Source organism: Centruroides vittatus, unplaced genomic scaffold (genome assembly GCF_030686945.1).
Source record: "Centruroides vittatus isolate TY-2023 unplaced genomic scaffold, ASM3068694v2 contig_351, whole genome shotgun sequence".
NCBI lineage: Eukaryota > Metazoa > Arthropoda > Arachnida > Scorpiones > Buthidae > Centruroides > Centruroides vittatus.
In genome coordinates, this window is record NW_027122174.1 from 747,054 (window position 1) to 1,289,250 (window position 542,197).

The 542,197-nt window shown below is 32.6% G+C and overlaps 7 protein-coding genes across 14 annotated transcripts; 4 read left to right on the forward strand and 3 right to left on the reverse strand.

Moving 5' to 3' along the window:
* Positions 1-55,293: 55,293 nt before the first annotated feature.
* Positions 55,294-82,326, reverse strand: LOC136974601 (uncharacterized). 2 transcript variants are annotated; one of them, XM_067269533.1, is made up of 2 exons: positions 81,998-82,326; positions 55,294-55,998 (listed from the first exon to the last, which is right to left on the reverse strand). In XM_067269533.1, the coding sequence occupies exons 1-2, from the start codon at positions 82,056-82,058 to the stop codon at positions 55,382-55,384; spliced, it is 678 nt and encodes a 225-aa protein (XP_067125634.1). In that variant the 5' UTR covers positions 82,059-82,326; the 3' UTR covers positions 55,294-55,381. The 2 variants fall into 2 exon arrangements, 1 of the variants encoding a protein (XP_067125634.1); XR_010880663.1 differs by lacking the exon at positions 55,294-55,998 and adding an exon at positions 72,375-72,457.
* A 49,190-nt stretch (positions 82,327-131,516) lies between these two features.
* On the forward strand, positions 131,517-261,186 carry LOC136974593 (bromodomain-containing protein 3-like). 6 transcript variants are annotated; one of them, XM_067269520.1, is made up of 19 exons: positions 131,518-131,979; positions 155,044-155,083; positions 156,131-156,331; positions 156,856-157,002; positions 158,875-158,943; positions 160,093-160,177; positions 170,882-171,285; positions 185,977-186,147; positions 190,165-190,257; positions 199,533-199,589; positions 199,693-199,794; positions 220,876-221,004; positions 225,000-225,200; positions 227,250-227,423; positions 227,508-227,646; positions 250,881-251,051; positions 251,248-251,373; positions 253,119-253,253; positions 259,902-261,186. In XM_067269520.1, the coding sequence occupies exons 1-19, from the start codon at positions 131,915-131,917 to the stop codon at positions 259,916-259,918; spliced, it is 2,526 nt and encodes an 841-aa protein (XP_067125621.1). In that variant the 5' UTR covers positions 131,518-131,914; the 3' UTR covers positions 259,919-261,186. The 6 variants fall into 6 exon arrangements, with proteins under 6 accessions (XP_067125618.1, XP_067125621.1, XP_067125619.1 ...); XM_067269517.1 differs by having other exon boundaries at positions 131,517-131,979; positions 227,250-227,646; positions 251,251-251,373; XM_067269518.1 differs by having other exon boundaries at positions 170,885-171,285; positions 227,250-227,646.
* A 10,218-nt stretch (positions 261,187-271,404) lies between these two features.
* LOC136974592 (rab GTPase-activating protein 1-like) lies at positions 271,405-406,030 on the forward strand. Of its 2 annotated transcripts, XM_067269515.1 has the most exons (25): positions 271,434-271,513; positions 273,138-273,200; positions 289,363-289,546; positions 297,734-297,932; positions 303,029-303,212; positions 306,269-306,433; positions 315,088-315,206; positions 326,432-326,498; positions 327,121-327,229; positions 327,657-327,823; positions 334,069-334,228; positions 336,301-336,545; positions 337,103-337,216; positions 338,368-338,442; positions 352,417-352,542; positions 356,138-356,281; positions 356,352-356,393; positions 359,196-359,324; positions 361,999-362,085; positions 364,700-364,810; positions 375,863-375,967; positions 387,643-387,726; positions 404,207-404,278; positions 405,262-405,459; positions 405,527-406,030. In XM_067269515.1, exons 3-25 carry the CDS (start codon positions 289,423-289,425, stop codon positions 405,659-405,661), a joined length of 2,961 nt encoding a protein of 986 aa, XP_067125616.1. In that variant the 5' UTR covers positions 271,434-271,513; positions 273,138-273,200; positions 289,363-289,422; the 3' UTR covers positions 405,662-406,030. The 2 variants fall into 2 exon arrangements, with proteins under 2 accessions (XP_067125615.1, XP_067125616.1); XM_067269514.1 differs by lacking the exon at positions 273,138-273,200 and having other exon boundaries at positions 271,405-271,513.
* A 22,501-nt stretch (positions 406,031-428,531) lies between these two features.
* On the forward strand, positions 428,532-433,071 carry LOC136974581 (tubulin alpha-1B chain-like). The gene is made up of 6 exons (XM_067269497.1): positions 428,532-428,684; positions 430,051-430,273; positions 430,344-430,645; positions 430,717-430,979; positions 431,051-431,315; positions 432,683-433,071. The coding sequence occupies exons 1-6, from the start codon at positions 428,682-428,684 to the stop codon at positions 432,977-432,979; spliced, it is 1,353 nt and encodes a 450-aa protein (XP_067125598.1). The 5' UTR covers positions 428,532-428,681; the 3' UTR covers positions 432,980-433,071.
* A 7,946-nt stretch (positions 433,072-441,017) lies between these two features.
* LOC136974582 (zinc finger protein GLIS3-like) lies at positions 441,018-480,391 on the reverse strand. The gene is made up of 10 exons (XM_067269498.1): positions 480,227-480,391; positions 473,900-474,225; positions 455,366-456,874; positions 449,944-450,105; positions 449,640-449,750; positions 448,084-448,243; positions 446,132-446,186; positions 445,585-445,709; positions 443,985-444,156; positions 441,018-441,781 (listed from the first exon to the last, which is right to left on the reverse strand). Exons 3-10 carry the CDS (start codon positions 456,599-456,601, stop codon positions 441,772-441,774), a joined length of 2,031 nt encoding a protein of 676 aa, XP_067125599.1. The 5' UTR covers positions 456,602-456,874; positions 473,900-474,225; positions 480,227-480,391; the 3' UTR covers positions 441,018-441,771.
* Positions 480,392-485,431: 5,040 nt separating this feature from the next.
* On the reverse strand, positions 485,432-517,357 carry LOC136974615 (nose resistant to fluoxetine protein 6-like). Its single transcript, XM_067269543.1, has 15 exons — positions 516,956-517,357; positions 512,627-512,859; positions 512,441-512,555; positions 511,485-511,572; positions 511,203-511,297; positions 510,949-511,119; positions 509,602-509,695; positions 506,746-506,835; positions 506,507-506,672; positions 504,549-504,628; positions 501,232-501,354; positions 496,094-496,214; positions 495,167-495,353; positions 494,955-495,097; positions 485,432-485,629 (listed from the first exon to the last, which is right to left on the reverse strand). The coding sequence occupies exons 1-15, from the start codon at positions 517,194-517,196 to the stop codon at positions 485,432-485,434; spliced, it is 2,145 nt and encodes a 714-aa protein (XP_067125644.1). The 5' UTR covers positions 517,197-517,357.
* A 7,945-nt stretch (positions 517,358-525,302) lies between these two features.
* Positions 525,303-537,297, forward strand: LOC136974616 (Na(+)/citrate cotransporter-like). Its single transcript, XM_067269544.1, has 13 exons — positions 525,303-525,499; positions 525,586-525,735; positions 525,805-525,920; positions 525,990-526,207; positions 527,663-527,924; positions 527,999-528,133; positions 528,219-528,338; positions 528,409-528,477; positions 528,545-528,670; positions 536,433-536,610; positions 536,728-536,889; positions 536,965-537,102; positions 537,172-537,297. The coding sequence occupies exons 1-13, from the start codon at positions 525,362-525,364 to the stop codon at positions 537,295-537,297; spliced, it is 1,938 nt and encodes a 645-aa protein (XP_067125645.1). The 5' UTR covers positions 525,303-525,361.
* Positions 537,298-542,197: the final 4,900 nt, after the last annotated feature.

Here is a 542,197-nt window from a genome sequence, read left to right on the forward strand (position 1 = left end):
CACGATGTACAATGCGCACAACTTTTTACGTGTTTACGTGCCAAATCCGAATTAACGAAAATTAAAAGTTCAATATTCTTAATAGAAATTTTATAATTAATTAATTAAAAATTATAAAATATTTATTCCACAAGTTCATTAATTTAGAATAGATTCAATAAAAGATTGAAGTGAATGAATATAATTGAAATAATAAAGTCATTTATGTTAAATTGATATTTACTTAATCAAATTTGTAGTATAAACATTAACAACAATTCTTAACAAGCTTGTGATAACCTATATTTTCCGCCGGATCCTAGAGAGTATGAAAAAATTGGTGAAAATCTGTCAGAGGGGTTTAGAAGTGTATGGAGGACAGACACAAACATTCTGCTGTATAAGTATAAGATTAAATAATGTTCTACGTCTTCATTACTTGTTTACATTCTTCTCGTCACTGATATATCAAACGAATCCTAATAGATTTTCCTCGCCGCTAACTAACTATGGCGGTGAATCTAAATTGATTTCGCCACAAAAATACTAAGCCAAATAGATTCTCCTCGGAAGAATAACTGGTAGATACAAATGGATTTTCCTCATCAACAGTATAAACAGTGAGCTAGAAGTATTCTTCTCATTAGTGGAATGCTTAGTGAACCAGATGGGTTCTCCTCGTTACTACAACACAGTAAGGTCAGATAGTTTCTTCTCGTCAATGGAATAATTAAAAATTTACTGAGGTACTTAATAATTATACCTAGCTTCTCCTGTCAATGAAATACTTAATCATTTCAAAAACGGTCTGCTCTTCGATGGAATACTTCATAATTTCAAGTAAGTTCTTTTCAAAGGTAGAAATTAGGTTCTCCTCAATAATGGAATCCTAATTAGGTTCTTCCCAATATTAGCATCCTTATTAATCCCAGCTAGATGATCATCAGCAACAGAATAATTAGTAATTCCATTTAGATTCTCTTCATCATTTGAATGCTTTATTTAGAATAAATATGTCATCTTCGTCTTTAGATTAGCCGATAAATCCAAATTGATTGCTCTTCGCATCAGTAAAATACTTAATAAATACAGATAGTCCTCATATCACTAAAAATTTAATTTGCTAAATAAACTAGTGACTTATTAGATATTCCACTGATGAGGAGAACCTATCCAGATTCATCAGATATTCCATGAATTCAGAATATATTCTCATCGGCTGAATAAATCCAGTTATATACCATTCATCCTTAAAGTGCCGTAATTAGTAAATCAGCTAAATTCATCTCATCAATGAAATATTCAATAAATTTTGACAGATTTATCTCATTGCTAGAATACTTAATAACAAGAAAAGTGCATTTAATAACGATTTAAATAAGGAAAAATTCCACAAACATGTGACAAATTCATAAATTATGCTTTATCAATTGGTTTTGTGATAAAAAAATAATTTAATTACAATTAAGAAAGGTAAATCAGCATTAAACTCATGCTAAATACATGAAAAATTAATAATTTTATTGATTTCTTTGAGAAATTAATGTTTACAGATAAAATTAATTTACATACGACCCAGTGAACTACGTGATTAAAGAGTTTGTGAAGCTTCCTTTTCATCGAAGACTTTTGATTTTTTTCGAAGTAGACAAAAAACATGTTAATGCTCTCGAATAAAGTATATCAATTAAATCTGCGCATTTAATGGTGTTGCATTACTTTGATTAAATTTACCTCTTTTTATAGTTAATATAAACATCTACAACGTTCTAACTAGTTAAATATAGCAAAAAAAAGTCCCTTAAAGACGAGCTTTCTCTATTGTTAAGGTGATTTTTACAATTTAAAATACAGCAGCGAAAAGAATTTTTACTTAATTACTGTTTTCTGCCTTGCTAAACATTTAATGATGTGAAGTTTTCTCACATTTAAGCAAGAATTTTGCTGCTAAAAATGAATTTAAGTGTCATTTTTGATAGCTTTAAACACTTAAAACTGAGATGGAAATGCGTTAAATACGCCAGACAACAAGCGCAACTATAGAGATTTCTGCTTAATTAATTGCTATTTTATCTACCTTGATAAGCATTTAGTAATATAAATTTTTATGCAATAAAGCGGAAATCTACAGACTTTTGCTATAAACCATCATTTTTGACAGTTTTCGAGGCGTAAAACTGAGCTGCAAATACATCAACTAGTACAGTTATGCAGGCAGCGTATCCATAAACTAACAAACTTAACTTTTAACCACGTGCATTATCTTCAACTTTTGGAGATTATACAGAAAAAACAGTATTCTTCAAACGATAAAAATTGAATACTTTACTGATCGATAAATCATCAGATATTCGTGCCACAGCTGCTACTACGCTTGGAAATTTGATCTTATTGAACAATTGTGTAAAATAGGCATATAAATGGATTCAGTATAGCATAACTGGGTTTCAATAAGACTAGTAATAGTCGATATCCTCTTACATTATGGCCAGGAGAATCTATTATAGTTGATACTTATAGGAAGATAAATGGTTTCTAAATGAGAATAACAATATCGATGATGTTTTGATTAGCATCGACCGATCTTAATTAAGATTTATGACGAATGTTTCGTTAATATATTAAGTGCTCATTACAGTTTGTTTACAGTTTAAACATATACAAACTCCGTTATTATAGCTCTCGGAAGGGTCATTTTAATGTTTCTATGTCTGAAAACGTCGTCAACAGTTTATTTTAGAGATAAAATTATATTTTTTTAAAAGAAATGTGGGTACAAAACCGTACTGCAAAGCCAAATCTATAAAAATAAACATTTAGAATGTTTATTGTACTCGATTATTTACGTCTTAAATGCGAATTAAAATGTGTTTAAAGTATGAAAAACTTGGATTGGTTGGGATAGTGTACATTTTTGCGTAAATCTGACGTTACGCAACAGAATTTTTCATTGTTAAACTAGCGTAACGACGTCAAATCGACGTAAAAATTATTTTTAAATATCTTAATTATATTCAAAGATAATTAATTACCTTTCAATGTTTGAATTTAAAGATTTGGAAAGAATAGAAGCTATAAAAAAGTACTTCCTAGCTAATTTCAGAAAGTTTTCGAGAATAATATGAGATTTTCCTTTAAAAATTATTCAATTTTGATGATTTTTTCCTACCAAAACGTAATTTTAAAGCCTATTTAAATAGGAGAATCGAGTACAGAAATGTTTAAGAAAGTAAAAAAACAAATTTGAAAAGTAAAAAAGTCGTGTGGCAGAAAAGAAAATCAATTTTTACCTGTTCTGGTTCTCTCTATAAACACCAAAACTTGGAACTTTCTCTCCTTCCTTTGGCAAATCCAATAGAAAAACTAACCAGTAGAAGCAGTCATATCATCAATTATCGTCAAAAAACGGTATAAAATTCTATTACTTATTTCAAGTTTATTGTGATATTTTTCATTTCAATCGTGTCATTTTCAAAACTAGTTTTATTCTCTAACGACGTCATTCCTTGCTTTTTCTTTCTCATCACTGCATATCCCAGGTGATGAGGAGGAAAAGTGATGCTTCCAGTTAGATTCTTGTCATATCAATCTAGAAAAATTGATTTTACGGAAAATAACTTTCGATTTTATTTTCTTAAAAATATTTTTTCTTTTATTTGTGTTTCAAAGCAGAAATAATTGCAAAATTTGCAAATTTCTGACACAGAAATTCATAATCACCGATGGAAGAGATAGAGATCTTCTTTCAGCTCCTGCACAATACCCTGCACAGACTTACGCAGGAGCTGAAAGAATTGTGCAGGAGCTATTTTCTGTACAGGAAGTGTTTTTATGCAGGCGTTAAAAAAATTGTGCAGAAGCAATTTTTGCACCGAGAGAATTGTGCAAGAGTTGAAAATTTATGCAAGAGCTACTAAAAGTAGCTCTTTTAACGAACAAACTGTTTTTTTCATTTTTTTTGTGCAGGAGTTGTGTTTTTAAATTCCGCAAAATCCGTGCAGATTTTTTAAAATAGTAAAATAATATATATTTTATTTAAAAATTAAATAATTTATTAGGTTTTTTATTTAAAAAAAACACAAAATTGAATTTGACAGTTAAAAATATGTAGGTTAGTTGGTTAGAATGGAAAAAAAAACTGGTATGCTAGAAAAGGGAGTTTTCAAAGCAGGAAATTATAGAACTAATAATAAATAAATTATTCCCAGCATGAAAGAAAGCAGATAATGAGATAATTTTTGCATAAGCTGCATTTCTAGTTTAGATATTGCCGCAATTTTACGTAAGAAAAACATCTGAACACATTGCCAAATGTATAAATATGCATAATAAGTAGTTGCGTAATTAGTTTTTAATTATATTTATATCAGTATGAGGATAAATAAAACATGTATTTCGCTATTGTCCACCATTACAAAACTATATTATTAATTAATAAAATTGTATCACTCGCAATTAGTAATTAAAGAAATTATTAATATTTTGAAAGTAAAATAATAAATATTTAAGTGTTCTAGATGTAGTAAAAGGTTAAAAATGTATTTATTATAAAGTTAATATAAATAATAAATAAGTAAACGTTTTCTAAGCACGTAAAGTTCAACAATTCGTGCTTAGAAACTCCCTCAAAAATTATAAATAAATACTTTTTAAAGAAATTTGTACGTTTTCAGATGAAATTAATATAAAATTCTTAAAAATTTCATTTTGTAATGTAACATTTACTTTATTTTATAATTTATCTCTTTTAAAACGTTTTAACATCGTAAAGTTAAGCATTTTTAAGCACGAAATTGTTCATAAATTTTTTAAAACTATAATATGATTAATAATAATTGAATTTAAAGAAATTTTTGTGTTCTTTACTTTAAAAAATACAATTTCTCGCTGCTAAAACGTAATTTAAATCAAAAAAGAAGAAAATATATTAAAAATATAATTTCATAAATAAAATGGTCTAAAGTTCACGAAGCTAAGCAATTCAATACTTACAAATTGCTCGAAAAATGAAAAAACTGACAAAAATTGATATTTTTATACTTTAAAAAACAAAAACTATTTTTGACGTATGAAGAGAAATAAACAGCAATTTAAAGTAGAAAATTAATTTGAAAATTATATTGAAAAATATTTATTCTATTTTATAATTTATCCTAGTTTTTTATTACTGAAAGAAATATTTACTTAAGCACTTAAGAAATTTCATTATAACAAATGTTGACTCAACGAATTTGTCATAAACTCGTCAAATTTATATATTTATCCATTAAAAGATGATCAAAAATGTATTATTGTCAGCGATATAAACGATTTTCTTATAAATTTATTAAATAAAATATATATAAATTAATTTACATAACGTCAGTTGTGAAAAATCAACTCGTTGCATAAAGAAAAAGTAGGTTGTATACGTGTGACACGACGTAATTAATAATTAAATATAGAAAAACATAAAGTAAACAATATTTTGAAGGTGAAACGGCTTTACACTTTGACTTCTCTGCAGGAATTCCTTTAATTTGAAAAGGTAGAAGGACATTCTTATCTATAATAACCTACTAAATTTTACTGGACTAAGGTCAGCATCTACTGTATTTAATAAAGTAAAAGGTGTAGTGAGAGTCATAGACAATAAGACACTCGACAGTGTTGACAGTTTCAAAGCAATCTTACGTACTAAACAACGTGACATGTCCCCAAAGACCAGTTGTAGGAAGACAATGTTGCGGGTGCTTATCGGACACAACCTCGTCCTCCACTGCAGACATTATTAGGGGTGAAGCATCGAGTATTAGAGATCAAGCAAAGTAAAGGGCTAACCATCAAGTTACAAATGATACATTTCATAGAAATTTGCATACTTTTACCTACTTACAACATTTCCTTTATTTTGAGAGACGGTAGAACAAAGTTGTGTTGGATTAAGTCCAGTATCTATTGCATTGAGTAGCGTAGGATCACATAGTATCGCACGTATTCTGTATAAATTTACATGTTTTAACCTCTCTTTTATAGGAATTTCCTTACTTTCAAAGGTAGGTAACTAGTCTTATCCGTTATATCCTACTAATCTTGCTAGACTCGGGTCAGCATCTATTGCACGTAAATATACTACGATCGGAATTTATTGTATATATAAAGTAATAGGACGTATTCCATAGAAATTTACATACGTTTTGACCTTCCCACTACAGGAATTTCCTTATTTTGAAAGGTGGAAGGACAATCTTATCTATAATATCCTGTTAAATACAGTTTAACTGAGGTCAACCTCTATTGCATATAATGCAGTAAAAAGTTATATTATGTAGATATTTACATAATTTATAAATTCTAGAAAGCAAATTAATATGTTAACACGTTATATTTTAATTGATAATGCTAAATTTACTTACATCTTTACGTAAGTGCAACGTTATTAATAAGGGTGGTATGGTCGCTTTGCACCGTTATCCAGCACATTGTCCCAAGTAGGAAGTCTTAAAAAAACCTGTCAACCCATAGCGGTCGTTGACCTTGGAACAAGCGACCTTGGTTATCACTTCTGCGCATGCGTAATTGCTAGCCATATCGCCGCTTACCCCCTTTTTGTAAATGCTACTTATTGCTTATTTTTAACAATTAGTTATAAGTAATTGTTGGACTCGTCTACAGTGTTTTATTATTCGATTATTGAATATTTCATACACGTGCGTGGGGGAAAAGTTTCGGTAAGTGGGTCAAATGGTGTAACGGAATAACGTTATATTTAGAACGGTTATAGTTGGAATTTTAAAAAATAAAAAAGCGCAGTCTACGATAATTGTATTTATTTCATTTCCGAAAATGTTTACATAATATTTTATCTGTTTGTGTAAACAAACTCGTGTTAAGAATTGTCGCAAATTTGCGGACCTTAATAAAAAAAAAGGTCTTTTTAATACGGTAAAATGACGTCACACGAAATAAGACGACATTTCGAGATAAATTTTGTATATAATTACAATTGGCCAGAATAAGGGGAGGAATTAGAATATGCAAACATCCCTGTACAAGTGCTGCGGATAAAAAACGTACAGCACGGTATCTAAGAGTTTACTCTTAGATATTATAAGGTGTTTGTCGCATTCATTCCTATACTTATTTAATTAATTTATTTATTTACAAAGCAAGAGAGTCCCTTTCTGGTTACGCAACTACAATAGGAACTTCTAGGTGGCATGCAATCGAACCAATGACAGAGTCGGTTTTATATGAAACTAACTATATCATTGGCTTCGTAGCTTAGCTGCTTGCCACCTAGATTCATAAAACACCTTTAAATGGCTTCCCATTAAACATAAGTTATAATTTGTCGTGCCATAACTGCTGTCTCATAATTATTGTTGTCGTGAAATATGCTTTAATTTAAAGACACCTTTTAAAGCGTGTCTCCGAGTTAGAGGGTCTCTTATTGTTGCTGTTGTTAATTGTTATGCTAAAGAACTGTCTTTATGACTCTTACAGTTGTTGTATTTCTTACAGTTGTATTTCTAATAATTGTTAACCTATAATTATCGAATCTTAATTGTTACGCTATAACTGCTGACTTACAGTAGTTCTTACACTTATGGTTTTTGTTAATTGTGTTTAAACCACAATAATTATAATTCACGCTTTACAAGAGCCTTTTTAATAACCTATGCAAGCCTTTACCATAGTTTAACAAATTGTTTCTCTTGTAATTATTATTGTTATTACACTATAAAATCTTCTATAACAGCACGTTTATAATTATAAATAAAATTTTGCTTGAAATTTCTATTAAAAAAATTAATAATTGTGAATTCTTGTGTTAATACACTACATTTAAAAAAATTGTACATTACAGAAGCAGAAAACTCGTCAATTTCGTAGCACGTTTTAGGAATTTTTCAAATGAGATTGACCTGGAAAAGGTTACATATATTTTCTAAAAATTGAATAATATTTTAGACAATTTTTTAATATTTTTATTGTTAGAGCACTTCAAACAGAATGTAATTCAGTTATGACACAGTGCATCAACTCATCCGTAAACAATGAGTAGGAGAATGTAATGTAGCACATTGGCAATGTAAAAAAGATTTAAAACTTGGCGATTTTTACTTAAAATTGATATTTGGCACGCATCAAAATATATCAATTTTAATGTTTGATTTATAAGACATATACGTCACGTTGAATAAATTCCCACCCACCTAAATCGAATTTTCCCAACCAGACACAAGTGGATAATGTTTATAAATTGCTTAACCATATATTTTAATATGTTTTATTGAATGTCTTTCAGATTTCTTCCTCAAATAAAATAATATTATTGATATATTTTACTGCCATTTTTTGGCGTTACAGCTCTTATACCATAAGAACTTATAGTTTAATAAGAATTCAGTGCCATATATTTGCGTGTTTTTCGCGTTTTCTTAAAAAATAAACAATTTTTTTAATCTTTTATTTAATATTTTTTAACCTTTTCACTCGATATTTTCGAACCTTTCAATCAGCATCCTTCAAACCTTAAGTTAAAAGTAAGAAAGGTTTGCTTTCTCCACGAATATGAGCTGCCATTCGTGAGTAATTTTGGCAAAAAAAAATTGTACCTTCGAGCTGTTCTTTAAAAAATAAACTTGTATTTTTTTTAAAAAAGAGCATTTAATAAAGAGCCATTAATTTTCTGTAAAAAAGTAACATAACTTCGATAATTGCTGAATTTTAAATACCAAAAAATAAAAATTCAATTTGAATTTTTTACTATTCGCTTTTTATTCTAAATTTCTAAGAACTTAAATTTTCTATTTACGTCATTTAAAGCTACTCCAAGAAATTGTCTGTATTGAAAGAAGAATGATTCATCACTCTTTAAAAAATATCTGCAGTTTTTTTTTCTTAAGAAAAATATATTCTTAAAAAATAAATTACGCGTACTTCCAGCCGTTAATAGTTCCGAATAAGGTTTTTCTGACATTCATTTTTCTTTTTTGGAACGTCAAAAATGTGTGGTTCTTTAAAAAAATGTTTAATTTTGTGAAAAATTATTTTAGAATCGCTCTTCTTTGTAACACTTTGGTGATAAAGAGTTATCTCTACCTGTTGGATTAAAGCTCCGAAATATTTTAAAATATATATTTTTAAAAAAATGTATTAGCTGTGGATGCTGCTGTTGTTATTGTTGTTGTATATAAAAATTTCTTAGAAAAGTAAACTATAGTTTTCAGACTTCAGGTAATGTTTATCAAATGAATACAAGCAATTCTGGTTATTCTACGTAATGCAGCAGCAAACTTCAAGCTTCGGATAATTAATTTTCAAATGATTAAACACTGCAAAGTAGCAAACTACATAAAGCATCGAGCTTTATAAAGTACTTTTAATTACAGCATCACTCCTTTTGTTTAGTTAAGGAAGTCTTAACGAGGATTCTTAGATACTGCAATACTGCGTGTATTAAAACTGATTAAAATAACGTAAAGATTCCTTGCATAAAAGTAATACTTTTAAGCTAAGGATTTTTAGATACAGGTTAATAAGTATACTTAGTTACAATATGTAAAAATTGTTGTAGATAATTCCTTAACTAATCGCGGAATCGATGCCGTAATTAAAGCATTTTACAAAGTTTGCTGCTTTGTTGTATACAGTATAAGCAATATTCCCTCTAAGCTGCGCGGCCGCGCACTGCTCAAATTGTTGCCGCTCACGAGAATTCGTGTGTCGCGCAGGCGAGCATGCGCACTGATTTGAATTGTTGTTTACTTATTTCTCACTCTGCAACATTATTATCGCTCGTATATTTCGATTTAAATCATTGACAAAAGATAATTTGTATGGAAGTATCTTTTAAAATGAATTTTAATCGCTACTTTATAATTAATTATTTTAAGTTTTATAGAAAAAAATAAGATTTTATTGAAGTGAACTCACTCGGCAAAATTAAATCAGAAACAACCAAACACCTTAAGTTGCTGAGATATAATTTATTGATAAATGCATGTCTTGCATTTATTAGAGTTTCGTGTAGTTTATTAATATTTATTTATTTAACCTTTACATATTTTTTTTATATTTTTTTGTTATTTATATTTATTTTTTACTTTCTTATATGTATATTTTATCCGTTATTTTATTTGTTTGTATTTAAATTTTTTGTTCCATTTTGTGTTTGCATTCGAATATGTTTAGCCTGATGATGGCCAACAGATTTGGCTGAAAACGTTTGTTATTTATTAAATTTTCTCAGCAACTTAAGGTGTTTGGTTGTTTCTAAGATTTTATTTATATATATATATATGCTTAGCAAAAATTTTTTTACTCAGAAAAGTATATGTTCTACGCATCTACGCATCTACAAAAAAAAAAAAATAAAATAAAATAGAGGAAACATTGAGTATAGCCCTAAGTATTTCATAGTTTAAAAAACAATTTATCTCAAGCTCCAGGTTTAGTATTTAAATGGATATAACAACGCTTAATTACTTCACAAAGTAAAAAATGGGCTGTTTTTAACGGTCTCCGCCGGTGCCCGAATGAACAAAGGCACCCAATACTGGTTATTGGTCGTGGGTTCGTACTTGATCAGGCTAGCCGTTTACAGTTCACCGGATTATTCTCGCGTGTTTAACACCTAAATAGGAATCAATTTCACATAAAAGTCCTCCGGGGAGGCACCCTCTTGGCAGATTACCCTGTTGCACTCTCTTATCCCATCAATCCAATCCAATCCTAGTACGTTCAATTAGAGCATCAACCCAGATGGTTAGTTTAAAAAAGTCTTAATTGTAGCAACTAAGGGTGGTTTAAGATTGATGATAATATCTAAGGATTCCTTTTATGTAAGTGATACTTTCAAGCTAAGGCATCTTTACATGTTATAATCAATTTTGAAATTCAAGTTGTGGTCTACTTTCGTTCCAGGATAGGCTCATTTAGGGTATTTTTCATCATATTAATTGGGTTTTATCGTTTATCTAACTTCAATGACTTTTACTATTCAGTAAGCAACTTAATTATTTTTAATTAGGTTAACCACTAGTTTTAGTTTAATGATTACGTTATGAAACCATAAACAATATTATCTTATATATCTACTTATATTAAGCAAATATATACAGTAATTTTACTTAAATTTATTGTTTATATATGTAAATTTGTATTGTTATTTTTATGCTTTTCTAATGGTCAATTCTAATTTTTTCCATTTCATGCACAAGTTTTTCAGCAACTCAGTTTAATTGAGCATTATATTACAGTCCATTACGGGTACAATCCGTTACTAAATTTACATTTCGCAATAGTAACTTAAAATTTATTTTTAAACAAGAATATTTTTTTTCTGATAATACAAGGCTGTGCCTAAAAACAGGCCTTCCCCTTTCAGAATAATTCTAACAAGAAACTGTTATTTCTTCCCCTTTGATGGGTGCAATATTTATGCTTTCTGGCATTGCCTTATATTTACACAATAAATAAATGAATTTTAAATAGAAGTGCATTAAAATAGAGTAAATTATAGCGGTACAAAAGAAATACAGACATAACTTGGATTTAACGTCAGTAAATTAGTGCCAATTTCGATTTTCTTCTGAAATTGGTACTAAATGGAGTGTGGCACTAAATACGGTTTAGTGTCACCCTCGAATTGATATCTATATGTAAGTTTGAGTTTGAACGTTTGAACATCACGTGATTTGGTGATAACAATGTCGTTTGTAATGCGAAATTGTATATTTAGTAATGCACAGACACTTGAGGTTCCTGCTTATTCTTTATGTCTAAAATGTGTGTACAGATATAAAGTAGCGCTATATTAGGATGACACTATATCGGGGATTTAACTATTTTCATCATTGAGAAAATGTGTGTAAAAAATATTTTTTTCTTGTACCGTGATTGGAATGCATTGATAGAATAAGGCAAGGTAACAGCTGCCAAGAAGGGATGCTTCCTGGCAAGACTTTCTATGGAAAATTGGTACCGTATTTAGACATTAAACACGTGAAGGAAACACGTAAACTTCACACGCTAGCTTGTTGGTGAGGCACGAACCCACGACCAAATTACCAATGTTTAGTGGTTTTGCCCATTCGGACACTAGCGGCACTCTCCTGTACCGTATAAATTTTACAATAAAGTAATGAAAATTAAGTTTTTAAACAGGTTTTATATAAGTAGCAACAAACATACTTTATTTATACATCACTGCATTCGTTTCAGTAGAGTGATATTTATTTATGCAATATGTTATTAAAGTTAAATATTATTATTAAGTTAGCAGAATTGCAGGTTACAAGATTAACTAAAGAGGAAAACCGATCACATCTACATCAATAATGAGACATTTTCAGAAGCAATTTTCTTGCCCAGGCATGAAAAATTCATAAAAATCTACCGAAGGAAATCTTTACAGATCACTAAAAACACAGGGGTGAGGATTCTCCACTGATAAAGCTGCTCAAAAATATTTCACTAATAAAACTTCTGAACAAACACCATAAATTTACACTTATCTGAATTCATTAGAAATATTTTTAAAAATTTAACTTAAAATGAAGCTAAGTAAACTATTGTGAAATTCATTTTTTACAGTTTGTTTTTCTGTTTTGTGTTCTTAAAGCGTTTTGTTACCAGAACTTCTTTAGATCTCGAGTAATTTGCTAGCTGTTGATTAATGGTGAGCAGTCTGAAAACCATTTGGAGTGTGTGAAAAATTAGATAGACGATTCTAGTGAGATTTAACGTAAAGTTGCTTTCTGTCACTTAAAAAACACAGGACATTTATTTGATGTAAGCCCACATTTAGTATCATATGATGGCTTCAACTGTTTAGATTTATTTTGGATTTTATCATCATTATCATCATCATTAAGTTGTATCTACTTTTCGCATTCTGGTAATTTCTGTCCATTTCTTTCCCTTATGGCTAATTCTGATAAAAAATATATATTGTTAACAACACAGTATACTGTTTAAAATAAACTATTTCACGTGGCTTATCTTTTCTCATTTAATATTATAATTCTTCAAGACATCTGAGGAATTGTTTCTCTTCAATCTTTCTACTGAAAAATTTTGTTTAAAGGTATAAAATTCTTCAGAATATTTTATATTTTACTTAATATCCCTCGGATTATCGAGGAAAAATACTTTAAAATTAGTTTTTATATCAATACGTAATATATTTTTTTGTGAAAGTCGAGTAGCCAAGGCGAATAAGGTGTCGGCCTAGGCTAAAGGTAGTAGCCTAGGCGGTAAGGTTTTTGATTACACGAACTCGATCTAGGATCAGAGGGATCCTAGATCGAGTTCGTGTAATCAAAAACCGAGGAGCTTTTCTGGGTGATTGTTTACTTTTTTTGTATTTGTTAGACCTCACTCATCACCACTCTGCCGCCTTCATCGTGGGCCTGCCGAATCCGCAATGAAAAAAATTGGCTCTTTTAGTGTCTACAAGGCGAAGAGTAAAAACGATTTATTCTAAAATACGGAATAACGAATGTGTCTAACAACGAAAATTTAGAATAATTTCTCGTAGTTTGTGTTATTTCTTAATAAAAGAATTACATTTGATGTATTAAAAATAGACATTAGACAAATTTTAACTCATCTTAGAATCGAAATTTTAATAGTTATATGTTTTTTCTTATTGATTCAAATCCGAAATAGATTTCATCGTTTTAATAACACATTAAACATTATTAAATCTGATATTTTATTTATTGTTCTTAAGAATAATTCGTACAATAGAGTGAACGCTATTCGCTAATTTTCATTATACTTGACGAAACTTCACTCGATTGACACCAGATGGCTAATTAATATGCTTAACAAAGTTTGACCCGTCCACCAGAGGGCCAGATAATTTTTGTATCGCTTACAGATTAAATATTGAACATGAAATAATTTTTTATATTTAACGACCTTTATGCTTTTTTAATTTATTTATTACTTTTAATCGTTTATACACGAAAATTGGATGTCACTACAACACTAGAACTCTAATGACGATGTTCAAAATTATGCTAAGAGGATTCTTTTTATTCTAAAGCTAATATATCACTTTAAATTGAGTTGTTAAAATTATTAAAAATTTACTCACGTACAGTACACATTCTTCTCGATCGCTTGTTCGTGTGGTGATCAGCAGAGTAAAGCTTCGATGACATCTAAGATTTATTATGAATGCTCTAGAGTATTATGACACTCTAAAAAAGCTTAAACAATAAAAAAATCGGAAATTGCAGCTATTTATTGACGATTCAACGAGCCATCAAAAAATAAAAATGATGGTAGTAACTATTTTTTTTTTTAATGTCAGAAATTTGCTTTCGAGTTAATGAATTAAGAAAGTTTCCACATTTTTAATACTTTATGTTTTCTGTTTATTTTTAAAAATACTTTAATCTGTTATCTTTATTTTAAAATTGACGTTGCTCGCTGCCCCTACTTAAAACTCTCCTTTGCCACAATAAAAAATAATTCTGCCTGATAGCTTTATATAAAAATTGCGTTCGGGGAAACACCGTTAGGATCTGGCCCGAATTAACGCATATGGTAAACAAACTACAGATTAAGGTCTCGGGCAAGTGCTTAAAGCCTTAACTTATATTTATGACTTTGCTCCGCATAAGCATTTTTGCCTTCTGCCCCTATTCAAAAACTTGCCTTTGCCTCTGTAAACGTGCGTATGCTTTTATGAGACTTTTTGTAAATATATTCCCGAATGCTTTATATATTTTATGAAAAACTTTAGAAATATTATTGGGATTTTTCATTTTCATTAAATTTGTGTAATTTTAAAAAATTGGGCGTAATAAATATTCTTAAACCAGCGTGAAAATGATTGATACGTATAAACGGAGTAATGTAAGATGGTGGCAATGATGAATTGCGAATCGATTTGTGTCGAAATATTTTAAAGTCAAAATTTGGCGCATCACCTTCGAGTTTTAACTCGATAATTGACCGAATGGAAATTAGAACTCGCGGAAAATTTATTTTAATTTATTTTTATTTCGATATATAGAAAAATTACACTTAAAAATCGTGTTGCAAACATATTAATGTATGAAGTTAATTGTAATTTTATACAAATTATAAGAGAATATTTTAATATACGGTGAGTCAAAAGTCATTAATCGTTGCAAGACTAAATTGTAATCTTATTTAAACATTTCATTGCTTGTAAACGTTGCAAACGCAAACTATAATTCTTCTATACTTTCACAAATTGCTAACTTTATTGAGGAGATTAGTGAAGTTTGCAAAAATCACGGTTAACTGCCATTTGGGCCATCCTGTAAATTCAATTATACAGAAAGTAATTTCGATTTTAATATATGAATAATTTATTATACTAATATTTTAAGCGAATATTCAAATAAGTTAATTAGTTCTTTAATAATTTATTTTGTGAAATATAGAAAACAGCGCAAAACTCATTCCTTTCTTTATTTTTTATTTTCTGTAAAAAAATTTTTCATATTCATCTCCTCTGACGGTTTTCGTGTATGAAATTTGAAGCCGATAGGAAATTTCTTTCTGATTGTTTTGAAATTTTTCGAATTGAAATTCTAAAAATATCACCGTAATAGCTTATTTTAGTCATTTGTTAACACGATAAATTCAATTTTATTCTCGTAAATAGCAAGAAAAGAAAACCATTCAACACGTCAATACACCGAATCTTCAGTTGCATACGATATTACATTACATTATTCTACAATTGTGACAGAAGTAATCGCATTAGTCAATACATGTTCTTTTCCAAAGAATTTTTTATGGTGTATTATCGCAATTATCTTGTTTTTTTACCTCTAAAAAAAGAAATTCGTGTAACGTCAAAAATATCTTGATACAGCCTATAACTGGTGTAACAATTAAACTTCCAGCCAAATCCATTAGGAAATGATACCGCGATATCTTTTATATAAAATTAAAGATTATCATTACCATAATGATAATTGTATTCCAAATCTTTTATAATATAAAAGATATTTTTAGTGGCCGAGTGGATAAAAACATTACACACTGATAATTTTGATCATGCGTTCTCACTTAACCAGTAACGGGTCTGCCTCTTGAAGTTTTTCGGGTTTTCTTTACGTGTCATCTAAATCGGGACCCGTTTCTCATAGAAAGTACTCTGGAAGTCAATTAGTCCTTGGCAGATCGTGTTGCATGGCCATACGTCATTAATCTAATTCGTCACGAGAAGATTAGATATGCGCGAATCAAGATTTCGGGATGTACGGGACCACAAGTACTGAGTGGATAAAACTGAACACTAATCACGGATTCGCTCTTGTCCAGCGGACTGGTGCGAACCCGTTACGTGGAGTTTTTGGGTTTTCTTCAGGCGTAGGAGCCAATTTCCCAAAGAAAGTCTCCCTGAGAGGCACCCTTGACAGATCGCCCACGTACAGCCTTGCATTATCCAATAATCCAATCCAATTCGAATTAATGATGTTTAGTTATATTATATAATTCTTTCTCTCGAATTTGATCTTTTCTTTTTCGAAGATCATCTTGAAATTCTATTTCTTTCGTACTTTTCGATTTCTGCGGAAAAAGATCGACTTTCTGTATATATTTAAATACTTTTTGGAAAGATAATTTAAAAGATTCATTGAACTTAAATCTGTTGCATAAAAGATTAATTTATTTTTATACACTTAGTTTCTCAAGACACCTACTTAAAGGAATTTAATTAAGATAATTTTCAAGGGGTATTTTGGTATCCTTTCTATCAAAGATACTAAAATAGGTCAACGATTATAATAAAAATTTAAAAAATACACATAATTCCTTGTGTATTTTCAATTTTAACTTCAACTTTTAAATTCAGCATTTCTTACTTCATCTGATAATCTTAAATCTTGTTTTGTTCAGTTCTATCCAATTTAGTAAGAACTACCCCAGTTTTATTCCTTTACCGGATATCATGCTGAATTTTATAACTTTTGTAGTTTTAAACTAAAAATATTCACAAAAAAACATTAAATTAAACACGTATTAAACAATACCTTTATAAGAATGACTACATACATATAAATAAAGAACTTTTACTTGAAAATAAAGCAATTTTTAAGTAATCTTTGTAAATTTGCATTATTTATTATAAATAATAATCAATCTTGTATGTTTTTAAAGTTTGAACTTTGGGTCATTTAGTAAAATTATTTTGAAAAAGTGGACAAATTGAGCTCTTGTCACTTTCAATAAGTATTGATAGGACCACAGAATAAGGGCACAGAATACTTCACCTCCCATTACTTTCAACGAGAGAAGCAAGAGTAAAATATAACTAAAAACAAGTTATGTCTGAACTATATGAGATGTAGTATGCCTTAAGTTCTTTATAGACACTAAAAAAGAAAGAAAGGAAAAACACACAAAAGATAAAGGTCATATAAAGAACAAGATGACTGAAAGACGGGAGGAATAAAGCAACTAACGCACAGAAAGATAGGGAAATTGATTGAAAACGAGGAAGAGGAGGGTTTTCATGCTTTATATTGGACGATAGGCTGCATGATATACTCTAAATTAGATGGTTGTAGGGTCTACCACGAAATGTCCTCTTTCATGGGAGTTATGTTTAAACACAAAATGAACATTAGAGGGAAAACGATTAGGATCTAGCTTGAATTAATACATATAGTAAACATATTACAGATTAAGGTCTCACGCTACGAAGCGCTTAGAGCTTATAAATTTATTATTTGAAGGTAAAGGACTTCTTATATGTTATAACCTAAGGGCAAGGGCGTCGCCAAAGGGAGCAGGAGGGGCAGCTGCCCTCCCCTAGAAATTCGAAAAAAATTATTTAAATGCTAAGTTTTAATTAAAATAATAATCTTAGGTTTCTTATAAGTAAAAAAAAAATGTTTTAATTAAGATATTTCTTTTCCGGTACGTAGTAAATGATTAAAACTTTATGAATCGTTTTTATTTTACCTACATACAATTCGTATCTTCTATCAATTTACATCATCTTGCCCCCTGGCCCATTGGTGCCCAAGGCCATAAGAATTCTAAGTTTGGCACGATTGCGATTGCAATAAGTTTTATGAATTTTCTTTTCTTATAGGAGTTCGAAGAACAAGTGTTTTTAGAATTTTTGAGAGAAACCAGTAAGACAAGCCTCTGTTAAATATGTGTAGAGATGACAGAATAGCCAAGGCGGTTAAGACGTTAGCGCACCGTTCTGGGGATCCAGGATCGAAACTGGGTGAGCAACTCCCCTGGAATTTTTCATGGACTTTTCATACCTGCATACGTTCCGTCCTTCGTCAGAGTAAATCTGGTCGATAGGGAATAAAGGGATCTCTCAATGCCAACTGGGCAGAAAAGTTGAAAATAAAAATGAAAAATTCCGTGTGACAATGGATAAATAAAGATGTTAATTCCATACCTGGCTATTTAAATTCACAACGTTAACCTTTCAAGAAAACTTCCTTAATTACAGTCTATTGGTAGAAAACCATAATTTAGTTTGCTGTCAAATTTCAATTATACAAAATTCATCTGAAAATTCGGAATTTTTAGAAAAATATCCGAGGAAAAAATTATTATATTCCTCAATTTTTATAAATTGCAAGAATTATTCAGCTATTTACGTAAAATAAAATGAGATTAAGTCGCCATCTTGTTTCAAAATGGCAGATGTAATTAATTTCTTCGATGTTGAAATTGATTACCGCAAACGCGTTCCACGTGTTTTAAATAATTGCAAGATATTACAAGAGACGATAGACAAACGTATTTAAATGCGCTTTAATATTGATTGAATCAATAAGATCTGACTTTAAATACGCGTAGAACGTGTAGGCCTACAATAAATTTTCTCTCTTAACTTAAAACACGATATTGGTTTCTTGATGGAAATATGGATCCAGTTATAATTTATTCATCAGAATTCTCTTACGCTTATTTGCATGATGCTTAACATAATTTTCGCTTTAATTCACAAGCGCTTTACGAGTATTTTATCATCTCTCCTTCTAAAATTCAATTATAGCATTGATCGAATTCTATAAAATGATTGAAATTTAAATTTCCTTTAAGAACATCGACATTTTGAGGCATACATCTTAAATTATAATCGTGTGTATTAAATCAAATTTAACATATTTTATGCTGTTAATTTAGAAAATCGAATTTCGTTTAGAGAATATCACAAAGAACGATTTATCTTCTAAAAATAGCGAAGCGGGAGGATGGCCCAGAAGTTCTGTGTATTCCGGACGCACCCGCCAATCAGAATGCACGTGTATCTTATTGTAGAGATATAATCAGCAAACATTTACAGCAATTTTTTCCTCTACACTGACTTTGGGCCGTCCTTTATGCCAATTTGACAATTTTATGCACCGTAAATATTTAAAATTGCCTAATTTAATAAATCAATTACTGAACAAACTGTTAAAATTCCTACAGAAATTACAGCTACGTAAACGCCTGGCATCATCATAATTTTATGCCAATTTAATGTATTTACAGATTGCATAAATTATATAACGGACACTCAAATTTAGTAATTTCTTTAATTGTTGGCTAGATTTCTAACGAAATTTCTGCCATAATTATATACCTGATATCTTTTCTAAACTCTTTTCTCACTGTGGGCACGAACGAGGCCTTTTTCCAACAACAATCGCGGGTTGGACAGACCCGCAATAGGGGTGGTCAGGTGGTAAGAGACGGGGCCCTATGAAAAATTCCGGCGACTTTTCGACCGCCAGAAGACTTATACGTGAGTGATGTGTAGAATTCAATTTATTAATTGGAAAAATTTTGATAATTTAAACGAGATAGTTGATGAAAATTCACGAAATGTATGGTTCTAAATCGTTTGTTTACTGTTACATTTCATACTAACATTTTAAAATAATTCCATGTATAAAAAATCCGTTTTTCGGGTGGAAGAACCATTTATTTTTAATAATTGAACGTGTTCGGACACGTAAAAATTACTTTAATTATAAATTTTGGCTTCCAATCTGCCGCGAAGCGTGTACATTGACTCTGTAAGATGTTATCAAGTTCCTATTCATTTGTTGTCAGTTGCACTAAACGTTGGTTGTCAGTTTGTAAATAAATTGCCCTCCTGTATGCATATTTAATAAGATTGCATCGGTTAGAATATTCCACGATTATAATTAAAACGAATAACTTTGTAACATTTTCGCATTATTCGATTGAAAAATTAACTTTGCTTGATTATCGTAATGTTTAACAGATGGCGCCAAATGCAAAATTTTCTGGCTTTCTTCATTCCCTGTACTAAAAAAGTAGTTTGCAATTCATTTTCTCGACGTAAAACTATATTTTCGTGAAATTTTTATATTTTTCGCATCAATCGCGGGTTCGAACAGGCCCGCGATGGGCGAGGCCCGGTGGTAAAAGACGGGGTCTCCGGGGAATTGTTCCGGAAACTTTCGCGGGATCCTGTAAAGCCAAATCGTAAGTTTTCGTGAAAATTTCCATGAAAACTTACGGTTTGGATCGATAGGAAGAGTTCAAGTTTACCACAGGGGATGTGCGGGGTTATGTGGTGGGAAGCGTGGAGGAAAATGAAGAAATTAATAGATATTACAAAATAAAACTGTAAGTTTTATAACGTAAATATTAACTTAACTTTATAAATTAACTTTCTAATTATGAAAATTTGCTAATTAAATTTTTGAAATCATTATTGCTATTGTTAATCCTCGCTTTGTTATTATTGATTTCTTTGTTTACTTGTATATTGTCCTTTTGCTATTCAGACATCTTTTCACTCGCTTAGCTTGGCTTTATTTGCTTCCATTTTCTTGGCCATTCTCTCTTTATTTTACTCTTCCAACTTCTTCCTTCATTGATTTTTGTTTTTACTCTTTATTTTGAATTTCTTTCACTTTTCTTTTTCGCTTAAACCATTTTACTTACTTTTAATTCTTTCCCGGTAGCTTCTTCTTTACCGTTCTTAATTTCCTACTTACTGAAATTTTGTTAATCTTTCTTTTTTAATTTTTAATGAAGATTTTACCAACGTCTGATCCTTAATTTCATTTTATTTATTATTATTTAAAATGTAAGTCAAAGAATAAAAAAACAAAATGGCGACAGAGCGAGAAATTTTCAAGGGAAATATAACACGTTCCTGACTTCTACACTTTTTAAAAAGATTTCTATTTTTTTCTTCTTATTTTTCATTAAATTTTAAAACATTTCGTTTCTTACTTTTATTCTTAATTCTCTCAATTTTTTAAATGCAGTCAAACCTCTGAACAACGGCCACTGACGAGACATAAAAAGTGGCCGTTATTTGGAGGTGATTTTAAATTTATTTTAAAACGAAACCTTCCCGAAGAAAGGTCGCCGTTTAGAGGTGTCTGTTATCGGAGGTTCTACCGTATGTTTTATTAACTTATTACAGGAAAAATAAATTAGAAATTATCTTTTTCTCTTGAATAATTTCTCAATAAATTTACCATTTCTTCGGTGAAAACATTTGTATAAATTACTCTTTAATAATAAATAAATAAAAATTATCGCAATAAATTTAAATGAAATTAGAAAAAATAGAAGCCAAACATTTTTATTTTTAAATATTTCGTAAGTGACAAAATTTCTGCACATTTTATTCATTCCTGTTTGCAGAAGATCTTCAAAAATGTCTAGACATTAACGTCTAGACGGGCATTTTCAAAGTCGCGTTTTAACGATTTTAATCTATTTACATTGGTCTTGACAAGGTGCTCTTAACCCTATCAATTAGATAACAATTTTACGTTTTACGTTTAATAATGGTTAGCATTCGTGTCAAAATTAAACAAGAGAAATTTGTAACTTTTCATTAGGTTAATTTTAAGTTGGCCTTAAACTAGCGAAGACGTATCCCGACGAAGAATAAAGGTCCACCAGTGGCAGAGTGGATAAAACTACTGTCGATGTACGTTTCGCGGGTTCCTAAACATAGGAGATTGGGCTCCCTCTACATAATTTTGCGACTAATAGCTAACAAGTTGTTAGCTATTAGTCGTTGTTATCGCTGTAGAGTGATTTATAAATTATGATATATACCGTAAAACCTGTTGAAAACGGAAACCTGCCAAACCCGAAAAAATATTCCGTACGTGCCAGTCCGGGTTACGCAGGTTCTACAGTAATTGAAACGATACTTTATTTTTTCTCAATTTCGGGATCTCCCAGGACCGAGATCCCTAGGCACTTGGCTTAGGTGTTTATTGAGTAATCCGGCATTGTAAACACTGGTCAAGGGGGGGTGCGCCTGAAGTTAGAGTTTTCCGGGATTTCTTTACGTATCTAACACCTAAAAAGGGACCAGTTTTCCATATTTCTCCACGGAGACACTCTCGTTGCACGTTACGTGTGGAGTAGCTGCATTTCGTCACACCGAACAGAATACTGCTTAGGGCGTGGCATTATTAAGCATTCACTATTTTATAGATGAAGAAGGACCTGCAAAGTAGTATAAGCCAATATATGTTACTTTTGTAACTACTAGAAAATATAGAAGTATTAAATTATAAAATTTGATTTTTAAAACAATTTGAGAGCCGAATTCTTTGTAGATCAATTGAATATTTGATTTACACCCACATAGAGAAGATAGTAAATTTTTTGTAACTTAAAATTGCTTCTTTATAAGTCACAGTTCTCATTACTGTATCAAAATTTATGGTTATGTAAATTTAGTAATAAAATACAGAACGTGTAAAGTTGAAAGGCAAGTTTGGAATTTATTTAATGACTCGTTTAATTCTCTTAAATTCAGTTTCGCCCGACTATATCCCCCCCGCTGTTCAGCATCAGATTGTGTAAAACAGGATATAGTTAATCAAGTAAGATTAGCAGTTTTACAGTCAGACTACTTTCAGTTCTCTCTGTCTGTCTTCTGACATTCTTTCTGTTGATCTTGCAAAATTTAGAGGATAGAAAATTGTTACACTAGAGTAATTTTGCCAGAAATACGAGCTTGTCAATAAGCAATATCTCAATCAATACACGTCGTATGTGGAGCGGAATGTATCGCTCCCGAAAACGTGCGAATTGCTAGAAATCAACTGGAAACTTGTTTAAAACTTTGTCAAAAGTCGTAATTTAAAATATTTCAATAAAAATGTCTTTTGACACGATACACGATGTGACTACCTTACGCCAGCTAAAAGGAATTAAGTAGCACTATTCTATATTTTTATTTTTTTTCATGATAAATGGATTTATGAGGTATTATTTAATGTACACAATTAAAAACTTCAAAAATTAATGTTTAAAAATTTAAATTTTTAGTTACTTAAAAAGATTTAATTTAATTTATTTTCATAAATAAAGGCGAAGTTAAGAAAAATAAAAAAACAGACGTGTTCGTTTTGCTGATTGATTGCTGTTATACAAGCTTCACATATTAATTCAATCAGAATCAGAGTTAGATGTGTTATGGCTATAAGTTACGGCTCACAAGAGCCTCTTTCTTCTCTCCCAAATAGTCGCGGATAATACATATTATTAAGCCAGGCCCCTCGTCAGGTCTAGCTGTAAATTATTTACCTTATGCGGAAATCTGAGTATTTCGATAACAATTGATACATATCTTCAACCGTTTAAAATATGGCATCTGGAGTTAATTAATACGAACTTCGATCAATCAGCCAACGAATATTTCTTATTCATTGAAATATTTAACTTTACCTCTAAACTCGCGACCAAAGAAATTCGATTTGAAAAATTCGTTACGCTTCACTGCATCTTCCTGTCCACTTCACGAAATATGAATTTGAATCGTAAAATTTCGTGAAATATATTATATTATAAACAGAAAAACTGTTTGTTTGCCTTTTTTGTTTTACCCTTTTGCCTGGTTTGTTTAATTTTACTTTCCCGGCTGTTATGTAACAGAAAGTATGACAATCGACCGAAAAATGATCCCCCAGAGTTTTACGAGTCTGATTCAGGGAACCTTGAAATACAAAACAATTAGAAATTTCCGTATGTATAGACGTTACTGCGGGTGGGGGCACGATTTTTTCACCCATTTTAAGCTTAATAAGTCTTTTGCCGAAATTTTCTGAAATCTTGCGAGGTGTTTATGTATTAGGGAAAATGTATCTAGAAAGTTTCAGGGAAATCGCTCCATCGATTCGGGAGATATTAAGGTTTTGAGGCCTAGCTCAAAAAGCCACCGAGGTATTAAATTACTTTACTCGTAAAAATGTTTAGTTTACCAAAAAATAAATGTATTTATATCAAAAAATTTATTATAAACTTTTTTTAAATATCTCGTAACAGATGGCGCCACCCACAATTTTAAACTTTGCTAATGTGTTTCTTAAACGTTTATATTTTTCGCCGGGAAAGTTACGCAACTCGGTTTTTTTATTGATTTATTAGTTTCAAAAAGAAAGTCTGCACGAAGTTCCATAGATATGTTACCATTCGAAGTGAATTTTTCCTAGTAATTATACGATATATATAGTAAAACCCCTGTAAACCGAACTCTCTCGGGTACCGAACATATTTTAAAAGGGTTTTTAACGCAGAAAATCGCTGCGTTTCGAACGATTCTTCCAGTTTAGGCAGGTTTCCGTTTTATTAAGGTTTTACTGTACACGCATTTTTATTTTATCTTTAATTGTCATTATCCCATCAGGAAACCATCGATCAATTAAACGTCATAAATTTATAACCATTAATACAACAATTTTAAATCAACGTAACATATGTTTCTGATCACGAACAAAAATTTATATAAGAATTTCTTATAAGTAAACGTCATAAATCAGAAATAATGAAGTATAATTCGACTAAAAACATATAATTTAATTGAAAAACAGTACTAAAGGTAATTCATTTAAAGATTTTTTTCTATTACTGCGAATGTAACAAAGGAACGATTTAAGAAGAAATTAGTTTACCAAACCGAAACTTCATTGGAAAGTTTAAAAATAAAATACGTATAACGTGCTTTATTTTTAAACGCGTATTAACACAATTGGCCAATCAGGAAACCCGCTCACATAATTAAGCGAAGCAATTAGAGCATGAATAATATCGAAATTAATTAGTAAATTAATATAATGTAGTTAAGTAGAAGTTTATCCGTCGATTTTCTTTAATGTTGTTTCTGCTTTTTATAGATTTATACAAACATTTAATTAAGTATTGCGAAACCTGTCTAAGACGGAGCGCATTGTACCTGGCATACATTTCTGTTTTTTTTTTTTGTTTTTTGAAGTTTTCGTTTTATACGGGGTTAATGTGTTTTAGAAAAGTTATAATTTATATTTAGAACTGCTTTTAAATATTTTATGTTTTAAAGACAGGTCGAAAGACGTGTACGTAGTATACAGAAGGAAAAACCTGTATTAAAAAACTTTAATGATTTAAAATTTAGTTGCTGTTACGCCAAGAATTCCGCTTCACGCAGATTAAGTTAGTCAATCGGTGCCCGCTTCCGCGTTAGACAGGCTTCCAACTTGTAATATTTTATAAAGAAAATTGTTCAGTTCAGAGATCTGTTTTCACTTTAGGAAGGTGTAGAAGGTCTGTTTTTATACAACCAAATAAATAAATACTGATTTATTTATTCGTATTTTGAATAGTCAGAAAACGGGAAAATTTCTGGTGTTTGTAATCTTTATCTCAGGATGAGGTAGAGCTTTAAATACGAAATTGCACGGTAACTTGTATATAAGAGGCATTGATGCTTTTAAATTTTGGTTGTTGAAGATGGAGGTGGTGGAGAGATAAAGGTGTTCTTTTGTGGTATCTCGAGAGGGGACGGACTTAATGAAAAATTCACCTGTTATTAGGATTTGTAGTTTTTTAAAAAACTCATCTTCATTATCAAAATTAATCCTTTGCCTTTCTATAATAATTAATAATATAAAAGTTATTTTTTAATAAAACTCGGAATAGATGGCGCCACACAATTTTAATTTTCCTAATTTGTCTTAGTGTTTCTCGTACAGTACATAAAAATCCAGTCACGTGTTGCGTAATTTTCGCGGCGGACCGGAAAAGTTATGCAACACGTGGCCGGATTTTTTTTTATTTTCGTTTAAAATTTATTTACCAATTACTTTCGTAAGACCTGAGAAACCAAATAATAATGCACTTTCTCTTGTTCTTCGGCAAAGAACTCAAAATATACATAATGATAATAATAAATAAACAGGAAAACAATTCCTTTATAATTTTCCTCTTATTTTTATTCATTTGAAATTGGCAATTCTTCTTAAAATCAAGAAAATTAACTTTTCGGGGGTGAAAATTGTTTTTTCTTTTCTCCTTCCGAGAGATCAGAAGAATAAGGAAAACCAGGTCAGAAGTAATTTTCTTTGTGACCAAACCTTCTAGTAACATATATTGCTAGAACTTACATCGAGATGAAGAAATTTCCTATTTATAGAACAGTAATTCTTAATCTGGTTAGTGAAAAAATGACAAAAAGCAGGGAATTTCTGTTCAGATAAATCACTTGGATGAAGTTACATATTGTACTTTACCTCTTAATATCGCATTACAACTAATTTTCTTTCTAGTTTCAATTTCTTTATAAAAAATTACAGTACCAAATATTTAAAAAAAGGAAAACTATAATGCTTCCAGCAGCTGCATTGTTTCTAGAAAGACAAAGATAATTCTATTGACATTTTACACAATAAAAAAGAGAAAAAATCTTCAAAGGGAAATAATCAAATTTTCATATCTCTAATAATTTTATAATTTTCTTCGCGTTATTTTCAAATAAATGAGAGCAAATTTTCTAGAAAATGAATTTAGAAACTGAAAAAGAAAATTCCCCAAAATTTCCCTTTTTTCTACCAGAAAACGTCAATATAAGCGAAGATTTATGAGTTTCATAAAATACCCCAAAGATGAATTTTAATGATTTTATAATTTGTCTTTTTTCAAAATTTTCTAAGGAATGTTTGTTTATAATATTTTAGAAACAATGTTTTCAATTGAAGCGTGTGAACAATCCTTATTCGACGGGGATTACGGCTTGTTTACGTCGACGGAAAAAGAAAATCTTTCCGTTCTGTTACTTTCTATTTCTGTTTTCTGAAAAATGTTTCTATTTTCTATCCAAAAATTCTTTGTATATAAAAATTTTACAAACATTTTCTCAATAAATTTCTCAGATTTTAAACGATTTATGATACTTGATACGTGAGGGAGGACGATTTCAATAATCCAACAATAAATTTCGTCTGCTCATACATAGGAATTGGACTCGGACAAAATTTATCAAAAATAAATCGATATTTGGGGAATTATTCGAAAAAAATTCAAGTGGCATAAATTTTACTCTTTTCTTCTTTCGTAAACGCAATTCTTCTACCTTTATCTTTACTGTAATTGTGCTAAATCGGGTTGTTGTGGAATGTATTTTCGGGTACGGGCGTTTTTAATTAACTCGAGAGTATGGATTCCGTTACGTTTTAATAATATAATGCTTATTTTGATGAGAATTCTGTTCCATTGACATGTGCATTGTACAGTAAAACCTGTCTATAATGAAACACGAATAAAAAGGAAACCTGCCAAACCGGAAATATTCGGTACCGAGCGATTCCGGTTTATACAGGCTTTAATGTACGTCTAAAACTCAGCATTTTTTTAAAAAGTTTTCTTCCAAACTAATGGTTTTTGCCTCGAAATATTTATCTAAAAATGCTTCTTTTTAAATTTTTTGATAAATATTTTCAAATAAAATTAACTTTAAATGTCGAAATTTAATGTTTTGCGACATTTGTTGATGTTGTTCTTTGTAATTTTCCGAATCGAGTTGTAAGAGTGTAGAATGAGAAAACGTAATTTATGAAGATTACATTTGGAATTATCTTAAATTTCGGTAAATATATTTTAAAAAGTTAATAAATGGAGGAAATTTATAGTAAGGATTTCCAATAATGCTGCTAGAAATGAATCAAACTTGGCAGACAAATAACGTTTTCATTTGAAAACGAACAAATATTTGTACAAGTTGTTTTCGAAAAATTGCTATTTTTTTCTGTATAACCAAGACGAAAATAGCAATAAATCTGGATTTAGATGTTATTTAATATGAAAATCTGATTGTTAATGTTATACAAGGACGAATTTGCCCTTTCTAAAGAAATTGTCTGCTCTGTATTCTAATTTTAGCTCACACATTTTACTGTAGTGTCATATTGATGCGTAGTTTCATTGGGGGTTAAATTTAGACTTGCCGTGGCCCTAAGCTATAACATACAACAGGCCCTTCCCTTCTAACAAATACTAATGCTGTACTCTAATACTGTAAAAATGTGAGGTCCCAGGCTTCAGCTTATTTAGCTTGTATGAAAATCCTGCCCGGTTTCCCACATCCGTGTGTAAAACATGATATTGATTCAGTTTTTATCTCAAATACTGATTCACTCATTTCTGTATCGTGTCTCCGTGTTCCTATGGCTCATTCTAGCGCTGTATGAAATCTAATTCACACGTTTCTGTTCGTACGATCTATTCCGGCACTACATTACGTTAACCTCCCGTGTTGACACGCTCTATTGGTTTATTTTTCATCTTTAAATGAGATACCACGTGACTTTTTATAGGTTTAATGGCCAGACTCCCAGAAAGTGACGTTATAAATAACGTAAACACTTTCTTCGTCTACGCAGTTCTTAGGCTAGGAAATAAGCGAAAGTAATTTGCATAAAAAGTAATAGTTAAAGTATTTAAATAAAAATTATTTAAATACTTTAATATTACAAAATATAGGCCCTATGACTTAATAACTTCAACCTCGATGCTATCTTTAAAGTTTAAACAATGATTTAATAAGCATTCGCCAGCAATTATATCTGGATTCGATGAAAGTTGACACCGAATATTCTATTTATAGCCTTTATAAACGTTGAGAAAAAAGCATTTCTAGATAAAAGCTCTTCGTAGAAATCGTAAACAATGAAGATTTTCTACAAAAATACCTTCCATATAAGTAAATGTAACGCATAAAACATGATTTTTTACAGTTGTACTGTACATCCGGAAAATCAAGACAAAATGTGGATAGAACCAAGATTAAAAGTATAATACTTGCCATTTCCTTTCACGAAACATCTTTTATGTGGCACAAGTGGTAGGATTATAATCTTTTCTTTTTCTTTTTTTTCTTTTTTGTATATTCTAAGCACTAGAACCAATAATCTCGCTTCGAAAGGAGTAGAGAATGACGAATATTCTCATCTTTAACCAGTCATTTTTCTATTTTATTTCGTACAAAATTATACATTTTCCCGGCCCCGCAACAAGCATTACCGGGAAAAGAATACATGAATAGTATATACGAACAATATACTATAAAGAAAAGGAGTAGGTATATACAAGAGTTGACTCCATGCGAACTTACATGGTAAGAAAGTTTCAACACGCGACAACTTTGCGCGTGAAGATATCTTTCACGAAGAGAATGCCGAAAATTTTAGTCAGTTTCTTTGATTTTCTTATTTTACTTTCCTGGCTGTTATAAATAACAAAGCGAAAGTAAGGCGATCGGTAAAAGAAAAAAAAAAGACCTCTCTCCCAAGATTTTTACATTTTCGAACTCGGGGAGACCTTGAAACGTCGAGAAATGCAAAACCAGTGCGGGTTTCAATGGAGCATTATAACTTTATGGGGCTCAGAAAAATTTCAATTAGGAGGTCCCAGGTATAGCGTTACCTTCGCAAATTTTTCTTCTAGGGAACTTTTGTTTTCTTGAAAAGATTGGTTTGCTGGTAGGGGTCTCAAGCAATTACCCTTTTTAGCCCATAGAATAACTCGCCCACTGGGGTTTTTCTGTGTGCATGGATGTTTGTGTGTATTTAGGGACACGATCTTTTTACCTCTTTGAAACTTAATAACTCCTGTGTTGAAAATTTCTGTGTATTAGGGGCCTTGACGCAATTAACTTTTGGTGGTTAAAGGTCAGTGGAATGGGGGGATAGAGGGGAATCACTTGTATATCCGGTGCGGCTGGATTTAATGAAAATTTTATTCGTTATAAGCATTTACAATTTTTTATAAAACTAATCGCTACCCTCAAAATTAAGCTTTTTGTCAATTTGTAATAATTATTAATATAAAAAGTTTTTTTCATAAAATCTGGTAACAGATGGTGCCACACAACTTTAACTTTTCTGCCGTGAAAGTTACGCAACTCTTTGCTGGACTTTTGTGAAGAATTAAATCATTTATCTGCACGTTCAGAAGGGTACACGTTTGCGTAATTTTAATATTAATTAATTTTATATTTTTCCGTTAATAAATTTGTACAGAAACACGAGATCATCTGCAAAAGTACAGTTTTTATAAAGAAAACTACACTTTTGCAGTTTTTTATTTCCTAACAGCCTGAAGATTGTTTACATTATTTTTATTTTTTTAAATCCGATAATATTGATTTAAAAAATAACAATTCTTTGAAAAATAACATAAATAAAATAAAATTTTCGAAAAACATTTTTAATTCTAGAAAAATTTATATTTAAAAAATAATTATTTATCAAATTTAAATAAAATTAAAATTTTAAATATATTTATGTATAAATTTCTATCATGTAAAATTTATCCTAAATATAGCCAGATCCTTGAGCAACTGCCATTGAGAGAACATGAAAAATGTCCGTTGTATTTTGTACTAATTTCAAAAGAAACTCTCTTGAGAAAATGGCCGTTGTTGGCAGGTTATTTCAGATTCGACTGTAATAATACCAACGAAAGAAACGACAGAATATCGTATTTTAATGCATTTTATTTCATCGAAAATAGTTTTTAACAGTCAAATATTTCATTTCGGATTACATAAAATGCAAAAATATAATTAAATTGCTTTCAATATATTAACACGAGGAACGTCGACTTCACGAAGTGAATTAGAATATTAACAATGTTAATTAACTGTGTGACGCGAATATCCGTGACGGTAATTTGTGCTAAATTAATAAATTTTTCATCGATTCGGGATGATAAACGATCAAATTCGTCATTAAATGAATTCAGCAGCCAGTATCCGCGTGACTTGCCATTACTTAAATCCATATTCCGTCTTGTAACTCGAATTTGGCTCGGAATACGTAAATATGGAGTCGGTGACGGTATTTTGTTGCGGACAGACATCGAGACTGCCTGGTAAATAACCCGGATTAATCATGCATTCGGATAAAGGATCAGAGCTGCTCGATATTTCCTTCTGAAGATGGCCGCTAGTGGTAAAAATGGCGTCCATTTGGCTATCGCTGATGTTCGCTTCGTCATTGTTAACGGTTTTGGAACACGTACAGGTAAGTATACAGACCAAGACCGAACAGAAGATGACCAGGATGCCAAACATAAGAAAAATTATGCCCGTGATCCTTAGGTGATTGTGGAAAGGATCATCGCTTACGGGCAAATGATCCCTGAAGAAGTAAACTGTAGTGGATCCCATGACTATAAGGCAAATGCCCATTAGAAAAGAACAAGCTGATACTCTGGGTGTGCTCGAATTCCACGGTTCGTCATTGAATTGCCAAAATTCCGATTTGAAGTAAGGGTGGGAAGCCATTATTGACTTTGGTGTCTTCTCGTACTGAAAACATTCACAAAAGAAAAAAAGTTGTATGTAGTATATTATATGCACAAGAACACGAATAAAGATAAAGATCAATATTATTACTACTTGCTGCTCGCACAGCAGAAAATTATGAAAAGTATTCAAACGTTAAGTCTACAGAATTACCATAAGAAAATATTAAGAGTTACATTACGTACACAAATTGCTTTAAGGGTTGAACTAGCAAAATTACTTGAAGTAGTTAATGTAAATCCAAAAATGTTGAACGGCTCAAAATATGAAGCATTAAATCCAATTTTTATTTTTATTTTAACTAAAGACAACGGCCGTACAAAGTGTGTAGCCGGCGGGAGAAGGGGGAAGAGAGGAAGGGAAGAAGAGTGAGGAGATAGCAAGTAGAGAAAGGAAGGATCTTAAGGGTGATTACTACTCCCTCTACGATTAATGTTGGCGTGCAGTTTTTAGGCAGCAAAGCCTTAGGTCTAAAAGAAATCTCGAACTGTAGCATACACCAATAAGTAGTACAGCTATATAAAAACTAGACAGTGTAAAGATAAATACTTAAAACTAAAGTAAAGGCTTCAAACTAATACTAAAATAATACAGAAACTAAGCAAGCAAGCCCGGTAAGAAGCAGAATAACCTAATTGAAACAACTATGATGAACAGTGAATATACTGGCAACTTAAATTTAACTTAACTAACTTAAAATTAACTTATAGCTATCTTAAATCTAACTTATTACTAACTTAAAACTAGTTATGCTAACGTAAAAGTTAACTTGTTACTGAACAAAAATACTGACAAGCGCAACAAAGAAGTACAACAGATAGACTGGAGCATGCAATGACAAAAGACCTCCGACCATGACGTCATTTTTTATATTGTTATTATATATAAGAAGACTAAAGACAACACCAAGAGCAATGGAAGATAGACAAAGCAGAACCCGATAACTACAAAGAAACAAAAGACACAATACAATAGAACTAGCTGTACAGTTAACCTTAACTGGAACTGGAACTATACAATGTGAACGAGGAAACCTACGTGTCGTGTGTGCCATGGGGAGAGAGATCACGAGGGCTTTGCTGTGGGATATGAATGAAAGTAAGCGATGGTACATTGTACTTGTGTGAATGACTTGCTGTGGTGTGCAAGTACAATTGTATACAATTGTATATTTTGGAGAAATACGAGTTGTATTTCTTCAAAATTGCCGCTCTCATTAACCTATCGCAAATGTTCGTGTACCTATAGCAATGGAAGATTAAGTGGATAGGCGTTTGGTCCTGATGCAGCCGCATTCGCAGTGCGGGTTGTCTCCAAGATTGAACCTATGCAGATAGTGGCCTGTAAGAAGATGAGTGAGGGTAAAGCTAGGGGGAAAATGTGGCAATAGTGTCAACCCTGAGGATAAAAGTGTAGATGAGCCTACCCATAGTATGGTCCCAGTTGTCTTTCCAGAGAATGGTAATTTATTTTTTCACGTGCATGTCAGTGTAAGAAGTAAGAATATAATTGAAAGTGCAGCCGATTTGACAAAACGGTCAGCGGCCTCGTTTCCGAGGACCTCCGCGTGACCCGGGACCCATTGAAAATCTACTTTAATGTTGTTATTTAAGTGCCCGAGAATGTGTTATATGAAATTCATGAGTTTAATGAGGCTATTCTATGTAAAGCTATCCTAGTATCCGAGAGTATGCGATAGTGTACAAAGTGTCTTTTCTCCTGTCTACGCCTAATGTGGATCAAGCTCGTATAAATAGCTAATGTTTCTGCCTGAGCGTGGACCTAATTTGAAACACACTCGAGTAAGCTCTTGGCCTAAATCAGAATAAACTACGAAAGCTTAACCCATTTTGGAGCCATCAGTGTAAATTCTAAACATGGGGTGATCCTGCAAATAATCGAAGTAAACGTCTGGCGTTACGACTATCATCTAGAGGAATGATAGTCATAAGTAGGGAGGGTTCTTTTACCTATGCCGAATTATATTATATCGTCAAGCAGAGCGAGACTAGAGTAGAGAATCTTACCTTCCTTCATACTTTTGGCTACACCCGAGTCATTATAATCTCGCCAAAGCGTGTTGACGAGGTTCTCCTTCCAAATGATTTTCTTAATTTCTAAATCTATTGGGGTCAAATCTGACATTACCAATAGAGCACTAGTGGGTGCAGTCCGGTACGCCTAGACTGCAGATGCGGAGAGCGGCAATTTTCTGGACAGATAACGGGTGTTATACTTTGGTGGCCACGTGACCCTGGACACCTGTATGGCATGAAGTAGGGCAGATTGAATGGCCCCCTGTAAATGAGTTTGGTAGCGCTAGGCCCCAAGTATTTCTGGAAATACTAGCAAGGACATTGGCCATCTTTTTAGTTTTGTCTGTGATGAATTTGATGTGGAGTGTGAAGTTAAGCCTCTCGTCAAAAATAACACCTAAATATTTAATTTTCCTTTGTCAGCTTTATACTGTGTGCTCCTAAACGCATGGTCAGTTTTCTGACGAGAGGATTGTCCCTACCAACAATTATGCTTTCGCATTTGTCTGTGTTAATGGGCTGCCTACGCGCAATGCTCCACTGGTTGATGATTTGAGAATGTTCTTGCATATGTCCTGTGAGCGATCACTGTTTCTTTGAGAAGCTGGATCCCTGTAAACACCCCCGAATGATTGGGAGGACAATTTTATGTTGACACTGAAGAGCATTAAGCAATTAACAAACAAAAAAAAGTAAAAGTTCTTTCATCCGGCATCTATGGAACCGGATCAGATCAGGAATTTTTCATAATCCGGCACTACTCCGTCACAACTCCGGTACTACAATGTCTGTAACGTGTAGGTAGCAACAAATTTTGTGAAAATATTAAAAAATCTGTCATTTTTCGTAATGCGGCACCTTAGGGCCAGAATAGTGCCGGATTATGGAAGATGCCAGATTTTCGAATATAATTTTCGCATTTTCATAAAATTTGGTCTGATCTGCATGTTGCAGACATTGTATATTTTATACTATTGTATGCTTTACGCTTCCGATCTTAAGATAACGCACCAGTGGTTTAGTAGATAAAACCACTCAACATTGGTTATCGTAGATTCTCACGTAAGTAACGAGCTGGCTACGTATTTTCCTCTTTGTTCTCGTATCTAACACTTGAATAGAAACCAATTTTCCTCGGCACCCTTTGGCAGAGCACCCATGTGTTGTATCAAGATATACAACAAAGTTGCTCGTCACTATTAATATGATTTTTTAAAATAATATTAACAGAAACAACGATGTAAGACAATAAAACTCTTTATTTTCTCTCAAATTCTCAGTTTATTTCTTCACGTGACTAAATTTTAATATGTTATTAGGAGCTTATATTTATTTGCCAAGAGAATATAATCACTCAGAAATCTGCTGGTACGGAAACCAACGTTATTAAAGTTTGTTTTGTTGCACCGAATGGCTTTACTGTCATATAACTTAATGTAAATAAAACTCTTGTATACATCCTCTCTCGTGTCATAAATAATTCCTTGTATCAAAAAATAATATATATTTTATATATTTCTATGTATAAATATTTATCATGGTTGCTGCGGGTAAATAAAATTTCTTTTAATTTTTTGATTTAAATACAGTAAAAACTATCTAAAACGGAATGAAATCTTACCGACCATTTTAACGAATTCCGTTTTATACGGGTTACGTGTTTCATGATTCATAAACGTATGGAAAATACCTAAACACGGGTGCATGGAAAAAATCTATAAAAAACCCAATGTCACTAAACTGTGTTTTAACAATTGTTTAGAATTTAACTGCTGTTACGTTCTCCTTACACAGGTTACGTTACGAATTGACACTAAAAATGCCTTCCGCAAAATACAGGTTATAGCAATCCTACAGACAAAAACGGGACAAATTGTTTCCACGTCAACCTGTTAAGTTTACGCAGATTTCGTTTTGTACAGAATCCGTTTTAGATAAGTTTCATTGTATTATAATTTAAATAGCACAACTTAATAATATACAATGTAGGGCCTTACGATATTTCGCGAAGAAACATTTCTGAAAAAATGGCCGTCGCTTAGAGGAAGTCGTTTTTGGGAGGTTCGACTGTATATAGTTCAAACAATGCAAATAACTTTGTAATTTATGTCTAAACAATATAAATTTAATTAAAGTTTACGTTATAAACATTGTAATTTAAACTGTAAATTTTTAATGGACAGTTAGGCAAATAAGTAAAAGGATAACGGAAATATTTCGTAATTTCCGTTAGAATTAAGTTAAAAACGATGGAAAAATAGAATAAACAAGATAAAAAAATCGATTTGTTTAAAATTGTATCAGTTAACGATGTACAAATTATCATAATTCCTATTAAACAAACCGAGACGAAGTCATTAACGTAAAAATATGCATTGCAGAAGAATTAATGAAGCTTCCACTTCCTTCAATAAATATATTGATTCATAAATATTCAGCATTATTATTTTTTAACGCTTTCTTTCCTCTTCCCTTTTGAAAAAATAAAAAAGAAATCCCTTCTTTTTCTTCCGCATTATTAGTGGAATGTAAATTTATATCTTTACAATATAAATTAGTCTCGTTATAAATTCAAGATACGTTCTTACTTAAGTTGATAATAACCTACGTTTTAGAGATTAAATAAATTCAATTTCAACATACAGACAAACCTCTGAACGACGGCCACTAACGTTTTCGCTGGTTTATTTTACATGCATTTTATGGTCGTCGTTTGGAGATGGCCGTTATTGCAGGTTCGAATATATTTATCTACTTTAAAAGAAGAAAAAAACTAATTTATTGGGCCAATTGCAGTTTCAAATTGCAGACCTATACGTTTCCAATGGCTGTCCGTCCGTCCTTTCTTAATCTGGAGAAGAGAGTTAGATGGAAATCGAGACCAGATACGAGAAACTTATTTTTAAATTCAAATACAGTAGAGCATCGATTATCCGACCGCGTTCTAGTCGGCAAATTCAAATGGCGCTACAATATTTGGTTATGTCTTGGCTACTTTAATGTTATTTTTGTTAAATTTTTGCATCTTTTAGCTGGCAGCACTGGCTCGACCACAAAAGGGAGGCTAGTATTTAAACCAGGCCTAATACACTATACTAATAATGTATTTTTTCATACTTTTCGGTTATCCGACCAACCCCAGTCCCCAATTAAGTCGGATAATCGATGCTCTACTGTATAATTAAAGATTGCGGCCGGATGCAATTTTTAACTATATTTTAATTTAGGTAATTGCTCTTTTTTATATTCCTCAATCCGCGAAATTGCTCACGTCTATCAAGAAATAGGCGAAAACCTGAATGGGAGCGGATTTCTCTCGAAAGAAGGCATTAAGTGTGCTTTAATAGACGATGGATATATTAAAAGTGAAAATTGAGGACTCGTCCTCCTTGTGGCATGCAAAAGGAGAATTTCGGATGCCGCGTGGTTACTTCTAAGGAAGAAGAAAGGTAGTTAAGGGGAAGGAAGCTAAAGGCATTTTTGATTTATAATTTGAGATTATAATGAAAATACTTATAAATTATACATTCTATACACTCTACGAAATTGGCATCTACAAGGAGAAGATTATAAAGAGTATGATAATAATATTTATGATTTTCAGCTTTGTGATATATAATTTAAATAAAATTTTGCGTAAAATTTTTTATTTCTGTCGACTTTTACACTAAATTGTCACGATCGTGATTAGTAGTTTGTAGTAAATTAAAATTCATTTCTACAGTTCTTATTCTGTTATACTGCCGTTATTCGTCTTCGTATAAGAACGAGTACTTTAAATATTCATAACTGCCCTCCTCCTTGCTGGTTTTCATTTTGATGAAAGAATCTTCAAAATTCTGCTGTCGGGTTATGTAAACAAAATTTAGTGAGATTAAACACAATTAAAAAAAAGAATATGGAGTATAATGTAACATAAGATACAATTAAGTTGTAATGAAGTCACATATATGAGACAAGTAAGAGCCGTGAGACAAGAATAATGGGCATTTGTATGTAGTAAAATACAATTAAAAGTTTAGAAGTAGGAATAAATTGTAACAAAAGATTATAGTAGAGACTATAAAGATAATTACAAAAGAAAGTTAAAAGTAAAGTAATAATTAATGGATTTTTAAAAATAATAGAATTTATTTAAATATTTGCGTGATCTTTTTTACAGATAATTAGTTTCACGAATATAATTTTAATGTCGCAGCTGACACGTGAGTGGGAAGATTCGTGGGCTTTTCTATCATAATGTCGCAGATTGGATCTATCACAAAGGCCTGGCATTTACAGGGCCTCAAAAACGTTCAGAAACAAGTTTTCTGCTTTTCCTTTTATATTGGAACACTTAAAAGATCGAAATGACGTGGGCTTGTGGATCTCTGGGAGGCCCTACTGTAAAATAAATATAATTTTAATACTGTAAAATATAATTAATTTATGGTGCAATGTAGAATTTTTCACTCACACGTGGATGTAAAAATTCGCAAAATTCGTTTTTTAGAGGACCGAGTTACATTCAATCGAATTTAAAGTAGTCGTTTTATTTTATACCCCGTTTTATCGCTTTAGATCTACACCGGTGAAAAGAATAGATTGGCTTAATGGGGTAAGGCAACAAAACACACGGGCGATCTGCCAAGTGGGGTTAAACACAATTTAGAAAGTCTTTTAGTTGCCATTGAAAGTCCTCCCGGAAGACATCTCTGCTCGGCAGATGGCCCACAAATTGCGTTGCCGTGTACAAACTTTGATAATCGCCCCCGTTGCTGGCGTTTCGTACGACAGTTTTGTACGGTCAGCCCTGGTGGTGATAAGCTGAACGTTAACAGCACGAAGTACGTTCAGAAAATTCTGAATCTTCGTGTTTCGCCTTCATGGCGGAGTTGGAGGGTAATGCTTGGCTTGGCGCAAGTAGGATTAACTAGGAATGTTTCCGTCGTTACCACACTTGCTTGGTCTTCCCCCATCAAGCATTTGTGAGAACACCAGATTCGGATATCTACGAGTGTGAGACAGATTTATTTGTCGATCCCTTACATGTTGCTCTCAACATGTTACTCTGAGACAGAGTAACATGTTGAGCCTGCATGTTTCCACGGCATTTCCATGCCCAATGCAAATGTTTCTTTAAATTGTGCCATTGTTTGATAGTAAATTATCTACGGACTGATATTGAATTACTTACAAACGTTGTCCTTACGTTCTCACTAATGAAGTTTCATTCGATTTCGACGCATCCTTCTTGCTGTGTCAATAGACTTTGAGAGTAGATCGAAATTTCGTTTTCAATAAAATTAAAGTATGTCAAAGTGCATAAAAAACTACTTTTAAACAAAATAGTACCATTCGATAACACTTAAAGCACTTAAATTTAAGTGCTTTAAGTGTTATCGAAGCTTAAGCACTTAAATTTGCTGACAAGCGTCAAAATGCTGAAGCAAAGTGTAGCTACAAGCAGCAAGTTACAATTGAAATTCGATTATAAACAGGAGAAATCGATCACAATTTGATTCAAACCCAATCCAATTAGAAGCGAAGAAAACTTTTATTTAAATGAATATTTCTTCTAATAACTACTTTTACAATCAAAACTCTGAAAAGAAATTAAAATTGATTTTCCTCCATAGAATAAAAGAAACGTTTTAAAATAAAGCTAAATAAATTAATTTCTTAATTTAAGTAGATTTTTATTGAAGTTAATTAAATATTTTTGAAAAGCAATCCTTAACATCCGAAGTTGTATCGAATTGCGTACATCTGCAAGTAACTGCGAGTGATAATACAATATTTCCAAGCATAACCAAAATTTGGTCACAAAATAATTAATTCTGACACTTTAACCGTGTCATAAACTTATTAAATTAATTTAAAAAACACGCTTTTTGGACTTAAAAACCTACCTTTTCCGACGACCCCATGTTGTTTGTCAGTCACAAAGAATGAAAATATGCGGAAGAAAAATTTAAAAAATACAGAATTGAGTTTAAACGTAAACGTTAGTCTTATATAATTTTCTAAAAATACTAATCCAAGAAATTCAACGTTGACATTTTAAGTATCGAACATAAAATGTCGCATCGTTTGTTGCCTGTTATCGAATGGTACTGTTGATTTTGCGTTTCTATGGGGACACCAATCAAATTTATTTTGTTGATTTATATAAAAATCAAAAAATATATACAAAAATTGAATTTTATAACATTTTTTATCTTAAAACTTTCAAAATTAAAAAGTAATAATAATAATAAAGACAGCAACAGCGACTGAGGAGGGGTCGAAGAGAATTTACGACCGACACGTAATTTATATTTATAAATGAAAACAGATCGAAAGGATCTGTTAAACCGTTAAAAATTGATGTAAAATATATGAATTTAAGAACATAAATTTTTAAAAGATAGAAATGAAAGTAAACCCTTTCTACTGTTTTTCTTTATAATTAATTAACTATCGAGATGAGAAAGTACCCTCGAGTGGAATTGTTAAAAATTAAAGTAGTTTTCCTTACTAAAAAACGTGTAATTAAATTTTTTAATATATATTTTTTCAAAAATATTCTTGATTACTTTCATTCCGTTCAGGATAAGAAGTACGTAAATTTTGTTTTTGCTTTTAACGAAAGAATTGACACCTTGTAATTAATTCATAAATTTGAATATTTTAATTTTTATTATATTTACGAATGTACAGTACAAGGACTCCGTTGACTGAGACTGAAGTAACGCGGAGTTAGGATAACCGACTTTGGGGCTGTATTTTATATAAGAGCTTAGGTTAGGAAGGAAAAACTTTCTTGTATTTACTAAAGAACTTCTTTTACGTTTAAAATCGCCTTAAATTTTTTCTCTGGACCGTGTATAACGCGCACAATAAAACGTTGATTAATCGAAAAGTCAGAGAGTATTTTTGTAAATTTAACAAACTTAATTAAATATATATGTATTATTTAGATCAAAAACGTTATTAAGTTTGACATATTTTATACACTTACTTGATTATAAATGTAATTTCTCTTGTAAAAGTAGCAGAAAATGTATAGAGAAGAGGTATTTGTATCTCACCTGTCAACTGGTAAACATTAATTAACGAAAACACGAACTTGTCGGGTTGAGAAACATTTTTTTCGGCGGAATTTCAATTTTTATTTTCTTGTGGGCTTGGTTTCTCGTTATGAATGATCAATAAAAAAAACCAATTTTGACTTCATTGAAATATTAATTTAAATATCACGAATGATATTTATAATGACAACATTCTCGTATGTTATTCATTAAGTAAATTATATTTTTAATTAGAAACTTGTTAATACGTAATGTATTCGTTATCAATACAGGCAAACCTCTAAACGACGACCACTGACGGGAACATTAAAAATGGCCGTCGTTCGGAGGTTATTTTGCACGCATTTTTCTCCAAAAAACAAAAAAGAATTCCTGTAAAGTGGCCGTTGTTTAGAGGTGATTGTTGTTGGGAGGTTTCCCTTATCGAAAGTTCGATTGTAATTATCATTGATATGTTTTGCTATTTTAGATGTGACATTCAAATTTTACGAAAGACGTTACTAAAAATGTCATAAATAATCGATATTGCCGCACGCTGGTCTATTATACGGGTATTTTAAATGATATTGATTTTGTTTTTATACAATTTGGAGTATAGTTGTTAAAAATACATTTTATATATTTAATAATTGCAGAATAAAAGAAATTTCTTTGGAAATAATTGAATTGTTTAATGGAGGTTTATAAACATTGACCAATTGAATTGTTACGTAAGGGCAACTCGGTAATAAACATTCATCATTTCATTGTGAAATATCAATAATTGTCATTCACACACCTCAGTTCACCTTGTTAAGTAACTGTGAACACTCGATACTTGCCGAATTAAGTAAATTACTACTTAACTGTTCATATTGTTCATTACATTACAATCAGTTAATAGCAACATTTTACTTTCCCGGCTGTTACATAACATAGGGAAAGTATAACGATGGGCCAAAAAATGACCTCCCAAGATTTTTACATTTATGGATTTGAAACTGGAGAAATAAAAAAAAAAAAAAAAAAAAAAAAGTTGGAGTATTTTCTATATGTATGGACGTTACTACGTGTATGGGAAGGGTGCACGATTTCGTTCGCCATCTTTGTAGCTTAATAACTCTTGTCGAAACTTTCTAAAATTTTCCACGAAAGTTTGTGTATTAGGGGAGATATGTCCAGAAATTTTCAAGAAAATCGGACCATTAATTCTAGAGATATTAAGGAGGTGAGAGCCGGGAAAGTTACGCAACTCGTTGATAGATCTTTTTATAGATAAATAGATTTTTTTAATCCAACGTTTAATATATATTCAACAATTATTAAGAACAATTCAGTAATAATTTAATTATTTGATGTATTAAATATCCTTCAATTTTCTCATTTAATTCTGTATTAACTGTTCATTTTTACCCAACAATTGTTGAGTAAATATAACAATGGCGTGATAATGGCTTTTCAAAAGACTCAAATGATTTTTAAGGATGAAGTGGTGAATTGATCAGCTCTCATTTGTTCGTACTTACTTACAATTCAATTGTTCGGTAAGTACGAAGGGCTTATACTTAAAGTAAATTGCTTGCCCTTTCGTACTTGCTCAACTATTAACGAATTCATACTTAATCTCGTGTACTATTTAACGTGTACTTAATTGTAAGGTACAAAAGATATTTTATTTATAAAACCGATTTTAAATGGATATTGATCATAATTTAAGTATAATTACAATTAATTTTTTTTTCAGAAAACTTCCTTAGTTTAAATCGTTAATTTCTTTCAATGTGATTAAATTTTTAACCGTGATTTTTAGCTAGTTGAATTGAGATACGTGTTTTTAGAAGTGTTTTAAATGAAATTTTGTAGAAAATTCAATAATTATTATTTAAATTTTGTTGAAAACGTCTGTTTTTTATTTGAATTTTCTTTTAATTATAGTAATTTTTTATTGATTTCTCGGTCGTTATCGAATTTTGAATTCTTTTTCAACAATCAATGATTGTAAGTATCTAATTACAAGTCAATTTTAAGTTTAAAAAAATTATCATTACGTAATTTTGATCTAGAACATTTTTTAATTGCAAACGTGTTAATTATAATTAAATTTGTTTTAAATTTTTAATCGAAACTTTTATTTTGTTTTTAAAATTAAATAAACTTTGATCGAACTTTTCAACGTTAACAAAATATCGATCTCAATTTCAACTTTACTTTCGTGAAAAAGAATATTTTATCGATGAATTTTCATTAATATTGTATGATAGTTTCTAACTTGTAGCCAGTTTTTTTTCTAAATTATGATTGAATTTTTACCCATTTTCACTTAATTAATTAGCATTTAATATCTCATAGAATAAATAATAAATTTTTCTAAAAATTTCTTAGTTTTTTCAAAGATTTCTTACTTTAAATTATTAAATTGTTTCAAATTAATACAAAATGCTACAAAATTGGGAGTGAAAAATAATGTACTTGACTAGAAATATATGTAAAGTTGAACAATTATTCATTGTGACTCGAACACAACGCCGGGCTGCAACTTTCGTCACAATGCTCTCGATTTTACTTGTCTCGCCCCTGTACATCATACTTTTCCTGTTAACAATGGAGTCGTGCCGGTCATCTGTCTAACTTTGTTCAAGAGAGAGTTTATGAATTGAAATCACTTCCAGCCCGAATCGGACGTTTGTATATAGTTAATCGGCCATCCGCTTCTTTGTTTTTCTTATCTGGTTTCAATTTTTATCTATCTAACTCCGTTCCCGAGATTAAGGAAGGACAGACAGACAGACACGAACGCCAGTGGAAATTTATGGGTCTTCAATTTGAAATTGCTGTCCTGTCGTTGTGTATGATAACAAGTGTCATAATATAATTGCATCTGTTAACAAATACACCTTTTAAACTAATTTCACCTGCCAAGTAATATAACTCGCAAAATAACTGCGCGTGTCAAGAAATATACTCACAAATTAGTTACACAGTCCTGTAATATACCTTATAAATTAATTGCAGCGGACAAATAATATAATTGGCAAAATAATCGCACTTGGCAAGAGATATACCTCAATACTAATAGCACCTGTCAAGTAATATACGTCGCAAAATAATTTTGCGCGACAAGAAATATACTTCAGAAAATCATTGCAATTAACTAGAAGTATATCTCAGAAATAATTGCAGGTGACTAAATGTACAAAAAAGTTATACTTCACAACATAAATTGCAGCTGATAAAAGATATTCTTCGCGAAATCATTGCACACTCGAAGTTTACCTTATAAAAATTGCACGTGACGAGAAATATTCCTAGCAAAAATGTCATTTTTTAATGAAAAAATTGTAAGAAATTATGTAAAGACGAAATAAGCCACATGGGTTGAGTAGTATTAATAAATTTTGCACGAATACTGTAGTATCGTACTAATGACAGATTGTCAATAACAATGCCCTTGGCCCTTTCGACATTTAAAACGGCTGGCAACCAATGTTCTCTCTAATTTTTTTTTTTTAAATGAGCGGAACATATACTTCTGTGAGCAAAAAATTTGAGCCGTGCAGCTTAGAGGAAACATTGCTGGCAACGTCGTTACTCGACTTTTCCGGCATTCTTTGTCTTCGCTTCAGATAATTTCTACCATTACCAACTCTTCGGATTGGTTCAAAAATATTAAGGAGATGGGGCCATATCTCTCGAACCAACGATCCGATTTTCCTGAAAATTTCTAGAAACATTTCCCTCTAATGCACAAACCTCCTTGCAAAATTTCAGATATTTTTGACAAAAAGCACAGGGGTTAAGCTTCAAACTAGGTGAAAAAATTGCATCCCTCCCCACGAACACTAATATCCCAATGAAAAACCCCATCTTTGCGTTTCTCGACGTTTTCAAAATCTTTTGATTTCGAAAATGTAAAATTCTTGATAGGTGTCATTTCAGACTGGTCGCCATACGTTCCTTCGGCTTTGCGACAGACAGGAAAGTAAAATTTGCAAAAAATACATTTATTGCAGAATTAAAAGTATAAAATAGAATTTTTCGGCCTATTAGTTCGGGAAACCGTGTTTCTAGATTCGCCACAAATAGCGTAGCTCACTTTATGCGAAACAGATTACGCCATTGGCTCACTCACCTAGCCGCTTGCTACTTGGAAACACCCTGTGATTGTACTACTGACGTCAAATCGATAAAAACGGGTAGTTATTTACCGACATCGTCACATTGCCTGGCTGCAATTTTTAACACACTGCTCCCGATTTTATTAGTGTCTTGCCCCTGTACATCCCACTTTTCCTGTTAACAATAGAGTCGTGCCAGTCATCTAACTCCGTTGGTTAGAGAATTTTTGAATTGAAATAACGTGACTTTCGGTCCAAACCGGAAATTGGTGTGTAGTTAATCGGTCTCCTGTTTCTAAGATTTCGATATCTGGTCTGGATTTTCATTTATCTAGCTCCGTTCTGGAGATCAACGAAGGACAGACAGGCAGACAGTGCCAGTGAAAATTTATAGGTCTACAATTTTTGAAAATTGCAGCCCAATTATTTCAAAAGAAAGATGCATTTGAACAAAAAAGTGTATATTAAAAAAATATTAAAACTTACGGCTAAATACTCGTATTAAATATGTAAAATAGAGAAACCACCCCGTATCACCTCCTTGTATCGCACAGCTGCAAAGTTTTACACGAAAAGGACTGTATAGTTGTGTAAAGAGCTAATACAGTTAATTTTATGTTTTATATAAATTATCGCAGCAATATGCAGTAATTATTTTATGAAATTTATTTACTTATTAATATATGAGCCTATGTACTGTACATCTTATTTGCTATAATCTAAAGAATGCCGCGTAGATGGACGGGTTCCAAAAACCTTGCAGGCCTTTGTGACTGGTGATGAATGAGAAACGACGTTGTACGTCCTTAAGCTATCACTTTAAGGACGTACAGAGCATTTTTATAGTAAAAATCAGCTTAGAAGCCGGCAGTTTTTAAGGTACCAAAAAAGCTGGTAGATTCTATACTGACTTTTTAGTATTACAAAAGTTATTTTTATTATAACTTCAATCAAAGATTCGTCTTCTTGTGGAATTTCTGTCATTTCCTTCGATGCAATTTTTATAAAAAGAAAAAATTTTCAAATATTTTATATATTTATAAAATTTTCTATCTTATATCAAATCCTTTTAAATATTTATAACTGTAAAGCAATTTTATAAATTGCATTTTTTATGTAGTTTCAATATATAAAAAACCATGTTTGCTTATTAAATATTTAAAGCTGAGTCGAAAAGATTCGATCTTATTTTGACTTGCTTTTTATTCCTAAGTGACGTTTTTATATAAGAAGATAATAGTAAAATTTATATTGCACGGAATTTTCAACTAATTTTTCTACAAAATTTGTAGTTTCGATAAATTTAGAACTTTCTAAACTGAGAAACTCTATTTTAATACATTAAAATATGTTTAAATCCTTCGTAGAAAGTTCTACTGCTGTATAAACTTACCATTTCTTAGTTTAAAATACTTTCCTTGATAAGGAAAAAGATCGGGAAAGTGATCCTTGCTTACAAAGTGCAGAGAGTTCTATTTAAATAATTGGAAAATCTTCAGACTTTCGAGTTAAAGAACTGTACACGCTTCAACATTTCGGTTCGGGGCCGAATTTATGCATAAGCTAACGAACTATAATTAAGTACAGCTGTACTCTCGTGGAATAAGCCTCGTTCCACGAGAATACAGCTTACAGTTTGGCTTTTGGTACTACAGTTTTTGGTCTCTCTCTGTCACAACTTCAGCTTAAGATCCTCAGTTCTGCCAGGATCCTTGTAGAACTCCGGTTCTTAAGCTGTATTCCGACAGAGTTTAATGGGACCAGGGGTAGCTCAGTCACCCCTAGTCCCTTCTAGCTACAGAAAATTTTGATTTACTCCTGTCAGTTGTTCCAAATAAGGAAATTTCATTAATATGTTTATCTAAAAAATTAAATAGTCAATTTCTAACGTTTAAATTTTGAATATTTTAGTTTTGTTTTATATGTATACCATGTAATAGTATTAAGGAGATGGACCCCAGAACGTCCCCTAACCCTAAAACCCCCAAAACTTGCCAAAACTTTTCCTACTGTAGTTAAACTATGCCCTTATACAGCTTAGAACCTCAGTTCTGGAGGATAAAACTTAAGGCCTTTACAGGATGCAGTTTAAGATTAGACTTAGAAAATATTGCGATCTCTTTTGTAAGGATACAGATTGGGGTTTCAATCAGTTACAATATAGTTTGGTGTCTCGCGCTACTAGTTTGAAAACCTGAGGCTCGGGGCCTACCGTTTTAAAGTTTTTTTTATTTGATGAATGTAAAGGGCCTTTAGGAAACTCGGTCTAAATCCGACTTGGTAGAAAGTATTTATCACTTAACACCGAAACACGCCTTAATTAAAAATTTTAATGGCTTTCTTTACATATTTTATTATCCAAATTCTATTTTTAACACTTGTCTTACGTAAAGAAGCACTTATATTTTATTTTCTCAAATGAAAGATGATGAAGTCTCGAAATTTAATTACGCGAAAAGAAAAAAACAGAGAATTTCAGAGCAGAAGATACGAATAAAAATATAAAGAGTAATATATTACATTATTCGGGTAAATGTAAGAGGTAGCAATTATAATTGCCGCTATATATTTGCTGAAAGCATGTTTCGTAGCAGAAATTTTCTATATTTTATTTTTACTTCCAACAGAAACTTAATTCATTATTCAATCCTCGGAGAAACGATCGTCGTGCCGAAGCATTCAAAATGATACGTTTATGTAAATATAACTAAAAGATGCAAATATATAAAAATTTCCAGATAAATATATTGAAATTTATATTTATATGGTTAAAGGCACGGTAGAGCTTCTGTTTAGATATAACTTTTTTGTATATTTTAATTTCAAATTTTATGTATAATTTTACAATTATTTGATGGGTCCACTTTCTTTCGTTTCTGTTCTTAGTTGAAAAACTTGCATTCATTTTTTTCATTTCTCCCGTTATTCCTTCGAAATTATTTAAAATTTTTACATTTCTTTTCACCCGTTTCTGTTATTCTTCCGTATTTTTCAGTCGATTTGTATTATGCTTTTAAACATTGTTTCTTTCTACTATTAAAAAACTTTTGCATAAATTTTGTCATTGTTTAACGTATATCTTTAAAGTTATTTTAAATTTTTCTGCCTGTTTCTGAAATGATTCCTAATTCTCGGGCCTTTGTTAAATTATCCCCAATTCTTGTGTCTTTTTAAATGATTCGATTCCTGTGCTTGTGTTTTAATTATCTCTCCGGATTGCGATAGAGAACTTCTACGTCTATTCCTGTCATTTTTTTCGGGCTGTTGCATCTATTCGGGCTGCTTAACGCTTTCAAATTTTTACGTATATTTTCTACTACTTGCCGAGTCATCCAAATGATACGTTTATGTAAATGTAATTCGAAAATGCAAATATATTGAAATTTGAATTTGTATAATTGGAGAGTTTTTCTCTTTAAATAATTTAAAGTTTCCTGTATATTTTTACAATCATTTGACAGATTTTTTGAAATATTTACGTGTACTTTTTATTACTTTTTTGTCATTTTTTCGTAGTTTTCGATCTATTTCTATCACGTTTTTCAAGTTTCTTGCATTTAATTTCTTTGAAATTTTTCGTCGTTCCTACAGTTATTTGAAACTATTTTTTCAACTTCCGCGCCTACTTTTGTAGTTTAATACTTCTATACTTTTGTCTTTATTTTGAATTATTAGTATCATTTTTTAAATTATTTGAAAAATTTTAAGCTCTTTATGTTCCTGTAGGAAAGATTTTGCAAAGATTTTCTGCTATTCTTTCAGATCCTTTGTGTAATCCTGTCCTTATGGAAATTTTTATATCAATTCGTGTCATTCTTTCCTATCTTCTCCCTCCGTTTTTGCCATTTTCACCCTTTCCTGCCTGCATTTCTGACGCCTCTTCACACTTTCTGTCATTTCTTTACACTTCTGTGCGTATATTCCTGTCTATTTTTCAAATTGTCAAACCTACTTTTGTAGCTGCTCGAATTTCTTATTTGTTTCTCTTATTATTTAAAATATTTGAGCCTAGTTTGTTACTATTTAAACTTACTTTACGCCTTTATATCCCCTTATATATAAAGAAAATTTTACTTATATTTCTGCAATTAATCGAAGCTTTAAAATATTTAAGAACTTTAAAAACAAAATTTAATGTTTCTTACTACATAATTACAGCACAATTAAATAACATTTAAAGTATTTTTACGAGCAATTTATGTTATTAAAATGAATCTGTGTAATAACACTTGAAGTATAAAGTTTTATAGCAAAGTTAATTAAAATCTACTGCTTTTAGTGCTTTATTTACTATAAAAATTTGTGTAAAATTGCTACTACAGTATTTTTTTATTGGCGACTTTCGGCTTTCGTTTTGGTTTTAGTGTGTAGATCGAGAATAAAAGCGAAATCCTTTCAGACGACGGTGACAGGATATTCTTTTAATATATTTAAAAATATATCTTGAAGGATTTCCAGCGGAATCTGTATCAATCTTCACGATATTTACGGTAAAGATGTGTGAAAATTTGCAAATATTTTTAATCTCTGAAGCAGTAATTGTTTTGTTTAGGCTTTTCCTTTCGACTTAAGCCGCAGAAACTATTATTTTCAATAAAACGATTTAGTTAAACCGTTTAGAATTTGAGACGAAGAGGAAAATGTATGGCATTTACTTTTTTTAAATGATAAAAATGCAAATTGGGTGAAAGAATTCGTCGGCATTTTTGACATTTCTCATTTTCTAGATTTATCTATCATTAAATTCTTAGAAACAAAGCACGTGAAAAAAACAGTTTTTTCGGTATTTTCTTCAAAAAATAGTTTTGTCAGATCGTAATTGATGAAGATAATCACACGCAACATAACGTGACCAATAAAGATATAAAGAAAATAAGAAAACCTCTAAGCAAACAAACAAGTCTTTATGTCTTTTGTGATAGAAAAAGTTTACTATTAACCACACTGTGCAATTTGTCAGAATCCTAACTACTTTCGAAAGTACAAATTACTCGGACAATTTTTCCCATTGTGAAACCCGGGATCGATTTTTTCCTCCAGGAATAAATTGATTTCCACAACGATTTATAGCCGTAAATTCGTTTCGATTGCTGTAAATAACATCAAAAATAAAAAACTAATTATAATTTTTTAAGTTTAAACGATATTTATGGATTTATTATTACTTAAACTTGCAGCGAATATAGATTTTTCAAGCATCCATATATGGCATTCGCTATTCATTCTCTTCCCTTAGGGGAAGGAATATGCATTCCGTGCTTTTAATTTCGGATAAAGTATAAAAAATATGAATTTTTCAGCAGCTTTCTACTTTCACTTCCATTTTCTTTTATCTGTCAAACTTCCTGAAAGTACAGGAACGGATATGAAAACTGAAAATCCATTATTTCCTGGATGAAAGCTTTAACTCATCTACTTTTAAGTATTGTAAACCATTATTAAATACGTCATTAGTATTATAAATATTCAAATTTACGCTTAAATTCTTTGTAAATTTATAAAATAATAATTTAAAAAACTAAACTGTAGACCTATTAATTTATTTTAATTATCTAATATTTAATAGGTAAAGTTCTTAATTAGAAAATATATTTTTCTGTGATTATAATTATTGGAATATTATCATTAAAAACGTGAAAAAATAATAATTTTTATAGATTTTTCTTAATTTTTAACAAAACTTGATTTAAATATTGATTATTTAGCACTTTTAAAATAGTTTTTAATTACGAGGGTAATCTCGAAAGTAAGGTCTCCTATTTTTTTAAATACAAAGAAATGTTTATTTTAATAATGTTCATATCATTTTAAAGCTTGAACATTTTTCTATTTTTCTATTTAATCGGCATTTCGGTCGGTGCATTTTTGTAGGTTCTGTGGCAATTTTTGTATGCCCATGTCATACCGGCTCGCCGCCATGTCGCGGGACCCATCTTGCGCATACCTTCCGATATTGCAACTTTTCCGTTAAAATCCTATGAATGGTGCTTCGGGAAACCCCGAGAACCAAAATACAGAGATCATCCAGAGCGATTCGCCGATCTCCATGCATGGTTTGCTCAACCTTCGTGACTGTCTCATCGGAAATTGACAGTCTCTCGCTTCTTTCTTCATCGTGAATTTCGGTACGATCGGCTGCAAACTTCCTGCACCCCTTGAGGACGTTTTTTGACATCAATGCACGACTCACACTTCCATCAATTGACGACGAATTTCAATCGGTTTAACGCGACATGGCGGCGAGCTGGTACGACATGGGCATACAAAAATGCATTGACCGAAATGGCGATTATGTAGAAAAATAGATAAATGTTCAAGCTTTAAAATGACACGAACATTATTGAAAATAAACGTTTCTTTGTATTTAAAAAAAGTAGGAAACCTTACTTATGGGATTACCCTCGTATTTTGAAAAAAAAGGAGAAAGAAAGCAGGGAGTAAACAGTTATTTTGCAATAGATGTCAAAAAAATTGCCCAATTTCTCCTTATTTTACAATTTTTATCAAAAATTGCCCACGTTCGCTTTATTTTGCAACAATTGTCATTAAGAATTGCCCACTTTCTTTTTATTCTGAATTAGATGTTTAACAGAGAAGTAAACAGTGAGTAATTTTTGTAACAATTGTTGCAAAATAAGGGGAAATTGAAAACAATTGTTCTATATTAAAGACAAGGAGACAATTGCGAAATAAAAAGAGAATAAACAGTTTAAATAAAAGAAATTTTTGTATAAACAATGTAAAAATAAGAGAAAACGAAACATTTTTTAAAGTAAAATGTACCGAATTTTTAATAATCATCAGAAATTCATTTTTAGAACGATTATAATTGTTACTTTTATTTGTTTATTTGGTCATTATTTTTATTTTTTATCCTATTAAATAAATTGGATCTCTATTTTTCTCTATTTTTTCATTAAGTGTCTCTTTTTATTTATATGTTCTTGTGAACTTAGAATAAGTATTATCAGGATAATTTTCTTAATCGCTCCTTCGCTAGAAGCGAGCACATTACTAAATATATATTCTGATAGTTATTGAAGTTCATCCATTATCATCTATCTTTAGACATTTCATAATAAAGTAGAAAATTGTTCGTTGCTCGAAACTAAATTTTGAATTATTTTCAAAAATTTCTTTTTCATTAATCAATGTCAATAAATGTATAAAAGGTTTCATAAATTTATGTAAAATGCCGATGTTTTTGACTAGAAAACATATGATTACTCCGTAAATTTTTATTGATTTTCATTAATAATTTACTGAATTTAGAACTTAATTTTTTATCATCTTTCTTCCTTATTAAATTCTACATACTTTCGGGATGTAAACAATGTATAGCAGCGCAAAATATTGTATGTAATTGTGTACGTATTCTGTTTTCAAATTTTGTATATAGTCAAATTACAGCAGAACGCATAATTTCTGCGTAAATTTTGTTGTAAATTGTAAATTTATGTATACAACAAACTGTATACATCCTCTATAAATTATATATCAAATTTACAATAAATTCTAATATAAATTCTGTTGTAAATTCGTACATACGTTGGAATGTATACAGCACATTCGATATAAATTTCATCGTAAAATTCTGTCCATTTTTCAATAAATTCCACTGTAAATTCATGATAATGATATAACGTATACATCCAGTATAAGCTCTGTCGTAAGATTCTGTTAATTTTGCAATAAATTCTGTTTTAAATTCACATTCACGATTGTTAAACTCTATAAATTCTATCCAAAACTTGTGTATGCACATAATTTTTGAATAATATTTTTGACAATCCCCAAGCATTTAAATGACCTGTAATTGTTATAATAATTTGTTGTAGATTTTTTTAATAGAATGCTGTATTGTTTCGGCAAGGTTTATACCTGCTGACACAATATAAGGGGTTGTCCATAATTACTTCCTCACTGGAAGGACGGTTATGAAAAGTCAAACAAGATGGATTGAGGTCCGATTCATTTCATTGGGTTGCAATTTTCAAAAATTGTAGACTTAGAAATTCCCAATGGCGTTCGGCTGTTTGTCTGTTTGTCTCTCCTTAATCTTTATAAAGGAGTTATAGATGAATATCGAGATCCGATATGGAAAGCTTAGAAGCAGAAGGCCGATTACCTATAGACTAACTTCCGGTTTGGACCGAAAGTCAAGTTATTTCAATTCAAAAATTCTCTCCCGAACCGTGTCAGATGACCATTACGACTCCGTTGGTAAGAGAAAAAGTATGATGTACAGGGCAAGACACTACTAAAGTCGAGATTATTGTGGCAATGTAACAATAAATAACAGCGCGTTAAATTTTATACAGTTTATGCACTTTATTATATTTATTTCCAAATTTCTTACAAGTTTGGTTTCTAGTTATATTATCAATCACTTATAAAGTGATAGAGGTTTTTAGAGGGTTTGAGTGTCGTGGAGGTACGAACAGGAGAGGGAATTACATAAATTTAGATAAATTGGGACAAAGGGGAACCGCCCTGCTCTGTAATTATATTGTTAAAAACAACACTAAGGAAGTTTCTGAACGTATGCTTTTCACAAAAACCAGGAAAATGCGATTTCGGTCGAGTTAAAAGTATTTTTATTGTAGCATCTTGTCATCCGTGGCTAAGATATTTAAGTAAGGGACAGCCTGTTAGTGACGCCGAAAAGCTTTTAGTAAACCAGATCGATTCGCCCACTTGTATATCGTATGTACTTTTCCTCCCTTCCAATTACTACTTTAGAGAAGAATTTTTTAATAAATTAAAAATTGTTAAAACGAAAGCTTAATCGAATTTTTAAACTTTTCTGTTGTAATTAATGAATTTATTAAAATTAAATTTTTATTTATAATTTAAATAGAATCTAATAAACAATAGATTCAAAATTTAATTAATCGAATTTAGTTATTAAATTCAATTAATTAAATTTGAGACTCGAAGCTACTTTAAATTTTTGTTAAGAAAATTTAAGTACTTTGCATGGTTCAACTTAATTTTTTTCGCAAGTTTAATTGCTAATTATTTTAAAAATTTATTTAAAAATGAATAAATAATTTAAAATATTTTAAGTAGAAAATATCTGGTTTTATTATATTAAAAATAATGAGTTAATTATGAGGAGCTTTTCTTATTAAATTTAATTATAATTGTATTTATTAAAAATGAGCAATTTTGTGTTATTTTATACACTTTTTAAATTTTAATTATGTTTACTTTTTTAAGTGTTCGGAATTATTGTTTGATTAATCAACGTCGCAAGAATAAAACGTCTTCTGTCGTTGGTTAAAATGAATAATTTGCGTTTTTGTGGGTGTGTTTATATATTATAAAATCGGAAAATTTTTTAAAATTTTCTTATAAAATTTGTTTGTAATCCCTTTTCAATTCTGCATGAAAGAATAGCAGTATTTAAAGTATTAATTAAATATAATCGATTAAATTTGTTTAAATAGTTAAATATTTCATATGGGAAACTAAAATTGAGTAAATAAACAATTATTAATTTGATTTAACTGTTTAAAAGCTCCAAATCGATTAATTCTAATCGATTTTTAAAATTGTATATTTTAAATTTGGTAATTAAATCAAAAACAACTCGATTCAATTATTTAACGTTTGAAGCGAAACGGTTAAAGTAAGAAAACAAAAGAAAAATTCATTCATTTCGGATCGACTTAAATTGTTTAACAAAATTCGAAACTTTATAAAACTGTTTAATATTTAGAATTAAAAAGGAGCAATTTAAGTTCTTTTAAACCGAATAAGATCATAGAGATTAAAGCTTTTGCTCATAATTTATGTCATTTACGGAAAAAATGAACATTTTAATATCAATTAATTGTCTTTCAAGTTGTTATTGTTCAACACAAGTAATTAAAATTTGTAATTTCTGCTCCTTTAGTAATTCTAAGCATCTAACATTAATGAAAGTTTTACAAGAGGTGTAAATTCGCTTCCGTGGAAACAAATTATTGTCTGTTGCATCTAAACACTTGATATCTTATGAAAATCGTTCTATTGTTGTATTTTTAGAAGCAAGCCTATCTACTCAATTGCTAAACTTTTTGAAGCGCGAAATAAAAAAGAAATAAACCGTCCCGTTTTAAGTACACTCGATGCTTTACATCGCGGAATTCCCATACAATTTTGGAAACGTCAGTGCACTTGAAAACTTTATTGTAGTGCAGCGGAAAAATAATTTCTACTGTCCACAGAGGTTACCGAATATATACATATTTTGTTTAATTTCTATGGATAATATAATAATTATTTGGATACGTTACGGCCCATATCATGCTTTATATAGTTTACTCTGATAAATACGTAATATATTATAGTACAGTGCTATTACATACGTGCGTATATTAATGAACTGTATTGCAATTACTGTAAGCCTGACATTAAATTTTAAGATTTTTATAGCCGCTACAAGTACATAATTTATCTTTTACAAGTATAAAAATGCATCGAGTGTACAAAATATCAGTTAAAAACTTGTATTTCCCAAACTGTATACTAATATAATATTTATTTATGAAAAGCCACAGAATTAATTTTGTCAAGCCACCATACAGCGTTAAAATCTCGTTCTTTTTACAGAAGAGTCAGCTATTTGTAAAATATTTTCCGTAATACATAGAGCTACATTTGTGCAGATACATCCAACATACCGCATATTACATCGCATCTGGTTTTTCTATCCAAGACTTGGACTGCAGAACTGTGCACTTCTATTGATGGAACCGAAAGGGATTGCGCCCTCTTAGATATAAAATCATTAGATATAGGTATTGTTAATCCTGGATAACTCGCTGGTCCATTAATGGTTGTCAGGGGGAGAGAAGTCGGAAACGATCTTCCAGAATGAGTATTAACGGATTTACATGCAACGACACCTAATATAAGTCCAACAAGTACCAACATAGTACCTGTAATTAACAAAATGGGTCCCACAATTTTCAATGGATCTAAGATGTTTTTCACTTTCTGATATTCGTCGTTCGTCAGGGGATGTCGAAAGTAATTATGATAACGTGGTTTACTTGCCATTACCGTGAGGATGGTTCCTGCTATTAAGTTGAAGATTCCAAAAAGTGCAAAACATAAAACAAATGGTCCAGCCATCACCAAACCGGCGATCCTTCTACCAAATCTGAGTTCTTCGCATCTTATAGATGGAGAATGATGAATACGTGGAATTGGAGAGCCTCTTACAATCTCCATGTTGCCATGGAAATGATCCAATATGATATTATAATCTAAAAATAAAAATAACACGTCAAACGTCTTACAGAATTTTTTCTATTCTTATATCATTTAAGTTGTAAATATTACTACTAAAATTATATTCTAAATTAAATTATATTATATTTGTGCTTTTTGTTTAGGGTCTCGTGTTTCGAAGGGTTCTAAACACGCACAAATATATGCTTATACATACGTCATCTTGGTTAAATATTAAGATATTACATCTTGTGCGGTATCAAGTGATACGCGCTTTACATTATACGAGTATATAAAAGAACTCTATAAAATTCATTATTGCCTGAGGCTTCACACAACCCAAAACCGCCATTGCTTACTGTAGAGACTATTGATTGATGATTCAACTCTTCAATAAATCGAACATCGCACGTGTTCATAATAGTGTACGAGTCCATCGATATATCGAACTTCCAAAGGAATATAAAAAAGAAAATCGGATACAGCGTTTTCCCATTTTTGAATTCGATAGTTTAACGGTATATAACCTACGACTATACGAAGAAGTAAGTAAAGGTACTGTACTTTTTAGTTACGTTGCTCTAATACTTTAATAAATTCTAAAGTAAGAAATTTGTCAAAACAATTTTTCTAACGTTGTATCCTAGCAATTACAATTTAAAACTAAGCGAATTTGCTGAAGAAAAAGTTTTAAAACACGGAAAATTTTTTCAATAAAGTAGTGATAAAATACACTGTTTCAAAACATGTTAACATTTGTGTGGAAGTCATCGCAAGAGGGGTAACAAGATCGTACTTTTGTGAGAAATCCACAATTGGGGTAATGGCTTTTTCGTGTATATTATATGTATAGAGCAGGAAAATATCGGAATCATTTTGACCCTCCGGGTTTTTTGCAAATCTCGACATTTTGACACCTCCCGAACCCAAAATGCCAAACACGAGAGAAAAATTCCGTTTGTGTGCGTATTGGCATCTATTTTACTTAATATCTCAGAATGAGATAGAGATTAAGAAACGAAACTTGGCACGGTAACTTGTATATAAGGGGAATTGCTATTACTAAGTTTGGTGGTTAACGGTCAACAGGTGAGGAGATAGATGGGGTCGTGTGTTATATCTCGATTGGGGTCTGACTTACTGAAAATTTTACTCGTGGCATTTACAGTTTTTTTTTTTTTTTAAATTCACCTCTACTTTTAAAATTCGGCATTTTGTCTTTTTTAATAATTAATAACATAGAAGTTACTTTTAATAAAATCTCGTAATAGTTGGAATTTTAATTAAACATTACTTTGCAGAAGTCTTCCCCCCCTTGGAGTGGTACACCTCAGATTAAGAACCACTATACTAGATCGACTCATGGTTTCGCAAATCTTGCATTAAGTATTAGTGTCGACAACGGAACAGCGGAATAGTAAGTTCGACATTAAATCGAGCTTATATTCACTATAATCTTCTGGAACTGTTTGAACCCGTGTTTGCTTCAGCTCGCTGACAACAGACCCTACTTTTAATCGCTCACAACCCGGTTTTCCCTCCCAAAAATTCCTGGTTGTCCCAAACCGCACTCGAGCCCAGAACCCCTGACATACAAGCTTGACGCCTTTCTTCTTCCATTATCTTTCTTTCGGTTCATTAAGATTAAAATCATTAGAATTGCATTAAATTTTTAAAAAATGAAATGTTTAGATGTATTTTTCAATACTATTTATTGGAATGGAATTCTTTCAAAACTTCTCAACAGCTTCAAAAGAATTTCAAAACTATCGGTAAATTTATCAGTGATAACGAATCAAATTATACAAAAACTTCAAAACTCGATATCATTGAATCAATAATAAATAATTTATAGAATTTTCAAATAATAATAATAAAACTTGGCATCTATAATTTCACTCGAAAATTTAAAAATTTCCGAAATTTGGGTACTTAAAGTGTATAAATCTGAAAATCAGGGAGATACTTTTTATATTTTAAAACGATAAAGTAGTTTACCAAGTACGAAAATTTAAAGAAAAATAGTTTGATTGATGTTGCTGTAATGTAAAAACAACAAAAGATGTAATCAGGCAAATGGAAAATAGTCTTTAAATGTATATTTTTCTTCTTTTAAAGTTGGACTAATGCACATTTTCAAGTTGTCATTCATCGTACGAACTACTTGGCAGCTAAAATGTCACGAAATCGCTTTTAAAAAGTGTTTTGTCGAAGTGACTGGTGAAGATTTCAAAATTAAATTGCTTTTTTTAAATCCGAAATACATTTTAAAGCATTAAATTTGCGTTATTGTATTAGTTATGCTGTTTAATTATTTTTTATATTGCAGCTACAGCTTTCCGCGTGATTTTCTAAGATATTTCAGAATAATACATATTTATGTGAACTTAGAAGTTTATATATAGAAACTGTTTTTAAGTAGCTTTTAAGTAAATAAAACAAATGTTTTAAATATCTTATAAAATAATATAAGAATTCTTAGTGAAGGCGTGATTAATTAAAGATTACTTATCATTTACTGTTACGTAAAGTTAAGGTTAAAGTATGAAGTTTGTATGTCTTTAGCCGATTTTTATGCCTCTAATTCTCATTAAGAAAATTCTTGATTCCATTTTTGTTGTGTTTTCGTTAGACTTTACTAAGAAACACCGAACAAGAACTCAACTCTTCGGTTTATACGTCTCATTAAATATTCTAATTGTGAACATTAAGAAACTTATCAAAATTACTTATCTTTTAAACTAAATACACATGAACTACAGCTGTAGTGAAAAAACTACATCCCTATCAATCTGGATACGTCATTTAGAAAGTTTAAAAAGGAGAAAGAAGATAAATTTAGTACACGAAAATTTATTTATTTTTATGTTAAACATTCATTAAAATAACTATTTGTTAGTTACGTAACTTGTATATTAAGTCGATTGTGCTAGTGAGTGTAATTGTGTATAGTTGGTCTGTTTTGAAGGGATATGGCAACGCGACACATAGACATCTGCCAAAGAAAAACTGACTTCCGGGTGAAACCGGTTCCTATTTAGGTGCTAGACACGTGGAAACAACCCGAAAAACTCCACGCGGTCAGCTTGTTGGTCAGGCACGAACCCTTGACGAGATTTATAATGCGGAATTGCCCACTACCGCTAGTGGGCAATCCGCATTGGTGAGCTGCTTGACGAGACACGAACCCGCTACTAGTATTCGATGGTTTTGTCCATTCGGCCAGCGATGGACTAATTCTACGTACAAAAACGGTAAGAATATATATAATATATTATAAAATTAAACCTTTTAGACTTTTGTATTCATCGTTATGAACGACATTAACATTAAAAATGTTCTTCATCGCATAATGTATGATAAATTAGAAACGAGGAATTTCTCAAATCTGCTTTCTTTTTATCAATGTATTCAGTTATCATACAAGTGTAATTTCTATTTACGTAAATAAATACTTTAATGCACCTTTGATCTTTCTTCCAGGATCCAATTTCTAATTAATGTCGACGAAAGAAAACCATTCAGGATTGTTGATTGCCGTTTTATTTCAATCAATCAGTTAAGTAATCGCAAAAGACAGTTAAGTAAATTGCTTACTATTGTATCCGATCGGATAGTGTACGGTCTCAATTACAGTGTAGTAAAGTAAATGGATACCATCAATTTAAAAGAGAATCGCCCAAAAAGAAAAAATAAATAAATAAAATAAAATTCCAGACTGTTCGAAAGATATAAGACACGAATAAACAACTGTTACGATGGTTTTTGTAGCGAAACAAATACATTATTTTTGTAGATTTGTCGAATTGTTTTTCACTATAAATAAATTAATTATATAGATCCAGACCTGTGAATAACGGCTACTGACGAGAACAAAAAATTTCTGCTTTTCAAAGTTACTTCGTGTGCATTTCAAAAGGAAACGTTCCCGAAAAAATGGTCGCCGTCCTTATTTGAGGTTCGATCGCATTTATTATTCTGTTTTTTGTTTTCTTCTTAAACAATTAAAACTGTTATTGTAAGCATACAAATGTTTACATTTAAAAAATTTATAGTTTAATTTATTTCTAATTAAACCTTTCGAGTTGGACATCTTTCTATTCCGGACACTTTTTTAAATTGGATATGTGCCAACGAATATGTACAGTATAATGAATATAATAAAACACTCGGGTGTTTTGCTTACAGTTTTCCTCTTTCCTCTATCAAGGACATCTCTCTAAATTGGATATATTTCAATGGATCACTAGTGACTAAGAAACGTTTTAGAGTACAATTAAAATTTATTTAATTACCTATCTGCAAATTAATGAAATATCCTTATTTCCTTTACTGAATTGCTTCTTGACAATTGTCAAGAAACAATTCTTAACGATTGTCTTTCAAGAAATACAGTATATAAATTATTCCTTTAATATAATAGTTGATTATGAAATGAATAAATATAGAAATTAAATTCATTTATCCTTCAAAAAATTGATTTTTGATACATTTTTTCCAGTTTAGAGGATAAAACTTAAATTCAATTAACTAGATACTTGAATAACAGGAATTATATTTTGTACTTATATCAAAAATATTAATAAAATTTCTTGGAAAAACAATTAAATATAAATTTTTAGAAGATTCAGTAACATTAATCCAATAAGGGTCCGTCAGTGGACGAGTGGATAAAATCGTTAAACATTGATACTTAGTAGCTGGTTAGCGTCTCACCAACTTTGAAAGCTTGACGTGGTATCGGCCAAGTGAAGTTTTCCGAATTCTGTTCACGAGTTTAACACCTAAGACTTGTCAGGAGGCACTGCTTGACATATTACCTGTGTTACGTTGCCTTCTTCCATCAATCAAATCCAGTTTCTCACGTCCGGGCACCTCTTTCACTATTTAGCAATGCACTCGAGGTAGAAACTTTTGTTTTTCAATGTAGATTTAACATGAAAATGGGAGAGAAGTGTAGCAAAAGATAGTAAAGGAAGTGGATGGATAAAATAAGACAACAGACACTTAGGAAATGTGCCATGTGCCAAGGGAGTAGGGACTCCTAAGAGGACTTACTGTGGAAAACTTGCCCCTACTTACGTGTTAAACTTGAAAAAAAAAACTGGAAAATCATCAGCCCGTTGGTGAGGCGCGAACCGGCCAAACGACCAGTTTTCAATGTTTTTAGTAAAGGATTTGAATAAACTAGGATTGTCAGATATTGAATAATTGATGAATATCAAATGAACTTTATCAGCTTTTTTGCAAGTAAAATATATAATCGTTCCTCTCAAAAAGTGTATCAGAATAAATACATTCATCCATATTATCATATTATAATTCAGTAGTAGATAATCTATTTAGACAGCTTCTATGACGTCATTCTTGAATTCTTTGATCTAAGTACATTTTACTGCTTTACAATTACTCGTATCTGAGTCGGGAGGAACATCTCGTACAGGAGGGTCTAATGATGTGTTCACTTGTTTATAATCGATCAGCGCAAATCGCAACCGTCAATCTCGTAACGGTCAAATCGTAACGGTCAACTCTTTGATAACAGGTGCGTGTCTGGGAATTGTAACGGATAAGTTACGGCGGCGCTGATCGATTATAAACAAGTGAACACATCATTAGACCCTCCTGTACAATTGATCCCACGCTTCCAGTACCCATTGTTAAATGCACATCACTATTATTTATTAAATCTTAGTTTTATTATGTAAATATGTTCTATTCAGCAATTTCCAATAATAAACAAGAAAGAGGCAAAATGCCTCTATTATCTGCCTATCCCGGATGCAGGGGGAAAAACTTACGCGCAAATATATCCCGACAAAGATTCGCGCGTACGTTTTTCTAGTTATATTTAAAAGGCTTAGAGGTCCAAAATATTAAGGTTATCCATATGAAGAGCGAGGGTGGGAAAAAATTAACAGGAATCACATGTCCTTTCGGCCAGTGGCGTGTTCTGAGGACCGGCAGAACTTAAATGAGAGGACCCCTTGCGGTGGAGCGTTATAGCTTCACGGGGCCCAGGCAAATTTGAATTAGGAGGCTCCACGTTCAGTTTTGACTTCCGACATTTTTCTTCGGGAATTATGTTGAGAAATATTTTCTTATAGAAGATTGGTTTGGAGCCCTCTGTTAATGGGGTCCCAGGTAATTGCCCTTTTTGCCATTGAATAACACGCCAGTGCTTTCTATTTAAGTTCATTATATAAAAAATTGTTTTGAGAAGGAAGACATCATATGTTTGAATGTCTCTTTCCGCTCGGTGGGCATTGACAGGACACTAACAGAACCTGACCTAACAGGCTCACAATAGGAAGGACGGATGAAGAGGGTCGGGGCCCAATATTTTTGGGATAGATTATCTTCCGAAAATTTCTGGAGTTGCTCTCCCGAATTGTTTGGCTCAGTTTTTCTAGGATGTGTCTTATTATTTTGGTGTTGCTTTCGGTAACGACACGATCTCGATGAATATCAGACAAATATTCGCAGCGCCACCTGAAGTTTATTTTAATAATTCTGATTTGAAAGTAAAGAAACCGATAAATTCCTCCCGATGAAATGAGGATAAAAGAATTTTATTTTACTGCGTACTGCACATTCGAAGAAAGTGAAATATTTGTTGTTAGTGTTTGGTTCAAAGAATTTCCCAAATAAAATACAAAATCCAATATTTTTTAAAATATCTTCTTTTATATAAATACTAGCAGGTAGGTCCGGCGTTGCTCGGGCAAAAGTAACGATAGCGAAGATTAAGATTATTACGTTATAGTCACAAAAGAAAGAGAGTAATTTCATCAAAGAACTAAGCATTTTTAAAGAAAGGTCAAATTTGAAAATCGAATGTTTTAATATCGTTCGATTTTCATCGAATGTTCTTGTTCTTGTTCTTGTTCGTGGGTTTATGTTGGAAGGTATCATCGAATGTTCTAAAGAAGGGTCGAGAAAAACCGAACTAATCTGTTTAAATTTGAAAATTGAATATGTTCTAACATATTACTCTTTTTCTTTATTCTTTTTTTCCAGTGCCCGTAAATCTTGCCCGTCGCTTTCTCTTGTTCTTCATTGTTACTTAACACTTCCATTGTTACTTAACACTTTGGTACTTAAATTTGGTACCCTAACTGCGTACCAAATTTTAACTTTCAACTCCTAACTGTTTGGGCTCTGCGCTGATTATTATTATTATCAACTCGTCTCAATTATATATATAGACTAGCAGATAGGCCCGGCGTTGCTCGGGCAAAAGTAATGATAGCGAAGATTAAGATTATTACGTTATAGTCACAGAAGAAAAAGAGTAATTTCATCAACAAACTAAATATTTTTAATAAAAGGTCGAATTTGAAAATCGAATATTGTAATATTGTTCGATTTTCACGACGTGTTCTGATTATATCGTTCGATTTTCATCGAATGTTCTAAAGAAGAAAAGTCGAGAAAAGCCGAATTAATCTGTTTAAATTTGAAAATCGAATATGTTCTAACATATTACTTTTTTTTTTTTTCTCCAGCGCCCGTAAACCTTGCACGTCGCCTTCTCTTGTTTCCCATTGTTACTTAACACTTCTATTGATACTTAACACTTCCATTGTTGATGGAAGTGTTAAGCCTTAATCCTGTCCCTCTCCCCCGTGGGGAGGAATTTCGAAAAGTCCCTTCTTAGTGTGCGTTCTCGTGACGTACCCTAACTGCGTACCAAATTTCAACTTTCAACTCCTAACCGTTTAGGCACGTCTCGATAATGTATATAGAAGCTTTAATCCTGTCCCTCTCCCCCGTGGAGAAGAATTTCGAAAAATCCCTTCTTAGTGTGCGTTTTCGTGATGTACCCTAACTGCGTACCAAATTTCAACTTTCAACTCCTAACCGTTTGGGCTCTGCGCTGATTATTACTATTATGTTGGGTTAAGTGAGATATACTCGGTTAACACCGGTGGCTGTGTACTATGCCGGACCAGAGTCAAGGCATAGTAACCAAAACAGAAATTAAAGAAGTGTATCAATGTGTGTGTCTGTATTCAGGAATTTTCTCACAATATGACATGTATTCAATATAGTGGCCTTCTGTAGTGTGATGTATGTGTTTCTATTCAATTGTAATGTGCCCAGGCTTTTGTGTAGTGTGTGTGGTATGACACCTGTAGAGGAGAGAACAACAGGTACAATAAGCACCCTATCCATCCTCCACAGATGCCTTATTTCCTGGGCGAGTTCTGTGTACTTGCTAATTTTTTCAGTGCATGCGTTTTGTATATTGTGAGTGTTTGGAATGGATATGTCTATAATGTATGTGATTTTATTGTGTTTGTCAATGAGTGTGATGTCTGGTCTGTTGTGGTAAATTGTTTTATCTGTGATTATGGCTCTGTCGTAGTACATTTTGTGCGTGTTGTTTTCCAATACTGTCTGTGGGATGTATTTGTAGTATGGTTCGTGGATGTCTACTAATTTGTGTTTCTTTGCAAGCTCTTGGTGTATTATTATTATTATTATTATTATGTTGGGTTAAGTGAGAGATACTCGGTTAACACCGGTGGCTAAGTACTATGCCGGACCAAAGTCAAGGCATAGTAACCAAAACAGAAATTAAAGAAGTGTATCAGTGTGTGTGTCTGTATTCAGGAATTTTCTCACAATATGACATGTATTCAATATAGTGGCCTTCTGTAGTGTGATGTATGTGTTTCTATTCAATTCTAATGTGCCCAGGCTTTTGTGTAGTGTGTGTGGTATGACACCTGTAGAGGAGAGAACAACAGGTACAATAAGCACCCTATCCATCCTCCACAGATGCCTTATTTCCTGGGCGAGTTCTGTGTACTTGCTAATTTTTTCAGTGCATGCGTTTTGTATATTGTGAGTGTTTGGAATGGATATGTCTATAATGTATGTGATTTTATTGTGTTTGTCAATGAGTGTGATGTCTGGTCTGTTGTGGTAAATTGTTTTATCTGTGATTATGGCTCTGTCGTAGTACATTTTGTGCGTGTTGTTTTCCAATACTGTCTGTGGAATGTATTTGTAGTATGGTTCGTGGATGTCTACTAATTTGTGTTTCTTTGCAAGCTCTTGGTGTATTATATTTGCTACTTGGTTATGTCTGTGTAAATAATCTGTCTGTGCCAAGAGCTTGCAACCAGAGGTGATGTGTTGTATAGTTTCTGACATGATGTGACATTTTCTGCATGTGTCATTTGTGAGTGTTGTATCTTTGAGTATGTGTTTTCTGTAGTTTTTAGTATTTATGACCTGATCCTGTATGGCAATCATGAATCCTTCCGTCTCCCCAAAGAGGCATCTCCGAGCTAACCAGCTGTTTGACGCAGTTTTGTCAACAAAATCCTGGGCCAGATCGTAAGGATGCCTGCCATGGAGTGCCTTTCGAGCCCACGATTGCTTAATGGTGTCTATGCTTTTTATATGTTGTGTTGTGTCCATATGATGTGAGTGTAAGTTTAATGGTGTGTTATTCGAGTCTGCTAGAGTTACTGCTTTATGTAATTGTGATGTTTCTTGTTTTTTGTAGAAAAACTCTCGCAGTGACTGTATTTGTTTGTAGTGAAGGTTAACTATGTCAATCAGGCCACGTCCGCCATCTTTACGTGGAAGGGTTAATCTTTCTGTGGCGGATTTAGGATGATGTTGTTTATGCTTAGTAAGTGTTGTTCTTGTTTTCCTTTGGAGTTGCTCAAGATCAGTGTGAGTCCAATGTATAACTCCAAAAGAATATGTGAGTACTGGGATGACATATGTGTTTATTGCTTTAACTGTGTGTTTTGCATTTAATTGTGTTCTGAGAATAGCATTTAACCTACTTTGGTATTCTTTAATTAATCTTTGCTTTATTTGTGTATGTTCTGTTAGTTTGGCCTGTTGGAATCCTAAATACTTGTAGAACTCGCCCTCTTCCATGGATTCAATAACGTCTCCATTTCCAAGTGCAAAATCTTCTTTCTTCAGGATTCCTTTTTCTATGTGAACTGTTTTGCATTTATCTAGGCCAAATTCCATTTGTATGTCCTTGGTGTATGAATGTGTGATTTGTAGGAGTTGATGAAGTTGTTTTTGTGTGGATGCATAAAGTTTTATGTCATCCATGTACATGAGATGTGACAGTGTAAACTGTGTTGTTTTTTTGTGTCTGATATTGTAACCATATTGCGTGTTGTTTAACATGTTGGATAATGGGTTCAGGGCTAAGCAGAACCAGAGAGGACTCAAGGAATCTCCTTGAAAAATTCCTCGCCTAATAAAAATTTGGTTTGTTTGTATGGAAGTGTTATGGGCCCTGAGATGTAGTGTTGTTCTCCAATGCTGCATAGTGTTTTGAAAGAATGCAATGAGTGATGGATGTATTTTGTACATGTGTAGGATATGTAGCAGCCAACTGTGTGGAACACTGTCGAATGCTTTTCTGTAGTCTATATATGCCATGTGTATGTTTCTGTGTTGTCTGTGTGCTTGCCGTAGAATGACTGAATCTATGAGTAACTGTTCTTTGCATCCCCTGTGGTTTCTACGACAACCTTTTTGTTGTTCTGTTAGAATGTTGTGTTCTTCAACGTGTTTGTATATTTTGTTTGCAATACAGGATGTCAATAATTTGTAGAGTGTTGGAAGACATGTAATTGGTCTGTATTGTGTGGGGTCTGTGGTATTGTTGTTTTTAGGTTTCATGTAGGTGATGCCCTGAGTAAGAAAATTTGGCATGTCTTGTGGATTGATGATGATGTGTGTTAGATGTTTAGCTAGTTCCTGGTGCAGTGATGTAAACTTTTTGTACCAGAAATTGTGAATGTTGTCTACACCAGGTGTCTTCCAGTTGTGTGTTCTGTTAACAGTGTATTGGAAATCATGTATGTTTATTTCAACACAGGGCATAGTTGGTATGTTGTGCAAGTTTCTGTTCTCCTCCTCGATCCAGCCTGCATCAGCATTGTGCGTGACAGCACTGGACCAAAGAGAAGACCAATATGTTGTGAGTTCTTCTTCTGTTGGTGTGCCACTGTGCTGTGTATCAGTGTTTGCTTTGTTATTAATTTGTCTGTAAAAGAGTTTTTCATTGTTTGTAAATAATTTATTTTGTTGTTTTCGTAGTGTACATGTTTTGTATCGTTTGAGTCTATGTGCTTTGGCAGCAAGTTTTTGTTTTAGTGTATCAATGTATTCTGTAATGCGTGTGTTGTGATGTTCATGTTTTGTGTGTGTTTTTATTTTCTTGAAAATGTTTTTGAGCTGTTTCCTTAATTTGGGTGTTATGTTGTTTTTAGTGTATTGTGTTAGCCTGCCTAATTGCTGTCTAATGTCATTTATTTGTGTTTCTATTCTTCTCTGCCAGGCAGGCTTGTGATAGTATTGTGTTTTCTGTGTATTTGTCTGTGACTGTATTTTCAGTCCATGGTGTGTCACTACTGTGACTGCCCCAGCATAAACTAATGTATGAATGTCTGCGAGTGTAGAAATTGAATGAATGTAGTGTGGTAGTAAGTGAGTGTTTACATAATTTAGTGTTTTTCCTACTTCCTTTGACGTGTTGATTTTTGGTATTCGTGGTCGTTGTGTGGGATCTGTACCTGTATATTTAGTGAGTGTTTCCTGAAATATAAGTGAGAGCGTATTAACTAAATTCATGTCTATGTTATCAGTGATGGATGAAGAAGTGTCTGTAGTATCATTAGTGGTAATTGTTGTATGTGTGTTATTATCAATGCTTGTTGCTGGATTATCCTGACAGGTTACATGATCTTCATTAATGTTAGATGTTTCTGTCTGTTGATGTATTTGATCAGCAACCTGTTGTTTGATAAGTTCAAGTGTTGTTTGTGGAATAAGGTTGTTGTGTATAATTGTTCTTTTTTGATCAACAACCCTTTGTTCGGTGACAGTGAGATGAGGATACTGTTGTGTGAATCTATGGTGTAGTTGTTGTCTGTATGCTGTCATGTTTGTTTCGAGTTTTGTGATGGTGTAATAAGTACGGATGATAAACTCGTTCATTTCTACTGTCCATTTCATCCGTTGGCGTGGTTTTCCAGCCTTTGTGGTCTGTGGATGCATTGCCACAGAAACACCAAGGCTGGGTTGGTTCCTCACATCTGTTGAGGGCATTGCAGTAGCCATGCTTGGGCCGGTGCTGCTTTCGCCACCGGTAACCAAGGGAGACTGTGACCTATTTTTCGAACGTGAGCCTCTGCCTAACCCACGAACGCGGACCTTGTTAACCCGGGCGACGTCCGAGCCGGTATCACACTTTGATCTAGTTATTACCATGATGAATATCTCCACAGAATGTGGGCGTGGTCACTCTTAGCTTCATTTCTCCCCATAGACCTTACTGGCATGGGTGTCCCTACCAGGAGCTTGTGCTCCAGCCTGCATTGCCCTATGGATCAGTAAAATTACTGGGCTCTCCCACCACGACCAGGTGGTGACCACGGGAGAGTTATTATTATTATTATATTATTATTATTATTATTATCAACTCGTCTCGATTATATATATAGATAGAAAAAACGTAAAGTTACTGGAAAAAATTAAGTGAGTAGACAGATTGATATCTTCTGGTTTATTTTTAGAAGAAAAATATTAAATTCCAAAAGTAAATTTTATTTAAACAATTTCGATTCATTCAAAATATCACAAAGCACTCAGCAAAATATATATATTCATACACTTAACACCTTATTCTTGCCGAGAAAATTTATTCAAAACAAACGTTTTCAGCCTGATTCACAGGCCATCTTCAGGTTTAGAATACATTTGAACTAAAATTCTATCATTGGAACACAACATTCAAATTCAAAATTAATAAAATACATTTAAACAAAAATTAAATAGACAACATAAATACCAATAAACTAAAACATAAAATATATAAACATGCAAGAAACGAATATATAAGTATTAATAAATGCAATACTAAGACATTCAATAAAACAGTTATAACTATTGGTTAGAGCCCTTATTAAAGTTCCTAACCATGAACTTCCACGCAGAGGGTAGACTTTCTGCGTCCCTCGCATTTAGACAGCCTTCTTGTAATCTACTCCTATAAATCTGTAACTTTTCTGCCGTCAATGCCAAAGATGGAGAAGATAAAGTGTTTATGATGGTCGCCTCATTCCATTTAACTATAGCTCCTGGCGCTTGCGCCATTTGGGACAAAATTGTTGTATTAGACCTCTTTCTGATGTTATAACTATGCTCCTTGATTCTAAGCCCTAAACTTCTAGTGGTTACTCCAATGTAGTCTTTTTTAACGCCCAATTGCATGTTCTCATATGGAATTTTATAAACTCCTGCTTTCTCTTCTGATTTTATACCATCCTTATCATTCCTGAGGATTTTGTATAAATTACGTTGTATAAATTACGTTTGTTTTGAATAAATTTTCTCGGCAAGAATAAGGTGTTAAGTGTATGAATATATTCGATTCATTCATTTTATATATTTATATAATGATTTAGAATTGTTTAAAAAGAGACAATTGCCATATAATTTACAGTTTTTACAATTATTTTCGCTTAGCTTTAATGGAATGTTTCTTTATTTTATATGCGCGATTTTAATACGAAGGTGCGGCTTATCCGGATGTCCCCATTGTGGGCCTGGCCGAACTCACGATGGGCTGGAAAAAGAGGCCTTTTTAGTGTTCAAAGGGCGGAAAGAATCATAAAGGCCAAATTATAGTTATAAGTTTTAAATGAATCAGATCAGATATGATTAATTTATCAACATAACAGGCTAAAAATTAGCGACAAAGCAGAAATATTAACTTTTACAACTCAGTTTACTAATTGTAAGATCAACTTTACAAATTGAAACATCGATATAAATCAATATATCAATTGTAAGATCAATTTTTCTAAGTAATTTCTAGTTGTATGAATTTTAATTGATAATTTATCAATATGCAATTTTAATACATCGGTAAGATTAAGCTACTGCAACCGATATATCATTCGTTACAAGTAGTTCAGAACCGAAAACTTCTCACAGGCGGACAAAATTTCAAAGAATAAGTTTAAAAATGTTCATTTTTAATATTCTTTCTATTAAAAACGAAAATCTTTAATACCACTTTGCATTTATACAAACGAGCGTTGTTGACGAGAAATAATGAAACTGATGAAATCACTGAAAATTGGTGGCGGGTTCGCACCTGGCCAAGGCGCCACGTGAAATTTTCTGCTGTTTCTTCGTGTGTCTAACCCGTCTTCCCCTTTGGACTGACTCTTTAGTGTTACAACTAAGATTTAAGCGCGTCGTTAGCTCAAAAGGGTTGAGAATCACTGAATCGATATACAATTGCATGTAGAATCAATTGTTCTAATTAACATATCAATTGCAAAATCAACTGTACAATGTACAATTAATCAACTGCAGATAATTTAGCGAGTTAATGTATAGTTGTAATGCCAGCGGTTATAATATTACAAATACAACATAACACTACATTTAACGCAATGGCTTCAAAGCCGGCTTTGAACATCGCGTTGCAAGATGATTTAGGACGTTATATTTCAATAATCATTTACAACGTCGCAGCCTTAACATCATTTATAAATTACTCTAGCTTACATTTATCTTTAAACTATAGCGTATATAATACACATACTAATTAACAATCTTAGTATACGTAACAGTATAACTGTATAATATTCATAAAGTTAAATGCCTGCACCTTTTCGTTATAATGAATACATTTTAGTACTGGCAGATATACAGTATTTACAGTACAGAGTATATCTTACATGTTTTTTTTGTAATTTCTGAATTGTGTACATTTTAATTTTTCAATACAAATAAGAACCCAATAACAATATTTTTCATAACTTATCTGTGATAATTGGTGCCTAATCTAAAAAAATCTTGATGCTGTTAACTAATAAAACCAGATATAAGAATCGTACAGACAACCGAAAAGGCTACGAAGCTGTAAATAACTTATCAAATAATGCGGTTGTATCTATAAGCAGAGTGTATCGACACGTCTCGATAACCAGTTAAGCACTCGCGATAACTCTTTTCTCATTCGTCTTACATAATCTTCACTAACACGCTCGAAAACTGACACTTAAAATCCCTTCCTGTAGCTACAAATACTGTCGAAAGTCATTTCTTCATTCATGAATCTTAAACTAAAATCCCGTTTAGAAGTTATTTTAATCTTTATTTAAGTTGTTTTATTGACACATAACACGCATCAGGAGAGAAGATTTCTTCTTCTTTCAAGTTCGGCAATATGTAAGGAGATGATGCGTTCAAACTAAATCATTTACTTTCCCGGCTTTTATATATAACAGAGGGAAAGTATGACCACCGGTCAAAAGATGACCCCCAATATTTTTAAGTTTTTGGACTCGGGACATCTTGCAACGTCGAGAAATGCAAAAACATTTGGGGGTTTTTCCGTATGTATGGATGAATGTTAATGCGTATATGGGGAACACGATTTTGTTCACCATCGTGAGAAATTGTGAAAAATCGTCACAATTTTTCACAATTTTTGACAAAAAGCACAGGAGTGTGCTTTTTGCCAAAAATTGCTGAAATTTTGCAGGCAGGTTTGTGTATTAGGGACATTGAAGGTACTAAATTTTGGTGGTTAAAGGTCGAGCCTTTATCCACCAAATATGGTAGGGAGATAAAGGGGATCGTGTGTATATCAGTAAAGGTCGGACTTAATGACGATGTTACTCGTTATTAGCATTTAGTTTTTTCTATAAAACGCGTCCCTACCCTTAAAATGAACTTTTTTGTCATTTTATAACAATTAATTATATTATAAAAAATTTTAATTCCATAACAGATGTCGGCAGACACAATTTTAACGTTTTTCCGGGAGAGTTACGCAACTCATTGCTAGATTTGTTTTTGTTTAGGCTAAAATATTTTAAAATTTCCTATAATTTTCTGAGTAAAATATTTTAGAGGTATTTATGCATAGTTACTTATATCTACTTTTATTCATCTTTGCAAATATATAAAAAGGACTGCCGTAAATTACGTAAAGCATATGGAAATAATGTTTCGTATCGTAACGTATGTATGAAACAATAAAATATACAGTACTTCAATTTTTACTTTATTTTAATAAACAGCGAGCAGTTAATAAAGAAAACATCAGGAAAAGTCACTTGTAAGCGACAACATGAAACGCCAAATGTAAGAAACGAAAAAGGCCAATGTAAATACGTATTTGTTTAATCGAACTAACTTACACTTTTACGCAATTTCACATTATTTCCTGCATTTCGGTAACGAGAAAATGCAAATGTGACGTGAAATTGACGTAAAAATGTATAGGCTATTATGCGAAGGAACAAATACTTAGTTAGAAATGAACGAATGAACGAATACTTCGTAAGAACTAGTATTTACCTTGACATGAGAACTTGTAGCCTTTGTACTTATTTTGAAGGAACGAAAATGCGTAACAGTTTTCTTACGCAATATTCGTTCTTCTCGCGAAGCATTCTTATGAAGTATTCGTTTCTTCAAAAGTAAGTACAAAAAGATACTCTGTTAAAAAATTAAATACAACAAACAGAATAAAAAATTATACTGTAGTATATTTACTATCAGGAAGTTACATATATATGTATAAAACTCAAGTACGAGAATATCTACCGTAACATTACTTACATACTAACAATACTCAAAACAATATTTTTCAAAAAATAATAGAATAAAAACAATTTGTTTAAAGTTCTCTAGAAAAGAAACGAAAAAACACAGGATTGAGTAAACTATAAACAAAATAACAAGCACCAAGTTTAAGGATAATACAAAACACAAAGAAAACTATTTTCGAATAGCTTCGGGCATTATATAAAATGTATTGAAGGAAAGACAAGTATTTGATTCTGTCGAGGAATGAGTCTTAATAATATATATATATATTATATAATATAAAACAAAAAAAACACAAATACGTCGACTGATTTTTATTATTTTTCATCTGATTATAAGAGATTTAACATTATACAAAATCCTATTCTGTTTAATAAAAGTTTGCACATGTTCTTCCTAGCTTTTTCAGTGTTTTCAAACTATAATATTCAAAATTGAGAATAAGATACTAGAAACAACGTAAACGTAAAGCAAAATTCAAAAGTTTATGCTTAAAATATGAATAGATATGGGGTTGCCCGAAAGACAGTTAACCGTAAATATACAGTAAATTCGTTTGTAGAACAATTAAACATCTGCATGCCATTATTAGCGTGTAACTATTCCAAACAGGTATCGATCGGGTGAGGCAAAACTAAATTAACCGCGTTGTTTTTAACATTATTTTAACAACTACTAGAATTTTTTGGAGACGGTTGCGTGTTAGTAGTATGTAAACGTTTAACCGTTCTTATAATAATCGTATAAAACGTATCTCGGTTAACTGACTGTAGTATATTTCCTATCTTAATTAATTAAAGAATACTGTTTTCATTTATTGTTAAATAATGTAATTTAAACTTGTAGTGAAGATAGTTTAATTTTATGTAACATTTTGGAAAAAATCAGTTTTGTATACCGTTCCGAAATCGCAGTACAGCAATGATACAGTTACACACATTGGTAAGTACTCTTATGTATAACATCTTAACAGTAAACTGAAAACATCCAAATTATGTAAACCCCAGCTTATAAACCACGTTCATCCATAAAAAGGCATCGCACAAAAATCAAGACAACGAGCAAAATAAAAATAGTGGCTAGACATAAGCAAAATATATTAGGCATATACTTAGATTCTATCGTAGTCAAACACAGACAGACAGGCAAACGTATGATTCATATACTCGAATTTTGGATGTCGATGTGGATTGAAAATTGCAGCTATTATAATACACAGTTTACTAACTGCTTTAGAGACCGACTTCACCAGTTCCGCATTGCAATCCAATAATAAAAATGTGTTTAAAACTTACATTTTAGATCAGGGGTCGGCAACCTTTTCTAGACAGCGGGCCGCGCAGTCAGATGTTTTGTAATGTAGTATGTAGCTTAAATAGGTTTTTTAAAATCAAATATAAATAAATTATTATTTAAAAAAATAAAGCTGTTCTCAAAGGCGAGGCAGTACGAGTGTACCTCAGTATGTACAGTACAGTACACACTTGACCTTGCTTACCGTTTCTTGGGAATTTAAAAAATATTATCTATAAAAACTTTTACCACTTTTTGTTACCTTTTATTTATAAAAAATATTAATAATACGATCAATATATTTCATAATATAACAAATAATAATAATATAATAAAAAATAAAAAAACCTTTCTAATTTTTACTTTACCATATAAAAGTTATATTGCTTGGTGGGCCGCACAAAAACTTGCAACGGGCCGCGTGTTGCCGACCCCTGTTTTAAATTATTAATTTGAAACTAGAACAAATGAATTCTTGTTATCCATCCTCACGACGCTTGTTTTAGAAAGCGAAATTATTTTAGATAAATTCTCGATGTATAAAACACCTATACCTATTGTTATTGATCAGTTAAGTGGTCTAGAATAGTTACTGTATTTACTTAAATTTTTATAAACTGCACAAAAGGCAAACGTATTACCGTTACTTAGTGTGTAACACACAGCGAAACTTATGTATTTTTTCTAGAAAACAATACTATCAGTGGACTAAAAAACACATCAGCTTCAAATAAAAACACAAGTAAATCAAATTGAAACAACTGATAAAATCACACAATAAACAGTGACTTTTGATTTATTTTTGGGAAATGTAAATAAACCAAAGTAACGTGGACTTTCTAAAGTGGTGTGACCCACTTCATTTAAAACCATTGAAAATATAAGTCAAATAATAAAAAACAGTATCTTAATCGTTACCATCGCGTAACAAAAACACAATATATGATTTAATTATCCAAGAAAGTATCCCGTAACAGCAATTAAACTTTAAGTGATGTATAATTAAAAGAATCGAAAATCAATTTTTATTATATTTGTCAGAAACGATAATTATAAAAGACGAATTTATTTGCAATAAGAACATTTTCGATTATTTAATATCCCCTCGGGAGCTTGTTAACTTCTAGCCATTCCTCGTAAATCTAATTACTGGTTAATGTCAGACCAAAAAAGAAATTACTTGGTTAAAAGAAAATAATAACAATAAATAAATAGCATGTCACATAAAAAAATAAATTATTTCTGTAGAAGAACAATCAAAGAATTTTCAACGAAAGTGTACAGTACATACGCTTAAAATATATAGAACGGCTCAAAAGCTAACCAAGATATTTGCTAATTAATATATAAGAACAATTAACGCTCTAGAGTTAAAACCTTTTGGTTGCCAGATATGTTTTGTAAGATTCCTTTAAGAATGGTTAATTATGTGCCTGCCGTCATTAACACGCAACCGTTCCGATCGAATTGTTAAAATAACCCGGTTAACTGACTTTTGGACCATCCCATGTTCATTTTCATACGTAATTTTGCATTTACCTTTATCAAATTAAAATCCTTTTTTAGAATTTACTTCCAGATAACGTGATCGATAAATGTGTAATTAACTTTCTACATTCGAAATTATGCAGATTAAAGTTTATCTTATCCTGAAATTTTATTTCGAAATTTAAATTTCATTCTTCAAATGTTTTAATATAAAATTTCAATTTTTATTTTATTTTTTCCCTTTTTTAAAAAATTGAATATATTTTTGAGACGAAAGAATAAAACTTTGTTTTATTTTTCCTTTTTTTTTTGTTTTAATAAAAAGAAACAGTTTTATCGACTTCAAAAGGTTTCTTCCGTTATTTACATCACTTTTTAATGGAATTTAATGGACTTGAGTTTTCTTTACAATTTTGAATGTAAATAATTGAGTTATTTAATGTTTTAATTTATTAATTTCGCGTAAAAGTATGCAATTGTAGTTTTAAAACAAAAAGCATTATAAAACGACGTATGCTTGCAATTTTTACTTATTTTTCTTTTTATTTTAGGTATTTCTAGAGTTTTAATGCGTGACATAATAGAGTCATATAAGGGATTTATATTGCTGAAGGCGAGGTAAAATACAGTGAACTCTTATAATGCGCCCTTTATAAGGCGAAATGTAAAATTACACGGGAATAAGTTACACTTTTTAGGGAGTTCATTGTACATATAGATATACATAGATGTACAGCGAACCCCCTAAAAGGCGAAACGTGTCCCTCTTCTAGAAATATAGTATAGTAGACCTTTACTACTAAAAAAGTAGGAATCTAATACTTATAGTTGACTGGAAGATAATTCACACATCCTAATTTAAAGTTTCATAGTATTTAAAGTAATAAGGACTACTGAATGTCTTTTCCTTTTTCTACACACAGAATCTACGCATAGGATCTACAAGTTTAGTATCTCTAGTACAATATATATAATAGTATCTCTAATATCTCTAGTACAATATTGTACTTATATTTTATAGCCTTACAGTGTAATGAATGTATTGTGCTATTGTCTGATACTTTTAAAACAAAGTCTATATTTATTTTACTTTACGTATTAAAGAATTGCTTTTAGTAAAATGTAATATTCAAAAGTACCGTCAATACTGACTATAAATAATTCTTATTGGTCTCCCAAGTCTTAAATATACCATTTAATTGACTGACTTTAAAAATTGATAATTTACGAGTATTTGGTAATAATTTTCTGTTACTTAGTGAAAAACATACGTCGTACCTTTTTACCTGATGCCTTACATTTTGGAGAATGTCATTTTTTCATTAATGATTCTCACCCGTTCATTCAGTTTATATATAAATAAGGTACCACAGTAGTGTTACGAGCTAAAGAACAAAATTTGCTCCTTGCCCATTTTCGTCTCTCTTTCAAAGGGAAAATTAAATTTCAAATATAACCCAATATTTTTGGATTCTAAGGAAATAGCCAAGAAACGTCCGTCTAAAACAGTTTTTTATAGCATACAACCATTAAAAATTGAAGCTTTAAATTAATTCAAATTCTTCTCTTTCCCCCTCTCCGTTTGGCAATTGACTACAAAAAGATATGTAGTTTCATTAAGATGGCGTTGCCAAATGAGCGTACCGATCTAAACCAGGAATTCCATGACAGGGGGAGGATATATTGTAAAGGATTCGTTCCATGCACCTGATTTCAAAACTCGATTACTTTCTATGAGGATACGTCGTGGAAAAAGTGATGCTCTCACCTACTTCTACGAAGAAGACACAAAACAGAGAATAAGTGAAGCTTGTGTTTTGATGAAAGTTTGTCCAGAAATACACACATTTCTCTGGGGTTCCATTTCAAATATCAGTTGCCTCCTGTCCTCGTATAAGAGGATGAGAAGCGAAATAAATTTTTCATTGTTACAAAGCTCCTTTTGAAACCGTAAAAATAAAAAAATAAAAAAAAAACAGTTCGCATCGGTGTTCTCTAGTTATTACCTTGTAACACTATGTGAGATATCTTTAAGATACTACAAGGTTTCATAAAGAAGCTTTTATATCACCTGTTTCAAAGCATTTGAAACCATTCAAGTACTTCAAGCGACAATTTCTTATTTTTATACTGTGTTTTAGAAACTTAGCGTTAATATAACACAGATTTATAACAATATGTTATATTTCGCTTTAAAAGATTTCAAAAATTGTTTTGTGCTTAAAAATTAGAAATTTTATTCAATATTTACAACATTAATTACGTAATCTAAACAATTATAAACCGAAAACACGAAAGGGGTTTAACACATAAACGTTATTTAATAATTATTTAATTTATTATAGAGCTGTGTAAATCATCGAAAATAATTTGATGACAAAAACCAGCTTTAAATTAAAATAAATAAAGTTTAAATACTTTACTTTCCCGGCTCTTTTATATAGGCCTATAACAGAGGGGAAGTATAGCGGTCGATCAAAAAATCACCCCATCCCAAGATTTTTGCAGTTTTGAACTGCATTTCTCGACGTTTCAAGGAAATGTCGAGAAATGCAGAAAAAGTTGGGGTGGGATTTTATATATGTATGAATAGACGTTAGTGTGTGGTGGGCACGATTTGTTCTCCCTCTTTGAAACTTAATAACTCCTTTGTCTTTTGTCAAAAATTTCTGAAATTTTCCAGGAAGATTTCTGCATTAGGGACATTGACATTATTCAATTTTCGTGGTTAAAGGTAGAAGGAGTTGGGAGATAGAGCGGGGTCGTGTGCCGTATCTCCAGTAGAGTCGGACTTAATGAAGATTTTTTACTCGTTGTGCAAAGTCTAATTTAAATTTTTTACTAAATTTAAATTAGACTTAGCATTTACAATTTTTTATAAACTCATCTCTACCCTGAAAATAATTAATAATATAAAAACTTTTTAAATAAAATATCGTAACACATGGCACCACAGGCAGTTTCAAAGTTTGATCAGGAAGCTACGCAACTCGTCGCTGGATTTTCTAAAATGAAATCAGAATTTCAAGCATAAAATTTAGAATAGAAAACTTAATTCCATAAATCATCGAATTTCGTGAAAAATTACTAAATAAATCCGGAGCTTAATTAATTTTCAAAAAGTTATCTTAATGAATGTTATCATTATTTACAACTTTAATATTATTTCCCTGATATTTATAATTTCCTGACCAATTATCATTAATAACACATTCTCGGGTGCATCTATTTTCCAGTAAGAAAGATTGATATATTTATAAATAATTAATTTCTTGGAGTGAAGGGGGAAAGGATGGACATACCAGACTAACGACGTGTGATAATGGAAACAGAAGACGGATTTATAAATAATCCAATGGTTCTAAATAAATCACAGAAGCTTATCTCGTCTAGAAGATTCCTATTTATCTAGCATTTTTAATCGGTGTCACTTTGCCGAAATGTTAATATCGTTTTCTTAAATAAACAAATGGAAACACGAGTTATCTTAAATAAATATTGTCTTAGCACTTAAACATATTTAAACAGAATATTTCTAAGGAAATAATCATCAATTTTCTTATTCTCCTCTCCATTTATTTGATTATTAGGTTATTAAGTTATTGCATTTATTCATATCTTCCTAAGAAATTCAATGACTACTCCTTGAATTTATCAGTGTTTGCGGATATAAAATGATGTTCCAAATATATTTTTAAATTAGTTTTTTCATATCTAAAATCACACAGAAATTCAAAATGTACAATACTTTTGAAAAGATGTGGGTTTAAAGATTTTAAAAAATTAAAATGGAAAAGTGAGATTAAGGAGGTAAGAATTGTATGGGAAAATTGAAAGGACGGATTTTGAGGACGTAACAATTCACAATAAGATGCTAAGATTGTTTAAATGTAAAATAGAGGGGTCCGGAGATGCGGGAAAAATTGCAGAAAAAATGAGTTCAAAGATGCAACGAATGTCGAAAAAGTGCGGGAAAGAAGTCTCAAATATGCAGGAAAACTACAGAAAAATGAAAGTAAAAAAGCAAAAAATGCGTGAAAATCTTAAGCTAAAATTCATTTTATAAAGAGTATTGTTTAAAATGAAATCTTCGAGCAATTTTCACACTCGCGCTCAAAGCAATAAGGAAAAAGCCGAATTAAGTTTCTAAATCAGTTTAGAATAAAGCAAAGAAAAATATATTTACACGAATGTTCTACGGTTTAAAATAAACAGAAATTCGTAGTCAACCGAACGAAATAAACGAAAGTAAAAATCGATTTTCCACATCATTTCATTCGAGTGCTAATAGAGAAGAGCGAAGGAAAGAAAACAACCTAAAATTTTAATTACATAAAAATAAAACGATATTGGAGAATTGCAATTTATTTCCTATTTAATTACGTAAAAAATAAACAGTTATTACTGATTTTATTCATTAAAACATAATATAAATAAACCTCAATTTATTTCTATTTTTAGACATATTTACATAATATTCATTCAAAAAAAGATAAAAATAAGTGAATTTTTTTACATATTAGCATATTTACCTTCTTTATCGATATGTGAAACGTCGCGTTTAATGAAAGGAGTTTTAGAAATTCTTTTAATAGCTTCAAAAGATTATTAAAGGCTCAAAAACCTCCATTAAAGCTTAACTCGAACGTTAAACTTGGCATTATTAAATTCCTTAAACTATAAATAAGCTGTATAAAATCTTTTAAAACCCTAAAATTTATCGTTAAATTTTTAAATTATCCTTTTAAAATTATAAAACGTTAATTAAAATATATAATTTATTGGTAAAAGCGTTCAAATATTGTTTATAATCATCCCTCAAATTACTTAAAATTAAAAGTACCTAAATTTTATTTTTTCAAAAATTAAAAAAATATTAAAAGCTAGATAAATTTAAAAACCATTTTCTTCTCCTTTTAAACCCCTTAATTGGGCTGTAATTTTCAAAAATTGTAGACCTATTAATTACTACTAGCGTCTGGCTGTCTGTCCTTTCTTGATCTCGAGAACAGAGTTAAATAAAAGTCGAGAACGTAAGGAAATGTTAGGGGAGGAGGCCCGATTAACTATTATAAGAATATATAACTATGTCACACGATATTAATTCGAACATTTACTTTTGAACGGAGTTAGATAAATGACCGGCACGACTCCATTGTTAACAGGAAAAGTATGACGTACTGTACAAGGGCAAGGCACTACTAAAATCGAGAGCATTGTGACAATGTCACAATAAATTATCGCTGGTTTAATTTATTTTTATAAATTATAAACACACAATAATTTATTGTGTATTTATAATTTTAAAGACCCATTAATTGTCTTTAAGACGGTTTAATTTGGTTTCATAAAATTAGTGTTTTAAAGGTAATAATTACATTAACTTAATTATATTTAATATAAAATTATACCATTAAATAATATTTATTTTATAAATAAATAAAATAAAAGTATTTTATTTCACATATGACTGAAGAAATTGATTAATAAATTAAACACGTGTTTATATAATGTTTATAAACGTTAATTATAAAAATTAATGATGATATACGTTAATATACTTTTATTCTTATTAAAAATTTCAATACAAATGTAATTTAAATATTTTAAGAAAGAAGATTTATAAAATGTTTAAAATATTGATAAATTTATAATTAACAAACAAATATTGCCAATAACCTTCTAATTTTAAAATATCAATTGTTATATTAATAATTATTGAAATATGATCATTTGTATTCAAACAGTTATTTTTACAAAATAGTTACAGAATTGTTCAAACGGTTTACATAAAAGGAAATTTTTAATGTTTCAGTTTATGAAAAACAGAAACATAAAACAAAATTGGTAAGTGTTTCAGCTTTATATATATATTTTTTTATAAGCCGAAACATGTCAAAATTGTTTCTTATATTTATATAATGTTCCATCTTCAAAATATATATAGGATAGGATATTGGATAGGAAAAAATGGAAAAGATTCGAGATCTTCACCCGGCAGTCAGTGGATTGACAGTTTTAAATTCTTTTATATATTAGTTTATAAAGACAGAATTAAAGCCGATTTATGAAACAGAACGTATAAATGTTCCAGCTTATAAATAAAAAAATAAGCAAAACCTTCTCATTGTATTAAAGAAAATAAAAGTAATATAAACCAAACAAACATCGTTTAAATTAGATTTTATTTTATTGTTGTATTAATTTATTTTTAAATAAGACGAAAAGCAATTTTAATTTTTACACAAAGATTTAAAATAATGTTAAATTATTTATTTAATTATTTCAAAGACTAGAAACAAGAAATATATCTTTTTAACTAAAGATGTTTTTATTTAAACTATTATATTTAAATTTATAAAATGTATATAAATAGATTAAATCATTTACTTTATAAAATTTAAAAAAAAAATGATTTAATGTTTTCTTAAAACAGAAATTAAAATAAAAATTTCTAAATAAATCAAATAATTTATAATGAAAATTATTGAGATATTTCTCATATAAACCGCGGGTAACTTTATAAGTATAAATATTCGTTAAATATGCATCATCCTAAGAGTAGATTACATTTAATTTTCTTAAATAATTTTAAAAAATATAAATATATCAAATACTTACTTTGATTATTGATAATGTTCTTATTATTATTAAAATAATAATAAACAATTTTTAAAAACATGAATTAAATGTAACGGTTGGCATTTGTTTGTAGCTTCTGTAAACGAAGAAGATGCACGAATGCGCGCTGCTTAACGTCGAACTCTCGCATTCTCCCAATGACGTCATCGACGTGCACACCACCGTACAACTCACGTGACTTGTAGGTGTGGTTTGGTGACATTCGACGACATCAGAAAGACTCTAAACATGATCTTATATATGTATCATATTGCCAATCGTTTGCCATTTTTCCTTTCTTTTTAATAATTTTACTTTCTATGACTGTATTTTTTACCTTTTAAAAAAGAAAATAAACATTAAATTTATATTATTTTATTTCTTTTATTTAATTGACTTTTAATGATGTTTTCGTGCCGATAAAATGAAATAAATAATAATTTATGGATTTAAATTAATTTTTGTAATATTTACGTATGTTAAACGTGTAAAAAATTACTTAGTATACTTTTTATTATTGTTTATTTCTTTAATTTTATTACTTTAAATTTAAATTAAAGAAGAAATATATAAATATTTTTTATAAGAAATTTTCATTACTGTGGCGTTATTCTTCTATGTTTAATTAAATACTCGTTGTTAATGTATAAGAACTGGCTTGTTTAAAAATTAAAAGTTTCAATTTAAACTTCAAAAATAAACTCTTTAATTTTTAAAATTTAAATTGAATAAATTAATTATGTTTAATGCTTTCGTAACTCTTGAGATAATTTATTCAGAATGAGACTTTCTATAACAGGAAATTATCAAGTTATTTTCATCTACTTTTTCAACTTTTTATGATTTAGAATGCAAAATAATTTTAAAATTTAATTAAATTTAAGTAATGTATTAAAATATATAACACATAAAATGATATATATAGCAATACATTTATATAACTCCTACTAAAAGAGACAGTTCTTCCATTACCATGTTATTCTTTGGATAATGGATTTTAATGGATCGCTCTCTCCATCATTTTCATGAGGATTTCCCTATTTTTTGCTGAGTTTTCTTAGAATACAAAAACTAATATCAATTTTTTTACATTATTTCGCATTTTTCCTGAAATTTGAATGTTTTAAATGTTTAAAAACAAGCTGTTTTTCCTTTGCAAATATGATATAAAATATATATTTAGCAGTATGTTTAATCTTAAATGAACGAACAGAAAATGAAAAGCTTCTTCTTAAAGGCCGCTAGATGCAAAATGGCGCTATCGACCGAAATGCTTTAAAACTGAAGTGAAATGAAATTGACTTTGAGGAAAGATTTATAATCGCTTAGCCCACTCAGTTAAATTTGGATGGTCTGACAAGAGAATTATGATTGGAATTTGCAGGAGAATAAAGACCTTCTTTCCGTCTCGTAGGCATTAAGAAGCTTTTTTTAATACCTGTCCTGGGTTGAGTCTGTCTCACAATGGAGGCGGTATGGTAATAAGAGACGGAGCTCGACATATCCGGGATAGGCAAGAAAATTCCTGGACTCGATTCCGAATCCCCAGAACAGTAGGCTGGCGCTTTAACTACCTCGGCCATGTGGATGCCAGTATCACAAGCTTCCAGTCTCCTTTAAGTTATACTTTAAGTGGAAAAAAGTTAAAATCTCTGAAGAAATAAGCTTTGAAAAACGTCTTCCGGCTCCCAAATGAAAGCGACTGATTTTCACTTGTCGGGAGAAAGGTTAAGCTTTTAAAACGGATGGCGAGCGGGTTATCGATTCATTCAGTAGTATTTCCTCCACACATTTGTTTACCCAAAGGTTTGGTAGTCAAACATATATATTTATATATTCTCGGCAGTGAAGATACGTCTGTATGTATATACATTTCAATGATGTCACGTTTACCCCATAGTATCAGTTCCTGTGATAAATCTCTGCAATGTCAATAAAGTTGCCATCGAGCATTTTTATAGCAAAATTTTTATAAATCTGTAAAATAAACACTGTTTAATAAATTTTTAATTCGAATACATAATATATTTTAAATCTTTATCATTAAATTGATAGATAACAAGAATATCATTTCAGAAATTCAAATATTTTTAAAACTTATCTTTTATTTAAAATACTGTATACCATTTTAAATAAAATTGTCGAATTTACGTATAAACTGGGGGCATTTTACTATACATTTTGTTATCAAAATTTATATTATAACCAGCAATTACTTATCGTGACGTCGACACAACATCGGGCTGCAATTTCTTCGTTGAAATGCTCTCAATTTTGGTTATGCCTTTCCCCTGTACATCATACTTTTCCTGTTAACAATAGAGCATGCCGGTCATCTAACTCCGTTTGGAAGAAAATTTTGAATTGAAATAACGTGACTTCCGGCCTAAATCGGAAGTTATTATATAGTTAATCGGGTCTCCTGCCCCTAAGCTTTCCACATCTGGTCTCGACTTTCATCTATCTTTCTCCGTTCTCAAGAGTAAGTAAGGACAGACAATAGATGCCAATGGGAATTTGTAGGTCTTTTAGAAAATTGCAACCCAAAGAAACTTGTATATAATGAAGGAAAGTGTTTTTGCGTGGAAATATGCCTACCAGTGGCCTAGTGAATAAAACTGCTGTATACTTGTAATGGTCCAGGTTCGTGCCTCACCAATGTGAAAAACTCCACTGGGCTAACTAGCCACGTGGAGTTTTTCGGGTTTTCTTTCATGTCAAAAATCTAAATAAGAATCAGATTCCCATAGAAAGTCCTCCGAAAGAACTTTCCATAGTAATTTTTGCCTTGCACAGATCGCCCAGAAGTTGCGTTGCCTTATTTATGTTAATCCAATCATATTAAAAATTTCTATTGTTATTAGATTTTCTCATTAGGACCTATAATTCCTCATTTTTTACAATAATTTTATAATATTGCTATATATAATAGACTATATTTGGCCGTTTTGAGTGACGTTATGTGGTTAAAACTGTGATATTTTTGAAACTTAACCTAGCCTCATAAATTAAATTGAATGAAATACAATGACTCGCTTTATGACGTTTTCCTCTAATTAATTAGGTCATAAAAGTAGAGATCCACTGAATACCATTAGTACGTAGTCTGTGTATTGAAATAGAACTTTAAATATCTTTGATATCACTTTGTCAAAAAAATTTTCGGGTCACTCTTATGTATAGTAATGGCCAAAACTCAGGTAATTCTAACTTTGCAAGCAAATTGGGTAATTTTTGCAAGAAAATCGGCAATTTGTAAAAGCATTGTTTGTTCTAGAAGAATTTTATTTCGAGCATTCCTGTGTTTGCAAAATTTATAATTAAATTGTTGCCTTCTTCAAATATTTTGTCTTTACAATGGTTAATTGAGTTTTGAGCTACCTTGTTCACATTATTTAAACATTGTACTCTTATAACTGAAGTAATTGTAAGTAGCAAGATTTGTCAATATAAACTACGTACAGTAATAGTATTACATCAAGTAGGTAATTACAATTAAAGAATATTGATATTTTGAAAGCTAAAATTATCAGTAAAAGTAGGAAAAAATAAAATATCTGCAGTTAATTTTATAATTAATTGCATTGCGATCAGTTGCAAACAGTAGTTTTGTAGATAAAACCACTGAACACTACCTGGTAGTATCAGGCGGTCGTCTACTTTCTTACAATTCACTATTTCGTACACATTTCGTGCTTTCGATTTTTATCGATATATACGGCAAAACGCGCGTACATTCATGTAATGATTCTCCCCTTCTCATGAACTATTAGTCACTAGTCCCTCCCCACCTCTCCGACATTAATCACGTCCATTTTCGGCGTCACAGGTTCAGTCTTCAGCAAGGACGTCTTGAGTTAGCGCTTGTCTTAATAAGTTGTCTCGTCAATTTATGTTAGGACGTGTGCTGTCACTTTATGTACATTTCTGTTTTGGTGAAAAAATTCGCCCTTATTAATTCATAAACGTTAGTGAAAAAAGAAAAAACAGCAGTGTTGATACGGAAAAGAAATCAAGGTCTCATAACCTCAATATGATCGAGAGCGTATATCTTATGTACGAAGGGCAATAGAAAAAGACACATGCTACAGAATTCTTTATGAAAAAAAGAAAAAGAGAAGAGTACGATTCAATTATATCTTGGCGAATTTATAAATGAAACATCAGATACTAATCAATAAAAAATAAATATTTCGAAAACCTTTTTTGATGTTTTTTTACATCGTTTTACATTCGTATATTTCAACTTTCATACACATTTCAGGAACCAATAAGGTACGAAAGTAGAAGACCGTCTTACTTGGTCGTGGGTTCGCGCCTGACCAATGGCTGGCCACGTGGAGTTTTCTGGATTTCCTAAATAGAGAAGGCCGGATAGCTGAGTGGTTAGAGTGGCAGCCCATCGCTCTATGGGGTCTGGGATCGAATTCGGATGGGTCGAAAAACCCATTAAATTTACGGGGGTATTGGACCTCTCCCTCGACACTAGGCCGACCCATTACGAGCCTGACCGAACCCACAATGGGGTTTATAAAAAAGATGCCCACAGGATAGAAAGTGTTTTTAAAAATACATAAATATAGGCCAGTTTCCTCCCGGGTGGCAATTTTCTTTAGGGCACATCACCATGTGTCGCGATGACTTATCCCTTCAAACCAAACCCCAAATAAACATTTCATTGACGAGAAGATATGACAAACGGGCAAGCTTGTAGCCAGTATAATGGGCACGTTGTATATAAAATTCCAAAACTATCATTTTTAGTTATCGAGAAATCTCGCTAATACAAAAAGGCGAAGGAATGGATAAACCATAAACAGCAAACCTCTTTTAATCATTTAAAAGATAATAAATCTTCTTTTTTAATTTACGTGTACATAAAATATTAATGTGTTTATTTGTACAATTCGTAACACAAACAAAAATTTAATTATGCAGAGACATATTTAAATTTGTTTAAGACTGAATACAGTCGACACGCAATCTGAAAATAATTATATATTCTATAGTAAACAGAATGAGTTTAAAATCCACTGAACTAAATCACTCTTGTCTTTATTCTCAAGTAAATTTTTAAATGCGAAAAATACTCCAGCGATTTGAAATTTTATTTATAATTTTGATCACATTTACAATGTATCTGTAGAGAACTTTTCAGTTTCATAAAACTGCATAAAATTGTTATTTATATCTCAGATTTTCAGAGTTTTTTCAACTTTTTTTGCCCTACGAGCACTAGTAAGTATTTTTCATACTCACTGTGAATTCGAGCAGATCACCACTGGGATGAACGGCAGGACGATTGAGAGCTTGTATGGGATCCGAGGTACACTGGATCACTTTTGCCCCTCAACGGGCCATTTAACGTTTTTTGTTTTTAACAAGTGAAATACCTAAATTGTTTATTAATAAAAAGCAGATTTCATAATTTTGTTTTCTGTAAAAAGCAAAAGCAACATTTATTTTATAGGGTTAGTCCTTAAGTTTTCTCCGGTTCGGAAGAAAGAATTTCCAGTTTTTCCTTCTCCTCGACGGTCTCGGCGACCAGGTAATGAAAGAGGGTCCCGACAAAGCCTGACAGACCAACCCTGAAAAATGCTTGGAGGTTTTCGATCTCTCGAATTCTATCCCTCGCTCGTGACGCCTTACTCACTGTCGAGTGAGTAAGGCGTCAGCTAACCATTCTGGGGCACCCGGAATCAAATCCAAACTAGTCAAATTTTTCCTGGATATGTCTGGCTCCGTCCCTCATCATTCGGTCGCCCTATTGTGGGCCTGGCCAATCCATAATAGATTTAATTTTAAAAAGTCGTCTTAGAGTCCATAGGGTGGAAAGAGTAAAAAAATCCCTCGTCCATCCAATCTTCTTATCGCCCAGATTAATTCAGATTTTATACTATAAGCATCTTACATAAAAGATTAAGCTAGGGGAGACAGGATAATATCAACACATAAAAAATAGCTGCGTCAATAATTTAGCTCCAAACTTATATAATATTTACTAAGAAACAAACTATGCAGAAAGATAAACATGCTTAATTTAATATATGTACACTACATATTTTCTTAACACTTAAAATATTTACGTGCCGTTAATTACTTTACCTCATTTCAACAACATTCTATCCAAGAACTTGCAATAATAAATTAACAATGGTATTCAGTTGTAATAAAATTGTCACGATCTATTATGTATTTTCTCAAACTATGTAACTGTTGAATTGCTTAAAACCAAATAAAGTATTAAATTTTATAACAGTTTGTTATAAAATTTAGTGTTTGAACAAGTTACGCTTGCCAACACCTAGAGGGCGCTACAGTAAGATTAATAATAAAACTTGCCAATAGCCAGCGCTTTCTAAGTTTGCATGCAACGCCCTCTAGTGTCATTTTCACGCAGAAAAATGTCATTTATTATCGTAAATCCATTGTGTATAATAAATCATTATCATTAGTTATTTTTTAATGGTGCAATGTTATGATGTATAAATTAATTTTTTAAATGTCTTTATTTCTTCTTATCGATTCACATCAGGAGACATAAATAGTATTATATACGAACTGATATTATTATTACCATTGTTGGTTTAGTGACAAGAGGTTAAACTGTCTTGGGGACATAATAACTTCTTACAAAGAGTTATAGATAGGAAAATATTAGATAAGAGCAGAGGTTCGTGTTGTCTCTCCATGGGGCTGCCCAACATAGATTTAGCCAGATTCACAATGGGTCGGCCGAATGGTGAGGGACGGAACCCGATACCTAACACATTTGGGACGGACCACTCCCGAAAAATCTTAGGGTTTTCGACCGCCAAGTTTCTCAGAGCGATGGGCTGAGAATTTATAATTATTATTTTTTAATTAGGATTATTTATTTATTTATTTATAATTGTATATTAATAACGTTTACCATAATGTATAATAAAACATGTCGGATACGAAGATAAAGCAGCGTGAAATATGTTACTGTACCATAATGTCTTAATAATAAGTTTATCACTAGGGACCAACAAGACCAATTTGCCTAGTTATGGAGGCCCAGGAAAATTACAAATTACTGTATTCTTTTCATTGTATTTCTTATGCATTAAGAAACACCCTTGCTTATTCTCAAATTTTATTTTAAAATATAATACAATTTTTTAATACCATTTATATTGCAAGACCTCAAAATTAAAGTCGTCTATTATCTCCCAGAGACCCTGGTCAATAGTATGTGGATATATTACGATACAGCAACATTCTTTATCATTTAATTAATATTTATTGCTTAAGTATTAATTAAACTTATTATTTTTATATAGAATTGTTTCATTTAGAATTTATTAAGTTAAGGTCAAGCTTCTAACAACCGCACTCATTTAAATATTTATAAATCCAAAATAAATATTTTTCATTTCTGGAAATTATTGTATTTAATTATCAATAAACGGTGCTAGATGATGTAAACTTACTGTAATTTTACATTAAATTAATAAATAAAGTTAACTTCTTATTAAATAATTAATTTTGTAAAAATAGTAAAATAAATCATGGCCGACGTTATTTAACATTTAATAAATATAAAATACAACGCATTCACAAAGAGTGAAAACCTCTGTCTTTGCTTTTGCAACGTCAAAAACACCACAGTAATGAGCTTTGGTTTACTAATTTTTTTAATGCAACTATCTTCCACATGCCTTGGAATGTCGCAGTAACAGTGGCAAGAACACCAGAGGACGTTTTACCATATTTGCATATTTTATTGCAGAGGCAGTAATCTGAAAAGGAAGGTCGTCTCCATACTTTCTGTACATTCTAATGGGTACTTACTACTTATGGGTTAAGAGGACGCCAGTCGGAAATTGCGATTTTTCCGAATAATGCAAGTTTTTATTTTTCAAATTTAAAACAATTGTTAAATCAAACAATAAATTAACGACTTACAAAAGGGTTATTTTTAATATTTAACAAATTTCAAAAAGTGTTTGCTTCTTACGATTACAGATAACGGTTAATGTTACCTATGGTGCCAAAATGGCGGCTCGTCTCTGATTTCAGCAAACAGAAGAAACAGTGGGGACGCGCGTTCTAACCTAACCTATTCTAATAAATTACCATAATTATTATCAACCAAATTATTAGAATAGGTTAGGTTAGAACGCGCGTCTCCACTGTTTCTTCTGTTTGCTGGAATCAGAGACGTGATATCAATAATCATCCTTCTTGCTGTTTTTTCATTTTTACAACTTAAACAGTAATTTTTCTTCTTTTTAGAGTTAAGTTTACTAGTCTATTGTTATTTAGATAATTTCATTCAAAAACGCGATTTTGATCGCAATTTCCGACTGGCGTCCTCTTAACCCATAAATACCTTTTAATGGACTACTGATGGTGTGAACAATGGAAACAAAAGCAGACAAAAGGTTTTTACTCTCTGTGAATGCTTTATATTTTATGTTTATTAAATTAATTTTGTATTTTATATTTAAATAAATATTAATATTTCTATGATTATTATTATTATTTATAACTTATTTACACAGTCAAATGTTTGAACCAACGAGCTAGAATATACTACATAGAGTGGCTGTAGCGACACCATATTTAAAGAAAATTGAATACACGTCCGACATTTTCTTTTTAGTCAACAGGCATGCCCTTTGTGTTGTGTAAAGGCAACGAGCTATAATAGCGAGGTTGAGGCCGAAGTTTTAAACGCGAAAACGTGTACGTCGGACGTTCGGCGCCGCTTTCCTGTAAGCCTAGAAGTTTGACAATGGCGTTTGGAATGTCGAGCACGATTCCACTGACTTTCCAAACATCATTGTCAAACTTCCGACGTACACGTTTTCGCGTTTAAAACTTCGGCCTCAACCTTCGTAATATTCTAACTCGTTGTGTAAAAGTGTGCAAAGGAAAGGAAGAGTTTTAACCCTTAACTGAGATGGAGCAATTCAAAATTACCCTACGTAGTGTTTTTTTAATTTTGAAAGTAAAAAACAAGACATTTCTTTAACCCCTTATTTAAACGTTTATAAACAATACAAAATATTCTATAACGATAAGTTAAATGCATTTCTAAGCATTCTTAATTTTATTTTTCCGGTTGTTACGTATACATACTAACCAGAAAGTATGTATACAAAGAAAAGTATGGAAATCGTGTCAAATTTGACCCGCAGAGTTTTTTGCAAATATCCACGTTTTGAGACCTTCCGAATTCAAAAAAGTAAAAAACAATGGAAAAAATATTCTGTGTATGTTTGTGTTGGAGTATATAAGAAACGAAATTTGGCACGATAGCTTGTGTATAAGGAGCAATCATATTATTAAATTTTGGTAGTTGAAGACAGGAGGATAGAGGGGTGGGATGTTATGTGTCATATCTTCAGAGAGAAATATTAATGAATGTGTTATTCGTTATTAACATTTAAAATTTTTTAATCCTATTCAATGCTGTTTAAAGAGATATTTTTCAGTTCAAATGCAACCAGATTTGTTACTGTGACATTTCAGGACATGAGGAAGACATTTTCATTGAAAATAATTAGTAAATCAAAGCTCATTACTGTGGTATTTTTGACGTTGCAAATGACATTTTATTTTTACAAGACACAGTGTGTAGACTTTAGCAGCGCAGAATATACTTATCACTGTGGTCCCCATTCTGAAAGTGTAAAATCTGAGATTGAACAGTAGACCGACGAACAGTGTGTTCAACGCTCGACTGTAATTGATCCTATAAGATGCTTCTTACATACAGTGTGATGTTGTCTTTCAACACTGCCAAATTTGCAACTTGCTCTTTAATTAAACCATACTTTATAAGTGTACCCTAAACCAAATATCACACGGGTGAAAGAAAGATCCGGAGAACAAGATAGCCAGGAGGTTGGTCATGACTAATCATTCTGTTATCGGCGAAACGTTGTTGCAAAAACTTGTACGCAGCGCCTGATATATGTAGCCAATGTTGCATGAAAGTAATTGGCTCAATAAAATGATAAGTTTAATAAAGCATTCAAATGTGGTTGAAATTACTTTAAAATACATGAAATTAGGGTTTCTCATTTCCCGGTCCTTTGCTTGTCCTGGAATTTCGAGAAAAGTGATCTGTTTCACCGAGATCCCGGGATATAATCATTTGTAAGATATAAAATAAAATCGAATTGTATAATTATTTTTTATTTTTAAGTAATTTAATACGTCCTACACCCTTCAAAATAATCATATTAATAATGCTGTGTAAAATATGTATTAAAAATTATCTTTGAATTACGTAGAAATTTTCACGAATAGAAAAAATTTATTAAAGTTTGCCGGAAACTGCATACAACAAACAACAACAAATGCTTTGAATTGAATTAAAAATTTAAAAAATGAACTTAGATCAAACTTCTAACTTAGAAGATAATTTTCATTTTTTAAGTATAACATAATACAAAATATTATTGTAAATTTTTATCAGATTTTAAAAAGCAAAGATGGTCGATACTCCCATCACTCGATCTAGTCCTTATTTTAGTAATGAATAGTCCCGCTACCGAGAATGCCCTTTCCGATTCAATTGATGTGGGTAGAATCGTCTGTAATGCTTTTTTTTTTTTTTTTTTTTAACTCTTTCCGCCCTGTGGGCACTAAGAGGGCCTCTTATAGACGGCCCATTATGGGTTCGGCCAGGCCCACAATGGGGCGACCGGGTGGTGAGGGACGGGGCCCGACATATCCGAACGGACCACCCCCCGAAAAATTCCTGGGGATTATTCGACCCGTTCGGATTCGATCCCGGGTCCCCCAGAGCGGTAGGCTGCCACCTTAACCGCTCGGCCATCCGGCCGTCTAGTCTGTAATGCATTAAGAGAAGACAGAGGTTATTTGTTTTTTCACCCGTAGCCTGAAGATTTCTAGTTCGTTTTCGAGATCCGTTGCAGTACTTCTTTTGCTCTCCAGTATTCTTGATTTGTCTACCTCGGCTGCTTTAATAGTGGCATCGAGCTTTTCAGCTAAAGTCATTGCAGATGAGCTTGCGACACCTCGTATTTTATCTGGATATAGAATCAACAGGAACTCCAAAAAGACGAACTAACATTTGTTTTGCTGATTTTTGTGAAACCGTGTTGTATTATTCTTCGAAGTATCGAACACAAATTCGTGTTAATAACAACCACTTGACTTTTTTCCACCTTTATTTAGTTGATACGGTACACGTTTCGGGCCTTATGCCCCTCATCAGTCAACTAAAATAATATAAAATAATGTATACAGCGTTTTTACCGACAACTTATATAAACATTTAAACGTATATAACATACCAGTTCTTCCCCCAGTATGGCACTTGTACACGGTAAGTTTGGACATTACAAACTCGAGAATAAAAGTTATAAAATTCTTGTACATCTATTTTGAGTTAAAAAGTACAACTATTTAATATAACAATAAATTTAAATTAACTATGAATAAAACTGGGACTTTGTTGTTCTCTTGTACTTCTTAGTAGAGATGGTTAATACACAGTACATTTTCAAAGGTCGTTCGAGCACTTTTGGCTCGTTTATGTTGAAACAGAATCCAGAAAATTTCTTTAATATTTAACTTGTATTTTTATTTATACAATTTTCTGAGTTAATTATAGCAAAACTTTCTTTAAACTTTCTATTATATATGTCTTTTTCTTTATACAGAATTTTGGTGTTGTCCTTGTCAATATTACAATTATTTATTAAGCAGTGGTCGTGGAAAACGGATTGCATCCTTTGGTGCTTCATATCAGCTATATGTTCTTTTATTCGTATTTTTAATTTCCGTTTTGTTTCTCCGATGTAGGTATGTGGGTCTTTGCAAGTACATGGTATTTCGTAAACGACGTTTTTGGATTCTTCGATGTTTTCATCAGCTTGTTTTTTTCCCTTATTTATTATTCGTGATGAAGGGCATAAGGCCCGAAACATGTACCGTATCAACTAAATAAAGGTGGAAAAAAGCCAAGTGGTTGTTATTAACACGAATTTGTGTTTGATACTTCGAAGAATAATACAACACGGTTTCACAAAAATCAACAATAGCCATTGTTATAGAAACGGCGAATACCACCAGAAAGAACAGAAAGAAAAGAACATTTGCATACCCCAACCAGTCTAATGGGCACAGAACACATCACAAGGATGAAAGGTGAGATTCAAAAAATCTTAATAGACATAAACTACCTCAAGACACACCTAAAAGAAAAAGACCGTTGAAAACACTCTCCTTACCAAAATCCATTGCCGCAATCATTCCAACTAGAGATAGGAATTATTTTAATTTAAAAATATTAAGATCAGCAATAAAGTACAAGTACATAAAACTAAAACGATTGAAACGTAATTTGAGGAAAAGAGAAAATACCGATATCGAGCCTGACCAACATCAAGAGCAAAAACAAATAGAGAGTTTAGAACACTACAAAAGTAAAAAAATCGGGAAATTAATAAAAAAATTTCAATATCCATCTACCACCGAAATAAAGGAGTGGGAAGATTCCATAGTGGAAAATAAAACTAACATAGATATACCTGAAGAAATTCTTGATGTCTTACGAAAAGGATTAGATTACAGCGGCCCAAATAAGTGGGAAACTTTAACAATTATACCAAACTTAGACAAAATATGCAACACCCTCCAAGATACAGAGTAGATATAGTTTATGAAAATGAATATTAGCAACAAGATAAAGAAATATATAACAAAAGAAAAAGGAAGGAAAGTAATAAAAGACAAATATTACTACACATATAATAATAAAATTAGTCAAGTAAAACAGTTTTTGTTAGATAATAACTTAGATATACTTAAAGCAGATAAATCCAAGCAACTTATAATAGTATATTCAGACTGGATAGAAAAGAAAAAATGTGATCTAGTGGAAAGCGAAAAATTTAGACTACTCCCAATCGACCCGAAAGAAGTTATACAAAAAGAACTAAAAAATAGAATTACTAAATTACAAAAATTAAATAAACTAACCAAACAAGAGAAAGAATTCATCCTAAATGATAATAATGATCGTACACCAAAAATAAATATACATTTAAAACCCACAAACCAGGTGATAAAGTGCGGCCGATAATAGACTTCAAGAACTCATCCTTGTATAATTTAGAAAAATTTCTAAAACAACAACTGAAACAATTCCAAAACTCTACTTTCACAATAATGAATACCGACGAACTTCTTCATGATATCAAAAAACTAAAAATAGAAAGAAATATGAAGATCGCCAGCCTAGATATTACTGATATGTATCCGTCCATGACATGGGACATAATAGAACCAAAATTAATAAAACTCAACGTAGAACCGGAAATAATAAACTTAATAGAATTCGCTTATAAAAGCAACTATTTCGAATATGAAGGCAATTACTACACACAAGAAGAAGGCATAAGTATGGGTTCAGTTATCGGTCCAAAGCTTGCAGAAATGGTAATGATAGACATCGATGAGAAGATAAACAACATACATGGAATAAACTTTTATAAACGCTACGTAGACGACATAATAATTATATATGATACTTCAATTATTACAATAGATAAGATAAATACGCTCATAAACAATATACACAATAATATTAAGTTCAAAATCGAAGAAGAAGATAGTATACACAATAATATAAATTACTTGGATATTACAATCAAAAGGAATATAAATAACTTAGAATTTGAACCCTTTAAGAAACCTTGCGCTATAACAAAAACTATAAACTACAGCTCCCAAATACCACTGTATATAAAACAAAACGTCTTCATCATGGAATACAAAAAAATTAAAAGTAGAACTAGTAAACCTGAAAATGTTCAAAAGCATCTAAATAATTTAAAGAAAAAGTTCATACTAGACGGATACCCAATTAGATTGATAAATACATGGGAAACACAAATAGAAAAATCAACCTATGAAAAACAAATCCAGGAAATAAAAAACCAAGATATAAAATACAAAAGTTTCCCATACATAAAAGGACTGTATGAAGAAATAAACAAAGAAATGAGAAAAATAAATATAAAGTTGGCACCAAAATATCAAAAATTGCAATCACGAATAATAAATAAAGGAAAAAAACAACCTGATGAAAACATCGAAGAATCCAAAAACGTCGTTTATGAAATACCATGTACTTGCAAAGACCCACATACCTACATCGGAGAAACAAAACGGAAATTAAAAATACGAATAAAAGAACATATAGCTGATATGAAGCACCAAAGGATGCAATCCGTTTTCCACGACCACTGCTTAATAAGTAATTGTAATATCGACAAGGACAACACCAAAATTCTGTATAAAGAAAAAGACATATATAATAGAAAGTTTAAAGAAAGTTTTGCTATAATTAACTCAGAAAATTGTATAAATATTTAAAGAAATTTTCTGGATTCTGTTTCAACATAAACGAGCCAAAAGTGCTCGAACGACCTTTGAAAATGTACTGTGTATTAACCATCTCTACTAAGAAGTACAAGAGAACAACAAAGTAAGTCCCAGTTTTATTCATAGTTAATTTAAATTTATTGTTATATTAAATAGTTGTACTTTTTAACTCAAAATAGATGTACAAGAATTTTATAACTTTTATTCTCGAGTTTGTAATGTCCAAACTTACCGTGTACAAGTGCCATACTGGGGGAAGAACTGGTATGTTATATACGTTTAAATGTTTATATAAGTTGTCGGTAAAAACGCTGTATACATTATTTTATATTATTTTAGTTGACTGATGAGGGGCATAAGGCCCGAAACGTGTACCGTATCAACTAAATAAAGGTGGAAAAAAGCCAAGTGGGTTGTTATTAACACGAATTTGTGTTTGATACTTCGATTTGTTTTGCTGATAAAATTAACATGGAAAAACTTCATACTTGTATACTTCGTACTCTTGTATCTTTGTCCAATTTGCACAATCTGGCGTAGTGCAGTTATTGAAGCTACCGGGCATGGTTAAAGTTAAGACAGCGCTGGCACAATTATTCAAGATATTACAAGTTCTGACAAGTAAAGAATTTTCAGAGTCCTGCCACAAATACATATTATTGGCAATCTGTGACATGCCACAACAAGCAAAAATTTAAAAAACTAATAAGTAGGTTTAAAATTAATAAATACAAATGTATTCTGACAGTTTATGAGTTAATTACACTCTCTATTTTCAAAATTGTTCAACCTTAACACAAAATAAGAAAAAAGTGAACTTTTAAGAAATTTGCAGGCTTTCCGGGATAAAAAACAGCCGAGATCCCGTTAGAGAAACCCTACATGAAATACTCAAGGCATTCTCGCTGTTGTAATTGGGGTACGATAAAATTGTCGTGCGTCGATCATTATCTCCGGGTTGTCAAAGGGCATTACTGCAGGCCCCATTAGGATTACTTTCTTCGAAGAAAAATGGTTGAGGTGTAAATATGATTGTGAATCCATACTAGACTGTACAGATTTATAGAATGGAATCTACTGGTCAACGTGAAGATTTAGCTTGTACAGTTAGAGGTACTTTTGAACTCTTTTCTCCCAATGGGCACTAAGAGAAACTTTTTTATCAAGCCCATTGTGGGTTCGGTCAAGCCCTCGATGGGGTGGCCAAGCCGAGAATTATCTGGAATTTTTCGACCTGTCCAAATTCGATTCCAGAATTTCCAGAGTGGTAGGTTGCCATCTTAACTTCGGCCATCCAGCCGTCGGGTGACTAGTAAAACTGCACGGTACCTCGTCACTAAATAGGATCTTCCGTGTCTACGACACGTCCATTTCCATTCTAGCGAGGAAGATTAATGCGAAAGTTACTCGGGTTTCGTTGTTGGCGGCAAGCAACTGTTGGATGTGGTCGATCTTATTCGAATAATAATGCACCCACTTTAATCATTAGCGAGGTTGAGGCCGAACGTGTACGTCGGACGTTCGGCGCCGCTTTCCTGTAAGCCTAGAAGTTTGACAATGGCGTTTGGAATGTCGACGGCGTGATTCCACCGACTTTCCAAACGCCATTGTCAAACTTCTAGGCTTACAGGAAAGCGGCGCCGAACGTCCGGCGTACACATTTTCGCGTTTAAAACTTTGGCCTCAACTTCGCTATTTCCTCCTACACTGTGCAGCAACAGCTTTTAGGTAACATCTTTAATGACTTATTACTGAATTTCGTTCCGGTCGGTTGAACTCCCCTAATCTTCATCATCTAATCTCCTCTAATGTGAGTTCTACTAAGCCCACATTGAGAAAAAGGCCTTCGGTGCCAACGAGACTCGAAGAGCGAAAAATCAATTTAAAAAAATTTGAATTAGTAAAGTTCGTGAGCATTTTTCAAAATATTTATTCTCCTTTATTATAAAACAATTTAATTGATTTAAACTATATTTATTCTTTATTTAATTGCTTGCGCTAATCACGTTAACAATTTCTTTCGAGTGATAAGTTTGTTAATTAAACTGAAATCAAAATATTAAGCAAATTATTTTTCTAAATATTAATTTTGTTTACATTAATTCTAAGTTACACATTATGCATTGGATTAAATTTTTAATTAGTGGTAAATTAACTATAAACAGAATTTAAAATGATTAATTCTTTAAATTAATTAAACCAATAATAATTATTTAAATCGTGGTGTAAATAATTATAAATTAGTTAACTTATTCATTCATTAAATAGTATATCAAGATAGGTTTGGAATATATCTCGCTGATGAAACAAGGTAACATTTCTCAATCTTTTTCTTTCGGTGTATCGAATAATAGTTGAGATAATAGTTCGCAGGCTACGGGTTGAGATTTTTACAATTTATCTTTTGAAAATTATCAGGAAAATTGTAGTTTGCTTTCTATGCCAGTGGCGATACGCGTGTCTCTTCCCATTTTTCAGACAGTTTTATGCAATTCTGAAGTGCTGCTTTAATGCTCCTATAGCAATAATTATAGTTACAAAAATAAATTTAGAAAATGTTAAACCCTGCTGAATAAACTGTAATAAAAATTCAGACATTTAGAGTACGTTTCAATGAATTCTTCGTGAAGAATAATCCATTGACCTTTTGCAAAATCTTCTTGAAAAATGCACTCGGATGGATACGTTTTCTTCAAAGTTTACTTAATTTGAGGAATTCAAGAACAAATCTCAACGGAATTTTCTAACTTGTAAGTATATATAATCTCACACACGATTGAAACTAGAGTGTTTAGTTTCCGGTTATTGGTGTAGCAATAGAACGTGCTGAGTGTATCACAGGACACGAGTTCTTACTAATTACACCCTTAACACGTTCGAATACGAATAACTTGTTTTATTCGTACAGTAGATAATAAAATTCGCATTTGCAATTCTTTTTGAATTTTCATTTATTTGACGAAAGGAATTCTACAGAAAGTTTTTCATCTTCTTATCTTTATCTGCCCTACAATTAATTGGGAAGAGATTTTTGCTCCGAGGATAATAAAACACACATATAAAAGCAACCCAAAATTTCTGCATTTTCGTATCTTATATTACGAAATTCATTAGAAACCATTTAGAATGCGTACGAATAGTAAATAATTACAAATTCTTTTTTGTTTTAACGACTTATATCGGTATTCAACTAATAGAAAAACTTTATTAAATGTAATCTACTGTAATACTAGAAGAATAGCGCCCAGTCTAACTCTAGTACCGGAATAGTACTTAATCTATCTATAAATATCAGAAGAAAATGTGTACCAAAAATATTAAAGAATTTTAAGTGTGCAAAACGTGCATAAATCAGAAGCTTCAAAGACATTACTGTAATTTTTGTATTTACAGATAGAATAGATACTATTCTTCCGCTACTATACCTAGATTATATACAATTGTTTTTGTACTAAACAAAAGTAAGCGCAGTATTGACACAAGAACAGAGTTATTCAAATTTTAAAAACCAGAAAAATTTATTTAACCTATAAATAAAATTAATTAAATTGCAAATTTTTGTAAAGAAAATCAAAGAAATGTCACAGAAACTAATTAAAATAATGCATTTATTTGAAATTTTTTAATGACTTTTATAAATCTGATTTATTTTTTATTTATTTTTATTTTTATTTTATTTATTTATTTATTTTTGATAGAAGAACCGTTTTAGTTATAAAGAATTATAATAAAATAGAATAAAAGTTCATCCTTTATACATATTTTATATAGAAAATCTTGCTAGGAAAATCTCATTAAGCGTTAAACTTTATTGAATTTACTTACAGGAAAGCCTTTTTCGTGAAATATTAAACCTATAAATTTTAAAATTTTTCTAGACGTTATTTCTATCGTGGAAAAGTGATTTGATGCTATTCGTATGCTAATACACGCCTGTAGAAATTTATTGAATACAACGTTCGGCAAATGTAAGTTGGAAAATACAATTGTTTCTTCCCTTATAACAAAATAAATAAATAAAAATATTAAATTTTTTATATCTAAACGTGACAAGATCGCAAAATATTTTAAAATTTTATCGATCTTTCACAAATCTCTCACTCTGTATCTTCAAATATTTTATTAAAATAATACAAAAGACGGTTTCTATCTATTAAAAACTGTTATTTTACTAATTTCTTGCTAAATTCACATAATTTTCGTATAAATTTTCATCCCAAATTCGCATAATTTTTACAGAAAACGAAGAATATGAGAAAATTAATCTTTAAGTGAAATTTTATGAAATTTAATGAATAAAATTTAATAAAAATCATTCGTAAAAATGAAAGAATTGAAACGAAAAATGACAAAACAATTTTGTTTTGCCATCTTTTGTTTATCGAATGATGAGTTTTTAGTTTCAATATCAACTGAAAAACTTGTAAAAAATCTTATAATAAAAGTTCAAATTTTAAATTATTTTAAACATTATTTTACATATTATTATATGAAATATACTGTAAACGTGCTGCTTTATTCAATTTTCTTAAATTAATTCACAAATACGTTGTGAAATATTCGTAAACTTAGTCACGTTTATCCTTACTTCACCAACTATTAGTAAAGAATTCGTGGCTCTCTACTTTACCTTTTGACGAAGTATTCCTGAAGAATAGTTTCATTTACGAACTGGCTCGGGAACTATTCGTGGCCAATTCGCGGAATTCGTCACTCTACACCAGAAGATAATCGTTCGATGGACAAAAGATCATTTCAAAACATTCTTTTAAACTATAATTTAGTTATGGCAAGCACATTGGTAAATGTTGCGAAAATCATCAAACTGCTCTTTTATTACATAATAGAAGACTATGTTCGACTGCCCGCTTACTTTTTCTCTTCTTTACTTTCACTCAAAGTAATTATGTCAATGACCAGTTATTCAATACGTAACAATATAAAAAACTGTTAGTATTGTATATTAATATAGTGTAAATAAAATCGTTGTCTATATGAAATGTCTTCATCGGAAGCTGTACACAAGATTACATCGAATATATCTCGAGTGTTCTAACTTCACAAAGAAATGTTAAATGACCTCCTGCCAAGATTTTTACATTTTTGCACTCAGAGGACTCAGAAATGTACAAATATCCGGGGAGTGTTTCTGCATGTATGGATGTTAGCAGTGATATTCAGCGGGTTCGCACAGCCGAACCCGTTGGTAAAATTTTCAGTTTCCCGAACCTTGTTGAACACACGGAACATTTCTCAGTGGTTTTGTTTCTTTTAAAAAAATATATTAAAATATACGTATTATACTCTGTAACACTACTAAACTAGAGCCTTATACCCCGTTCGCACCGAGCATTTCAATCTAGATTGTGAGCCAGGTCGGAGACTACGCCTCGGTGCGATCTCTCTCGACCGTTTCGATCTCGACCGAAACGAGGTTTAATCGCGATCGATTCGAGAGTTCTCGAAACTAGACCCAGTCATAAGAGAGATCCCACAATCTCAGGCGCGCGAGATAATACAAGATGGCTGCGGAACACGTGTCGGGCTACGGACAGCGAAATAAAAAGGATATTGTATTTCGAGAGACGATGACATCTGTCTATTATCAGCAGTGCCATTCGGGGTAAAAAATTTCTCTGCCTAAAATAAAAAAAAGGGTCGACAGCACTAATATACTATTGTTACCTGGTCTTCGCCCAGGGCCCCTTACGTTCCAAATACGCCACTGATTATTAGATATATCGCGAGAAAAGGTATTGTATTTATTTCTAGCCAAAACTTCCATTTCGTTTGTCGGTGATTGTTAGGGAAAAATTTTCTGTTAGCGAACCCTTTGTTAAATATTTCGAATATCACCACTGGATGTTAGTGTGTGGGGGACACGATTTTGTTCACCCTCTTTGAGGCTTAATAGCTTCTGTGCTTTTGTCGAAAATTTTTGAAATTTTTCTGAGAGGTTTGTGTATTAGGGGGATTGAATTGAATTTTGATTATTAAGGTCGAGAAGGTGGGAAAATAATGGGGGGCCGTGTGTATCTCCAGTAGGGTCGAACTTAATGACGATTTTACTCGTTATTTGCATTTACAAATTTATTTTATAAAACTCATACCTACCCTCAAAATGAAGTTTTTTGCCATTTTATAATAGTTAAAAATATTTTTAAAAATTTAAATAAAATACGATAACAGATAGCGCCACCAAATGTTTCCGGAAAAGTTAAGCGACTCGTTGCTGGAATTTTTTATAATAGGTGAAGTTTCTGTAAGGATATGGATCTCTCTTCGTTCTAAAAGCACTAAGAGGTCTAGCATGTGTGATAATATGTTATGATTAGTCCCATAGTAGGCTCATATTACTCTAGTCCCACGTCAACGCTCATAAGGTTACGTGTTTTGGTTGTCTGTATTTATTTTGCGTGTTATGAGCGATGTTAAGTGTTTAAACTACATTATGCTAACTGATAATTTTCGGCCCCTTCGAAGTTTCGGCGAACAGAGTAATTCTTTCGTGTGTTGCCTTCAGTTTCCAGATTTTTTTCCTCGCATACAGATCCGATTTATTCACCAGAGAACGAATTTTATTATCTGTACGATTGCATATATGAAATTTTCTCGAAAAAATTTCGTAATATCAATAAATATCATATTTTAATGCGAAACATTACTGCAAAAACACATTCGTGAATATCCATCATCAACGGTATGAGTCTGGAAAATGGTAATAAAAATTATAAAATGAATTTTTAAAGAATTAAAATACTTGTATTTAAATAATGACAAAATTAAATTATATTTTTAAGACAGCGGTTTAAAATTTACCTTATTTCACTAAAATACTCTTACTGTAGACACGCTGCATATACTTACATTCACGTTGCAGTATTGTAAAATACAGGGTAAACCAAAAGTCGCTTAACACTCTTTCAAAATCGAGCCGAGCTGGGCGAGTGAAATTTCGACATAATGGAAACATATTATTCCTAGCGACAACCACCTTTATGCGCGTCAACTGGACGGCGCCACCCCGAATTCGCCCGAACTTCGAAAGAAATGCAACGTCGCATTTCTCTCGAAGTTCTAGCTTCATTTCACGTACCGCACGATCCCATTCCCATTGAAATATTTGCGGGTGAATTCAAGATGGCAGTTCCGTCCGGTTGACACACGCAATGACGGCTGCTCCTAGGTTTCCTCGTTCCCATCGGGCCAAAATTTCTCCTGCCAACTTAGTTCGATTTATAAAGTTGTTAAACGCTTTTTGATTCACCCTGTACATTTATAACAGGAAAACGCATACGAAGATGCACGCGGATTTCAACTTTTACATATGTGTTTTACAAGACATTTTTTTACCTTCATAATACCTTAATTTATAGATAATTACGATATTTTTATCGAAAATTACATAAAACTGTGAAAAGACGGCCGGATGGCCGAGCGGTAAAGGTGGCAGCCTACCGCTCTGGGGGACCCGGGATCGAATCCGAACGGGTCGAATAATCCCCAGGAATTTTTCGGGGGGTGGTCCGTTCGGATATGTCGGGCCCCGTCCCTCACCACCCGGTCGCCCCATTGTGGGCCTGGCCGAACCCATAATGGGCCTACTAAAAGAGGCCCTCTTAGTGCCCACAGGGCGGAAAGAGTTAAAAAAAAAAAAAAAAAAAAAAAACTGTGAAAAATTACAGTAAAAATTTACAGTTCAGAGGTTTGACCGTATTATTTTAATGCAGTCGAATCTTTAAACTCTACGATTTTACCTCTGAACGACGGTCACCGACGGAAAAATGAAAAAATTTCTTGGAAAAATGACCGTTTCGATGGTTCGATTGTATTAAAATATCAAAATATGCTTCATTTACGTTCCACATTTGATAACATCCGACATTGATTAATTGTAAAATAAATACTTTCGATCAACTAACTCTAAATGTAACACGCCAGTTGGAAATATTCAGTTTTCTAAAAATAGATTTAATTTTCTAATCAATATTCCAATTTCGATGAGAATATTAGTATATGCGAGTCGAAGATTCCCGTTGTTAAGAGGTAAATGCCGTCGACCTTTAAAATTAGCGATAGATGAATGGATTTTAATCTAATTTCTCGCGAGGAATTTTTTACAAAAGAATGAACGAGTAAATTAAAACAGAAAAATACATTATCAGCTTAATGGAAACGATAATGCAATTATCTACGTAAGATATAAATTGAAGATTCTTCCATTTCTTCCCGATGCAATACACATAAACATCAATAACTTTTAGGCACGCATGCGGTAATTAATATCTTTAATCGTAGTCTATAAGCCTGTGTTCGTGGATCTACTCTACAATGTACTTTTATGTTGTTCGCCGCTTATAAAATTCGTAAATTAATTTTATTTATTCAAAATTTCGAGATAAAATTCCAATTTCAAAATCGATTACAGAAAATATAATTAAATTTTTCTTGTATAAAATAAAAAAAATTTTAAAACATTCTTCGGGATTTCGGGAACACAAAACCGTGACTTTGTGGTGCTTTTTAATCGTAATACAGTAGAGAGTCGTTAATCGGAACGCCGGTAATCGGAATGGCCGGTAATCGGAACGATTTTCAGTCGGACTGTGTCGTGCCGAATCGAACGTTTTTGATACTAGATTTACTTCTAAAGTATAATTTTCATGTTTTTTATATTCTTCGATATATTTATTTTGTTTGTACAAAATGCAGAAATAATTTTAACGATACGATAGCCTCGATTATTATAAAAATTTTCGTTAGGCTTAAAATCGACGAAAATTCAACACGAAGCGACACGCAACGGAGAAAAATTCAACACGAAGCGATACGCAACGGAGAAAAATTTGAACATCGGACAGGTTAATATATTTTTTCGTACAAAGTCGGTAATGGGAACAAATGACTAATCTGAACACCCCCAGTCCCCAATTGATTCCGATTTTCGACTCTACTGTATTCACAAAACTGTCAGGAATATCACCATGGCCGAATGGATAAAAACACTCGAACACTGATGTTTAGGTTTTCTCCGTGTGAATAACACCTAAATACAACTCCTAGACAAAAAATTAGAATATTCACCTAACCGAAAGTTTAGTGTACATTTTCTCGCCAACGACGCAGAGTATGAAACTTCTTTTTTTACTCTACATAAACAATGTCTATGTATATTTATTACACCCATTAATCAGACAAATTAACTCGAACGTTTTTTTGTTACAAATGGAAATGAAATGACAAAAAAATAGAACAACAGTTTGACCGTGACAACAAATTAAATATTAGCTAAGTGTGGGTTAAATATAGGAAATGCAACAAAATAAACTTAATATTTTGTGGCCTCGCCTTCGCATTCGTTTCTGGTAATGCAGTTTCTAATGCGCCGAGTGTACAGTACGTCACTGGTTTCTCTTTAGAAGTTGATCACCGTTCATTATTAAGTCGTCGTTTCGTGACTCCCCACAAAATTTCAATGCGTTTAAGTCTGGGGAATTGTTTGGCCAAGGCAGGATTGCAATCTGTCGTTCTCGTAACCAACGTATCGTTGACTTGGCGGTATGAGAGGATGCTCCGTCGTGTTGAAATAGAAATGTTTTCTCAACTAAATCCTCTGCCGATGGTATCGTAAATGTCTCTAAGATGTCTCGATGTGTCTTGACACGTTTCCGAAGAATGCGCAGTTGTCGTACGCCGTTAGCATTCGATCATCTTCGGATCGTGACAGATGATGCAAACTTCGCGGATCTCTTCGTACAGTCCTTTTCGAAGGCCTCTTTGGTTGTTCTCCATACACGTGGGCCTCGGTCACCGCAGGAGAGACAAAACAGGGATTCGTCACCGACGAGAACATTATTCCAGTCGTCTTGTTCCGCACGTCCTCTCTCCGCACAGTCTGACACTCGCTCGTCGTTGCTTTTTGTTAGAGATGGCTTCGTCTTGGGAACATGGAAATTGAAGCGCGAGTCGTGCAACCTCCGGCATGTAGTTCGGCTACTAACGTTCACTCTAGTTGCTCTCCATTGTACAGTACATGCAAGTGTTTAACGCTCTTAAAGCGGTTTCGCACGACAATCCTTCTCGAGTTTCGTCCCTCGCAGTCGTTGCTCGTTTACGTCCACATTTCTGGCGTTTATTAGTTAAAAACTTTTGCTGTTTCGGTACTCTAGAGACTGTTGGCTGCGAGCATTTTACATAATTCGCAATTTACTTTTGTATTTTTCCTACTTTGTACAAGGTTATGATAATATCTTTAGTTCTGTCACTAATGTCGCGCTTACGCCCCGTGTTGTACTGTTATACTCCGCTCAGCAATTTGGAAATTTGCATTACAATATAGTTTTTATGGGTATTTGTTTGGCTGAGTTTGCTAATATTTTAATTTTTTGTCACGGTCAAATTGTTATTCTATTTTTTTGTCCTTTCATTTCCATTTGTAACAAAAAAACGTTCGAGTTAATTTGTCTGATTAATGGGTATAATATACATAGACATTGTTTATGAAGAGTAAAAGAAGGTTTCATACTCTGTGTTGTTGACGAGAAAATGTACACTAAACTTTCAGTTAGGTGAATATTCTAATTTTTTGTCTTGGAGTTGTAGGGGATAATTTCCCATATCACGTGTTTACCGTTTAAATAGGGACCTTCCCATAGAACGTCCACCGAGAAGCTCACCCTTCTTGCAGATCTTTCACATATTGCGTTGCCTTATCCCATCAGTTCGATTGAATCCACTCCAGATGCAGGCAGAAGAGGTTCGATAAGCCCGCTTTTTTCTGTATCTTAATCATGGAGGACCTCTAAATGTAAAATAAAATAAATAAATAAATATATATAATAATAAATTTTTTATATATATATGGTGTGAAAATGAGTGGTAAAAAAGATTTATTTTTTATTTTATTCGTATATTTTTATGAAGTACAGTACTGATACTTCTCGGAGCCTGAAGAGCTAAGCTCTTGAGGAGGCCCATTTAAAGATACATTACTAGAGTAAGGGAGCTCCGATTTCTCGCACCAAGCCTCAAGTAACGTTTACATGGCCCTGATATTTATTATTATAATATTTACAAGAAGAAATTTGTGGTTTTGTTAAATTAAATTAGCTGATGTAACCCCTATGTCTGTGGAGTCCCGTGTTAGGGTTCCATAGATATAAGCCTGTTTTAACGGTTTTGGAGAACAATAGAGACATATATTTGTGAGAGACATATTAAATACAGTACACTCTCGATATAGTAAATTCTCGAAAGATTTAGCTCAATCTTTCTCAATATCGAGTTCGCTATATACATAAAGAATAGCAAGAACCACAAAAATATTCATTATAGCGAGTGTCACTGGATCGAGTGTCTCTCTTATTGTTGAACTTATTTCTTACTCTATTGTAATTTATGTTTTATTTTATTTTTCCTATCGTTCTCATACATACTCTAAATATAAATATTTAAATTTGTGAAAATTTATTTAATTATGAAATTTTTAATTAATTGTCTGACTACTTACGATATGATGTAGAAAATAAATTATGTAAAATGAAACTTTGTTGGCATTTTATGTATTAATTTACACAGCAATGCTCATTTTATAAAAGCACAATTCCACGTAAATTAATAACGCTCTTTATACAAAAGACATCTCGAGAAGCGCTTCTTCATATAACATTTTTTATAAATTTACAGTAAAACCTATCTAGAACGGAAACTTGCCAAAACTGGATATAAATCTCGGAACAAAACGATTTTACACGTAGATCACTAATATAAGCTGAAAACTTGTGTAAGGCGGAAAGTGAAAGACATTTCGGAAACATATCGAGTAACATAATGTGAGTAAAGCCAAATTTTTGGCGTAGCAGCATTAATTCAGAAGGGTTTCCCCAAAATGTGTTCTGTATGTCTATGTTGTGTTGTGGTTATTGAAAGAATAGAATAACGTTCGTTTTATATTCCTCGACAGAACTTTGAAATGTATTCGTATTCTACATGGTGGCCCAAAAGTCAGTTAACAAGATATCTTTTTTAAACCTCAAAATATATCCCAGTTATCTCGCTACCGATCCACTCTGTGTTTAATGTATCGACTGTTCTTTCGTCCCCGATGTCAAAGTTATCGATAACAAGTTCAACAAATTTTATTCTAGATAATTTATAGATTAAACGTACTAAAATGAAAGCAATAAATACTTTTCTATCAGCAACAGAAAGTATTAAGAGTCGTCGTAAATTCTGGTATCGATTTCAATATCCTGTTGGGAGATTTCTCACCGGTGACATACAACGTTGCTTCGACGAGGAAATGTCTAGGACGCCATATTTGTTTATCCTTACGAAACAATATTCTACGAATACCAAAATGGACATTAAATACAGGACAGATAAATTACATTTGTTCAGAAAACCGTAACAGGGTGATAATCGCATTTTTCAAAAGAATAAAATCTTCAAATACCTTCAAAAAAATATACAAATTGATTTGAAGCGTAATGTTTTAACCTTTTCCTTCGTTAAAATGAGCTCTCGAATTCCCATTTAGAAGAATCTCGTTCATTTTGATTTATTAGGAATAGAATCGAGCGATCAAGGTGACAAAAAACCATTCAATAATTCCCAAAATTTTACTGATCGAATAACTATGGAATTAATGGTGAGTTTTAGGGACACGTAAGGTAAATAATAACAATTTACGAAGTTCTTCATTATAATCTGTAACTTTATGCGTGTCACAAATTAATATGCATTTTATTAGGCATCTTTAATGCTGGGTCCATTAAAGTCGGGCGCTGGAGTCCATCGCAGGAAAAAAAATTTTAAAAATTGTCCGTTTTCTGATTATTTTTTCTAAATAATGAAATAACTTTGACCATGGGTTAACATTTATACTAGATTATTTTTCTATTTTAATATTATTGTTATTTGTGTAAGCAGGGTCTCCGGAAGAGAACTCAAAATGGTCCTTGCACCGTCAGCTCTCCTTTCTTTCGAGGGCCCTGTATATGGATGCCCGCGCGATAGGTTAAACACCGACTTAAAATATAGTTAGTTATAGTTTTTATATAGTTAGCAAGTTCGATGTTTTATTATCAAATTCATACATTTATACAGCAAATCGGAGCTTAAACGGCATAACCGATGGAATAAAAACGCAACACGTGGGCAATCTGCCCTTTCCCACCGGAGGACTTTCTATGGGAAAACTGGCTCCAATATAGGTGTTAGACACGTGATGAAAACCAGAAAAACGCGTAACCAGCTCGCTGATGGAGTGCGAACCCACGACCGATGCGTGATGTTATCTACTCATCCGGCTAATGGACCGGCTTCGAAGTGAGCTTTATGTTGGAGTGAGACTGCTCAAAATCATATTTTTATTTATAATTTACAGATTTATTTTCGTATTACCGTATTTAAAATTAATGAAGTTCATTTATTATAAACTCACCTCGTGCCAATGATAATTTTATACTTTCTTTCAGCTCCCGATATTACTTTCTACCTTCCCTGATATATTTAAAAGTCTATTTTTTGAATTTATTTAAATAATTTTCATATATTTCATCTTAATCTTTTTTTAAAAAAAGTGAAATGCCATATTTTTATATAGAATAAAAATAAACTATTTTTATTCATCAAATTGAGAAAAAAATCTAAATTAATTCGAAAGAGTGCGTTGACGATGGCTGACGAGAACATTTTGGTCAGACAGGATGAGTGATGAAGAAGTATGGAGAAGAGGAGAGGGAAAACAAAGACTGATAGGAACACTTAAGAAGAGGAGTAGGGTGTCCGTAGATTTCAGACATTCGGGCTGATGTTCTATACTTCATAAATGAGGAGTTGAGGGAAAAACACCGAGAGGAAAATTCAAGTAAAAGCTTGGATGTAAAAAAGAAAAAGAAGAAAATGAGATCTTAGTGTGTGATCAAACAGCTAGCTAAGGAAAAGAAAATGCTAAGAAAGTAACATGTAGCCTATTCCCTGTAGTAGGCAACTGTAATAAGGCAACGCGACACATGGACGATCCGCTGAAAAGTGCCCTCTTTTCGTAGGAAACTGGCCTCTATTTAGATATTAAACACTTGAGAGAAACCCGGAAAATTCCACGTGACTAGGCCGTCGATAGGGGGCAAACTCGCAATCAATTAGCAGTGTTCGATAATTTCGTACACTGGCCAATGGCGGGCAGAGAAAGAACAAAAAAATTACATTAATGCAGTAAAACTCGCGTACACCGGAACCGAATATTTTTCCCGTTTAGGCAGGTTTTCGTTTCATTCGGGTTCTGTATAACTTTTAAAATGATGTATTTACTAACACGGTTTAAAAAATCTTTGATTTTTACATTAAAAATGTATATAAAGTATACAACTGTCAAATCACTTCTATGAGAAATTAAGTGGAACGTGGAATAAAATGTTCGTCTTTTAAGATACTAAAACATACATTAATACTTTAAATAAATATAATATTGTCTTAAACGATTTTGCAAATTCTTCTCTTCTATAAGCTAATTGCTGTTGATTGAACGTTGTTCCCAGACAAAAAGTCAACACTAATTTTATAAGTTCACACCATGTATTGTATCCACCACCTCGATCCTAATAAAATTTTCGTGTAAACTAAACTTCTCTTTAGAAAATTATTAATTAAATCAGAGTAGGTTAGACAAAGCAACGACAAACTACGGCATAAAGTCATTAATAATCATTAATATGTAGTTTATCTGACACTCGAAAGTCGAGCCGAAAACTGTTGATCGGAATGCTTTAATTAAAACAAAATAAGCATTTTTTCCTTTTTATTTTATATATTATTATCTATTATTGGCCTTTATAAATGTAAATATCTCGCTCGAATCTTCGCACGTACCTTTATAGATACTACGAGTCTAGTATAAGACGTACAGTTTTGACTAAATGAATAAAACCATCGAACGCTGGCAGTTAATTGTGGGTTCGCACCTCATCGCGCGCAGTTTCCAATTTAAGGCCCATAGTCCGAGTTGAGGCCAATTTCCCATAGAAAGTTCTCCCGCCGTCGTCTCCTTTGACAGATTGCTCTCGCGTTACATCGAACCAAACACGCAATTTTGGAAATATAATTAAATTTTTTAAATTTATTTAACTTAGAAAACACCACAAGTTCATAGGAACGTAAAGGAGTGATGAAAATTAATAAAAAATTATTTCTAACTTCTCTTGCCTGTACTTTGGACTTGTATTCATTCTCACGATCTATCCTACTATAAAAAGTGACTCCTTTATAATTTAATGACAGTTAAATTTATAAGAATAAACCTATAATAAATTTTAAAATTTGACATCAAATGTAGTTCTGACCTTATATGTTTCTGATATTTATCATCCCCGATACTTTTATACCCATATATATTGGCACGCTTCTTTATTTCTCCAGGCTACACACTTCTACGCATCGATATACGGTATTATACCCGCATTATAATATATTTACACGTAAAAACGCCTCTTTTCGTGCAAATGATCTCAATTTTCGAGCCACGAAAACTAAAAGTGTACGCATTTAAAAAAGAAACCTTCCCTAAAAAATGGCCGCCGTTTAGAGGTGGTCGTTGTTGGAGGTTACGAGTTACGTCCTTTCGGCCTTTCTTAACGGATGTAATAAATGCATATAGAACAATTAACAATCGAAAATAAAGTAATATATTTATTCTATAAACTCGACGACATTAAATGATTTTTGTAAATATTTGTAAAAGAAATTGGAAACAAAAAAATAAATTGTCGATAAAGCAAAAATGAAAAGTATCGAATGGAATATATATATATTCCCCTTTTAGAAAATTTGGCATAAAATTCTTCAAAAATTCAATATTTGATCTCGAGAATCCATCAACGACTCTTTTATTGCTCGTCTATCGATTGACGTTCGCGTACAGATCGATGTACAGTACCGTACGTTGTCAAAATGTTCAATTACAATACACTTACTGCCATCTGTTGTAAGTATTTTCAATTAAAAAATTATATTTCCAAGTTTATTCCAAAAATTAATAAACAATAAATTTTTTAAAATCGAAAATGGCGAAAATGTGTTTTGAAAATTATCTAAAATATTTTACTTTCAATAAAACAAAAATTCATATTTTTTCTATTTACGGGAAATAGCAACTGTAATGTATTACGCAATTACAGATAAATATTATTTATTTATAAAATATCACGTCACGAAAACGATTAATTAGCAGTTTAAAATATTTTTATTTTATTACAAGTAAAATTTTAAATATTTTTATAGTTAATTTCTTACAGATTATATTATTAAACTCGATTAAATTGATACATTTTTTCTTTTGTTTGTGAGCGAAATCGATGCATCAAAAAATTCTAGAATTATACAGCGCGAAGAATAAAAGATTTTCGTGTAATAAGAAGGCACAAAATTGAAAAATTAAAATATTACGTAACAGTAAATAACCATTCGTCCGCTACACATTGTTACTCGCGGGTGTTACTCCGATTTTTCTGATATTAACGTATTATTATTATTAATCAAATTACAATAAACACAGGCAAAGTATTTATATTAAAAATTTAGCAATAAGTTAAATTTTTATATTAGAAAGTGACATTACACATATAACAATAGAATTAATATATTTTTATATATTTTTACGGCGCGCAATAACTAATTTTAAATTATTAGATAGAGCCAAAAGTACTTACATATATTTTCCATAGACGTGACTAGTATAAGCCGAGATCGTCAACCTGTCACCCTTTAAACGCTAGTGCCATCTGGTGATAATTATATGAACCGTCTTTACTTACGTATTATTACGAAATGTTCTCTCGTTAACGCGGATTAAAAATGCTTTCGTCGTGTCAGCCTGAACGGATTAGAAATAGAACGGAACGAAGAACTTAATCATTTTGTTTCGAAAATTAACGAGTCAGTCGGAAACATAAAAGATAACCTACGGCATTATCATTTACGTGTATTTGCACGTTTTGAATGTACCGAGATGTCGGTTGCGCTATTTATACATAAATTCCCTCGCAGTTATCTATAAATGGTTCCCGATAAAATGGCAAAATATCACAAAAATGTCTTCTTTATCAATATCATAAATAAAAATTATTAGTTTAAAAAATGTTTAATAAACGTTGCACGGGAAATAATTTTTACCAGGAAAACAATTTACAAATGCGAATGAAATTTAAAAATTGGCCGCGCAATTGCGTTTATTCATTTATTTTTTTGACGCGTTAATTATTTATCTACACGGAAATAAAAACGAAAATAATATTGACGAATAACAAACGAAAATTTAACGATAAACAAACAAAATAAACAAAAACAGTGAGAAATAATACATTTTATTTCGATTAGTATATTTTATAACCTCCGAGTGGCGCCACTTAACTGTTCAACCTTTAACCTCTTTTGAAATTATTTTCCTGCGTAAAAGTACATTTTAAAAATGTATTTAATTGAAATAATCGATTTTGATAGTTATTAACATATTTAATTTATAAATCTTAATATACAACATTTTTTAAACAAAAATAGTTGAAAAATAATGGAAATCTCGAAGAAAAAAAATCCGAGAAACAATCAAAGAAAATTTGAGAATGTCAAACGGATTAAAGTTCCATATATAAAGGCATTTTTGAAAAGACGAAGAAAATATCGATAGATTATAATGTCCAATTAATCCCAGAACGCGCTAATACTATAATGTGGTGAATTAATAAAAAAGATAAGAAAATAGAAACAATCAACAGTATATATTTGAACAGAGTGCTGTTAGGCATAAATTCAGTGGTAATTGTACAAATGTGAATATTAACACTGGGAAAACCAAACGTCAAACAAAAACCCGTGTACATGAACACATTAAAGCTATACAGTATAATAGTGATTTTTCGACAGTCGATCAACATTGCCGTAACACGCTAAAAATAATCCGAAAAGAAAAGAATACACTTAAAAGAAAGTTTTTTGAGCATATAGCTATAACAAAAAAAAGCAGAAATAACAATTTGATTAATGATAATGACGATACGAGAATAGACAACTATCTCGGCGTTAATGCCAGAAGTAGTTCAACTGTCCAATCTATAACTACAGTATTTCTAGGCAGAAACCGCCTAGTCGAGCCCAGCGCGACCAACAACCGACTATAAGTGGTAAGAGCAGCTCATTAGGTTAATGTACGAGAAATTATTTATTGTGACACCGTCATAATGACGAGCTTCAATTTTTAATCGTGTTTCGTTTCAAATTAAGTACTCGCTCCTGTACGTCATACTTTCCTGCGACTAGAGGCTCGGCACCAGACCGGTGACGCCTATGTCGGGACCGACATCGCCGTTTCCTTTAAGGCTGATACGGAAACCTTCGGCTGCTATTCCGATTGCGGGCTAACGGTGGTGTATGTAGACACTAAGAGTCCGGGATGGAGACGGACCGAGAGACACCGCGGCCGAAAGAAGCGCACACTTCGACTAATTTATAAAAAAAATACCCGTTTATTTATATATCTTATTTACACGTATACATAGAACAATAGAAAGTTCTCTTTAGCTTCAAAGAGCGGCTTAAATCGGACAAAGCTATATAGCAGGCATGGGCAAATGCGGCTCCGAGAGCCGCAAGCGGCTCTTTTTGAGTTACATGCGGCTCTTGCCGAAAGTGTTAATTTCTGTTTATTATTATTATTTTTACAATTTCACTTTTATAATTTTATGAAAATATATTTATTAAAAAAATTCAATATTTGTTTTATATTATATTTATGTTATATAATAAAATCGCGCACCTTATCGTACTATCCGTCACGACAGTACAGAACTGCGGCTCCCATGGATTTTGCAAAACCTACATTTCGGCTCTCGCCGAAGTCTTGCTTGCCCACCCCTGCTATATAGCGTGACACAGTGGCGTAGCATAGTGGGGGCGGCACTTTTAGGGGGAGGCAAAATTTCACAATAAATAATAATAATATATTGTAAAAATTTTTGTAATGTGATTAATATATTGTAAAACATATACACGTGACTTTTTTATTTGTAACCTGTACAATACGCAATAATGATGGTTGTTCTTGCAGAAAAGTTCTTTAGAATTACAGTAAACTCCCGATTATCCGGGCTAACGGTGAAGAGAGGTGGCACGAATAATCCGAACAATAATTATTTATTTCTAAAATACAACATATTATACATTTCTAAGGCAGACAATTATTTTAACACGTTTAATATTCATTATTATTAAGAAAATCTGGGATTTTGGTTTGTTTGCAGGAATCTTTTAATGATTTTTTAATATCATTTCGAATTTTTCGGAGAACGGCAGAAACGGACAGGAACGATCGGTAGAGGGATTGGTGGAAGGGCGGACGAAAGGATCGGCGGAACTTTAAGGGGGCGGCAAAATTTCACAATAAATAATAATACAGTAGAGCGTCGTATATCCGAAAGCCGGTCAACCGAAAGCTTTCCAGTCGGACTGTGTCGTTCCGAATCGAACGTTTTTGATACTAGATTAACTGCTAAAGTATAATTTTTTTTGTTTTTATATTTTTCAACATATTTATTTTGTTTGTACAAAATAAAGAAATAATTTTTAACGATACAATAGCCTCAAGTATTATTATAAAAATTTTCGTTAGGCTTAAAATCGACGAAAATTCAACGCGAAGCGACACGCAACGGAGAAAAATTTCAACACGGGACAGGTTAATATATTTTTTCGTACGTAATCGGTTATCCGAACGAGCCCAGTTCCCAATTGATTCGGATAAACGACGCTCTCCTGTAATACTTAAATAAGGGGGCGGCGAAATTTTCCTCCGCCCCGGGCGGCTGACACCCACGATACGCCACTGACTCCAGGACTCTCGACGGCGACCTTCTTGTCCTCGATTCAATCCTTTCATCTCGGGGTCGGACCCTTTGGTTTCGATGCCCTCTTTTTAGCCGCGTTACTAATTTCGATCAATTGTGAATATTTGTCGTTAGTTCCTGGCGAAACATTCGATAAGTCCCCTGAGAAAAGAAGTGATTCCGGGGAGAGAGATGCGACCATTCTCCGGTAATTCAATTGAAAAAAAATTGTTTTCGCTGGGTTTTGAACCAATTTAACACTCGAAAGACCAAAAATTTTCTCTCAAAAATTTCGTCAAGTCCGGTTTCGCATTCTTTTAGTAACGGAATTTTTCGGGGAAAAAATTTTCAATCGAAATAACGTGACTTCCGATTTACATCGGACGTTCGCGTACAGCTAATCTGGGCCTCCTGCCCCTAAGGTTTCTATATCTTATCTCGTCTTTTATTTATCTAACTCCGTTCTGGAGATTAAGGAAAGACGGACGGACAGCGGGACAGCGGGAATTTATAGGTCTACAATTTTTTTCAAATTGTAGCCCAATTAATGGGGCAGCGTACGGTACTGAGTCTGTATTTGATGATTTGGAAGAGGTAGTGAGGCTGAGTGAAGTTCGAGATTTAACAAAGTCATAAAGATCTTTGATAGCGACGTGCGCGAAACTACACCCCTTTTAGATATACTCGAGACGTTGGCAGTGCATTTGTAAAGCCGTCGACAGCTAGGTGTACGGTCTTAAACATTTCGATTGTTAATAGTTTATAATTTTAACGTTTTGTGAGTTCTGTAATAAATCCTTCAGAAAAATTTTTGCCTTATATTTTATAAATGTCTTTCGCCTAACTGAAGAGGGGCATTAACATCGGGAGCCGAAATGAATTTTAGGGATATATAAGGCATTAATAGTTTCGGGTGTGTGACAGCCCTTTCGTTGTGATAATATTCTTCGTACGTGTAATAAAGTATATTTGTATTAAATATTAAAAATAAAAACAAATTTATAACTCACATCTAAGTGCAATAAATTATAATTTTTTTTAAACATTTATTATTATTTTAATATGATTATTAGAAAATTAAATAATTAAACACGCGCAAAAATTAATACAAATTGTGGAATTACGTGATTAAAATAATGATAATTGTAATGCTTACCGAGTAGAGAATTGCCTATTGCCGCCATCTGGTAACAAGAAAATACATCGGATTCTTTACAAAATTAACGTCAGGCTATTCTAAAGATGCCGCAAACTACTTTTTAACGCCATACAAACCGTAAAAAAAACATCTGTATACTATTTTCTGAGGTCCAGCCATTTGCTTGGTTTTCTAAGAGCTCCAGCAACGTATTAATTAAGCTATTTAGCGCCTACGGCATTTGTCCTCAAATGTTTTTACCATTAAAAAAAACTATAATTAGATTTCACGCTTTTATTTAGCGGGAAACCCGCGAGTTCGAAAGTCATTCATGAATACAAGCAAAATAGGCTTACATATAGCAAATAATAATGATACGTATAATTAAGCAGTAACGTTTTAATTCCAGTTTGGCTAAGTACAGGTTGTCTGTAGCCTAACGAAGGTCATTTGGGGAATTCGTTCTCTTACCGGTGATCGCGACTTCGCGTATAAGGTGCGGGGCGATTTTCGAGCCTCTTTGGGGATAAGTTGCCTGTTATATGGGTGGTATATCGTTGGAACACGAATGTTTTATTATTTGCAGCGCATCAGTGATAATTAATAGGGGGCAGATGCACGGAATGTATGGGCCTACTGTTACCAACGACGAATCGATGCGACTGGTATCGAGGGCGCCAGCGGGATCTTATCTCGTAGAGGCCAAAACATGCGAGTTAGATCAACTGACAGACCAATTGACTCGTTAAAATCGTATTCCTTAAACAGGTTTGTTTCTACTTATATTATCTTCTCCTTCTTTACGAAGAAGGAAGATAATATAATATAGATCTTGCGTATGGCTTTATGAGAAAATAGAAAGGTCAACTCATCGCCGTGCAACGTGTATTAAAACATTTACTCTTACAAAATACTATTCGTTTGTATTTTTATTCTAAAAAATAAAGTACAAAGCTTAAAAATAAAGCAAATCTAATGAGAAGGAGTTGCTATATCATTTGTAAAAATTAGTTTTATCAATGTTATAGATCCTCAATAGATGGCGCCATATACTAATCATTAAGAAAATTTTAAAAATTATATTCCAATAAATTAAATAAAAATTTAAATATTATAAAATCCAAAAATGACATTTTCGGTCTAAAAAACTAGTTTTAAATTTTATATATAAAGAAAAAGCTAAGAGGTTTCTGTGGTAGAATGAAGGGGAAATTCCGTTTACAGTTAAGATCGTCGCAGGTAATTATTCAGTAAGATTTATACTAGGGGTCTCCATCTTTTTCACGCATCGATCCCCTTAAGGAAATCCTTTTTCTATCGGCCTTCTTAAATATAGGCCTATAAGGGGAGTTGATACGCGAAAACGGTTACACTTTAGGAGCAGCCAATTAGACGCATATATAAAAATTCGTGAATATAAATCCAAGAATTTTTTATGTACGCGTTTAATTCGCTCATCGACGCCATTTGCAAACCCCATTTATACAGACGCCGTTAATATTTGGTCCGTATTAAATTATCTGGATTGTCAAGCTGGTGATCCTAAATAACAGGCCTTTCTTCGTCACAAAATAATGATTTATATTAAAATGTAAGGCCCTATGCTATAAAACAATAACGCGAGGCCCTAGGCTGCAGCTCGTTTTAGTTTCAGGTATAAATTCGGGCCCGAACCAATATCCATTTGGCCAGCCGGTCCTCGAACACCGAAGGGCTCTCTAAAATTTCGTGTATTTATGCGAATGATATAAAACTGAAAAAGTTCACGTGTGTCCCACATCCCATCTCGTCTCTCGCAAACTCTAAATGCAGTTATTAATAATTAGTATTATAATTACATCTATCTGCATTGATCGAGAAGATTTATAGGTTTTCTTTTCTGTTTTAAATAATATTTTCTTATTAATAAAACTGTTATTTTATCGATTTAGGTACTGTACTTTCTATTATTGTTACTAGGTTTTCAGATAAGTAAAATAAATATTTTTGTAAGTGGTTTCGTAGTTTCTACTGTAGTTATCTGTCGAATTATCTCGGATACTTCCCTGTGCTTCGCATTGTTTGTCTCTCGACAATTATGTTAATAGAATTAAATATATTTTAGTGTCTTGAATTACGAGGTAAACAATTCCCCCGGCTAAGGGACATAAAAACATATGACTAATTTTTAAAACACGCTGGCACACATACACGCGCAGAATTTTTCCCTCTTGACATTTTGGGTTCGGGGCTCTCAAAACGTGGAAATTTGCAAAAAATCCGGAAGGTCGATTACAATACTTTCCCGTGTTATATACGTAGCCGCCGGGAAAGTAACATTAAGGATAATCAGCCATTTCGGTCATTATGTCATTCCTCGTCCTTTCTGAATGAGCTGATTAGGTTGTCATTCGGGATGAAAAATGGCTAACAAAAACCCAACGGAAATGATATAGAAATACGAGAAAATCAGGATCGAATTTGAACCCAAATTCCCTCGAGATAACAGATAATCGTAGAATAATCATTTTTTCGATGCTACGAACAATCTTTCGTCATTCTTCGTAATAACTGTGATAAATTAAGATTAATTATTTAACAAATTACAGAAAACCTGTCAAACCCTTTCTTAAACGGAATCCCGAAACGAAACGATTTTCTGTATTAATTACTATTACAAGTTGAAAATCTGTCTAACACGGAAACGAAAGATTCTTCGAGTATCGACTACGTAACACTATTTGAGTAAAGCTGAATTTTGTGATGTAAAACAAACTAAATTCTAAATTGTAATTAAAATATATTCTAAGGGTAATGGGTTTTAAACAGATTTTTTCCTCTGTGACCCACGTTTCGGTGTTTTCCACGTCTTTGAAAAATAAATTGGAGAAGACGTTCTAAATACAGCCAAACTTCTAAACAACGGCCACTATCTCTTATTTTTGATATCAAACTATATAAAAATAACATAAATAAACTAATTGTTCTTAAAAGTAGTAGATTTGGGAAAATTCTAGTGATGTATACGTGGGTACGTTTAACTTATTTTATTATCCATGCACAAGAATTGAAAATTCGGAATCGAAATGATTCTAGAAAACAACCCGGTAGTAATAATCCTGTACGGTATTTGGAGTACTTCTAAATACTGTATCGACAATACTTAAGTATGGAAGTCGACTGTCTGATAAAAATCTGCTCACTAATTCAATATATTTCTAATTTTGAAATCAAATTATCCAATAGAAACTTCGGTTATTGTTTAGATGATGCGTGATGCTTTGACCTATTTAAAGTTGGCTTCGTTATGTTCCATCCTACTCCTCCCAATTAGGTTACTTTATGATAGTAACTGTCCGTACTTGATGCTAGCGTTTTCTCCAGTTCGGCATTGAATAAACTATTCGTAGAATGTGGATTCACTTATTGTAGAAAGAATAACTGAAATTAATACTTCTATAAAGCGTGACGAAAATAATAAACAGTATATTAGTAAGGTGATCAACTTTTTTATAACGAAAAGGAGGACACATAAATTGAAGGAAAAAATGTTGTAAATAAAAGAAACATTTTATTCATTGCAATAATAATACACTATAATAATCTCTACTGCATGCGCAGTGGTGTAGCTAGCGCGGGTGACACCCGGGGCGGATATCGTGGAGTCACCCCGAGTCATACCGTGAGTGTCACCCTTCTTAACTGTTTTATAAAACAGTATCGGATTATTGAATTGTAATATGCCCACACTCGAGCAAATATCGAATAAGCGATATCGTCACGTAGGTTTATATTGCTTAGCGTGAATCCGTTGACCTTTTTTTTTTTCTTAGTCATGGGTTGTTGAGTCGGTCGAACTTAATGTTAAAGCGCGTTGTCAAGGTTTATTTCGCGACTTATTTTTTCACAGTCGGGTGTCATCCCTAACGCTCTCCTCGGTACGCCTCTGTGCACGCGTATGTGCCGTGTTGTGTTTCGGTAAAAAGTAAACAAAGCTACTTGCATGCGGCGCACTCTCTCGAGGTTTCCTGTGCAGAGCACACGCGTTTCATAATCGCGTTTTGCTGCACTGTACCGAGCCTCGATGAACCGTCGTGTCAAATACAAACACATCGCATCACATTACATGCAACGGATCGGCTCGGCATCGATCGAATACGGAGATTTACAGATTAGTCTTCAAATATCAAAAAGGAGGACACTTTTCGAGGAAGGACAGAACTTACAAAAGGAGGACGGTTGGTCACCTTAATATTAGTCTACATTCCATTGATGTGTATTCGCGATATCTTTCTTCGTTTGCGACCTTTGATTGCGAGATCAAGTTTACACCATCGGGGCTGTTTTCGGTACTATCGAGGTCCCAAGTTCTCTTTAAAGGCATTATATAGCTACAGATAGAAAACAAAAATATTAGTAATGAAGCCTCTAAGAAGTCAAGGCCCTCGACCATGACCGGATATGCCCATGTGTTAATGCGCCTACGAACACCAGACTACTCTGATTCACAAGTGACATTGTTTGTGTTGGTATACGGAATGATTAGAATGTTTCGTATTGCAAAACATGGCGACACTAGAGATTGTCAGTTCTATTTTTATTTATATTATTTCGACTTATTTTGGTCCTATATTATAAAATAAAAGAGGTCCTACCCGGTTAAAATAATCAGAAGCTACCCTGCCTGTAGACGAAAAAGGCAATGTCTAGGGCCTGGCAAATTTAGTATATTTTAATATTTAAATCATCAAATTAATAAATAATTATTGAAAATATAATTCGTCGAAAATAAAACGTCTAAAAGAAAATATAATTGTTTTATTGTCTTTCTATATTATAAATGTTCGTATTATTGTAGACCTAAATAAATCTACCCTCTACCTTCATTGCTCTTGCAACGGGCCTCATGAATAAATTTTTCCTACTGCCTGACAAATTCCAGGGCTACCTTTGCAAATAATTATAAATTTAAAAATATAAGCTAAACAGTAACTTGCTTAGCTTATATTTACGGATGAATACGGCCCTATTGTATAGGTGTTATTAACGTCACTTCTGATCTAAAATAAACACATAACTACACTTTATTACGATAGTTTATCTTTAAAATTTAATGGTAAAATAATAGATTTAATTTAAAATTTTTATTTTCGACTGAATTATTTCCTTCTTCCTGTAGTAAAAGTTCAATTATTGGTGTAGGCCTACTAACGAGTTGGGACTACGAGTGATAAAAGTGGTTGATTTTCGTGGAAAATTCAATAATTTTCGACTAAATCTGTTGCGGATTAAATATTTGAATGCCTTTTCCGAATGTAACAATAAATAGGGCCTTTCGGAAGCCAAGATAGGCCCGGGCCAACTTCCTTTTTGAAGCCTCGGATAAATAAAATAAACAGCAAAACAACTTTAAAATATTGCATTATTATTTTTAATTACGGTATAACAAAATTAGACAAGAAACGACGGTTTTTATTTTGTTAATACACAGAAATTGCAGCGTAGTGAATAATTTTCGATAAAGGTTTCGTAAATATGGGCTCGTCATCCAAGAGCGCACTTTATCACATTAAAAGAGGCGTTTTATACGATAAGGACATTAATGGAATGCTGTAAATGCGAAGGCCCTTATCATACAAGGGATAATATAGTGTTTCCGTCTGTGTCTTGTAAATATGAGATTTCCTGCGATAAAGACTACGTAAGTAACCTCAACGTGTTATGATCATCGTTTATACCCGCTGTAACTGAAGGGAAAGATATAAAGCGTTCTATACTAAAAATTCGCAACGTACCTTCCGATAACGCACGTTCATTTCCTGTTTCACACTTTTATGAAACGGGATTTATAAGCGTGTTTATTTCTCGTTCGCGTCGCGTGGCGATGCCGTCAACGCGACCCGACGCGTATTTTCTTCTATTGTAAAGCTTAAAATTTTTTTTCTAAATATTTTGAATGGTTATAAATATACGTCATTATTATTTTAAGAGACGCCGTTTAATATTTTTCATATATAAATTGCATTAAACTACAATAGCATTCGGGCTAAAGTCATATAATATCGTATTCGAAACGATACCTCATCGTGGCGAAAGCGGTACGGCGAAGACATCGGATATTTACTGTTTCTAATTATTAAATTAAAATTTGTATTTGATTTATATAAACCACGTATTCTAAATATTTACTATTTACTAATAGATAAAGCCGTAAAAATTTGTAAAATTTTGAGTTTTAGTAAAGAGAAATGAAAGAAAATCTCTTTTTCCGCTTCTTACTCCATAAACCCCAATGAACGTAGATGAAAATTAGTTTGTTAACGTCATCTGTATGAAGAATACAAACACTCGCGTGCCAATCTTATCTATACGAAGATACAGATGATATTGAAGATAGAATCGTACGAAGATAATCTCGAAATAGACTTCGATGCGACACCGTCATAATGTTAATTAAAGATATCGAGAATTTTGGCATATTAATTAACATTTTCTGTTTATCGAGTATATTTGTCCTTACAATAAATTAATAATAAGAAAATACGGTATGGTAAATAAGTTGACCTCTTTGAAAGAGTGATATTGATCGACCAGAGAGGGTGACAATATCTAACACGGTAGACTTTGTGTAGGATTTAAGAGACCAAAGTAGTTGAATTCGATGTTCTACAGTTTGTAAATCGCGTTTCCTTTGTAGCACAATACTTCTATAACTACGAGAGGGTTTACACAGTTATAAGAGTCTCGCGCTTTTAAATTTAAGTAGAGAGGGGAAGGTCTCTACGTCACAGCTTAGGCTACTACATCTCCAAACATGGCTCCATCTCTACGCAAGCTATCCAGAAATGACAAAAAACATATACACGAAAGCCAATTTTTCCGGTTTGATTTTTATAGACATTTTAAGATATCCTAAATCGACTTAATTTACTTTTACTTTTAGTAAACTTGTATTTTTATCCAATGTAATTCCATATTTTGCATCACTAACTTCCTCCTAAAATAAAGCAGATAAAGCAGATAGAGCAGATACTTGCTCGGCAAATAATTAGTCTAATTCACAAAACATTCCTCCTAAAAACCCATTCAGGCTCGTAGTAAGTTTAAAAAGGAGAACATGTTTCAGAAATGGGGGCAATGATAGCCAATATACAATATATTGACTAGTTATGATATTCAAATATATTTAAAAAGTTCGAATTATAGGAAGGAGACCAAAGATTGTCAGTGTTAATAATCACTTTTAGCCTACATGAATGTAGGCCCTACTATATGCAGTTCATCTGGGCCACTTTAGCTATAGGGCCTATATCAATCGAATCTTACGTATAAAAGATTCTCAAAGAAGTATATTATAAATTACCCATCTCGTTGCATTTCTTTAGCAGCTTTTATTTATTTATTATTATTTTTTTTTTTGGTCAAACGTTTTTAACGCTGTGTTGTTTCTGATATGCTGGAGGCTCAGAAAGATAAGTGGCCCGAGGACCGAGCGAACGAAACCCCCAACACTGATAGTTGGTCGTGAGTTCGCGCCTCACCAACAAGTTTTTTGGGTTACCTTCGCGTGTCTAACACCTAAATAGGGGCCACTTTCCCATAGAAAGTCCTTTCGAGAGACCTTGGCCAACTGTTGCGTTGCCGCATCCCATTCAACCATAACCTCTCAAATCTGAGAGGGTCTACACGGATGTTATTAATCATTACTTCCTCTTATAAATTATAGTATTGTAAATATACTATAATTTATTTTCTTCGAAAGACAAAAATATATAAATAAAGTAAAGAAAAGAGGATTTTTCACCGCTGATAATACTTTTTCTCGTATTTTTTATTATTTAATAAGCTAAATTTTAGGACCCTTCTGTGTCCGTGACCTACATCAAATGATTTTGTTGGCCTTCCTATCTATGTCCGAGTGTAATTAACATCAAATTTAAAAATAACTACACAAATATTTAAAATTATCGATCTAAATTTAGAACAAAAGTAATTTATTTCTATAATAGCAATATTTGTTTACCGTGATATGCGTTATTTACTAGCATAAAGGATCTTCGAGGAAGTGTAAAATTTAATTAATTTTTATTTACGTCATACTTGTCAAAATCAATATTATTGATAATAATTTGATTCTGACAAGTATGCTTTAATACAATTGTAACTAATTCTACTTGTAACCAGAGTCTCTCGGAGATCAAGACATTTAAAAAGTGTGTTATATTTCTAAAATAATAAAATTTGACAGAAAATTAATTATATTTTTTCCTTAATATACAATAAAATGAATAATTTGTAAATCATGTTTGAAGCTTCTTTAAATGATGGCCCCCTTCAAATTGCCCCGCTAAACTTTTTGTGATAAGGCCCATTCGTAATGTGAACATATTTAAATATATATATTTTTTTTTTTGCTTTTCTTAAATAATGATCTAACTGTAGATATATTTATCGTCTATATCAGGGGTGACCAAACATTTGGTCACCCCATCTTTGGCTCTTCTAAATACTTATTATGGGTCGCGTGTATCGGACTCCAGCCTTTTTTATTACAGTAGGGGTCCGACTTTGATACTATCTCCTTACGTATGTATGTATGTAGAGGATATATATACTATAATATGTACATGCATAAAGTATATAGATTATATATAAATTACCGTTCCAATTTAGAATGTTGATCTCACGTATTTTTGATAGGCGGTGTACGGCTTCCATCGTGACAAGGTTTGGTTACCCCTGGTCTATATCTATTATATCTTTAGATATCATTTTCAGTGATAGCTTTAGGCACAGAGAAGCTCTAGGACTGCGAGACCATTTGGCAAAAGTCTAGGGCCTTAAAACGTTTAGAAGCTCAAATATTATATGCTTCGTTCCAGTACCAGGAATTTAGTGATAGATAGATAGAATTTCAGCCCTTGTATGGTAGCCAACGTTTTGTGAAGTAGGTTTTATATAAACTTGTATAAAATTCTTCCCGTCCTCACTTTCCTAATCACCTCATACAAGCTAATATCAAAGTTTTCTGGGTATTCTTCACTGTAACACCGAAATAGGAAAATAAAGGTCAGTATACCATTAAAAGTCCATTGCCGGAGGAGCTGAGAGAGGCGAATATATCCAGACAATTCTCACATGTGAGGCATATCGTGTGAACCTAATGACATAAGTAATAATCTTTGACAAGTCTTACATATATTTCTTACATTGCGGCTTCATAAATTTTTTATTTTTATCGTGTCTTTGATGTCGCACGACTTATTAATGTTAATTAAGTGGAACACATTATGGCTTTTATACACGACTGCGAGAGAAATATTTGGCCCCAGGATTGGATTTTCAATTCTTTTATCTCATCTATGAAGCCATTCCTTAATCTTCGTTTAGAATTTTGTAAAAAATTTAAATATTTTTTCCATAAGAATTCGATATCTCGAGCTGCTTCAATCGAATTTTTCATACTCTGAACAACTGGAATACATTTGAATTAGATAGCTTATAGAGAATAGCCGATGTCTTATTAATTAAACAATTTTATTGAAAAAATAGCACTTTGATTGCACTTGGATTGGATTAGATTGATGGCGTAAAGCAAAGCAACGGATGGCAATCTGCCAATGGGAGTGCCTCCAGGAAATCTAGTTCCTGTTTAGGTGAAGAAAACCTCGAAGACTCCACGCTACAATGGTACCCTCGACTAATCGAGACCATCAGAGCTTGTATGATATTCAGAGTAGAGCTGCTCTCTTTTGTCCCTTAGAGGGTCCTTTTTCCAGTTTTTTGAACAAATGAATTTCGTAGAATGTTTTTGTATTAATAAAAGCGGTTTTAAACATTTTATTTTTTATTAGCATTCATTTTTAGGGGTAGGAGCCACTATGGATCCTGTTTTCTTCCGGTGCGAGGTAAATTTCTCATCTCCCCCATCTCGACGACTCTGCGAAAATGTTCTGTGGGCTTTACCCATTTTGCCATTAGTGGGCGCAGTTTATTTCTTGAATTAAAACAAATTATTCGACATTTCCGGTCAAATTACATTTATTTTTTAGAATTTTAAGTATTAGAATATCTCAAACAAACAAAGAATTATTACTCTATTTTTAATTATTAATATACTATTTATGGAATATAAACAAATATTTTAATAAACTACGTATTTATGTCTATATATCCATTTTATTTTGGTACTTTTAAAACCTGACATGTAATAAAATTTGTCATTCTTTCCCCGGTTTAATCTATATCAATCAATGTGACACGAACAACTAACACGTGGCTTTCTGTCCCCCTTTTGTTAACTTCACCCACTTCAGGGTATCTTGTTCTTTCCCCAACCTTCTTTCTTTCCCTCTTTTTATAGTGGTTGTACAGTACTGTACCTCCCTACGATGTCTTTTATGTTGTATTGTAAACAGTACAATGAAGTGTAATGAGGTAAACATAAAAGCAATAACAGCGTCGCGTGACTTTGTCGCACCGTAGATCAAATAATATTCCTTTGAACTTACCTAGGAAAATATTTAGATTAAAAACTTAATTTTTTAATGTATATTTTCGTCTATACGAAGACTTAAATTTTCGATAACTTTAGAAACGGTTGCATACACTGTAATTACATATTATACCGCACTTCAATACGCATTTTATTAAATTACATTTAAAAATTAAACAAAAATAACAAATTTATGTGAATTAATAATAATATTTTCACCTTTCTCGATGGAATTTATAAGGCAAGTAATTACAGTATATTTACACAAATATTCAAGCTTCGCCACGAGTTTGTGTAAACAATTTTCATTATTTTCATCGAGTATTTTCAAATTTAAATCAATACAACGTAAATTTGAATTTGTGTTTTTGTTCTACATTTTGAACTTCTATTTAAATTACTGTAAACCATAAATATAAATTTAAAAATGTTATTTTAAAATGTAAATAAATACAAATTCCATTGACAAAAATTAATAACGTTAAAGCATCCTGTTTATATTGTAAAATGATTCGAACGGATGTTTTATACAAAATAAAAAATGTTTCGAGTCTTTAAAATTTCACAAGTTTTATAAATCTATACTGACAGAGCATGAGAGAGAGGAGATAGGGCCTGGTAAGTCATCAGTGTGGGGGACCCACAATTGGATGAAACTAGTGAACACTGGGTTCGAGCCTGACCAACGTGGGGTGGCTACGTGGGGTTTTTCGGGTTTTTATCCACGTGCCTATCACCTAAATACGGGCTATTTCTCGTGGCGAGTCTTCCCGGGAGGTACCCACCCTTGGCAGATTGCCCAAGAGTTGCGTTGCCTCATTCCGTTAATCCAATCCGTCGATGTAAGATCTCCCTCCTCTCTGAAAGACTAAAATATATGAATAAAATCACCATTTACAAGAAAAACTTTCATTTACATTACTTTCTTATATACTAGATTAAACTTATGCGCTCTTTGTATAAGAATCCAGATTAAATATCCCCGTTGTCACCCTCTTTAACTAACTCTGTATATTTCATTACAGCAGAACCGGATTTAGACTTATTATTGTGTCTGAAAGTCTTTCCCCTTTCACCAAGGCCGTCGAAAGCGAGCTGTCGACGGCCCTGTCTTTCATAACATAATAATGAACACTACACAACTTTTTGAGAATAGAACGAAGCCCTAAGCTGCAGCTTATTTGGTGCCAGTCTTTTGCGTCAATAGAAGTAAAGCCGGAATTTAGTGTTGACGATCGAGAAAGTAAAACCAAGTTAAAGGGTAATTCAACTGACAAAAATTTAATACGTTCCTGCTCACATACGTCAGGAACTTCCCAGCATTACAGTTACTCGTGGCGTACTGTACATAAACCGGACGGCCGGATGGCCGAGCGGTTACAATGACAGCCCCAGTGGTGTAGCCAGGGGGGTGCAACGGGGTGTGTCATTCACCGGGTGCCACTCGCATAGGGGCGCCAAAATGGTCTCCGAGACAAACTATATGTGTTTCTGGAGGGGGAGGGGGCGCCAATAAAGTGTCGGGCGCCAGTTATGTTCGCTACGCCACTGGACAGCCCACCGCTCTATGGAAAACGGTCGTCCGATCGTGGGCCTGCCCGAACCCATATTGAGCTTGTTGAAAAGGCCGTCTTAGTGCCCACACGATAGCAGGAGTTTAAAAAATCCTTTGTATAAACCCGGCCTTGGATTAGATTAATACTTATGCAGCTTATTAAGTACCATCTTAATAATGAATACTATATACGATCTTCCGGTTCCGACCGGAAGTTCGTATATAATTCATCGGGGACTTGCGGCTCCTGAACTTTCCATACCTGTCTCGATTTTTATTTATCTAACTCCGTTCTCGAAAATAAGGAAGGACAGACAGTCAACGGGACGATGGAAAATGTGTTAAGTCTGCGATTTGAAAATTGCAGTCGAATTATCTCATAAATTTCAATATTTTCACTCGAAATCCAAAATATATTATAGAAAAAGTTGTATTTGTATTCGAAAATTTCGAACATAAATTGATATTTTTTATAGAATATGTCAAATGAATAAAATTTACATTTTTAAGTTTTTGAATTAAAAGTGTAAATGAATTTCATACTTATTTAATTTAATTGCTTAAAAGTGTTTATAAATACTTTACGCATCTTTCTCTGCCATTTTGAAGCTAACTAAAATGATTTTTGATAGTTTTCTCACATGTAAGGATGTATAAAATAGCTATTAACCTCGATTCCTTAATTTATTACGGAACTTAATGTTATAAATTTTCTGAACGTGGCATTATTAACTATAATTCAATTCTCACTTAAATAAATTAAAATTTCTGCTAATTAAGTAAGCCTGTTTTATGTAAACAAATCATTGTTTGACTGATAAATCGTCTAACAGCGACAAAAAATCTTTCGTCTTATTGATGACAATAAGATGGTCCGAGTTCGATTTCCAAAGACTACGTACAAATATTAACTAACGCAAATTCTTCATTTAAGGATGGCACAATGTATCATTTTCGGCGATTTTTGATAGATCGTTCAACATTAAAGCAACTTTCATCAAGATGTCTTAAATCTAAAGAACTTCATTATATAAACTGCCGATTCACATTTAAACAATAAATTCCATTAAAATTATCTTAATGAAAACTATTTATTCATTATTAAAGATATAAAAATGAACTCTAATTACGAATTTTCTTTAGTTTAATTCTTTTTCTTTTCGTGCCATCCATAGTTTGTTCGCAGCGACGCTGTGAAAGGATCTTTTATTAAATTATTACGCCTTTGTGTCCTTTCTATTATTTAAATTTAATTTGTATACTAGTACTTTTTATATATTAACAGGACTTATTATACTGGAAATTATGGATGTAGATATTTAGTCTTACAGATCAAAAATACTGTTTTTTATTTAGTTCACCTGGCCATTATTTTTGATCTGTAAGACTAAATATCTACATCCATAATTTCCAGTATAATAAGTCCTGTTAATATATAAAAAGTACTAGTATACAAATTAGATCTTTTATTAAGTTGCGCTACGCCGAGAAACTTCAAAATTAGAGAAAATTTCTTGTGTATTGAGACAAGTTTATTATAATTGTTTTTGCGATTGAATAGCGTATAAAAATTTATTAGCGTTTTTAAATATTAGTTTTTTATTTTTATTTTTAATAAAGTTAAAAGATTCCAAATCCGTATTAAAAAATTTCGTTTTAACATACATTTAATTGAAAATCTTAACTATTCTTTAAAATTTGAAAATAGGGTACTAAATTTAACTACAAAAATTATATTTTTAAAAGAAAATAAAAACTTATTCGGAGAAAATAAAAGTTAAAAAGCTCTTACAACGTGACAAAAGATCAGAAATACTTTAAAAAAAATAATAAAATACATAAAAAGTTAATAACTTAATGGAAAAAATATGTTAAAATTTTATTTAAAAAGTCAGATGTATTTTTATAAACCGAACAAATCTTCATAGTTTTGAATTTTTCAAAAATATTATAAAAGTAATAAAGACAAAAACTTTCTTCGACCGGCAGATGGCGAAGAGGCGTTTCTGCCGAATGCGCAGAGCGATGCGTAGCGGGTGGCGGTTGTCGGGAAGGGAAGACGGGCTTCCAGCTGGTTGGGACTATCAACTCTCTTTGTGCAACCAATAACTTCGCTTTTCTTAATAATAATCCCAATAAATATTTACGCCTATCGTTCCTAATCTCCCGATTTATTTTGGCTCCACAATAATTTTTTTCGTACCCCCAACACAACCGTATCTCGACATTTTTAATCGCGCTAACGGACTATAAGGGAGAAATTTAAATAAAAAGGACAATTTTCTAAAGTCCGAACGCGAAAATATAGAATAAAAAAGCATATTTCGAAGAGCGGAGGCAATAAATGACTGGGGTCATGTGACCGGGCGCGGCCAATGAGGGAGCACCGTGCCAACGCTGTATGGAAGTGAAACGAAGCTTCGTTTCCTATGTCTGTGTTTAAGGCAGGCTTTGTCTAGAACGTCTCGAATCGAGGTAAATCATGGAAAGCAAGAACCATCCGGCATTGCAAGGATACCAACAAGCGACACATAACATCTCAAAAGGGTATTTTCAATTTATTTTCGGTTTTGACATACTTTATTTTGACACAGACGGTGTTTCGCCCCAGAGAGTTTCCTGGACGTCTGTTGTGACGACGGTAGCCATAATGGATGTCCGCGGTAAATGCCCATCAATAATTGGAAAAAACAGATTAACCAACACTAAAATGTTAATAAAATAAATTCCAAACGATTTTCGTATCGATACGACATATCATTTTCTATATAGAGAGCAATTTACGCCTTCCACGTCCGTTTGTGCGAGTGATGTCGAACATTGTTGTTACTTCGCCCGCCATGTTTTTCTCTTATGTTGCACGGATAGGCTATACAACGACGTGACGTTGCTCGCTAGTTTGAATTTTTATTCCACTTCTGCTTCGTTCGTAGCTTCTCTAACCCTATCCAAATCTATCCGCCCCGTAACCATACATTCCTTTTCTTAATATATAAACTAAATCGTCTTGTATTTTAATGCAAATTCCCACTATTTGCTAAAGCTTGTCCAGATCCTTCTCCCAATTTACTGCATTAACCCTTCGCTGTTTTTACCTTCGTAACGTCATTTTATAAGCAGTTACGTTGTATTAAGTAACTTAATATTTTTTAAATAACCTTCGAATTTAATCGAAAGACGTTCCAATTCGAAAAATTCCATGAATTTTTCACCTTCTCCCTCCATGTTTTTTTTCTCGATTTTAAAGTTCACTTTGACAATTTGTCCTATTGTTAACAATGGGCTTGAATTTTAAAATATAATTCGTACTTTTCGTGAAATTGAGTGGTGGAGTTGAATTTAGGTCCATTTTATACCCTATGATTTAGTTATTTTATATGCAAATTTGCTTTAATTTTAAAATATTACATAACTGCTTTAATGGGTTTTGTAATACGTTATACCTGTAATTCGACATTGTGCCATTTTGTTGTTCTATTACGCGTACGCGTAACGAAATACGGTCGTCTTGCTGCCGGTAGTTACGTTTCCGGCCGATATTTGGATTAAAAAGATGCTTCGAATTATAAAAAATTTGGAATTTGGTTAATTTTAGTGTCTGGCGTTACTCTCGAATGTTTTGGTTCCTAATACTCCTTCGTACGTTAATAAATTTTACATTAAGTTATTTTTAACTGTGTGTATTTATTAGAATAAATTTAATTTTTTACTGTTTTAGTGAAAATAGTTGTCTTATTTGCTGAAATATATATACATTCATTAAATTGATGGTATTGATGAATTTTACATTTAGTTTAGAGCTAATTAATTCTAAGGCATGTATTAAATATATTATTGTGTGCAAATAATGATATAATTTGTTTATTTGCAGCCTATACTTTGTTACTAGTTATTAATATGTAACAAAAATCTTAAAATATGTATTAAAAGTTGGTAAAATGGATAAGATATAAGAATAATGGATAGCATCTAAGATGTCTCTGTTTAAATACAGATATTTTAAAGTTGTTGAAATTTGAAAGGTTATGAATTAAAATGAGATTTTTTATCCAAAAACAGAACTCTTTATATTTTAATTGCTGATTCACAAGATTTTTTTTATTAGTTTAGGAGACATAATAGTTTTTGTTCTAAACAATGATGTAAATACTTGAAAATACAATAATTTCTGGAATAGATATAAATCTTTCTGATGTTAAATTTATATACAATATAAACCCAAGTACATATATTACATTCATCACAATGTTTAGGATCAAATTTATTCAACTGGCAACTGGCAACTGAAAAAAAATCTTTCAAACAATATTAATTAGCTTCAATAAAGCAAGCATTTTGAGAATGTATGTAAAGATAACGCTTGAGAAAATTTTGTGTAAAATAATTGCTTTACATATCCAAAGTAAAAATTCTCAATAGTAAGTACTAAATAATAATAATAATTTGACTTGTATGTATTATTTTATCATACATGCTTATTTTTTAAAATTGGCATGTTTCAACCAATTTTCTTTGTGATTCTCTTTCAAGTGTTTTACAATGAATATTAAAAGTGTGCATGCACACACATACTAACATTATTATTAATTCAAATCTAAAACACACCTTCATTTCTGCATGTTTGTTCAAGAATTTTTTTTTTTTGGAAGAAAAAAGACAACAAATACAAAACAAAGTCAATAGACTGTTTTGTATTTATTGTACATAAAGTAAGTTAAATATATTTTTCTTTTCCAAAGTATTGAAGTCTGAAACCTCTTCACTTACCATGTTCAATCTGGAGCAAAATAGTTGATGCTACTTTCGATATGCCATCGGAGTCAATTTTTATGGTCGTGTGACTGTCTTCCTTTGACAATTTGGCTATGTTATCCCTTATGATATAGTTCTAAAAACCAATAAACATTTCCTCCACATATATAAACATATTAAAGCCTGATGATCATATCAAAGTCAAACTATTACCAGATAAAATTGGGTTGCATTACCATTACTAATAATTATTAAATATCAAGTAATAGAGATAGTGCCTAACACTTACCTCTAGTGCCAAATTACTCTGGTATTTAATAATTGTTAGTAGTAGTAGCAGTAATGTAGCCTGATTTAATCTGTTAATTGTTTGGCTTTGACATTTCATCTACTCCTCTGAGCTTATTGCTCAGTAATTTGTAAAATGGCTAAAATCAGAAACAATGATTTGTTAAAGTTAGCTTTAGCTGCTTCCATTTGTTGCCTATTTAGCAGAAATTTAATAAAGAAAAATGGGGACTTAATAGAGAATAGATTCATTGTCATGATATGAACATAACTTTTATAATTTCAATAAGTCAATGAAATAATTTACATTTTTCGCTTCTAAACCTTTAAGTTTCTGGTAAGATACAAATTCAACTAAATAAACAAACATTTTCGATTTTCTACAGAGATCTGCTTCAGGTTCATAATTGTTCTATAGTATTTACTAGAGAAAGTTGTATGAAATAATTTATATTTTTACATCTATGAAAATTCTATAAAAAGAATTTTGTGTTTCATAATCCCAGAATAGCGAAATAGCTCCTAGCCTGTTTGACCAATTGCTAAAACGAGACAAGGATTAAAATACAAACACTTGCAAGACTTGTTTGTGGTTTACAGCTCATTCCTTTCTTGCAAACTTTCAAATGTGCAAATGAATCTCCTGATTGTTGCTGGAAAAATCTAGCTTCTTGGACCTGAGAGTTGTCAAAGGGCCTGCCTACTTTGTATCAAAGAGTATGACAAAGTGATGAAGAGTCAATGGTTGATTCTATGCCAGTTGAACAAATTTCATTTGATGTCGCATCCAACTATTTTGCTTCGATATTGACTAGCTTGCACTGGGCTTCAGGCTCTTCTGAATCAACAGTAATATTTCAATCATGTTCCTTAATTTTAGTAAACTAAAACCAAATACCTTCAGTGCTAAAGCTATGCTTAACAAACACTTTATTTGATGTTCACATCTTCTAACATGCACTCTTATTCACTGCTGTTTAAAGCATTGGAAATTCCATTTCTTGAAAGAGTGCTGCACATTTTTCTCTAGAACTTTCATCCAAGTACTTACAACATTACTGTAATATACTAATGAGTGAGCTAAGTTGACCTCTTAAATATTTTCTATTATGAATATTGGTCTAATAAAATTAAAATGATGCAATGGAAATAGTGACAGAAAAATACGATGCATGGCACTAGATTACTAATTATGATGTATTGAATCTAAGATGCACCTTATTTTCATATATACAAAAACATGAAAGAATCTTACATTTTAATAATGTAATATATGTATATTAATGCTGAAACTAATAAAACAAAATGAAAAAATTACAATTTTTTAATAACGATATAAAAATTATTGTTATTAGTTCATCATTTTTAATAGAAAAAATTATTAGAAATAATGAATAGTCTTCACCGATCATTTTATCTATACAAGGTCTGTTGAAAAAATATGCGGACTGACGTCATAAAACAAAAGGTACTTATGTAGAATTTACATGTCTGAGTCCCCCTCAAAGTACTGTCCTTCCCAACACACACACACTTCCCCAATGGTGTTTCCACTTGTTGAAACAGTCATGGTGTGCTTCTATTGTAATGTCCTTCAGCGCCTTCGTCGCATTTGCCTTAATCTTGGGAATTGTCTCAAATCTTTTTCCTTTCAAGGGTCTTTTGAGTTTGGGGAACAAGAAAAAGTCACAAGGAGCAAGGTCAAGTGAATAGGGGAATGGGGAAGAACAGTGATCAAGTGTTTTGCCAAAAACTCACAAGTTCTGAGGGCTGAATGGGCTGGAAAGCATTGTTGTGATGGAGAAACTAGTCGTCACTCCTCCACATTTCTGGCCTTTTGCAACGGATGGTGTCCCTCAGACGTTTCAGAACTTCGATGTAGTAAGTCTGGTTCACTGTGGAGCCTTGGGGAAGGTACTTGTGGTGAACAACACCCTTAGCATCAGAGAAAACTGTCAGCATCACCTTGATATTGGATCGAACTTGGCGAGCTTTTTTGGGTCTGGGGGACGTTTCACCCATCCACTGGGACGATTGGACCTTCGTTTCAATGTCATAACCGTAAACCCACGATTCATCACCTGTTATGATCCTTGACAAGAAGTTTTCATCTTTTTCTGAACGATCAAGCAGTTCCTGACAAACCTTGGACACGATTGGCTTTTTAGTTCGTCATCAGGCGTGGCACAGATTTCGCAACAATGCGTGCATCTTTAATTTTTCTGTCAAAATTTTGTAACAAGATCCAACTGATATCCCACACTTTTCAGCAAGCTCCCTGATGGTCAGACATTGATTTGCCTGCACCAGGGTGTTGATTTTGTCGACGTGTGGGTCATCAGTTGACATGGAAGGACATCCAGGATGCCCATCATCTTCAATCAACTGTTGACCACCCTTAAAACGTTCATGCCACTTGAAACATGCCATACACTTCATATCAACATCACCATAAGCCGTGTTGAGCATAGCAAATGTTTCAGTTGCAAATTTTCCAAGTTTAACACAAAATTTCACAGAAAGTCGTTGCTCCTTCAGGTCATTCATTCTGAAATCCGACAAACGAAAAAATCGCACTTTACTAAAAACCGCGTAGCTAATCAACAAATAAAGATATCTGTAATCAGGAAACGGCTTTATCACCAGACAATCTGTACAAACCTAGTGACACCAAGTGGATTTCCCTGGAACCAACTGGAGTCGTCCAATTCAAACAGTCCGCATATTTTTTGAACACACCTCCTATATATAAATGAGGGTGTTTGTTTGTATGCTATACACTCCTAGCCTGTTTGACCAATTGTTATGAAACTCAGTAGTTACATTCAAATACTTCTGACTTAGATCATGTCATACATCCTGCTCCAAACTATTGATTGCATTTTTATATATCAATCAATTTTTATTTACATTTGATTTTCTGAGTTGGACATAGCACTACTGATTGGCAAAAAAGTAAACAAAATAACTAAATATAATTCTTACAAAAAAGGATATAATTTAAAAATATATATATTATACAGTAGAGGGTCGTTAATCCGAACCCCGGTTATCCGAATGATTTTCAGTCAGACTGTATCGTGCCGAATCAAATGTTTTTGATACTAGATTTACTTCTAAAGTATAATTTTCATGTTTTTATATTTTTCAATATATTTATTTTGTTTGTACAAAATAAAGGAATAATTTTTAACGATACAGTAGCCTCGATTATTATTATTATAAAAATTTTCGTTAGGCTTAAAATCGACGAAAATTCAACACGAAGCAACACGCAACGGAGAAAAATTTGAACATCGGACAGGTTAATATATTTTTTGTACATAATCGGTTATCTGAACAAATCACTAATCCAAACAACCCCAGTCCCCAATTTATTTGGATTAACGACTCTCTACTGTATTTTCTTAATTACTGTGACAATGATACAATGCAAAATAGATGTGCCATTATATCATTACTGCAACAGATAGCACATAGCACTTGTCTGCATGGAGTGGACTGGTGCTTTGCTCCAATACATTATACTTTTCCTGTTAGCAAGTCATGCCGATTATGTGTGTAACTCTGTTCGGGAGAAAATTTTTGTATTGAAATAACATGTCTTATGGTACAAATTGGAAGTTCATATAAAGGTAATCTGGTCCTTTTATAGTTTCCTTGTCTGGTCTCAACTTTCATCTATCTAACTCTGTTCTTAAGATTAAGGAAGGACAGATGGCAGACAACTAGGAATTTATAGCTCTATAGTTTTTCAAATTGCACCCCAATAAGTATCCTCCAGTAACCAAGTGACTAAAACCACCAAACACTGTTAGTTTGTTGTGGGTTTGTGCATGGCCAACAGACTGGCCAAGTGGAGTTTTCTTCATGTTAGTAACATTTCAATTGGAGCCAACTTTACATAAATGTTTTTCCAAGATGCATCCTTCTTGGCGGATTGCCCACATGTGTTGCTGTAACCAAATAAACCAAACTAATTATAATACGCAATTATTTATTGCGACATCGTCATAATGCTGGGCTACAACTTTTCATCACAATGTTCTCACTTTTTTCGTGGTGGTCTTGCCCCTGTACATCATACTTTTCCTGTTAACAATAGAGTTGTGTCAGTGATATATCTAACCCTGTTTGGGGGAAATTTTGAATGAAAGTAACATTACTTCCATTCTGAACCAGAAGTTTGTATATAGTTAATCTGGGCCCCCTGACCTTGGCTTCCCACATTTGGTCTCGACTTTCATCTATCTAACACCTTTCTTGAAATTAAAGAAGGACAGATAGATAAGGGAAGACAATGGGAAAATATAGGTCTACAATTTTTTCAAATTGCAGCCCAATAATTTTTTCATAAATGCAATAGTTATTAGAACACACTTCTTGCATACTTTATACAATCTGTTGCCAAAATTTTTAAAAATTTATTATCACATAAAAGCGATTATTCTAGCATTTTTACAAGATTATTTTTATTTAAGCAAGTCATATGAAGTCTTTCAGATGTTAAGGTTAGTAACTTTGATCACATATGGGGCCATCACAACCCATCCAACACGGATTAGTTTTTAAATATTGATAGTAAACTGGTATTAATGAGTAGTCATTGACCATTCTTCTGGGAGGAGGTCAATGACTACTTTCGGTCAAGTTAACTTTGACTCCCTTCTGCAACAGTTCCTTCTTTCTATTGGACCAGCGGTATGGTGGCATTCGAATAGGAAAATTACATAATATAAGGTTACTGGCCAACACAAAATATGATTTAAGTGGTTTTGAGGGTGTCAAGTTTTAATATTTGTTCTGTTTTTTGCCAAATCTGATTGGTTGACAGATTACCTTGTGAATGTGAATGTGGATGTGAATGGCACAATTTCTTAGAGTTAACATTTGGAAAAAATAATCTTAAGAGATTTAAAATATATTTTCAATTGGTGTCTGCTTGATCAATGAAAGTGTGCCATTTCATACCTTCTGAGTATTGTGATAAACTTGGATCATGATAACGGTAGGCTGAAATAACCAAATTGTTTATATGGTTTTTATTTTACTGTTTGCTATATTATAGTATTTGATTTATATAACTTCAATGGTTATCTTATGTAAGTGTTTATCACACAGAGTGACCAGTCTAACATGTTTTAAAAATTCTTTATCACTCTATAGTACATAATTTAAAAGAATTTTTAAAATGTGTTAGAGTGGGCACTGGTGTGATAAACTCTTAATATAACCTTTGTAAGTATAAATCAAATACTATAATATAATAGTATTCGATTTATACTATAATAGAAAGGTTAGAAGTGCGAAATAACTTTAATGTTTGTTTTTATTTATTGCCCGGGCAACACCAGGGCCTTACCTGCTGGTTTATTCATATTTATCATAATGAAATGGAAAAAATCTTCAAAGCTGATGCCATGCATACAACAAAATTAAGATGCTAATGAGTGTCTATGAGATGCTTGATCCAGTTGCTTCTGTTGGTTATCAGGATCAAGAGACAATTGGTGGAACAGCTTATTGAAGCTGATTATCATCCTAATTTTTCATACATTGGTATTTAGTGATGCTATGCTAAATTTGGTGACTATACCATATTTTAGCTTCAGAAATTTCTCTCTGATTAACCATGTTTTGGAGATATTCAGGTTTCCTTCCATGGCTTTGATTACAATTTTGCAGTATAAGATGATATATTCTATAACACATTTAAATATACAGTAAAATTTCCATGAAGTCACTAAATCCTGAAAAAAAATTCACTGTAGGAAAATTACACTTTTTGGTAAATAAAGTATTATTTTAAAGTAATTTTTTGTTATTTTGCATAGTTTATATTAATATAAATATAATATACAGTAATAATGTAATATAAATTTAATTTTAATTTTAGGTGAGTTTACATTTATGTATTAAAATACTTACAACTTAGTTTAATTACATTTTCACAAAAAAATGTAATTATTTGTTGCACATTAAAAAATGTTTTCTCTTCATAAAATAAAATCTCACTAACCTCAAAAATTAGTCTGACAGTTGTCAAAATTATCACCTAACATTTTGGACATTGGTTAATTGTAAATCTTTCATCTGTCTGATGGCATTTGGGTCTAATTGCTCTCTCTTTTCTTTACAACCAGTAGCCATGTTTTGGGCAGATTGCATGATGGTTTTAAAAGCTAACAACCAGTATTTCTCACACTGGGCCACAGTTTCACAAAGGGTTTACAGATTGATACCCAAAATTGAACCTAAATTCAAACTTGACCCAAATGGAGTGATTTACTTTTTAATGATCAATGGTCCTTACAAATTAAAAAAATTTGTTATATAGAAATTTAACTTCATTGTTTAGAAGCAATTTTACATACATCTTTAGTTGAAAGAACAGTGTACAATGCATAAATTTGTTATAAGGAGAAATTTGCTATATGAAGTTTGTAATGTGGAAGTTTGACCATATATTTATAGATTAAATGTGTTATATTGCCTAATGAAAGTTGAGAAACTGATTTAAATAATTATATTATTGAAAAATATTATTATTATTGTGATAACCTTATAAAGTTCTAGTAAAGCAGTAAAGCTAAAAATATTTAATTATAGTCTTTACAATTTAAAACACCAGCTTTTAATTATTCATCATAGATCAGTCTTTCACAAACTTGTTTAGCTAGGAACTGATAGTTTCAATAATTTTTCTTGAGATCCATATTGATTATATAAATATAACATACATATATCATTAAAGCCCGATAAGTTGATCTCATTTTAGTGAAACATTTTTGATGCACTTTCCTGAAGCAAGTCTGGAGGAGGCTTGAACATTACATGTAGTTATCAGTTGTTCACAACTGATAAATGTTTGACTAGTCTGTGAGTAACTCAGTAGTGTGATTTAAACATGGAACAGGAATGCATGACTCAATGAGTATATATTAGAAAGGAAAATATGTAGAATTATTAAAGAATATTTAATTTGATTAAGTGCTTTTCTAGATTTTATTATCCTGTCTTCAGAACAACTACCTTCAAAAGTTATGACAATTTGAATAGAACAACTGTGTGTGCTAAGAAACTTTTGAATCCCAAAAGTTTCAAAAGAATTCAAAAATTTATAAACATCTATAGTTTTTCTATTTGAATTGTCATAATTTTGAAGGTGGTAGTAGTACTGAAAATGAGATGGTAAAATCCCAGAAAGCACGTAATCAAATTAAATAACTTCTTTAACAATTTGTTTTGGGTTTTTCTTTCTAATGTAGTTGAATTGAATCTAAAAGTAATTCAAAGATCAATATTCAGAATCTCTCTTATGTTAATTTGTTATTAAGGATTTTTAATTCTTAATAGATAGAGAAGGTAATTGATAAGTGAAGGGTTTAAACTGTAGACTTGTATAAAAATATCACAAAAGCCAACTGAGATAATACAATCTGAAATAAACAAATTAATTACACTTATGTTAATTCTAGTTGCTTAACCATCTAGAAAAATCATTCTAATTTTGAAGAGCTATGCCTGAAGATGATGGAATCGTTTGTTGTCAAAAGTACTTGCACCTTTATGTGATATTGTTAAAAATTTACTTTAAATATACCAGTTTAACATCAGAAGACAGAGTAATTCAATAATACAATCAGATATTGCCGACAGTCAGTTGCATAAAAGTACAGTAGAGCATCGCTTATTTGACCCCCGATTAACCGACCGTGTTCTAGTCGGCAAATTCAAATATCTGCTAGTGGTGTGGCGCTACAATATTTGGTTATGTCTTGGCTACTTTAATATTATTTTTGTTAAATTTTTGCATGTTTTAGCTGGCAGCACTGGCTCAACCATGAAAGGGAGGCTAGTATTTAAACCAGGCCTAATACACTATACTAATAATGTATTTTTTCATACTTTTCGGTTATCCGACCAACCTCGGTCCCCAATTGAGTCAGATAATCGATGCTCTACTGTATTCATAATTGGTAAATTTACAAGAATTTGTCAGTTCTCAAATGACTTACTTCTACCCCGAACCGAACAGTGCTAATATTTCTTCTCTATCTTTCTTTCCTCACTAACGTTTTCGAACCTCTGGTTCTTCAGGTGAACAGACAAGTTATTCAATGGCAAGACGTTAGTGAGGAAAGAAAGATAGAGAAGAAATATTAGCACTGTTCGATTCGGGGTAGAAGTAAGTCTAATTTACAGTGTGTCTGGAAGTTCTTTGAGTTCTCAAATGATTTAGTATGAAGAAAAAGCTTTTTTTATATGATTTAATAAGCAAATTCAAGTAATATGTAAAGCTTTTGGTCATACTGAATTATTTAATAATAATATTTTTGCTTGCAAATTAAATAGCTGTTAACAGTTGCAGCTAGTCCAAATTTGGTAACCTTAACTGATGACAGTAGTGAAAGCATGAAATTGATGCTCTGGTCAGATTTTATGTATCAAAATTTTAGTATGAAATAAATAGATATTTTATTATTGTGTATGTAAGTCTTAGAATCATTACAAATACAGTATAAATACAGTAGAGCAGTGTTTCCCAATGTGGGGCAATTCGACTTTTAAGGGGGGCATTTCGAAAATGGACTCGTCCAGAGTTTACGTTAACCTATAGTTGCAGTACGCTATATTTATTGTAAATATTGATTTAAGTTAGTTTTAGTTTTCTTTGTTCTTTGTTCCCTTTCCTTCTAGAACTTTTCTTTATAACGCTTTTCCCTTGGGGTGGGATTAACAATTCTGGGAACCACTGAGAACAAAGAGATGAATGAAGCCCTGATGCTGGTGAAAGAGGAGAAAGGACATTCCTTCCCCAGACCTTGAGATGGACAGACATGAGTTGTTGTGTTCCAGGTCGCGTTTGGCAACAGCTGGAAAGTGCAAGAGACTTTGATGAAAGGATCGGGTTTTATCGTGGTTACGACAAAACAGTGTGGCAATTAAGTGTATATGTTAGGGGGGCATAAGAATTTTAGAAAGACTTAGGTGGGGCATAGCATGAAAAAGGTTGGGAAACACTGCAGTAGAGCGTTGATTATCCGAATCAATTGGGGACTGGGGTTGTTCGAAAAATCGATTTTTTGGATAACTGATTATGTACGAAAAAATACATTATTAATATAGTATATTAATATATCCCATGTTTAAATTTTTTTCCATTGCGTGCCGCTTTGTGTTGAATTTTTGTCGATGTTAAGTCTAATGAAAATTTTTATAATGATAATTGTGGCTATTGTATCGTTAAAAATTATTTCTTTATTTTGTACAAACAAAATAAAATATATTTGTCAGAATGAAGTGACGACTAATACTTGACTTCATGCATTCCTTGTCAACATTATAACTCTAGAATGAGTTGTCGATCTTGATTAAATTTTCTAGGATGACTCATCATCACTCAAGAATGAACTGATTAAAATTTCAACTCTCAAAAATGATCCATTTTTGTAGAACTGGAGATAGGGGTCAAAACGAAGATCGTGTTTTTCTTCAGTACTAGCTGGTGATCATTTTTGAGAGTTGAAATTTTAATCAGTTCATTCTTGAGTAATGATGAGTCGTCCTAGAAAATTTCATCAAAATCGGACAACTCATTCTAGAGTTATAATGTTGACAAGGAATGCATGAAGTCAAGTGTTAGTTGCTTCCTGCATGCACATATAGAAGTGTCATCTAGTGCTCAGAAAATATGACAAGCGGTAAAACAGTAATTTTGAAAGGTAAATGTTATCGCTAACTAGATACACAACAAATATAAAGAATTTTTATAGAATAATAAGTTAAAAAAGTTTTCTTTTTAAAACGTGGAGCAGCAGCGATCAATATTGATGGCTTTACGTTCCATTCTCTCCTTTCTCTTCCTATCATTAGTACGAAATTTTGATCTCTAAATGGAGAAACTGCACAGAGATTCCAGATTGAGATGAAGTCGCTGAAATTCATCATCATCAATGAAATGTCAATGATTGGTGCAAGAATGCTTTACATGATTGAGAGAAGATTGAGGGAGATAAACCCCGAGAAAGATGAGCCATTTGATGGATTCTTTATCTATTCGTTTGGTGATTTTCGTCAGCTTCCTCCTGTTAAAGACAGTGCCAAAACTAGGGCGGTGCCCAGGCACAGGGCGTAGACCCTGGGTGTGCAGAAATGACCTGGACCAAGTTTTGGGGTGTAGTTACATATGCTCTCACCTGGCGCATAAAAGGCTAGTTACGGCGCTGGTTAAAGATACTCTTTTCTACTTGAGTGTTTTTTACAATGTAATGTCCCAACAAAGTAGGGACCTTGTTGGGACATTACATTACATTCCCATTTGATTCTTTTGAGAAGTTCATTGAACTTAGTAATTCTCATAGACAAAATAGCACAGATAGTTCCTTCACAGATGTCTTACACCATCTAGGTTTGGGTGATTTCTCTGATACAGATCTGAACATTCTGACGACAAGAAATTGATCCTATTTATCCAGAGATGAACTTGATCGGTTCCAAACGGCAGTAGAGCTATAGCCAACAAACGAGCAAGTTAAACAAAGCAACGAAAACTATTTGTAGTCAACTGGATGCCCTCTTGGTTATACAGCATCTGAAAACACTCCAGATATTGCCCCGCCTTCGTCCAAAGATGACTCAGCTCTTGGTCTCTCCAAATATTTGAATCTCTCAGTTAATGCCAGAATCATGCCGAGAGTCAACTTATGGGTGCAAGAAGGTCTCGTCAATGGTTCACTAGGAACTATACGCTACATTATATATGCTTCTAATGCTTGCCCTCCAGCTCTTCCTCTGTTTATTTTAGTGGAATTTGATAGCTATCAGGGACCTTTCATCTATGGTAAACTGTTTCCAATAATCCCCATAACATGCTTTTCGAACGATGGCAGTATATTGCGATCTTGTAGATTACCCTTACCTTCATACTCGATGACTATACATAAATCACAGGGATTAACTCTTCCAAAAATCAAAATAAATATAGGGAAAAAAGAGACATCTATTGGTCTTACCTATGTTACATTGAGTCGAGTGAAAAAAAATAACTGACTCAGTATTTTTAAAGAGTTACAATAAAGATCGCTACGAGTCAATCTGTAAGCCCAAGGCCCATAGTGATAGACAGAATTTCGTGTCATTGGCATAGCAATTAATTAATGGCTTATTTCGACCTTAAATTTGTACCTTTAAATGATCCAATAGAAATCAAATATATTGTTGAGAACAAATGATTCTTTGTTTTTTTTTTCCCTCATAATCTAGAGAATAAAGGTGCGAGCAGCTTCATTCCGACTACACGCTGATACAGCGTTACTTAACTAGTTCAATTTCTGAATTTTAATATTTACCATATACTCAAATAAAAAATGTGCTGTTTATAAAAGAAGCATTTTTTTATGGCAATAAAGATAATAATAATAAACAATATAGAAAACATAAATTGCATAAAAATTAATTTACAATTGTTTATATTTTTATAAAAAATATTTTGATATTAGGTTTAAAGAATTTGGCATAAATTATTCCCTTAAAATAATAAATGTTTCTTTTGATCATAGTAAACTATATCATCTGGTGCCTTGCTGAAACAGACAGACCATGCTTTGCTGTAATAATTTAATCATTTTCAGCATGTCAAAAAATTTAGTTGAAATTCAACATCTATTCTAGTGAATTTTGGAAAAATTTATGAACGTTTTCATCTCTGTGAAATAGACATCCTCGGGATATTTTATTATATAGTCACATCCTCTAAGTAGAGGATTACATATGATATGATTACATATGATATGCAGCTTTACATCAGTATCCATTCTAAGTTAGCATCTTATGTTGTCAAACCACTCCCTCCCCCCTGCACATAAAATGTAAAAAGCAAAAGATTCTGATCTTTACATAGACATCCATGATTAAGCTTCTTTTTATAAGTTTTATGAGTTCTGAAATTTTGTTTAATCTATATATATATAATCGAGATGGGTTTGATGATGATGATGATGATGATGATAATAATAAGTGCAGAGCCCAAACAGTTAGGAGTTGAAAGTTGAAATATGGTACACAGTTAGGGTACATCACGAGAATGTACACTAAGAAGGAATTTTTTGAAATTTCCCCCTACAGGGGAGAGGGAAAGAATTAAGGTTTATCCTAAAGAACTCAGCTTCTACTGTATTATTTTAGATGCAAGTTTTTGTTTTTAACTGTGTTTTTAGTAGGGTACCATGTGGGGATGAAAGAAGTGTATTCTTTAATAATGGGAGTGTTAACAATGGAAGTGTTAAGAGAAACGGCGTGCAAGATTTACAGGCGCAGATGCAGTTTTTTGCATTTTTGTGGGAAATCAAACATATTTTTAGACCCTTCTAAAAATTCTCTAATTAGTCTGGAAACAGGGGGACCTAATTCTTGCATTCTGTAAAAAAGGGTAAGATTGGCTATAATGTAATAATCTTAATCTTCTCTAGCATTACTTTTTGCCCGAGCAATGCTGGGCTTATCTGCTAGTATCAAAGATTTTCATACATTAATAACAAAACTAATATTACAAAATGTAATATTAGTTTCAGTAATTCTCTCAAAGATCTTTTCAGTGCATGTTTATTGAAACCTTTCTTTCTCTTTTCGTTATTTGCCTCAATAAACAATGTTGAAACTCGAAAATTTGGAGTGTCATTCAGAATTTGTAAATTTTTTATTTTGAAATTATAATTAGTGTATTTTTTGTTTGGATATAGTGATTCTGTAAATTATGTTTTGAATCTTTGTAAGTATTCATACAATCTTTATGAAATACTGACTTGAACTTACAAGTTAGAACACCTAAACTTGATTTACAATATATTTGGAGTTTATAGTATTAAAATGTTAATTTACACATACTATATTTGAAAATTTGGATGTGGTCCAAGCTCAATTAGTCTGGGTTTTACTGCTTCACTATATTTCTCTAATCATTCTTTTTGATACTTCATCAAATACATTTAAAAAAGCTAACATAATTTCATAAGGTATTTTTCTCCCATATACAAAAGTATGATGAAACTAATGCCATAGTAATAATTGAAAATTGATATTAATGCATAAGTTGCATCCTATAACATTACAGTATATCCACTTGGAAATTCCAATTTAAAAAATACAAGTTTATTTACATAAAACTTTATGCAGATACTTTCACTTAAATGTAAAGCAAATATAATTATTGAATATGTTGTTATTATTTTTGTAAATGTAAGGGAAAATTAAACTTTTAAAATTCTGTCCCAAAAATACAGTTTCAGGCACTTAAATTAAAAAAAAAAACAAATTAATGTCTGTTAACCACTTTAAAAATATGATTTAGCATTGATTTGATCAACTTTGCATAGAATTCCATTGAAATTTCACTCCATTTTTGTAGAATAGCTTTGTTCAGGTCCTCCAGAGATGAATACTGCTTTCTGTGAGCATAAAAAGATCTTGCCAAGATAGCTCACACTTTCCATTGGATTCAAGACTGGAGAAGAAATCAATCCAAAACTGAAACTCCATTATTTAAAAACCACTCAAAAGTGGTTTTTGTAGTGGGTGTATCTGCATTATCTTGTTGCAAATAAAACTGGAAGTCTTTCAGATTTTCAATAAAAGGGAGTAAATGTTCTAATAAATGTTGAAAATCTGCTGCTTTCATGTATCTGTTAATGTAGGCAATTGATTTTTTTCTTCTGATATGAGAAACTTGCCTAACCATCAAATGATTTCATCACCATACTATTGTTCAGAAAAAAATGTTTTCTTCTTTTCTGTTTTTTTTTAAATCAGATCATACAATACTCTTCAATTTTTCAGTCCAATTCACTCTCTCTTTGGTCCACTGAAGTCTTTAGTTCATGCTGATTATTTTGCTTTGGAGGTGCTTTTAGCTTCTCGTGAACAAGGTAAAGACTTGATTTTGTTTATTAGAGATATCTCTGCATATGATGTCTTATAGTTATTGCCATAAACACTGTCAAGAACTTTATATTTTTTAAAGTCACAATTTAAAAAGTGTCAAGTATTTTATGGATAAGTAAGAGAAGAACAAATTATCACTCAGTCATTAATTACATATAAATACCACTATATTTGCAAGCGCTTTCGACGTGCTATAAAACGTCGTCCTCAGGCAGACACAATCTCAAATAAAATTTTTTTTTCCAAACAAAGATTTCAAATTAAAACTAACGGCATTAGTCGTTTAGAACAAACTAAACTTAGAACAACTAAATGTAAAGAATGTAAATAATTGGCATGCAAGTGGTGACAAATTAAATTCTTTACATTTAGTTGTTCTAAAGGACTAATGCTGTTAGTTTTAATTTGAAATATTTGGAAAAAAAAAATTTTATTTGAGATTGTGTCTGCCTGAGGACCACGTTTATAGCACATTGAAAGCGAAAGCGCTTGCAAATATAGCAGTATTTATACGTAATTAACGCCTGTGTGATAATTTGTTCTCTTGCTTAACTAAAGTTCAGCGTGAAATCCAACTCTCAAATTTTATGGGACACATCATAAGTCTATACCTAGATTTATGATGTGTTCCATTTTTGTGTGTCATGAGTCTTGATATTGCATGATAGTTCCTCCTGTTATGTGCCTTTGTGCAATGTTTTGCTTTGTTAATAATTTTTTTGTTACAGTGTACTTGTGACAGTTACTATCAATTAGTTTATTGACTTTTGCTGCAATTATTAAGGACAATGGTTTTTCTGATTGTGATTTATTTCCTATCTATTATAGGCATTACTATAATATATATTGTAAATAATCTAGTAATTGCAGTGTAAAACTGAACCTAATCTACAGAAATAAACAAGCAATACTATCATTTTTCTTCAACTGCACTTAATTAATACTCAAACTGCGACACAAAAATGCAGCCTTTTCAATTTTCTAAAACTAAACCTAAAACCTTTAAATGCAGCCTTTTCAATTTTCTAATGTTTTTGGCCAGTTTGAATACTATAAGATTTTAATCGTGTTATAATATGGCTAATTAATTATAAAGATATTATGTAATTTGTGTTAAAGATAGGTGGTTAAGTGAATGAATTAATAAATTAATTTAGAATATTCTGGAAGAAAAGATCAAATCAGAGCATGACTTGAATCACAAATCCTGTTTACATTGCCAGTTATGCTACGTGGAACTCTCTGATCTTTAGTTTTGGACCAAACTAATTCATTTATTTCTAATTATTAAATTTAATACATGATGGTGGCTTAACTGTTTACCTATAATCCAAATTATGTAATATCTTATAATTAATTAGATGTAATTTGGCTATAAACCCAATTAAAATCTGGTAGTATTGTTTGTTTATTAGTTTAGTATAATTTAATACGAAACAGAGAATAACATTACAAGCTTTGTATTAAAGATAAGTTTTGCCTACTTTATTTTAGGCTTGTTCAGTTACAAAATATTTGAACAGAACAATCTATTAGCTTTTAACTAAAGAAACCTAAATGTATATGAAAGTATCATACACTTCAATATAAAAATATATATACAGGGTGGGCCAACGAAAACAAACGGCAGAGTGTTCGTGTTCGTGTTCTCCAAGCAAATTGCTCGGACAGGTCAATTTTATTCTCGAGGGGACATCTTTTGCAATAAAGTTTTTGCGATTCTGAATACAACAGACAACAAAAAATTTTAAAAACTCGTTTATTTTGTATTAACTAAACAAACATTTATTTCGAAAAAAATGTTTGTTTAGTTAATATTCAGATTCACAAAAACTTTATTGCATAAGATGTCCCCTCGAGAATAAAATTGACCTGTCCGAGTGATTTGCTTGGATGAACACGAACACTCTGCCGTTTCGTTTTCGTTGGTCCACCCTGTATAACATATAATATAATATGTAACATTTTCAATGTCATTCAGTGGAGTTTATCGAATCCGTTTGACCACATCAGTTTATGATAAAAAAAAGTGTCATGTATAAAGACACCGTGCTTAAACAAAGACAAAGTGTATGGATGGCAATGGGTGCTAAATTTCAAATGACAAGTAGGTCTAGTAGAATCAATATATAGTATTTAGATCACACGTTCTTTATTTCAATTTGGAATACAAGTCTATCAATTAAAATTTTTTAAATTATACCAGAGGCAGTGGAGAAAAAATGGAAGGTACTAAACAATAGATATATGAGAGAAAAAAAATTAATAAAATGCAGCACTGTTAGTGGCAGTGACGTTTCCTATTTGGCCAGAAGTTTTACGTATGTGTGTTCTGGCATAAAAGCGTAAAACAGAAACTGAACTGAAAGCGGATTTCTGATTCAGTTTTTTGCCACACAATTTTACGCATGTGTGTTCTTGGCCTAACACAAAAGCAAGAGACAACTTGGACATTCAACTGATTGCACTTACATTTGAAGATCTCAAACTCTTTGTCTTACAAATTCAATGGAAACCATATATGAATTTGAAGCCAGTAATGTTCAGTTTGAGTTTTTCAAAGATCACTTTGGTAATTTCTGTTCTGATGAATGATTATAGTTCATAAGGTATGAAAGTACTTAGAAATTAAGGAAGGCATTCTAGCTCTCGATAGAGCAGAAAATAATTAATCACTTTAGTTTGTTGTACATGGTAAATGGTTTTGTTGTACATGGTAAATGGTTTTGTTGTACATGGTACATGGTTTTGTGAGAGCTGTTTTTCATTTTCTTCAAAAATATGATGTCAGATTTTAACATGCTGCTGTGAAGTTTTGTTTCCTGTTAGGAAAAAGTGGATTGGAAACAGTTGAAATGATACAATGTGTTTATAAACAAGATGCCATGAGTAAGACGGGGTTTATGAGTTTTCCTGCTTTCAAAAAGGAGAAATATCTCCTGAAGATCTACCCAGGTCTGGGTGCCCATTCAACATTCAAACTAATGAAAATGTTGAGAAAATTCATGATCTCATCAACAATGATCTGTTGAACCATTGATGAACTCATTGATTTGTCTGGGATTTCATGGAGTTTGGTTCAGCAAATTTTGTCACAAGAACTCAGCATAAGAAGAGTTTCTGCAAAGTTTGTTTTGTGCTTGTTGACCACTGATCAGAAAGACTTTGAAAGAACATTTGGAAAATGATCTGGACTTGTTATGTAAGATCATAACTGATAAATCGTGGTGTTATGGTTACAATCCAGAAACCAAACGTCAGTCCGGCCAGTGGAAAACATCAGGAACTCCTCATGTCGAAAAAGCAAGACAAGTGAAGTCAAATGTGAAAACCATGTTAATTAGTTTTTTTGATGGGAAAGGCATTGTTCATTCCGAATTTGTTCATCCTGCGGGAAGGAAAAGAACGGACTTGTGGCGAACAGAGAATTGGTTTTTCCATCACAACAACACAGCACTCTCTGTGCAGCAGTTTTTGACAAGTAATGGCATGACCCTTCTCCCCACGCCTCTTATTCATCTGATCTCGCACTTTGTGATTTTTTTTATTTTGTTCCCCAGGATGAAGAGGGAACTCAAAGGGAAGTGATTTCAGACAATGGAAGAGGTGAAAACAAAAATGACAGGCACTAAGAGGCATTATGGAACAGGAATTTTTTTAGGTGTTTTGAAAAATGGAAAAACATTTGGACAAATGTATTTAGGCTAATGGAGAGTATTTTGAAGGAGATTAAAATATGTTGTTAAAATTGTTAAAATGTTGTTAAAATAAAAACATGATCATTTCTGAATTTTTTCCTGTTATTTTTGGGTCTCCCCATGCAATAGTTTTTATTACTTCTTACCTGTGTAAAATTCCATATCAAATAAAAGAAATAGAAAGAAAATATTTTTAAATTACTTATGATGTAGTATTAGAAAACTGTTTTAAAAAACAAAATGTAGATAGTCATAGCATAAAATTTTAAAATTATGAAATGGTTTAATACTTAAATTCAAGCTTGGAATTTTGAATAATCAATTGAAATTTTGCTAGCCAATGAAATGCATATTTTAACCACTAAACATTAATTTAATGGAAAATTCAACAAAATCAGTTAGAAATTGTTCAGCCAATGATAATGGATAGAAATATGATTTAAAATTTAAATTGTAAATGAATAAAATTTTTTGAGGATTTAAATTTCTAAAGCTATTATTTTTAGGCCAATTAAATCTACATAAAAAGATTCAAATATGTAAAAATCTGTCAAAACTTTATTTATGTTAAAATATGTCATATTAAAATGTTATTTTTTTAATTCATTTCTGACTTACTATTATTTACATGTCTTTTAAAAATGAACATTTCCAAATTAATAATCATCTACCAAACTGCCAGATTCTTCTCATTGTAATACAGCCTAAAGGTAGGAACCTAGGCTGATGTCTTGTATTAATATTACTAGAAACTAATTTTGATTAAATAAACAAGAAGTTTCTGGGTAAAAAAGACCAACCCAAAGTATGATTTGAACCTGCCTTTAGTAAATAATTATTAATTGGTTTCGGTGATTGCTTACACATAGCAAATATAGTTAGATCATACAGATAATTTTTGCAATTATTTAAACAGAAATATAGTTAATGAATTCATATTTCTGCTTAGTATTTCATAGTAAAAACAAATGAATAGAAAGAACTGGATATGTGATTTATCTGAATTTCATTTACCATAGCTTATTTTATAATAGAATTTTACTATATAAATTTTTGTATTTTTATATGCAGATGATTTGTTTTTGGTAAGTTAGCTTTGTTAAAAATTTAAGAATATTCTCTGAATTAAATAATTATTAGCTTTTATAAAATGTAATTCTTTATATTGATTTTGTTACTTTGGTGTGTTTATAAAATTATAATTGTTTTGGTTATTAATAGAACCTTGAAGAATTTGTTCTGTTTATTTGCTTTTTAATAGTTCATTATGAGAAAAACTGTTAAAAATACAGAAAATATTTTTAGAAATGGAAAAATTAAATTATTTATCATAAAATTCATACATTGACTTCAATTTAGTTTTATGAAATGAATAAAACTTCTGCATTGTTGGAGGTTTTTAAAAATAAATAGTTTGCTTTAAATTCAGTTAAAGATGATAATTTCAAATTTTGTTCTTTAAAATATATTTTAAAGTTCAAACTAATAATTTTCAACTTTTTTTAAGTCAGCCCTTTAACTGTCTTACTTCGGTGTGTGAGACACATCTGATATGAAATAAATTATTAGATATCAGAATATCGTGACTTCCCTAGAAGCTTGTTGCATCATCCTAGGATGTAATGAAACCAGATTGAAAATTATTAATTTAAACTTTCATGTTTCTTTCTGAAGGTGAGTTGTAGGTCTGAAAAATGGATATTTATTTCTCTTAAAAACTCCAATAAAGCAAAAGTTCTATTGATTGCAGAAAACTAAACTGAATGAATAGAATAGAATAAACAATAATGTTTAATCCAGCAATTAATTATAATTAAATAAAAAATATTTTCAACCACAAAAGAAATCCAGCAATGAGTTGCACAACTTTCCTCACTGTTATGAGATGTTATTTAAAAAGTAACTTTTATATTATTCAATGTAATTAATAAAATCGTATGGTACCATCTGTTATGAAATTTTATTATTAAAAACCACCTATAACTTTAATTATTATAAAATGGCAAAAAGATTAATTTTGAGGATAGAGATGAGCTGTATAAAAAAAAAAAAAAAAAATGTAAATGCTAATAACAAGTACAATCTTCGTTAGACTCAACCTTATTCAAGATATGACATGTGACCACCTTTATCTCCCCACCCCCTTGACTTTTAGCTACCAAAAGTTAATAGCATTAATGTCCCTTATATACAAGATACTGTGCCAAATTTTGTTTCTTAATCTTTACTGTATCTTGAGATATTAAACAAAATGGATGCCCCTACACAATTTTCTCCCCTTTTTGACTTTTTTGCAGGGAGTCTGAAAATGTGGAGATTTGCAAAAAACCAGGAGGGTTCAATTTGACATGATTCCAACTTTTTCCCTTGTTATGTATGCATAGCAGCTGGGAAAGTAAAGACAAAAACAAATAACTTCAGTGGAGTTTAAAACAGAACAAAATTACCTATGAGTACTTTCAAGCTAAATTGCCTGTCTTCGGCTACCATATCATTAGTATCTGAAGATGACGACTAGCCTGAAAGTACTTACGTGTAAGTTTGTTCTGTTTTAAATGCCAGTAAAGCTATTTTTTTATGTTTAATTCTAAGCTTTTTTTATTTTTGTTATCTTTAGATCAAAATGTAGAATAAAACATGCATTATTTTATCTCATAACCATTTATTTTGTATTTTCTGAATATCTATGGCCAATAAATAAGGCCAAAAGCATTTGTTATTTAATTATAATTGTTGGATTAAAAGTTATGTGGTCTTTTTGTTCCTTTCTTTATTAAGTTTTAGTCATTTTGAATGATATATACTATATTAATGCATGCTGTTTTATAGTAGCATAGAATATTATGTAGTTTTTAAACAGTTATATATTTTTGTTAGTTTTATTATCTAGTTATAGATTTATTTGAAATATGCTAATTTTACTTTATCATTTTAGGGGAAGTGGAATCCAAGATGAAAATGGATTAAATGATGTGGTAAGTTTGTGATGATGTTTATTCTCAGTTTGTTTATTTAAAAAATTGCTTATTTTTTAATTGTAAAATAGTATAGATACTGTGTAGTTTACAAAAATTAAATTATATTCAATAATAACACAAAGTGAAGATATTTGTATTTATGAAAGATTCAAATTTGTTTTTTATAAATGAAATTTACATTTGAGAAAATTCTTTCATAATACAAATAAAAGAATAAAAATTGAAATTTTAAAAGGACTTGTATGATTGATTGGATTGAAACAATTTGTTTTTCAATTTAATAATTGAACCATTACAGTTAATATTTAGTAATTAATACTGTGACATTGCATTGATTGTCACAATAATTAATTATTTAACAAATGTACATACCATAAACTTATAAAATAATATCATGACAGCCAGTGAGATATCATAATTCTTCATCTCAACCAAACCTTTTTATGATATTAATATTCCAAATCAGAATTAGTATTTTAAAATTTATTATTGTAATTTTTCTAAATCAGAAATGTCATTTATTCTATTACTCATTGATAGATTATAAATATCTTATAAACTGTTTCTTTAGAGAAGATGCACACTAATAGAAAAATTAAAATTTCAATAAACTTTGGTATCTAGTTAAATTAATTATTATTTATGATAATCAAAATCATAAGAGAACAATTGATGCAGTAACCATTGATACTCATTGAACTGCTTACGAAAATAAAGTTTAGACTTAAAATCACAGATTAACCAATTTGTCTGAGTTGAGTCGTAACTTTTGACATGACCAACAGTAGTTACAAAGATCAACTATTTACCTGAAGATGAGACCTAGCTAACATGGGATGGTATAAACCATAGTTATGTTATATTTTGTTTCTAAGATCAACTTATTGTTTTTTATAATAAAATCTCTTAACAGCCAGGAAAGTTATGCAACTCATCGCTGAATTTTTTTTTTGTGTTTTTCTAAAATTTTCCAGCTTTAAATTTTAAATTTTGGTTATTGTTTTAAATTCATTTAAATTTTAAATTTTTTCGAAAATGTTTCAGGATTCACTCACTACTGAAGATGAAATATCTTTGGAACCAGTTAATGGTGTTGTTCAGCCACCTTTTATACCTACAAATAAACCACACAGAAATACAAATCAGTTGCAGTTTTTTCTAAAAGTAGTTATAAAAGCTATATGGAAGCATCAGTTTGCTTGGCCATTTTATGAACCAGTGGATGCTGTGAAATTAAACATACCAGTAAGTATAATATAATTTTCTTTTCATATTTATTTGAATTTATAATTTACTAAAACTATAATTGGAGTATTCATGATACACTATTTCAGTATCTGGTGATAACTATTAACTTGTGTGTATTCTAGATTGATTAGTGTTGTTATAATGCTGTCAGTTGTCAATGGAAGCATTATGATTATTTTGTTATGTAATTTATGAAGGAAATTAATAATTATAAGTTATTAAAAGAAGAACGCTAAAGGGAAAATAATATAAATAGTACGTTAAAGTGCTTTGGAATATATTGGCCATACTTTTATCTAAATTCGTTCATAGATAAACATTGGGGTAAAAATCACTCTGGATTAGATTTCATTGCCATTTAACAGTTAATTAACCATACTCATTCCATAAACTTGACATTGATTTCTCCACCACTACTTATTCAGTTACTGTGTAAGAATTCGTTGTGTCCTGAATACCCATAAAATTTATAGTAATAACTATTTTTACTGTAATTATTTAATTTAATTTACTTTTATTAGGACTATCATAAAATAATCAAACAGCCTATGGATCTTGGTACAATTAAGAAACGGCTAGAAAATTGCTGGTATTATTCTGCAACAGAATGCATTGAAGATTTTAAGACAATGTTTACAAACTGTTACATTTATAATCGACCTGGAGAGGTAAGTTTTTAAAATTAATTTTTAAAAGTTTTTATGGTACTTAGGCAAATTGAAGAACATCTTTTGTGCCAAAAAATGCTAAAAATTTTTGTTTGAGAACATACATAAGGATATATGAAACTTCTGAGTGGGAATAAACTCAATAAAATACTTAGTGCTTAGTAGATAACCTCATTTAGATATTTTTAAATTAAAATCTTGACATCAAATAGAAAAAATTATGTAAAGTTTTAAATTTCTTAAATAAATTTTTATATTTACAAAATTTTATCAATTCTTAAAAAGTCAATACTGACCTGGTCTAGACAGATGTAAATTTTCAGAACATTTTTTTACACTATATTTTACATGTGTATTCGAGGCCTCCATCTGCAAACTACAAAACTGTCATTTGGATTTGTATTTCCCACTTTGCACATTCTCATTATTATACTATTGAATTCTGAATTCAATTTATTGATTCACAGTTTTTTATTAATAGAATTTTATAGTGAATCCTTTTATACCGTTAAAGAAATGTAAAAGTAAAATTTTTTGTTTAAGCAATAAACAACCATTCAAATACCGAAAATTGTTCATCAAAATTTTTAATGAAAATGTTAGTTTTCATTAAGTAGTTTGCTTGATTTTTGGATATTTGAATGTTGGTTTACTGTTTTGACATACAGTTTCTATTTTTATGCATTTTTGCTTAGGATTTCTACATATGAAGATATTGTATATTGAAATATGTAAATTTTTGAAATTATTTTTTTTTTCTGTTTACTTAATGCATATACTTTTCTCAGTTTACATCTTAATTGTTTTTGTAATAATAACAATAATAATAATAACTATAGTAATAGATTTTTGTGTCTTTTACTATTGTTTTTCTTCATGAAACAATGATTAAAATCTGCAGAATTTAAGAATTGTGATGTAAATAACTATAATTGTTTAGGTTTAACTGTACTGTACCTGGTAGTGTGGAGTTTCATTATTTATAAAGAATGAATTCATTTAAAAATTTTACAAGAATTGAATGATAAAAGCAGAAATTCTACTTTTCTCTGAGAAATGAAAGACATTAAAATGATATCTAATTTATCTATATTAAATTTGTATCTAATTTAAAAAAAAAAAAAAACAAAATTTATATCATTATGGAGTTAATGATCTATTCTTGGCATATTTTTCAAGAAAGATATACCATACTAAACTATTTTAATAGACTGAATTATTGGATGCTGATTTAATTGTAATTGATGATTGGGGATAAGCTCACTTGTGAGAAGTAGACTTGAGCTGGCGATGTTTGTTACTGGTCTTCTCTTCATTATAAGAAATACTTAATCTTGATTATTCATTTATTACAGAGTAGAAATAACATTTGAAACTTCTTGCTGGCATCAAATCTATTCATCCAAAGTAAACTTTATGTAACATGCATTATTTATAATTTTTTTTTTTTAATTTATAGAATTAGAGAAACTTACATTTATTTATCTGATACATATCCATGATGATAACAGCAGATATTTATGATGTGATAAAAGAGAAAGTAATGTAGTTTAATGAATAAAATTTTCATATAATATTTTGACCTGGAGAATATTATTTCTGTTGAATAGCAGATGCAACAGATTACATTTTATTGATCAATGAAAAGATACATTTTTAAAATATCACAGTTTTTTTTATCATATTTTAAACATTGACATTAGAATTAAAAAGTTAATGATTTTTTGAAGTATTCATAATTATAATTTAGTAAGAATTTAAATGCAGTAAGCTAACATATTTGTATGTATTACTGACTGTTTTTGTTTTAAAATGTTACTTTAATATCTAATAATTCAATTTTAATTACTGCTGTCTTTTTTTCTTTTATAGGATGTTGTCCTGATGGCTCAGACGCTTGAAAAACTTTTCCTTACCAAATTAGCAGACATGCCCAAGGAAGTGAGTTGAATGAGTATTACCTTGAAATATTATAAAAAATTAATTATTATTATATTACATTTGTCTATTAACAATTTTAGATAAACAATGTTGCTTACTTTAAATTGTCTAAAGCTATTTTCACAGTTGTCTTGTAACATGTGCTAAAATTTGACACAATTTGCTTGCAGTATCAGACTGTTCTATATATTTAACGCTATGCTATTATCTGATATTGCTAACTCAAATTCTTTTGACCTTCTGTACTAAATTTATTTATAACTTAATTAATTTACAAAATTGATCATTTTTGATATATATAATGAGAACAAAATCATTCCTTAAAGAAAGCTTTATATATATATATAAAGCTTTATAAAGCTTATATATTATACACAGTAGAGAGTCATTAATCTGAACCCCGGTAATCCGAATCGCCGGTTATCCGAACGATTTTCAGTTGGACTGTGTCGTGCTGAACCGAACGTTTTTGATACTAGATTTACTTCTGAAGTATAATTTTCATGTTTCTATATTCTTCAATATATTTATTTTGTTTGTACAAAATAAAGGAATAATTTTTAACAATACAATAGCCTCGATTATTATTATAAAAATTTTTGTTAGGCTTAAAATCGACGAAAATTCAACACGAAGTGACGCAACGGAGAAAAATTTGAACATCAGACAGGTTAATATATTTTTTCATACATAATCGGTTATCCGAACAAATCACTAATCTGAACAACCCCAGTCCCCAATTGATTTGGATTATGACTCTCTACTATATATATATAATTAAGAAATTTTTTTTATAGTAGTGTGTGTTGAGTTTTCAAGTTGTAATGAAACTAAAACACTTTTTATTTTTTATTAAAATTGAAATGATTCACTAAGCAATTTTCAAAAATGTTATCTGAATTTTGTCTTGGTGCTGTATTTGTGGAAGTGGCTTATCTTCTATGGTATTTTTATTTCTTGTGGAATTTAAAAATTTTTGTCAGTGTTATCAATATTTTTTACATCAAATTCAGTAGCATACTAGTTATATTTGTCAAGATTTTACCAAACCTTATGTATAAGTATAAAACCTATTTAAATTTCAGACATTTAATATTTGAAATATGCATTTTTTTGTTGGTTGGTCTATAAATATGAAACTTTTTACAGGAAGTAGAAATTGCCATGCCTACTCCCAAAATTCCTGGTGCAAAAGGCAGATGGAAGAAGGGAAAAGGGGGTGGTCGTGGAAGAGGTAAGAAAATTAACTGTGTGTAATTTTAGGTTTTGATTTTTGACTTTGAATTTAATAATTATTGAATTAATTGAGATCAGATATATTATTCTTCAGATATAACTGATTCTTGGTGCATAAAGAATTGTACATTACACAAACTAGTACATATCATCATCCTACACACCGGGGTGTATAAAATATAAATCGAACTCACTTGTGCCTATTGACCGGTGTGAAATTCACGCGTTAATTCACGCGACGAGATAACTCTTTCGCTTGCTTGGCAAACTTTATTACAAGAGGATGCATAAAGATTTATTTGGGTCCGATAACACATGAAATCATGTGACCCAAAGATAAAAAAGAATACAAAGATTAAAAAGAATATGATACAGTACGACAAGGAGCACGACAGATATAGCGCATGCGCGATGGTCATCGCGCTTTCGAACTATCTTCATTTGAATTTGTTCTTAAAAGATCGGAACACAGTTTTTTAAAAATAATAGAATCCAGCAGTTAACCTGAAGAAGGACACGGAAGGCATCCAGAAAACGTTCGTTGAATTGAAGTTATTTATTTCACACCGGTCAATAGGCACAAGTGAGTTCGATTTATATTTTACAAACTAGTACAAATCAAGATTTGGTTTTTTCAAAAAAATAAATAAATAAATAAAATAAAATGCTGTTCAAAAGAGTAATATTTTAGTTAACTAATATTAACTAAAATATAATATTTTTAACTAAAATATTTTAGTTAAACTAACTAATATTTTAGTTAAAAACTAAAAGTTTAGCAAATTATTTTGTATTAGAACTAGCAGATGAGATTAGTGTTCCTTGGGCAAAAAGTAATGACAAACATTAAATTTATTAGATTATTTCGTACTTTTAACCCTTTTACTATATTATATTATAGTGTTTGATTTATATTTACAAAGGTTATCTTATGTTAGGGTTTATCACATTGAGTGCCCGATCTAACACATTTTAAAAATTCTTTAAATTGTGTACAGTAGAGGCATAAAGAATTTTTAAAATGTTAGATTGGGCACTTGGTGTGATAAACCCTTACATAAGATAATCTTTATAGTTATATACCTTGCACCTGGTGAAAAAGGGGTAAGATTAGCCAATCTTACCCCTTTTTCACCAGGTGCAAGAATTAGGTTCTCTTTCTTCCAAGGCTAATTAGAGAATTTTTAGATGGGTTTAACAAAATGTTTGATTTCTTGCAAAAATGCATCTAAAATAGTACAGTCAGTCAGTCAATGTCTTTATTATGTACAAAAGTTGGTACATGCCCGGCTCTGCATGGCACTACCAGGAATGATCCACAGACCGACCCCAGTGGGCAATCACGGGCGATGTTTCTTTCTGCATATTGTGTCTCACGCTGTAGATGGGCTTTCCATTCATTGAGATAGTCAGGGCAGTTAATTAGGTAATAAACGTTGGCCGGGCAGTTAATTTGCTTCAGACGGTACAAAATGAGTGGCCACCAGACAGTGTCGAAAGCCTTGGAAATGTCAAGGCTGGCAGCCAGCACATATTTGTGCATATTGAGGAGTCGTTCTATGTTCACAGTGGCATGGTGGATGGTGTTGGCAGAAGATCGCTGTTGGCAAAAACCAAACTGGGCTTCACTGAGAGTAGTGTTAGTTTCTATGTGCCAGGCCAGCTGATCTGTCAAGAGTTGTTCCAGAACCTCACCAAAAATCGGCAACAGGGAGATAGGCCTAGTCTGATTTGGTTTACCAGGCTTTGGGATCGGGATTATTCCACTTATTCGGGAAAATCCCATTATGTAGGAAGCTGTTGTACATGTTAATGATATGTTGTGATATGAGTCTCCATATGGATTTGGCTATTTTGCTGCTAATTTTGTCAATTCCTGGTGCCTTATTCTCTTTCAGTTTTAAGAAGATGTGATTGATCTCTTCGTGGATGAAGTCTGGAGAGTGAGTAATATTGATAGGTGCATTTGTTTCATTTCATATATGTTTGTGCCAGGGGATGTCTTCGTTGGTGTTGTCCTCAATGCAAAAGGAGCTCATTTGCCTGTTAATGATGTTGAAGAAGTTATTGCCGGTGGAATCTGCATCAGCATTAACCAAGATTTGTGTTTTCCAGAGTTTGTTAATGTACAGTTTGGTTATGTAACCCCGGGGTTAGATGAGGCTGCAGTACAGAATTGCCACCATGATTGGATCTTGGCATCTTTAATTTCTTTTTTATAAGTTACTTGATGGTTGAGGTAGAGATTCTTAAGGGTGGTGCGGTTGGGCTCTGCTCTACATTTTTGGTAATTGCTTCATAATCTATTATTAATTTTATGAAGCTCTGTAAGCATTTCATTCCACCAAGGAATGGAACAATACCTTGGACTGGTTCTCTGAATATGAAGTTCGCACACACACTGAATGGTATCAATATTATGGTCGAGCGCACTATGTGCGTCGTCCTTGTTGTTAAGGTTACAGTCTATGAGGTTGGAGTCGAGGTAGTCCCGCATCCCGGTCCAGTCTGTGAGTGTTGGGTTGTAGTTGTATTTGAGAAGAGGAAAGGAGTCCATGTTGCAGTTATTACTGGGGAGGTCAAATGAGATATATGCGTGATCACTTAAGCTACAGTTGCCTAGCACCATCCAATGTTCAAAATCATTGATGCAGTCGAGGCTACAGGTGGTCACATCTATCCAAGTTTCACCTTGGGCAGAGGTATATGTGGCAGGTGAAAGAGGATTGTTAAGAATCTGGAAGCTATTATGGGCAAAGAGCTCTTCAAAGACATCTTCACGATGGTCTTGTTCACCACCCCAAGAAGGTGAATGTGCATTGATGTCACCAAGAAGGATTATTTTTGCATGACCAAAGCTGTCAGTGACACTTTGAATATTGTTGACAGTTTGCTTCACGCTGGTCTCTTGATAACAATACACATTGATGAAGATGTATCTCTTGTTATTGTGGATAAGCTCAGTGCAGACAATATTTTCACTGGATGAATTTCTATGGTGTAGGACAGAGAGATTAGAATTTGTCACAATGGTAATTGCCCATGGGTACTTGTCAGTACCTCTGAGCACAGAACAGTAGGTAGGTAGGCAAGCAGTATTGTTATGTTGGCAATAGGTTCCTGTATCAGGTCATGTTTGTGGCATTTTGTGGCAAGTAGAGAGGTGGCAGAAATGCCTCTTCCCAGATTGATCTGCAAACAACTGATGCTTTTATTTCCTCTAGGATCCATAATTGGTACAGTTGATGATGATATTCTTGACACACTGATATACAGGGCAGGAACCATCACGAGAGTTGTGTAAAGGTGAATTTGCTTTTTCATTGTGACAATTTGTTCATCTGGGGCATCTGTTTCAATTTGGGCATTCTTTGTAAGTGTGATCAGCTGCACAGTGGCTGCAGGTGGAAATATCTTGAGTGCAACTTTTAGTTGTGTGCCCAAATTTACAGCACCTGTAGCACTGAATTATGGGAACAAAGTTGGCCACTCTGCACCAAGACAACTCTACGTTTAATTTTTCGATGGCCAGAAGCTGTCGTTCAGTAGACGAGTAACATCTACAACCCAGTTGCAATATTGGCCTTCATGTTTCCCTACATTGAATTTAATTTTGAAATGTTTGTTAAGTTCATCTTTGGTGTAATTTTCATTTAATATGCTATTTTTTTCATAAAACATTTTGGTCAGGTTCTCACGAGCTATTTGTTTAGATACTGAATAAACAATCATATACGAATTCCTTTTTTTTTTGGACATCTTGTTTGTAGTTCTGGGATATTATCCTGTATGGTTTTTTCTAACCTTTCAATGTCATTCTTATTGTTGAGGTCGATGGCTACCCTACCAGAGCCAATGCGCCGTATGCTCTCGACCCCTATTCCCAGCTTAGATGGTTGGATTTTTCGCCGAATAAATTTGCTTGTGTTATTACTGTTCTTGTCGTCATTTTTTTGATACACCAGAAGAACGTCTTTGCTCTGTCTGGTGGTTTTATTTCTGTGCAAAGGGTTAATAGCAATGCTGGATTTTAAGATGGTACTGTAGGAAGGGATGGTTGTAGCTTCCTGCCGTTCTTTTGCTAGCTTAAGTTCGGTTAAAATCTCCTTAATTTTTTCTCCTTCAATGTATACAGTTTGTTGTAAGTCTTCCTTGGTAGGAAGAAGGGCTAGTTTTTTCTGAATGTCCTCTGTCAGGGTGTGTTCCCAAAGAATAACTTCAGCCATACTGATTACTTTTGCTATTTGCTCTGAAAAGTACTTGATGTGTTTGCTACCGTTGAGGCAGCCTTTTGGGTTGCTGAGACAGTACCCTTTGACCTCATCAATGATTGTATAGGAGTTCTTGAGAAGTCAGAGATGGCTTTCTGAGCCATACCAACGCGTATAATTCTGAATGAAAAGTATACCAAATACGACCAACTCACACTAGTTCAGAATATGATATCACATAAGTCCAAGCGTTAGACGACACACTAGTTTGTTCCAGTTACAGAGTATGTCGGAAACGAGGGAACCAATACCGTGATATTAAAGAATAGAGAATTAAAATTAATTACCAGGTGAGTCCTGGACAGTAAACTTGTGGAGAGTATTAGTTGAGTTCTTCAGTGTAATCTTTAACCCTCTCCCTCTCCCCCGCAGGGAGAATTTCCAAAAATTCCTTCTTAGCGTATGCCTTGAGAATGCACACTAACTGTGTACCAACTTTCAACTCCTAACTGTTTGGGCTCTGCACTTATTATGTTGGATTTAGTGACTTATACTCATTGACACTGGTGGGTGTGTACTATGCTGGACCAGAGTCAAGGCATGTAACTAAAACAGGACAAAAATTAAATAAGTGTGTTAGAGTGCCTGTGTCTGTATTCAGGAATTTCCTAACAATATGATATGTATTTAATATTGTGGCCTTCTGTCGGGTGTTTCTATTCAACTGAAATGTTCCCAGGCTTTTGTGTAGTGTGTGTGGTATCACACCTGTAGAGGAGAGAACGACAGGTACAATAAGCACCCTATCCATCCTCCACAGATGCCTTATTTCCTGGGCAAATTCTGTGTACTTGCTGCCTTTTTCAGTGTATGTGTTTTGTACAGTACATTGTGAGTGTTTGGAATGTATATGTCTATAATGTATATGATTTTATTGTGTTTGTCAATGAGTGTGATGTCTGGTCTGTTGTAGTAAATTGTTTTATCTGTGATTATGGCTCTGTCATAGTACATTTTGTGCGTGTTGTTTTCCAATACTGTCTGTGGAATGTATTTGTAATATGGTTCGTGGATGTCTATTAATTTGTGTTTCTTTGCAAGCTCTTGATGTATTATATTTGCTACTTGATTATGTCTATGTAAATAATCTGTCTGTGCCAAGAGCTTGCAACCGGAAGTGATGTGTTGTATACTTTCTGGCATGATGTGACATTTTCTGCATGTGTCATTTGTGAGTGTTGTATCTTTGAGTATGTGTTTTCTGTAGTTTTTAGTATTTATGACCTGATCCTGTATGGCAATCATGAATCCTTCCGTCTCCCCAAAGACGCATCCCTGCACTAACCAGCTGTTTGACGCAGTTTTGTCAACAAAATCCTGGGACAGATCATAAGGATGCCTGCCATGGAGTGCCTTTTGAGCCCACAGTTGCTTAATGGTGTCTATGCTTTTTAAATGTTGTGTCGTGTCCATACGTTGCGAGTGTAAATTTAATGATGTGTTATTTGAGTCTGCTAGAGTTACTGCTTTATGTAACTGTGATGTTTCTTGTTGTCTGTAGAAAAACTCTCAGTGTCTGTATTTGCTTGTAGTGAAGGTTAGCTATGTTGATCAGACCACATCTGCCATTTTTATGCGGAAGGGTTAATCTTTCTGTGGCGGATTTAGGATGATGTTATTTATTCTTAGTAAGTGTTGTTGTTTTTGTTTGGAGTTGCTCAAGATTTGTGTGAGTCCAATGTATAACTCTAAGAGAATAAGTGAGTACAGGGACAACATATGTACTTATTGCTTTAACTGTGTGTTATTATTATTATTATTATCATTAACCCATCTTGATTATATTATAAGTTATTATTACAAATTTATATTATAAGATATAGTAACCACTTATGTGGCCATCTTTGGGTTATACAATTTGTGATCACTTAAGTGGGGGTTATGAAAAAATTGTCATATAGAACTGTAATTAGAATACTGAATGCTCTTAAATGTTTAATACAGATATTAGCAAACTGTTTCAGAACAATAGCAGCAAAGCCCAATTCTGTTTAAAGTTCTTTAAATAATAGGGTGTGTTTAGGTATTTTATATTATTATTAGTCTAGTAAAAATATATATGATATAAAATAAATAAATCAATGATATAAATACATAAATTTAACAGCACAGATAATAATGATCACAATTTAAAGTCAACCAATTTTAACAAAAATTAATTAAAATTTTTATTTTAAAAATAAAATTAAGAACAAATATTACATTTGATGCAAATCTTTTTTGAAAATTTTGGAATAAATTCAAAACCCTAGGCTTTATTCTTTTCACATAAATTATTGAGAAAAAATGTGTTTGTATTTAATAGAAGTGATGATAAATAATTAAATTTAGATCAGATTGCAGTTAATAATAATAATAATAACAACAACAACAACAACAACAACACTGCGAGAGTTTTTCTACAGACAACAAGAAACATCACAGTTACATAAAGCAGTAACTCTAGCAGACTCAAATAACACGCCATTAAACTTAGACTCATGTTGTACGGATACAACACAACATATAAAAAGCATAGACACCATTAAGCAACTGTGGGCTCAAAAGGCACTCCATGGCAGGCATCCTTATGATCTGTCCCAGGATTTTGTTGACAAAACTGCGTCAAACAGCTGGTTAGTGCAGGGATGCGTCTTTGGGGAGACGGAAGGATTCATGATTGCCATACAGGATCAGGTCATAAATACTAAAAACTACAGAAAACACATACTCAAAGATACAACACTCACAAATGACACATGCAGAAAATGTCACATCATGCCAGAAAGTATACAACACATCACTTCCGGTTGCAAGCTCTTGGCACAGACAGATTATTTACATAGACATAATCAAGTAGCAAATATAATACATCAAGAGCTTGCAAAGAAACACAAATTAATAGACATCCACGAACCATACTACAAATACATTCCACAGACAGTATTGGAAAACAACATGCACAAAATGTACTATGACAGAGCCATAATCACAGATAAAACAATTTACCACAACAGACCAGACATCACACTCATTGACAAACACAATAAAATCATATACATTATAGACATATACATTCCAAACACTCACAATGTACTGTACAAAACACATACACTGAAAAAGGCAGCAAGTACACAGAATTTGCCCAGGAAATAAGGCATCTGTGGAGGATGGATAAGGGTGCTTATTGTACCTGTCGTTCTCTCCTTTACAGGTGTGATACCACACACACTACACAAAAGCCTGGGCACATTGCAATTGAATAGAAATACATACATCACACTACAGAAGGCCACAATATTGAATACATATCATATTGTTAGGAAATTTCTGAATACTGACACTGACACTGACACTGACACTGACACACTTACTTAATTTTAGTTTTGTTTTGGTTGCTATGCCTTGACTCTGGTCTGGCATAGTACACAGCCATCGTTATCAACCGAGTATAACCTACTACACCCAACATAATAATAATAATAATATAAAATAAGATGGAGAAGGTATAGAATATCATGTGTAGAAATTAATGCCATAAATTAATGTTTGTGTACGTAATTCTTAAAAAGTTAACAATATTACCGTATTTTTGCGGAATTACCAGCATACCAGTTTAAGGTGAGGCTATAAATCCTTCTCTAGAGGGCACATTAAAGAGAACAAATGAGTTATGTGATGTAAAAAACGAATGAGTTTTTATTCTAAAACTGTGAAACTGTTAGCATTACATCAAAAACTACAATTATACATTTAATTTCTTCATTTTGTTTTCTTTCAAACCCACTTAAAATACTCTTGGAATTCTGAAAATGCTTTTATGTGTATTTTATTATTTGATTCAAAAATGAAAAATAAACATTAAATTTAAGAAACTCTCTGTAAATTATCTCAGCTTACATCAATTAACATCCACTTTGTATGAAGTTTAAGAGGAAGGTGTTATTTTTAACAGTTGCATCCGATGCTAAAAGTGTACCATGAAATTTCAGATGAGGAGGGTCAGTAAGTAACCCCAACTCTAAATAAAATGTATGCAGTGTGGATGAGGGGGGTTAGAAGTTGACCTCAAGCTGCTATAATTTTTTGTTATGTTTGTTTCTATAACTTTCAATTTTTAAAATAACTCAACTTTTAAAACTTCAAACAATTTTTATTGTTGAGTTTTAAAAGAAAATAATTATTATAAAATTAAATTAATCATACTCAGTACATGCTCTAACAATACAGCATTTTACTTTTGATGTATGTATAGGGCAAATGTATTTCACTTACTTTGTACAAGATTTCATATATTTTCTGTTTTCTGATCTTGGACATAGAAAGACATAGAAAGCATCTCTTTTTTTTAGAAATTCTTTTAGTAGCATTCCTTGTTACTTTTCCTTTTGGTTCCTTTTGAACTGTCCCTCTTGAAATTGCTCTAACTTAATTGCATTCAAAGCCAAATACTTTTAGTTCTGATACTGAACTGGTATGTAAACCTTGGAAATGTTCAGATCTGTATTTCATGTTGATCTGGCATAATAATATGCTTAGACTCTTCAAAAAACTTTTAAACCTGATTCACATTTTGAATACTTCTTGTTCCAAGTTTTGTTTGCCTCGTAATAAAGCACATATGAATTATAAATGATTAGATCGATCAAATTAAAAAAAACAGCCATTGGTCATCTTCTTGTTTCATGCCGACAGTTATATGGTGTAATACGTATCAACACCTGCTTTGGTTGAATTATAATAATAAATAATCTATGGCTTCTCACTTAATAAATACACTAAAATCAGTTTATAGTTACTACTATAGTCAGGATTACAATTCCTCAAATCAAAATAATATAATACATGGGAGCAACAATTCATTGGGCATCATCAGATATTTTTTTATAGGAGCCACTATAATTATTGAATTTTTGTCAAATATACTCCAAAGTATTCACAAACCATAGAGGATAAAACCGAAAAAACTTCAAATTCCAAAATTAATATTTGTTTATATTATTTGACATGCAGATGGCCCCCCCATCTGCATGAGACTGTTAAGGTCAGGATAGATGGTAAGTGTATCCCATACTGACTAACTACTACTACTAATGTCAATATGTCATTAATTGTTTTATTGTCTTGTAAAAGAAAACTTTCTTCCTGATTAAGCCAGTCAAATTACAATGTCATTATTTTATTGCACTTGGAAGAATGTTTTCTTTAACATATAATTAACAACTGGTTTTGTTAGATCTGATTAATTTTATATTTTAGTTGCAGTTTAACTGGCATGCTGGTAATCTGGGGTTTCTGGCATGCTGCTCTCCCCTGTTTATGTGGCATGCCAGTCATTCCATGAAAATACGATAAGTTGAATGTATGAGATGAAATTCAGTAGGTCACACTGCATAGTGCCAAAATTATCACTTGACAATATTTTTTTTAATGTGGAGGTAAAAATATACTACTGGTGATAAAAACTGTAGTTCTGCTTCTTTTGACATTCTGCATGAAATTGAATCGCAATAGACAGCAGAATGTCTAGCTCCCATACACTACACACCTAGCAATTTCATAATGTCATGGTGAGTTTTGGCAGAAATGTTGGAAGTGATATCGAGAACTGAAGGCAGTTTTTGTGCAGTGCCACCCAGCATTTCCAGATTAGGGACTTTTAGTAACTGACAGAAAATTTGGGGAATTTTTTGGGGTGACTTTTTTTTTCAGTAGACTAAAAGAAAAATCATGACATGACAGAACATGTGAAATACTGTTTAAACATTGTGATTAAATGTGTTATTTGGAATTATTAAAAAATTACTCAAAAATTATTCCTATTTCTAACTTTGTAAGTGACTACTTAACATGTTACTTTCACTTTCCACACACCAAACTAATAAGGCTGTCAGCATCTTCATTAATTACTAAGCAAAACTGGTAGCAATTAAGTTTTTTTGCCATTTCAAATTGTTTAAAAATGACAAAATGGTTGGAGATTTTTTAAAATTTTTCAGAGCAATCCCTGGAATCACATATTTTCATTACTTAAATTTTTTCCAATGTCTTCTTTAAGATCTCTTATAACTATTCTATTGATGTACTGTACACTTGTATATTTTGTTGTCTTTATTTAAAATATTTAAATCAATGATTAGTTTTTACAAAGGTTTTATTCTAATTCAAATTTCAGCTGTTTCTAAAAATTTTAATTGTTTGTTTGCTCAAATTAATTTTTACAAATTAAACACATGAGGCATACGTGAGAAATAAGTACTGCAAAATTAATAGACAATTAAATTTAACATAAAACTCATGATGACAGTTGTGCTTTGTATTAGTTTTGTAAAATGTTACAGTAAAATGTAAAATTACAGTAAATGAAGTTTTAGATAATTATTCCATTATTAATTATATTTTGTGAGTTATGCCTGTATGTGATAAAAATTATAAGTTTATATGATTTTCAGCAGGAAGCTTAACTCCAATTCAGCAAGATACGTCATCTCAGCCACCCAGTTCGACAATTCCTCACAGCGTACCATCTCCTATCAATTGTCAGTCACCTCAACCTCCTCCCACAAGTATAGTTGCACCAATGTCTATTCCAGGAAGTACAAATACTCCCACAACAATATGTGCATCTATGAATTCCACAAATACCATACCTGCACATCAGACGGTGAAATCTTCATTATACGGTAGTGTTCCAGACTCTGTAGTTAGCGGTATTACTCCTGTAAATAGCATAGCACAAGATGGACAAATGCAGCTTTCATCACAACCTCCTCCTCCGTTATTATCACCTGTTAATCAGTCTGTTGGAGCCTCATCTGTTCTTGTTTCACCATCAGTACAAACAGGTCCATCAAAGGTAATTATTATTGGAATACTTTTAATCATATTTCTTATTGCTCACTGAGTTAATTTTTTGTATTTTTGGTGGGCAGTTATTGGAATAAAAAATATTGATGTTGTAAGAAAGAAAAAGCATGATTGCAAAAGAGATGTAAAAACTAGTTAAATCAGGATATTGTGATAAATATGTAAAAAGGATTTTAATGCAGTATTTAAATTACCTTAATTAACTTTGAAAATTTTGATAATTTCTAATATCAGTAATGTTGAATCTCAATATTAGCCAGTATTCATTTTATTTACTACAGTATTGGAAACTATCACATCAACAGTCAATTATTCAGTAATATCAAGGACCACTATAATAATAGTATTTAGGTCAATGGGTACAGTTTACCTCATAATAGAAGTTAAGATGAGTGGTTATTACAAGAAAAATATTTGTGGGCACTTATTTAGAATATGAATGTTTATCACAGGAAATACAGTATAATGTATACAGAGATAGAGCGTGCAACTAAAAGGCAACTATTTACAACCTGTATTGAGCTTAAGTGACTATGACTACTAGTTTTTAGCAAAAAGGTATGAAAAGTGACTGTTTTTCAGTTTTTATGACTTAAAAATACCATGCCATTCTGGAAAAGTGATTTAAACATTTTGAAAACGTATCACCAAATCTGACAATAAATTTCCAAACCTGAGCTGAGTTCAAGATATTACTTTGCTAACTAGTAAATCAATGGTAGAGTCTATTACATATGAAACAAGCTATATCATTAGTTTGCTAGTTAGCTAGCTATTTATTGTTACTGTCTTGAACACAGTTCTGGAAACACTGGTAATTGACTGATCAGAATAAGGACATTGTTTAAACTGCTGCCTTCTGACCATTGAGTTTTTTTGCAGTGATCAAATAAACTTTTTGAATACCTATCCTTCAATTTTTCTATAATGATTGTGTAAATAGTGAAAAGAAAAATATAAATTTGTTTTGTGGAAAAATATATGTGACTTTCAAACTTTGTCATAGTACCATGGCCCATAACACAGACTAATGTTCTATTGATTTGGTTTGATGGAGTGTACATCTCTAAACATGTGCATTTTTTGTCTGTTATTTTGTATTGTTCTAAATTAATACGTACAGTAGAGAGTCATTAATCCGAATAAATTGGGGACTGGGATTGTTCGGATTAGTGATTTGTTTGGATAACCGATTATGTACGAAAAAATATATTAACCTGTCTGATGTTCAAATTTTTCTCCGTTGCGTGTCGCTTCGTGTTGAATTTTCGTCGATTTTAAGCCTAACGAAAATTTTTATAATAATAATCGAGGCTATTGTATCGTTAAAAATTATTCCTTTATTTTGTACAAACAAAATAAATATATTGAAGAATATAAAAACATGAAAATTATACTTTAGAAGTAAATCTAGTATCAAAAACGTTCGATTTGGCATGACACAGTGTTGACAGGTGTTGGTACCTTAGGCCTAATATTACAATTTTATTACAAAAGACATTAGGCCTTATAAATTATAAAGTATAATAGATTCATAATATATTTAATTTTTCCTTCCTCTAAACTTCTTAATTTAACAAATTCCAGTGTGTCATACTTGAAACGTTAAAATGGTGCTACCTTTTAATTTACATTTTGATTTTGTTTTCATAATTTTATACAATCTTTTTCTGTATAAAACTATCACATTATTTTCACATATTCAATTCATTAGGATATTTTATTGTCATTAAAACTTCAAAAATAACATTTTTTCTCTCATTTTATTAGTTTTGACATTGATCCGATACTAACGACTGTTTGAAATGCTTATCACAGCTTAGTCTACAGGCCAACTTCAGAAAATGGTGAGAATATACAAAGTGGGTTAGAAGAAGTGATAGTTTGAAGACATCAGTTATCTGATTAGTGCAAGAAAGTGAATGCCAAAGAAATTTATTGTACAATTTGCAAGAAAAATATTTTCTGTGGATCAGAAGGTTTTCCTGAACTATCCCAGCATTTTTCAACCAATGTTCATAAGGATAATGCTGCTGTTAAATTATTTAGTGAACAGTAATTATTGAAGCATATTTCAGAAATCTGATGATGATAATATTAGCTTACATTGCAGTCTGAAAATGAAAAATAGGTTCATTTTCTTAAGTGCAGTTATTTAATAGCTAAGGTGCTGTTACTAGAGCTTAAATCATTTTGTTATTGCAATAAGTTCAATGTAATGTGGCATACCAAGTAATGATCTTAAACATGATTTTAATGCTATGTTTCCTGATTCTACAGTGGCAAATCTCTAGTTAGGTTAGGTTTCTAGAAAATTGTCATTTGATCACTGAAGCATTAGCTTCTTATTTTGGAAGAGTTTTTCTTCTGATGGTAGGAAGTCCTGTTTTATGATAATGTTTGATGAAAAAACACTAACAGTGCTGTTTTTTTTATTTTTAAATAGAACTTCAGTTTAAAATAAGATACTGGTCAGAAAAAGAAAGACAAATTGCATGCATGCACTTGCAAACTATCTTCCTGGGTACAGCAGATGATGATGTATTTTAGATTGATAAAGTTTTATATATTGCAGCATTGTCTGTAAACAAATTACTGTTGCTTTACTCAAAAGGACCAAATGTCAATAAAAAAGTGTGGAATTTGGTAAATACAAGGTTGGTTGAACAGAAATGAGGAATTATATATTGTAACATGTAATTTGCATTTGATTCATAATGCCTTCTTAAAGGTCTACAAGAGTATGGTGATTTTTCATGTGAATTAATATATGATTTACATAATTTCTTTAAGATGATGAAAAATCAACAAAACCTGTACCAAAGTAATACTTTATAAACCATATTCTAGTAGATGGCTAACTGTTGGGTCTGCAGCAATCTCAGCAATTGAAGATTATTTTTTTTATCTTTTGTTCCAGGTGCATGATGATAAACTAATAAAACACTGAAAAATATGAGACTTGTAAAAACCATAAGGTATATCGCTATTAAGATTGAATTGAGCTTTATTGTAGAAGCATCAGAACTGTGTTCACATTTCATTGAAATGAAATACATAGACAAGAAACTTTATATTATTTTTAAAAAAATTGCAAGTCAGTTATGTAAACAAAATCTTATATTATTGTTTCATTAATATTTATGTCAGAATCTCTTAAAACCTTTCAAAATAGACTGTAGCTTTAAAACTGTTAAACATAAAAGTATTAAATGAAAGATAGACCTGCTATTTTTCATAAAATTCAAAATTATTATGTAGCATCTTATAATTACCTTATGCAAAAAATTATACTGGAAAGAAATGGCATCCTGTCACATTTCAATTGCTTACATATGAAGTTTGATTGCATATCATGCCAAAAGTTTACATTTAGTGGGAATAAGAAAATTACTCTCGTTATTGGATACAAAAGGTATAGATGTCAGAGATGAATGACAAATTCTACAGAAGCTATCATGCCTGAAAAACAAATCAGAATAGGTCAATTTTGGAGGGTTACCTTTTATGAAAAAATAATTGGGTTTTTCAAAGAATTCTTTGTTAAATAAACTAATTACACAGCATTATTATCCTTGCTTGTATCATGTAAGTAACATTGTGGAATGAAGTTTTTCAGAATTGAGGAGAATTATCACTAAGGAAAAATCATGAAATGTTAAAACATATATTAAATAAAGCTAATTATTTGTGTTGCTTTAAAATGCTATGTGAATTATTCACACGTAATACAAAATAATTGTTGAACATGGCTTATCATGCTTGAAAATCATGTGAAATTTAATTAGAACATAAAAAGAACCTGAAATAAGAGCAATTAAAAAAACAAAGAAAAAGAAATTGAAAAAGAAACAAGAGAAATTGAAGGAAGATCTTCTAAATTTGAAGTTTCTGTTCAAGAAGAAAAAGCAAAACTGATATTCCAAGACAAGAAAGATACTCGGGAGTCAGTGGATGTTCTTTTTAATGAAACTAATGAAAGATCAAAGGCAACTAATAAAAGAAAAAAAATCTTGATGAAATTAAAATAGTTTCAGAATATGATGGAAAGAATTTTAAAAACTGTGGGAAAGAAAGAGGATGAAGTAAATAAGATTGTGAATAAATAAAAATATAATCTTATTGAAGCATTCTTTAATAAAATGCCTAAAATTTTACTTCACTAGTGAGAGTTTTTTCACTAACATCTTCTATATAAGATGTTTTTTTCTTTTTTTGAAAATAATTTGTTCTTTTAAGTGGATCACATGTTGGGGTAAACTTGCCTAATTTGTACCCCTTAAGGAAAAACCATCATTATATCTAAATTAATAAACACAAATTATTTTTTATTTTAAGTAACTTTTATTTGGGAAATATTTTATTACTATCACAATCAAATTTAGCATAAATCTTATAAACTTCTGAGAAATAAACAATTTAAAAAAACACTTAAAAAGTTTGATTTAGGACCAGTCATCTTAAATCATACTGCTATATTCTTAAATCGTACTTTGAGATCCTATCATTGGTTTGCAGTCTTAAGAATCAAAATCTTAATCAATAATGTATTAATACATGTGTAGATTAACTCTTAACAAATTTGGCTGATGGTCTTCACCAATTCTTGACCTGCATCTAAGATTGATTCATATTTGTCGAAGAACGCCATAACCGTTTCCTTGTCGAATCCTCTGCAGTGAGCCATTGATATTGGTTCTGGAGTGCATAACAATATTTTTGTTTTATTCTTCATAAATTTATACCATTTCCATCTGGCCAGTTGTGATTCATTATTGAATCTATGTTTCAATCCATATTTTTCTGCTAACTGATAAGCTAAGTGTTGTAAGTTGGTTATTGTCAGACCGAAAAATCTAGATTCCAACAGCAAAACATGTCTGACTAGTTCTGTTTCCATTTCCTTAGTTAAATCTTTTGGACATCAAATTCTTTGATGTGTATTCAGTCCTTGTAAATGTCGTCAAAATATTGGTTTCGGTACATTATATACACAATAAACTTCGTTAAATTGTAAGGTCCGGTCATTATATTTTTTAATCACTTCTTCCATATTTTCTTTACTCCAAGAATTATATTTTCTTTTTGACACGTTGTTCTAAAATTAAAGACAATTAAGTTATAATTTCTTTGAACTTTTGTGGTTATTTTTCAAATCAGAAACTTAGTAAAAAAAATAACAGTTTACGAATTGGTAATAGCTTATTGTGACATTCATCTAAAATTGTTTTCCTAAATCGTATCAGTACATTTTAAGAACTTGCCTCAAGTACGAAATAGGCGCAAGAGTCAAACAAGCATTACATTTGCCGCCAAAAAATTTGACAACAAATACGCATATATCATCACATCAGATGAAATCACAAAAATACACATTAACACATCACAGATAGATAAAAAACTTATACACGATCCAATTTGAAAAAAGTTCTTACAAAATGTGCAAAAATATTACAGAAAAGGTTGAAAAAACTTATCTTTTCAATATTTTTGTCAGAAGCAGTGTAGCAGCATGCTGTCTTTCAGATAGTAATATGGCCGACTGTTATTTACTTTTTTTGCCACTAAAAGCGCTAATAGCTATTACCGGAGTCGAGATATAATTGAATTAGGCACAAGTACAAAATAAGCAAGTTTCCCCTAGATGAGAAAATTTTGATATACCAGTTTATATGAGAAAAATGTATGGCAAGGTTTTTTTGTATTATAAATAAAACTCAGTATCAGTTTGATTGTATCTGAACATATTTTAATGCATTACGTGTATAGTCAGGTAGACAGTCAATTACAATTACCATATCTACTCTTAAAATATAAATACTTTGACAAAACTTCCAAAGCTGGAACTGCCACATATTAAAAAGATAAACCTTACACACTTTTTCAACAAGATATTGTTTTAATTCAAACAATGTCTTTGAAAAGGCCAAAAATATTTGCTGATGTTGTTTGAATTAAAACATTATCTTGTTTGAAAAGTGTGTAAGGTTTTTCTTGTTATTCAATTAAATAAATCTACACCTTTCACGGGTCCAGCATAACGTTTAATTCTATAAAAAAGTTTTCAATCCCTTTAAGAGATCTTCTTCAGTTATTCTTTACAAAGAAACGAACAAGAAATTCAAATTTAAAAAGAACAAATTTCAAAAAACTTGGTTATACATCTAACGGTAAAATGTAAATCCATTCTTAATTAACATTTTTCTTGTTAATAAATACTATGATTTTGTTGTAAATAAATGTGTATATCAGGTATATAAGTAGGTAGCTCAATACATTTTCTATATTTCATATTTTTATTACTACATACCTGTTCAAGCTGGAATTACATAGGATTAAGAAAAATTTCTGCCATGGATAAGATTCCATCTTATTCGGGTTCTGGTTTAGATCATTGCATGCATGTGCACACAAGGTCTGTCTGGAAAGTTTGCAAAGTTTGCAAATAGAAGTTGTTTATGTTTACCTATTTACATATAAGCTAGTCAGTCTTGTTGAAGTAGTTTAATTCTATGCATTGAATTCAGTATTTCTGCTATGAAAGGAATGTTCTGTGACATGCTTCTTTTGGGATGATGCTCAGCTATGCTGATGAATTTTTCTTAATGGCATCAGTAGATTCGAAACAGCAACTTTTGAGAGTGAATTTTAATTTTGGAATAAAAAGTATTTGAAAGTATTTGGGGACTTAGTCTGGTGAATTGGAGGTTGGAGAATAAGGGGGCATTGAGTTCTTGGCTAAAAACTCTCTTATCAACAGTGATGTGTGAGCGGGAGCATTGTTACAATGGTGTTCTCTTTGACTGCTTGGAGAGAACACCATCATAACAATGCTTTTTTTTTCTTATGACTTCACAATGACATTTCGTTGCCTCAGATAATTTTCCTTATTTACTGTTTTTTATTCTAAAATCCATGGTGAATAACACCTTCAGAATTGAACAAAACAGTGAGCAAAACTTGTTCATGCAAGAAAAAAGTTGTGTGACGTGTATGGAGATGTGTTGACAGAATGACAATGCCAAAACTTGTTCGCAAAATTTTGTTCTGGCAATTTTGATATTGAAGATGCACTACGTTCTGGAAGGCCAGTTGAAGTTGATGAAGGAAAAATAAAGATATTGATTGAAGCAAACTGCCGAATAACAACACAAGAAATCGCTAAGAGACTAAATTTGTCGAATTCAACAGTTGAATTTGAAGAAACATTCATTGGATTTTTTCATTATTGTTACAGTGTAGTTTACTTTCATTAATATTTATATACTTAAAGCAAATTCTAAAACTGTTTTTTTTTCATATATATGTATGTATATTGTTTTTTTGTTTGTAAATAAATAAAGTAATTATGAGCAATATTTGTATGTCTTCATCTTATATTTAATACCCTGCCTGGGGTTGTGAAAAAATTCCCATTATAAAATGGGTCATGAATGAAAAAAGTTTAGGAAGCATTGCTGTAGAGCAAACACATTCCCTTGTACACTGGCTGCACTGCAAGATGAAGTTACATCAATTTTAAAAAATTAAAAAGAGACACAAAGAACATTCAATTAATTTTGAATACACATATAGGATTTTGTAAACACAATAGAAATCTTTATTGAAATATAAAATTCTAAATTTAATATAAAAATTATTAGAAAAAAATAGGGTTATAGTTAGTACCATACTTAAATAGTACCAATTGCATACAAGTCAATAACAACTTGTACACAATTTTAAAATATTTTAAGCAACTCACATCTAGAATTGAGAATAAATTTTTCACATATGCAGTTATGGGAAAGATGAAATTGTCTATATGAAAAGCAAAAGTTTGAAAATGAATTTTTAAATGTTTATAACAGAGCTTTGTCTTATGTGGAAAAAAGATTTGATTTTGATGAAAAATCTTTAAATTATTTTTGTCACCTAAATTTATCCAAAGTAAATCATAATTTTATTATTAAATTTAATTTTCTTTTATTAATCCCTTTTTCCTTTTACGTTCCCAGAGGTTGTTATGTATACATAACAAGTAAAAGAATTGGAATTGTGTGAAATTGACTCTCAGATTTTTGGAAATCTCCATATTTTGAGATTCCCGAACCCAAAAGAGTCAAAACAACAGGAAAAAATTTCATGGATATGTAGTGTGTGTAGTGCAATGTGTTAGCACCTATTTCATTTAATATTTCAGGATGGGGTAAAGATAAAGAAATTAAAGTTAACATAGTATAATGGGCATTGATGCTATTAAATTTTGATGGTTAAAGGGTGAGGGGGTAGGGTGATGGAGGGGTGTCATGTGTCATATTTTGAGAAAGGTCAAACTTAATGATCTTTCTTGTTAGCATTTAGTTTTTTTATATAAAACTCATTACTACCTTAAAACTTAAGTTTTTTGCCATTTTATAATAATTAAAATAAAATCTCATAACAGCCAAAAAGTTATGCAACTTGTTGCTAGCTTTTTTTGGTTGTTGATTTGTCCTACATTGTGCATCCCAACATGTGGCAATCCTAGTTATTAGCCACTTATTGTTATTGAAACAATCTTAAACTGAATTTATCACAAAAATAGTAATTACTGTATTTCCAGTCAATTACTTAACCTATCCTTAACCTCTTACAAATTTCAGTTTATTTTTATATTAATAATACATACATACATAATACAGTCATTTGTACTAGTGTTGCAACGAATAGTATATTCGACCAGGAGTGTGGCTGAATAGCTGAATATTCGGCCAAACTATTCGGCTTGATTAATGCACGTACAAAAATTGGCGCACAAACCGTATTATGGCAAGGACCCTACTCTCTATTGGCCCACTGTCACTACACTTTGCCAGTCACGTTAATTCTTGACAGTTGTAGTGGACAGACAAGAGCATCATGTCAGTACGTGATAAACGATGATATCAAATGTGGATAACAATGAAATGACCTACATGTTTAAATAACGAAAAAAGAACAGAGAAGGACTGCGAAGTGAAAATGTGAAAATAAATATGAAATTGAGTTGATAACATAATCAAACAAGTCAAGGCAGCTTATTGGTGCAAAATTCGCAGCCATCAATGCCAAATAATTGTTCTCGTAGACTTTGGAAAGCTAAATGCTTGTAATGAAAGTCACTTAGCGTGCATGGGCGAAAGCCTGGGGCCATTCAGGCTACCAAGCTGTCTTGAATCTGTGAAATCATAACTGTGACTTATACCGACGTCCTATCTGTCTCTTTTCTTCGTTATCACCAGGCTATGAGTCACGTAATTGTAAAATGGGAAATCTGCAACGGAAAAGTGACGAATCGGAAGTATCGTGCATGCACATTATGATGTATGCATACGCATACGTGGACTAGAGAGATAGAGGAAAGAGAAGAGCAAAGACAAGTACTTAAAAAGAAGGATAGGCAGGGTCTGACCCTCAGATGTGTGATGATTCTTGAATGAATAGGTGTGTATGTGTGCTCATCTTTGTAATTATAAATTATGAATACATGTGACTAATACACTGGTACCTCGATATACGAGTGTTTTGAGATACGAGCCGCCGAGCGAGTGATATTTTGCTTTGAGATGAGAGCAAGATTTGAGATACGAGGAATCGCACACTACATTGCTGCACACAACCCCAACATGCAGGGCACATGTTGGGGTCATGTGCAGCGTCTAACGGTTTCTCACACCTCAGACTAGACCTCAGTCTGTGTGCTTGTTTCCCTCATTTTCGAAGAATTTTTGATAAGTTGGGTTCGCGTTTTTTGCTTTTTGTACATTTACAAAACATTATCACATTTATTTTTATAACCATGGGTCTGAAGAAGAAGATGATGTCTATTGAATTAAAGCATGAAATCATAGAAAAACATGAGCAAGGTGTGCGAGTAATTGACTTGGCGAGGATGTACGGGCGTAGCACATCAATGATATGTACTGTGCTTAAACAGAAGGAGTTGATAAAGGGTATAACGCCAGGTAAGGGCGTTACAATAATTTCTAAGCTCCGGACCTCTCTCCATGAAAAGATGGAGAAACTACTGATGTTGTGGGTGACAGAGAAGCAGCTTCAAGGAGGAACCTTAACACAAAGCATCATATGTGAGAAGGATTTACGGTGATTTGCTGAAGCAGATCCCACACAATTCCACAAACGAGGAATCGGAAGACTCGTTTAAAGCCAGTCGGGGCTGGTTTGACAACTTTAGGAAAAGGACTGGCATTCACTCTGTCGTCAGGCATGGTGAGGCAGCAAGTTTGGATGTGAAGGCAGCTGAGGTTTACATCAAAACGTTTTCCGAACTGATAGAAGCCAAAGGATACATCCCCCAGCAAGTCTTCAACTGTGACGAGACAGGGCTTTTCTGGAAAAGGATGCCGAGTAGGACTTACATAACAGCAGAGGAGAAGACGATGCCAGGTCACAAACCCATGAAGGATAGATTAACTCTAGCACTTTGTGCCAATGCGAGTGGCGACTGCAAAATCAAGCCTCTGCTAGTATACCATTCGGAAAATTCCAGAGCCTTTAAGTCACATAAGATTTTAAAAGAAAAACTGCAAGTTATGTGGAGGGCAAATCCGAAGGCGTGGGTCACCAGGAAATTCTTTGTGGAGTGGATAAACTTGGTGTTTGGCCCTTCTGTTAAAAAATATCTACAGGAAAACAACCTACCCATGCAAGCCCTTCTCGTCCTCGACAATGCCCCTGCTCACCCACCAAATCTCAAAGATGATTTACTCGAAGAGTTCAAGTTTATAAAGGTTCTCTACCTACCACCCAACACCACTCCTATCCTGCAGCCCATGGATCAGCAGGTGATTTCTAATTTTAAGAAGTTGTACACCAAGCACATTTTTCGGCGCTGCTTTGAGGTGACGGAGAACACAAACCTTACCCTTCGAGAGTTCTGGAAGGACCACTTTGACATCGTGATATGCCTAAGAATTATTGATCAGGCCTGGCTGGGTGTTACAATGAGGACCTTAACCTCTGCATGGAAGAAGTTGTGGCCTGAGGCTGTAGCTGAAAGGGCCTTTGAAGGATTGGATCCCAAAGTGTCAGTGGTAGAGGAGAATGTTTCTCTGGGAAAATCCATGGGTCTGGAGGTGGATGAGAGAGATGTGAACGAACTCATTGAGGAACAGTCTCAGGAGGTGACAACTGAGGAGTTACACGATATACATTCGCAGCAGCATATGGTGGTTCAACAAAAAATTAGTTTTGAAGAGGAGCCAGAGATGGAGGAAGTTATCTCTACAAGAGATATAAAGGAGATCTTGGAATGTGGAAGAAAGTTGTAGAGTTTGTGGATAAAAATCACCCTGAAAAAGTTGCAACTGGTTGTGCATTGGAGTTGTTCAACGAAACTTGCCTAACTCATTTCCACAATATCCTGAAAGAGAGGAAGAAACAAACCTCCTTGGACAGTTTTTTAAATGATCTGCAGGTGAAAATGAGCAAAGCGTGACGAAAAAAGTGAAGACCAGTGACGAAAATTAAGCACTTCCGTAAGCACTTCACTTTTTCTTTTATTATGTTTTTATAGAATATGTATTTGTTATTTATAAATAAATGTTTCTTCTTGTAAATACATTTTTCTTATTCAAAAACACCTAACAAAAACAACTGAGGTGGTGTTTTGGGAGCTGGAACGGATTAATGGCATTTCAATTAATTTCAATGGGGAAAATTGCTTTGAGATACGAGCAAGGCTACGGAATGAATTAAACTCGTATATCGAGGTACCACTGTATTATTTTGTTTTTGTTTTGTGCAGGTTATAAGTTATAAATAAATATAAACAAACAATGCTAACCCGATAACATTAAATCTAAATACCAAAATTATTAATTTACTGTGTTTTTGTTATTTCTTACTCCTGTTTTTAGGTATTCGGTATTCGGCCAAATAGTGATTAAATATTTGGTATTCGACCGAATATGCCAAATATCGAATAGTAACCAAATATTTGTTGCATCATTAATTTGTACTTTTAAAGTACAGATGACTATATTATGACTGCATGAATGTACAAATTATAAAATTCAACAATTTTATTTGAATTTTTAATACAGGAAAATATAGCCATAAAACTTTTACTTTTAACAAAATCATTAAAAAAATTATAATAATGTAACATATCATAAAAAAAATGTTTAGCAAACTTGATTGTATGAAGATAAACATTACCACTCCTCAAAAAAAATTGGAACTCAATAAGTAGTCTTTAACCCTTTCCATGCTGGTATACGCCCTTAGGTGTATGTCACATGACTTGCCGTTAATTCGTGATGCGAGATACGCCTTTAGGTGTAATTAATCAAAAAATTTGATTAATTTGCATTATATTCGAGTTTTTCCGCGATCTTAGCTTTGATTTGCTTTTCTGTAGGTCGATTGACTTTGTTTAAGCCAATAAGTGTTTTGTTACCACCCCTGGGCCATAAATATTTCGGTAAAAAGGACCCCCTACCATTTTACAGCAAATCTTCGCAGTTAACTACACAGTTGACTGAAAAGACTGAAAGGGAAACCCCTTATACAGTTTTATTGGGTATCTTCTGTCTTTGTTGACATTACTTTAACTAATCACAGAATTGTGAAAGGAAAAAATTGCTGTAAAAAGCCCCGCCTCCAACCTTCCAAGTAAAATGTAAACAATCACAATAAATTCACTTTTTAAATTGTTTTTTAGCTCCAAATAACTAATTTAATGCACTTAGACATTAAATTAGCTAATTTGACAATATTTAAGCGAATAAATATATTTTTAAAACTATCTAGCAATAAATATTGCTGGGAAACTCTACCTTCCTATAGTAAGTCTATGGAAGATCTTCTTGCTGTTCATTGGCTTTAAATTTTTGTTTCTATGCCTATTAAGCTCTAATTGGTAATTTATATTATGACTGAATCAACTTCAACGAATTAGAGTTTTTTTTTAGACCCATCTGGTCGGAATTTTCCTGCGAAGATCCAGTCTACGTGATTAAAGTCAGAATGTAAACAAACGTTAAAAAATAGCTATATTCTTCATTTTAGAGCCGTAATTCTACTAGTTTTCATGTTATTTGACTTTACTTAGACAAGAACATTTCTTATCAAAAGCGTCTAGCTGGAAAACTCATTACTTTCAGATATTGCGTAATTGCAGGAAAAAATTAACTAATCTCTTATTTTAGTGTATTATTGTATAAAGCATTGAAAAAATTTAAAAAAGTGTCAAATATTCACTATTTTAAGCAGAAATATATGATGATAAACTTGAATGTGGCACTTTATGATAACAATGGATTTCTCTCCAACCTAAGTAATTAGAGACATAGTGTAAATAACGGCAATAACTTCTCCCCCGCTCTAGCTAGAGAGATGGGGTTTGTTTTGTTTAAAAGAAGACAGATGTGTCTATCTAATAGATGCACAAAGTTCAGCGATTCTCTGTAAATTAATTTTTTTTCGTTTGGTCGTAAACTTCGATTTTTAATATTATTTTAAATTTGTATTAAACTATAAATTAAACAATCTTAAACTGTAATATGTTTTTAATCAAACACAAAAAACAGATTAAACATAGCGCAATTTTGAAGCAAAATATCACAATTTAAAAATTATCCAAAAAATGCGCCGCATGATGAATTCCACTCGAAAATGTTCTGTAGATCGCTGCCCGGAAAGGGTTAAAGTAGTCCTTGTGTATAGGATTTAAGACACTATTCATAAATATTGAGCAGTCAGAATGTTTTTTCAGATGTTAGGCAGTTGTTAACCTGATGCCATAATCTCTAATGAAATTACCAATGATTGCCTTAAAAATCGGGCTATAAATTGGCTAATTAAATGATTGATATAAAGTAATTTGTTACTAGAGGTAGACGTTAGGTGCCATCTCTTATCTAAGTTAATTATAATTTAAGTAAATATTAAATAAATTTAGAGCCTTCTGGAATAAAAGAACTGACCCATGGTGGGGCTTGAACTCACAACCTCTGCTTGTTGTGCGGTGCACTTGCCAGTTACGCCACCTGGACCCCGAGCAAGTTTTTGCTTCCAGAAGTATATTAATTTAAATATAACCTTACTTGGTTAAATACAGTACTTGTGGGGACAACTCCTACATTGATGGCCTAAGAACAATTTCACAATGGCATTCAGCCAGCTAATGTACTACCCAGCAAGTTTATTTATATATATAATATAAATAAACATCACTAAGCCCCATTATATACTCGTCGGGCTTAGTGATGTTTATTTATATGCCATAATCTATATTAAATCATTTTATGCTGATGGGATAATTACAAATCTTTGTAAAAAGAATGCTCTTACTGGTTTGGGTTTTATGAAAAGTAACTTCTGCATCAATTGAAATATGCTCTCCTTTAAGATTTGAGGAGAATAAAAAATATGTCTTTCTGTGTAAAAGCCATTATTATTATGCCTTTGATGATGATGTCTTAAAATGGTTGTTCTAGTAATTGAAGAAAACTTTGGTGAAGTTAGCTGGTATAAGTTTCTTACAAACACAGAATGGCAAGTCATAATGTCATTTAGTATAATACTATCACAGATCAGTAATGACTGCTTTTGATGACAGTAATAAACTGATTATTTTAATTATTATTACTATTTTATTATTATTGAAATGTCATTATAGAAATTTAAAAGTTGTCATTGAAATTATTTTTTGTAGGCAAGAAGAGGAGGTGTGAAAAGAAAAGCTGATACTACGACACCAACTGCAAATTCAGGATATGATCAGATAAATACATCAGTTTCTGAAGCAAAGTTATCAAAAATTTCTACTAGGAGAGAGAGTGGTAGACCAATAAAGAAACCTTTAAAAGATTTGCCTGATACACAGGTAATTTATATATCAATTTTATATTTGAAGTAGAAAGGCATATTTTTGATGATTTAAAATCTGTACTAAAAACGTTTGTAAGAACACATTCAAACTACTTCATTTGAAATCTTGAATTTGTTCAAGATTGTCGTTTGTTTATGATTAGGTAAATTAATTCATATTATATTTTACAATTTTTTAATTTAAATTTTAAGACAGTTTATTGTGAAGTGGAAACTTTGTAGAAAAAACTTTTTAAAATAGTTTTTAGATTTTTTACTAATTTGTTTAAAAGTATATACAATATATACCCACAGTGACCAAACTCTAGGACCCATATTGTTGCCCCTGCATAACAGATTTCTATCTTATTAAGGGCAGAGGTCCAATTTTGTTGCTATTCCTCTATATATATTACACAAAATAACATTCCAATGTAGGATATATTGGAATGTTATTTTATGATATATATCATCTGTTTCTGATACATTGTATAAGGCTCCTATTGTGACAAGGTTTAGTTAGCCACTACTGATATATACAGTGTTATATTAAAAATGTTTTTCTTTTCTATATATTTTATTAAAGTATTATTCACTAAAATACACTCATTGAATAAAAAAAGTTACACACTCAGATAGAATTGTCTGATTATCATAAAACTCAGTATACAACTATGCCTCAGAAAAGTACATAAGTGATTACAGTTGTGGTTCAATTGTGTACCAGGTAATACCACCAGAATGCTGTAAAATTGGTACCCCCAATATCCTATAAAAAAAGACATCCAAAGGCTTACTGTTTGGGAGTCTTCAAGTACCAGGCATGACTGTATAATGCAAAAATACTAAACACAGCTGTTAGTTTTTTTGTCAAACTCTGTCAATCTAAGGGAAGCAGTATGACATTTTGTTGAATTGCCTGCCATATGGGCCATTCTGACCTGACTGTGACATGTTGGGAGCAGATACACACGCAAAGCAGGCAGGCTTTGGATGCCTCAGATAGACTACCATAAGGGATGATTGTCTGATTATGAGACAAGTCTAAACAGTTGCAATGGCATCTTTGTCTGACATTCAGAGATAAGTGGAAGCCTTGCAACAAAGCTGTCTTTTTCCATTCTATTGTCAGTGAATAGCAGATGAAAATTTGCATGCACAGTGATTGCTGTGTGTCCTGTCATTATCATCCCAATATCATTGGCTTTGTTTGTAGTGGTGGTGGGAAGCATCGACTAGCATCATATTATCATTAGTGGCAAATCCCAGTTCACTTTGGGAATGAATGACAATGATGTTAAGAGTGCAAAGTACTACTGGTGAGTACTTCAGTCCCACTTTTTTTTTGTTAAGCTGTGTGCTGTCCTCATTGCTGGCATGCTAGTTTGGGGAGCCATCTCATATGACAATAAGTTATCCTTAGTAGTGGTATAAGAGACATTGATGACACAGTGGTACATTTGGAAATCTTTCACCCTCAAGTTTCTTATGTGGCAGGGCTGCAACCAACCATTTTCTAGGAATGTCTCTGTCATGCTACTACATTTGCTTTGCCTATGCAATTGTCAGATTTGGTACCCATCAAATGCTTGCAGAGCCAGATACCAGCTTTGGCGATCTGTGAAAGAGAGAGGAATCTGAAGTGCCAATTGAAGCATCCGTACACAAAACTGTCATAGGATATTATATGGTGTCTGCTTTAAATTGTATTGTTTCACAGGAAATTGTATTTTTGCTGTGATGTAATCAGTTTTTACAATCATAATTATGTCCTCATTAGTATTATAGTTTTATTCAATTTCAACATCATCCTGATTAGTGCATAACTTTTTTCAATGAGTGTATTTTATTATATATTTATTTTTATTAAAAATATATCAAATAAGCTATAAAAACATGTTTCAATTACTCAAAATTTTGAAATTTGTTCTGAAATAAAATTTTATTGCAAATTTCAAAATCTCAAATAATTTGAAATTCAGAATATTTTAGCAATTTGAAGTTTTTCAAATTTGAAAAATTTAAAAATTGCTATTTATTTTTATTCAAGTTAAAATGAGGGGGAAATATACAAATTTTATGTAAAGAAATTAAATAGATTATTGAGTTGTTTTCAGATTCAAATGATATATTTTGTTTGAATCCCAGAAAGAAAACAGATCAAATAATGTTAATAAAAATGTCTTTTTTATTAACAAAATTGGCCTTAAAAAAATGTAATTTTGTTTAAATATAATCCTCTTCCCAAATAAATTATAGATAAATAAATGTTAGTATGAATTTCATATGTACAGTACTTGTACATGAATATTCAAAAATAATTTTAAATAAATGTAATAAATTTAAAAATACCAAGAATAAATTAAAACTTATAGTTTTGTATTAAAAAAAATTACATTGATACCATAGAGATTTGAAACACCAAATTTGCAACTATGAAACCAACACATTTTCACTGAGCCACCAGCCACTCTACAAATGGTGGAAATTCTAAAAGTTCTAAATGATTTGCAATTTTCAACCTCAATTTTCTCTTTTAATTTTGAATATTGCACCTTGCTGCTTGGCACATGTCAGTTGTTGAGAATGCACTATAATCTCACCAAGTTTGATCAAAATCGATAATCTTAACATTATGCCATCACCTCATAAATCTTCCTGTTTTTAATTTTCCCTCAGTTTATACTTCTAGAAATGTTTGATACATTAGTTTGAATATCTCAAAAGATGACTACTGATGCATTTTTCATTTGAATTGTTTATCAGATAAAGAATGTTATCTGGATCAGATTTATTTAATTATTTATGTTACATAACATCTGTATTTTGATGTCTATACTAAATATATGTTATTTTATCCTTGTCCATTGCTTTTATTGTTTACAGATGCATTATTTCAGAGATTCACATAGGATAATTTAAATTTGCATTCAGTAAACCAAGATTTAATTTATTTTAAATAGAATATTTTTCAGTTTTTAGAAATAAATTTAGTTCAGAAGGCCCTTGTATTAAGAAATCAAAATTAGAACAAACTAATTAAAATGAATTCAACAAAAAAAAAAAAACTAAGTTTAATGCTGGAACTTCTCAAGTCAGTTTAACTAACTACAGTTTTGGTATTTTGTTGGCATTGATTAAATTGATGTATGGAAAATCAAAAAAAAATTGTTATAAAAATTTTCATTTCTAATCTGTTATTATACTATATATGTTTTTTTAATAGTCTTATTCTTAAAATGTTTTTATAATTGTAATTATTCAGTACATAATTGTAGAAAAATGTAATTATTTACTGTTAAAAATATAGACAAAAATTATAAATTAATAATAAACTGTGTTTGTTTGAAGTGTGTCTAAATTGTAATTACTTTCATAAGTTAAAACTTATTACAATTGAGTTAATGTAACATTATAAAGATTTAAGTTGCTGCATCCATAACAATTCCATGCATAATTAGTATATTAAAAATTAGATAAATAAATAACATAGCTTTTAAATTGTTATAGAAATGGTCCTTAGTTTGAGGTAATTAAAAATAAATTTTATTGATATTAAAATTATTGTGTTCAGTTATACAGTAGAGAGTCGTTAATCGGAACGCCGGTAATCGGCACGATTTTCAGTCGGACTGTGTCGTGCCGAATCGAACATTTTTGATACTAAATTTACTTCTAAAGTACAATTTTCATGTTTTTATATTCTTCAATATATTTATTTTGTTTGTACAAAATGCAGAAATAATTTTTAACGATACGATAGCCTCGATTATTATTATAAAAATTTTCGTTAGGCTTAAAATCGACGAAAATTCAACACGAAGCAACACGCAACGGAGAAAAATTTGAACATCGGACAGGTTAATATATTTTTTTCGTACATAATTGGTAATCGGAACAAATGACTAATCTGAACCACCCCAGTCCCCAATTGATTCCGATTTTTGACTCTCTACTGTAGTTTATGATGCTAATTGTAGTTTGTAGCAAAGTTTTATAATTCAAATTTATCCTTGTCATTTAAATTTTACAGCAACATAGCACAAAACCAAAGAAAGGAAAATTGTCAGAACAAATGAAATATTGCAACAGTCTTTTAAAAGAACTTTTTGCAAAGAAGCATGCAGTAAGTGATAGGATTATATATTTACTTTGAATTATTGAATTGTAAAATGTTAGATTTAAATCCAAAGTTTTAAATATGCAAGTATTTGTATTATTTAGAAATTAAATTATACACTTAATTAAATTGTAAACTTTAATATGTAATATATAAATACCCTATTTGCTGGAATATAGGCTGCAAACTTCATTAAATTTCTAGTCTGGCTAGAAATAATAATATCTGCAACATCTCGCAGTCTTCCAGTTGAATAGTACAAACTAAATGAATGTTTTGGGTTTATTAAATTATTAAAATTTATATATATTATTTCAGAAGTAATATATAAGGATTTTAATAATCAAAAAATTTAACTTTTTTTTTGTTCGCTAAAATTTAACTGGTGCAATAAATAGATTAAAATGAATTCATACATTACTTTTATACAAGTCATTTAAAAATGCAGTAAATATTTTGTTTTCTTAATAGAATAATTTCACTTTTTCTTCTCCTTTTTTTTTTTAAATTTTCTTTTTAATTTTTGCAAAATTATATACTTTTAGTTTCAAAATGTTAAATACAATTTAAATTCAGAAATTATATATATTTTAATTATATAATATCCATTTAAGCATAATTATAAGTATGTATTTTTGAAATTATGTTGTTGCATTCGGTTCTGACCTGATATTGAATTCAGTTTTAAATACTAAATAAAACAAAGTAATAATTTATAAATTTTATGTGCAAATTAATATTGAAAATTGATGTTTTTTCTTTTGTAAATTCTGTATAAAAAGAATATCTTCAGTTTCTATCTTTTCACCTAGAGCAGAACTTTACAAAAATATAAGTAGATTATTGAAGTTGTGATGAAAATTATAAACAATTCTATTGCTAATTTGTTAGAAAAAATAATTTGGGATTCTTAAAATATATACATTATTGACCTACATATCTTAAAATTAAGTTATGGAGAAAAAGTTTATCTACATATACTGCAGTTGTGATTTATGCAGGAGTTTTATTCTTGGAACACACATAAACAAAGATAATGCAAATTTAGATCAGTTTAGATCAGAAATGCATAAAATTTGGGGAATGTGTAAGCTGTCATCAATGTAAGATTTCTTGGTTCTTTTATGCAGTTGAATGAAGTGAAATTTTTCTAATTAATATAAATAAGATAAAATTAAATGAAATATGTAATGAATGCGTATGTTCATTATATAATGAAAAATTATTTTATTAACTATTTTGATTGAATATATATAATGTAATAAAATGGAAAGGTTGATAATAAATGAAAAGGATCTATAAATTAAAAAACTTGTGAATGAAAAAAAAATTAAACATAAAGCTTTGAAATCTGTAACTTCAAAAATGAAATTATGAATTAACAGTGATTGGAAAAATTATTTTTCTTTTTGGTGAAGTGCCAATTGATTATCTTGCAGGAACTTGGCTGGGTTGAAAGGGTTATCAATAAAATTGGAAAGGCACATCAGGAGATGATAGTGTTGGTAATATGAAGCTGAAAGCCAACTAAGTCTTCTTGGTCTTTTGCAGTATGTGTCATAGAATATTTTGTATCCAGTAGCTGCATAGATGTGGTGTTGATAACTGTTTTTGACTTTAAAAAGAAATTATCTTAGACTATCACAAAAATCTAGCATCATTTTCTTTGTATAATTTCTGGATTTTTTTTTAGACCATCTATTGCTTTTCATTGTATAATTGAACCTTATTTTATATTTGAGTCATTCTCTATTGTGTTTAGATATTGATTTGGGTAAATAACTTCATTTCACCGAAAATTCTGATGTTGAGAATATCAATAAACTATTCAGATGATTTTTGCGTGTTATGTTTTTAGAAGTCTTCTTGCTATTTTTTCTGCTCTTTCATTGAATTTTTCATTGATCAACTTATGAACATAAAATTCCAGATATCACTCATTTAATAATTCTTCTGTTAATTCAATGTTATTTAAAACACTGTTGATATTATTAATACTGAATGCAGCACAATTGTGAAAAAACTGTGAAAACAACTTTTCTAATTCATTAATGCAATGCATTGAATACTTTCTGAAAAGATAATTTTGCAAATTATAATACTAATAGCATCTTTAATGTTGAAGATCTTTTGATATTCTTTCACTGTGATATCACATTATAACAACATTCAAATCACTTAATCATGTTTTGGTTCATTGGGTTTAAAAAGTAGATTGTGTTTGATGGTAATGATGGTAAATAGATTATCATTAATTTGAGAATATGCTTGAACTGATATGGGAAGATTGGCATTGTCTGAAATCATCAGGATCTTAAACAGAACTGTGAATAGAGAAAGTATTGTTTCAGTTGAAAATGGAGATTCTTCTCAGAATAGTTTTAAACATAATATTTGTTATCCAGCCTTTCCTATTAGCATAACAATGAACAGAGAAAAGAAATCAGTCTTAAATTACTACAAGATTCCTGGATTTTCAACAATATGGTAAATAAAATGAGACTTTATTTTCAGTCATCTACAGTATTATCTCTTAAGATGATGGTAAAGCAAACTTTAATGGTTAAAGCTCATTAAAATCCAATTTCATCAACATTGAGAAACTTGTTTTGAAGATAATTACAATTTTTAACAATCCATGCAGTTTGCTAGAAAAATATTTTAATACTTCTATGTCAACAGATGCATCTACTTAGCTTTTAAGCTAAATAAGATGTGGTGGTGTTACTGTTTTTGACTTTAAAAGGAAATGCACTTATCTTAGACTATCACAAAAATCTAGCATCATTTTCTTCATATAATTTCTGGACTTTTGTAGACCATAGGTTTAACACAGATCTTGGCTTGGATAATTGAGTTATTTCTCTTGTTTTGCCCTGCCAACATTACTAACATTGTCTTTTCCTCTTTATTTTGACTGTTAAGTAAAGATTGTAAATATAAGAACATTTTGGGCCAAAAGATAGCTTTCCAGCTTCCATGGTTTATGTATTATTTTTTCCTGCATAATTATGAGTTGGAAAATATATGCTTTTATCAAAACCAAAAGAACTCTCAATAAAGATAGCGTTCTGATCATACTTTAATCTTCAGTTTTTAATTTTAAACTTAAGGCTTCTTTTGCTCACTTGGAAGAATACTTACATTGGTATTTGCTGATTATTAAGAAGCTATATCAAAAATATTGTTTTGTAATGAAAATATAAGTTTGTTAAACATACACACTTACAGAATTAGACATTTTGGAAATAATTTATTTAAAAGGTATTAATATCATTTATTGCAAGAAATCACTCACTTCAGTATTTTGATTTTATCATTTATTGGTCAATATTGTTTTTTACAACTTATGTGAATACTGCATTATTCTAATTTTTATTCATATAGCAAGATTTCTTTATTATTATACATGGTGATATTCTAAAGTATTCACCTCTGAATTTACATGAATCAACAGAATGATGATAATTAAGTCTAACCAATGATGGAGATGATGTATTAATGATAAGAAGCAGGAAGAATATAAGAGCTGTAAAGCTCAGTTCACTACAAGTTATTCTTACTCTTGCAGAAACTTATTTTGAGGATATTACTTGATATTGAGTTTCTTGTTTAAAAATTAATACATAATATTTATGAAAAAAAATATACTAATACATTAATGTATACATTGTATCCATTAATATTTTGTAACATTTTTAACAAAAGTCTGAATTCTCTTTGGCATGCTGTCAATCTTTAAATAATATCATGACTAATATTATGGTGCCATATATGAATATTTTTTGTCAGCCCCTGTTCTGTTAAGACCATGCTTTTTGAACTTCAAGAGTCATGAGATGCCACTAGGTTGAGACCTGGTAAATATCCAGACCAATCCAGCAGTTTTATTTTCAGTTCTGAGAATGCTTTTTGCATTTGGAAGAGTGAAATGCTGGGTAATTGTTTAATATTTTAAAACTATTAAACACTATTAAAACCAGAAATGTACACTTACTTGTCTGGAGATGTGGCAGAGTGTCAAATCATTGGAAAGTATTGTTGATGACACGACATTTTACAATAATTTCATGCTGATTTGAATTCATTGTGCTATCCATGAAATAATGCCTTCCATTATCATTAGAGGTGATTGCAAATCATTATTGATATTATTGAAGGAGCATACTTTATGGACCTCAAGGCATTTTGAAAAATATCTTGTATTTATTTTGCAGTGTGCAAGTTGGGACTGGTTACTAAAGTAATAAGAAACAGCTCTCATTTGAAAATTGATGTGTTGCCAATGTTCTGTTGTCCAATTGTAATGCTTTTTGGTGCATGCCAATCTTGCCACCTTCATTCCTTGTTTTACATATGAAAATTCCTGCTTTGCAGAACCTTTTGCAAACAATACATGGACTTGTGACCATTCCTACTAATACTTTCCACTCTGTTGTCACTTTCTCAGGTGTAACAAATCAATATTTTTGGCTCAAACAGTAAAGAATTTTGTTATTCCTTGGTATGTAGCCATGCACTTAGAGCAGGGATGGCGAACCTATGGCACGCGTGCCCAAAGTGGCACGTAAGAGAAATCATCTGGCACGTAATGTATCATATGATTTCTGTCTTTTTCAATCATCCTTTCTGTTTATCACTTGATCATTTTTTTTTCAATCAGACTTTTTACATTTATTCGTAAGCGTATTTGTTTAATTTCTTTAAATATCATTATTCGAAGTCTAAGACATTGGCACGCATTAACATCTTTAAAGCTAAGTATGCTTACGATATGGCACGTGGACTCAAAAAGGTTTGCCATCCCTGCACTAGAGAGTAAATTATCCACATTTCCAAATATCTTAATCTTTGCAATGTTACAACCAACAGTGGAATGGGAATAGTTTAATTTCTGAGAAATTTGAGGCATATTCAGACTTTGTTGAGTTTTTTTCTTTACATGTCAACTCGCATGTCTTGGACATAATGTACTGTTAATTGTTGACATAATACAAACTCTAACAGCACACGGCAGTGGCTGACATTGAAAGAAACCGTTTACTTTGCGTCTTTCATTTTTATCAGCAGATGGCATAATAGAGTATAACATCAATGATGCAACTCATCACAAGATGATCAGCATTGGTTCAACATTTTGTAACCTTTACTTAAGTTATTATATTTATTAATACAAGATTTAGCTCAAAAAATGCATTTTGCAGTAGGCATGTAATAGTTAGAATATCAATATATAGAATTAAGGTTTGTTGTTTTAAAATTGTATGAAATGAAACTGCATAAATCACTGCTGCACTATTGCATTTTGGAAATCCATAAAACAAAATGAAAATTAAGAAATGATTATCTCGAGTTAAGGAAAAAAAAAACACTTCTTCATGTTGTATAAATAAGTATGAATTCTACATATTTAATAATATAACATGATATATATTGTTACTGAAACTGGTAAAATAATAATAAAATATCAGTATATAATAATTGTTTTGGATCATATGGTGCATTTGAAAGAATGTTTGGTTAAGGAAAAGTCAATCATTAACATAACTTGCTTTTTATTTTGCATGATTTTAATCATCAAATTTTATTTTTACAACAACAATCTTTTTGCTAAAACTTTGATTAATACTTAACATTCAGCTGAATTTTTCATGAATTACTGCATAAGATTTAAGAAAAATAATATGAAAAACTAACAATATGAATTTGCTTACTGGAAATAGAAGAGGTTAATTGATTTATTGTAATGAATGACATCTTTGTCATTATTTCATAATTGGTATTGTCTTCATTTTTATTAACTCGTAAAGTAATATCTTTCCATGATAATGTAACTATAGATTAGCTCTATAGCCGACCCACAAAACAGAAGTTATAAAGAATAATTAAATAAAATTTACTTTATTTGTCCACCTCTCAGATTTTATTGAAGACAAATGTTTTAATGAATATAACAAAAAATAATAATCTCTAAAATAATAAAATGAATATCAAAACATAACATCAGTAATTTAACTGTCTATAATAAACATTTTTATCAATAGAAATTTACATTAAATTCATTGTATGAACAGTTATCATGAAAGATAATTCTGTATTTCAAACTAGCTTATATTGAAAAATGGTAGTAAGCTTGAAGTAATAATGATTTGTGTGTGTATAGCTACATAATTTATAGAAACTACATTGGGTTTATATTTGAAGTATGCTCATTTATTAAGAAATGAAGAAGAACTTTCTCCAAATGTGAAAGTTTAAAAATCGTTCTGATTTAATCTGCATATAAATGTATTGTTATTGGGTTTATATTGCATTGAAAATTGGAGAAACTTCATTAAAGTGTTTGTTTATATATATTCAGTTTTTATTTTTAATTTATTCTGTGGAACTGATTACTAAAGAACAATACATTTAACAAAATCTGTAATAAAAATTTAATACAGCACAGTATTGATTTTGCTTTTTTACTGAGTGAAATGATGCAAAACATAAGTCCTGAATGTTTTTGGGTTTGTCTTTGAAGAAGTGCATATTTATATAAAATTCAGAATAACATTATAGTTTTCTTCCATAATGTTAGTCTATAATTTAAATTTCATTTAAACAGAGCACTGTTGCACTTTCAATTTATATATTATTCATTTGAAATGCCACAAAGCACTTGACTTTTTTTTATTAGGAACGACTGCTTTTAAATTTTAAGTTGGCACTTTCCATGTAAATTTTATTTTCCAAAAAATCCATTAGATTTTAACTGTTAAGTTAGTTTTGTATTGAGTCATCTGATGAATTAATTTGCTTTAATTTTAATTGAAATTTTATTTAAAATGAATGAATGAGAATTTAATGATGTAAAAAATAATCATTATTATCTACTGATATTTATATATATTTTATCACTAGCATATTCATTAAAGTTTAAATTCCCAGAATAAAGAAAAATATCCTTCAATTGATTAAAATGTTACTCTTGTCTATAAGCAATATATATGCATATTAATTTACAATTTATTAAATTGTTAAAAAGATAATGTAAATTTATTGTATTAAATAAATGAATTTGCCAAAATCGATATACATTTTAAAAAATGATTGAGGCAGTCAAAATTCTGCTCTTGATGCAGTTTGGAAAAGAAGTTGCATAATTTACATTATAAATTTTTACAATTTGTGTATATAATTAATTTTTTATAGTATTTTTTTTTAATATTAATATTTAAAATTTATTTTATTATAAATATTTATATATATAGCTTTATACTCTTTGATATTTGTTGCTTATTTGATTTTCAAACATCAAGAAACTTAACAAATTTCCGTTGTTATAAACTTGCTCAAATTCACTCAGTTACTCGACAGTATTGGATTTTTACAGAGAACAGAAACATGCCATTTTTGCGAGTAGGTTTCAGATTATATCAAGAGTAGTATATTCTAATGAGGAGGCTTGAAAAATTTATTTAGCAAATAATTAAAGTATATCATTTTTATGTCTTTTCTATGTTTGAAATCAAGATGGTTAGTGCATTGAAAATATAGGTCTTCTGTTTTATAACAACATATGAGGAATTCAAATTGGAGCTAGAAATTTTCAGAAATGGTCTTACCTGTTTTAGGGTCTGTTCTCTCTGTCTAGCCATCTTCATTGTGAGCCTAATTTGTTATGGACACAAGAATGACTCTTTTTATGTGTGTAGAGCAAAAAGATAGAGCTACATGTTGTTTAATATTTGGTGATTAAAAATGTGAGAGAGTAGTTATATGATTTGAGATTTTTGCATATTAATGGCAGATAATGCTTTTTAATATTCAAGCAATCAGTTTAAAATTTTACAAAATATGTGAATTTACTACCTGTTTTCCATTTTATGTTGCTTGTATGAGCTCTTTTCTTTTTGAATTGACTTACTCTAGTGTATTACTGGGTGGTTATTATTTTTTGCTCTATTCAAATTAATGTTCTGTCACAGCAGTCTCTGCTAATAGCAATGAAATAAAAATGTCTTCCATTGTTAAATTATGCTCAGGACTATATATCTGACTGTTTTAAAAATAAATTTTTATTATTACAATTTTTTATACTCACTGCCATCCATTATATGCAACAAAACACTTGTATTATCCATTTGTGATGATTTAGATTATTACTGATTATAAGAAGATTGCAATTGAAAATATATAAGTAGATATTTTCAAATAATGACTTTTTAGTTAAGAATGATAAAAATCTTCAATAACTTTATCCATATAATGTTATTCAATGTTTTATTAAGGCATTTGTTTAATGATTCCTGTGTAAATATGAATTTTCTCTTCAAAAGATAAAAAAAATTATTACTACCTCCTTTTTTAAGTGGAAAATTAATTCCTGTATCGTAAAGTTACTCTATTACTTTTTTATAGCATGTTCCTCTATGAAAAGAAAAAGATCTGCTAGAAAATATTTCTTACAGATACTTTGGCTAGACAAAGCATTCAGTAGAAATATTTTTAACTTATATAAAGTTTCAATTGAATAGTCAGTTAAACTTAAATTGTTATCAAAAATGAGTTCAAACATTATGTATAAAATCTTTTTATGCATGAGATTGACATTTCAAAGTAAAATTATAACAAAATGTTTTAATAGAAGACTAGCTTATAGAGACAATTCAAGAACTTGTTGAGAACAGCAGTTCTGAATGAAATTGCTATTCTTGACAAGTATCTAGTACTCAAAGTACATGAATTTCTTATCTAAGCTATATATATCTATTTAAAACTTTTTTTTTGCTATAATTTAAATAAAAAATTAGTAAGTTGTTATTTACAGAGTATTAATTTAAACAAATACAAACCTTTTTTTAATCTTTCAAACTATTTATTTTTAACTATAAGTTTTAATGTAAGTTTTGTTTCTATATGTTTGATTCGTAACATTCATATATAATGCATGAATATTAAATTTTTTTAAGTTATATTTTATATTATGAAACACGAGAAGTTTTATTGATAGTACTTTGTTAGAAAAGAATTCAATATCAGGGACTGTAATAATAATGATTTATGTATCATCTTTTCTTACGTATCCTACATTTATTTAATGTTTTTATGCAATCGAAAACCCTACTGATAAACTGGAAATTATTACAGTCATTGCATACAACATTTTCAATGCTAGTATTTGGTAAGAGCTTCTACGGTACGACTTGGCCGGGGTAGTAATGTGTGCTTTGCTAATTATAATAAAAGGATCTGCCTTACAACTAAGATGCCTGTGTTTGTTTTTTCTCATTTACTAGCTAAAAGGTGGGGACAACGGCTTAGATTCATCTGCGGCCTATATCCGAGCAAATATGGTATGTTTCCATAGCTTATTACGTATTTCAAAGCTGCTTCCAAATTGATTTCCTTAAAAATATTAAATATAAATGAAAGATTAGCATAATGAAATTTTTTTAGGGATACGCGTGGCCATTTTATAAGCCTGTAGATGCGAAGTTGTTGGATTTACCAGATTATCACGAAGTTATTAAACATCCTATGGATCTGGAGACAATTAAGGTAGGTTTAATATACAATATGTCCAAATATATTAGAATATATTCAGAAACATGAAGGCCAAACAGAGAACTAACAGAACAACCAATCAATCAAGGTTGCACCATAATTCAAATTAATTGAAATTATTTTTCATCTTTCCTGTCCGACTCCATATTTCTAGTTAACCATAAAAAATGCTAATTCACTTGCAGAGGTCCTTTTTATCATTACATTGAATAAATAGGATTGCTCAAAGTGAATTTAATTAATTAGGGAGATTATTCCAACATTTAGATGACTGAGGCAGTAAAGGTGTCAACCTGTTATTTTGGGGGACCTGGATTGACAACTCCAAATTTTTCAGAGTGGGTTGTACTAGTATACATTTGTGAAGTCAAATGAGTTATCATTCACTGCCATTGTTCTAACTTTTGTTGAACATTTTGATCGATCTGTTTATAAAATGCAGTTTCTAGAGCTGCTGCTAGTGGAGTAGTATCTAAATTGTTTTTTCTCAAATCATTTCATATAGGCAGTTATTTGTATCATCTTTCCTTTTAGTTCATAATTTGTATACTCAGGCAAATTTAGAAATAGCATTATCATATGCCATTTTCTTTCATGAAATGAATTCTTTCCTTCGCAAATTTTGAATTGATGAGTTTCATTTCCAATATAGACCATATGCGTTGAATGAAATTAGTACTTTATGACTATCTAGTTACTTGTGTAACTCATTTGATTTTACAAACATTCCCTTAGGCATGTTAGCCCCATTCCTCACCATCTAGCCTAATTAATAAACAGTTCTCTTAATTCTGTGTTTGGTTTGACCTGATTAAGGTTAATTCAGATGGAAAATTATGCTAATATTCACTTTATTGTAAATGATCAAATATTTTACAAGTATTTATCTAGCAATATGGATTTTATATTGGACTCTTAATAAATAAATAAAATTAAACTAAAATAGTTACAGAAAGACTCCAGTTTCTTAATCAGTCAACAATTGTAGAATTATTCTATGAAAGTCAAAATGTCTTCATAATTCAATCTTAATTTAAACTGCATATCAGGCAAACATTTTTAATGATCAGTTAGTTATTCTGTAAGATTCAAGATGATTCAACTTATATAATCAAAACTTTAAAATTTTAAATTGAGTATTGTTTTAGAACATAGAAATTGTTTTATATATAAAATTTATCAGAAGAGATGAATGTAGGAGGATAATAGATTTCCATCAGTCATTTGTATTTTATGCATGTGTTTAATTTGCAAAATGTGAAAATTTTACACTGCCCATTTCTGGGAGATTACATGAGAGAAATCAGATGACCACATAGTAAAATATTATCGTACCACTTTGACGATCCAGATTTGAATCCATTTCAGATTCTCATAATTTATTTTGGCCAGTATGGGTTTTGGTATAATTTTGAATCTCTCATTCATGCTGTTGACCTTATTGTGGTCCACTCAATGGATACAACTGATACATCATATTAAGTAATCCACTCTAATCTTACTGAAAAGTAGCTTTTTCATAAGATTGTTTACATGCTCAAATATTTATATCCATCCTTATTCTTATACATTGCAAGCCATAAACACAACTCTGGTTAACAATTTTTTTTAGTATGTTTATATTAAGAATATTAAACAATTTTCATTGTTAATTTATAAAATCAATATTTACTAAGGATGTACCGATAAGAAGAATGGCCAATTACCAATTAATTGGTCACGCATTATTGGCCAGTACCAATTAATTGGCCAATTAGTGTTAATAATTTATTGTATTAATAGGTAATTATATTATGATTATTATCACATGAAATTATATATTCTTAATAAAAATATAAAATTTCATATGATAAAAATAATTTTATAACAATTTGTTATAAAAATAATTTTCAATATGAAGCTATTTTTTTTCTAATAAACAACAACTAACCCGTTACATATAAAGATCAACAACTGCCGAATTATCGGGCTAGCAAATGGCTATAGTAATATTAATAATTAAAGTTAATTTGCTACTAGAGTTAGGCGTTAGGCGCCATCTCTTGCTAAATTTAATAATTAGAATTTTTAATTAAATAATTTTAAATAAATTTAGGCCTAACTGGAAGAAAGCCGCTTCGGGCCGATTCTTTTCTTCCAGTTAGGCCTAAATTTATTTAAATTATTTAATTAAAAATTCTAATTATTAAATTTAGCAAGAGATGGCGCCTAACGCCTAACTCTAGTAGCAAATTAACTTTAATTATTAATATTACTATAGCCATTTGCTAGCCCGATAATTCGGCAGTTGTTGATCTCTATTTTTTTTCTTTTACTGTGGAAGCTAGCAACCAAGAAACCACCTCATCTTCAATAATTCACATAATAGAGACTCTGAAATTATTCTTATTATCAAAAGCAAAGAACAGTAGTTCCTTTAGTGGCATTAATACCACTATAGGACTAGAAAATTCAATAAAAATAGATTTTCAGCATATATAGAAAACAAGTCTTTATGCTTGTCATCTTTATTAGATTCAAGATTCAAAATAAACTTGCAAAAAAAGACATGGTAGAGGAAATAAAAAGATGGACAATCGATAGCTTAGATAATGTTGATAATTCAAAATCTCAAGAAGAATTAAATCCTGAGGCTTCCATTTCTAGAGATGATCGAGATGGAGTTCTAAGTTTTTCTAATTTATTTGATGAATTAGCTTCTGGTAAACGAAAAAATGAATAAGTGCATGTTTTTAAAAAGGAAGAAAAAACCAACAAATGTTTCAATCAAGAATTAGAAAAATATTTACATTTACCTCTTATACAAAGTGATCCATTTTTGTGGTGAAGTTCAAAAGAACTTTTTCCTAATTTTAGCAAAATAGCTATGAAATATCTAAGTGCCCCGGCATCTTCCATTGAAAGTGAAAGAATTTTTGGCACGGGAGGTAACAATTTATGAGCCGGCAAGAAATAGGCTATGCCCCGAAAATGATGAAATTCTCATGTTTTTGCATCACAATTTAAGGGTTTTAAAGTTTGAATATTAAATTTTTATTGGTTTTATATATTTAAAGTTTAAGCTTTAAATAAAAGAGAGAGCTTTGAATAGGTTATATTATACCTTACATTATTTGTTTTATCAATGCATATTATAACTTAAAATTTTTTTAATATTCAGTTTGTCATGTGATATATAATAAGTATATAACAGAAATTTATTATTTTTTATTACTAGCCTTATACGTGACATTCTAACAAAAATATTAAAATGCAAAATTAGCCGATTGTTCAAACCGATCAATCGGTGAAATGGCCGATTACCAATTACTTACCGATTAATCGGTGCATCCTTAGTATTTACATTATTATTGGAATTATCTGTATTTTAAGTATAGAATTGTTGCACTATTTCACAATTGGTATCATTTGATGGGTAATAGAGTAATTTTCAGTAATACCTCAGTACAGATGAATAATTATTTTAATAAACTAATAAAATTTTTGTTTACAAAGTAAGTAATGTAAAGTAAGTGAGAGACAAGAATATAATTGTTACATGAAGGAAGTATTATACAGTGAGAAGAAATCACTGGAATATTTGATTATACTCACTAAAAAGTTTGGTGGCTCTTAAAAAGTCAAGCTGTTTATCATTTTCCAAATAATCAATCTTCTTTACACACCGGAAATTCATACAAAAAATACACTTACGTAAGAACCAGATAACCGGAGTGGTTGATATTAGGGTTGCAAACGTTTTTGTAGCCCCGTCTGGGCTCTTCTTCAAGCTTTGTAGTAATAAATCATGGACATTAAGAATATTTGGAAAATATTCTTAATGTCCATTTTCAGAACCTATTAAAAAGAAAAGAAGAGCAAATAACATTAAAAATCAAATTTTGTTTAATAATATCAATGTCTGATTATACAAACGTATGGTATAATGATAAATAGTATCATAATCAGTTCCAACAACTCTCTTAATGATTGAATGTGTTAATTGAAGAGTATTCTCGGCATTGTAAATTCCTTCAATTTTGATACTACTTTTACGTTATGATACTGTAATCTGACAGTAATTTTTATGTAATACTTTTTCTTACATTCTTAACTTTTTTAGCAAACACCATTTTAGACCTGAGATTATTATACATAGAGCCAGGATACTAATTAGTTACATGAGCACAATTAAAAAGTAATCTACAACAAAAACTGTTGCTAAGATAGCTATGTTTGTCTCTCTGTTGCCGGAGATTATTTAAATTTAAAGCTATACAAGACAATAATTGCTGAAACAAAGGGCTGTTAAACTGAAAATGATTTGTATTACATAGATATCTTTGAAAATTTCCAAAGATTGACATTAAGTGATTTAAAGCAAATCTTAAATTTTTTAATTGTACAGCACACAATTATATACAGGTTGTTTTTCATTTGATTGGACATTTATAGTTTTAAAAAAAATACTTTTTAATTATGTTATTTTGTTAAAATCGTTATTATCAATAATTTAGAAAGTAAGTTGTTCTCTCAAGAGAAAAAAAATTGTTAAACATCTAAGTTCTGATATAAGTTATTACTTATATTTATTTACTTAAAAAAGTAGCATTGAAGTTTATCATAAATTTTGTACAAGTTTATTCCACTTTCAAATGAAATGAATACAAAAAATTCAATGCTATATTGGCCACTACTATGTCATAATTGTAATTCAATTGCTATTCCTCTTTCCTAATTACAGCATGTTCAAAAACATGCTTTAAGAAAGAAGGTCAATTACTTTTTTTTTCCATAATAGTGAGATTGGAAATACTTAATAACTATAAATCAAAATAAAATTTAACCATTCAATTTTCTAAATATTTATTTATTTATTGTAAAGTTGAGAAATTTAATGGGGAAAATTGAAGTTGCTTTAAATTTAAAATCAATTTAACATTAGCCTACAGGATAAAGATTGGGAAATATACAAGTTTTTAATAATCTATATATATAAAATTACTTGTCTTGACTGACTGATTGATTCATCATCATCCAGAGCAAACTGCTGAACCTAAAGTGGTGAAATTTGGTACACAGTTAGGGTACATCATGGAAACGCACACTAAGAGGGGATTTTTCGAAATTCCCTGCGGGGGGAGAGCATTAAGGCTTAACCGGAAGAATGGCTTCTACTTTACTATTTTAGATGCAATTTTTTGTTTTCAACTAAGTTTTAGTAGGGTACACCATGGGAATGCACACTAAGAAGGGATTTTTTGAAATTTGCCCACGGGGGAGAGGGAGAGCATTAAGGCTTAACCAGGAGAACGGCTTCTACTGTACTATTTCAGATGCAACTTTTTGTTTCTGATGGTAATAACTTAAATTCCAAACATACAATATTTATGTATTATGATTTTTTAACCAAATGTTCGAACCATTTAAATTCAAATTTGTTATTACATATTTATTCGATTATAGTGTGGCCGTCGGCCATGATATTGTATATTTATATATTTTATTTGAATTAATCTTAGCCTTTCTTCCTGTTTCTTTGTTCTGAATTCCTTCTAGAACTTTCCTGTCTAACACTTTTGCCTTTGGGTAGGATTATCTTTTCCACGAAAATAAGTAGAACAAAAGACGGTGTAGGGCCCTGGGGCCAAACAGACAGAGAAACAGTCACTTTTGGTGAGAACCTTGAAGAAATAGGGAGGGGAAAAAAGTGCTCCAGACATCAAGAAGGACAATCTGAGACTGAGAGGTGCCGAAAAAGTTCGAAAGAAAAAATAGACTATGGACAGAAAACCTTGAGGACAAACGACGAAGTCAGGAATAGACAAAAGGTCTACAAGAAGAGGGTCATGAATAAAGGAGAGATTCAAAGTGGTGTTCTATCCAAGAGCATGTTGCTACGAAAAACCCTGGGTGTTTCTATTCCTTTCCTATCCCTTTTGCTTTTTTTCCATTTTTCTTAATTGTAAGGTAAGTTATAAGTTAGTATAAGCTGATACGACTCGTGTTTGATTGTCACGCGTGTGAGAATTTTATATATTTAGATTGTTATAAATTAAATAATTACTATGGTGTCTGAAATAATGTCAACCATGATTTTACTTTGTTAATTTTTTAAAAAATATTATTGTGATAGTGGCAAAACACCAGAGGATGTTTTACCATTTTTGCATGTTTGTTGTGGAGGCAGTTGCCTAAAAGGGAAGGTTGTCTCCATAATTTTTGTAATTTCCAATGGACTACTGATGGTGTGCAACGACAAAGGTTTTATCTTCGTGAATGCTCCATATTTTTACATTTTATTATTTATTTAAATTTAGGGCGTTTCAGATAACGTCATTTATGTTTCAAAAAAAAAATTAAACTCAGATTTATCGTATCTCAAAATCCCATAATATTTGAAACTTGAATTTAGGTGCATTAGCAGTCCATAGTTTTGAAACAAACAAAAATCAGTAATTTTACCAAATTAGTAACAACTAATAATTGAGAACCTTAATGAAGTACTGAGGGAGGGTTATTTCTATCAAATTGTAAAATCCGAGCGGGCAAAGCCGTGGGTAACAGTTAGTTTCTTTATAAAAATGTTCTGGATGATAAAATTTAGCAAGAAAGAAGGTCAAATAAGACAAGAATAATGTAGTTTTAGTTTGCTTATTAAAAGCAAAACTTAAGAATATGATTAAAATGCTAGATAAGAATTTATGTATTCAATAACTTTTTATGTAGTTTTTTTCATTAACGGTCACTGTGTATGACACTAATGGACTCTTAAGCTTGATGACAAATCATGAATCTAAGGATATATTTAGTAAAGTACTTTTGCAAGTGCAGTCTTAGGAAAATCAGTTCAAATCTAAAGACAGTCAAGAAAAATTTAATTAATTCTGTAGATTGAATATGAAGATTCTTCCTGTTTTCTTTTATTGTCTCTGCTCCCAGTATTTATTCTTTTTCTATCTTTTTTGTTGCAATTCTGACTAAACAATGTGTTGCTGTTGTCATTCAGCATATCAGCGGTTAAAAAAAAATGGAATTTTTTTGTGCTGTGGAAAATATGTTATCATCATATAGTTTATAACTTTATCTGAATATCTAAGTAATAGGATTGAATGCAGTGATCGAATGAATTTATATTATAGTAACTGAGCTACTTAATTATTTGTTTATTGATAGTTTTACTTCTCATTTGTTAAAATCCTACAAAGAATGGATTTTATAGTTCAGTTTTTAATGATCCTACAGCAGGGGTTGGCAACCTTTTTGTTCCCAAGGATGCAATAAAAACTTTAAAAACCATCAAGGGCACATAGTTTAATCTTTAAAAAAAATCACAATGTTGTAATAAATAAACAAAATAATTGTTTTCAAATATATATATTTATACAAAATAAAGATTATACATGCATGTAATATTATATTATAAAACACCTCTCTCATTTTTTCTAGCATATTTTTAATTTAAATGAACTAACATTTTTAGCTATTTCAGCTAGAAAAAGCAAGAAAGGTGTTTTGTAATATAATATTATCAAGAAGTTCTAGCTTACAGCACATGGAATACATGTGTGTAATAGCTAAAAAATTAAAATTAAAAGTACATACATAAAATAACACAAAATCAAATTAAATAAAATTGCAAGTATATTTATTTGCATTTGCATGACTATGGTTCTAGAGGGTGCATCTGAAATGTATCACAGGCACTGCATTGTTGACCCTTGATTTACAGAAATAATTTATACTTGAACATCTGGGAATCTTTGTACAGACAAATAAGTTTAATACCATAAATCCATTAAAAGTCTGACAGATGTTTTAATTGTGAATAATTTCTGCAATATATCCAATAAACAAACTGTGTTTTCTTATTAAATAGAATTTTGCTTAAGTTTGAAAATAAGTTATTATTTCTTGTCCAAGATTGGTGCTCTTTCTATTTTCATATCTATAGCCAAATGTATCTAAAGGCCAAATTATTTATGGACTAGAATTAAGATGATGATTAATTCATTAAAGTATGGAATTTGACCTAACTGACCTTTGGACAGTTAAGTTCTTAGATTAATAATTAGAAATAAAGTTGAATTTTAATTAAATGATTTATTAGAAAATTCTGAAGAAAAGACTTACTTGGAGCAAGACTAGAACCTGTAATGCTCTTTTCATATCAAAAATAATGGAGAAATTGAAAACTATTACATACAAAATCCTAATAAAATTGTTTTTGTTGTTTTTCTGATCTAATAAAATTATTAGTGACTAGATGCAGGATTTTATAAAAATTATACTTAAAACTAAATTATCAAATAAATATAATATATTGAAGATAAAGTATCTTGCATTGTTAAATTTTACATCTGGTCAAAGAAAATTCAAACAAAAGACAGATTTATAATGAACAATCTTCATAAATTCAGATTATAGTTTTCAATAATTTATTATTTCAACATAGTGAATGGAAAACTCTTAACCAATTGACACTTGTGAAATATGGAGACATTTTTATGATGCAAATAAATAATATTTTTTTATAAATAATTTGAGAACTGTTATCTTCAAAGAAGATATTTGTTTAATCATATGTTAATCCTTCGGTACAGCCATACCCCATTTCTTGCTGCCTCACATACTTTAGATAAATACATTTTGTCTTACATTACTTCATCACTTTATCTCATTCACTGTTAGCCTTTTTTCATTTTTTTACTGCCTTGCTGAGTATGTTTCAAACTGTTACCTTTTATAGTTGAAATGCTTGTTCTTGTGTTTGTATGCATTAGTATAAGGTTCTAAGAATATTACCAGAAAGAAGCAGTTGAAATTTAAATCATTGTCTGTCTGTCATGAATTATATATGGATAATATTAGATGATGATGTATGTAATTCTATAACCTTTGTAAATTAGTACAGTGTCTGATCTATAATAATAATAATAATTTTATCTGCATATCCTCCTATCTCAGTTATAGTGTATATATTTAAATATAGTTCTGTTAGGAATTAAAGTTTATTTTTGATTTAAGCTATGCCTTTAATCTACACAAATACATTTTCTACAATGCATGAGTAGAAATGATATGTTTCATTACTTAATAATGTGGAATAATTTATATCTGTCATCAGTAATTATGTCATTTAATTAATAAATGTTTAGTATATACTTCTGTATATATTTCTGTTATCTGCAATTTTTTGTTGATGGTTTAAGTTTGAACTGAAATTATGAATTCTTTCATTTTGCAGAATAAATTTTTTTTGAACAAGTTAGGAGCATAAAGTTTCTGTATCTAATGTATGATGTCAAAGGCTTCGATGATATTTTAGAGTCTGATATTTTCATGTATTTTTGAGGTAATGCATTTAATAGAGTCTCATTACAGGGACATCCAAAAAAAAAAGATTTCTACCATTTTAAATTACTGTAATTATGTTAATTATTACTTGAGAAGTATGCAATGTACTGTACATCAATTGATAGAGTAAATGTCTGAGTTTCACTTACTATTTGCATTGAAATGTCTTTTTATTTGCTGTCCCTCAGAGGTGTCAGAAACAAAAATGGTGACTCTGCTTCGTCTGTGTCAAATGCAGAACATAGCTTGCAAAGTCATCATAATCAGTCATCTTTGTGCAGCTTGATTTTCAATGATTTTTTTGCATTTTGTAGATTTCAAAGCAATCCACCATGTAAGGCAAACATTCTTGTTTCACAGTGATGACTGATTCCAACTTTTCAAACTGCAGAACACAAAATACCTTCTTTATTGCAGAGTTGTCATTTTCATTTATGGTTCTTCTAGAGACAATAGGCAATAGGTAGATGAAACTCATATATTTACTCTATTGATCGATGTGTAATATATTGCATACTTTTCAGGTAATACATATATAATTACTGTCAGTTAAAATGGTAGCTTTTATTTAGATTTGTGTAATTTGAGACATTTTTACAATTTCTTGTGATAATTTTAAGTCTAAAAACACCTCTTAATATATTCTTGCTATTCTCCTATGTTATTTTAAGGAACTTTTTTTTTTTTTTTTTTTTTTTTTTTTGGATTTAAAATTAGTGGTGTTTCTATACTGAAGAATAAATGAAGTGTATTTGGTATATGAATGAAAATAGTTTTGCTTTTTCAAAAACTGACTATTTTTTGTAATGTTTCATAATATTCATTTTCCCAAAAGATGCTTAGATGTGATTTCTTGGCAAGCAGAGATTTCTTAGGACTCATTTTTGTGAATTATGTATGCCATTCAGATTATTTGCAAGTTACAGTTTTTTGAAAAAAATATACAATTGTTTCTAACTGTTTGAAAGATTCTAAGACTCATTGTATGATATCTACTAAATTTAGAAATAAATTTAAATCATATTACAATTAAACATTTAATTTCATACATATTTTTCTATACAATAATAACTTGTTTAGTTGTTGCACTATGCTGATTGATTTGAATCAGTCAGCACAATGCAATAATTAAATGTTAAATTTAGTATTGTAAAGAACAATAAACTCATTCTATGTAACAATAAAAGTAAAAATGTAATTAAATTTCTATGAAGCACATTTGTCTGGCATAATCATTCTAAAATCACTTTTATAATAGGAATAAAGTGAATTAATAATAAATTAATAAAATAAGTTCTACACAAGGATTACAATATTCCCTCAATATAAAACTGATGTTTTGAAGAGGTTTGTCCCTCATTATGTTTCTATGAATTTTTCCGTTAATAAAATACCATAATTAATTAATTAAATCACAATCATTGCATTAAGAATTCAGTTAATGTGACTGGTAAGAATAAAAAAAAAAAATAGTTTTCTGATTACAATATACTGGTCTATTGCCCGGTAGGGGTCATATCATTTGACAATTTTTAGGGGTTGCTGCATGTCACCTCGACCTACATTTTAAATATTAATTTATATCTTAACAGTTTTACTTTTTTTCAATTTTTTTTAATATATTATTTCTTATTCTGTTTAGTAATTAAATAAATGTATATGTTAACTTTGAAAGCCTTAGTTAATTATTTATTAACATTTGAATTAACATATTAAATTTTGAAGGAAATTTTTATAAGTATTTGAAAAATCCTAACTATTTGAAAAAACATAGAACAATTAGTGATGATAAAAGTTATTTTTATCATAGAAAAGGTATGTCACTTTATGATTTAAAAAAATTATATTTATTACATTTACGTTACATTAATAATACAAATTTACGCAGACGTCAAGGGTCGCTGTGGGTCACCATGACCCCAAAGAGCCATTATCTTTTAATGCATTCTGCAAAACTGAGTAATGGCCATACGTTCCGATAATAACTTAGAATGTAGGAAGCTACTGTGAGTCACATCAGTAAAACAAAATTATTAATGATTTAGCAAATCATAACATAAGGTGTGCGGGTCAGAATGGGACATGTGATTTCTCCCGGGATAGTTAAAGTATACCCCTTTAGACTATTCTGGAGACAAAACTATTAAGGAGAGATTGATAAAATTTTCTAGGTACTTTATCTCGACATGGGAAAACTATGGACAGTTTTTAAAATAGTTACAATTTTCACCACTAAAGGTATGTTCTATAACAACATAAACATTATATACCGTATTTTACGGACTATAAGACGCATTTTTTTCTTCGAAAAATTGCCTCCAAAATTCATGTGCATCTTATACTTGAAATTAATATAAAAATGTCCAGTGTTTGATTTAAAATTCCTGCCAGTCTTAAAAATGGCCATATATTTGATGCTTGGGAAACCTATCTCTATCTGGTAACATTGAATTCAACTGGCAGTAGCAGTGTCGTGGTCCGGAATCGTGAGACGGGCGATTCCTGCCTTTTTATTTGTAACGTATTTCTGTAAATTCAAATCGATAGCCGTTGGAGAGGAGTCCGTTGGAGAGCGACCGATAGAACGACGGTTAGGATAACGGCCATTGGGTTTAAATCAAAGAGCGGCGATTGGTCGACGAAAGCGTATGTTGGGCCGGAGACTTCGTAGCGCTGATTGGAGGATGGTCGTGGACTCCAACCAGTATAAAAGGAGCAAGTTTTGGCGGGAGAAAGATTCCCTTTTGAAAAGCCTGGAAAATGTGAGGCTCCCGCCAGTGAACTTGAATTGAAAGTGATTTGTGTTATCGGTAACAGTACAATATTTTTGTTAGTAGCTAGTTTCGTAATGGAAAAAAATAAAAGGTACCGGTGTTCATATAATGCGGGCTATAAATTGAAAGTAATAGCATATGCAGAAGAACATGGAAACAGAGCAGCTGAACAGCGTTTTGGCCCTCCACCAACAGAAAAAACCATTCGCGATTGGTGAGCTAGTAAAGAACTGAAAAAAATGAGGAAGACTAAATGTGCAAATAGAGGATTGAATGTAAAATGGCCAAAACTAGAAGATGACGTATTGAACTGGATTCAAAGACACCGTCAAAATGGCATTGGAATTAATACAAAAATGATTCAAATATACGCTCGTAAGCTAGCACTACAGTGGGACTTAACAGACTTTAAGGGTGGAATTGGTTGGTGCTACAGGTTTATGAAGTGTCATGGACTTAGCATGCAAACCAAAGCCAAAATATCTCAGAAGATGCCACAAGAGTATGAAGAGAAAATATTATCATTCCATCGCTTTATTATTCAACATCGAAAGAAAACCAGTGTGGAACTAAGCCAAATAGCGAATATGGACGAAACTCCTCTGACATTTGATGTGCCGAGTAACAGAACTGTTGCCATGAAAGGTGCTAAAACTGTAAATATAAAAACAAGTGGACATGAAAAAATGCACTACACTGTTGTCCTTTCATGTTGTGCTGACGGTACTAAACTTAATCCAATGATCGTTTTCAAGTGCAAAACAATGCCAAAACCTTCTGAAATACCGCCAGGTGTTGTTCACGTACATGACAAGGGTTGGATGGATGAGGCTGGTATGAAATTATGGATTAACAGAGTGTGGGAGAGAAGGAAAGGTGCTTTATTGAAGAAGAGTTCTCTTCTTGTACTAGATCAGTTTAGTAGTCATTTGAAAAATTCTGTGAAAGAGAAATTCAGACAGGGAAATACAGAGCTTGCTGTTATTCCGGGAGGACTTACTTCACAATTGCAACCTCTTGATGTCTCGATAAATAAATCATTTAAAGTGTATATGAGAGAGGAATGGAACAAATGGATGATGGATAAAACCCAACATGAATTCACGCCGAAGGGAGCTTTAAAACGACCTACAATCAAACAAGTGTGTCAGTGGATAAAACAGTCGTGGTCTAGAGTGAGAGAAGACATTATTGTTAAATCTTTTAAGAAGTGCGGCATAAGTAACGCTCTCGATGGCAGTGAGGACCATCTTATATATGAAGAGGACAACGATGACGACGAAGAGGAAGAAGAAGAAAGTTCAGATAACAATTATCAGGGATTTTAAAGGTCAGTTCGGTTTTATAAACTAAGAATTTTTTTTAGTCTGGCCTTGCAATCTAATAATAAAAATGGTAAAAATATTATTTTTAAAAAAAATTGCTTTCTGTATTTTTTTTTCTGTGGACCACCAGTAATGTTACATTGGCCCTGGTTGAGAACCACCGATCTATCTGAACTCAATCTTGTGACTTCTGCTTACAGTGCTAATTTGAAAAGCAAGAACAAACATAGGATTGCAGATTTATTAGAATGGAGGAAACAAATTAAAGGGGTAGGGCATTCATTATTTGTGACATGCTGCACTTAGTTGTTGCTAATGTGATAATGCAATTGCAATATGTCACCAAGAATGATGGAAAACATGCCAAATGGTTTCTTTGAAGCTGTTCCAACAGTGGCACTGTCTATAAACCCCTGACAACAGAAATTGTAACTATTTTACTCACTAAATAGTCCCATATCAAGATAATCATGTCTACAAAATTTTATCAATCTAGATCTAATAGCTTTATGTCCAGTGTAATCTGAAATGGTATACTTTAATTATAGCCACCCTGTACCTGTACATACATAAGTGATATTACCTAGGCTTACTTGCAGTCTTGGGAACTGCTTCTCTTTATTACCATTATAGTTTTATATCAACTTATAACAGGATTTGGTTATAACTTGATTATCTGAATATCTAAAAGAATTTTTGTACTGTACTGCATAAATAATGTTAAGAATGTATAATATGTATTAACTTTATTAATTCATTATGTTTTAAAACAAAATAATTTTTTTCTTTGTTGGAACATATAATAGCAAAATGCAAAAATAAACAAATAAAAGCTTACAGCAGTTGAAAACGTTTTTACGTAATTAAAAATAGTGCTGGAACGTAAAAAAAAGGTTGTTGTTTTATCGAATAGCAAAATGAACAAAACTGATCTATGTCAAGTATGGACCAGATTACTGAGAAAATATTTTGTTCATTTTTATCAATGATGCAAGTTTTTCGTGTAATGTTTCTTTTGACAAAAACTCTGAATAATTATTGTTATGATTATGTGTTATAATGATATAAAACAATAGATCTCTACTTTCATTTCATAACTTAATTTTATAAAATTTTTGTTTGTAGGTATTTAGAATAAATTAAAATTATTCTTATTACTAAATGAGAATAAAAAGTTTGTTTTACTGTTTCAATATTGAAACAGCGAAACAAACTTTTTGAAGGAAATGATTGAAACAGTAAATTGAATGATCATTGTTAGTATATCCTATCATTGTTTAGATACATTCAAATTGTGTTGTGTTATGTTATGCCAGATTAGATTCATATTTAACTGCCCATAACATTTTAATTCTATATAAAGTTGCATATATTTCTTATTAGGAACTGCTTATGCTTTTAGTTTTTTATTTCTTCAATTCAGAAAACTGTTATATACACACTCTAGATATTATTGATCATGTATTATGTAACTCATTTTTCTTGTGTTCAATTACAAATATTTTTTGCATCACTATAGTTATTTAAGTTAAAGAATTCATTAGCCTCTTTAATAAATGGAATTTGTGTGAAAAAGTTAGAAATTTAAAAAGGAATGGATTTGATTATGGTTATAAAATGTGACTGCATCTTTATTGATTGATTTTATTATTTATCTTCATTGATTGTAGATAAACAAATAAATTGCTGCTGATTTCAGGAAGCCACAAGGATTAATTAAAATGTTTTCAGTCAAAATCTGACCATTCTTGGCATACAATTTAACAGTTTAGAATACAGGTATGCCTCACTTTACGGCCAAGTTCCGTTCCGACGACTACGTCGTTAAGCGAATTGGTCGATAAGCGAGGAGCTTGCGCTAGGAATATTGGATTGTTGTAAAATTATACAAATTATGCAACAAACTTCAAATTTATTCATAAAAAGACTATTATAGTACGCTATTAGCTTATTATAGTATGCGCAAGCCTATTATAGTAAGCTTAGTGCGCATGTCACCATTTCCCACTGACCGACACTCAAGCTGAGAAAGGGGATTCCCTTAATTGCAGGTCGAAACTCGATTGGTCGTAACAATGGATTGCTGGATAACAGTGTTTAAAGGAATGATTATGGAGCATGTGCAATACAACTATGGAATGGGTGCACGTGATAGTGTTCGGAAGAAATTCATATCGAATGTTTATTCAAACAGTAATGGCCTATTCGGTAAAGCCTGAGGAAGAGCCCAGGAGGGACAACGAAAACGTTTGCGATTCTAAAAATAGAACAACTCCAGTTAACAGGTTTAAAGAGTATAGTTATATAACATGAAATTAGCTAAGATAAAATAACAGTTATTACTGCTAGAATTTGATTATTCCTAGCAGTAACAATGTGCCAAAATATGGCACTTCATTTACAGATATTATTGTTTAATGCTATTAACAAAAATTGATAGGAGAATGAAAATTTAACTGCTTCTTTCTTTATTAATAGCAACAGGATATAAAAAGAGAATACAAGGATGTTGTTTTATATTGTCTATGAATGTGGTCACTGACAGGAATTAATACAAGAATTTTCTTTAATTCTATAAATAGGTGGATTAAAATCTATGCATGGAACAAGTAAATCTGTATCTGTCCTTTTTTTCTGTAATGTGCAGATAATATGCGCATTGGTTAGAATATTTAAAAACAATGTTTATCTAATGCTTATCAAAAAATTACCAGAACATTATATCAGACTAATGTTTTTGAGTTAGTCTACAGCTCTTAATTAGGTTTACAAATCTAATGAGGGAATGCTGGTGTTTTAAAATGTTTTAATATTTAAGTTTAAATCTGATGAGCTATAAACTAACTCAAACATTAGTTTAGTGAAATTTTTGTGCTGGATATCTAAAAGAAAAAGGTTGTGTTATTCATTCTAATGCTTATATTTATAGGAAATTCATAGAGTGGCTTATCAGTGAAGAATGTTATTCAAGAAGGAAAATTTGGTTTTGTTGTTATTGTCTTACATTCAAACAGCATTCTCTGTATCTTATTTATCACTAAATCTTATTTGATAGTTCGAATTAATTTAGGAATATTTTGTGAAATAATTCATTATTATAAATCCTTTTATAAGTGTAAGCATTTCATTCAGTGTAAAATTATTAACAAAATTAAATTTCATAATCTTTATTTTTCCTTTTATATCTTTGTATACTTGAACAAGTAGAAATATACTTTACAAAAGTTTATAATAATGTATTAAAAGGAATAAAAATTCTATTTACTTGACTATGTTTCTGTTGAAGTTTGAATGAATTAAATGAAAGGCAATTGTGATTTTATGTTGTAAGTAGTAATTATTATTTTATTTGTATTTTGTTAGTAAAATTGTTTACTTATAATAGTTAGGAATTCATATATAGTAGAACTCCAGTTATCCAAGATAATGTAGACTGTCTAATAACCGAAGCTTAGCTAATATGGATGGCCACAGTCATTTCAATTTAAAAAAATATGAATATAAAAGATTTATGTAGTGTATCATTTTTAAGCTTTTTTATACCTTAATGACTTTAATCATATGCAAAAACATTTTTTACATCATTTATTACAGAGCTAATTAAATAAATGACACTTCCGTGTTGCGGCATTACTAATTTCTAAACATTGACGTGAAGTGTACTATATGTTCATTACAGAGCTAATATCTACAATAGTTTAAGAATGAAAATGTGTATATTATTACAGCTATATTTTAATATGAATGATTTGTTTCAGATTTAAATTGGAATGATAGAGTTCAGAAACAAATCATTTTGTTATAAACTTTCTTTTATGAATTACAGTATAAGAAAAGTAGTGTATTTGCTTACAGGTTTGCCTTGGATAGAGCAAAACCACATAAAATCAGGGTTCTATTGTATGTCCTCTTTAAAATGATCAAAATGTTATTAGTCTGATGTAATTACAGCAAAATAAAAATCATGAAATTGTGAAGAAAGTTAGATCTCATTGATACATTTGTTGTGATTTTTTGTAAGTCATAATAGTTATTGCTAAATATCTTGTTTGTGAAAATACAGCAAATTTTATTAGCATCATTAAGGTGATTTTATTAACATTGGTGATTCAAATGTTTACATGTACGAATGGAACAATATTAAAAAAAAAAAACTTTGTTGATTGTCATTTAGTGCACTTTTTAGAAAAATTATCATTGAATAAACAACAGCATATTTCCTATTAAATGAAAAATTATTTCCATTTTAGTCCTAATCACATTATAATTTTCTTTTTACAGTGTATTATTATTTTTCAGATATAGATTAAAAAGTTAAATAAGATAAAATTTGTAAGCAGTTATTATTTTATTTTGCTTCAGAGCAATTTGGAGTTTTTAAATTTTGAATTCAGTTTGGAATCATTTCAGGAAAAGATTTGCCACTGCTGTACTATGCTGTATTATGACCATTAAAAAGTTTCTTAAAGTGTAGGAAGATTATTCCATGTAGTAACTAATGTGTTTTGGTTTTTTGTACCTATCTATTTTTAGATCAAGATCTTGAATTTTCTACTTTTTTTCAGTTTATATTTAGTTTTCTAACAACACAACAGTATATGCTAGCAAAGTTTATTCATTTGTAATGTAATAATTTCATGCATGCAACTATTTTTTATTCTATCCGATCAATTTTATGATGGTTTATTTCTTAAAATATAAACTATTTGATATTTTTTTATGATTTATTTGTATATTTTGTGTATATATCAAGCATGGGCAACCTTACTATAATAAAGATCTTTACAAAATAATTGTGATATCACGTTGGACCAAAACACTAAAAACATCAGATTTCACGTAAATTATACATAATATATAACCACAGTGGCCAAACTGTGGTTTGCAATCTGCATGCAGCTCTTCTAGACACTTAGATTGTGGCAACCATATAGTTACACAATTTCTTCCTATAAACTTGAGATGTGCTACTTAGAGTTGTGTATATTGTATATCTATATGGAAATCACAATAAGAGGTAAAAGAGTGAAATTTGGCCACTGTGGATAGAAAAGGTTGAATTATAAGCAATAAAATTATATCAATTTCATTTATTTAAAATAATCAACTAAATACTTAAAATATATACAGGAAATCCTCAGTTCAAAATTCAATGGACGAAATAATCCCAACTTTGAGTTATAGCGTTTCGAATTATCTGAGATTTATATTTTTTTGCACAATATGCCAAATATCATGCAATCAGTGTAATTTATTAACCAAATAGAATACAGATACATATACAGAATGCTACTTTTGTTAATTAATAATAATAATAATAATGTACCCACACAAAAACAACTTCATCAACTCCTACAAATTGCACATTCATACTCTAAGGACATACAGATGGAGTTTGGTCTAGACCAGCGGTTCCCAACCAGTGGTCCAGACCACCGCGGTTCCCAACCATGGTCCGCGAAAGATTTAAAACTTTTATTCATTTTAAATTATTATTCCCACATTGATACAAACTGAATTTAATTTTTACTAAAAATGTTATGTTTTCTATTATAATAGTACTGTTAAAGCATGTTACTCGAGTTTAACGATTACTTATGTTAAAAGCTTTGATTAAAGTTTATTTTTAGATTGACACAGTTTATTTTTCTTAAACCTTCTGGTCCCTGCTAACAACAATGAAATCAAAGTGGTCCGTGGTCAAAAAAAGGTTGGGAACCGCTGGTCTAGACTAAAGTGACCAGATATGTTAGGTTGAGATGCGGGATGCTTCTGTGTTGTGGGAGGTAAAAATGGGGTGGACCTCCAACATATATATATATAATAATGAAAACTAATTCATTAATAAATAATTTAGTAGAAAAATATATAAATACATAAATGCATAAATAAACTTAAAAATAACTCTTTATAGAAAAAAAAATTATTATTGTTATTTTTTTTTTTCCACAACTTAATGGCATTGTTTGTATATCTGTCATGGTATGCCTAGAAAGGCCACTAGGGGCACTCCTAGATATTATTTAAATTAATAATAAATTATAATACATCAAGAGCTTGCAAACATTCACAAATTATTAGACATCCACAAACTATACTACAAATACATTCCACAGACAGTATTGGAAAACAACATGCACAAAATGTGCTATGACAGAGCCATAATTACAGATAAAACAATTTACCACAACAGACCTGACATCACACTCATTGACAAACAATAAAATCATATACATTATAGACATATCCATTCCAAACACTCACAATATGTACTGAAAAAATCAGCAAGTACACAGAACTCTCCCAGGAAATAAGGCATCTGTAGAGGATGGATAGGGTCCTTATTACACCTGTCGGTATGACAGGTGTAATAACTACACAAAATCCTGGAAACATTTAAGTTGAATAGAAACACATACATCACCCTACAGAAGGCCACTATATTGAATACATAACATATTGTTAGGAAATTCCTGAATAGAGACACACACACTGACACACTTATTTAATTTCTGTCTTGTTATGGTTGCTATGCCTTGACTCTGGCCCGGCATAGTACACAGCAACTGGTATGAACTAAGTATAACCTGCTAAACGTAACATAGTAATAATATAAATGTGAAGGTAAATGGCACATGTCTGATGAGAACCTCACTGGTTTTATAAAAAAAATAAAACAGATTCCTTAAAATGTAGCCCAAAAACTAATAAGTTGCCCAAATTTAATAGCCTAGAGCTTTACAGATATCTCAATCTGTTATTGATAGCCCAATCTTACAATCTCAAAAACCATTTATTTTTGAGATAAGAAAAATAAAGAGTATTTCATGGGTAAGGTGACACCGAAAAACGTGTTACTGTAAAAGCAATACCATGTTGGCCAGATTAGAGTTGTTCTTGGTCTATTGTTCTCTTACAGCATGATGGCATGCGAATCTAAACAAACAAATTAACATATGCATATCACAGTTAAGACAGAATTTTCACTTCAAATTTTGAACTAACCAAATTCCTTAACATGTAAATCTTTATCCCTGGCTGGAACAAAAGTACAGTTATGAACTAAAGGGATTTCAAACTATCCGAGTTCAAATTAACATGGATTTCCTGTATATATATATATACACACACTAGTTTACTGCAATTTAATTAATTAAACTCATTAATTACATGAGGCCAAGGTCCTTCAAGGACTATGAGGGCCAGAGAGGAGGAGAAGAAGAAGAAGAATTACAATTGGCAGTTTGCTTACATTGTCAAGTCTACTAATTCATAAGGGAATTTTTATTATGGATAACTAATCTACATTTCTTGCATATGTAACCATGCAAATTTTGTTTACTGAGCATGAAGACTTATTTTAAATTACTTATGATGTAAATCCATTTAAGAATCTTGATAGTATGTGCCATAGAAAAAGTCACAGGTCACAGATTGTTTGTGTTTGGTCTAAGTGATTGTTACAAAAGCATTTATAATTACTGTTATGATGTTTGGTTTGAAAGCACATAATTGGTAATACAGTTACCTTTGCAAATTATGTAACTTTGTTCATTTTAATATGTTTTATTTTCAATATTTTATACATATTTATATATTTATTTTCATTTCTAAAATTGTTTTATTTAATTTTTACATAGCAAAAAATGGATAATAGAGAATATAGATGTCCTGAAGAATTTGCATCTGATGTTCGATTAATATTTACAAATTGTTACAAGTATAATCCACCAGATCATGATGTGGTTGCAATGGCAAGAAAATTACAGGTAAAACTATGCATATAAGTTTGCATTATTAATTTATTACATTTTTGATATTTTTATTAAAATTGAAATTTTTACATGGGTAATTCAATAAATAATCACAAACTAGATTAAGAGGAAAAAATAGATGTTAATTTCTGCTAATACATATATTTACATACAAATCTTTGGACTGATGACAGAGCCACTGTCAGACTTTGTTCTCCGTCTTCTCATTGCTTTGGAAAACACCCTTCTTATTAAACTTTTATCAGGAGAATGCTTTTGCAGTCTTAGAAGTCAGTCAGCATGAGTTTGATGTTGGGAGGTGTCTTGATTATTTTGACTACAGGCAAGCTTGTGTGCTTCCACATCATGAATGCATGTTTTGACTCTGGATGAGAATGGCTCGTGACTCGAACCCATGACTCGTTGCCAGTAACAATCTTCAGTATTAAGAGCCTGGCAATAGACTATCCAAACTAAAAGGTTGAACATCAGTATGTTTTCAATTAGCTCCTGGTGTGAAAAAGAGCAAGTGAAGATGTCATTTGCATAGTCTTTATTTGTGAACTTCAGTGTCCTAGATTTTAAATGCCATCATACTATTGTCTTCTGTATTGTAACATGCCAAATTTTCCATGTAGACATCCATACTGTACTGCAATACTGTTTTGTTTTTGGGGTAAACTCTTTTTGAACCCATATTTCACACACCTAATAATGAATGATCATACATAATGCTATGTGTCAACTCAATGGAACATGTAATTTCTACTGCTGCACTGTATCATTTTTTCAATTATTTATTTATTTATTTATATCAGTTGAATCAAAAAGGGTTGTCTTGGTCTTTCTATATGGAGTGACCTTTATGGAATTTTTCATTTCAGTTGTACACAGCTTTGTGACAAGCAGTCTTTTTCATAAATCAAAAGCATTGAGAATGTAATGTCCATTGTTGTGAGTGTTTTAGCCCACAGAAAATGTATCACAACTCATTGTTCTTTGATGTCCTGTTTGTCAAAACACCTGCTGTGTTTGTTTGCAAAGTATTTGTAAAACTACAAGACCAAATGCAATTGTTTTGCAATCTTATGAGAACTAACAACTGTTACCATTGATCAGCAAACATTTTTTTTTTTTTACATTTCTCCAAGGACAAACAGAATTTGTTTGTGGTTTACTTATTGAATTACTGTACCTTCATAAAATAATTATTAATAACTGGCATTTTCTAATAACAACAAATATTAAATAATTATTCTAATTTTATATTTTTGTGAAAGTTGAAAACTTGTGTAATATATATTATCTAAATTTCATTTTTATTCTTTATCTTATCATATTATGAGTAATAATTACATTGCTTGTAATGAAATCTGCAAAGAGTTTTTATTATATTTTTGAAAGATTATAACTGTACAGGTGATATCAAATTTAGAAAACAAAGATTCAATATTATTTTTCTGCAAACACTTTTTATTATTTTCCTAAATTGTGAAGATTTAGATTCCATAAAATAGAGCATACAAGATGTGGCTATAAAATAATGGGATTAATGCTGTAACTTAATTATTTGGAAACTTACATTTTACATGTATTTCCCTTCAATGAATGTTCCTTTGCATCCACACACTGCTGCATTCAGATTTTCCATTGATCATAATGATGCTGTAGGTCAATTTCTGTCAGGGTAAACAGAATCTGCATTGTTTTTTTTTCGTAACTGCAGAAACTGAGTGGAAACTGGACTTCATTGCAGACTTTACTTTAGGGAAGAGGTAAAAGTCACATAGAACTAGACCCAGTGATTAAGGTGGATGTTTAAGCAGTGTGATGCCTTTCTTGGCCAAAAACTGCTTTAGTGACTGTGCTGATATCCTCCATCAGGACAGTGGAGGATGAAACCATTTTCCACAAGTCTAGCTACTTTCTTCTGACTCTTACCTGTAAAGTTTCCATAACATTTAAATTAACAATAAGCTTTTAATCCTCTTTTTTAAGCTATTTAATACAAATATACTTCACTTGTGGGGTTGCTAGTCACCCATTGAGTGCCTCCCCATGTTGTAATTTTAAATTTCTTCCAAGTAATGGCAATTACAGGACATACAACATATGAGGCATCCAGATAGCACAACACCGTGAAAAGTGGAAGGATTACAGCTGTCAGTTTGTAATATGCCCTCTGAAAGGGCAAAGGACTTAGAAGAAGAATACTTCATTGCACTTACGTAGAATATTATTACAATGAAAAGGTTTTCATACACATGAAAGACATTAATAGTTTTGTGTGTGTGATAACCCTTTCATTGTAATAATAATGTGTAATGTCTACATATGTTTAATAAACAATATTTGTATTTCCAGAACATGTTTGTAGTAGTATTGGTTTAGTGTTGTGCCTTTTGGATACCAGTGATCCAAAATTTATACATTAATATCAAAGAACAACTCATCGAATAGCTATCTCAGTAGGTATGTAAATGATGTGTAGTCAAATTGTATGCCATGTAATGTCATCAGAGTGCTTTAAAAGCACTGCCTCACTGTTCTGTGAAAAGACTGAGGCTCATTGTGTTCAGAATTTTCAGTTACCTGTTTTTTGCAGGTCTGCAAACACTAGACATGCCTGTACAATGCATTCAATGAAATTACACACAACTGACAGAGTTTGAGATATTCTTCATTACCAGACTGAGGGAAGCAAGATGGTCATTTTGCAGAGTTGTTCAATATCTGGGTCATTTTGACTTGGCTGTGAGCTGATGATGGGAACAGTGCACATATTTGACAGGTAGATTCTGGATGCCTCAGACATAGTCTGTTTGAGAGACCACCAGGAGATACAATTGTCTGATCCTTAGACAAGCACAAGCAGTTGTAATGGTGTCTTTGTTCACCATTCAGCGACAGATAGAGGCTTTGCTACAAAACTATTTTTATACTGTTGGCAAACAACTAGAAGAGGCAAGTTTGCATGGCAACTGCTATATTTTTTGCCATTAACAGCCAAAATTATCTGCTTTGTGTTGCAGTGGGTCCATGGTAGAGAAACATCGACTGCTACAGAATGACAGCATATCGTCAGTAGCAACAAATCCTGGTTCTGTTTAGAAACACAACTATTGTATTAAGAATGTAGAAGACTATTGGCAAGTATTCAGTTCCACCTCTATTATTGAGTGGCACACTGCCTCATTGCTATCTGGAAAGTCATCTGTTTTTGTCATGTGGTCATCACTGGCAGTGGTGCAAGGAACATTGATGGCACAGTGGTACCTTCAGGAAATCTTATATTGTTATGTACTTTGTCTTGTGTGAAGACTTCAAACAGCCATTTTCCAGCAATATAATGCATTACAAATAATGCTCAACTACACAGTAGGATATTCCAGGAATGTCTCTTATGTTGTTGCAATTCTTGGTCTGTTCAGTATCCAGATTTATTGCTTATTGAGCATTTGTAGGACCAAGTGGGATGCCATCTTCATCTATCTACAAGTGTGATGAATTTAGAGCAGCAATTGCAACATTTATGGATATTGTATTGATCACTGTCACTGGGTATTGTATGGTGCCTGTATGCCTGCATGCTTAATTGTGGCCACATGTATCCAGATGAGATGATCCTACAAGATACTAAGGGTTACTTTAAATTGTATTTATTACCGTTATCATTATATTTATACTAATAAAGTTTTATTTGATTTCAGTGTCTCCTTCTTGGTGCATATCTTTTTTTTTGTCATTGAAAATATGTTCTATCTGTTTTACTTCATAATGAACATGGAACTATTTTCCTTCATTTATGTAGGCTAATTAACATTGACTCGATTCTTATTCTGGGAAAGACAATAAATAGTACAAAGGACTTTACTTTAATTAAAAGAAGTTATGCTGTTTTTTTAGATGTATATTAGTTTTTACAGATAAAGGAATTATTATGTACTTGATTAGTGCAATCATAATAAATTTATTTTGCTCTATGTTAATGTACATTCAAATCATTGCAGGATGTTTTTGAAATGAGATATGCCAAAATGCCAGATGAACCACACTCAATTGAATCATCTCAGACCGCATCTGGAGAGAAAGGTGATGAATCTAACAGTAGTACAACTCCCAGTTCAGAATCGACTGGAACCTCCTCCTCTTCAGATTCTGAAGATAGTGAAGAGGAAAGGGAAAGGAAGCTTCAGCAATTACAAGAACAGGTTAATAATAATTTAAATTTAAATTTTTACTCATTCTACAATGAGATTAGCCATTATGCTGTGCTTTTGATTATTTAGTTACATTTACAAATTAAATTTAAAGTGTATTTTATTGATCAGTCCATAAATGCTTTTACTGTTAAAGTAGTAATTTACCACAGCTCTTCAAAAGAAATTTATTGGAATATGAAAATATGTTAAAAAGTAGTAATTACTTTAAATCAAAGTTATTAAATTTAAACTTAGATGATTGTAAATTCCTGCTAATTCACATAATGTAAATTGCTTATAAATTATATTACAAAACTTTAAAAATTGAAAAATCAGTTGCTATTGGATTGTTCAGAAAGTAGTTTTATTTTTTTCATGGGAAAAAAACAATTTTCTTATAATAGATAAATATTTTATTGAATTATATATTGACTATTTTGGTCCAATACCTTTAGCTATGTTTCTGGTAGTAGCATAATTACACACTCATAAAAGTTCTGATCTTTGCTTACAAAAAAAACTGATTCAAATGATTTTTCACATCCTCACTTGAAGTACACATACCATTTAAAAATTTTGTAAAGACCAAACAAATAATAATGTGAGGGTGCCAGATCTGACAAATATGGTAGGTGTGATTGCACATCTCATTTAAGCTGTAACAACTTCTGACAAGTTACTGAACTTGTGTAAGGTCTGGCATTATCATGGTGAAACACTATACCTTTTCTGTTGATCAATTCTGGCCTTTTCTGTTAGATGGTATCACTTGATTTGTCCAGTTGATGGCAGTACACTTCCAAATCAGTTGTGGAATTATCTAGTAAAAGCTTGACAAAAAACAATTCCCTTAAAATCCCACCAAATGGAGAGCATCACTTTTTGTTTTTTAAAATGAATATCAGCTTTCGAAGTGCTTTGAGCCTGCTTATCTCTTTTACTTCATGATTGCTTGCATTCAACATTGTTATAAACAATCCATTTTTTGTCATCAGTTATGATTTGCTTCAAAAATGGATCATTTTCTTGACGTTTGAGAAGCAAATCACAGATGTCAATGCAACGGAGCAAATCTCTTTCTTTAAGAACATGTGGAACCCATATATAAAGCTTTGAAACGAATCCAAGTCATTTTAAGTGATCATAAATGGTTGAATTTGACAAATTTAATCTCTTAGCGATTTCTTGTGTTGTTATTCAGCGGTTTGCTTCAATCAATAACTTTATTTTGTCTTCATCAGCTTCTACTGGCCTTCCAAAATGTGCATGGTGCAACTTCAGTATGAAATTGCTGGAATGAAATTTTGTGAACTATTTTTGGCATTGTTGTTCTGTTAACACATCTTCATACACAGCAAACAATTTTTTTCTTACTTAAACAGCATTCTTACCTTTTCAGTAATAAAAAAGCAAAATATGCCAAAAATGCTGTTTTTGATTTTCCATATTTGATGGCAACTGAAAAAAAAAACAATTGCAAAAGAATCAAACAAAATTTTATACAAATAAACCTTGAAATGTCAAAATATATAATGACAATATGATTTAGATTGAAATTGGCAAGTAAAAAGACAACTAATCTCGCTGGTGGTAAAAAACAAAATTAATTTCCAAACAACCCAATATATTATGGAATTAAATTGCAAGCCTTTGAAAACCCAACTCAAATTTATGCCATCTGAGCTAATCTGACCTGTTTTGAAGTGATTTCTTTACAATAAACACCCTGAATCCAACAGTTGCAAGTTGTCTTTTTTTGTCTTTTAAAGTTTGGTGGCATAATTTAGAATTAGTTAGTGAACTCTTGTATTTTTCAAAATACAAAGTTTCTTCATTTTGCTGAAATCTAATCTCACAATGATAAATTAATTTTTAAAAATTTTACATCAGTAACATTATTTTCTAATTTGCTTTTCCATTTTACATTAGAAATCTATATATTGACTTTGTCTTCATATTATTAGTAAAGTTAGAAAAATATTTTTTGTATTTTCAACATGGTAACAAGAAATTTTTTATTTGACAAACATATGTTAAAACTCTCTCTTATCCCTACAGCTTCGAAAAGTGACAGAACAGATAAGTTTACTAGCGGCTGAGAGCAGGAAACGTGACAAAAAGAAAAAGAAGAAGAAAAGAAAAGAAAAAGAAGACATAAAAGAAGTAAAAGTAGAAGAGGAAACTCCTTCTACTGAAATAGCAAATACTGCACCGTCTGTTACCCAAAATCAGGTGAAGCCTCCAAAAACAATGAAAAATAAAAATAATAATTCTAATAAAACAACAAATCAAAATAAAAATTCGGGCAATCAACAGAAACGACCAAGGACTAATAATAAAACACCCAAAAAAAGTAAAAGCATTCCTTCGTTCGAGAGCGAAGATGAAGATAATGCAAAACCAATGTCTTACGACGAAAAGAGGCAGTTAAGTTTAGATATTAATAAACTTCCAGGTATGTATATTTTTATGAAATCAGTAAGCTTCTTAATGTACATTTCAATATAATAAATATGTTTCATCCAATTTTATTGGTGAGTTAAGAAAACTATGTTTTATAAATATGCATTTATAACCCATAGTTTTTTTAACGTTTTCGTGGAGTTGTTTCGGATTGACTGAATGAAATGAATTGAATTATTTTCCTTAAGATAATTGAGAATAATGTGTGCAATGTTATCATAGTACACATCAGTGATTTTCAAACTTCTTATGGTTTCATACTCTAAATCTTTGAAATACAGTCGAACTTGGTTAATTCAAAGTTCAAGGAGAATGCAAAATAGTTCAAATTAAACAATTCATTGATAATTATTAAGTAATACCAATAAAATATAATTAATTTGGTTGTCACAGTTTCTTGTTAAGTTTAATTCATACTAAGAGTGAATTGCTGGCAAAAAAAAAAAAAAAAAAAAAAACAGGGCAAATAACACATGTATGATGTCATTTCCTGTGAATTTTACCATTTTGCAAATTACTCAGACGTTTGGAATTGTCAAAATTTTTCACTAACAAAAAAAATTTCACCATTTATCACAGTGCTGTTTGTTGTCAAGTGTTTCTAGTGATTTTTAAGATGGCTACAAAATCATCACACAACAGAGTAGACATCAAAATTAGCATGATATTCTTGCAATTCAGTTTTTAGATGTTTTTCTTGCCCAACATCTTTTCTTTTTAACACATCTTTCATTTTTTGTAACAAATATGCAATAATGATTAAAAACAGAATGTCAAAAGTGTTTTGTTTTTTTACTAATGCCATTCCTCTCTTGCTTGTAAATGTTTGTATGCTCAAAATTTGCAATTGCTTTTTGCATTTGTTTTTCACTATTTGCACAGTTTGAACTAAGTACTCCAGCTTCAAATTTTCAAACTAGTAATTTTTACATTACATTTATTAGGACACTCAAGAGAAATTTGTAGAATCCAAGTTAATAAAGTTCAACTGTATATTTCAAATGACAATGCCAGATTAACTTTGGCTAGAAGTTTCCAAAAGTTAATCCAGTGTATTATTTGGTTATTAGAATAATTTGGACATTAGAATAATTTGGTCTGTGTGGAAATATATTTCATAAACTGCCTTAATAATTCCAAATTCCATTGTAATTTCTAATGTATATGAATTTGATAATGCATACATACACCCCAATTCAATTACTAATACTAAATGAACTGTTGGATTATTTGTTGGACTATAACAATGCTTATTTTATGATTAGATATAAAGCAACTTAGCTGTTAGGCTGTCATCTGATGATAAATTGATAATAACATATGATTAATTATAATAAAATTTATTGTTAAGTTTCAAAAATAAGAACTTTGCTCTTATACAAAACAAAATAGATGTGTGAGATAAGCAGAGGGCCTGGGGTTGATCCCTACTGACCACTTACACTGCACAGGTTGGTGTGACCTCATTGTCGTTGGATGGCTAAGAGGGCAAACGAGCGGGGAGTGCGCCAGTAAGCCGACAGGTTTTTTTGGAAAGACAGGAGACAGGTTTAACAAATAACAAATAGAGATTTATTATATAACAAAGGTTAATACACATATAATAAAGATACTGGTTAATGCTTAAATGCGGATAACATATATATCTATCGCTAACGGCAATCTAACTAGTAAATTTGTCACGTGCCTAACTTCTAGAGGAAGAGAGTTTACAAAGGTTACTGCATGTCAATATACCTTAATATGCTGTCCGATGACAGTATGTGACGATCTTCTGGACTATGGAAGCTGGAATCAGTCTTATGTCTTCTACCTGTTTCTTCCTTGGACAGGACCGGGACGGGAGACACTATACTCAGACCTTCCTGGAACAATCGTCCCTAACTTCCAGAGACGGTTGGTTTTTATACGTTCATCGTTGGCACCAAGCCAATGTGTTGTTTAACATTCTATGACTAATTAGCTGATGCACAATGACTTTGGTTTTTTTTCTCTTCCGATCTGGTTGCTGTGTAAGATGACATCCGATCGATTTCTGTGGAAACTTGCGGGTCATGAACCTCTTAAACTCAAAAATTTACACCCTCAAAACCTGAGGGCTCACAGATGTAATAAAAATCATTTCAGTTTTGTTTGACTTTTAAAAATTTGATCTTTATGACACTTGATTTCATGATGAGAGTTAATCTGTTTTCATCATATTTTTCAAAAACTTTGTTAAATTACAAAATTAAGTTAGAGAGCTGTTTCAGTGTTAGATTATAGACGAATTTCTATTCTCTCTTTCAAACTGATATCCAAGTTTTATAACATTATTCTTACATAAATAAAATTGATAAATGCATAGAGTTTATTCCAAAAATGATAGTTTTAAATTCAAAAAATTCTTAAAAACATACTTGATGTTATCCTATCAATATTTTATTTTGTATATTTTGTTGTCAACTTTTGAACATTTTCAAGGTTATACAAACTTGTTATTGAAAACAATTGATGTATACAATGAAGTATTTATTTGATAAAAGTATAGTACAGTTTTATGTGCTGGAGTTGAGTGTGAACAGGTACTGTGTGAATTTGTGTTCCCTCTAAAGTAGTTCAGATTATTGTACAGACACTTAAGCAATTTATGATTAGCAGAAACATTCAAATATATTTAAAATGTTTAAATTATGCTATTACTTTAGTAAAAGTTGGAACTTGAAGAGATTGAAGAGTCTATTTGTTTTCTATATCTTGCTGCTTTTCTGCCATTGATGTGATGTAGTTTTACCACTCTTTCTATTAATTTAATTTGTTGTGAAACCATGTTGTATTATTTTAGAAGTGTTGAACACGAGATCGTGTTAGTAACAATCACATGGCTTTTTCCACCTTTATTTAGTTGATACGGTATTTTCCTTACATGTTTCAGGCCTTGTGCCCCTCATCAGTCAACTAAAATAATAAGAAAATAGTGTATACAGTATCTAAACAATATTTACAAATAAATTGTACAACATTTTAAAAATGCATGTATACAACTTACACGTACCAGTTTTCTCCAGTATGGCACTTGCACACTGTAAGTTTGTATATTACAAACCCGAGAATGAGAAGGTTATAAAGACAGTAAAATTTTTGTACATCTATTTAAAAAATAATAAAGTACATCTGTTTAAACCAATAAAGTGATATTAAAATTACATTAACTATTGAGTATTTTCAGAATGGGTTCTTACTATTATCTTCTTTCTCCTATCAGAGATGATTAATGTACGTTTTCCAAGTTCATTAAGCGCTTCTGTTGGTACATTTATGTTGGCATGAATTTTGGAATTTCCTTTAGACAAATTTCTAGACGAATCTTTCGAGTATAATCCTTAGTTTGGACTTTCTGCTATCAAGTGGTGTTTAGATTGTGCATTGGTTAAAATTTACATAATGATGTAGAGAAAGGTTGAAACAAATTTAAGCCCTCTGGTGGTATTTTGGATGAAAATATTTAAGAAGGTTTTAATTTATAGTATATTTAGCCAGTTTTTATTTATATTTATGCTTACGTTTTTATTTATACAATTCTTTGAGTTGAGTATAGCTAGGCTTTCTTTAAATTTTCTATTATATGTGTCTTTTTCTTTGTGCAAAATTTTGGTGTTATCTTTATCAATATTACAGGTATTTATTAGGCAGTGATCATAGAAAACAGATTGCATTCTGCGATACTTCATATCTGCTATATGTTCTTTTATTCATATTTTTAATTTTTATTTTGTTTCTCCAATATGGGTGTATGGATTTTGGCAAGCACATGGTATTTTATAAACAATGTTTTTGGCTTCTTCTATAATTCCATCAGGCTGTCTTTTGTTTGTTATTCAAGATTGTAATTTTTTGTATTTCGGTGCTAACCCTATGTTTATCTTCCTCATTTCTCTATTACCCTTTCTATTGCCTATTCAAATGCCCTGCAAATGTTTCTTTATGCATATTTCAGAAGCTGTGATACAAGCTGAATCCAATTTTTTCCTGAAATATGCATAAATTTATATCTTGTATCAACATACAAAATATTAAATAAAATGAATAATTTTTATATGTTAGATATTAAAAACAGTGTTTGAATAATTTTACTAATAATAATTATTTGAAAATTTCACTAAAAATTTTGAGATATGTTAATATATATATTATCTACTGGAAAATGGAAATTGTTTTAGTTCCAAGAGGATCGTTCTTTTGTCTGTTAATCCGAGAACATCAATAGTTTTATAAGGTGATATTTTCAGATTATTTTAATACATAACTAAACATGTATTTATAGAAATTTGTTTTTACTACAGGTATGTGCACTTATTGCAGATAAATTGTCTTACTTGGTAACTTTCTAGAGTAAATACCAGTACATAAAAGTATCACTTCTAAACATTCAGATTTTCACAAAGGCAAGATAGAGACAAGGGTGTACTACAATACTGGTTTTTTGCCATTATACATACCAGCAGACCCTGAGGACCCGTATCCGTATAAGATTGCAGCATTCCGGACATTAACAAATCGAGCATTTACACACAGCTCTAGATGGAATGACACAGTCAAGAAACTTAGACACCTAGAAGACATTGCCATAGAGCATGGGCACAAAAGAGACCTAATTTGTAGTTTAGCTCACGACTTCTATAGGCTGTGCACTGGGAGTCACACCTCCACACACCAGGGGGCTCTAACGGGATTCCTGATCAGGAACTGAATGTGAGACATACTGTCATAGAGTACGACAAAAACCTGCATTTCTTAAACAAGGAAATAGCACAAAAGAAGGGCACCAAGTTGGCATACACTAGGATGCAAACAATTTACTCACTACTGAGGAATGCAAAAGACACACCAGATAATTTGAGGGCACCAAGAGTGTACACAATCTTGATCAGGGACCACAGGTTCCAGAGAGATTTGGTCTACATTGGATTCATCAAACGTTCTATACAAAAAAAGAATCATGGAACACAAATATGACATCAACAAAAGAAGACACACCACCACCTTGTAAACATACACCACAGACCCTGATGTGTGGGCCGACTTACAAAACACCAGTCTCATAAGAAAATCATTCCAGACAGACCACATCAGGGCCCTGGAAATCCTCTAAATTTACAAAGCAAGTAGGTCAGGAAATTGTATAAATTTCAAAGACAATAATGCGATATCGTATGTATGGCTATATGCATGTGAAGAGCATCTCCATTAATAACTACGTATTATTACAATAAGGATGAACTCCTGCATTAATATACAGTTATGGGGACTTTTCTCTATACATTAATTCTCTTACATTAATTCAAATCTTTGTTCTTAATTCCATACTGGTTAACATTAATTTTGTATTCAAAACGTTCAAAATCTTGGCATTCCATATCTGGAACGATATTGAGCATGAAGCAGATCTTGGTAAACGATTGAAAACATTTGTTCATTTTGTATAGTTGTATCTTACCAGAAATCTAAAGTTTAGAAGTGATACTTACTTGTTAACAGTATGTGGAATGAATGTACAGATTAAAAATGCCTTTTATAATGAAAATGACAATTTAACTAATGATCAGTGTATTAGTATTGATGCAATGTTGCTGCTGCAAATTAACAATTATTTCAATTACTTGCACCCATGAAATACAGTGGATGAACATAATTCATTCCAGAATCTTACTTGTAATGCAAAACGCTCTTAAGCGAAACAGTTTTTCTCATATAAATTAATGTAATATATAATAGATAATGCATTCCATGCCAAAAAAAAATACTCAAATATTTTATGTATAACATTTATTCAAAGAAAATTATACAATATACATTGTTAAGGAGTGTGAATCGTCTTCATCTTTTCTTCTAGCACAGAATGAACCAACCTGGAATGCAAATTCAATTTGCAGAAAATAAAAGAAATCACAGATAATATATCTGATAAATACGCCAAAAGATATGTCAAATTCTTGAGCTATGTAAAGGCTATAATTAAATATTAGAGGTTACGGCTGCAGTTTTCATCTCTAAAACGTGAACGTCGAACGTTAAGCACCACCATCTTGTAAGCCTAGAAGTTTGACAATGGCATTCAGAACATCATTGGAATCGTGCTCAATGTTCCAAACACCATTGTCAAACTTCTAGGCTTACAAGATGGCAGCACTCAATGTTTGATGTTCACGTTTTAGAGATGAAAACTTCGGCCACAACCTTTCTATTAGAAATTAATTAATTTGACCTAGAGATAGGCAGTTATGCTGCCATTTCATATTAAATTTATTAATTATAAATAAATAATTTTTAATTTAGACATTTCTAAAATTTAATCTGGAATTGGTCATTAAATTTAATACGAGATGGCAGCATAACTGCCTACCTCTAGTCAAATTAATTAATTTCTAATATTTAATTATAGCGTGTTTATTATATAATGGACTATGGTTGTTGATGTTTATACATAATATGTGTGATCACAAGTGACACTAAGATGCTAGCGGAACGTGTGCTAAACACAGACTGATGGAGCATGTGCACAATCCAGGACTTTCCCTCTCTCCATCACTCATTATGCAAAATGCCACTCATTAAGTGAATCATTTTTTTACAATTTGTTATGCTTGTTATGCGAGGTGCTCCTTTAGCAAGATTCCACTGTATATTCATTCCATGTTACTCTCATAAAATGAAAAATATATTTTGTAAAGAACTAAAAACTGTTTTTTTTTTAAGAAAACAGTTTTATTACAAACGAAATTTAAATATTCTAAACATGACTCCTTACTTTAATGTATGACTTAATCAGCTTAAGTTTAAGAAATAATATTATTTTGTGTCTTTTAATTTCATTTTAAGAAATTGTTCTAAATTAAATTTTAATATCCAAATTAAATATCCACAATTATTGGGTTAAATGATTGTTCTGTGTTTACACTATTTAATTATATTTATGTTCATTAATATGGAAAACATAAAACTAAATTTAAATATTACAAAATAAATATCATAGGATACAAAGAATTAACTGATATTGAATGTATCTTGGATGAATAATTGTATTTCTATATTTATACGGGGCAATGTAATAGTTGTATACTGCCTTCTTTGCAAAATTTAAAAACAAAAAATTATTTTTTAATTCATACTTTCCTGTAAGTTATTTGAGAATGGAATTCAAAATGGATTTTAGCAATATTTTGACTTAAAATATAATGAAATATTTGTTGTGTGGATACAATTAGGATAACAATAAAAATGGTTTCTTCATTAAAATACATTTAATTGGGTTTAATTGAGAAGTGTTACCTTTAATGTTTAATTCCCAATAATGTGAACCTAATTCTGAAATTCATTGAATTTATTTTGCAACATGAGGAGCACAAATACTGGCAGTCAGATCTTATTTATTACTATTAATTGGCATTCTGTGAGATCTCTTATCATTATTTGGCTTTAGAACAATATTTCTTTAGAATTAAGTCACAAATTATAGCCTTCAAATGTGATACGACTAAAAGTATTTAATTAAGAAAGCATCATCTCTATCTTCCAATTTTGATATTCTATTTATTTGAAAAAATAACTAAAAGAGATTAATTATTATAATAATTATTGTTAAAAGAAAGTCATTAACATTTTAGGATTTCTCTTATCTGAATCTATATATATAATTGAGACAAGTTGATAATAATAATAATAATAATAATCAGCGCAGAGCCCAAATCGTTAGGAGTTGAAAGTTGAAATTTGGTACACAGTTAGGGTACATCACGAAAATACACACTAAGAAGGGATTTTTCAAAATTCCTCCCCACGGGGAGAGGGACAGGATTAAGGCTTAACACTTCCATCAACAATGGAAGTATTAAGTAACAATGGAGAACAAGAGAAAGCGATGTGCAAGATTTACGGGTGCTGGAGGAAAAAAAAGAAAAAGAGTGATATGTTAGAACATATTTGATTTTCAAATTTAAACAGATTAGTTCGGTTTTTCTCGACTTTCTTCTTTAGAACATTTGATGAAAATCAAACGATATAATCAGAACACATCGTGAAAATCGAACAATATTAGAACATTTGATTTTCAAATTCGACCTTTCTTTAGAAATACTTAGTTTGTTGATGAAATTACTCTTTTTCTTCTGTGACTATAACGTAATAATCTTAATCTTCGTTATCTTTACTTTTGCCCGAGCAACGCCAGGCCTACCTGCTAGTATTGTATAATTTTACTTTTTTTTGTGAGTTTTCAAATCTATATATATAAAAACGAATGTATGTCTGTCTGTTTGTTTCCTTCATGCATTACTACACCATTTATCCGATTGCCATGAAACTTTGGGAAGTTGTTTAATACACTCCCGCGAAGGTTTGTGGCATATATGTGAAGACCACCATTTCCCCCCTTCCAAAAATATCTTTATATATGGATTAAGGCTTTTATGTCCAACAGATGGCGCTAACTCTGACGACCTAAGTTTGCTTTTCTGTGAGAATGGACTAAAGCAGATCATTTTCTATCTATCTATATAAATAAAATATAACGTTCGTTTGTTCCTACCAATTCCTTTGAAATTTTGACACAACATTGCATTCGAATATGCACGTGTTTTTATATAATATACATGTCGAAATTCCCCCCACTGGGGGAGATGGACAGGATTAAGGCTTACCGTGAAGAGCTCGGCTTCTATTATACTATTTTATGTGCGGTTTTTTTCGTTTTTAATTGTGTTTTAATAGGTTACGTCAACAGAATATACACTAAAAAGGAATTTTTCAATATTTCCTTGCGGGGGAGAGGGACAGGATTAAGGCTTACTGTGAAGAACTCGGCTTTTATTATACTATTTTAGATGCGTTTTTGATTGCGTTTTAACAGGGTACATCGAGAGAATGTGCACTAAGAAGGGATTTTTTGAAATTCCCCCCACGGGGAAGTATTATACATTTATAATAGATACATTTTGAGCCACAACAAAACGTGGCTGGGTCAGCTAGTTTTAATAATAATAATAACAATGACAATAATGACTCTCCTGTGGTCACCACCTGGTTGGGGTGGGAGAGCCCAGTAATTTTACTGATCTATAGGGCAGTGCAGGTGGGAGCCAAGCTCCTGGTAGGGACACCCATGCCAGTAAGGTCTATGGGGAGAAATGAAGCTAAGAGTGACCACACCCACATTCTGTGGAGATATTTATCATGGTAGTAACCAGATCTAAGTTTCATACCGGCTTGGACGTCTTATGTAACAAGGTCCACATGCATGGGTTAGGCAGAGGCTCACGTTCAAAAAATAGACCACAGTCTCCCTTGATTACTGGTGGCGAAAGCGACACCAGCCCAAGCATGGCTACTGCAATGCCCTCAACAGATGTGAGGAACCAACCCAGCCTTGGTGTTTCTGTGGCAATGCATCCACAGACCACAAAGGCTGGAAAACCATGCCAATGGATGAAATGGACAATGGAAATGAATGAATTTATCATCTTACTTACTACACCATCACAAAACTCGAAACAAACATGACAGCATATAGACAACAACTACACCATAGATTCGCACAACAATATCCTCATCTAACTGTCACTGAACAAAGGGTTGTTGATCAAAAAAGAACAATTATACACAACAACCTTATCTCACAAACAATGCTTGAACTTATCAAACGACAGGTTGCTGATCAAATACATCAACAGACAGAAACATCTAACATTAATGAAGATCACATAACCTGCCAGGATAATCCAGTAACAAGCATTGATAATAGCACACATACAACAATTACCACTAACGATACTACAGACACTTCCTCATCCGTTACTGATAACATAGACATAGATTTAGTTAATATGCTCTCACTTATATTTCAGGAAACACTCACTAAATATACAGGTATAGATCCCACACACAGACCACGAATACCAAAAATCAACACATCAAAGGTAGTAGGAAAAACACTAAATTATGTAAACACTCACTTACTACCACACTACATTCATTCAATTTGTACACTCTCAGACATTCATACATTAGTTTATGCTGGGGCAGTCACAGTAGTGACACACCATGGTCTGAAAGTACAATCACAGACAGATACACAGAAAACACAATTCTATAACAAGCCTGCCTGGCAGAGAAGAATAGAAACACAAATAAATGACATTAGACAGCAATTAGGCAGGCTGACACAATACACTAAAAACAACATAACACCCAAATTAAGGAAACAGCTCAAAAACATTTTCAAGAAAATAAAAACACACAATTTTTAAAAAAAAATACCTATAATACGCTATGGACTGTAAGACGCACCTGAATTTTGGAGGCAATTTTTCGAAGAAAAAAGTGCGTCTTATAGTCCGTAAAATACGGTATTTGTGTTAGTAAAGTAGTGAGTAAGTAATTAGTAGTAGTCTAGTAGTTAGTTATTATTATCACAATCACGAATCACAAACATTCATATCGTCATATATCTTAAGATACTGATACTCATTAATTTAATTAACTAGTTTCAGTTTCTCACTAATTTTCACAATAAAATTGCCTTGCCTAGCCCACTAACCGCTTATAGAAAAAAAGTTAAAAACTCTTACTTAGTACAATTAGAGTAGAAGTTATAAAATATTAGTCTTGTCTCGAATAAAGTATTTTAAAGGATTAAATAAAATTAAATCAATCACTTCTGTTATTTTTTTGACTTTTCTGGAAGTAAGATCTCAAGAAACAAATGGTATTGGTGTTGTCTCCCAACCTACTTCTTAATGAACTGCATATATATCCCCGTTGTGGAGAAAGCCCTTTCTGCCTCTATGTTAGTTGGTTTCAGGGTCATCAAATAATCATAAATTGTTTCGTCGTGTGATTCATTGACAGAACAATTGACCATAATTAGAATTATGCACCAGGACTAGGAGAGGAGTTACTTATTTTATTTAGCGCGAAGACACTTTATTTAGCGAGAGTGGAAAGTCAACTGGCAATTAGATCATCAGAGGCAAATGGGCGGGTGGTGCAGTGTAGAGAGGGGGTGTAGCACGTGCCACACTGAATGGCAATGTCATTCTCACCACTGAGCGATAGTGCACGTAGCAAAGCGGTAACGCCAACAATGTAGACTTTTGCACCGTTATTTAGAAAGTTATTTGAGTATTTGCGGATCTGCAGTGCTGGTCATTCTTCAGCCTGCTGGATTGCTGGATGAGGAATTCAGCAATTGCAATCCCTAATCACAACACACACATTACAGAATACATCGACACAATAAAACAGTGGTTCCCAACCTTTTCTAGGATGCGGAACACTTTTGTGAGCAATTTTCTTTAGCGGAACACTTACTTAAGTTAATATGTAATACATAAGCTTGTCATCAGTTATTTTATTAGAATTGAGCAGTTATAATTCAAAATCTCTACTCATATTATTAATGCTAATTTTGAGACAGGAAAAAATATAACTAAATAACTTTAATGGGAAATTTGTGCCTGGTGTTTTTTACATATTTCATTCAGTTTTTATCATTGCCTTTATCTTATTCGAAACAGTAGTACACTCCATAAGTACGAGTCGTACATATATATTTAGGTTTATGAAAATTTTATGATTTTAATTTTTTTATATTCAGCAGCTCGAATACGATTGTACACTTTCCGATTTGCGACTAAATCTGCGGAACACTTGGGAGATGCTTACGGAACACCGGTTGGGAACCACTGCAATAAAACAAAAACCTCACAGCCAAAGCATGTAGACTCAAACAATACAAAACATATTCACTACAAAAACAACAAAATAAATTATTCACAAACAATGAAAAACTCTTCTACAGACAAATCAGTACCAAAACAAATACTGATACACGGCACACCAACAGAAGAAGAACTCACAACATACTGGTCTTCTCTTTGGTCTAGTGCTGTTACGCACAATGTTGATGCTGGCTGGATTGAGGCGGCGAACAAAAACTTGCATAACATACCAACTATGCCCTGTGCTTAAATAAACATACACGACATCCGCTACTCTGTTAACAGAACACATAACTGGAAGACACCTGGTGTAGACAACATTCACAATTTCTGGTACAAAAAGTTTACATCACTGCACTAGGAACTAGCTAAACATCTAACACGGTGTAAGGAACCAAGTCCGAGCTGTATTTTTATTTCTATTTTTATTTTTTTTAATTCTATTTTATTTTGGGGATTATGTTTAGTTAGGGTGAAGGTTTCCTTACTAACCCAAAGTAATATAACAAACAGAAAAAACAAAAAGGAAGAACCAACTCACTGACCTGACGAAGCACCATAGGAAAAAACTAAAGCGCGATTGCGCTTTCCCGACTCGGAAGTTCAAAGGAAGTTTCACAGAGTGGGAGAGAGACCCCACACGCACTAACGTTGAGGACTCGCTAAACCTTAAGCAAAGACATCTCAAACGTGTAAGAAATCTTAATAGAAAAATAAAGCAAAATTGTCGGCAAAAATGCTGACCAGGGGAAAGAAAACAAGATTGTTAGACGTTAAGTATGTAAATGAGGGGATGGTTCCAGAGAATCATTATGACGTCGCCTCACAGCATAAAACAAGCCATGTTCGAGACGGAGGACGAGGTGAGCTTCCAGAGCATTCATAGAGATTCCAAGGCAATAATCGAGGTGAATCGAAGTAGTTCCTCAGTGATAGATTGAAAGAGAATTCTTGGAGACTGAAAGAGTTGGATTTGCAGGAGTTTTGGCTAGAAAAGGTTCCTAGTATAAGAGGTGACGGATAAGGTTCTAGTTGGTTAAGATTCTTTGTACATAGTTATAAGTTGATTGACCTTGTTTGATTTCAAAGGGGAATAGCTTTAAGACAGTAGAATTTAGGAGATAAGTTATCTCAAATTTTGTTGGTCTTTGAGAATTGTTTGTCTTTTTCGAATAAATTGTTGTTTTGAATTTTACTACTTTTATAAAGTACTATTTAATAGTTCATATTAAAACTTGTTTTGTTCTTTATTGATCTCGAGCCCACAAGTCCAGGCCTGGCTTTCTAACCACGAACTCGTGTAAAGTACCCGTTAGGTTAACGTTCGTAAGTTTCAACCAATAGTTTCACCAACAGTAATGATCTATTTTTGTACTTTACAACACATCATCTTCAATCCACAAGACATGCCAAATTTTCTTACTCAGGGCATCAACTACATGAAACCTAAAAACAACAATACCACAGATCCCACACAATACAGACCAATTACATGTCTTCCAATACTCTACAAATTATTGACATCCTGTATCGCAAACAAAATATATACAAACATGTTGAAGAACACGACATTCTTACGGAACAACAAAAAGGTTGCTGTAGAAATCACAGGGATGCAAAAGAACAGTTAATCATAGATTCAGTCATTCTACGGCAAGCACACAAACAACACAGAAACATAAACATGGCATGTACAGACTACAGAAAAGCATTCAACAGCGTTCCACACAGTTTTTGCTGCTACATAATCTACACAGGTACAAAATACATCCATCATTCATTGCATTCTTCCAAAACACTATGCACTACTGGAGAATAACACTACATCTCAGGGTTAGTAACACTTCCATACAAACAAACCAAATATTCATTAGGCAAGGAATTTTTCAAGGAGATTCCTTGAGTCCTCTCTGGTTCTGCTTAGCCCCGAACCCGTTATCTAACATGTTAAATAACACACAATATGGCTACAATATCAGGCATGAAAAAACAACACAGTTTACACTGTCACATTTTATGTACATGGACGACATAAAACTTTATGCATCCACACAAAAACAACCTTCATCAACTCCTACAAATCACACATTCATACACCAAGGACATACAAATGGAATTTGGCCTAGACGAATGCAAAACACTTCACATAAAAAAAAGGAATACTGAAGAAAGAAGATTTTGCACTTGGAAATGGGGATATTATTGAATCCATGGAAGAGGGCGAGTTCTACAAGTACAGTAGAGAACCAAAAATCGGAATCAATTGGGGACTGGGGTTGTTCAGATTAGTGATTTGTTCCGATTACCAATTATGTACGAATAAATATATTAACCTGTTCGATGTTCAAATTTTTTTTTGTTGCATGTCGCTTCATGTATTTTCGTCGATTTTAAGCCCAACGAAAATTTTTATAATAATAATCGAGGCTATTGTATCGTTAAAAATTATTTCTTCATTTTGTACAAACAAAATAAATATATTGAAAAATATAAAAACATGAAAATTATACTTCAGAAGTAAATCTAGTATCAAAAACGTTCGATTCAGCACGACACAGTCTGACTGAAAATCGTTCTCGTTACCGGCGATTCCAATTACCGGGGTTTTGATTAACGAGTCTCTACTGTTATTTAGGATTCCAACAGGCCAAATCCACAGAACTTGCACAAATAAAGCAAAGATTAATTAAAGAATACCAAAGTAGGTTAAATGCAATTCTCAGAACAGAGTTAAATGCAAAACACAGAGTTAAAGCAATAAACACGTATGTCATCCCAGAACTCCATATTCTTTTGGAGTTATTCATTGAACTCACACAGATCTTAGACAATTCCAAAGGAAAACAAGAACAACACTCACTAAGCATAAACATTATCATCCTAAATCCGCCATAGAAAGACTAACCCTTCCACGTAGAGATGGCCTGATTGACATAGTTAACCTTCACTACAAACAAATACAGTCACCGTGAGAGTTTTTCTACAGACAACAAGAAACATCACAGTTACATAAAGCAGTAACTCTAGCAGACTCAAATAACACACCATTAAATTTACACTCGCAATGTATGGACACGACACAACATTTAAAAAGCATAGACACTGTTAAGCAATTGTGGGCTCAAAAGGCACTCCATGGCAGGCATCCTTATGATCTGTCCCAGGATTTTGTTGACAAAACTGCGTCAAACAGCTGGTTAGTGCGGGGATGCCTCTTTGGGGAGACGGAAGGATTCATGATTGCCATACAGGATCAGGTCATAAATACTAAAAACTACAGAAAACACATACTCAAAGATGCAACACTCACAAATGACACATGCAGAAAATGTCACATCATGCCAGAAAGTATACAACACATCACTTCCGGTTGCAAGCTCTTGGCACAGACAGATTATTTACATAGACATAATCAAGTAGCAAATATAATACATCAAGAGCTTGCAAAGAAACACAAATTAATAGACATCCACGAACCATATTACAAATACATTCCACAGACAGTATTGGAAAACAACACGCACAAAATGTACTATGACAGAGCCATAATCACAGATAAAACAATTTACCACAACAGACCAGACATCACACTCATTGACAAACACAATAAAATCACATACATTATAGACATATCCATTCCAAACACTCACAATATACAAAATACGTGCACTGAAAAAGTCAGCAAGTACACAGAATTTGCCCAGGAAATAAGGCATCTGTGGAGGATGGATAGGGTGTTTATTGTACCTGTCGTTCTCTCCTCTACAGGTGTGATACCACACACACTCACAAAAGCCTGGGCACTTTGCAATTGAATAGAAACACATACATCACCCTACAGAAGGCCACTGTATTGAATACATGTCATATTGTGAGGAAATTCCTGAATACAGACACTGACACTGATACACTTCTTTAAGTTTTGTTTTGGTTACAATGCCTTGACTTTTGTTCAGTATAGTACAAAGCCACCGGTGTCAACTGAGTATAACCCACTAAACCCAACATAATAATAATAATAAAATTAATTATTATATTAAAAGTGTAATATGATAATTTTTGTTCTTTTAGCTTATCTCATTTTTTATATGAGGTCATTGCTTTTAATTAACTGGTTAGGATGCTTGATTATTTTTTATTCATTTTTAATTAGGTTCTTTTCTCTGACATCCTTAATCTTTTCTTTTTTGTTTGTAGACAATAAAAATAAAGATGAAAATTAGCATCTGTTTGCGTTAGGTATTTCTTTTGACGTTGACAATCAACATAGATGATTGATTGAGACTGTCTTCGGCACTCATCACAATTATAATTTTTCTGTTCATACGTCACATCAATCTTTTCTTTTCTCCATTCACTGTCACTTTTTATCACTGAAATCTTCTTCCCTGATGTTTGGACACACGCGGACACAAGTTGCTGGGAGTCATGTGATCTACATTTCTACTCAGTAATAAATTTTCACTATTGGCACCAAAGCCTTGTTGTGATATTCTTTAATAGTATGATTGAATTAATGAAATTAAACATTGTATTGTATCAACCATCAATGAGCAACAGTTCTCCATTTTTATTTTAGGGTTGTAAAAAAGAGTTGTACTTGTGATAAATCTACACATGCTCATTGGTTACACTGAGCAACAGTATCCTGAAAGTTAACATTGTATACATTGTAACTTACTGGAAATACAAAGGTTTTGAAAGGGTCAGTTACAAAATTCCAGTAATCAAGTAGTGTAAAGTTATCCTGAAAGTTAAAACGATTTGACTCCCTGATGACTGCTCTTCCCACTGCCCAAGAAACAGTTTCTGTCGTCAGGTGACATGTCTCTCACAAAAATCACCTAGTGTGTCAAGGTCTATAGTTTTCCTCTTTTCTTCTAAAGTGTCCAAATTGCATCTTAAGAACTTTTGAAGCTATATCCAGAAAATAAATGTAGAAAGATTTTTTTTTTATAATTTTTGTGAATGCTATAAAGTAAAGTAACAGATCTTGTAAAATTGATTTAAGAAAAAATAATAATGACAAATAGATTGTTTTGTGTAAATATAAAACAGAAAATTTACTTAAAGCATAGTAAATCATGAATTATCAAAAGACAGAAAGTTACAAATGAAACATTTAAATTACTAATATGTCGATATTTTATTCTTGACCAGTAATTGAATTAATCCTATTTGCTTGTTTTTTGATTATTTTACTATATATAAGTGATGATATCAGTGAAGCATTTAATCTTTCAATATTCAATAATGTTTGAGAAGTGATGTAGAAATTGTTTATAGATATATATTATAAATATACAGGGTGGCCATAATTAAAGTTTTCCTGTTCAGAGCACACTGCAACTGTAACTAATAAGTGGAATGACACCAAAATTAGTTCAAAACTTCCATTATGAGTGCTTTACAGGAAACTACACAAAGCAAATAACAAAAATACAACAAAAACATATTTATTTGTTCCTAAAAGGACATACCTTCTGCACAGGCTGTTTACTGATGTAAGGAATGTTGCTCAATGTGTGCCTCATTGTTCAGGTATAAAATTTGAAGGCAACAAACATTGTGTTCTACAGCTTTCTTTCTTTCTTGCAGTGCCATTATTTTCACTGTCATTATTCATAATGTTTAAAATAGCAGATTAAAATGCCACTTAAAAGTTTGTCTTTGTTGTTTAATTTTTTCCCTCTAAGGCATCTCCTAAAAGAAGTCATTTATTTTTATTTTTTTATGTGTGAATTTTTTCACAAAATCTGTATGTGAATTTTAGTGTCAGTCACTTATTGGTTACAGCTACAGAGTGCTCTGAATATGGAAGCTTTAATTATTGCCACCCTGTATATATGAGATTTGAAAGTATGCACAATTTTAATGAGCAAAAGCTCAAGTAAAACATTTTAGTAGACAAAGAAAACAAGAATTTTACTAGATACACACACTGTCAAATAGTGTTAAAATCTTTTTTTATAACATAAATACTTTTAACGGTACAAAATTGTCATCAGGCTAAAGAACATTCAGAACAGAATGTCACTATGTGCAATATAACATTCTTAACATTTAACTTTTCTACACATTGAAATTTCACAATGGAATTTGATGCTTGTAGGTACAAGAAAACAAAAATTTGAAATAAAAGGCAAACAAAAACAAAAGGTGCATTGGAACTCTCAAAACATTTTTATGACATGCGTTTGTGGTGTGTTACTGGACTAGGGTAGGGTAACTAGGGTAGTGTGGTATCATGGTTAAAAAATTTTAAAAGTGCAAACCACAAGTTAGGAAGCTCAAGTGTGGGTGGATAGCAAGAGCACAATGTGGAAGTGAGGACGACCTCCTTTGTTTGCGTAATGATAATGATTTTGTATCGTTGAAAGTACAGTGGGTGATTGGTTAATGAATACTTTTGCGAAAGGTTTTTATGTTTGAACAATGAACACATATTTGAATAATGAACACCTCACAGAAGAAGTGATATAAAATAATGAATACTGGTTGATCTTCCCTTGTCTTCATGCAACAATTCAAAACTTTTTGGAGCATAGATGTCGACATAGATCAGTGTTTCCCAACGTGGGGCCCACACCCCACAGGGAGGCAATTCGATTTTTAAGGGTGGCAATTCAAAAATGGACTCATCCAGAGTTTATGTTAACCGTACAGCCGCTGTATGCTATATTTATTGTAAATATTGATTTAAGTTAGTTTTAGTTTTTTTTTGTTCTTTGTTTCCCTTTCCTTCTAGAACTTTTCTTTATAACCCTTTTCCCTTGGGGTGGGATTAACAATTCTGGGAACCACTGAGAACAAAGATATGAACAAAACCCTGATGTAGGTGAAAGAGGAGAAAAGACATTCCTTCCCCAGACCTTGAAGTGGACAGACGTGAGTTTTGGTGTTCTAGGTTGCGTTTGGCAATGACTGGAAAGTGCAAGAGACTTTGATGAAAGGATCGGGTTTTATTGTGGTTACGACAAAACAGTGTGGCAATTAAGTGTATATGTTAGGGGACATAAGAATTTTAGAAAGGCTTACGTAGGGCATAGCACAAAAAAGGTTGGGAAACACTGACATAGATGCTTAACCCAGTATATACTGATTGGATAGTATTTCTCCGAACTTTGAAACTCTCCCTCATAATTTCAGCCTTTTATTTTTCTGAGAAAGAATTTTTTTATAGTATTTGCAAGAGTATCAAGCAGGCACTCGTTAATTTTGCGTCAGTTTTTATTTTCGAAAGAGAGGGTATAATAGGAAAGGTAGAGAGTGGGCAGTATGGCTTAAACAGGTATAGACCTGTTCAAGCCATGTAGTTCACCTGTAGGCTGCAGTTCAATCTTATCTAAGAAAGATACAGTATAATCAAGAAGACTCAAGCAGCTAAAGGAGTAACAAAAATTAAATCTGAGAAATGAAGAACATTGAAGAGCTCATAATGGAATCTGAAACTCAGCGAGATATGTTTTCTTCTGAAAAAGAGGATTAATGCCAACATCTGTTATTATAGATCTTTTGAAGAAGTGGAAGGATGTCAGAACAATGATCTTGGAATGGCATCCAAACCAGGTTGAGGTTAATAGGCTTAGGGATTTCTACAACAACAATGCAATTAAATTACTTCCGAAAAATTCTGAAGAAGAGAGAAAAGCAATCAACATTGGACATATTCCTTAACACCCCACAAACAGAAAAAACATGACTAATAAAAATGCAAGACTGTGTATATATGTACTTTTATTATTACATATAAATAAACATAGTAAAAAAGTATATATTTTTTTATTTTTGGGAGTCTCTAGAACAGATTAATCAGATTCCCATAAAATCATGGTAAATTGATAATTGATTAACGAACAATTTGGATAGCGAAAACAGTCTTGGAACGGATTATGTTTGTTAACCGCTCACCCACTGTATTTGTATTATAAAAAAGATTTTAACACTTTCTGACAGTGTGTGTTTATCTAGTAATATGTCTAATTGGAGTGAACTTTGAAATACTATTTATCTAAGAATACTACTTTTAATGACTTACAACATTACAATAATGCTAATAATGTGTTACACTTGCTCTGCTTCAGGCTTATCTCCTCCATTAGGATTCTCATCCCCATTAATACAAGTACAAATTGTTTTATCATTGTTACTTATAACAAAATTTCTGTTGACTAATAGATCACATTGCTTAATTTTAAAAAATTTGAGTTGAATACCACAGAGTTGAATGTTTGAACTTGTTACGTACTAATAGTAACATTAGTTACAGTAATACAGTGGAACCTCACTTAACGAGCACCTCGCACAATGAGTATTTCGCATAATGAGCAAAACAAATTGTAAAAATTTGCCTCGCTTAACGAGCGATATTTTCCATAACGAGTGACGAGGAGAGGGGAAGTCCCGAATTGTGCACATGCGGCATGCTCCATCGGTCTGTTTAGCACTCCTTCCGCTAGCATCTTAGTGTCGCTTGCGATCACATATTTTTCCAAACTTGTATTCACACATATTACTTATAAACATCAACAACCATAGCTTGTTATATAATAAACACGCCAAACGATATGCCAAATTCTTGGGTTATTAAATTTAATGACCGATTCCAAATTAAATTTTAGAAATATCTGAATTAAAAATTAACTGTTTATAATTATTAAATATTTAATACAAGATGGAAACATAACTGCTTACCTCTAGTCAAATTAATTAATTTCTAATATTTAATTATAGCCTTTACATAACCCAAGAATTTGGCATATCGTTTGGAGTGTTTATCAAACATATTAGCTGTGATTTTTTTTCTTCTTTTTTTTGTTTCTGGAAATCGAATTCTCATTCCAGGATTGGTTCATTCCGTGCTAGAAGAAAAGATGATGATGATTCACACTCTTTAACAGTGTATATTGTACAATTTTTTTTTAAAATAAACGTTATACATAAAACATTTGAGCATTTTTTCGGCGTGGAATGCATTATTGCATTTTACATTAATTTCTATGGGAAAAATTGTTTCACTTAACAAGTGTTTCTCATTACGAGTAAGACTCTGGAACAAATTATGCTCGTTAAGTGAGGTTCCACTGTATTTTATTAACTTTTTAAAATATGGCTGTATTTTTTTAGAAATATTGCGTGAAAAATTGAATGAAACTAAACATTAAATAAATAGATTTTTTCCTTGTTTTTTGTTGTTTGAAATACAAATAAAAATTAATTATATATCATATCTATATACATCCTATTCTGTTTTTACAAGGTAAATACTGTACATTCCTGAAAAATCCATGTAGAAAAAAAAAACACATGAAAAAGATACTGTCTTGATGGGGAAATGGAAGATTGGTTTCAAACCTTAAAAATTAGTAATACTGTCAGAAAATGAAGCAAATGAACAAATCTAATGATGCACAGAAATATACAGTTATATGTAACACGAATAAAAGCTGGAAGAGGGAAGACACCTTGCCACACAGAGATGTAGCAGACCAAACAAGACAGTGACCTATGACTAAAAAAATGTGAAACTCGCCAACATAGCACCGTCTAATACAAAATATGTCTTAGTGATTTAGCACACACGAATTACATTTTTACTTTCTTTCACTAGTAGTAACAGTAATAGAATAAATCAATTAATATAATAAGATCTGCTTAAATATTTCAGATTTAGTTAATAAATTCAGTTCAGAATTTATTAACTAATTGGCAGAATTTAATAAATTTATATTTTTTGTTCAGATTCTACTTTTTATTTGACTTTCTGTTATAAACACTGAAATAACTTGTGCTTTTAACACCAAATAGCATATGAAAACTATTCTGTATTGAAAGGAAGTGGAAGAAACTCAGTTGTACAGACAAATCATCAGACTTTGAATGAAATTTATTCTGACTGCTTCAATTACAAAATAAAGTTGGAAGGAAAAATCAATTGGGCAAGCACTAAGCAAACCAATGATATAATTGTTTTATATGAAATAGATCATGCCATTAGTTTGCTTACATAGCTGTGTACACTGTGTAGAAACACCCATTGTTGCTACAAGTTGTTCAAAGAAGTTATAAAAGCAGCCAAATCTTAAAATTTACTTAAGTGTGCTGTAACATCTTATAACTCTTATTGAGAGCCCATATAAATCTCCTAATGGTTTGTTACATAAACTAAGGTTCGGTATCATGTTCGGTTGTCTTGTTTGTTGGATCACTTTGACATTTGCAGGTCAATTGTTTGGACACATTTTGGAGAAATGGCCAGTTTCTCTGCAAAAGTAGCATCTACGAACAAAATTATCAGGATTACTTATTTGGTTAGGACTTATATTTTGAGAAGGTTGTGGGCTAGTCTTATTTGGTGTCACAGTCAATGTCAAGGTTCGAGGTTCTGTTGTTTGTTACCATAACTCATACACGTTCACTGTTCATACCAGTTTGTTAATGGAACAGTAATGTCTTACTTCCAAGTGTTCTCTAAATTAATTGGCATTTGGGCAATGAATGAATTCTTTATCTTGTGCATATGGTTTCCAGGTTTGCTACAGTTGGACAGTTTTCCAAATGAAATTTTCCATGCCAATTTTTCCATAAGTCCAGCTAAAGTTCTACATCATCAGTGAAACTTGAAAAGCATTTCTTTAAACCTCACTCGATCTCTGCTTCACCTCCTTGTTATAGTGCGGTTGTGGTGGTGATATATGAATATGCTGCCCACTTGATTCTATTTATGTACTTAAGTGTAAGTCACTAAACATTTCTTTAAATTTCAGTAGTCTTGTCTTTCTATTGTGTCATCGCCCTTACATTAATCTTTTATAATTTTCTGTGTGAATTTTGGTGACAATTTGGACAGGAGATCATTCTTTTAACTTCCAGTTGAAGTCTCCCCCAAGATGTCATTTCTGGGTTCTATGACATAATTGGTGCTGCCAGCAGTTGTCATAGTAAGGCGAGACCTTGTAGAATTTTACTTAGGTACGGTGTGTAGTCTATCCTTAACAAAATAAAATGCCCTAAAATAAATAAAATAATGATCTAAAACTAATCCCCAAACAAAACAGAACAGGTTGGAATCGACTCTTTATAGTGCAAAGTAGTCTTAAACATAAAAATTAACACTCAAACCTTAAAAGTCCAGTAGTAAATATTTTATAGAAAACAAACGAAAATGTTTGCTTTCTATTAAATATTTACTAAACAAACAGTCTTAAAAAGAAATTTATAAAATTTATGTTTAAAAAGAGCAAAATTCTAGAAAATGAAATATGAATATTTTTTCTTAGAAACAAAATAAAATTTATTGCAAAATAAGATTTATTGCAACACATTAGTTCAAAACAAATTGTATAAAAGAAAATTGAATTTCTTCCCAGACCAAGTAAAAACAGAATTTGGATATATTTTGTTTAAATATAAAATATATTGTATTATGTAATATGTAAACTGAGAAAGCAAAATTCTTTATTTTTTTTTGTAGGTGACAAGTTAGGAAGAGTAGTTCACATTATCCAATCGAGGGAGCCATCACTTCGAGATTCTAATCCAGACGAAATCGAAATAGATTTTGAAACCTTAAAGCCTTCTACATTAAGGGAACTTGAAGCATACGTTGCATCATGTTTAAGGAAAAAACCTAGAAAACCATATGGTCAGTATTTTCAAAAACTATACAGTAAGATACTTTAAGAAGATTAGTTTTAATGATAAAGTAGTTCAAGTAGTATAATTTTTTCATTACAAAGTAAAATAAATTAATAATAGGAAAAGATAAAAGTTTATAATATGAAAATCGTGGATCAAAATATTTTACATTGTATTAAATCTTATTGATGTTACACATATAGCAGCCAAAAAAGTAACCGGCAAGACGAAGGAAGAACAAGTCCGTGAAAAGAAACAGGAGTTAGAAAAAAGATTACAAGATGTTAGTGGCCAGCTCGGAACATCAGGGAAGAAACCCACGAAAAAGGGTAATGTTTCAGTTATTCTTTATACAACTATAATTATTTTGATTACAGTTATTAAAGATACCAGTTTTAATATACTTTATGTTATGGCATATAAAATACAACTTTTGTTCAGAAATAAAAAAGAGAGGTGGATTAAACTCACTCTATGTCTCATATGTGAAGTTGCAATATTCCATAGGTTAATGAATTCCTCAAACCTTCATTGGATTAAATTTGGGGTTCAAGTACCAAAGGCACAGATTGGCTTAAATTAAATACACTAAATACTTTTCTCCTAAGTAGTCTATGCTGAAAAGAGCATGTCTCTTTTATGCCATAAAATATGGTGCATTAATTATCATTAGTGATGTAACGAATATTCAGTTACTACCCGGTATTCGGCCTATTTTTCACTATTCGGCCGAATACTGAATACCTAAAAACAGGAGTAAGAAATAACAAAAACACAATAAATTAATCATTTTTGTAACTTTTATTAATGCTGAACATTAAACTATAATTATTAAAGTTAATAAGAAATAGCATCTAACTCTAGTATTAAATTATTTCGTAGTTAAATAATAATGTAGCCTTTATCTAGCCCGATATCTTATGGCATTGATGACGTGTAGGTTAGAATGTATCGGGCATTAATGTTATTGTTTAGTTAATTATGTTACATTCATATTTGCGTATATTTTAATATTTATACGATATTTTAAAATGAGTTACGAAACGTTTTATTGAAACTTATCGTATTTAATGAAAGAATTATTTATCTATTTCTAGAAGATGAGTAACTAATATATAATTTATTTTATATATAAAGCAAAGAATGAGCATTTTTCATTATATACAAAAGATAACATTTGAAATCATGTTAATTTTAAAAATATTGACAGAAACAATAGCAACAAAATATCACAAATAGAAACCCCCAATAATATATTTGAACTGTTCCACAGCTGGGGAGAAACTAGACCATACATCCCTACTAAAGTATATCCTTAGGTACTATTCAGTCTACAAATACGTAGTAAAAACAAAATTTTAGTGTTTAATTAAAGAGTTAAAAATGATCGATTGCAAATAAAATAACTTATAAGTTATAACTTACATCTAAATACCAACAACTGCCGAATCATAGCGGGCTATTTACGGCTATTACATAAATTATAAACCAATTTGGCACTAGAGGTAGATGTTAGGCTCCATCTCATATTAAGTTTAATAATTATAATTTAATTAATTAATTTAAATAATTTAGACCTAGTGGAAGAAAAAATCGTAGTGACAGTGGGCCAATAGAGAGCACGGTGATCTTTGCCATAATGCAGTTTGCGTGCCAATTTTCGTACGTGCGTTAATCAAGCCAAATAGTTTGGCCGAATATACTATTCGTTACATCACTAATTATCATATAAGATGTTTACATAAAACAACTGGTGAGAAATTGAATACCATCTGAACATCTGTCACACTTCAAGAGGTGTGTAGTACAGATTGCTTGAAGATTTATTGACATGCACATAAATTTATCAAGTTTCTCTGAATTTTTTATCACAGACACCTACACATATTTAATAACTCATTAACATTAATCTTTAATTAAAATTATTGTAAATTTCTTCATTTTAAGATGCTAAAAGTAAGGAATTGTGATATAAAATAGGAGAATGGAAAATGTTAAAATATTATACTTTTATTTTAATAAAATTATAATAAAAAATATAAAATAAATGTTTTAATAAAAATGTTACCTTTAGAATCTGAAAACTCCCATGTTGATGTGGTTAGTGGTACAAGTCGTCTCAGTGCAAGTAGTAGCAGTTCCAGTGATAGTGACAGTAGTAGTAGCAGCAGCACAAGTAGTTCTTCAGATAGCAGTGATTCAGAATCAGGTAAATTTTATTTAGAATATGAGTAATGAGTGTGTATATAATCTTCTAGTTGTATATTATTCTAAGATGTAATAAATTAATATAAAAATTATTAAACTGGATTTTAATATTTAAACATTATAAATCAATCACTTGTTTATTAATTTAAACAAATTTATAATATTTATATTAGTTTTCATAAATTCAGTTTCTGTATAGGATATCAGAATTCATATCACTTATCTTTATCTTCATTAGTTGAATTTTATTTTAATCTGAACCCATTTGCTATACTTGATTAGAAAAGTTTAAATTTGTTGCAAAATTCCTGTAAATTACAAAAATTATCATACTGAGCAAAAATTAATTTATCATTAAAAGAATTTTTCATATAAATGTTAACAATTTCCTTTTAGATAACTTTATATTTTTGAATGTAACCCAAACTGTCATGTGTAATCAATAAGAATTTTTTAAATATTTGTGTGTGGAGCTATATAGATAGAGGATGTCTTCAAATAATTGCAGCAGTTTCTTTAAATTATTGTAGGCTTTATATTCAATATAATGGCCCATATCAATAAAAAGAATGAAATGCTAATAAGCATAGGATAGAAGTAAAAGTAAATGCTTTTGCTTCTACCTTTTGCTCAAAGTATTCCCTTCGTTTGGTATGAATAATAATTACCTTATACTTCTAAGCAAATGCTTTTGGCATACGAGTAAAAGGTTCATGACATGCAGGTTATGGCACGTTGAATCTTATCCTTATGTTCTACTTTATTAGCTGTATTCAATTCATATTAATCATACGCACGTTGGCCTTTGTTAACTAGTGTAGATATCCAACTAACGTCAATGCTAGTGAACATGCATCTCGTATCACAAGTAGCTTTTATGCTTCATGTGGGTTTTCCATTTTGATTAATGTACTCATCACCATGAAGTCTAGGTTTTTCTATTCCTACATGAGTGCTGTCACTCGCACCAATTGCAGTTGGAAAGTGGTATTTATTTTGCTATAGTTATTTTGCTTCCAAAACAGAATGATCTGTTGTTTATCCAACGATCAGCTTGAGCTATGATTTTCTCCAGAGCATTGTGCACAGTTCATGACACTGTTGACTGCTTTACACTAAGTTCTACTTCTATATCTTTTTTGGAATCCAGGATCAGCAAAATATATTAAACATATTTTCATTTTTCATAGAGAAGTTAACACACTACCCTGTGATTCAGTTGTCACTCCTGAAAAATTGTGCCAACCATTCAACACTTTCTTTTTAAACCTAAATAATGCCTTGAAATTACTGACTTTTGGAGAGGAATGAAGATTATAATATTTAACCTTCCTTATATTAACTACTTCAGCCATGGTTAAATGTTAACAAGCCGATAAACCTAGATAAAAGCAACAACAAAGTACACTCCTTGCAATTGAGTTTTTAAATAATTCACCAAAAATTAAATTATTATTTGATTCATATGAAAAAAATCACATATATTTATCAATATAGTTAGTTTTAAATACGACATTTTTCAATAAAGTTTGTTTGAAAAATTTATGAGAAAAAAAAAAATAATATATGATAATTGACATTCAAACTTGAAAATTTGTTACTTTTTGTCAAAATTAACATTGTCTGGTTACTTTATTCTTATTGTCACTGAGCAAGAATGACGTAGAATATTGTTCTGTACAATTTGATATTACATTTATGCACGTACGTTTATTCGTTGTGAAATTATCGCACATTATATCAAACATTTGTTTGAAATCTGAACTTTATTCTGCTTTCATCTAATATAATTAACTAATATACTTTATTCATTTCATATCAAACAAGACTATATATTTTTGTAATAAACATACGATTACCAATAGCAATAGATGTAACATTTGCTAATATTTTAGATTTAAAAAAAAATTAAAAATTAAAAATTAAAAAAAATATATAAAATATCAGAACTGAAGGTCATAACTTAAATATTTACGATATATTAACATATTATAGCTGAATAAACTTATTATAGCATAAATCAACTTATTATAGCAATATTATTGCATGAATATGCTAAAAATAAAATAAAAAATTATCAGAAAATGAAAAATTAAGAAAAAATAACCGATAATTAAAATTTTTTAAGTCGACAAAACACCACCTGGACAAAAATATGTAGAATGAACGATAAACAAGACAATGCCGTCAAGTGCTGACATCTGTTGTCGATAAATTTTATAAAAATCGATTGTTAACAGGGTAACGATCAATCGGTACCCTGGCCGTTTTGCTAAACGAATAGGTAACGTATAGATTTCGGTACCCTGGCCGGGATATTAACTACTTCAGCCATGGTTAAATGTTAACAAGCCGATAAACCTAGATAAAAGCAACAACAAAGTACACTCCTTGCAATTGAGTTTATATCTAACTAGATGCAGGTATTTTGGAGGATGTGCTTATAATTTGAAGTAAATGCTTACTTTTATTCATACAGAATACTTTTTACTAAATCAAAACCTTCATTCAAAAGCATTTGGTTTGTGCTCATAAGTATAAGGTTTTGCTTCTATTTTTATTCATACATTTAAAAGAATTTCCTTTAAATTTTACAAGGTAATGCTTGTTTTTATTCATATGGCTAATTATCACAGTGTACTGTACATATATGTAGAAAATTTCACTAGCTCTTTTTATTTATAAGTGTTCAGTATGTGTCTCCTTGATGATTCTGCACACATCATCTATGTAGTCTAGTTTGTTCCACACCCAGTGCAGCATGACCCTGTCAATTCAAGCAAAGGTATTGTTGACATGATCCCTTAGTTCTGGCAGTGGCATAAAAAATAATCTTTACATACCCCAACAAAAAAATCACACCAAGTTAATTTACGAGCATAGAGACCACAGCAGCAACTGGTGATCATTATTACCTGGCATAGTCAATCTATTGGTGTGGTAGTCTGTGTTCACAGTTGTTGCAGTAAAAAATGTAGCACTGCACCATCCTGTTAGTAGATGAAGACCTGTTGCTTACCATCTGTGGCCATGTCAACTTTGAAGCTTATCCAGATAGATGCATCTTGTCACATGTTTTTCAGTGAAAAAAGGCTGAACTTTGAATTTTGAGACTGCCCAAATGAGGGCATTTCAAACAAAACTTTAAGAAATATCTGTTTTATATCATCAAACTTAATCACTTCATCTCTAATAATACATTCATAAAATGTTTTCATTATTTTGCTGTCTGTTACAAATAATTAAAAATATTACTACTGTATTTTAGCTATTCTGTCTTATGAACAATTAAATATCAATTTTATACATAATACTTTTGAAGAAGCATGGATGAAATGTCTGCTATAAATGCAAAATTATTTTATTAGAATATCTTCCATATTTTATGAGAATGCATTTAATTATATTATAGGTTATTACAGTATTTATAATTTTGTGTAATAGATGTAATTTAAGTTTGATTTGTTTGTTGAATTATTTTTTTTCTATTTTTATCATTTTGTAATTGGACTTTGTGTATTCATATATAGTAAAATCTCTGTCCAGTGAAACTGAATGGAGATATTTTTGTTTGAAATTTTTTATGAATCTATTAAAACACGTAATGTAATGTGTTTGTTCACTTTACACAGTTTGTTCAGAATTGTTGCCGCTAGCTAGATTGGATTGTCGGGAGCTTGCCAGAGGTAGAACGAGCAATTATTTATTGGGATTTTGTCACAATGCCAGGCTGCAATTTTTCATCACACTGCACTTAGTTTAGTAGTGTTTTGGGCCCGGATTCACAAATGTCTCGTAAGATATGACATAGTATCTCTCCAATATCATAAAGTTACAAGAAACTAACAATATTTTATATTTCATATTCACAAAACACATTGCAGCACTTATGATAAAACAGAAGGAATTGGCAATGAGTGTGTGTCTTATGACATCACTAGTGACTGATTTTGTTTTAGTAAAGACGTTTCTTCTAGAATTTTCTTGCTGCGTGTGGTATTTAATTTGTGGTTTGAGGAAAGGTATCATTATATTTCTTGAGAATTAAAATTTATTTATTTAATTTTATTACATTTAGAGGAAAAGTCATGGTAGACATTATTTGATTTCCCCCCTACAATAACATCATAAAAACAAATAACACCCTTAAAATAAAAACAATTAAAATAAATAAAAAATAAAAACATGGATAGGAATTAGTTACTTTTAGATTATTTATTTGTGTGTGTAATAGATGATACCTAAAAATGTAACTGATCTAGGTGTAGAACTAAATCTATCCAAAATTGATACTGGTAGTTAAATTAATAGAAATATTGAAGAAGTTTGAAATAAATTGACAAATGAACAGTTTTTTGGCTGAAAAAGATAACATTAAATTATAATGAACAAGATTTTTTCAGATGACATTCTATAAATTCTATCAATTTTTTCATCATTTGATAGCATCTTACAAGTTTCAAATCAGAAATGTTCAGAAGAAATAATCAGAAAAACTATTGAATCGATTATCTATCGATAGAACCAAATACTCTGCCACCAGTACGTAGACCTATGACAGCTCTTAGATATTATAATAATTATCAGGCTTTTTACAATATCATAGCTTACGATGTGCTTTGTGAATATGACACTTTTTGCATCTAGCGACTTACAAAAAATTTTGTTGTAAGTTATAGTATCAAGTGTTTGTGAATCTGGGCCTTGTAGGTCATACTCTTCCTGTTGACAGTGAAGTCATGCCAATCATCTAACTCCATTCAAGAGAAAATTTTTGAATTGAAATAATGTGATTTCATGCCCAAAGCAGAAGTTCGTACAGGTATCCCTTGTACAGCATGGTTTTGCTTTAACACTGTTTTGGAAATCCTTGATACAAAATTTCACAATTTTTTAAGTGTGAACTTCATTATTTAATATATTAATAATAATAATAATATTGTTATTATTATTATTATTATTTTAATTCAAGCACATGCGTCGTCTCAAATTTGCCCACAGATTTTAGAATATTGAAATTTCAAATTATTTTGTGCTTTTTGTCAGGTTTACTTTAATGAAAACTGATAGTGCAATAAGTGCTATTAAACTTTTCCTTTTAACTATGGGTAAGCAATCATTCATAAAATGGTGAACAAAATACAGCGATATCTTGGTACTCCACTGAACAAATGCGACCTACTAGAACAAATTTTTGATTAATAACATATTTTCATTTTTATGATAAAAATAAAAAGTATGAAAATGTTGCTGATACTTCTGATCAAGATCAACAAAAAAAAAACTGAGATAAAATAAAACTTTGTAAAAAGAAAACGTCCTCGTTTAACTAAAATTAATATTAATTAATTAATGCATAATACAGTACTTTTAATTGTGATTGTTAATTAATTATTGACCGGAAATAAATTATCGATTGATTTAATAAACATATTTCTCTTAGTCATGAAAAAGAATAGTATCCTTTTGCTAACCTCTGTAACCTAACCCTGTTTTGCATTAATCGTTTGTTTTGTATTGCACGGATTTGCACATGGAATTTTTTCAGAACATAACTACTGTGTTATATGAGGGATACCTGTATATAGCTAATTGGGGCATCCTATCTCTAAGCTTTTCATATTCGGCCTTGACTCTCATCTACTTAACACCATTTTCAAGATTAAGGAAGGACAGACAGCCAACATTGGGAATTTATAGGTCTACAATTTTTTTTAGCATGCTCCACTATAATAGTGAAGTGCTTATGTGAGGACTTTTGTATGTCTGTCAGATGTTATATATTTGAGACAGCAATTGACAGCAAATGTATTTATTAGTTTTGCCAGGAGATCATTTGAAAATCAAGTAAATACATGCAAAAAGATTGATTAATGACAAAGAACAATTTGAAAATCAATTTTTATTTCATAGAGTATCATATACAAAATTTTTGCATGCAAATATTTACCAAGTAGATTCAATTGTATTTTGTCATGCTTCCATTCAATCCATTCATTGCACATGTCCGCACACATGTGCTAAAGGAAACTGAACATTTTCTTTTACTGTAAGCTGTAGTAAAAACTACCCAGTTCCGCCGGAATCTATAAACCACATCCCTTACTGTATATTCAGTGAAAAATTCTTCTGAACTATGACTTGATTCCAAGAATTTATAAAATTTATTTTAAACAAAATTAATATTTGATTTGCTTTTGTGGAGCATGCTATCAGATTGGCTTGACCAATCTTGCTTAACAAATGAAATATGTTGAATGTTTCTTTAATAATAAAGCTTTAAAAAAAATAATGGGTAGTGAGTAGGAATCACTACTTGCTCCTTTTTCTCTAGGTCCAGGGAAAAATTACCAGCTCCTCTCTAGACAGCCTTGCTTCTATTTAATTGGGAAATTTAAAACATATTAATCACTTTAATTAAAGTTTTTTTGTTTGTGCACCTTTTGTAGCAATATTAATTTTTTTTGTGCAGCAACAATTGAATATTATTTTATTTCGATTTTAGATTTTTAGGAAATTCATATTTTCCTGTAATTTAAAACAATTTAATAGAGAGTTTTTTAAATAATAATATAAAAGCAATATTTTTATTTTTGTGTGTTTAATTTCATACTTAAGATAGTAATTAGAATGATATTTTTTCTTGCAGGCCTTAAACATAGTTAACAAAAAATTAAAAGTGTTTGATCAAGAAGAAGAAAAATTAGACTATTGAATCTCTGCTGTGATCTGTATTTAGAAGAGGAACTGAAAAAGAGAACACTCCATGGCACTCCCTTTGTATATCTAGATAAATTATATATAAGCAAATCATTTTGATATGTGACTTGTCTCTTTAGAATATAATGATATTGGATGTTTCTGTTTGCAAGTTGGCAAACTAATGTTCTCTGACATCATCTAGTCTGTTGCAAGAGTGCCAAGTGGTTACATCCAAGATACTGGAATCAGTTCTAAACAGAGCAAGTCATAATGTCAAAAGCATATTGTAAAGTCAACCGGCATTCGTCACCGAGCATTGTCATATTTATGAAAACCATCTAGAGGAGATTTGGCGGAAATCTTCAAATTCCCATTATGCATTGATTTTATAATAATTATCCCTTAAAAAAATCATCACAAAACAATTTTTTTTACTCTGCAATTATTTGATGTGCAAATCCAAATGACATGTATTTTTGCTTTCTTTTTATAATTATTTATTATTGCTCTTTGTACATATCCACTAAGAAATTCTATTTCTTGTGGTACAAAAGACTTCCACGGAATTGTCTTCTGTCAGTGATGGAAAGCACACGCTTTGGCACTTCCCACATCGTTCGAGAGTGCACGTGGCATTTTTATCACACATAGGAAGGAGTTTTCTACATCAATTGTTCGTAAAAACTAAACGTCCAGTTTTTGCTGGACAAAGTAAGTATATTTTGTTTTCTTATTGACAAATACCAGACGTATTTTCAATAACGAAACAAAGACATCTCGATCACCGACGCAAAACATCTCAGTTAAAGATATAATACGCACTCTCTTTTGACGGAGTGCGGTTTTTGACTATCATCGTTTCAATCATCACAATCACATCATCTTTCATTATCATCCTCATTTGCATCTTAATTGTCGTCTAGTGTGGTTACATATAGTGTTCATGCGTAGCTATACACAGATTGTAATATACTGTATTTGTCTAGCTTCGACTGTATTTGTTGGTACTAATCAGCAATAAGCCTTTTTTCATCATGTTGAATAGCTACGATTTCATAGCAACATGAACACAAATATCAAGATGATGTGTAAATATTAGGTAATATGACAGTATTCATGAATCATTCTTGATATTCTCATCAGCTTGATTGTGTCAAAATTTGTTCCACTGCTTTACTGTACATTCTTTGATTCTATTAAATAAATCGTGCTGTTCTTAACTTTTGAAAAAAGTGGAGATGTTTATTTTGTCAATATTTCAAATACACATTATAGGATACTGCTATCAAGTTATAATACACGATTTATCTGATTTTTACTTTCCGGCCATTATATAGACATACCGGGGAAAAGTAACGGAATTGTCGGATTTGACCCGCGGAGTTTTTTGCAAATCTCCACGTTTTGAGACCTGCTATTTTATAATAATTAAAAATATATATAAAGTTTTACAACAAAATCTTGTAACAGGTGGTGCCACATATAATTTTAGATAGTTATTTTGATTAATAATACAAATGTTATTTTTAAAATATAATCTGATAAAATCCGGAAAAGTTACGCAACTCGTTTCTAGATTTTTTCAGCAGATTAAACACGAGAGGATACGACGAGAAAGAGAGAGAATTAGGGGTATATTTGTAAAGTCAAACAAGTTAAATGAGAATGAAGGCATTTCTTTCCCCAGACATTTTGTCCAGTTCATTCACAACAAAATAGCTGTTGTTTCTAAAATCAAAATTATGAATATTGCTAGTGCAGTCTTTTTCAATATATTTTTTTCAGATTGTTTCATATGGCAGTTATTTGTTTCATTCAGTTTTTTAATCCACAGTTTATACTTTCAGGTGAATTTAAAAACACCAGTATCATCAGATGCTGTTTTCTTCACAGTGTCACCGAAAATCTCATCAGTATCGGATGCTTCTTTGTGAATTTTGTTTCATTTGAAATGTCATCATAAGGGCACGAACCTTAAGCCGAATTAGTATTTTATAATCGACTCATTAATAATTCATTTAGCTCATTTGGCTTTACAAATGTATCCTAAGTTTCATTTATCACTAGTGCTCGGTACTAGGTGTTACAGTGGAACATCATTTTCAGATCTTTATCGTTTAGATGTACCGTACGTAATTTTATATTGGGTCTGAAACATTTCTATTCTTTTCATCGATTTTCATCTATGAAAAGAATAGAAATGTTTCAGGCCCAATGTATTTCATTCATTGTGAAATCTCATATATCATTTCACTTCTGGTAAAGTTAATAGATATTACAATATTTTAAAATACAAATTCAGAATTTCTAGGATATGTTTCTTTCAATTGCTCATTCAGCTTCGTACTTCCAGACTCAAATGGCATAAAATTATTTCTTCTATGTCCTGTCTCAGAAAGACAGGATTGGTTGTAGATCATTGAAATAATGGGTGTGAAGTGATTATGTTCACACATTTGCTGTATCTTGTAACAGCAAAAATAGAGTGGTATAGCATAAAGACATTTTAGACTTGTACAGGCAAAAATGAGTTCAGAATTCATTGCTGTTTATCAGTGACACAAATTGTTTTTGACTATCGACCACTATGACTGCAACAGTATATACAATAAAAATTAACATTTTAGTGAAATGTTTAAAGAATTTAATTCTAGTACGGTTAAAACTTTAAACATTGTTATAAGCTGTAACAAGGCCGGTTTTGCACCGTTAGCCGCCTGCATGCTACAGATATTTGGCCGCCTCTATCAATACTGATTGATCGTCAGTAAATTCGTAATCTAACCCAACGCACGAGACGGTACTGGTATGTTCTATGACAGTTTCATATAGTTGACAAGAGGTGTTGAAAAATCCATAAAATATTTGATGTATTTTTGATTTTCATTTTATTCAAATCGATAACAAGCGTTTTTGTTCAAAGTTATATTTTAGCGCCGCCATAAAATAGAATTTCGAAATTAATTTCGTTTTAATTTAAATAAACTCCTTATTTAGTATATAAATACAATATGAATATTTAATAACGTTCGTTGCATCTCTCTTTAAATTTTCTTCTGGTTCCGTTAACGATTAAAACAATGGTGTAAGTATCGCATTAAGATTAACGGTACGGGAATAAAGCCCATTCACAATGTGTTACGTAAGCGTGTCCTTAAACTTAATCATAAGAAGTTAACACAAATAAAGCTTGGGGTTTGCGATCTTTAAAAGTTCACAAGTTCCAAGATTTTTACGCTTTTTACGTAATTTAAACCAAGAAACAATTATAGTGGTTATGGAATTCCCAATGATGAATTTTTCTCGGGTTTAACGGATGAATCTTTCAGCACCCGTTGCTTACATTTTTAAGTTTTCTAATGCAAAACACAACATTCGGCGTTATATCCATGAACGGCTGTATATCATCAGTCCAGGGCCGGCGTGACCAGAATACATTCAAGTCCTATACTTATAATAAATAAATTCCTTATTGCGAAATTTAAGTACAAAGGATGTTACATATATTTTTTGTAAGATGAATATTACATAATTTTTATCGCTATTTTCGCCGCCAAATCTTTGATTACGTCATCAAAATTGAGTTTGCTACTTCGCTTTCTATTGAAAGAATAGACAGATGTAAATCGGTCTTGGCTTATCGATGGTCGAAGATAATTTTTTATTAGTTCAACATTGAACACGGTAACAATGGGGTAGCCTGATGCGTCTTTGTTTAATCCATTCACGCCCAAAATAAGACACGTGAAAGATTTTTTAAAATATTATTTATTACTACATACTAGACTAACTAAAAAGTAAAAATAAAAATAAAAAAACGATTTTAGTTACCAGGATACAAAGGCTTTATGGACTTACACTGAACTTTGATGAATTTTGTCACGCCTTCAAACTAAATCATCGCTATTAAAAAAAATGTTCCCATCTGCTTATGGTATTATTCTGTTAAAAGTTAATCAAAATTGGTGTTTTCTAATTGGGTAATTACCTTAACACCTAATGTCCTCCGCACCCGTGTTGCATCGCGCCAACGTTTGATGACAACATTTAATGTCAATGTCTGCAACACGCTGCAACGAAATATTTCAATGCAAAGACGGGAGAGGAAATCTTGCACTCGTGTCAGTGTGCAGCAAGTTGTCATCGATTAGTAGATTCATTCATTCATGTTTATTGACTGTAAAATAATTTACAATTCCCTGTACTGTGAGGCCCGGAAATAGCCCCCCAAAGGGGATATGTACAAGTTTGTTAAGTCAAACCCTAAGATTATAACTTTTATAAGTGTCGAGTCGGCGACACCGGACTTTGATGTCGACGCTCATAAAGAGTAACGGGAAAAACAAAATTTTAGGTAAAGAAAATTTAGAAAGAAAAATATTAAAAATTTAAGACGCAGTTTAGAAAGCAAAATGAAACTAGAAAAAAAAAAATATATATATATATCAAAATGAGCGTAGGTGTCATAGTCAACAATTAAACGCGATCATAGTCTAAAAGACGGTGTCGGATAAACCTTCTTTTGTCGACCTTTCCTGCGACCTAACGAAGCTCCATTTACACCTGGAGACAGGTGGGATACCAATTGGGAAGCGAGGAGGAGAAGAGTTAGCCAATTAGCGATGATTCGATCCCGAGAAAATTATAAAGCCTTCGATGTCAAGGACAGAAGAGCTTCCTCTAGACTACCTGTTGTGTTCATTTACCTCCAATAGTAGTGTTTCCGTTCATCTTTTGTGCACTGTCTCTTCAGAATTTCGAACTTTTAACTCGACGTTGCTACGGGGCCCCTCCAGCGTAGGACCAGACCGAAACCGAAAACAACCTAAAGCTCTGAACTCAAGGACCATTGCTAAATTTATGTAAGCATTTTCGACTAAAATAAACGGTTTCTATGTGAAACGCTTGTTTTTCTGCCTCCTCAAAACCGCCACCCACATGCGAATAGCCCTTAGCCATCCCGACGGTTGGGAATAAAAACTCCCCCCATTTCGGCGAACTTACAGTACCTGCCAGAGGCACAACCAGGGAGAAAACGTACAATTGAAATAGTTTACAATAAGTACATGGACGAGTACAGATGCAACAGAGTGGGAAATCACAGAAAAATGAAAGTACAGTATCCGCGCGTCAGCTTGAAGCCCGGAGAGGACGTACACAAGAGAACAGGAGGGCAGTGCTTATGCCCGAAGTGGGAGACTTATCCCAGCCTGAGAGGGAGAGGCCTAGGGTTAACCAAAACCCCTTCAGAGGTATTGAAGGGAGGGGAAGGACAATTGGCCCGTACCCAAAAGCCCGTTAGGTAAGTCAGTCAGCTTCTCCCAGGAGAAATTTGCTGTTGGTCATTACAATTTTCTTTGTTATGTTTTTGAAAATACGATAAATTTCCCGGTTCTTCCAAATATCGTGTAGGCCACATGGCCAAGTGATGTTTATCTCGCTCAGGAGAAGACAAAGTTCATTCCTTTCACTGCTGGTTATTGGACAATCGTAAAAATAGTGGCTTGCGTCATCCTTGACCATACAGATTGGGCAGTTCTCGTTGGTGCGGTCTGTGAATCGGGCGAGATAACTCGCGAACTTTCCGTGGTTGCTCAAGAATTGCGATGTGAAGTGATTAGGGGTGTACCAGTCAATTTTTAGGAATTGATTGATGTCGGGTATAAACCGATAAGTGATATGATTATTATATTCATTCCAGCGTAACTACCAATTGTTGATGGCTTCCTCCCAAAGGAGTCTTTTCAGGGTGCCCTTGCTGATCCTGTTATATTAAATAGTGATAGTGTTGTCTAAGGCTGCTTCTTTTGCAAGGGCATCTGTCCGCTCGTTTCCCCTCGTTCCTTGGTGAGAGCGCACCCAGCTGATCTGAATACCATTAGGGGAGGTGTCTATTTTGTTCCTTATGTTCACAGCAAGTGGATGTAGCTTGTCAGAATAGATAAGATTGAGGGCCGAGTATGAGTCTGTGAAGATATCGATTTCTAAGTTGTTGTAGGTGTTATCTGTCCAGTCCAGGGCCTTGCAGATTGCCAGGAGCTCGGCCTGGAAAACGTTGCAGTTATTGTGCATCCTGTGTTTTTGATGGTGGATTTCTTGATTATCATCACATGCACAAAGGCACAGCCTATTCCACCTTCGATGCCAGAGCCTTCGGTATAAATTGTAATTCTAGCCGCCCTCTGGTGGTCAGGGTTGCAAGAAATGTTTGCATAGCTGTAGATGGTGTCACAGTAGGGGTGGTCTTTTTCCAGGTTCTCTGTTTTGAAGATGGTACTGCCAATTTGGATATCTTCGCCTATTTTTGCTTGCTGCATCTTACATTTTCGTGTGATGTCAATGTCGATGGGCATTTTGCGTGCAATAACTTGTATGCTGTAGTTACTAGTAGTCCGATAGGCCCGATTAGTAGATTATGCGATTGCATTTTCCACACACACCCGAATATTCTATCTACTATACAGGGGGTCCTGCAAAATGTCTGATGAGTTTTCGTACACGCGGGGCCGGGTTCCGGCGAACGCGCTGAACCTGCCTCGAGCCGGCTCTGCATCAGTCGTCATGCAAACATCAATCTATTTCATCGCCGATCACTATTAAGTCTTGAAGAAAGTCTAACGTAATAGCTAAAAACTTATATGCACATAAATTTTGGTCGTTTTATGGAGTACATACAATTTCTAAACGTTTATTATTTTCTAAACAAATTACAACATACTACGTAATTGCAGTACAATTCCTTATATGCAGGGCCTAATTTAGACCTTCGCGGGCCCCAGGCAAAATAATATTTACGGGCACCTTTACAAATTTTGTATTACTACAAATATAAATAAAATTGTAATATTTAAAATTAAAGTATTTTTATTTCAAAACAATTACAAACATAAAATAATCAATATACTGTATTAATACAAAAAATAACGATTCATGCATAAAAAATAGAAAAAATAAATCATACAATTCTTTCTGATTTTCTATTTTTGTCAAAATATCAATCAAAGAATTTTAAAAAAATCATACAATTCTTTTTCTGATTTTCGATTCTGCAAAAATATTAATTTAGTTGTAATGTGTATTTTTATTTTTCCATTTGAATATCTTACTTGCATTGTATTTTTGGGGCTACAATAAAATTATGCAGCAATAAACATTATATTTTTCTCAACGAACACTGCTTTATTCTGAACTTCACCGAACAGATCTAATGCGCATATATCAAACATTATCTAATTCTCAGTGATGTTGTTAGATGTCGGAGCAGTAGGTAATGTCATTCTTAATTATTAACCCTTGAATATGGCGCTAATAATATAGTAATTCGCAATACTAATGAAACAATGGCACGTTTAGAACCTATTACGGGCCCCGGGCAAGTACCTTGCTTGCCTTGTGCCAAATTAGTCCTTGCTTATATGCAGTGTTTTCAGCATTAAATAATAACATATTTAACACTCTTCCATCCCATCATCTTATTAGAACATAAGGACCAAATCTCGAGATGTAATTTTTTTTAATAAGTAAAATGTCAAGTGGTATGGACATCATCTCTATTGTTCCTATCCAGATCTGTCCGCGATAGAACAATATATTTCATATTAATATCAGGAACGTCAATGTTGAAAAACTGGTACAATACTACAATGCTATAGAGCAGTGATTCTCAACCTTTTTTTCGTCACGATACACTTTTAATAATTTATCAAATTTGGCGGCACACACGGTTTAAAATTGTGTGGCAGAAAACTGAATCAGAAATCAGCTTTCAGTTCAGTTTCTGTTTTACGCTTTTATGCCAGAACACACATACGTAAAAATTCTGACCGAATAGGAAACACCATTGCCACCAACAGTGCTAATTTTATTAATTTTTTCTTGTCATATATCTATTCCTTTGTACCTTCCATTTTTTTCCGCTTCCTCTGCTATAATATAGAAAATTTAAATTAATACACTTGTATTCCGAATTCAAATAAAGAACGTGCGTGTAATCTAAATACTAAGCCTATAAATCAATTCTACTAGACCTACCTGTTGTTTGAAATTTTGCACCTATAGCCATCCATAAACGTTGTTTAAATACAGTGGCTTTATACATAACGTGACCATTTATTTTTTGACTCAAAACGGGACATTGGTTTATTTAGGTTAATTAACAGGTAGTCAATAAAAAAACACTTTTTTAAAGTTATTTATTCAGAAAAAGTCAGTTAGCTTAAAAGTTACGAATTAAAAAATATATATACCCGAAACGTTTAGTTGTATTTATATTTATCAGAGGAACAAATTTGCTTTAATATAGCTGGTGATGATTTTAAGTAAGAATGAAACTCTTGGCACGTTTTTTTTATATTCACCTTAATTATCAACATCGCCTTTAGAACTGAAATTTGTAACTGGGTCTTCTCAGATGGCCACAATTTGTTCATCATAGAAAATACTCTTTCTACTGGAGCATTTGTAGCAGGCAAACATAAAATATATTCAATTAAAATAGAAAAGTTTTCATGCCGAAGATTGTTGGCTCGAAAGTGTTTGAATACTTCCACCCAACGAGTTTCCGTGGAAACATTTAGATTATTCCATTCGGTTACTTTCTGCGATGTAATGTAGTATACAAATTAACGAAAATTCGTCAAAAACTTCTGCATCTTTATTACAGTCAATATATTCCTTTTCAATTAATACATCCAGAGATTTTTGAACGTCTTCCCATGCGGGGACCTTTTCTAAATCTGCCCAATAAAATATCTCCATTTCTTTGGTAAGAAAGCAAGTCCACTGCTCCAGATATTCACGGCTTGTTTGATAAAATTCTGTAGCCGCCCATTTCACAAACTCTTCATCTATGTCAGTAACATTATATTTCGATTTCACTATTAATTGACGGACCATAAATGGAAGAAACTGATTGGTCCGTTTCTGAGTCAAATTGTCTTTTAGTTGATTGATTTCTTTTGCAGCTTCAATTGCCGATACAGTCTGACCTTCCAGTTTCAATTCAGCTTGATGAAAACTTGCTGACAGCGTGTAAAAAATAAAGCCACAATTCGGATGCGGGATCTTCAAAAAAGTTTTTTAGTAACAGGGGACATTTTTCAATACTCAAAAAGTAGTTTTTTAATGGCTGATACATTTTTAAAACCCTTTCCAAGGCAGGCATAAGAGCGAGCCATCTAGTTTTGCTATAGCCGAGCATTTGTTGATATTCCGTTTCAGTTTCTGCGCAAAACTCCTTTAGAGCTTCAACTCGAATCGTGTAAACATAAAAAAATGAATATATCTTCACAATAATGCTTTCGTAATATAAGGGTAACCTGTCTGCAGCAGATTTTATTGCATTGTGAATTCCATGGGCTCCACATCTAATACCTATCAATGGCTTTTTCAGTGATGATTGCAATTTCGTTAACACATTGTTAGTTCCTCGCCTAGCCGCACCTCCGAAATTGACGTTGGCATTGTCTCCGCAAAATGCCACGACTTTTGCTGTCAAATTATTATCTGTCAACACTTGGTTTAAATAATCGACAATGATGTCAGAAGTCTCACCCGGTTGGTCTTGGAGATCTAAAATTTTTACTTGCGCACCTACGTAAGGTTGAAAAAAGCGCACTGGAATAGGGTATATTTTCTTCTTACCGTGGTTTGAAGCGTCGTTTAGTATTGTAATACAATTGGACTTATCAAGATCATCTTTTAATTCTTTCATTGCTGTAGGCGTCAAAACATTTACTACAATAGCTTCTGATTTCGTACGCGCGCATGTAAATTTGGGATCAAAACATGATTGAATTAATTTCGACACACAATCATTAGAGCGAAAACTGTGGTTTTCTTGTATTGTGTGATAAGCCCAGACGCCTTCTGCCGCGGCGATATCCAAATCCTTTAAAGTTGGGGCGTCCGATTTCTTGAAAAAGGTTAACATCGAAGAACTCGAAGCGGCGGTACGATCGGCAATTTTATATTTTTCAGACTTTAAATGCTGTTCAATATCACTGGCACCACCATGGGAAACGCTAAATTCTGTACGACACTTTTCACATCTGACATCTGAGGGAGTATTTATTTGCTTGATAAACGGATATTTTGCTTGTAAGTTAACATTGAACGTACACTTGCGTTTCGGCATTTTAACTTATGATTCCAAAACAAAAGAAGTTTAAGTTATTTACTAGGTAGACGAGCATCAAACAACAACAAAACAAGTATCGAGAAGTGGGCGAACGAAAAATCTGCCAAACAATTAGTCAACAAAGCGCGAGCGATGACGTCTTCGCCACTCTCCGCTATCGTCGCGTCAACCGACGACGCGGTTTGCTCTCGCACACCGATCGCGTCCGGCGCGACGGCCGTCCGGTCGGCTCGACTACTCAAATTTTCGCGCGGTTTCAGAAAACGGGACAATTTTGCGTCCCAGAGTTCATTTCGGGGACACCGGGACTCGTAACTCTAAAAAGGGACAGTCCCGTTCAAAACGGGACGTCTGGTCACGTTATTTATACATGACACTGATGTGGTCGAATGGATTCAATAAACTCCTCTATTTCATTTATTTTTTGGTTTTTCGAGACCGTCGCAATTGTAGGGTTAACCCTCATTGCCGCCATTGTTAGAATAAAAAGCACGTGTCTACTTTGACGTCACAGAAAAGACTTCTCTTTATTGGAGGAATTTTGGCGTAAAAATTTTACGGCGTAAAAAGTAGAGACACGCTCTACTCTATTTTCAGTATTGTTTCAGCCAAAATTTCAGAAAAATTTTTACGCTTTCTGTTTTACTCTAGATTTTACGCCAAATTTTACGCATGTGTGTTCCTGGCCTTTAAAAGCGTAAAACAGAAACTGAACTGAAAGCTGATTTCTGATTCAGTTTTCTGCCACACAATTTTACGCATGTGTGTTCGTGGCCTAACATCCAAACACTGTTCCAGCCGAACCTCGCCGATCTACCAAATCATATATAATTTGAACGCTCTAAAAGTAGAACATAAAGATTTGAAATCCTACAAAAAATTAGATACCCTCAAGGGCTTGAATTATGTTTAGTTTTGTATGTTAATTGTTCTTTTTGTACGTTTGTTACGGTGTATTTGTATTTTGTTTTGGACGCTTGAAAAAGAATAACGGCTACGGTGTGGCAAAGTGAAAGTAAAAGTAATAACTCGAAACGAGCTTGATATTACATAAATGTGTTATACCTCATTTTATTTGTTTTAGAGATTAGTCGGTAGCGTTCATTAGTAAATATACACAAAATACTTTAAAGAAAAATACACGGATTTATCTACATCAACAAAAATAAAAGAACCAACATATTTTATTACATTATTTTGATAGTCAAAATTACCTGTCTATATAAAAAGTATTAAACTGAAACGCACGCCATTTTTTTCTAAGACAATAATTTTGACATTTTTATTAGTATTTTTGAGTGACGCTATTAAAGAAATCGAGGGGGCGTGACTGTTCCTTCCGCAAACCGAAAGACAGTCGTCTGTTTTGCATGTTTTCTTTCGAGCATTTTTTTTCCCTCTAAATGATGAAATCAACTTCAGTAAGTACTTTCTATATAAGAAAAAATTAATTGAAAAATTATATATATAATTTTAAAATAATATACACAGAAATATTTAAGGTAGAATGTCGTTATACATTTTTTTTCTTTTTTTTTTAACATACAGCAACAACTTAATCAAGTTTGTTCTGATGTTTTTTCTTTAAAAATATGTTTTCATGGTGATTGCACTTTTCTCATTCACTTGATATGAGTATCCTAGATGTAGAATGTAGGAGAAGTATGTGTGTGGGTATTGATATTAAATAAAGACAGAAGTCTAGTCACAGGTTCAGGCTAGAATTGAAGTGAGAAGGGAAAAAGACAGATTAAATGCAGAAAGGAAGCACCAGTGGTAACCTGGTCAGAAATTGAGAAGGAACAGAAAGGTAGGTGTTCACCTAGGTAGCCTCAATGGCGGTATCATTTTTAACAATTTAGCCCACATGACTGTGCTGGCTTCCAGTGGAGCACTTGATGTTATATAGCAGGGGTGGGCAAGCAAGACTTCAGCGAGAGCCGAAATGTAGGTTTTGCAAAATCCATGGGAGCCGCAGTTCTGTACTGTCGTGACGGATAGTACGATAAGGTGCGCGATTTTATTATATAATATAAATATAATATAAAACAAATATTGAATTTTTTTAATAAATATATTTTCATAAAATTATAAAAGTGAAATTGTAAAAATAATAATAATAAACAGAAATTAGCACTTTCAGCAAGAGCCGCATGTAACTCAAAAAGAGCCGCATTTGCCCATGCCTGTTATATAGTTTTAGGGGAGTGTGGGCTCGTCCCCACTTGGGCGCCGAGGTATGAGCCATAGCCGGCACTCGGGTGCACGTCTACGTTCTAAGCGTAGGATAGTGGTAGACCGACGACCTTCGGAAATGAATATTGTGCCAAGGGTCGACAGTTGTGGCAGTGGTGTGATTTGTGTAAAAAATAAGAAATAAAATGTCGATTTTCCTAAAGAAGTAGTGAAAACGACAGCATCGACGGAGGTGCCGCCGTCGGGGCTACCTAGGTGAATGTTTACCAACAGAAACGTTGTTGTGTGAGCACCCACTGGTTTACAATGTGGCGGGAAAAATAAATTTTATATACAATTCCCGTGCAAAGGAAGGCAAAAATTCCTATTGGGAGAAGGAATGGCTCGTTCGTTCCCTATCAAATAGTGGTTTGATATGGAATGAACTCGACTGTACAAACTTTGTTCTTTCTTCTATGCTTTGGAGTGAAGAGTTTACACATTTCTAGTTACTTAAATGCAAATCATTTGTCTTTGAAATACATAGATATGTCAAATTAAAAAGTGATAATCAATTCTTGATATGTTTGTGAAACAAAAGTCAAAAACTATTTATTTGTTCAAATTTTACAATTTTAAAATTTAATTGGTTGTAGATTTAAATTTTGTAGTAAATGCAGTTCTTACTAATTTTTAAGATGTTTTATTCTTAACTTTAAAATATGTTTCTGAAATTTGACATATAATTGCTTTAATTTTCTCATCTATTGTTTACTTAACATTTAAAATCTCTTAGTTCATTGTCAAAACAATTATTTATATTCTAAGAATTTCAAATTTATTTTTTTTTAAACAATTGTACTGGGATAGATCAAGAAATTTGAATACTAAGTGAATGAATAGATATCACTGGAAAACTGCCATAAAGGAAATGTAAGTCATATTTTGTATGTTCCTGAACATGACATTTCAGTGTGAACTGAAAATGAAAATGTTTTAGGAAATAGTATTCATACTTTTTTATGTTTAAAGATTGAACCAAAGACCAAACTCCTCTTTCTGTTCTTTCATCTCAACATAGTATATGCAAATATTATTATTTCTTACTAATATTTTCAAGTATAAAATAACAAATACTTGACTTTTTTTAATATACAAAGCATTAACATTTAACAGGGAAAACATTATGTTGAAATTGTAGCTTATGCATTTATATATAAATTAATATTCTTACATATTCTTAATTTGTCAAAAACCATTTATATACATGTGAGAGTGCTTTTGAGTTTACTTTGATTGTAAAAATTTAGAACTATAAAAAATTAGTCCACACACTGTTCAAAAAGTTCTTAAAATTATTTATAGACCAACTGCTGAATGGTGGAGTGTTAATCCTTTTTGTAGCTGTATTTCTGTCAGAACTGTTGTCACAACTATAGGTATAAATTAGTAAAACTTTACACAAATTTTAAAAATTGAAATTTCATGTTTTTAATTATAAAAAATTTTTATAATTATTATATATATATATATATATATATATGTTACAGTCAAAACCCGTTTTTAGTTAGAATGCGTTTTAACAAGTTTAAACTAGTTTATACTGGATGTCTTTGTTAAAACACGTTATGCCTAGTTAAAACTAGTTTTAACTCAAATTCATTTTTGACTAGCAGTAAATTCTAGTTTTAACTAGACAAAATGGGTTTTGTCTAGTTAATTTACTGCTGTACATGTTTTGATTTCAGATAAAACTAATTTTAGCTACATAAATATGTTTGGGGGAAATAAATAAAGTTATGTATAGTGATTCGGGGGAAGATGCCTAACATTTTGCTTATGAAGGAAATTATAGCAATAATTTGGGTTTTGGATGCCTGTAACGAAAATATCATATTCTTGAGCATGTTTTTCAAATAAAACTTTGGAGTATATAAAAAATAATTGTATATTGTGTTTGCAATGATGACTTTTTTACTGTCTGGCATTTTAGGCATCTCACTCCAAGTATCCGGGTGAGATGCCAAATGCTATTAGGGTAAGATAACAAATATAATTGCATAAAATTAATTTTTGAATATCTTAACCAAATTTAATTTATTGCATACGTAGTACAAAGTACTTCATAGTAAGTATAACAGTGCAATATAAGTATTGTTAAGTTTCTGCCCGTTCTAACGTGTTCTATAGCTAGCGAAAGCTTTTTTCAGTCCAAAAACCTTTTTGAGAAGTGCTTATATAATTTCTATGCATATCCTGCAATAAAACGAGAAAACAAAAATTTATTAAAAATAGGCATATTGGAATTTAATTAACAAAAAATAGGCATGTTACCCCAAGAAAAATGTGGCATCGTTCCCATTTGTCGGAGTAAGATGCCTAGCGGAGTCATGTGTTCTAGCGTGTCTGATCGGGATCGGCGGTAGCTCACAATGGAAACTTTAGAACCGTAACTACATCACACATTAATTGTTTTTTGCAATTTTTAATAAATTCTATTTTAACTTTTAGTTTTAAAATGATTCTAGAAACATTTCACAACAAAAATTCATTTTTATCTTGCTTTTATTCTTCTCAGATGTAGAAAATGAGGTAACGGTAGCCAACTACAGCTTTCCGCACTCGATATTGGCCCAACAATTCATCATACAAACACGTGACAATATCTGACGTCACCGTTTGAAAATATCAAAAAGTAGGCATCTTCCCCGCTTACCATCTTACCCCGAATCACTCTATATGTTGCAGTCAAAACCAGTTTTTAGTTAGGATGCGTTTTAACTAGTTGAAACTAGTTTATACTGGATGTCTTTGTTAAAACTCGTTTTGTGTAGTTAAAACTAGAATTTAGGCTGCGTTTCTTTATGCAGCGAGAGTGTAGCGAAATGATGTCACGAGCAATATTGGCCAATTAGAAACCAGTTTCAGTGTGTTCGCTGTAAAGTGCTTCTTGAGCACTGCATAAAGAAACGCGAGATTACTGCTAGTCAAAAATGAATTTGAGTTAAAACTAGTTTTAACTAGACAAAATGGGTTTTAACAAAGACATCCAGTATAAACTAGTTTCAACTAGTTAAAATGTGTTCTAACTAAAAACGGGTTTTGACTGTAACATATATATATATATATATAGTAGTCATTATGTATACATGATGTACTGTACATAACATAAATATGTATGAGCAGTTATTTATCGCCAAAGAAGCCAAAGAAATTACAAAACACGGTTTCGGAGTGTAAAGAACAGTTATTTATCGTGATATCGTCACAAAGCCTGGCTGCGATTTTTTATCATATTTTAAATTTATTTAATTTAAAATATATACTCTCCACCTCAGATTAGTAGTGGCTCGCCCCTGTACATCATACTTTCCTTTAACAATAGAGTCGTGTTGGTCATCTGTTAACTCCTTTTGGAGTAAAATTTTTGAATTGAAATAACACAACATCCGGTTTGCATTGGAAGTTATATATAAGTTGTATATAGTTAATTAGGGCCTCCTGCCCCTAAGGTTTCCATATCTGGTCTTGTCATTCGTCTATCTAACTCTGTTCTTGAGATTAAGGAAAGATGGATGGATGGACAGACGACAGTGGGAATTTATAGGTCTACAATTTTTTAAAATTGCAGCAAAATTATATGTGCAAAGTATATGATATGCATGGCTGCTCACAGCAGAGACAGGAAAGGAGGACATACTGGGAAACTGATACTGAGAGATCATAGATTCTCTACTATGGAATCAGAATTTGTTATTTATGTCCATAAGTTTTATGAATGTCCATGATAATATATATGATACCATACATTAATTATCATAATTATTAAACATTACTGTCTGTAAGTAAGTAACTTTTACTATAGTTGAATGTACAAACTGTTGCATTATATATTTTTAAACATATAAATATGTATTTCTATAATAATATATAATTCTTAATTTTTTCATCATCATTGTCATTATTTCATTTTACTTTTTATAATATTAATTTAAGTTAATTTTGTAAAAAATGATTTAAAATTAGTTCAGTTTGTTTTATTTTTATGACTACATACAATTGATTATTTAAGAGAAGTGGTGTGTGAATCATGTTGAAAGCATAACAGAAACTATGAATATCATTATTTATCATCACATGGTAATTATATATAGTTATAATTTATAAAATATAAAATTCTTTGGAGACATTTTATTAACAAACATTATGTTTATTTCTTTTTGTTGGATCCTTTGTAGAAAACATTTGATACTTATTATTTTAATTATTGGAAATGATAAAAATGTATTTGATATTTATATGCTATATTTTATTTTATAAATAGTTACATAACTTAATTTTCCTAGAAATCAAATTAGAGTGAAGATTATTTAAAATCTTTTCTGAAATAAAAATAATTACTTGATTGATGCTGAAACTCTGACATCTAAACTTTTAAAATCATAATTTTAAAATATTTTTTATACAGTATATAAATTTAAAAAACTCTTTACCCACAATTAATTTTTAAATTTTATAGTTACAGTTTAGTTTGGAATTGACAGTTTAAATTGAGGGTCTGCAACCTTTTTGTTAGTAGGGGTGCAATGAAAATTTTAAAAACCATTGAGAGCACATTGTGATTTTTTTTTTTCAAAAATTAAACTATGTTGTAATAAACAAACAAAATAATTGTTTTGAAATATGTATATTTATACAAAATAAAGATTATACATGCATATAATAACTAAAAAATGAAATTGGTGATTTGTTTTTTTGTTGAGTCAAAAACCTAGTGCTCATAGATTCATTCATAAAAAAATGAAAATTAAAAGTACCTACATAAAATAACACAAAATCAAATTAAATAAAATTATAAGTATATATATCTGCACTTGCATGACTATGGTTCTAGAGCAGGGGTCCCCAACCTTTTTGTACCTAAGAGCACATTTTAGAATACCGGTCGGACGGCGGGCACCATTTATTTTTTCAAGGTGAATTTAGAATTGGACATAGTTAATAATACATACACATGATATACAAAAAACATTTAATTCCAAAAATGTAATTTAACATACACAAGAATATTAACAATAATTTTTATAAAACAAGTAATTACTAAACAATGCATACAAAATCTACAAAGTATAAAAATTCTTTATAAAAAAATATAAATCTCAAAGTCAATGTGATTTTTGGCATTGCATTTCATTGGCCATAGCTTTGTAATTAGAAGAGTATGTTGTTATTCCTGCTCGTAAGCAATCGTCAAGGTGTTCATCTGTAAGTCGTGATCTGTACTTTGATTTTATAATGTTCATTGTCGAAAACAATGATTCACACAAGTATGTGGAACCGAAAACGATTTTATTTTATATGCTGCTTTTTTCAAAAATGGAAATTTGTTTCTTTCAACTATATTCCAGAAATTCTCATCTGATAAAATGGATTTTAGGATAATGTCGTTCTGAAGATCCAAAATTTCTATCTCTACCCCTCCAGCCTACCCCTCTGGAGAGACCCGGGATCGAATCCGATCGGGTTGAAAAATCCCCAGGAATTTTTCGGGATGGTCCAAGCGGATATGTCGGGCTCTGTCCCTCATCACCTGGCCGCCCAATTGTATGGTGGCCGAATACATAATGGGCTTGCTTAAAAAGGCCTTAGTGCCTACGGGGGGGGAAAGTTTAAAAAGGGAAAAGTTAAAATTGCTTAAAATATCTTTTAAAACAGAAAAACCTAAAACCAAATTGATGAAGGGTCATGATATATGCAAAATGCACATATTAGTTTAATAAAGAAATGTCAGTCAACTTTCAAATTAAATAACTGTGGTTTGAGAAGTTCTTTGGAATAGGAAAATTATTATTATTTTTGTTCTACTTTTATTATTTAAGGATTAACATGTCTAGATTATAATAATAAGTATTAAAACTTTGTCACAAAAAAGGATATTTAAAAAAATTACTTCTACAGACACTTTCAATTTTTACTTAAAAATAGATATATTCATTTATTATAAAGGAGACAAACAAAAATGTATTTGAAAAAAAAGCATAATTTGAAAAACATAATAAAACAAATATTTGTTTTATGTGGGTCTGTAATTAATCAAAAACGACAAAACACCATTTTAAAGTGATTTTTATTCAAGTAATATATTTATAAATAATATGTAGCCAAAAATGTAGCCATGTCAAATTTATGTAACCCAAAAAGTAGCCAATGCGCCAAATGATATTTTTTACGCCAAACTAAAAAAAGGGTAGCCAAATTTGGCGCAAAGTGGCCAAATATGGCAACGCTGGATGAGCTCCAGACAAATGTCTGCGTTGTCACGGCAACCATAGAAACGGGCCGATTCATTTCATTTTAGGTATGGGAAATTTGGTTGGCGAAGATTTGGCGCGAGAGGAAAAAGAGATCGGTCGCATTTCGCTTTGTGCTTTTATCTGTGTTGGATGCCATTTCTACTTTTGTGTGGTTAATCATTAAAAATGAAAAAACTTTTACATAGCATTTTATTGAAAACTGAAATATTTTTATTTTTATTGTGGTCGCACAGCGGCGGGCGCACACAAAACGATCGGCGGGCGCTATGGTGCCCGCGGGCATAGGGTTGGGGACCCCTGTTCTAGAGGGTGCATCTGAAATGTACCACAGGTGCTGCATTGCTAATCTCTGATTTAAATCATTTTCTATTTCATTATAATTAAAAAGAAATCAAAGATCTTTCTATTAATATATTTAATTATCATTGATTTAAATTATTGTAATTTTTTTTATTAATAGTTGTGCAAATAGTTAATCAAGAAGTTTTTATATTATAATTTGTTTTATAAACACCTTTAAAATTATTGAAATAATGATAAAAATGATTTTGAATTGAAATAAAAATATAATTTTTCAAAACATATTGTAAAAAATACAAATAATAAAGACATACAAATAAAAATATTCTTGTGGTCTTACTTGTCATCCTTTTCACAATCACAGAAACATGACCACATTGGCAGAGCTAACCTTTCCTTATAGGCTACTTCCCTGCTTGTAACTATGCAAATCGAGTAAAAGTTCTGTGACTTTGGATATTTTCCATAAAATTCTAAAAAATGTAGATCATGTTTCCTGTGATTGTGAAAAGAATGACAAGGAAGAACACACAAATATTTTTATTTGTATAAGTCTTTATTGTATTTTTTACAATGTTTTAAAAATATATTTTATCCTGGATTTTTTTAGAATCTTTTTTCTTTAAAATATAATATTATAACACAAAATAAATGTCTTCTACTATTAACATTGTAGTGAGTAATACAACACTGTTAAAAGGTTTTTGTTGTGATGTTGTATATAATGTTATACAGTACTATTAAAATTTATTATTTTATATAATTTAAAACTAACCATCTAACCATCAGCCAAATTAATTGTGCAGAAATTATGCTACAAATTAGCCTGATCAATTTGACTGATAGTTGGATGATTATTAATATGTTGGGTTCTGGGATGTTTATATTTATATTAAAAACTATGCTAAATTTACTTAAATATACAAAATACAAAAGAAAAAAAATGATTTTATTATTATAAAGTTTTGTAGAAAATTTGTTAATTATTCATTAGTTATATGTATTTATTAAGCAATTAATTCTATTACAATAATTTAATAATTTTATTAATTTTTCAAAGCAAAACTATATGCTTCAAGATAAAATTTTAAATATCATTGATGAATCCTGTAATATATTTTTAGTATTCATCTTTTTAAAATTTGTTAATATCTTAAGCATACTATTGTATTTTTTAGATGTCTTATATATATGGAATTCTTTTTATCTTCTTAACTGCTCCTGACCTTTCATGTTGAAATCAGTTTTGAATAGAAACTAAATGAATTTATTCTCTATTTGTTAACAGTCATATGTTCTATTACATTACTTCGTTTCATTTATTGACTATTATAAACTGTAAAAAGCTAAAGGGTACAATTTAAGTTTTATAAATTAATAAATAATATGAACAAGTTGATATCTTTATGTTACAAGTGTATGGCTATTTTGAGAATTAAATATTAAATTAAAATGAAAATTACTTTTTAAAACTAATTTATAATTTTATTTGATTAAAAGAAATTATTTTTTTAATGATTTTATATTTATATTTTGATACATCAGCAATTTATTATATCATGTTTTTCCTTCTTATTTTAACTAGAAACCATTAAAATATAATTTTAATATTTATTTTTTAAAGATTTAATTACATTTCTTTCCCTTTTTTGTAAGGAACTTCCAATATGATTAATCCTGTTGATTTATTTTTATTTTAGAAATTCTGAATTAATTTTTAGCATATAATCATTGCTAACTATTTAACAGATTTATTCCATTTGGCTAATCTTAATCATCTTTGAGTACCATATCTTTGTGCATATAACTCATGGGATATCTGTGTTTGAAATACATTTTGACCAGAGATATGGGTTTTGCAATGTGATGGGTCATAAATTAATTTAAAATTAGTTACAAACTCACACATATGGTGCAATGGCTAACTTCCATAGGCATAAGTTATGTAAAGATCTGTGAAATATATGCCATTACACATTATATGCTACCATAAGTTATAAACATGAAAATACAATAGTAAAATTTTTTACTTTTGGTTTGTTATTTCATAATTTCTAGAAAAAGAATTAGCTTATACTAATTTCATTCTTTGTGTGTAGTTTTTGTAACAAGACAATTTAATGACTTGTTTCTACAAGATTGACTAGTTTATATAATCTATATTTGTTGTCATGATCATTTTAGAAAATATATTATGAAAGTAAACTTTTACCAAAGATTATTTTTTGAAAAATTATGTTAATACAGTCAAATACATTAATACAAAGTTGTTGAAGGACTTAAAAATCAGCATTTTGTACCAATGTGGTTTGTATTTAACAAACTATAAAATATCAATAGTTACCCTATCAAATAGTAAAGGCAAAATTTTCTCATAGTTATTTTGGCAAATCTTATTTTATTTGGATATGTTTAAAGATAAACAAACTTGCATGTTGCTCTAAACATATGTTTATTGAGATATAATGGCTTGAAGATAGCATAGCATATCTTCAAGCCCCTAATAAGCATAGGCAGTTGAAGAGGAATGTTTTTCACTACATATAGCAATATATGTAATTGACAAATGAAGCAGGGTCCGGGTACTATAACTGGGTTAAAAAAAACCACTCAAAAATGTTTTTATTACATTAATAGCTCTGGAAGAAAAAATCAGGTCTGGATAACTGGCAACATAACTACATGGCAAGCAGGAGTTATGGGTTTAAGGCTCACTCCAGATTGATTCTCCTCTTCTTGAATAATCTAAATTAAATTTAAAACTTAATTTATTTCTAATTACATTGGAAACTTGATGGGACCAAGTATCTTTTGGATAAGCAAAATTTCAGATAATTCAGAAACATGTTTTTTTTGTGATTTTGGTACAATTAATGTTATATTGTAGCACCGTGAATTCATGGTGCTACAATCAATAGATGATAGATGTAGCATATTCTTTCTTGTTAGGATCACCAGATATATTCCAATTAGAAAATTCTTGAGAATTCCATAATCCTGCATCTGCAGATGTGTAGGAATACTGCTGGTAATTCAATGATCCAAAACTTTTAGTTTAATTATGTTTATTTTGGTTAATTACATACATAATTTAACTAAGTTTGGATCATTGAATTATCAGTAACCTTCCTACACAGCTGCAGATGCAGGATTATGGAATTCTCAAGAATTTTCTAATTAGATGATGTAGTAATTTTATGTTACATGGTGAGTTTGGTGTCTGTGTGTAATGCTTTTACATTCTAGGTTTTGTTTTTAGCTGTTTCAGATAATCAAGTTCTACTATCAAGAGATAGCAGCCTAATGAATTCCTCTAGACAAATTGCTTTGATTTTGATCATTAAGTAGCCTGAAAGTATAGTTCAATAAAATCCAACAGATCATTTGGAAATTGTTAAAGTATCAAATTGTTGTAGTATATAGCAATATACATATTAAGAACTTAAATGTAAAAGGTGCTAAAAGAACTTATTTTAATATTTTTAGTATGATTATTTTCGTTTTCAGAGAACATTATGCAATCAGAAACAGTCAATATATGACTTCAATCAATACATAAGCTGTTTTGGATAAACTTGCCAATGATATTTGCTAAATTGTTTATCAGTTCTAATCAACTATTTTGTTTTCATTGAAGAATTCTATAATTTTCTTTGTTTGTTTGTTTTGAGCAAACTATTAAAATTCAATATTAAATTTTTTTCCTTAATATTTTTGGGAATGAAAGGATTTTTTTTAAACTACTTATTAGAAGAACTATAAATAAAGCATGAAAAACTTTTTCAAAGTGAACTTCTTATCTGTCTGTCATTTTATTTTTGTCTTTCAGTTTCCTTTGATATGAATCGAACTCACAGGTACTATTATTACATTTATTTTTCTTTTAAAGTTAATTTCTTTCATTTGTAGGTAATATCAATTTTTTCAATTATTTTAATGGAATTTTTTGGATTTATTGCTATCAGTTTTGTATTTTAGTCAAAATAATGCTGCTTTATAATCATTATCTTATGTCCACATTTCGATATTTTGTGCTATTTTTTAGTTCAGCTTTCTTTACCTTTGCACTGCACTGCACTATATATGCTGATATTTTTATTCGTTATATTTTACAACTAACACAAATGTTATCCTTTTATTTAAAGTTTTTTCAATATATTTGCAACATCTAAGTTTGTAATCCATTTCACTTTGTTTTAGATTTTTTCATATTATATCTTAGCCAATAACTTTTATACATTTTATCTTTCTAATGCCGATGTAAGTTTGATATTTTAATTAAATTTTTTTATTCAACTGGTTAATCTGCTGAAGATATTAAGATGTCAACAGAGATGACTCTTAATAACATAATGTAAAAGATAAGAGTTTTTTTGAAGGAATTTTTATCTTAAAACCGATGGAGTCAGATAAAATCATTCTTTTTCTTATTTTTACTATATACGTTAGTACACGGAAAATTAATCTCCACTCTTTTCTGACGTACGGAGGCTAGAAATTTCACAGTACTCTAATCTGTTTACTTAAAAACAAACCCGAATAAAATTAAAAACTGTAAGGCAAACAGGTAAATCTTGAGGAGAGAAAAAAAAATTATTATTATTCATATTATATTACCCCAAATGCATTTCGCCGTAAACGGCCTCCTCGGTAGGGCTTTTTCCAAAGAAACTTTGATGCAAGTCATCCAACAGCAACAGAAACATCATCCACATAGTGAATACTTCGCGTACAATCTTTATATCCGATTAAGCTATCCCAACATTCCGCAGTAATCACACCATTATTCAAATTCATTATGCTGGTTTGCATAATGATTGCGTAATGTTCTTTAAATTTTCGCTTAATTACATTTTTTTTCCGGCGTAATATTTTAATATTATTAATATCGATAGAACAATTATTAGCTCAACAATGTAAAAATATTGGAGAAGTGTTAATTTTAAGGCGTATCGAGGCCAGGTGTTCCGACAACCTTACTTGCAGTTTCCTTTTCGTTTCCCCCACGTAAAAATTATGAGTTTCACAGGAACATGGAAGTCTGTAAACCACACCATCTTTTTCCAATAATTCTTTTTTCACATTAGTTCTTGTCACAAGTCCAAATAACCTGTTTTTTTGGATCGGAGCCAATTTAGTTAAATTATTACAAAAAATTTTTTGATATTTTTCGAAAATACCTTTAACGTATGGGAAAGAAACACACTTATCTACAGACTGTTTTTCCTTTTTTACTTGAAATCTGTTTTCTAAATATATATTATACTAATTCTTAAGGAGTCTTTTTGGATAGCCGTTCAATAGATATTTCTTATTTATTTCTTTCATTTCATCTTCTCTTATGCTGGATCTGGTCGTTCTAGAAAAGATCTTACGTATTTCCATTAAGTATATATTTTTCTTTTGGTTAATTGGGCAATAAGATTTAAAATTTTATAACTTTCCTTGCACTACAAGGTTTTTCGTATTTCCAATACTCTAAATGATCGTTGAACCTAATAATTGTTAGGTCTAAGTAGTTAAGCCTGTTAAACTTTTCACTCTTGTGGGTAAACCTAATACATTTGTTAATCTTATTAACTTCTTCTACTATTTTTTCTGGAAACGTTAATATACTTATTATATATGATAGTAAAGTAACGTTTCCAGAAAAAATAGTAGAAGAAGTTAATAAGATTAACAAATGTATTAGGTTTACCCACAAGAGTGAAAAGTTTAACAGGCTTAACTACTTAGACCTAACAATTATTAGGTTCAACGATCATTTAGAGTATTGGAAATACGAAAAACCTTGTAGTGCAAGGAAAGTTATAAAATTTTAAATCTTATTGCCCAATTAACCAAAAGAAAAATATATACTTAATGGAAATACGTAAGATCTTTTCTAGAACGACCAGATCCAGCATAAGAGAAGATGAAATGAAAGAAATAAATAAGAAATATCTATTGAACGGCTATCCAAAAAGACTCCTTAAGAATTAGTATAATATATATTTAGAAAACAGATTTCAAGTAAAAAAGGAAAAACAGTCTGTAGATAAGTGTGTTTCTTTCCCATACGTTAAAGGTATTTTCGAAAAATATCAAAAAATTTTTTGTAATAATTTAACTAATTTGGCTCCGATCCAAAAAAACAGGTTATTTGGACTTGTGACAAGAACTAATGTGAAAAAAGAATTATTGGAAAAAGATGGTGTGGTTTACAGACTTCCATGTTCCTGTGAAACTCATAATTTTTACGTGGGGGAAACGAAAAGGAAACTGCAAGTAAGGTTGTCGGAACACCTGGCCTCGATACGCCTTAAAATTAACACTTCTCCAATATTTTTACATTGTTGAGCTAATAATTGTTCTATCGATATTAATAATATTAAAATATTACTCCGGAAAAAAAATGTAATTAAGCGAAAATTTAAAGAACATTACGCAATCATTATGCAAACCAGCATAATGAATTTGAATAATGGTGTGATTACTGCGGAATGTTGGGATAGCTTAATCGGATATAAAGATTGTACGCGAAGTATTCACTATGTGGATGATGTTTCTGTTGCTGTTGGATGACTTGCATCAAAGTTTCTTTGGAAAAAGCCCTACCGAGGAGGCCGTTTACGGCGAAATGCATTTGGGGTAATATAATATGAATAATAATAATTTTTTTTTCTCTCCTCAAGATTTACCTGTTTGCCTTACAGTTTTTAATTTTATTCGGGTTTGTTTTTAAGTAAACAGATTAGAGTACTGTGAAATTTCTAGCCTCCGTACGTCAGAAAAGAGTTGAGATTAATTTTCCGTGTACTAACGTATATAGTACAAATAAGAAAAAGAGAGATGACTCTGTTGACATTTTAATATCTTCACAAACATTATTTTATAAGATGTAATTATTTGATTTTGTGTAGGCCTAAATATTAGATTATTGATATCTATAAACTCTACTTATCTCTTGACAAATTTGCAATTCTTAATTTATAGTCTGATGCAAACTGATTTTATATAATAGTTTTAAAAATAAAATATTTATTTTATAAAGTATTAGGATAATTTTAAAATATACTGATATAAAGATTTTACTAAAAATGATAAGAATTAAAGTTAAGGAATATACCGATTGCAATTAAAGAAAAAATTTAGTAATCTTAATTTTTTAAAATTTAAAACAACTGATAAAAAATTGAATTAAGTTTATTTTTCTTTCTGTGTGATGCAATAAAGAATATTATATTTAGGATTAACTTCTTATTTTTAGGTCAAGACATTAAGTTAATTTTATTTGAAATATTGCATTAATATATTTATTTTTATATACATAACAATCTAGAAAAGAATTTCAAAAATGAAATAATTTTTTCTACATATTGGATAAAACTAATGTTTTTAAAAGTTATTTTATATCCTTAAAGCAAATTTTGCTTTATTACTATATGTATTATGATCAGGGTTGTCAAGAGCTTACATTAACCCAGGGGACCCATACAAGCTCTCATCAGAGCCAGTCTTTCCAGAGCCTTTTATCTCTTAGCAGGCATCTTTAGCAAATTTTTGAACAAATAAAATACATGTAATGTTTTCATTTTATTAATAAAAAGCACTTAAAACTCAACCTTGGGTTCATTGTCCAATAAAAAGCAGGTTAAAGCTTCAAGATTTCTCCAGGCCCTTCCCTTTATTGACAACCCTGATCATGGTAGAATTTTTTCCAGAATCCAAAAATTAAATTTATCATAGAATTTAAGTAAATACTCTACATGTTGTAATCAAATTCTCAGCTTATTGCTATAAGTGCTTTGGATTTGAGTACAGTTTTGATCATCAAATTTTTGTAGATTATTTGATCTGACTATGTTGGACCCCATTCCTCACTATCAGTACCTTATTGCAGATCTAGTTAAACCCATGGTGAAATTTCTTAAATTCTCAGAGTAGAAAAACTTAAACTTGCTGCTAGATTTCTTAAATTGCAGTTTTTGTTGTTTTCAGCTTGAAAGTTTTTGATGTAGCAACAATTCAGAATTTTACACTCAGATTTGATGAATCTTATGAAGAATCATTCAATTGTATTTTAAATTTCTATTTGTTATTGATATAAAAATTCTTCTATTAGAAGTAAGAATCAAATTATGGATTTGATAAAATTAATTTCATATGCCAATAGTTTTGCATTAATGAACAGAATAATTCATTTTTTAGTTTTCTTTTATTAGGAAACTGGAATGTAATAAGACTGTTAAGCATAATTTATTAGTAAAGTTATTCAATAGTTTATTGCATGGAAGTAGAACTGAACTGTTGTACTTAAAATCACATTTTGATACAATTAATATAGGCAAATGTAACTAATCTGTTATTTTAAAATAATTTAACATCTGTGAGTATGTATTATCATAATTTTGTACATTTTGATATACTCTCATAAAATAATAGTGCAATTTCTAAGTTGCACTATTATTTTCGTGGAAGATATAAATAATTTTTTATTTATAATTTTACTTAATTATAATTTAAATCAAATTTAATTAAAGCCAAACAATCTACTGGATTATATCAGTGTGGCCGTTGGCCGTGTTATTCGCGTAGTTATATTTTATATGTAATATAAGTTAGTTTTAGTAATTCTTTGTCTCTTTGTCTTATCTATTCTCTAAAACTTTCCTTTTCACTTCTTGTACCCTCTGGGTGGGATTACCGTTTTGAAGAAGTAAACAATGGAAACAATAGAAGAGCAAGACCCTGAGGGGACTCTAAGAGAGCGGGGGAGTCACTTTTGGACTGGACGGCCGAGAGAGAAGGTGGACAAAGGATTGAGCTCGAACGGGGTGCATAGGTTAGCAGCAGAAAGAAAAATAACAAAGACTATGAGCCAAAAAGGTTAGGCCTGAGAAAGGAGGGGAATTTTCGAGGCTATCATAGAGGGAGCTAAAGAGAACTACGGAAGAACGAGAAATTCACCGAGGGAACGGAAAGTTCACAATAATCAAGGAGGACTCAAGAGCTGTGTCCCACCAAAGCAGAGATACAAAGAAAAGAAAATCCCGGCTATTTTCACTCTTCTCCTATTTCTACCTCTACCTAATTTCACTTTTTCTTCTCTTATAGTTATAAGTAGGATAAGCTTAGTTTTAAGGTCTGCACGCGTCGGACTTTATCGGGTTTCGTTTTGAACGTGTCCATTGTTGTGTACTAAGAGACAGAATGTCTGTACGACATTTTACTTTGTAAAGTTGGGATCTGCAAAGAACCTGTTTTGTTCTTTTCTGGCGAAAATAAAAGTCATATCTTGTTAAAAGCAAAATCTGATTAGTTTATTTTGTATCGGTCCATTCGCGGAACATATTACACCTCGCCACGAATCACCACATCAGGTTCTATTAAGGCTAATCTGATAGATTGTTTGGTTAGTCTTGATAAAGCCCAGTATAATTCAGTAGATTGTTTGGCTTTAATTAAAAATAAGGTTAGAGGATATTTATATAACAGATTTAATGAATGACATTACTAAAACTGCAGTTTCATCTCTTCATTTTCTTTTACTTTTATACTAACAAAGCACCAACTTGCATTTTTCATTTGAAGAATATTATTTTTATTTTACATTTCTGTTTACTGGTACTATTCAGCAAAACTTCATTCATCATAAACTACAATACTATAACTCATACCTTTAAAAATTCAGTAAGATTTTAATTTTTCTAATGTTTTCAGTCATTTTAAACAATCTTCCTCAGGATAGAAAAACAAATTACAATTTAAAAAATAAGATCAAAATTTGTACTGAAGGCCTATAAACTTACACCAGAAACTATCATGTTGGAAATCTAAACCCTCATACATACATACATACATACATACATAGCCTGAACGAAACTCTAAAGGAGCACTTTAGATGGAAGGCATACTTCCAAATGAAACAATATAACTGTAAGAAACACCACAGAGAAACAGAATATTGGAGAGCTTTGGATAAGAGCATAATAAGATCAAAAATTGTCCTCTGGAACAAGTTTCATTTCGAATATTAACAATTTAGAGCATCAAACATTTGACTGTGCATGTCAAACTTCTATGTAGATTAAAAAATATCAATATACCAACCAAAAACAAAAACTGACAAAGATGACATATTTGAACACCTAAAATTTACATATATGTGTCAGAGTTAAAATCTTGCTGCATCTTGCATTTATTTAATTGTTTTAGTATACACATAACAGGAAACAAAAGTTTTAATAGATATATAATATCGCTCAGAGGGCCACACAATTTAACGTGACAGGCCGCAGGTTGGCAAGGACTGCATTAAAGTATCTTTTGTCTAATTAATTATTTTAGAGTGTTGATCTTATGAAAGTCTAAAAGAAATTATTAATGTATTTGATTAACTACTTCATGTTACAAATACATGTTATAAAAAGTGATTTAGAAAAGCATAATTTGTTTATATAAATGCTTAAAGAATGAAATATATGTGTATTTTTTTACAGAATAATGAAGTTGCAGGAAAAGATTCATATAATGACTATAATTTTAAAAAATCTACAGATATGAAAGAAATAACTCAACTAAAAGATAAGAATCGAAATGAAGATTCAAACCTCTCGGAAGAAACTGCAGACTCATCACTTACTGCTTGCATGTACACTTCATCACCTAGTCCACTTGAGGAAGGTTAGTTAGTTTTTCATATTCTTATTCATAAATACAAATTACTGAGTCATTTCAAATATTATTTGTAAAAGCATATTTTCTAACCTAGTTATATACAGTAATTTTATTTGTTCAATTCTCAGATGCCCAAAATTGTAAGATCATACGTAGATGTATTATCAATTAATAAAAATACTTTTGAATACTTTCAATTATTAACTCAGTGATTATAAATTTGTAAATTTATTCATAAATTATTTACAACTTTTATTTTACCATTTTAATCAAAATAAATGAACACAGCATATTCCTTCAAATTACAGAAAATTGCTTTTTGTTCTTCTTATTTAATTTTTATAGTTTTTATAACAACTAAAATTAAAGAGTAATGTTCATAAGAAAAAATAAAGAAAATGAAAAATGGAAGAAAAGTAATGTAGTATATTATTTTGAATATAACTATAACCAAAACATATTTACATTGGGGAAACAGGAAGAAAATTAAAAGTATGCTTTAAGGAACACATAAATACTAAAAAACATGATAATACATCCAGATTTTGGAGTTTTTATAACTAAAATTAATATTTAAAAAAATCTTAAAAATCTTAAATCCATTAAAATAGAATTTCATTTATTAATGAAATGAATGTTTTCAACCATGTATAATGGCCATCTTCAGGTTCTAGAATGGTATTAATGAATAGAACAGGAAGCATATTCAAAATTAAAAACATTTGAAAATTACAAAATTTACATAGCGAATCACATGTGTATGAGCATAAAAGATACTTTTTTTTTTATTCCCTGCATTGCTAAACTCTGAAGAAACCTGGTATCAAGCCTCCTTTTTTGTTTTCTTTTAAAAAAGCATGCATACTTTACAGATTTTAAAGACTGTATACTTCATAGTTACCCAGTCATAAGTAAAACCTTTCATTTTATATTTATAGATAGGAAACTTTTAGCTCATACCAATTGCAAATGGATTTTCAGGCATAATTGGATAAATCTAGCATGTATTGAACCTTTGAAAAGCATTTTATGTGAGATGTCTAATCTTTATTTTAAAATGTAAATATATATGTAAACTTATTTTTAAAGGAGAAAAATGATAATTGTAATAACCTCTTACAGTGGTGAACCCAGGGGGTGGGCCAAGGAACCCTGGCATTCCAAAAGTAAAAGGAAAAGAAATACTAGTAATTTTCTAAAAATATTTTCTTACTTAAATTTTATTTTTTTATTTATATTGTGTCATGTTCTATTTCTATATTACTTCTGAATTATCGATCACATAAGGTGCGAATTTTATTGAGTTCACATAAAAAATTATTTTTATCCATTCAACTTTGCTCCCCTCAAGATTAAATCTTGAGTGTGCCATTGCCCTTTTATAATATATTGTAGTAACCATTAAACCTGTAAACATAAAAGAAATAAAACTGTGTTTTATGAACATGATTAAACTGTAGAGGAGGTAATAGTGCAAAATGCATCTTTAATCAAATAAAAATAGCACTTGTTAATTCTAAAGCTTGAACTATCTTCTATGCTAAACTTCACAGCTTCCTCTCACTTAACCTGAGCAGGCCACTGGAAGTAGCCAAAAACTTTTGTTTTTAATCAGTGAATTTCTGGAAAGCAAGAGGATGGTGCAAATTTTAGCATTTAAAAATATCACAATAAACATTGGTCTTTTGTTTTCTACTTAAACTTTTTTCCAAATGTGATGTGATAAATCCTTAATTTTAGTCATTATAAAAGCTATAAAACTTAAAAGAATATATTCTCTTTTGCCCAAAATCTACTACTGTGCTTTTTTATAATAAATCTTTATTTAAGTACTGTATCATATTGTAATAACTATTCATCAAACCCGATAATATTAATCAATTACATCATCCACTGCCGTAAATAATTGGGCTATAAACGATTAAAGATTATAAATAAACTTGGCACTTGAGGTAGGTGTTAGGCACCATCTCTTATTAAAATTAATTATTATAATAATTTAAATAAATTTAGATTAAACTGGAAGAAAAGAATTGGCTTAAAGCGGGACTCAAACCTGCAACTCCTGCTTACCGTGCGGTCGCATTGCCAGTTACGCTACCCGGACCCGTCTTTTAAATTATTATAATTATTCATTTTAATAAGAGATGGCGCCTAATGCCTACCTCAAGTGCCAAATTTATTTATAATCTTTAATCGTTTATAGCCCGATTATTTATGGCAGTGGATGATGTAATTGATTAATATTATCAAGTTTGATGAATAGTTATGATGATGTTGAGATATTTAAGAGTGTGCATTTCAATCAATTCAAAAATAATGATAAAATCTACAAAGTTTGCTCATGTTTGTATGAATTTAAATATGTGCAAATTTATTATAAAATTGATTTTTATGCAAATTAACTAAACCAAATATTGTTTTTTTGTGCCATAAATGAATTTTCACCATTTCCATACTTATTAAATTGTTCAAATTATTAAACTTTAATTATTTAAATTTCAAGTGAATATTTTAGTCTGAGTTTGTTTATAAATGAAAACAAGAAAAAAGTACCATTGATTAATCTCAATATAGTACGTACCTGAACCAGTTACTGGTGTTGGACAAAAGATGAATAAATATCGTAAACATTTTTGAACCTTAATAGTTCTTCTTCAGACGATAAAAAGAGAAGCGACGGAATGCAGAACAAAAATAGAACATTGATATTTACTCAATACAGTAGAACCTCAGTTGTAATATGAGGTAGAATGGACTGATTCTACCTCAGATAATCAAAAGTTTTGAATAAAGCTATTCAAACAAGATAGAAACTTCTATTATTTAATCTTGGTCATTATGTGAATAAATGAACATTTTGCAGTTTTTACCAAGTCACTTAAAGATTCCAATCTTAAATTGTTATGCAGTGGGCCTTAGATAAGAAAACAGAAGTACTATAAGACCAGCTTATTTTAATTTTAAAAAATAGGTTATCCCAATCAGGTTTATAGAACAATTATACATTTACATCTTTTGGAATAAGTTGTCAATAATAAACAAATCCAATGTTTACATATTAGTATCTTTGTTTGATTAGCATCTCCCGTCTTTTCAATTGTATAGGCATGTATCTAAAAATCTATACAAATTTCAATAGTATTTTCCAATAATTTTGAACAATTACATACACACTTGAGACAGCATACATTTTTCTAAAATGTTCTTCATTCCATTTATAAAAAAAATTTATGTAAATAATGTTCCTTTAAAAATGAAAGAATTAAATGAATTCAATCAAAGAAATGTATTTGGTAGATTTTATACTGAAAATTGTGAAAATGGAAATCTTATACAGTTAAATATCTCTCAGTAATAGGAATTCATGGCATACAGTGTATAGCATTATTTTTAGAGTAGAGCAAGGGGTAACCTGTAGAAAGAAAAAACTGGAAGGGGTCAAAAAGAGGAGGAAAATGACTGAAAGCCTTTGAAAAAGTTGGAAAATGCTTGAAAAATTGGAATAAAAGTTTAAAATTTTGCATGAACCTATTGCTGATTCTGAAGGAATGTCAAGTAATTCTCAAAAAGAGAAAGTCTGTTCCAAAATACAAGATGAAGCAACTTTTCAAAAATCCTTTTTGCAGAAGCTGTGATGGAATCTTGAAGGCATCAAACCATCTTCATGCAGTTAAGATGACAAGTCCTATTTCACTTTTGACAGAAGTGAATGTCCTGATAATGATTGCTATTTTACCAAAGAAGACCCCATAATCAAATTCAAGCAACACTCCAAGTTTTTGTCAAAACTTCTGGTTTTGCTGGCAATTAGTCCAGAGGGACATTCACAAGTCTTCATTGCCTCATTACAGCTCTCCATCATCAAAGAAGTATATGGCAATGAATGCATGAAATACTACCCTGACTAAAGATGTGTGTTCTGGCTAGACACAACCACTGCCTGTTATATTCATGATACAGTTGCCAAGTTGGACCATTACAGAATTTGATACATCTCTCGTGGAGAAACCAACATTCCAAATGTTCCACAATGACTGAATGAGAAATTTTGGTACCTCATTCAATGGTTAATGGGAGCCTCTTGGGCCCTTAACTGTTGCAACTATCTCCTTCCATTTTTTCCCATCTTGTGCCTCTTGCACAAGATAGGAAAAAATGGAAAAACATCCACCCAGACTTCCCACTCTTTTTAGATACCTCTTCAGTCCATCTTTCCATTGCCTACAGGATGTCCAACAGGTCATTTACCCTGAGACTCCCCAGTCAGCACTTTGTGTACATGTTGATTTGTGTCAGTGCAGGTTACATGTCCCACTCATTTGGTGCTTCTCTCAGCTATAGTTTGTATGATGTTATAGTCATCAACTTTGTGATGTAGTTCCTCATTGTGCTTCTTTCTCTAAGTACCAGTTCTACTATCCCACATGGATCCAAAGATTTTCTTGAGGACTTTGTTTTCAAACACATAATTTGTTTGGTGACTATGTACAGGCTAAATTTCACAGCTATATAGCAGCACTGGTCAGGTAATCTATATACATAAAATTACATGTTCTGATTGATTGACTGACTGTTTGATTCATTATCACCCAGAACAAACCGCTGAACCTAAAGAGGTGAAATTTGGTACATAGTTGGGGGGTACATTATAAGAATGCACACCACAAAGGGATTTTTGGAAATTCCCCACGGGGAGAGGATTAAGGCTTAACCTGAAGATTGGCTTCTACTGTGCTATTTTAGATGTGATTTTTTTTGTTTTTGATAGTAATAACTTAATTTCAAACATACAATATTTACCAAATCATCCAAATCATTTGCTCGAGCAATGCTGGGCTAATTTGCTAGTGGTTTTATACGATTTTAACTTTACGTTTCTGGAAACTTGTTTAGATTGTAGAACTTTTTGCAAGCTTGCATTATGATGCATTAGCCTTCTGGTAAATTTGTTGTGATGGAGTTGTTATTGTCCACTACAGATCTGAGGTAAGTGAAGTTGCTGACTCTCTGGAATATGTACTTTTCCACCAGAAAGTTGTCAGCATCCTCACTCTGATGTCCTCTTGATAGCAGCAGATACTTTGTTTTTGATTTATTAACTTTCAGGCCAACCCTCTCTGCTTCTGAGAGTAAAATAGATGCATTTTATCAGGCAAACATCATCTGCATATGCCAGTGCTTGATGGAGGTCATTCAGTTCTACTCCTTTGTCACTTTTGCTGCAGTTTGTGAATAACTTTCAAGTGTTAGGCAAGGGGAGACACTCCCCCATGTTTAATCTAAGTCCTGTAGTTATCTCGAAGGGTTCTGTCAATTTGTTTCCAATCTTGACTCTGCTGATTGATTTTTTCGTACACACACTTGTTATTTTTATTAATTTTTTGGATATTTAAAATTTAGTTATTATTTGCCACAGTTCTTCATGATTGATGTTGTCATATGCTATAATGAAGTCTATGTAAAGTTGGTGTACAGTACATTCTGCTTGTACTCATACTTCTTTTCCTTCAACTGTCTTTGAGTAAATATCTGGAAAGCTTGGATCTGCAAGTGAGTTGCAAACAGGATTAAGGCTAAACACCATTTCAATGCTGACCACTTTAGAAGGTTATTGGAGTTCGTTAAGGTTAAAATTTGAATTGCAGCTGATTACAGTTCTAATTATCTCATCTGAACATTAATAGCTGTACTCAAAAAACCTATTTTAAATAAAATAAATAATGAATTTTAACAACTTTGAAATTTGTGCAGATTTTAAAATATGCACTCTTAAAAAAGATAAATTTAAATTTTATATTCAGTTAGCATAGATTCCTTCCTTTCTAAAGGTATTTTTTACCTTTATTCATATGTTTTTATTCAACATTTTTCCATATTATTTCTATTTTATATGCATGTTTTTTTTAATTGATTTTATTTGTTTAACCAGAATTTTAATAGTTACTTATCAATTTTATTTTGTTTTATGTAGTACAGTGTGCTTTTATAGAAATTAATGATGAAAAATGACTATTATGATATGTTGATATAATGATATAAAATCATTATATCAACATATAAATTAATTGTTATTAAATTTAAAATCTGCAAAATTTTCAGTCAAATATCAATAATACAATTGAAGCTTGAAACAATTGTCAAACCTATGCTTAAACTTTCACGTTATTTTTGGGTTATATTAAGGCTAATAATTACCATATTTTACGGACTATAAGACGCTACGGACTAAAAGGCGCACCTGAATTTTGGAGGCAATTTTTCGAAGAAAGAAGTAAAATACGGTAATTATCAAAATTTAATCTGAAAATAGGCAATTATGCTATCATCATGTATAAATGGCTTGGATATGCATAGTGTTATTGGTAACATATTTGATAGTAAAAATCTATTCATCCATAATTTTCTAACTTAATTCAAAAGCAATTATTAATGTTTATATAAGATAGCAATACAGTTGACAACTAATTAATTAAATTAGTGCTAATTTGAAAATAATCCGTCAGTTTAGACTTGCATTTGATTATGAAAGTTTTCAAAGAACAAGCTTAGCAGGAATAGTGTTTTGTTTTGAGCAGAAATTCTTTACATACTAGCAAAAGTTCTCAAATAATTTAGTTTTATCTATTTTCTCTTCTGTGAGACTTGAAAATAAGTTGTGTAAATTATTATAATTTTGATTAACTTATATAATTTGTAATTAAACTTAATAATTTTATGGCAAATGGATAGGGGAAAACTTGTAATTAAAAAAAATTCTTAATATTTTGAAAGTGAGAAAAAATATCTTATGAATTGTAATATAAATCTATTGACTGGTGTCAGTAACACATATACAATGTACCAAGGTTTTCAGGCTCCTTTGAAAATGTTTGTGAATGTATTTGTGTTACTGATATCAGTCGATAGGTGTATAGTACAACTTATGTCATCTGGTGTAATGTGTTTCTTTTTTTGTCAAAATCTCTTATTTTCAGAGAAAGATTGTTTGGAATCTTATTCTTATAAAATTAATATAATTTTATTCAGGACTGTGATGTTGGTAGATCAAGCTCAATTCTAACTCAGAATTTTAAGGGTCCAATTCTTGCCTTTAAATAATAATTGTGCTGCAATTTGAAAAAATTGTACATTGTAAATTCCAACTATTGTCCACATGTCTGTCTGTGTCCTTAATCTTGAGAATGGTGTTAAATAAACGAAAGTTGAGACCAGGTATGGAAAGTTTAGGCACAGAAGGCCCTAAATAGTAACTATATATGAACTTCTGGTCTTGACCAGAAGTCACATGAATTCAATTCAGAAATTTTCTCCTTAAAGCAGTTACATAGATCAGCAGTCACCAACTGATGATCTGTGGATCATTGATGTTCTGCAAGAAAATTTTGCTGGTCCACTGAGAAATTTCAACATTGATCAACTCAATGTTATGCAAAGTATTATGAAAGAAATGCTTGGTTGCTTTTCTTACTCATTGGGGGTTTTTATCTAAATCTAAAACCGAACACAAAATGACTGTTATCAGTAAATAATGTTGAGTGCAATTGTTATCCTTTGTGGAAAAGAGCAAAAAATCCATAAACTTATTTTAAACAAGCAGCAACAAACTTCACACTGATTTGTTATAGTTAAACAAGTGAATTTCATATTTATAAAAGTTCCATTTTACTTTATTTTATTATCACTATAGACATTGTATTGTTTAAAAAAATTCATGATAGTAGTCCACGGGATTCAAAATTGTGAGTATAGAGGTCCTTGAGGTCAGTAAGCTGACATAGATGACTGCTGACATAGATGACCGACATGACACTGTTGTTATCAGGAAATGTATGATGTACCAGAGGGCAAGACACTATAAATTTGGGATGGAAAACATATTTTAAATTGAATAAATTAGAAATGTGATTAAAAATTGCTGCTTGGCATTGTGACTCTCCTCTAGCAAATTCATTGGAGTCAACTCCTCTAGAAATGAATTTCAAATTCTAGCAAATTCATTTCTAGAGGATTTGACTCCAATGAATTTGCTTCTAACTCCAACTTTGACTCCAATTCCATAGCCTTGATTTTATTCAAGTCAATATATGTAACATATTCATTTGATCAAGATAAAATTTAGCTTTTTGCAAACTTTGAATACAGGAATATGATGAAAAACAATAATAATTTAATATATTTTTTTTACAATAGGTACTCTTTCTAGATCATCATCATCTGATGGACTATGCACACTTTTTAATCGAATAACTTATTTAGGAAGTGCTAGTATTAATGCTCCTAGAGATCAAAATGAAATTCAAAAAAATATAGCAATTTTGAATGAACAATCATCTGAGCATGCAATTGAAATTACTCTCTCAATACCGAATCATTCTGAAGGATCTGTTATGTAAGTTACATAATCTTTTTAATTAAATTTTTAGTTATTTTATTTTAAAGAATTTTTATATAAAGTTACTTGAATATGTAAAGTGTGTTCCAAAAGTCATTTTGCTGTTTTAAACTTTGTAATATTTATACATCTTAAATTATTAAACTTACAATAAATACCATTTGAAAGCATATATAATGAATGTTTTTTGTCACTTCAAATCAGTTGTCTTTAACACAACCTCATTCTTTGGATGATCTTAGGATTAGTATTATGAATGCAATTCATGTAATTACCAAGCAACAGCTGATGAATGTTTTCACAGAGTTCAATGACAATGATTGTCGAAGTTTGAAAATAAAACTGCAATGCATAAAAAAAAGCTTCATCAATTAAGCTTTATTGTAACATTTATGTCTTAACTTATTAATTAAGCTGCACCAGGCAATCTATATATTTGAAAACATACAGTTTGACTTTCTGTAACTTGAAATGAAAGGGATAGAGAAGAAATTCCAAGTTACAGAAATAACTATTACTTTAATGCAGGAGTAGCAAACCTTTTTGAGTCTGCATGACAAAATAGGCATATTTAACTTCAAAAAATTTTTATATCAAAGATGTACAGTTTAAACAATATTTTTAAAGGAAATCACATTAGGAAGAACAAATTTAAAGGAGCTGATTAAAAAAAGAAATAATGAAAACTAAATTGAAAATTTGTTTTATTAACATAAAACAACAATAAAAATATTTTATGCAAGTAAAAAGTATAATTTTTTTTTATTTCTCAGTTTGGGAAAACCATGCTGTTTAATGATTCCTTTCTTTATTTATTCTTCTGAAATAGAAGATGGAATCAAAGCATGACTTGATGTAATGACTTCATTAAATGACACCTACAAGACCTTCAAAAATGCACCAGCAAATATACTTTAATATAAATATGCTATGACAAGCATTTTAATCCTAATTGGATCTGTTTCAGGTCAAATTGGTTGATAGAATTAGAATGCTAAAAGAGCAAATTTTAATTTTTAAAATCTCTGGAACAACAAAATATTAGAACAAGTATAAAAATCACATCTGTGTGTTAACATTAACACTAAAAATTTAACAAGTAATTTTCCTTAAATTTTCTCTGAAAAGCAGCTGTAAAAGCTATTACTGTTTGATGTCAATTTGTTCTATAGCTTTAAAAACTTCTATCATCCAGGAATCTTTGGAAATCTAACTTATTTTGGATTAAAAAATCTTTTGTTTACGATAAACATCATTGGAAAGGTTGCAAGTTTATTAAGATCAATAGATTGTTTAATATGAATTATAAATGTTATGAATAATGTAACAATTGTAGTTCCAATTTTAATTAAATTAAATTGTAACAATTGCCTGTATGGACCTAAAATTTTATTTCTGAGAGATGTTATAAGAAAGAATATGTACAACTATGTTAAGGTTATAAGATATTAAAGGAAATTAGTAAATAGTTAAAATAGCATAAATGTATATTCTTATAGAGATTAATAACTGAAGAGTGCTACAGACACTCAAAAAGCTTATCATTTTTGAAAAACTATAATGAAGTTATTACATCAAGTCATGCATTGATTTTGTTTTTTATTTCAGAAAAATAAATAAAGTAAGTTGTGTGATACAGTTGACTCCGCATAAGTTGACACTCGGATAACTCGTCATCGTAGGTTAATTAGTCAGCTTTCTGTGGTCCCGGTCGACTTACATAAGCAATAATGTTATTAATGTTAAAAAACTCTGTTTACTCGACATCGTTTAACTCGTCACCACTGGATAAATCAACGTACTTTTTCTGTTTCACACTTTTTTGACGTTTGACGACACCCCTCCTGAAAAAATGAGTTTACACCATGCAATAAGCTGTGTGGCGTGAACTCATTTTTCAGGGGGAGTCGACTTATCAGAATTCTAAAAAGTGTGAAACAGAAAAAGTATGTTGATTTATCCAGTGGTGACGAGTTAAATGATATCGAGTAAACCGAGTTTTTTTTAAGGTTAATAACATTAATGCCTATGTAAATCGGCCGGGACCACAAAAAATTCACTACGTAACCGACCAGTGACGAGTTATCCGGGTGTCGACTTATGCGGAGTCAACTGTATATTGTGTACCAGACAAATTCTTCTGATATTGATACTATGGCATGTGTGCTTTAGATTCATCATCCCTGCTTTAATGAGATTGTAAATGTCACAATATTGTTAGTTAAATACATTTTATTTTTTTGTTACATAGATATACAAAATAAATTATTTGTAGCCTTAGTGAAAGGATGTCAACAATCCATAATTGTTTGAATTTGATATATCCTGTTTGATAATTACTTTGATATGCTTGATTGCCTCAAAAACATCTTGTTTCATATGCATCTCTTAAAAAATTTATAAAAAAATCACTACAAGATTTGATTGGCCAATCTTAAATAAGATTAAAGTCATTATTTTAGGTGCAAGATGTTCTTACATTTTTTGTACTTTTGTGTCCTGGCTTTTTGAGGCACAAATATTTTTACTAAGGATTGTTCAGAAAGTAATATTTATTTACCTGTAATCACAAAACAAATCTACTTATTCAAACTTTTTTATTACATATTAATTTTAGTCATTTTCAACATAGTCACTGCTTTTATAAGTATTAGATATTAATGGTGCGGTTTTTTTATATTGTTTAAATATCAATTTCTTTAAAAAAACTTTTCTTTTCTTAAAAATTAATTGATTTAACTTCACAGTTAGTTTAACCGTTGTTATTTTGTCTGTACCGCATTTTATCAGAGACAAAGACTATTGGGTTTTATCCTCATCATTCTTTATTTCACTATGCATTTCGGGTGCAATCTTTTTCGTCTATTTTGCGCCCCTCATCAGGTGTTACATTTCTTTTTTTATATATAATGTTCAGACATTCTGTTACGAGGTGTTGATGTTTCCGTCCCCCAAGGCATTTCTTGTAAAATGCAGTACAGACAAAATAACAACGGTTAAACTAACTGTGAAGTTAAATCAATTAATTTTTAAGAAAAGAAAAGTTTTTTTAAAGAAATTGATATTTAAACAATAGTCACTGCTATTGTTTAAGTATTTGTCATGTCTCTGTCTTTTGTCTTGTATTTGTTATGTAACAATATTTGTCATGTCTTATGATCAGTTTTTGAATGCCATCATTGTACAATACATGTCTGCTACCAAGTCCTTTAAGCAACTGCATGACTTCATCTTTCAACTCGTTGGCACTGGAAAGCTTTTTTCTCCTGGAAACTTTCAATTTCCCAAACAGCTGATAATCACTAAGAGCCAAGTCTGGACTTTAGGCAGGACAGTATAGAATATTTTCAGTATTCAGAAACCGAATAACAGCATGCACTACATATGCTGTTGGATTGTTAATTTTTGCCACAATTTTAATAATGCACAACAACTGTACAATACACTTGATTAACTTGTAAGTTACTTTAAGCGAGTATATTTGTGACTGAGGATAGTTGAGAAAATTCATCTTGTCTGTTTGACATCTGTTTCTCTCAATGCCATCTATGAGCAAATAAGTATTACTTTCTGGGTGACTCATACTACATAACTTATAATGTTTCTTTCAGTGTACATAATTAAATATTTTTATTTTTAAGTTTGTGTTAAGTTTAATTTGGTTTACCTCCTTGAAAATACAATAGAAATTGTAGAAAATTAGACATGAAATAAATTCATTGGAATTATAGACTGAGTTGGTGAAATATGATCTCAAAATCATTTGAACTTGGGTACACAACATTGAGTTTATGGGAGTTATGTTGGGAAACAATATAATTCAACTTAATAAAGTTTGACTTACTGAAGATCATCTGTATATACAATCTACAATTATGACAAATTTATTGTTTCTAATCAAATGATATAGTAACTTTGTTTTTTATGATTCATACTTCTTGGTTTAAAGTGTATATATACTGTACATAACTATTGGCATTGCATATTTTTATTTGATGTTACTTCAAATTCTAATATTCCTTAGCCAATATTTCTACATATTAAGGTAGTGGTGGGCAAGCAAGAGTTCAGTGAGAGCCGAAATGTAGGTTTTGCAAAATGCATGGGAGCCACAGTTCTGTACTGTCACAGATAGTATGGTAAGGCAGGGAAGGATAGGGTGTCCCCCATCCGGGTCAAGAACTTGTTTTAAAAGAATAGATTTGAAATGTCAATTTAATTTATTGCACCAACTTGGAAATAAATTACTAAATGTTACATACATATAATTACATATTTTCACAAAATTGTGGAAATAAAATTGTAAAAATAATAATAAAAAGCAGAAATTAACACTTTCAGCAAGAGCCACATGTAACTCAAAAAGAGCCGCATTTGCCCATGTTTATATTAAGGTAATTTATATAAAATTATTTATATATTCATAAAATATGAGAATAATAGAAACAAGGTGAAAGTTAGTACAGACTTTTTCAGATAAAAATTAAATTGACATAAACAATATATAATTAAAATGTGTGTTTTATAAATGAAAACCAACAACTTTAGTGCCTTTGACCGGTGTGCTTCTCTCTTCTTTCTCTGTAAAACGCAAACGTTTTCGAACCTCGTTGGTTCTTCGTCAGGCGTAACGGAATTCTGTTCGAACAGAATTCCGTTACGCCTGACGAAGAACCAACAAGGTTCGAAAACGTTTGCGTTTTACAGAGAAAGAAGAGAGAAGCACACCGGTCAAAGGCACTAAAGTTGTTGGTTTTTATTTATTTTCACTCCGGTGTTGTTCCTTTATATATTTTGTGTGTTTTATGATAACTTGTATATTTAGTTATCGTAATCTAATTTAATTTTTTTATGTATTAGTTTGACAAAATTACATATTCAATGTAGAATATCATCCATAATTTTCTGATTATATGATCCCAGTTATAAAATATAAGTTAAATAAATATTTTTTTGACTTTTATGCTTTGATTCTTGTCATTGATGTGTAATACATAATTTTTAAAATTTAATATTATAAATTTAGATATTCAATATAAATTACATGTGTTTTAAATTAGATATAAAATGTTTAACTTTTATTGAAATTTCAGTTTATATGAGCCCAACAGTGTGTGTGAAATTGCAAGTTTTGCCATTTGCCAAATATTGTTTTGTGCCCCAGGACTTCAGAACAGTAAAGAATGCCATTGTTTTGCTTTCACTCATAGCCATGGTGCAACAGCTGAATCTGCTATTTTTCAGTGTCATGTGTTTAAATGTGATGTTCCAGAAGCAGTAAGTTAAAAAAAAGAATTTAATTCTACAGCTAGTGTTTTCCATTTTTGATTAATGTAAATTATGTGTAGAACTAATTTTTATATTTATTATATTTACTATTTATTTTTGAAAATTGTTACCATTTAACAGAATGTTGTTAAATGCTACTAGCAGATAAAAATGCAAAATTTACTATTTTTTAAAATTCTTTTCATCCTTTGATACTAAGAGGAATTTTTGTTAGGCACATTATGGATTTGCTTAGTCTCCAAATTGCCAGTTAGTGAGAGAGGAGGATTTTGATATACCCTGATCAAACCAAACAAAATTTTTTTTGGATTTTATTCATTTGAATCTGAATAACCTAGAACAGAGGTGATGTCTTTAACACCTCAGTCATTTGGTTGTTAAAAATAATTTTTTCATGAAAATAATAGCCATTATATTGAAGCACCTTCTTCCATCAATTGGCAGGTCATGGATTCCTGCTGAATAAAACTTGGACTGTTTTGACTGTAAGAATTCTGCCAGTGTGGTTTTTTTTATCTTATTATCAGAAAACTGCTTTCCATTTAAGAACTGTTGTATTAAGTAGAAGAGATGGTAGTTGGATGGTATGGTGTCTGGGCTTTTTCCAGCCAAGATCAAGTAGCTTCTGCCACGTCAATCTTGACATATGTTGTTTTGCATTATCATGAAGAAAGCACCCAAAGTATATCTGTGGATAAACTAGAGTGGACTAATTACAATGAAGTGTCTTGCTCATTTCTTGCATGGTCAAGTGTGCAATAGATTCCATCAACTGCTGCAGCTTGTCATCTAATAGGACAGAAAACCTTCCCAAGTGTGACTTATCTTCAACTTCATATTATCCAACTTTAAGTTTACTGAACCATGTGTAATATTCTCTATAAGCTAAACTCTATGTGCCTGTGAGGTCTTTCTGATCACCTATAAAGATCTCTATAAAGCTTGCGAGGTCTTTATAAAGATATTTGGTCAGTTGTAACTGGATTTTTTGAGTGACCAGAGAGATCTTGCAGGCATGTAGAGTTTGGCTTATAGAGGATATTAGACATCAATATTGAAGTTCTCCATAAAGAAGTTTATTGAACCAGTTGTAGATTGTGGAGATGACATTTTTTGCCGAATGATTGCATCATATGGCAAAAGATTGTACTTTTGTATGGCAAAATATTGTTATTTTGTACTGTATGACAGATCTTTCCTATGAAGATCCATCGTACAATACAAAATAAAATTTTATGGAAATTTTTACAATTGTTTTATAAGACTTATACATGAAATATTTTATCTGTACTCTATTGAAGAGCTTCTGTTTTCTTTGGCTAAGTGAATTTCTTTACATTAGCTGATTATGTTTTATACTTGCTACTTTTAACCTTCTATTCTGCAAATTTGATCCATTTGATATACCATACATATTTTTAATTATCATTTCTTAATAGAAAATTCTTGATGGTGACTTTAATTCTTGAAATTTGAAAAAACCTTCAAAATATGTGGCAATCTGTTTTTATTGTTTTGATTTATTGCATCTTCCCACTACATACTGAAAGTTTAAAATATTGCCTGGTTTTTTGTAAGTGTGATGAATAATTCAAGAAGGATTACTTAGATTAATTACTTCTTAGAATTAAAATCCCTTAAATAGAAATTATTATTATATTGCAAGCAACACATGCTAATAACAATTGAAGAAAAAGAAAGAATGTAATGACTGCCTGCTATGAAGGAATGTACCACTAAACGAAAGGCTGCTAAGAAAATATGAAAAGGCAATTTGTTTTTTTTTTATCACACATAGAAGTCTTTTATACAACATGTGGTATAAATGTAATGAAGCATAATGGATGGTTAGTAAGCACAGAAAAATCTTTGTATAATATGAAAAATACAGATAAATCACTTTTATACTTGTAGTTTGATATTTTTTCATAAAAAAATAAAAAACTTATGCATATTTTATTATAAAGGTCAGTTTGTTCATTGGTAGTTTACTGGTTTTTTTAATAATAATAAGACTTAAAATTATATCAGAAATAATAATTCTAATGTACTGTGAAAATTCATAAAATATTTGCTTAATAATTAAAGCTTAAAAACTGATCATTTTGATACATTGAGTCATTGTCTTTATAGTTTTATATTGCACCTGATGGAAGATAAACTTCTTTCTCCTTTGAGACTATTATTTATAAAAATGTCAGTAGCTTTGTTGATTAAACACAGAACTTCAGAGAGTTATTGTTAAAGTTGGTTGAGTTGGAATTTTGAAGTACATTGCTAAGGATATTTGTGAATTCAGTTGCATCAATTCTTCATTATTGAATTCTTTAGTAAATGAGGCAAGAAATTCCTATGTATCATTCTTATCAAATTCTTTCAAGTCATATTGTCTAGCTAAATTTGCCTATAATTCAACAAGAAATAGCTGTTTATCAACTTTTAAAATAATCTTTAAAATTATGCACACGTCTGGCCATATTTTGCACCTTATATTATTCATATATGTAGGTTTCACCTCCTGACATTAGCATGAAATATTTTTTATGGCATTCCTTATGTTAAATTTTCCAAAATTTTTTGCATAGTAAATTTAATGCAAAAATAACTATGAATTCTTTTAGATATATAATGAAACCAATAAACTACTTTACTGTAGTTCACATTTAAAAGTTACTTGTAAATAAATTTGAACTTCAATAAAGTAATTTGTTAGTTTTGTTATATGTAGTATTTATGTCGAATAGTCCATTAGAGTTACACTCAAATGTTGATAACACAGCTAACAAAATCATTGTAACATAAACAGCTACTGACAAAATTGCATTTGTAATTTTTTCTCAATTACGGAATTTATGAAAAACCATAAAATATATATATCTTGAATTTCTTCACTTCACTACACTTCAGGATTTTTGTTTACAGTAAATATAAATTTTTACTTAGTTAAAAATATTGAATAACTAAATTATAATAATAGTTTTCATGTGCATTTAAATTCCATGGTAAATTCATAATTATCACTTAATAAAAAAATTCTCTGACAGGTTTCAAAAGTATTATTATGTTTGGCAGCAGCATTCAGAAGAGTGCCAAAACTTCAAAGTTGTAAAGCAGACTCTGTCTGTTCAGAAAACACATCTCCTTCAAAAGAAAATGAAATTACGTGCATTTTTGAAACAACATTAGATATAAAAGAAGAAGATTCAAAGGTATAATTTTATAAAGTTTACTAATGTTCTGTTACTCTCTGAACAATAATCATTTATAAACTTTGCATGTTATATAAAGATGTGAAAAATTTCTCATGTTTTAAGATATAATGATGATCTATCTATGTCTGCAGTTAATGTTGGTTTATGATAATAAATGGTTAATGTAATGAATTTTGTCTAAAAAAAAAGGACAATTAAGTCACATCTTATGAGTATAATAATGATTAGAAACTAAATGTAAATTAATTAAATAATTTAGAAATTTATTATGTTACAGTGAATATAGTTAATTTTGTTTAAATTTGTAAACAAAATAAGTCTTTCCAAAATACTCAAAAATAATTTTCGTAGATATGTAAATTTTATTTTTATAAATTGAATTTTCATTAAAAAAATACAAAGTATTATACTATTAATCATATAAATATAAACAAAAAATAATAATTAAAATATTTTTTGAATATTACTTTATTAAATTATCTATCAATCAATCAATCAAATCTTTATTAGCAAAAAGGAATATTTTCCTGTTGCAGGGGGTAATAGATATGTTAGATAAAAATTCACAAAAGTATTAGAACAATTTTTTGTACGTTGTTTAACTTGTACATTTATTTTACAGTAGATTTTGTATAAATGTTCTAAACGTAAGCAAAAGATACAGATTTATCACAATTATCAATACAGAAACAACTACCTTTTATACAATATTATTTCACATTAGGTTATATTATCTTGAGTTTTTTTGCATTTCTGTAATTTTTCAAGAATGTATTTTTTCTTCGCAGAATCTCTTTCCCATGTTGTCCTTAGTCACTTTCCCAAATTTGGCAACAGTCCGGCTGTTAGATTGCTCTACAGAAGTCTCTGAGTACTGTCAGTTTAAAAAAAAAACCCTGTATATAAGATATAACAACGAAACCAGCATTGTTCGTTAATAACATTAATTAATGTAAAAGGATCTCTACATGGTAGACAATGAGTCTGCATCTCTATGGTTTATACAACCATAGAGATGCGGTGTAATAATGATAGGGGAGTAGTACCTAAGTTCACCGGTAGGGGAGGTTAGGTACTACTTTTTTTTGCGGAATCTCTTCCCCATGCCATCCTTAGTCACTCTCCCAAATTTGGCGACAGTCCGGCTGTTAGATTGCTCTACAGATGTTTCTGAGTACCGTCAGTTTAAAAAAAACATCCTGTATATATTTTTTCCACTATTTATTTTGTTTATTTATCTAAATTTTGTCCATTTGAGTGTTTTCCGTTAATTTTTATATTTATTCCGAACACATTTTATGTTCTATATTTAATGTTCTATTTTTTTTTGTAACCAAGGAAGATCATTAAAAACGATTGAAAACGTTATTATTTTATTAAATTTTGCTGGATTGGTTAAGGTATAGTTTATTTAACTTATTCTACTTCCAGTACATAGTTTTATATACTTATAAATAACTACAGACTAATATGTAGAGCCTATATAAGAAAACTGGTAAGACTGATAGCCACTTAGCCACTGATTATCACATTTAAAGTTAATTATCTCTATCTCGAGTGTTAAACTGAACCAAAGTTAAGTTTACTACCTAAATGTGTAAGAAATTTTACTGATTTATAGTGACCAGTCTAAATAATAAAAGCTTCTTAAGTATTTTTTAAAATGTTTTATTTCTTTTAAAAAAAACCATAAATTGCTGGATAGATAGATAGATAACACTTTATTGCACCAAAAATACATCTGCACTGGATCCAGCTGGAATGATTTCAATCCAGCAAAAAGCCAGCTGAATTGAAAACACTGCTGGATTGCAATCCCTATATGCCATGTGAATAAGTCTAGTGGAGGGGATATGATCTTTTTCTGTTTAATTTTTATATTATATTTTGAAAATAATTTTATTACTGTTGATGTGAATCATTTGCCAGCTCCTCTAGCTTTCAAACTGTGCACCAGTGAAGGAACATAAACTGAATTGAAGGCTTCCTGAATATCTATGAAAGAAGCATATAATTTTCTGTTCTTTAGTTAAGTGTTCTGTTTTTTGTATTAAAGATAGTAATAAGAAAATTGCTGATTCTGTTCCTTTATTTCTGATGTAAACATACTAAAATTTAGCTTCAAACTCCATTTCTTTAGTTGATTGTTGAAATTTGACTGCTAATATTGTTGTGAAACATTTTCTCAAAGTTGGAAGTAAAGCTATTGCTTTGTAGTTATTTGGAGATAATTTATCACCCTTTTTATACATCATAGTAAGTAAGACAGAGTTCCATGAGACTGGGTATGAGATTGCATTATACATTGAGTTAAATAAATTCAGTAGTTTTATTCTTGCTTGGTAAGGTAGTAATTTCAAGAATTTAGTTGGGATATGGTCTCTGCCCAGGGTTGAGTTGCTTTGAGTTTCTTTAGCAAAATCTTCTAATTCTTTAATTGTAAATTTGGAGTCTAAGTATTCATTGTAGGAAGTAGTGCTAGATATGAGTGATGGAATTAATTGAATATTTGGAAAGTGCTGATAAAAATTTTTTCATCTATCAATTTATTACTGAGAGGTTTTCACTTACAAGGGGAGAGCACGACCTGGGAAATTCACTTTGGGATGAGACTTTGTATATAGGTAGTACTCCTTTAGGACGTTCAATCCTCAAAACAAGAAAGCGCAATGGCCAGCCAATTTTAAGAAAAGGGCCTTTAAAAATTCGAGCTCAGCTTATGTACTAATAAGTTTCGCTAAGTTGGCAGCTGCCGAGCAGCTCAGTTGACATCATTCTTGGCTACCGCCAAGTCGTTCCGGGTTCAAATCTCGGTCTCGATTAGTATTTTTTTTTTTTTTCTAAAAATGTTTTAAAATAAGTATTTTGAATATATATAAATATTAAAATTTTATTATAATAAATAATTTCATTTAAAAAAATGTTTAACACATATTACATGTCATTTTAATTATAATAATACAAAATAATTAATAATAATAGTTATAAATAATTAGTTATGGAACAACAGTTTTCATTTATTATTCTACTGTATTAAATTTTTCGAAGGTTACTACTATTATTAATTCTCACCACTTAAAAATAAAAAGTATAAAACGTGTCTTTTATATTCATCCTTTACTTCCATTTTAACAAAAATAAACAACTAAAATGTTTCCAATTCCAACAGTATAATATAAATGAGATCCAATTTAACACTTCAGTGTGAAAAGTATCACATTAGACTGACATTTTCAACAGCAAAACAAGATTTTTCTCAAGGTCATAAAAATGCACATGGACTTATGGACTGACCTGATATTTAGAGTGTCAGTTTACTTTTGGATTTCAAAGAGATCATAGTGTTCTGTAATATATCACACCATAATACAAATACTTTCAATATTTTACAGTAAAATGTCTGTGAGTGAAGATACTATCAGTTTACCAACAGTTGATGATGATTATTATTAATGCACTTATTAATTATTTGTATTATTATAATTAAAATGACATGTAATATGTGTTAAACATTTTTTTAAATGAAATTATTTATTATAATAAAATTTTAATATTTATATATATTCAAAATACTTATTTTAAAACATTTTTAGAAAAAAAAAAAAAATACTAATCGAGACCGAGATTTGAACCCGGAACGACTTGGCAGTAGCCAAGAACGATGTCAACTGAGCTGCTCGGCAGCTGCCAACTTAGCGAAACTTATTAGTACATAAGCTGAGCTCGAATTTTTAAAGGCCTTTTTCTTAAAATTGGCTGGCCATTGCACTTTCTTGTTTTGAGGATTGAACGTCCTAAAGGAGTACTACCTATATACCAAGTCTCATCCCAAAGTGAATTTCCCAGGTCGTGCTCTCCCCTTGTTAGATTTATGTTGAAGTGGAATTTTTGTATTGTAGACCAAAACAATTTACTATCCTTGCTGTTATTGATTAAAGTTAATTCAAGATTTCTGAAATATTTTTTTTCTTTGGCCTTGAGCAAGTTATTGTAGGTCTGTTTAGCCTTCCTGTAATTAGTAAAGTTTGAGTCGTTTGAATCTTTTCTGACTAGTTTTGCATTGTTTTGCTTTATTTTTTTCATGTTGTAACAGTCAAAATCATAGCATGGTTTTTTAAATTTATTTTGCATATTAGTTACTTTACTTTTTATTTGTATATAGTCATTCATTATATGTAAACATGAGTTTGTAAATTTCTTTGCTATTAAAGTCAATTATTTCTGGAATATTGATGAAATATTTTTTTGATTTCAGCTGAGTATTTTGTGACATTATAGTTTATCCTTTGGTATTTGTTGTTTGGTTTATTTATTTTTTCCTGCGAAAACAATAGAAGTTTTGTCACTGTAGGAAAGTGATCAGATGCATCATCAGAGCTTGTTGTAATAAATTCCATATAACAGTCAAGTAGAAATTCTGAACATCTAGTAAAGTCGATTGTAGATTTTTTATTGTGTTCTATACGGGTATATTCAGCAGAGTAATCAGATTTTATGCATCCATTCAGGATATACATTTTTTGATCAATTATGTGACCAGGGTCAGTACCTCCTTGATACCTTGTCAGGACTGACTCCACTGTGTGTCCAGATGACACAGAAGCAACATGCAATGGAGAAAAATTTCAGCATTGGCTAGGTTAATATATTTTTTCGTATATAATCGGTTATCCAAAAAATCAGTTATCTGAACAACCCCAGTCCCCAATTGATTCAGATAAACGATGCTCTACTGTAGTAATAATATGAAGTTATCTGTTTTTTGACTTGCAGTATTTTATGAAGTATTTTATGCAGTATTTTTTATAAGAATGCATAGTCCTCCGCTTCGGCAACCTGGGCCTAATGGTTTGCATGCCAGTACTTTCTCTATCATAAAGTCATGAAAGAAATTTGATTTGTAGAATGATTCAGGGTTATCTATGATGTCTGGTTTAAACTGTAGCTGAAGGAAGTTAAACGATAATATTTTGTTTTTCAGTTCTTTGCAGTTCCAATTCATTATAGAAAGCAATCTATTTGTTATCTATAGTAACTTTTTTTGATGAGATTTTCTTTGATTTAGGTTTTATCAGCTTTTCAATTTAATTGGCAAGGGAAATGGCAAAACATTATCCACATAAGCTAATTTTCCTTTTCCAGTACTATATGTTAATCTATCTGTGCCTAATAGCAAGAGGTCATTGTGTAGTTTTATTTGTCGATTTTGATTCCTCATTTCAGTATAGGTTGGAAGTAAATGTTTTCATCTTTCTCTTAAGGCCTTTAAGTCTGATGAAATCTGCATATTTTGCCAATCTACAAGCAAATTTTGATGTTTCTTTTTTATAAAGACAGTAAAAACTTCATTGCGGGTATAATTATTTCTGAGTGTTAATCTTATAACTGGATTAGTTGACTTGGTTACTTAAATTATATCTAAATTATCTTCCTGTGATGTAGATTGTAAGTCCAGTATTGATTTTATAAAATTATAAATTTTTAGTTTTGAGATGATTTTCAAGGTAGGATAATTATACAATATTACATTATTATGATGAAGTTCATTAAGTAAAGCATCCATTTTAAATTGTATGAGTTCTTTTTCTGTTTTTAAGTTATCAATTTGTTGTCTCAAATTATTAATTTGTCCTTCCATTTTTTGATAATCTTCTTTAGTTTTGTGAATACTATCATGAATCAGGTCAAGATCATGTTTTATGGACATCATTTGATTAACAAGTCTATCGTTAGAGGTATTTATTAAATCTGAGATCCTGTTCCATAAAACTGTCATTGAAGTGTCAGGTGAATTGCTTGGGTTGGTTAGTGGGGTAGAGCATAATATGTTTGATTCACTTGAGGATTTCTGTAGACTCTGTGATATAATTTCCATATAGGAATCAATAATGGTTGAAGACAATTCTTGTGAGTCTTTATCTGTGTATAAATTAAAATTGGTTCTAAGTTTAGTATTAGTCATAGTTGATTGATCTTTCTTGCTGCTCAGTTTGGTGCTGTTTAGTGGTGGTCTTCCATGCTTTACCAGTGAGCATTGCATTTTATCCAGAACTTAGTTTTTCTCCAAAAGATAATAGGATCAATTTAATTCTATTCACTTTTTTACAATGTGAAATAACTGAAAATAACAAGTTCACAAGTTTACTGCATGTCATTGAAGTGCAGAGAAAGTCACCAACAGCCTCGGTAATCAAGACTACTTTATTAAGTAATTATGATATCAGTTAAATACATGTAAAAAGTTATATGTTTTAATACAATATTGTGAGGAGTTATGAAAATATTGAAGTTTTACAATCCTAGAATATATCATTTGAAGTTTCTTTTTTAGTTGAAATAAACTGAGACAATTGTTGTTAACTGAATTAAAATTATAAAAAACTTTCAGAATGGCAATTTATTACTTATATTTATTATTTTGCATCTAATAAGTCAGTGGTAGCCAAATTTTGATTCCCAGGCCAAACTCAGCCTACAAACATACTTGACATATAAATGTCTTTTAAAATGTTAAAAACAGACTTATTTCTATGGAATATACAAAATATTTGTGGCTGAAAAAAGTTTGGGCACTACATTAGTATAGCTTGGTTGACTTTGATAGTTCATATTATAAAATAAAATTAGGGCATGTTTAAGTGAAAAAATAAAGTGTACACAACTTTTGATAAAAGAAATACAATAATATGATTTAACAAAAACTTCAATAATAATAATAATAATAGTTATGAATATAAAGTTCTTATAACTTCAAGCATGTTTCTTTTAAGACTATATAAAATTTGAATTACTCTTACTCTCTCATATGTATATGACCAACATACATGTAATATATTAATATAAATATATTATATAAGCATTTTAAGTTTTTACTTTGATATAACAACTCACTTAATTTAGTTGTTACTGCTATTGTTAAACACAGTAGAACCCTAATTATCCAGAGTATTATGGACTGATGCTATGTCAGATAGCTGAAGACTTGGGAAAATGGATATGAATAGTCACAGCTATTTTGGATTAAAAATTACAAATACAGTGGTGCCTCATATAATGTACTTAATCCGTTCCAGTTGCACATCCGTTAAGTGAAACGTCCGTTATACAAAATGCATTTTCCCATAGAAATACATGTTAAAACATCTAATTCGTTCCGCAACATAAAATAACCATACTGTATCATAAAAAATTAACATGGGATGCATTCTTTTATTCCTCCGCATAACTCTGTGCGAGCGACATCCGTTTAAAAATTCCTGCGGAATGCATTCCTAAATTCTGGTGGGAGTGCACGTCGTCGAACGGCAAAAATGGCCGCTTGTAGCAGTAGTTTACGGTGGAAAGAAACATGGCGTCCTCCATGGCTCAGATAGTTTCGTTTCTGGGTCCATTATGTGGTTTTATGAATGAGAATTTAGAAATTGTGAAAGCACGAGTTAGCGCACATGGTGATATAAGTGTCTTTACGAATTTTTTTTCGAGGCTATTTCGAATGCTCTTTCAACAAATAATCCATTTTATGGTTAAATTTTACAATTGGAACCCTTCTTTTGCCTTTTAAAGCTCATATTTTAGAATTATAGATTCCTCCATCACGATACTATCGATAGTGCGGGTGCCGCCATCTTTCTTTCTTTCACCATTGTTCCTAAATGCCTACAAACAGCAGCACACTCCCGTAGTAGCGGAGATGCAGAGCGACCACTATTAAAGAATGCACTCATGGAGCAGTCACCAATTATGCCTGAAAGTCCGTTGTTCGCAGCCAGTCCGTTGCTCGAGTCACATAATGGCCAAACAGAAAGTCTGTTGTTCGCAGCCAGTCTGTTGCTCGAGTCACGTAATGGCCAAACAGAAAGTCTGTTGTTCACACCGTCCGTTATTTGAGGCGTACGTTATACGAGGCACCACTGTATAAAAGATTTATGTGTACTTTACACTTTAAAGCTTTTTTATATACCTTAGTGAATTTAATCATATGCATGAGAATTACATTATTTGTTACTATCTGATGTACCCAACAATGCTAAGCTTTTTTTAAACAAAAACATTAATAAATAACAATATTTTTAAAAATAAGATTCAAAATCTCAAATATTTATTCTATTTTGTGTTTTATCTTTTTCTTTCTCCTCCTTTCTCTCTCCCAACTAAAATGACACTATTTGGCCAGGTAGTTCAGCTTTGAGGATGTTTACAGTCTGAATATCAAATATGCATTTTTAGTATTCAGCAGAATACAGATTACTTAATTTATGGCCGAACATATCTGAATACTAAATAATATCAAATGCAACACTATCTAATGCATCGTTGTAAGAATATAAATTTTAATTATTGTAAGTTACATTATAGTACAAATGGTTTGTCTCACATTGAAGTTAATGATAAATGTCCTTTAGAGTATTTTGTTTTATAGCAATTCCTCCTTTCTTTGCCAATGTACCAAACCTCAGTATCAGTCACTTGTTTGGTTAAGTCTGGATTAAAAGTACTACTGTATTTATGCACTCAGTGCATTTATGAAAAAACTTTTATGAATTATAAGAAAAGCAGTGAATACATTTATGTTTTCCTCATATAATTGGGATTCTATTGTAAATTGAAATCAGGAACTAATATATATTAATATGTGTAAAAATTACTTTTAGGGAAATTTTGTTTGTTGTCCAAAAGAAAAAGATTATTTCAAATTTCATTGTACAAAGGAAAAAACTGTTACAATAACAGTGCAGCAAATCTGTAATAATGAAGAATTAATTATAGAAAGGTAAGTTGAGATTTTTTTTTATAATTTAAACTGATTGTTGTAACTGAATGTTGTTGTTGCTTTTCTAAATTTTAATAATTGAAATACTACATTTGAATATTTTTAAAAATTTAGACACTACAAAACTTTATTAATGATGATGAATACAAATTATGCAGAAATAACAAAATTAAAGCAATATTTCTTACAGTTGGTTTAGTTTAGATTAATAAATTTACATGTTATTTAACAAATTATATAATTCATAAATAAAACGGTTTCTAAACATTTAAATGTTTGATAAACAGAAAATAACTAGTAAACTTTATTAAGTTTAGTTATTGCACCAAATTTTAAAATGAATGAGTTATTAAATGGTTTATGCATTAATAACAAATTTACTCTGGAAAATGTGAATGCTAGTGTCTAAAGAATTTCAAAGATGACTGTTTGCACAATTAAAATTTTATTATCATAACATTTAATTTTGCTATCAGAATTTTGATATTTTGAGATGAAAAGTCTTATAAAATTTACATCTAAAACATTTTAGGGATGCACAATTTTTTCATCACTTTGTTGTTTTCAATAATAATTTTATCTGAATTACTAACATCAATATATTTATTAACATTTGTAAAGAAACATAACTAGATGAGTGAGTATCTTTACTAAGTAATCTTAATGAAAAAACTCAATTATATTCTGCATTTTCAATTAACACATTAAACTAGACAATAGGTAGTGAGAACTAGATTACATTTGTTTCTGTCAAACATTAATTGGCAATTTGCTGATTATAAAAATTCAAAATACAAAGGGAAAGATGATTAAATACAACAATATTATTGAAATCAAATAATTAAATAAACTTATTTTTTATTTTACTAACAATTTATAAAATTATTACAAATATTAAGTTGAAAAAGCACATTTTATATTTAAGTATATTTGATAAATAAGGAATTTTTATATTTTCTTACATGAATATTTCTTATAAATTTCTTATAAATTTCTTCTAGAACTTTTTATTTACTGTATATTTAAAATTACAACTTATATATACTTCCTTATAAATGTTCAAATGAATATTTCAAAATTTTTAATTTTCAATGTAATAATGTATGAATTACTTGTTACATATGTATAATAGGCATAACAACAATAGTATTTAATTTACAGGCTAAGTGTGTTCATAAAGTAAATATATGATGCATAAATTTACTTTAAAAACGAATTAATATATTAATATTTATTATTTTAAAATATTAGTAATTACTAGGGTTTCTCATTTCCTGGTCTTTTGCTTGTCCCAGGATTCTGGAAAAAAGTGAACTGTTTCTTGGGATCTGGGAAATCCCGGGATATACAGTTAAACCTGTTTTTATGCGGGGGATAGGGACCGCATAAAAGAAAATGCATTAAAAAAAATCGCGGGAAACTTCACGAGTGGCTATAAAAAATAGTTTTCGCAACACAATTAAAAAAATATTTTTTTTTATGCAGTGAATAGGGACCGCATAAAAAAAGTCTCGTGTAGAAAATAACTCGAAACCGTACGAAATAACTAGGAATTGCTTTTTTAACTCCTTGGGCCTTTTTCTGCAACACCTAATGGGGAAAAAAATCCTCTAAGAATTTTAATTTTTATATTAATTAATTATTTCCACTTAAATACGAATCTAACATTAAAAAGTTAAAAATAACCATTAAATAATGATTTTATTTGATAAATATAGCTGCAGGAAGTGTTATTTCATTTAACAAGATGTGAAATTTCACACCTGCAGTCTAAAGCTGGAGGGGAGCTAACTTACTGCATCTGTTCAAATATAACATATATTTATGGTTTTTATGCTATTAAAATAAGAGGGGACCAAAATAAATGTATGAGAAAAAAATTTTACTGAATAAAAAATGAAAAAAACCTGCTGATGTCATAGAAAACAACCAATGGAGTTTTTAAAAATTTTACAGGAGTCAATTATGTTCCAATTTGATTGAAATTTTCATATACCGCACAAAAAAATCGCACAGAAAAAGACTGCACAAAAACAGGTTTGACTGTAATTGATTATTTTTGGATAAAAAATAAATCTTAAAATTGAATTATATAATTTTTTTTCATTTTTAAGTAACTTAATATGTCCTGCAACCTCCTAAATAATAATAATAATAATGCTGTGTAAAATATGTATAAAAAAATTACTTTTGAATTACATAAAAATTTTCACAAATAGAAAAAATTTATTAAAGTCTGCTGGAAACTGCTTACAACAAAAATGCCTTTGAATTGAAAATTTAAAGAAAAAAATGAACTTAGATCAAACTTCTAACTTAAGAAGTAATTTTCGTTTTTAAATAAAACATAGTACAAAATATTATTGTAAATTTTTATAATAAGATTTTAAAAAGTAAAGATGGTCAATATTTTGATCACTCAATTTGATTCTTATTTTACTAAAGAAAAGTTCTGCTAACGAGAATGCCTTTTTTGATTCAATTGATGTGGGTAGAATCATCATTAATGCATTTAAGAGAAGACAGATGTTATGTGTTTTTTTTTCTCCTGTAGCCTGGAAGTTTTCTAGTTTCTTTTCGAGATCCATTGCAGTACTTCTTTTGCTGTCTAGTATTCTTGATTTGTTTACCTCAGCTCCTTTAATAGCGGCAATCAAGCTTACAGCCCGATAATTCAGCAGTTTGTTTGGCTTTAATGATCAGGTTTATGAAGAAAAACTTCATACTTGAATACTTTGTACTCATATGTATCCTTGTCAAGTTTGCACAACCTAGCATAATACAGTTATTGAAGCTACTGGGCATGGTTAAAAATTAAGACAGTGTAAGCACAATTATTCTAGATAGTACAAGTTCTGACATGGGTTAATGTGAGCCTAGGTATACAAAATGGCGGCGCTTCCGGTTGTCATCTTGTTTGCACACGCAAATGTGCAAACAAGATGGTGACCATCGACAATAACCCAAACGTGTCTATATTTAAACTTTTTTAAAACTAGAACATTTTTAAAACGTAAATTTGCTACTTACTTTTTTCCCTGCTTTTGGTTACTTTTCCTACTCTTGGACCAGAAACGAAAAATAAAAAAGTCGTCATACTACCTGTAAATTCAATTGATGCATGGACAAAGTGAATTACGAGATTCTATACATCAGTGGTTCGAACAAAATTTGCCTGTATTTGTACATAAATTTTACTCCTCTTAAGAACTGCAGTCTTATGATTCACATCTTTTGCCTTTTCATCTACGATAGGCAGCATCTCCATAGAGGGTGGCACCTGCGATCCACGGCCCTGAACCTTCCATGTGTCGTTCACGTTGTCTTTTGGGTCGCAAATCACTATTAAATATTCTTGGTTATGACAAATTTAACACACTTTTAAACACATTTACACACTATAAACGCACATTTAAACCACATATAAACCCTTTACAAAAATTTTTACCTCACTTACACAATGTTAACACACCTTTAATACACTTTTATGACATTTAACACACATTAAACACATCAAGGACACGTTTATCATGTTAATTACCATTGACAAACTTTTCTCTTCGATAACTTTAGACTTTAAGTAAATTGTACAAACTTTAAAAAACACAGACAAACTTTTAAAAAAGACAGACGGGATTATGCATGTTGTTAAAAAAATTTACAACGTTCATAATCCGTCTACATCGTAACCAAAATTCGAAATTCACATTATTCCTCATGTTTCCTGAACGGAATTTTTTGGTGGATATTTGCATACGAAGGCATCATTACTATCAGTGCCATCTACATTTCTTTTCTAAAAACACTTGCCATCGAGGTTACTGGAAGCACTGCCATTTTGTATACCTTGGCTTACATTAACCCTGACATGTAAAGAATTTTTATAGTCCTGTCACAAATAGGCTACATATTGATTATTGTCCATTTGTTACATGTCATAACGAGCAAAAATTCAAAAAACTAGTAATCAGGCTTAAAATTAATAAATATAAATGTATTCTGACAGTTTATGGGTTAATTATATCTTGTATTTGCAAATTTTTTTTTTTTTCAACTGTAACTCAAAATAAGAAAAAAGTGAATTTTTAAGAAATTTGCAAGATTTCCTGGCTTAAAAATCTTTCGGGATCCTGTTGGATCCCTAGTAATTACTAAACCTTGGATTTTTTGGATCAATAAAAGTGGAGTTTCAGATCTGAAATCGGATCGAAAAGATTGCATTTTTGGATTTCTTCTCAGAACAAAGAAAAATAATAAAAATAAAACAAAATTATCAAATTTTTTTCAATTATCTGTTTATTAATTAATGCAGTATACGATATTATAAACTGTTTGGATATGACCATGCACATACAAGAATTCTATTACTATTTTCTTCTGTCAGAGTGTGTCGACGGTTAGTGATAATGTTTTTATGCAATGAAAAACTTCTCTCAGCCTTGAATGTAAAAAGCAATAGGGGAGCTTACAGACATGCAGTCTATGGTAAGAACGAAGGTCTCTGAAGGCAGACGCCCAAGACTCATTTTATTAAACGTCCCCAACTCTGTAGAGGACGGGAGTATAGTCGAAACCATCTATGAACAAAATATATCGCTCAATTCAATAGAGAAGCAAGAATTCCTGTCAGCCGCAAGAGTTAGTACCTTGATTAGGAATGGCAATGTACGGGAGAATTGCCGGCATGTCATCCTTAACACGACACCGGACATAAGGAATGTGTTGATAAAACAAAAATTTATTTCAATCCAATGGGCCAACATAACTCTAGATGACTATGTCCATATAACGCGCTGTTACAAATGCTGTGGTTTTAACCACATAGCGCGTGACTGCGACTCTAAACAGTACTGTAGTCACTGTTCTAAAAGTCATAAATACAGTGAATGCAACAGAAAAGATCAACCTCCCTGCTGTATTAATTGCAAACTGTCAAACAGAGAGCTTACCCCAGAAGATCGTCAACCTACCAACCACAATGCCTTCCATTCAACATGCCAACACTCCATCAGAGCAAAGAAGCAAGCCATAGTCCAAACTAATTATGGATTCTAGGCCCTTCCAGAATATGAAACTGCTCCAGATTAATTTACAGCGCTCTAAAGCTGCTGCTACAGAAGCAATGCAAGTCGCAAACCTACATCATGCAGACATAATAGCTGTACAGGAGCCGTACTGTTTTCAGAAGAAAATTGCCCTCTTTGGTAGCTTTCCAGTTTTTAATCATAATAATCCGACTGCAAACCCTCTTACTGGCATCATTCTGGTCAATAACAACCTTGATGTCCAGCTTATCCCACAACACACAAACAATTATTTCACCACCGTTCTGATTAAACATCACAGCACCCAGGTAATGATAATCTCTTTCTACTGCTCGCCTTATGTCGACCTAACAGACCCGCTTGAAAAACTGCAGTCCACAATCCAGCAGCTTAATGGACTCCCAGTCCTGGTGGTGGGAGACTTCAACGCAAAATCCCAGGTCTGGTTTAGCCCCACTGAAGATCCGAGGGGCTACAAAGTGGTCGAGTTCATGAACAGTCTTAATATGCAATCACTGAATACCAGCCCTCTGCCCACTTACTCCTCTTCAACAGGAGAGAGTTGGGTCGACATCAGCATGGCAAACCCCCTCCTATACAGGCAAGGAGTTCAATGCAGCACTCTCGACGAGCACTCAGTAAGTGATCATAATTACATAGTGACTTGCATCAAGATGTCCGGGATAGAAAAGAAAAGGTGCATTAAACAAAATACCAACTGGATATACTATCAAGATATTATAAAGACCAACTGGAACATCAACTCTGTAGAACAAATCGACAATACCAAGGCCCTAGAAGAGGTCATCGAGCAGCTTCAGAACATCATTCTGCGTGCATATCACACAGCAACCACTATAAAGGCAACGAAACAATCTGCACCCTGGTGGACAAAAGAGCTGTCCACCCAGAGAACCGACCTTAGGAAAGCCAGAAGAATATTCAGGAGGGAGACTAATTCAGACAGAAAAGAAACTCTCAGGCAGGAATACCTATCTAAACTCCGATGCTACAAAACTGAGATAAATAAAGCCCGTACAGACTCGTGGAGAAAGTTTTGTACCGATATGGGCGGTAAAAATCCCTGGTCTATCCCGTATTATGTCGCCAGGAAAAAAGTTAAAAATGCCAAAATACCCAATAATCTTCAGACGAATAACTTTAATGCCAGCTCCTCAATCGAAGACACAGTGGACAGCATCATCACGGACCTCTTTCCTGACGATGACCCTACAACAGATAACAACACTCATCTTTCCATCAGAAATAACGCCTCAAACTGTTGCACCAATGATGATGACTGACTCTTCACTTATCAAGAAATCGCCAACGAATTTTCTAATCTCAAGCTTCGAAAGGCCCCGGCCCAGATTTCATAACACCCCGTATGGCCAAGTTGGCCTATGAAGCCATCCCTTCAACTTTTACTGTTATATTCAACAAGTGCTTGCAGCTGGGTTATTTTCCCCACTGCTGGAAAACCGCCTCCATTAAGCTTCTCCCAAAAACCGGCAATCCTTCTAAGTCATCAGACTTTCGACCAATTTCCCTCCTTCCAGTCATTGGTAAGATACTGGATGGGCTGCTGACCAATAGGTTGCAGCACCACTGTGAGAAAAACAACTACATAAACAATAACCAATACGGATTTAGAAAAGGGAAGAGCGCTATCATCGCTCTGGACGACATGGTCAACTTTATTCGGAAGGCTAAAGAAAGAGGCGAGCATACGATGTTGGTTGCAATTGACTTTAAGGGCGCATTTGATCACGCCTGGTGGCCTGCAATTCTCGACGCCATTAAAAGCACCGGCTGCCCTAAAAACCTTTACGCTTTGTTAAACAGCTACCTAAGTGACAGGAAGATCAGTGTTAGCAGCAATAACCACACCTACCTCACTAAGAACATAAATAGGGGCTGCCCGCAGGGCTCTCGCTCCGGGCCTTTTCTGTGGAATATAATGCACAACAGTCTCCTGGATCTAAGCTCCTCTTTCCCTGCAGACTATCACTGCAGGCTTCAAGCCTACGCGGACGACACAGTCCTTGCACTTACTCATCGGAATCAAGAGGTGTTGCAAGCAAGGGCCAACAATATTTTAAAAGACATCTCGTCCTGGTGCCAGAACAGGAAACTTAAGATCAATCACGAAAAATGCTGCTGCATTGTCTTTCCCAGGACCACCCCTCTTCGTAAAGGCCCAACTATCAGGTTAGATGGGATCCGCATTAAAAATAAAGATACAATAAAATACCTTGGCGTACAACTGGATAATAGGCTAACTTGGAAGCCTCACATCTATTATACCTATGAGAAAGCCCTAACAGTGATGCATTCTCTGGCCAGCATTGCCCGTAACAGGTGGGGGTACGGGAGCAATGCGTGCAGGCTGCTCTACAAGACGGTTCTCGAACCTATTCTGACTTATGGGTCAGAAGTCTGGGGTACTGCCATAGCAAAAGTGCACATCCAGCGTAAACTCCAGTCGGCACAGAGACTAGCATTAATTGCCATTACTAAAGCCTATAAGACCGCCCCAACGGACGCTCTTCAGATTATCGCCAACATCCTTCCTATAGACATCGTAATCAGGGAAAAAGTCTGGGTTTTCCAGCAACTTAATTTGACAACTGGTAAAATCACCAACGACCGCTTTAATAGCGTACTAAATCATCTCGTGAATAACTCTACATTATCCATTTTCTCTGATCATCTTATCAAGTATAACCTAGATTATAGCCCGCAGCCTTACTTCTACCACCCCAGTATAACTATCGACGAACTGTTCACCTTTGAAAGTCCGGCAGCCACCACAGGCCTCTGTGTTTACACTGATGGGTCAAAGACCGATGTTGGTGTAGGCAGTTCTGTCGTGGTCTTGAAGCATGAAAGCATAGTCTATCAAGCCAGGTATAGGTTGGCAGAGCACTGTACTGTGAATCAGGCAGAATCGCTCGCCATCTGCAAAGCCTTACTTTGGATATCTAACAATAGGGCGACCCATAACATCAAGAGCGCCACAATTCTCAGTGACAGTCGCGTGGCACTGCTACAATTGAAAAAACTTAATATCAAGCTGAAGATCGTCCATGACAGTGTACGTATTATTCTTAACCTAAAAGACAAAATTCGCCTCAAGTTTGCCTGGGTGAGGGGGCACTCTGGAGTGCATGGAAACGAGAGGGCGGACCTCTTAGCCCGGACAGCACCAAACTGGCTACGAAACAACACTTTCGAGGTTACTCCGGTGGCTTGGTTTACTACGAACATTCGCCAGCACTCCCTCAGCATCTGGCAGGAAAGGTGGGATCGCAGCACTACAGGCAGGACCACACATGACTACATCCCAAACATTCTGCAGAGACGCTACAACAAGCACCTGGTCCCGTCCTTTCAAATCACTCAATTGCTCACAGGTCATGGAAATTTCCGCGGGTACCTTTATAGGTTCTTACAGAAAACGGACGGTAAGTGTCCCTGCTCCCCCACGGAAGTCGAAGACTCAAATCACATAATTTGGCACTGCCCGCTCTACAGCAGGCAGCGCAGGACTATTATCTCTGCAGTCCAAAATGAAAACGAACTTTGGCCATGCAACTACACAACTATGATCAGCAATAAAAATATCTTCAAGGCACTAAAGACTTTTGCCATGGACATTGGCATATTAAACTGACTTTGTTTTGGACTCTTTCATGGCCAACTTCTGTCTTATTGTGTACTAATGTTCTGGCATAGCCCGTTCTGTGTGCCCTGTGTCTGCCGTGTCGCCATGTATCTGCTTTCTGCACGCGATTAATGTATTTGTCCAATGCCACCTGTAGTTGTTCACTATAGTTTTTGTTTACTACCATTTTGTCGCGATTACTCTCAGCCACCTCTCTGCAATGTCCTACATCATTGTACCTTTTGTTTTGATTACCTATTGTCATTTGTTTTACCTCGCGGTGTTCTATGTTATCTTCGCGTGTATATAGTTAACATTGTCGCGCCATTTCTGTTGTACTGTCCCCTGTATATATCGGTTAAGTATTGTATAACTTTTGTATTTTTACTCAATTTTGTACTTTGTTCTGTTTATTAAATGTGATGCTAGGCGCCCTTGGTCCCATGGACCTTTAGTCTCTAACTTCACACTATCCTATTCCACTTTATTCCACCTTCTCTTAACACTCCCTATTACTTTACCTCTTCTTTCCTTTTCCTCCTAACAGGGCTATACCTCTGAGTGCGGCCCTTCTCCCCCTTTTCCTCCTCGAGCCTTGAATGTAGTCACAGGATAGTATTTCAGCAAAGGTGCATTGGCAAGCCCTGCATCCTCAGGGATCTCCATCTAAACAGCTATTAACTTGGCAAAGTACAGAAAAATCACTGTTCTTGTCCAAAAGTGCCACTAGCTTTATGTGAAGTTTGACTCTACATAAACCAGGAAGGTTTTGTATAGAATTCTCTACTGTTAAAAAAATCTTTAGAGATTCTTCAAGTGACAACCCTCTTGCTTCTAATACTTCAATGATATCTGGAAAATTTAACAGACGGGTGCAGGTGTAAACTAGAGAAGTGATTAAATGCGGATTCTCAAAGCTTCCTTAACATCCACAGTGAAAGAACTTTCTGATTCATCAAATTTATTGATAAAATTTTGAAAGTTATGTAAATGGTCTGCATAGAATATGACCACTTTTATCCAAGTATGCCATTTCATAAGTAGGGGAGAGGGTGGCAAAGGAGTATCTGGCAAATGCTCACAATGCATAGCAGTTCACATTGGTGTCTTTGCAAGTAGTTTCTTGCCGGAACAAATGAGGACTTTACATCTTTAAAATGTAAATGAACTTGTTCAGCCAGAAGATGTAAAGTGTGATTCAGGCAGGTTATGTGAATAAGGTTATATAAAAAGTTTTAACTTAACTAACTTTAATAACTTTAATTATAACTTTACATAACTTTAATTGTACAACAGCATTAAACCTTCCCGAACAAACCTTGCTATCGCCTCTGTGCATTTGTTTTCTCAGAAATTTACATAAAAGATGATAAATTTTAGCGCAGTCTTTTCTGTTGAGTTTTCCTACTACTACTAAAGCAACACATTGTCCACATGCATCTATAGTTTTATTTACAGCAAACCATATAGCATTGTCATTAATTTCTTTGCAGATTTCTTCAAGCACTTCCTTATGAACATGTGGAAGATAATTCTTCTGCAGTGTTGATTCATCAGGAAGATTTTGCGTCATGTATTTTTCTAAGTACTTCCTGGGCAAGGGATGCTTCAATTTATGCAGTTGTATATTGCATCCTATAAAGGTCTTTGCTATATCTGAGAAAAATATTTCTTTGATCCTGAATTTCCATTCTTGTGAGCAGGCATCTGGGATGTTCAATCCTGTCAATGTGCTGCTTGCATCTTACAGAACGCACATGATCCTCATATGATTTTTTCATGCACACAAATGCATTTTAACATACTTTGCAGAACACTTTTGAGCCATCCACTGTAAAGTCTCTCTCGGTTAACTTTGCTTTCCTCGCTCACTTCAGCAGAAGTTGAGACACACAACTTTTATGCTTACTCATTAAATTTCCTAGTCTATAGTCAAATATATTTGAAAATTTCAAAAAACCTTGAGGCTGTGTACACTTCTGTACTTCACACCATTGCCAGTAATTTATTAAAAAATAGCAAAAAGGTTACTGAATAAAATTAAAGATAAAATTAAATTAGCTCAAAAGATAGCCAAGATACTAATAATTTTTATTTTTGTCAATTAAAAAAAAATCTGAATGTGACATAAAGTAATTCAACCTGGCAACATTGTTTACAAAAGAACATCCAAAGATGTCTCTGCTTTTGTTCTGAAATCCGAAATGGTTTTTTGGTACCTACAATGGCATCAAGGATTGCATACATGACAGTATTTTTCCAAAAATTATGAATATGTTTTAAAAAATTGCAAGAAAATCCAATAAATCGAGCATTTTTGCTGATTTCAGTTCAAAAATTGTAAAAAGTTCATTTTTTTGTCTGTTAGAAGCAAAATGTGTTATTTTCGGAACAATCCTCAGATTCTCAGATAAATTCAGACAATCTGGGAACTAATAATTACATTGTTAATCTATTAAAAATAATCTGTTATAATATAAGATTTTAAATCTTAATAAATATTATTTTTTTAGATGTTTTGGTTTACTTATATCTCCTGGAAGAAATGTAAAACAAAGTGATATGCAGCTACTTGAAATGGTGAATATTATTTTCTTTGTTTGTGACATAATATGAAATGTTAAATTATAAAAACTAGATTTATTTGTAAAATGACAATGCATACTTCTTAGTTATCTTAATTTTATAATTAAATTTTATATTAAAAAGCTTTATTTGTTGTTGTAAATAATTGTGAATAAATGAATCATTAACTACTAATTTCAAAAGAAAAAGTTGAATGATAATTTTTGGTTATATATATATATATATATATATATATATATATATATATTTATTTATTTATTTAAAATATAATTATACCTACAAAAGAAATTTAGTGTAATTAGTCAATTGAATCATTATGATGCAATGATTGAAATTTTAAATTGCTATTATATTTTATTATATTATATATGCAAATTACCGTATTTTACAGACTATAAGACGCTACAGACTATAAGACGCACCTTAATTTTTAAGCAATTTTTTAAAAAAAATACCTATAAGACGCTATGGAGTATAAGACGCACCTGAATTTTGGAGGCAATTTTTCAAAGAGAAAAGTGCGTCTTATAGTCTGTAAAATACGGTAATATTTTTTTTGCAATTGAAGAAAAATATATATTTTTAATAAGGATTAATTATAAGGATAATAATTTAGGTTTCATTTAACAAATCATCTGTTGGATCTAAAACTGTAACTCAATTTACTGGTCATTGGAATCCAAATGAGCCTCCATTTGAAGTATTAAATAAGGAAACGCCAAAAGGTAACTATTAACCTTACACAGTATTGATTAAAAATGATACTTTTTTAATTAAATTTATTATGTAAAAAAGTTGTTTATATCTGGTTTATTAGTTAACCCAGCACCATATTGATACCAACAATGTCTAGTTAACGGAATGTTATTGTAATTGCATACCATTTATGAAATATTTGATAGTTACGTGTTGATGACGTAATCCTAAGAACTAGAGCAAACTTTTGATTTTCTAGAAGTTTTAGAATAAACTTTTGGATGAAAATTGTTTTCTGCATGCTATATTTACCTTTTGATGTCAAATCATGTATCATTATACTTTAAGTGTTATAATTGAATTTTATTGTTTTTAAAGTTTGTATTTTTAATGAAAAATTAAAATACTTATTTTCGCCACTATACAATAGGAATTAAGAAATTTTAAATATTTTAGATACAAGAGTATATATGACTGTTGCTGCCGATTTGGTTATCGAAGGCATTTCTGAACCAGTACGATTTGTTATAGAAACAAAAGCAAAGATTCTTCCACAGAATGAACGTTTCTGGTATTTTAATAAAAAAGCTCATATTGAACAATTCTACTTAAAATTAAAGGAAGTAAGTGATTATTTTACATTTAATTCAAATTTTTGTTACATGAGATAAATCTGTTACATTAACTTTATCCTTTTTTTTTTTTCTAAAGAAATTTTAATTATTTTATTTACCTGATACATGAAATTTGCTGAAAAACTGATTTATTGTTTATATAAATGTACATAGGATGTCCACTTTCAGACATCAATACAAAAAGAAAAAAAAAAAAAAAAAAAGACTTGAAAACAGATTATCAAATTTTTATTCAGAAATTCAGGATTAACTTTTTTGACAAAGTTTATGTTAACTTTAGTGCATATTTTTTAATAGTGTGTTTCATTCTATTTCCATTCTACTGGAATATCAGATACATAGTGTGTGTTCCAGTTGAGGAGTTCTATAGAATAAGGTACCTAAATTAAATTTTGATGTTTTCAGGAACTCTTAAAAACTACTTTTTTTGTGAGATTTGTCACAAAGTGAAGTAAAGTGAATACTACAGCAGTGAAATATCACATCCACAAAACATATTTAATATACATAATAAACACTTAGCTGAAGAAATATCTAAGTACTCTTAGGTAACTTATTCCATAGAAGTTTCAATTGAGTTAACACAGTCTCTATCATACTCAAGTAAATGTTAACTGTAAATAATTTTTTCAGTGAAAGGCAATGTACTAATGATTGACTTTCTATAACCCATATGTATATTTATCTTTGGATTGTTTCATTTCCATTTTACAGAAATCTTAATTCAGCAGTCATGCACACATATATAAATGAGTATTAGCTTGAACTACAGAAACCAAAGAGAGAGGAAATTTCTGGTAGCAACTTTAATTTTTTTCTTCTGGTCACCATGATGCTCTTTGTGCTGTTGGGTGCTGACATGTTGAAACAATAATAATACAGTGTCACTTTCTTGACATTTTATTAATTTTTAGCCATTTATTAACAGTATCCACTTCTACAGAGTCTAAAACATCCTGATTACCTAAAAGGTGAAATGTAGACATCATCTACTTGCTGTGCTATTTACTGCACATAATTACACACAGTGAATTTCCTAGTCAGAAAGTAAACTTGTGATTGAGCAAAAGTAGCCCAGACTTGAACTTTACTCACGTGGATAAATCATTGAGCAAGTTTACTAGCCAAAGTAATTACATCAGGCAAGTTTAGTATCCACTTGCAGAAAAATTTACTTACTGTTATTAAACTTGCACAATGTAATTGGGCTCTTACTAAAGATATGATAAATTGTCAGTGGTTATTTTGTTCTTATTGTATTTATACAAAGAATACATTTTAATTTTTGAAAAAATAAAGTCTAATAGAAATTGTTGCTACTATGTCATTACATGTTGTAGCAACAATTTTCTGCACTTACTAGTTTTTTTTGCATAATTTTTCACCAAGTTGACTTACTTAGATCTGCTTCAGTAATATTTTCAAGCTGCATGTTATCCATTAGGCCAGTGTTCTACAACCTTTCTCTGCTTGCAGCACACCCATGACTCAACACTGCACACCAAAATGTTATTCCCTTCAAAAACGTATGATATGATAATATTAATAGAATTACATAATGCCACTAACCTATTATTATTATGTTGGGTTATGTGAGATATACTTGGTTAACACCAGTGGCTCTGTACTATGCTGGACAAAAGTCAAGGCATTGTAACCAAAACAAAACTTAAAGAAGTGTATCAGTGTCAGTGTCTGTATTCAGGAATTTCCTCACAATATGACATGTATTCAATATAGTGGCCTTCTGTAGGGTGATGTATGTGTTTCTATTCAATTGCAAAGTGCCCAGGCTTTTGTGTAGTGTGTGTGGTATCACACCTGTAGAGGAGAGAACGACAGGTACAATAAGCACCCTATCCATCCTCCACAGATGCCTTATTTCCTGGGCAAATTCTGTGTACTTGCTGACTTTTTCAGTGCATGTATTTTGTATATTGTGAGTGTTTGGAATGGATATGTCTATAATGTATGTGATTTTATTGTGTTTGTCAATGAGTGTGATGTCTGGTCTGTTGTGGTAAATTGTTTTATCTGTGATTATGGCTCTGTCGTAGTACATTTTGTGCCTGTTGTTTTCCAATACTGTCTGTGGAATGTATTTGTAGTATGGTTCACGGATGTCTATTAATTTATCTTCATTTGCAAGTTCTTGATGTATTATAATTTCTACTTGATTATGTCTATGTAAATAATCTGTCTGTGCCAAGAGCTTGCAACCGGAAGTGATGTGTTGTATACTTTCTGGCATGATGTGACATTTTCTGCATGTGTCATTTGTGAGTGTTGCATCTCTGAGTATGTGTTTTCTGTAGTTTTTAGTATTTATGACCTGATCCTGTATGGCAATCATGAATTCTTCTGTCTCCCCAAAGAGGCATCCCCGCACTAACCAGCTGTTTGACGCAGTTTTGTCAACAAAATCCTGGGACAGATCATAAGGATGCCTGCCATGGAGTGCCTTTTGAGCCCACAGTTGCTTAATGGTGTCTATGCTTTTTATATGTTGTGTCGTGTCCATACATGCTGAGTGTAAGTTTAATGGTGTGTTATTTGAGTCTGCTAGAGTTACTGCTTTATGTAACTGTGATGTTTCTTGTTGTCTGTAGAAAAACTCTCGCGGTGACTGTATTTGTTTGTAGTGAAGGTTAACTATGTCAATCAGGCCATCTTTACGTGGAAGGATTAATCTTTCTGTGGCGGATTTAGGATGATGTTGTTTATGCTTAGTAAGAGTTGTTCTTGTTTTCCTTTGGAATTGTCTAAGATTTGTGTGAGTCCAATGAATAACTCCAAAAGAATATGGAGTTCTGGGATGACATACGTGTTTATTGCTTTAACTGTGTGTTTTGCATTTAACTCTGTTCTGAGAATTGCATTTAACCTACTTTGGTATTCTTTAATTAATCTTTGCTTTATTTGTGCATGTTCTGTGGATTTGGCCTGTTGGAATCCTAAATACTTGTAGAACTCGCCCTCTTCCATGGATTCAATAACATCCCCATTTCCAAGTGCAAAATCTTCTTTCTTCAGGATTCGTTTTTTTTATGTGAAGTGTTTTGCATTTGTCTAGGCCGAATTCCATTCGTGTGTCCTTGGTGTATGAATGTGTGATTTGTAGGAGTTGATGAGGTTGTTTTTGTGTGGATGCATAAAGTTTTATGTCGTCCATGTACAGTACATGAAATGTGACAGTGTAAACTGTGTTGTTTTTTCGTGTCTGATACTGTAGCTACATTGTGTGTTATTTAACCCATTCGTACCTGCACGAATTTAAAAAAAAAATCATAATTAATAATTAAATTATAATTAAAAATAGTCAAAACTAAAAAAAAACGAAAGAAATGTGTTAATTTTGAAGAAAACACTTCAAAGTACAATTTCCTTTTTCTCGCCTTAGCGCGAAACTTGACACCGATGAGTCATTGTTTACACAGCTGGATGACCTTGAGAACAGCTGGTGTCGTCTTTCGCGGGACATTCTCATGAAACTCTCGGGAGGAGAAGGGTAAAAAGTAGGGTGAATACTAGATGGCGGGATATTTCAAAATATTTTTTTTTAATTACGATTTTAATTGAAATTTTCGACCCCCCCGACTTAATTAAATGTAATTATAAAAAAATCTATTAATTAAAAAAATTAAAAAACTATTGGATGTTGTTTTTTACATCAGAAAATAGCTTTAAATAACTTTACCGAAGTAAAATCGGCGCGCTAGAACTTTAGAAGGATGAATAAAGTTCCATAAAAAATCCTACAAAAAAAACAATTAAGCGTTAATCGCGCATCATTAAGGGTTAATTAAAATCGCAATAAAATTTTTTCGCGCGGGAAAAGATTTTTCAAAAAATTTGGGGACTGAAAAAACATCCGAAAATTCAAAAAAAAATTTTTTTTTCGCCGATTTTTTTACTTCGAGGGTCTAAAACACCGTTTTCTGTATAACGCTATGTAAACCGCTCGAACTGAGTTCGATTGCGGACAGAAAGGGTGTTAAACATGTTAGATAACGGGTTCGGGGCTAAGCAGAACCAGAGAGGACTCAATGAATCTCCTTGAAAAATTCCTTGCCTAATGAATATTTGGTTTGTTTCTATGGAAGTGTTACTAACCCTGAGATGTAGTGTTATTCTTTAGTGCTGCATAGTGTTTTGGAAGAATGCAATGAGTGATGGATGTATTTTGTACATGTGTAGATTATGTAGCAGCCAACTGTGTGGAACGCTGTTGAATGCTTTTCTGTAGTCTGTACATGCCATGTTTATGTTTCTGTGTTGTTTGTGTGCTTGCCGTAGAATGACTGAATCTATGATTAACTGTTCTTTTGCATCCCCTGTGATTTCTACAGCAACCTTTTTGTTGTTCCATAAGAATGTCGTGTTCTTCAACATGTTTGTATATATTTTGTTTGCGATACAGGATGTCAATAATTTGTAGAGTATTGGAAGACATGTAATTGGTCTGTATTGTGTGGGATCTGTGGTATTGTTGTTTTTAGGTTTCATGCAGATGATGCCCTGAGTAAGAAAATTTGGCATGTCTTGTGGATTGAAGATGATGTGTTGTAAAGTACAAAAATGGATCGTTACTGTTGGTGAAACTATTGGTTGAAACTTACGAACGTTAACCTAACGGGTACTTTACACGAGTTCGTGGTTAGAAAGCCAGGCCTGGACTTGTGGGCTTGAGATCAATAAAGAACAAAACAAGTTTTAATATGAACTATTAAATAGTACTTTATACAAGTAGTAAAATTCAAAACAACAATTTATTCAAAAAAGACAGACAATTCTCAAAGACCAACAAAATTTGAGATAACTTATCTCCTAAATTCTACTATCTTAAAGCTATTCCCCTTTGAAATCAAACAAGGTCAATCAACTTATAACTATGTACAAAGAATCTTAACCAACTAGAACCTTATCCGTCACCTCTTATACTAGGAACCTTTTCTAGCCAAAACTCCTGCAAATTCAACTCTTTCAGTCTCCAAGAATTCTCTTTCAATCTATCACTGAGGAACTACTTCGATTCACCTCGATTATTGCCTTGGAATCTCTATGAATGCTCTGGAAGCTCACCTCGTCCTCCGTCTCGAACATGGCTTGTTTTATGCTGTGAGGCGACGTCATAATGATTCTCTGGAACCATCCCCTCATTTACATACTTAACGTCTAACAATCTTGTTTTCTTTCCCCTGGTCAGCATTTTTGCCGACAATTTCGCTAAATCTTTTTATATAACTTTATATTAAGTTTTCTTACACTTTAAGTTTTTGCTTAAGGTTTAGCGAGTCCTCAATGTTAGTGCATGTGGGGTCTCCCCCCCACTCTGTGGAACTTCCTTTGAACTTCTGAGTCGGGAAAGCGCAATCGCGCTTTAGTTTTTTCCTATGGTGCTTTGTCAGGTCAGTGAGTTGGTTCTTCCTTTTTGTTTCTTCTGTTTGTTATATTACTTTGGGTGAGTAAGGGAACCTTTACCCTAACTAAACATAATCCCCAAAATAAAATAGAATTAAAAAAAAATAAAAATAGAAATAAAAATACAGCTCGGACTTCGTTCCTTACACCGTGTTAGATGTTTAGCTAGTTCCTAGTGCAGTGATGTAAACTTTTTGTACCAGAAATTGTGAATGTTGTCTACACCAGGTGTCTTCCAGTTATGTGTTCTGTTAACAGAGTAGCGGATGTCGTGTATGTTTATTTAAGCACGGCATAATTGGTATGTTGTGCAAGTTTTTGTTCGCCACCTCGATGCAGCCAGCATCAGCATTGTGCGTAACAGCACTAGACCAAAAAGAAGACCAGTATGTTGTGAGTTCTTCTTCTGTTGGTGTGCCGTGTATCAGTATTTGTTTTGGTACTGATTTATCTGTAGAAGAGTTTTTCATTGTTTGTGAATAATTTATTTTGTTCTTTTTGTAGTGAACATGTTTTGTATTGTTTGAGTCTACATGCTTTGGCTGTGAGGTTTTTGTTTTAGTGTGTTGATGTATTCTGTTGTGTGTGTGTTATGATGTTTGTGTTTTGTGTGTTTTTTTATTTTCTTGAAATTGTTTTTGAGTTGTTTCTTTAATTTGGGTGTTATGCTGTTTTTCGTGTATTGTGTCATCCTGCCTAATTGGTGTCTGATGTCATTTATTTGTGTTTCTATTCTTTTCTGCCAAGAATTTAGGAATTTATTCCATTCCTAAATGCATAAATATATATATATATAGTTTTTTATATTACAGGTTGAAGTAAATGCAGGTGGAGATTATGCATATAATGTTGTTCATCTATATAATGCTAGCCAACTACAGAGGAAAAGGGCATCTCTTAAATTAAATTTAAAGAAATCCCACAAACTTGATGAAAAATCATCAGAGAATGCAGAGAAAGAATCAGATTCGGGTAAGGTCCTGTTATTAATTTAAGTCAAATGTTCTAGTCTATTAATATAATTAGGGTTATACTGTGTTGTGGAGACTGACACTACCTCAGATTTATGGAAACTTGGATAAAACAGACAGCTATGACTATTTTGAATTAATAGGCATTAACCAGTTGTTTGCGGAGTACTGCTATTGGAGTAACCGGTTTTCGTTAAATTGTTGCAGAGTACTCCAGTTGGAGTAAGTGCCAATTTTTTTTGTAATTAACTAGTTGGTGGCGATTTAAGCACTGATTGGCTTTTATCTACATAGATTAAGTCTGTTTCAACGAATAAGATATTTGTTACCACCCTGTATTTTTAAATTTAGGCACAAAACTCCTCCATTTTATGTTAAGTCTATGGGAGACCCTTCTTTTGTTCATTTGACAATAAAATCCTAGTTAGCATGCTCGATAAGTTCTAATTGGTATATTATAGCTAAATGGCTATCCTTTGACCAATAAGCATCGACTTGGGTTTGTGAGGTGGGAACTTTCTTGGAAAAAGTTATACCAACTTCGAGCTACATTGTCAGCTACAAACATAAACAAACAATTATAAATCGTTATTCTTATCTATTTTTAGCATGAATTTAATAAATTTTTATGTATATTTATCCTATTTAACAAATAAGCTTGTTTTTTAAACCATTCAGCCATAAATCTTTCAAAAAACAAAAGTACTTCCGGTTATGGTGGTACTTCCGTAATACATAAGATATACATGTATAGTTGTTAATATAATAAAGTAATAATCGCTTAGTATAGTCTACTATTAGTACAATAGTTTAAATAACGTATAAATAGAATCAAATACACATCATCAATAATAAAAGTGTATTAACCTAGATTTAGAAAGGCCACCACCCCTTCACGCCAATCGGTGTTATAATCTATAGGCCGTATTATTTCTCTACGTTCATTTAGAGAGCTGCAGTTTTTTTATTTGACAGAAGATATACATGTCTAAGTAACGTATGTAACAAATTAATGGAAAATTTATAAAAAAAACGATTTTTTTAAATATTTTAAAATCTTAACTTTTATTAATTTTTTTAAACATACATAATATTTTGAAGTTAACAATTGTAAAGTGTAATATGTACATGATAGAAAACCAAAAACAGATTATATCTACTACAATTTTTAAGCGAGATATCGCAAATTGAAAAACCACTTTTAAAAACCACAAAACCTGTACGCAACAGAAGTGTTGTTTCGGATTATCGAGTGCGCAGCTGACAGGTTAATAAGATACCACAACACAAGCAATACACTGGCAGACAACAATGCTGGCAACAGACTGACGACAACCAAATAAACAGGAGGCTGTGAAGGGATGAGTAACTTGTGCATATATTCCAATGATTGCTATCTCTTTGATAACTCACATGGTATTCAAGTGTTTAAAAGTACAGTACTACAGTATTTGTGTGCTAGGACATTTATGAACTATAAGATTTGCTGTGAAAGAAAAATACAGTAACTGAAGTTCTACTGTATTTAACTTTCAAAAATAATTAATTTATTTCTGAATTATTGCAATATGTTTATTTGGAATGTAATATGAAAAAAATGTATTCATGTATGCCAAAAAAAATTTTTAAAAGAAAATTTTATAACTAGATGAAAATTTTAATTATTTCATTTTTAATCTTAAATATATTGGTTTGGTTTTTGAAAGTTAAAAGGTTTTTAATTCATTTTAATAATGAAAATGCTCAACTATAAACAGTCATAATGTAAATTTTAAATTCAGAATTGTCACAAAATATGTTTTGTCATTTCTTTACTTAATAAGTAAACTGTCCTGTATAAAAATTCTGTTTGGTTCATTATTATGGAAACTAGTAGTATATCCATGATGGATCTCTTAGCTAAAAAGCTGCATCACTGTTATGTTGAGAGAAGCAATGACTGCCTCAGATCCTAATATGAATGGCGTCATTGTCCTATTTACAACTCATGCAACTGTTTATTTACATACACTACATGTCTAAAGTGCATATATAAATAAATAATCAATTTCTATTGAAATTAATATTTTACAGATAATGATGAGCCCCTTCTTAGTGGTACCGGTGAGGTGAGCAAAGATTGTACTGAAGGTGAACTGGAAGGATGGGCAGAAGTTTTAAACAAGTGGAGACAAAATCTAAAGCACAGACCAAAACAACTAGCCTCTCTTGTACAAAAGGGTATTCCAGAAGCTCTCAGGGGCGAAGTCTGGCAGCTACTAGCAAGATGTTACAATGATCACGAAGCTGTAGAGATGTATCAGAAACTCATTACGCAGGTAGAATTTAATATCTTTTAATGTTTTTTGTTTTTGTGACAAATATAAAATAACTCAAATTTTATACATTGTTAGAATTTTACAAACATTAATGCATCATTCACATTTTACCTGGTACATGAAGTAGCAAGTCAGATACAAGTTGACAAATGCCTGAAGTTATTATGTGTGTATTTTCTGATTCAGCAATGAAAGGAAAAAAATATATATCTTTTTATCGTTCAATTTGTGTGCATGCTCAAAATTAGTTTTTAGCACATGCTAAAAAATTTTTAAATGTATTCATTGCCATCTGTAGATAAAATTTCTGCAAGACAAGTATAATAAATTTATTATTCAAACTACACCTATATAATATTTTGTATTGTATGTTCCTCTTCATAATAACTAAGGTTTTCTTATTTTCATATTTAAAAAAAAAACATTTAAAATTAAATTTGAATCTTTACTTAATGCAAAGTTGAAGAACTTTCATATATAAGCAGGAATATAATGAAAGAAAAATAAAAGTATGAATTAAGTTTCAGCTGTCTGTCACATGCTTTTTACTTTGTTAGAATTCATCATGTGAAAATGCTGTTCAGAGGGATATTAATAGGACTTTCCCAGCACACGAATTTTTTAAAGAAAACGGAGGAGCTGGCCAAGAAGCATTGTATAGGATTTGTAAGGTAATTGATAATCTTGAAAATGTTTTATGTAATTTTTATAAAATCTGAAAACTTCAAAGTTCAAGTAATTATGTCTAAAGAAAAAGTCTCTTCAGAATAGAAAAAGTTTTAAGTAATAAATAAATAAAAAGTCCATTTTAACTTGAATAATGATTATAAAATTTATTCATAAGAAATTTTACCACATACAAATTGAATAGGAATATAAAATTATTTTTGTTAATATTTTTATTGATACAGGTATACCTCACCTTACATCAGTAATTGGTTCTAGGAGAGGCAACTTAAGTTGGATTTACTTATCTCTGAGTTCACTTGTCACTAGGCTAAACTACAAATAACCATTCCCAGTTCTGTATTTTATTTATAAATGCATTTTTAATAATATATGGTTAATGAGAATCTATTTTAAGCTTACAAATAAACAAATTTTAGTTTTTAATGCAGTACAGAAAAAAGTAATCTAAATTTATGAATACATGTACAGTACATGTTTACAATTTGGCGATGTTTACTGTACATCGCGGACTCTATTTATGAATGTGGTTTGCTCTAAGACATTATAAAATAAAATGATTTTGTAAGGTTAAATAACAAATACAGTTATTAAAATTATTTTGTGATAGTAGAAAAAACTAATTTATGTTAAATTTACCAATATTTACATTCAATTTGTTTATTTACATTGCAGACGTAGATGGCTGTGGATCGTCAGCATCAACAGCTGATTCTGAGTATTCTAATATGATTTTATATACTTTTATTCTTATTTATTGTACAGTAACATGATTTTGTGTGTTTTTAACACTTTTCTAGTGATATTACAACTTCAGTATTTTGTGATGGACAGAGATAAAGTTGAATAAAATGACTTAAACTTGATTTTTATTTTTCCATGTATTTTTTTGACAAACAACGTATAATTTAGAATGACTTAACTCGAGGTATACCTGTATATGAAATTATAAAATTTACTTCATAAAATTTAATTTATTATAAAATAATAATTCTTCAGCACTGTATTTAAATTGTTGTAATAGTTTTATACAAATTTTGTTCTTGGTAGCGAATTTTAATATAAAGTGTCACATAGAAAAAATTTTTAAATGGCAAACAAGAGTTGAAAAGTTATTTAAAATTTTTCTTTGCAGGCTTACTCAGTCTATGATAAAGAAATTGGCTATTGTCAGGGACTTTCATTTCTAGTTGCTGCTCTACTGTTACATGTAAGTTAGAACACATTACATTATTCTTAGGCATTTTTTTAGTATATAATGATAGTCAATTGTCATAAAAATTAAATCCATCTCATATTGAGTTATGTATAATACAGTAGAACTTGGATAATTTGAATACAGTGGGTGATCAGTTAACAAACATTCAGACTGTGAACAAATCAGACAATGAACACTTTTGTGAAAGATTTGTGTGTTTGGATAACAAACATCTCACAGAACAAACACAGGAAGAAGCGATATTGTGTGTAAGACAGTGGCGTAGCATAGTGGGGGCGACAGTGGCAGCCTGCCCTGGGCGGCACTTTTAGGGGGCGGCAAAATTTTACAATAAATAATAATATCTTGTAAAAATACCTAAATAAGGAAACGGCGAAATTTTCCTCTGCCCCGGGCGACTGACACCCACGCTACGCCACTGGTGTAAGATTTACAGAACTGTATTTTACTGTCATAATGGTTTCTGGAGAGATCCTTTGACAGTTATATACATAACCTTTTTGTATGCTAGTTTATTTCTGTTCTCTGAATTTTTGTAAGTGCTTTTCTTTTAAAATAAAAAGTTCAGTAAACTGATAATAATATGGGTCTAAAAAGAGTGGAGTGTCAAGAACTGTGCTCACCATAGAAACATAGTAAGAGATAATAGCCAAGATAGAGAGTGGGCAGATGATGTCTGATGTTACTAGGCAGTAGGGCTTGAACAGGTCTACAGTAGGCACAATTTTAGCTAAGAAAGACAGTCAAGAAGACTCAAGCAGCTAGAGGAGTAACAAAAGTCACATCTGAGAAACAAAGATGTGCCATCCATGATAAAATGGAGAGATTGCATTTAGTTTGGACAAAAGAAAGGGAAATGAAAAGAGGTTAACTAGTATGACTATCATTCAAGAGAAGGGTAGAGAAATTTTGAAGAACTGAAGAAACAAACTCCATATTCATTAAATGAGGAGATAGAATTTGCTGGGTGGTTTCTAAAGTTTAGAAGGAGATCTGGCATTAAACATGTGGTAATGTATTCTTGGCAAAAGCTGTGTCAGAATGGACAAAACATCCAGGGAGATGGAGATGATGTCCCTGAAATTATGGATGAAGTTGTCACAACTGCTAGAGATCTGGAATTGGAGGTGAATGATGATGACATTGAAGAGTTCATAATGGAATAAGAAAATAATCTGACAACAGGAGAACTCTTGAATGAAGAACACCAAAAAACTCAGTGAGATGTGTTCTCTTCTGAAGACACCAACCAATGCCAAATTATCAGGCTAGAAACGGCTATAGCAATATTAATAATTTTAAGATAATTTGGTACTAGAGTTAGGCATTAGGTGCCATATCTTGCTAAATTTAAAAATTAGAATTTTAATTAAATAAATTTAAATAAATTTAGGCCTAACTGAAAGAAAAGAATCGGCCCGAAGCGGGACTTGAACCCACAACTTCTGCTCACCGTGCAGATGCGTTGCCAATTACGCTACCCGGACCTCCGGTCAAATCTCCCTTCCAGTGGATATAAGCTTAAGTTACAACCATCAACAGTCATTACAATGCCAGCTGGGGACACATTTAGCACCCACATCCTCCCAAGGCATTCAACCGGCCATTGCAACCCCGGCAAGGCGTATATATATAAACAAACAACAAATAACCCATTATACATAAAGATACCAACCAATGCCAAATTATCAGGCTAGAAACAGCTATAGCAATATCAGAAGGTCCGGGTAGTGTAATTGGCAACACATCTGCACAATGAGCAGAAGTTGCGGGTTCAAGTCCCGCTTCGGGCCGATTCTTTTCTTCCAGTTAGGCCTAAATTTATTTAAATTTATTTAATTGAAATTCTAATTATTAAATTTAGCAAGAGATGGTGCCTAATGCCTAACTCTAGTACCAAATTATCTTAAAATTATTAATATTGCTATAGCCATTTCTAGCCCGATAATTCAGCATTGGTTGGTGTCTTTATGTATAATGGGTTAGTTGTTGTTTATTCTCTTCTGAAAAGGAGGAAGATGAAAGAGGACGAATACTGACATCTATTAAAGTTCTTTTGAAGAAGTGGGTGGATGTCAGAACAATGGTCTTAGAATAACATCCAAACCAGGTTGAGGTCAATAGGCTTGGGGATCTCTACAACAACAATGTTATTAATCATTTCTGAAAAATCCTGAAGAAGAGAGAAAAGTAATCAACATTGTGGGGCATTAAGGAATCTGTCCAAACAGAAAAAAACATGACTGATGAAAATGCAAGACTATATGTAATAACAATAATACATGCATACATAAACAAATGTAATAATAAATTATATAATTATTTACTTTTTTGGTATCCAGAATGAATGAGTCAAATTCCCACAAAAATCTATGGTAAATCAATAATTCATTAACAAACAGTTCGGGTAGTGAACATCATCATTGAATGGATTATGTTCATTAACTGATCACCCCATATCTCCTCTGGACCCTTGAATTTCCTATAAAAATAATTAATTTTTACTTCTTGTTAAAAAATTCCTCTTTAATTTGACATTTTTAAAAAAAGCACCTGCAGTATTTAGATGAATTGTCTTTAGGCACTAATGTTGTTTGAAAAATTCCAGAATACAGTTTTCTTAGATAAATTTTCAAGTAAGTCAAAGTTTTTAACTTTAAGAAAGGGAAATTGAGAATAAAGGCAGACCACAGAATGTGGGAAAACATCTGAAGTTCCTGATTGCGTAATTAGTTTTATTCCAAAGTAGATGACCAATAGATACAGGTGCAGTTGTTTTAATGCTACTGTTTTTACCACTAGGTAAATCACTTAGCATTTTCAAGTACTGTACTGTACAGTACATTACCTATAAAAATATGTATTAAATTTAATATTATCTATAAAAAGTTAGTACAGCACTGTTTTCAGCAAGACTTTTAATATATATGTATTTTTTACAACTAATTGTTTTTTTTTTCTTTATTCTTTTGGATGAAAATTGATAAAGAAATATAAATATATATAGTGTACAGGTAACCCCTGTATAAAAGTTTAATAAACGTGATAAAGCTTTTAAGTGTGAAAGATACCTCATTTGACATTTTTCATTCAAGCTTGTACGTACTATCAGATTTCCTGCATAATTTTTGTGAACTATTAGTACAGTGTGTAAATTTTCTTTTCCCACCTTCTGTTGATACACATGGTCCTTATCGAAACTTCTCAGTGTTGCCAGATGTTTTTCCCTTATTCCATACTTGCTTTATTTCGTCACCAGTTTTTAGGCATTGAACCATTGGGACAATCCACACCTTTACAAGTATACTTTAATTGTGTCTCTTTTTTGGCTATGTAGATTAAAAATTTTCGGGTAAGTATGTACTGTACTCAACCTTTTTTAAAGAAATAATAATTATGTTTTTATTTTTATGAATCTGTAGCCCTAAGCTATGTCTGGAGAAAATTAAAAAATGTCTCTTAAAAGATATTTCATCTCCATACAAACAAAATTACAAATTTTATCTTTTCGCCCTTTTTGAGCCGATCTATCGTGTTGCCAAATCATTGGATTTAAATGAAGTGACAATACGGACTATAAGGAAAAATGAACAGAAAATTAGATATTTCGTTGCTGCAGGCTGTTCTATCTCCTCAAACATGACATCTCGTCTTAGGGCAGCAATAATTGAGCAGATAGAAAAAACCCTTAGCATCTGGATTGAAGACTGTTCAAAAAAGCAGATTTCACTGAGCACCAATATTATTAAACACACAGCCTTGAAAATTTACTACTACTTAAAGGAAAATGGAGAAACTGCTACTAATCCAGATTTTGTAGCCTGCAAAGGATGGTTTGATCGTATGAGAAAACGCTTATCACTACAAAACGTAAAAATAGAGGGTGAAAGGGCATCAGCCGATAAAGAAGCCGCCAAAATTTATCCAATGGAATTAAAAAGAATTATTGAAGAGGGTGGATATTCAACACACCAGGTTTTTAATGCTGACGAGACTGCTCTTTGGTGGAAAAAAATGCCCAAGAGAACATATATTTCTAGAGACAAAAAAGTTGCACCAGGTTTCAAGGTATCAAAAGACCATGTAACATTACTTATGTGCAGTAATGCTTCAGGCAATTACATGGTAAAACCTATGCTGGTTTATAAATCTCTCAATCCTCGTGCAATGAAAAATCTAAATAAGAGTAATTTACCGGTATACTGGGCAGCAAATAAAAAAGCTTGGGTGACTACTGAATTATTTAAGAAATGGTTTTTAAACTGTTTTGTACCAAGTGTGGAAAACTACTTAAAACAGAAAAATTTAGATTTTAAAGTTCTACTTATATTGGATAATGCACCCAGCCATTCGCAAGATTTAAATAACCCAAATATCAAAATAATTTTTTTACCTCCAAATACAGCTGCTTTACTTCAACCATTAGATCAGGGAATTATAGCTACATTTAAAACCAATTACATAAGGAGATCATTACAGTGGATTCTGAACAAAATCTATGATGAATCTATGGGTGTTAAGGAGGTGTGGAAACTCAACAATTTTGGACTGCATTAGTCTAATAAACTCATCCATCAGAGGAATAAAACCGACGACATTAAATGGTTGTTGGAAAAATATATGGCCGGAGTGAATTGAAAGTAAAAATTTGATCGAGACAGCAGAAAACAGAATGGATGAGGTAATAGAAATTGCTAAGTCTCTAGGAGGGGAAGGTTTGATGATATGACTGCACAAGGTATCCAAGAATTACTGGTGGAAGAAGAAATTGATGAAGCAGATTTGGTAGAAATGATATCTGGAATCTGTGATAACTCAGAAAATGATAGCACTGGTGAAGACATTAAAAAGTTTACTCTACAAAGCATAAAGAAAGGCCTATGCTTAGCCGAATAGTTAGTCATATTTCTTAAATGAAGATCCTTCAAATGAAAGGAGCACAAAGTTTAAAAGAGAACTTCATAAGTGCTTAGCACCATATAAGGAAATTTATAAAGATCTTTTAACTAAAAGCAAGTAATCTAAAATAACATATTTTTTTTGCAAAAGGTAGAGCATGGATCTGAAGATAATTCAGAAAAATGCTCAGAGGATAAAGATATCTTGCCAAAAAGAAAACGCCCTCAGTTAATAAGTGCTTAGTGATGATGAAGAAAACATTGTTTAATTTATATTAATATGTATCACTTAAGAAAATCTTAATGAGGATATTGCTGTTATATTTTCATAATTAAGATAATGTTTTTTTAATTTTTGGAACCTAATCCCTCTTTTTTATTAGTTTTGTTTCATATAACACGGATTCACATAACATGGCAATTTTTTGGAACATAACTCCCGTGTTATACGGGGGTTACCTGTACATATTTTTTGCAGTCAGCTCTATTACAATTAATGGAGACTGTTCTGACCCTGTCTTCTTTCTTTTATGCTATATCCTCTTTCTTAGAGAGATTCTTCACTCCTTATGGTTCTCAGGGATCCAACTTTGCAACATCATCCTGGCTATGGATGTTGAACGCTACCTTTTTCAGATATCAGACTGTCTGCCTTTATCAGTACAACATTATAGGTGACATTAACACGTCACAGACACCAACTTGTGCAAAATTACAATTTTGGTAATTCCCAAAGGAAACACATGTCTTCCTTGCACATCCTCCTCTCCAGTTATTTCTCTGTCCAAGAATTACAGGATTTTTTTGAGACAAAATTATTAACAAAAACATGGTAACCTTTAGGTACCCACCATATCAAGCAGCTTTTCCATTATATTTCCTATAGTGGAAAAGCTTCTTGATATTTTCTGTTTTTCGTGTCTGCCCAGTCTACTTTTTGGATGTTTTCTTTATTACCCAAGTACTATTTGGGATTTTTACATGCAAAAGAGTCAGATATTAGGAAGATAAAGTTTCGGATGTTGTATGATTCTATATCCAATGGTGATGATGCTTGTTGGATAAATACTGCATAAGATTGATTCTGCATTTTGTGCCTACCAGGCTTTCATCAATACTAATCCGTTGATTAGATATCATTATGTATCTCAGTCCAGTTTGTATTTTGTACATTGATCATGGTGTGGTTTTGTTGGGCCTAGTATTCATTCATTATTCACAAGATGAAAATGCAGCAAATGGACAAAATTCTTCAAACATTCCTCCTGTAGAATGCTATTGTTGCCTTTCTGATGAGGCCTATATTCAGAATACATGCCGGGAATCCTTTAATTGCTGATACTATGAACTTTTTTCACTTTTTTTTAAAGAACTTGGAAGTGTAACTACCTACTGGATGTGATCTACTGCCATGAGTGTCAGAACAAATTCTGTAAAAAAAAAAAATAGTTTGAAATATACTTTAGAAAGAGAATCAGGAAAAGGCCTGTGTTTGGAATTGACTAATTTCTGAAACTGGAACAGAAGAGGGAGATGTTCTAATATTCCTCTTTTTCACTAGATAAGGCTTAAACGGTTGCAGATTTGGCACCTGGCATATCCTCTTCACTAAAGTAGGAATCACTTTCTACATTGTAATCATCATAGCTGTCTATAGAACCAAAAAATTCTATAACATTTGAGTTGTCTAATCTATAACTAGGGTCATCTAATAGAAAATATGTGAATTAGAACTTCAATCAGTCTGCATATCCTTCTAGGAAATGCTGTAATAGATAAATTCTGTGAAATTCATGAGCTGATAAATGCCCAATCTGCTAATATAAAGGTTAAAAAGAAATTGACAAAAATACTTTATGTAACATTACTGTAATGTATTACATTTTATTTACATTATTTTAATGCCGATATTCCAACTTGTTTACTTCAAAGTTTGGAATAGAATTTTTTTGCAGTCTCTTCACCTTCAGATTACCCAAGTTCTACTGCATATACAAGGTGAGTCAAAAGTCCCTTGCGTCCTTTTCGTTCCAAAAATACTGAAGACTTTCTATGCAACTACATTAATATATCATGTATGGAGAATCAGATGGAACCTTTTATTCCTCGTAAATTTAAAGGTTTTAGATTAATTAAATGGCACACTAACTTTGTCATTTTTATGTTACCTCTACTCATTAAAAAGTTACAACATATAAGTGATCCTGAAAATCATTTAAGATCAACAAAAATGCCCCATACACAGCTTCCAAAATGCCCCATACACAGCTTCCTTAATACATCTTCAATACTTTTGACTCATCCTGCATGTAAGAAAATATATTAATTCAGAATGATCAAGTTTATTCACTAGTAATACAGTAGACTCTCCCATATCCAAACTAATATGGGTGGGAATGATCTGGATAAGGGAGAGTGATAATTTTTAAACAAGACTGTAACATATGTGCATAAAACATGTTCATTTTGACTTTGATGCTTATTTTTGAAAATATTGTGGTAAACTTGTTTGCTTTGTTGTTTTCAATTTGCTGACAATCTGCTCTATCACACCAATGTTTCATCATTATCATGTCAGCAGTGGTTTATATATTGAACTCATGTACAAACATCAAGCTGTTTTAATAAAAAAATCTTATAAATGTACTTACTGCAGTACAGAAAGGTAAGATTTGGAGTAGTGTATGATATTTTCAAAAATTTTTGATTACTTTTGATTTGATCAGTGTGGGAGAGTGTACTGTATATCCTAAAACTTTGTATATAATAAATGCTAAATATAATTTGGAATATCAACAAACCTAAAGTTTTAGCTATTTTAAGGTTTGAAGCAATATTTTATAGATAATAAATAAAATAGTGTCAATATACTTCAAGTAATTGAAAAATTCTTTACAGCACTTCATAGTCAGCTTTTTTCTTTCTTTTTATTTTTATTTTGTAACCTTGAAATGTGTTCTAACAGCTAATGAAACAAGAGTTTCATATTCTGTTTGATTTTTCACATTGATGATAAAGACAATCTACTGCTAATTTTAATAGTGATGATTCTTGGATACCATTTTGGATAATAAATTTCAGTTTACTCTATTCATAGAAAAATAAAATAATGGTTTATTAACAGATTATTATTTTATTACAGCAATTACACATTAATTCAGTTTGTGTGTTATTACAGACATTTATAATTGCACGGTTTTTAATTGGTAGTTCAGTTATTTGATAGCCATAGCACCAGGCATCAAGGAATTTTTTGTATGCAGTCTGTCTCATGTCAGACCTCATCCTTAACCACCTGGTGAAACCCACAATATGTGGAAAAAAGGATCTCTTAGTGCCATTGGAGCTTAAAAAGCCAAAAAATTGTTAATTTTACAAAATAAGGGTACTATAATCAATCAAAGTAAGTGAAGTAAGTGTACAATGTGCATGCCGCTTAAACTCAAAAACGAGTCCCGGTACAATCAAGGGAGTTATATGGTGTGGTAGCCCTCTATCCCCCATCCATGAAGAAGGTTCCCATTTTTACCTGAAGGGCATGCTGTTGAAGATATAAGGGCTGGAAGTTTCACCCTCTAGAAATTTCCCACTGACCAGTTTTCCAGTATTCCTAAGCATTGGCATGCTTCCCAACACTTAGGACTACTGGAAAATGACAACCACTGGAAATTAACACTACAGGAAGCCTCAATCACAGCCTCAGTTGAACAAATCAGAGACTTATTCACCATAATTCTAACAATGTAACCCATTGAATCCAAAACAGCTATGGGACTCCTTCAAAGAGAGTAAGAGTGATGACATACTGTACCAAATCCAACAAGCTCATCCAGAACTGGCCATCAAATTCAACAACAACATTTTCAATGAAACACTCATTCACCTAGAAGGTTTAGCAATAAAAAAACCAGATCTTAGTACAACTTGGGATGCCAGCACCACGAAAAGATGCTTTCAGTGTGCTAAACTTCGAAACTACAAAGGAAAAAAGCTACAACATCAACAAACTACTCCTCAATGACAATCAGAAAAAAATTTACAATGTTATTGTGGACCGTATCAACAACACTGGCAGAATTATTTACTTGGACGCACCAGGAAAATGTTTCTAATAAATCTATTGCTGGCAGAAATACATGCTAAACAACACATAGCACTTGCACTGGCATCATCCGGCATTGCAGCCACACTTATGGAAGGAGGACGAACTGCCCATTCAGCCCTATAACTACCGTTGAATATAGCCAAAGAACAATTCCCGGTATGTAAAATCTCGAGAATCTGGACGGGGTGAACTTCTAAAACAAGCCAAAATTATCTTCTGGGACGAATGCACAATGGCACATAAATCACTCGAAACCATGGACAGAACATGACAAGACTTGCGAGGAAACTCTGAAGTGATGGGAGGAGCTCTACTCATACTCTCAGGAGATTTTCGACAAACACTTCCAGTTATCCCCAATTCAACACCAGCAAATGAGATCAATGCATGCTTTAAAAAAATCATATCTCTGGCCACACATACAAATACAGCGACTAACAAAAAATATGAGAGTTGAACTCTCGAAAGATGAAACAACAGCACATTTTGCTCAAAAACTTTTACAAATAGGCGAAGGCACATATCCCACTGACCAGACGACCGGCCTCGTTGAACTCAACAGTGATTTTTGCAACATAGCCACTACTGAAAACGAACTCATCGACCAAATTTATCCAAACATTATTCACAACTATACCAATCCGGAATGACTATTTCAAAGGGCAATTTTGGCAACTAAAAATAATATTGTCGACGATATCAACTTTAATATTCAAAAGAAAATTCCCGGTGAGGAGAGAATATACGAATCGATCGACACGATGGTAAACGTTGAAGAAAGTGTCAACTTCCCTACAGAATCTCTAAACTGTTTGTGAGTACCAGGAATGCCATTACACTGCCTTCGACTGAAAATTGGATCTCTGATCATACTACTCAGAAATCTGAACTCACCAAAACTATGTAATGGAACAAGGATGATCGTCAAACAGCTATCGAATAACATCATCGAAGCCGAACTTATGACTGGAAAGGACAAAGGACACACAGTATTTATCCCCAGAATACCACTGATCTCTACCGAACTGCCATTCCGATTTAAAAGACTGCAATTTCCAATCAAATTAGCCTATAATTTTACAATTAACAAATCGCAAGGACACACTTTAAAACATTGCAACCTCAAAGACTCCATTTCTCACGGTCAACTATACATCGCTTGCTCTCGAGTAGGAAATTCGAAAAATTTGTACATATATACCCCGGATAACAAAATGAAAGTTGTTTATAAACAAGTATTGTAAATAGTTAAAAAAACTTTATTGAAAACATATTCTACCTCTTATATTTTAAAGTTTATCCTTTTATTCCAACTCTTACACAATCTCATCAGCTCCCTGAGCAAAGCAGAGTACTCCAGCTAGTATTGAAATAAAAACAATCTATTGTTAATTTTAATAGCAGAAATGGTATCTAAGAATCACTCACTATTTTCTTTTGGTGTTTGGAGTATTATATTAATTCATGCCATAGACATTTCTAAGTTTTGAGCCTAAATTATCAGTCATAGAGAAAAACAAAATATTTTAATGAATTGCAGAATATACTGGAACTATAAACAAGTTTTACAAACCCCTCCTTTTTTTTGTATTTTACACAAAAGCTATTATTACTTATCATTTTTTATAAACATGATATAAAATGTGTAGATAGAGATGCAAGTTTTTATTTTCTCAACATAAAATCCGATATACACACTATTCAGAGGCTATTCAAATATTAGTTTTCTAGATTTCTGTTACAATTATGTATTATTCTAATCAGCAAAAATTTTCACAAAAGAATACAACTGTCAGTGTACAATCAAATTACGGGAAGAGTAAAACGCTAAAACAGGAGAGGTTCCTTAAAGACTCATTTCGTATAATTGCTGTCTTCTCCTCGCCATCTTGTCAGTTGGAATCCAGTCCATTGACTTCATAACTCTTCCTTTGCACAGTCCTGTCGTCACTGGTCGCCTTCTTCTGCTTCCCACAATAGCACTTCTCTCAACCCTTAGTCCTTATATACCCCTCTTGTTCCCCCATTGGGTTTATTGTCCTTCCAGGCCTAATGGGCAATGGAACATTCTGGAAACTTACAATTTAATATTTTACATCTAAAAATAATGATCAATTTCTCTGTGACAATTGCTTATCTTAAACTTGGTTTATCAGAAAATAGTCCAGAAAAAGAAATGTGATGTCACTTCCTGTCTGAAATCCATTTAATACAAAATTTTTTGACCCAAAAAATTGAAAAAATTTCTTCTTTTCAATTTTATTACACCAATTGGAGTATGATATTGTGATAACCTAACTTTTTTTATTTTTAGGCAACACTATTCAACAGCTTCAAAGATTTCAATTTGGAAGGAAAAGATAAAAGAAAGTTTGACTGACTTGATTTTATCTTGATAAGTGACAAAATATGTGGCATTACCAAAGTAATGTTATCAGTCACAAGAGCCTGGAAACAAAGCATTAATGTTAAAAATGCTATACTTTTTTAAATTTGATTCTTTCTTTTGAATGAATTTTAATAAAGAATCATGCTGTATTTTTCTAATGTGAAGATGACCACTGTGACAGCTAAAAGCTTGTTTTTGTCTTTCCAGAAGTTTATTAAACAAAGAAATAGTTCATTAAAGAAGATTCAGACATTTTTCATAGAGTTTTGATTTTCAACACCTTAAGAAAACTACAATTTTTAATTACTGTATTTTACAGCATATAAAGCGTATCCCCATTTCAGCACTGAATATTTAGTGTAATTAAGTCATCCTATGCTTTTAGCAATTAGTCCCAAAATTCTTTTATTGTATTTTAGTTAAAGTGTGTATTCAAATTTTTTTTTCTAATAAAAAAAAATCTAGTGTGAGCCCAAGCGCAACCCTGAGATTTTAGAATGAGGTAATTTTGCGCTAATTTACGAATTTGTAACTAAATACCTTAAAGTGAGTGTGAGAAAAAACGATTGCAACGGGAAGGGTTGACTGATGTTCTCTATAAACAAACGGAGGAAAATTGTTACAGCAAGGCATCAAAAGGAAACATCTGATTGTGAAAGAGGGACTTCTGCAATTAAATGTTATCGCAGTCATCAGAAGAGACTTGTGCTCGCACCTGGGAATTAACCTTCAACTCAGTCAACAGTCAATCATGTGATCATTTTCCCAGGCCAATAGCATAAAAGGTGGAGATGCCGAAATTCTGGGCATTTGTCCCATACAATGTTGGAAGGAGTGTTCGGCCCATATACAGTCAGAAGAAAGGTAGTGTTACCTAGAAGAAATTAATTAGTGCCCAGGAATACGACGACAAATGGCCACCTTCAGTGGACCTCCAAAAACGGACATCCCCCACTCATACAAGTCTTGGACACAAAGATTTGCCAGTGACTCGTCGGTCATCGACCTCCGATAGAGCAACATCATATCCTCGAATAACGAATATTGAGGTGTAAGTAGCTGATTGTCAACTCTCTCTCCATGAGCAAAGTGTCAGAACTAGGACAATAGGGCAAGCACATGTCTCGCAAGCTAAATAGAACCTTCTGTCACTCCACTCGACGGAAGTATATGTAACAGTATTAACCGCATATAGATCTCTATATCCTAGATTTAATTATAGAATAAACTTTTGTTATGTTAATACTTGTCAACCTGTCTTATTTGATAAACAGACACCTATCAGCTTACCCAATGCACTCCCCACTCGACAATTTGCCCTCCTATTAAGTTTTAGCCATCTTGACTCAGAGGTTGGGTTTCAACAACCCATGCGGTGTAAGTGGTCAGAAGGGATTAACCCCTGGCTCTCTGCGTATCTCACACTAGCAACGAGTTACATAACTTTCCTGGCTTTTATGAGATTTTATTTTAAAAATCACTTTTTAATTATTAATCATAAATAAAATTATATGTAATGCCATCTGTTATGAGATATTGTTATAAAAACTTTGCTATTTTATAATAATAAATATATAGTGGACTTTATAAAACTCATCTCTACCGTCAAAATTAAGATCTGTAAATGCTAACAAGTAAAATTTTCATTACATCCAACCCCATGCAAAATATGACACATGTCCACCCTCTATTGCCTTTCCCTCTCGACTTTTCATTACCAAATTTTAATAGCATTAATGCCCCTTTACACAAGCTACCCTGCCAAATTTTATTTCTTAATCTTTACTTCATCTTGAGATATTAAACAAAATACACACCAATAAAAAACATATACACACACGTAGTTTTTTTTTTTTTTTTTTGCTGATTTTTGACTTTTTTGAGTTCAGGAGTCTCAAAATGTGGAGATTTACAAAAACTGAAGGTCAAATTTGATATGATTTCAATTCTGTCTCTTGATAGCCAGGAAAGTAATAAAAAAAAAAAACATGTAAAAGAGGAGTTTAAAAGAAGTTATTTACAATTAAAATTTACAGTTAAAATGTTCGATGTGGATATGTAGAAGCTTCTTAGTTACAGAAAAAAAAATTTTTTCTATACTGTTAATCATAATAGATCATACATACAATTTGGGGAATTCATTAGACATTTAACATATAAGAGACAGATGACTTATGTTCAAAAACTAGGCCCCAAAACTCAAGTATTATATGCCATAAAATACATTAATGAAACTTCCCATGAAACTGATATTTCTGTATTGTCTAAAAAATAATCAAAATACTTGTCAACCATGTCATGATAAACTGACTACCTGAAAATAGAAAACTGTCCAAATATTAGCTATTCATGATACCTAATAATTTATCACAGTTTAAACAATTGTATGTTGGTGTTGTGGGCTAAATGATTAACATGAAAAAACTGGATAAACAATACAGATTTAAACTTTAATTCTAAGTAGATTTATAATTAACAATTAATAATTTATTTCTGATTTTTTTCTGTTTCATATAGGACATAGTTTTTTTATAAATGAGTGTGTATTTTATTTTTTTCAATTTTTATTTCAGATGCCAGAAGAACAAGCTTTTAATGTAACAATGAAGATTATGTTTGACTATCACTTGCGTGATTTATTTAGAGATAGCTTTGCTGAATTACATTTGAAATTTTATCAGTTAGAAAGATTGATGGAGGTACATTATTAACATCAAATTATGCAGTATTAAAAGTTTGATTCTAGCTTTTATTAAAACCTTTGAATTTATATTTTATTGTGCCTAGTTTTTATTAATATTCTTTATAAATTACAGAAATCTCAATTATGAGACTGTGCTTGCATTAATATATGACAAATTTATAGTATTGTAAGCATTTTTAATAATGGAGGCCATAGATGACTGAATATTTACTGTATCAGTACATTTACATTTAATTTAAGTTGAAACAACAGTATAGCGCTCTTGTAAGCCAAAACAAGGTGGTGCACTTAAGAGCATGCTCTTACATGTGAAGCAGAATGTGTGTCAAAAATGCAAATAAGCAATTTTCACATATAAGAGCATGCTCTTAAGTGCACCACCTTGTTTTGGCACTATACTGCTGTGTCAATTTAAATTTTAGGTTTTTGTCTCGTATTTGTGCAGAAATATGATATTCAAAAATTTGTTAAGACATGATAATTTAATCATCAGTAAGTTTTAATAGTTTTGACCAAATATTTACTCTATTCAGCCTAACAGAGCTTCACTGGAAATATAATCATAAATTATATCTACTTTTTAGACTTTAAACAGGCATTTGACTCAACATAGAAAAGTTACTGGAGATTGAGACAAAAACCTATAAATGACAAGATTCTGTGCTTTCTGGTAAATCATTTAAATAACACTAACAGAATAGTAAAATACAATAGTCTTGTCACAGACAAGATAACAATGAAGAGAGGGGTAACACAAGGCTGCCTGCTCTCACCCCTCAACATATACCTTGAAGAAATAGCAAATAAGGCACTGATTAATTTGGATGGTATTAATTTAAACGGATATATTTTAACACACCTTAAGTATGCAGATGATTTAGGTTTGATTGCAAATTTAAAAAGTAAAATGGAAACATCATTGGTAAAACTAATCAGCATACATTCTTTTGTCACTTGATAAAACAAAAGTAATGGTGATATCTAGAAACAGGGAAACTTTAAATGTACTGTACATTTAGAAGGAAAACCTATTGAACTAGTAAATAAATTTAATCACTGGGGGCCCTCATCACTGACAATTTAAGTAACATAGAAATGATTAATCACAGTCAGCAATTGTTTGGTCATCATTTAACAGACTGAATAAAATATAGAATAATAGAAGGCTTTCAAAAGAAGTTAAAATCAAACTCTGTAGCTTGATTATTTTTCCACCCTAACTTATACCTTGGAAGTTTGGATTCTGAACAGGAAGAAAAGAGAAATAGGCATTTCATCTCAAATGCAATCAGATGTATAAACAGAACCAAATGGACTGAACTAAATGAGAGAGGATTGAACTTCAACAAATTGATCACTAAAAGAATACTCAAGAAATAACTACATTGGTTTAGACAAGAGGAACAAATGAATCCAGAAAGGCTAACTAATAGAGCCCTCTGTGCAAGAATAGAGGGGATGAGATTGAATAGAATTAATCAGGGATGCTTCATAATTTAGGACCTACCATCAGCTTGTATCCCAGACTAGCAACCACAAGATATGGAGAAAGAGATTGAGGTCACAAAGGACAACTTATCACTGATGGAAGAGCATCACAATCTTCCATCAGCAATTAATTTGCATTTATTAAAACGTTTTAATAAATGCAAAGTCTAAACTACAAAGAATTTAATTTTTCTTAGTATTAAACATTAACCTTTATCAATGCAACATACTCAGAACATCTTGTAAATTTGCAGCTGTGTTTATAAATACTAATGTTTTTGGTTGTATTTAACGACCTTCTTTAGAAAAAACAGTATTAACCTTTATTGATAATTGATCGTCTGCATCCTTATTAAACTTGGAATTGTCTTGAGTCATTTGATTGTTAGTTGTTCACTTCAGTGGCTAAAGATGTTCTAATTTTCCTCCTTTAAATTATGTTATTGTTTTTGTTATTAAAAAGTTTACTCTAAAAAATAAAATTTCTTGAAAACTGTCATTCTAATGATTTTATCAACCATATTAAATAACTCCTGAATTTTTCTTGTTTAGTAGAAAATTGGAAAATCCCAAATTTAAATTTACTGTAACTTTGTGCATATTTATTAATATGATGGCACTATTACCCTAGTAATCAGGACTTAAGATGTTATGCACTTATTTTAAGAGTTTTTGTCATGCTACCTTATTCCTTGCATAACTTACCCAATTCAAAAATATTGTAATAAAATTGTTAGGGCTTTATAGTATACAGTGGTACCTCGGTATATGTCTGCTTTAGAATACGTCCTGTTTGGACAAAACAAATTTTGCTCGGTATACGACTTAATTCAATTATACGCACCATCTATGAACAAGTAGCACTATCGGTGTACTAGACTAGACTAGACATTCGCGGTGCCACGGTCTATAACTTTGTTAAATTTCTTCTGATTTTAATCTGTAAGTAAAACTTTATTATTTTTATTAATCATGAATTGCAAAAAGGCAAATGAAAAGCAACAGAGAACTAAAAAAATGACTAGAATCACAATGGAACTGAAAAAAGAGATTGTTGAGAAATATGAAGGTGGCATGGGTGTTCGAGATTTAACTGTGTCATACCGTATTCCGAGAACGATATATCGACAATCGTAAAAAATAATGACATTATTAAATCTGGTAACGTTGCGAAAGGGGTTAAATCAATTTCTAAACAGAGACCGGAGACATTAGATCATGTTGAGAAATTGCTTTTGCTTTGGATAACTGAAAAACAGTATGCTGGCGACAGCGTATTAGACGCAATTATTTGTGATTATTACTGTAGTAACTTTAAAAATCTATAATAAAATTTATTTTTTTATTAATGTGCTCAAACAGTGTTTCAATTATTTTACAAACCCATTAATATACCATATCAAGAGGAGTTTTTTTTTTACTTGAGAGCAGATTAATCATTTTTACATTACTTCTTATGGGAAAGGTCCTATTCGGTATAAATCCAAACATCAGAACTGATTAAGGTCATATACCAAGGTTCCACTGTATTTATATATAAAATCCTAATAAATCTTATTGTAGCTTTAATTTAGAATATTTTACTATTTGAAATTCTTGCTAAAGATATAATTTTTTTTATCCATTAGATCATTTTGAAAGTGTACTAATATCAATATATCCTAATATCCTAAAGTATCCTAATATCAATAATATTAGGATACTTTTTTATACTTCCATCAAACTTAATAATTATTAAATTTTAAATAAAATGTGCAATTTAATTTGTTATGGTTTAAACATTTAGGAAATCTGAAATAATTTCTTACCCATTTCAATCATATTGACATTGAAATAAATGTGTTTAAAATGTTGTGAAACTTACAATTAGATATTTGAGAGATGTTCTCATCATTTTTGAGGTTTAATGGTTAGCTCTGTAAAATTTTAATATGATGTTAATATATTATAAATTATGGAAAGAATTTCTTGATAATCATAATATAATAATTGAAACTATTAGAAATGTTGTATTAACAAATATATGTAACTCCTCTGTGTTTTTTTTATTTTAAAGCAATTTCTTTAATAATTCCTTTAATGATTTTATTTAAAATGTTTAGGATCAGATGCCTGATCTGTACAATCATTTTGGAAATTTGGGAATAGAAGCGCACATGTTTGGGTCACAATGGTTTTTGACTTTATTTACTGCTAAATTTCCTCTCAATGTAGTATTCTACATCCTCGATTTGTTTCTTCTAAATGTAAGTTATCACAAACTAAAAATATGAAAGTTTAGTCTTATAAGTTATAACTATGTAATTTTTTTTATAGGAAATGGATACAATATTTCAAGTTTCTTTAGCTCTGCTTATGGTAAGAAGTATTTTTATTTTTTATAATTTAAAAATATTTAATACAATTTAGCTGACATAGTTTTTATAGGTTTATAAAAACAGGGTAAAGATAAGAAATTAGAATGTTTTCTGAACAAATAACTATGTACAACTGACATATCATCATTTTATTAAGACTATGCATAATCAAATAGGTTACAATCAGTCTCCAGCAGATGGCATTAAAAACAATACTTTTTCTATGGGAACATTTTTTCCAAAACCTTTCAAGTGGAAGCAGGTGGACACACAAAACTGTTTGGTTCTATCTACTTCTGTTTTCGAGAGTTTTTGGAGAAGGATTTTTCCACAGAAAGAGCTTTAAATTTTTAGTGCCATCTGCTAGAGATTGTGTGAATAGCCAACAAGGTTACAATCAGCCTTAACATGAACGTGTCACATGTCGAAAAAGAAATAATAGAATTTTATTGATGTACGTAAATTACATGATTAATATGTTCAGTATTGAAAATAGTATAAACATTGTATATAAATAATAATCTATATATAATTTTCAGTTAGTTAAGCCTAACTAGGTTTAACTAGTAGGCATGTTTTTCCCATGATGTTTCACAGTTTGGAACGAAAATTGACTGATAACAAGTACAGTGGGTGATCGGTTAACGAACAAATCAGATAACAAACACTTCACTGCACAAACATAAAAAGAAGCAATAGAAATAGCAAATACCGATTGATTTTCCCTTGTCTTCAGGTAACAATTTGAAACTTTTCGGAGCGCGGGAGACGTCAACATTGGCACTCAATCCAATATATACTGATCAGATAGTATTCCTCAAACTTTGAAATACTTTCTTGTAATTCCAGCCTTTTATTTTTCTGACAGAAACAATTCTTTTATAGTATTCACGAGACTGTCGGGCGGGCACTCTAAGTTTTGTGTCAGTTTTTATTTTCAAAAGGTGAGAGTATAATAGCAAAGGTATAGAATGTGCAGATGTCTGATGTTGCTGGGCAGTACGGCTCTACAGTAGAGCACAGTTCAATCTTATCTAAGAAAGATACAATATAATCAAGAAGACTCAAGCAGCTAAAGGAGTAACAAAAATCACATCTGAGAAATAAAGAACATCGAAGAGCTCATAATGGAACCTTAAGCAGATCTGACAACAGAAGAACGCCAAGAACTCTTGAATGAACACCAAGAAACTCTGCGAGATATGTTTTCTTCTGAAAAAGAGGATTAATGCCGATATATGCTAATAATTAAAGATCTTTTGAAGAAGTAGGGGGTGTTATATCAACAGTCTTAAAATGGCATACAAACCAGGTTGAGGTTAATAGGCTTGGGGATCTCTACAATTACAATGCTATTAATTACTTCTGAAAATCCTGAAGAAGAGAGTAAAGCAATCGACATTAGACAGATTCTTTAACTCCCACAAACAAAAAAACATGACTAATAAAAATGCAAGACTGTGTATATATGTATTTTTATTATTACATATAAATAAACATAGCAAGAAAGTATATTTTTTTATTTTTTGGGGTTTCCAGAATGAATTAATCGAATTCCCATAAAAACCTATGGTAAATTGATAATTGGTTAACAAATAATTCGGATAGCAAACAAAGTCTTGGAATGGATTATGTTTGTTAACCGATCACCCACTGTATAGGTTATAATAAAATCTTTGTTCTATAGCCAATCCACACCTGTGAAATCCATGTCATGTGAACTACATTACATGAGCAAACGTTGTGTAGTTTGTGGCTGCTTCATGCCTGTGTAGCTTACCTAACAAAAATGGCTCATAGCCTCATGGGATAAAAGATGGGGCTTGGGAGCACAACCGAGCGTATGCTAGTTCTCGCTTCCTGTAGTTTGCGGCGGCTCTAAGAATTGATAATGTGTAGACAAAAATATTGTTATATATAATCTAATTTAAATTATTTAAATTTAATAATTATAATTTTAATTATTACAAGATGATACCTAACACCTCCCTCTAGGGTCATCTAGGGTCAAATTGTTTGGTAATTTATTATTAATGTAGCCATTATATAGCCTGATGGCCTACAGCAGTAGTTGACTTTGTTGTTATAATATTGTTATATGGCTGAAATGCACATTTTGAAAAATATTTTAGAAAGTCAAATTTTTATTTGTAATGCTTTATATGGATGAAAAATTACACAAAAGATGGGAACATCTCCCTGCAAAGTTGCAATGTGGCTGTTGTATAAATACAACAATCATCAAATTTAAATTAAACTTTTCTGTTTAATAATAATGAGGATAAATCTTATATGACATAGAAAATGTGTACATTATCAAAGAGAGATTAAAAGTTTTAGTTTCTATTTTCAAAATCCTGTCATATTATAGATCTTAAATACAGATTTATTTCCTTTAAGATAATTTACAATAAGTTTTAGTAAAAATGCATCATTAATATTTGAAAGCTACCTATTTATATTTCAACTGCTTTGATATCATTAATAACTAAAATACTCTATATTTTTATTGAAATAAAATCTTAGCAGATTATCTTGTTGTTGTTACGAGATGATAATAGTGTCATTAAATGCACCTATTAAATCATTTCTTTTATCCAGATGTCAATTTATAAAGAGATCAAACTATTGTTTCATTATTTATTTAGTTTAACAATAAACAAAATAATATATTTCTTATATTGAGTGTATAAATTACTGTTAAATACTTGCATGTCCAAAGTTGTTAGTATAAATATTGTTATTAAGTAGTGTCTCATTTCAATAAAAGTTTAAGCTTAATCATGATCTTTTTCGTAATTAGCTCTCTAAGAAAGAACTGTTGACATTAGATTTTGAGGGTGTTCTCAAACATTTTCGAGTGACCTTGCCAAAAAAGTACCGGTCGGAAGAAAGCGCACAGTATCTGCTTCGAACTGCAGTCGGAGTTAAGGTGAGTATTATTCTACATGCATTAATTTTTATTCTGAAAATTTGGTATTATATTGTGCATTATCAAGATGAATGATATAAATCAAAACCTGTCTTGCATTTGATGACCGAGTGCAAAGTAACTAGTGGATGTAAGTGAATTGAATAATAATTTTCTTTTAAGCTGTGAAGAAATGTAAACAACTCTTCAATCAATCTTATTGGCTTAACAACTCAAGTGTAAGATTTACAATATGAAGAGAGTGGTCTTCTCTTCATAAACTTTTAATATTGCAAATCTTACACTTGGAACAAGATTCGTTTTATTTTATAATTTTGTTAAATGCCATGGATGGATATATATCTCTCTGACTCTTATATACATTAAAGAATTTGGGCAATAGCTAATTCACAGTGGTTATTGTGAGACCATTGAAGTCTAATAACATTCAGGTACTCTGTGCAGAGACTGCACAGAAAACTGGATACTGCTGTTTAACTTAATCTATAGCTCTATGGCTTTCACAAGTCTGGTGGCAGGAAGACATCACTAATAAATTTGATGAGAGCTAAATTTAACTGTCTTTGTATAGACATCATGTGATGGGTCTCCCTCCATGTTACATGGAATAATAATCTGAAGAGGAGGATGCTACTATCTAGTAATTTTTTCAGCCAGATCTCTTGAAACTGTTTTTGAATGGAAAAAGAGCTCATAAAACTACCTTTGACATATTTATTGAGAATAAACTTGTTATCCTAAATGACTTTGTTACCTTTTTTGTTGTTTGCAGAGTTTGATTCATTGTTAACCCTATCTTAGCCATTTCCAGAATATCTGAGTCTACCTAATCTAGAGGTGTTTTGAGTGAATGTCAGACTGAAGCACAGATTCAGTCAAGATGCAAGATTTGGCCAAAGCTCAGCAGCTACACTGGGTTAGGGTATCTGATTTAAACCAAGAACCAAACTATTCCTGACATGAAGTCAGAACATTAAATGGGTCTTCAGCAAACTCCTCTGTCAATGTTCTGATTGCTATGCCAGTTTCTGCTTTAGTTAAATTTGTATCCATCTGATGCCTCATTGTAAATTCCTGAACTGAGAACTCATCAACTACCAAACATCTCTGTGGTAATGTTGATCCATTATGAGCTGCAGAACTTTACAAAATGATTACACCTGACGGCAGTATCTTGCTAATAAAAAATTAAGACCTATGAGGAGACTGATGTCATCATCAGTAATTCTTTAGAGTCAAAATGTGTGGACAGTGGAGCTACAATATTATATGTAAAGTTCAGACATTAGTTTAATTAATGATATTCCATTCATGCTAGAAATGGCTACTATCATTGGACAATGCTGAGCACAAACCAAGCCAGTTTAATAGGGAAGACTAACAACCTTATAGAGTACAATTTCATCATTTTGAAGCTGTAATATTTAAATATGAGGACCAATATTCACATCCAAAACCAATTAACAGTATGAAAACTTCCAAAAAAGCAAATGTTTTCAATTTCCCTCCTGGGATCTTCATCAGGCTTAATTAGTTCTTTCCATTGGAACTGGATTCAAAGGTTTTTTAAAAATTAAAATGTGCCTTGCTTCCAAAAATTTTTTTTTAAAATGGAAGGAATTCTGATGCTGCTTTGAATAATATTTGACCCTAATTGAGCCTGACGAAGATCTCAGGAGGGGAATCAAAAACGTTTGCTTTTTTGGAAGTTTTCACACTGTTGATTGGTTTTGGGTATGAGTATTGTTTTTAAACAAACCGGTGTGGTGAGAGAATACATTAAATATGAGGAAATTAAGCAGAAGTGTTATTTTGTTTCCTTAGCAGTGCAGAAAAATGAAGAAGGTAACAAATGTTGAACCAAAGGTATTCAATTATCTGGAAAACCTTGGTCATTTCCACTAGTTTGTGAATAAGCTTGATGGACTCTGAAAGCTCAGCTCTGTTGCTATAAGTTGATGAATAGTATTGAGCTTTCTATAGACAATGGATGTTTGGTCCAGATATTGGTAAGTCAAATTTAATAAATAGGATAAAGAGAAGACTGGTTTTATCCTCAAAATAAACTTGATTAGTTAATTTGCTTCCTTGGTATTACCAGTACTACTGTTAGATGTTTGTGTCAACATAATTCAGTAAACTGATTTTGCAACTTAACCAGTTTTCAAGATTCCTAGGCTTTCAACTCAACCTTTATTGAATATATTTTGAACAATTCATATGCATTTCAAGCCAACTTTGAGATTTTTTGGCTCACCTTCAGTGAATATAATCATAAAATAATTGTATACATTAAAAAACAAAGACTATTCTAGATCTCATTGGAGTAGTTTTAATCAATATTACTAGTAAGACATTTGTGAGATTTAAAAAGCTAGTACAGGTGAAGATGTTTATTTCCATATTACTCAGTACAGAAATGTACAGAGTTCTGAATACTTACGATGATCAATGCAAACATATAAATTGATTAGTTAACCTTTTGAGAAAACAATGGATATGGGGATGCAAGCAAGCACTCAAAGTATGAATCATTGTGGTCTTTTCAAGGAATAGACAGTAGTATGAGTAGAGACCTAGAAGATTTCAAAAACACAAAATAATTTCATTGTCATAAGACAAAGAATGTTGTATGGATTGAATTTTTAATAGTATTGTTTGTATTTATTTGCAGATAAAAAAACTGAAAAAATATGAGAAAGAATACTTCATTCTGAAGGAGCAGGAAAAACTAAGAGAAGATCCCTTGGAAAGGCTTAAGGTGTGTTAAATACCTTTAGATGTTCTGTATAAATTATAAGGTCTAGTGCATAAATATCAAAGCAAATTTCTGCAACATAATTATTAACAAATTATTGACTTTCATACATATCAGCAATCCCTGGATTTGTTCCAAGATAAACCCAGGGTTTACTTAGAATGTTTACATAATTGTCAATGTCATGTTTTAGTCTTAACCCTTTTCCCCTGACATCTTGTTTACGTTTATTTTGTGATCCCTCCTAAGGCAGTATAGGTCAGTCAGGCAATATTATTTTAAAAATTCACCAAAAATCAAATTATCGTTATATCTATATGAAAAAAAAATCACTTACATTTATTAATATCTTTAGTTTTAAATACGATATTTTTCAATACATTTTATTATATATTATTTTTTTTCCTTAAATTTTTCTATCAGAACTGACACACAAACTTGATAATTTGTAACATTTTGTGAAAATTAACATTGTCTAATTACCTAGTTGTTTGCTGGCACTGAGCCAGAAAGACATTGAATAAACACACATGCATGCATGCATAAGTGTTATATAGAATTGTACAAAACAATATTCTATGTGAAATTATCGCATATTATATAAAACACTTGTTTGGAATCAAAATTTTATTCTGCTATCAACTAATATAATGAACTAATATACTTTTGTAATAAACATATGATTACCGGTAGCAATACATGTAACATTTGCTGATATTTTCGATAAAAATAAAAAATTTATAAAATATCAGAACTGAAGGTCACAACTTGAATATTTATAACATGTTGACTTATTATAGCTAAATAAACTTATTATAGTAATATTATTGCATGAATATGCTAAAAATGAAATAAAAATTTTTAATTAATCCTTTTTTTTTCTTAAAAAAATTACCAGAAAAAAATAAATTAAGTCAACAAAATACCACCTGGACAAAAATATGTGAAACAGACAATAGACAAGATGATGCCGTTAAGTGCTGATGTCTGTTGTTGATAAGTTTTACAAAAATCAATATTTACCAGAGTAACGATGAATCGGTACCCTCAAAGTTTTGCTTAACAATCGGTGGTACCAATCAATCGGTACTTTCAGGGGCAAAGGGTTAAAGATGGTATTTAGGTTTTACTTGAAAAAGTTTTTGTAGTTAGCAATCCTTTAAAAATGTATAAGGCATTGGATAAGAGAGATACAGTCATATTCTGGACTTATGTTCCAGAATGTAAGTAATATGTCTATTTTTATCTGAGTCATTTCATGCTTGACCCTCTCCATTTTTCCCCTACACTATAGTAAGATTAGTTTAAGACTATAAGCTAGTGTTAGTAATTTTCAAACAGGATGACTCAAAATAAAGAAGTAAGTATGACAGAAGAAAAAATTGTAATAGTGAAAATTCAAACTTGATAGTCTTAAATTCCTATTTACAGAATATTAGTTCTGAATATTTTATGATTTCTGACATAAGAGACCTTGATGTAGGGATCACCTCATTCTTCTCTACATGCACATTTCACAAATGGTTTTGCAATCAACTTTGCTTGCTTTGATGGCATGCAATAGGAGGATACACTTTCAAATTTGGTCACTTAACACAGTACAACTTTTTTTTTTAAATTGGGAGTAAAAATCAATCCTGTACAACTGGATTCATAATTTAGCAACCTGTAAGCAAGCATGTGGATGTCATCACTCTGTAAAGATCTTCTTACTTTACACATTTGCAGAGATATGCTTAAGTAAAAATACCTCATGGCTAATTTGTACTGATTTCAATGGGTAAATCTCGAAATGGGTCATCTCAAAATTTTTCTTTTTGGATCCCTTAGAAAGAGCATCAGAATCCATGTTTCCAATTTTTGAAGTCATCGTCCTCCTTTTTGGAAGGTTAGGACAAAGATTGAAAACATGGATCCTGATGCTCTTTCTAAGAGATCCAAAAAAAAAAAATTTTGGGATTTACCCATCAAAATTGGTACAAATTAGCCATGAGGTATTTTTACTTAAGAAGATCTTTACAATTTGCAGAGATATGCTACTTTACATAAGTGATGACACCCACATGCTTGCTTATAGGTTGCTAAATTATGAATCCAGTTGTACAAAATCAACTGCCGTAAATGATTGGGCTAAAATAGACATATTGCTGTACAGCAGTTGTTGGTGTATTTGCTTATGATATCGGGTTTCGTTTGATGTATGTTTGTGTACAGAATCAACCTTTGAAGTATTCAAACAACATATTTTGAGCTCCTTGAAACAGTGGTTGTTTTAACACCAACCAAATGTTTGCCAGCTGTTACAAATGTGTTTTAGATGAACAAATGTGGAAAATTCGGTGTGAAAGTGTGAAAATAACCTTATCTTACATTCTTGAATGGGCAAGAGTATTGTCAACAATGAGAAACATTATTTTTAATGGTAGGAATGAAATTAATACTATTAATAATATATAGACATAGTTACAATACATATCTGATAACTTGCATTCTATATTGGAACCATGTCTCAAAATTGTTTTTGCTTGCATATAAGTCCAGGGTATGCCAATGTGTTTTTCTAATTTTTCAATTTTCAAATATATTATCAAAATAATGACTGTTTGCTTGATTACAGAATGAGAACAAATTTTTGAGAGAAAGCAATATACGACTAGAACAAGAAAATGATGATTTGGCACATGAATTGTTGTCATGCAAGATAAGTTTGCACAATGACCTTGATATTGTAAGTATATTTTTTAAAATCAAATACATTTGTTTTATTTAAATACAGTAGAGCATCGGTTATCTGACTTAATTGGGGACTGGGGTTGGTCGGATAACCGAAAAGTATGAAAAAATACATTATTAGTATAGTGTATTAGGCCTGGTTTAAATACTAGCCTCCCTTTCATGGTCGAGCCAGTGTTTCCAGCTAAAACACGCAAAAATTTAACAAAAATAATATTAAAGTAGCCAAGACATGTAAAGTACTATTTTTAGTATCTTAGGAAACCGACACTAACTGCAGCCGATAAAACTTCTGTTAACCTAACGGGTACTTTACACGGATTCGAGATTAGTTTGCCAGGCCTGGGCTTTTACGCATGCACCGAAAATATTAGTAAGAATAACGACAAATATCAAGTCAAAGCAAAAAAAGTTTCAAATATATTTAATTAGTAAATAGAATTTACTATGTACAATTGTCTATAATCCAAAACAAAATTTATTAACGAAAATCAACAAGTCAACCCGACAATAAACTCAGTTACTTAGCTTAACTTAATATTAATTTCCCTTTGAAAATTCGACGAATCAAATAGAAAGACAATCTTCACCCGTGATTACCGGTACATATAAATTCCAATACAGCTTCTTCAACCTTAAAATTCCCGGTACATAAGACGACAGTTAACACATAAACTAACGTTTTCGATCCTCCACCGAGGTCTTCGTCAGGTTCGTTGATCATGGAATGCGAAAAGAATCGAACGCTTTCGAAATTCAAAAAGATCGAATATCCCCGCGTGCGGTAATGACGAATGATACAACGTAAATTTAATAGACAGGAGTAAAACATGATTACCACTGTGGATGCCTCTCAGAGGCATATCGCCACGCGCACGATAATACGTTACTTTCCTTGAAATTAATACATTTCCCCGATTTGGTAGCCTTGTAAATCTCAAGAGCCTCCAAAGCCCTGATGTGGTCCGTCTTAAACGACTTCTTAATGAGTCTGGTGTTATCGAAGTCTGCTCTTATATCGGGGTCCGTGGCGTACGTCGACAGGGCGGTGGTGTGTCTTTTTTTGGCCACATCATATCTATGCTCAGAAACCCTTTTTTGAACAGATCTCTTGGTAGACTCAATGTATACCAGGTCCCGTTGGAACCTGTGATCCCTTATCGGGATACTATATCCAAGTACAACGTTCCAGCACATCGCAAGCATGTACTTGAGCTCACGCATCTAATGTGCTACAATTCGCTGTTTAGGTTCGGCAATACCACATATCTACAAAAGAGGGGGTACCCATGGGGAGCCCAATTTCGGGCGACCTATGCGAATTAGTGTTACGGCGGTTAGAGAGAGAAGTCATTTCCAAGTTCACACCTGATATTATTTTGTACCGTAGGTACGTGGATGACGTGATTATCATATGGAAGAGCGAGCCGAAGGTTGATGATTTTTTGCACAGCGTAAATGACAACCCGTATGGCCTAACGCTCAAACTTGATCAACTATCAGACACCAGAGTGCACTTTTTAGACGTCACCATTCAACTCAATATGAACAATATTGGGACGCGGGTGTACTACAAACCCGGCTACCTACCTATGTACATACCCGCTGGGTCTGAAGATCCATATCCATACAAGATTGCGGCGTTCAGGGCGTTAGTAAGTAGGGCATTCACCCATAATTCTAAAAGAGAAGATATGATCACGGAGCTTAAACACATTGAAGACATTGCCGCTAGTCATGGATACGGAGGTAACCTTATCCGTAGTTTAGCCCGTAATTTCCTTGATACAAGTACAGCGCGACACGCCTCCGCGGTGCGGAGTGAGTCTAATTTGAAGCCCGACCAACACCAACGCACTGTTGTACAATACAACAAACGTCTGCATTCCTTGTACAAGGAAATAGCGCTAAGGAAGGGCACCGAGTTGGCATACTCGAGGACGCGATCTATCTACTCGCTTCTCAGAAACGCTAAAGACAAATCAGATATGTTAAGGGCACCAGGGGTGTATAGTATCCCGATAAGGGATCACAGGTTCCAAAGGGACCTGGTATACATTGGGTCTACCAAGAGATCTGTTCAAAAAAGGGTTTCTGAGCATAGATATGATGTGGCCAAAAAAAGACACACCACCGCCCTGTCGACGTACGCCACGGACCCCGATATAAGAGCAGACTTCGATAACACCAGACTCATTAAGAAGTCGTTTAAGACGGACCACATCAGGGCTTTGGAGGCTCTTGAGATTTACAAGGCTACCAAATCGGGGAAATGTATTAATTTCAAGGAAAGTAACGTATTATCGTGCGCGTGGCGATATGCCTCTGAGAGGCATCCACAGTGGTAATCATGTTTTACTCCTGTCTATTAAATTTACGTTGTATCATTCGTCATTACCGCACGCGGGGATATTCGATCTTTTTGAATTTCGAAAGCGTTCGATTCTTTTCGCATTCCATGATCAACGAACCTGACGAAGACCTCGGTGGAGGATCGAAAACGTTAGTTTATGTGTTAACTGTCGTCTTATGTACCGGGAATTTTAAGGTTGAAGAAGCTGTATTGGGGGACGAATCAAATACTTAGGAACTATGAACAAAATCTCTTATGAGCTAAACGTCTATCCGTAACCTCACTATACTAGGAACCTGTTTTCTCAATCTTTTCGCTATCGTCAATCGAATTCCTCTTTAACACCTTGGATCGCCTAATTCTCAATCTGGACTTCGACCAGGAATCACCTCGTCATTCTTCGGTTGACGTGCTGGACGTGCTGTGAGGTGACGTCACAACTCAGCTGGGTTACTCCCCTTATTTACATACTTAGTTTTCTAACATTAAGTTTCTTTCTGGCAGCTTTAATTTTCCGACAAAAGCTTATAAACCGTTTACAAAGTATTTAGCACAATTTTCTGGGATGTTATTACTGTTTAGTAAGTATTTCTAGTGAGTGTGGGGATTCCCCCTCCATTTTTTTTTTCTGCGGACTGTTTACTTCCGCTGGGCAGCGCAAGTGCGTGAGATTTTGCTACAGCGCTTGTTTTTTTCGTGAGTTGGTTTATCTTCTTTTTTCGTTATTACTAAGAGAGTGGTGGAGAACTTTCGTCCTAAATAAACATAAGCCCCAAACAAAATATAATAAAACGAAAAATAATAATAAAATAAAAATAATGCTCGGACTCAGTTCCTTACAGACATAGCCAAATATTGTAGCGCCACGTCACTAGCGGACAATTGAATTTACTGACTAGAACGCGGTCAGTTAATCGGGAGTCAGATAATCGATGCTCTACTGTATATTCAAGAAAAGTTCAAAAACTTGTATCAACCACAAAAGTAACAATGGAGAAAAGTATATGCTATGCTTCAATTCAATATATTGATATCTTTGATGTTAACATACATAGGTCATCCAGGAAGTAATGACCTATTGTGCATTCTTGCTGCACAGAATGATATCTGGCTTCTACCCAAGGTCGAATAGTTTCCCTGACATTTTTTCTCAGTGTTGTGTGAGTGCTAGTCAAAACAAGTTGTTATTGTGCTTTCTGTGATTGTATCACAGTTCATTGTTAACAAAGTCCCGCCAACTGTGAGGTCAGAGGTGTTATTTGATTTTTGAATGCTCAGAAATTGAAACTTGCAGAAATTTTCCGTCAACTAAAGGAAGTGTATAGTGATACAGTAATGAACGAAAGAAATGTGAGGAAGTGGTGTGAAATGTTCAACAATAGACGAACAAATGTGCATGACGAAACTCGACCCAGACATCCATCACTCATCACAGATGATTTGAAGAATCAAGTGAAGAACAAAATCATGCAAGACAGATGCATAACCGTGGATGAGTTACATGTTTCTTTCCCAAACATTTCTTGTTCTTTGCTTGGTGAAATTGTGTCCGAACATCTTGGCTAGAGCAAAATCTGTGCACAATGGGTTCCTTGGCAACTGAGTGACCAGCTGTATCACATAGATGAAAATGCCTTTCTTGATCAAATTGTTACTGGTGATGAGACATGGGTGTCTCACTCTACCCCAGAGACCAAGCACCAATCACTCGAGTGGCATCATCCCTCATCACCCAAAACAACCACGAAAATTCACGGTGATGGTTTTTTGGGATTGTAAGGGTGGATTTTATGCCAAAAGGCACTACGATTAATGCAGATTGATATTATGACACTCTAAGAAAATTACAGTGAGCAATCGAAAATCATAGGTGTGGAATGCTTTCTCACGATATTGTGCTTCTTCACAACAATGCCCACCCTCACAATCACAGGCTTGCTGGTTCAGTTTTGATGGGAAAGTTTTGATCATCCATCCTATAGTCAGGACCTTGCTCCTTGTGATTTTCACTTTTTCATGAAGCTCAATGGGTTCCTGGGTGGAAAACGTTTTGGAAGTGATGAAGAATGCAGCGACTGGCAGCAGCCGACTACGACACGGGAATTTTAAAGCTCATGGACAGATATGATAAAGGCTTAAATAACAACAGTGATTATATATAGAGAAATAAAGTAAGCTTCAGTTTTGTAATAAAATATATTTCTTTAATTTATTAAAGCCAAATGGGCATTACTTCTTAGATGACCCTCATATATATAGTTGTTTTGTGACTTATTTTGCTTCTAAGGAAGAAAACCCACTGAGAGAGAAATGTAATTTCTGAAATGCATCTGGGTGATTACGGTGTATATGAATGTGATAATTCCTAGAAAATTATAGTGTTTTCATTCTACATATATTGATATTGTTTTCTAAAATTAACAATGTAAGAACATTAACCATTTTGTTTTGTTAAGTGAACTTCACATTTGATTTTGTTAATAATTCAGCAATTCATTTATAAATACAGTATATACTTTCAAGATTATGTATTGAAGAAGCACTAGCAAGCTATGAAAAGAACTTTTTATGGGTGGATCTTTATACACAAACAACCAAACACCTTAAGTTGCTGAGAAAATTTAATAACTAACAAACGTTTTCAGCCAAATCTGTTGGCCATCATCAGGTTAAACATATTCGAATGCAAACACAAAATGGAACAAAAAATTTAAATACAAATAAATAAAATAACGGATAAAATATTCATATATGTAATTATTACTTCTTATATGTATAACAAAAATATATAAAAAATATGTATAGGTTAAATAAATAAATATTAATAAACTACACGAAACTCTAATAAATGCAAGAGGTGCATTTATCAATAAATTATACGAAATTCTGACAAATACAAGATATGCAGTCATAACAAAATCAAGGCATTAAATTAAGAGCTATCAAACCTCTTAATTAAATATTTCCATGCCGAAGGCAACCCTTCAGCATCCCTGGCATTAATGCAGGCATTATGTAATCTGCTCTTAAATATTTCAATTTTTTCGGCGCAAAACGCTAAAGTCGGTGAGTGTACAGGTTTAATGATGTCTGCTTCACCCCACTTGACTACCGAGCCTTCAACCTGCGCCATCTGAGATAGAATTGTGGCGTTAGATCTTTTACTGATGTTGTATTTGTGCTCCCTCAATCTAATCCCTAAGCTTCTATTAGTAACTCCAATGTAGTTTTTATTAATGCCTAGTTCTTGGTTTTCATAAGGAATTTTGTACACTCCAGCCATTCTTTCTTTATCAATACGGTCTTTGTCGTTCCTTAATAATTTGTACAAGTTGGGAGCCCTCTTGAAAATTAACTTGGTATTTTTGCGGGCTGAGATTTCCTTCATGATAGCTTTCTTTCTTTCTGTCATACGTGAACTTTGTGAATTTGCGGAAATCCCCTCCTTGAGCTTTTGTTTTGTTATTCTTGTAGTTTTTGATTAGTGCGGTTATCATATCCGCCCTGTACCCTAGAGTTCTAGCGATATGCGATATTTCTTTTTGTCTATCAACCACACTACTGCAGTAGAGAAAAGCCCTGCGAACAAGGGCACGGAAAGCAGCCATTTTGTATTGGTAAGGATCATTCGAACGCGATGGAATGTACAAAGGGCTATGCGTTGGTTTTACGTACACTTTAGTGATCAAATGTCGTTCCTTGAATTCGATGTCAATTTTTAGACATTGACATCGAATTCAAGGAAGACATTTGATCACTAAAGTGTACGTAAAACCAACGCATAGCCCTTTGTACATTCCATCGCGTTCGAATGATCCTTACCAATACAAAATGGCTGCTTTCCGTGCCCTTGTTCGCAGGGCTTTTCTCTACTGCAGTAGTGTGGTTGATAGACAAAAAGACAATATCGCATATCGCTAGAACTCTAGGGTACAGGGCGGATATGATAACCGCACTAATCAAAAACTACAAGAATAACAAAACAAAAGCTCAAGGAGGGGATTTCCGCAAATTCACAAAGTTCACGTATGACAGAAAGAAAGAAAAGCTATCATGAAGGAAATCTCAGCCCGCAAAAATACCAAGTTAATTTTCAAGAGGGCTCCCAACTTGTACAAATTATTAAGGAACGACAAAGACCGTATTGATAAAGAAAGAATGGCTGGAGTGTACAAAATTCCTTATGAAAACCAAGAACTAGGCATTAATAAAAACTACATTGGAGTTACTAATAGAAGCTTAGGGATTAGATTGAGGGAGCACAAATACAACATCAGTAAAAGATCTAACGCCACAATTCTATCTCAGATGGTGCAGGTTGAAGGCTCGGTAGTCAAGTGGGGTGAAGCAGACATCATTAAACCTGTACACTCACCGACTTTAGCGTTTTGCGCCGAAAAAATTGAAATATTTAAGAGCAGATTACATAATGCCTGCATTAATGCCAGGGATGCTGAAGGGTTGCCTTCGGCATGGAAATATTTAATTAAGAGGTTTGATAGCTCTTAATTTAATGCCTTGATTTTGTTATGACTGCATATCTTGTATTTGTCAGAATTTCGTATAATTTATTGATAAATGCACCTCTTGCATTTATTAGAGTTTCGTGTAGTTTATTAATATTTATTTATTTAACCTATACATATTTTTTATATATTTTTGTTATACATATAAGAAAGTAAAAATTAAATATAAATATTTTATCCGTTATTTTATTTATTTGTATTTAAATTTTTTGTTCCATTTTGTGTTTGCATTCGAATATGTTTAACCTGATGATGGCCAACAGATTTGGCTGAAAACGTTTGTTAGTTATTAAATTTTCTCAGCAACTTAAGGTGTTTGGTTGTTTGTGATTTAATTTTGCTGAGTGAGTTCATTTCAATGAACTTTATACATTTTATTTTTTATCGTCTACTTGGACAATGATTATTAGTAGGACGTTAACTGGTGTTTAATATTTGATACAAAACTGACAGTTAGATCAGAAAACAAAATTTTTATTAAATTCACCTGCAGTAGTAGGAAAAATTACTACTCCAGGTGAATTTAATAAAAGTTTTGTTTTCTGATCTACAAAAACATTTAGGTAGTAAAATATTTGATTGGTGTAAAAGTAATTTTATATTATGTAAATATAGAACAAGAATATTTGATTAATGAGGACTTAACTGAATTCATTTAATACACAAAAGGTATATTTATGCACAAAACATATTTTTGTGATTTTGAAAAAAAATTGTAGCAAAGACAACTGCAAAAAAGGAAATTTCTGAAAAATTTCTAAGAGCACCAACCATTTTGTAGAAAGTTCATATGAATTCATAGTGAAACTGCAAGCTCTGCTTCCAAAGATTGAACCTCAATTTAGTGACATTTGTAATAATGATTATTGAATTAAATGTTAATTAAAAATTTAATTTGTCTTTTAACATTGAATGTATAAATACAAAGATTATAAAGATATGAATCACTGGTCTAGACTAATGGTTCTCAACTTGTGCTGTGGCACATTGATCTGTCATGATCACATGCAAATGATATATGATTATAATAGATAGTTGTGTCAAAATGACAGAAATAGAAACAATTTTCACTTATCTGTGCAAAGTAATGAATTGAATAGATTCTTAATAATTATTACTATACAGGTACTCCTCATTTTACGACCTATCTGCTTAACGACCCCTCACACTTATGACTAATCAAGTTTCGACCTGCAATTTGGGGAATCCTCTTTCTCAGCTTGAGTGTCGATCAGTGGCGAATGGTGACATGCGCACTAAGCGTACTATAATAGTCTTATAGTACTATAATAGTCTTTTTATGAATAAATTTGAAGTTTGTTGCATAATTTGTATAATTTTACCACGATCCTATATTCCCAGCACAAGCTCCATGCTTATTGACCAACGCTTAACGACGTAGTTGTCGGAATGGAACTCGGTCGTAAAGTGAGGAGTACCTGTATTACAACTACCTATGACAAATAAAGGCTACTCTGATAAATGTTTTATCAGCTAAGTAAGAATCTTGTAGGTGTTCATATTGTTTTGGAGAACAGTGTACAAGGACCTGTTTGATATTCCAGAAGCTTGAGAACCACTGATCTAGACTGATAAGTTCTAACTTGGAAAAAATGCCAGATAAATATTCTCTTGTAATAATTCCTTAATGCATAAATGAAGTAATATTTTAAGAGTGGAATCAAAGGAAGTTTATTTATGTGAATCTATTCAGTTTCTAAACTTTCAATGTTAGAAAAGTATATTCTAAAAGAATTGTGCTCATATTTAAGAGTTAGTATTCTGATGTATATTTGCTGACAAACTTTGGAGAGAACATCAAATATACTTGACTTATGAATCTTAAATTTTTGTTTTACAGAAGATGTTTAACCAAGCTATCTTGTGCAGTTATAAAGAACTCTCTAAAATGTTAATATGTAGTCATTTCAAAAATATCCTACATTTCATGGACAAAAGTGGACGTTAGATTAAAGATTATTCCTCCAGGAGCATAGTGACAGTCTGCTGTTTCAACACTTACTTTTCATTCAACAGAGCAGGTTTATTATTAATGTCAGTTTGGCAAGACATGCTTCTGTCAGTGGAGAAAGCCACATAGTCATAAGGCCATGTATTACAAATTATCAAGAAAGTGAAGACCCTAACAACTACAGAAAACCCAATATTCAATGAAAAGTAGCCATTAAGTGTTGTCCGACTCTTAAATTTGTGCAAAATATTTTACGAAAGGATCTGAAGTTTAGTGATCTGCAAGAAAAAGTTCATAAGCTTGAATCAAGGTCCAAAAATTGTCACCAAAACCAGTTAGTTGTATGGAGGAGCACATACATAATTACTGTTGATGAGACCTTGCTATACCTGAGCTACATCAACAAAAAGAGAAGATTGAAAATAAAGGAGAATACAATACAAATTTTAAAAAAATAGAACCCTTTAAAAAGAGAAATATTTGAACATATGGACATCATAAAATTAAAATCAGAGAATAAAATTAATATTAATAACAGCATACAATTACATAATTCATGATATAAATATATAGACCATGGGGAGATAGATGACCTCAAATTTAAAGATACTGTTGAGGAATGATGCATTAGGTTTAAGAGTGCATGAACAATAATTTAATTGAGAAACATAAAAGTCAGTAAATGCTTACTTGTTTGTAAGTTATTAACTGTTATATTATTAATTTAATAATAATGTTAACATTTATTATAGTAATTAGGCCTACCTGATCTAAAGTCACAAATAAAAGAAAAAGTTTAAAATGACAAAATCAGCTATAATTGCACATACTTTATTGCTACTATTTGTTTCTAAGAAATTTTTGGTAAAAATAATTTAAATATAATGGCACTAAATTTTAATGTATCAAAAGAAGAAAATCTTAATATACAAATGTTATTTAAGATCTTTTAGAAAGATTTTAATACAATTTCATTTAATTTAGACAATTATTCTTTTACATTAAAATTTATTTTGTAAATATGCTGTAAAATTCATTTGTATTATCAATTTAGTTTGTAGATTAAAAAAAACATACCCAGTCTTAAAATATTTATATGTCATATGCACTTTGAAGAGGGGTACAAATGAAAAAGTTATATTAAGAAGTAAAGCTGTCATCACTTTATAAAATTGATTTGATAAGTCTGAAGGAAAGGAAAATCAATTAACCTATTAATATGCCATGAAAAATCTCAGACAAGAAGCAACAATCCTGAAAAAGAGAATAATCTGATATATCAGAGGAGAAAGTGTGATGACCTCATGGATTGTTGAAGGAAAAGAAAGTTTCACAAAAAAGAATGGTGGTGATTGGAGTTTGACTGGCTAGGGACCACTTCCTCTCCTCAGAGTGCCACTAAATGCAAAGATAAGACATGATTCTTAAAACAATTGTTAATGTATAACTGTGCATTGAAGTGTACTGTACATTTCCCAGCATTATTCTGGTGAAGTCCATAAAATTTACTACCCAATCAGTTGTGCAGATGGAAGTATGTTTATTAATAATGAAGACACACACCTGTAAAGTCCTTGGATACAAGTCAAATGGAGTTTTCAGCAACAATTGTTTCTAAGTAAAGGTCCAGACAATGGAAAGTCTGTAGAAAGCAGCAAAGTGAATATGTAATGTGATTTTGCCAGATGTATGCGAAAAGGTTCACCACATGTGGAAGTGACAACTTTGCACTGTCAGTAAATTAAAGGTGAGCATAATGAGCAAGCAAAAGTAATCACACACTAAAATGATAAGAAGAAAGGAATATCATAAAAATAAGAGGAGGAATTTATTCATACAAGATCTTTATTAGTATTTTAAAATAATAATGATATTGAAAAATTATCTGATATGGCCAAGCATGATTTAGAAAATTCTATGTCAAAATTGAATGAATGTTATTTAACAAATGTATACTAATAAATTACTGGAAAAATAACCTCCTGTAACAAGGCCTAGCCTTAATGCAAATAAAAAAATTTATTATTAGAATGTTTTTTTTTTTATGTCAAATACAAAAGTTATTTTGACAATTTTTGCAATAGTCACTTCATTTTGTAAGTTTCAGATGCTAAACTAACACAAAAAATCCCATTTTAATTAAAAATAATAACAGATAATTGTATTATAAATGTTTAAAATCTTTGCTAATTTCAGGCTGAAGACAAGGCAGAAGCACTAAACAATGAGTTGTTGACTGCAAAAACTTCCTTAATAGATGCAGAAGATGAAAAGAAGCGATTAGAAGAGGAAGTTATTCAGGTAAACTTATTTTGAGAAAAGACTGGCTTTAATTATAATGTGGAATCTATACTTTCTGAATATGTAATAAAAAGTACAATTGAACTGTCATTAGTTTTTAATTATTCAAACAATTAGAACTATATTACATTTGGTTATCATAAAGCTAACTAATAAATGTAATAATGTATTAAATGTAATAATTGTAGCAGCCCTATAGAAAAATTATATCTACATCAGTGGTGTGCCATCCATGGAAGCTGTGGAAGCACATTTTTCATATTTTAACATATATTAATTTTAAATAATTCAAAGTACTGTATTATTATAATCACATTATGTATTTTATTACAAATTTCTATACACGTGAAAAACAACTATAAGATTGCTATTGTATATTCTAATATAAATTTGTATATGCTTATTCCTGATGGAAGCACTGCATTGTCGAATACTGGACAGCACCATTCAAATATTTTCGCTGTGCTTCCACAGTGAAAATATTTGAATGGTGTAAACCTCACTTGGCTTAGCTGGTGGATGCTACACAGCAAAATATTGTATAATGCTTCCAATGATTCTATCCAGGGCCAGCACGGCTTCCCTGTGATCAAATGTTACTGCAAGCCACTGATCTACATACACTAATGTTTTTCTTCTTCCTGAAGTTTTAAGCTTTTAGTTAGGTGATATACAAGCTAAAAAAGTTCCACCTTTAAAATTAGTCAGGCCATTTCACCACCTTTCCACCTTTCACCATGCACATATATTTGCAGATCTGCAAATGTATGCACTGTTAAAGGTGTTTATTTTGTATACTGCACCAATTCATTCTGTTAGATCATTCAGATTCTTAAATGATTATTTTATTCCTTGATGATCAAGGAAAGTTTGATATTACACCTGATGGATTGATACACTGTATCAACTGTTGCCATTATGAATAGTATCAACAATGCATCAATCTATGAGTAGTTTGGTCACATTCAGACATTATATGCAGTTAAAAATAGTTTAAATCTGTATACCATACTTTTTTTTTTATTCATTTAGCCAGAATTGTACGAAGAAAATGCCACATAATTACATGTAAATTTTATATTCCATATTCTAAGTATTATATTTTATATATAATACCTATTTCATAAATTATGAAATAGATACTTTACTAGTTATTTTCTCTACATATATTTCTGTGTTCCTCCTCAACCAACTCAAAATTTAATGCCTGTAGAGAATTTTTGAAAATTTTTTTTATACTGATTCAGTTGAGGTAGCATGAAAAGACATGATCTGATTTGTTGAACAATGCAGTTGCTACTGAGCATACAGGCAGGACCAAGGACTGAAAATTTGGGAATTTTGAGATTTTTCTTCACTATTTTATCAATATGGTATTTAAAAGTTAATTTTTCTTTAAAAATAATTTATAGGTAGCTATAAAATAAATGTAATTCACTGCCTTTAGATATAAAAGGTATTGGATTTCTTAAAAGAGAACAACAGCGATTAATTTACCCAAAACAGTAACTAAGTTTTAAAGAAAAAGCAGCACACATCTGAGAACCTTATGGGAATTTCCAGGATATTTAATGTAAACAAACGTTTTTGATCTGCACAGATCATCTTCAGGTTAGAATGTTTTCAAAACAAAGCAGAAATGGAACATTCTTAAAATCACTCAAAAAATGTATAAACAAGAATATTTTAAACTTTTTTAAAAAATAATTTTTTAATTCTATTGATCCTGTTGGTAGAAAGATTGCCAGACACAAGATAATTGTCCTTCTTCCTTGAAATTAATGCAATGACCTCTCTTTTGTGATTTGTATCTCGAGAGCTTCCAGTGTCCTGATATGGTCGTTATGTTTAGGTTTTCGTGTAATGGAAGTTTTGTCCAGATAGGCTTGAACGTTGTTGTCCGTGGCATACCTGGATAGGACAGTGTTGTATTTTCTTTTATCAATATCATATTTGTGTTCCACAAGTCTTACTTTGAGTGATCTCGTGGTGGCACCAACGTATTCAAGATCACTTTCGAATCTGTTGTTCTATTGTCAACGGAATCCTATATACTCCTGGTAGCCTAAGCTTGTCAGTGTTGTCTTTTCCATTTCTGAGGATGTTAAATATAATGGGGACATGTCTATATGTTAATCTATCCCCTTTGTGTTGGGCAATCTCTTTATACAAGCTTCTCATGTTGTAGTTATAATCTAGAACAATGCGGCGCATGTTGTGAGTGTTCCCACTTTGCGATATATTGTTATTGAGTATAGAACGAACCCTTGTTGGAATAGGCATTGGCTAAATTACAAATAAGACATTTTTTTTAACCATGTCTTTTAGCTATGTTCTCTAGATCAGCGGTCGGCAACCTTTCCGACCTCACGGACCACTAAACTCACAATTTTGAATCCCGCGGACCACTACCATGAATTTTTTTAAACGATACAAAATCAGTAGTAGAATAATGATCATAAAAGTTCAATTTTACTATATTAATATGGAACTTGCGTGTTTAATTATAACAAATTAACACAAGCCTAAAGTTCATTGCGCTTATTTGAAATAAGTTTATGGATTCTTAGCGCTTTTCCACGAAAGACGACTATCACACTCACAATATTGTTTATTATTTATTGATAGCAGTCACTTCATATTTGGTTTTAGATTTGAATAGAAACCCCCCAATGAGCGTAAAAAGCAACTAATCATTTTGCATTTCTTTTGCAATACTTCGCATAACCTTCAGTTCAATGTCCAAATTTTTCCACAGACCTCCAAAATTTTCTCACAGACCACTGGTTGCCAACTGTTGCTCTAGACGTTCTAGCTCTTTTAACGTGTCGTCGTAATTCGTGCAGTGGTTAAAAGCACGTTTGATTAGGGTAGGAAACAGCTATTTTGTAGACATGTGGCTCATAGGAGATCACAGGTATAAACAATGGAAAGTGTGACAGTTTGTAATAAATATTCATATGGATAACTCCGTTTTTAACTATGATATTAAGATCTAAAAAGTGTGCCCTTGAATTGCTGGCTTGGTCTAATTTTATGGAAAGCCCATATGGGTTGTTGTTCATTTGTTCTATGAAATTTTCTATATTAGGTTTTGCTTTCCACATTATAAAAATATTGTCGACATACTTCTTGTATAGGATAATGTTAGGAAGGAACTCGCAACATGTGTCGCGTTGTTCTAGATTATAACTACAACATGAGAAGCTTGTATAAAGAGATTGCCCAACACAAAGGGGATAGATTAACATATAGACATGTTCCCACTATATTTAACATCCTGAGAAATGGAAAAGACAACACTGACAAGCTTAGGCTACCAGGAGTATATAGGATTCCGTTGACAATAGAACAACAGATTCGAAAGTGATCTTGAATACGTCTGGTGCCACCACGAGATCACTCAAAGTAAGACTTGTGGAACACAAATATGATATTGATAAAAGAAAATACAACACTGTCCTATCCAGGTATGCCACGGACAACAACGTTCAAGCCTATCTGGACAAAACTTCTATTATACGAAAACCTAAACATAACGACCATATCAGGACACTGGAAGCTCTCAAGATACAAATCACAAAAGAGAGGTCATTGCATTAATTTCAAGGAAGAAGGACAATTATCTTGTGTCTGGCAATCTTTCTACCAACAGGATCAATAGAATTAAAAAATTATTTTTTAAAAAAGTTTAAAATATTCTTGTTTATACATTTTTTGAGTGATTTTAAGAATGTTCCATTTCTGCTTTGTTTTGAAAACATTCTAACCTGAAGATGATCTGTGCAGATCAAAAATGCTTGTTTACATTAAATATCCTTGAATTATCATAAGGTTCAGATGTGTGCTGCTTTTTGTGATGATATATTCCAGGCTTACTGTGTTTGAGCTAAGTTTTAAAGACTTGAGGTAAGTGACCAAAATATTGAGATCAATTCCAATCCTGAAACTTCACATAATGATCATTTTAGATCATTGGCAGTGAATAAATTTCTGATAATTATTAGGTGTAATCTCAGATCAAAAAATTTTTTTCAATTTTTCTTTTAACTCTCCTTGAAGCTTTTTCATCCATCAATCTTAGTTTTATTATTCCCCTACAGAGGTTCTGTAGGATTCAAGTTTGGTAATCAGATATTGTTGTCTGTAAACCAAGTTTGAGTTGACTTCAATGCACCAACTGGTGTTAGATCTTTTTGGAAAACATTCTCATCTGAATAAAATTCTTCCAATCAAAAAGTATTCAAGAAACTCTTCATACCCTGAGAAATTTAAGGTACTTTTAATAGTTGTCATATGGCCTACACCTCTTGTAGACATGTGCTCCAAATCATTACATTTCTTGGATATTTGACACATTGGTTTAAAGTAGTGGATGAAAGGCTTCTTTTGTTCTGTACACCCTGATCATTGTAAGATACAGAAAATCTTGAAATAAGATTACTTTTAGTGACAAATCAATATTTGGAGGTCCAGTTAAAATAGTGTTCATACCATTGAACTTGTTTCGCTCATTGTTTCCTAGATTGGAGTGGTTTATGTCTTAGAAATAAGTTAATTTTATGAAGTCTGAACTATTGTACTGTGTGTCACATTTACATTCTTCTTTTTTTTCCATATCATCTGCTTGATTCTTTTTCTTATTATTGCCTTTAATTTATGATCACCTCTCAAACTTATTGAACATTTTCTTCCACAACTTTGATAATTATTTACAATTTTCACAAGCACTTTCGACGAGTTTATGATCGTCGTCTTCAGGTGAAACGAATTATTTTAAAAAACGAACGTGCAGAATGTTCTAAGGAGAACAGAATTTTTGAATTCAAAAACAGGCATCCGGTAATTCCGTTACGAACGCGCAAAAAAGATGTTGGCATGTTCGAAAATCATAAATCTACGGTGCGGGCGGCACATGCGTGGAACTGACACCGCAATGGCGATACGATGTTAGGCGCGTTTCGTTGTTTAAGCGCCAATATAATGCTACCCACACTCCGGGTAGATCTAGAGTGGGGACATTACATGCTTCCGTAGTAGCTGTGAGAAGCACTTCCCAGATGAGTACAAGCCTTCGATTGCTACAACACTTTATTATTTCCGTTCTGGACCAGAGGGGGTTGTAGCCTTGCTCGAGAACTTTTTTAGCGAGCTGTGTGGTATATTTTCCTTTTGCTACATCATCCTGATGCTCTGCTAGACGGGAGGCGAGCATTCTTGTTGTTGCTCCTATGTATCTTGTGCTAGCTCCCGTTTCCGGATTTTCTAGATGTATTGCGTAGACTCCTGATTTTTCTAAAGTAGTTAGCTTGTCACGATCATTACAGATGCACCTACGTAGGTTTGGTAGAGGGGTTATAGGTAGATTGTAGTTGTACCGCCGAAAGATGCGACTGATGCATATAGAGGGTGGTCCGAGATACGGCAACGGAATCTGGATTGTGGATGTTTTTTCTTTTTTGTGCAGCGTGGTACGTGGGAATAGGGACTCCTTTACCTTGCGGAGTACATGCTCGTATTTGCCACGCGTGAATCCTGCACGAGATACCGCTAGTCTGACGATGTCTAATTCACTTTTTATTGCTATCTGCGTCGACGGAAGTAATAGCGCCCTTCTAACAAGTGCAGCAATGGCGGCATTGATATATCTCGACGGTTGGAAAGCATCTGCTGGGATAATAGACGGTAACTCGTTAGATTTGTGATGAACTGCAAACTGCGGCTTCTCAACCGATTTTTTTATGCACAAATCCAAGAATGTTATTGATTCATCCTGCTCTTTCTCCCAGGTGAAACTGATCGTGGGGTATATGCTTGCTAGTTCTGCACAAATTTGAAAAATTCCTTTTCTGTATTCTCCCATATTATTAAGATATCGTCGACATAGCGCAGATACAGTGACGGATAACTGACGGCAAGAGGGGAGTGGAAGATTCTACGCTCGATTTCTCTCATAATGAGCTCAGCTAAGACTGCAGATAGCGGAGAGCCCATAGGAACTCCTTGCCTTTGCAAGTAGATGTTCTTGTTGAAAAGGAAATAGTTGTGCTCGGTGATGAAAGTTAGGGCGTCACGTATGTCTAGCACCTGTTGTATGTTAAAACCTTTTCTGATGATCAATGCGTTGGCAAGCATTACGGCCTCGAAAACAGGCACAGATGGGTATAATGACACCACATCCAATTTGTAGAAAGTATAGGAGCTTTGGGGCGTTCTACTTATGCTGGAAACAATTGCGGACTTGGCAGCCACAGATGATGGGGTAACGTACGGTGATTCTGGAAGGAGTTCACGCAAGAACTTTGCGAGCGCCTTTTCTAGGTAATATGTAGGATGTGATCTCTTATTTACCAGCGGATGTAGCGGCCAGTTTGTTTTGTGCGTTTTTGGTTGGAAAAATAGTCTAAGGCATGCTACGTTTGTGGGAGGATCGAGGCACCCAGTTAGGGTCGAGGCTACTCCTGGTAATGCTATTATTTTTCTTGCTCTTCGCAGTACTGTTGGCGTTGGGTCGTCATTTATTACCTGCGAGTGTGATTGCGATAGGAACTCCTTCCAGAATCACCGTACGTTACCCCATCATCTGTGGCTGCCAAGTCCGCAATTGTTTCCAGCATAAGTAGAACGCCCCAAAGCTCCTATACTTTCTACAAATTGGATGTGGTGTCATTATACCCATCTGTGCCTGTTTTCGAGGCCGTAATGCTTGCCAACGCATTGATCATCAGAAAAGGTTTTAACATACAACAGGTGCTAGACATACGTGACGCCCTAACTTTCATCACCGAGCACAACTATTTCCTTTTCAACAAGAACATCTACTTGCAAAGGCAAGGAGTTCCTATGGGCTCTCCGCTATCTGCAGTCTTAGCTGAGCTCATTATGAGAGAAATCGAGCGTAGAATCTTCCACTCCCCTCTTGCCGTCAGTTATCCGTCACTGTATCTGCGCTATGTCGACGATATCTTAATAATATGGGAGAATACAGAAAAGGAATTTTTCAAATTTGTGCAGAACTAGCAAGCATATACCCCACGATCAGTTTCACCTGGGAGAAAGAGCAGGATGAATCAATAACATTCTTGGATTTGTGCATAAAAAAATCGGTTGAGAAGCCGCAGTTTGCAGTTCATCACAAATCTAACGAGTTACCGTCTATTATCCCAGCAGATGCTTTCCAACCGTCGAGATATATCAATGCCGCCATTGCTGCACTTGTTAGAAGGGCGCTATTACTTCCGTCGACGCAGATAGCAATAAAAAGTGAATTAGACATCGTCAGACTAGCGGTATCTCGTGCAGGATTCACGCGTGGCAAATACGAGCATGTACTCCGCAAGGTAAAGGAGTCCCTATTCCCACGTACCACGCTGCACAAAAAAGAAAAAACATCCACAATCCAGATTCCGTTGCCGTATCTCGGACCACCCTCTATATGCATCAGTCGCATCTTTCGGCGGTACAACCACAATCTACCTATAACCCCTCTACCAAACCTACGTAGGTGCATCTGTAATGATCGTGACAAGCTAACTACTTTAGAAAAATCAGGAGTCTACGCAATACATCTAGAAAATCCGGAAACGGGAGCTAGCACAAGATACATAGGAGCAACAACAAGAATGCTCGCCTCCCGTCTAGCAGAGCATCAGGATGATGTAGCAAAGGGAAAATATACCACAGAGCTCGCTAAAAAAGTTCTCGAGCAAGGCTACAACCCCCTGTGGTCCAGAACGGAAATAATAAAGTGTTGCAGCAATCGAAGGCTTGTACTCATCTGGGAAGTAGCTGCTCACAGCTACTACGGAAGCATGTAATGTCCCCACTCTAGATCTACCCGGAGTGTGGGTAGCATTATATCGGCGCTTAAACAACGAAACGCGCCTAACATCGTATCGCCATTGCGGTGTCAGTTTCACGCATGCGCCGCCCGCACTGTAGATTTATGATTTTCGAACATGCCAACATCTTTTTTGCGCGTTCGTAACGGAATTACCGGATGCCTGTTTTTGAATTCAAAAATTCTGTTCTCCTTAGAACATTCTGCACGTTCGTTTTTTAAAATAATTCGTTTCACCTGAAGACGACGATCATAAACTCGTCGAAAGTGCTTGTGATAATAAAAAAAAATAGTTTAACGCCGAAGTCAGTGAAATTTACAATTTTTCTTTCCAAATTTATGTTTAAGATTTCTGATACTATGTATTGTGAATTTTTAATGATTTTGGCAATTTCTGATTTACTTTCCTTTTGTAAAATTTGGGTTGTTTTTCTTGTTTCAGGTGATAAGTCTCTCTTGCTTTTCATTGTTATGTAAATCACACACTTACAACATCTTACACAATTCATGTGTGTGACAATAAGTAATTGTAATAGTAATAATTTAAATATTTTAATTTTTGAAATGATGAATATACACTGGTGTGCAAAACTTAAGCAACAATATAATTTTTAAGCAGACAGCCATGAAATTGTAGAAAAGAGCTTTTTGCAAATCAGTACAATGAACAGCCAGTTCGGTAGAAAGGTGATTTGTATGTAAATATTAGGAAGAAAACATGATGTGAGCGCACGAAAAATGCATACAGTCAGCGTTTACAGTGTAAGACTACAATAAAAATGAGGATAAAAGACACTATTGAACTTACAGCAAATGTCTTTAAGTGTGTTTGTATGTGCAATGTGACTAGAAGACACCATCTGGATGACTTTACACCTGGTAGAATGATTGGCAAGCTTGAGAGGGGTGGCATAGTGTGACTAGGGTAGCCCAAGAGTTTGGAATCAATAAAAGTGTCATTTCACAAGCTTGGAAAGCCTTCCAAACCACAGGCACAGATGTAAGAAAGGTTGGTGGTGGCCAACAAGAAAAACAATGCCAATGAATTACTGATATATTGTTCTGCAGGCAAAAAGAGATCAGTACCAGTCAGCAGGCAACATTGCTCAGCAGCTGCATACGGCAAAGGGACAAAAAGTGTCACAGTTTAATGTGGCCAGACACCTTCATAAAGGAGGCCTATTTGCCTGCCCTCCTGAATGCTGCATCCAATGATGAATGGGCAGACTGAACTCCAAATTTTCGACAGAAGTACTGTTACTGGAGATCGCTGTCAGCAAGTGATCTTTCTCCACATGCATCTGTTCTGAGGTGCCATTGGTGCAGACTTCGTTTTTATGGATGATAACTCCAGGATACTTCAGACTCATGCTGTTGAGGAGCTTCTAGAATGTAAAGATATCACTAGAATGGATTAGCCAGCATACTCCCGATTTAAATCCCATAGAACATGTGTGGGATACTTTGGGGAGACATCTTTTGGCATGATTATCTGTTGGAGAATTCCCAACAACTGAAACAGATGCTCATTGAGGAATGGACACTCTTACCTCAACAACTGTTTGATAATCTGGTGTTGAGTATGGAGAGATGGTGCCAAGCAACCATTGCAGTTAAGGGAAGTCATATCCTTTACTAAGGGACATGTGTTTGTTGTTCTCCCTCTTGAAAAGACAATCATTTGTATCAACATTACTCTTTTAATAAAGCCTCTTTTCTATTTGACTCCGTACTGTGTGCATTCTATTCATTTTTGTGCTAGTATGCTTTCTTCATCTTTTACAAAATACTGTCTCTGTATTCTGAATTTCATGTCTCCCAGGTGATTTCTTGCAGAGTTATGGCAAGAAATCAATCATTGTTTAAGTTTTGCACACCAGTGTATTTAAAAACTACTTAGCAGTTTTTTTAAAAGTATAGTCAAACTAGTAAATGAGCCAGATGTTGCTCAGGCAAATGATTTGGATGATTTGGTAAATATTGTACATTTGGAAATTAAGTTATTACTATCAAAAACAAAAAAAAACACATCTAAAATAGCATGTTCTTCAGGTTAAGCCTTAATCCTCTCTCCCCGCAGGGGGAATTTCGAAAAATCCCTTCTTAGGATGCGTCATAAAAACGCACACTAACTGTGTACCAAATTTCATCTCTTTAGGTTCAGCAGTTTGCTCTGGGCAATGATGAATCAGTCAGTCAGTCAGGACATGTAATTTTATATATATAGATAGCAAATTATTAGTAAATAATCTGTTTAGTATCTAATTAATGACTCAATGTTAAAATTATAAAAGTTTAAAAGTTGGAAAATACTGGAATTGTAAGATTGACAATTTTTTGACAGAGTTGTACTGTACATACACTTCTAACATTGAGCAGACATTTGTAAATAAAGTTAAATTTAGAACATTCAGCCATAACAATGAACAAGAACATAAAAAATTGCAGAAATGTTTGATGAAAAAAAAAATGATAAATGTTAAAGTAATTTTCTGTTTTCAGGTGCTAGCTCACACACACATACACAATCCTCTCTCTCAAAAAATAGAAAAATGAGATAGAACTGTTTTGTTAGTCAGGGATTTTATCCAATAATTTTCAAGCAATAATAATAATAGTTTTGTCTATGCTCTCTTGTTTTATCATTAAACATTTTATTTGATAATCTTATTTTTTCTGATAAAGTTAGCTTTAAAACAATTGCTATTGAATGTGCAAAATTAATGTGTGTGTTAACATTCGTCAATTGAGCTCCAACAAAAGATCTTGTTAAAAAGCAGTGAAACAATTCTTGTAAACTTTATGTAAGGTATGTCTATGACACTACTTACATTTTTTCCATTTCACTGTGCAAGTAGATATTGTCACTTTTTTGTTATATATGAATTTATGATGATTGAATTGGAATTTAATATTTTTCTCTCCTATTTATATTGAACGAAATATAAGTTGTATGTGAAAACTTTGTAAAATGAAACCTTATTAAATAACTACATTAAAAATTGCTGGGATGAATTCACATTTAAGAAAAGAATATATTTCTTTCAAGACTATACATTTACATGAGTCCATATCCTTCCAGTCCTTTCACACACTTTTTAGAGGCAATTTTTAATGTAATTATTATTTTTTAAGAATATGTATGCTACCGCTAGAGGACTATAACTTTTTTACATTGGATGGCGGACAGTAGCCTCCAATAAAAGGTCAGTTCCGCCGTAGACTTGTTATTGCCTCTAAAAAGCGTGTGAAGGGACTGGAAGGATAAGGACTCATGTAAATGTATAGTCTTGAAAGAAATATATTCTTTTCTTAAACTTATTAAATAACATTCCAATTTTTATTTTGTATGCTGAAGACTTATTAGGAGATTTAGTAGAAAAATTTATTTTAAGTAATGAAATAAAAGTGCTATCAAAAATATTTAAACTTAACAAATTACATTTTGAGAAAGTTTACAGTTTTACAGAAAAAAATTATTTTTTTTTGTCGATATGTATCTGTTAGAACTGCAATTATCATCACTGGAATGAGATAAATGGTTTTATTCAAAAAATGTTATTTTACTAGCAATTTCATAAATACTAAACTCATGTAATAAATTTGTTATTGTTAAGATGTTTTAAACTAAAAACAATCCAATATTTTTAATTAAAAAAAATTATTCATTGTATTGTAAAACCATGAGACTAATACATCAATGGAAATATTTTGATTGCATAGAATTTGTTTATATGATAAGAACTATTCATTATATGACATTTAATTTGTATTTTTATGGCTTTTTCATATTGATTATGTTGATAGTTGATTCTAAAACTTTTTCTTCTTATAGCTTAAAGAAATGTGTCGCAGAGAACTGGAAAGGACAGAAGATGAAATCATTCGATGTAATGCTATTATTGCCGATTACAAACAAGTATGTGGCCATTAGAACTTTTCTAAAGACATTAATATTTAATTACAGACATACAAAGCTAGAATTTGGATAATATGCAGAGGAAAAATTAACATATTTGCTATTTTACCATTAATTTATACAGGGTGCCCCAAAAAAGACACCCTGTATATCAACCCTTTATAATTGCAAATAACTCTGCAATACATGCATGTAACAACGCAAAATAAGACAGTAAAATTTTCAATTTCATAAAAAATTGATTGCATGACATGGAGGAATAAGAGTAGCCCAATGTCTGCATTATTGGTTCAATTTTCCTTGAAGATGCCACGAATATCATTTGATATTTCCCTATATTCAATGAATTTATGACTGTCCAATTAGTTAACAAACTTTGGGAAGGTTATTTCCAGTGGGATGGAGTGACATACCCTACTTCTCGTGTCAGTATGAAGAGATCTGGTAGTTTTTCTGAGATTGAATGATCTCAACAGGTTTGTGGACTCTACAATCGCACATTTTACGTCTGCCAGATTTTTTTCTTAGTTAGTTAGTTATTTATTGAATAAAATACCAAAAAAGTACATTCCCAATACCGTAGTGTAACATATCATTTGTCGCGCTTGCACCTGGTTAAGATACAATAGATGAGAGTGTAGATTACAATACATAGGAACGTAGATATGGCAAATTAAAATACGTATACAGTGTAAATAAAAACAACAAGAATACAGAAAAAATAAAATAAAAATAAAAATAAATAAAAAATAATAATACAATGATATGACAAAGATAAGATTATTAAAATTTATACATGAGAATTAAAATGTAAAACAAAGTTATGATAAACAAATAAAAACAAAAGTGGGATAAAGTAGTTAAATACATATGATAAATTAAATGCAATATTTACACATATTTACAAAATCTACAATGAATTGTGCAATACACAAGCAGAGGCTAGAAGAATGAGGAGCAAGATGAGAATCACCGCTAGCCGTTGCCAAGAATTCAGTAGGCAGGTACAAGTGTTCTTTTAAAATACATAGAAATAAGGTGGAAAAAGACAGTGTAGGTGTCTTTATATTTAAGAAGACTGTCCAGGTGTTGAGGGGGCCAGTTGTCGTCGTGGGTCTTGATGGTCGTCTTAAGCCAGGTAGGTAAAGAACCTACCATGGTTGGTCAGAAACTGAGAAAGATGGTTGGTTGGGAGTGTACCACTTAAGAGTCAGGAATTCCTTTATATCTGGAATAAAGTTAAAGGTAATGGTGTCGTTATGATTCCATTCGTCCTGCCAAGAGGCAAGGAGATCCTGCCAAAGGATGCCTTCGATGGCCCTGATGTTAATTTTGTAATAAGAGAAGGGCAGGGAGTTGTCAGTGGAAGCTTGTTTGGCAATGGCATCCGCCCTCTCATTACTGTGGGTGCCCTGGTGAGCTCTGGTCCAACTGATGTGAAAATGGTTGGGAGAGTGGATAACAACTTTGTGAATGCCAGTGGCAATGGGATGATAAGACTTGGCCTGAAGGAGTGCCATTGCAGAAGCGCTGTTTGTAATAATAGCGATTTTCTTAGCGTAGTTATCGTTTGACCAGTCAGTGGCTTTTCTAATGGCAAGAAGCTCCGCCTGGAAAACGGAGCAGTGCTCCCTATGCGTGAAATGGCCCATAGCAATTTCTTTGTCATTATTGAAAACAGCAAAGCCACAGCCCACATTCAAGTCAGTTTTAGATCCATCAGTGAAAATATGGAGGTCAGTCTGGTTAGAGATGTCGAAACAGATATTGCAAGGAGTTGCTGGGTGCCTAGAATTGGCAAAGCTCACATTGGTCTCCAAGTCTTCATGTTTAATACAGTGATTATCAGTATAGATATCTCGACCCCATTCTATGTGCCACAGTTTGGGAGGGCTATCACTTTATTGATGGGTGCCTTTTTTGCCAACACTTGTAAAGAAGCGTTGGGGGTGGCGCTATATGCCTTGGTAATTCGAAGAAGAGCTCTTCGTTGGGCGGTGATAAATTTCCTTTTCTTATGGGATTTGGTGATGTCATGCCCCCAGCTTCCACAAGCATATGTAGTGATTGGCAGGAAAATCTGATTATATATTGCATCAAGGGCTTCAGCTGCCAGGCCCCAACGTTTCCTTGCCATGCCTGCCAGAGCATTGAAGATTTTCCTGGTGCGATCTGTAATATACTGGGTGTGGGTATTCCATAATAAGCGAAATTCCACGACAACGCCCAAGTACTTAATAGTTTTCTTTATGTGAACAGAATAATCACTCATCTTGACAGTTGGCACTCTTCAGTACAGATTGGACTGCCTTGGCTTATTAAATATGATGCCACAGGTCTTGGCAGCATTGAATGTTAGCTTATTCTTGGTTCCCAAATTGAGGACTTGTTCCAATATGTGGTTTCCATTGCACCCCAGTTCTGCCCGAGAACGTTCACCCAGCAGCACCAGGACATCATCTGCATAGGCCACCATGTCATGTTGCCCAAAATTTTGGTGGAGGAAATCATCAAATACAACGTTTCATAGCAAAGGGCTACAAACAGAGCCCTGCGGGCAGCCCCGGTCCACGCTCCGGCATACATTGTGTCCTCCATAGTTAAGAATGGCGGAGCGGTTAGTGAGGTAGTCACTAATAATTCGGTTAAGATTAGCAGGGCAATCCTTGGCTCTAGGGCGGTAAAGAATAGAGGGCCACCAGGCACTGTCAAAAGCCTTTGCAATGTCCAGGCTGATGACCATCACATACTTGTAGCTACCTAGGAGGTTGTTAATGCTGCTGATGACTCCTTCAATAGCATTTGCGGTCGAGCGCTGTGGCCTAAGACCAAACTGGTTACTGTGCAGAAAGTTGTTGTTCTCCAGGTGCCATTGGAGTCTATTAGTAATCAACCTCTCCAGCACCTTGCCAAGAACTGGCAGGAGGGAGATGGGACGGCTCTCCTCAGGGTTTCCACATTTAGGAATTGGAACAATTCTGGCACATTTCCAGTTACTGGGGAAGATTCCATGAGAGAGGCTGGTATTATAAATATGCATCAGGTGCTTGGGGATTATATTCCAAAGCATCTTTGCCAGCTCAGGCGTGATGTCGTCACAGCCAGGAGCCTTCCTTCTATTAAGATTGGTGAAGGCGTAGTTGATCTCGTGCAGCTGGAAGCTTGGAGTATCGAGAGTGCTAATTGGATTAGATATCAGAGTCCGGATCCTATGATGGTATTCAGACTCCCGATCTAAGTTTTCCTCCAGGCAGAATTGATCCATCCTCTGGTTGGCAGCCTGGAAAAAGTTCTTGCCAGGAGTGGAAGAATGTAAGACGGACCTGCTTTTGAGCTTATTAGTGGCATAGCAGGTGATAAAACCCCAAGGGTTTTTAGCCACCGATTGGCAGAAATGAGTCCAAGAAGTTTGCTTGGCTTCTTTAATCTCGGTCTTATAATTCCGAAGATGCTGAAGGTAGTGCAATTTGTGGTTGGTCCAACGAAGGCTCAGTGTGACTTGTCTGGTATTTCGTCTGTAGCCTGATGTTCTCTAGGCGAAGGATTGTCATGTTTTCTGTCCATCAAGGCACGGGCTTATGAGTGTTCATGTATTTCGGAATAAAGATGCTGCAGGCCTTCTCAATAGTATTAATATTACTCTCTATGCACTCACAAGTAATCTGAGGGTCAGGATGGACACAGTCAATTAAGTTATTATGGAGGTAGGTCTTGAGATTGTCCCAATCTGCATGGCTAAGATTGTATTTAAGGCGTGGGTGCCTTATGTTGTCATCGGTGGTGGTGTTAACCCTTAGCCTGCCGTTTGCCACACCCCCTTATTTTGTAAAATGGCCAAGGGCAAAATAGGTGAATCAGGCAATATTATTTTAAAAATTCACCAAAAATTAAATTATTTTTTTATTCATATGAAAAAAAATCACATATATTTATCAATATAGTTAGTTTTAAATACGACATTTTTCAATAAAGTTTGTTTGAAAAATTTACCAGAAAAAAAAATGTGTGATAACTGACATTCAGACTTGAAAATTTGTTACTTGTCAAAATTAACATTGTCTGGTTACTTCATTCTTATTGTCACTGAGCTAGAACAACGTAGAATATTGTTCTGTACAATTTGATATAACATTTATGCATGTACGTTTATTTGTTGTGAAATTATCGCACATTATATCAAACATCTGTTTGAAATCTGAACTTTATATTAGTTGAAAGCAGAATAATGAACTAATATACTTTATTCATTTCATATCAAACAAGATTATATATTTTCGTAATAAACATATGATTACCAGTAGCAATAGATGTAACATTTGCTGATATTTTAGATTTAAGAAAAAATTAAAAATTTAAAAAGTATATAAAATATCAGAACTGAAGGTCATAACTTGAATATTTATGATGCATTAACATATTATAGCTGAATAAACTTATTATAGCATTAATGAACTTATTATAGTAATATTATTGCATGAATATGCTAAAAATGAAATAAAAAATTATCAGAAAATGAAAAATTAAGAAAAAAAAAACCAATAATTAAGTCGACAAAACACCACCTGGACAAAAATATGCGAAACAGACGATAAACAAGACGATGCCGTCAAGTACTGACATCTGTTGTCGATAAATTTTATAAAAATCGATTGTTAACAGGGTAACGATCAATCGGTACCCTGGCCATTTTGCTAAACAATTAGGGTAACGATAGATCGGTACCCTGGCCAGGAAAGGGTTAATATTGAAGGTAATAACAGCATGATCATCTATGGAGTCATTGAGAACCTTCCAGTCAGAAATAGTGGAATAACAGCCCAAGGAACATGCTGTAACATCTATCCAGCTATGTCCTGGCTGGAGACGAAGGTGGGAGGGGAGTTTGGATTGTTAACAACAAGAAGCCTGTTGCGGGCAAAGAAGTCTTCTCATCTTCAGTCACGATGGTCTAGGTCAGTGATTCCCAAACTTTTTCAATCCACCGCCCGCTTTGTCTATAAAGTTATACCCAACGCTCCCTAACCCATTTTCTCTTGTGTGAGAAAGGATTGGAAACATTCTTAGGAAAACTTTTCTATGAATCTCACACTTTGTGCCCTTACCGTACATTGTTCTCAACATCTGGAAACCATTAAATGCAATGTTTTCTCTTATACGTTTAACAGATAAAAAGGCTGTCAGTGACCCTAACTTTTGCCTTTGGTCACCGTTCAGTACCCTGCCTCCAGTGCCCTCCTAGATTTACTCACCGCCCACAAGGGGGCGTTATCGCCCACTTTGAGAAATGCTGGTCTAGGTTGTCACCTCCCCAAGTGGGGGGGTGAGCATTAGTGTCCCCTGCAAGAATGTAGAAGACATTGTTGAAGGTGTCCATGCAGTTTTGTAGTGAAGACAGATAATCTTCGATGTCATTATTCATCGGACAGTAAAAGTTGATTCGGATGAGCCTGTTGTCGTTGACGATGATCTCAGAGCAGCAGATGCACTTAGAGCTAATGTTGCTGTGGTTGTTGGGGAGGACATTTTCCACACCTTTTGTAATGTGGAGTTTTTTTACATTAAATGAGGTATGTTTGGCTTTTTACAGCTTTAAAATTGCATGTAACTCTGGAACACGTATAAAGGGTTAGCCCTGAGCGGGCTAAATCAATTAACTCCCTTAGTATATGCTTGGAATAATCATTATTTTTACATTTTTTGCCTATGTCTTTAGATAAATCCACATCTGTAATGATGCATTCTACAATGTTTTTTAAAATTCCTTATAAAATTTAAATAAAGAATATGTATTAATTTGAACTTAATAGATATGTCCTAGTTCACAAATTATTAGGGCTTAAAATACACTTACGTAAAACCAGATAACCGGAGTGGTTAGTATTCGGGTCGCAAACGTTTTCGTAGCCTCTTCTAGGCTCTTCTTCAGGCTTAGTAGTAATAAATTCGAATATATTCCTTTTTGAAAGAATCGAGTTTCGAATTCCGTCACGTGAAAACGTTCCAACATATTTTTTAAAATGAAACGATCGCCGTTCTGTGTAGCGCGCATGCGCTTCGAAGCAGCGATGATGTTAATGTTTAAAAATTATCTTCCAGCAGTAACTGCCACGCTGCTGAAAGGGCCAACTCGTCTTTAAAATTGATGCACGTGGTGTTACATCCTGCTCTGTATATTTCCATAGCTTCCAATAATTTGAGATGTTCCGGGTGGTTAGTGGTGAGGATAATGTTAGCTGCAGTAAAGTCTGCCGTGACTTCTTGATCGGTGGCATATGTTGAGAGAGCTGTTGTGAGCCTTTTGTGTGCTATGTCCGCGTTATGTTCTTTAATCCTTATCCCCATTGTACGTTTGGTGGAGCCAATGTAGACCATATCTCTGTCAAATCTGTGGTCTCTGAGGGGGATGGTGTATATTCCCGGTAGTCTGATTGGGTTCGGAGGATCTTTTCCGTTACGGAGTATTTGGAAAATGGTCTGGCATCTTCTGTAGGCTATACGGACTTGACGTTTTTTGGATATCGTAGCATATATCGATTTTAATCGTGGGTTAAAAGTGATAGGGATCCTTTCAGTATTGTTTTCTTGAATATTTAAGTGCCTTTCTGTCTGATTGTTACCTTGTTTCTGGCACTTTCTGTACTTTCTACATAGTCCCCTTATCAGGTTGGTGTATCCGTGTTCTACCGCTATTTCGTTTATGCGTTTGATCTCCTGATTTAGTGCCTGGTGCCCTACTCCGGTTATCTGGTTTTACGTAACTGTATTTTTTGATTGAATCACCGGTGTGTAAGGAAGATTGAGTATTAGGGCTTATTATACTGGATAACTGGTTCTGCAAATTAAGTAAACAAAGCCAGAAAAACAGTCTTTATTATCACCTGAACAATATCTTTGTGTTTCAGACCGATTGGTTCCTCATCAGCATTTTGACCATTGACATTTTCTAAAAAATTTCAATTTAAAATTGTTACAAAATTATTGTTGGGAATTTTATGTTTATTTAAAAAAACTAATTTAAAAACTTACAATTCCTGGGTTTTTAAGTACATCCTCGAAACCAACAATATTTAATGCAAAATTCAATAATTATATTGTTTTAAAAGCAGGAATATGTGACCACAGGCTCGGCACCTCTTTGATGCCTGGTCAGAACGGACACCACTGTATCTGCCAGACGCAGAAATCTAGACGACCGTTATGTCGGTCGTGTTCACGTGCTTCCAGACCCGGAATGGAAGCGGATGGAAACGACCGGAGGAAGTACACTCCACAAATATAACAATATTTGTCAATAAATGGGTATTTTTATTTACAAATTCTACAACAACATTTCAGAAGCTTAGCACAATTGCTAAAAAGAGGGATAAACGTATTGCGACCCTGACCGAGAGAGGGAGCTCACAGTAAGTTTGCGAGAAATACCTTAAAATACTCATAAGTCCTAGACCAGTGATTCCCAACCGGTGGTTCGCAGTGTTTGCAGAGGGGGTTTGCGAAAATAATATTGTAATGGCGGATTTTTTAAAACGCCATTAAAATCAAAAGCAAAAAAAAAAACAAAACAAAAACACAAAAATTAAAGAACACACCCACTGTAAAACAGGATGCTGCCTGTTTGTTAAGAAATCTATAATAAATTTCAATATTTTCATTTCTTTTTTCCTTATTTATTTTTCAAAATTACTTCATCAATATTAAATTATATCAACGATTTTATACATTATAATTTATTCTACTTATTCAAGTAATCAAATACTATTCTCTTTTTATTACAAACATTTATTTATATTTAAAACATTTTATCAATGTGATCAGTATCATGTTCTGCTTTATATTTAAAATCATTGCAGCAGTTTTCCCTTCTATGTAATATTTTTTTTTTACAATACAATTGGAAATAAATATCAAATTAAGGCAGTTTACTACAGATTTTAGAATTAGATACTTGTTCACAACCGGAAACTGGGAGAATAGTGTTGTATGGGCTAGCGTCAAATCCGACAGAGGGCGCTCAAGATGGCTGCCGAAACAGGTAAGGAACCGACCATGTGTTTGTTCAATGCTTGAGCTGATTCAGTTTCCATCGGTGACGACTGTTGCGATGACCAAATGGAGAACAAATCATTGAATTTATGTCAAATTCTAGACTGTATCGGCGACAGGAAACGTTGACTTGTAGAAAGTGAAGCCGTTTTGGATTCTGGACACATCGTATTTTGTAGATTAAACTCTAACAACAACACTGAAAGTTCATGTTGTTGCTTTAGTGTTTCAATCTCAGATATTTTCATTTTAATACATCTCAATTACGAGGAGAATGCTCGTGCAAAGCGGGGCTGTCTGGTTTTCGTAAACCTGTAATAGCCGAGCATAATACTAAAATGAAAACAAAGAAACGTAAATTAACTTATATTTTCAATTAAAAATTTGACTGGAAAGTTATCTCGACATATGTATATATGAAGATAGAAAATTTACCTATTTTCTTTCCGATCTGCGTACAAAAACAATTTTTCGACAGGCATGTCCATTTACAAAAAAAAAATTAGACATTTTTTTTCTTTTTATGTGGAAGGCTTCAGATTTTCAAACGAATAATTTTCAAACTTGAATTTGAATATTACCGTACGTCACGACTACATAGTCTTTTATTTTATTTTTAAATAATAATTCTTATCGTCTGTAGAATTAAAACACTTCTCACCTGTTACACGTTAACAGGTGAAAAGTGTTAAATATTTTAAGCAGTATACACCATGTTCCAATATAAAAACATAATTTTATTTATCATAATAGTTATGTTCAGTGTTGTTGTTAGAGTTTAATCCATAAAATACGATGTGTCCAGCATCCAAAACGGTTTCACCTTCTACAAGACAACTTTTCCTGTCGGTTCCTTACCTGTTTCGGCAGCCATTTTGAGCGCCCTCTGTCGGATTTGGCGCTTGCCAATTAACCGACGTTCATACATAGATTTAGCACTTGTAAAGCTTGAGTGATAGTGATACTGTGACTGTCAAGTTCTCGTGTAAATGATTAATAATTATTAATTTAATTATTATTATAGCTTATTTTTATTATGGATCGATGGTTAAAAACGGGTCGTTTAGAAACGAGACATGATAATCGAGATGATAGTACTGAAAGCTGTAGTGAGGTACCGTTTCATCAGACGAAAAACAAAGGAAATGATGATAGAAAAGGGAAAAGGCGAAAATATAACAGCGACTATCTACAATTGGGTTTTCATTTTACTGGGGATGAGTCGGAACCTAAACCGCTTTGTGTTATATGTAACGAAGTTCTTGCCAACAGCAGTTTAAAACCATCACTTCTTCGTAGACATATTGAAACAAAACACCCGACACACAAAGATAAACCTCTTGAATATTTCAAAAAAAATTAGCAGATATCAAAAAGTGTAGCCTTTTTTCTTTCTTGACTTCAAACGAAGATAGTAAAATGGCTCTTGAAGCATCATTTCGAGTAAGTTATAGAATTGCAAGATCTGGACAAGCGCATACAATAGCAGAAAATTTAATTGGACCATGTGCAAAAGATATTGCCAAATGTATGCTTGGGGAAAAGGCAGCAAAGAAAATTGAGCTAGTTCCCTTATCAAACAACACGGTGTCGCGTAGAATTAATGACTTGGCTAATTATGTGGAGAACGAACTTCTAAAAAGAATAAAATTGAATTATTTTGCAATTCAACTTGACGAATCGACGGATGTAACAAATGCCGCAGTCTTGCTTGTCTACGTTAAATATCTTTTTATGAATATTGTTCAAGAAGATGTACTATTTGCAAAACCTTTGAAAACCTACACAACTGGAGAAGCGATTTTCGATATGATCAAAGGGTATTTTGAAAAGAATGGAATAAGCTGGTCTTATTGTGTGGGTGTGTGTACAGGTGGTGCAAAATCAATGACAGGAAAATTTTCTGGTTTTGTGGCACGGGTGAAGAAGATCAACGAGAAAATTCAATGGACTCATTGTTGTATTCATAGACAAGCTTTAGTATGTAAGCGTATTCCTGCAGAGTTATCTACTACTTTAAGTGATGCTGTGAAAATTGTGAACTTTATAAAATCGCATGCTACAAATTGCCGTCTATTCCGTACGCTTTGTAAGGATTTTGGAAGTTTCCACGTTTCTTTACTACTTCACACAGAAGTTAGATGGGTTTCCCGTGGTAAAGTTTTGACGCGTTTGTTTGAATTGAAGTCTGAAGTTCAAGCATTTTTTATTGATCATCCGTTTCATTTGTCTTCTTGTATATCCGATGTTCTTTGGCTTCAAAAGCTTGCGTATTTAGCTGACATTTTTTTGTAAACTGAATGAATTAAATATGTCTTTACAAGGCGAGGGTGTCACCATTTTCAGTGTACATGATAGAATTGAGGCTATGTTGAAAAAGATCAATTTTTGGATTCAATGCCTGCAGATGAATGAGTATGGATGTTTCGATTCTGTCAGCACTTTTTTTATCAGAAAATTCAATTAAACTTGACGAAAACATTAAAAGGAGTATATGTGAACATCTGAACTATCTTCGATTAACTTTCGATGACTATTTTCCCAACAGATGCAATATATCCATCTCAAACAACTGGATACGTAATCCATTTTAAGGAAATGTAAGTTCAGAAACCTCTCTAAATATACTGGAAAAGGAAAAACTCATTGAGTTATCTTGTGACAGTTCTCTAGAAGCAATTTTTAAAGATCAATCTTTAATTGACTTCTGGCTCAGTATACAAAATGAATATCCTGTTCTGTCAAAAAAGCCATTGAAGTTCTATTACCATTTTGCACAACATATTATGCGAGAAAGGATTTTTAACATATACTTATCTGAAAGATAAATACAGAAACAGGTTAAATGCAGAACCTGATCTAAGACTGAAATTGTCAGATATTGAGCCTAACTTTGAATTACTTTGTTCTATCAAACAGCCACAAATATCCCATTAAGAGTTTTTCCAAATGTAAAACATAAGAACCAGTTTGTTAAATTTATCTTGTTTTCAACTTTTATAGCCATCATTTTAGTCTTATTAATGTTTTATTTAAATGTTTCACGATTAATATAATCAATATATTCTGCAATATGTAAAATATATATTCTATCAAATTTTATTGCTTTTTTTTACCTGTCATTAACGACTACATAGGGGGTTCGTCGAATTTTTTCGGACCTTTCTTTTGGTTCGCGAGGAAAAAAAGGTTGGGAAACACTGTCCTAGACGTATCAATGCAACATAGGTGCGACGGTTCAGCAACTCCATTCGGAGAGTATGTCCCTTTTTGTCGTCTTGGGCAGCGGCGAGCGACAATGGCTGGAACAGCGAGTTGGAACACACACACACGTTAGGAACAGGGTGATGACGACTGCTGTGAATTGTCATCACCCCTCCCGGATTTTTCCCATGACTTGGTTCTAAAATACTAAAAACCTTAACCAATAGTCAGATGTTCACTCGTCAGTTCCGGGTGACACATCGAATGTGTCACCCGGAACTGACGAGTGAACATTTGACTATTGGTTAAGATTTTTAGTATCGACGAGTGAACATTTGACTCTAATGATTTTGGATGGTTGGACAATTTTTCTCTCAAAAAATTTGTTTGAATAAATTTTTTCGTCAGGCCCAGCCTCACAAATATGTTTGGATTGATATTAATTAATTTAATGAAGATTGGTTTTAAACTTACATCATCGAGCTTTTGCTTTCCCTTGAACATTGCTTTAACTATACTTGATTTCTCCTTTTATACTTTCCCTCACTCCCTCTGTAGATGATGCTGTTCCATGATTGGTCTATTTCTCTTCCTGTGTTGTTATTTATTCTATATTGATGTGTTTGTACAACTGTCTTTTATAATTATTTTTCTCTTTATTTTTATTGTGTTCAGATCCACATATCTTCCTCATACACACTGGGATGTATATTAGATAAATACAACACTTACTGTTGATTTGATTTGGTTATTTTCACACTGGTCACAGGCTCAAGTAAGTGTTGTATTTATCTAATAGTTCAGATCCACTTTGCATCCTTTTAAATTACAATATTCCATTACCATGGAATTTTCATAATTCCCTTTGATTGCACGAATATGTTCTTTTAATGTTTTCTTCTGGTTACAACTACAATTAAATGAATACACCACACTTTTTTCTGTTATTTCATATTTTTGGTCATTTCTATAACAAATGTTTTTTCATTGAACTCATTTTTTTCAGGTATTAAATTTATTTTACTTTCTATTACTTTTTGATTCTTTCAAATAATTTTGGTACAATACAAATTTTTTCTCCTTATCTATTAATTTTTTTGGTTGTTCATCTTTTTCTAATTCAGTATGTACATTTTAATTATTTCTTTTTCTTCCTGTTTCTTAGTTTCTGTCTCACTTGTTCTATATTTTATTTTATCCATATACATTTTAAATACATTAAATTTCACACTAATAGGAATAATAATTTATAATTAATTTAATTATTTTAGGAATCTGTATCGGTTTAATTATAAAAAATATGTAATCTTCTTTTCTTTCAATTGTTAGGTCTAAGTAATTAATGCTATTCTGCTTCTCTATTTCGAATTTAATATTTTCTTTTTATCTGGTTAGCCTTTTTTAAAATTATATTTCATTTGTTTTTCTTTCATCAAAAATTAAAATAGTTGACTACATATCTGTTGTAAAAGACAACTGGTTCTGCAAAGTCAGAAAAACAATCAGTATAATAAGTCCTAATAATAATTCATCAACTAGGACATATCTAAGTTAAATTAATAAATTAATAATTGTATTATTTTGTACAGTTAATATTCTGTTTTATTTTGTACAATGTAATAAAATAATTGTATTACATTGTATTAATGAGCAGTTAATATATAAAATCAATTCAATTCCTGCCAGCAATATCTTTATTGGATAGCGGCATTACGGCTCTTAAGGAATTAGGAAATCGAATATTTTACGCAAAACATTGCAATACGTGCATATTCTCTGTAGAAAGAACAAAAATACACAGAGCACTGCAGTGTTATTTTTAGATTAAATTATATTATTCAAGAACTATAAATTTAAAATAATGATTGCGTTATATTCTAATTTTAGTTTCATAATACTAAATAACATTCATTCCAGGGAAATTTGTATTTCCCTGGAGTGAATGTTATTTAGTATTACCCATTTCCACGATTCAAGAACAAAATGAATTGTCTCTGCATAATTTGTAAAAGCTTAATGCTCTGCATTTTAAAAGTATACTTGGGATAGTAGTTATTAATGTAATAGCAATTAAATACTCTAATTTCTCCAAGAATTCTGTAGAAGCAAAATGCAATTAATTGTAAAATCACTTAAATTACCAAACCTTATACACTAATACTATATATGTGTGATAAGTGTGGAGGCGAATGCGTCTGGATCTCTTCCCTCAGTCGGCAAAATGGCCGCTGACGGAACAATTACGTGGTCGTTCTGCCAAAGAATTTTGAACTTTTGTAGAGAGGTCTTCTCTCCCCTCCATTTTAGCATTAAATTTCAGCTTCTTAACGTTAAATGCCGCACATTTGTTCCAATACAACTCAACAGTAAGTAAAAGCAGTTATTTCATTTGAAACCAAACAGATCTCTAGAAGGAAAAAAAGTAATTTGATAATTGTCGTCATTCTAAAGAAATTACAAGAATATAAGATTTCCAATTCTCCAACTAATTTTAAAAACAAAAATATATTCAACTCAACTCCTCTTGCATCAAAATTAGTGTTTCTCATTTCCGGGTCTTTTGCTTGTCCCAGGATAAAAGTGAATTGTTTCCACGGATAGAATTATTTATTATATTTTTTTAAATTACTGGAAATCAGATGATATATAAAATATCTTAATACGTTCTGCAACCTCCAAAACCATATTAATAATGCTGTGTAAGATACGTAATTCAAAGGTAATTTTTAATATATAAATTTTTTCTATTTGTGAAAATTTCTGTTAAAGTCTGCTGGAAACTGCAAACAAAAAAATGCTTGAATTGAGTTGAAAATTAAAAAAAAAAAAAACAACAACAACTTAGGTCAGCGGTCGGAGAACCGGGATTAAAATGAAATTATTGGGGGTAATAAGGAGTTTCTCCAAAACCTAAAAAGTAAAAGTTTTCAATGAAAGTGTTGTGTTCCAAAATGATAATTTTATTTGGCTTGTCTAGTATTTACTATTTTCAGTGTAAAATGATTCACTAAATAGTGTTTAATTTAAATTTGTATCGATTTTTTCCTCTTCAAAATGAAGGGGGGTAATATCGACTTACACAAATATATTTTGGGATAATGACTAAAAAAGTTCCCCTCCCCCTGACTTAAAAAAAATTACTACTTAAGTTAGAAATTTGATCTTTTTTTAAATACAGTGGACCCTCGCGTAACGAGCGAAACAAATTGTAAAAATTTGCCTGGCATAACGAGTGATGAAAAGTCCCGAATTGTGCGTGTTTAATACTGCTAAACACAGACTCCATCAGTCTGTGTTTAGCAGTCCTTCCGCTAGCATCTTAGTGTCGCTCGCGATTACATATTTTTCAAACTTGCGTTCACACATATTACTTATAAACATCGACAACCATAGCCCGTTATATAATAAAAACGCCAAACGATATGCCAAATTCTTGGGTCATTAAATTTAATTAATGACCGATTCCAAATTAAGTTTCGCAAATGTCTGAATTAAAAATGATCTATCTATAATTAAGTTTAATACGAGATGGAAACATTAATTTCACTAGAAGTAGGCAGTTATTTCTAATATTTAATTATAGCATTTACATAACCCAAGAATTTGGCACATCGTTTGGAGTGTTTATCAGATATATTAGCTGCGATTTTTTTTTCTGCAAATCGAATTCGCATTCCAGGATGGTTCATTCCGCGCTCCTTAACAGTGTATATTGTACAATTTTTTTTAAAAATAAACGTTATTCATAAAACATTTGAACATTTTTTCGGCGAGGAACGCATTATCGTATTTTACATTACTTTCTATGGGATAAATTGTTTCGCTTAACGAGTAAGACTCTGGAATGAATTATGCTCGTTAAGCGAGGTTCCACTGAAAAATTACAATAATATTTTGTATGTTTTAAAGATTTTAAAAAGCAAAGATGGTCGATACTCCAAATCACTGGATCTGGTTCTTATTTAACTAATTAAAAGCCTGCTACCAAGAATGCCCTTTCCGATTCAATTCGTGCGAGTGGAATCGTCTTTAATGCATTAAGAGAAGACGGGTGTTACGTGTTTTTTCACCCGTATCCTGGAAGATTTCTAGTTCGTTTTCGAGATTGTACTACTACTATTGCTCTCTAGTATTCTCGATTTGTCTACCTGGGCCGCTTTAATAGAAACATCGAGCTTAGCTCGATAATTCGGCAGTTCGTTTGTCTTTAATAATCGGATTTACGAAGAAAATCTTGATACTCGCACTTCGTACTCGTTCGTATCCTGGCCCTATTTGCACAACCCGGCGTTACGCAGTTATCGAAGCTACTGGGCAGGGTTAAAAATGAAGCCAGCATAGGCACGATTATTCCAGATATTACGGGTTCTGACAGTAAAAGAATTTTCGGTGTCCTGCCACAAATAAGCTACGTATTGATTATTGACCATTTGTGACATGTCATAATCAGCAAAAATTCGAAATACTAATAAGTAGTTTCAAGTAAAAATAATAAATATAAAACATGGCCGACGGTATTACATTTAATTGTATAAATATAAAATTGCAACGTTTTAACAAAAATACTTGTTTACGTCGTTCGCTCCAGTTGACAGTCCACAATTTCACAAACACGGAGGCGACCTTTCTTTAGAGGCTACTGCCTCCGCAATAAAATGTGAAAATGGCAATAGCACCAGAGGACGTTTTTACCATATTTACATTTTATTGCGGAGGCAGTAGCCTCTAAAGAAAGGTCGCCTCCGTGTTTGTGAAATTGTGGACTGTCAACTGGAGCGAACGACGTAAACAAGTATTTTTGTTAAAACGTTGCAATTTATACAATTAAACTAATAAGTAGGTTTAAAATTAATAAATTCAAATGTATTCTGACAGTTAATGGGTTAATAATTATACTTTGTATTTGCAAAATTTCCTCAACCTTAACACGAAATAAGAAAAAAAGTGAACTTTTAAGAAATTTGCGGGATTTCCCGGTTAAAAAGCAGCCGGGATCCCGTTTGAGAAACCCTAATCAACATAGAATGCAAACGATTTTTATATAAAAAGTTTAAATGACTATTAAATATCATTAAAAATGTCTGTGTATTTAAATATAAAAAAATTTATATTCAGTTATTACTCTTCAACTTGACATATTCATTCAATTGAATATCTCACTGCAGGCTGGATGTGGCCGTGGCAACTAACCGAAAGAAAAGGTTTTGGTGACAAATATTTTGTATTTTTTCAGATCTGCAGCCAATTAAGCAAGAGGCTGGAAAAAGAGCAAACGTCTGGAAGAGAAACTGTTGAAACTGTAATGGTGAGAGTTTTCAAAGTTCTGCCATGGACTATTCTCTTTGTCTAATTTTCTAATCACTACCTCTTACGCGTTATTATTGCGCTTAAAATTTTAACAAAAATACGAACTCGAAATTTATTATTATATAAATTGCTTTATTATTATTGATTCAGTTGTGGAAGTATCATTTTACCAGGTAGTGCATCCATATATACATTACCTAGTAAAATCGTGTAATTCAATCATTTTTTAGAATTACTAATTTAGAGATCTAGGGGCATTTTGAATTATTGCCCCTAAATTTGAATAAATATTTAGGCAAGAATTGTTTCAAAAGTTGAGAATGGAAGAAACAAATGCAGAATGACACATTTTATTCCCACACGGGTATTTTAATAGGTTGCAGCTTGTTACTGATTTTCGAGTTACGAAAATGAACGAAAACAAGACAAATACAAAAAAATTATGTACTCATAGTAAAAGCTTCCTTCTCAAACGACTGCGATGACGACGACGGTACTGTATTACGAATTTAAATAAGGACGGTTGTTAGTAATAGAGATTTCCCGGAAGCAGGGTCTGTATATTACTGGTCACGCGACTCCCTATCCCTGCCCTGTTAAAATTTTACTAATGCCTCTCGCTCGTCCACGGGTCTTATTCGGTTCTCTCCCCTCTTCGGCGTACGGAGACGCACCGAGTTATAAGGAAAGTTATACCGGTATACGTATTGGGCGGGTGCGAGCGAAGGAACGACCGCCGACGCCGTAGTAACCTAGTTCGAACCCAAGTCCTCGAAAATTTGTTAAAACATCGACCGGCGAATTCTTTGTAATTTAAATTATTTGGCGTTTTTATCCTCCGATATTATCTATCGATTTCGCCACCACCTCGCTCTTTCTATTATTTCGGTTCTCGTTATTTCGGCCATTACCCTTCCGGGCCGAATCTCCTAGAGCAACTTAATTTAATCGGTGTCGGTTATTTTATTTGTTTCTTTTCAGGAGTGCGTCAAGACTTGCGAGAAATGTTGCAAACAGTTGGAGGAGCGCAACGTGATCAGGACCGGCGGCAAACTGAAGAAGATGGACGCCGAAGACAAACTGTCGACGGTCCAGGAACTGGAAGATCACGTGAAGGAGCTGGAGTTGGAACTGGCACAGACCAAGTTGGCCCTGGTGGAGTCCGAGTGCAAAAATCAGGTGAGTCGGGTCTTTCCCGCCAAAAGCAGGGAGGTACGAGCGTTTAACGACGGTCGGCGTTTTCTAGGATCTGACTCATCAGCTGAACGGGGCGGTGGCCGAGCTGCAGGCTTCGAAGAACACGTGGCTCCACAAGACGCTGTCGTCCATCAGGGATGCCACCAGGAAGGAGCCTCCCGGCGGAAGGGAGAACAAGGACTAAAGAGGGTCGACCCGGGAGGGAAAGGTCACAACTGTTTTCTATTCGGATGTAAATATTGTAGCCATTGGAAAAATAAAGAGGTGGGTGCCGCCTCGGAGACGGTACTTTCGCCCCGGCACGCGTCTGGTGTTTTTGAATCGATGGAGGCGCCGCCACAGGTTTTACGGTACTCCCTTAAAAATATGCAAAGTGGCATTTAAACCGTTGGCGGCGCGTTTAACCAACAGTCGACCGTAGAAACGGAGTACGTAATAAGACGCGTGTTAATTTATAATCGTTCTTAACGTTTTTATTTATTGAGAAAATATGTTCATTGTTCTAGATCTTTATTTATTCTTACAAATAAAAACTCTTTATCCATTCATTAAACCTGTTTGTTTGTGACTACCTGCGGTTATTACGCATTCGGCCATCTTTATCCGATGATAATACAACAAATGGATTCGCATTAGTCGGAAGAAAGTAGGTCTAACGATCGTCGTGCCACCGATCTAGGCCCGGATTCCCGAAAACGTCGTTTGTTTCGAAGAATTTACCAGGCGTATCCGCAATTGGCCGAGCCGGTCGTAACTATTTACGACACAATAGCGGCGATTTGATTTCGTCCAATAGGAATATAGTCGCGAACTTCGATGGTAAAACGGAAGCGAGAAAAAGGCGGCGTGCGAATAGTGTTAGTAATGTACTGTACTGTACAATACATAAAGCATAGAATAAAATTCGACGTAAATGAAGAGATTACAGAAGTGTTTCCGAGAAAAAAGGCTAGTGAAATTTCTACGTAATTAATTACAGCAATTGTGTCTGTAGTTTTGACGCGATTAGGTCAATCGATACTATACGTGACGTGCACGCCTTACTAAGCCAAGTTTCGGTTTCTCAAACTAAAAATCGTTTCCCTCGCGTTCCGCAGTGTCCGATTAATTCCGTTAAGAAAATGTCTTCGAAATAAACGACATTTTCCGGCCGTGCTACAGTAGGTTTAAAATTAATAAATACAAATGTTAGGAGTTAATTATACTTTCTATGTGCAAAATTTCCTCGACCTTACACGAAATAAGAAAAAAGTGAACTTTTAAGAAATTAGCGGAATTTCCCGGGTTAAAAACAACCGGGATCCCGTTTGAGAAACCCTAGTGTACAGGACATCCAGCGGGCACGCGTTGTAGCACGAAATTAAACACTCAATTTGTAACTTAGTAGTATATTTTTGCTTTTCGTTAGATGTTAAACTCCGATTTGGTGCACTTTTTTTTAATTTGGCAAGACGGAGTACTTAACCGACCTCGGGCCACTCCTCCGACAATCCGGTAACGGGTGACACACGAAAAGCTACGGTAGCACTAGAGAAGAAAGTGCAGATGTCCAAACAAAAGATTTGAATATTCGAGTTAATGTGGATAAATTATTTAACGACGACCAGTCGAAACATTTACAAACCGGCAACTGGTAAAACCGTTTGGGTACGAACACTCGACTTTTCTCATTTGAAAATATTGTAGCCGAGCGCCACCGAGCGACGAAAAAACAATAGGGCATTCGGCCAGTACAAGATCTTACGAAACGGCAAAGAATAGCCTTTCGACATCCACCGGTCGAATTTCTACACAAAAAGTGCGTGCGAATAAATGTTTACGCTTTTCTTTATTGTTATAAAGCCAAAAGGGATTTATTTTATATTAACGAGTAACCCGTGGGTTAAAAATTATCATCCGATAAAAACGAAATAATCGCTATCGCGACACGACAAAAGACCGGGCGGGACTCGAATTAGAATAGATGTCCCATTCGAACCTGGCGTCGAGAAAGTATCCAATTTTCTAGAGTTTGTAGGGGGGATAAAGTCGAGGGAGGTCAACGTTTAGTTTCGAGAATCCGCCGGGGGAGAGTAAGTAACCGCGAGAAACAACTCTAAAGACGAATTTGTAATAAATACGCATTTTGCCTAGGCTTATCGCTCCTATTGTATTGGCTTTTTTACTCGATCGGGCGTTTTTTTTCCGCTTCCGGGTGGCATTTTTTTGTCAATCCTCCCGACCCGCGGCGGCGCCGGGTGAGCGGAAAGAGGTCGCACGCGCCACCAAACGGTGAGGCGGCGGGCCACCCGGGACGAGGTTTTAGGCTGCCACCAGAAGTCGGCGTTAGAAAGGCGGGAATTTTCCGTTACGTTTAAAACTGGTTTACGCCCAGCCAAAGAACCCGCCGTAATTACGTTACGTCTATGTCGGCTTTAATGCTCGGGAAAGACCACTCTCCCGCCCGGGCCGAGGTTAAAGCCCGTTATATCGTTTTCTAACAAAATTAAATCCCCGGAAATACTTCTTTTAGAAAGGTGGTAACTGCCCGGCAAATACACTCGCGCTCCCCCTAGCGGCGGCTCCCCTTGCCGACAAAGCCGCCGGTCCCGGTCGGGCGGATTACGGGGGCCCAATATTCCGCCGTCCTCGGTAACTTTTAAGCGTTGGTCCGGAAGGGCTGGATATTCCCGGGTAATGGGACGGGCGAAATAGAGAAATCATTAAGGGAGAATGCGGGTTCCGGTTTTTCGCCCATCGAAAATTCCAGGGAGCACTTCCTAACCCGATTTCGGTTAATTTTGCGGACACCGAAGGGTGGAGGAACGAACCCCCTGGCCCCTTTTGGCGGAAAACGAAAAGGGAACGACGGAGGAAGAAGTTCGGTGGCTTCCGTCGGAAATCGACGGTGGGAAATTCCGCACTCGCCCCGTGGACGGACCCGGAAGAAAAGACGATCGTCGACGAAATTTCGGTTACGTAGGCGGTTGGTTGGCACCCGTTCTACCGACAAAAAGAAATTGTCCTTCGTTTCCCGTAAGGAATACGTTTTCCATCCGACTCGAAATGGCAATTTTACCGCCTGGACGGGACGTTAGGCTAAGTACGAGTAATTAAGGCATTTACCGAAAAACAAAGGTAAGCGGTGTCGACTTATTATTGCGGGACGGGGTTTCTCCCAAATAAAAAATTTTAAAGCCTGGCGGCAACTTGGCCGAGAAAAACGCGGCACGGAGACTATCGGACTTCTGCCGCTTTCCGGTCGACAAAATGGCGCATTTTAAAACCACCGGAACGCGCTTTATATAATGGCCAACGACCGTTTCGAACCGCTGGCCTGTCGGAGCCACTAAGGGACGCGCAAATGCAAGATGGCGGATTCCCTTTTCTCCCTTAAACGACGAGCGGAGGAAGTGCCACATCGTCTTCGACCGCGCCAGAAACGGGTCCGTCCCCCGCCTAGTCGTTTTTTCCCTACCTTCGTATTACTTCCCTATTGGTCGATGCGGTCGTTACATAAATAAATAAGAATATAAAAGTTGCATTTATAGAAAACCCGACTTCTTGTAGGTCTAAAAGTTAATTTTTCCGGGTCCGTATTTAACCTTACCGCCATCCGAACGCCGTTACTTTAAAAATAAGAATTTAATTTAAATTCCTCTGCCGGAGAAGAGACAATTACCCACGTTCCCCACCGTTCGGTAAATATTCGAGTCGAACGGAAACGAACTTGTCGATTCGTAATTCCTTCCACTGGAAAAATTAAGCGAAAGATAAGAGTTTGCAGCTACCAAAGCGGAAAATTACCGCTTTAACGCGTGGCAACGAGGACGAGCGTTCGACCGGAGAATCGTCCGCGCCCTCCGACCGGGAGGTCACCTTTTCGTCCGAATTCTAGCGCCTTATCCTCCGTAAAGCGTCTACGACTCGTATCTAAAGTAGTGTTTCGATAAATTTAAAATTTGTCGTAATAAATACACGAATTTTTTATAAAGTTGGATTTTCGTCAATTAATTAACCGATTTTGTTAAATAAAACTCTACGTAACAATACGGACAACAGATTAAATAAAAAATTAGTACTGCATTTTTTATTACTATTATTTTTATAAAAGTTAACTTTGTATGGAGGAAACGTTCGGAAGAACTCGGTGGCCAGCTTTCGGGACGAGTTATTTCTTATTTTTAACACGTGACTAATGGTGTAAAGAAGCTTGTAATTTAATATAAAAAAAGTTTTCCCCGAAGTAACTAAAAAACGACTAAAAGAATTTGTAGTTAAATATACGAGGTTGTTTATTTTAGCCAATAATAATATCGAAAAGTTTATCGGATTTCCCTCCGCACTCGTCGCATTCGCAACGATACTTACGAAACGATTGAATTTCGACACTTAATCGCCGTACGTAATAAACGCGCGTAACGGCCGGGTCGATCACCGGAAAAAAAGGCAGAAATGCACGGATGACCGAACCGTCGAGTAACCCGGCTTTTATTATAACCCGTTACGCGAACGAATTGCGCGACAATAGACTAACAAAACTCGTTAAAACGACGAAAAGGAACTTTTAAAAATCGTAATCCTTCCGCTCAACCGACGAAAGTAGTTAGAAGAACTCGACTTTCGAGTACAAAACGTTAGAATACGTCATCGCGGGTCGTTTAATAAATCGGCGTTAACTTTCGTCGGCGAAATATTAGCCGGGTCGAGGCCGAAGTTTTAAACGTGGACGTCGGACGTTGGGCGCCGCTTTCCCGTAAGCCTGGAAGTTTGACGACGGCCTTTGGAAAGTCGAGCGTGATTCCGCCGACTTCCAGGCTTACGGGAAAGCGGCGCCCAACGTCCGACGTCCACGTTTAAAACTTCGGCCTCGACCGGTCGTTTACTAGTATAACGACTTCCAACGCTCGTTTTATTAATTCGGTCTTTCGCCGATAGACTAAATTGCGCCGAAAATTAACGAATTAAAATTCTACCTGGAAAATACCGGCCGAAGAAGATCGACCCGGAAACAAATTTGTGTCCGCCAATAATTTCGTTTTAATTTTATAACGCGAAGTACTTATCCTTTCGGTCCGTCAATACGTTCCCTAATCCTCACGTTCCCCACCCGTTTAATTTCTCACAAACTCTTTTTAAACGTTTGCGAAGATTTCTAGCGTCAACGTGGCTCGTACGGTTTGCAAATCGAATCGAACCGACTTCGACCGGTTTTATCGCGCGAAATAGTCGGTCGGTCTTAATCGGGCAATAAACGATAGAAATGCCTTCGTTCTAACCGACGGAAGCGAATCGTATATTCGAAAGGGTGACAATTATACGTCTTCTCTCGCTACCTTAACACTATTCCGAGATCGATTCCTCCCGGGGGTCGAAATGGAAATTATTTTTTTCAAAATCACCGTCCACTCGTTTCAAATTCCGTTCCGGTCCGAGTTAAACCCGGGAATTTCCGAATTATTGGCATATTTTTTCCCTCCTTTAACCACCGCGGTTCGTCTAATCGTAGATCCAACGACTAGCGTCGTAACGAGACGACAGTTTTTGACGTATAACCGCAATTTACCGTACAGTAACTTACTAGAATATTAAGAGAAAGCCCGGCTAAATCTTCCTCCACTTTAAACCCGGCAGCGCGCCTAACTTTATAAGTAGTTTCGAAACGAAATTTGTATTTAACGTTCGGTTTCGGCATTTAACTTTAGAAAAATCCCGGCGTTTCGCGGATCTACTAAAATGCCACTCGACGATCCGGGACGAAAATCGCGGTTAAGGTACGGAGAACCCGGGCAAGAATCGTTGTTTTCGTTTAAACAGTTGGGAGTCGGCGAGGAAAAGACAATAGAGAAGAGGAAAAAGATATAAAAATCTTTATTAGAAACGTAGACCCGAACCGTGGCTAACGACGCGGAAAGAAGGCCAACCGGCTGGCTCGACCCGGCTTTTTATAGTAAGGAGGAATGCCGGCACTCGGCGACTCGGTCCGACGAAACGCGTTTCGAATTTTATCCATCGATCTTTCGAAAGTCCCGAGTCCAAGATACGCCGCGCCACTTTCGGACCCTTTCGTAGCGGTTTCGGGCACTTCCGAATAAAAACCGAGGCATTTGCCGAATCGCCAAAACCTTCGTTACCGGTTATTCGATTCCCGCGCATCGACCGAGACGTTTTTATCAAATTTCGTTAGTTAAAAGATACAATTTTCCGCGCACTTTTTAACCGGGTGTGGGTCCGGGAGCAAAAAGTAACCGTCCGAACGGCCCGGTCCGAGCGAAATTAGGCGGTAACTCCCGGGACATTAACGCAAAATAAAAATTGCGAGACTATGAGATCTGTTATAAGATATAAAAAGTAACTTAAATATTATTAATTATTATAAAAAGGTTTAATTCCCAGGACGTATCCGACTTCTTTTCGAATCGTAAATGCCAATAACCGGTAAAATTTTCAATAAGTCCGACCCCACTCGAGATACTATACGACACCCCGTCCACCTTTAATCGCCAAAATTTAATAGCGTCGAGGCGACTCTCGTATACGAGTTTCCGTACAATTTTTAAAAAATTTTAGCCCATCCTAAGGTATTAAACGAAGTTTCTGGGTTTTAGGAGGGCATTTTTGGCTTCCGGACATCTCGAAACGTCGAGATTCGCAAAAAAACTCGGAGGGCCAAATTCGACGCGATTCCGACACTACTCTATCGCTTTATTTACGTAACGGCGGGTAAGATAAAACCGCAAATATTTGAACATTTTACGTAAATTCAAATTCCCGGCGTCGCGTTCGGATCGGGCGGGGGCATCGTCTTTCCTCTAACCGCGCAAATACTTTTACGATCGGTTTACTTTTTATCGACTCGGAAAAGAATTCTATTTCCGCGGCCGTACGGAATTCGTGGAAAATTTAGAAATCGCTCGCGGCGTCTAAATCGCGTTTACCGTAAAGGTCACCGGACTAATTCCGTTAGACCGTCGAATCCCTTCTCCTAACGCCGACGGTGGCGGAATTACCGCCTCCGTCCTTCGCGTAATTACGAAACGTCGACGATTTTTTCGATCGTTATTATAGAAATGCGTCCGTTTATCCTTTATCTTCGTCTAGTTCCAACCCGTAAACGGCGAAGAGCGGCGATATAAACCCAATTATCCGGTCGTAGATCCACTCGAGCTTTCCTCCCGATTCGCGTCGACTAGATACGAATGCGCGGAAAGTCGGTCTCGGTCGCGCACCCGGCCGGAAGACGGATTCTTCCGCCACGCTAAAGGAATTACCGAACGCGAGAGGAGAAATTACGTTTGTCGAGTTTTATTACGAAAGAAAATTTAGAATCGCAAAATACGTTCGAATTTTTACGGCGCGAGTTAGAAAAGACGGACGGCGAGAACACCGCGGCCGGTGGAAAAAGAAACGAGACGTAACGACGAAAGAGACGTTCGAAAATCGAGGCGATACGAACGAGGTTCGAGTCCTTTAAATCCTCTTTCGCTTTACTCGGCGACTCCGAAGCGAAAACTCGGTAACGTCGACCGATAAACGCTATTAAAAATCACGCGTTAAGAAGGACTCGAACGCGGTTCGTATTGTCCGGAAAATATATGCCGACCATAGATTATAGCGATTCACCCTCCACTGTATTATAAAGCAATTAATATTATTATTGTTTCTATAACCATAATAACCGACAACTAATATATAATGGAATACGTGTAAGAACTCAACCAGCGCGTTCTGAGAAAACGTGCCGAAACAAGAAATGGTTTCGTACGAAATACTAACTGCAAACACATTTACAAGATTAACAACGAAGGGAAAATACCAATAAAACTCCACGATAGAATACAACGTCGGCAGAAAGATATAACGCGACAACTAAGAGGAATAATCACAGAATACTACGATAGCGCGCAACGATAAAGACGGGAAACCCCTATCCTCGCCAAAGTAAGTATCGAGAACGTGCGACAGAATATGTCAATGGGAACGACAGACTAGTACGACGAGAAAGGATGGAATACGACGAAACGGAGGACAGGAAAACAGCGATAAAACACAACGGGGAGGAAGAAGAAATACACACTAATACCATAGAACGACACGATAAGACATAAGGATCCTCTTAATACCGAAGTGAGTATCGTGCGCAATATGTTAGGGGAGTTCGTAGGAGCTTAGACAAGAAAAAGACAAACTGTCACTACTCAAAAACTTAACGAACATTCTAACGCGAGTGAACTTTCGAACTCGTCAACATTATCCGGATACAAATAAATTATAAATTAGATAACAATGTCGGGATAATAATATAGCGGCTACGTCCGCACGTATGTATTTAAACCCTCGCAAAGCGAGATGCGAAGCGAGGTGGCGAATAAAGTCGGAGTACCGACCTCCCGACGAACTGTCGGGAAGGACGGACTGCTCCATTTAAGTAAGTGTCCGGAAAATATCTAAACTCGACATTTTATAATTATCTTTTACTTTTAAGTTACGTAATTTATCGACCGCTTCCGCATTTTTCGAATCGAATATACAGAGATTTTTACTAAACGCGATTCTCGTTTCGGATATTCTTTTAAATTACGCCGGATCTGAGGGCGAAAGCCCGCCGCGAATCTAATTACGTCTTTTTAGTTTTAATCTCGGCCTTTTCGCGTTACTACCGAGTATTATTTCGTATAAATTTGCCCAAATTCTAGTTATAATTAGTATCGATCGGCTTAATTTATTACTCGGCATTTTCGGTTTCTTCGCCGTCGTATCTTTAGGATTTACGGGAAATTTCCGTCTTTAATTAATTCCGCTTCTCTCCCCTCCGAATTTACTTCTTTGCCCGGCTTTTATCCGCGTCGAATGATTTTTTCGGGAAATCTTTTAACGAAACAGATTTTAAGCGATATTAAAATCCCTGTTTCTAAGAACACCGACGTCATTCGATTTACGGCGACGCTTCCGGATCCCGTCGATCCGAGATTTATTATTATAATTATTAATCCGCTATCAAAAACACGCGCGCGTAATCGTAGGCGGCCTCGTATCCGACCCGTTCGGCATTTCTCCTTTTCCCGCATTAATTCCGAATTATTGGCAATTATTTTCCTCTCCCAATTTATTTATTTTTTTCTCTCCGAAGGTCGAACCGGCGATTCGACTAAAAGGTTAGAAAAGAAGATATCGCCCGACTTCTTAAGAAACGTTAGTCTACCGCCGCCACGTAATTTCTCGAGACTTTTTCTTTTTAACCGCTTCCCCCGTCGTCTTTAGGCGTTTACGTCGTATTTCCGGTCAAAATACGCGCGTACTTCTGTTTCCGCGATTAAAACTAATACGTTTGATCTAAATTTTTTTGCCATCGAAATATTTTAAAGCGCCGTTCGGATTAATTGCCCGGCCTTCGCGCGCAATTTATAACGCCTTTTTGCGAAAAGGAAAATATTCGAGAATAAGGAGTAAATGCAAAATAATTTCGACGGGTAAAAGAAGAAATAATCGGGCTCTACCCGAATAGTTACGGGCCGATTTCCATCCGGACGACCGTCGACCGATCCTATTTAATTCGAACGATCTTTAAGTCGATTAAAAGACGAAAATATTACGACTTACACCGACGATTTCGTCGTTACGATGGCGAACGATTTAAACGACGACGTCGACTCGGTTTCCGATAAAAATGAATCGTCCGCATTCGTATAGATTAACGTTAAATTGTCAAAAAACGTACGGAATTGTACCCTAACAGAAACGAGGAATTCGAAAGACGATAAGAAATTAAAATATGTAGAAAATCGAATCGGGCATCCGAGTTTGTTCGATAAAAATTTAAATCGGAATCGTAAAAATGCCCGGGCGCGTGGTTATTTCGGGTAACGTCTATTTTTAACATCGCCTCGTCCTAAATTACTACGCGGCGTAGAAATGTGGAGTTCCGCGCTCGAAAATAAGAGAAATCGGAAGTATCGATTAATATATTTTAGTGCGGCGTAACTCGCCTACCGTTTAATACGAATATTGGGCGTCTTCGGGAAATACGCGGTTAAAATTTGTTCGTAAGTCGGACATCGAGTCGTTACTATCGTTACTTCGTAAAACAATTTATATCGAATTCTTTTCTCGCGTTTAAAACCGGACGTACGTTTAGCTCGAATTTACACGCCGTAAGAAAGGTCTACGTGCCGCGACATTACCCTCGAAACGTATCGTTTAATATATCGCGTCTATTCTATTTAAAATGGCGTTTCGTTAACGATAAAGCGTTCGATTTGTCGATTTGGGTTCGAGAGCCGGAACAGTGGGCGAAGTAAACGATTAAATGGCGAGTATCTGTAGGAGCGAGAATCGCCTACGGACGACCGCGACTGCCTCGGAAGCGAGGGATGGGAAACGATACCCCTCTCCAAACTCCCCGTCGTAAATAACGAAGACCGGGATCCCTCTCGGCGGCGGAGCGATAACTTAGCGCCGATCTCACCGGTTCGCTTTGTAAGTGATAAACGACATTCTTCCCGCCCTTACGGCTGCTAACTTCGGATGGCCGAGATCTTTCGAGTTTCGAACGGTAGCCTACGCGTACTCTTCCACCGGTGGAAAACGTCGACGGTTTTCGGCATCTTTTCGACTTCCGGAATTATCTAACGTCGATCGAAATATAAGTTTCTTACCGCCGAACATTTTATCCCGCAATAAAAAAAAATTAGCCAACGACAAAATTGTTTCGTTTTTCTCAAAATAACATTCGCTTTAACCTATAATACGAACAAATTGCGCGTAACATAGGCCTACTTTGCTAAGAAGTAGGCCTATTTTTTGTATCTTGTATTATTTTTCGGCTCAAATAAAAATCCAATGTAAATGGAAGTAGTTTCGTGGCGGTGACGTTAAAATTTCGAAAATAACGGACGGATTGTTAAAATTTCGAGAAGCGATAAGGTAGGAACGACGGTATAAGTATCGAAGTACCGTACGTAAGAAAATAAAGTGGGCGCGAAAAAGTCCAGTGTCTAGCGTCGACGCTTGGCGGTGTCTCGAAATATAAGTTAAAGGAGGGCGCGGTTTCGACACAGACGATCTTTAACATTTCTGGTAAAATTGCACTTAGGTAGTCTCCGGGGCGACGCTTCCCGTCGCCATCTTGTTTGTAGAAGTGGCGTTCGCGAACGAGATGGCGACCGGCGCGGCTACTTACTACACCGGTATTTAAAGAAAAAAAATCTTTCACTCACCGTTGACGTATTTCTAATTCCTTTTCTCCGGTTTATTCGGTAAAAAACACGGTTCGGACGATTCATTCGTAACTTCGTCCCTTTCCACGGTAGAAACTTTTTCCGCATTCTTGACACACACGTTTACATTCCTTCTCTTACGTTTTTCGGATTTATTGGCAGTTACTTTCGGGGCCGTAGGTTCTAGCTCTTTGCGAACTAAAACTCGTTCCGCTCCCGGATAAAACTTACTCGTACGCTGCGGAAACGTTCTCCCGGCTTTTCCTCGCGCTCGCGACAATCTCGTCGATTTGGACGACCTTTCCAGGTCCGTCCACTTTTCGTTCCGGTAAAATTAGACTACCAAACGATCGTAATGCGTGGTACGAAATTCGCCCAGTCCCCTACTCACTCCCACAGCCAAACGGGTGACGCTCAACGTACAGTACATTCTATGCAAATTAGATGCCAAACGAACGAAAAAGTAGTTCTTCGAAAAATTTTTCCAAATTTCCGTTCGAAAATTAGTTCAAATGACCAACTGTTCGTCTGGCATTTGTGACGTGGAAAAGAAACGGAATCGCCATCCTTTCGATAATTTAATTTACCACCACCGTCACATTTCGAACAATCCGCGACTGGAGGTTGCCTAGCGAACTTTATGGCAAACGTACCAAATGATGAAATTCCTTTGTCGAAATTAAATTCGGGATATTCGATACCGAAAAATGAAAATATCCCTCGAAGTGCACTTTTGCCAAGAAAATTGTCGATGTTTTCCAAACTCCGCCATTACGACAATAGCCAGGTGGCGGCCGTCCGTAAAGCGGGTCGAGCGCCGCTCGCGAGATGTCGACGTTCGACGCTAACGCTTTAGAGACGAGAACTTCGGCCGCCACCGGCTAATAAACGACAAAAATATCGAATGTAAAGTTGGGGAAAAAAATGATTCGCGCAAAATAGATGACTTTTTGAACCCGAATAATTAAATTACTCTTAACAAAATATAAAATGGTAGGAAATTAATCTAGAACCGAAACGACGTTAGAAATCTCGTAAACTAAAGACAGCGACACCTAGATTAATTTTCAAAGCGCGCGTGTTCTCGAGATTCCGGAAGTGCCGCCGTAGGGACTACCTAGACGCGCTTCTATCAGACGAGTATTATTTATTCCTCTAAAGCGGCGGTTCCCAACCAGTGGTCCGCGAGAGCTAAAGTACGGTCGGCGAAAGAGTTAAAACTTTTATTCATTTTAAATTATTATTCCCACATTGATACAAACTGAATTTAATTTTTACTAAAAATGTTATGTTTTCTATTATGACAGTACTGTTAAAGCGTGTTACTCTCGAGTTTAACGATTATTTATGTTAACAGTTTCGATTAAAGTTCATTTTTAGATTGACGCAGTTTATTTTTCTTAAACCTTGTAGTCTCTGCTAACAACAATAAAATCAAAGTGGTCCCTGGTCAAAAAAAAAGGTTGGGAACCGCTGCTCTAAAGAGATGGTATTCAAACATTTTAACAGTGCGACCCCAAATGGGGTCGCGACCCATAGATCGAATATCACTGCTCTAAAGCGAAGATAAACGTCTTTCGAAATAACAATACTGTGTTTGTTTCAGAAATTTTTTTATTCTTTGCATGAAAAACCAGAGTCGGTAAATTACCCGCTCCTTCCACTCCCAATCTCCTATACTTACTAAAATCAACTAGAGACGAATATTATCACCAGGAGCGCTGCAATCGCTGCGAGAGCTTAAGGTCAGTCTCATACAGACCTGGCAAGAGCTTGGTGACATCGAATAGCGGTGAGGTCGAATTCTTTTTTATTGTAACCTTCGAGTTCGATTTCATAATTTTCTATATGACTTTTATTATAAAAATGATAAAGCTTTTATTTAGACCCAAAACCAGGTTTATGGATAAATAAATGACAAGGAACAAAACTGACATAATAGTAATAGTACAATTATTAAACTGTGCTATTATGTCAATTTATTATACGTTAAAAATTTATTTTACATACAAACAAACCATATTATACATAATAATAATAATAATAATCGTTATTTGCGCTATTAAAATTTACTTTAAGTGAGAAATTTTTCTATGTTTTTTACTTTCAACTGACGAAATAAATGATTGATTAATCGTTCGCGTGAATAAATGCAACCGACAAGTAACAAAAAAGTGCAAAAATCTGGAGGTCAAATAGGACTTGTGACCAGCATTGTGGCGTCCTATCATCGATGTAGCGGAACGCCGATTTAATATAATATCCATTATTGAAAAATAAACATCCGTGTTTGGGTTCGTTCATTGTTTACATACTTTGCTTTCTGCCAGTACATCAATCGGCAAAGCTTATAGCTCGGATATAACAAACCTCCTCGAGATTTGATGAACGTAAACGTCTTCTCCGGTGCAGCATCTTCGGGTTTTGCTGTTAATATATTTTTGCATTCATCACAACCAAGCGATGGCAGTAGATGACGAACAATGTAACTTCCTAAATAATGTAGAATAAACTTAAACGTTTCTGGTGCGCAATAATCGTGATCTAATAATTCTCTACCACTACGATCTCCGTAGGACAGGCTTGGATTACGAAGCAAATTTTGTAAATGTTCTTCCAATTGTTCTTGAACTTCCTTAAATGGTTTTTTATGACTCCGAAGAAACTTTTTTAAAATAATGAGGGAATATCCGGGATCGGTTTGAACCGATGCTCGTTCGGGAGGACGAACCAAGCTGTACACAGTCATCAGTCTGTACAGGTTTAAGAACTGTACCAGTGTGGTGCAATAGTTAATGCAATAGTTTGTGATGGTGCCGGCGCAAACAAAGTAGCTTTAAAAGCTCTAGGAATTTGTGCAGACACAAATAAAATACAATGCTCTTTTACAAACACTGCCGAAGATAGACGAGTACTGGTATTATTGATGGACCACATATTTTAAAATGTATGCGAAACAATTTTTTGAAAAGTAGGTACTTTCGGGTAAAACTAAGAAAATGAAGTGTTTTCATTTAATTTATAATATAAGCCATTGCGTTATTCCGCATTTTTACTTTTAGTTTCCCGAAAGAAGGGTAGAATTGCAGCATTTTAAAGCGGTTGATGAAGATTCCAAATTGCCAAAGGGATTAAAGGCGTGTTCCAAAGTGACTGAAATACACGTTAATTCAATAACTTCCAGAGAATAAGTGTATTGCTGGCAGCTCAAGTAACACTTTTTTACTTATATAATCTGATTTGATAAGAATACTTTTATCTATCTCACTTCTTTATAGATATTTAGTAATACTTTTGCCGATGCTATGCTGTTTTATAAACAGCGTGAAGTTGCTATCCTAAAGAATGCAGATAACACAATAAGTTTCATACCTCACATCGATGCTTTAAATCGCAAATTGCCACAGGATCGAATCGAATGATCTCGAGGTAATGAATTCGGTAATAGTAATGATTCACTAGAAAAAATTATAAATGTTTTAATTAACAACTTTTTAAAAATAGGTTATTGAAGAATCTCTAAAATGGTTAAATAGATGGGAAACATTCAGATTACAGATTGGAAGCAGCGATCAAAAGGGATTTTTGAGCCGTCAGACAGCAGAAAATCTACGCTCGACACTGACTAGTATAGTGATTCGGGGGAAGATGCCTAACATTTTGCTTACGAAGGAAATTCTAGCGATAATTTGGGTTTTGGGGGCCTCTAACGAAAATATCATATTTTCGAGTTTATTTTTCAAATAAAACTTTGGAGTATATGAAAAATAATTATGTATTGCGCTTGCAATGACGACTTTTTCACCGTCTGGCATTTTAGGCATCTCATCCCAAGTATCCGGGTGAGATGCCAAATGCCATTAAAGTAAGATAACAAATATAATTGCATAAAATTAACTTTCGAATATCTTAACCAAATTTAATTTATTGCATATGTAGTAGAAAGTACTCTATAGTAAGTGTAACAGCGCAGTATATAAATATTGTTAAGTTCCCGCCCGTTCTAACACGCTCTATAGCTAGCGCTAGCTGAAAGCTTTTTTTTCGGTCCAAAAACCTTTTTGAGAAGTCCTTATATAATTTCTATGCGTATCCTGCAATAAAACGAGAAAACAAAAATTTATTAAAAATAGGCATATTGGAATTCAATTAACAAAACATAGGCATGTTACCCCCCAAAAAATGTGTCATCTTTCTTATTTATCCGGGTAAGACGCCTAGTGTAGTCACGTGTTCTAGCGTGTCCGACAGGGATCGGCGGTAGCTGACAATGGAAACCTTAGAATCTTAACTACATCACGCATTAATTGTTTTTTTGCAAATTTTAACAAATTCTATTTTAACTTTTAGTTTTAAAATGACTCTAGAAACAATTCGCAACAAAAACTTGGTTCTTATCTCGCTTTTATTCTTCTCGGATGTAGAAAATGAGGTAACGGTAACCAACTACGGCTTTCCGCACTCGATATTGGTCCAACGATTCATCGTACAAACACGTGACAATATCTAACGTCACCGTTTGAAAATAACAAAAATTAGGTATCTTCCCCCGCTTACCATCTTACCCCGAATCACTCTATCTTAGCAGTCATCAAACAATTGCTTCCAAACTCATATTATACCTCGACAGCTCACTTTAATCAGGACCCATTAGAAGTAAAATTGACTTAGTGTAATGATTATATAATCTTGTATTAAATTCTTAACTTGTGTTGTCTTTTCAATTAGCGTTTCTTTGGCATGATAAGACAAGGAAGTGGAAGCAATTCTCATCCCACAACTGTTCTAAATGAATGATTGCTTGTAAAATAAGTTTTGCAACAGTAGAACCCGGCACAGAGCTTTTGAATAGAATGTGCCAATACATTGTACCCAACTAGCAAAGTGAGGTATAAACATAGACACGAGGCCACGATCACCCGCTGTAAATTCACTCCGTGGCAACGCAGAATTGTCACCGCAATCGACGAGTCCAATCGTTTCACCAGTAGCTTTTGAAAGCTATACGTTTTTGAAGTGTGATTTCATCAAAAATTAAAACTCCCCGGCATTCTGTTTGTGCAATAGTCTCCAATTTCGTCTTTAAAATAAGAAAAAGATCTTCATCAAATCCAAATTTGGCATTAATGCCTCCGATATATCGATGCAGTGTACACCGACAAGGTAATGGCAAGTAATCATTATTTCTCATAAATTCGTAGACAGATGGTGACCTACTTTTTAAAAGCAAACAGTCAAGTAACCTAATTAATGTCATATCTCATACCCTTTTTGCTTTTTATATGGCACGCTTTCGGCACGCGCTCTATTACAAGTTTCTGTCTCGGTGGTAAGGAATCGAGTTTATCGGCCGACAACTGTTTTATTTTAAGTTCAGAATTTTCTTGACGAAGCTTGGGATTTTCCGTTTGAAGAGTTTTCAGTTTCTTCCTGTAGATCATCTTTTGCTTTTTGCACCGATACAAATCCTCTTCGACTTTTAACGATTCAGACCGCAAAGCAGCAATTTTATTGACATATAACAGCTCGGGATCCTGCGTAGTTGCTGCTTCGGATGTGGAGGGTTCTTTCATTTCTTTTTCTACAGTTGTTACTCGGGAGTGTGCATCGTGCAAATCTAATGATTGATGAAAAAAATACCAGACGATTAATCTTACAAACGAGCGAGTCACAGTGGGTCTTACAAACCCGGCGCAATATTTAGTTAACATTTTTAAATATAAAATATTGCTTAAAAAAATCTGAAAAAATTTATATTCTTCCAACTTTTCAGTCCGATCAACACGCGGTTAGAACGTTTTTTTATTTGACTTTACTTAGACTAGATGTCTTATCAAAAGCTTCCAGTCGAAAAATTTACCGGGAAACTCATTACTTCTAAATATTGCGTAATCGCGGGAAAAAATAAACCAAAAGTATTTTAGTTTTGCCGGCAATTTTACCACGGAATGTTTCTGTCACTTATTCGTTTAAATAACGTCAATAAACGTGTAAATTGGAGCTAAATCGGAGATGAAAAACGACGAAAATAGCGATTATCTAACGTTCGTTACAGATTTACGTGATTTACGTAAAAAACATATTAATATTTACCTTTGGTATTGTCTTTTCGGGATCTCTTCCTAGATGGTTCTTCATTTCTTGTCAGACATCGCGTCGATCGTCTTTGAAGTACAGACTTAGTAATGTACTTAGGACAATTAGGGAAGTTTGATGGATACGCATCTGGCATTAATGCCCAGCGATCTCGTGGAATTTCTACTTTCTCTCCATTTATAACACGGGAGTAGGTTTTTAAAATAAATCTACTGGCAAAATGTAGGTCACAAACGTAACATTTACTCGTTAGCATCTTGTCGTCTCGTGAAATGCATCGCATCCACTCCTCTATCGCTAGGAACACGGAAGAAATGTCTCTTCTCTTTCGATGACTTATATCCTGCCTTGCATCCTGGCACAAAGCACGTTGGCATTTTTATGTAGCTAAAAAAAACAATTATTATAGGTCGAAATCACCGACTTCCGTATATCCAAAGCAAGAACGAGGCTCTTCTGCCAACCGAGGCGCCAACTAGCGGTAAATATCGGCTCTAGCTAAGTTTGAACTATTAGTGGAAAGACCGGGTAATCTATCGACTGTGGAAAAACTATTTTATTCTAATGGATTATTATTTTCCTAACTTCGGTATAACGGCTGTTTTAAGCACGGCATACGCGGCACTTCGTTTTCGATATTACAATAATACTAATAGACGAACGATACGATTTGGCACATACATTCTACTCACAATACAATTCGTTTGTAAATATATTGTCAAATTCGCGTGGTAAAAGAATGAATCCAAAAAATGCTGGCAATTTTAGTTTGCCCAGCGTGGATTCTCCGGACTCGCTTAAGTTTACATCGTACTGTACAAAGTATAGGATCCTAGATAGTGAGCCAAACACCGAGTATCGACGAGCCTATCTTTGCGCCTGATCGCGGCCGTAAAAGTGCCGGGCCATAAGCAAAATGATACGTTATACGCGCCGGTGCCTAAAACCGTGGCAGGCCGACAAAAATAAAAATAGAGTCCGGTGGTTAAAGTTTCTCGCTAATTACGAAAACCCTAATTATAATAGGAAAAATAGTAAAGTAAAAATTTTCCTTCTCGAAAGATAAAGGCACATTTAATGAAGGGAAATTGTTTACAAATTATAAAGAAAAAGTTTGCCCGGCGAAGAGAAAAACTGTATAATTTGTACGCGCTTTTTATTTGCCGGACTGCAAATTTTATTAAGATCCGTTTAACTGGTTACGGCGCGTATGACGTAAGTACTGTACATTATCGATTACGAGTCGTTAAATAGCAGCCAACGAGAAGAAAAAATGCAGTTTGTAATGATTCGAAAAGGGCAAAAAATAATAAGAACGTTTTTCGTTAAATTTCATCGAGGGAGGAACATTCGACGTAATTTTAATTGATACGGTAACACCGAAATTTAAATTTCTTCTTTAATTTCGATAACACGTAACATTTAATTTACCTTTAAATTTCATCGCGGTACAATTTGACATTCGGAAATCTTGTCCGCGATAATAAATAGATTTGACGCGAGATAAGGTCGTTGGCGACGTATCGAGTTTTTGCGGAAAGAACGACTTATCGGCCAGGTCGAGGCCGAAGTTTTCCACGCGAAAACGTGGACGTCGGACGTTGGGCGCCGCTTTCCCGTAAGCCTAGAAGTTTGGCAATGGCGATTGGAATTCTGCCGACTTTTCAAACGCCATCGTCAAACTTCCGGGCTTACGGGAAAGCGGCGCCCAACGTCCGACGTCCACGTTTTCGCGTGGCAAACTTCGGCCTCGACCTGGTTATCGATTTATTTAAATGGCGTTAGAGAAATATTCAAATTTTGAACGAAAGTTTACCTTTTTAAAGAACTTTTCTATCGATAGAGAAACGATAAGGGAGATAAATTATCGTAACGCATTTTTTCACTGTTTAATTCGCGTCAGATTTTTTACCACTATTATTTATCTAGAGAAAACCCAACCACAAACGTACCGGTACATTACTCTAAAAATCGTTTCTTGTTCCGCTTCCACCGTTATAAATAAATAATGTAGCAGTTTCGTTTGAAATTGTGGAGTTTTTGAAATAAAAATTAGTTTGGTACGTACTGTACTGTACTTAAAAGATGAAATCGTAAATGTATACAGGGTGGTCCAAAAGTCGCTTAATCGTCGTAGAAGGTTAATTTATAAGGCACGGGCGAGGACTTATTATCAGAAACTGGACCCTATTTCGGTGTTCGACGCGCGAAGAAAACCGGCAAACTCAACGGCCCTTCGATGAAACGAGAACCCGCGACCAGTCGATAGTAGTGTTCGGTGGTTTTATTCACTTTCTTACTTTCTAAAATGTCGAAAAGTGGATCGTTCTTATACAATACACAAATTACACTCGTTAACAAATTCACATTCGATATTCCTACTTGGCGGGTGAACCCGAAACACGATTAACCGACTTTTATTTTAAAAAAAAAAATTAGCGCTAGTGGAAAATTTGCAGACGCTTAAATAAAGGGACTAACGGTACTTTATTATTATTATTTTTACCGAAATTTAATTAACATATTTTATTACTAAAATTCCACTACGAATCTCAATTTAACAAATGTTAAAATGTGTGTGTGTGTTTTTAAGAATTTAAATAACGCTTTTAACATTATAGTTTATTCGAAAATAGTAATATAACTTATGTATAAATATTAAAGCCAAATGTTCCGGGCAATTTTGTAGGCACGCACATTTTTGTATTTTTGACGTACGGAGGGGGTTTAGAGAGAAGGGGCTCTGTCCCCAGCGTAAATCGTGACTTATTCGTAATTCCTAGGCGGAGACTGGCGGATTCTTAAGGATCGTTTTATAATTCCCGCCGGTTCCGACACGAATATTTTTCTTTCGCCGTTCCGTAATTCGTATTTTTATCTCGACTAAAATCGAAACAATTACAGATAATATCTTACGTGTTTCGGAAAATAGGACAGAAATTATACAATATTTTAAACCTTAATCAAACTTTCTAGAAGTAATCCCGAATCGTAAAGATCTTTAACGTCGATAAATGATTAACTTTTCGGAATTCGACATCCGGAACAGAGTCGAGTCATTTATTAATCCGCAGATTGTCTAGAGGTTGCGTGCCGGTGACGGTAACTAGTGTTTACACTTAGGCCAACATCTGGATATCGTATATTTCTCTCACATTATTCTTAGTTTTCGACCGAATCGCCCGAAACCGTTACTGCCCGTCGGAAATAAAAAATTATACAAGAAAATCGACGATCGTTATAAATCCGACGGTTGCCATTTTATCCGTAAAGTTTTATTTTATAGTTTTATAGTTACGGTAGCCGGATCGAAATTGCCTAGTTGGACGTAAATGAATATTTGATATCCGTCTGGGTATCGACTATTATTCTTTTATTTCTATAAATTATAGAGCTACGACTGATTAAATAGAGTACCGCGACGAGCCGAGTGTTTCGCTAGGTCGTCGATATTTCATTTAATGCGTTTATCCCGTATTCGAAATCCCATAGCTTTATAACTGGCTTTATTCTAACGACGTAATAATGCGACGCTATAACAATCCGCGACTTATAATCTCGATTTTACGTAATAGTAACGCCCGATAATCGTTACGATTTAGTCTAGAAAATTCCCGTTATAAACGAAAAGAAAAAAAATGCAAATTTCTGTAGTAATTTGCATTCGCGCGCAAAAATAGTCTCGATAAAAAGTACAATTTCGGTAGAACGCCGACCGAAATTTATCCGTCCTTTTTTTGTCAATCTCGTAAAATTACGTTTCTTTTAATTTTTGCCGGGAACGGGTGCGCTGAAATCGATCGTCTCCCTATAAGGACCACGCGTAACCGTTCGATAAAGGGTTTTCCCGTAGCCACGAGATCCGGATTCGAACGCGGTCTCGATCCTGCCAATAAATTCACTTTTAGCTTTATTTTCTAACGTTAATCGGCCGGGGAAACCGAGCTAGAGCAAATTAATTCATTCCCGTCTGGGACGGGGCAGACGGGTGTTTCGCTCCACCACCCGATCCGGTACGCATTTGGAGAATATAAATGTAAAAAAAATTATAATAAAAAGCCAAAGAAACGCGTTTACAATTGGAGATAAAGTGGACGGAAATACGGCATTGCGATTCGGCTTTAATTTCTCCGTCGCACGCCTCGGGACATTAATTAGAATAGATTTCGCCTTTACTCGATTCATTAATCAGAATTAGTCCTAATTTTCCCAGACAAAGCGTAAAATACCTTAAAAACCATTTTTCCTCGCGATATTTTGCGTAGAAGACGAAATTAATTAGGTAATTAAGTAACCGTGCCGGCGCACGTACAGTACCTTACGGTACATTTCTACTTCCGATATACTTTTACCACTCACGAAAATAATACGGTTTTAACAAATTATTCGCAGGCGGTTTCGCTACCCGCGCCTTATAAGCTTCCCAAATTTTATACAGAAAAATCGATAAAAAAAAGTTTTATATCCGGGCGTAAGATTTCAATGTCCGCGACTACCGTAAAAGTCTGTCCCTCCGCCTATCGACTGCGCTAGTCGGGTGGTTTATTCCCGGTTACCATCCCGTCGTACGATTTTACTTATTTTCTACTCGGAACGAGAGGATTACGTAGACGGATACGGGTACAGTACATCGATCGATAATTTATCCGCACGGATCCGTTTATAATCCGTCCGCCGGGGTTAATTGTGGCGGATTAATACGCCGTATCGGTAATACGACAAAACTCGTCCTATTAACTAACGGGATAAGTTTTAAGACGTTACCGACGGGAAAATGCTAACTACGACGAATAAGCGTTAACCACCCGGGCCAATCGGTCGATACGAGCCCGAGTACTGTATTTTTAACGTAAAAGCGGGAAAGTCGGAAGGACCGACAAAGCCCGGGGGTGGTAGCGAAAGGCCCGAGAGGATTAGGCCTAAACATCGAGCGGCGTAATTCGTGCGAAATAAGTTCGGGGCCGGCCCGTTTGGTGTTTTTAATTGGAAATGTAAGGGGACGACGCGGATCCTCCCAACGCTCTCCGTCGACCCCCACCCGGGCCGGCAAATACGTTTAGTCACGTCCGGGATTAAAGGCAAATTCTTGGCATATTTCCGACTCGGCCCTTCTTACGGCTCTGCGTATTTTTACACCGTCCACGATCGAATTAGCGTCTTAGTTTTTCACAATGCGTGAAAGTAGCCCGGGAGACGGAGACTATTTTCCAAGAAAAGCGAAAATTCGGTAGAAAGAAATTTAACGTTTCCGCGTGTAGTTTGCAAATTCCGGCCCAGAAAAACCTATCTTACGGTCGGTGGCGCGTTTCCCTCCCCGGAAGCGAAACGTCCACCCCAATGCGTCGACGCGCCCGGCTCCGGCTCTTCCGTCCGGATCCCGCCGCAGTCTTACGACGACGCGGAGTCGGGTCGGCCACGCTCCGTCGGATGCCGACGGCGGCGGCCGATTCCATTTTGCCGTCGGCGGGGAGGGCGGAAGAGGGGACGAGCCTCCTTCCGGCGCGCGGGGGACATCGACCCCGCCGAGTGCGTGGCGGACGAGCCGGACGGGACGGCCCGGAGGAATTAAAGAACGAAACCTTATCCCTCGCGGGTCTAGAAAAATTAGCCGTCTCCGTCCGTAGTCCGGAGGGGTTTTAGTCCGTCGACCGCGGATTTCCCCGAAGAGGGGATGCGTCACCTTCCGACGTGTCGCAATACAACGGACGCGGCGGGCGGGGGCCGGTGCGCAGAACCCGGGATGGCGGACGACGCGTCATCCGGCGCAGCCAATGAGCGGGAGGGCGGCCGACCTTTATAAGGGGCGCGGGAGAGCCGGCGCTTCACTCGTCGTTCGTGGAAAGAATCGTCGCTTGGTTGTAGCCACGAGCTTTTTGTTGTTTGTCGTCTACGCCCTTCTTAACCCTGGTGAAAATGGTGAGTCCTTCCTTTACTCCGGCTCTGCCTAGGTTTTTCTTTCGTCCGCTTAACTTTAACGCCGCACCGCCGCACCTTCCGCCGTTATCCGGCCAAAGAAGGCGGTGGCCGGCTCCCGGCTCCCGGTCCGATGAGTCACGTCGATGCGGACGACCGGCTTTACCATATTTGGACCGTCGGCCGCATTCCGCACGGCCCGGCCGTTTCCGGACGGTCGGCGGTCCCCTTTTTTTCTGCTAAACCTCCGAATATTTCTCCCTTTTTCCTTTCCTTCCGCCCCACGGCTCTTTTCTCTAAGACCGCTTCGTCGCGGCCTCGACTTTTCTCGTTAACTCGTCCCTTTCCGCTCCACTCTTACTCCCTGCCACGTATTCGCTTTCCTCCGAACGAAGAGCCCGCCTCTACTTACGACAAAAACGTTTCCGAAAAATTCCTTAAACTCTCCCCTGGCCGTTAGACGTTCGGTCCCGGTCCCCGGTCCCGCTTATAGCGCCATTGTTGTAATTGGGCGGTAACCCGGAGCAATTAACGCTGCGAGTAAAGATCGTCCGTCCTCGTCTCTCGGGACGTTGGCGCTTTCTTTTTTCCGCCTTTATAATCCGCAGTACTGTAATCGGACATTAGTACGAAATCTTTATACAGGTGCTATTTTAATTTCTTAAACATTTCCCACCGCGACTAAATGTCGGCTTCCGCTGCCGGCGATCCGGACGGTAGTCGGCCGAGGTGTGTCGAAAGTGCGACGGGTTATTTACCGCGCAGCGACCAAATAAACTTATTTCGAGAAATCGACGTCTAACGCTTTAAACGGGAAATTAGTAATTCTACTAGCATCTTTAGGCCTACGGCGCGTGCGGAAGGTCTGCCGACCTCCCGACCTCTTAGCTCCGCGGCCGGATTGTATAACCACCCGTCTATTGTACTGTACTGTACGGTACATCTTCTCCACCCGCGATGTTGAAATCGTTATCTATTCCAGAATTAAAATGTTCGTGCGGACGTCCGATACTCTAACTTCACCCGTCCAAATGCCCTATTATTTTTTATTTCCACTGTAAATTTTTGAACTCTCTAATACAAACATCTCCGTCTTGACTCAAATTTTTACCGCGACCGGCATTCCCGTCGGAGGACGGCCGGATCGAATAACCCAGGTTTGACTCAATATATATATATATATATATATATATATATATATATATATATATATATTAATTATTATATATAATTATAATCTTAAGCAATGAATTAGTCTACGTAATTTGCATAATTCTGTTCCCGGGTGGCGTATACGTACTAAAAACACCGCGCAAAATTTCTGAATAGAGATAAGGAATGGGCTAATTTTTAAAATTTTTCGGTACAGCGTGAATGTATAAGTGTTCATATCGGCCAAGCCGGAGTCCAGATCGGTAATGCCTGTTGGGAACTTTACTGCCTGGAACACGGCATTCAACCCGACGGACAGATGCCCAGTGACAAAACTATGGGCGGTGGAGACGATTCCTTTAACACGTTTTTTAGCGAAACCGGAGCCGGAAAGCACGTTCCCAGGGCCGTTTTTGTCGACTTGGAACCTACGGTCGTCGGTAAGTAAGCTAACGATTTTTGCCCAGCCGCCCGAGTCCGAATCTTCCAGTCCTAATTTTTGACTTTCAGACGAGGTGAGAACGGGAACCTATCGTCAACTTTATCATCCGGAACAACTGATTACCGGAAAAGAGGATGCCGCCAATAACTACGCCAGAGGACATTACACCATCGGAAAGGAAATTGTGGATCTCGTGTTGGATCGCATTCGTAAATTAGCCGACCAATGCACGGGGTTGCAAGGTTTCTTGATTTTCCACAGCTTCGGCGGAGGCACCGGTTCCGGTTTCACCTCCCTATTGATGGAAAGGCTATCTGTGGACTACGGAAAGAAGTCTAAGCTCGAATTTTCTATTTACCCCGCCCCTCAGGTACGTTTCTCTAAAGCCTTACTAAAAACAAAACAACGTTCCGGTTGTGGTAAAACCTTCTTACAATTTAGGTATCCACCGCGGTAGTCGAACCCTATAACTCCATCTTAACGACTCACACTACGTTAGAACATTCCGACTGTGCCTTCATGGTCGATAACGAAGCGATTTACGATATATGTCGACGCAACTTGGACATCGAAAGACCTTCGTACACTAATCTGAACAGACTTATTAGTCAGATAGTGTCTTCCATAACCGCATCTCTCCGTTTCGACGGGGCATTGAACGTCGATTTGACGGAATTCCAAACTAATTTAGTACCGTATCCCAGGTATAATTTAAGCGTTTTGTGGAACAATTTTCCAGTGTGTATTATTTTACCCATCGATTTTATTTTTGCAGAATCCACTTTCCTTTGGTTACCTACGCTCCCGTTATCTCTGCCGAAAAGGCCTACCACGAACAATTGACGGTTGCGGAAATTACCAATGCTTGTTTCGAGCCTGCGAATCAAATGGTAAAATGCGATCCTCGCCACGGCAAATACATGGCGTGTTGTATGCTTTACAGAGGAGACGTCGTTCCTAAGGATGTAAATGCGGCCATCGCTGCCATTAAAACGAAAAGATCGATCCAGTTTGTAGACTGGTGCCCTACGGGTTTCAAGGTGAGCTTTAATAATTACTTTGTCGCTCGTTAGTTCTAGATCATTAAACTTTCCACCCTCTCCGTCGCTGCTGTCATTTAATGTACTGTACAATTAATGTTTTTTCTATATTCTGCTATACAGTATGTTTTTCTCGCTTATTTATTTGTGGAAACGCACCGATTATAGTAAAATTTATTGAATTTAAAAAAGAATTATGAATTTACCGAGAGAAATAATTCTCGACCACAATCTTGACAACCGTGGTACTTTCTTTAATCCGGAATAAAACTTCGTACCGAGTCGATTTGCAAGAACGATTTTATCTCGCACCCGATGACTCGAATACCATTTAAGTAGATGAAATTATAGAATGTTCGGTGTAGCTAATGCATCTGCTACGCTTAACTGGGATAAAAAGTAACTATTAGAGAATTTTTAGGTTTCTTTTAATTAATTACGGTTTCCTATTCTTTTAAACCTTATAGTAGAAATAAACTAAAATTATATATGACCGTTCCTATTTTTCATATACAAACAACTAAGACTACTGTTCACTTCTTAAAAATCCTTTTTAGGAAGATTTAATTCCTTGACACTTCTTACATGTACTGTACAGTAAAATAGTATTCATTTAATGATAACACCGGTTAATCTGCATCTTTATAAAGTTTTTTTTTTTAATTCAAATTATGTCCAACAATATTAAGAGACTTTGCTAAATTTTCTTAAAAAGGATTTAGTTATCACCCCACATAGGTATTTCGATACACCTGTTGGATTAAGACAATCGTGAACAAATAACCATAATCCAAAGGTATTCTCAACTATTAATTTTTTTTTATATTGAAGAATTTCAATTCAAATAGCTAGCTAATACAATGAATTTTGAACTTTAAGTTTTTAAAGAAAACTTCATAATAGTAGTCAAATGATTAATGTCGAAAGTCAAGCTAAATCTATATATTGATAACCATTTGGATACATACCACACTTAGTTTTATTGTTTCTTTAAAAAAAATTCCTAATGCGTGTGTTTCGCATCGACAGATTATCTAAATAATTGAATGGAACCTGTTCAATACTTGACTACTACTAATCTAATAAACCAGATCTTTTACTCGAATCTAGATATTTTTCTCTCTTGTTTTTACTGTCTTTATTGCCCGTCAGATTTCCTATTGTAGTCCATAAATGATAGGATTTATTATACGCAACACTAAAATTTCACCACGGGCAAGCCTTAAACTTGACCTAAAGCTGTAAAAAGAAACTTTAAGTTAAAAACTGTTTTTTATTGTTAAAACTAACATTTGATATTTGTTAGAAACGAAGTTATTGTAATTTGACCCGTGAAAATGTAAAGTCAATCTTTTCTTATTCGACAGGTTGGAATAAATTATCAGCCTCCAACCACTGTTCCCGGAGGTGACTTGGCAAAAGTTCCTAGAGCCGTTTGCATGCTCTCCAACACTACCGCTATTGCGGAAGCTTGGGCTAGATTGGACCACAAATTTGATCTCATGTACGCCAAACGTGCCTTTGTTCATTGGTACGTGGGAGAAGGTATGGAAGAAGGCGAATTTTCGGAAGCCAGAGAAGATCTGGCTGCTCTGGAGAAAGATTACGAAGAAGTGGGCATGGATTCTCTGGAAGGCGGCGAAGAAGAGGGCGAGGAATACTAAATGCATTTTGAAATATAATTTGCTATCGTGGCAAATTTCCACGCTTTTGTATTTCGATTAAAGTATTAAAACTCGCAACTGATTTTTGCAAATTTGAGTTTTGTAAAAGTATTTTTTTTTCCATAGAAGAAAAATCTTGTTTACGAAAGGCACGTGTTCTTATAATTTTTAATAAACACTTAACCTAAATTATAATCGAGATGTGTTACGTTCAATATCGAACTACGAAATTCCTAATTAGTGTGTTTCATTTTACCGGCCTTCCTACCCTAACGGATGTCGCATTCTATTTCGGCTTAGAAATACTTCGACCGTAATTGATGGCGGAAAACTTTTTTGTAAGTTTAAAACAAACACTCGAATTTTGGTGTGCCGAAAGCCTATTTTATGATAGATGCTAAATTGCACTACGCGCGGGCTTTGTACACCGTATTATCGAGCATTGCCTACCAATTAGTTTTTCTTCGAATCGTTTTTCTGGGTGTAATTAAGTTCTCTTCGAAGGAGAGATTTCCATTTAAATTTACAATCGAATGTTCTTATTGTCGCCGTTTCGTGTAAAGTTTTAAATTAATGGTAAAGCTGTTATCACCAAATGTACAGTACTTGGTGGATTTGAGTTTGTATTAACCAAGTTTGCATCAATACACTCCTATTGACAAACTAAGAATCATTTTTAAGATTTTAAGATATCCTTACATACTAAAACTTTCAATTATAATGTGTTTCGCATCTCTCGAATACGAACAATAATTCTGCAAGTTTTAAATCGTAGACTAACGAAGACGGACGGACCGGTGAGAATTTATAATCTCGAGAACAGTTAGATGAAAATCGGGGCCTCCGGCTTCTAAGCTTAGCTATATACAAATTCTAATCCGGACCGGAAGTCACGATTTAAATTCAAAATTTTTACACGGCTACATAGAACGATAAATTTATTATTTAAATTACAATACGATTGACAATCGCAGCCCGGCATCGCGACGAGGATTGTTCTAGATTCACAAAAACTTTATCAGAATTTTAAAAGGTGCGCGGCAGAACTAATTAAGCTTAGTTACGAAGTTCTCGAAATCGAAATAAAGTCAACTTAATTAAGGCAGTTGACGACACAGTACACATACTCGAATTTGAAGTAACGAAAGAAACCCGACAACTGTACAACGTAGAAGAAACGGAGTCCCGTTCGTACGTTTAGCCGATAAACTGAAATTTCGATTTTTATTTCAAATATTAACTTATTTTGCACGCACGCGTTTACATATATTTAATATTCGAGTATAAATAAATATATTTTATATACTCGTGCGATTGTTTTTTTATGTTGCGCCAGACCGGTAAATAGTCCCGGAGGACGTACCAGCGAAGGTAATACAATCGGAGGATGTTTCCGACGTAGCGCGACGCGATTGTAGGAATCGATTAGTGGTAGACGCAGTGGAGTTTTGCATCTGCCGGTAGCCCGGCAAAGGCGACGGACGATGCCGCGTGTGTCCGATTGGTAGTCGAGCGACTATAATTTCGTGCGGGCAACGCGGCCGTTCGGCCAGAAGCCGACCGTACGTCCGCCGGGCCCTCTACTTTTGTAGCCCCGCCGCTGGAAGACGATCGGAGGTCGGGTGCACGGTCTGGGCATCCTTACGGGCTAAGACGACGGTCAGATTTTGTAAATGTAACGCGCTTCGTTCCCGCAAGCTCCGTATCTTCGTCCGCACCAATTTTGCCACCATTCGCGTTGCCCGACCGGAAAGTATTTGCGCGCTAAATATAGAGATTCTCGGATCGTTCCACGGGGTAAGTCGATGGAAATACAGTATAGCCCGTACTTTCCGTAACAGTACTAACAGAGGGAAAATAAGGCGATGGGTTAAAAAATGACGGCTCCAAAATTTTTTCATCGTTAGAGTCGAGGGAGGTAGGAACGTCGACAAATTCGGGGATTTTTCTATATGTACGGATGTTAATGCGTACGGAAAGGCAGGATTTTTTTTCGCCCGATTTAAAACGTAACAACTCCCGTGTCTTTTGTCGAAAGTTTGAAATTTTTTCTCGTTACGGAGATGCGTCGCAAAAATTTTCGGACCATTCGTTCGGAAGGCACCACACCGCAACCTTAATTAATACGTCCCGAGACGTAAAGGTAAGGCTAGCAATTACTAGAGACGAAAAAACGCGGGCCAAGATCTTTATTGTCACGGATCGTAACGATAAGTCCTACTTTTCGATAATGTTACGCGCGTGAATTTTTTACCAAATTTCACCACCGGAGGGCCAACGACATACATTGACAAAAATGGCAGAAATATTATTATACTTTTGATATTAACGAAACGAAATAACGAACCATCGATTCGTAAACATAATCTTATATATAAAATTCTCGTGTCACAATGTTAGTTACCTTACTCCTCCGAAACGGCTTTACCGATTTTTACCAAATTTTATGTGCATATTCAGTAGGTCTGAGAATCGGCTACTATCTATTTTTCATACCCCTACACCATTTCCCCCCTTTCAAAAATATATTTATATATAAATTAAGGCTTTTATGTCCAACAGATGGCGCTACCTTCCGACGAACTAAGTTTGCTTTTCTGTCAGGCATTATGCTTTTCTGTGAGAATGGACTGAAGCAGATCATTTTCTATCTATCTATATAAATAATATATAACGTTCGTTTGTTCTTTTCTATGTTGTTTATATTAGTTTTAGTTTACGTTGTTTAGCATCGCGCGTGAGTTCTTTTGTATTTTATTTAAATTTGAAATTGGTTATTCGGAACAGTATTCGAATGTTGTTAGCCTGACGATGGCCATGGAATGGGCCGAAAACGTTTGTTTATGATTAAAGTTAAAGGTTCTCAGCATCAAGGTGTTGTTGTCTTACAGTGTAATAGAGTCTGAGTGAGGTTAGGAGAATAACTATTAATTATTCCTATTTTATTAAAATTATTACTTAATATAAATATTAATATAAATAAAATATAACGTTCGTTTGTTCCTACCGATTCCTTTGAAATTTTGACACAACGTTGCATTCGAATACGCACGTGTTTTTATATAATATACATGTCGAAATTCCCCCCAGTGGGGGGAGATGGACGGGATTAAGGCTTACCGTGAAGAACTCGGCTTCTATTATACTATTTTACATGCGTTTTTTTGCGTTTTTAATTGCGTTTTAATAGGTTACGTCAACAGAATATACACTAAAAAGGGATTTTTCGATATTCCCCAGCGGGAAAAGTGACGGGATTAAGGCTTACTGTGAAGAACTCGGCTTTTATTATACTATTTTAGATGCGTTTTTGATTGCGTTTTAATAGGGTACGTCAAGAGAATATACACTAAGAAAGAATTTTTTGAAATTTCCCCCACGGGGGAAGTGTTACACATTTATAATAGATACATTTTGAGCCACAACAACGCGTGGCCGGGTCAGCTAGTAAGTTGTAAATTTTTATATCGAATCTCACCCATTCTTTAACGTAAAACAACGAATAAAATAAAAGAGACGAAACGATCGTCTACCGCGACCGAAACTACATTTACCCGGTAAAATATACAAACGAACGTAAAATACCTTTATAAATTACGGCAGGAAATTCTGGAGAAACGTCATCTTCCGGAATGGGAGAAAGCGGACCGAGTTTTTGCCGGTGGTTCCTATTCGTATCGTTAGGTCGAGCCGGCGATTCGAGAAGAACAATTATTATTTATATCTAAAAAGTAAGACGAAACCGGAGACTTTAATCGACTTTTACCTTTAAATATTATCACGTTTGTCGTTACGGTAACTACCGTAATGGAACGTTTATTCCGACATCGACGCGGGTTTCGAAATTATTTAAATAAATCGTAATAATACCGCATTTAAATTACTATAATATCGAATCTGTCGGTTTTGACGGATAGAAATTGCGGGAAAGCCGCCGCGTTCTCCGTTCTTTCGGTTTACCAGATTTCGTTTATTTATTTTTACTCGGACGATAACTTAAACTTTTAATTCGTCCGTCGTTTAATTAATTAGCCGGACAAATCGGTAAATTACCGCCGATCGGCCACGATTTCGACCATTACGGACGAATGGGATGGGCGAGGAGGAAGGACGACGCCGACTCTTAATTATCTTCGTTCGACGAAACCGACACGAAAGTTGCCGAAATTCGGCCCAAAAATACCAGACGAGACACAGTTTTCCCCGGTCGGTGCCGGTCGATCTCCCGGCGGATGGGCTGGTAAGTACGGCGGCGGTGTTAAACGATCGACGATTAATTAAGGATGCGCGCCGACGAGATTAGCTTTTCAAAACGCTTTCTTCCTCGTAGGAGCGAGCGGGACGTTCTTTCGCCACGAATTCGGCTATACGCGTAACGTGGACGGCGGATCTTACGTCGAACCACCGGTCGAGTAAGGTTAAACGTAAAAGCCGAAGCTCGATTTATTATCGCGTTTCTCTAGAAGCGACGCGTTCCAAATTTTTTCCCATTATTTCTGAATTTTCAGTTCCGCTTTCGATTTAATTAAAATTTAAATAATTTTCCGTCTTAATGATAAACTACGGTCGTTCTTTAATAAATGTAGTAACGTATAAAGTTTTTATACGACAAACGAATCGTACGTTTCGTCTCTACCTTCGGTGCACCGAAATAAATAAAATTTCTCGTCGTTTTTCTACGTCGACGATATTTACATCGGATTAAATATTTTACGACCGAGTAAAAATGGGTCTAAAATAAAAATAAAGAAAAATTATTTTAGACCTACTTCTAATCCGTCGAGTATCCACTAAGGAAACTTTCCGTCGTAATTTCCAGGATATTTAGCCCCTTTTGTTTTCCTTTTATCGTCGGAAATATCTATTCTTTGCCAATTCCGGTCACCCGAAACGATAAACTTTTTGTGCCGAAAAAAAAGATAATTACGGTAATTTCCTCCGTCGATAACCTTTAGAATTTTCTATTTTTTCCCCCGCGAAAATACTTTTCCGTCGCCAAAGAACATTTAAAAATAAAAACAATACGAAAGTTATTTGCGGGTATAAGAAATATTCTCGCGGATGTCGTCTATTTGTTTAAACTAAAAATACTCGGATCGATTCTTTCGTATTTCACGTTTTTTACGTGAAAAATTCTTTATATATTTATTCATTTATTCATTTAGGTGATATAGGCCACATTTCGAGCACGCCTCGTACTCGCAATACGTGTCATTCGCTCTTTAATCTGACATATATATATATATATATACATACGTATATCCAAATTATTTAAATTTTTATTTAAAACCTCGTAACTACAAAACGAAATGACAAATCAGAAACGTGTTAATAAAAAGCACGTTTTTCAAAATTTGTAACGAATCTTTCGTTAGAAAAATAGAAATTAAATACGAAATTCTTCGAATCGATAGTTTAGGGTGAATTAATGTGACGAACGATTACTTCCTTTTATCTATCAAAAAAGAAAATAAAATAAAAAGGAGCCAAGTTCGACCAGACGCGTATCGTCGAGTTATCGTCGAAAAGATTAATAGTCGGACACCGAAAATGTTTTAAACCGCGTGATAAATACAATCATCCCCCGTTTTATCTTCTACGATAATTCGAAAATAATTTATTCGTTTTCTTTTACGTATTTCGAATTGAAAATCGAGTACCGGTTGGAAATTTCTAAATAAAAATACAAAGTGACCCAAAAGCTAGTTAGCTACGGCCGTCGTTCGCGCCTCGTCGCCTTCTTAACATTACTATTCTCTCTTTTATCGTATCGCGAATCTATTAATAACTTAAAAATTTATTGTATCTCGATTATAAAAAGCTTAAATCGTTTCGTAGTAAACTATTACGCATCTAACTATAATACGTCGCGTTATTCGTATCGTTTTTGTACTTTCATTTTTTATTTTGTTATTTTTGCATCGGCTTTTTTCGGGGGTTTCGTTCGTCGATTTTTAATAGGAGACGCCATTTTTATCCCGCGCCACCGACGTTGCCGTAGGTTAGTGTATAATAAATAAATAAAGTAAATAAATTTTGTCTGGCGCGTTTCGAGTACGCCGGCGAATAGGCGACCTTCCGTTTCTCTCGGGGTTTTATCGAAATGGTTAAAATATTTCGATATTTATTCGATAAACGTTAAAATATCTTAACGAACCGCTATTAAATAAAACCTACGGGCCTACGTAATTAAAAATAGTAAGCGCTTATCTCGTATTAAACGATATCGTTACTAATACGTTCGATATCGTTATATAAAAATTGCGCTCACTCGCCGCGGAAAAAGTTTTTATAAGACGTCGCTATCGGACGCGTTACGTCGTTATTATTCGGGCGCGGCCCCGAAAACAGTTTGCCGGCGTACCCGGGCGGGAAACCGAAGCGCAGTTTTCCCGCATTTTAAAACGGAAATTCACCGGCGAATATCGAGTTTTCGATTTCATTTATTTTAAAATATTCGTTAGTTCGTAATATAAAATTTACGACGGCTTACGAATATTTCTAATTAATTACGCGCGTAATTAAGCGGCTTTAAAAATATTCGAACGATAGATTTTTGAAAGAGCGTTTTAACGTTTTAGCGTGTTCTAAGAAAATTAATTATTGGAAAATATATTTATAGAAAATTTTGAGAAGTAGAAATATTCATTTTTGGGCTAAATCGTTAATTCTTTTTACAACCGCGTAAGCTAAAAAGCAATTTTTCGATAACGAAAACGAATAGAGTCGAGCGTTAGTACGCGACTTATACGTTACCATTCATTTTGTCGCGTGCCACATTTTATTTTATTAACTATATTAGGCGATTCTTCTTAGCTAAACAGAGATAAACGAATGCCCGGAAAAGAGAAATGTTCGAGAAAATGGATATCGTTCGGAAAAGCCATCGTCTTCCGTTATTAAGATCGATCGACTCGTCTTTCGCCACGTCAAATTTTCGTCGCGTGGTCGTCGGTCTTATTTTATCGTCCGAATCGAAGTAATTACGCTCGAAAATATCAATTTGTATTCGATTTAACTTATTCCACTTATATTCCGTTTCGGCTTCGACGCTTTTCGTAATTTAGCGGCGATAACTATTAAAATTTCCACGAAAAGTCTTTCTGCCACGCACGACGAGAAAATTGTAAAGAGTTTTTCCTTCGTTTATTCGAGATTCGGAAAATTCGTTTACGCGTAATCGCGATTAAATTAAAAACATTCGTTCTTGATAAAGTCGTATAGAATACGTAAACAATTTTATACGGGTTTTTTTTTATAAAAATAGAGGAACGTCGTTACGTTCTGAAAAGTCAATTTGAAAAACCTACGAAATTTTTCTGGATATATCGAATGATTTTACACCGTATAAAACCTTAAATGCTTCTCAAAAAATTTTAATTAGTTTTTATTTCTCCCGTTTTCGAAATACGCGTACGGGTACCGGTACTTAAATGTCGACGCTTTTCGATATTTGTGTTACGTCACCGAAGATATTTAAGCGTTGGTAAAAGTTTCTCGATATTTAAAGGTCTTGTTGCGCGGATCCGTCCGAGGTTTATTACGAGGACGGACGTTGACGTTCGAAACTTAAATATGTGTAAATATTTGTTCGTTAAATTAAGTAAGAAGAGTAACTAACATTGTTTTTCCGATCTATCTATATTACTCGTCCCCCATACCTTATTAACGCGATATGTCGGTTCCCGATTATTCGAAATATTATTAGTTTTATTTAAAAAATTTAATAATAAAGCGACGTATCGGTATTACTGTATTATCTAATTGTTACTTACTTTATACGGTCCTTCCGAATAGCGCCGGCGAATCTTCCCTCTAAATGTAAAATAGAGATCCCTTTGGCATCCGCTAGTTACTAAATGTACCCGCTTTCGAACCGGAACTCCACCCTCGATTTAGTGGAAATTTCGGAGACGATGAAATAGCGGCGCTAAATCGAGTCGATCGATAGCATTTTTGTATAAATTATTGTTATATATTACGCGTATCGCGTGGAAAAAACGTGGTAATTATACATTAAGTATTCAAAAAGTCACGCTTAGCATTTAATAAAATTTTTAATCGTTTTTACGAAAATATTACAGATAAAGCTGCCTCGTTTTGTCAACGAACAATCCATATTTGTCGCTATCTATTTTCTCGATACGAAAAAAGACTCGATTATAAATGCAAAATAGAACATTTACATCTTCGTTTTTGTGCGTCGAAATATATTTCTTTCTTCTTCGTAAACGACGTTCGGGGCCCGCTGTGGACCGATTACGGGGGAAGATCGTATTTTAAGTGTATTCTGACGCAATTACGATTACAAATTCGACAGTTTATTCGAATTACGTTTCGATTATTCGTCCGATAATCCATTCGAATAGTTTCATACTATAAAAATAAATCTTAAAAATTCATCGAGCGATAGAATCGTATAATTTACGGTTTGATCCCTATTTTATAATCCGATTTAAACGAAGAATACGTAGAAAAAGATAAATTTTACCGTTCCCGTCTTTTGTCGGAGTGGTGGCGCATCGCCATCGCCCGCCATTTACCGTATCCCGCGCTCGGCGAAGACGAATATTATGTCCGTTTTCTTAAAAATAATAAAGTAAAATGTCGCGGTTTCCTTCGTGCCGATTATAAAGTTGTCTCGATGCGGCATTTTATATTTTCTTGTCTATTTTGATTCGAATTATTACGGAGCCCGGAGACAAATTCTTTAATGTAAACTATTTTCGCCTGGACTCTGGTGCTATAAAATGCGCTAACTCTTTCGAAAAAATTCGCTACATTTCAGCTTTTCAGGAAACCCTACGAGAAAAAGATGAATTATTTTTTAATTTAAAATAATAGTAATATTATTTCGTTTCAAAAATATATTTTTCTAACAATAAAAAGGAAACACTATTTTCTGATTTTCAAAATGTAAATACAGTACACTAGACTTTTACTAATCCGGCTATTCCTTGTACTGTACAGAGAGTGCCGGATTACCGAAAACGTACAGACTTAAAGCTCGCCCGAAGGCAATGAATGACGCGACTCGTCCTTCGATACCGATTCTTTTAGGAGGCGAGCGGGCAAATATTACGGCGCGCCGATACGCGATGAGAAAATCGAGTAAGACGAGACGTACGACACGAATAACATTTGTACGGAAACAGAAGCGCTTACGCCTTACGGGGTATGCCGGATAATCGACAGACCGGATTACTGTAAATAGCCTAAGAGTATACTGTATAATACCGGAAATTACGAGTCTCTCTAAAATGACAAATCATAAATAAAATAGAAACGAACTTCTGTAGGATCGATTATAAATGCCTTACCGTCCATACTTGTAATTTATTTTTAATTGTCTACTCGGACATTACTCATTAGTAGGACTTTACGCTGGTGTTTAAAATTTGACGCAATAATGAGAGTTAGTTCCGAAAAAACAAATTTTCTTTGTTATATTACCCGTAGTAGTAATTTTTTCTGTACGCTTATACGTGTTTCGGGCTAACACGCCGCTCGTCGGCAGTATTACCACAAACCACCGGTATACTTTATTTCTATTCTTTCTTTCTTCTTTTTTCTTGGCAATTTCTTTAGTTTCTAATTTTTAAATTTGATGTTAGATGACAAAATTATCCTATTTATTTTTGTTACATCGTGCTTTTGTAGATTCCTGCTTATACTTACGGGCTAACTTAATAGAAACAAACACACGATTTGAGGTTGAAAAAGGCTTTAATAATAGTATAACCATCGATAGAACTGATAATAAATTAGAATACAAAATGTTTATAAACCTATGCAAATACCGAGGGTACTTAATTATAAATCTAACGTTCCACAAGCTACGAAATTCAATATCTTCAAAATGTATATAGATAAAATTAAAAATAGAACAAGTTACAAGATCAAGATATAGAAATAGAACGTGTGATAAAATGTTTTTACTTAATGGTTACATTAAAAAAAATTTAGAAAAATGGTTAAGCCGGATTAATTGTAATAGCATTAAAAATAGAAATTTTGAAGAAATAAAAAATGCGTAAATTTAAGACATATACCTAAAATTTTTGAGAGTTAAAAATACATTAAAAGGGAAAGTTAATCTAATACCGGAAAAAAAATAATTTATTTAAATGTTATTTATATCACAGATCTGCCAAAAGAATTAATTTAATGGAAAAGAAGGAAATAGTTTATCCATTCAATTGTAATTGTGATCCAGCAAAAACTTATGTAGGAGAGACAAAAAGGACTTTAGGAATTACAAGTTCTGTTTTTTTCCGAACTAACTCTCATTATTGTGTCAAATTTTAAACACCGGTAAAAAGTCCTACTAATGAGTAATGTCCAAGTAGACAATTAAAAATAAATCCTGTAGGATCAGTTTAATTATGTATTAATGACAAATATTCTCAATTCGATCTTCTAAGACGTTATTACGCTTTTTTACCGCACGAAAACCTAAATTACATTTTAAGTGTATAATTTATCGACCTTTACATTATATATTAAAATTATTCCTTTTAAATTGGACTCTTTTATTTATAAAAGAGTCCAATTTAGAGGGAAGTGGCCAATTTGAGGGGTTTTATTATAACTGTATTCGTAAAACCACGAGCCGATATTTTTGACTTTAAGAAAACATTAACTATTTATATTAGTTTACAAATAATACATTTGTTGATAAAATCGTAGAATTTAAGATTCACAAATATTCTATCAAATATGGAATTTATTTATATAATAACGTTTTATTAAAGTTTCGAAATTCCAATTTAAGTAGGACAAATAAGAGAAAAGCAGACAAAACAATACAAATGATACTAAATTTTTGGCACAAATGATGTCGTTAAATGATGATAATATAAATTAACAATGTAATTAATGTCGTTGAACGAGGTTATCGCATTACTCAAAATCTTTCGATTTTCTATATCTTTCTGCTAAAAGCATCGTGAAAATTTAAAGAAATAATGTTTAAAACCATAAAAACGAATTACGAAAATCTTACCCTCCAAAATGAGAAAGAGAATCGAACGAAGTGAAGCTTGTCGTCATGTCATCCAGTGATGGTAAAGTAACATTTCCTTGGAAATCATCCGGATCTTGTTTGAAAACGGATGGAAAATTGCCAGATATTTTCCTAGAATCTTTAACAGAAGTATTCATTAAACCAGTGGAATCTGTAAGAGAAAAAATATTTTGCAACATTTAAATTACGAAACTTTGGTTCTTATTATATCGTAGAAATTAGCTTTAATTAAATCTAGTCTAAACAATTAAAAATCCAGCAACGAGTAGAGTAACTTTCCAGGCTGCCGAGATTTTATTTAGAAAATAACTTTTATGTTTCGACTTACAATATAATAAATAAAAATGTATGTGGCGCCATCTGTTACGAGATTTTGTTACGAAAACAAAACTTAATTTTACAAAGTTTTAATATATTTTGTTACGTTTATTTTTAATTATTATCGAATAGAAAAAAGTTTAATTTTGGGGTAGTAACCAGTTTCATAAAACATTGTAAATGCTAATAACATATAACATCTTCATTAAGTCCTGTCCCACTGGATACGACACACGACCCTTCTATCACCCATCCCCTCGACCTTTCGCCGCCAAAATTTACTAGCATCGACGTCCCTTATACACGAGCTGCCGTGCCAAATTTTATTTCAATCTTCCCCCATCCCGAAATATTAAACGAAATGTTTGGTTTTCTTCAAATCTCTTCCCTACTCCTTCCAATTTATAAATATTTGTATAATCTTATGTAGCCAAATAATTAATTTTATATAAAAATTATTGTAAAATTGTGTTGTTATCCTCCACAGTCGGATTCTTTTAAAGTACTGTTTTTCAAATAAAAACGATTTATTTTCGATACACCAATATCACCATCAGTGTTTCGTCCACCGTTTTTACACGCCGATTAATTTAATTGACTAACCATAAACATAATCAATATATTATTCAATGCAGTATTATTAATTGTTTTAGTTTCTCCAAATTCATTTATTTTGTCGAAATAATTATAACCACGTGGTGTTTTTACCTCGTTAGTTCCATCTCCTACGGGGTCTTTTGTGGTGTTTCCTTACACTTCTCCCTCCCTAAGTCGATACACGCGATTTACGAACGAACCCTAAGAAATAAGTGCTTAAAGAAATTTCAGAATGAAAGTGCTCAACCTTATGGAATTCTATTAAATTACTGTTTTTATCTCGTAGTTAATTAAACTGCGCATGGACCCAGTTTAGTTTTGTTACAATACAATTTTTGCCCTCCTCCAGTTGATTTTAATCGCAAGACATTGCGCTACCTAGTGAATTAATTATTATTTTTTGTAATAATGTAAAATCTTTTCTCAAAATGATGCAACCTTTAATAATAGGACACTTGTACTAAGCGTAGGAGTTCACCTTTATTAATTAGAATAGGTAGAAGGAGAGACGATCGGGTGGCCGAATAGCCGAGGTAATACGAAAAGAGACCTTTTTTTTAATTTTTTACACCGTTAAAAGTCAAAATATCTCCAAACGAAAAATATATTATTTGTATCATTTTCATAATCAGCGGCATACATTGTATATAGTGTATATATTTACCTGATTCACGGTATGAATATAAATTAACTGACTTTGGACCCGCTAATTCTTGCTTCATAGAATTTCTTATGGGCGGAAGAACTGGAATTCTACTGGTAAAATTTGTGTGATAAATAGTGTCGCTCCTATAAATAAAAATATAGTACAGTTTATAACTAATAAATTTATGTCAAATCTTTAAGGTATTAATCCACGAGAATATTCGTCTCCGATTATTATGGCTGTATTGAAAACATTGGTTTTAATTGTATTAAATGTATTTAATTGTATTTTAATCGTATTAAAACCATTAGTTTTAATACTGCCATTATAAACGGTCACTCATTAAGTAAATTTTCATCCGAAATACGTTATATTCGGATCCGTAAAATCGAGCTGAACGAAATGTGCGTCTTTTATACTTTTATGTTATGTACGCTAAATAATATTTTCATTTTAACTGTTAAAAAACTTGTATGAGCATATCAATGTAAAAGAAACCTGTATTTTATTACAATAAAAACGAAAATATTGAATTATATGACTATTTAGAAGATTATAAGATTACCTGTCAAACTCAGACCTTCTTTCCAAATTTGATGTGTGGCTTGTCGTGGGATTAACTGAAAAAAATAAATATACATATATAAAATATTGTAATCGAAAACCAGACATAACATACAGGTGATTAATAATAGTTTCCGTGCATTAGACATAATTTTTTCTGGATTGACGAAAACCTAAATGCCAATGTTAAATAAACAATCATTTGGTAAATTTGCAAATAATTAAAAGATATGCTGTATTAATGCGTAGGCTACTATTTTAGTGAATAGTCTACAAATGAAACAATCGTAGAGGTCAGTGAGAAGCTAAACAGTCAAAAATTATACCGAGAATAACGTCAGAGTAGCCTAAATAAAATCTTAAAACTTATATCATTACATCGGAAATAATAAATAAAGCCATTCTCTCGTACAACTCTAAAAATATAAAACTGTATTTCAAATATTTTCGTTAGACTTATAGAGTAGTGTATAGACCTCCAGAATAGGCCTATACACTAAGTGCAGCTTATTGTAACTGCGGACACGATCAGTCGTCTAATATCAGAATCAATAAATAAATGAAACATTACAAAATTTTCGTTTATTGTAATCAGAAATTTGTTTGTAATTATCGTAATATTATTGAAGGTGGATTTAAATTTACTCGGACGATTAACAGTCTAGCGTCACAAAACGACAATGACTCGCACTCGATACTGTATATATTACAGTAATGCGGTTTAAATTTCAATTTATATGCTAATTGTTTGCTACTGTTGAAAATTGTATACTTCACTATCGTCGAATTAAAATACACTACTGTTCTTTACCTCTTAGCGCAGTGAAAGAAGCGAATGAGAAGGCAAAGCTTTGTCCCCGAAAGACAAGCTTTTAGAACAGGTTATCGAGTATCGATCAACGAAATGTTGCTGCACAGTTAAATTTTCACAGCCAGATTTTGCGCAGGATTTTGGAAAGCGGGGTAAATATTGATAAGTATAAAAAGAAAAAATGAGATCACGATTCTCAGGGAAGGTAGTGAAGTCGAGTTAACTTTGAAGGTTTGGCTTAGTAATGTTCGCGAAAAAAGAGCCCGTTAATGGGTCACTAACTCGTCATAAAGCGGAACCCCTAGCTAAAGATGCTGGAAGTTAAGATTTTATTGCGATCGACGGGTGGAGAAAGTAGAGTATGGCGGCGAAAAGGAAATTTCTAATTCGGCATCGGCCGAATTGCGGATAAAGCCAGAAGAGCCAAAAATTATTGCCGAATTTTCAGCGATAAATGCGGACTAAACGGAACTTCGTTTTCTTGCAATGCGTGGTCTTATTTACAGTATAACACGTTTAAACTTCAAAGGCACCGAAGAAATTTACTACTGTAAAACGTTCCTTCGGCGATTTAAATCTTCTGCTACGCTATAAGCCAGTAACTTTTTCGTAATATAAATACGCGAAGATCCAAATGTCAGTTGACCGTTTTAAAGCGAGAGTTTACGAAATTTACAAAAAAAAAAAAAAAACAAAAAAAAACAAAAAGCTTCGAGTGAGATCCTCCGTGTTTAATAAACAATTTACAGAATTCGATTACATTATTTCAAATTTTCGCTTACTGAATTACCTCGAAATACTCATAAATATTCTTGATATTTGATATTAGGACTACTTTGTATATTTCTTTTCAATATCGTTGTACTTAACAATCTTAACAGAGAATGAAAAAATAACTGATACTATCGCAATACAATTTTCTCCATAAATAATTATTTATTATTGTCGTCCTTTGTCAATTTAAATGTCTCAAAAATATAAATACAAATAACGAGGATCACCACGAAATTTACAGTTATTAGAAAGATTAATGCCGATCTTAATCCGAACAAAATGAAGAATGTAGGCTTATGTTGGAATAGATTATAATAAAACGAGCATTTAAAGCGTGTCTTAATTAAAATAAATGCTAAAAGTCCTACCTGCTTGGTGACTGGTCAAACATTTGGGATGATGATGTATATCGGGAAGGCTCGTGTTACTTACGGACGAGTTTTCAGTGTGAGAGATAGGAGCTATCGGCTGAATGATCAGACATTCGTTTAGTAGCTCCGCATCGATATCTGTTATCCCGCTTCTTAACTGATAAAAAAATATATAATAATTATTTTTATAATGAACGCCTCATCCGTTGTACACTTAAAAATAATAGTCATAAATTTTGTACACGTTCTGTATTATTTAATGGATTTAATACTTAATTCCTAATTAAATTGTTAGTTTTACACAATATTTTTCGTGGCATAAAATAAGTTATTTTACCTAAGATCAATTTTTCAAACTAATGCCGGTACAGAAATTGAAATTACCACGTTACGTACGACGAAAAGATCCACGTTTTAATACAGATAAGTGGAAAACTTTTTCAGTATTAAGTTAACCTTCTAAAAACAAACTGAAATTACTCGTCCTCAGTTTATTCGAATTTATTTGGCATATTTTCTACGGACTAAATGTGGACGTTTAACGACAATGACGAATCTGTACTAATTTTCGGCTCAGAAATTGCTCGAGAAAAATTCATTTATCTGACTTTTTTTTAAAAAGGATAAAATGAATAATTCTGTAGTTTAATTCCCGACTTTTCTTCCACAGTTTGATTACATTACATTATAGAAAAATGGTTAAAAATGTAAAATATACAGACTAACGATTGTTCATATTTACATCAAATTACGGCACATTCGAAGCGTGAAGTTTGACATCGATTATTATTACCTAAATACTGTATCACCTCTGTGTATACTATCGCGTAGAATTTTGAATGTTTTCGATTCGTAGTGTAGAATCTAAATCGTAAGTTTCCGCGCTATTAAATTATCACAAAATGCCACGATCTGTTAAAATTCCTAGAAAGTTTTTAACTCCACGAATTTTCATTTCTTAATACGAGAAAAGAATCTTGTAGGTTTTTTTCTAACGGATTAAAATTCCAGAGTTTACATTCCATAAGCAGAAAATATTTCTAGCATTTCATCGTTATACCGCTAAAAATACCTAGAATAAAGTAAACATCCTCCTATTTCTACGACTTTTGATATCTTATCTGCGAAAATTATATAAATTTCCTGGAAATATCTTTAAATGGTAAACTGAAATCTGAAATAATGTTTGACCTATGGCATTAGAAGTTATCAATTTAATATTTCTACTTAAGTTGCGTATTCCTTATTTCATTCTTCCGGAGAGATGTCGCGTAATTTGCGCACGGATCTCATTTTGAATAACTTACCAAGTAATTAAATAAGAAAGTGATTTAGACTCTACACTGTTTAGCTGACTTTTGCTACGTTTCTCCGACTTTTTATACTTTTGATGTCTGATTTTGCTCGATTATTTGATAATTTAACTGTAAATCGCAGACGTTCGATATGAGTAAAATGTAGTTTTATAACTTTATAATTCTGTCTCTTACGGTTTTAATACGGTGTGACGAACTTTAAGAGAAACATTTTTATTAAAAAAGTAAGAATATAACCTTCTTTTTAGCGGGATCGTTTTTTGCAGAGTGGTTTTTAACGTGTTTTCTCAAAGAACTGGGGTCTGTGTAACGTTTCGAACAACCAGGAACTTGACAAGCGTACGGCTTCTGTAAAAAAAAAAAAAAAAAAAAAACAAACCATGTAGAGAAGGTTAGAACGGGTCGAATTCAATAACATCAATAATATAATAATAAATGAATCAACGAAAAAATAAATTTGTATAATTTTTTGTTTTGTCTCGTATTCTCCAGTATACCCGTTATCAATAACCGAGATCATATAACAAAAAGGAGAACGTACGGTGTCCTGATGGGTTCTCTGGTGTTTCGCTCGATCGGACGAATTGCTGAAAGCCTTGCAGCATCCCGTGTATTGACATACGTAGGGTCTTTCTCCCGTGTGAGATCTCAGATGTATCTTTAAATTTTCCAGACGTGAAAATGCTTTATTGCAGCCTTCGAACTAGAAAAGCACACAAATGCAAATAATGTTAACTACGTGATTCTTAAGGAATAAATAATTTTAAAAATGATCAATTTTAATCTATTTTATATTAAAATGTAGCTTAAATTTATAATGTTCTGCTTAGAATATTAATTTTTTTTTAATTTAAATTACGGACAGAGCGAGCTTATTGCGCCATCAAATATTAAGGTAACTTCTAAAATAAAATATAAATGATTAAGTAAACGTAAAATAAATTTTTAAAAAACGGGCTTTTAAGAAGTGATTAGTTCATATTTTTATCTGTTTTTCTATCCGGGACACCGTCTGGTGTCCTTGACAGAAATCGCGTAAGAAAAACATATATTTAAAGAAAAGACTAATAAAGCATATTTAAAAAATATAAATATTTTAAATTAAACAAAACTATTAAAAATATTAAAATTTTAATCTTTTTACTAGCTACTTTTAAATTTGCTATTAATTTGTAGGACTACGAACTGTGGTCTGATAACTCCTACAAATTGATAGCGAATTTAAAAGTAGCAAATAAGAAGATTAATTATAAAATAGGACAGGAAGCGAATAGTAATAGTTAAAATTTTGTTATTAAACTTAAAAAGTTTTATTTCTCATCGCATTTTGAACCTTCCACATTTTTCTCTCCACGCAAGTTTATATCGTTTTCTTTATTAAAACGTTATTGTAATTTTTAACACTTGTACAATAAGTTACACAAAATACAGCGCTATTATCTAAAATAATTTATACGCTATTATTATTAACACATAGGATAATTAGTGTATCGGTCATTTTATTCCCTTATTCGTCTGGAATCGATGCTCGGCGAGGCTGTATTGTCATTAGCCTACTTGAATTTGTAACAATTTACTTACTTTTTTTGTGAATTAAGAATTGTGATAACAAAGTTGCGAAAAACACCCTATTTAAGCGAAAGAATTGCCTTTTTTTCTGGCCGTAATAATAAAATTAGCAGCGTATTTATAAAATTTATACAATAATAGATAGGCAATTAAATTACACGTAGATTAACCCGCATATTAGTAATGTGCTATACATTATTTAAAAATTAGTTGAATTTTCGTTTGTATAATCGACATATAGAACTACGAGATAGCGAAATTAATTAACAGACGTTTTATAAAGATTCCTAATAAATACGAATGGATCTAAAGGATGTCTGAAAATTCTACATCCGAGAATAGAACACGGGAAATTAACATCCTTTCTTTTTCTACTATTAAAATCCGTTGTTTAAAATATTCAAATTAGTAAATTTGGAAATAATTCTTTGTGTAAATAAAAGTAAAATTTACACGAATCTTCTGAAATTTGATTCTAATTATAGTGTAACAAATGTAGCTATTATAAATCATAAGTATCTTGTTTACGAACAAGATTTGTATATAAAAATAAGTATAAGAAATAATTTTTACAATCTCTAGAGGCAGAAAAATATTTAAAATTCCCAAATATGCCTGGAACAACCACGCGGGAGACACAAAATTTTCTCGCCGCCACAGTTCGTTTTAATAAAATACAGCCGCAAATACGCCAGAAGAGGAAATTTGGATGACACACGAATAACAAAAAAACCCTTCCTATGATTAATCAAATTTTTCAAAACACGTAAACAGGATGAGGTTTTACAATTTTCAAAATGAAAAAAATCTATTCGGAATACAAATTTATTAATTAATAAATAACGAGATGTAAATAAAATTAAATTTTAAATTAATTCCATTATAAAAACGACTTTAATGCGTTGTTTTATAATAAGATTGATCTAAAGTTCACTAACGCAAACTTTAATATTTACGAATTTGTCGACTTTAGAATCAGTCCGAAGTCGTAGCAAATTGAACCTTAAGGATAATTCCCTAAAATTTACAGGGAATTATCCTTGTTATGGACAGGAAATTTCTAATATCATATTTCTTCGAAACTGTCTAGACTCTAGACGGAGTAATACTTTTTGTTTACTGTCTGTCATCGTTTCCCATAATTCGGAACTACCTTTTAAATCAAAGCGTTTTCATAAACAAAATTTTCGTTTATAATAAGCGCTTCTTCTTCTAATAAATCTTACGAAAAATTACAAAAATTGTCTGGTAATCGTTTTAATCCGTGCGATTGAAAGCCACGCGAATTGAAAAGATAAGCTATAGAAACGGGAGATGAGGTTAAGCCATAAATTTTATGCAAATTCTATGCGTAAATATCTTATATAAAATGATATTATAATAGTTTAATCACTATAAATATGCAAATAATGATTATATCGTAGAAGTATAGAGACTATAGTTGTATAATATACTATAGAAAACACCGGCATCTCTACGCCGACGACAAGTTTAAGTATATAATCTCTACAGTCTTACAATATATAAGGCCCATCAGTGGCCAAGTGGTCCCCGGTCTGGGTTCGCGCCTGGCTGGGACAGGCTGGCCGCGTAGAGTTTTCCGGGTTTTCTCCGGATCTGTAGCGCCTAAATAGGGACCAGTTTTCCTTAAAAAGACCTTCCGGAAGGCACCCCCTAGGCAGATGGCCCGAGCGTTGCGTTGCCATAACTATACAAACAAACAAACTTACAATATAACCGTTATTTCCATATTTATAAATAATGCCTACGTTGTAAGACAGTGGGCGTGATTTTTTCTTCAAAAACAAATTATTATCCGCGGACGAGAATCCGAAGAAAAAAAAATTGTCGTGTCGTAAGATATATATTAATAACTAAGAAATATTCGTACAATTATTGCCGCATCGTCACGATACCGGGTTGTAATTTTTAATCATTATTTTATTTAAATTATCGCGAAGACAAAATTTATCGCTCTCTATAGTAATGTCTGAACGTTGAATTGAAATCGCGTGACTTCCGGTGCGGACCAAAAGTTCGTGTACCTGGTCTCGATTATCATTTATCTAACTCCTTTCTCGAGATTAACGAAGGACGGACGATTTATTGGGCTGCAATTTTTAAATCGCAGCCAAATAAATTATAAATGTCAATTAAATTTATTGAAATAATCTTTTTTGTAATTAATAGGAAAGTCATTAACGTAGTTTTTGTAGATCATATTTTAAGATAATTTTAAAAAAGTTAAATGCCATTAAATAATGCCACGTGGCCGAATTTAGTGAAATTCTTTAAAAAGTCATATTTTTCTTAGCAAAAACTATTTTAATTTATGGTGTTTTTACTGTCAAACGAGTAGAATTGCTGCCAATTTTTTTATGTAAATGTTGTAGGGAAATTTTTTAAGTCATCCGTCTTTCGAAGTTGCTATTTAGGCCGATCGAAAAACACGCCAATCTTTATTTATCAACGGAGATGTAGGCGAAGAAAAACTGCATTTATCAAACGAAACCATCCGAAGTATGAAATAGTGTGACGTATAATTCTCGGAAGAGAGGGGTTGGCTCTCATTCAGTGCAAATTCTCGCGGCCACGTGCCAAACTGACAACGAAATGCATTGTATACGTCGCGTTTACGAAATTACGGACGCCTCCGTAATGAGTTCCACGAGATTTTAGTGTAAAAACTTTTAAATTTCACGATAAATATTTTGCCATTCGTTTGTACAGAACGTCGCTTCCTAATGCTTCTAGAGCGGTAGAAAACGTTTAAAAGCCGCAAAGCCGAGTTGTGTATAGGACTTATATACGCGAAAAGCTTAGAGCAGCCGTAAAAATTGATCCAACCCCATCACCCGGCGCTAGTGGGACCTCGCAATTACCCGGGCTTCGAAAACATTTGTTACAAATTATTTATTTTATCGCATTTCTTGCCAAAGAAAATCTTTACTTCTGTCAAATTTTTATTATTTAAAAAATATAATACATTTAATAATGCCGTTTTTCTGCTATATCGGAACCCCGATAAGATCGAAGGAGATTCGCTCTACCAAATAAACTGCAACATTTTCCATCCGTAAACATTAAAACAGTTTAATATATAAGTGAAAAAATTATATTAACAATTGATCCCGCAACATACGTCGAGGATCGACTCGATACAAAGAATATCGAAATGAATAATTATCTTCAAACGATAGGATGCAACCGCGTACCCCTTTTCGATTGTTCCGACTATAATTAAACTGGTGAAAAATATGTAAAAATACAAATAAATAATAAAAGAATAGAATAAAAAAGAGAAAAATTCTACATATTTCGGTAATTTTTTTATAACTACGTCATAAATGATCCGAATTCGCAAAGTTTCTGCAAGTTATTATTTTAGATTTCGTTCTAAAAATTTGGGAACGATATTCTTTTTAATGTTTCTTCTTTGAAGTTCAAACTAACATTTTCCTCCTTGTAATGCCACAATATTTGATTACTTCTTAACAGGTATTAAAGCCGGATGGTCTTCCGCGGTGTTTCGAAACAAAAACAAAAATACAGTAATAATTAATATATCAAAGTTTAAAGTGGAAAGGTTTCGGCAAAACAAAAATGACTTACGATTGAATGGATAGGTTTACGTAATGAACTAATAAATTAAAATCTTGGCATCGACGTCTTAATATGAAAAGGTTGAGAAATTGGCAACATTTTCCTAAAAATTTTTCTCGTCGTTGTATAAGCTGAACGAAAATGGTTAAGTGAATAAATCCATTCAAAAGCATTTAAGTCTATTGTTGATGTAATTAATTTTAAAAAATACGCAAAATGTATTTAGAGTACTTCATCCAAAATATTTCGTGTATTTACAATATTTTACCTCTCAAATATAGTAAAAACGCGGTATGTAAACAGACTTTTTTGATTATATTTAAGTCATTTCATATTCGTCTTTATTCTTGAACAAATTAATATCGTCATCGACTTAGAATCATCTATCTGTAATTCATCTTTCTGAGCCGACGGACATAAACTCGATATTCATTACTGTATTTATCGAACATTTCTAATAAATGTTTAATGAATATTACAGGAAAAGACGGTATAAGGATAGTAATTTCGTCATTAATGAATTCGTACGGATATGGAAAACAGTTTAAATGCAATCGACAGATTAATTTTAATTAATATTACATTTATGAAAAATTTATCCAAGTTTTCTAATTTTCGTGCCGGAAACACGAAATAATTAGAAAACTTCGATACGACTGGCTACGAGTGAATTCGAAAGAATTGTTTGTATTATCCGTCTAATTGTTCCGCTTACCTCGTCTTTGAATAAAACAAACGAATAGAAATGTGTAAAAAAAGGAATTATTTTATAGAATTAGCAAAGAACTTACCGTGCACTTGTTAGGTTTCTCGCCAGTATGGACTCTCATATGAATCAACAATTTGTATCGGGCATTGAACGGTCGATATCTTCGTGGACAACTCTGCCAGAAACATGCGAAATCTTCTCCTTTCCTCTGATCGATGTGACACTTCTCGATGTGCTTGACCAATTCGTCTTGGTTAGAGAACGTCGTCGACATGCAATCCACCCATCGACACACGTAATGAGGTTTTCCCTGTTCCGTATCGGTACCATCGGCGGCTCTTTCCCCTTCCGAACTGTCGAAACTCGAATAACTGGAAGGTTGGCTCTGGCTGCTGTCCGAAGAATTCTTCTTCTGAAATTTCAATTTTCGCGCCATGTGTTGATCGTAACTGGGAGGAGGGTGGATGGGCACTTGGGGCAGTAGATTTCCCGAAGATTCCACCGAATACAGACAGGGCGATTCGGTATAAGGCTCGGATTTCACCCGCTGATTCTCCAGAAACTGGGAGGAATCGTTCTGGGAAAGGACGGCTCGATTAGAAGGAAGCGAGCCGTTGGTGTTGGCCACGAAGCAATTGGATTCTAATATTTCCATACTCTGGTACACGGCGAGATTGCCGTCCAGGCCCACAGACTCGTCCCGAATGTTGGGCAGTTGATTCTGCGAGTAAGATAATCTGGAATTAGAAAATATGGACTGCGGACTACCGGTGCTGTTTCGAGCGGACAAATGCCCGTAGCATCCGGTTTTGTCCCCGGCGGGCGACATGCTAGAAGAGGAACTGTGAGATCCACCCAGGTAAGCCACTAGTGATGTGGGAGACATTCTAATAATGGCATTCAGGTCCAGTCCCTCGGCGGAGAGGGGCGAAATGGAGAGCGAACGTTTATTCCGAGAACTGCGACTGGAATAGGAATGTCGCGGATTGGCAAATGATGCGGGGTAAGACGATAAATCGGAATAATTCGTTGGAAGGGGTGGAGCCATCTGGACACCCGAATTACTTTCCAAGAAATCTCTGGATGAAGGCAACTGTGTCTCCGGTTTGACGCAAGTGACTTGGTCTTTTTCCATAGGGGACGGAGAAAGCGGAATTTCCGACGGCGGAGTGTTAATTGACGAAGATTGAGGGGACAGGAATATCGAAGACAGATCGTTGGAGTGAAGTACGTCCAGATACGAATTGGAAGACTGACAACTGTTGGATTCTAAACACGAACTGTACAAATGATCGGTGGCGATGAGATTGGCCAGCATGTCGTCCGGGTTAGTTGCACAGAAGATCGTGGTTGTAGCAAAGAAGATTGCTGTCGATTAGCGCTTCGGCATCGTCGTAAGTGTCTTTGTTTCCGGCAGAATGAAGATAATTGGACTCGGGAGACATCTCCGCGAACGGACTGGCGGAACTGCTAAGATTGTTATGAAGAGGCGAATTGCTGCTTCCCACAGGTGAGGGCAAAATGTCTAAATGCATGGTAGTAAGGCACTTTAATCTCGGTAAACCGCTCTTAATAGTTGAACTATTCAAACCTGTTAAAGAAAATTTTTATTTATTAATATTTGATTCATATTTTTAAATTTATCCATCTTACTTTTTTAAAAGTAAGTTGGATAAATTTTCGCTATCGATTAAAATTACACTTACAATACAAATTTTATGTCCATGTGTCAATTTTTTAAATCCACTTATAAATGAAATAAATTTTAAAATATGAACTATTATAATCATAAATTGCGTGTTGCAATTGAAAGAGATCGAAATACGATTTCGAGAAGAGAGGAATTCGATTTTAGCCCCGGTGGGTGGTCAGGTTAAATGTAGATCAAATGCTAGAGACAAAAATAGATTTAATTTGTGATAGACGTTTTAAATCCTTCTTTGAGAATGACTCGGGGAATCTTTCTGCGAAATTCCGACTTAGCAACGATTATTCGAAGAATTTCTCTGGTGACAATGAAAACTTCTGTTTATTTAATAGAATCAAACGATCTTTTTGTCTCTGAAATAAAAAAAAAGCGATAACTGGATTTTGCTTTAGAATTTGTGGAATAAAATCATTCGTCTATGGACGTTCTTCTGGCATCGCCATCTTATGTTTTTGAGGTTTCTGTGGCATTGTCAAAAGTATTTGATAGAAGGAAATAAAGCCACTTATTCTTAGATGAAAAAGTTTCAATTAACGAATTTCATAGTTTACGAAATTCTCGCAATGAGTTAGAAAAATACAGTTAACCCACCTTTACTTTTAAGAACGATTAAAACCTGCTCGAAACAGTTATTATTCGTAATTCGGTTACTTCAATGAAGCAAACGAATTACAATCTTAAAATAATCTTAAATTATATTTCTACTAATTAATTTTGGATAGGCTACCTATATATGAAAGTATATTACATCGTCCGGATGAACGAAATCTATGAAATTCTTGAAGCATAAATTGGCCAAAATACCCGAGTTAACCTTATTTTAAGTTATAAGCGGGCTGCCGTGAGACGGGTCTATCTAATGCATACTAGCACATAAGAGATTAGCATCCATTGTGCTTATTTATAGTATGATATCGAATGTGCCACGTAAGCCTCCTTTGATATTACCAGAGTTAAGACTAGGCCTCTGACACCTAATGAACATTACGTTTGGCCTCTTTCTTGACCCCTTATACATCTTAGAAACAATTTTCTAATAGTTAAGTAACAATGAACTGTTTTATTTTATTTAAGATTGGGTCTTTATAGATTTAATAAATTCGGCGATGATTATTTCTATAGAGCTCCCTCTCGGCAGCCATAATTATAAATACACGATTAGTCGATTAGTAAGAATATATTCTTCGTGACAAAGAAAGTTACTCAATATTAATTCCACTATTACTTAATCAAATATCTCCAAAACTGTACTTTCAAGTTAGAAAAAATAAATAAAAATATTAAAATTATGTATAGAATAGCCTTTAGTTTTCCATTTAAAACCAAAAGAGATTTGTCGTAATTTTAAATTTAGTTTCATTAAATTTCAATACGAGTAAAAGCCAGTTCCCCGAGAAAAGAAAAGAAACCTAATTAATAATTTGCATAATGTATAATGGCTTTTCATTTGAATTTTAAAAATTACAAAATACTTTTTAAGTAAATTACTGAAATTTCCTCTACACGAATTTTGTATGTGCTTTTCTACAAGAGCCGCGAGTCCAAGGAAAACTTAGGGAGATGTAATTGTTCCTACTTCTACGATAATTTTTTACTAACAAAAAATACAATCGTCGAGATTGTTTTTTATTGACGAAGAAACATTCTACGTATTTCATTTGTTCAAAGAAAAATGACAAAAGAGTATGGGGGCCGAGCTTTTACGGGACCCGCTCTACCCGGGCCTCATCAAAGCTCTCGACGGTCCTGTTCTCTACTCGAATAAGTTTTATGCTCTCCTTTATAAAATGGATTATAAAGATGAAAAGAGCAATTCAATCAAACAATATGTTAGAATATAAACACGTAAACATATACATAAAATACTTTGTAACTTTTATTTGTATTATAAATATTACTAGCCCTCAATTGTAAATGTTCGGATGGTGGAGCGATTAAGGTGATAGCCTACCGCTCTAGGGGATCCGGAACCGAATCCGGACGGGTCGTAAAACCTCTCGGAATTTTTCGGGGGTGATCCGTCCGGATGTATCCGGCTCCGTTCTTCACCGTCCGGCCGCACCTATAGTGAGACTTATGGACCTAGCCGAACCCAAGCCGATGGGCTAGCTAAAAAGGCCATCTTAGTGCCCATAGGGTTAAAAGAGTTTTAAAAAACCTTCAATCGTGAATAGAATCCGTACAGATTAATAACGTCGTCCGATTGTCTCTCAGTCGGCCCCTCGAAAAGGGGTGCAAAATATGAATCCGCCAACAGCCAAAATATAGCTAGAACCGTATCTGTACGCGGGATGCGCGGATTATACATTTCGATAATCACAAATTCAAACGTGTCCTTTCAATAGAAAAATTGCAAAAATTAAGAAAAGTGAAGAAATCTGCGCTATAGTCTAAACCCATTGTTTGGTGAACATTTCGCTTCGCCTTTTCAAGAATGCCATTAATAGGTAAATACTAATCATTGAACAATCTAAAAACACGAAATGATGTCAAATGTCTCAAAGATTTATCATAATCATACATATTTAAATTGTGTTGTTATATTAAAATATATACTATAGCAACTAAATTATCGATATTGAATGATATTTTCCAGTAAGTCTGATTCAACATTCGTTAAAGTATATAAACTTACACAGTGCTAACCTTATATATTAGTACAGACTACATTTAGAAATAAACTTAAAACTTGAAAAATTCTAATTGTTTTAATTAGAATAATTAAATAGTATTAATATAATATTAATTAATAGTATAATTATAAATTGTTAATACAACATAGCATCGGAAATTTAACTTTATAAAACTGAATTGAAAACAAGTAAATATTGCCAGATAATACAATAGAAATTTTTCATTTTCTGCGACATATTGGAATAACATCTCCACTTTTTTGTTAGGAGATTTATAATCTTAAATTGAAGCCACGTCGAGAGTTTGAATTAAACCTTGTTCTTTTTATATCTGGAGATCGAGAACGTATGTAGGTACAACTGTGATTTTAACAAAAGCCAACGACATATGCGGAACAATGGGTTTAAAAGTGACACCAAAATGACAATGGCATTGTACTCTGCCAGAATATAAACGACATAACCCGCTCGCGATACGTCACACGGCTACTTAGTGGGGGCATCGAAAACAGCTGTGAATTAAGAAAGACAGCTGCTTCGACTTAATAAGTCCTTACGGAGTGATGTCTTTCGTCGAATGACTTTATAAAAACAGGAAAAAGATTTAGGAAACGGGTAAGTTATCTATCATCTGCGGAAGAAAAGAACACTTTCTCAAATACATTTTAAAAAATCCTAAGTTAATAAGACGTTTAAATCTAAATTAAATAAAGATTTAGTATTATTAGATTTGTTTCGTAATATATACTGTATATTTTTCAATTTTCCTATTAAAATCTTTTGAAAAATGAATTAAACGTCGCTGACATCCTAATTGAAATGTAGATATATAAATAGCCTACTAATTTTATTTCCGTATTTTAGTGAAAATACGTGAAATATTGGAAAAACTTTTTATTTGACATCGGATTGTCAATAGTGAATTTTCATTTACAATTCATAAGCCACGAATAACGTAAATGGCATTTTACGTATGGTTTTATATTGGACTCGATCGTAGTGTACCCTCTCAAAAGTAGAAAGTAGAAAGACAATTACAAGTATAAAGTCGAACTGCAGGAAACTCGGACTTTATATGCCTTAGTTATGTTCAAGATTGTAAAAAATTCTTCTTCGATATTACAATTAAATAATTCTTACGAGTAAAGATGTCCGAATTTTGAGGACGTTTGCACTAAAGAAGCAAACTAAAAAGCTAATTTATTTATGGATTACTATTTTTCTTAAAAGACTTCTAGAAATACAGGTAAAGTTACTAAAATCTCACTATGACAGTTCCGAACACGTTGTATTTAAAAAATCAACCATTGTCATCTTCTTCAATGAGAAAGTCTACATAACAGGTTTCGCGCTTCGCTTTTGTTCTACGAAATGTTTTGCGTGATATAGACCTAGGTTTTAATCAATGTTATAAGAATCAATTTAGAAAATATCGGCGAAAATCCGAAATATCTATAGGCCTATTTAAATACGTTAATCTACAACACTCGACTTTGATCGTCCTTAGTGAGGATATAAATATGTAGTAGTAGTAACGATTTTGACAAATAAAAAGCGGTTGTGATGTCAATCTCGTAGCTTTGTGGGTTAATTCTCGAAGTTGGATATCTGCCATTACGGAACTTAGTATTCAATCCATCCGCACTATTTGAACTTCTCTCCGCTTCGACATTCTCTATTACTCTCTTTTCTTGTCATTCGTCCACTTCTGCCAAAATACTTTTCCTTGTCTTTTATTTACCATTACTTTCATTGATGTCCTTTGGTTCAAATATTTACTAACGAAATTGTTTTTATTCATTAATCACACTCTACTTCTTCGGAGGTTTAAGCTTTAGAGTTTCTAAAATATTTTCGATAAGATCGAATACGAAGACGAAAGAGAAACGAATAGCTCTCATTAAACAATAGAAGAGAAACTTAACAGTTTACTAGAATTCCAACTAGTAATTATAAGATTCCGCAAGTAATCCAATTGATCTAACCTGGAAAGCGATTGAGAAATGACTTTGCAGCAGCGGCGCCCACGGACTATAAAAAAGGAGGCGCGAGATATAAAAAAGGGCATCGTACATTGCGCGAGAAGCATCAAACTACGATTCGACGTCGGATCGGCACTGATTTAAATCGGGGCTAACTCGGCCTGGAAATCAGGAAACATTCCTCGTTTTCCAGGCCAAGTTTTGGTCAACGTATTTACGATGAAGTTGCGTAGAACAAATATCGTTTATTCCTTTTTTTATATTTGCAGAATAGGCTACGAGTCGTAAACTTTCTGTTGTTCGTCCGTAATGGAATTTGGGGCCCCCTCGGGGGTCGGGAATAGGGCAACGCGAACGAAAAGGGAGGCACGTGCCCCGAGTGTCCCAATGTACGGGCGGCCGTGCTTTGAACAAAAGTCATCTTAAATTGTCTGTTTATCCACTTCGTTTCTATTTACGCAATTTATTATAATTAATTATTCGGAATCTTCTTATTATCTATTTGATTACATATTAAAGCAAACAGAATATAATAATGGTAATAACTCCTAACATATCTCAGACATAATTAGAAAAAAGTCATACTTTATATTAACTTTAATAAGAGTACAAAACGTATTTGTTCTATTTGGTGTACCGAGTTATGTTAATTACATCTAAACTTCAGAAAACAATTCAGCATTGTTTTCTTCCAATTTTCATTTCGGTAAATAATTCATTTATTATTAAATAAAAAATATATTAATTTGTAAGAAAAAACGGAATTAGCAATTTAATATATTCCTTAGTTTCGTAGTATAAAGTGTTTTTCTTTTAATTTAATAGATTAATTCGGTTATTTTAAATCGACTCTTCTCTAATTGCTCTTTTAAAGTTAAAAAAGGTGTTAAAATACAACTTTTAATAGATTCCACAGCGTCATTCTTATTTCATTTTGTAAATGATGACAAGCGATTGAGTTAATGCTGTTAAAACCACTAACTAAATCAAATTAACACGGTGATTTTAATTATTATAGAAATTTGACGGGTAAATTATTCGTTACTACCGTTAGGAATTCGAACCGTATTCGTAACCGTACCGAATTCGAACTCACGCGATTTTCAATAGTTAGGCACCACGTTACCGTCGTGACCGAATCATAGAACACAGCAGTGTCATCGGTATCTTACACCCTGTATTATCTAATTGATGTAAATCGCTGTACCCGAAATTCAAGTGTAATGTAGAAATTTAAAATTTATCGACTGTTCTTTACAATTAATATTTTTAAAGATCGTCAATCTTCGAATTATTATAGATAAAGATTTTATTATTTAAATATAGGCAATTATAAGAATGAAAGGCGATCCATTTTCTTTCTTTTTGCTATTTTCATTTTATTCTTTGCTATAAATTTTCGTAAGTGTCTTCTAATCATTTAGAAATTTCCCTCTGATCGAAATACGTCTGCTATAATTGTTTTAAAATTACAATTAAAGCTTAAAAAATAATTTAGTAAGTTAAAACCTTTCTCTTATAAGTTTTTGTAATGACTTTCAACGTAGTTTAAAAAATGCTTTTAGAATTATAATTGTTAATTAAATAATACAATCTATAATTAATATATATATATTATATAGATATATATAATAATTAATTTGAATTTATATAATTAATGTTTAGTTAAAAATATAAAAATGATAAGATTTAAAATGGTCCTATAGAAAGTAATGTACTGCTATATTTTAAACACATTAAAAAACAATATTAATTATTTAATATTTACCGAAAAAATCTTGAACTATGTTATAGATACAAATAGATTATTATACTTCGATTTTCAAATTAATTAATTGACAAAAATTACAATCACCTTAAGGAACTTTCGACTCGAGATGGCATTTCTGCCCTCGGGGATTGAAAAATATGGTTTGACTTCATTTGTCCTGTTAAAATTACACTTAGCTCACTCATTTCTATTTATTAAACGAAGGTCGATAGTATTTCTTTTACCGAGCGTAAAACTTATTCATTTGTTTATACAATAATGCCAGAAAATAATATTTTTAAAATATTGATATAGGTAGAAAGACCATCCCGAAGAGGTTTTAGAGGATTTCTATGTTTAAGATTCTGTTTATTGTTTATTCCTTTAAGAGTCTTTCACGCGTGTGGGAAAAAGATCGACGATCGGCTCCACCTTTGCCGATTCGGCTGCGCAAGCCTTCTATCTTGTCGTCATTTTTTCGACCAAGGGTTGTCTTTATGCGTATTTATTTGCTTTTTGACTCGTGTCAAACGCGATTTGGCTAAATACGCTCCTGTGCCAAAAAGCTAAAATCTAACTCGCCGCTCTGTTTTCGAGGCTTACTAATCGCGTGTTTCCCACACATCTGAAATAATGCGTACAGAGAGTAGATCTATCTTTTATAGTTCGTTTTTTCTAATTATTTTAATAGAATTTTTTAATATTTCTTTTGTAGTTTCAGCTTAAAAAGTACGTTCTGTAAAATATTTTAACAATTAAAGTTTAAAATACAGATAATTACATTACAATCTACGCCTTATAAGAAATTTTAGGATTTTTAATCTGTATTTTAAACTTTAATTGGTAAAACATTTTATGGAGCAAAATTTTGGATTATCGTGTAATCATAAGCTAAACTTTAGAAGAAATTTCAACGCTTTATTTAATGGATTAAATAGAAATTGTTAGCATCGAAAAGCGAAATCTGAAAAAGATAATAAGTCGATCGCGCGTTAAAAATTGCTCGAAAGCGAGACGAAAATAATCGTCGAGTGCTATAAATTACCGATAAATATCGAAATTTAAAAATTATTTACATTTTTACATACGAAATCCTGTTTTGGATAGTCTAAAAGTGCAGTTTCGAGTTCTAAGCGGAATTTTAATCTTCTTATTTCTCGGGTGTAGCCCATAGAAACTACAGTTATGAGTCTAGATAAAATATGTTTTCGCCCGTAAAATATAGTAATCGATGTGTACCAAAGTAGAAATTATTCTATCAAAATTAAGAGTAAAATGAAAAACAAAAAGTGTTAATCGCGTAAGAACTAACGGAAGAGAAACTAATATACATATATAATTTATAAAGATTGTTTGAAACGTTAACGGGACAAATACAGAAGACGAAGCTATCTCTGGAACTTACGAAGGATTGATTTCTTTAAACCGACGTGGACAAAGCTGGAAAGTTTTCCACTTACCTAAGTTTAGAAAATAGAAGAAGTCGTTGTTTCCACTCCCACATGAAAATAAGTTTTATTTTGAGGAAAGAGGAAAATCGAAAGGAAGGAATACGTCACACGTGCTAAACAGACACGTCGTCCCAACGTAATCGTCGCTGTCCGTTTTCACTACCGGCGATATCGTCCTAGTGCCGTTTCCTGTCAGACCTCCTTCGAGATTTTTTTCTTCCCTTCATTCGGTTTACAAAGATACGAACTTTATCGATCCTGTTTCTTAATTTTCACTTCAATCTTTCCATAAAATTGCACCGCGCTTTACTTAATTTATTCTCTTCCGAACCAGTGTCTACGGTTTACGAGAAATTAACAATTATCGATTTAGCACAGATAGGTTCGAAATATTAAACTAAATGGGTTCGAATCCCGAAACACGTTCGATAGTCAAATTACTGGTTAAATGCATTTATATTCTTTAATAATTAAGCATTTTTATACAGCAATTTTTGCCGGTATACTATCGGACTACGGCTGTTGGGGGCATGGTTTTTAGAACTTTGAATACTCTCCGTAAGATGCCTCGTTTATAAGACTAATAGTCTGCGTTCTCGACTATTTAATCTGTTCATCTAGCACATTTTCGTTTCGATTAGCACGTGCGCTTCTAATGGCTCGACTTTTTCCAGCAGCCGGACCATCCCCCCTCGTCGACTTCTCCCCAGCAGAGACAGTGGAAAGGCTTGTAACGGTATCACGTGGCCGCGCGTGGCTTAAAAGGACCCTTCGGGGAGGTAAAAATTAAGCAACAAGGGGCAACTTCCAACGTTTCTCTATCGTCGTAAACAAAACCGGGATGCCACATTTGTATATTTTTCTCTGGAAGCATTCGGAAATTAAATGATGAAAAAAAAATAAAGCAGCCTAATCGGTTATCTTCCGGAAGATAATACTTAAAATCGAAGAGGAAGACGATGTAAATCGACACCTCTGTTGAAAATTAATCTTTTGATAGTTAGGCCTACAATGTGTATAATAAATTTCCAAGTAAAACCGGTAGCAGATGCAAACTCACAAATGATAAAGTTATTGATAGTAACAATATTCTCGTCCGCTTCTTTTTAATGTACATTTAAACCAAAGAAAAGCAGGAAATATATTTTAATCTAATTTCTATTTAATGAATTGTTTGTTAGATTCAAAATATCGATGCAATGAAAATTCGTTTCGCTTATTCTAAAAATTTATAGGATTGGATAAAACAATTAATAATTCATAACATTTTGAGTTATATAATTATATATATATATATATAATGTATACATGTTACAGTTTTAAAACTATCTCTTAAGATATACATAACTTATATACATATAATACGAGTATATACTCTACTATAATATTATATGTAGAATAATAAATGTACTGTGTATAATATTATGATACTACCATACCGTGATGTTGATATATTAATTTCCAGATTCTAAATTCTTGACACCTTTTAATATAATTAAAATAAAATTATATCGCTTATATTTGTACTCTACAAATAAATATTTTAGAATTAATTTAGGGAATTCGACCTAATTTTTTTAAAAGTACTGTACTTACGGGTTTATTGCAATTTTTAAAGAACCTACTCCACTTTTTGATGAAGCTGATAATCAGATAAGATTTATTTCTTTTTATTTTATTTTATTTTTTTTTGTGTTTTTCTGTCATGTAAATGCCAAGAAAGCCTTTATGTGAACGGACGGTATTCTGTAATTATTGATTCACTACTGTAAAGTCATCATAAAATTACTTCGACTGACACGTTATTAGTAACAGTTTGAAGGACAAACATCGAGCTTCACTTTTAGATACAGTAAAACCTGTGTAAACCGCACTGTACCGAATATTTTTTTTTTTGTTTGTTTGTTTGGCAGGCTTCCGTTTTGCACGGTTAAAAAAAAATTACTCCGTTCCGAAGATTTTTTCCGTTTAGTCAGATTTCCGTTTTACACGGTCTCCGTTTTGGACAGGTTTTACTGTACCTCGAAATGCATAAATATATGCTTGTTTCGGTCGAGCCGGAGTGTAGTAGTAAGAACGGTACCCGAAGACTGTAGAAAGGGGCGCAAACTATAAAAAGGGGCATGATACAGTACATTAATTTAGTTATTTTTTCTACTTTAATCATTTATATCTATAATTTGTGTATGTCACTTCAATCTTTTTATATATTTTTGTATTTCCAATATTAATGCAACACTTAATATATGTATTTTTAACATTTAGGTTCTTGGTGGAGAGCCAAGATTTCATTCCACACATAAATCCCTTCTGTTTTATAACTTTTGTTTTCATATCTTTGTTGTTTACAGACTTTTGTCTCTTCTGAAAAACAGTATTTTATACTTGACACCATACTTACTTTTTTATTTTTATTTCCCATGATTTATTTTTACACTTCTAGTTTGGCTTTCTTTATTTCTTATTCTCTACTTTCTTCTCTGTGATTTTACTCGTTAAAGGTACTATATTTATTTCGAAATTATTAATAGCAAATACGATAAATTTAATCTAAATTTGTTAATTTTAAAAATAATTTTGTTAGAAACTATTAATTACATCCATTTATATAGGCCTATATATAATAATAATAATTGCAGGCTTTGGTTATCTTTTAGTTTTATATAGTTACCATTATGATTTTATTCTATGCATAAAAATAATATATACTGACTTTTATTATTTTATTTTTAAGTAAAAAATAGTAAAAAAATTTATCACTTTATTTTTATTTAGAAGTATTTCAAGTAAATTATAAAGTAATAATAATAATAACGTTACGATAAATTAAGCATAATTATATTTAATTGCGCCTACTTCTTTATTTCTTAATACTATAAGATACGACATCACATTTTCTATAGAATAAGGATAAATTTTTCGTTTCTTACTTAAAAGATTAAATTTTCGGGCCCTTCTGTGCCCAATAATCAATGCCTTATACTCGGGACAATCGAAGGCAAACTCTTTGACGGGCACGGAAAAGGCCAGGCCTATAATTAAGTATCTAAATTTAGTCCTTTGTAAAAATTCATCAAAAACTTTCAGTAAAATCGACTCTTATACGGTTGTAGTGCCTGTACTATCGTCATTGACGCCTTCATTCATTCACTGTTATTGTCGGGTGATACGATAGCTGTCGACTGTTCGCGCCATATGACGTCATTTTTTTCTTCGACCTTTCAAATTTAATATATCGAGTTCGTGACGTTTATTTTAAACGGCTGCAACGTCGATAATATTTACGAGACGGGTCGTACTTATCTTAAAAATAAGATAAACGATAAGAATAACTATCCAGCAGAATAAAAATCGAATGTCGTTTAATTAAGATTATTGTTCAAATTTAAATTAAAGTATTCGTACAATACGTGACACGGGAAATAATTTTAAAAAATACAGAAAGTAAAACTAATTAATTTGAAAACTTTATCTTTTAGTTATTTAATCAGTCTTTGATATTTCGTCCCGAGTTTTATCAGAAAATTCCCCAAACTCTTCTCGATCTTTTGTTATACGCTTAACTATAACCTCTTTCGACAGCCAATCCTCGGTTTCATATCTCCAGCATCTCGTTTGGTTTTCTTCTCCATTTGTATTTATGGTAGCTGCCCTACCTACTTTGAAAATCCCCTCATTTTTATTATTTTCATTCCCGATTCCATCACCGTAATCACGTCTAAAGCATTCATTTCTCGACTCCCTAATATTTTCTGTAATATAGAATTAGTCGTCTCGGCGTGTTGATAGATTTTCTTATGTAATTTCCTGGTAATAAAACTCAAATACGGATCCACTGACACTGTTAAACCGAACAATTGAAATTCCAATATTTAATCTAATTAACCTTCTTTTATTGTCAAAAATTAGTTACGCTGGTTTCGATTTATTTACGTAAAAATAAGATTACGCTTACTCTAGATATGTTTTAGATAGAGTATGGCTGGATATAGGATTACGTACTCGTCGCGCCCACCTCACCGAATTACCCCACACGTGTTAGATCGAAGAAAGTGTCCGCTTAAAAAACAAACCACATAGTATACTAAATACATACGTCGATGTTTATTACTATTTACGGAGTGAGTACGCATCGCGGATAAAAATATTCAGATTTTATGTTCGTTTCTATCGTTGCTTTTAGCGGAGGGCAAGAAATTACAACTTACTTTTTTGACGGTTGAAATTTATTTAACGCAGTTGTACTTTAAAAATTCTTATAGAATAGAAAACCAGGATATAATAAGTATTAATATAAAAAATTAAATTTTAGTTTTACTATCATTTTATTTGGTTATTAACACTCCTAGTCTAAATTTAATTCTAAAAAATAACTTATCGAATAATGTAATCTGCGCAAAAGACAAGAGACACGAGATTAAGGAATAGAAAGGATAGTGAAAAGAAGAAACTTATACAATCTTATAGAATCCTGTAAAAAGCTGTTTATTTTTTAAATTAAACATTATTTTGCCGCATACGTGCCAGAAAGCGTAAAGCTCGCATCAACTATGACACGATAAACACGAGGGCGCTTTTCGTCGACCGAAAGTCTACGCGGCAACGGTAATAAGAAGCGAGTAATATACTTAGACAGCGGCTAATTTGGGCCGAACAGCGTAGACTAGAGCGTTAACCCGCGAATTTTCTGGTTTGTCGAGGAATTCGAATTAAACCGGAAAGGATCCGAAGGCAAACTCTTTGACGGGCACGGAAAAGGCCAGGCCTATAACTGCTTAATACAGACAACCTTTCGACGGGTTCCAATTTCATCAACTCGAAACATTACACTGTTAAGATAAATACGTATAATACGTCGGAATCCTATAAATTGTCTCTTAAACACGGAAAATTTAGTTAAAACAGTTTTTGTTAACTTTGTTAGCAGAAGCTACGGGGAGTCCCACCTAAAATCGAGCCCGTTCACTAGAAACCGCACAAATAAAGTTAGGACGGAGACACTGGTTAGAAACTTTATTTTAACGTTATCTAAATGTACGGAAACTTAAAGATGTCGAAAGTCGTGTCCCGGCGCATCTATGCACCTCCGTGTACGCGCAATCGAGTTAAGACTGACCTAAAATATCCACGTCGATAGCCCATACACTTCTGCCAGTGTATTTCTTCATTTACTTAGCGTAGGACTTATAGTTCTGCCTCGTAACCTTTTCCCGTAACTATCTCCTACAAAATTAGCATCATTAATATTTCATCATCCCAGTCGGCCGATTCTAAGTGGGGCACTGTAAAATAAAAGTCTTTTTATTTAAAAACGATTAACTGACTTTCGAGTCGCTACGTATTTTATAAATGAGAATTTTTGAAAATCTTTTACTCTATTTCTCGTCTATTTATAAGATTAGCGAGAAAGCGTTATTTTCACTGAAATTTGAACGAATACGCGGCGCATTATAAACAGCCAACGCAATAAAGATTTCGGTAATAAACACGAATTGCATTTCATTTAGTTCAACAACACGCGTGGAAGTATCGAAAATGCTTTCAGAATTTTTATCCAATAAGAAACCATTAGAAAATTAAGTAAATAAATAGAAATCTGTCTATTTTAAATAATATCATCTCAAAAACTATTTTCCTTTGGCATTTAAATAATTAAATTCTTATATCCTATGTTATAATTTTCATAAATTCGATGCAAACTTCATTTCGAGGATTCTAAATCAATATTTTACATCGATATTTATCTTACGACAAACATAAATTTAGAATGTTATCGAAATGTGAAAGGTGAATCTAAAATGGTCACAATTGAGGAAAGATTACACCGAGTTTCGTTATATATAAATTTTAGAAAACAATTTTTAAACTTCTAGGGAACGTTCCGTAGAAAGTTTTATAGAAATTTTTTTTAATAAAATTTTTCTAGAAATTATAGAAATTACGGGATTAAAAATATTAAGTCGTATTCTTGACAAGAATACGACTTAATTCGGAAGGTAATTTAGCGTAGCCCATCTCTCCAATTAACTGTACACAGATGTTTCCAAACACATCTGTTTGATATTGCTAATGTGTGAAATGTGTGCAAAAAACTAAGTACCCCACGTTTGTGTCGCTATAAAAACATTTCACCGACATACCAACGTACAACTTGGTCTTTGATATAGTCGAGCGTCTTAAATGCTCGATATTCTAAAAAATACACAATCCGAAAAAGTTTAGGTGTTAAAAAATCAAATGTTTCTATCGGAATAATTTCTCGACAATCGGCGATTAAAACCAGTGAATTAAACATATATTTTGGCACGAATTTTCTGTTTATTTCCGAACGTTCTTAGATGAAAGTAAAAAATGAATTTAAGGCACGACAGATCTGAAATACGAGAAAGAATTTTGGAAAAAGTCTCCGTCGAATACACTATCGAAATGTTGCGTCGCGTAGTGTATAAACACACATACATAACATTTTTATAAAAAGAAGAAAGGAAGAAAAACAGATAACGGCGACAGTAAAAGCGTTAAAGTTTAAAATTAAAGAGAATACAAAAATGTCTTTGTATTTTATTTTACTTAAATTCACTGGTCTTCGTTTCTAGCGTGTTCGCAGTACGTAAGAAATTAACGAATTAATTCTTCGAGTCCTTCTACGGACAATACAAGTATAGTTGAAACAAAAAACAAATCGATCTTTCATCAAAACCTACGACGTCGCTCGAATAATATAAAAATGTCTTCCTATTATTTCCTCTTTGATTTAAATACTAATACAATTTCGGTAATCTGGCACTAGTGGATTCGAGTATTGCTGGTAAAGCTGCCGAGTCGTATAAGTTTCCCACTAGTTCAAATTCCAGTTTCCACTAAACGTGGCGTCGTATCGACCTCCAGATCAAACCATCGAGCTTGGACGCAATATTTTACAGATTGTTAGGCTCGCCATCTTAGGCTGCTCGATAATGTACAGTATCTTATAGCAAAATAATGTACAAACAAAAATATTGTACTTCCCACTAAATTTCTCAGAATCGTCGCTTTAATTTTTTACTAAATTTAGTGGGAATCCACCAATTTGGCAACGTGGACTACCAGCGACGGCAGCACATTCGGACATTTCCATCGGTGGTGTACGACGTACGTTTTGCCACATCGTTATCCTTAGCCAACGAATTTGGTTAGACCAGCGGTCGGGGAACCGGGGTAAATTTCCCCAAATGGGGTAATAAGGAGTTTCTCCAGAACCTAAAGAGTAAAAGTTTTCAATAAAATTATTGTTCCAAAATGATAATTTCATTTGGTTTGTCTAGTATTTATTATTTTCGTGATTCATTTTCGGTGTAAAACGATTCAATAAATAGTGTTTAATTTAAATTTGTATGGACTTTCTCCTTTTCGGAATGAGAGGGGTAATGTCGACTTACACAAATATATTTTGGGGTAATGGCTAAAAAAGTTCCTCTCCCCCGGGCTAGACTCTACGCTGTCAAATTCGTTTGTGTGGCATCGAATTTGCCTTACTTCGAATAATCCGGCAATCTCCTTAATCCGACTCTGTTTTGGTCTGGTATATGTCGGATTTCTGTACTTTTTATTAAATCACATATCCCGGAATATTTTTATATTTTCTCATTTTCCCGAATTTAAAAGAAAAACATATTTATAAAGGAAAACACATTTTTAATTATCAGAACGTAAATAGAATAATTACATAAATGACATCCATCGAGTCATTTCTTTGATTAATAGAAATAACATTAGAGTTTCCTTATCAATAATACAATAATAATATTATCGATTTTTTAATAGTAATATAATTTTACCTTTAAGCGGTATGAATTTCCTTATATTTTATTTTGCTTTATTAATTGGACAGATTGGCATAAATAATATTACATTCGTTTGGACGTGCGGAGTTTGTTGTAAATAAAATTGAATCTACATAATTATAATTAACTATTTTTGTATCGATGCCACTAAGATTCTATTACGATGCCAAATTATCCATTAAGGAAATCACAAAAACGAATGTAACTGAATCTTCTTTACCCGTCGATTTTTCCAAATTAGTTATTAAAAAGATTATCCCAAGGAAGAATGACGTATCGCGTGTAAAAATCAAATTCCGACTCCCTAGAAACTCGACTCGTTCCGTAAGTTGGACAGTTGTAGAAATGGAGCGCGCCGTTCTAGACATAAATCACGATTTAGATTTGTCCTACTAAATCATTACTCCGCTAAACGTAACAATGGTTAATTGCGACGAATTGGTCGTCTACAGACGAAAAATCAATATCACACAAAATGAACTAACCTCTGTTTTGAGAAACCTTCGTTCCATCTTCCATTTCTCGTTCTGTCCCGATATTGTAATAATCTAGACACTGTCGTATAAAAGCATTTAATTCTAATATTAAAAATATATTTTGACGAAGATGGTTCTTACTGTAAAATTCGAGTAGTTGAATAAGAAAATAAGCTCCAATTGTAAAAATATCTTTAGGAATTAAAATCGAGAGCAATTCAATATAGACTATATGATATAAGAATTGTTTATGTTAAGGCAATAACAGAACCAACAATAATTCAAAAGTTTTCGGATTAAAAAACGAAAATTAGAAGAAATAAGTTAAAAAAACAGGCTGACATTATCGGTATTTAATAATTTAAGTATATTTATTCAATTCGTGTATCGGTTTTACGCGTAACCATAAATGCATTTTGTGCGTCGTATGCAAATTTAAAAAAAAAATCTTCTTTAGATCATTTAAAACTTTAAATAATTAATAACAATTATATTTAAGAAATTTCCAACGAACGGACAGTAAGAACAGAAACTATAACCGGAACTTTGTTTAATTAAAACTAAGATTTAAATAATTTAGAAAACTTTCTAATTTTCAATAGTCGCTTCGAATCATTATTAAAGATTAAAATGTTAAAACTTAAAAACAAAATAAGAATTAAGCCGAACTTTTGATTTCCCTTCGAGAGGAAGAATTGATTCGATGGTAACTTTTTGGGAGAGTTAAGTTATTTTGAACTTAAACGTAACTTAGACAAAGCCCGTAAATATAATCTTTTTAAAAGAAATGTACCGGAATTTATTTGTTGGGGCATGAAATGCCCGACGGCCAAATTGTCGTAGCCGCTTCTATATAAGGAATTAGAACGTGGCGTAGAGTCGGCCGATTCCAAATGTCCCGAATCCGATCTGCGCTTCTCTAAACGTTGAATCAGTCCGAGAGAATAGTTGGAAGGAATACCGATATCCGGACATTTTTTGTACGATTGATGGTTCGATGACGTCAGCGAACAGAAATTTGCCTGCATCTGCTGCGAAGTTTTGTTACATTCTTGACTTCCGACGGTGTCTCGACTCGGATATCCGAGATTTTTGGTGGAGAATTCCCTTTCCGACATTCTGCAACGAAAACATTTTATATCCGCAATTAATTGAGATATAATATTAAAGTTTCCTGTATAATTTAAATAATACATTCATTAAAAAGTGTAAGTTTTAACTCAAACATTGTATTGCTAAACGAAACAATTGATAATTGATAAGAGAAGCGGGAGGGAACAGAGAGACAGAAAGAGATAAGAGGGAGGAAGAATTCGCAATAGTTTCAAAATAAAACTTAAAAATTACATACAAACAATACGACGATCTGACGAGAGTCGGTGTGTGTTAAATATTTAGCATTCGACACGACGAAATCTTGTGAAAATACTGTTATTCGCTTCTATTTTCAAAGAAGAATGGTATTAGAGCCAGAGATAAAAGAATTGAAAATTGAAACCATATTTTCTCTCTCGCGTCGTAAGAATATTTTATAAATGCTTAAATATTTTAAGTCTAGTCCACATTATTAGATTTTCCCATTATTTTAATGAGAAAATCTATAATGTAAATAAGATTAAAATAAGTTTTTAATGTTTGTACTGTGCATTTATTCAGAAAATGAATGAACATATTTCTGTCCGAAATATTCCCTTAGAAATCAAAAGACACTGGAATTAATTCTGCAAATAACGACAAATTTAATTAGCTTTTCATTCATTTCCGGCGTACTTTATTTCTGTTAGAAATCTTCCTTCCTCATTCTTAATCTACTTAATAGTTTTTCCATTAATTATTTTTATTCCATCGTTAACAGCTTATACGAGTATTATACACCAAATTTTCTACTTAGCCATCGTTATTTATTAGTTCAACCGTTATCCACCCGAGATCGAGCGGACTGTGGACGGATAACGTAAGAAGAATATACAATAGCGAAGATTTAACGAAGTGATGTCAGTAAATTAAATATTTGGAAGCGAATAAGTCATTCCGGCGTTCCTACGTAAGTAGGAATAACCAAATCTTTAACGAATGCAACTCTTACGTGTCCAGTATCGCATATATTTTACACCAGAGGAGATACAAAAGTGAATGTCCCTCCTATTATAAAACTAGATACGATCCTAATAAAGGAAATTTACGAAAAAACGAGTAATAGAGGAGACAGAGATTGAGATGGCGAGATAAAATAAGAACTGACACGATAGAAAAGGGATTGATAGATGAAGATGTAAGAGACAGAGAGAAATAAAGACGACACATCAAAGCAGCCGATCCCTAAACTTTGGTTTAAGATAGGATTGGTTTAAGAAAGGAGGGATAAAGGAAATAAGAATGCATTACTATAATAAATATATATTCCATATAAACTCGTAAATAATCCCAATATATTCTGTAGCCAAAATAAATAAATTATCTTTTCATTAATTTTCGGCGTACTTTACTTGTTTTAAAAGAAAGTTTTCTTCTTAATCAAAAATATATACGTGTAAGTCTTATCTACGAAAAGAATTTATGCGCGCAAACCGAATTTACGACGGCGACATTTAGATAGGCCATTGTATATCAGTAGTAGCGGTTGGGAAGCTTTGATGACAATCGAGAGAAATCTTGAGTGTGTCAAGATTTCTCTCGATTGTCATCAAAGCTGCCCACGATTTCCCTCGTAAAATTCATTTTGTGATCAAAGCTTCCCAAACCACTACTACTTATATCATTGTAATATATAGCATAAATATTAGGAATTAAGAACTAGAGGGTAGAAAAAGTAAGGTCGATCGAAGATATAATGAAGAAAGAATATTCTGAAGAACACGAACAGGGGAGGATTAAAATAAGAATGTAATGAGTAGAGAGGAATGATTGCCGAGATTTAAGGATTTTTTTAAATCGAAGAGGCTCGAGGATCTTCGATTGCCAACCCCTCAATAATAAGGGACTGGCAATCGAAGACTCTTGAGTATGTACAAGTATTATGGCTCCTAACTGTCACTTTGGTTTTATTCTATTTGCGACTGACGAAACTTTTTAATTTTATATTTACAGTAAGATATAAGTATAAATTCTTTGCGGAATTTCCGTTATGAGTTAAATACGCATTCGAATATTTTAAATATTTACGTTTTCTTTTCATAAATATTTATTGGTTCTGTTTGGTAATACCACAGATACGATTCCCGTGTAACAAAATATCCATATTTTGTTATATAGTAACTTATATCTGTTTCGCGGCATAGCATCGAAACAGCTGGAATTCTCTTCATTAGCGATCCGTGAATCTCAAAGTATTGTCGACTCCTGTTTCACACAAAAATGTTTAAGATTTGACGAAAACTCCAGCGACGCACTAACAAATCTTTTCTTGTACGTTACTGATAGAGTCCATTGTTTTCAATTTCTCGCTGTTCTTTCGTACTTTCGGAACTGTCATTGTAATTCAAACAATAGTAATATTAAAAGATACAAGTTTCTACAATTTTTACTATTAAATAAGTTAATTGTAAAGGCAATCCGACGAAGTGCAAACTACAGTAAGCTACGGAAAGAAAGAATAGAAAAATCGATAATTCTTTATTAAATTTATTATTCTCTATAAAAAATATAATTTAGCACACTCAAAACAGGAAATAACGACTGAAGTATAAAAATTATTTAACTATTTCTATTTTTTCCATTACTTAGAAAATATGCTGCAGTCGAAAATGTGCATGTATATTCAATCGATGATTGTAAAATGATTTCGGATTCGCTAATTAATGTCACCTGGCGAACGAGTGGACGATTGACATTCTCTCGTAGATACGCTAACATCGGATCGAGGAAATACCGAGCGGGATATAGAGACGTTGCCAATATTTTTCGACGTATTGGATAATCGAAGAGTTATTGCGAATCTATCTACATTACAAACGATGCAACAGGGGGCACGGTCACTTTTACATCACTTTTTATACTAAACATATAGTCAAACCTCGATATAGCGCCACCCTGGCAAAGCTCCAACAGATCTTCCCCGTAAATATTAAATAGAGACCTCTTCGGTATCTACGAATTATCAAGCATACGATTTGCATCGCAAACGACGTTATCACCGACTCGTTCGACTTTCGAGCGCGCAAACTCGAAATTGTGTGTAGACTTTTTTTTTTTTTTTTTTTTTTTTTTTTTTTTAACTCTTTCCGCCCTGTGGGCACTAAGAGGGCCTCTTTTAGTAGGCCCATTATGGGTTCGGCCAGGCCCACAATGGGGCGACCGGGTGGTGAGGGACGGGGCCCGACATATCCGAACGGACCACCCCCCGAAAAATTCCTGGGGATTATTCGACCCGTTCGGATTCGATCCCGGGTCCCCCAGAGCGGTAGGCTGCCACCTTTACCGCTCGGCCATCCGGCCGTCTGTGTGTAGACTTAGTCACTACGTGTAACTCATATCGTTCGAGGTACTTGAGAAAGCGCTATCATCTCTTCGCTTCTGAAATTGGCATTCAGAAACGAAGAAATGATAGCGCTAAATCGAAATGCCCGGGCTGCAGTTTTTTAGATCTCGATTTTAGCAGTGTCCTGCACCTGTACATAATACAATAGTTTTCCCGTGAACGAAAGTTATGCCGATCATCATCTAACTCCGTTCTGGAAAAAATTCTTGAATTAAAATAACGCTACTTCCGGCCCAAACCGGAAGTTCGTGTACAATTAACAGGGCCTCCGGTTTCTAAGCTTCCCATTTCTGGAATTTCATCTATCTAACTCCGTTTCCGAGATTGAAGAAGAACAGACAACGGACGGACGTCAGTGGGAATTTATAGGTCCGAAATTTTAAAATTGCAACCCAATTAATCGACAGCAAAGACCACGTGGCGAAATATAAGCATTTCAATCTACTGTTAACTTCACAGAACCGTCTTTACAAATATCTTAGTCATTTTTAAACATTAATTCTGCGAAACAAAAACAGAATTGACGTAAATTAAAATTGAAAATCGGAACCTAATCTGATTTTCAAGTTCATATAAACAAATATTTTAGTAAATTTATAAGAAAAAAATTCCAATTTAAGTTCTAAGAAATGATAGAAAAACCTTAAATATTACAACTTTCACGTGTTTATTCTTAACATTTGAAAGCACGTAAGGTAAAAGAGAAAATAATTTTCAATACTCACTATTAAAAGCTGCAGTTAAGAGCTTTAGTCTACGGCTTCTTAGGTTTAGTTCATTAGAATACTTCATCGTTCGTTCAATTTCATTTTATGCAGGGTTCTGGCGAATACTTCATTCGACAACTCTGTACAAGATGCGGAGTTGCGGAATAAAATATTCATAGAATTCCTTATAGAAATTAAATAAATTACGGTTAAAAATAGAGATTCGAAATGGAATCTATATGATTTTGTGATTAAACACATTACAATGAAAGCCTATCCATCTTTTACTTATCAGATCGTGTTTAATAAATGCAGCACGAAAATATGCAGCAAATAAGAACAGGTTTATATCGATAGCCTTTGATCCTGTAAGTTAAATAAATATGAATTGGTCGACGATTATGGAGGCATACTATGGAACCTCTCAGATAGCATCTCGGAAAAAGTATTTAAAGAGAAGAGGAAGATCATATGCCAAAATGAGAATAAATATAGATTCCGATGCTTTTAGCTTCTCTAATCTGGTATGTACTATTACAAGAATTGGTCATCCGTCTCGATGGACAACTGAGATTTTTGTAAAGACATCATTCGGGATTAAAGTGCTTGTTTTTAAATACCTTTACATAAATCTATGGAAAACATATTTATGAGGTTATATTTCAAATAAATCCTTCAAATTGGTTCATATTTGATAAGATAAACGAAAACTTTGATATAAACTTCATCTCTTTTCTTTAGGGATGAAGTTTAAACGCCCAATTAGAAAGCCCAACTTTCTATCGTATTTAAATACTTCGTTACTTACAGACTTGTGGGCAACAAAACTCCATTTACTAAACTAAATTCTAATCTCAATTTGCGATTCGTATTCAAAAGTATCCTGGAAAACACGAACAAAGCATAGTTAACCGACTTACGGGCGGCGCTCTAGGCGAAATAACTATCGATTTCAATATATTTCCGAGTAACCGTAAATTTTTCTATAAAGAATATGTTTGTTTACAAAATAGTAGCGATTATAAGTCGAGGATATGAGTCATATACTCAACTTATATACTCCATTACTTATTCTAAGAATCGCGATGAATTATTTAGGTTAACAATGTTTTCGAGCGAAATACAGATAGAAATATTTAACATTGAAAAATTCTTACATCTATCCACTTTATCTTTTAAGTTATTTAATTAAAATTGCATTTAATAGTAATAAAATTTCCTTCGGGAGTTTCCTTCTGGAGTATAAACAAAGACGATTTAAAATTTTGTACCGAGTAATTTGTATTTAGTGTAAAAGTAAGTAAAAAATCTGTGAAATTAATAGAATAAATAGCGAATAAAATCGACAAAGTAGGTTTTCTAATTATCCATACACGAATATAGAAACATATGGCTTATATTCGTACATTTAAGTATGGCAAATGAGGTTTGCTTTCTCTACTAAATGTTTTTGCTAGTCATGTTTATTTTGAGGACAGTCGTCAGCTGTGCAGCTTTCTTTGTGAGGGCGGAGATAGAAAACAACTGCGCTCCCTAACCATCGATTTACTCGTTACCGACCCGACACGTTCCGTTTATCTAATCCGGTTTAAGCTTAAATCACGTGTTTACCATTTTCACGCAGTTTACCACAAACGTCTCACTTTCCTCGCGGATATTTTTCCATCATAAACGAAATCAGATGGCGCTACATACTTCGTCGAGGAATGTGCTGAACGCATTGCATTTGGGAAGTAGGCTACCGAGTGTTTTCCATAAATCCCTAATTTACAATCGAAGAGAAACGAGAAAACGAGGCTTCGAATTTACGACACTTTTCTCAATAAACCGAATTGGTTTTATATTAAGGAAGAAGCTGTGTTGTTTAAAGGACACATCGATGAATGCCGATGCGTTCGGTTTTTAGGCAGCTTTCGACCGGTGTTAATTTACTCACCTTTCCGAGTCACGTGATTCTCTTGGCCGGCGACGAATAGCCTTAGACTAAGATACCTTGTTCGAGCACATGTCCATTTAGTCGATTGTTTGGCGACTCGAGTACCGAGCGCACAGCCGACTGAAACTCCTATCATGTTTTAAAATTAACCAGAACATGCTTGGCACCCTTTCAGCTACGACAAGAAGGCAACGTCAGTTTCCCGACCGGGACACGGTGCAGAATGGGTTGAACCAGGTGTAAATTAGGATTTGCACAGTTTAGAAGTGGTGACTTAGGTGCCGATGAAAATAAACCTATCCCCGCGAGTATCATTTGTCAAGCACTTGTCACCATTTGACAATTAACATTAGCGAGGAAAGAATTAAATAATTTACTCTCGGCCTTCCTCTCCTTAATCGATTAATTATTGTTGTTATCATTATTATTAGAATCCCATTCTAAATATAGAAAGAAGATTTCCATCGCCAGGAGAAAATATTTTAATACAACTTTTAAGCTAGCATAAAAAGAAAACTAAAAATTAGTTGGCTTACGTACAATTCGGGCGATATTTTAGCGTGGCAGTTGCGCGTTTAGCACAAAATTTCTGTTCGAGAACGAATTCATTGGCTAAATATATGATTACAAAGGCGTTAGAATGGCAAAAATATATTCGATTTATCGGCAGGTAAAATAGTACAGATAGAACCTTCGAACCAATGGAGTAGACGATCCGCTCGGCATCGACAATTTACCCTAGGATACATTGGTGATGCCGACTTTCAATAAACAAATTCCAGTAATAGACCCCGTATGAAAATAATAAAACGTTAGATAATGGCACAATAATAAATGAGCTACTAAAAATAGTTAAGCAACGCTCGGAGAAAACGTTGCTACCTTCTTAACGAGATATACACGAAGCACGTTTGCTTAAGTAAAATCACGAAGCTAAAACAATAAAAGTAACGATTGGAGCGGATGACGGGATAATTATCACGTCGTCGGGATACCGTATTGAACGAACCGTTCGATTACCCACTGATATACCAACTTCTTTCCCGTCGGAACATTTATCGATATCACGGATCGTAAAGTGAAACGAATACGGGCTAATGGATTCGCTCGCAAAAGTCTATAACAAATATCAAACCGTTGTAAACTTAACTTTCCGCGTTTTATTGTTATACGGTGACGAACAAATAAACACGTGATAACACTTAAAAGTTTGCTGTCAGCCCTTCTTTTTAAATTTTTCACGCAACTTGTCGATAGATATAAAATCGAACGCTTTCGCCAAGTTTAAAACATCCAGCAACGAGTTGCGTAACTTTCCCGGCGTAAAGTACTATTAAGGAAAACTAAGACATTAGCGGAGTTAAAATTGTGCGTGGCGCCATCTGCTCCGAGATTTTATTAAAAATAACATATATTATTAATTATTATAAAAAGGTTAAAAAAACTTAATTTTAAGAGTAGAGATAAGATTTTTGAAAATTTTTATTCGTTATTTGTTTAATGAGAATTTTTTGTCCGGGTTGTATTTAAATGTTTTAATTAGTGATTTGTCTTTCTCCGTAATCTTTTTCTTTTAAAGGTAAATTATTTGATTCTTTTCTTAGAATTAATCAAAACGGTCATCGTTACCTCGAACTTAGATCCAATAGAAATTCAAAGCATAAAATAATTTATAACTGATTATACCTTACGCCACTTAAAGGTGAATTGACCAGAATAATCGCCATCCGTACGCCCATTCATAATAAAGAAATTATATTTTTGAGTTAAATTTAATAACTTTTTACATGTATTATTTATTACTAAGTCGCTACTATATCGACGAACAGCTGAATTGTCACCGTAATACTGTAACTCGCATTCGATTCCAATTCTAGCATTAAAATAGTTAAGAATTACCCAAATCTTCAAAACTTTTTCTTCTTCTCTAAATAGACATTGAATTGTTTCGTACAATGGAATATATATCAATATCATTGCAAAGTAATAACTTTGCAAATTACTATATACGTTTTCGTCTAGTTTAATTAGAATAAAGATCAAAATTGAATTTTGAAAGGGATAAACTATCTTATCAAAAGATTTTCGAACTATCAATAACACACCACCTTTTGGTCTTCCTACTCCCATTTTCTTAATAGCCGAAACTACGACAAAGTTAAGTGATTTCCGCAAATATTCTTACTCTTTAACTGATAATTTTATAATTCGAGTCTCCGTTAAATTGATGTAAAAACCTTTTAACATTTTTTGAAAGTAGTTTGAAAATATAAATATTTTTTGAACTCTGAATATTTGATTTTTTCCAACTAAGAATAAGGATGGTTAATACATCCTTATTTTGATAAATTTTATTATGATTATTTGGTTTAAGTTAAACTTCTTCGTTGAATTAATTAAAACGTATGAAGCCTAAATTAATTACATCATCTGTTACAAGATTTCCGAAGGAGAGTTAGCCTCCTTCTTCTAAAAGACAAACAAAATTCCCAAATTTTTTTCAAAATTTTCCTCTTTATGTATTTACTGCTTTTACTTCCCGATTTTTGTTTGTCTTATTCGAATACGACCACCAATTATTAATAAAATAGGTACAATTATCAACGAGTAAAATTGAGACAACCAAATCTTCATAATAGAACTCCTATTCCAATTCTACCTAACAAGACACAATTCCACGCCAACACCACCGAATTCAAGAACGCCCATTCAGCTTTCCAGTACAGAAAAGTGGATATTCTGTAAGGTGGTGTGAACAAATGCGAAAAATTTTATACTTTCTTGTCTTTTCTCCAAGTTGATACGTGAATTTAAAGACTAGGAAAGAATCGACTCCACTATGGATCTTCTGGTCGATCACAGAATCGAGTTGTAACACGGAAAATGTTCGAAGCAATTTTAACGAGTTTTCTTGTACGGGGAGTGACACAAAATGAAAGTCCAAGGAGAGGATAAAGGTAATCCTAGTACACTTTCTATAAGTTTCGTTTTTAAACTTTTTGAATAGAATTGTTAAAAAAAAGAGTAAAACGAAATCTTTTTTCGAAATGTAATCGTGGAACTTTAACACGCGAGAAAAAATATAAAGACAAACTTTTCCTGGGAAAGAATGAAGTATACATTTTATTTCGATCATCGACGAGAGCAAGCGCCAAAGAGTCAACGCGTGGTGTTAGGAGGCAAATCTTTCGAAAGACTATGCTAATACAAAACCGTGCCAAGTTAGTAAAGAATTGCGGAACAAGACTATAGAAAAGATGCCAAAATTAATCGGAGTGAAAATTCTGTCCAACCCCTTCGAGTACGTGTAACAAGAAAGTATAGAAAAATGCGATTGCGTGACTTAAGTGTAATTAAAATTTTCATTTATTAAGTCGCAAGATGGTCCGCTTACAAAATTTTAAAGTGTAAAATTTAATTTATTTTTTATTCAAAAATGTTTGAAAGTTTTGGTATTACGACTATTGAAATTTTGTTTTAAACATTCGAACGTGGCAATCAAACAATATTCGAAAAGTTTGTTATAATGTTAAATGTTAACGTAACGTTATCGCGCTAAATATAAAAATCATTGAACAATAAATCTCTCGAATAAAAAAAAATTTAATTAATTTACATCTATAGAAATGCTAAGTGATTACGTGTGTGAAAATGGCTATTAGATATCGAATTAATTTACTAAAGAATTCATTCCGTTGGATATCGGGTATAAAACGAATTGAATAATTCCTCAAAATGCATCGCCTTCGAGAATAACCGATGCTTTACTTTTTACATTTATAATAATAGAATCGTTAATGCTTGTTATTTAAATATATAGTTACGACAATGCAGTCGAACCTCCAATAACGGCCACCTCGAAACGGCAGCCGTTTTCCAGGAAGGTTTCTTTTTGAACAGAAATACATACAAAATAATCTCCGAACAAGGTCTCGCCATTAAAAAGGCTATTTTTAACCTCTCGTAAACGACCAGTCCTCAAAATGAGGCGCAAAATATAATAATGTACTCTTAAAAATTAGTCATTGTCGATAAGTTTGGTTACTGGTTTTTACCTGGTTAATTAATAAACTTAGCCGTAAACGTAAGAGATAAATTTTTAGTTTTAGTTATTTTTAAAGCGAAATTTGAAAAAATTTTAAAATTATCTCCGCCGTCAGACCACGCGCTTCCTGTTTTTACATATTTTAACTCGGGTCATAGCCTACAAGAAAAGATTGATCTGTTTTTAGGAGTTCACTGCGCGTTACGGGGCTTGGTAGAATTTCCTTTCTTTTCTTTTTTTGTCACTTTTACAATAATAAAAGCAATAAATTAGGTTTTCCTTCAACTTATAAGACCCGTGCAATTTCCAACTCACTCTCAACCGCGGCCATTTTTAACGTTTCCCGAGTGGTCGCCGTTCACAGGTTTCGCTGTATTTGCAGTAATAATGTAAGGAGCATTTACCCAATGTAAAGCGTATCCAAAGGTGCTTACGATACCTCACACCCTCGATACCAAAGCAATCAGTTTTGTTACTTTAAAATAAAAATAAATATAATAATGCATATCGCGCGACGTCAATTAGGTAAAATTAGATAACTAAAGTACTTCTAGGATAAATGAGTAACATTTTCCGAAAAACTAGAGGGGACACGCGCCTTCGTTCCCCCGACTCTGCCTCGAGCAGCACCCATATTCTGAAAATCCTTAATGCCCAGTTGCGTAAACGAAACTAATATCTAAGGTCGAGACTATGCGTGTGTATGTGTGTTTATGATACAATTTTATCACTTTACATATACATAGCCTATATATTAATATATGGATAACATCGTGTTCTTTCATTCTATACATAATAGTTAAATATAATATTGAGATACTGATATTTTATCGCTTGTTTTGAAACATAATTTAAAATTACAAAATTATTTACGTTACGTAATGTAAAACAATATATTTATTCGCATAAATATTTATTAAAAATTTTATGGCTTTAAAAGTTCGATTTTTCAAAAATAATAACATAAAATGACCATATTAGTTTAACTAACGATTAAATGATTATAGGTTATAGTTTAATGATTACGCTAGTTATACGGTATAATAATAATAATAAAAATAAGTACAGATGTTTTAGTAATGCTCGCAGTTTATGATTTTGATAGAGACTTTAAAATATGCGAAAATAAAGACTAAAGAAATGAAATTCTATTGCCCAACTTAACAATATGACATTTCTTTGCCACTGTTACTTTCAATTTTCGTTTCGGATCGGGGTAGAGTAAAAGAAGAACTTTTTCGTTTAATGGAGAAGGTTAACAGGTGTTTTTCCAGAGAACGTAGAGGCACTTCGAATAAGACCGTTCCCACGAATGACAATACGAAGCTGATTACCAGGTTTCCGAAAAATAACCAAATCTGTAAATAAGATAGTTTGACTTAAATATTTATAATTTACGAAATAACGTCTTAAAAATTAACTTTTAAATCTTTTTAAAAATAACTTAATTCTATATTTAAAAATGTTATTTTTACAACCGGCTATAAAAATTAAAATAATACTATAATTTATATTGATTAATAGACAAATTTCTGCTCTTCCTCTTGTTTCTAGAAGAGGAAGAGCACAAATTAAGGGTAAGTTTTGCGATATTCGCCGTCAAGTTTTATGCGGACAAAAGTTTTCTTTGAACAAACGAAGTAAACTTATATTAATTTAATTTAATTAAAACGGTTAATAACGAGAGTATTACAAAATAAAAATTAAAGTAAATATTATTTATAAGAATATAACCCAATAAAAATATCGAGATTTATGTGCGAGTATTATAATCTGATGTTAAATTACGTGATTTTTATGCATTATTTAATTTGTCGAGTGACTTTTTTCTTTAAAATCTTTACGGATGGTAAAATTTATAACAACGAAATGCTGAATTCATTAATAATTATTGAGAATTACGCAGCGAAAAGTAAATAAATACGTTCAACACGTTGCGTGTCAGACGAATTCTTTGGTTGTACTACTTTAGGCAGACGTACTGTACCAGCAGTTCGCTACCCCGTCGCGGGACACGACGAGCAAAAATACAACTGCGGGTATAACATAAAAGAAATATTTGGATTTTTACTATTAAATTATTCCAACTCTCCAATTACACGTACAAAAATGTTTTAAAAATCTGTTTGTCGGTTATAAATTAAACTGCACTTTATGTAATTTTTTCTCCTTTCAGTCAGACTTACATTTTTTTATTTGTGGTTTTAGGCCCTTTACCGCTCAGAGAGCACGAAAAGACCGGTCGGACTTACATCGAAGGCGCTTAGAAGTAAATCAGTTTTGAAGATTACTTACTGTTACAAAGACAAAACGTAGACGATTATCAAAGACAAGCTGTTAACTTCTTGACATTAAAATATAACAAACGTGAATTTGTGTTTGTATTTTAATTTAGCCGTAACTTTCGCTCGATAAAAGAAAATTTTCCGGATTCAATAAAGGATTAATTTATGTGTGTTTTATATAATATTTGAATAAGTGATAATGTTAATACATGTAATTCTAAATAATATTCTAACGAAGCCAAAAGATAATCGAACATCTTGGGCAAGAACACGTCTTTTTTTAACATTATTGAAATTCTACAAATCTATGGCAGATATTTCCAGATTCATCGCTCGTAACTTCTCGTAGACCGTCCTATTGTCTTCTAACATTATTAATCACCCGTGATCTGCCTAAAATATAGAGCAAATTTGGAATTGTATTTTTTCAAGTTTCCCAGAAACTCGAAAAAATGATTTAACACGTTTTCTTCCCGAGATCTTTAATTATAAAACACTGTTAAACGATTCAAAACATCAAACAACTTCCATGCTCGAGTTCTGCTTCAGCTGTTTGCAGAATAGATATCGTTTTAAAAAGTAATTTTACATTATTTAACCAGTTATTCTTATCTTTAACATTATAATGGTTATTATCATATATTAAATAAAGTGATAAAAGATATTCAGTTTTAATACTAAATTTTAATATTTTGACATTTATTTGTAATAGCTAAAATATCTCTCAAAATATGGAAAATCAGAAATAGACCCTAAGAAAATAATAAATTAGATGCTTAATGTATCTTCTAAGTTTACTTTAACTCGAGGCCAGATTAAAAGGTAAATAAGACACGGGATAAGTATTTATGTAATTAGAGAAGGCGAAATGCGAAACACCCAACCGAACGTAAATACAGTAAATCGGAGAACTGTTACTTTCTTTTGACGAATAGATCTGTATTTCGGTCATTGTTTGTTTATTAAGCTCAAGTATTTGCACAGAAGACATATACACACAAATATTACATTGTATTTGTTGTTCGTTTGACCTTATAACTCTCATTAAGCCCAACAGAAGAATATCTTTACCTCATTGTACTGTACGTTTCTATAATTTAGTGAACGGAAAGCAAACGAAAAATAAGTTATGTCGGTGCCAAACAAAAAAACATATAAATTTAAGAAAGAAAAGAAAAATTGATATTAATAACTAATATCAGCCTTTGTAATTTTATTTACGTAAAACAAATATTTAAGTTTCTTGATAATATAAACGAAAAGATTAATTAAAAAATAGAAATATATAAAACATTCTTCTGGCAGAAGACCAAAGCTAAGAAAAATTTATATATAAAAAGCCGAGTTGTTTGTATCAACAAATAGACTGCACTACCTTTTAATTATTTCCACGCAGTTTACAAATTTAGAATATTTTTCAATGCTTTTCACTAAACTCGTATATTCTAGAACAAACAAAACATGTAAAACAACGCGATGAAATTCTATCTTTATTACTTTTTAAAAATTATAATTTATTTGTGTAACATTAATTTTAAAAACTCGTAATTACTTCAGTTGTATTATTAAAAAAACAAAGACAAAATTTTAGGATAATTGTAATAAAAAAATATAATTATTTTCTAGATTAATATTCTTTCGAGTGTCTTTAAGTAGTAAACTATAAACTTATTTAATAAACTAGCCGTATTTTAATATTTGGTAGTTTTTTTTTTACTTTAAATTTGTTATATCGTAAAATAGGTACTGTCAAGCCTCTCACCGGGCCGTGAGTCTAGAAACAAGAAACAACGATCGAATGTTACCGAATGTTAAAAAACTTAGCAATGTGGCGATTTTCAATAATTACCGTCTTCTAAAAGGTCGTGTAGAGAGAAAGATGTATCCTCGAGCTTTCTGAACGTATGAAATGTAAGTACTACAGAGACGGCTCTCTCTTGTCCGTTAGGCATCTTACGCACTGTCGAGAATGGCCAGATTTTGGGTGAGGAAAAATACGATTGTATAGTGTTTTATAATAATTTTTTAAAATAGAATATAAAGTAATTTAATGGAGAGACAATGCCTTTTACTAACGGACAAACAAAGCGTTTTTCGAAAAAAATAAATAAATATAAATTAGCATGTGACAATCATTAAAATATAGCCGAATAACCGATATTGGTTAGGATAGGTAGGTAAAGTTGAAGGCGACGGGTTTATAAAATGCCTGGAGAGGCAAAGACGCTAGAACCGGCCTCGACAGGTGAAACAACTGTCTAGGCGGCAGAACTTAGAGGCGCCGAAACGAGCAATCGAGCCTTCGATTTTGTGCATTACAAAGGACTTATTATATGACCAAAACTGAAAGTAACAATAGGATATTTATACATCTAACGAGAATGGATACCGAATTTCAAGCTATTTTTTGGTAAGATTATCAGAAAGACTGGTGGGCATTAGTAGGAAACAAATACAATAAATTGTGAACATCCAAACGCAAAAATTTAACTGCGAAATGTATGCTAAGAGCAAATGAATATCAAATAAAAAATCAACGATAATACCTCATCATCACCTTCTCGGCTCTGTTATCTATAATAGTGGGAAAGTATGACCATCGGTCAAAAAATGACTCCCCGAGGTATTTTACATTTTTAGACTCGGGACACCTTGAGACTTCGACAAATGCGAAAGAATTCGGAAGTTTTTTCTGTATGTATAGATGTGTATGTGGGGGCATGATTTTGTTCGCCCTCTTTGAAGCCTAATAACTCCTGCGCTTTTTGTCAAAAATTTCTGAAATTTTACAGGGAGGTTTGTGTATTAAAGGATTGATGCTATTAAATTTTGGTGATTAAAGGTCGAGGGATCGGGAGATAAAAGGAATCTTGTGTCATATCTCCAGTAGGATCGGCGTGATGACGATTTTGGTCGTTATTGGGCTGCATTTTGAAAAAATCGTAGATCTATAAATTCCCGCTGTCGTTCGTCTGTCGTCTATGTCTTTACGTAATCTCGAGAACTGAGACAGATGGATGAAGACTAGACCGGATATGGGAACTTTAGGAGCAGGAGGCCCCGATTAACTATATACAAATATACGAACTTCTGGAAGTCACGTTATTTCGATTCAAATCCCCCCGAAAGGTGTCAGATAGACTACGTAGTTAAAGGAAAAGTATGATGTACGGAAGCGAGGCATTACTAATTTGAGGTGAAGAGCGTATATTTTAAATTAAATTAATTAAAAATATTAATAAAACACTCAGCTCGTCATTGCGACGATGTCACAATAAATAATTGCTCGTTACATTTACAATTTTTTTATAAAACTGATTCCTACCTTGAAAATTAAGCTTTTTGCCATTTTATAATAATTAAAAATATAAAAAGCTTTTAATAATAAAGTATCGTAACAAATGGCTCCACACAGGCAGTTTTAAATGTTTCCGGAGAAGTTAAGCAACTCTTTACTGGACTTTTTGTACAGACTTTCTAAATAAGGATACCAAAAATGTCCTGTGCCACGACACCGTTTATTTCCCACAACAGCGCAGAAGTGACTAAAGATGAAAGTGGTTTAAATTAATGAATATAAGAGAATTTTTAACTTTTTACAATATATTTTTAAAATCTAAAATTTAGACTATAAATGTAGTCGTTAAATATTATAACGACCTATATTTATTAATCGTATTAAAAGAGAATGAAGATGAAGATATCATCTCTTCTTTAAGTTCGGTTTCATTAATATCCACTGGCAATAGCTTAGAAACATTAATTAAGAGTCCCGAAAGTCTTCTTAATTTTATATATACTAATGATTGTATTTGTTCGTTTCCAAATGTTAGTCAGATTCCGTATATTTTATATATTTTGTATAATTGAAGTTGAATCAGGGCGCTAGGTATGAATTTTGCCTGGGGAAAAACTGTTCGGTACGGCTCTGGGTCCTGTGTAAGAATTTTCTAACAGTTATTTTTTAATATTTTCAGATTACGGAAAATGTTTCTGAACGTTTTTAAATATTCCCGAATACAATTAAAACACTTTTATTCAAAAATATCTTAATTATTATTCAATGGTAGATGAAATGTACTGTACTTGATCATCTTCATTATGATTTCTTTTCACGACTTGTATGCAAATAGAGAATGGATAAAAAAAATCAAGTATGATAAACTGAACAAATAAATATAAACGAAAAACATACCTAAAGTATATGAAAAGAAAACAAGAATAGATGTGAATAGATATCAAAGAATAGTTCAAAATCTGCCTTAACTTCTAAATTAAATGAGTACGAGAACATTTGTTTTTCCACTCATTTCTTTGCTTGTATTATTCGTACTATATACTACATAAGTTTCATTAAATACAGTAGAACCTCTATTATCCGGACTAATTGGGGATGAAGGTAGTCCGGATAAGGAAAAATCCGGATAATCGAAAAAAAAATAATAATTGACAGTGCATACAGTATGAATAATTTTTTTGTCTAGATTTACATATAGCTTCAATATTAAACTATTTTTTATTAAGAAATTCAATTAACAATTTTTGTTTAAAGCTAGCTGTTCTTTTTGAAGCTGCTAAATCGCGAATACTTTTAAGACATATAAGTTGTCCCGAGTTACACTTTTCCTGAGCTCTCAAACCACTTCATGGCGACATCTAAGCACTGAAAAGTTTCAGAATATGTAGGACCAACATCCCTTCTTCGTCTTCTCGATCTTGTTCATCTAAGGCAGATATTTCTTTAATTATCTCGTCATCATTCAAAATTTGGAATCCAGTATCGTTCGCATCGCAATTTAACCACTCGGTTGCATCTTCTTCGTCACATTCGGCACATATTGAAATTTGTGCTATTGCTTCCGCAATGCCTCCTATACTACTTTCTACTGTGTTACTAAAATTTACTAATGGTCTTTTCAAAATTTTGTTCCATGCATTCCATCACGTACTGTACTTACAACAGTGTCGCAATTCGCCAAGTGCAAATCAGCAAACTCGTACAATTTTTGTTTATTTTGAACAATCCGGATAATCGAAAATACGGATAATATAGGTCCGGATAATCGAGTTTCTACTGTAATAACATTTCTATTGCAACTTGAAACATTTGAAAATCTAATTTAAATAATATCTTTCATTTATCACATTACGTGTTATCTAAAAGTCTGTTAATATAACAGCCAAGACTGCTGAAAACTCTGAACTAGCTTTATCAGCTTACAGTAAATATACCCATAAAAAAAGAAATATCATTTTAGCAGTTTAAAATCATGCCGTTGTTCTCTGTAACATTCTGTTACGTTAGAGAATTACACTTGCACACACGATGGTAGTACTTAAACATAACTAAAATCTTACAAAAACGTTTAGTATATTTTTGAATGATGTAAGAAACCGAGCATTTGGACTGATCTGGAACACATCTAGCAAATATCCGAGAAACTACGTTACAAGCTGTATAAATGAAAACATCTATAAACATATCACATCACAACGCATTTATTGTACGACTAATGCTGTAGCCTGACTTAACACTCACGTACTGCACATAATTTAATTTATAATGCACGATGACAGTAGCGTGTTATAACTTAACGGGGCCCTGGTGAATTTAAATTAGAGGCCCCGTGTACAGTGTTAACTGCAGACATTTTTCTTCGAGGGAAATATTTTCTTAAAAAAGATTAGTTTGAAAAAAACAAAATATTTTAATTAGGCGGTGATATTAACCCCGACGAATTTGTACATTGTTTACTTAATTTGTTTTTTGCAGAATGGAAAATTCGTGTCCTTTTTAGAACATCCAGAATAAATAACTTAGTTATTAGAAAAATGGAAAAAGTGCCAAATATTGTAATAATTAAATCAGAATATTTTTAAATTACAGAGGGATTTCTAAACTTAAAAATAAATTAAATGAAAATTATTTTAATTACTTTTGTTAGAATTATTTGTTAAAAATGTTTAGACTCTTCGCTGATATTTATTTCTAATCGGCACTTTTATTATCGTAAAGTAAATTTATATTTAATTTTATTAAAAACTTAATATTTTTAATCCCGTGTCTTGAATTATTTAATCATTAATTATAAAACGTTTACCTATAAATTTCAAAAAATTATTTTCCATACAATAAAATTTCTAGTTACTACACTCCGACAAAGAAATTGAAGCACCTCGAAGCGAGTGTCCTATCTCGGTGAAATTTTATATATCTAATGCGGTTAAAGAGATAGAGAATTGACAACAATTTCAATGCAAACAGACTTTGATTTCGGAAGGACCGTACGAATCAGTATGTAGTAAAGTCATCTGTGACACTAATACGTGAAGAAATGCGGATTGGCGTGGAATCAAACAAGATTCGAATGCTGTTCTGAGAGATTCTCCCGAGCTTGGGCGATTGCCGCTCGAGATGTTGAAGATTTCGTGATGTCTTCGACTGACGTCCGAGCCTATCTGAGATACGTTCAATCCGAGAAAGAACTAGACAGAATATGAAGTAAGAAAGAGTTTAAACGTGAAGGCACTCCTGAGAAGCACGGACAGTAAGTGAGCGAACATTATCTTTCTGGAAAAGTGGCTCTTGCAGACCTTAAGAGGCAACTCGAGTTTCAGAACCTCGTGAATATATCAGAGTACAGTACTATTAACGAAGTTCGTCTAATCACTACAAGCGGAACAGAGTGTCACGGAAAATCGTTCCCCATCCTAACACGAAAACTTCTGGACGTGTGCCGCTTCACAAAGACTAGGATGGATCGTTTGCCTTTTATTTCTTTATACACGAATGTGATGGTCTTACTAGGCAGGGTTAAAACAAGATTCATCGCTAAACACCACGCGATGTCATTTAGCGTCTCACTATTACGTTGCCTATGCTGTCTAGTCAATAGCAGATGCCGTAAAGGACAGCGAGGTCGAATTCCTTCCTCTCTTGCGATGAGCGGGATGATAGAGGATGTTGTAAAGACAATTATGTATCTCGGTCAATAATAAAAAGCAAAACTGTTGGACCATTTTGGGCTTGTCTCCTTATCCGACGATTTTCTGTAGTGGTAAGTCCTCCTGGCCAGTCAGAGCCTTTACGGAGTCCACAGATGCTGTCTCGAACCTACTCTTCCAACACCTTGCCAGCGCCGTAACTAGCTTTTTATGTGCCCGGTGCGAGCTTCTGTAACTATGCCCCAAAACTTGGTCCAGGTCATTTCTGCGCCCCCCCGGGTCTGCGCTCTGTGCCTGGGCACCGCTGGCACCGCCCTAGTTGCGGCACTGCACCTCGCCATTACTGTATATGTCCCAGACACAGGGCTATTCTTTAGAACAATTAGCTACCTTTCAGTAATCCAATGATAACGACCTTCTCTATGTTGTTTAATCGGCGAAACAATATTTCAGCGTATTTTAGGCTTTGGGAAAGGCTGTATTAGAAGAGCGAATGTAGGTACAAAATCTACGGAGAGATTTGATAGAGAATTTTCGTCAGTCATTCCATTCCGTCCAAAGTATTTCAACATACAAATATACAAATATACAAATTTGTTTTAATCTTTCACTATTAAGATCAATTCTTCAAAGTGTTTTTTTATTCAAAGCTCAAGTAACAACTTTATTTTTGTCATAATTGAATGTAAAGGAGGGAGACGTTATCTTTAGACAGTGACACGAAGAAAGTTTGCAATTCTCTCATTTACTTGCCAAAAACTCCAAAATCGGAAACATACAAGATGTATTTATGTATGCATAATGCAAAAAACTCGTAATACACACTCATATATATACACACTTAATGAAGTTAATACAGCAAATAGATAAAGCGATTAAAGTCTCAAATGTTTTCGCTGCTTTACTATTACGGATCAAAAAATATCTAACTAAAAAAGTCAGCAGATTTAAATATGCGCGACGTTAAAAAAATTCTTAAATCCGGATATTAAACCAACAGAAGATCGCATTGATATAAAAAACTAGGCCAAGTTAAAATATATATATATATTTAATATTCGAAATTTTGCTCAAATAATCTTTTAATCCGAACTAAACCTGTACTTAAAAGACGAATCCTGTTATTTTCATAACAAATAATCGCGATAAAAAATGACCTCGATAATCGAAAACCAATAAAATCAATAAAATAATCAAAATGCTTGTATTATTTTATTGGAATGATATTTCGTATAAATTGGAATTACATGGTTTATACAAAATTCGTATCAATTGCAACTCTGATAAAATCCGATATTAAGACGTACCGAGAACGATGTAAATGTTTTAATCATTGTATAATTAATAAAAGAAGTATTGACGCGTTACTACCACGAGATCTTAAAAATTAATAGACTTAATAACAGAAATTATTAGAAACTACATCGACGCTGTAAAACTGCTTATAACTTACGTAGACTTGATGATCCGCAAACACCATCGCTCTAGATCTAGCAACGTAATGCATCTGAACATGTATATGTATTAAATAAGCTATAAACGTGCACCGACTTAAAGGGATCAAGGCTTTCCACGACAGCAATTTTGCCACGAAACCTGCAAGAAATACAAATAAAATATGAACTTAAACTAAGAGAAAATAAAAATAAACACTAAAAGTCTTACCTCCGTTTTCTGTACAACACATTATCGTTAACCAAGCTAAACCTAATGCCCAAGCAGTTCGGTGAGTGGAGGCATAAAGAACAGTTATAAATGTTCCCGGTAAATAGCCTCTGTTCCAGTCGTAAACCCCGTACAGTGACAAGCAACTAAATCCGATTGCAACTAACCAGCCAAATACGTTTACTCTCTAAAGAAATAATAAAAAATATTTACTTTATCCAGTAAAATAAATAATTACATTTTCGCCAGTTCGTAAATTAAGCGTTTAAATAGCAAAAATAATTAGTTATAAGATTATTTTTAGGATTTAAGAAGATAAATGTTAGCTTTATTACATACTTATCGTAATATTTCTTCTCGTTACAGTAGACAAACGTAGAGAAACGCAAAGATGCGATGGAAATATATTTATAAAAATCTAATTTATAATTCCATTTATAGACGAAAATTAACTTATTGCGATAGGTAAGTCGTTTTACTCGATTAAAATTCAAAAATGATTTCATTCTAAATATAGAATAAATACGACGTTCGATAAAAGACTAATTTCAAGTACTTAAATTGGAAATTCAGAAAGATAACTGGAGACATTTGCAAAATTAGTAATTGCACTAACGCTGCAGTAAATATAAAGAAAACATTATTAATTTTAACGTTGGAATAATAATTCCATTCGTATATATACGCCATAATGATTATTTAATGTTTCAATCGACTTTGTATCTATCACCGAAAGCGTGCGATCTTATTTTGCATTTATGCAGTGTAAACATTTATTTGAAGAAACTCGTTTCCGCCATTGAATAAACGAAAGTAACGAAACTAGATTATTCCATAAATTACGTCTATATTTATCCGTTTTCATATTTTAATTAAAACTAAAATTTCAAAAAATTTAATAACAAAAAGGGGAATATTTTTCATCACCTTGGTAGTCTTCAAAGCGCTGTACTTTTCCACGAAATATCCAACAGCGAAGCCGACAAAATACGGCCCGGCATGAGCGTAAGGTTTAAAATATAATTGGTGGTTAAGGTTCTTCCTGAATCTGAAATAAACGCATCGTATGTCAGAATTTTCGGTCAAATAAATCCGTTTCGCTCGACAGTAAAATGTTTCGAAATATAAAAATGTATTTAATATGAAAAGTAATATTTGTTATTATATTAAATGCGAAAGTCGATTCTAAAAGACATTTTTGCTTCTTTAAATTTAATGTTAGATTTATGCTTATGCTCTTATTAAATGATTATTATTATTTTACCTAACATTTATAACTTTAGTCTATTCCGCCTTCTTACGATAGTTGGTTTATAAGAATTATGCAATGTGTTCTGAAAAAGTTATGCCAGGCTTATATCCCCGCTAGGTAGATATACAAATTTAGATACATTGATAGCTCGTACATCTAAAAATTTGAAAATAGTTTGATATTTGGACCTTTAAACTTTACGGGAAAAAACAATTGTAATTTTAACATTTCAAATAGTACTATAAAGAATTTTAATAAAACGGTGTAATCGGATTTGAAATCGAGCCAACCATTCAAAAGCTAGAGCCGAAAAGTCTTTATCTATTAACTTCAGAAAAATTAACTTACTAAACAAACATTATTACTCGTAATTAAATAATACCATCGATACGAATTATTGCTAAACATAATTCGTATTAAAAAATAGACAGGTATTAAATTAAATAGCTCCTTCAATAGTGTTTAGATTTAATCCCGATAAATGATTTTAATGCAGCCCACTTTATTTATTTTTCCATCCCTTAACTTCGTAGAAAATTTCATTGTAAACACGGTTCCCAGTGTTTTACCGCATTGTCTTAACATTTTTTAAAAATTTCGGTCAGAAAAGCATTTCGTTGTTGGCACTTTTAATAGAACCTAGCAGTTAATCTCTCGTGTGATTTGTGAATGATTCTTTCGATTTCTAATCTGATTACGCATTGCATTCGACATTAAAAATCTTTTAAAAAAATGTATTACAAGATACGAGTTATCATTTGATACGCTACTTTTGACTTTTAAAGATCAAAGTTCAAAATATCAAAGCGCAATCTTTACGTCTATCGATACTCTCAGTTTTAAATTTCTATATTTATTAAGACCGGAGATAAGTTTATCGGCTCGGAACGACCTTTCTGAGATCCGCTGTTTAATACTGTACATATAACATTTTAAAATATTTTGTGCTCGACTACACCTATAACACTATACTTATGTAAATAAAAATCATGCGTAAACACGGTGTTTGTGGCATCGGTGCCATGGCACGACAACGATACGTATCGATGGTGCCGTATCGTAAGAATTGTATGGTGTGACTTTATTGCGCTGTTGACACAAGCACTGCGTTTATCCATAATTTTGATTTCCGTAAGTATATAGTATTATAGGTGTAATCTAACCACAAAATACCGTATGACGATTCGTTTATGATTAGCGATTATGGCATTTATGGAAACTGGCCCACGCTCCGCTCGTGCGCCAAACTTCCGTTCGTGTCATAATCGCCTATATTATAAATTAATTGCATAATATACTATTATTAAATAGTAATAATGGGAAAAACAAAAAAATTAGTTTCGAATTTGTCTTTTTTGCACTACGTGGAGAGCCTGTAAGCGAATAAGATTCCACTGCGTGATTATGTGTTCCCGCGATGTAAAAGAGACAAATATGCGCACTAAATTTCTGTCTCTCCTGATGGAGAATTTAGTAAATTTAGTAATTTTCTTTCTAGTATTGTGGCTTATACAAATTATACTTATATTCTATTCAATAAGGAGTAAAATCTACACTTGGATGTGTATAAATAAACATTATATAATTAAAATAATTAAAATATATATATTCTAGATCAAATTAAACATTTAAAATAAATATTTATAAAATCGTAACTAAATTAAATATATCTTTAGGAAAATATTTTCTGCCAAGTAAAAACAAGAAACAACGAGTAATTATTTATTGTGACATTGTGACAATGCCGGGCTGCAATCATATTTTTAATTTAAAGTATATGTTCTCCACCTCAAATTAGTAGCGAGTTGCTCCCGCACATCGTACTTTTCCTTTAACAGTAGAATCGTGCCGGTCATCTATAACACCTTTCGGGGGAAAATTTTTTAATGGAAATAACATGACTTCCGGTTTGGATCGAAAGTTCATATATAGTTAATAGGTACCCCCTGCATTTATGGTTTCCATTTCCGGCCTCGTCTTTCATCTGTCTAACTTCATTCTTGAGATTAAGGAAAGACAGACAGACGACAGTGGGAATTTATTGGTCTACAATTTTTTCAAATTGCAACTCAATAATAACAATGCAGGAATAAATAATTATATATATAAATTTTAATGCCAATTTGAACAATTATTGCGACTAACGGGGTAAACTGATACAAAAATAGAATTATAATTCTTAATATTTTACCCTCTTTGTAGATTTATTTACATCTTAAGTATTCTAGTCGATCAACTTGTTTTAGTATCAGATCTCATCCCAGTATTTTTTTTATTGTCTTGCTGTCAAAAAATGTTTATTGCAGTTTCATAAAAAGTTAGTTATTTTGGTAACTCGTTGTCTCGATTACAGCACGATAATAGCAATAGCAAACTCGTTTTATAAAAAAGCGAATGACTCGGTATCTGATATTCGCTTATGTTATTTCCTGTTATCCATCTTCCTCGTATCTTTCCCAGTTATCGTTAATAATATAAATGGCTTCCAATATAGCGTTTGCCCTAAACGAGCGACACAAAACTTTCTCTCATTTATTATTAACAACGTTTTATGTAATATTCAGTTTACTTTATTTTTATTTAGTAAGTTATATTTTTTTAATTATTTTTTCAAACTCTTTTATGTTTCTTATTAGAGTAATTCGTTATCATTTTCGTGTCGTACACTCTACCGTAAAATCTGAACTGGATAAGAAGTGACTTTTATATAGAACTGCTTTCATTAAATAACTTATTTGATAACTAGTAAAGTGTTTTATTTAAAATTATAATTCATTCAACATTAAACACTTACGTCGAGGATTAATTTTTATATTGATTATATACTGTATTTCTTTTTTCGGGGAGATGTAATCAATACAGAAATATATAGAGTACCTCAGGAGTCAGTTAAACATCCTAAAGACAATTGCAGAGATTCACAATTAACTATATTTATAACTAACTTTTGACTACTAATAAAAGTGTTGAATATATCGCAAGAACATTAAAAGCGTTAAACAAATTTTCTATTGTAAAAAAATAATAAGAAATAAGAAATAAAATGAAATTTTTAAAAAATGTTATTTCATTTTTAGAACCAAAAAAACGTATTTTTTATTTAAAAAATTTAAATAAATTCTATTCTCTATCGGGAAAATCTTAAAACACGTTCTTCTATAAAAATTAACATTGTTCAAAAACAAGTACTATTTATAAAATACGAAGCAATAAAAATAAATTATTCACCTATCGTAATAACAACATTAGGAAGGCATAAAATAGTTCATAATTGTAAATATAGTCTGCATTAATTTCGTAATTTTGAAACTTTGGAAACATTTCAAACAGAAACATATTATTAATGATTGAAAATGTATAAAATATAATAATAATGGTAATAGTTGTTTTTCTAGGTAAAAGAGTTAGATAACGATAACCACATAAAAATAACTAGGTATTCTCGAGGTAAGGTGGTGGCATTTTTTTCATTTATTTAGTAGCGATAGAAATAAAGATGAGACTTATTATATCTATAACCAGCGAAACGAGATATTTTGTTCTTCTGGTTAAATGCGCGTTGTATTTGTCATAAAAATAAAAACTTCCAATATAAAGTAATAAAAACTAATAGCGAACTGCGGTTTTGACATCTTATGGTTCCCAGTGATATTTTAAGTGTCACGATATCTTTAATATGACGAACCGTCGCTCTAACTCGACATTCGTTTTATGTATGGCCGAGCTAACGGCCATACACGGAAGCGCGACTGTGCAGAGAACTTTTCAAACTGCCGTAACCCGAAAAAGGAGCATTTTAGAACCTATGTTTGTACGGAAATTTTTCATTTTTAAAGTTTGCCAGACCTTTTAAAAAGCATTCTGTAGAACTGTCATTTTGGGATGAATGTCTCGGTGAGGAGTAAAAAATGACAAAATTCGAGAGAGTAGAGAGAAATCGCAAAATAATATAATAAGTGAAACAAAGCGTAGACTGAGTAAAATAAAAACGATTTAGAAAAGAAATGAAATGGCGATTTATTAAAATGCTCTCCGAATGGCATCCGGCGTTAGTTGAAAAAATGAAGAAATAAAGTCAGGCTGACAGTAACAAAAAGAGAATATTTGGGCATGTCAAATATTAAAGAATACACGTTACGTTTATAATAGCATATTTTTTAGTATAGCGATGACTATTTCTGATTTAAAAAAGAAAGATAAATTACATTTACATTATATTTGAATCATTAATAAAATGAAAGTTACTCGAATCTTATATGATTTGATAGTATATTATAATTAATTATGCTATTTTTAAATAAACTCTTTCTCTATAACACACTTTTAATTGCTTTCAGTAAAAGAACAAAGTAACATGCTGCAAAGGTGTTAAATTCGTGTGAATTAAATAAATAAATAAATAAAATGTTCTCTCTATTTCTCATTTAACCTATATTACATTAAATAGCAAAATAAATATTTTAAAAGTAAATATTAGCTATTTAAAAAATAACTTCGATCGGTTGGTATTCTTCGCGCTGTGTGTAACCTACTTACGCATACAGCACAAAGCTACTGTATAAAGTACTAATATTTACAATAAGTATTATTACTTTATAAACACGAAAGTGTAGTTTTACTGTAGTACTTAGCGCAAGTATGAACCAACAAAATGATCAAATAAGTATTAATACTTATAATAAAGACAAAATTTTTAAATACATTATAAATATGCTAATTATATGCATAATTTTCACACGGTATTTACGGTGCTAATACTTAGTATAATATAAATATAATGCTTATAAATATAAGAAGTCATTATTAAACTTACTCGGAATCAGAATAGATTATCAGAATAGTTGGGGTAAAATTTCTTACATAAGTAATATATCCCGTGATTACCATCGATAAAATTATTAAAATCAGATTAACTATCATTCCGATAATCGGCCATCTGAAAAAATAAAAGTATGTTTAATTAAACTTTCACTAGAAAATTTAAGATGTTCTTCATAATATGCTAAAATATGTTTAAACTTTATTGATTTTATTAATAAATAATCAGTCTAATAATTAGATAAAACAGCCGGATAACCACGTAGATAAGGTAAGGTCCGTACAATTTCTGTTATAGAACATTAGTCAACGAATCATTTACATTTATCATTACAATTATCATTGACAGAAACCCTATCGTCAGGAATATATAACATATTTGAGCGTATAAGTCGGGGAAAGAAGCAACTGCTCTCCTAAATTCCAGCAAAAGAGTGAGGAAAATTCGGACAGAGAAACGTGATTTGTTTGATTATTTTTTGTTCGATGTCGGTGATGGCAAATTAAAAATTGGTATACTGTATGTGTTTTTCTCTGTGTAAAATTTCGGAAAAATCAACCTCCTCTGGCACTCTTCTCCTTTAACCAACCGCCCCGTGATAACTGACAAATAGCAAAAAGCAATTTTTGTAAATAGAACAAGAAAAATCACAAGAAATAATATTTATATATCATATTTTATTAAAAGAATATTGACTTAGTTATCTAAAATGCAATTCAGTTGACCAAACAAAAGGTTACAATAATTTTTATAGCCGAACTAAATTTTATTCAGTCTTAATTGTAATAGAATTTATGTAGTATATAACCTAGTTTATAATACTTTTAATAAGTCACAGAATGAATATCAGACATTGAGTTGTACCAATGACGAATAGTTTTGTAATGTCAGGATTTAGGCTTAAGTTCTTGGAATTTCATATCTCAAATTCATTTCCACTCTTATATCAGAGTAGAAATCATAAGATTCGTGGAGATTACAAAACCAAGTTAATAGACAAACTTACTTGACTTATAATATGTAATATACTTCTATCAATATACCAATTAAGTTTTCCTATTACAGAAATTTGAATTTTACTAAACATTTTAAGTGAATGAGTATCTGAAAGAAAATAAGGTGTTGAGTCAAAAAGAGAATGCGAGGAAGTGTGCTAGAATAGGCCCCGGTGTGTCTGGACGGGAAGGTGTGGAGAAAGTTGTCGAATGCATAATTTGCAACATCGTAGTCTCCTTTTGCCTGCTGCTCGACCTTTTCGGATTACGAGCGTGACGAATGTATTAATAAATTTATGAATTTATTTTAAAAATCATGTTTCCGGTTTTATTAAATGTTTGGACAGTTGTTTAGTAAATGACTCCAGTAGGCATCTTACCCGTAATCGGGGTGAGACGTTTAGCGGAATCGTTTAAACCAACATGGCGGTTTAAGATCGGTGGTTGCTGACAATCGTAATTTTAGAAGCAATAATTTATAAACAAGTTTTCTTGTTTAAAAACACATCTAAATACGTATAACAGTTTTACTTTGCTTTTGAAATAATTTTCGTCAGAAAAAAGTGAGTGATTTCTTGGTACTGTATTTTGCTTTTAGAAATTAAAACGCGGTACAAAATTTTAATCACACGTAATATAATACATATACTTCAATATATTTTAAGAATTAATAGATTAGATAATAGTAACTGACCATTAATTTTTGTAAAATGTTTAATTACGTATAGATCCAGTATTATTTAATATTTATTCATCACTAGTATGTATTTAAACGTTCAAACAATTTAATCAATATGGGAAAATGGACGAACGGACACTGACTTTACAAAGTTATTAGTGGGATTGTGGCAAGAACTTTTGTTATTATTATGTATTAAAACGTCCAATAAAGATCAATGAAAATCAAGTTTGTCCCGAGGATAGTATGCCTACGTTGTAAGCTATGGAACAAGATGCGCGATCATCGATACAGACAGCGAGTCACAGTTCAGTTTCGACGGAAGAAACCGGTTTTTCGCATCTCAATCCTCTTTCCATAGCAACATCGAGAATCTTGCCAGTCCCGAGGTGCCAAACAAGCTTCGCTATATAAGCGGAAAACAAACCTCTACCAAAAGAATAAAATGGCAAGAGAAACTCCTTATCAAAAATATCCCAAAAGAGTTCACCCGGATCCAATCCACCGGCAAACGAAGACAAATGGATGTAGTGGATTTGAATAACGTTTGTGTAGAATGCAGGAAACTGTACGGAGAAGGAGAAAATTAGATTAAATGTTTACGGTGTAAATTTAGGTTCACGTTTTATGCGTTCGACACGGAAATGATCTATGCTTTGTTCGTCCTCCCGATTATAATAATTCTAATGATTGAAAAATCTACAGCATCCCTTTTCCCCACTTCCATTCCTTATGTCCCACAGTTGGGAACATATCATCTTGCACTCGTGCCAATAAACGTTTCTAACGCTACTAAGACAAACTAACTTTCGATTATTACTTGAACTGTGATGTGAACGTCTTTAATTTCATATGCCACATATACCGATGTTCTCAATATAATTTTTGTGCTAATATTTGGCTATTTATCCTTAGCGTGTATTCAAATACATTGCTATTATGTATATTTATATATTATAAGATGATAAGTATAACAGACTCTTAGAAGAATTTCTTAGAATGCATTAAAAGAGAACATTTATAGTCAGTAACGTGCTTTTAATTATTGCGTAGTTTTTGAGTATATTTCCATCCACTTTGTAAAAGAAAAACGTTGTAAACTCACTTGTCAGTTTACCATTCTTATTCACAAATACACATAAAATGTACGAAGCAAAACACATTTATCAAGAAACGACTGTATTAAATATTGATCATAAAAATGATTATAGAAATTTATTAGACATTATATTTCGATAAATTTGTGATGATGATAATAATAATAATAGTGGTACGAGCAGCAAAACAATTTTAGAGAAAAATATCAAACAAATAACAGATTCAATTACATGGAGAAAATTAACACGCGAGTTATTACGAATGCCACATTAATGTGGCGAGATTAGTATTGAATAGAATTGAAGGTACAGAAAATGGAGCCAAAACATTTATTCAAATGTTTTCAGTAATTGAATACATTTAAAAATATTTCAAAACAAAAAATAATGCAAACCTTCAAAAAAGAATCAAACGCAAATATTGTTAATAATCGTGCAATTAAAAAGAAAAATATAAATTTTGAAATAATTTACTTGTATTTAAAAATAGTTTTACATCGGATAAACTTAGATACCTTGATAGGAATAGATTAGACTCACCGTAGAAGTAATAACAAAACAGGGATGGACAAAATATAAAATTGAAAGTCACAGGCTAAAAACCAAGTATGCTCCAAACACTGAAAATAAAATACGTTAATAGTTAACTTTTTCATTAGTTGTCAATTAATAGTTTTAAATAAATATTATGAGTTAAAAAATTTAACATCTCGCGAATTGCATTTTCTGATGAAAAACGAAAACTTGTATCTTCCTTAAATCGCTTATGCCTTAAATGTATTATTTATTGTTTACGATCGTGTGGCAATGCGGATAGACACAAGTTCTTCCATCGCTTCCACTCCATTATTGTTTTAATAAGAGTAATAATAATTTGTTAAGCAGCGAAATGCAAAGTACCCCATCTGTAACAGAGATTTTGTACTTTTTTGGAGTGTAATCACGTAAATAAACTATATAACTATACTGAGGAAGCTGGTCAATTTAAAGTACCAATAACCATTGACGACACCGAATGGATGGACGAAAGCCGTTGTTTTAAAACAATGGGAAAATCTATCCCTCTATAATGTACGCGTCATTAGAATTATTATCATTGGTTTAGACCTGGTTTAGACCAATGATAATGATAGCGCAGCAAAGAGCGAATAATGAATAAAAACTGGGTTTGTGCACCTGGTAAACAATCTTCTACGATTGAAAAATTGTTAGATAAAGACAATTTCAATTAAAAAAAAGTCGAATGTGCACAAAGTAACAGAATTTAATGTAGATCGAGCATTATAGACGGGGCAAAATTATGCGTGCTACTTTTCATAGTACTTTACAAATATGTAATCAGTACAATTGTTTTTAAAAATAAGATTACAAATTCTATTTATGTACTTGTCCATTATTTGAAAGAAAAATTTAGACCACTGTATACATTACAAATAAATTCTCCTTGCCGATAGATATTTCTATACAATATTATTATTATCCAAATTCTTACTTTAAACAACAAATATACTAGTCACAGATAATTAATAGACGTAAGAACTAAACTTTTACGAGTTATTGTGATATTTTGACATTTGACTTTAAAATTTCTTGTACCGGTGCCCATTGTTATAAACAATTTTTAATGCCGAATCGAACGTTTCGATCAATTTTGAAATCGAACGAACTGTTTAGAAAAGTCTTACTGAAAAAAACACTTTGCCTGATACACCCAATCATTGTATTAAAAGCGCAAAAAAAAATGTTTCCTGAAAATTTTCTTTAAAATAATAAGATGCTGTAGACAGTGTAGAGAAACATTTTACTGTATGCTTTTTCTACATAATTAGGAAAATAAAACTCCTGTATATTTTTTAATACGATCTATCGTTAAACAAAATGAATGAATTGCATATCCAAGGCATTATTTAATTATGAGCAATAGTAATTATTCCAAAGACTAATGTTTGAAGCTAGTAGATAAAGTTTTTGCCGATATGGCTTTTGGTACGATTTTAAATCTGATTTCATCATTAGATTCAGAATTAAAAATTCTCTAAAACAATTGCAACAGAACAGAGTAACATTTCGATGTTTAAAGCTCAAAGTCTAAATATAAAAGTAACTGAGACAATGCAACTTTTACATCCATTAATACTTTTTAATTTTCAAATTTCTATTTATATTAGAAGTAGAGACATAAGTTCGACACTGACTTTCTAGTATTCACTGTATATGTGACACCAATACGTCAAAAAGATATAGTAATTTCACGACATTGAAAATGGTAAGTTATATAGGCTAACTATTTACGATAGTGTAGAAGACGAATTTAAATGACGTATTTAAGACGATTTTTCCTTGAAAATTAGAAAATAATGGAAAAAAAAAATCCGAGAAGTTCATTCTGATTGTATCGTGTAGAAAATTTAAAATACTGGCATTGAGAAAGTTTAAATTACAGTATTTTAACTGAAACGAACTCATTCAGTAATAATGTATAGTATCCAAATTCTTACCGATTCATCTAAAGAAACGAAATTATTAATAAATAATACATTGGTCCACCAATTGCGTCGACAAGCGGTAATTTCTTTATCCACTAATTCGTGCCACAAAGGACCGGATCCCATCCACGGCACGAAAAATAATATACATATCGTTATAATCAAAACGGGTGCAATTCTGAAAAAAATGTAATATGTGTTATAATATTTTATAAAAGAAAAATGGAATATTATTAAATATGAAAACTTACCTCCAATATCGATGGAATACGAATAAAGGAATGTTGATAGTTTTCAATTCCTTGCATTTTTTCATCACTGTATAAGTTACAAGAAGACCACTAAAGAATACATAATTTTACATACTTAACAATATAAAATTACATTTTAAATTGATCTAAATATTTTTATAATTATATTTCATTTCATTTTTACGTAAAGACCCAAGTTACTCGCACAAATATAATTTATAATAGGTTATGTTTGATTGAGTACATAGGTATGTTTACGCGCGTGTGTATGTCATCAAATATAGTTTTTTAAGGTAATTTATAAGTAGCTAAATTCGATTTAAAGATAAAATAATATAAATAAGACGTTACATTTTACATCCGTGAGGTAAATTAAAGCAAATATAAATGAAAGCTTTTATCTGTTAGAAAAAAAACGAAATAAATTCAAATCATAAAATTTACGAATTAAAATTTTGTCTCCATCGATTTAAGGGCAAATATATTATGTAACAAATATGAATGTTTTTTGATATAAAATTAAAGCTTTTATTGAAATTTTAAAATATTTTTAGAAACGATTAATTAGCTGAAATTCTGAAAAAATCGAGATGTAGACTTCAACCGAATTTCGCGATTCTTGGCCGATTCGTTACTAATGACGCTTTCGTAATATACAGCCGCGGCTTAAATTTCAAAATTATTAATCAAATTATAAAAGTTAATTTTCCTTACGAAATATGTATTACTTGTTAGTCGAATTACATTTGTGTAATTTCGATGTTAATTTTAAAATAGACTTAATTGGAGTTGCGCGGTACTTGGGGATAAAATCCGAGACAAAGAATTCTTCCCGAAAGATACTGAAACTTCAATTCCAGGACACGCAGTACGTGTGTATTTTTACTCTGCCAGTGATAGAAACAGATTTAAAGTGAGAAAAAGTAAATATACTTTTTATATACATCCGTCTGTAGATGGCGTTAGGAAAAAATCCGAGACAATCCCGGTAAACACGGATATCTGGCAACCCTAACTTAATGTCATTAGCGGTCACAAACCAAACGAAACACAGAGAACGTGTTACTCTTGAAATAAATTTTAACCAGAGTATATCGTTAAATTTAATAAAATATACGTTATTTAAATTTGAAATAAATAAATTTTCTCGGAAGAAACAGGTAAAGTTTTTGAAAAAAAATATCATTTTTGAAAAATTCTTTAAATCATTTAAATTACTAAACAAGTTTTCGAAGCTATACAGTATATCGACCAAACGCTTGTTCCGCGCTTCAATAACCGAGGCAAATAAAACCCGTTTACTTATCTACATATATAATCGAGACGAGTTGATAATAATAATAATAATAATAATAATCAGCGCAGAGCCCAAACGGTTAGGAGTTGAAAGTTGAAATTTGGTACATAGTTAGGGTACCAAATTTAAGTACCAAAGTGTTAAGTAACGATGATAGTGTTAAGTAATAATGGATGTCAACAATGGAAGTGTTAAGTAACAATGGAGAACGAGAGAAAGCGACGGGCAAGATTTACGGGCTCTGGAAAAAAAAATAATAATAAAGAAAAAGAGAAATATGTTAGAACATATTCGATTTTCAAATTTAAACAGATTAGTTCGGTTTTTCTCGACCCTTCTTTAGAACATTCGATGAAAATCGAACGATATAATCAGAACACGTCGTGAAAATCGAGCAATATTAGAACATTCGATTTTCAAATTCGACCTTTCTTTAGAAATACTTAGTTCGTTGATGAAATTACTCTCTTCCTTTTGTGACTATAACGTAATAATCTTAATCTTCGCTATCGTTACTTTTGCTCGAGCAACGCCGGGCCTACCTGCTAGTCTAACAATAATACAGTTTGCAGCACTCCGTCGTTTGCGACACTACGCATTTTGGGCACCCGCCTCTCGGAATTTGCAGTTTAAACGACGTTTATATCCCAGTAATAGATCTACAATTAAAAATTTTTGTACTTACCTACACACTTTATCGCAACAGTACTTTCTTTTTCTGTATACGTTTCATTAATTTTTTCTTTTCGTCATAATCAACTTTTCTCGAAAAGAATCAGTCGGATAAATATAAGAAAAAGCTTTATAAACAAAGATGCGGGCCTACAATATTTTAAATTGTCTGCATCGACGTACAAATGACGATAAGAAGTAAGCGTCTGAAATGCGTATTGTCACCGAGAACGAAATGCTGCAAATTATATTATTAATTGGATAAATAGATTAATTTCTAGAATCTTGCTTTACACATTCAGATGCGAAACGAGTGTTCGGTTTCAACAATATAAAAATAAATAAGAAATACGTCGTGGTTCCCGAGAAAGTACTGTATTTAAATCGTTCGTCATTTAAAAATATAATATATCGCTGTTCTTTTCTTTCGACAAATAAATATTCATATACTAGATGCTTTTCCCTTTTATATTTCTACGTTTATGTTTTATTTTCATAATATGCCAGACTGTTTTTCCCCTAAAATAATTAAAAAAAAAAAAAACATATTCACATCGTCTTATAAAATATAGCGCAGCGTAACTATACAATATTTTAAAAGATAATAATGCCTAGTCTACAGTGTTTTACCATAAAAGCTTTTATTTACTATCCATTATTTTTATTTCTGTTTTATCAATCCTTCAAAACTCATAACGCGAAAACCAATTACTCTACCTTATTTTCTAACTATAGGTTTACGGCTGTTCCAAGGTGAATCACCTCGTAACAGCTGTAAACCTATAGTTAGAAATCAAGGTAGATACGTGATATACTCGTTAACACATTCAGATATTTGAATAAATTGTAATAAAATTGTATAAAATAACATTTGAACTTAAAATTACCTGATAAAAAAGAAAGAGTCGACGCTTAAAGTTCCGTTCATGATCACGGTAAAGGGAAAAGAATCTGGAATTTTCGGTAATGATAATACGCTACCTGTAAAAAGATGATTTTAAACTTTAAGATATTATTATTAAATGAATTTCCAAGGCTATATTTCTCAACAAACTAAATGTGTTTCAGACAGTTTTTCTTAAACGTAAAATACGATTGTTAGATTTAACATCGTTTTGTGAAATTAAATTCGAATTAAATTTAATTTGAAAATTTCGCTGGGGAACTATCTTTGACATAATTTTATTATTAAAAAGTATAAACATTTTTTAAAATTTATATTAAACGACGGGATTTAACATTTATAGATATTTGTTATTAATTAAGGCGAAGCGTTAATTAAGAAATCTATTTTAATTCTATTAATGGATCTGTTATTAGAATTATATTCTCCGATATATCGGCCTTCGTATGTTGTTCCGAATTCTGATTATCCGAGTTAATTAATTAATATAGCTTATGTTGCGAACTGTAAAGTTCTTTTCTTCATTTCAATTCGTGACATAAACTAACTATATATACCCGTATATATAAGTAAACTAGTCTAAAACCCAACCTTCTATAAACTAAAATCTGCGTAAATCGAAAATAAATCTCGGAGCGGAACGCTTTGGTATGTAAAATACTACTGTATTGTAAGCCGAAAATCTCTCCAACGCGGAAATAAAAAATTTTTGGGTACCGAATACATAACGTGTGAACGAATAAAGTGGGATTTTTCGGCACAACGGCAGCTTAATTCTAAATCATAATGATCTAAGTGGCGGAAATTATGGTCTACTTCTTGATGATGAGTTGTAGATACCTTTTTTTTCCTTTGTTACGACTGTATTTTCATTGTTTTTAAAATAGTTAACTGTAACAATGGAATTCCGGTGTTTCTCTAGAAGACTCCTTATAAAATGGAACCTGTCAAAATGAAAAATTCTGGCCGCTAAATTCGCCGGAAAATTCTGTTTCGGACAAGTTTTACATTACATTACAAGCATTGACAAGTGTAAGACAAGTATTACATTACAAGTTACATTTTATGTCGTTATCTCCAACATTTTATATTGATAAACGTCACGGAATGTTAATTACGATAATTACTCGTCATTAAATTATCATTATCAAATCTTATATTGTATTTAAATTTTCGTGTAATTAAAATGACTAATCTGCCTGGAAGAGCATTCGAATGTTCTTCATAAAGTAGAAAAATGTATATTTACGTATCTATTAGTTATCACTCTTACTATTACTTATTTCCACTAGTCAATTTTAATTATTGTAAAAATAAACATATTACTTACGCACAAGTTCGAAATTAGTATTACTGTAAGTATGTCCTAGAATTATCCAAGTAATAGTTAAAAATTTCATTCCGTGCAAAATATCGAGCGAACCCGAAGAACGAGTCGTATCCAAAATCTTCTTGCCATTTCGAAAAATATTGAAATTTTGTAGAAATTCATTCGCTTTAACTAAAACATTTCGAGGAGCTTTTTCAGTCGTATATAATTAATTAAATCTTTATTTTATTACTTTCGCGCGATACTTAACTTACCATTATCGTCGTAATTGTCACGTCGCGCCCGCATTTTACACAAGTATGTAGAAGTACCTATTATATTCATCGATAAAAGTAATCCGATGAAAACTCTGTAAAAATTATAAAATAAACGTTTATTATTTCATTTGTATGTTATTATTCAAATACATACATTGATTGATACATTTTCGCATATTATTTAATTTATCTATTTAAGTCTAGCTATATATATCTGCGAGCAGAAAAATATTCTAGATAAATTCGTGGCAAAAATTATTTCCCGTACTCTGAACTTACGCTGGCAATATTTGGAACGTTTGCATTGTGAAATGTTGTTTTGTTTCGCATTGAGGTATTGTGATATTCAGCCGAAATATTTCTCCCGCTATAAAATATTAAATTGATTAGCAATTTGGTTTTACAAAATTTCATAACGTATCTGATTAGAAATACGGGGTAATTCAAAATTCACAGAAATTTTTAAAAATTTATAACTCGCGAACTATTTACAGTAAGACGATGCCGATTTCACGGAAATGCTTTAAAAAGGCGGGATTTTTTTAGACGTATTAAAAATTTTAGTACAAAAATATTTCTTGCCATAGATGGCGCTTGTAGCATTTGTAAATTTGTTAAAATAAGAATAAAAAATTTAAAATGTTCGTAGTGTAAGCTCTAGTAACAATTTCACAAATTATGTATTTAATTAATGACTCGAAACCGTGTCGCGCTCGATTCCTGTTGACTACGAACGCAATATAGTGCTTTCGACCATCGCTTGGCTTTTCTTCTCCCTGTCGAGACAAGAATTGCGTATTTAGCTCGTTTCGGGCCTAATATGCCCCTCTTCGGTCAACTAAATATTAAGACGATGACACTTTACAGCCAATGTTTCGGGCAATGGCACTTTACAACTAATGTTAAGAACGTTGGTTTTAAAAACTTTTTAACTTTAATGCTTGTCTCAACCAAATAACGGGGAGAAGAAAAGCCAAGTGATCGTCGAAAGCACTATACAGTATTGTATTCGTAGTCGTCAACAAATTACGTATTCTTATCAAACGCCATCTATGGCAAGAAATATAACTATTTTGGTACTAAAATTTTTATTACACAAAAAAATTCCACTTTTTTCTAAGCATTTCTGTGAAAACCGCATCGTCTTACTGTAAATAGTCTGTGAGTTAAAAGTTTTTAAAAATTTCTGTGGCTTTTGAATCACCCTTTATATTTCTAAATATATTTCTAAATACCTTTTCTGGCGAAGCTCTCTACATCTTTGCCGTTGCACGTCGATGGTAAGCAGATGCCGTATCTGAACGAAACGTAGTAGAAGACTTGAGCCATTCGGCTGGCCGATGCCAAAATCTAAATAAACAATACAAAACTGTGGACTATGAAAAAATACACGGTATTTTTCAGAAATAACAAATTCCTACGCTATTATTTGACGACACGTTAGAAAAGTTTTCTAGAGGTTTGTCTAAACGATACTTTTTAGGCCGAGGTGGAAGTGGAGGTTTGATTTTTATTGTGCAGTATTGTCCACCGAAATTTGGGTGCAAAGAATCGGAGGAAGGAATCTGGCTATCGATGCACTGGTCGTAAGAACCGAGCGAAGTTAACGAGCCACTGATCATTCCGTCTGTGGGTTTAGCCGATGCATCTAGCACTGAAATAAATAATAATAAAATATTATTATACAAAATGTTTAGTAGGCTATAATTTAACGAATAATTACAAAATACACCCAAAAGTTATTTAACTATTGTTTTATCTGTTCCAGGAATACTTAGGAATACGAATGGTAAACAGTTTAGGACACTGTTTGTGCAAAATTGATAAAGTCAGCAATTAATAAAATATTTCGATACGAAAGCAATTTAGTGTTCCACGGTAAAATGGTTTTTGGGCCATTCTGTATTTTCGGTCCAGAATCTGTATTAAAACTATTTTTTGAAACGATTAAAGTGTTTTCGTGTGAAGTGTGATTCGGTCATTATTCTTTCCTGTAGTTTTTTTTATTTATAGAAGTGAAACCTACTTATTTACTTAGAATCGACGCGCAGCTACGTATGAGTTAATACCTGTAAATTCACGCACATCAGAATTAGAAATAAAACTTAAAAGTAGTTTGTAGCTTACTTGTCCAAAACTAATTTTCAGATTTTATTAAATTTTTCTAATTTTTATAATAATACAAAATTTCCTGAGTAAACCAATTTATTTCCAAGTATTTGAAGTAAATTAATTAGTTTACTCTCGACGTCGAATTACGGTTATAAATTGAATGCAAAATTTTAATTTAAAGTACGAAATACACAGTAGTATGTTTTCTTCTAAAAGATGCTATCGTTACTTTTGGAAAAGTAACGGTATTAATTTAACGATTATTTTTTGTGGCACGGTCACAATGCCGGGCTGCAATTTTTAATCATATTTTCAATTTATTTAATTTAGGATATATTCTCTCTTCCTGAAATTAGTTGTGTCTTGCCCCTGTACATTATACTTTTCCGTTAGCAACGAAGTCGTTCCGGTCATCTATCTACTTCCTTTCGGGGAACAATTTTTGAATTGAAATAACGTGACCTACGGTGTGCATCGGCGAGTATTTATACAGTTAATCGGGGTCCTTCTGCCTCTAAAGTTTCTATTTCTGGTCTCGTCTCTCATCTATCTAACCCTGATCTCGAGACAAAAGACAGACAAAAGGACGGACAGAAGACAGGAAATTAATAGGTCTACAGTTTTTTCAAATTGCAGCCCAATTACAAATTACTTTATATGTACTTATAGGCTATATCGGTCCGAGTTAAAATAATTAAATATAGGCCTGCGAGTATAAGGTCCCCAAAAAGAAGTTTTCTATCGCAGAAACTAAATTTCTATTGTAAAGATCAGCGGCGGCCGGTCATTAGGAGCCTGGCTCCACCAATAATTTTATCAAACAAATCAAATTACTCACCGACAAAAAGCGGCTCGATTAACGAATCATTCATTATTTTCATAATCTGTTTGTTACAAAAATAATTTTCCACAAAAAATGAATATTTATTATGATGTTCTATCGTACTTGGGCCGGTTCCCGTGTAAATAACGCCAGGAGATATTGGGCGTAGAAATGCATATCATTGCTGGCAGTTACTATTGTAGGCGACTACGTGTTGTGGACCAGCTCGGTCGGGCCCGTTCTCGAACTATTCTTAACTGTGTGCGGGAGTCTATGCGTCAGTACACGAGTACTACAGGTTTTTGAAATCTTTTAGGTTTATCTTTTTACTGTTTCATTAATTTATAATTATTACGTTTATTTTTTTCATTTTATTTCGTGATTTACAAATGATCCTGTATGTTAAGTCATTTGTTTTTACTCATTTCATTGCGTTTATTTAAATTTCAGACGCTTCTTAAAAATTTTGGCGTGTTCGTTATTTTATTGTTTATTTGGTATTGTTTTATTTTATTAAATTATCGATAATAGTGTCCATTTTTATTACATATTTTGAGTCTGTCGTAACCTTGCTGATTAATATCGGAAATCTGTATAAACAAATAATAAAAAGACATACAAAAATAGACATATTTGTTGTTTTATTATTTATGCTAATTTAAAATCTTGATTTTTTAAATATTCGTCTAAATAGCTTTTTTAATCCCTCCATTTTCCGAGTTTCCGAGTGGCCACTGGTAAAAATCAATATGTTTCTATTATATATTTTTATGTTTTTATCAATTTTGTAAAAGAAAAATTCGTTGTTTCGAATTCAGGTAATGATTCGTATTGGCGTGTGTACCCAAAACACACGAAACGTGGTTAAGAAAATTTTGTGTTAGATTGTACTGTACTGTACAGTACATTACAAATAACTGTATAAAGTCTAAAGCGAGAAAAAATATAATTATAATTAAATGTTCTACGTCAAAATTCAGTAACTTATTAAAAATTTCTTGATTCGATTTCTCTTGGATAATTAATAACGCTCATACTGCCGAAGAGATCTCGGTATTTTGGATAATGATACTTTATTACTCATTTTAGTTCTGTTGTTTTATGTTTATTAAACATAATGAATGAGAATGAGACAACTGACACAAAAAACCAATTATAACACCTTTTTATTTCTATTGTTTTTCGTTCTTTTTTCGGAAGAATGAAAGACAATTTTAAACGAATATTCTCGAAAATATTATGGATCCAAGTAAAAGTAGACTTTTATGATTTTTTGCGAAGATGAGCTTAATAATTTTCAAATTTTTATCATCATACGGTAAACCTAGCTGCTTACTTGATATTAGATTCGGTTATTCAATTTAAAGTATCTTTCATTTATTTTGAAGCGCGTAATTTAATCCTATTGGCTGCTATCTAAAATTTGAATTCGGTCGAATCTTTTCTTCGTATTGCGCTCGCTGAATGTAAGTTCATCGAGCGCAATACGGAGCTGGAAGGACAATTAACATTTAAGAAAAGAAAGTTAAGGAAGTGAGGTCAGAAATCCATGACGCTTTTACGGAAAAATTATAAGACGATGCAGCTCCGCATTGTCTATTGTTATAATGAATTGTTTTAGTCTCGCATAACTTCAATCGTAATCAATTTGCACTGTAGACGAATATATAAAAGTTATCTATTGAACCTAAGTGTCACCGATACTTGTCTATATATTAAATATCGTACATTATTCTACAGACAATTAAATCGATTGCAAGATACACGAACGTTAATCGATTGAAACCCCGAATTAAACTGAAAAATTTTAAATTTATTTTAAAATTATCGATTCAAACGTAACATTTTCTTCGATAAATAATACACACGGCAATCCATTCGGTTAACCATTGCAGAGCCTAAATTGAGGTGGAAATGAGGTCTTTCATATTTAATACACAAGTTAGCGATTCGTATTTATATGTTTATTTTAGACACAACGAAACACGGTTAACTTACTTTCGAACTACCTATACTACTGCCCTTAATACATACTATGCGAGATCTGAAAATCCACACCTAGATATCGTAATGAATACAGTATTTTCAACGATATAACTAATATGTTATTGTTTTGTCTTCGTGTTTTGTTAAAAATAAATTAGTTTAGTAAAAAAAAATTCCATATAATAATATTAGTAAAAATTCTGTGTAATGCGTGATTTCTATTTTATAAAAATTTCATACGAGACTTTATTCAAATAATGGGCGTGTGTTTACGGTGTTTCCACATCAGTTATTCGTGGTTTAAATAAGCAGGAACGACCGATGTCTTATCAAAATAAAAATAAACATTACTTCTGAACAATTTTAGTAATTGCGTTTTTCTAAAAAGTCGAAATTAGTTGATTACGTACTATATTTTACATAAAATGTCTTTAAACATTAAAGACGTTTTATAGTCAATTTTTTTAACAGGAGGGACGAGCTGAAAGCAAAATTATGAATCACCGATGTTGTAGCCACTAATGGAATGTTTACAAATGGCAAGAATGCTCAGAACGTATTAATAAGATCTTAACGGACGATAGTCTCGTTTAAAAATTTCATCAATACTTTTTTGGATGATCGAATCTCTACATTTGTAAATAAATAATACGTCTTTGTACCCTCCGAATACGCGAAGAGAAATGATTTATCCTATATCTAAAATAATGTTTGAGGGTATATTGTTTTTACAGTAGTAACGATTACTTTCTAGGTTTTATAGCGTGTATATTTATAGATTTTATAAGATAGAGACTTTCGAGAAAGCAAAAAATACAACTATACTCACTAGTAAATGCCCACGGCTCCATGTTTGTGATACCATTCGATAGACGATTTAAATCTCTGGAACAGTTTTTCGAAGCTTGCGAGAAGATAGTAGCTAGAAAGGGTTCTAGACGACGATAACCACCGTTTATCAAACGTCGAAAATTGTGCTCTAGGCGCGTCCATTGTTTATCGATATCTTCCGCTCGATACGTGTCGCACGTCCACAGCAAAAGTATTAAGATCGCGCTTCGGAATGCCATGTAACTCAAAAAACCGATAACAGAAATGGCCGTGGCTAATTCCTTCTGCCGGTTCCCGCGGCGAACAGACTGCACCTAGTCGTAAATGGGTCAAGCTTGCTTCCGCCACTGGCGTTTTTCGTGCCGTTCTCGCCCGCTCTTTCTGCAGCAAACTTGTCAATGATGTTTAGAAAAAGAATCTAGTCGAAATAAAGACGTTATAATTAAAGAGAAATTATCGAACTTGTGGATAGAACCAATATTTAATAATTGAAACTTGCACAAATCCGCAATAAAATATTTTTTGCAAAAAAATCAGTAAACAAAAGTGCAAAAGTGCAGTTTATGTCAGCGATACCTGTCGAATTTAAGCCAGTATTTTTAAAATTCGTTTTACAGAGTAAGTAATCGATAAAATCTACATTATTTTATACGAAAAATCTATTTATAAATTTTATTTTATATCGAATGTCAAGGTTTAATACGGGAACTATAAACAAATTTAAAAAGTAAGAATGAATTGGAGCGTGAATTAAAACCTATAATATAAGCCGGATGATACGAAATAACCGTAATTTGTGAATACGAATCGTAAACTATGTTTAAAGTATGTTTATAAAACTACGTAGAAAAGACTAAAATGTCTCGATTTTCGCCACGTCGAATCACGAAGAAAAATCGACGTGGCGAAAATCGAGACATTTTAGTCTTTTCTACGTAGTTTTAACGTGTAAATTCGTCAGCCATCTTTTTAAAAGTGTGTTTTTCTTTTACAAAGTAATTGAAAGAGCGGGAAAAACGCAATAATTAATTTGTAAGTAATAGAACACTGGAATAGGAACAATTTAAGGCGTGTTCTCGAGTGTCTATCGCTTTTTGTTTAACCCAAACGATTTCTGTCATGGCGTTTTCCGTCTTCCTGTTTTCTTATCTTAACAGAAACGAGTGATCGATTCGTTTAGCATCTTACGAGTTAGGTAAAAAAGTAACGAAGTCGTCGTCAATGACATTTTCTAAGAATAATCAAATTAAATTCCGAAATATTCGACTACAGCCGAACAACTAGTATTCGATTAGTTACGAGAAAACACGCCTTTTGTCTTTACAACTGACTTTTAAAAGTTTTTTCGTACTAACAATATAAGGAATTAAAGAAATATTTTAAAATATTTGCATTTATCTTCTATCCATTTATTTAAATAGAATAAAATAAACTTTAAAAGTCTCGATTTTGTAGATATCGCGAGTGATACGTCACCAAAGGGCGCAACTATTGTCAAAGCGTAAAAAAAAAAAAAAAAAAACATAATGGGTGAAACTTTTATTCCATGCCCGAGAGATTAGGTCGTTTGAAATAATGTAATTCCAGGTATAATTATTCAAATGCTCCAGGCATCTCAAAAATTAGCAATAATATAGCCTATTAAAGATTGTCTGCTGGCGAAAATGATGAGAGTGTAAACCTTTTTTATAATAATAGTAAGATTTTCACGGATAATTTAGTAATTAAGGCGTAATTAGAGCCGCCTACGGTCGCTACCTCTTTATTTACGCGGCACCGTATAATTTGCAAAATGATATATTTAGATATCGCTATATATATATAAATTTTGAATATCTGCAAACATAACTGCAGAAAAATGCATTATAAACTGCATAATTTAATAAGTGTACTATTTTCGTATTTGAATTTTATCGTGTTTATTTATAGCTAGTAGCTGAAGTGTCTCGTATGCTAGAGTCCTAAATAATATTTTTAAAAAATTTGTAGATAATTTTAGCGATATCTCCAGGCGTTAGATAAAAGTACGATATTGATAAGAACACGAAACAATATATATTATATTTATAAATAATGATTAAAGTCGACTGTAAAATAAGTTAAATTTACTTGTACGATAAGTAACGTATTTATTAATAACATTTATATACATTTTTTTAATTAAAAAACGAAAATATAAAAATATTTTTATAATAAGAAAATATGACAAGTTTTGCTTTATCATTTATAGCATTGACATTATAAATAACAAGCATTAAAAGTAAGTCGTCGCGGGAGGGGTTAGAAAACGTCATAGAGGAAAGATTTAATTATTAATAATTATTTTTAAACTTTAAAGATCGTTGCGCAGTTCTTCGTTCCTTCGGTAGCGCTACAACGAAAACGAGTTTAATCGACAGGAGGTCAAGAAACTACTCGACGCTTAAAAATTTCAAACGGCAAAGCGCATCGACAACACGCAGACCTACATCGTCTTTAGAGGGAGCAATAAGGGATTATCTACCCTCGGGTTTTAACCCGATAAGGGCCTCGTTAAAAATATTTCTACATAGTCAAAATGCGAAGGAAACAACGCTTCAACTTCCTACGAAAGAATTATAAATACAGATTTGCTTAAAAGTCAGTTAATCTTAATGCTTAACCGACTACTCTAATTCACAAATGTTATTACGTATTTTACGTAGTACAAATTCCGCCATTTTTTTAACGCGTTGTTCTAAACTCAGTTTGCAATACGTATTTACAATATATATTTTATTCTACGTGTATCTGGAGCACGCGGAATAAAACACAGTTAACTGACTTTTGGGCCGCTCTATATAAACACATTCGTCCGACACTTAAACTCTCGGTTCCGCGAACACTAAGAGGGCTTTTGTTGGCACTCGTCGTAGATTCGGCCATCCCTACAACGGGACGAGCCCGACGTATCGGAATCAACGTGAAAATTTTTAATCCGACCGAAACACGAACCCGAAAGAGGCGAGCCGGTATTTTTATCTTTAATACTTTTATTAAAATTCAGTCCAATACAAACGACACCGTTAAAACCGGATAAAAACTGCTTTAACGCTCAGACTCTGTTTTCGTAAGCGCGAGTTATTCTACAGGAAAACGAAGTTACTCGACAACGAAACTAAGCGAAATAAAGCTAATAAGCGTATGATATATGAAGTTCGTGGTTATCAACTAATTATTAATTTAACCTATAGTCATAGATCAATCGCTAGTAATACAACTAACAACTAAATATATTAATACTAGAAATTCCCTCGTTAGGCACGACGAAATACTTTTTGAGAAAGTAGAGATTGAAGAATTGAGAAGAGCGGAGATCTCGAGAAATTCGAGAAGAGTTGCTAATATTACTACAAATTAAAGTACAGTGGATGATCGGTTAACGAACATAATCCGTTCCAAGACTTTGTTCGTTAACCGATTATCGATTTACTATAGTTTTCGATAATAATGATGAAATAACGCATAAAAATAACTTAACAGTTCAATGTGAGCCGTTACGCTAGTTTTTATATAGCTAACAACGATAATTACAAAAATATATGTCAAGTTTAATTCGATTATGCGTATGAAGTAATAGAATAAAATCATTAAAGAAAAACTGCAGATGACAAAGTGTATATTTTTAAAATAATAATACGGAATAAAAATTATTGTTGTATTTTTTGCCACCTCTAATATTACAATTGCCGCAATACATGGCTCGATACAAATCTCAATTTAAAATATTTGAATAAATCAACGAAGAATCGTGTTAAGAGGCGGAGTGAATCTCGAAGAAACTTAAACAACTTAAAGTTGCGTATCTTAACGTCAATTTTTTCCGGAAAATAATTTACCAGAGTACAACGTAAGGAAGAAAATGAAATGTCATTAACATTTTTGTATTTTATTGCGATAAGGGGCACACGTTCTGCCTCCCATTAATCGATACAATATTTGCAAATTTATACAATATTACAGCACTTCTTTCTTTGACGGTATGCATTTTGTGTCTTCGTCTATTATCAGTTGCCGCTTGCCTGTCGCAAATAATACCGATCGTGTTCTTATTCGATACGATTAAAAAATATTGATGAAAAGAAAGAAGTGCTGCAAAATTTTAATATTATTGAATAAATGGTTTTCAAGTCTTACATTGTCTGTAATTACACCGTAACGCAGAAATAGAAAATACAACTCGGTTCCAAAAGAGAAAATCCGAGAGAAGTTAATGACAATGCGTGCGCAAAGCGGTGCCCACTGATACAAAAAATGAGGAAGATGTTAATTGCTAAAACGGACTCTGGCGAACAGTAACGTACGAAGTTCTAAAGATAGATTGTTAGGAATAGTTCAGATAAACGTTCAAACCTAGATTTTTACGATCGGACAACGAACACATGTTCGGATAATGAACACTTTACAGAACATACAGAAAAAAAGCGACGTAAAATAGTAAATGCCGATTGGTCTTCCCTTATCTCCGGGTGACAATTCGAAACTTTTTGGAGCTCTGGAGACGTCGACATCGACGCTCGACCCGATACCGATGGGATAGTATTCCTCCGAATTTTGAAACTCTCCCTTGTAATTCCAGCGTTTTGATTTACCTTTCTTACAAATAGTTTTTTATAGTCTTCGCGAGACTGTTGGGCGGGTACTCCTTAAGTTTTTCATCGGTTTTTATTTACGAAAGGCGAGAGTTTAACTGTTCCGTCGGATATTCGTTAACGTTTCGATACCAAATTTCAAATTTCATCCGGGCCTTACATTTAAATAATTTTTTGTGCGCTGGTTGATTTCTGTTCTCTGAATTTTTGTAAGTGCTTTTCTGAACTTATTATTCAAAAAAGAAACTGATAATTTTATGGGGCATAAAAGGAGTGGAATGTCAAGAACCGTTCTCACCGTAGAAACCAAACAAGATATAATAGCCGAGGTAGAAAGTGGGTAGAAGATGTGTGATGTTGCTAGGCGGTATGGCTTGAACGGGTCTACAATAAACACAATTAGCTATGAAACACTTAGCTATGAAAGATATGTCAAGAAGTCTCGAACAATTAAAGATCTTTTGAGGAAGTGGGAAGATGTCGGAACAACGGGCATCCAAATGGCATCCAAACCAGAATAAGGTTAATAGGCTTGGAGATCTCTACAATTACAATGCTATTAATTACAGTACTTCCGAAAAATCCTGAAGAGACAAAAGCAATCGACATTCTTTAACCCCACAAACGGAAAAAACATGACTAATAAAAACGCAAGACTATGTATAATTATATGTATTTTTATTATTACGTATAAATAAATGTAGCAAGAAAGTATATATTTTTTTTATTTTGGGGGGTTTCCACAACGAATTAATCAAATTTCCATAAAAACCTATGGTGAATCGATAATCGGTTAACGAACAAAGTCTTGGAACGGATGTTCGTCAACCGATCATCCACCGTATATGTTTAATTGTCTACTATATTTTTAGTTGTTTGTTAACCCTCTTGCTCTCAAATAGCGGCCGAATAGCTGTTTTACAACCTGCACTGAAAGTGTCAGGGCCAGCGTTGCCACAATGAAATTTCAAAACGTACTGAAGCTCCTTCAAAAAATGTACTATTTTCCTTCAAAATGTACTATTTCTATGGTTGGTTGCTTTTGATATTAATATACCATCATACTCAATTTTTGTGCTTATTTCAAATTCGTATTCACGAATACTTGTTAAATACGAATGCTTTTAAATTAAATATTTTATTAAAAGATTTTATGAAAATAGTTTGTACGGTTTTTTGTTAAAGTTGATTATTAGTCGCAGCGTTAAAAGTTGATTCTTTAAAAATATAATAGTGATGGATAAAAAAAATTATAAATTAAATACGCGTGGACAGATTCAAATTAACAAAAGTTATTTCTTTTACCAAGATTACTAAAATTGAAGTTCATAATTTAAGAATTAAATTATAGTGGTAGAAAATAATATAAAAGTATTTATATTATTTATACTCGTACAATTTCAAAACTATTTTCTGTAATAATTCGACTCTGACTTACAGGATATTTTGATATTATTGACGACAAAAGTTTAAAATCGTTGATTTCCTTACTTGTCCATTATTTTTGTTTTACAGAGTTAAATTGTTTGGACCACATGGCGTGAAAAAATTTATCAAGATCATGAAAATGTGCAGACGACTGAAACGTTTGACACACGTGTGAAAGAAGACCACTGATGAGTCGAGACATTTGCACGTGCAACAACATCTGTATGTTGTTGACGTCGACCGACATACACCGTGTGTATATTGTGATTGGGTAAATCAAATTAGCAATCAATGACACTAGTCACACTAGTGAGACTTTATTAAACTAATTTTTTTTCGCATTTTCTCGTTAATGCGTGAAATATTATTTAGTACCATAAATGGTACTAAAATATTATAATGTACTCAAAATGTACTAAAAGTCTAAGTGTACTTTTAATGCTCTCGAAAAACAAAATGTACCCGAAAAGTACAAATGTACTAGGAACGGCAACACTGGTCAGAGCAGGTTGAATTTTTGAAATAATACGAGCACATTTGGGTAAATGTACTCGTATTATTTCAAAAATTCGTATAAAATCAAATTTATATAATAGAAGTATGAAAAAAATATTGCTAATACGCAAGTATCGGTAGTTTTGTTTGGTATACTTTTCATCCGCTTGTATTTTTTACTTTTTTCAAAAAAATTCGTTTGTTTTGTTTACACTAACGACACGTAAAATCGTGTCCAATCAAATCGCAGAAAAATCATTTAAACTCATATTTTCTGTTTGGCTATATGCTATTTAAATGAAGAATTCTGTTTTCTACATTTTCATGCATATTATGTTTGTATACTTATATATCTTCGCGAATTATAAGACATTATACGAAACAATCCCCTGACTTGTAAAAGCTGATTACGTGAATTTGCGATCATATTACTGATGACGTGAAATTTGTCGAATATTAAATTTTTACACTAGAGATATGACTATCAGTCCTTCTATGTATTATATTATTTAATATTTTTAACTTTTAGAATGTCAGAAGTAATATATTAAAGTTGTTTTTTTGTTTGAGAAAGTTGATATATTGGTATTTATAAGAGTTTTTTGAATGCAATTAATATAATTTTAAGTCTAATTAATGTACTATCTGATAGTATACTATTTATTCCTTTTTAAATGCAAATATTAGTATATTACATTTATCGTAAATCATTTTTATTTAAATTTAAATTTTATTTTTTTAACGGTGTTTTTGTTTGTCAAACTTTCCACAGTGCTGCCAGTCTTCGTACGTTTTTACATTCACGTAAATTTTTTAATATATATTAGATTCATTATAATATATAATTAGTTTATTTAATTAATCGGTAGATATTAATAGTAAATAAATTACAGATTTTTAGCTATATTACAATTTCTTTTAAATTTTATTTGTACAAAATTCGTTTATATATTTTTATTTTAATATGTTTTCATTGTAAAGTATTATTAAACTGAAATTTTTATTTTATTACAGAAAGTTTTAAAATATAACGGTTAGGGAAATTTCTTTTTGTCCTTTACGCACCTAGGTAGTCCAAGATGGCGGCCCGGCCGGATGGCCGAGCGGTTAAGGTGGCAGCCTACCGCTCTGGGGGACCCGGGATCGAATCCGAACGGGTCGATTAATCCCCAGGAATTTTTCGGGGGTGGTCCGTTCGGATATGTCGGGCCCCGTCCCTCACCACCCGGTCGCCCCATTGTGGGCCTGGCCGAACCCATAATGGGCCTACTAAAAGAGGCCCTCTTAGTGCCTGCAGGGCGGAAAGAGTTAAAAAAAAAAAAAAAAAAAAAAAAAAAAAAGATGGCGGCCCGTCTCCGATCCTAGCAATCGGAAGACAGGGAACAGTGGAAACGCACGTTCTAACCTAACCTATTCTAATAATTTGTGTGCTAACAATTGTGGTAATTTATTAGAATAGGTTAGGTTAAGTTAGAACGTGCGTCCCCACTGTTCCGTCTTCCGATTGCTAGGATCGGAGACGAGCCGCCATCTTGGACTACCTAGGTGCATATTAACCGTAAATTATTTTTATTCTTAACGTTATTAAATTTTAAAAATTGAATAAACATTCGGTACAGGCATTCGGTATTTAAACTTTATTTAAAAAGTATTTATTATATTTTATTTGGATGGTTGTTTATTAATGCAGTTGAAAAGCTTGAAAATATTTAATATAATTTATTTTATTGTTAAGTTAAGAAAAATTTAATCAACCGAAATAAACTTATGATCGAGTTCAAATGTTGACTCTTTCGATCACGCATCCCGAAATTCAAAAAATTATTCGATTGAAATTAGAATTTGGACGTTCTGTTTTTCGAATAGTCAAAATGCCTAGAAAAGTGAAGAAACCAAAAACGAAGCTTAGAAAAGTGATGAATACTTGCTGGCCCATTCACAAAATATTCGTAATTTGTTTCGTACCATTGATTTTAACAACCATTATAATTGTAGGGAGTAATTCATTGGTATGTAATTTTATTTTATTCAAACATTCCTTTCATATAAGTTAATATTAAATTTTTACTCGTGATATTTATTTAAACATCTTCAGGAATCGAGAGGATTATACATTTTCTTTGTAATGGAAATTTTTTGGATATTGGAATTGCTTCCTCTGGCCATAACTTCATTTTTTCCAATTGTGTTATTCCCGTTGCTCGGGATATCGAACTCCGATAAGATAGCTCACATATATATGTCGGTAAGTGCAGTATGTCCCGACAGTTCTAAATTATGTCGGAAAAATTGATTTCGTGATTTTCTTTGATAGCCATCGAGCGTCTTGTATTTTGTATCTTCTCTGTTTGCTGCAGGAATTGATCATTGTAATTTATACAAACGAATTGCGTTGACTATGTTATTTTATACGAAGCTAGATATATCGAGGTATTATTTATTAAATTAAACTTTGTTAGAATAATTTATCTACTTAATATTATATATTTTTATACACAGGACAATGTTCGGACTTATGACGACAACAGCAGTTATTTCGATGTGGATTAGCAATACCGTGACTACAACTACAATTGTACCGATTGTCCACGCTATTATTGTAGAACTTGCTAAAGCTAAAATGTTATGCGATGGTAAGAAAATGAATTACTCTCCGAAGAAGAAATTGATTAAAAAGGAAGTAGTGGAAGACAGAAAGAAAAATGTAGAAGTTATAGGTAAGAAAATTGTTTGAAGATGCCAATATTTTAGAATTAGAAAGATGAAGTCAAAATTATCTTCGATTTTTCTATTCAAAAACATATAATATTCAAGAAACCGATTGTACGAAAACCTGTCATTATATCAAACATCTTTACTACACCCGATACACGTAAAGCTATACACCAACCAATTCGGCTATATTCGGCTTTGGTTGGTGTATAACTTGTCATTATATCTTTATAATGACAAGTTTTCGTACATCGTCAATCGTCGTCACAATAAAACGTAGAATTAAGAGTAATTTATACGAAATTTAAATTGCGTATTCCCGGTGCTTTATTAATTAAACAATTAAAATAAGAACGCGACACTAATAAATACCGGTATGATCATACCTACGGTGTAGAAAAAATATAGCCTACTGGTGATAAAATGTAATTGTAATCGATATTGGTTTTATACTTTTGAATACGATAGGATCCATATCCAACGGGTCTAATAACAGACCTTTCTTCTTATTAATTAATGGATCGTTAGATGTTACAACATTTATTTCTTTCCCGTTCTAAGTGGAATTTCTTTTGAGTTCGTCATTGCTTTTCCTCGACATCGAAGACACGTTTAGCGATTTTATTTACTCTTCCCAATTCTTTCTTTCTCATTTTACAGCGAGACATAAATAGAAGAATACGTCCAATTTTCGATTTATAAATTTAATTTTCGTCGAGTCTCGAGACACGTGATCTTAATATCTTTGCACCTACCAAATTGCGGGTTTGACGATTATAAATTACGAGAATTTAAATTGGCATCGAGATAGCCGGGCGATAAGGCTTTAACCTGCCAATCTTACTCGTTACTTTAGGAATTTTTCGTTGACGGTTTGTTCAAAATATGTCCGGCCTTCTTTCTCTTTATTTAGTCGCTCCATTGTGGGCTCGGTTGAATGTATGACGGGACCCGAATAAGGCTTCTTAGTGCCCATAAAGGCGAATAGAATAAAAAATGAAAAATGAGACAATAGTTATAACAGAGAAAAGAACAACTAAAATGTTTGAATTAGTGATTTATTCTGTTTTTATTTTGAGCCACAATTCATTTGTAAATAATCTATCACAAAATTCTATAATATGGATTTTACTTTAATCAACGAAAAAGAGAAAGTTTTATGCATTTTTCTTATATTAAACTAAACTTATTAATATCTAGAATACAAGCTTACTAATAATATACATATATTAAAAGTAGGATATTCTGCCATTCTGTGCCATAAGATTGATTTACAAAGAATGTGCAATAAAACTTAATAATAAAATGTTAAGATAATATATTTGCATTTAGTCTGAATATCTATTTTAGTTTGCCTAATTAAATAAATATAAATTTAAAACAACGAGTTATTTTTAATATAATTTTAAATGCGTAGAGAAAGCGATAAACTTATAAATCGCAAATCTTATTTTTCTTAGATTTAACCACGCAAGTAAAAATAAATGGAAACGATAATAGAAATGAATCAGAAATTGAGAATAAAAGTGGATTTAATAGCGAAGATAATAAAATCGAATACGACGCTAACATTAAGGAATCGGATAATAAAGCGGTCGACGAAGATAATGTTCGTTTCGATAACGAAGAAGTATTAAAAGAAGGAGAAATCAAAGAGATTGAACGAGAAAATGAAAATCTCGAGTACGAATTAAGCGAAGAATCGTTGTTTGCTATAGACACGTAAAAAGACACTTCGATGCTTTATAAAGCTTTAATATAATCCAGATAATCGGACGGTTTAATTACTATTTCAGTGAAAAAATGAACAAAGATCTGCAGAGAATGCGCAAAATACTTATGCTAAGCATTTCCATCGCGGCGATTTGTGGAGGAACGAGCACTTTAATCGGCACTTCGACGAATATGGTTCTCGTTGATTATTTAAAATAGTAAGTTAACCGGACTCGTGTTTATCGTAATGCTACGTAATTGAGTTAAATGCGCGCGAATCGTTCAATTCTGTTTCGTTTTCAGCGAATTTCCGGATTCGAACGAAGTTAATTTTAGTTCGTGGATGTGTTATCACGTTCCGGTTGTTTTCCTACTCGTTTCACTTATATACCTATATCTATCGAAATATGTCTTGAAAAATAAGTAATCATTATTCCTTTTTCTATTTCGTATTTTCTTAAATTTAGAAATAAATAATCTTAAATTCTTGCAGACGAATTTCTAAAAATGAAGACGTAAGAAAAGTGATAATTGCCAAATATAAGGAACTGGATCCGATATCGTAAGAAATTTTGAAATCTTTCAAAATGTGTTAAAACGACATACTTAGAAGCAAATATTCAAATTAGGTTTCACGAAGTTGCCGTTTTGTCATTATCCGTAGGAGTTGTTATAAGTTGTGTTTCGAAAAAGCCAATGTTTTCCCCCGGTTGGCAAGATCTGTTGAATAGTCTTTACACTGAAGGAAAAAGACTGTAAGTGGTGCACTATTCACTTCTCTTTGATAACTCTACATTTGATTCATTATTATTATTGTATACTTGTTACAAAATTAAATAATATAAGAAATGGTGTGTATATATATATACAAATACCGTATAAACGTCCGTAAGCCCGATAGTTAGTTATATTAAAAGCCAACGATGGCCGGATTAGATCTGGTTAGATACCGCTACTATCAATAATTAGAAGCTAAGTAATTTGGCATAGAAGTAGGCGTTAGACACGCGCTTAGAAGTATAAATGATTCATCGCAGTAATTGGTTGCAACTGTCTTATGATTTTAACACGACTGCCGCTTTTCTCCTCTAGAAGATGCGTTATATAAAGTCCACATAAAAATGGCCCGGGGAAGTTAGTAGAACTTTTCTTCCTGGGACTAAATCGCAATATGATGATTAACAATCTTAATGATACATTGATCCTAGCTAAAAGTAACATAAAAAATGATTACGAATAAATTGTACATAATGGTCCTCGTAGTTATAGTTTGGACGAATTTATTCAAAACAGTCATATAAAATTTAAATTCCTATAGTAATTTATAATTTCTTAACAACAGAAAATTATAATTGAAGGCTTGTGTCGAATAACGTCGCAAACGCCAAAATAACCAAATTGACATTTTTTATAATAAATTGTGCGCTGCGAAACGATGACCGAATAGTATATTTACCATCGAAAAAATCCAGCAACGAGTTGCTTAACTTTCTCGGTAACATTTAAAAATGCGTTTGGCGCCATCTGTTATATTTTATTTAAGTACCCTCTCATGGTCGCTCCAGTGCTGCTAGCTAAAAACACATACCAATTAAATTAATATTAGAGTAGCCCAAGACATAGCCAAATATTGCTGCGCCACAGCACTAGCGGAAATTTAAATTTGCCGACCGAAAAGCTTTCGGTTGATCGGTTTTCGGATAACAGACGCTCTACTGTATTTCTAACTCGACTGCCTACAGACGCAAGCGCTGCTAGCGAACACCGTTCCAAATGACAATGTTATTCTATCATAGTTTAGGCTGAGTGGAACTCGGGGAATTCCCCAATAGCGCACAAATTTATGAATATTAGGCTCTTATTAAAATATGTATATTGTTTTTATTATTTATATGTGCAATTTATTTAAGTAAAAATTATTTTATATATATTTTTATTTCTATTATTTCTAAACATGAATCCGTAGTAAATTTATAAAATATTTGAAAAAAAAATTGATCTGGCATCAATTTTTCAGCGACCCCCAAATATTTTTCGCGACCCCCACTTTGAGAATCACTGTTATATATAACAGCCGGGACAGTAAAATCCGACTAGTTACCACGAAAAATGCTTCCGACTTATCAACTGTATGGAAAAAACGTCGCGTGTGCATAGAAAATGGCAGACGAGCAGGCGTTCACTGTCACGTCTTCCAAGCTGCAAATGCAAAATTTAGGAAAGAGAAGGCCCTCAAATTAAAATCATAAGAAATCGAAAATGCACGGGGAATCAGGAATTGTCAAGCATTGAGCAAATTAAACTAGCTGTAACTTTCCCCAGTGAGGTGAATGGATAAATGTTGCATGCGCCATGCAGCTAACTTTGCGGCATGGGACGTGCAAAGAAGAATGACGTAAAGCACGTCAGCGTTTTAGGAAAAATTTTTTCTCGGGCCAAAGCATCTGAAAATTATCTCGGCGATGTAGGCTCGGATTATGTCTGATGACACTAATGACACTACTATCATTAAAATATTAAGTAGAACGTGCTCAGCAAAAATTAAATAAACAAAATCTAACACCTTATCTTTGCCGAGAAAGTTTAATTTAAAACAAACGTTTTCGACCTATTCTATAGGCCATCCTCAGGCTAAATCGAGAAATGGAACAGTTCCGTTCCAGAAGATCGAATACAAATATTTAAATTTCAAAAATTAACAACGGATTGAAAGATGATACATAATAAACTAATATGGTATAAAATTAAAAAACAAAATAAAAAACAAAATAAAAATTAAAAATAAAAAAAAAATAAAAATTAAAAATAAAATCAGAAAAAACTTCTAAATACAAGCATCAACTAAAACTAATGCAGAACCATAAGATAAACATGTAAATTAAGAGTTCCTTGCAGAGTTTTTAACCATATACTTCCAGGCCGATGGAAGGCCCTCAGCGTCCCTCGCATTTATACACGCCCCTTCTAGTTTGCTCCTGTAAATCTCTATCTTCTCAGCGGTCCTCGCCAACGTTGGGGAGCTCACGGGTTTTATAATGTCCGCTTCATCCCATTTAACTATCGAGCTTTCGGTCTGAGCCATTTGGGATAGTACCGTGGCGTCAGAGCTTTTTCTGATGTTATACTTGTGCTCCTTGAGTCTTACACTCAAACTCCTTGTCGTAACGCCGATATAATTTTTCTTAATTCCTAGCTGTGCGTACTCGTATGGTATCCTATACACACCTGCTTTTTCTTCCTTCTTAATGCTATCCTTGTCATTCCTTAAAATCTTAAAGGTTCGGGGCTCTTTTCAGAATTATTGATGTCTCATTGCGGTTCGCAATTTCTTTCATAATGCCTTTGGTATATCTGTTATAAGTGAATTTAGTGATCTTAGCGGGACCTTGTTTAGAGCCTTTTGCTACGTTCTTCTCGTACCTTTTAACCATTCCTGTTATTGCGCTTTTCCTGTATCCTAAGGTTTCGGCTACCTGTAGAATTCTGTTAATTTCCTTTGCTCTGTCCATAACGTTGTCACAATATAGAAAGGCCCTTCGGATCAGAGCCCGGAATGCCGGCATCTTATAATGATATGGATCATTTGATTGCAAGGGGATATAAAGCGGACTGTGCGTTGGTTTAACGTAAACACTGGTAGATAAATGCCCGTTTTTGAACTGGATGTTGATGTCTAAAAAATGAATTGTTACGGAACTTTTCTGTTCTAATTTCAGTTTTAGGCCGTCGTTATTACGATTGATGCTTTCAATGAACTCATTAATCTTACGGTTATTCTTCCATAATATAAAGATGTCGTCTACATATCTTTTAAAATATACTATATCCTTACGGAAGTCAAACAAAACTCTTTTCTCCAGTTTTCTCACAACCAACTCACAAAGAATTCCTGAGATCGGACTTCCCATTGAAATCCCCCTTTTTTGTCTATATGCTTGTCCATCATAGCCGAAGATAGATTCGTAGCATATCAGGTTAGCCAGTTCCACTACTTCGTTGTTGTAATGTTGTAATTCAGGGATTCTGCTGAACAATAATTCGAGTAGTGCTTCCTTGCATGATAGAATTCTTATGAACGGATATAAGCTCTCATAATCCAATACCGTTCCTACTTCCTTTTCCATTAACGATATGTGTTGAATTTCCTTAACCACAGTTTCAGGATCTTGTGCCACTAGTGCGTTGCTTTCCAGTTGAGAGGAGATAAACTTGTGTAATCTTTTTTCTAAGACAAAAGTCGGCTCCCTGCACTTTTCTACTATTGGCCTAATTTGTTTACCCTCTTTGTGAGTTTTAGCGAATGCAAACAACCTTGGAATAGCAGGCCTTGGGTTCCGGCACTTCTTAAGAAAAGGTAATACAGTAGAAAGCTTTGTCCCTTCTAGTTTCTTGACCCCTCTATCAATGTTCTCAATGATATTAACGTTAACCTTTTCACATTCCGTTTTTTCGATGTAATCTTCTATCGCCTTTTTGTAAGTTTCTTTTTTCATGATCACCAAATGTTTAGTTTTGTCCGCTCTTGTTACCAGTAAATCGTTTACGTCCAGCCAACGCTTAGTAACCCGAATATCGTTATTCCTAAGCTCTCCTAGCTTCCAACGTTCTTGGTTTTTAATGACCGTTTTCCACCTAAAATAATCTTTTTCTAACGAATCTAGCCCAACGATTCCTCCTTCAATCTCTTGAATCGAGGTTTCCCAATTTCTTGGATTTTCAGGGCCGAACGTTCGGCCCTGAAAATCCAAGAAATTGGGAAACCTCGATTCAAGAGATTGAAGGAGGAATCGTTGGGCTAGATTCGTTAGAAAAAGATTATTTTAGGTGGAAAACGGTCATTAAAAACCAAGAACGTTGGAAGCTAGGAGAGCTTAGGAATAACGATATTCGGGTTACTAAGCGTTGGCTGGACGTAAACGATTTACTGGTAACAAGAGCGGACAAAACTAAACATTTGGTGATCATGAAAAAAGAAACTTACAAAAAGGCGATAGAAGATTACATCGAAAAAACGGAATGTGAAAAGGTTAACGTTAATATCATTGAGAACATTGATAGAGGGGTCAAGAAACTAGAAGGGACAAAGCTTTCTACTGTATTACCTTTTCTTAAGAAGTGCCGGAACCCAAGGCCTGCTATTCCAAGGTTGTTTGCATTCGCTAAAACTCACAAAGAGGGTAAACAAATTAGGCCAATAGTAGAAAAGTGCAGGGAGCCGACTTTTGTCTTAGAAAAAAGATTACACAAGTTTATCTCCTCTCAACTGGAAAGCAACGCACTAGTGGCACAAGATCCTGAAACTGTGGTTAAGGAAATTCAACACATATCGTTAATGGAAAAGGAAGTAGGAACGGTATTGGATTATGAGAGCTTATATCCGTTCATAAGAATTCTATCATGCAAGGAAGCACTACTCGAATTATTGTTCAGCAGAATCCCTGAATTACAACATTACAACAACGAAGTAGTGGAACTGGCTAACCTGATATGCTACGAATCTATCTTCGGCTATGATGGACAAGCATATAGACAAAAAAGGGGGATTTCAATGGGAAGTCCGATCTCAGGAATTCTTTGTGAGTTGGTTGTGAGAAAACTGGAGAAAAGAGTTTTGTTTGACTTCCGTAAGGATATAGTATATTTTAAAAGATATGTAGACGACATCTTTATATTATGGAAGAATAACCGTAAGATTAATGAGTTCATTGAAAGCATCAATCGTAATAACGACGGCCTAAAACTGAAATTAGAACAGAAAAGTTCCGTAACAATTCATTTTTTAGACATCAACATCCAGTTCAAAAACGGGCATTTATCTACCAGTGTTTACGTTAAACCAACGCGCAGTCCGCTTTATATCCCCTTGCAATCAAATGATCCATATCATTATAAGATGCCGGCATTCCGGGCTCTGATCCGAAGGGCCTTTCTATATTGTGACAACGTTATGGACAGAGCAAAGGAAATTAACAGAATTCTACAGGTAGCCGAAACCTTAGGATACAGGAAAAGCGCAATAACAGGAATGGTTAAAAGGTACGAGAAGAACGTAGCAAAAGGCTCTAAACAAGGTCCCGCTAAGATCACTAAATTCACTTATAACAGATATACCAAAGGCATTATGAAAGAAATTGCGAACCGCAATGAGACATCAATAATTCTGAAAAGAGCCCCGAACCTTTTAAGATTTTAAGGAATGACAAGGATAGCATTAAGAAGGAAGAAAAAGCAGGTGTGTATAGGATACCATACGAGTACGCACAGCTAGGAATTAAGAAAAATTATATCGGCGTTACGACAAGGAGTTTGAGTGTAAGACTCAAGGAGCACAAGTATAACATCAGAAAAAGCTCTGACGCCACGGTACTATCCCAAATGGCTCAGACCGAAAGCTCGATAGTTAAATGGGATGAAGCGGACATTATAAAACCCGTGAGCTCCCCAACGTTGGCGAGGACCGCTGAGAAGATAGAGATTTACAGGAGCAAACTAGAAGGGGCGTGTATAAATGCGAGGGACGCTGAGGGCCTTCCATCGGCCTGGAAGTATATGGTTAAAAACTCTGCAAGGAACTCTTAATTTACATGTTTATCTTATGGTTCTGCATTAGTTTTAGTTGATGCTTGTATTTAGAAGTTTTTTCTGATTTTATTTTTAATTTTTATTTTTTTTTTATTTTTAATTTTTATTTTGTTTTTTATTTTGTTTTTTAATTTTATACCATATTAGTTTATTATGTATCATCTTTCAATCCGTTGTTAATTTTTGAAATTTAAATATTTGTATTCGATCTTCTGGAACGGAACTGTTCCATTTCTCGATTTAGCCTGAGGATGGCCTATAGAATAGGTCGAAAACGTTTGTTTTAAATTAAACTTTCTCGGCAAAGATAAGGTGTTAGATTTTGTTTATTTGACACTACTATTATTAGAATAAGACGGTCTTATGATTTACAGCCACGAAATGCATTTTCTTTACTATCGTCGATGAGAAATCGCGCACACAATGAAGTTCTAAATCGCTGTAATGGTCCCAGAACATTTATCTGATGTGTGCATACAGTTGATCGCTCCCAACGAAAAGTGCCAAGAAGGACCTACTGTCCGTGTGCAAGTTTCCGAGTACAGAAAATGCAGACTTTTACAAACTTATAAAATCCGATAACGAAAGTAATAACACTGACTAAATCTAAATAAAGCATAACTTTACATTTGACAATCTGTAATTTCATTATAGGTAATTTCATGCTCGACTAGCGAGAGTTCTTCCATTAGTACAACTTTTTTGTCAAGTGCTCCAAAACACGCAGCTTATAAAATGCGGTGTCATAAATAAGAAATAACAACATCGGTTACAAAAGAAATGTGTAATTTAAAGGCAGAGCCTCTCTTTGAAACCAAAGTATACGAAAGTTGCGTGGAAAAACGTTTCGTGTGACAACTCGAAACGTTTTCAACACGTGCAACTTTTTCCATTACACGGGGTGCTTCATCTTCGTTTCGTACAGTATATTTCACTGTGAAAATGACCCAACTTTTTGCAGAAATATTATTCCTACACCTTTAACTAAAATCAGTCATTGTTTCAACTATTCCAGCGCAATTAGGGGTTTTCTGGTTTTTCGCGGTTCTCTGGAGCTTGCAACGTTATTCGACGCAAGCCTTCAATTAACGAATATTTTCTATATCCGGAAATCTTTAGTACAGCATGTAGAGTATAGTAGTATTTATTGAAGACTGTACTTTGCTATCGTGAAATTTTTGAACTCATTTTCTTAATAATTTAACAGTGTAACCTCAGTAAATCTATATAGAGCCGATCGCAATAAATTACAGGTCAGCAATCCGAAATCCTCGGAACCAGACACTTTTCGGAATTCGGAATTTTTCAAATTTCGGATAGGTAGTATATTGTATTTACATACCGTAACTGGCGTCTATAAAAGTAAGGATTCCCTAGCGTTTCACTAATTACAGACGTGATCGACACGGGCAGCTCTTTTTGACATTGTTAATGTCCTTCGAGTCAAAAAATCACCAAAATTAACAAGAATAAAGATAAACAAAATATCCGTGAGCAGCACAGTTGTAAACGCCGTTGCAAAACGATCGTTACAGTGCAGACTAGTGGCGCTCCATGCTCTAGGAAAACCTTCGTGGAGCGGAAGCGTAACTAGTCTTTGCGGCTTTTCGGTTTTCGAAATTTCGAATATAGTACAGCTCCAGGAATTTTTCAGGTGATTGTCCGTACGGATATGTCGGATCTCGTCCCTTAACACCCGGCCGTTTCAATGTGGGTTTGCGGAACCCTTACTCGACTTGTTCAGAGGCCCTCTTAGTGCCCACAAGACGGAAAGAGTTAGAAGAAAAAAACCTATTGCATTTTAAGAAAAATTTAGAACTAGAATTTTTTACAATTTTTAACACAATAAAGATAATTATTTTAATAATTAAAAGTAATGTGAAATATTTTATATCAGTTATGTAATGAAATAATTTGTTATTAAATACTTTTCAGTGATATAAAACATACTACTCCCGCAATTTTCCTTTCTCTGTTTCTATTTTTGATTCCCGCTAAACCGAAACTGGAGAAGAGTCCTCCTTTACTTACCTGGAAAAAAGCACAAAAACACTTGAACTGGGACGTTTTGTTTATATTTGGAGGCTCTTTCACTCTCGCCGAAGGCTTGAAGGTTTGTGGTTTGTTAACTGTTTGAAGGAAATTATTTCCGAGATCGGGAATATTGTAGTATCTTATTTGAAAAATTTACAATGTTTAGACGACAAAAACTACAAAAATATAATTATAGGATTCGGGAGTTATTAAACTTTTGGGCGATCAACTTAAAGTTTTGTCTAACTTTCCAACTGAATTGGTCATGATAATCGTCTGTTTACTAGCGATAATATTCACCCAACTGATTACAAATGCGGCAGTGAATAACTTTTTCTTGCCAATTATCAAAAGTATAGTATGTAATAATTTAATCATCCATAGTTTTAATATTTTATTATAATTTTTATAGAATGTATAATACATTTTATAGGCAATAGCTCTTAAGGTGAATCCGCTATATCTCATGATTCCGTTTACCATATCTTGTTCATTTTCCTTTTCGTTGCCTATGAGTACTCCGTCTAACGTTGTTGTTTACAACGCATCAGGAATGAAAACCATCGAAATGGTAAGTTTTACAGAATTCATTAAGTAATCTTTTAAATTTGATGTTACACATTACTTTTTTTTTATTCAGGCAAAACCGGGAATTATTGTGACGATAATATGCCTTATAATAGAATTGATAATGGTTATAAGTTGGGGAAAATTTATATTCAATTATACGGCCTTCCCAGATTGGGCTGTTAATACGGATTATTAAAGACTAACTTTTAATTCAAGCAATAATATTGTTATAAGAAATTCTGTTAATTTGTAAAATTATTCATCAAAGTAGACGTTTCTCAACTAAATCAAAAAAGAATTTTTATGTTCGTATTACTACTTAATAAGTAATTGAAACCAATTATGTCAAAATGTTTTATGCTATTAACAAATTACATATATTTTTGTTAAATTTCTGAATACTTAAAAAGTTGTTTGAAATTAATAAATTAACTTTTCGAATTTATTTTGTATTAAAATTTCTAACGTTTGGTTCTCTTAAGTTTTATTACAATATGAAGAAAAGAAATTCTGATTTTTGTTCCTTGGCATCTGTCGAGTTGATTATAAATCAAAAATAAATAACAATAATAAATTTGCTACATAAGCCTTTATAAAACCATATATGTATGTACGGTAAAACCTCTCCAGAGGACCACCCTTTTATGACAAGATTTTCTTAAAACAATTTATATTCCTTAGGATACATTGTTTTTAATACTTCTTAAGCCAACCATCTGTTTACTCGATTAGTGATCACTTTGTGAGAAATATCCTTTTTGAGGAAACTGGTTACATCATTCTGGATGAGATGCTAAAATGAAAACTGTGGGCATGTACTGTACAATATACAACGTTGAGCATGTTCTGTATAACTTGGCTGGCAGAGTACCTCATACCTCTCCTCATATCACAATTCTAAGTAGATTGCCTCTGCTTTGCCAAATGGCATTACAGAGTACAGAGACTGTATCTTAATCATAGGACTGATCTGCCACCCCGTAACCACTGATGTGCCTGGACGTTTAAAGTCAAATCCTGGCTAAGTGTTCTGGCTCTGGTTCTGGCGATACAACCCAATGGAGACCATCCTTCCTTTTCTTCCTCCCTTTCCTAGCCTTCTTGCTCCCAGATCCAACCCCCGTGCATACAGTTTTGTGTGCAGCCTGTACTGCACTAAGAGTACACTACCAATGAGAGGCCAGCTGTTATAAACGATCAGCGGGGTCCCCTCCTCTAGAAAAGAGGGCCCTGCCCAGTGCATCCACTGAGCTATAGGTCAAAGAGACCTATTACTTTCCTTGTCAATTCCTTTAGTTTCAATTGGTTTCCTTTACTTGCTGAAAGTGTTTGAAGTACTTGTTCGAAAGGCTTTGACCAGTCGACCTGATCAGCCCCTTGGCAGAAGTCTTTTGTAAGAGGACAATCAAGTACATAGTGCCTTGCGTCACCGCGAGGGCACCCACAAGAGCAGCAACCATCTCCTTGTTTGAATTTAGACTTGAAGTGGGAAAACTTTCCGTGTCCGGTCAGTATTTGCATTGTATACCAATCACAACTTACGGGAGTTTGGCAACTTCGGGCACGAAGACATAGGTTGATCTATCTACTATACTTTGAGTCCAGCGTTCTTGCCAGTGTGTCATCGATCGTTGCATTAGAGTATCTTTTATGTAAGAAGCCGAGGGTTTGACCATTTTCGTTACAAATGGGCCCCTGTCCGCCTCCTTAACCAGTTCATCGGCCCACTCGTTGCCTGGGATCCCGATGTGGCCTTGGACCCACCTCACAGCAACGTGTCGTGCGTGCCTCACCCTCAGTACCCTATCTCTGATTTCCTGTACCAACGCTACCTTGTGGTACCTGACTGGCTGTCAGAGTATACCGTGACCAGCTCTGGACCCAGATGTAGGATCCAATGGGACGACCCCTCCAGGGCCACCAGTTCGCCTGAAACACGGACGCCCCCTCATTCAGTCTGACGGACTGACTGTACACTTGAACTCCGTCAGAAATGACGCAGTACGCAGTACCTACTAGACTACCGTCTTTAGAGCCATCAGTGTATATTTCAACATCGCTGTTTGTCGGTTCACTGACATCCCAATCTAGTCCTATCCTATATGCAGATGGACTCTCAGTATGTCTGACTGATATCTAAGTTTGATGACTGGGTACATCTGATTACAGTGCTTCGCCTCTAAACCTTCCACTGTTGTCCTGTAGAAGGCTGCCTCTTGGCTGACAACCAAAGGCAACAGCAGCAACCTGGCCAAGACTAGGGCCGCTTCTGTAAGAACAGTTCTGTACGTTTTCGTTACCCACAAAGTGGCAGACCATTGAATTTTAAGCAGCATCTTGCTCTGTTTGATGTTGGTAGATTCCTTCCACCAAACACCACAGGCATAGCAGATCATACGCTCCAAGTTCCTCTCACAGATAGCCCAGACATTTCTCCACTAAGACCATAGCCCTGTCTAGCTAGTCTCGATGGTGAGATTTGTCCTTACTCGTGGCAGGTAAACAGCTAGCAGCTAGCATTGCCACTACTTGGCCATCCTGTCAGTGGGTTTCACCCTTATTGACAAGTGTCTCGTGCTTAGTGAGTGTGGTTGGACTTTTGTCATCGGCTTTCTTGTTCTTTGTGCTTCTCAGTGTTAATACTGCTCAGGATTACTTTTCAGTGTACCTGAAGTCTACTAACTGAGGATTTTTGCTCTGTGGTTTACTGTAGCTGGCAACACTGATAGTCGGAGTTTCTCTCTGACTTCGGTAAGTGACTGTTTTTATGTGCATCAACCAGCTTTTCTGCTTTTCTCTGCACTGGCTGTCTCTTAGCTAACTTGTGCAGAGCTTCCTATGCAAGTGGGTCACTCTTTCACATGTTACTGTCACATTCCACTCTCTCTGGTTGGTGCCACAGGCTAAACATTGGTGCGGTACTTTAGACTCAGGCACTGTTGTTAGTAACTGTTTATTGTACTGTGATCACTCTGTAAGGATAGACAATTCAGATCAGATATGTGAGGTCGCCGAATTCGTGATATCCAACTTCAAGACTTATCGTATGTGGGATGAAGGAATTTGAGGCAAATAGCTACAGTGACAAACAAACCCGTTTATTTATACTAAGTCTTACAATCTAGCGTGTCTTGCGTGTATTGTCTGCTGGTGGCTCTGGATAGTTCAGTTGTTGGCCCTGGGGCAGTCAGTTGATGCTCGACAGTGTGGGAGGTTGTGACGAAGGGCGAAAGCCCGAAGTTCAATCAGGATGGTGTCCACTCGTGGAGGCAGGGAAAAGTAGAAAGTTGACTATAGTTGTTAGCTGGGGAAAGTCTGAACAGTGGTCGACACGGACAAAAGCTCGGAGAAGTCTGGAAGAGGTCTCTACATTTAACTTACTACGGAAAGCAGTAAAAAAGTCTCCCTTTGTCCTTGAGATCCGGGTTTTTATAAGATTTCTCTTCCCCGGATCTCCAGCTTTTGATTGGTCGGTTTTCTGTATCTAAACAGATGACAGATCATTTCGGGCTACCCAGTGATAATATTCGAAATATTTAACAAAGGGTTCGCTAGCAGAAAATTTTTCCCTAACAATCACCGACAAACAAAATGAAAGTTTTGGCTACAAATAAATACAATACCTTTTCTTGCGATATATCTAATAATCAGTGGCGTATTTGGAACGTAAGGGGCCCTGGGCGAAAACCAGGTAACAATAGTATGTTAGTGCTGTCGACCTTTTTTTCCTGTTTTTTTTTTTAGGCAGAGAAATTTTTTCACCCCGAATGGCACTGCTGATAATAGACAGATGTCATCGTCTCTCGAAATACAATATCCTTTTTATTTCGCTGTCCATAGCCCGATACGTGTTCCGCAGCCATCTTGTATTATCTCGCGCGCGTGAGATTGTGGGATCTCTCTTATGACTGGATCTAGTTTCGAGAACTCTCGAATCGATTGCGATTAAACCTCGTTTCGGTCGAGATCGAAACGGTCGAGAGAGATCGCACCGAGGCGTAGTCCCCGACCTCGCTCACAATCTAGATTGAAATGCTCGGTGCGAACGGGGTATAAGGCTCTAGTTTAGTAGTGTTACAGAGTATAATACGTATATTTTAATATATTTTTTAAAAGAAACAAAACCACTGAGAAATGTTCCGTGTGTTTAACGAGGTTCGGAAAACTGAAAATTTTACCAACGGGTTCGGCCGAACCTGTGCGAACCCGCTGAATATCACCATTGGGGCTACCAAAGGTTTAATTTGACACTGTGTTTTAATCCGATCAAGGAAAATTAATCGCACCTTGAAACTCCTGCTCGTATTTAATTGTTTCGAATTCTTATAAGTGTGACACATAATATCAGCACTGCATCTCCTTTTAAGGTTATTTAAAAATTGTTTTTCCTCTCGATTAATAATTTTATTATTTCCCGATTTCATTTAAGGGTTTTTTTTCCAATTTTTTACGAGCATTAGAATTAAAGCTTGATCTCTTGATTTGACATTTTTATGATATTTTTAACACGTTTTAACTGTGAAGCTCGAGTATCGCTCGGGCTTCACAGATATCTGCCTTCCACAGCTCAGCCTACAAGGTACTGTACATCTGGCAGAACCCATAAAAGGTATGCGAAAAGATATATTTAGTGTTTGCAGAGTGAAAAATATTTTTAAAAATTTGTAAAAAGCTCAATCATACGATTAGTCGGTACCGAGATATTTGCATTCAATAATCCCACAATATTTTTTTTTTTCTAGGTAACACCCACAGAGATCGAAATATTTGTACCGAGTCGCAAATAAAGAGTAAATCTTACTGTCGAGTCAACTTATAACGCTGTAGGCCGAATGGCCGAGCGGTTAAGGTGGCAGCCTACCGCTCTGGGGGACCCGAGTTCGAATTCGAACGGGTCGAGAAATCCCCAGGAATTTTTCGGGGGGTGGTCCGTTCGGATATGTCGGGCCCCGTCCCTCATCACCCGGTCGTCCCATTGTGGGCCTGGCCGAACCCATAATGGGCCTACTAATAGAGGCCCTCTTAGTGCCCACAGGGCGGAAAGAGTTAAAAAAAAAAAAAAAAAACTTATAACGCTGTTGAGGAATCGAATTCTT

Excerpts from the sequence above, each read along its gene's own strand:
- LOC136974601 (XM_067269533.1), bottom strand. The coding sequence starts at position 82,058 with ATGTTTTTAAAAATTGTTTATTATTATTTTAATAATAATAAGAACATT. Across the intron at positions 55,999-81,997 it reads GAACATTATCAATAATCAAA|ATTATAATATCATATTGGAT; the intron begins GTAAGTATTTGA and ends TTTTATTTTTAG.
- LOC136974593 (XM_067269516.1), top strand. The coding sequence starts at position 131,915 with ATGGAAAGCAAGAACCATCCGGCATTGCAAGGATACCAACAAGCGACA. Across the intron at positions 199,795-220,875 it reads TGGATCTGGAGACAATTAAG|CAAAAAATGGATAATAGAGA; the intron begins GTAGGTTTAATA and ends ATTTTTACATAG. Across the intron at positions 251,052-251,247 it reads AAAACCTAGAAAACCATATG|CAGCCAAAAAAGTAACCGGC; the intron begins GTCAGTATTTTC and ends TTACACATATAG.
- LOC136974592 (XM_067269514.1), top strand. Across the intron at positions 352,543-356,137 it reads AGTTAGAAAGATTGATGGAG|GATCAGATGCCTGATCTGTA; the intron begins GTACATTATTAA and ends TAAAATGTTTAG. Across the intron at positions 375,968-387,642 it reads TAGAAGAGGAAGTTATTCAG|CTTAAAGAAATGTGTCGCAG; the intron begins GTAAACTTATTT and ends TTCTTCTTATAG.
- LOC136974581 (XM_067269497.1), top strand. Across the intron at positions 430,646-430,716 it reads CTATTTACCCCGCCCCTCAG|GTATCCACCGCGGTAGTCGA; the intron begins GTACGTTTCTCT and ends CTTACAATTTAG. Across the intron at positions 430,980-431,050 it reads AATTTAGTACCGTATCCCAG|AATCCACTTTCCTTTGGTTA; the intron begins GTATAATTTAAG and ends TTATTTTTGCAG.
- LOC136974582 (XM_067269498.1), bottom strand. The coding sequence starts at position 456,601 with ATGCTGGCCAATCTCATCGCCACCGATCATTTGTACAGTTCGTGTTTA. Across the intron at positions 450,106-455,365 it reads AGAAACCTAACAAGTGCACG|TTCGAAGGCTGCAATAAAGC; the intron begins GTAAGTTCTTTG and ends GTGCTTTTCTAG. Across the intron at positions 444,157-445,584 it reads ATATTCATACCGTGAATCAG|ATTCCACTGGTTTAATGAAT; the intron begins GTAAATATATAC and ends TTTCTCTTACAG.
- LOC136974615 (XM_067269543.1), bottom strand. The coding sequence starts at position 517,196 with ATGGCATTCCGAAGCGCGATCTTAATACTTTTGCTGTGGACGTGCGAC. Across the intron at positions 511,573-512,440 it reads AGAGAGCTTCGCCAGAAAAG|CGGGAGAAATATTTCGGCTG; the intron begins GTATTTAGAAAT and ends AATATTTTATAG. Across the intron at positions 506,836-509,601 it reads GACTCTTTCTTTTTTATCAG|TGGTCTTCTTGTAACTTATA; the intron begins GTAATTTTAAGT and ends TGTATTCTTTAG.
- LOC136974616 (XM_067269544.1), top strand. The coding sequence starts at position 525,362 with ATGCCTAGAAAAGTGAAGAAACCAAAAACGAAGCTTAGAAAAGTGATG. Across the intron at positions 525,921-525,989 it reads ACGAAGCTAGATATATCGAG|GACAATGTTCGGACTTATGA; the intron begins GTATTATTTATT and ends TTTTATACACAG. Across the intron at positions 537,103-537,171 it reads GAATGAAAACCATCGAAATG|GCAAAACCGGGAATTATTGT; the intron begins GTAAGTTTTACA and ends TTTTTTATTCAG.